The sequence below is a fragment of the Bos indicus genome, chromosome 19 (assembly GCF_029378745.1).
Source record: "Bos indicus isolate NIAB-ARS_2022 breed Sahiwal x Tharparkar chromosome 19, NIAB-ARS_B.indTharparkar_mat_pri_1.0, whole genome shotgun sequence".
Taxonomy (NCBI): Eukaryota; Metazoa; Chordata; class Mammalia; order Artiodactyla; family Bovidae; genus Bos; species Bos indicus.
In genome coordinates, this window is record NC_091778.1 from 53,529,985 (window position 1) to 54,098,917 (window position 568,933).

At 49.0% G+C, this 568,933-nt stretch overlaps 12 protein-coding genes, 2 long non-coding RNA genes, 1 other non-coding gene and 1 pseudogene across 37 annotated transcripts; 7 read left to right on the forward strand and 9 right to left on the reverse strand.

Annotated features, from left to right (window-relative positions):
• Nucleotides 1-6,146: 6,146 nt before the first annotated feature.
• Nucleotides 6,147-135,295, reverse strand: LOC109573340 (E3 ubiquitin-protein ligase RNF213-like). The gene is given in 67 exon segments (XM_070773928.1): nucleotides 6,147-7,175; nucleotides 8,790-8,968; nucleotides 9,062-9,151; nucleotides 9,572-9,766; nucleotides 10,649-10,726; nucleotides 11,771-11,972; nucleotides 12,396-12,576; nucleotides 13,105-13,188; nucleotides 13,535-13,667; nucleotides 15,121-15,372; nucleotides 15,987-16,078; nucleotides 17,989-18,157; nucleotides 19,622-19,781; nucleotides 22,604-22,698; nucleotides 24,509-24,543; nucleotides 25,368-25,449; nucleotides 25,777-26,016; nucleotides 26,958-27,068; nucleotides 27,876-27,998; nucleotides 28,790-28,980; nucleotides 29,226-29,439; nucleotides 30,225-30,336; nucleotides 37,859-37,958; nucleotides 38,058-38,212; nucleotides 38,915-39,097; nucleotides 39,211-39,311; nucleotides 42,668-42,788; nucleotides 43,369-43,550; nucleotides 43,873-44,079; nucleotides 45,229-45,383; nucleotides 51,488-51,633; nucleotides 52,362-52,553; nucleotides 56,237-56,375; nucleotides 56,652-56,787; nucleotides 57,326-57,468; nucleotides 57,974-58,093; nucleotides 59,434-59,552; nucleotides 60,517-60,563; nucleotides 60,565-60,613; nucleotides 60,766-60,902; nucleotides 62,645-66,247; nucleotides 66,924-67,079; nucleotides 67,297-67,490; nucleotides 68,159-69,314; nucleotides 70,143-70,310; nucleotides 70,417-70,557; nucleotides 75,044-75,261; nucleotides 76,781-76,943; nucleotides 77,796-78,385; nucleotides 81,162-81,299; nucleotides 81,680-81,853; nucleotides 82,754-82,934; nucleotides 84,076-84,198; nucleotides 84,914-85,003; nucleotides 89,197-89,373; nucleotides 90,788-90,941; nucleotides 92,408-92,463; nucleotides 92,968-93,190; nucleotides 94,816-95,013; nucleotides 95,911-96,167; nucleotides 97,295-97,575; nucleotides 104,188-104,390; nucleotides 104,725-104,883; nucleotides 105,426-105,595; nucleotides 106,207-106,329; nucleotides 127,752-127,912; nucleotides 135,137-135,295. Coding segments are annotated over 67 exon segments (14,997 nt in total). The 5' UTR covers nucleotides 135,273-135,295; the 3' UTR covers nucleotides 6,147-7,021.
• Nucleotides 135,296-151,892: 16,597 nt separating this feature from the next.
• Nucleotides 151,893-169,635, reverse strand: SLC26A11 (solute carrier family 26 member 11). The gene is made up of 17 exons (XM_019982177.2): nucleotides 169,489-169,635; nucleotides 168,149-168,372; nucleotides 167,422-167,614; nucleotides 166,971-167,056; nucleotides 164,930-165,009; nucleotides 163,758-163,900; nucleotides 161,183-161,358; nucleotides 160,667-160,739; nucleotides 158,397-158,447; nucleotides 157,282-157,342; nucleotides 155,927-155,982; nucleotides 155,590-155,730; nucleotides 154,908-155,035; nucleotides 154,485-154,584; nucleotides 153,902-154,035; nucleotides 153,495-153,567; nucleotides 151,893-152,737 (listed from the first exon to the last, which is right to left on the reverse strand). Exons 2-17 carry the CDS (start codon nucleotides 168,368-168,370, stop codon nucleotides 152,646-152,648), a joined length of 1,809 nt encoding a protein of 602 aa, XP_019837736.2. The 5' UTR covers nucleotides 168,371-168,372; nucleotides 169,489-169,635; the 3' UTR covers nucleotides 151,893-152,645.
• A 43-nt stretch (nucleotides 169,636-169,678) lies between these two features.
• SGSH (N-sulfoglucosamine sulfohydrolase) lies at nucleotides 169,679-176,835 on the forward strand. 7 transcript variants are annotated; one of them, XM_019982217.2, is made up of 8 exons: nucleotides 169,679-169,807; nucleotides 170,921-171,081; nucleotides 172,596-172,701; nucleotides 172,910-173,060; nucleotides 173,405-173,561; nucleotides 173,924-174,005; nucleotides 174,495-174,698; nucleotides 175,489-176,835. In XM_019982217.2, the coding sequence occupies exons 1-8, from the start codon at nucleotides 169,711-169,713 to the stop codon at nucleotides 176,046-176,048; spliced, it is 1,518 nt and encodes a 505-aa protein (XP_019837776.2). In that variant the 5' UTR covers nucleotides 169,679-169,710; the 3' UTR covers nucleotides 176,049-176,835. The 7 variants fall into 7 exon arrangements, with proteins under 7 accessions (XP_019837776.2, XP_070630045.1, XP_070630044.1 ...); XM_070773944.1 differs by having other exon boundaries at nucleotides 175,767-176,019; XM_070773943.1 differs by having other exon boundaries at nucleotides 175,308-175,708.
• Nucleotides 176,836-176,878: 43 nt separating this feature from the next.
• On the reverse strand, nucleotides 176,879-214,314 carry CARD14 (caspase recruitment domain family member 14). 3 transcript variants are annotated; one of them, XM_070773932.1, is made up of 22 exons: nucleotides 214,190-214,314; nucleotides 200,166-213,822; nucleotides 197,887-198,114; nucleotides 196,576-196,713; nucleotides 195,326-195,651; nucleotides 192,610-192,777; nucleotides 191,529-191,648; nucleotides 190,786-190,911; nucleotides 190,134-190,289; nucleotides 189,020-189,127; nucleotides 187,984-188,126; nucleotides 187,802-187,896; nucleotides 186,177-186,237; nucleotides 185,807-185,999; nucleotides 184,110-184,236; nucleotides 183,700-183,937; nucleotides 182,590-182,653; nucleotides 181,755-181,869; nucleotides 180,556-180,729; nucleotides 178,490-178,611; nucleotides 177,689-177,804; nucleotides 176,879-177,074 (listed from the first exon to the last, which is right to left on the reverse strand). In XM_070773932.1, the coding sequence occupies exons 3-22, from the start codon at nucleotides 198,095-198,097 to the stop codon at nucleotides 176,879-176,881; spliced, it is 2,997 nt and encodes a 998-aa protein (XP_070630033.1). In that variant the 5' UTR covers nucleotides 198,098-198,114; nucleotides 200,166-213,822; nucleotides 214,190-214,314. The 3 variants fall into 3 exon arrangements, with proteins under 3 accessions (XP_070630033.1, XP_070630032.1, XP_070630034.1); XM_070773931.1 differs by having other exon boundaries at nucleotides 200,166-200,276; nucleotides 206,073-214,314; XM_070773933.1 differs by having other exon boundaries at nucleotides 181,755-181,866; nucleotides 200,166-214,314.
• On the forward strand, nucleotides 198,469-198,541 carry TRNAG-CCC (transfer RNA glycine (anticodon CCC)). Its single transcript has one exon. It is a non-coding gene; the product is annotated as a tRNA-Gly (tRNA).
• Nucleotides 214,315-214,383: 69 nt separating the features above from the next.
• On the forward strand, nucleotides 214,384-226,165 carry EIF4A3 (eukaryotic translation initiation factor 4A3). Its single transcript, XM_019982193.2, has 12 exons — nucleotides 214,384-214,625; nucleotides 216,601-216,673; nucleotides 217,294-217,360; nucleotides 218,151-218,213; nucleotides 219,035-219,167; nucleotides 219,371-219,451; nucleotides 220,664-220,805; nucleotides 221,671-221,809; nucleotides 222,431-222,546; nucleotides 225,409-225,516; nucleotides 225,617-225,744; nucleotides 225,925-226,165. Exons 1-12 carry the CDS (start codon nucleotides 214,457-214,459, stop codon nucleotides 225,939-225,941), a joined length of 1,236 nt encoding a protein of 411 aa, XP_019837752.1. The 5' UTR covers nucleotides 214,384-214,456; the 3' UTR covers nucleotides 225,942-226,165.
• Nucleotides 226,166-228,887: 2,722 nt separating this feature from the next.
• GAA (alpha glucosidase) lies at nucleotides 228,888-245,134 on the reverse strand. 5 transcript variants are annotated; one of them, XM_019981784.2, is made up of 20 exons: nucleotides 245,019-245,133; nucleotides 241,735-242,256; nucleotides 240,383-240,528; nucleotides 239,274-239,439; nucleotides 239,095-239,191; nucleotides 238,496-238,615; nucleotides 238,304-238,422; nucleotides 238,088-238,219; nucleotides 236,721-236,831; nucleotides 236,136-236,249; nucleotides 235,954-236,038; nucleotides 235,390-235,507; nucleotides 234,880-235,013; nucleotides 233,590-233,741; nucleotides 233,288-233,436; nucleotides 231,954-232,095; nucleotides 231,414-231,557; nucleotides 230,822-230,986; nucleotides 230,390-230,542; nucleotides 228,888-229,989 (listed from the first exon to the last, which is right to left on the reverse strand). In XM_019981784.2, exons 2-20 carry the CDS (start codon nucleotides 242,239-242,241, stop codon nucleotides 229,930-229,932), a joined length of 2,814 nt encoding a protein of 937 aa, XP_019837343.2. In that variant the 5' UTR covers nucleotides 242,242-242,256; nucleotides 245,019-245,133; the 3' UTR covers nucleotides 228,888-229,929. The 5 variants fall into 5 exon arrangements, 3 of the variants coding, with proteins under 3 accessions (XP_019837343.2, XP_070630035.1, XP_070630036.1); XM_070773934.1 differs by having other exon boundaries at nucleotides 230,347-230,542; XM_070773935.1 differs by lacking the exon at nucleotides 245,019-245,133 and adding an exon at nucleotides 244,783-245,012 and having other exon boundaries at nucleotides 230,347-230,542.
• On the forward strand, nucleotides 237,079-237,442 carry LOC109574063 (ATP synthase membrane subunit K, mitochondrial pseudogene; annotated as a pseudogene).
• A 1,154-nt stretch (nucleotides 245,135-246,288) lies between the features above and the next one.
• On the reverse strand, nucleotides 246,289-290,330 carry CCDC40 (coiled-coil domain 40 molecular ruler complex subunit). Of its 3 annotated transcripts, XM_070773929.1 has the most exons (21): nucleotides 290,039-290,330; nucleotides 289,606-289,726; nucleotides 288,066-288,129; nucleotides 287,214-287,630; nucleotides 284,153-284,285; nucleotides 282,833-282,996; nucleotides 281,979-282,062; nucleotides 281,682-281,901; nucleotides 275,183-275,340; nucleotides 274,862-274,984; nucleotides 271,692-271,813; nucleotides 260,038-260,281; nucleotides 259,775-259,957; nucleotides 255,485-255,730; nucleotides 254,311-254,524; nucleotides 253,722-253,891; nucleotides 253,540-253,631; nucleotides 251,999-252,119; nucleotides 249,739-249,927; nucleotides 248,050-248,208; nucleotides 246,289-247,095 (listed from the first exon to the last, which is right to left on the reverse strand). In XM_070773929.1, the coding sequence occupies exons 2-21, from the start codon at nucleotides 289,632-289,634 to the stop codon at nucleotides 246,850-246,852; spliced, it is 3,378 nt and encodes a 1,125-aa protein (XP_070630030.1). In that variant the 5' UTR covers nucleotides 289,635-289,726; nucleotides 290,039-290,330; the 3' UTR covers nucleotides 246,289-246,849. The 3 variants fall into 3 exon arrangements, with proteins under 3 accessions (XP_070630030.1, XP_019837904.2, XP_070630031.1); XM_019982345.2 differs by having other exon boundaries at nucleotides 289,606-290,330; XM_070773930.1 differs by lacking the exons at nucleotides 289,606-289,726; nucleotides 290,039-290,330 and adding an exon at nucleotides 289,244-289,468.
• Nucleotides 290,331-290,471: 141 nt separating this feature from the next.
• TBC1D16 (TBC1 domain family member 16) lies at nucleotides 290,472-379,367 on the forward strand. 5 transcript variants are annotated; one of them, XM_070773936.1, is made up of 12 exons: nucleotides 290,472-290,556; nucleotides 310,009-310,254; nucleotides 313,042-313,639; nucleotides 363,374-363,535; nucleotides 364,593-364,740; nucleotides 365,629-365,796; nucleotides 366,332-366,480; nucleotides 367,103-367,237; nucleotides 368,001-368,187; nucleotides 370,209-370,388; nucleotides 372,939-373,085; nucleotides 373,920-379,367. In XM_070773936.1, exons 2-12 carry the CDS (start codon nucleotides 310,071-310,073, stop codon nucleotides 374,166-374,168), a joined length of 2,307 nt encoding a protein of 768 aa, XP_070630037.1. In that variant the 5' UTR covers nucleotides 290,472-290,556; nucleotides 310,009-310,070; the 3' UTR covers nucleotides 374,169-379,367. The 5 variants fall into 5 exon arrangements, with proteins under 5 accessions (XP_070630037.1, XP_070630039.1, XP_070630041.1 ...); XM_070773938.1 differs by having other exon boundaries at nucleotides 365,632-365,796; XM_070773940.1 differs by having other exon boundaries at nucleotides 372,943-373,085; nucleotides 373,920-374,113.
• A 2,129-nt stretch (nucleotides 379,368-381,496) lies between these two features.
• LOC109574176 (uncharacterized) lies at nucleotides 381,497-399,199 on the reverse strand. 2 transcript variants are annotated; one of them, XR_002183046.2, is made up of 5 exons: nucleotides 398,893-399,199; nucleotides 386,697-386,735; nucleotides 384,286-384,392; nucleotides 383,927-384,066; nucleotides 381,497-381,766 (listed from the first exon to the last, which is right to left on the reverse strand). It is a non-coding gene; the product is annotated as an uncharacterized lncRNA (long non-coding RNA). The 2 variants fall into 2 exon arrangements; XR_002183047.2 differs by lacking the exon at nucleotides 383,927-384,066 and having other exon boundaries at nucleotides 398,893-399,197.
• Nucleotides 399,200-447,414: 48,215 nt separating this feature from the next.
• On the forward strand, nucleotides 447,415-453,673 carry CBX4 (chromobox 4). Of its 2 annotated transcripts, XM_070773946.1 has the most exons (5): nucleotides 447,416-447,681; nucleotides 447,830-447,873; nucleotides 449,021-449,086; nucleotides 451,174-451,240; nucleotides 451,487-453,673. In XM_070773946.1, the coding sequence occupies exons 1-5, from the start codon at nucleotides 447,613-447,615 to the stop codon at nucleotides 452,891-452,893; spliced, it is 1,653 nt and encodes a 550-aa protein (XP_070630047.1). In that variant the 5' UTR covers nucleotides 447,416-447,612; the 3' UTR covers nucleotides 452,894-453,673. The 2 variants fall into 2 exon arrangements, with proteins under 2 accessions (XP_070630048.1, XP_070630047.1); XM_070773947.1 differs by lacking the exon at nucleotides 449,021-449,086 and having other exon boundaries at nucleotides 447,415-447,681.
• A 15,929-nt stretch (nucleotides 453,674-469,602) lies between these two features.
• On the reverse strand, nucleotides 469,603-471,659 carry LOC139177617 (uncharacterized). Its single transcript, XR_011562136.1, has 2 exons — nucleotides 470,204-471,659; nucleotides 469,603-469,954 (listed from the first exon to the last, which is right to left on the reverse strand). It is a non-coding gene; the product is annotated as an uncharacterized lncRNA (long non-coding RNA).
• Nucleotides 471,660-488,443: 16,784 nt separating this feature from the next.
• On the forward strand, nucleotides 488,444-493,336 carry CBX8 (chromobox 8). Its single transcript, XM_019982429.2, has 5 exons — nucleotides 488,444-488,603; nucleotides 488,975-489,018; nucleotides 489,204-489,269; nucleotides 489,398-489,464; nucleotides 489,916-493,336. Exons 1-5 carry the CDS (start codon nucleotides 488,535-488,537, stop codon nucleotides 490,801-490,803), a joined length of 1,134 nt encoding a protein of 377 aa, XP_019837988.2. The 5' UTR covers nucleotides 488,444-488,534; the 3' UTR covers nucleotides 490,804-493,336.
• A 3,509-nt stretch (nucleotides 493,337-496,845) lies between these two features.
• CBX2 (chromobox 2) lies at nucleotides 496,846-506,285 on the reverse strand. 3 transcript variants are annotated; one of them, XM_019982457.2, is made up of 5 exons: nucleotides 506,134-506,285; nucleotides 506,019-506,062; nucleotides 504,892-504,957; nucleotides 502,401-502,506; nucleotides 496,846-501,233 (listed from the first exon to the last, which is right to left on the reverse strand). In XM_019982457.2, the coding sequence occupies exons 1-5, from the start codon at nucleotides 506,203-506,205 to the stop codon at nucleotides 499,929-499,931; spliced, it is 1,593 nt and encodes a 530-aa protein (XP_019838016.2). In that variant the 5' UTR covers nucleotides 506,206-506,285; the 3' UTR covers nucleotides 496,846-499,928. The 3 variants fall into 3 exon arrangements, with proteins under 3 accessions (XP_019838016.2, XP_070630049.1, XP_070630051.1); XM_070773948.1 differs by lacking the exons at nucleotides 506,019-506,062; nucleotides 506,134-506,285 and adding an exon at nucleotides 505,580-505,689; XM_070773950.1 differs by lacking the exons at nucleotides 506,019-506,062; nucleotides 506,134-506,285 and adding an exon at nucleotides 505,580-505,689 and having other exon boundaries at nucleotides 502,401-502,603.
• A 35,989-nt stretch (nucleotides 506,286-542,274) lies between these two features.
• ENPP7 (ectonucleotide pyrophosphatase/phosphodiesterase 7) lies at nucleotides 542,275-548,100 on the reverse strand. Its single transcript, XM_019980502.2, has 4 exons — nucleotides 547,742-548,100; nucleotides 545,033-545,178; nucleotides 543,281-543,907; nucleotides 542,275-542,635 (listed from the first exon to the last, which is right to left on the reverse strand). The coding sequence occupies exons 1-4, from the start codon at nucleotides 547,992-547,994 to the stop codon at nucleotides 542,351-542,353; spliced, it is 1,311 nt and encodes a 436-aa protein (XP_019836061.2). The 5' UTR covers nucleotides 547,995-548,100; the 3' UTR covers nucleotides 542,275-542,350.
• Between the last annotated feature and the right edge of the window lie 20,833 nt (nucleotides 548,101-568,933).

A 568,933-nucleotide genomic window follows, 5' to 3' on the forward strand; every position in this document is an offset into this window, starting at 1 on the left:
CATTTATTTACCAATCATCATGCGTTGAGAAATCAGGACAGCCTGGACTCAAACACAGTTCTCTCTGAGCCCGCCATACCAACTGCCTCCTCGGCTGTGACTTTTAGAGTTTTTTTCTATTGTTTCCAGAGTTTCCATAGAAACAAACACAAGCACAGGCTCTGAACAACCTGAGGCTTCCTAACCACTGTATTTTATTTTTATGTATTTATTCTTTTACCTTTGCCAGGGCACAGCATGCGGGACCTTAGTCCCTGATCAGGAATTGAACCCATGCCCCCTCCAGTGGAAGCACAGCATCTTAACCACTGGACCACTAGGGAAGTCCCTTCCTAACCATTTTAGATTTGAACATTCTAAACTCACATCATCTGACACAGCAGCCAAGAGACAGGTCGCTCTGAGCTCTCCACATGTAGCTGGTCTGAGTTGAGATGTGAGTATACTGTTCATGCTGGATTTCAGAGTTTAGTATGAGAAAAGTAATGCAAAATACTTCACTGATAAGTTTTACATGGATTTCGTGTTGAAAATATTTATTTTAGATATTATGTTAAATAAAAAGATATGCTAATTTCACCTGTTTGTTTTTACATTCTTTTTTTGTTTGTTTGTTTTTACATTCTTTAAGACTATTACTTGAGACGTTAAAATGTCACATTGGGACTGCATCGTCTGTTGGACAGTGCTGCTCTACATCACCATCATCTGTGTAGTCAGGGCTCCACCAGCTGCTGTAACAGCAGACAGTCAGAGCTTACTTCTGGCCCATGTAACAGTGCTGGCCAGGGCTCAGCTCAGGAGGACCCCTCCTTCACTCCACTGACTGAAACTCTGCCATTTACAATATGTGGCTTCACAGGCCTTTCTTTGCAGCTGTGGAGCCCCTCCAAAGGCCCTGATGGGATCTGAAAGTTACACTGAAAACCACAGATCTGCAGGAGAAAAGCATGTGTATACATTTTACTGAATTTCTACATGTACAAGGGACCTTTCATTGGAGAATAGAAACCTGAAGAAGTGACCGGAGCAGGAAGCTTTATATATTTAAGAAAAAGAAACAATGAATTTTTTAAGGCAGAGATTGTTTGGGCTGTGGGAAGTAAATGATGAAACCAGATCAAGGTTTGCTTATACAGCCTTCTCGGCCCTAAAAGCCCTGCCTCTGGTGATAAGAATTTCCCTCTCCCTCCTGGTACAAGGAAGGGACATTTCACCTGGGAGAATGGGAACGAAAAATGGGAGGAGCGGGGCATCTCTGATGGCTCAGCAGGTCAAGAATCCACTTGTCAATACAGGATCCACAGGAGGCGCAGTTTCAATTCCTGGGTCAGGAAGATCCACTGGAGGAGGAAATGGCAACCTACTCCAGTATTCTTGCCTGGAAAATCCCATGGACAGAGGACCCTGGTGAGCTCTAGTCAAAAAAAGGGTCGCAAAGAATCGGACACGACTGAGTGACTAAGCACACACTTTGGAGAAGCAGGAATGACCTTGCTTCTTCCGCTGTTGTCTCCAGTTTCTCCAGCTCAAGATCAACAGGGCAAAGTGCCATTCTGGGGGGTAGTGTGTCCTGAATGCCGTCACCAAGCATCTTCCGTTTACATGATACCTTGACCTCAGTTTCAGTGACTCTTTTTGAGGACAGGACACAGTCCTTAGTGGGTCCAGACTCAAATTTGACTCAGTGGATCTTGGTGAGCAGAAGGACAAACAAGGGCAACTTGTAGAGCACTGACCCCTGCTTGTCCATTGAGTGAATGGTGATTCCATTCTCTTTGTGCCAGATGTTGTGCGAGATGATGGGGTTGCAACTTCCTGATGGTAGAACTGCAGTTGTGTTAAGTACTGGCCTGAAAATAATATGGGAGCCTGCTTAAACTGGTAGTAAGAGGAGACCTGATGGGTGAGTATGAGAGCGTTTCAGGCAAAGAAACAGCACATGTAAAGGACTGAGGCAGGAAAGAGGTCGGTTTATTTGATGTACTGAAAGGCGGCCAGCTAGGCTGAGGTGTAGCAATTTAACCAGTGGTCCATGTTCTACCAGGGGAATTCGGAGAAGCATCTAGTAAGTAGTCTGAATATAGACCTTAAGAGGAAAATATGGGAGACCAGAACTGGAGTCTGAGTTTTGGGAAAGGCTTCATATGGCATTGACCACTGGTGGGTCTGGAGATGTAAGTTTTCAGCTGGGAGAGGGGATGAGGACTGTTTCCTGAGCACTCACAGCAGACCAGGCACTGTGTTGTGATTTACCCACACCCTCTTATTTCTCACCACAGCACTGTATTTTACAGATGGGGAAATTGAGGGGTAAAGAGGTCAGTGGCTTTCCCAAAGTCAGAGAGACGGGAGGCCAGACTTTACTCTGGGGTCTACCTGGGCTATACTCTTGTCATGTTACAGAGCAGACAGGATGCAGAGGGCTTTCGATCCAGTAATCCGGAGCCATTCACTGGCCTGTGGAGACGGAGACAGTTTTTGGGTGCTGAGGAGAGAGCAGTGGTCTGGATGGAGGTTCTGATGTGCTTCAGGGTACAGGCGTGGTGATGAGGAGGGAATGCTGGGGAAAGTGGGACACCCCACGTGGGTCTCAGTATAAAAGAAGGGGAGCAGGGTTAAAGGCAGGCCTTTAGAGGATATGCAGTCACAGGGGTGGTGTCCATGTGCTCCCACTGGGTGCTTTCCTCTCCAGTTTCTCTCTGCTGTTGCCCCAGATGGCTTCCTGAAATAATCCAAGCTCCTCAGAAGGAAGAACAGCCCTGCTGTCCTCAGAATACACTTCAGTCTGATGAGGTGTGAATCTTGTCAGCATTTACTTTCTTGGGTGAAGACATATTCCTGGTGTTTTTCCAGTTGGAAATGGGATTCATAATGTTTGAGCATGGGATTAATTAGTGATCAGAGAGCTTAGAAAAGACAGAAAGCTATATAGATGCTAATAATGGCATGGATGGATTGTTATTCAACTCAAGGCCTCAGGGGCTCTTCTCTTATCTCCACCTCTAGTGTGTCTTCAGGCCCAGCTGATACACCAACCTTATACTTGGCACCAATGCATTAAGTCAGATGTAGCAGTGCCCTTGGTCTTCCCTGGTTGCTCAGCAGTAAAGAATCTGCCTGCCAATGCTGAAGACACAGTTTCAGTCCCTGGATTGGGAAGATCCCTTGGAGAAGGAAATGGCAACCCACTCCAGTATTCTTGCCTGGGAAATCCCATGGACAGAGGAGCCTGGTGGGCTACAGTCCATGGGGCCACAAAGAATCAGACACAACTTAGTCATTAAAGAACCGTAACAGAAGCAAGCAGTGCTCTTGTGCAGAGCTGGACATGGGTAGCTTTACCTACTTAACCCTACCCTTTCTTCACAGTGATTGCTTCTGTGTTGCCATTGCCTGAAGCTAGGAGTAACTGATTGGGACAGAAATGGTATGGACCTAACAGAAGAAGAAGATATTAAGAAGAGGTGGCAAGAATACACAGAAGAACTGTACAAAAAAGATCTTCACGACCAAGATAATCACGATGGTGTGATCACTGACCTAGAGCCAGACATCCTGGAGTGTGAAGTCAAGTGGGCCTTAGAAAGCATCACTACAAACAAAGCTAGTGGAGGTGATGGAATTCCAGTTGAGCTATTTCAAATCCTGAAAGATGATGCTGTGAAAGTGCTGCACTCAATATGCCAGCAAATTTGGAAAACTCAGCAGTGGCCACAGAACTGGAAAAGGTCAGTTTTCATTCCAATCCCAAAGAAAGGCAATGCCAAAGAATGTTCAAACTACCACATGATTGCACTTATCTCACACGCTAGTAAAGTAATGCTCAAAATTCTCCAAGCCAGGCTTCAGCAATATGTGAACCGTGAACTTCCAGATATTCAAGCTGGTTTTAGAAAAGGCAGAGGAACCAGAGATCAAATTGCCAACATCCACTGGATCATGGAAAAAGCAAGAGAAAGAGAGTTCCAGCTTCAGCAATTTGGGGACAGATTAAAAGTCCTAGAACTCTGAAAAAAAAAAAAAAAAAAGAAATACATCTACTTCTGCTTTATTGACTATGCCAAAGCCTTTGACTGTGTGGATCAAAATAAACTGTGGAAAATTCTGAAAGAGATGGGAATACCAGACCACCTGACCTGCCTCTTGAGAAACCTATATGCAGGTCAGGAAGCAACAGTTAGAACTGGACATGGAAAACAGACTGGTTCCAAATAGGAAAGGGAGTACGTCAAGGCGATACATTGTCACCCTGCTTATTTAACTTATATGCAGAGTACATCATGAGAAACGCAGGGCTGGAAGAAGCACAAGCTGGAATCAAGATTGCCGGGAGAAATATCAATAACCTCAGATATGCAGATGACACCACCCTTATGGCAGAAAGTGAAGAGGAACTGAAAAGCCTCTTGATGAAAGTGAAAGAGGAGAGTGAAAAAGTTGGCTTAAAGCTCAACATTCAGATAACTAAGATCATGGCATCTGGTCCCATCACTTCATGGCAAATACATGGGGAGACAGTGGAAACAGTGACATACTTTATTTTTCTGGGCTCCAAAATCACTGCAGATGGTGACTGCAGCCATGATTTTAAAAGACGCTTACTCCTTGGAAGGAAAGTTATGACCAACCTAGATAGCATATTAAAAAGCAGAGACATTACTTTGCCAACAAAGGTCCATCTAGTCAAGGCTATGGTTTTTCCAGTGGTCACGTATGGATGCGAGAGTTGGACTGTGAAGAAAGCTGAGTGTGGAAGAATTGATGCTTTTGAACTGTGGTGTTGGAGAAGACTCTTGAGAGTCCCTTGGACTGCAAGGAGATCCAACCAGTCCATTCTAAAAGAGATCAGTCCTGGGTGTTCTTTGGAAGGACTGATGCTAAAGCCGAAACTCCAGTACTTTGGCCACCTCATGTGAAGAGTTGACTCATTGGAAAAGACTCTGATGCTGGGAGGGATTGGGGGCAGGAGGAGAAGGGGACGACAGAGAATGAGATGGCTAGATGGCATCACTGACTCGATGGATGTGAGTTTGAGTGAACTCCGGGAGTTGGTGATGGACAGGGAGGCCTGGCATGCTGCGATTCATGGGGTCACAAAGAGTCGGACATGACTGAGCGACTGAGCTGAACTGAACTGAGGAGTAACTGATTAGCGCATGACTATCTCCATTAACACATGATGAAATCCTATAGCCAATGATGAAAGATAAATAATATACACACAAAGTAAGGTCTTAGAAAGAAGGGAGACAGTGATCAGTTGTGAAGATTTTCAGGTTAAGTCACCATCACTGTAGTGACTGTTTCTTCTTGGGCTGAAAGCAGAAGGAACTGTGCAGCACGAAAAGTCCAGATGAATGAACATGAATGGAAACAAGAATGAGTAGGCTGGAAGGGAAGGTCAAGCAGAGTCAGTGGGAACTACAGAGTAAGGGAAGGTGGGTGGACTTGATAGATCTAGGGCAGCAGGGGGCACATCTCCTTGTGAATCAGCACCTCCTCTTACTATGGTTCCAGACCATGGGTTCTCTCCTGGAGGAACTCCTTTTTAGAAGAGAAATACAGTTTTCCCCTAAATCAGTGTTTTTCCACTCCTGGAAGAGTGCCTTTGCATAGAATTATTATATAAACATAGGTTACTATATGCAAGTGGATGTGGTATCAGATCCTAGGTCCCCGTGCTTCCCTTCCTCAACCACAGTGAAGAGAAACCAAAATAATGAAATTGGAGCACAGATTGTTCTGCAGCTCCCTCCAGTGGCGCTGAAGGGCCTACATTGTCCTTGGCAAGCATTTTCTATTTTTGTAGCTCTCACCATTCTGTGGGCCCAATTTCAAGTTGATCGAGTCATCATCTTATTCAGAATGTGTATGAAAGACATTTGCCTCTGACTTGTAAACAACTGTTGTCTCAGGGCTAACAGGTGCCGAGCTACCCAGGAACAGGTATTAGTCCAGAGAGGTCAGAGGCACCAAGTGGATTTTGAAAATACGACACAACACTTACAGTGAGAATAGCAGCACAAGCTTGGGGTGTGTTGACTATTCTCTTTTTCCTTTATCAGAAACTTGCCTGGTTGTATATTCTGAGTCTGTTTCTGTGCCTTGACTGAGACCCAAAGAAAGGACCAGGTAGTCATACACTTGGGAAAATCAAGACCATGCTAAGAGCTTTATTGTTTATTTATCAGAATCCTATAGAAGCAAAAACTTTCCCCAGAAATGCCAGAACGATGCATTTGATCTAAATTCACACTGATCAACTTTCACTTAGAATTTACTAGAATACTAGAACTGGCAGGAAATCTGGCCTTCAATCCAGCCCTTTCATTTTGTAGATGAGGAAACTAAGACACCAACAGTGTCCTTGACTCTTGGCCCAGCGCTCCTCACAATGAAAGCTTGGGGCTCTGACCCTTGAAATTTGGCAGTGAATCATTTCTGGGCATGGGTGAGAGCTGGCTAGTTCGGCCTCAAGGCACTCGCAGAATGGCCTGACTTGTATTTGTATCTTCCTGGAGACCTAGAAATATTTGTACAATTCTCTGAATTTAAAGGAATGGAAGAAGGAAGAAAACCAGATTCTCTTTTGTGACTGCAGAATAAACTAGAAAAGAAGGCCCTTTTCCGTCCCTCTCAGCATGCAGTAGTCTGAGGAAGCAGGGCCTGGTGTGCTGGGTACGCGCGTGGTAAGAGACTAGGACACCTGGGGCACAGGTTTGTATGTGTGAAGCTGAGAAGCTATTTTTGGTCTCTCCTGGTCTGTCCTAGAGGATGGTGCTTTATTCTAGTTCCATGTAATCTTCAGTTCTCACCTCCCAATTCCGAATATGAGGAGCTAAGTTTCTGAATATACACATGTTCCTGAAACAGCTTGGTTCTCAAGATGCTGTCAGCCAGCACAGCACATCTTGGTCTCAAATTTAGTGCTGTGCCCACAGCTTTCCTTCTAAGCACCCACCCATGAGGAGGGAAGAGCCTTCTCTGCCCAAGTCTCCTGTAGAGACAGGAAATCATTCTATCTCATTTGTCGATTCCGTTTCAGTTCAGCAGCCATTTTCCACACAGCGACACAATTGGAAAGCAGTATCTCTTCTGGGAACTGAGATTCCATTTCAGGAGGAATTTCACTGTCTGTAGTCTCCATGTAACTCACGAGTGTATCTCTCAGGCTGAAAAACCAAGGAACAATAGACAGCATTAAATAGTCACGTGACATAAGGAGACCATCAATGGTCAGTTTTTTGGTCATCACAGGACTAAAGTGCTTATTAAGGCCAGTAGTATTGAGAGTTAGCTTAAAGACAACTAACTGCTGAGTTACTGACCTGGCACTAGAATCTTGGGGTCAAGGTTCTAGTACATCCCTGCTGCCCCCTCCCTGGAGTGCACATACTCTACAGGAAGGAGCTCCCCTTGATAAGGGCCCAGCCAGATGGTTCTAAGCACTCTAGTAATACGTCTGCTATATAAAAAACAAAGCCTCACCATTCAAATAAAGCTGTATTCCAGTTCATGATTTGTATTAACAAAGATCATAAATTCTCTAAGAAGTGATCATCTTTCCCTACACTAAAAAGTCCAGTAAAGATTTCTTGAATGAGATCAAAGAATACAAATGTTAATAGGCATATGCCACAGAACATAATGGAGGAAAACAGCAATTATGAAGCCCTATGTCGGTGAGGAAAACTGGAATTTGATTATCTATTTAGAAAAACAGTAAAGTGCAATTTCTACTTCAGACCACACACTTTTGTGAATTGGTTAACAAAACAAATGTAATATATAAAACTATAAAAGAACAAGGAAAAAACATGGGAGAATATTTTATAACCTTGGTAGAAGACCCTTCAGTTCAGTTCAGTCACTCAGTCGAGTCTGACTCTTTGCGACCCCATGAATCGCAGCACACCAGGCCTCCCTGTCTATCACCAACTCCTGGAGTCCACCCAAACCCAGGTCCATCAAGTCGGTGATGCCATCCAACCACTTCATCCTCGGTCGTCCCCTTCTCCTCCTGCCCTCAATCTTTCCCAGCATCAGGGTCTTTTCAAATGAGTCAGCTCTTAGCATCAGGTGGCCAAAGTATTGGAGTTTCAGCTTCAACATCAGTCCTACCAAAGAACACCCAGGACTGATCTCCTTTAGGACGGACTGGTTGGATCTCCTTGCAATCCAAGGAACTCTCAAGAGTCTTCTCCAACACCACAGTTCAAAAGCGATAAGACCCTTAGAGGTATATTTTCCTAGAGTCTCTGTAGGAAAATTCTCTCAGATTTGGCTTCATAAAATTAAAGACTGAGCTACAGCACTTGTAACATAACAGGTAAAATATTAAGAAAAAGACAAATAACCCAAAAGAAAAAACAGCCAAAGTATATCAAGAGGCAATTCGGAGGAAGATATACAAATGGCTGATAAATATGTTTAGCTTCACCAGTAAATAAGAAAGTACTAGGAAAAATGAAATACCAATTTTGGCTCATTAGATGGGTAGAAGTATAAAAGATGGATAATATCCAGTGTGGGCATTCTTATACATTATACATTAATGTAGTTCTTTCTATCAAATTTAAAATGCACATCTCTCTGACATAGTACTTCTACTTGTCGTATTGAGAATATATGACTCTTGCAATTGGTAATGGTAAATCATCAGGAAACCAAGTTCTGCATGAAGATTTTCATGTTTGTGGAAGATGTTGGAAGACGTGGAAGAATGTTGTGTGCACCTTCCTAAGCAAAGTGTGTGTGCTTGTGCTTGTGTGCCTACAAGTCCGTACCTCCACTCAGGGTTGAAATTCTCTGTGGCCTTGGGGTTTTTTAGCTTCAGGATCATCATGTCGTGAAGATCCAGGAGGAAAGCCTCCAGGCCAATATGATTCAGGAAGGTGTTGAGCAGCTTAGCATTTTCAGGGTTGAGATCAGCTTTGTACCTTGAATCAATTTCCCCAAATGGCTCCTGTAATGAAAGAAGAATAAGTGACACATGGAAGCCTGGGAAGGGAACACGCAGCTCCCTGGGTCCAGGAGGACAGGAAGAGGCCAGACTCACTTTTTCCTGTCGAAGCATCAGTTCGGACTTGTGGGCAGAGAGGATACGCCAGAGCGCAATGATGTGTTTTAACTGGCATCTATTGAAGGCCTGCAAGAGAGCAGAACTCCTGATTGGAGGCCCTGTTTTCATTCGGCCCTGCACCAGTTCCACGTCCCTCACTGTGGAGGCCACCTCTGTTTCGTGTTCCCTGCTTCATCTCCAAGATGTCTCTGAAAGCCCTCTCCCACTCGTAGCATCTCAGGGTCCGCCAGTGGCACGCAGTCTGCACGCACACCTCGGCAGACTTGTGGTTCTGAGATCCGTACACTCCAAGTACGTCTCTGTGTCTCCTGTCAACGTGTTCTGTTTACACTGTAGACTGGCTGGGTGAGGGGGTATTCTCGCCTCACCTCCTTTTCAGGGGCTGCATATATTGGTACCCCTGGGGGGTGTATCCCAGTAGGAAGTGGGGAAACGATAGAGGGACAATGATGATTTCCTTTGGAAGAGTCCAGACACGAGACCCACCTTTGAAACCAGTGAGGTCGGATCGCCCATCTTCAGCATGTCTTGGATATACACATTTAAGTGCATGTCTGGATCCCCACCAGCTGCGCTCAGAAATCCCAACGTGACTTCTGTGGCAGACAGAGCTTCACAGGCGTCACTGTAGGACTGCAGTTGTCCTCTGATGGCAGTGATGGCCGCGTTGGGGAGGGGACTCTAGGAAGTCAAAAGCAGGATGGGTCCACAGTTGGGGCATGCTGTGCACCGCTACCCTGCAAGAGTCTTATCTTCTTCACTGCCAAGGCCACAGAATGGGACAGGCTCTCTGAAAACAGCAGTAGTCTGCACTTGGTGCTTCTTAAGTGAAGCAATATTCAGGTATATTACAGAAAGAGAGATGAACTCGTTGAATGTTCAAATCAACTTTGTGAGGATATGAATATGGACACACATACACATCACACAGATATACAGCCCCCACAAACACACACAACATGCATAAATCAGAAAAGCAGGAATAAGTAAGTCTCTGGACCTTTTGCCTCAGCATACACAGTCACGACATCATCTCTAAAATCTACAAGAACAAGACTTCAATCTGTTTATACTCAATGAGAAAAACTTCGGCTGGGACTTCCCTGGTGGTCCAGTGGTTAAGATTCCGCCTTGCAATTCAGGGATGCGGGTTCTATCCCTGGTCCGGGAGCTAAGATGCCACATGCCACGGAGCAACCAAGCCCACGTGCTGCAGCAACTGCCCCCATGCATTCAGGATCTCGTGTGCCACAACTAGTGAGTCTGTGCCTTGCAATGAAAGTTCTCTTATGATGCAAAAAGGTCCCTCATGGGGCAACTAACCCAACACAGCCAAAATAAATAACTACTTTTTAAAAGGATTTATGACAAAAATAGAACTTCTACTGATTTGCTATCCTATTTGCCCTCTGGAAAAAAAAAATCGCTGAACTTGGAACAGAGGGAGGCCCTGAAACTCTTTGGTGCTCACAGCAAATGCCTCGAGTAAAGGCAGAAGAGTCCTAATGTGGATGGAAACATTCTGGTAAGACGGAGGCACAGGCAAATAAGGTTGATCATCACCTGTGGCATTTTGTTCTTGATGTCCATGAAGAGATGCTCATAGTTCCAGTCCCGTCTGTATACCAGAGTGGGTAATCCCTAAAGGGGAAAGAAAAAGACTGGAAATGGAATCCACTGTGGAGGTTTCCATCAGATGACAATATATGCCTGAGCCGAGACTCAGTGGTAGTCCCAGGAATTTCAGTGCATCACCCGGCAAAGCTGGCAGCTCCTTGTTGCCTCATGATGTGTGTGTTTAACCTGGAAGCTATGGAAACAGGGACACAGTGAGGAGCCCAGCCTGCCCGCCATGGCCAAGCAGACACTGTCACATAGTATTCTGTGGCCCTCGAGCCACCAGTGCAGGCAGGTCGTGAGGACATGGTGCTGACACACTGAGCACAGACCGTGAGCGAGGGGCACTCAGCTGACAGAGCAGAATGAATTAGGCTTGAGCTCGAACAGTTCGCCGCCTAACTGCAGGCAGGGAAGAAGCATAAACAGAACGAAGTACCACACCTTTGACTGGACCTGGAAGCAACAAGCACAGTGCAGGCTGCATTCGGGGAAGGGAGAGTGATCCAGCCTGTGCGGTCATGGGATTCAATGCGGGGAAGTGGATGGAGAGATGCATTTCTGGATGTTAGAAATGTGGCCTAAAGAGCCTGAAGACAGGGACTGGTTGGGAGCTACTGCAGCAGTGGAGCTTAAGGACAGATGCTTTGAACTAGAGCAGCAGGCTGGTTGGTGAAATGAAGGCGCCTGATGGTAGAGATGACAGACTGTGTTTGCAGACTAAAGGAAAAGGGGAAAAACAATGAGGTTCAGTGTGGGTGGCTTGTGGTGCCATTAACTACGGCAGAGAAATCTGGACTAAGTTCACTGAGACCTGCAGTCACCCTTGGGGTACTGAGGTGTGGATTGGATGTAGAGACAACTCTGCAGAGCTGTTGGCCCTGAATGCAGGTGTGGTCACAGACAGATACTGGGAGTGTGGACGAAGGGTCCAGAGGATCCCTCCTCATTCTGAAATCGCTGTGATCAAAGCCACACTTGAGGCAACTTTTGCAAAACAGACACACAGACCACAGACATGTGGACCATGGACACATGGGCCACATCAATACAGCAGGTCAGCCTTGCCTTGAGGGTCAGCCTAGGCTTGCCCTGAAGGAAGCGGCTGATGATCTGGCGCTGGATCTTCTCCAGGTCAAACTCCTGCAGGGTCTCCCCGCCCTGCTCCACTTGGTACTGGCAGTTGGAGAGAATCAGTGGAATCAGGTCCCGCTCCACTTCGTAGCTAATGACGTGCAGGTCGGCAATCTCAGAGGCATCGACGGAGTAGCTGGGGACAGAGAGACAGAGCTCAGGGTCCCAGTGAGGTGCACGTGGCCTGTCCATGCAGAGCCAGCTCCTGTCTGACGTTGCCACAGGCTGTGCAGGTGCTGCTGCTGCTGCTGCTAAGTTGCTTCAGTCGTGTCTGACTCTGTGCGACCCCATAGACGGCAGCCCACCAGGCTCCCCCGTCCCTGGGATTCTCCAGGCAAGAACACTGGAGTGGGTTGCCATTTCCTTCTCCAATGTGCAGGTGAAGGGACACGCAAATCGGTGACACTTGTGAGTGTAGCTGAAGGGGTTTCTGTTTAAGAAGGACCCGAAGCCTGGCTTGCTGTCTCTAGGTCTGGTGACCCTATTTTCCTGTTTGTTCCCCCCAGAAACGACTTCCTGTGCTGAAAGAGCGTCCCCTGCTGTCGGCTTGCGTGCTTACCTGTTGTCTTCTTTGGAGAACTTCTCTACCGCATAGACAATTTCATTGTGCAAGTTAATCAAGTAGCTGACTAAGGCGGTGGAGCAGAGGCCCCGGCCCTTGCGGCGAGGCAGGATGACTTCCAAGTCAGTGTCCAGATCCAGGTCGGAGCTGCAGTAGTCTTTAGGCAGCTTGATCTCACCTTTAAACGACAGAGGGGCAGTCACCTCCCTGCTGTTTCTTTCATAGCCTCAGGACTGGGAGCCTACCACGGTGGGAAGGCGAGCAACGCAGAAGCCCCCTCAACAGAACAGAGCTGGGAACCAAGGGTGCTTCTGTCTTCCACGTCTCTTTTATGTGCTGACAAGTTTGAAATATTCTCAGCTCCTTTTTGATTTTATATACTTTACTTTGATTTTATAAAATTTATTTTGAATTTATAGGACTTTAGAGGACTGAGGGGTTGTTCTTTCTGATATGTTATTCACTCATCAGACACCCCCACAAGAGTTCAGCATTAGAGGCACACAGCATGGTGCTGTGCACACACAGAAAAGGCAGAGTTCAGCTCAGCTCAGTTCAGCCTCTCAGTCGTGTCTGACTCTTTGCGACCCCATGGACGCCAGGCTTCCCTGTCCATCACCAACTCCTGAAGCTTGCTAGACTGGAGAGAATAGGCCTTCAGAGAGGTGCTCCTGTAATGTTTAGTATTAAAGGGGATTTGACTTACCATTGGTCTCCAGCGATCGCCTCAGCTTGTTCCATGTTGACAGAAAGATAGTGATTCTACTGAGGGCTAACTTCTTCAGCCCATCTAGCAAACAAAACACTTTTTAAGAACTCCAAGATAACACCTACTCCTATCTAGGTCAAACCAACAGAATTACTTGATCTTTGACCCCCACCTTCATATCATCACCAACACACTCTAAATGCTGTTTAAACTAAAGCTGAGTTTAAGGAACCAGAAAGAGAGAGGGAGATTCTGGACTGCTACAGCAAAAGCCTCTAATGTGTCCCAGGCATTCACAGCACCCACTGCTTCATGCTACAAGCTTAGGATACAGAACACACATTAGCCCTGAACTGGAGCCCCTGAGTTGGACCAATTCTTTGTACCACAGGGGTAGTCCTGATGCCCTGTGAGAGCAGAGCCTTACCTGAATGGTGACTGCTAATGAAACTTCGGATGGATTTGTACTCAACTTCTGAAACATTCTGGAATCGTTTCACTAGATTCCTTTGCAGCTCCAAAACCTCAGGCAAGAATTTTACCAGTCTCAGTTCTGCTTCCTAGAGAAGGGAAGAACACCGGGAACACTTTTTAACATATCTACATAATGATACTGGGAAACAGACTTTGTGGCTGGCTCAGGCCATGTATTTGTAGTTTAATACAGTCAATGTGGAGAAGGCAATGGCACCCCACTCCAGTACTCTTGCCTGGAAAATCCTATGGACGGAGGAGCCTGGTAGGCTGTAGTCCATGGGGTCACTAAGAATTGGGAACGACTGAGCGACTTCACTTTCACTTTTCACTTTCATGCATTGGAGAAGGAAATGGCAACCCACTCCAGTATTCTTGCCTGGAGAATCCCAAGGACAGAGGAGCCTAGTGGGCTGCCATCTATGGGGTCGCAGATTCGGACACGACTGAAGCGACTTAGCAGCAGCAGCAGCAGCATGGTCAATGTGCCATTTTAGATGATAACACATCATAATACTTGCAAATGGGTTAATAGGCCAAATCATTCTCTCAGCAAGTACCTAGCGACTGCTTACAATGTGTTGGCCAGTGTTCTATCCTCTAAGGGTCAAGAAGCAAACTTGTGCGGCTGACACATCAAATGTGTTGGCCAGACGCTGATGAAAGAAAACAGCCTCTTGGGCCCATGAGATGGGCTGGGTGTGGAGAGGCACTCCTGAGAACAAGAAGATGAAGCATATAGGCAATGATGCTTAGTGATGATCCAGTGTCATTCTGAAGACCTAAGACCTATGCTTCTTCAGTTTAATGGACCTGAGCACACCAGTGACAGATCAGAGTGTTATCATGATGGCCTTCCCACTGGGAATCCATTTTCTTTAACTGACCCACCAAAATTTCTGCATCATCTTACTTCTTGCTAGACTGCAAATACTGGTGCATGGAGGGAAATGATTAGAAAATCTGTTGTAGAAAATAAGAGTTCAAATGGATTAAAGTTAGGACAGTGTATAATTCTGGCTCTAAAAGGTATGATGCACATGTTAGTGTGTTACTACTCTGTTTCCTCCAATCCTATCACCACCCTCCCTCTGAATGGTTCAGGAACAGGGAAAATTTTTTGTTTGATTTTGGCTATGCATTCTCAACTAAAGTTTTTTCATTCAACAGACACTCATTTGGAGACTAACTGCTCCAGGCACTGGGGAATGAAGATGAACAGACAAAGGAAAGATTTTATTCTGTTTTTTCTTAGTGATTGGGAGAAACCCTCCTGGCCCTCAAGAACTTTACAGATTCCTGCTAATTCCAATTCGTGTATATATTTCACCTGTGACTTTATGTTTCAAATGACTCATATAGATGGATATGTTTGGAGATTTCTGCTCTATCCCTGAGTCTTCTGCCAGAGACACTTTATTCAAAACTCAAAGTAGTTTAATGGCTGTCTCATTTTCAGGGCTGATCAGACTAAATGAGAGCAGGGCCTTCACATCTCCAGGGGACATGTAAGTGGCAGTCACAGCGAAGCAGCCTCACCTTCTGCAGGAACTTCCAGAGGATGGGCACTGATTCTTTGCCGTTCTTTTGCTCCACGATGTGCTGGAGGTACTCAATGGTGATCCTTTTCCTGCAGCTCCACATCTTAGAGCAGTGAACCATGCTATTCTTGGGCAGGTGGGGCAGGAAGGTCGCTGGGTCACCATACACGATTTTGGCCACAGGGTTGGAGCTGATGCGCTCATCTTGGCTGATCTGAGCGTTCACTGCCAGGAGGGTTTTATCTAGATACTAGGTGAGGAAAGCGACATGGGATCTGGAAGTGAGATGCTACTTCAGATGGACTGGATACCTAGTGTGACCTTACCAGTGGGCTGATTTGGGAGGCTGCCCTCCTTGTTTTAGCCCATAATCAAATAGTCACATTTCCTATCTTTATCATAATTTATATGTTCCTTATTTGCAGGTTTTTGTCTCTCCAAACAGAATGAGTCTCAGACACCTATATTTTATTACTATTATTTTGAATACTTGCTGATTTATATTTCCCGATGGGCTTAGTTACTCTCAGTAACATTCTTATCTGACAGGGTTTATTTCTCTGCCTCTTGCTCACACGTTCTGCTATAAAAAGTAGTGGAGAGAAAAGGACTGCCGGCATTCTGGATTCCCAGTAATTCCCCAATTTGACATACCGGCCCACCTCGGGAGGGGACAGGATGGGGGAGAGGGCAACAGGAGGGTGGGGTGACCAAATAGAGAACACCTAAATCTGTGACTTAGCCTAGGGTTTCTGTCTCTAAGGGACACTTGCAGAACAGACAACAGACCGAGGGCTCAGCAGAGGCCACAGAAACACCTTCCTGCACTTTCCCAAAGTAGCCCCATAGCTACTCGTCACTTACCTCTAGTTCATGCAGAATAATAGTCTCAACTAGCTTTTCCCACCTGTTCCTCTCTTCTCTGGTTGACAATTCTGCATCAAAATCTGAAGAGCCTACAAAGAAAAATGTGTGTGTTACCCTAGAAACAAAAACCACAGCAGTCTGCCTAAATGCTAAAGAAATGTTCAATTGAAATAATGCTCCTTTTGGGAGCAGGGGCACATATTTTTTCCAAAAGTAACCTGAACATTTAAAAATGTTTCCTGATGCTAACACCAAACTTATGATCTTTGAGAAGATACTTCAAACTCTAAAATCTCTAAGCACATAATTATCATCTTAAAGCTATTCTGAACAAAATTACTGAAAGGACCAATACTGGAAATCAGAAGCCCAGGGTCAAAATAACGGTAACCAGGGTCTCAACTGCTGCCACCTGGGCTTGGAGACGGAGGCAGGACCCTGTGGGTGTCCATGTGATGCAGAGTGCTGTAGAAACTGTCAGTGTGCTTCTAGAATTTGGTCACTTTGTCACTATGAATTTGGCTGAACTTACCTGGTGTGAAATCACACCAGAATGAAAGACTTAAAATCTGATTTTGCTAAATGGGTAAATCTGTGCTGATGTTGGTTTATGGCAAAAAAAAAAAAAAAAGCCCCTGAAGTGGATTTTCTTGCCATATGGCAGAAGTTTCAATCGTTGTTGTTATTTTAAATAATATTTTCATTAGAGTGGTAATTTTAAAAGAGTTTTGCAAATAAACAAAAAGAAAACAAAACTGATCTTAATTCCAGCACTCAGATAACCCTCTTATTAATTTGTCTTACAGACCTTTTCTTTCTGGGTGGATTTTAAATTTTAAACTAGAAAAATTAGCTCAGTGATCATAATAGTTGTTAGCCTGTTTTCTAATGGAACAAATTGTGGACATGACACGTATTAAATCAAGCTGAAATGGGTCAGGACCCTATGGTAAATGGACCACTCTTGTCCTCTGCCTGCCTTGTCTGTGGAGAAACTTTAGCCAGAGAATAAGTTTAATCAGAGAAATGATAAAATACAGAAACAGAGGAAAACAGTCATCGGAGGCCAAATAATAATAATGTAGTCATTAAGCATAATCAAGGACCTTTAGTTCCTTCTTAAGGGTTATAGATAATATTCTGAGACATATTCTATGAGCTCTCTTATAGATACTGAAACCCCAGTTGGAGAAATTAACCACATGATGACCATACTGAGCCATGACATAAGCTGCCACAATTCTGAGAGTTGGCTTCAAAGAAATGGAAACAAATCTACCCTGCAACTGAAGATTAACTGTACAAGACAATCATGATGATGATAGTCAGACCATCGACGACCAATTTCAAGAGTACTGTCACAGCTGACTGTCCTGCTTCTGTATGTAGTCCCCTCCTTTCACTTATAAAAGCTTTTGCCTACTAGTTGTCAGAGAAGGGAGTCGGCCTTTGGTAAGACATCTACCAGCCATCCTCTTCCTTACCCCTGCCTGCTGCCCACTGCTGGCATGCTAAATAAAGAAAACTTTTCTTTTCACCAAGTTGGCCTCTTTACGGCTTTTGGGTGGTGAGCTGCCAGACCCCACTTTTGGCAACAAGCCCACTACAGCATTTTTTAAGGAAAAGCAAATGCTGTCCTCCCCCCACCCCCACCAAAAAAATGGGAGAGATGTACAATTGAAAGAAGCCAAGTTCCAAGCGCTTATCAAACATTAGTCTCTTTGATGTTTCTTTAACACACATCACCTCTTTTGGATGCCCTGTGTTCCCCATGCAGTGGCTGAACTACATCCAAGGCTGACTTTTGAAGCTAAAGCCTCCCAAATACACTCACACCAGCAGGGGGGTCAATGGAAAGGCCAGGCAGGTCCTCCCCTCCCCGACTCTCTGGAAAGTGCACGTCTTCCTGCTTCCCCCTCATCTCCTTCTGGGGTCGAGGAGTGCCCTGCTTCCTCTCCTGGCTGTGCCCCACACCCTGGCCCCATGCCCAGCTCCTCACTGTGGCTCTGCTCTTGGAGAAGGCGGCACAGGACGAGGTGCACCACACTGGCGGTCTCGTCCGCGCTCCTCCCCAGTGTGTTCGTTAGCTGCTCCAGGTCTCTCTGGATGTGCTGCTGTAGAAACCTTTTTGGATCCGACACTGGAGGTTTGATGATGTTCATCAAGTCCTGTGGGGGCAAGGGGACAAAATGTCAAGCAAGGTCTTGTTTGTGGAGGGGATGGCAAGTTTAGGAGAGGTCAGGAGGGGTGAAGAGCCAGTTTCGAGCCAGAGGACAGTCTCTAGGAGGGATGTCAGCGAGATTCAAACAGCACAGGCGACAGAAAGCTGAGGAGCAGAAATGACTACAGTCTGAAAATGACTGCCTTCTATATTGTCAATGTGAAATACAGAATTTTAAAAGCCTAAACTTTTTGCTCTCATAGTTAATTAACTGAGAGAAAACTCAGCATGCTCTTTCTTTCTTCCCCAGAGTCACAGAAAAGACACAGGTAAAATCATTGTTATTTTAGCCTCTCTAATCCCAGGTGTGGACCAGAGACACAGAGTTCATTAAAAGCTGTCTTTACATAATCTGACAAGTATTTCCCCTTACCACCATAGGCCACAGTGGGAAAATTAGGATATGTGAATTTTACATTGTGTTGTGCATTAGGTAACGCCCCTTATTTGAAATCCACAGAAAGTGGCTAGAACTTTCTATTTCATATTTTTCAACTATTTAAATGATTTACTAAACATTTTAAATGATTAAAAGTTAAAAGTCAAAGTACAAATTACAAGAGTGACAATTAAAAATTCAGATTAAAATGGTTTAAATAATGATAAATTTTTATTTAAATTTTGATCGCAATTGAACATTTTAAAGTGTTTTTATATAAAACTTTTAATTCTAAATTCAATATCCATCCAAAATCTAAGTAAAGAATTGGTATCATATATGGTTAATTGAGTTCATCTTTATATCACCCTGTTAGTTATCTTTTACAATGGTATCCTTCTTTTTTAAACTTCAAATGAGTTACATTTAGAATAAGCTTTACTCCTTCCATGGAAAAAAAAGGATTGGTATCAGGTTTCAACATATTCCATCTGGCCCTACATACACAGATAAATGTAGGTTAATGAGATTTGTTTTATATTGTAAAACACTCCTTATGTGTTACTATTGCCAGTACCATGCTAATTCATGAGAACCTCTTGAACCACAGATTGGAACTTCAAAGAGGTATAAGAAAATAGTTCCTTGTTTCTACTGGAAAAGGATACTTAGTTATCAGAGAAGCAATACATTCACACTCTCTGAAAGGAAAGAGTGGACAGATTCATTGATCTGTCTTTCCCCTTATCCAAGTACTTCTGCGCTCAGATGTTCCACACTTCCTAAGTAGTTTCTGCTTCTGATGTCAGTAAGGGCACAACAGAAACCTCTCAGCATGCAGACATAGGAAGTAGTCTTGTGTTTCAAGGGGCAAAATCAGAGAACTCGAGTGGAACAGGGTTAGTCACAATAAAACCAGCAGTACCCTTCAGAGCCTTCCCAGGAACTGGGTAGGGCTTTTTAGACAAAAGGATTCACTATAAAAAAACTACCATAGAAACTAGTACATGATTGGGCAGTACAATGCTCTACCTGGGGACTCTGGGTGGCTCCCAGAAGCATAGCCAGATGAGTGAGTAGCCGGATGAGAAGGAAGACCACTGGGGACATCTGTCGGTCAGATACCACGGGCGCACCTCTGGGTGGTGGGTTTCCCAGCACGTGGCCAGTTTGAGTTCTGTCTGTGGTGTCACTGGAAAGGACGAGAGAAGACAGGGTGAAGGCTGAAGAAGATAATTTCTTCTGGCTCTGGGGGCGCATTTCAGAGTCTCAGGACTGAGAGACCAGGTTCACGGTCTTGAAGAAAATGATGCTGAAAGTTACTGATTGTAATAAGCCTAGACCACTTTCCCGAGTCTTTTTCTTTATAGACAGCCCCTTCTGGCTGACCAAAAGCCCACAACAGTATAAAGTGGCTGTTTGTGAGACTAGTGGGGGGGAAGAGGGGCAATATAATAGTAGAGGGTTTGAGGTACAAACTATTATGTATAAAATAAGCTACAAGGATATATTGTACAACACAGGCAATATAGCCAATATTTTATAACTATAAATGGAATATAGCCTTTAAAATCGTGAATTACAATACTGCACACTTGTAACTTATATAGTATTGTACATCAACTTAGTATAAAAATAAAATAAGCCTTTCTGATAAGCAGCCCTGAGATGACCTCTAAAAATGGTTCAGCATTCACTTGACCCAGAAAACCCCACACAATCACGCAAATAAAGATTCACTTTAAGAACATACCGCCCCGGCCATTGAGGGGATGCATATCCGAAAAGCCACCAAGTATCTGGAGGATGTCACTTTACAGGAGCAGTGTGTGCCACTCCACTGTTACAGTGGTGGAGCTGGTCGGTGTGCAAAGGACAAGCACTGGGGCTGAAGGCAGGGTCGGCGGCCGAAAAACAGTGCTGAATTTTTACTGCACACGCTCAAAAATGCAGAAGGTGATGCCGAACTGAAGGACTTAGATGTAGGTTATCTTGCCTATTGAGCACAGCCAGGTGAACAAAACCCCACAATGAGGGACAGGACTTACAGAACTCAGGGTTGGATTAACCCCTCCATGAGCTCTCCCTGCCACACTGAGATGATCCTTTCTGAAAAAGAACAGACTGTTCCTAAACCAGAAGAGGAGGTTGCACAGAAGAAAAAGATATCCCAGAAGAAACTGAAGGAACAAAAACTTAAGGTACCGGAATAAATGCTGCAAAAAATAAATGCAAATAAATAATAATAATGAAATAAAATCATTATTAAAACAAAACTGGCTGTTTGTGCTACTCCTGGGGCCATATGTCAGGATTATGGTCTGGACCTGCTTCTTGCCCTGAATCAGTGGGGGAGCGGCAGGCAGGCAAAGGACAGAGTCTGGAGTAGCTGACATTAACATGGAAGTACATACACACTGGTCTCCTTTTCCCACATTAAAAACTAGGATCCAATCTCTGCAAAGGATTTGGCATCACACCCAGATGGGAGGTGCAGTGTGATGGCTGTGTTCAGCTGAAATGATACTGGAGATTCTAGGACATTCTAATAGTTTATGGAGATAACAGGTTAGAATATTTTAAACTGTAACAGCACCAAAATAGCTAGACTATAAGATCAATGTAGAGAGGTCACACCTCCTATTAAGGGAGCATTTACAACCATACTTGTCTAATGAGCAAGTGTGGGATTATGAGATCCAGTTTTTAGCTGGATTCTGAAGTATTTGATAAGATTGACTAGGTCCCTCTATTTTTCTCAAAAAAAAAAAAAAAAGAGTAAGCTAAGAGTTTGTAAATGACAGACTTAAACTTCCCCTGAATCTGGTCACCCTGTTTATGTCAAGCAATTTCTACAGGGGTTGTAACCAAGGTTCAACTGGAAGATATTTGAATTAAAAAGTATTAATATTAGCCAGTCAGAATGGCTGCGATCCAAAAGTCTACAAGCAATAAATGCTGGAGAGGGTGTGGAGAAAAGGGACTTTTCTTACACTGTTGGTGGGAATGCAAACTAGTACAGCCACTATGGAGAACAGTGTGGAGATTCCTTAAAAAACTGGAAATAAAACTACCTTATGATCCAGCAATCCCACTGCTGGGCATACACACTGAGGAAACCAGAAGGGAAAGAGACATGTGTACCCCAATGTTCATCGCAGCACTGTTTATAATAGCCAGGACATGGAAGCAACCTAGATGTCCATCAGCAGATGAATGGATAAGAAAGGGGTGGTACATATACACAATGGAGTATTACTCAGCCATTAAAAAGAATACATTTGAATCAGTTCTAATGAGGTGGATGAAACTGGAGCCTATTATACAGAGTGAAGTAAGCCAGAAAGAAAAACACCAATAAAGTATACTAACGCATATATATGGAATTTAGAAAGATGGTAACAGTAACCCTGTGTACGAGACAGCAAAAGAGACACTGATGTACAGAACAGTCTTATGGACTCTGTGGGAGAGGGAGAGGGTGGGATGATTTGGGAGAATGGCATTGAAGCATGTATAATATCATGTATGAAACGAGTCGCCAGTCCAGGTTCGATGCACGATACTGGATGCTTGGGGCTGGTGCACTGGGACGACCCAGAGGGATGGTATGGGGAGGGAGGAGGGAGGAGGGTTCAGGATGGGGAACACATGTATACCTGTGGCAGATTCATTTCGATATTTGGCAAAACTAACACAATGCTGTAAAGTTTAAAAATAAAATAAAATTTTAAAAAAATAAAATAAAATGTATTACCCATAAAAAAAGTATTAATATTAATAAGTATTAAGGTATGGTCTATTTTTGCATTAAAAGCCCAGTTAGCCAGTGACAGATCAAATGCCTCACTACTGAATGACCACAGAGACCTTGGCGTTGATATCCAACATGACCCAGATCCAAATGTGCTATTGTAATTGACAATATATTTAGTATTGATTTATCAGCTGGAATATAAACAGCCACAAAGCACATGGTTCGATTATTTAGAAATGAAATAGAAAATTGCATACTCGATAACACGAAATCCCTCCTCCGGTTTGTGATTAATCCCTCCAATTGGAGCACGACAGTCAATACAAAAACTCTGTTCCATCGGCTTGCCACACTAGGAGAAACACAAATGTGACCCCAGATCAGTTTGGACAAATCCCAGAGTGAGCCCATACTTAGCACAGAAGGTAGTGGATGCCAATAGGATTGCTTCCTTCAGTGTATGTGTATGTCAGGTGGGGTTGCAGGAGCCCTGGGAGACAGGGCAGGCACTCCGTGCCAACTGTGGTGTGTGTGTGTGTGTGTGTGTGTGTGTGTTAGTCGCTCAGTCGTGTCCATCTCTTTGCGACCCCATGGACTATACCCACCAGGCTCCTCTGTCCAGGGGACTCTCCAGGCAAGAACACTAGAGTGGGTTGCCATTTCCTTCTTCAGCCAACTATGTGGTATGTGGGAAAATTTAGACTTTTTTAAGAGTAGAGGCTATTAAGTTTTATTCCCAGACACTTTATAGACAAATATAGAAAACTCAATCTTTTATTTTCACATTCATCACTGTTTTCCATTCATTCTCCTATGAGTTTAGTGCTTCATTATCTAACACCAGGAATACTACAGTAGCTTCCAAACTGATTTCCTTAAATGGCATTCCTTAATGCCATTTAGACTTTTTTATTTTTAAACAATGTCACCATATGATTTACTACTTCCAAAGGTTCATTTTTCAAAATCAGATTCTGTGCTACTATAAATACACTAATAGTTTGTAACAAATCAAACCAGTCTCAGATTTCTGGACCACAGAATTTCAGAACTGGGAGCAGTCTTAGGAAGAATCTATTTTAATCCCATTACATGGATAATGAAGTGAGAAGCTCAGAAATATAAGGTGCGAAGCATGTATCCAGTTTATCCTCCATGCTGCTTATTTACTGTATTAAATAACATTTGTCTGTTTCAATTCAATAGCCTGTTCTGAGCATGTATAGATGACACTATGAATGGCCCTGGCTAGATGCTTTGGGACTCAGACATGAACAATACACGCATCTTCCCCTCACAGGCTTACAAGCCACGCATCTCCTTTTCCTACCCCTCGCTGTCTAGACTGTCTCCTTGCTGGGCTAGTAATCTAGCCTGCAGTCTAGTCAACACCTTGTCATCACAAAGACCTGTGTCGCTGACTCTGTACTGTAGTGGCCAGGAAGGACTGCCAGCATGGTTCCAGCCCTGCAGTTTGGTCTTTCAGGGGACCTTGAGCAACATCTGGAGGCAGTTTTATTTGTCACACTGTGTGAGACAAGATACTACTGCCGTCCGGTGAGTTGAGGCCAGGAATGCTTGTAAACCTGCAAGAATGCCCAGGCCAGCCCCACAATAAGGCCTTATGTCCACAGGGCTGAGGTCAAGAAACCCAGGCTGGAAAACCTTCATACCGTTTGGAGGTTTAGTCAGAATACCTAGTGAAAGTGAAAGTCACTCAGTCGTGTCTGACTCTTTGCAACCCCATGGACTGCATTCCATGGAATTCTCCAGGCCAGAATACTGGAGTGGGTAGCCCTTCCCTTCTCCAGAGGATCTTCCCAACCCAGGGATCAAACCCAGGTCTCCTGCACTGCAGGCAGGTTCTTTACCAGCTGAGCTGCAAGGGAAGCCCAAAAATACTGGAGAGGGTAGCCTATTCCTTCTCCAGCGGAGCTTCTCGACCCTGGAATTGAAGCGGGGTCTCCTGCATTGCAGGTGGATTCTTTACCAACTGAGCTATGAGGGAAGCCCCATAGAACAGCTGTCAAAATGAGTCTGTGTTCTCTCCAAAGGTCCAGTCTCCAAATATCCTCCTCCCTCATGGGCCCCCTCCTTAGACCTGGAGGAGGAACACACATTTTGAAGCCCCCACAAACCCTATCCCAAATACCAAGACTCACCTCTCCTACAGAGCACACGTGACCATTTGGACATGCTGTTGAAAGAACAGGACACAATGTTGGCTGGTGAGGCTTTGCCTAATGACCCACCATTAAAAGGCAAACCTAACTCCCTGCTTTCTGGTCTAACCAAATAATGACGTGGACTTGATGACCCAAGCATGTTACCAGAAATCTTAAACTCTGCTAGTTTACTAATAGATACTTGATACATACCAGGAGCTCAACTTATAGCATTGAAAAATAGTGTCTGCGTTTAATTTCACAAAGCAAAGAGAAACTAGATTATAGGCTCATAGAAGGGGTTCTTTTTGGAGGCAAAATGGATAGTATTTTATACCCTCCATTTATTCTCTTTGATTTTTTTTCTTTTTGCTGTGAGCAGGTTTTATAACAACTTTTAAAACTACTTTTAAAAGATTATCTACTCAGGACAATGGCAAAATTTGCATCAGGTCATGGGTTATATTATTTCCCCCCTCAGTTCTATATTTCTAAAAGAACTATCTTTGGGTCAAAACCTTGGTTGTTTTGTGAGCTGGCCCTAGACTGAGTTCCTGATGTGGTTCCCAGTGCCCCCTTCTCCCCCAAAGGGCGTATTCCAGAAAACAGAAGTGCATCCGAAAGGACCCTTTCCCTGTGACTAAGAAAAAGAATGATCTGGTTCATCCACAGTCAGCAGGTACCAATTCCCGCAAACTGTTCATGTTCTGCAAAGGCACCCATGGCAGGAGGAGGCAGGCACCCTGGACCCTTCAGGCACAAACCCATGTACCCCCATTCTATACCGATGTTTTCTGTAGTTTTAGGTTGCTATTCAAAGCTCAGGAGTGGGATTCTGCCACAGGCCAGCACTTACTGTACCACGTGACTCCTTCCAGACCCTTCCAATTCCTAGCTTGAGCCAGCAAGTCTTCAGGCATCGTTGGAAGAAAGGCATTCTGAAAAGTCAAAAAAGCAGAGCTGGCTTTAGCTTAGTGAACACATCGACTGGCTGTCGCTGCTCAGCAAGAGGCCTTGAGTAAGAATGTGACCTTGATTTTCTTTCTTCTCGACCCCAAAAGCTCTCTATGAAGAACACAGAACAGCTCTCTATGAAATGACAAAGGGCAAGGCAAGGCTTTCGCCATCATGTGGACTAAAGCATCAAGTGAGAAAGAGGAAGACGGCGAACCTACAAGATAAACAGGTTCAACAGTTTCTGAGGTACCGGCTGGGTCTCTAAAGTTTTCCCTGTGAATGCAGAAGAAATCATATCCCAGTCTTACCACCATGAGGTGTGGGAAGAAGGCCGAATTCTTCAGGGGTCCTAAGACTTGGCTTTGTCCACAGAGAAGGACAGTTGCAGCATGAACAGCCATTTCTATTACTGTCCCTTCCAGGTTGCTGACCCCAGGACCTGTCCTCAGCAGGGGTAGTTCGTTATTCACAAGGGATATTGCAAAAGCGCTGATATCAGGAGACAAGGTGTTGCTTTTCTCAATGAATTTCTTCATAGCCTCACATTGCTGACAGGAAAAAAAATACATCAAATAAAAATATTATATGAATAGCAGGAGAAAAACCAAAGGTTTTCTCTTATGTTAGTCATGCTTTTTGATACCAAAAACTTATCAAATATCTGCTTAAGAGGAATCCTCTGGTGTCCAGTGCTAGGACTACCATTTTCACCGCCGAGGAGCTGAGGTTCAATCCCTAGTTGGGGAACTGAGACCTCTCAAGACACAGGGCGCAGCCATAAATAAATAAACAAATGAAGTTGCATTAAAAAATTTTAAATCAAGGTTAGAATGGCTAAATGATTACTGCCTGAGGGGGAATTATCCAGAGAAATCTCCTCCATGAACACAGAAACCACATGTGCAAGCACTAGTTTTGATAATTCTGTTTTGGAAAACATTATTGTATGTTCTTTTTAAAGACAACTTTATTTTTATTTATTTATTTTAAATTTATTTGGCTTCAATGGGTTTTAGTCATGGCATGTGGGATCTAGTTCCCTGACCAGGGATTGAACCCAGGCCCCTGTATTGGGAGTGCAGAGTCTTAGCCACTGGACCACCAGGGAAGTCCATAAATTATTTTTTTAACTGTAATATTAATTGTTACTCTAAAAGCTTTGGGTGAAACGGAAAATAGTTCCTCTTCATCAGAAGGCTGAAAACCTCCATCCAAGACTTCTAAAAATTATGGGCATAATTGGTGTACATGACTTTCTTTTAAAATAAACAAATATTTATTTATTTATTTGGTTGCATCCAGTCTTAATTGTGATATGTGGGATCTATTTCCCTGACCAGAGATCAAACCTGGACCCCCTGCATCGGGAGCGCAGAATCTTAGCCATTGGACCACCAGGGCAGTCCCAGTGTTTGTGAATTTTACCTCTTTTCAAAAAGTCTCTTCAAATCATGAGACTATGAACACAGCCCTGGAGGCTGATACTCACCTGTGGCTTAGGATGGAGGTCTGCATTCTGGGATCTGTACAAAGTGGTGACCTCTCTAAAAAGTGCTAACAGTAGGTAGACAGCCTTCTGAGTTGTGGAGCTCCTACAGGCCTGAAAAAGCAAGGACATCAAGTGAGACTTTACAAAGTTATACAGATATAGCTCAGGGCCAGAATCTCATGTGATCTGTATGTGAATAAAGAATGAGATCAGTACTAAAGCCTTGGAGACGGTGAGGGAGCCTTTTCCAATACCGTAGGCACCTGGAACCCTGTACCTCAGGACCATCTTCTGGGAAACAACCGTTCATAAATATTCTCACATTAAACACAATGCATATTTATCAAATAGCTTACAACAGAAGTAACAGAGATCATCATCTGTTCTCTTTCTGACTACTTCACTGGTCCTAGGAACTTTTCCTGAGCGGTTCTTTTCCTGGCAAAGTGCCAGGATATTTATTTCTTCTTTTCCTGGCAAAGTGCCAGGGTAAACAAGGACTCAGAAAGGAAATAAGACCAGAATAATTTAAAGATTAGGTTCTAAAAACCCCCTGTCTATTAAAATAAATACCTGCTTATGTCTCTATGGAAATTATGTAGCTACACAGATAGAGGTTTTGCTTCCCGTGCCATCACATCTAAGAGCAGAGGAATCCTGAAGCAGCTTTTCAGCAGGGTCTCAAAGAAAGTCATGGACATAAATGAATCAGATAGGAGCTGCCGGTGGCCTCTTGCAAACCCACCAACCCAAATCAACCTCTGCTGTTTCCTTTTTTGCCAGGCAAGCTCACGAGGCCATGGACATAGGACTTCCAGTGTAGCATGTCACCCTCTGGGCCTCTCTAGACACTAACAAGACAAGACTTGGGCTGTGAGGGCCCACTGTGTACACAGAGCAGCTGCCAGCTTGGCCTACCTCCAGAGCAGTCTCAATGGCCAGGGGCTTGGATTCCAGAATGGCTTTGCCCACTGCATCTCGGACAGCCTTGTAGTCCTTCCCATGCACCAGATACGGATCCATCTGGCCTGGATGATCCCTCTGCAACCCCAAGAACACAGGGGTTAACCACAGTGGGTACAGTAGGGGAAATATTGAGCAAAGAACCTTCTTGATAGGTAAAGGAACCAGGCAATCACTGAAGGTTTAGGGCAGTTGAACCAGGTTTCTGGGTAGCATGGCAGCTCATTGCTGTTTGGGAGGCACCTTCTCCTCACTGGATGAAGAGTGGGCGGAAATCTAGGGGAGGTGATACTGTAGCTGCTTTCCCTCTGCACTCAGAGCAGAGCACCAAAGGACTTAAGCTTCAGTTGGGAGGGGAAAAAAAAAAGCCAGGATTTTTAATGCCATTTTTGTAACCCCAGCACAGTAAAATTCATTTCTGAACACTAGGAGAGGACTACTGAGCAGTCCTGAAGCCAAAATGACTGCAACTCTGTCATCTAAGTCCTTTCTTGTGTTGCCTGCCAGGGATAAAAATGATTTATTTTTCAGGATGAATGACTTTTAATCTGCTAAAGGCCTAAGCCACAGAAGCATTCTTTTGCTTTTCTTGTTTTGAACTCAATCAGAAGTGATGCTTACATATGCTCTTCAGGAAGATGACAAACCAGAAACACACACACACACACACCTATCTCCTAGGCAGATAATCACAAGCTGGGTCAATTGAAACCCAGAGACAGAGGACCAGACCAGACCAGATGCAAGCATTTTCTGGGATGGATGTGGGAGAAGGTCAGGGAGGAATGGAGAAGCAGCAGCCCTCTTCCAGGGCTGGATGGGACAGGGGAGCTGAGACAGCACTGGGGCTGCCGGACTGCCCTTCTCACCTGCTGTGCGATGACTTCCTTAGGAAACACCCAGTGGGCCGGATGGCCCTCTTTGGAGAGGCTCTGCACAAACTCCATCCCCTGCTGGCTGGTGAGCTTCCTGACCAGGTACACTCGGTACCAGTCATTCTGGACCCGGGCACAGAAGCGCTCCACATGCTGCAGGTAGCGATGCTTCTCCTCTGCCACCTCTGCAGAGCCAGTGAGAAAGGCCAAGTGATTGGTGAGGGTACTTGTCAGTTAACTGTCTGGAACAGAGGCTAGTAAAAGCTCTGTGTCTACCCTTTGGGAATTCACACTGAGAGAACTAACCTAGAAGAAAGGGGCCATGGGACAGACCAGTATTATTCTGAGAACCAGCTTCCCACACTTGCTGAATTTCTAAATCATGGGGTCTCCAAGCCTGTGGTCAAGAAAGGTTGGGAAGAAGACCTGCCTGAGCCATCCTGAAGCTCGGCGAGGATCTCAGATGCCTTGTCAAGACAGAGGCGGATGCGGGCCATCTTCTGCATGTGCTCCACTGAGGCCTCACCAGCAGGCCATTGGCTGCATCCCACTGGCTGGTATGTCGTAAGGAACTGGCCTTCCTCTCGCAGGTATTTCAATTCATCCCTTATGAAGAAAGCATTATTCTTCTCATATATTGAATCCTAAGGAACATAGGACCAGAAAGAAAGGATATTATTCTTTTTTATTTACAATTCTCCCATCTCTGAAATTTCACCAGTGAGGTCTTGGATAAATAAGGATAAAGAACAGTGTTGTGGGTTTGAGTGTACATTTTTTGAATAATGGAATCTAATATCCCTTTTAATTTTAGGGTCCAGAAGGAGGGAAAAAGAAAAGCTATGATGAATTTTTTAATCTATTCTAATTTTTTCATATGTTTTTAACATTCTTGGAAGTAACTAACATACGAAGAGAATAAAAAATAAAAGTATTCATAGTCTCTCCACCTGGAGACAGGCATCATCAATTTTAGTGGCATAATCTTCTACGCTTTTCTTCCCCCTGTGTGGTGGTGGTGGTGGTTTAGTCGCTAAGTCGTACCCTACTCTTGCGATCCCATGGACTGTAACCTGTCAGGCTCCTCTGTCCATGGGATTCTCCAGGCAAGAATACTGGAGTGGGTTGCCATTTCCTTCTCCAGGGGATCTTCCTGACCCAGGAATCGAACCCAGGTCTCCTGTATTGCAGGCAGATGATTTGTCAACTGAGCTATGAGGGAAGCCCCATGCACCTAAATGCCAATATATTCATCTGCTGAGGGAAGAAGCAATGCATTTGAAACTTTCTTTTCCCCTAATGGAGCAGAGCATCCGTTAATATTACCACCTAATTATATCCTGTACTTTTTCAGAAAAACACTATTTCATCACATAAACCATGTGGTTCCATGAGTTTGCAAATGAAATGCAGGGATATGATAGCTTACCTCCAGGCAGTTGGTAAAGAACATGTACAGTTCAGTTTTATCTTCAGCCAGGAACAGTTTATTTTCTAACTGGGACAAATAAGCCTGAATATACTCCTTCACATCATGAAAGCTATGGCAGGATAAATAGTATACTTGGTTAGCTCAGATCTGGAAACCCATTTTGTAAAAAAAAAAAAAAAAAAAGTTATGTATATCTACCTGTCTGCCTATCAGCCATCCCTCCTTCTTGTATAATTATATATATATATATATATACACATATATACACACACACATACATAGAGGTGTATATATAGTTTGCAGCAAAATTTCCAGAAAAATAATCTAGCATCAACTTGGAATATGAAATTTCCTATTTTATAATAGACCAGCTGTTCTAAAATGTTTTGGCTTCAAGACTCCTTTACAGTCTTAAAAATTATTGAAAAGCCCAGAGAGCTTTTGTTTCTGAAGGTTATATCTATTGATATTTACAGTACTAGAAATTAAAATGAAGAATTTGAAAATATTTACCAATTCATTTAAAACAACCATACTAAACTCATTATACGTTAACACAAATAAGATTAAAAAACCTTTTCCAGAACGAAAGTTGATTAGTAAGAAGAGGGCCACTGTTTTTCACTCCTAAAAATCTCTTTAATGCCTGGCTTAACAGAAGTTCACTGGATTCTCAAATCTGTGTCTGATACTAATAGGTTGCACTATATTGAATTATATGAGGAAAGTATGGTCTCACACATTATGTAGTTAGAAAAGGGAGAAATATTTTAGTAGTCTTTTCAAGTAACTGTGGATATTCTCCTTTGACACTATATGAAAACTTAACAAATGGTAATTTCTATAGGTTAGTTGCACTTGAAATCAAATGATCCAACTTGCACTTAAATGGATTTCTTTTTGACCAGTGCATGATTCTGTGACATCAAGCATCAATCACTTAAAAAACACTGGTTCACTGAGCTATGCAGATCTTGAAAACGTTGACACATTTTTATTCTTTGATATATATATTTAAAACCTCATATGCATATAAAACCTCATATTCACCACCCATGTCATCAAAAAGTCTGTAAGTATTAGAAAACTGACAAGCTCCCAGTGGAGGATAAATGTTTTCCAAAATTTTATTATATATTTTTTAATGTATTTATTTTTGGCTGCATCAACAGGCTGCAGCAACTTAGTTCCCTGACCACGGAATAACCCTGGGCCCTCCGCAGTGAAAGCTGAAAGTTCTAACCACTGGATCCCCAGGGAATTTGCTCCAAAATTTTAATATTTGCTTAAAAGCTTGAATTTTATCATTAGTAACAAAACCATCAATTTTCTTTCTTGATGTGATAGGCTCATCTCAAGTTTGTTTTCAAGAAAATTACCTGTCAATGACCACGTTTGAGTAAGTGTTGTTTGTCAATCATTCTTCAAGCACAAGTGGTATTCCACAAAAAAGCAGCCAGATCAGCATGTAATTAAAAAACGGTTGGAGTGGTTTTCCTTGAGGTAATCTTGTACCTTGGTGTGTAGCTGGAGGCCTTGTGTGTACCTCGCATTGTAACATAACATTAAAAAGTCATATCCTCAAGAGTAGAGATTTAGTAAAATTAATAATTTTTATAGCTTCATTAGGGACATTAAGTGAATCTGGCACCTTTAAAAACTACATGTGCACAGTGGTGACAGACTGGCCACTAGCAGGGTTTTCCTTGCGCTAAGATGCCAGAAGCTTTACTCTTCATTCCTTTAGTAGCATCAGTGCGAATATCGACACATTAAAAAAGCTAGATACCATCTTAGTGTTATGTGCAGTCTCATCAACATTGTCTCATGTGTGGGTCTTCCCAGAGAGCAGGTGCTTATGTTTTCATAAAGTATTTCTAAGTCCAGTCTGACTCATTTTTAAAAAAATATTTATTTATTTTGCTGGGCTGGTTCTTAGTTAAGTCCAACTCTGGTCAGATGCTGAGAATGTGCATGCAATATAGGAAACCTAGGTTTGTCCTTAGGTCGGGAAGATCCCCTGGAGAAGGGAAAGGCTACCCACTCCAGTATTCTTGCCTGGAGAATTCCATGGACAGAGGATCCGGGCGGGCTACAGTACATGAGGTCTTAGTTGTGGCACGCTGGATCTAGTACCCTGTCTAGGGATTGAACCCAGACACCCTGCATTGGGAGCACGGAATCTTAACCACTGGACCACCAGGGAAGGCCCCAGCCCAACTCATTCTTAATATACAAAAAGACTCAAACCACAAAAGACTGAGAGAGCAAGTATTTCTCAACCCAGAGAGAATGACAATGCAGATTTTTAAATTGTGTTTTATGTTTCAAGCTTTTTATTCCAAGATCAGTTCTATAAACTTTACTCTCTCTGTATTTCAGAACAAAGTATTTACCTTTGAGTGTAGTTTGTACTCATGTTACTGTGTCTACACTATATGTCAAGGGGTAGGCATATTGATTGTACTATTCCCTTTTTTTAAGCAAAGAGATTCACATGTACAGATTTCACTCATTCACCAAAATTAATAAAAATCACAGAATAGCAAGAGGCTCTTTTCACTTTTCAAGTCAACTCTTTCTATATATGCCTTAAAGTCATTTTCAGGCTTCCGGCACAAGATGGTGGAGTAGAAGGATATGTGCTCATCTCCTCCTTTGAGAGCACCAAAGTCACAACTAGCTGTTGAACAACCATAAATATGAGGATGCTGGAACCTAAAAAAAAAAAAGATACCCCACATCCAAAGACGAAGAAGCCTCAGCAAGATGGTAGGAGGGCCACAATCACGATAAAATCAAACCCCAAACCCACCAAGTGGGTGACCCACAACTGAAGAATATTAATACCAAAGAAGCTCTCCCACTGTTGTGAAGGTTCAGAACCCCATGTCAGGGCTCCCAGCTCAGGGACTGGACAAAGGGACTGGGAATCCCCTGGGAATCTGACCTTGAAGGACAGCAGGATTTGATTGTAAGACTTCCACAGGACTGGAGGAAACAGAGACTCCAGTCCTGGAGGGCAAAAACAAAACCTGTGTGCACCAAGACTCAGAGGAAAGGAGCAGTGACTCCACAGAAAACTGAACAAAAACTACCTGCTTGTCTTGGAGGGTCTTCTGTGGAGATATGGCTCAGCAAGGGTTTACCACAGGCACGGGGAACTGGCAGCAACTGTCAGTTTTGTTTTTTTTTTTCCTTTTTTTTTGCAATGCATAGGATCCGTTTTTATATGTACAGTCATATGTGTGTTGATGTAGACAATACAATCGTGTATTTACACATAAAGCAGAATACAACCCAGCTGAAGACACTACTTTTCCACAAATGAGCAACACTGCTAAGAGTGAGCCCAACATAAACACATCACTGCTGCTACTGCTAAGTCGCTTCAGTTGTGTCCGACTCTGTGCGACCCCATAGACGTCAGCCCACCAGGCTCCCTCATCCCTGGGATTCTCCAGGCAAGAACACTGGAGTGGGTTGCCATTTCCTTCTCCAATGCATGAAAGTGAAAAGTGAAAGTGAAGTCGCTCAGTCTTGTCCGACTCTTAGCGACCCCATGGACTGCAGCCTACCAGGCTCCTCCATCCATGGGATTTTCTGGGCAACAGTACTGGAGTGGGGTGCCATTGCCTTCTCCAGGAAGGTCCCTTTTGGTGTTAACCTTCTTGGAGTGAAGTGAAGTGAAAGTGAAAGTCACTCAGTTATGTCCGACTCTTTGTGACCCTAAGGACTATACAGTCCATGAAATTCTCCAGGCCAGAATACTGGAGTGGGTAGCCTTTCCCTTCTCCAGGGCATCTTCCCAACCCAGGAATTGAACCCAAGTCTTCTGCATTGCAGGCAGATTCTTTACCACCTGAGCCACAAGGGAAGCCCAAGTATACTATCCCTTCTCCAGTGGATGTTCCTGACCCAGGAATCGAAACAGGGTCTCCTGCATTGCAGGCAGATTCTTTACCAAGTTATCAGGGAAGCCCAGCCCTCTTGGAGGTTCCCAATAACCCTACCATAAGAGCTCATAAATCTGAGGTCTGGGTCACCTCAGGCCAAAAAACTACCAGGGAAGGAGTGCAACCCCACTCATCAGCAGATAATTGGATTCAAGCTTTACTGAACAAGGCCCTGCCCACTAGAGCAAAACCCAAATTTCCCCACCAGCAGTCCCTCCCATCAGGAAGCTTTCACAAGCCTCTTAGCATCCTCCATCAGAGGGCAGACAGAAGAAACAAGAAGAACCATAACCCCACAAAGACAAAAACAAACCATATTACAGAAAGTTAATCAGCATGAAAAAAGCAGAAAGTTATGTCCCAGAGGAAGGAACAAGATAAAACCCCAGAAAAACAACTAGATGAAGTGGAGATAGGCAACCTTCCAGAAAAAAGTTTAGAATAATGATAGTGAAGATGATTCAGGATCTTGGGAAAAGAATGGAGGCAAAAATTGAGAAGATGCAAGAAATGTTTACTAAAGACCTACAGGAACTAAAGAACAAACAGAGATGAATAGTACACTAGAAGGAACCCATAGCAGAATAACTGAGACAGAAGAACAAATAAATGACCTGGAGGACAAAATGGTGGAAATCACTATTGTGGAACAGAATATAGAAAAAAGAATGAGAAGAAATGAAGACAGCCTAAGAGACATCTGGGACAACATTAAGCACACCAATCTTCACAATATAGGGTCCCAGAAGGAGGAGAGATAGGAAGGATCTGAAAAAATAGTAGAAGAGATAATAACTGAAAACATGGGAAAGAAAATAATCAACCAAGTGCAGGAAGCACAGAGAGTTCCAGGAGAAATCCAAGGAGGAACACACCGAGACACATAGTAATCAAACTGACAAAAATCAAAGACAGAGATAGAATATTAAAAGCAACAAGGGGAAAATGACAAATCACAAACAAGGGAATTCCCATCAGCCTATCTGCTAATTTCTCAACAGAAACTCTACAAGCCAGAAGGGAATGGCATGACACATTTAAAGTGATCAAAGGGAAGAATCTACAACCAAGAATACTCTACTCAGCAAGACTCTCCTTCAGATGTGATGGGGAAATCAAAAGCTTTCCAGACAAGCAAAGGTTGAGAGAATTCAGCACCAGCTTTACAACAAATGCTAAAGGCACTTCTCTAGGTAGAAAACGAGAAGGAAAGCCCTACCTATAGAAAATAAACCCAAAACAATTAAGAAAATGGTAATAGGATCATGGATTAAATGCACCATTCAAAAGAAATAGACTGAGCAGATGAAAACATGTGCATGTATGCACTTCTGCTTACTATATCACTGTGCATGACCCCGCAAATTATATGCAATTATTTTATATTGTTAGGTTAATCATGTTTTCCTTATGGCTTGCAATTGTAATTATCTTTTATTTTTTGTCAGGCTATTGGTCGTGAAAACCGAAAAACATCTTTTACTATTGTGATTATGTAACTATTACACACTTAATACCATTGTATAATGATTGGTCAACAGAAAATTAATAGAACCTTATATCGCCAAAACTAGGATCTAATAAAAAAGGCTGTAATCAATTATTAAAATCCATATGCATATCAGAATTATCTTGGAATTTTTTGAAAAATACAAATGCCCAGGTGTTTCTTGGTTTTTTTTGGTCAGAGCTCCAGATATGTTTTTAATGAGCTGCCATGTTTAAAAACAACTGAACTGGGAGGAGGGTTCAGGATGGGGAACACATGTATACCTGTGGCGGATTCATTTTGATATTTGGCAAAACTAATACAATTATGTAAAGTTTAAAAATAAAATAAAATTAATTCAAAATGGAAAAAAAAAACAACAACTGAACTATATGAGAATCTTCTACTTTTATCTAGTTTGTTTCACTTTTTCTATTTCATATTAAGTGTTCCCATTTCATTTAGTTTATGTTTTCCAATTTCTCCATGTCTTTTTTTTTTTTTTTGATGTTCTTTCACAAGCCTTTATCAAGCATAGGAGAAAAGCTTTTGTATACATATATATAACATATATAAATATGTAACATATATATATTTTAGAAAACTTGTGAATTTTTGCCTAACTAAAAAATCTATGGCATTTTGATTCCACTTGTTTGACTTAGTATGAATAGAATGCTAGATATCTAATTTTAAAAAATAGCTATGCAATAAGCAACAAAAGTTGACTGTATAGCACAGGGAATTATAGTCAATATCTTCTTTTAATAACCTATAATGGAAAATAAATTCAAAAACAATATATATGTATATGTATAACTGAATCACACACATAAAAAAGAAGTTTACTTTTTGAAATTTAGTACTGTTTATCTTTTTGCAGATATAAAGTTTTAAATATATTTGTGTAGGATATAATTAATATAAATTAATTAAATATAAATCTATTATATTTAAATTATTAATGACATCACTCAAGATGCTTCTATTCTTATCTTTTCTGCATTTGATAAAATATTCTTGGAGAAATGTTAATATGTCTCACTATGATTTTATATTTTTTCTTTTCCCTTACATTTCTTCTGTTTTTTACTTTATGTACCTTTGTTTCTTTGTTGCTAAGGTGTCTAATGGCTTATAATATCCATTTTCCTTATGAGTTGTATCTTTTATCATGAAAAATATTCATTGTTGTTTCAATTAAAATAAATTAATCAATTTTAAAAATAAAAAAACTAAAAAACAAGAACAAACCAAAAAAGTCATTTTCAGGTATGGTAAGATACTTGTTCTGTAAGAAAATGTATTTTAAAAAATTTTAGTTGAAAATCTTCCAGGAATCCTGTCTGAAAAGACTATTTCACAAATAATAGGGAGGGAAAGCAGCAAAATAAAATGTCTGTAGACAAGGCTACAGCAGATCCATGATTTAAATGTAAATCTAATCTCTATCTCGAGTCAGGAACACATGTATACCTATGGTGGATCCATTTCGATATTTGGCAAAACTAATAAAATATTGTAAAGTTTAAAAATAAAATAAAATTAAAAAAAAAAAAAGAAATAGCTGTCTCTGTTGGAACTTTTTAATGGCATCTTGATTTTGCCATCACCTCAAGGTATACCCTCACAAGTCAGGACACAGGATGAGATACCAAGTATCTTCCAAAAGATGTCTTCTGAATACAGACCAGCTTTCTAAGAATTTTCTAAAATAGCACATGGGCTTCTCTTTACATTCATAGAATCAGAGAAACTTAAGAATAGAAGCAAAACTTAAAACAACATCAAGGGCAAGGCAGGTAAATGGAGATTCTAAGTCACCGTCCAAAAAAACCCACAAAACTTTGTAGCTGTGGAACTAAGATGAGAACTGCAGATTCCTGACTCCCCACTTCCTGTACCCACACATCTCACAGTGCTCTGTCCCCTTCCCCCAAATCTGTCTTCTTCCTAGTCATGTGCTTGTGGCCATAATGAACTCATGGCCAGCATGTGAATATGCCAAGGATACAGTCCATACAGATAAAGGAACCAGGGCATCTCTTGCTAAAGAAGCCTTCCCAGATAGTGAGCTAGCTACCAGTTCTGCAAAGAATGCTTTGTGGCAAAGAAAAAGCCATGAGGAGAAAAAAAACAAAGAAGTCAAGGTGTTTCCGAGGCAACTTCATGTTCGTGGTGCTCACCTGTATTTTAAAAGCAGTTTCAGTACCACTGAGCGGATCACGGGGGTCTTATCCACAACATCATCAAAAGGAGAAAGAGATTTTGTGTGTTCACAGCATCCTAAAACCAGAAAGAGGAAGGTAGATCATTGTTCACATCAGACATAAAAAAAGAGATGAAGCACTGAATTTTTAACTCTATGGAAACACAGCCACTCACGTTGGGGAGCCTTCTCTACAAAGAGTAAGGATAGCAGGTCTTTGACCACTTCCTTCTGAGGTGGAGAATTGTCTTTGAAGCACATGGTAGAAACCAGGTCCACGAAGAAACTATTGCACATCTGCCGGAAGCGGGCATGTTTCTCAATGACCTCCCTTGGGAATGGTTAAAAACCATGGTCAAAAGTCTTGTACAATGTATTCCAGAGTCCCTCCCTACAGAGTGCTTTGGGATTTGGATAGAAATTTTTTAATTAAAAGATACAAGTATCTCCTTACATAGATTAGAACAAAATTGCAATAGACAGTACATAACTCAGCTTTTTTGAGAAACACTTTGATCATTTGGACCGTCTAGCAATAGCCTTCATATCCTAAAAGTTTCTCAAAGATCCCATCCACTGTGCTTGTCTTGTGCTCCATTTTTAGGAGGCATCAGAAGGGAGGGAAATCAATGACCTGGGTTAATTTTAACTACTTCCCTGAAAGGCTCTTAGCCATACAAATGTTAGTTTTATCCTTAGGTCATAGAACATGGATTGCATTTATACATTAAGAGGATAAACCAGTTGCATCTAAACTCTTTGGGTACTTGTGATAGCTTTAATTAGTTTACAACTTTCTGGTTTATTTCCTCTAATTTTTCTATCTCCCTAATCTGTACACATGCATATATTGGGGAGAGAATATTTTGAGATGCTAGGTGTTTTATAAAGGTACATAAATAATTAGTCGTCTTTCTTAGGACACTTCTCGGCTTTCAGGTTTTCTAAGATTAATAGTTATATTTCTGAATACTGTATTTCCCAAAAAAGAAGAAAAAAAGAGGAAGCATTCTCAAGAGAAAGGGTGTTTTACCTGTGCTCCTGGGAAACAGTTGGAGAGAAGGTGTTTGGTAAGTTGGTTAAACAATGGGGGCATCTCATCTGCCCTCGGGTGAGGTGAACTTCAATGCAGCGCAGGCAGAATATATGGTCACAGGGCAGGCAAACAGGATCCTGTGCATCTCCTAGACAGATGGGGCATGGCTGAACCACAAACCTAGAAGCCAAGAAGGTGATCAGTTCTAAAGCAGAGAACCCGGCCGTAAGAAGCCAAAGTACCAAAGATTCTGAATTCTCTCTCCCTTGCAGATCCCAAATCCAAGAGCTCACCTACTGAGGCTCTTTGTCACTTGATCCTTACATTCACGAAGAGTAGTCATCACTGCGATGAAAGGCCTGTGGGTCTTGGTGTCAGAGTCCTCAGGTAGGCACTGAAGGAGAAGGGCAGTCGAGGGTGTGGGTGGAGCTAATTAGCAGTGAGGAAGGGCAGGGAGCAGAAAGGCAACAAAGACAAGAAAACAGAGGAATGGTATGGGGAGGGAGGAGGGAGGAGGGTTCAGGATGGGGAACACTTGTATACCTGTGGCGGATTCATGCTGATATATGGCAAAACCAATACAATATTGTAAAGTTAAAAAATAAAATTAAAAAAAAGATATACACAGATAATGAACAGAAAAAAAAAAAAAGAATACTGGAGTGGGTTGACATTTCCTTCTACATTTAAATGTTTGGTAAAGTCTGAAACCCATGAGGATTCTAGTTACATATTTTTGCCTCTGTGGCTTCTGTGACTGAGGGTAACAGGTGATTTGTTTGGGAAAAATCAAGGAAATTATGACCAAACCTTGATTATAATTTTTCCTTACACAGTAAGTAATTTGGTTCTTAACCACATTAAAGAAACGAAAAATCAGGCAACAAAGAATACAAGAAAAGATTCTCAGCAAGCAGTGTCTGCAGACTGGACAGCAGGATGGTCAGTTATGTGTTCCTTTACCCATTGTGGGTTTATCAGAGCAGAAATGTAACCTTGTCTAATCCACCCACTATTGTACCGTGCATAGACCAGAGAGTTGGGAGGGTCTCTTTTTCTTCAACTTTCAAAAAAGAATATCTCTGAAAATCAGTAGAACTAATGAGAATTGAAATCTGCAATTAACTCAAAATAGGTCCCATGGTATTATTGTTTTTTTAAACATTTGAGCATAGAAACTTTTTTGTGTATTAGCTCCCTCCATTTATTTATATTATTAAATGTGAATGTCTACCAGTATTCTTAACCTGTTCTACATCTCAGATCTCTGTATTGGTCTATAGAAGCCTGCAGTGACTTCTCAGAATAATGTTTTCAAATACATAAAATAAATTACAGAGGATAACAAAAGAAAAAAAAAGAAAACAGCCCGCTGGAGGAGCTGCCCAGTTAGGGCTCTGGTATCTGCAGTTCAAGGCTTTTTTATTTGTTTAGCAGTTTCTTTAACTTTGAATGCCCTTTGTAACTATCCTGCTTTGGGTTGAAGGCCGATATTCTCAGTTTCTGGTTTTTCTCCTCTTCCTCCTTTCTTTTAAGGTCTTAATGCCCCTTTCCATTATATTTCAAACTGTAATGATAATAAAATAACTATCTGTGTATCCACCAAGCTTTAAGTGATCTTAGCACTTTTTGAATATTTGCTTTATCAGTTTCTAAACAAATGAAACATTACAGGTACAGTTTCAACTCCCAAGTGTACCCCTTTCTAATTATATATCTGCTGTTTCTCCCCAAACCCCCACCCTCAGCCCTGAAGAACACATTTCTAAATTCCCACTTTCACTAGATTTGCATGCATGCATAAAAACCTTGTTGTTGTTTTGAATATTGTAAACTTTGTATCAGGGACATCACATTGTACCTAAACGTCTGCAAACTACATTTTTCATTGACAGAAATAGATTCAGATCATTCATGTTAACTCCTGCATGGTACTTGTTGACACATATACTGGTCATCTCTTTACCTGTTGATGAACATTTAGAATGTTCCCAAATTTCTTGCAATTTCCAACAATTCTGTATCCAACATTCTTTAATGTGTCAGTACAAATGGGAAAATTCTCTAGGGTATGTATTTAGAAGTAGAAACACTGTTTTTTAGCAAAGGCTTATCTTTAATGATATAAGACAGTGAGTTTAATGGATGTCCTTAGGGAATTTTCTGATTAGGCATGTTTACTGTAGATGTTTTTATGTTATGTTTGTCCTTGGGCATTATCTGCTGAAGGAGAGTGCCTTGCTATTTCTAATCTGGCAAGAATATCTTTTTACTGTTATAAATGTCCTCAAATGCTTTTTCAGAACCCTTTGAAATAATCATTTGGAGTTTATCTTTAAATGAGTTATGTATTAGTTTATTTGGGTTTTTCCATAACATTTTATGAAACATAAATATTTTATTTCCAGAACATTTTACAGAAAAATCTGAACAAACTTTTTGGACAATCCAATAATGAATGATGTTTATAGACTATGATTTTGAGTGTCCTTGAATTCTGAGGATTAGTTTTACTTGGAAATGATATGAGTTTCTAACACTCTGAAAAATATGATCTGTTAATCAAAAGATTCAAAAAAGTCCAAAGAACTTTAGACATTTTCCAAAGAAGATTACAAATAGGGAATAAGAACATGAAAAAAATGCTCAACATCACTAGTCATTAGGGAAATACAAATCAAAACCACAATGAGATATCCCTTCACCCATTAAGGGGGCTGTTATTTTTTTTAAAAAATGGAAAATAGCAAGTGTTGGCATGGATGTGTAAATATTAGAGCCCTGGGGCATTGCTGGTAGGGATCTGAAATGGTGTGACAACTGTGGAAAATGGGATATTGATTCCTCAAAATGTCAAACATAGAATTGCCCTATGATGCAGCAATTCCATTCTTAAATGCAAACCCAAAAGAATTAAAGTAGTGACTCAAACAGGTACTTCTACACCCAGGATCACAGCAACACTGTTTACAATCATCAAAAGGTGGAAATAACCCAAGTGCCCATCAATAGATGGCTGGATAAACAGAATGTGCTCTATCCATACAGTGGAATCTTAAAAAGGAAGGAAATTGACACCTGCTACAATGTGGATAAACCTTGAGAACATGAAATATGCCAGTCACAAAAAGACATTTCTAAGGCTGCACAGCAGAGCTACTGGTATTGCTTGTGTGAAGTTCCTGATAGGCAGAGGCTATCTTCCCCGAGAGGCCACTGATGCTGAAAGGACGGTCGCTTTTTCTGAAGGGTACTATCCTGTGTGTCACCAACTTTATAAACGGTGTTGAGGGGCAGGGACATGGGTCTTCCTGTGCCCTTGATCCCACCAACAGTACTGTTTGGAAGTCCACAAGTCTAATGGCATTCTCCTGGATCCCCATCTTCCTGACCTTAGCAAGTCCCCTTGGGCCAGGCTGCTGGTCTGGTCTGGGGCCACTCGAGGCCTGGTTGGAGCCCACCCTTCAGTCCTCCCAAAGCTTTCCCAAGTGTACTTGCTGCATGAATAGTTCATTATCCTTCTAGGAATCCTAAATAACATATCCTGACAACACTCAGGAGAGGGTAAAAATTAAACACCGAAATTTTAATGGCTTATATGATGAAATCATTTTCCTTAGCACTTCTAGATAAAACTGTCAGAGCAGAAAGGGAATGTACCACCCAACTGATAAAAGTTGGGTCATGCTTCGACTGTTCATCTTACAAAGAGGCAGATCCATGCCTGACAAGCCAAGCCTCCAAACTCACCTTGTTCAGCAAGGAGACATAGTCAGTCACCAGCTCGAGCAGCTCAGGAATCTGACTCTCTGTCTCCAGCAGCACGTGCTCCACAAAGAGTGAGATGGAGAAAATGCGATTCCAGTGGGTTCTGTCAAGAGAGGGGTTCCCTCACTCAGCTCTGACAAAAAAACCTGAGACAGAGGGCAGAGGTGCAGGGAGGTAGTTCCAAGGCACAGGGGTTGAAACATAAGAGAAGGAGCAGGTGTGAAGGTAGATGAATTGGGTAGAAGCCCTTTGTGATGTTCTCCCTGACCTCTACCCACTTCTGTCTTTCTCCTCCCCACAGACTCCCAGCTCAGACAATTCAAGTTCCATGCCTCTGCCCACGTCTGGTGACTCCCACCTCGCCCTTAAAGGCCAGCCCAGGACTTGTCCTCTGGGAAGTCTACCCCGAGTGCATGCCCTTTCTCTGTCACCCTGCTGGGGTCCTCTGCAGCTGCTCTTTCTCCCGCAGGATCGTAATAATCCGCTCACCTCTGTGTCACCCCCATCACTCTGTGCACTCCCTGAATGCTCAGTTCTCTCCTCTGTTTTTCTAGGATCATTGCAATGCCTGGCATTTAAGTAGGCTTCCACAGATGTTATAGAATGAATGAGGAAAGGCCCACTTCCTGCAATAGGAACATCTGCTCTCTCTCTCTGATGTGCCTGGGCCTCTTGGGTCTTACCTGATATCTCTGATGAGGGTTCTGGTCATCATCCCACAGTCCTGCATGTACCCTTCTGAGCAGAGGAGCTCCAGTGGCATGGAAAGATTCTTCACAGTCTGTAACCAAGCTTGGGGACTGGGCTTCAGGAGGTTTTCTGTCAGCATTTCAGCACAGGCCACTGCTGCCAACACATCCAGACTCTAGGGAGCAAAGAACAGGCCCATGACTGAGCAGTCTGTTCCCCGACCCCCACTGGGCTGCTCTAAACCTTAAGTCGGAGGTCCTGGCTGTCACCCAAGTTGTTCCTGTGTTCCAGGATTGTAGCTTCCCCTTTCATGGTCTTGGGATTTAGGAGGCATGAGTTAGATGCATTCTAACTGAAGAACCACACTGACGTGTGTGCCAGTAAAGATGTCTCCCATTTCCCTTCCCAGGGTGGTGGTGGGAGCACCCCCTTTCTCCACTAGCTTGAGGAGGCCAAGCTGGGCTACAGGCATGAAATGTCCTCAAGAGGGGCCATACCATCTCACGTAAAGCCCAGCTATGGTTCTGTGTGCCTTTTGTAAGGCTTAGTAAAATTGGGGAGTGGATAGTCAAGATCCTGGAGAAGTTTTGTAGCCGGCTTCTGAAATGGTGGTAGGCGAGGTGCACTGACAGTAAGGAGACCTCTTCCTCTGGCCTTCCTGCATTCAGCTGATTGACGCAGGACCACAGAGCCATCTGCAGAACCTGGGATGAAAAACAAGCTTTTACTCTATTATTTGTAAGCTATTTTTTAAGAAAGATACATTTTCCTTGTGGAAAATTGGAACTATTCAAAAATGACAAAAAAGAAAATTAAAAACCATGCACACTATTAATATCCCTTGTCTACATTTTGGCGTTGTCCTTCCTAGACATTTTTAGATCCATACCTCCTCTTCCTGTGGTCCCCAAATAGATCCCCAAATGTATTCCTGGTTTTTTTCCACTTTAACTTCTAAGCATTTCTCTACCATGGGCACACATGAAGAAAATCATATTTAATGGCTACACATTAACCAATCAATTGACTGTACTTTAATTTGTCCAACTCTAATTTTAGATAATTAAATTGCTTCTAAATTTCCATTTTTAGAAATAAAAATGAAAGGAACATTTCTGTGAATAAAATAATTGTCCACATCTCTGTTATTCAGATTTTGTAAAGTTCTCCATTCACCCCAACACACAGTTTTCCAGAAGCACCATGCTGTTCACTGGCAATGGAGGAACTTCTGGCTGTTTTAAATACCAGTTTTGCCACATGGACAAGCAAAGATGGTATCTAAAAGTTGTTCATGCTTGTTGATTTACTAGTGAGGCTGAGAATTTTCCCAGTGTTTCCTGAACATCTGTATAATTATTTGTTATTAGTTAATTTATAACTTTCACTCATTTTTTTTTAAATAAGGGGATTTTCTTATTGATTTCTAAGAATACTTTATTAACCCTTAATCTTCTTGGTTGTATGTTCTCAAATCTGTCAGTTTCCTTTTTTATGTATACTGAAGTTTGAAATCTTCAATATTCCATTGAAATTTCAGTTATTATTATCTTGCTGTGGTCAGTTAAATATTTACCTAATTTTCTTTAAGAAAAACTAAACATTTAAAAAGAAGATGTCCCAGGAAATTGGAGATCTTGTTCCTGTTACTAAAAGCTCCTTGTTTTAGGGGTGCTGAGAGGTGGGCTAACCAAGGGTTCTGAAGATGTGAGTGGCATTTTCTCACTCTACTGTCCTCTTGGACTACATTCTGTTACACAAACATTACAGCTCCAGCAGTTGAGGAAGAGTTCTCATGTTGGCATCTTGTCCATGATATACCAGCCTCGCCCAGACACCGAGTCAGTACTTACATTTAACTGTTCCCAAGTGGACACTCTCATGGTCAAGAGAAGGAAGTCTTTCAGGTAGCACTGAAGAAGTTCTTGCTGCTGGTCTACAGTGAACTGAGCAAGAAAACTGCCCAATGAGGTCTTCTGAAAGAGCTCCAGTAACTTCTCTGCCAGTCCTGTGGGGTAGGGCAGTGGGAGGTGGGGTGGGAAGAGAGACAGAGAATGCTTTGCGATAAGAATGTCGACCATGACTTCCCTTACCCATTGAATGCAGGGACACGGACATGGTTCTACTAAGGCCACCCTCTTATCATCATTTTTAATCAAAAATTTTTGTTATTATTTATCATTATGTTTTATTTTTTCAATTAATTATTTTATTTGAAGGATAATTACTTTACAATATTGTGATGGTTTTTTGGCATACAGCAACATGAATCAGCCACAGGTACACATGTGTCCCCCTCATCCTGAACCCCCTTCCCACCTCCCTCCCCACCGTATCCCTCTGGATTGTCCCAGAGCACTGGCTTTCAGTGCCCCACTTCATGCATCGAATTGGCACTGGTCTCTATTTTACATATGGCAATACACATGTTTCAGTGCCATTCTCTCAAATCACCCCATCCTCACCTTCTCCCACTGAGTCCAAAACTCTGTTCTTTATGTTTCCTTTGCTGCCCTGCATGTATGATCATCTGTACCATCTTTCTAAATTCCATATATATGTGTTAATATACAGTATTTGTCTTTCTCTTTCTGACTTACTTCATTCTGTATAGTAGGCTCCGGGTTCATCCACCTCATTAGAACTGACTCAAATGTGTTCACTTTTATAGCTGAGTAATATTCTGTTATGTATATGTGCCACAACTTCCTTATCCATTCATCTGCCAATGGAGATCAAGGTTGCTTCCATGTCCTAGCTATTGTAAATAGTGCTGCAACAAACATTGGGGTATATGTGTCTCTTTCAATTCTGGTTTCCTCAGGGTGTCTTCCCAGCAGTGAGATTGCTGGGTCATATAGCAATAGAATTGCCAGTTTTTAAAGGAATCTCCACTCTGTTCCCCATAATGGCTGTACCAGTTTGCATTCCTACCAACAGTATAAGAGGGTTCCCTTTTCTTCACACCCTCTCCAGCATTTAATGTTTGTTGACTTTTTGATGATGGTCATTCTGTCCAGTGTGAGATGATACCTCATTGTGGTTTTGATTCACATTTTTCTAATAATGAATGAAGTGGAGCATCTTTTCATGTGTTTATTGTCCATCTGTACATCTTCTTCAGAGAAATATCTTTAGGTCTTTCGCCCACTTTGTGATGGGGTTTTTCATTTTTCTGGTATTGAGCAGCATGAGCTGCTTGTATATTTTGGAGATTAATTCTTTGCCAGTTGTTTCATTTGCTATTATTTTCTCCCATTATGAGAGCTGTCTTTTCACCTTGCTTATAATTTCCTTCGTTGAGCAAATGTTTTTAAGTTTAATTATGTCTAATTTGTTTATTTTTGTTTTTATTTCCATTACTCTGGGAGAGGGGTCATAGAGGATCTTGCTGTGATTTATGTCAGAGAATGTTCTGCATATGTTTTCCTCTAAGAGTTTTATAGTTTCTGGTCTTTTTTTTTTTTAGTTTCTGGTCTTACATTTAGGTCTTTAATCCACTTTGAGCTTATTTCTGTGTATGGTGTTAGAAAGTGTTCTAACTTCCTAGAAAAAGTGTTCATTCTTTTACACATAGTTGACCAGCTTTCCCAGCACCACTTGTTGAAGAGACTGTATTTTCTCCATTGTATATTTTTGCTTCCTTTGTCAAAGGTGAGGTGTCCACAGGTGTGTGGCTTTATCTCTGGACTTTCTATTTTGTTCCATTGATCTGTATTTCTGTCTTTGTGCCAGTACCATATTGTTTTGATGACTGTAGCTTTGTAGTATAGTCTGAAGTCAGGGAGGCTGATTCCTCCAGTTTCATTCTTCTTTCTCAAGATTGCTTTGGCTATTTGGGGTCTTTTGTGTTTCCATAGAAATTGTGAAATTATTTGTTCTAGTAGTTTGATAGGGATTGTGTTGAATATACAGAATACTCATTTTCACTATTTTGATTATTCCAATCCAAGAACATGGTGTATTTCTCCATCTATTTGTTTCATCTTTGATTTCTTTCATCAGTGTTTTATAGTTTTCTGTATTTTGCCTTAGGTAAATTTATTCCTAAGTATTTTATTCATTTTGTTGCAATGGCAAATGGGATTGTTTCCTTAATTTCTCTTTCTGATTTTCATTGTTAGTGTATAAGAATGCAAGGGATTTCTGTGTATTAATTTTATATCCTGCAACTTTACTATATTCATTGATTAGCTCTAGTACATTTCTGGTGGCATCTTTATGGTTCTCTATGTAGAAGATCATGTCATGCAAACAGTGAGAGTTTTACTTCTTTTCCAATCTGGATTCCTTTTATTTCTTTTTCTTCTCTGATTGCTGTGGCTGGACTTGCAAAACTATATTGAATAGTAGTGGTGAGAGTGAGCACTCTTGTCTTATTTCTCATTTTAGAGGAAATGCTTTCAATTTTTGCCATTGAGGATAATGTTTGCTGTGTGTTTGTCATATATGGCTTTTATTATGTTGCAGTATGTTCCCTCTATGCTTACTTTCTACAGAGCTTTTATCATAAATGGGTGTTGAATTTTGTCGAAGGCTTTCCCTGCATCTATTGAAATAATCATATGGTTTTTATCTTTCAGTTTGTTAATACAGTGTATCACATTGATTGATTTGCAAATATTGAAAAACCCTTGCATCCCTGGAATAAAGCCCAGTTGATCATGATGTATGATCTTTTTAATATGCTGTTGGATTCTTTTTGAAAGAATTTTGTTGAGGATTTTTGCATCATTGTTCATCAGTGATAATGGCCTGTAGCTTTCTTTTTTTGTGGCGTCTTTGTCTGGTTTTTGTTTCAGGATGATGGTGGCCTCATAGAATAAATTTGGGAGTTTCCCCTCCTCTGCAATTGTCTGGAAGAGTTTGAGTAGGATAGGTATTAGGTCTTCTCTAAATTTTTGGTAGAATTCACCTGTGAAGCCATTTGGTCCTGGGCTTTTGTTTATTGGAAGATTTTCAATTACAGTTTCAATTTCTGTGCTTGTGATTGGTCTGTTCAAATTTTCTATTTCTTCCTGGCTCAGTTTTGGAAGGTTATACTTTTCTAAGAATTTGTCCATTTCTTCCAGGTTGTCCATTTTATTGGCATATAGTTGCTCATAGTAGTCTCTTATGATCATTTGTATTTCTTTTTTGTCTGTTGTAACTTCTCCATTTTCATTTCTAATTTTACTGACTTTTCTTGATGAGTCTGGCTAACAGTTTATCTATTTTGTTTATCTTCTCACAGAACCAGCTTTTAGTTTTATTGATCTTTCCTATGATCTCCTTATTTTTCAGTTATTTCTGCTCTTATTTTAATGATTCTTTTCCTTCTACTAACTTTGGGGGGTTTTGGTTCTTCTTTTCCTAGTTGCTTTAGGTGTAAAGTTAGATTGTTCATTTGATGTTTCTCTTGTTTCTTGAGGTAGGCTTGTATTGCTATGAACTTCCCTCTTACCACTGCTTTCACTGAATCCCAAAGTTTTGGGCTGTCATGTTTCCATTACCATTTTTTTTTTACATATTCTGATTTCCTTTTTGATTGCTTCAGTGACCTGTTGGTTATTTAGAAGCGTGTTGTTTAGCCTCCATATGTTTGTGTTTTTTATAGTTTTTTCCCCCTGTAGTTGATATCTAATCTTACAGCACTGTGATCAGAAAAGATGCTTGAAAGTATTTCAGTTTTTAAAAATTAACCAAGGCTAGATTTGTGGCCCAGGATGTGATCTATCCTGGAGAATGTCACATATTCACTTGAGAAAAATGTGAAATCCATTGCTTTTGGGCGAAATGCCCTGCAGATATCAATTAGATCTAGTTGATTCAATGCATCATTTAAAGTTTGTGTTTCCCTGTTAATTTTCTGTCTGGATGATCTGTCCATTGGTGTGAATGGGGTATTAAAGTCCCCAACTTTTATTTTGTTACTGTCAATTTCCCCCTTAATAGCTGTTAGCATTTGCCTTATGTATTGAGGTGCTCCTATGTTGAGTACATATATATTTATAATTGTTATATCTTCTTGGATTGGTCCCTTGATCATTATGTAGTGCCCTTCTTTGTCTCTTATGACAGTCTTTATTTTAAAGTCTATTTTATCTGATATGAGTATTGCTACTCCCACTTTCTTTGGGTCTCCATTTATAAGAAATAACTTTTTTCCAGCCCCTCATTTTCAGTCTGTATGAAACTGTCCCTAGGTTTTGAAACTGTCCCTAGGTTTCAAACCTGTCCCTAGGTTTGAGGTGGGTCTCTTGTAGGCAGCATATATATTGGTGTTGTTTTGCATCCATTCGGTCAGTCTTCATCTTTTGGTTGGAGCATTTAACTCTTAACATTTAAGGTAATTATTAATAAATATGATCCAATTACCAAATACTTTATTGTTTTGGGTTCATTTTTATAAATCTTTTATGTTTCCTGTATAGAAAAGATTCTTTAACATTTGTTGAAGAGCTGGTTTGGTGGTGCTGAATTCTCTGAGCTTTTGCTTGTCTGTAAAGCTTTTGATTTCTTCTACAAATCTGAATGAGATCCTTGTCGGGTAGAGTAATCTTGGTTGTAGGTTTTTCCCTTTCATCACTGTAAATATATCCTGCCATTCCCTTCTGGCCTGCAGAGTTTCTATTGAAAGTTCAGCTGTTATCCTTATGGGGATCTCCTTGTATGTTATTTGTTGCTCTTCTCTTGCTGCTTTCAATATTTGCTTTTTGTGTTTAATTTTTGTTAGTTTGATTAATATGTGTCTTGGCATGTTTCACCTTGGGTTTATCGTGTATAGGACTCTCTGGGCTTCTTGGACTTGGGTGGCTATTTCCTTCCCTATTTTAGGGAAACTTCTGATTATTATCTTCTCAAATTTTATTTTCTCATGCCCTTTCCTTTTGTCTTCTTCTTCTGGAACACTTATGATTTGAGTGTTGGGGCATTTAACATTGTCCCAGAGGTCTCTGAGGCTGTCCTCATTTCTTTTTATTCTTTTTTTTTTTTTCACTCTGCTTCATTTATTTCCACCATTCTATCTTCCAGCTCACTTATACTTTCTTCTGTAATCAACACTTTTATCATCATTTCAGGACACTTAAGAATTTTCCCAGTGGAATAACAGAAGCAAAGTAAGAAGGAATGTTCCGTTTCAGTCATAAAAGCCTTGTTGTTTCTATTCAGTCAGTAATTTGTGTCCCACTCTTTGTGACCCCATGGACAGCAGCATGCCAGGCCTCCCTGTCCCTCACCATCTTCCAGAGTTCGCCCAAGTTCATGTTCATTGAATTGGTGATGCCATCCAACATCTCATCCTCTGTCACCCTTTTCTCCTCCTCCTCCATAAAAGCCTAGCCAGCTCCAAAGAGAACACAATCTGGGACAGGCTGATTTTATTTCTACCAAGTCATAATGTACCTCAGGAACCTGGGACCCAAATGAAACAGGAAAGAGTGGGCTGCCTTCCAGCACCTGCAGTCAAATGCTGCTCAAAACAAAAAGATCTGACTTCTAGTGGAAGGGGTGCTAGCCCTTAAGTCATGTGCTATCATAGAAAAGTAGGGTCCGTTAGGATATGGTGTGAAAGAGAAATACTCTCTCCTTGAGAGAGACTGCTTTGAGTTTGTTCAGAAACAGTGGTAGTACACGTACCTAGAAAAATAAGTTCATCTTCAAGTATTTGACATGTATTTTTAAAAGAAATCTTTCCTTTTTTAAAATAATTGAAATGTAATTGATGTACCATATTATGTTAGTTTCAGTAATTTGACATTACTACCTTATGAAACGATCCCCACAATTTGCAAAAAGCAGTGCTACACATAAACTTTGAAAAGATTAGTTCATGTCTGAAAGATGACTTTCCCCAAAGTTCTGTGTGATCACTGGTTTTGCTAGAATGCCTGTGGCCAGACGACTTGGCGTACGACAGCAAAGCAAGGGAGGACACTGATGGCTCAGTTTGGGCAAAGGTACTACTCTAATCCAGTCACTGGCAATTGCTGAGAAGGGCTCAGCTGGAGACATCTTGAGTCCCGGTGCCTTAGTTGTCCAGGGGACTCAGAATGGGGGTGATGATCTATGACAGAGTAGCAGGGTCTCCTCCTGCCAGAACAAACCCCCTCCTACCATCGCTGGGCTCACCCTCATTTCCTGTGATGTACTGAGTGTGGACCCACAGATCCTCCAGATAGTCATTGATTCTCCAGCTAAATGGGACGCTATTGGACGTCTTCTCTGAGATGTTCATGTTGTTCTGCACCATGGTGTAGGACATCTTCCCTTTAGACCTGTAATCAGCCAAATAAGGACCAAGAATTAAGTGGTTAGTAAGAAGGCACTCAAGACACAAGATGAGATCTATTTCTGATGCCAATTCCTCTCCAAGTACTGGGGTCTTAGTGGGCTGCAAAGACAGCCCCCTGGTCTACTGAACAGCTCGTTTTTATGCTATAAAATAACTCAAGGATGATCTTATATAATCATTTGGTTTTACAGACAAAACCAAAACAAACAAGGGCTGGAAAATTGCTTGAATTTTTGTGCAGAACCAGTCTGGTGGTGTCTGAACCCACCCTTGCCCTATACCTGTGCAGAGAGTCAGAGCCCCCTGAAAGCCAAACAACAAAGTTTTGGTTGGACAACTGAGCTTGAGATAACACAAGATCAGGCCTAGGGACAGGGTTTGTGGTTCCTGCCTTTGGCAGGAGGAGTGGGAAAATCAACATAAACACTCCCCTACATGCAGCTTCTCTAGTGTAGATGAATTGGAAGTTGGCCATTTTAACTGCAAAGGGTATTCTGAGCACAAGGAAATGAGGAAAGTCAAGAATGAAACAAGAATTTTTCAGAACTCACATCAAATCTTTGTTACTGTATTGTCATGCCCTTCAGGCTACAAAAAGAGCCAACTTCAATGTGATTTTAAATCCATACTTATATTTCATTAAACATCTTGGAGAGCCTATTAAGTTATAGGGCTTTTTCTCCTCCCGTTAAAAGAAAGTCTTCTATTCACCTTGTATCCATCGTCACAAGAGGAATGTTCAGAAGTTTAATGTCACTGAAAATAAACATCCAAAGGTCTCTCGCCCAGGACGGAGAGTGTGGGCTGACCAGCAGCTCAAGGTTGCCATCCCTGTCCACGTAGGAGATCACGCTCGCCAGGAGGGGAGTCACAGCACCCTGGACCCGCTTCCAGAGGGTCTGCCTGTGTGTGGGAGAGAGAGAGCCGGGACCACTCAGGTTAGAGGGACCACAGACCACTCTGGGATGCCCGCATCCTTTTCACATTTTGTGCCTTCGTGGCAGTAACAAAACATCTGCTCTACTATGCTCACACTACAGCTGTGTTTTCATATTTTTTACATAATTTTTGGAGAAGGGAATGGCAACCCACTCCAGTACTCTTGCCTAGAGAATCCCATGGACAGAGGAGCCTGGTGGGCTACAGTTCATGGGGTCATAAAGAGTTGGACATGACTGAAGTGACTTAGTACGCACATAATTTTTAAGCACTAGGAGAGAGAATCACAAATCAAAATAAGCTTAGAGGCAGAACTGGAAAGGAGGTCCTTAATACTATCTCTAATAAATTGGAACTAGTTCATTGAAAAGGCCAAGTAGTATTTATTTTGTTATTAACTTGTTTTCCAGAACAAGTCACCTAGGTTCCCAAAATAAAGAAAATGACCAAATTCATTTGAAAAAAAAAAAAGTTATTTTAAGAAAAAATATCTGTTGTGTATAGTATATAATAAAGAGAACAAAGTGATTTCATTCCAGGTCACATTAAACAAGAAAATATGTCTTTATTTAGAACTTAGTTTTCAGTGTTGATGGTTATGTACACTAGATCTGAATATACGTATATATGTAAACTGATTATTTACATATATGTAAACTTCAATGCTTATATTAACTACATTAAAGTTTGTTGCTACAATTATATTTATCATAAAAATAAACTTGATAAGTCATTTACAAATTCTCATGGTAGGCCTAAGAAATCTACTACTAGGTAATTAATATTGGGGAGAGAAAGACAGGCTCTGTTTAGAAAAGAAAATAGAAAAAAAAAAGAAAAGAAAATAGAGAAATATTTTTTTAAAATGCTGAACCAGAAATATGCAGAAAACTGAGAGTGAAAGGCAAGAGCTGGCTGCAAGGAGAACTGGGGGAAGCTGTACTTGGCCACATGTGTAGAACCTGCATGCTGGAAAATCCCAAGTACAGTCATCTTTCCTTACCCATAGAGGGTTGGTTCCAGGACCCTCGAAGACACAAAATCTGAGGATGCTCAAGTCCCCTTATATAATATGATGTAGCCTTTGTATATCCACATTGTTCCATACACTTTAAATCATCCAAAGATGAAAATTCTTAAAGAGTTGGGAGTACCAGATCACCTTAGCTGTCTCCTGAGAAACTTGTATGTGGGCCAAGAAGCAACACTTAGAACTGGACATGGAAAAACTGACTGGTTTAAAATTGGGATTGGAGTAGGTCAAGGCTGTATATTGTCACCTTGCTTATTTAACTTATATGCAGAGTACATCATCTGAAATGCTGGACTGGAGAATCACAAGCTGGAATCAAGATTGCCAGGAGAAATATCAACCACCTCAGATATATAGATATGCAGATGATCTCATATCTAATGGCAGAAAGTGAAGAGGAACTAAAGAGCCTCTTGATGAGGTTGAAAGAGGAGAGTGAAAAAGCTGGCTTGAAACTCAACATTCAAAAAGCTATGATCACAACATCTGGTCCCATCATTGCATGACAAATAGAAGAGGAAAAAGTTGAAGCAGTGACAGATTTTATTCTCTTGGGCTCCAAAATCCCTGTGGATGGTGATTACAGTCATGAACTTAAAAGATGCTTGCTCCTTAAAAGGAAAGCTGTTACAAACCTAGACAGTGTATTAAAAAGCAGAGACATCACTTTGCCAACAAAGGTCTGAAAAAACTATGATTTTGCCAGTAGTCATGTATTAACATGAGAACTGAACCATAAAGAAGGCTGAGCACCGCAGAATTGATGCTTTTGCAGTGTGGTGCTGGAGAAGACTCTTGAGAGTCCCTTGGACTGCAAGGAGATCAAACCAGTCAATCCTAATGGAAATCAACCCTGAATATTCATTGGAAGGGCTGATGCTGAAGTTGAAGCTCCAATACATTGGCCACCTGATGCGAAGAGCTGACTCATTGGAAAAGACCCTGATGCTAGGAAAGATTGAGGGCAGGAGGAGAAGAGGGTGACAGAGAAGGAGATGATAAGATAGCATCAGCGACTCAGTGGACATGAATTTGAGGAAACTCTAGGAGATGGAGAACAGAGGAGCCTGGCATGCTGCAGATCATGGGGTTGCAAAGAGTCAGACACGACTGAGGGACTGAAAAACAAGATTACTTATAACACCTAATAAAAAGTCTGTATAAACCATTGTAAATAAAATGCAAATGCTGTGCAGATAGTTGTTGACATGTGGTGAATTCAAGCTTCAATTTTTGGAACTTTCTTGTTTTTTTTCTCCCCAAAATATTTTCTACCCGCAGTTGGTTGACTCTGCAGATTTGGAACCTGCAGATACAGAGGACTGACTATATAAAGACTATCTCAATTTGGAATAATTTCAAGAAGGCAAATAATTGAAGTCCAAAACACATGGTCAGCAAGCAGTTAGCCTCCAAAGGCTTGTGAGAGTGGACCAGGAGGTTCCAGAGCTCCACCTGGACTCAGATGCTGGTCAGCCCCTGCAGCAGCCCCTGTGTGGGAGGGAGAGAGTATGGACACAGCAAACCGCAGGGCAGTGACAAGTGGAGGACTCTTGCTGCTTTAAACACCCTATGAACACCAGTAAGTATAGGAAATACAGTAAATGAAGGGGTGTTGTCAAGGGTACACTGAAAATAAAGATTTTAAGAAGCACTATGTAAAGTCTAAACAAGGAACCAAGGGAAATGAAAATAATTCCAGGTCCATGTCTGATTCTTCAGAATGTACAACTGAGAAAGAAAAGAAAAATAGTTATAGGAAAACATAGAAGCTGAAAAACCCTACAGTCGCAAAACCAGAATCAATAAGCTTACATTGTCTATTTAATCCAAGATGTTCCCACACATCACTCCAGCCAACAGCAGGAAGGCAACACGTCCCTGCCGAGATCAAGCCTCTGGGTGAGTTTAATTTTCTCTCAGAGACAAAGAAACTGAGGACCAGAGTGGTGAAGTCCCAGGTCTAAGACAACCTTGCAGGTGGGAGTGGGTGGCATCTTCCATTTGGGAAGCAGAGCCATCCCCCCAACCCTGGGCCACATTGGTTTTCCTAGGCTTGTCTTGAGAACAGCATCAAGGTTTGTAGATAAAGGACCATGAACTGTCTATGAATACTCTGGGTTTTATTTTGGTCATTATCAAATAACTTCATATAGGAGGCCTAGGAAAGTAACTGTCTTCCCTCCCCTACATATTACCTTCTTACTTAATCACCTAAAATGGCACCATGTCTTTGATAATGGACATGCTGGTACAGGTCTTCATTCAACAAGAACAGATGTTCTGGGTTTTCTTTGCTTTGTTTTTTGTTATGAAAAAAACAAAACAAAGCTACCCTAGTAGCTTAACTATTAAAGAATCTGCCTGCAATGCAGGAGACCCCAGTTCAATTCCTGGGTCAGAAAGATCCTATGGAGAAGGGAACAGCTATTCACTCCAGTATTCTGGCCTAGAGAATCCCATGGACTGTATAGTCCATGGGGTCACAAAGAGCCGGACACAACTAAGTGACTTTCACATTCATGAAAAATTTAAACACACACCAGAGTAGAGAAGAGTCTAGCAGACACCATATAACTGCCACCCAGACCCTGGCTTCTTTTCCTGGCGGTACCTGAATGTGCCGGCCTCCTGCAGAGCATCCTGATTGAAGGCCTCCCTCACCACCCAGTCCTTCACATTGTAGACAGAATTCTCTTCTTGCTTCTTTAAAAGGTCATAGAGTCGCATTTTGGCAGCCCGTAAGAAAGTGGCTGAGGAAAAGCAGAGCAGACGTGCATTCAGCACATCCCTGGGCACAGGGTGGTGGGTTTGGCATCCCAGACCCATCCGAGCAGGAAGGGAAGCCCGTCTCCTTTGGCCAGGTCGAGTCTACAGAAATCCCAGAGGCGCGCATAGATTGCCAGAGAGTCAGCTGCTTCTGGGAGCCATGGAGAGCTTCCAAATCATCCAGGGGGATGATTCATGGACCGACGGAGGAGCCCAGGCTGGGGTGTGGACAAGAGGGGCTCCCACACCTCTGTACTCACCGTCTTTGTCTAGGAGGCTGAGGAGGATGGACACCCTCCGAACGCTGCGCTGACGGTACTCGTTCTGGTCTCTGAGCATGCCCACGGCACCCTGAATACAGCTTCTCAGCAGCCTGGTGGTGTCCAGGATCTGCGTCTGTTGACAGACAAGCAAGCCTTCCATTTCTGCCATTTACATGTCAAGAAAATCCAGGTGATGCCAGAGATGAGGTCCAGGCATCGCATGCAGGGGCACAGTTTTCCTCCTGCCCAAGCTCCCACCACATGCCCTTGTCAAGTTCCCCTGAGAAACACTGTGAGGGAATTCCCTGGTGGTCCAGTGATTAGGACTTTGCACTCTCACTGCCATGGGCCTGAGTTCAATCCCTGGTCAGATTGAACTATTAATCAGATCCTGCAAGCCATGTAGTACAGCCAAACAAACAAACAAAAACCCACTACAAGACAATCCTATGTGCCTGGGGACCTTGTCAGAAAAACTGACCACGGGACATCAGGAAAAGCCAAGGTCAGATCTGGTGCTGGTGATCCATCTGCACTCACAGAGGCAGGGAGAGGAGTGCTGGGCTGAGCCCAGGCCATCTGAGTCCACTCCTCGGACCCCTGGGTGTAAGTCTAAGGAAGCGGAGCCCACAGCCCGAGGGCTTAGAGGGATAGAAAGAGTGAGAACTTACATCATTTTCTGGTCCGGAGGTTGGGCTGGTGTTCTTCTCAGGACTTTCTGTCTCCATTTCCACGTCTGCCACTTGCTGTGATGTGACCGCCTCAGTTTCCATCGCCTCCTCACCATCTTCTTGGATTTGGCATCCCTCCTTGACTGGAAAGAAGCAAAACAGTGGAGCTACTGTTCAGAGGCAGAAGTGGCGGTGGGGAGCGCTGGCAACATCGTGTGCGTTGTGTGCTGGGGATCTATCCGGGTTTCCCTGGCACCAGCCTCAGGAAGGGGCTCCAAGGGAGAGACCGTCAGTCACACGGATCAGCCTCCACTCGCCCACTGGACGTGGTTCACCAGTGGCAACCCGAGCTTCCACCCTGGGCTCAGAAGGCTGATCCGGAAGCCAGGGTAAACAGATTCTGACATGTTCCACAGGCACCTGCAAAGACCTTGTGGAAATACTGTCTTCTCCTGGCCTTGGAAGCAGCAGATGGTGCCCTGGATTCATCAATACTCAGTTCAGCAAATGTGTCCCGAGCTCTTGCCAAGGGGCAGGTGTTGGACTGGGGGACAGTAGCCTGAGGACCTGTCCTCGCAGCAGAGTGCACACCTCCTGGCTTCCGCTCCCACCATCCTATCTCCCCAAGGACCTTTTCTCCAGACTCACCCTTAGGGGGATCTTCTGGTTTAAACAGCTGGCTGATGGCCACATCCTGCAGTTTAGGTATGTCCAAAACCAGGACTGTGGATCCCCGGAGGTCGTCGATGTGCACAGAATGCCACAGCCCTGGGAAAACAAGCCCCAGAATCTTCCCTGTGTCCTCTGGTTTCTTCCCGACAGTTTTAAGCAGGATACACCACTGTCCTGACATTTTAACACACTGTTGAATGAATGATTTGTATCCTAAAGTCTAATCTCTTGAATATACACAGGAAGCATATAGATGTCATGCTATAGATGTTAGAAACTTTAGCATAAAAATCAGTTATAAGAACTGAAATGACTAACTTATTAAAAAAAAGTATTTGAAGAAGGCTTGCCATTCTTTTATAAATGTATTATTAAATGCCATATCACAATTAGTAGAGGGGTGTGAGACACTGGCAATGTTTGCCTCCCATTAACTATGACATTATTAAAGTAAATTTTATTTCCTATTTCTAGAATATCAAATTTTCTTATACAGGAGATTCCATGGAGATACTGTGGGATTAAGCTCAGACCTTCACGATAAAGTGAATATTGCAATAAATTGAGTCACACAAGTTTTTTGATTTCCCAGTGCTTATAAAAGTTATGTATAAAATACTATACTGCATTTTATTAAATAGCATTATGTCTCAAAAAAACAATGTATATGCCTTAATGTAAAAAATACTGTATTGTACCACAAAAAAAACATAAAACAACCAAAACATACTATGCTGCTAAAAAAATATTAACCTTCATCTAAGCCTTCAGCTAGTCATAGTAATAACATCACTGATCACAGGTCATTACAATGATGATTATATTCACATATAATAATGAAAAGATTTGAAATATTTAGAGAATACCAAAATGTGACACAGAGACAAGAGCTGAGCTTTCAGAAAAATGGCACTGATAGAATTAACACAAACATTCAATTTGTAAAAAAAAAAAAAAAAAGAAAGAAAGAAAGAAAAAAGCAGTATCTGTGAAGTGCAATAAAGCACAGTTAAACAAAATGTGCCTGTGTGATAAATATTGGGTAGCTCATTCCTCAGGAAGGAAAGAGAGAGAGAAAGAGAGATTTAAGATAGCATTTTCTGGCTCCAGAAGCAGGCATAAAGTATCGACACATTTATAACAATGTTAGTTGGAAATATCGCTCTGCATTATCCATATAGTAAAAACAGAGGAACCAGAGATTAATCAAGTGTTTAATCAACAAGTAATGAAAGAAAGTGCTGCACATTGGAGCAGCCAGTCCAAAGATGATCAATTATGTATTAATCAGCAGTAAGAAATCTAATTGTACCTGAAAAAAATATTGTTGAAATTGACATTAATGTTCTAATGTCATACATTGTACATCATAGGACCAAATGAGAAATAACTTAAACATTACTATACAAACATATTCACTAATATTTTGGTCCTACCTCCATGGAATCCCACATAGGATGTTCCACTTCCCATCCGGGACAGTTTTGTAATGAAACAGACTAAGATATAGTCCTTATTTCCTTGTATCTTATTGATTTCATTTATAGTCAAATGTCTATTTTAAAAACAAAGAAGCAAAGACAAAACAAATCAAAACAAAAATGAAGAAAATAAAATAATATATATACATTGTAAAATGGCTGAATGGTGACTTTGGAGTACTCATGTCCATCTCATGATTTTTAGCTTTAAATAGATTTCACACCCTCACCCTTGTTATCTTCTCTTACAGGAGAACAGGGTCAAGACTTCTCTAAATAGGCTCATTTCTTTCCTCTATTCTTGTGTTGCTTTCTTTGAAATGGCATTTTTAAAAATGTATCAGGAACCCTGTCTTGTAATCCTTGATGGGTTTGCTCTGATGCTACTTAGGGTAAGGGTAGTAGACTTTTCCATTTCAAGAAACAGAGATCTGTGAACAGACAACCAATGGACAAAGACAACTATGATGTGAAATATGGCTTCCAATGCTTTAGAAGGTCCAGCAATTTCTTTTACTTTAACATCAAGTAATAAGGTTTGCCTGGAAAATCCCATGGACGGAGGAGCCTGGTGGGCTGCTGTCTATGGGGTCGCATAGCGCAGGACATGACTGAAGAGACTTAGCAGCAGCAGCAAGTAATAAGAGAATGTAGTTAATTCTAAAAGCATCAAATTTCTCCTGAAAGCATTTAAGTACCATTATGGCCTTTAAACTTGCAATAAATTTGTAGCATGCAATTTAAAACAAATACTGACAAATCATGTCTGTTAACGTATGTTCCAAGGATACTCTTTTAAATCCTGCTAATATTCTGTTACTTAATGCTTCTTGCAATTGGCTATTTTTGTGTTGTTATGAGCCTTTTCTCACTTTCTTTCTCTAGTCCACATGTAGGGAATTAAAAAAGAAAAATTTTTAATTTTATTTCTATGCTTATTCTGATACTATACAGTTTTCAGGGAAGAAATTCTTTAGGAGCACCTGAATAAATTTGGGGTTTCCTATTCAGTTTCTGAGAAAAATAACAAAAACATACTTTGCTGAGGCGATGAGCTGAGCACTGTGAATTTTGTCTTCAAAGTCTTGTTTGAATAATGAGGATATTATAACGGGCTACATGAACTAAGCAGTTTCTGAAAGAAAAAGGAAATTATCCAATTGAGTTTTCCATCCTAAAAATTGATGATAATATTCTCTAAAGCAATGGGTAATATAAGGGGTATATAGAAAACGTGTTTGATTCTGAGAAGGGAAAGGAGCAGGAGAGGAAGGCAGGGACTCTCACCGAACTTCCTTGAGGAATGAGTACTTGGTGTCAAACTGCTGCAGTGACAGGATGGTGAGTTTCACAGCCCAGTCCTTTACTTCTGATTCTAAAAGTTCACAGTCATGACTGGTTAGCAGCCTGGAGAACGTAGTGATCTGCAAAGGCAGGAAATGCAAATCATTCACTGTGTAGCATGTCTGTTAGGTTAGATCCCAGAAACATGAGGATGTTCAGCAAGTATCTTCTATGGGCTCCTCATTGTGCAGCTGATACACAGATAGAAAAAATTTTAAACCCAGAGGAATCTTCCAAAACAAGGTAGTGCTGAGGTAAACAGGATCTAAGGTATTGCAGAGAAGACTCATCCTGTTCCTAAAACTGAAAGTGATTTGAACAGTCATGTCTGACTCTTTGTGATCCCATGGACTGTAGCCCACCAGGCTCCTCTGTCCCTGGAATTCTCCAGGCAAGAATACTGGAGTGGGTTGCCATTTCCTTCTCCAGGGGATCTTTCCAACCCAGGGATCGAACCCTAGTCTCCTGAACTGCAGGCAGATTCTTTACCAAATGAGCTACTAAGATGGCTTTGAATCTTCTTCCTAGACTTCACTGTCTTTTCCTACTTTGGACCTCATTGAGAGTCCTGATGATACCTTAGAGCTCAGAAGAAATGCCATTTCTCCTTTGCAATCTTCCGATGGAGCTGGCCATTAAGGTTCTTTCCTTCCCACAGCTGTTAGCAGTTCTCCCCTGCCACTGGATCACACCACACAGTGCAACCAAGACACTCCTAAAGGACATGCTGATATCCCGGGTCCTGAATTATCATCTCCAGGCTGGCCTAACCACTGTGCTTCTTATTCCTATATCCAACTGATGGTAGACTACCTAGATGTTACAGGAATATCAAAGCCTAAAGCAAATGAAATTAACCGTTTCCTCAGCCAAACTTGTTGCTCATAACTAGATTCTGATTCACCAAACTTCTGGTCAACCAAGGAAGAATCCAGGGGTTCATCCCCAGCTCCTATCTCCTAGATATTTCTCTGCCAATCTGCATACTCACTATGTTTCAATTCTACCCATCTATCCTCTACTTTGACTGAACTGGTACTGTAGCCTCCCTACTGTTCTATCTTTTCTGTGAATCTTGTATCAGACTTTTCCCCCTCCCTCTCTCAGGCAGTGGGACACATTTCCACACACATTTCTACATCTCCTCCTCTATAAAAGAAAGATAGAACTCCTGGGTGCCACTAATTAAGACCCTCCATGAAGTCATTCCCACCATATCTCATCCTCATCTACCAGCACTTGCACCTGAAATGAAAGCTTCATCAGTGATTAATTCCTGGTTTCCTGCACAGATGTGGTTTTTAAAACCTTGATATTCTTGTTCAAGTAGGGCCTTCTGCCTATAATACCTTCCCAACCATATTTTACAATCAGCTTGGTGGTCACCTCTTAAGATGGGTTCATGTGACCCCATATCCTGATCTGTGTTACTCCTCTTTGCCTCTGTGGATAACACTATCATATGATATCAACTGTACCCATTCGTTAATGTCTTTCAACCTTACACTGTATGATGATCAAGGACAAGCCCTGTACCAATTCATCTCTATATCCCGAGTCCTTGGCACTTCTCAGATGTGAGATTTCATCTGCTACGGTAAACCCTGTGCACAGCACTGCACAAAAATGGGTACTCTAAGTTAGTTAAACTGAATATGTATAAATATGTAAGTCTCCCTGCACTTACCATGAGAGGAACAAAAAGTCTAAACACCTTCATTTATGGTTCCTATACACTGACTTGCAAAAGATCTTGAATTCTTGATGCTAGGGAGTCAAGGACCCTGAGGTAAAAGAGGAAAAGGGTAAAATATATAATCACCTCTGTGAAGATGGCATGGCGTTCTGAATCTGTTGTGCAAAGATGAGCTTGGAGGAAGTCTCCAAAGGAGTTATGTTGCTGCCTGTAACAGTATTCTTGCAATAGGGACTCTGCGAAGAGGCCTAGTGCAGAAGTTTTTAGCCGAACCACAGCATCAGGGGTGGCACAGTCCAGCAGCACTGACTTGGCCTGCTCAGAGACTTTCTGGTAAAGCTCATCAGTCAAGGCCTCACGCCCTAGTTGCTCTAGGACCTGGAGCACCACAGAGGCACACGCGTCTGAGTGGTACCCAATGAAGACGTCAGAAGGGCTGTATTTGGGTCTGGCTAGAAACTGCTCAGCTTTCACATCTATAAACTTCTCCACCCAGACCTTGAGCTCTTCCACGATATTCTTCTGCCATTTCTCCAAAACAGTGTTGATGTCCAGATAGTGCTTCTCCAGCCGGTTAATGAGGGGGATGGGAAAATGTTTGTAGACGACATCTTTCTCCTCAATGACTATCAAGCGGAAGTCTGGGTGAACCCGACATTTGACCCGATGGGTCCCCAGACCAAGGTCCACGTACTTCTGACCGCCGAGGTAGACGTAGTATTGATTGAGTGCGTCGTAGAGGCTCTCATAGAGGTTCTGCAGGTTGAGCAGCACCACCATCTTGCCGGTTTCCATGCAGATCTTTACTCGGTTGATATTTTGGCAGATCTGGGTATACTCTTGATCCTTGGGAAAACTGGATCCAAAAATAATCTCTGGTTGGTCTGTAATGAAGAATGCCTGCTGTAGGATCTGCAGGGCCACGTAATTTCTGGTCAGCACAAGCAGGTAACGGGACTCAGAATCATCCAGCTCTCTGCCATGCATCTTCTGAAGATGGCCGTATATATTCTGGTGGATCAGCTGCATGGTGCTGACTTCTTCTGTGTACTTTGCCTCAGGTAAATTGGCTGAAAAAATATCCAGGGCATGGATGTCATCTTTGCCACTGAAGTTCCGAAGGATAGCATGTGCAATGTCCTGAGGGGAGGGCTTCTTATTAGAAGCTTTTGCTGCAGCAAAGACCATTTTGATGAGGCTGTAGTAGTCACGAAGCCCAAAGAATTCCTTGTCCTGACTCTTACACACTGTTTTGTAGGCTTTGGCAAAGGATGTGAAGTATCCTTGGATTCTTTCTTGGATGAGGGGCTCTGAAGCACAAATTCCCTTGGCACTCTCAATGAGCTCTCCTTTGTTGGGGCTGCCACATGACACAAATATACCCCGGTTCATCTTGGCAGGATCCAGGGCCCAGTTGGAAATGCCTATGAAGCCAACTTTTTTGTGGGGGGCAGGATCGTCTTCAATGCATCCATCTTCCAGCAATGGGTGCAGAGCCTTCAGGGGCATTTTGGGTGAGTCTTCTGCTAGTCCAACCTCATCTAACACCACCACGGACACATACTGCTCAAGGTCCTTCCCCTGCTGGAAACGGGCACACTGCTTGAAGGTGCCTATGATGCCCTGTGGGGTGGAATGTGGACTACACTGGAATGACACCAAATGGACCTGCTTCAGGTTCCGGAAGAGGTCCGAGTGTGCAGCCTGGCCTTGCATGGCATCTGCCACGATGGTCTTGGCAAGAGATTTGGAGCTGCCGGGCTTGCCCACCAGGAAGAGAGGAATCTTGAGCTCGATGCAGATAACCATCATGAAGACATTCTCCTTCAAAGCAAAGTTCTTAGCAATCGTTTTCCTCAGAGATATGCCATTCAGAAAAAGATCCTGGGTTCGTGTTATCTCATCTAAGATAACCCTGCTGTCATTATACGGTGCTGGAAAGAACTTGCAAATAGCTTTCCGATAAGATTCCTTCTTCTCTAAAGAGGCGTGGTAACATACCCCGATGGCCAGAACCAGGGACCAGAGGACAGGATCTCTCTCAAAGTCATTTTGGATGACCCCAGTCTCAGAGAGAAAGGAAGCCAACTTAGACAAGAGCATCTCACTGTGGTCGTAAAACCATTTGAAAACTTTCACACAGCGTTCTACATCCCTGAGGCTGACAAAGCTGCATTCATTTTGTCTTTCCCTCATGAAACCCTGAGAGGCAGAAAGCACTTCCGTGATTACATGAGTCTCGCTCTGCACCACCTTGATGGACTTCACCAGTCTCTGGACAATCTGATGGATGTAGAGCTTTTCTGCAGAGTCATTCAATTGTCCAAAGTCCCACACCAAGGGGATCAGGCTCGGTGGCAGAGCGTGGACACGGTACACCAGCTGCCTCAGGGGGATGGAGCCAAGCCTCTCGGCCGTCTCTTCTGCACTAACCCTGTACCCCAAGCCGGCTGACTCCAGACGGCAGATCATCTCCTGGGTGTGCTTCCGGTAAGGGTTGCAGGCTGCAATGATATGCAAGCCAGAATTCTTAGCCAGGGGCTGGCCACCCACTGTGTGGTCGCACAGGACCTCTTTGATGCAGCTTATGGCCTCTGTGGTGTTGGCTTCATCGAAGAACAAGATGGTGTCCAACTGATATTGGGCCTTATTGAAGCGGGCCAGCTCTTCAGCCTCCCTGACCTTGGAGTAGATCATGTTGGCAGTTGTTCCTCCGTGGACCTTGACCAACTTCATGGTTTCAGCATCAGCAGCCCCACGCCGCAGGTCACTAAGGAATTTAATGAGTCTGGTTTTCCCACAGCCGGTTTCTCCCATGATGATGACAGGGATGCCGCACCGGAAACGCATCTCAATGGCAAGGATCTTAAGCATATTGTCTGTTGTAAGCTCGTATGTTTCATCAGGGTCAATGGCCCACTGGATACCCAATGCCAGGCACAGTTTTTCAATTTTCTCATGTCTGGGCAGCTGGTCAAAGTCAACGTTGAAGGGCACCCTCTGAAGCAACAGTCCCTGGTATAGTTGCACTGTCATAACATCCTTCTTGATTACTTTCCCACTCAAGTGGTCTATGGCGTCAACACCACCATTCTGGTTGGACTGGAAATGGAAACCTATGAACGTCATGGATGTGTGGTCACTGTTGAAAAAAATATATGGGTGGGGCTCTGACTCCCACCTCTTCCGGAGAGAGAAAGGGGTGAGGTCCTCTTCTTCAACATCGGCCGTGGTGACCATGTACTTCCCTGGACTTTGGTCAGATGTGTGAAGTGTAGGTGTGGCGAAATCTCGGGCCATGAAGATCATGAAGGTGACCACAAAGTTCTTGAAGCCCACCAATGTGTCTTCAACAAGGCTGGGATGACAGAAGACAGAGGCCTCACAATCTTGGAGCTGGTAGTTCAGGAACTGAGCAAAGTTCCGAAGCTCTGACCAGGATGGGTTTATCACCCCGGAGTAAATCAGGAGGTGTTGGATGCATTCGCCAGGGCTGCCCTCAACAGAGCCTTTTTGGTATTGGAATGTGTCTAGGTTTTCTTTCTGATGGAACCGTCTTAGATATTGGTAAGGTCTCTGGAATATTTCACTATGGAATGCTCTCTGATCCATTCCTGGCTCTTTGTAGCTCTGCTGAGGATCCAGCTCCATGTTGATCACTTCTTTGGGAGGTCTGCAGGTCACTTTGGGGAAGACGTCTAGAAAATTGAACTGAGGGACTAGTGTACTCTGGAAAGGAGACACAAATGAAATGAGTTACGGCCGAATTTCCTAAAAAATGCAGTAGTGTTTTAATCCTCAACAAGGTCTAGACTGCATGGGCCTTTATGAAAAATCACTTTTCATGAAGGGATTTTTGTAGATTCCTCTTTGCATGGGGTGATACCTTTCACATATTCAGGCATCATGTGAGCTGCTCTGTCAATCACAAGCCCTTTCCCATTCAAACTCTTAGAACTAAATATCTCCATCAAGTATATACATGTGTGTGTTTGTATATGTGGGTGAGCATGAACCTCTCTTTTGTTAAGAAATTGATATGATGCAAATCTCCATCTCAAGTTATCAGTCATTAAGAAAGATGGTGCTTCTCTTAGCAAATGAATTCTGAACAAATGAATTCTGCATTCTGAGCACCACTGGCATTTAACCCAGATACACAGCATTAATCCCAAAGAGAACAAAACAAATATAAGGTAGAACTAATTAATAAATTTTATTAATATAACAAAAATTATATTTCTAATTAAAATAATTTTATTCCACTCATTACTTTAAAATAAGTTTAAAGATTTTTCTTTCCTAACACTGCACTCAGCTTCTTTGCTAAGGCAAAAGTGGGGAATCACAAACATGTATCAAAGCCCCTGCCTCCAGAGTATCATAAGAGTACCCTGATACACACCAGCTTCGAAGGCCTCCATGGCAGTGCCAAATTCCCTTCCAGGATTTCAACGATATATAAGTGGCGTGGATTCCGAAGCCACATCTTCCCATTTACATCCATTAAGTACTGGAGAATGAAGAGTTTGAAAAGAAACCCCCAAATTCCAGTCCGCACCTGAGGATAGAATCATGTGGGTCTGTAAATACTTACATGGAAGACACCAGTCTTCCCAACCCTAAAAACCCTCTTGTAGAGTTCTTTGATATGATGGTGCTAACTATCAATACATGTAGAAAGAAGAAAGTCTTTACAATGGGGATAGGGCAGGGCAAGATGTGGGAGCTGTGTCTATTCCCACCTGGTCCATCAGCTAGAACCTGAGGGCACTTACTGAAGAGGTCACGTCAAAGTGGAATATCACGGGTCTCCTCTGATACTGGGCATCTAGGAAAGGCAGAAGGGACTCCAGGACTTCATTCTCATCCACCTGAGGGTCAATCAATCGAATAACTTTTAGAAGCACTATTTCTCCATTAAACTGCATTTTCAGCTGGCCGTGCAACCTCTTCACAAAGAGAGACCTTCCTGTTGACGTGAACATATGAAAATTAGATGCCAAGGCTGTAGATCAAGAGTGAGAATGTCCAGAAAATCACTTCTCTTTGTACAAAATTCAAAACTGATGCAACCTAACATCAGCTTAAAGAATACATACTTGAGCCCTCAAATTTCCTTGCTGTCCCCTCACTCAACAGCCCTGCTGCTTCCTGGGACTAAGGATGGAAGTCTGAGAAGGAGGTCAGGACAGCAGAGCTTGCTTCATGGGGGAGGGGAGCGAGAGTCGCTGGACAGAAGGGAGTACCATTAAAGGGATGCAGTCAACAGAATGGAAATCATGATGGCGACTGAAGGTGGAGGCATCTCTTTCTTCTTAAGACAGAGGAAATATACTTTGTCCTGCTCAGGACCCACATCAACCCCACAGTAGTCAACTGACTTAAAAAAGAGAGAAAGAGGAAAAACAGCAGAGAAGCCAGTTTAAAGGAGGAAGATGGCTCAGCCAAGCTGCGACCAGGTGAGATAAGTATCCCGCTCCAGTGCGGGGCCTGATTTATAACTTCAGGTGAGTCAATCCTCCAGGGACTTAGTTCCCCACCTGCAGAAGGGCTTATCTGAGCTCACCTCACTCCCCACTGACCAAGGAAGGGCCATCAGATGGTCCCTGGGACGGGGGACTCAGCAGCCATTATTACCTACACCCGCTCTCTCCGAGGCTACGATCCCAACACACATGTGGTCCTGGAACACGGAGGCGGCTGACGGGGTCTCTTCCGGGACTCGGAAGTGGTGAGCCAGGTAGGCCTGGATGTCCTTGAGGGGCGCCTGGGGGGTGACGAGGACCTTGTGCTGGCTGAAGGCTGAGGGGAGATAGCAGTGCTCCCGCTCACAGTCACAGACCATCACGAGCCGGTAGTGCTCCCGGTGGGGCTGTGTGCACAGCCTCCGGAAGAGCGCCTCTGCCCGGCAGGCCACCTCATAGCTCAGCTGGTCCGCATACAGCAGGCTATAGACCCCCAGTCCCTGGGAGCCTGGGGTCAGGCAGCGACGCAGGAGCAGTGCCACCTCCTCGAACGTGGTTTCTGGGGTGCAGAGCAGCACTTCATCGTAGGTGGGCAGGGGCTGGTGTGGGGTCTGCATGTAGATGGCCAGGGTGGCTGGCAGCACCTCAGAGTGGCCACAGACGATGAGGTTGGGCTGGCCCTCCTGTAGGCCGTGGGAGAGCTCCCGCTGCACAGGGGGTCCAGCCATCCTCGCCAGGTGAGCCAGACAGTGGCCAAGGGCCTCCAGGTCCAGGCAGTGAGGCAGGAAGACACGCATGCATGTCATCGAGCATTTCATGATCACCCTCAGCTTGTCCACCAGTCTGGACTCAGAGAAGGGCAACAGTGGCAAGTCTTCCACCACTGTTCTCTCCTGGTGGGTGTTGGCCCTTCCACTGGGCCCCCTGCAGGCCTCCGAGACATCCCTTGGGGTGCAGTTGCCTTTGATGAAGGAGAGCATGGTGAGGGCAGCGTCGCTGGGCGTCTCCCTCCCGAGCTCCAAGCCCAGGTAAACCAGCTGCTCAGCAGTGTAGTAGTTGAGGTAAAAGTGCTCAGCTCGCTTCTCTGCCACGAATCTCTCCCAGCGGCCCAGGAAGTCCTCCAGCTGCCGGCAGAGGGCTTCCAGCAGCTGGACAACTGGCCCGCCCTCCACCAGTGGGCCCATGAGTCCCAGACAGAAGTCCAGCCGGATGGAGGCACCCTTTAGGGGGGTACAGTACACCTCGGCTGACCAGGCCCTGAACAGCATGTTTCCAGCAGAGTAAAGGTTTATGAAAGACTGGACAAGCCTCTGCACGTTACAGAACACCTGTTGCAAATGGAAGCAGAAGGCAGGTATCAGAGCTGACTGCAGCAAGAGAACACATAGTCTAGAATAACACAAACAGATTTATAATTTGAAGGGCTGGGGTTCATGTCCTCCATGGTTCACTGTGGGATCTCGAGCATGAGATTGATCACGGAAGGTCTTCCTTCCTCATCTCCATAGTCTCTCTTTTAGGAAGGAATACATTTTACAGATAAAGGATATTGTTTATGAAGTATAAGTGATAACTTATATTTCATAATTTCCTTATGCTGGGAAAGATTGAAGGTAAAAGAGAAGGTGGCCTCAGAGAATAAGATGGTTAAATAGCATCACCGACTCAATGGACATGAATTTGAGTAAACTCTGGGAGATAGTAAAGGACAGGGTAGCCTGATGTGCTACAGTTCATGGGGTCCCAAACAGTTGGACATGAATTAGCGACTGAACAACAACAATCATAAAGTATAACTGAACTTTACAGAAAGAAATCTCATAATCAAAAGGAGAGACTGTTACATAAACTGATATGCCTTTATCATTGTGGTTACTGTGGATTTTGATGAACAATGTCCACCTACATCTTTAAGTATTTTGGGATGCTTGCTGATATAAAGAGTAAGTGGACATTTCTTTGGGTCATGAATTCAGAGCACAGGCACTCTGCAAGACCCACTGACTCCACTCTCCATAGTTTTAAGAGCAGAATGATTCCTTTGAATTAAAAACAAACTCCAACTCTTCTGACTTCCCAGGCACCTCAGCAGTGAGAGTGCTCAGCCCAAACAGATGGATTAGGACACTTGCTCCAATGTAGATACAAATCCTTACCTCGGAAAATACCTCTACGACTTCAGCATTGCTGTGTTCTTTCTTGCCAGACATCAGCATCAATTTGTTCAAAAGCTCTTTCAGCTCTTCTAAAGAGTAGTCTCGCTTCTCCTTGTGGCCTTCCTGACCCTCAGGAAGGATTAAATGCAGAACTGTGTCTGGGGAAATCTGTGGAACAGGGCACAGTCAGAGGTCGATTTGGGGAGGCAGAAACCCCCCGACGACAGCAGCCCGTAAGAGCCTCCTGCAGCTGTGCCTGCGATGTGAGGCTCACCTTTTGGCCATCCGTGGGAGCCTTGATCACATAGATGCCTCTGCTGTTGATTGCTGTGGCCAGGGACAGGGATGAGAGCTCCACAGACCCATGACTCTCCTTCACTGTCTTCAGCCACTCGAGGTTCCGGGCAGAGTCACGCTGTCAGGACAGAAGGAGAGAAAATGGGCCGAAGCTTAGGCATGATCTTCTTCCTGCCACTCTCTCCACCTCTGCCTTCCAGGGACAGATGCCTCCTCCCCTTCTTTGGCCCAGTGTGCCATCACCCACAGAGGAGGCGTCCCTCATCTGCTGCCCACCACTGCCACGGGCTTTGGCTCTCCCTCCTGGGTCACGTGCTGTTGCTGCAATGGCTGTTCCTCTGTGTTCCCACCCAGTGCCCTGGATACGTGGATGGGGAGCGACAGGCATGAACTCAGCTCTCTGTGAGAAGGTGGCCTTCAGCCGGGCCCCTAACTGGGGATAATGCTGGCTGAAACAAGCACGTGAGCTCTGTGAGCTCCTGCCATTCCTCTTCTGCTCCTTCACCCCTGGTGGGGCCTCAGCCACCCTGTTAGGCAAGTTATGAACTATAGGCTTGCTTGAACCCTGGTGCAGCTGATTTATGTACACAGAAATGCTTACTTTTCTGATTAAAAATGAATCTGTACGAATTGTGGAAAGTATGGAAAAATACCAAAATGTATATATAGCATATTAACCAACAATTACCTCCATTCAGAGAAAACCACTGGTGACATTTTAGCACATTTCCTGTCCATCTTTTTCCCCCATATGTTTCCATAGTAGAGATCACCCTTATTCTTGTTGTTTAGTGGCTAAGTTGTGTCCAATTCTTTTGTGACCCCACGGACTGTAGTCATCCAGGCTCCTCTTGCCCATGGAATTTCCCAGGCAAGAATACTAGAGTGGGTTGCCCTTTTCTTCTCCAGGGGATCTTCCTGACCTAGGAATCGAACCTGAGTCTCTTGCATTAGGATTTTTTTTTTTTAACCTCTGAGACACCAAAGCAGCCCAGAGATCACTCTTAATTACATGCAATTTTGTATCCATTTTTCTAATATAATAGGACAAAGAAAGCATTTCCATATAGGATGAAAAACTATTTTAAAACATCCTTTTAAATCCCTGCATTAAAAATCTGCCATGTAGATAGCAGAGTAGAAGGACATATACTTATCTCCTGCATGAGCACCAACATTGCAACTAGCTGGTGAACACCATCAACAGGAGGATGCTGGAACCCACCAAAAAAAGGTACCCCACATCCAGTGACAAAGAAGAAGCTTCAGCAAGACAGTAGGAGGAGCACAATCATAATAAAATAAAATCCCAAAACCACTGGGTGGGTGACCCACAGACTGGAGAACAATAAAACCACTGAAGTTCTTGCACTATTGTGAACATTCTGAACCCCATGTCAGGCTTCCCAGCCTGGAGATCCAACAAAGGGACTGGGAATTCCCAGGGAATCTGGCTTTGAGGGCCAGCAGGATTTGATTATAAGCCTTCCAGAACACTGTGGGAAACAGAGACTCCAATCTTGGTGGACACAAACAAAATTTTGCATGGACCAATACCCAGAGGAAAGGAGCAGTGACCCCACAGGAGACTGAATCAAAACTATCTGCTAGTGTTGGAGGGCCTCCTGTAGAGGCATGAGATGGCAGGGACTCGCCATACAAATGGGAGTACTGGATGGTCACCCTTGTCATAAAGCCTCTTAAGAGTTCGCCATTAAAATTAACCCTACCATAGACCCTGGGCTTCCCTAGTAGCTCAGCTGGTAAAGAATCTGCCTGCAGTGTGAGAGACCTGGGTTCGATCCCTGGATCAGGAAGATCCACTGGAGAAGGAAATGGCAATCCACTCCAGTATTCTTGCCTGGAGAATCCCATGGATAGAGAAGCCTGGTGGGCTACAGTCCCTGGAGTCACAAAGAGTTGGTGACTAACTTTCACTTTCATAGACCCCAGGGCTGGATTGCCTCAGGCCAAATAACTACCAGGGAGGGAGTGCAACACCACCCATCAGCAGATAATTGGATTAAAGCTTTACTGAGCAAATCCCTGCCAACCAGAGCAAAACCAAGTTTTTCCCATTGCCAGTCCCTCTCATCAAAAAGCTTACACAAGCCTCTTAGCCTCATCCATCAGAGGGCAGAGAAAAGAAGCAAGAACCACAGTCTCATAGCAGCTAAAACAAAAACCACATTACAGAAAGTTAATCATGATGAAAAAGCAGAAAGTTGTGTCCCAGGTGAGGAGACAAGATAAAATCCCAGAAAAACAACTAAATGAAGTAGAGACAGGCAACCTTCCAGAAAAAGAATTCAGAATAATGATAGTGAAGATGATTCAGGATCTCAGGAAAAGAATGGAGGCAAATATCAAGAAGATGCAAGAAATGTTTACCAAAGACCTACAAGAGCTAAAGAACAAGCAAACAGAGAGGAATAATACACTAGAAGGAATCCATAGCAGAATAACTGAGGCAGGAGCACAAATAAATGACCTGGAGGACAGAATGGTGGAAATCACTATTGCAGAACAGAATATAGAAAAAAGAATGAAAAGAAATGAAGACAGCCTAAGAGACATCTGGGACAACATTAAATGCACCAACATTCTCATTATAGGGGTCCCAGAAGGAGAAGAGAGAGAGAAAGGACATGAGAAAATATTTGAAGAGAATAGCTGAAAATTTCCCAAACATGGGAAAGGAAACAGTCAACCAAGTCCAGGAAGCACAGAGTCCCAGGAAGGATGAACCCAAGACAGAACACACTGAGACACATAGTAATCAAACTGACAAAAATCAAAGACAGACATAAAATATTAAAAGCAACAAGGGAAAAACGGCAAATAACATAGAAGGGAACTCCCATCAGGCTATCAGCTGATTTCTCAACAGAAACTCTAGAAGCCAGAAGGGAATGGCATGATATTTTTTAAGTGATGAAAGGGAAAAAACTCCAACCAAGAATACTCCACCCAGCAAGACTGGCCTTTAGATCTGATGCAGAAATCAAAAGCTTTCCAGGCAAGCCAAAGTTTTGAGAATTCAGCACCACCAAACCAGCTTTACTACAAATGCTAAAGGAACTTCTTTTGGCAGGAAACACAAGAGAAGGAAAAGACCTACAGAAAATAAACCCAAAGCAATTCAAAAAATGGTCATAGGATCATACATATTGATAATTACCTTAAATGTAAATGGATTAAATGCACCAACCAAAAGATATAGACTGGCTGTGTGGCTGAAAACATGTGCAGGTATGCACCTCCACTTACCACATCATTATGCATGACCCCCCCAAACTGTATGTAATTATGTTATATTGTTAAGTTAATCAAGTTCCCATTATGGCTTACAGTTGTAATTATCTTTTATTTTTTGTCTGGTTATTGACTGTGAAAACTGATAAATATCTTTTACTACTGTGATCATGTAACTATTGCTTACTTAATACCATTGTATCATGATTGGTCAACAGAAAATTAATAAAACTCTTTATCACCAAAACTAGGATCTATTAGAAAAACCTGTAATCATATTTTAAAATCCAGATGCCTATCCGAATTATCTTAAAAATTATTTGAAAAATACAAATGCTCAGGTATTGCTTTTTTCTCCAAAGCTTCAGATATGTTTCTAATGAGAAGTCATGTTTAAAAACAACTGGACTATATGATGGTCTTTTACTTTTATCTAGTTTCACTTTTTCTATTTCATATTTGGTGCTTCCATTTAATTTAGTTTACGTTTTCCAGTTTCTCCATCTCTTCTTTTTTTTATTTATGTTCTTTCTCAAGCCTTTATCAAATGCAGTAGAAAAGCTTTTGTATACATGTGCTGTGCTGTAGTCACTCAATCATGTCTAACTGTTTGTGACCCCATGGGCTGTAGCCCACCAGGCTCCTCTACTCCAGGCAAGAATACAGGAGTGGGTTGTTATGCCCTTGTCCAGGGGATCTTCCCGACCCAGGGTCAAACCCAGGTCTCTTGCATTGCAGGTGAATTTTTATAGTCTGAGTCACCATGGAAGTCCAAGAATACTGGAGTGGGTAGCATATCCCTTCTCCAGGGGATCTTCCCAACCCAGAAATCAAACCGGGGTCTCCTGCATTGCTGGCGATTCTCTACCAGCTAAGCTACTAGGGAAGTCCTTTGTGTGTGTGTATATATATAAATATATATATATATATATATATATATTTTTTAGAAAACATGAATTTTTGCTTACCTAAAAAAATTATGACATTTTGATTCCACTTGTTTGGCTTAGTGTGAATAGAATATTAGATTTCCAATTAAAAAATAGATATGCAACAAGCAACAAAAATTTACTGTATAGCATAGGGAACCACAGTCAGTATCTTATAATAACCTATGATGGAAGATAATTTCAAAAATAGCATATGTGTATTTGTATAACTGAATCACCTTGCTCTGCACCTGAAACACTGTAAGTCAACTATACTTAAATTATATATATATATATTTAAAATGACACACAAAAAACCCCCTGCCATGTGAGTGTGCAATATTTGCAATTGTGCCCCTAGTGTTTCTAAGTGATGCTTCACTAAACTTAACCTGCTCTGGAGCCAGAAATAAGACTCACCAGTTTCGTGGGCAGGTTGTGGTCATTATCCAGAGCCTTCCACAGCTCTTTCAGGTGTTGCACGAACTCATCAAAACCCGCACTGGTGTCCAGCTCATACAGCAGGGGCGCGTAACCCTGCACAGCATCGTGGAAGCAAGCTACCCGGTCCACGTCAATATCATTCTCCCCCGCAGAGATGGAGGCCAGGTCTACGAACACCTTCAGCTCGGTGATGCCTGGGGCAGAATGGGTAGATGAATGTAGGGCTCCCTGTGATGATAGGAGCCTCAAATTTGGAACAGTGCTCCTTACTGATGCTGCTGCTACTGCTAAGTCGCTTCAGTCATGTCTGACTTTGTGCGACCCCCATAGATGACAGCCCACCAGGCTTCTCTGTCCCTGGGATTCTCCAAGCAAGAATACTGGAGTTGATTGCCATTTCCTTCTCCATTACTGATGCTATAAATGGATATTTAGTGGATTTTAGGGTTTTATCCATTTTTTTGCTTTCAATAAGAACCTGGGGCCTTTTTCTTTTGCCATTTATGTTGATATTCTGACCAATACCTGACCTTACCGAATAGCATCAATGTCTGGGCATTTCATGGGTATTTTGTGAGTTTTATTTCATGTAATTCACATTATATTGTCATTTAATTATGGGGGAAAAAAAGCTTAGATGGTACTAGAGTTTCTCAGATGGCACTAATGGTAAAAAAAAAAAAAAAAAAGTAAAAATCTGCCTGCCACTTCAGGAGATGCAAGAGAAAGAGTTCCATCCCTGGGTTGGGAAGATACCCTGGAGAAGGAAATGGGAACCCACTCCAATATTATAGCCTGGAAAACTCTATGGGTTGAAAAGTCTGGCAGGCTACAGTCACAAAGAGTCAGACATGATTGAGCAACTGAGCACACACACAATGCTGAGCTGGTAAGAAAACATGTTGACAGTTATCTATAAAAAACCGCTGCTTGCTAATCAAAGCTGGGGCATTGCAGTAGCCTGAGGAGCCCACAGCTGAAAGCAGTGAGGCTGGGATGAGATGAGAACGCAGCCCATCCCCTGTCCCTTTATACCAGGGCCACCCACCTTCCTTCTTTCCTGCCTCTTCCCTTCCTCCATGAATTAATTCTGCCCAAATCACCCAAACCACAGAGCTGAAAATACTGCCAAACCCATGCACAATGACAAGTAGATGTGATTAAGTCTAGACAAGTTGCCTTAGCTTCTAGTAAAACTCAACACGAAGAAAAAGCTAAAGGGACACAATTTTTAAGAAAATGTGCTGCTGTTCACAGCAAGAATCCAGAGTGAGAGAGAAAAAAGTAGCCAAGGAAATAGCTTTTACACCAGCAAAGGAGTGATACTGTCTTGATATAAATTCTATCCACAACAACTATGCACATCTCACACATTTACCTAAAGAATACAGATGAAAACTTGCTAAGAGACTAAATCTTAATATTTCAATCACTAAAAGGAAAGGAAAATTATGGGATGTGATGGGGGCTAATTATCATTACAATGGTAATCATATTACAGTATATAAATGGATCAAATCAATGTGCCATACACCCTAATTAGATACAATACTGTATGGTAAATATATTTCAATTTAAAAAATGCAGAATGTGTCTCACAGTCCTTTACTCAGAACATGATCAAGGGAGTGACTGCCAGTAAGTTTAGGAAGACCACCCGTGAACCATCTAACTACTCTCCAGCCTTCTGGCCACCACAGTGATGGATTGTACCTCTGAGAGCTTCCCGGACCCAACCGATGAACTCCTTCCTCTGGGACAGCTCCTTCAGACACTGACATCGGGTCTCACTGATATCCTGCAGTAGCTTTTTGGCATGGATAATGTGCTGGTTGATCCGGTTGAGTTTTTCATGGCAAATTTTGTCCAAGTCAGTCTAAGACAGTTATCAAAGAGAGTTGTCAAAGACAGTCTGAAAGACACGGCAGTATGTGGGCTAGAACTGGCTCCTGGACCCCCAAGAACAGCAGTCCTGACCATCCCAATAGTCCTTTCCACAATCATCCAGGACTGACATATACATGAACCTCTTATCCCAGATTGGATACTGTAGCCACCCTTGCTGTCCCCACTTCATCCATACTAACCACAATTCCTCTACATCTGGGATTCTGCTAAGAAAACCTGTGCAAGAACCCAGCCAGGTGCATCTTGTAAGTTTTCCTGTTTTCTAGATAAAGAAATGACAGTGATCTACTCAAGAACATGCTGCTGGGATTCAAGCTTATGTAATTCCAAACTTTGGGCTAAATTTTAGTCATCATCACACCTGTTCATGCAATAATATAGATCACCATATACCTTAAAAATGCCCACCCTAAAAGTCATAAGGCAAAAGACTCACTTCTTAACTGTAATACAAATAATTTAGCACATACCACACCGAGTTAAGTACTAGCTATGGAAAGTCGACAAAACAAATGGCTTTTTTTGCTTATAGAACCTAAAGAACTCAGGACACTCTTTCCAAATACCTGATGACCAAAGAGGATCATTGCCTTTTCCTAAATTCATGATCCTCCTGCTGATCTAAGGAAACCCTCATTAGCCAAAGAACAGTCACACTATTGGTAAACAAAGGTAAAAACAAATATCTTGACATATTTGGGCATCAAATAATACAAATAACCCTGAGTAATCTGTGAACTCATCTTACTCAGTTTTTAAAAGCAAGAAGCCCAGGATCCCTGCCACCCTTATGCCCAGGAGTCCCCAGTAAATAACTTACAAAGCTTAGTAAAGTGTGGAGAACACCGAAGTCACCAGTCAGGCCCAAATTCTCTTTGACCTCCAGGATGACCTTGGCTGAGTCGACAGCCTGATGCAGGTGATGGTATTCCTTGATCTGCTGGACTCGCTCCTTGAACCAATCCTTCTGGTCTCTGGGATCCAGAGCCGACATGATCTGGAGGTCTTCAGTTAGGTCGCTGTATTTATTTACAAAGTCCTTGAAGATGTCATTGATCTCCCCAAAGGTGACCTCCCCTGACTTCAGATCCTGATATAGTTTTGTAAACCTTTTGAAACAAGGACAATATAAATATTCATACACCTCTTCAGGCTGAAATATCTTCCTTTCCAAGTTCTCTTCTGGCTCACTCAGCTCCTGTGCAGCCTTTGCCCAGAAGATTGGGAAGATGTGACTGTCCTTTAGCAAATATGCGTTTCTGGCCATTTCTTGGACTTCGGGGCTCAGGTTATAACATGTTGCCCACGTTGAGTCGAGGGAGGTGGCTGATAAGCTCACTGTCACAACTTGGTTTAACTTTTTCCCACTGAGGTCTTCCGAATATCTTTCAGCAATCTCTCCAAAATCCACTTTTGAAACCATAAGAGAATGTCAAGTCAAACTCTGTTCACAATATCATTTTATTTTACTTTCCCAGTTTTCACTCCCCTTTCTGCTCTTAAGGAAATGCAAGTGGATACACTTGCTGGCATTTTTTCTCAGTGAGCATCCCTAAATCTCCACCCTCCATGAAAAATCAATTTTCATGACAAAGAAGGCTTTGCACCTTCTGGGTGAAGATGGCCATTTGAAATCTGCACATTTCCACTCCCTCCCCAAATCCTGCTGCAATAATAGAACTGAGATTGCTTTTCAAAAGCCATAAAGCAACAAGGCTGTATAGTAAAGGAGACCACAGCAACAAAACTTTGGAACTTGAAAAGCAGATGTGCTGAGGGTAAACAATGTTCCAAGCCTGAGAACTTGGGGTCTTAGCCCATAGTGGGGAATCCTGAGATTCTGCCAGGTGTCTGTCATCACAGAATTTCCCACATGCACAGACCCTGGCTGCACAGATGCTGGAATTTGGGAGGTGGTGATGAAATAAGGAGGACTGGGCTGAAAGTCTGCATAACAAGTCATCAAACAGGCTCATTTTCATCCCCACCCATTCCATACAGCAGGCTGGTGGCACCTCCTCCACCCTGACATGCAACAGGTGGTTTAAGGATAACACAGAGGGCTCTCTGGATTGGGGGGTCTCAGGTACACGGCAGAATAAAGGCATTTCCAGACATCTACTCTTCATCAGGAAGCTAACAGTTGGTATGTGCCACTAAATTTGAGAAGCTAGAAAGGAGAAGAGAGGACACAGGGAGTAGAAGGAAGGACTGGGGCTAGATACACATCTTGGATGCTGAGAACCCTCCAGCCCTCATTGCTATCTTGACTCCTAGAGACGTGGCAGGCAGCCCTATATCTTCCAGGCAAGAGACTGGCGATCTGAGCAGCCCAAGAGAGAGGAGCTAAAGATACAGGCTATTTCAAAGCCTAGCCACTCCATCCTCAGAATCCCCCACCAGGGCGTTAGTCCTCTCTCTTAATATAAACAGATAAAAAAGAATTCTAGACAGAGGGGCAAAGTCTTAAACATGAAAAATAGACATTAAAACATACCAAGAAATAAAAGCAATTTGGAGGAAAGAGGAAACTAAGAAAAAGAAAATCTCTAAATCAAAAATCTTGGAAAGATATGATACTATAACCATTAACCAGAACAGGATAGTATGGAAAAAGGATCACTCAAAGCAAAAAGAGTTCTGTAAATTAAATACAAGTAAGAAGAGAAAGTTAAAAATTTAATGGAAAGCATATAAGGAAAATTAAGGAAATTGCTCAGAAAACAGAACAAAAGGCACAGACATGAAAAATAGGACAGAAAATGTATGGAAGTTAGATGACTATTCCAGGAGGTCCAATATCCAACTGTGCATTCCAGCAAGAGAAAAAGTAATCACTTAACTAACACAAGAAGTTTCCCCAGAACTCAAGGACTTGGATTTCTAGATTACAAAGACCCACTTAAGTATGCCCAGTACAGCAGATGGGTAAGAGACCCATTCCAAGGAACATCATTATGATATTTCAGAATAAGGGGGACAAAAAAAAAAAAAAATCTCGAGAGCTTCCAGGGAGAAAATATGTAATCCACAAAGGGTTAGAATCCCAACTGACTCTGAACAGTGACCCTGCAGAGACAATGGAGCCACGAACTCCAAATCCTGAAGGAAAGATCTGCACCAAACAACAGATCTCCTGTGAAGGCAGATGTTTTCAGACAGGCAAGAACTCCTGGGCTCCTTTCTCAGGAGAAACAGAGTGTGTATTTCACTAAAACACAGGAGTGAGAGCAGGGAGCCATGAGACCCAGGATACAGATCCAGCTGAGAAGAGAGGCAAGATACCCCTGCTGCTGCTGCTGCTGCTGCTGCTGCTGCTAAGTCACTTCAGTCATGTCCGACTCTGTGCGACCCCACAGACAGCACAGCCCAACAGGCTCCCCTGTCCCTGGGATTCTCCAGGCAAGAATACTGGAGTGGGTTGCCATTTCCTTCCCCAATGCATGAAAGTGAAAAGTGAAAGTGAAGTCACTCAGTCATGTCCTACTCTAAGCGACCCCATGGACTGCAGCCTACCAGGCTGCTTCGTCCATGGGATTCTCCAGGCAAGAGTACTGGAGTGAGATGCCATTGCCTTCTCTGAAGATACCCCTAGGAGTGCTTATCTCCAGTTTGGCAAGATTCTATCTGAAAAATCAAATGGATCTCCTTTTGAGGAAATTAAAACAGTTGGTAAAGAATCTGGCATTGAATTAAAAAAAATAAATACATTGAAAACAAAGCATAGGACAAGATAATAATTTTAAATCTAGAGAAAACAGTTTGCACAAGAAATAGGAGAGAATCATGGCCTATTTCATGGCTCAGGTGTGAAAAGTGCATTTACACAGATGTGACATTTAAACCCTGAGGACTGATCTAATTCAAATTATGATAAAATTGGAGGAAAAGGAGATAGGAAAGCCTATGTGTAAAAGACAGAAATTTGAAAAATAAGGAGATTTAAATCCTAATTTTCCATAAATGATAATGTTTAAACCTGAAAATCAAGAAGCATGCTATTTTGAGCTATGTCGGTAGTTACCAAAAAGTTTTTAACTTTATTAAAAATTAATACGTTAGAAAAAGCCTCCCTTCCAAGATAAATGGCTGCTACTGTGGTATGTTTTTTTAAATCATATTCTCCTTTGACCTTTCTCCCCTGGGGACCTTTCGATTTTGTTTATTTTAATGCTTAAAATGTCACCTTTTATCAGATCTTTTACCCTCCCACACAACTTCAGAAGAGAGTCAACATATGTCTTCTCTTTCTCTAGAGTGTCCAGTTCTTTCTTTCTCAGATTCAGAATGTCTTCTTTCTCTTGGGCTGAAAGACTTTTATTCTCTGGGGGAAAAAAAGGAAAGGAACCCAGTAGAACAAACAAATTTCCATTTTTTAGCAAGCCATTTCTCAAACTGCCCATGAATATGCCCCACATGCTGGGCTGTGTGATGCCGGGGGCTGCATGCATGGCCACTCCAAGATGTCCCCGTGTCAGCAGCATGGAATAAAAACAACCAGTCCTCTTATGTGGTCAGTATTTTATCACTTTCCCAATATTTTCCTGAAGATTAGAAGTCATCCCCTGTCAACTTTCTGGTGAGAAGAGCCACTCATCATAAAGACCACAAAGATTACGTCTGTAAGACACACAGGCAAACACAGAAGCTTCTTAGCTCCTAAACCCTTAGGAGCCTGAAGTCACATCTCAACTTGATACTTACTTAAATGCCAGAGGTCGAAGAACTGATTCATGTGTTTTACAATCAGCTCCAATTGTCCAACTAAAATCGTTCCATTGATGAGGTCACTTGTAACTTTTGTGAACACAGAGTCCGCAGTGGCCATCAACTTCTTGCCTTCCTTGGTAATATTTGCTAATATTTTCTCATTGGTTCCTGACCAAGTTAAGAACAGAGTTAAAATGGTAGGCACCCCACTTCCTTCTCACATTATTGGATTTCCAATAAATTCTTCATTGCTTTGCCCCAAATTCCATAGAATAAAGCAAAGTCATTCCATATTTCCATCTGGCATCCATCAGCCACTGAGATGCATATGAAAGTAATGATTTCAGTAAGCCCAGACTCTTGCATCTTCCTATACATAGAAAAGTGATAAATTTCTTAACTTGAAATATCTGGTTTTCCTTAATTAACAATAATCTTTTGACGTTCAGACTACCTGTCCCTTATTGCAAACTTCTATATAGCATGACTCCTACCCCTTCCTCCTTGGAGCAGTTTTCCCAGGGTTGCTTGAGAAGCTGTCCCCTGTGCTTGAAGTCCTAAAAATTCCCATGGGAAAACAAAAACACACACAACTCTCAACTTTTAGGTTGTGACTGTTTTCTTTAGCTGACATTAACAATGTATCAATATTGGCTCATCAGTTAAAACAATCATGCCACACTGAAGCAAAATATTAATAATACAGGAAATTTTGTGTGTGGAGCAAGTAAATATGGGAACACTGTACTTTCTGCTCAATTTTTCTGTCAACTTAAAGCTGTTCTAAAATATAAGATCTATTAATTTAAAAGACACAAATGTAATCTTTTCAGGACCACTTCAAAGGTACAATGTCAGCACAAAGATGGTGTTCTGCAGGTTTTGCTTGAATGGTGGCTTTCAGTGTTAGTTCTTAATTATAATCCAAATGCTCTGAGCCTTCCTGGGTCCTTCCATCCAACATCAACCCAATCTAACTGACTAACAGGTCAAATACTTTGCCCCCAATCTTGAGTCAAGAGGTGCCACTGGACAGAACAGATGTTCCCAGCACCCTCATGAACATACCACACAACTTGAAGAGATGCTTGATGTCTGGCCATATGAGCAGATGATTCAAAACCTCACCCATGTTGTCTACAAATTCCCCTCCACTTCTTGGCCAGGACTTACTGATCACAGCAGAAACAATGGTGTCACATTTTCGTGAGTTATTATAAGAGATTTTCTCAAGGATACTGGTTTGAGACTATAAGAAAATAAATAAAGAAAGAGACATTTAGAAGATTTTTTGGTTAGTTTATTTTTGAATAACAGAAGTAAATTACTCACCCAACAGCATTTCAGAAATCTCTTATAATTAGTCATGCTGTGCTATGCTTAGTTGCTCAGTGTGTCCGACTCTTTGCCACTCCATGGACTGTAGCCCACCAGGCTCCAATGTCCATGGGGATTCTCCAAGCAAAACTACTGGAGTGCATTGCCATGGCCTCCTCCAGGGGATCTTCCCAACTCAGGAATCAAACCCAGGTCTCCTGCATTGCAGGAAGATTCTTTACAGTCTGAGTTGCCAGGGAAGCCCATGAATATTGGAATGGGTAGCCTATCCCTTCTTCAGGGGATCTTCCTGACCCAGGAATCAAATTGGGGTCTCTTGCATTGCAGGCGATTCTTTACCAGGAAGGCCCATATACAATGTCTCAAAAAAAAAAAAAAAAGGAGCACCCAAAAGAACAAATAAAATGCTTAAATTTCTTAAAGAATGCTTTTCTCTGGCTCAATGCTATTTTTCTTGGGACTTTTACATTATGAAAAACATCAAACACAATACAAGTAAACTATTAATATGGGTATCTTTTGTATTTTTAACTGAAATTCTTTTAAAGCTGCCTACAAACATCATACATATTTTAATTCTTTTTCTAAGTTAATTGATAAAATCTTTTCAACTGTATGCATTTTTCTTCCATAATGCTTTGTTAACTCAACCCAGGGATGGAACCCAGGTGTCTGGCATTGCAGGCAGATTCTGTACTATCTGAGCCACCAGGGAAGCCCTTATTGCATGCTAAGCTAGTGTTATCAGCAAGAATAAAACCAAGGATGGGTGGGTGGCATTAATAACAACAGGGAATTCAGGAGCAGCCTGAAAGATTGCTGGAGGTCACACGTGAGCTGCTCTGGTGCCAAACAACAGCAGGAAGCTGAGTGGCATTTCACAGAGTGGGTAGAGAGTACTGGATTTCAGGGTGGGGAGGGAGATGTCCAGAGCCCATACTTCGCATGGGTACCAGGGTCTCAGAACCAGCGGTGCTTAATAACTTTTGGCTGGTGATGTCATAAAGCAAGTGTGAACACAAATGCAGTTCTTAGTGGGAAAGGTTGTTCACCTGGCAGACCAAGCCCACAGCTTCAATGGCACACATCTCAAAGCATTTTGCCACACTGTCTTCTGCACCTGTGGCATCCCAGTTAGAATTGCAGAAGGCACAAATCTGGAAAAAAGGCATCTCCTGCAAGACGGGAAGACAAGGGTGTGAGAGGTTAGGGATGCTGAACTCTCAGACTCTGTGCAATGAAAACACCCTAGTAATTTTCACTTTCCTAATATGGTATTATCAGCTGCCCATTACCTTGGCCTGCTTCTCATCCCGCAAGAAGCATGTCTTCTGCTTCTAACCATTAGACCAAGAAGGCTAAAATTCAAATAAGACCAAAATGGCTAAAATACCCACTTTGCAGGAAAAGTATCTGGCACAGCAGCTTGCCAAAAACAGTACAATTTTTTAAAGGATTTTTTCCTTGCTTCTCTTTCCCTATAAAGACCCATTTAACAATTACACATAAAACTCTCATATCTTCTTTTTTAAAACCTGAATTTTCTAGGGTCACAGGCTTTAATTAAAAATGAGGAGCACTTGTATGTTTTTCCCACTTGTCACTGGGCTTAATAAGGTTCTTGTCACCAACAGGCCACTTAGAGTGACAGCACATAGTTAGTGCCTATTAGAACTCTACCCATGCCCAGGATTCCCCTGGTGCCCAGATCCCATGCCTTTATTCTTCTCTGGTATGTCATCTGTGGTCAAACAATTAAGGCTGAATCAGAAACAGAGTCACCTGAACCCCATGTCCTGTCCACTCAAATGCAGTCATCACGTGTGTTTATTGTTCCTCACGATTTGGTTTTACCAACTTCCGAAAAGAATACCCCTTAATTTTTGGTACCTGTTTGAACCTCCCTTCCAAGTCCCTCAGCAAGGATTCCTTCCAGCCATGCTCCACAGGGAAGTGTATTTCCACCAGTCGCCTCCAGACCTGCAAAACCCACAAGTAAGGGACAGCCAGTAAGACATCTAGTTGCCACAGTGGAATGCTATCAAAGAGCACAGAACTTCAAGGACATCTGGGTTCTGACTTATTTTGTCAATGATCTGCTGTGTCACTGGTGAGTCAGGGCAACCCACATTAGCCTTTAAAACCAAAAGTCCTGACTGGGCCAGGTCACTACTACTGGCCTACCACTAATTTTTATCTAGAAAGGATTTCTCTCCTTTCAGTTAAATTGTTTCGATTTCAAAAGAATTCAAGCAATTGAATTGTTTCAATTTCAAAAGATTACAAACTTAAGTGAAAGTTGCAATAACAGCACAAGGACACCCATACACCTTTAGCTAGACTCCCCAGTGTTTAAAGTGGCTGCTTTATCTCTCTTTTGTGCTCCCTATAGTCTGTCTAGAAACAGGCATTTTCTCTGCTGATCCATTGGAAAGAAGTTGCAGATATCATGCCTCTTGGCCCCTAAATCCTATGCAGGCATTCTCAACACCCCGGCCCTTCTGTTACACACATAAGTACAAGGGTCACTCTGAGGCCCATTCACTCAGGGGTGACAACTTTCTCTAGGATCGAACCCAGGTCTCTGGCATTGCAGGCAAGCTCTTTACCATCTGAGCTACCAGGGAAGCCCTAGGTAGTCAACTGTTTATATGTACCCCATCTTCCTCTCTAGGAAGTCTCCCTGTCCACATCCCCACTGTTCACTAACACTGCGTTTAGCTATTGTGTCTCCTTTCTAGAGGAGTTCTCCAGCCATTTTTTCTTCCTTTGTTTAATGATGTTGACAATGCCTTTTCTTTTCCATTATGGTTGATATGGGATGTTTTAAATAGTTCCCTGTGTTATACAATAGAACCTGCTGTTCCTCTATTTTATATGTAGTAGTGTGTATCTGGGAGAAGGCAACGGCAACCCACTCCAGTACTCTTGCCTGGAAAATCCCATGGGCAGAGGAGCCTGGTACGCTGCAGTCCATGGGGTCGCAAAGAGTTGGACACGACTGAGCGACTTCACTTTCACTTTTCACTTTCATGCATTGGAGAAGGAAATGGCAACCCACTCCAGTATTCTTACCTGGAGAATCCCAGGGACGGCGGAGCCTGGTGGGCTGCCGTCTGTGGGGTCGCACAGAGTCGGACACAACTGAAGCAACTTAGCAGCAGCAGCAGCAGCAGCAGCAGTGTGTATCTGTTAATCCGCAACTCCTAATTTATCCTTCCACCACCCTCTTTCCCTTTTGGTAACCACAAATCTGTCTGTCTCTGCTTCGTAAATAAATTCACTTGTGTCATATTTTAGATTCCACATACAAGTGATATTATATGGTGTTTGTCTTACTTTGCTTAATATGATAAACTCTAAGTCCATCCATGTTGCTGCAAATGGCATTATTTCATTCTTTTTTTGGCTAAGTAGTAGCCAATTGAAAGTGTTAGTTGCTCAGTCATGTCAGACTCTTTGAGACCCCATGACTGTAGCCTGCCAGGCTCCTCCGTCCATGGGATTGTCCAGACGAGAATACTGGAGTGTGTTGCCATTTCCTTCCCCAGAGGATCTTCCTGACCTAAGGATTGAACCCAGGTCTCCCACAGTGAAGGCAGACTCTTTACCATCTGAGCTACCAGGGAAGCCCTTGGTAGTCAATTGCTTATATGTACCCCATCTTCTTTATCCATTCATCTGTTGATGGACATTTAGGTTGCTTCCATGTTTGGACTATTGTAAATAGTGCTGCTATAAACATAGGGGTGCATGTATCTTTCTGAATTTTTACTTTTCTCCAGATATATGCCTAGGTGTGAGATTGCTGGATCATATGGCAGATGTTGACAACTTTGAAAAGTTCAGGTTGGCTGTCCTTTGGACTACCTCTCAATATGATCTGTCTCAACTCTTCCAGGATTAGATTCAGGAGCAAGAACATTAAGAAGTTGAGCTGCACTGAAAATGTCCTTTTCATAAGTCATGCAGGGTAGAATAGCAGCACCTTCCCCTGCTCACCTGCTCTCTCAGGGGTGCTGTTCTCCTTGGAGACTCCCCCAAGGAGGCCAGGAGACTCCTTGCCATGTCTGTCCCTTGAGAAAGTGCTCACTCCTTGGTATTAAAGTGTAATCTGTGGTAGGTCCTCTGGGATGCCTATACCCTGACACTTTTAATCTACTCATTTCAGCATTCCTGGATGACTCTTACCTGAGTCAATCATTACTGCTGTGTCATGAATTGATGGGTTTTTCATGTGGTTACGTTTGTTTTTAAACATAAATCAATAAATTTTAATAAAACAGAGTACAAAAAGTTATTGCTGTTGTTACAAATTCCGCATTGTAATGAACCTTTGAGAAATTACCACTTATTGAGTTTTAATGTAACATCAAAGAAGTAAATTCATTAAAGCCTATTTAAATGTATTTTCCTTTTGCAACTATGCATCTGTGTGACACTAGATTTTCCTCATGTACTTTAAGCAAAACAACAAATTGCAAGAGATTGAGCATAGAGCCGATGTGAGAATCCAGTTGTCTTCCACTGGGTTCAATGTTAAAGAGACTTGCAAAAAATGTAAAATAATGCCATAATTCTCACTAAATTTTTTTTGGCTGTGGAAATGATCTTTTGTAAGATTATGGTGTTTGATGGTTTTCTGTTCCAATTGTTTCTTCTACATTTATTGGTCAGCATTCTTCTATAAAAAAAATTTCTCTTTTCTCCTTTTTTTTTCTGAAAGTATGTTTAAAATTTTAATGAATTATAATCCTCTCCTGGTCATTATTCATTTTGACATTTAAATTGCCTCAGATTTGACTAGTGGGAGCCCCTGCAGGTTAGTTTCTGGTTTCTATTTTATAAAATTTAGTAATTTTAGATGTACAGAAATATTACAAAGTATGGAGAGTTCCAGATACTCTCAGCCCAATTTCCCTGAGTACCAACACCTTGCGAAGCCATAGTATAGTTGGCAAAACTAAGAAATTAGCATTTATAGATTACTATGAAGAAAACCATTGACTTTATTTGGATTTCCCCACTGTTTCCCACAATCACACTTTTGCCATCCAGGATCTAACCTAGGATATCACATTGGATCTAGTCCTGTCTCCTTGTGACATGTTACCACTCAACTTGAAGCAATTGTTCTAAAGTTTTCTTTATTTTTGGCTGTGCTGAGTCCTTGTTGCTGCGCACGAGCTCTCTCTGCAGAAAGTGGGGGCTACTCATTAGTTGTAGTGTACAGGTTTCTCATTGCGATGGCTTCTTTTATTGCGGAGCATGGGCTCTAGGCATGTAGGCTTCAGTAGATGTGCCACATGGGCCTAGTTGCTCCTTGGCATGTGGGATCTTCCGAAACCAGGAATCAAACCTGTGTCCCCTGCATTGGCAGGCAGATTCTTAAGCACTGGACTATAGGAGGGCCCTAAAGTACTTTTCCTTTAAGGCAATACAAGGTATTCGAGGCTGGCCTTGCGCTTCTTCAGTTCCACCTCTAGAATCTGCTGTTGTTTCCAGAGGAGATTTATTTTTTGGGAGGGGGATGGCATTTAGAAGCCATGGCTGAGTGTGCTCACAGACCTAGGTGTTACGATCTCTAGGCCTTTTCAGAGGTTCAAACTAGGAACTGTTGTTGCTTTTTAAATCATACTCACAGTATACGATGATCCTATTAAAGTACTGCTGGAAGGCAACGGCCTACTGAAGGCTGGCACAATGAAGTCAGGGGGCCACTTGCTTGGTTTGCTTGCGGCATTTTCTAGAACTTTGTTCTAGAGCCAACAGTCTTTAGGCCCTTTCTCCTCCTTCCCAGGACAGGATTCTGTGCACATCTCGGTTTCTGGAAGCTCTCACTGCCTCCCAACCTTTTGGATCTGATTTCTAATTTCCTCACCTTCAGCTGCCGCTCAGCCCAGTTTCCCTTTCATGGAGGTCTTGCTCTCATCTTATTTTCTACTATCAACATCATAACCTGACCCATAACCGTAGCACAGCATCAGACGTGAATGCCCTTCCCCACTGGCCACCATGTCCCAACAAGCTCTGTTGCCCCATCCCGCCACCTCACCACTGATGTGGGGACCACAGTCCACCCACCAGGGAGCCCATGCTCTCAGTCCTGTTAGGGGAGCAGCTGTCCATTCTGCAGAGGAGACCCCTGTGTCCCCTCCACTGGACTGGCTTACCTCAATCTCCTCGCTGTAAGCGAAGGTGACAGGTGAAAAATAAAAATACCCAGCCTGGAACATACTCTTCTTAAAATTTTTCCGAAGCCAAGATCTTGTCGCAGCGAGGGTCCCCTGGAAGACCGTTTTTACTGAATACTTCTTTCCAGTTTCATTTCCAGGCCCTCCTGCTGAATCCTGTCACCACAAGAGAGAGATGGAGTTGAACTGACCCCACACGGCAGACCCAAAGGATCATCCAGATACTTCTCCACCCGCCTCTGTGGCTGATGCCACCTGAGCACCTGGCAGAACCTGCACATTCACAGCACTTTCATTTCCCTGGCGTTCGGGTTCACTCTGGGTGGACAGCATGGGGGTTGAGGTAGGAGAAGCAGTGGCATGGATGCCCCCTCAAGTGACCCCAGGTAACTATTATAGAGGCGATGCTGCCTCGCCAACCAGTAGACCTCTTGGACTCTGAATGGAGAAAGGCTGACAGACACGGAGAAGGGGCACCACGGGCTCAGAGCTTCCAGAAGCTCAGAGAGCCAAGCTCGTGTAAACCCTGTCCCCAAGTGACATGCTAGGGCCAGGAGGAAACCCATGTCCCCACCCCTGGGACTCTTTCCTGAAAAGCCTCGTTTCCCTGGGGTCAACTGATAAATATCAAATTTCTTGAACACAGTTTATCTAGAAATTGGCACCTGCCTATGATGGTTTAAATAATACCTGCTTCAGGAGAAAGCAATCATCTTACCAATAAGACCTATTTTTAAATGTTCCCTTGGTATTTTAAAGAAGAAAAACTAAAAGGAACAAAGTTAAAACATACACTTAATTATTTTGCATCATGAATGTCAGAGTTTTGACTTGTCAAATGGTTAACAAATAAATGGTTGATCTAAATAGGAAATTGTCTATCGCCTTCATGTGGAAGCTCAAACTCCACTGGGTGAAGACCACACAATGGGAATAAATGAGCTGTGGACACTCGCAACATCACAGCTGGATCTCAGAGGTGTCGTGCTGAGTGACGAAACCCAGACACAAAAAAGGAAAGAGTTCCAAGACAGGTAAAACTAACTTGTGATGGTAGTAATCAGGATAGTGCTTACCACTGGGAGGTGTGGAGGGAGGGGGCACAGAACTCTGGATTGTTCTGGAAGGTGGTGTTTCTATGGAAAGGCTCTGGGTATGCACTGAGGTGTGTGGACCTTGCTACTGTATTTGAGTTTCAGTGAACAGGAAAAAGGCTCAGGTGGGAAAGATTAGGCATGAACATGCATTTGGGTGGGGAGATTCTTGCTTGAAGTCCTGGCCACTTGCAGGGTTCTTGAATTTACCCAGTCACAGCTAATACTCTACATTTTAATTCCTACACTGCCTTCTTCCTCTCTTCTTCCCTTCAGCATAAGCCCTGGTTTACCAAAATAGCCTCATGAACAGGACAAAGCCCAGCATCAGGTATATACTGACATATCTGTTGGCAGAACCAGATGCTCTGTCATTCCAATAATCCTAGAATCAGCCTATCTCCTTTTTGAATAGAGGATGCCTCAGGTTCCATTGTTCTCCTCAGTACGACATTATGTGTACGTGTTCCACTTACCACCAGAGGTTTAAGTATAATAATTCTGCGAACAATCTCAGCAGATAAGGCAGGCATCTCATAAAACGTGTGGGCTTTTGATATTCTGCAGGTAGTTTCATGAAGTTTCAGGCACACAATCAAGTAGGGCTGTATCAAGGGCTCCTCAAGAATCCTAACCCACAAAGAGTTGAGAGAAATGAATGAAATAATTTACGAGGAATTAGCAAACAGTACCCATTATTCATGATGAGTTCCTTCCCTTTAAAATGCCGACAAGGAAGGCATGTACTCGATCCCATTTGGATAACATCCAGAACATTTCCATTTATGCTGAACTTGTGGCTAAGATAAAAAGGAAAAAAAAGTCCTTTTGGCTTGCCTCTATGGTCTGAACTATTTTAACAAAAGCAAATTAAACTATTTCCAAGTGTATTCCTTTATTTGAAAAAAATTTTAAGGATGTAAATTACCAAAGATTCAAATATACTCTAAGTTTTTAAAAAATCAGGGAGATACAGGAGGGAGAAAGAGAAAGAAATGCTAGAAGTATATGTCCTGTGCATGAAATCTCTTCCAGTTCTGTGTGGACCTGCTTATTGGCTGATACATGACTAGAGCTGAGAGTTAGGGGGCTGATCAGAAGAGGGTTTAGAAAGCAGCAAGAGAAAGGAATTACTAGGGCAATTCTGCAATACACAGAATTAAATGGGGTCCATGAAGTCCCAGGCTTGGTGTTAATAAAGATCTGACACTCCCACCTCCACCCTGAACACCCTAAGAATTCAGGTGAGGCGATCCTGGCAGTGCTCTGAGAATCTAAAAAATTACCTTCTCTCTCACATGTACATTTCTGTTGTTTTGCATTTTTTACACTGAGTCTTCAGAGTGTCAGAGCTCACACAAATTTGCAGAAGCAAATGATTTCAGATAATTATGGAAAGCTACTTTTGATTTTTGTTAAGGATTTTTGCATCTATGTTCATCAGTGATATTGGCCTGTAATTTTCTTTTTTTGTGGCATCTTTGTCAGGTTTTGGTATTAGGGTGATGGTTTTGTAATCAACTTCCCTGACTTGCAAAAAATTTGAAGTCTAAATGCTGATGAGATGGTGATCACTGAAAAATAAATGACAAAATGCACAGGAAAAAATGGAAATAAATCAAAACCATATCAGCTTATTTCTATGCTCTTCTCTTTTTAAAAAAGTAGGGTGATTACATCAATACCTTGAAAAAAGAAGTGGAATATATGTTAATTTATGGCCTTACATTAATGACAGCAAATATGGCATAAGGAGAAGGCAATGGCACCCCACTCCAGTGCTCTTGCCTGGAAAATCCCATTGGACAGAGGAGCCTGGCGGGCTGCAGTCCATGGGGTCGCTAAGAGTCGGACACAACTGAGTGACTTCCCTTTCACTTTTCACTTTCATGCATTGGAGAAGGAAATGGCAACCCACTCCAGTGTTCTTGCCTGGAGAATCGCAGGGACGGGGGAGCCTGGTGGGCTGCCATCTATGGGGTCGCACAGAGTCAGACATGACTGAAGCAACTTAGCAGCAGCAGCAGCAGCAGCATATAGCCAATCATAAGGGATAACCCTATGCAAGAGAGACTGCATTTTACTTTTCTACTTACTTTTCCTGATAAATATCCAGAAGGTGCAACAGCATTTTAAAAGTATTCTTAATATTCTAGAGTTGGGAATAAGAGAAAAAAAGGGGAAGATTTAATCATGATGCCAACATCTTTGCTAAAACAGAACCAAAAATCCAATATAATTAGGTACAATAATAATTTTCTTTCTATAAACAAATTTTAAGGGGCTCAAATACTAGTCTTTTACAAATAAAACTCAGGATTTAAAATTATACCATTTTTTCCACCCCCAAAATGGGAAAAGACAGATAGCAATTAGGAAGTGGACCAGCATGCAGGATAACTTCTAACCCTGACTTACACAGTCTCACATACCCAAGACTATTGTTTTCTTGAATTCCATTTAGTGAAACAGAATAAACTCAAGTAAATCAAACTTTTACCCTAAGAAATATTGACCACACCGCCACCAGGTCTCTTATTTCTAAGTCTTTTACCACGTCAGGTTTTCAGAAAAGGAAAATCACAAACTCTGACTAATTAGTTCTTGACTTGCTTTTGTTAAGCAAAGACTCAAGAGCCGATTCCAGGGAACAAACCTGGAGGTTTCTGTTGGAGACTTTCTCAAGTCCTTTGAGCCGGTACCAAGTCCCTAGAAGACAATCCAGGACATGCGGGGGAGACTGACTCAGGTAATCGATGAAGTGTTCCATGTAAGGAGCCAGGTTACTCAGAGGAAGCAAACTGAACCAGGATCGGAACAGAAACTCATCCACATTCAGCAAATGTCTGTTCTTTCTCATTAACTCGAGTAATTCTTTCCTATATAAGGGAAAATTGGAACAGAAAAAAAAAGATCAGCAGCGAGGTCCATAAAACAGATGAAGGTAATTAAAATGTATCTTACAAGAGATCTAGAAAGTTCCTATTTCAAAAATAGTTGAAATGCCAAGAACTCAAATGAGAAGTAAACAATAATATATTAAGAATTCAGCAACATAAATGAACTCTGAGGACATGATGCTCGGTGAAATTGGCCACTCACAAATGGACAAATACACTGACTATATATATACATACATCATATATATATATATATATATATATATATATATATATGCATACACACAAGTACACACCAGTTCTTCTTTATCCATTCATTTGTTGACAGACACTTAGGTTGTTTCCACATCCTGGCTGGTGTGAATGATGTTGCAATGAACATAGGGGTGCAGATATCTCTTTGAGATATTTATTTAATTTCCTTGGGAAATACACCCACAAGTAGGATTGCTGGATCATATGGCAGTTCTTTGTTTAAATTTTGATACTGTTTTCCATTGTGGGTGCAATGATTTATGAACTAAACTTGTCAATGAGTGAATAAGCAAGTGCCTGGATCAAATAGCTTATGTGGACCCAGTCCAGAGAAGGCCTTTAAATTATTCTGTTCTGTAATACCGTCCTGGAGACCCAAAAAGATGATGATGGGAAAGTATAGCAGAGTGCCACAGAAGTGACAGACACTACAAGAAACACATGGAAAAAGCATCACTATATACTAAAGGTCACTATTGCCTGAAAAACACAATCTTTAAGACCAATTCTAATGTTTGTCATTTTCTCTCTCATCATCTAAATATCTTCTACATAGTCAGTCTTCTAGATAAATGTCCCTGGAAAGGCATTTAAATACATACATATATATATATTTATATTTATATAAATCTTATTTTGGCTTTAAAATGCTCTAATAATACTGAGGAATCAATAACTTAATTTGGCTCACTCACTATTTCAATCCCTAAAAGTGTATAGGCTAGATCCTATTGGATAGGAGAGGGGGATAGATGAGACTTGGAATAGTTTCTCTGACAAAAGACAAAGTAAATGGGGGATGTTTTCTTTGTTTGGAAATAAGTGCTAGTATTAAATTTTTGAACTGAATTTGTATTTTCTATTAAATTTTTGTACTTAAATTTGATTTACCATTTTTTTAATGGATTGTGCTTTCTATGTCTTCTCTAAGAAATCTTTGCTTGTCTCAAAATAGTACTTCACTGCCTAAAGATGTATACCTACAATGTGCAAAACGTACAGTGCTTTATGCTAATTATATCTCAATAAAACTGAAAACAAAATGTCATATCATTTGTGGCTGACTTTTAAGCATATAAGCACCCAAATAATCACATTTGGATAAAACCCTGCAAATACATAGGCCAAAGTGTTAACAGCAATGATTATCTCTGTGGTTGCAGGCCATTTTTGTAGTTTCCAATTTCTTGCATGTTTCAAACTCTTTAAAGAAGTAATTTTAAAGGGAGCAATATATTACTTCCATCACTAGAAGGAAGGGTAAGTGGACATTGGAAGTCCACTGGAGATCTTGGAAGCACAGTTATGATTCTAAAATTTATATACACAAGTGCAGGTCCAAAACTTACTGATCTGGTCTTGTTTCCCGAAACTCTGAGAAGGAGATGCCTTCAAGGGCTGCCCAGGTGTCCTCAGGCTGCGTGACTGAGCCCTGGGCTGGCGGGGACAGGTCCATGCAGTGGTGCAGCACAGGCAGGGCACACACCCAAAAGTCAACCTTTTTGTCCATGCACATTTGGCACAGGTTTACCAAGGACACTCGCCAGCTAGAAAGGGAACAGAAATCCCACATGAGTCCATTCTCTGTGACAGTGGGAGAGACAAAGATTCAGAGAGGCTTGTGATCTACAAAAGGTGCCCAGTGTCAGAGCTGCAGCTTGAACACAGGTCGTCTGGCAACAGTAAATCTACATGTGAAGCAACTTTTTACATGTAAGTGGGGAGCCTGTAAATAATACATGCCATGTTCCTTACAATCACAAAACGTGCATTTTCTCAAGACCTGGAAACACATGTACATTTGCCAGCATTTCTTTTCTCTTTCAAAATGAACAGGATTTAACTGGGTGTTTAAAATTTGTAAAACCAGGAGGCAAGTGTCCATTAAGACTGGCTGCTCAGAGAAGTATATATTATTCTTGAGTTCAATTCAAACAGCTGTAGAAAAAAGACCTGGGATTCAACAGAGGGTTCTGGGGAGGCACCTCCACCCAGTGAAACTTAAATGCATTCAGGATATGATGCAGCCTCCACACTACCAGTGCTCCCAGCCCAGTGCAACGGGCATGGTGGTGACTCCTGGACTGGGAACAGTGGTGGCAGAGGCCACGGGGAGGTCATTCATGATGGTTCCACACTAGCTTCATTGTCTTACCATGACACCCACCTCCCCTCAAATACAGGCCCGCCGAGCTGAGACATGATACACTGTAAAGCTGCTCAAAAGCAAATATTCAATAGAATGTGTAATAAAATGAAACATAGTACATAGACCAGAAAAAGGCTAGTGGTATAAACACTAAAATGACAACAGTGAGTGGTAAAATTACGAGTGGTTTTTATTTCTTGTACGTTTTCATCCATTCTATGACAAATACTTATTTTTATAATCAGATAAAAACCATTAGAGAGCTAGGAAATCTTTACATAGACACACACAATACCTCTGAGATGTTTCAAGGATGTCTTTCAGGTCCTTGGGAAAGGTGCCTAGTGAATTGGTGTCCAAGCGGAGGAGGTGACAGAGTGAGGCCAGGTCATTTTCCAATAAGAGAAAGTCGAATTTTTCCACTAAGAAAAGGACAATCATGCCCATTCCCAATTTACTCTTCACTGGGTAGTCTTCAGGCAGAGGGTCCCCACTGGTTTCCAGAAATGGTGTCATTTTCTTTGTCACACACTCCCACAGGTGCTTCCTCACCTGGTCCCAGGAGAAAAGGAAAACACATAACCATGGCGTTGAACCCACCAGAGGTGTTAGGACCTGCCTGTCAGCCGAGCAGGGGCCTGATGAATGAGGAGCAGGAAAATCTCTGGGGAGGAGTCGCCCTCCACCTGCCTCCTGACTAAACCCTGAGCATCCCCTTGCCCTGGGACTTTGGGAGGTGCCACAAGTGGTATGTCCAGAGGCCTCAGCATGCTGGAGAGGACTCAGGTGGGGGTTCTGAGCCTTATAAGGGTTCACATGGCTCTAAGTCTGTCTCAAAAATGCCTAAGCTATACCACTGAGCAGGTGGAGATACAGTGAAGGAAGGTTCCAACCTTCTTTCCACTCTTCCCCAGGAGAGATAAGAAGGTGGGAGCAGTGGCAGAGCTGGGTCTAGGTGAACAGGTAAAAACTTCCTAGGAAGAAGAAAAAACTGGAGCGAACAGAGAATTCCCTAGACGGGGCACAAGGAGAAAGGGGGCTGAAATAGCCTGACCCTATCCACCAGTGTATTAAAAAGCAGACATCACTTTGCAGATAAAGGTCCATCTAGTCAAAGCTATGGTTTTTTCAGTAGTCATGTGTGAATTTGAGAGTTGGACCATAAAGGAAGATGAGTGCAGAAGAAGTAATGTTTTCGAACTGTGGTGCAGGAAAAGACTTTTGAGAGTTCCTTGAACAGCAAGGAGATCAAACCAGTCAACCCCAAAGGAAATCAATATTTCTGAATATTCATTGGGAGGACTGATGCTGAAGCTAAAGCTTCAATACTTTGGCCATCTGATGCAAAGAGCTGACTTATTGGAAAAGACCCTGGTGCTGGGAAAGATTGAGGGCAGGAGGAGAAGGGGGGCACAGAGGATGAGATAGTTGGATGGCATCATCGATTCAATGGACATGACTTTGAGCAAACTCTGGGACATAGTGAAGGACAGGGATGCCTGGTGTGCTGCAGTCCATGGGGTCGCAAAGAGTCAGACATGACTGAGCGACTGAACAACAACAACAATCCACCTGGTTCACTGAGTCTAGGGGTCATCTGGACACTAGGAGGTGGAGTGGTGCTGAGTACCCAGGTGGTAGAAAAGAGAGCTATCACTGACACCCCTGAGACATGGTACCTCCTCTTTGTAGCGCAGAGCACTCCATGGCTGTTCTTCTCCTTCATAAGTCATGGGTACATGAATGACAGAATAAAACTGCTGGAACTGGGTGAAAAAGTTCTTTAAATTGATGGCATTCCAGGTCTCAAGGATGCTGAAGATGCTGTCCAACATGACTGCAGCTGCGATCTGCTTCCCTTTCATCAAGTCTTTCCTTGTACCATCTGTTATATAATTCATCAATTTCTTAAGTGTCCCAGGGGGCTTCATACAAATTATATCATCGTACTGATGCCAGTCTAAGAGTAAAGAGAATATCATACTTAAGGGCATCGAAACATGCTAGACCTTAACACTCTACCCTGGAAGGCTGACCAGAAAAAATAAGATGAAGGTGCCAAAAATGGAAGAAAGGAAAATTACAGAATGTGGTAAACAGAAGGCAGCCAGCACTCACTCACCCTGGTACCCAGCCACAAATGAGCAATGTGGGGCCTGACCCTGGAGGTAGCACAGATGTTTAGGACGAGTAACCTAGACACTCCACAGTGAATTGAGTGAGGCCCAAGCTCACACCATTCATCTGCCCTGAGAATACTGAAATCATGTCCTTGTTGAACTAGACAGCTCAACCATTTGGTACATTAGTTCCTTAGAAAATGACCACATGGAAGTAAAAAATTACGTACTGAAACTTCATCACTCACTAGGAATTGTGCACCATTTTGGTATGTTACTTGGTGCAAGAGCTCCTTTCCTCTGTCCTGGGAACCATGGTGCCCACTCCACGAAGGATGGTACAGGTCACACAGCAGACAAAACAGCATTCAACATGGGGCAAGGGTTGAACTCATAGCTGCTCTTATAACCAGCTGAAACGATATGCGTACAGACCTAGAAAACCCAGGAAAATCAACTGCCAAATAATTAGAAGGCAAAGAGACCAGTGAGACACCAGAGGCAACACAGGTGCATAAACATAGCCATGAAAATCAGAAAGTTGAGCCTCTAGATAGGCCTCCTGATGCTTGTTGCCCAGGCTGTCTTTGCTGGAAGTCCCTGCTCACCCATCCCTGTCCCATCCAGCCCTGTCTGGCGATAACTAGGAATCACTGTTTGGATCTGACCTCAGGCGTCAGCTCCTGTGGAAGCATTCCCTGCTCCCTGTGCCCCTCACAAGTGGGGGACACAATGGCTCTCTCTGTTTTATAAAAACTTTCTTCCAGAGAAAAGGTGAGTGAGAGATGATGGTCTAGGCCAGTGCCATGGAGATTGTGAGAGTGCCAGATTGTGAGAGTGCCAGTCAGTGTCCTGGGCTCAGGACACCCTCAACGCCAGGACAGTGGGGCAGGGAGGGACATTATGGTCTTGGTCTCAAGACTCTACTAGAAGAATAAAATATTTAAGCTCCAACCTCCTAGAGAAAAGAGAAAGAAAATTAAAAAGTTAGAAAAAGTACAAAAAATAACAAGGAAACAAACTAGACAGAAAAGACATGATAATTAGTCAAAAGTAAGTCTCCCATTGACAGTCACAATCCATGCCAATGGGCTAAATTCCTTAAAATATGATCATATTGAGAATTTCCCTGGTTGTACAATGGTTAGGACTCCCCACTTCCACTGCAGGGACAAGGTTTTGATCCAAGGTCTGGGAACTAAGATCCCATAAGCCACACAGCAGTGGAGGGGGGTGGGGGTAGGGGGTGGGGGTGGTGGGGGTGGGGGAATGATCAGACTGAATGGGGAAGAAAAGAAAACAAACCAACAAAAGTCCAGCAAAACAGGGATGTGGCTGGAACAGCTGAATCTGAGAGAAAACAGCGGAGTTGGGAACAAAAGCAAAGATGTTGAGGGTGGGGTGAGGAATGCAGACACAGCAGAGTCAGTTTCAGGCAAAACACAGCACAAGGCAAAAGACACTGGAACAGAGTGCCAGTGACGGCTGTTTCTGCCACCAGCACACACTTCTGCCCTCTGGTCTCCCTGCATCACGAGGCAGAGCCCAGAATCTCCATTCTGCCTGCCTTGCAACAGTGGCTTCTACCAATGAGAGTGCTCACAGGAGGCTTAGAAGGAGGAAGACGGGAGGGAAGACATCTCTCTGTTTATTGGGATTAATGAAAACTACATGTATTTAACATAGATAAACCACCATCGCACCAAATGGAGTAAATTACAAAACTTTTCTCAATCAACATAATTCTACTGCCTTCCAGACACTCCGTACAAAGCACCTACATGGATGATGTCAGGGGCTGGGGCACTTCCCCACCTGGGCTCAAGAAGTGACCTCCAGACCCTCAGAACCCACCAGAGTCCGTCCCTGGCCTTCCTAGCCCTTCTATCAGTTACTATGACTCACCTCCTAGCTGCTTCAAACTCCTGACTTAACCTAACCGATCTAGTTATCATCTCCCAGAGAGCTCTAAGGTCAGCCTACCAACAGGACATCTAAATAGAAGAGCCTATACCAAGAAGTAACCAAGGTGCCTGAGGGCCTTTGCAGCAAGGAAGGAAAAGCTCTAGCACTCATATTCTTTTAAGCTTGCAAAGTATAATCATTGAAAAACACTATTTAAAACAATATCATGCTTAAGAAAGTATCTGAAAATAAAATTGCTTGGAAATTCTGAGTTACTCTCCAACTTAAAAATCTGTTTAATGAAACAGCTTATATAACTCAATATTTTTAAAAAGCCAATCAAAAAATGGGAGAAGACTAAAAAGACACTTATCCAAAGAAGACATACAGATGGCTAACATGCACATGAAAAGAAGCTCATCATCACTAATTATTAGAGAAATGCAAATCAAAACTACAATACTACAATAAGGCATCACCACACACTGATCAGAACGGACATCATCCAAAAGACTACAAATACCAAATTCTGGAGAGGGTGTGGAGCAAAGGGAACCCTCCTATGCTATTGAAGGGAATGTAAATTGGTACAGCCACCTTGGAAAACAGTATGGAGTTTCCTCAATAAAAGTAAAAATAGAGCTACAATATGATTCAGCAACCACAACAATCCCACTCCTGGGTGTATATCCAAAAAAGATGAAAACTCTATTTCGAAAAAAAACACACCTCTCCATGTTCATTGTAGCATTATTTACAATAGCCAAGACATGAAAGGAAACTAAGTGCCCATCGGCAGATGGATAAAGAAGACATGGCATACATACACGAGGGACTGTTACTCAGCAATCAACAAAGAAAAAATATTGCCATGTGCAGCAACTGGACAAGCAACTCCTGCAGCTCAATTCCAGAAAATTAAACAACCCAATCAAAAAATGGGCCAAAGAACTAAATAGACATCTCTCCAAATAGGACATACAGATGGCTAACAAACACATGAAAAGATGCTCAACATCACTCATTATCAGAGAAATGCAAATCAAAACCACTATGAGGTACCATTTCACACCAGTCAGAATGGCTGCGATCCAAAAGTCTACAAGCAATAAATGCTGGAGAGGGTGTGGAGAAAAGGGAACCCTCTTACACTGTTGGTGGAAATGCAAACTAGTACAGCCACTATGGAGAACAGTGTGGAGATTCCTTTAAAAGCTGGAAATAGAACTGCCTTATGACCCAGCAATCCCACTGCTGGGCATACACACCGAGGAAACCAGAATTGAAAGAGACACGTGTACCCCAATGTTCATCGCAGCACTGTTTATAATAGCCAGGACATGGAAGCAACCTAGATGCCCATCAGCAGATGAATGGATAAGAAAGGGGTGGTACATATACACGATGGAGTATTACTCAGCCATTAAAAAGAATACATTTGAATCAGTTCTAATGAGGTGGATGAAACTGGAGCCTATTATACAGAGTGAAGTAAGCCAGAAAGAAAAACACCAATACAGTATACTAATGCATATATATGGAATTTAGAAAGATGGTAACAATAACCCTGTATGCGAGACAACAAAAGAGACACAGATGTATAGAACAGTCTTTTGGACTCTGTGGGAGAGGGAGAGGGTGGGATGATTTGGGAGAATGGCATTGAAACACATATAATATCATATAAGAAACTAATTGCCAGTCCAGGTTTGATGCAGGATACAGGATGCTTGGGGCTGGTGCGCTGGGATGACCTAGAGGGATGGTATGGGGAGGGAGGTAGGAGGGGGGATTCAGGATGGGGAACACGGGTACACCCATGGCGGATTCATGTTGATGTATGGCAAAACCAATACAATATTGTAAAGTAAAAAAAAAAAAAAAGAAAGAAAACATCCAGATGTGGTTAGCCATTGTCCAGGAAATAAAATAAATTCCTAAAAAGGATAAAGGACACACTAGACTTACTCTTTCACTTCACATTAGGGAGAGACATTTATGGGGCACTTACTGTATGCTTGACATTTTATTAGGAAATTTGCATGTATTGTATCATGAAATGACTTTTCATTGCCTTTTGAATAAAATCATAACTTCTTCTTAAAAAAAAAGAAAAAGAAAATAAACATAGAAATAAAATAAATATATTTTGCTTAAAATAAAATAAATTAAATTAAATTAATTAATAAAATAAATAAATAAAAATAAAACATAGAAAATAAAGATTTACTGTATAGCACAGGGAACTATATTCAATATCTTGTAATAAGCTGTAATGGGAAAGAATCTTTTATATATATATATATCATATATATGAATCTGATATATATCATATATATATGTGTATAAAACTGAACCAGTTTGCTGTTGCCCAAAAGTAACACAAAAATTAAAATACACTTCAATAAAAGAGAGAAAAAATGAAAAAGGGAAGGAATAAAGAGGGAGAGAAAATCTTTTTAATGGACTTTAAAATGACTGCTTCTGTTTAAAGAAAAAAAAAAGAAATCTATCTGATTTGACAGCTTAAGTAGCAGGATCCAACCAGGTAAATCTGAAGTGACTATGGCAGTGCTTCTTAAGTAAGAGCAAATGGGACCTGCCATCCCAAGTCACTACCATGTCTTCTGCAAAGACTAGATCAACACCAGCTCTTGTCTAATGAGGGGTCATCTCAAGTACGGAAAGAGCCAGTTTGGATCATCCAGGAAGTGGAAGGACGGACTCTGGGATCGGCTCACAAAGAAGAGAGTCTTGTAAAGGCAGTCGAGTCAACACTTGGGTACATTTAAGAAGAGGGCATGACTCTTAGTTTCTTCTCTGTCTCTGGGCCAGTTCAAAATAATCCAGCTCCTGTCCCATTGACCTTTACTGCTGTCAGCCCAACAGAGATCCCAGCCACAGGCAGCATCAATGGAAAATACCCTTCCAGATGACTCCAAACCCAGCCATCAAGTCACTCCCAGCTTTCAGTCCTGCCTAGCTGAGGCCCCAGACATCAGAGAGCAGAATCCAGCCAGCCCTGCTGTGCTCCATCCAAACCACTAACCCACAGAAGTAATGAATATAATAAAACTGCTTTATGCACCCCCAAAAAACAAATAAAATAAAGCACCTGGTCTTGGTGACAGACTGACACATCTCTCTCAAAAGCTGACAGATCAATCTTTTTAAACAAAGATTTTAATTTTAATCTGGGCTTCCCAGATAGCTCAGTTGGTAAAGAATCTGCCTGCAATGCAGGAGACCCTGGTTCGATTCCTGGGTAGGGAAGATCCCCTTGAGAAGAGATAAGTTACCCACTCCAATACTCTTGGGCTTCCCTTGTGGCTTAGCTGGTAAAGAATCTGCCTGCAATGCAAGAGACCTGGGTTCAATCCCTGGGTTGGAAAGACCCCGTGGACAAGGGAAAGGCTACTCATTCCAGTATTCTCGCCTGGAAAATTCCAGGGACTATACAGTCCATGGGGTCGCAAAGAGTCAGACACGACAGTGATTTTCATTCATTATCATTAATTTTAATGTAATAAATATAGGTACAGTTTTTGAGTCTACAAAATTGATTATCCATACTTTCTGAGGATACATGTGATGTTTATGACAGACCAGGAATTCAGCTACAAAGAAGATCTGAGAAGTTCCTAAAAGTAGAACCCATATAGATTCTCTATATACAACACATGCCATGTATGGACACACAAAACACACACACAAGTACCACACACACAGTGCATACAAGGAGGGGAAAAGATCACAGAGAAAAGAATTAGATACAGACAAGAATAGAAAGAGAAAAGGAGAATAAGGGTATAAAAAGTAAATAGAAGAGTGACAGGGAGAAGGCAATGGCACCCCACTCCAGTACTCTTGCCTGGGAAATCCCATGGATGGAGGAGCCTGGCAGGCTACAGTCCATGGGGTCGTGAAGAGTCGGACACGACTGAGCAACTTGACTTTCACTTTTCCCTTTCATGCATTGGAGAAGGAAATGGCAACCCACTTCAGTATTCTTGCCTGGAGAATCCCAGGGATGGGAGCCTGGTGGGCTGCCATCTGTGGGGTGGCATAGAGTCAGACACGACTGACGTGACTTAGCAGTAGCAGCAGAAGAGCGACAATGATGACAGACAGCAGCGAGTAGTGGATCTGGCCCACCACTTGATAGCTTCTGATGGATGTCTTATTCACAGTTGTCGTTTGAAAACCTGGAAAGGTCTTCTGTCCTGCCTGGCAGCCCTGCTTCCCATGCCCTTGCCCCTGCTCAGTGCTGCCTCTCCATGCCCCAGTCCCCTCACTTCTTAGCGGATCCACCCTCTCTCCTTTCCCTTAGAAAACATCCACTACCTTGTTTACTCTTGTGAGTGGTTAAGCTAAACTGATCAGAAAAATGCTTTCAAGCTCAGGTTTAGGAAACATAGAGCCAGGAGGTAGGGCAGGGCTAATGCCAAGCAAAGAGGACCCACAGAGATCAAGGAAAGCCTTTGTTCCCCAGGAAGGAAGGTCCAGCCTCAGAGGCTGATTGATCAAGAGTCCAGACTTCGGCTTACCTCCAGAGTCCAGAAGGGAAGACTTTACTCGCAGACAGCGGTTCACGTACTCGCCTTTCTTCTGCTGACTTGTGTAGATGAACTCATACTCCTCAGAGTTCTTGCCTTTGCAGATGATGTACTTGTAAGGAATGGGTTTATCCACGTGCTGCTTGGAAATGGTGGTGCTGCCTTCAATGAGGGACCCATTCTCATGTAAATCTCTGTGAATAAACAGGACAGCAGTAAGTTATCTGAAAATCCTCTCCCAGAAATTTTCATTCTTCTCAAACACAACATGGGGTGCAGACCCAAAGCTGTAAATATATGCTGACTGAGAGCATGCTTCTAGAACAAGGCTTGGTTTCCACACAGAGACATAAAGAAGACCAAGATGAAGTATGACAAAGAATTGCATTATAAGGAAGAGGTTTTTTTTAATATTCATCTCCCAGAGCTTCTAACAATTAACCAGCTTGATCAAAATTATGATTTCAATATATTTCAAAGACTGAACGTTCTATCCATTTCCTTATGGGCCAACTGGGATATACTCACTTGCTGTAGTGCATCTCGCAAACATTATGACTCCATGCAGGTTCCCCAAATTCTTTTCCACCCCTGACAAATACTTTGTGTTGATGGGGGTTGAATTCAAAATGTTTAGAAATAATTGCATGGAAGTACACCATGATTCCTTCCATGGAGCTCAGCAGGCTGGGGAAGGTCACAGAAGAAAACACTGATTAGATCTGGTCTCTCTACTCCCTGCCCACACACACATGCAGGCACACATGTGCACACACGATCTTGTTTCTGGGCATGCACTAACACACACCCTAGCAAAGTGCAAGAGAGCCCACACTTCAGATAGACTGCCCACCATGTGGGTCCCCTTGGCTCTCCCTCTATGGTGGAGGAGGACAGTGGGCACAGGGTGGGGTGATCTCTGCCCAGCTCCAAAGAGGGGGGGTGGGAGGGGGTGACTGAGTACTCTGGGGCATGACTGTCTCTCTCCTGACTTCTGTAAGGCCCAGGCTGCCTCCGGGAGACCTCAGGGACTGTGTAATAGCAGAATTTCAACTGAGTAAGGAATTGGGACAGATGCCCCTCCCCTGCCTACCTCCTGAGCATTACCCTTTGCCCTGAGAATCAACAAAAAGGCAGCCTGGGAATCTCCTCTGGGGTGGCATGGCCCTTTCCAGCCCCAGTGCTGGGTGGGGGCCAGGCCTGCGCTTTCCTGAGCCAGTTGCACCCACCTCTCCTTAGCTCGCTGTGTGCTCTGGTTCCTTTGCTCCTTCTCATTTTTCACAGGGGCTGCATTATTTCCGTTATTCCCCTCTGGCCTCTTCAGGTCCTTTGGCTTGGCTTTCTCATTCTCACCTGTTTTCCCTCCAGGAAGAGCTGTCTGGTCCTTGGTTGCAATTTCCTGAAACAGGCACCCAAACCCCAACCTTTAGACCAGGCTCCATGCTTGCTCCCAACATAGGACGCTTGTCACAATTGCCGGACTGGTCACATCCTTTCCCTGCTCAGAACCTTTAAACGGCTTCTGGTCCACCCACCACAGGGGAGCCTTGGACTCCTTGGAGCCAACCTTGTCAACTCCAGCCCCAACCCAGGCCTCTCTTCCCTTCACCTGCTCTTGGGAGAAGCAGCTTTCCTGCTGCCCCCTAAACAAGCCCACCACACTCTCCCTTGGGGCCTTTGCATGTCCCCAGATAGGCATGTGGCTTGCCTGTCACTCTTTGAGTTCTCCTTGGAGAGTCCCTGACTGGCACTTACCTCAGTCCCTTGCCCTACTTCTCTCCAGGGCACTTCACACAGTCTGGCTTTGCATGTCTTTCTCCCCACTAGAATGTGAGCTCCCAAAGGCAGAAACTGGTCTCATTCATGGCTATATCCCCAGCACCTAACACATATTCACCAAATGATTAAGCTGTGGAAGGAATGGGACTAAAAGGAGCAGCCCATGGGATGGACAGCAAGGATGGGGAGGGCGTCCTGGAGAGGCGACCAGGCAGGCATGAGACGCTTTACCTGGCGGTGGTTTCGGGAAGCAGGGACGCTTGTGGGTGGCTCTTTCATTTCCTCAGTCTTATCTTTAACATCTTTCCCAACTCCTTTCACTGAAACAGCTGACTCAGCTGCAGCATCACTTGCCTGGAAGAAATAAAGCCCCAAAACATCAGGGCCAAAATGACAAAATGCACAGGGAAACTTGAACTCAATGGCATAAGGGTCAGCCTCTGCCACCAGCCCAGGAACAGGCGTCAGCAGCTCAGGGTAGAGGGATAGCCCCTCCCACAGCCCCCCTCCCAAGAAGCGAGTCCCAGTGGACTCCCTTCCCAGACAGTGAAGTGTTGTCAGAACTGCACTGCACAGCAAGGTGTTGAGACATGGCAGGCCAACCCTGGGCATCAAATTCACCCCAGAGGCAGGAGCCCTTTTCTGGGCTTGGAGATGTCCACCTTTGGCTCAGGCAGCAGGAGCTCCTGGGCAGTATCCTTCTCCCTAGGAGAGCCTTCACTGGCAGAAGTGGGGAGATCTTCACCCTTGAAGGGGCTCAGGGAGTGGTGGTCATTCCCTTCTGGGAGGGCTCCTGCCAGAGTCTGGTCCTGAGGTGCCGGGCTGCTCAGAGACTCAGCACCCATGGCTGCTTCTGCCTCTTCTGCAGCCTCGCCTTGCAGAGGGTGCCCCATAGCCTCCAGGGGTATTTTGCCCACACTTGGAGGCTTGCCTGACTGGTGAGTGGGTCTACACTGCTGAGCTGGGCTTTGGCATGGAGCTGTGTCCTGAAGCCCAGGGTTTGCAAGAGAACTCAGACTACAGGGCTCCAATGAGGATGGGGACAAGGAATCCAGCTCTGCAGATGTGGAAGCATTCTTCCAATTCCTTTTCTTCCTTTTACTCCTTCTACGCCGCTAAACAGAAAAAGAGACACTCATTTTGTTTCTCAGGTTTTCTGTACTCTCACCAAAGTTTTCCTTCAGTTTCCTTTCAATTTCTGAAATACATCAAGCGTAGCTCAACCAAACCACTAAGAGTGTTAACACCCTTGGTAGAGAGGCCAGAGGTCCCCAAACAGCAGGAGGAAATAAACTGCAAGTGGCAAACATTTATTTTTTTCCTTCTCTACACAAAATTAAAGCAAGTTTCTTTTAATTCTGGGTTGTCATGGCAACACCTGGATCAGTCTGAACTTTATCTCAAACTTTGAGCTAACCTAATGCATTTTTCTTATGAAAGTAATTCCTTCAACTATGTTAGTGAACTACGTATTTGCTTGGAAATCTGCCTTTCTTCCAGATTCATGTCAACTGTGTTATGGCCTGGGATGATTCACCTAGTGCCAATGCTATCTAAAAATCTGTGTTGCGGGTGAGGGGCCTGGTGCAATTATCTCAGTTTTGAGGCATTTCTTTAATTAGCAGCTTTGCTAACAGGTATAAAAATCCTTGCTAAAAACTAGCAAGGAGGTCACTCTTTCTGCCCCCTTCTGATGTCTATGTCAGAAGCTTTCTCTATCTCTTTTTATACTTTAATAAAACTTTACTACACAAAAGCGCTGAGTGATCAAGCCTCGTCTCTGGCCACAGATCAAATTCCTCTCCTCTGGAGGCCACAAATCACAGTGTTATTCACGGTTTGCAGCAGCAATCTTTCACCACCTTACATATATCTGCCATTCCTCTCTCTTGGAAAGAAAGAAACTGAGCACAAAGTGAATGGGGGTGGTGAACAGAGTTGAGGGACAAGTGGGGAGCAGTGATGGTCACACACTTTGCTTTGCCCAATCCAAGCTGAAACCCTCATGTGGAATACCTTCCAATGGGAGGGCCCTATAAAGATGGCTTTCAAATGTTAGAAAGTATGCACAGGCCCAACATGTTACACTCTTACATGGTGTGTATTACAGACAAAATAGAGATGCAAAAATGAGCAGAAGGCTAAGTTGTTCCTTCCTGCACTTTCACTGGCATGTTATACCTCTGCCTGCAGATCCTCACTCAAAGGCAAGAATCCTCAGCTTCAGAATCAGAGACAAGCTTGTAGAAGCAGTTGTGGCAGGCCCCTGAGAGGACCCCAAGGGGCTGGATGCCCTGCATGCATGGGGATCCTGCTTTGCTGCAAATATTGATTAGTTCATTAAGTGCCAGTAACCTGTGACCCTCCCTGCCACTGAAGCCCAGTGTAGGCCCAGAGCTTAGTGTCTTGCCCCTTGCCTGGACTCAGTCCTCGGGAGAGGGAGATTGAAGACCTTGGGGTTTATTTGCACGTGGGGTGGGGCAGCCTGGTTCTGGGTCAGCTTCCAGATTTTCTCCAAAAAACCTGACCAAACTTCCAGCCCATCTGCTTGAAACAAGCAGCACAGCCCATAGACTGCCCTGAATGGCAATTTCCCAGTCTGACATCGACACCAGCTAACACTGTGGTAGAAAGAAGCTTAAGCAAGATCATTCAAGGTGGTCACATCCCCAACTTCCAGGGCATATAGATCGCTGAAGATCTTGCCAACATACTGATGGTGACTCAGCACATCTGGGGGAATTTCAGGTTCTGCATTTCTGTGGTGCTGCTGCCAGTCCAGGCTTGCTCTGAGAGCTAACGCCAAGCAGCTCCCCAACCCTGGCACCCGACTCATCTGACAGGTCTGGGGGCCTAGGCACCAGCATCTCCATTAGCTTTCCTGGTGGTCCTGACATGCAGCCTCACTAGGAACCACAGGTCAGACGAGCAAGAAGCTGTGTGCAGACCCCAAGGCCCCAAGCCCTTTGCAGAATCTCCTCCTTTTTGAGTGTGAGGCTGGCTTAAATTAAGTCACTTAGTTCTATGCTGATTTAACAAAAGGAACCTGGAACTCTGTCCTAAGCACAAGGAATAAGAAAGTAAGACATGTTCCTCCCCCACAAACCTGATGTTTAATTGGATAAAAAGACTAAAAACAAATGGTTTTAGCATACTGGAAGGACTGGGAGGCTTCCCAAAGAAGAGGTTCAGGTTGAGTCCAAAAGTCATTGAGAGCCAATAAGGCAGTTTCATGCAGTCAGCAAAGATTTCCGGGACCTGTGCATCTGAACATGGCCACAGCCATGGGCTGCCTTCTAGGTTGACCTGCCCACCCAGAATCAAAGCTTATGCTTGGCCAGAAGACCCTGCGTGGCTGGCCCTCACTGTCTGTCAACCTCATCCCACCCTAGTCCTGCCCTGGCCTCCAGCATCAATCCTGTTTTTACCTTCTGTACTTTAGGATGTTTTGGCATTTGGGGGGACCTTGCTCATCCTGGAGAGACTGCCCCTCCCAGGGTTACTAATACCCAGAGAGAGGTGGTGACTCCCCACAAGCACATCTTTCATCTGCCAATCAACCAACACGGAGCTCCTCCCTCCACCCACCGCCCACCTCCTTTATCAAACTCTCCTTCCAAGCCAACATTTCCAGCTCCAAATCACCACAGGGCAATCTAGACTACCCTACACCCCAAAGTCCACCAAGAGCATTCACACTAGCCAATTCTGAACCTCCTCAAACCTGCCTGCCCTGCCCCACAAGGCAGGCTCAGGGCCACTTTCTCCCCTTGCTCCTTCTATCTCCCCTGCTGCCCTTCAGACATGGCCCCTCCTCCTGGGAGCTGTAACCCTGGCCTCTCCAGTCATCACTAGTCACACAATCAGGGCGCCTCCGGCTTCAGGTTCCCTCTCTCCCCAGACACCTCTGTCACTTTGTCCTCTACCCCACACCCCTTGGCAGACCACCTGGGCACCCCCGGTAGGAAAGTAAACCTTCGCAGCCCTGTACTTGCTTTATTTCCTTCTGTAGCAACCATCAACTAAACATGCCTTTTATTTTCTCTTCCCTCCAGGAAGGAAGTCTCTGTTTTCTTCACTGCTACATCCACAGTGTCTAGAACAATCCCTGAGCACTGGTAGGTACCTAAATGCTTCTATCTCATTATATAAATTCCTCAGAAAGTTGTCTCTCCCTGCAGCACCACCATGTTCCCTCTGCCACTGGGACTCCCATCCTCCTCAGTTGGGTCTCTCTATGATCAGATCCAAGAACAAAGGGTTCTGACTTCTGATTCACAATTTCTGTTTTGCCTCTTTGCCTCACTTTCTTCTCTTCTCTCTATTCGACTATGCTTTTTATAAACTGCTTCAAAATACTTAGAATAAGGTCTAGATTTTGTACAGGCAATTAGTTATCTCAACGTACATCTGGTAACTTAGTCCTCTTAACACACGTCTATGGGGCTGCTTGATGGCCCGCCCTCCTCACAGATTTACAGGCAGGTCTGGGATGTTGGCAGATCTCAAACTACTGGCACGCTTGCCATAACAAAGCTTGAGGCTAAAGTTTAAAGTTTCCCTTGACAAAAGTCAAGTTTATATAGGCATGTTACATAGTTATGTATTCCTAATTATTGTGGTCTGTCATTTTGACCTCATTAGTAAGGAATATGTACACTAAAACTAAACATTACTGATTGGGAATGCACACAGACATGCAACCCGACCTCTGGGTATGGGCAGTGGATGGAGGCTGTTGGGAGGAGACCCCAAAAGTTCTGCTGATGTCCATGTTGACGATGGATGGTAGGGTATGAGTATTCACTTAGTTAACCCTGCATCTGTTATAAATACCCTTTAAGGTGGGTGTGATATTTAATTAGGGCTTCCCTAGTGGCTCAGTAGTAAAGAATCTGCCTGTCAATGCAGGAGAAATAGGAGACACAGGTTTGATCCTTGGGTCAGAAAGATCCCCTGGAGAAGGAAATAGCAACCCACTCTCGTATTCTTGCCTGGGAAATCCCATGAACAGAGGAGCCTATTGGGTTAAAGTCCATGAGGTTCCAAAAGAATTGGACACAACTTAGTGACTAAACAACAACAATTAAAACTTTTAATTAAAACTTTTAAATGAGTTTGGGGGGAGGAGCCAAGATGGCGGAGGAGTAGGACGGGGAGAACACTTTATCCCCCACAAATTCATCAAAAGAGCATTTAAAAGCCGAGTAAATTCCACAGAACAACTTCTGAATGCCGGCAGAGGACATCAGGCACCCAGAAAAGCAACCCAAGTCTTCAAAAGGAGGTAGGAAAAAATATAAAAGACAAAAAAAAGAGACAAAAGAGGGAGGGACAGAGTTCCGTCCCGGGAAGGGAGTCTTAAAAAGAGAGAAGTTTCCAAACATCAGGAAACCTTCTCACTGCCAAATCTGTGCCGAGCTTTGGAAGCACAGAGGGCAACATAACAGGGAGAAAAAATAAATAAACAATTAAAACTCGCAGATTGCGAGCCCTAAGGTAACTCCCCCAGCGGAGAAGCAGTGTAGACGCCTACACACGCCATTAGCAAGCGGGGGCTGGGCAGGGAGGCGCGGTGCGGGCTGCATCGCTTAGAGTTAAGGACCTGGCCTGAATACCCTGAGCGCTGTCTGAGCGAAATAATCTGGGCTAGCAAACCAGACTGTGGGATATCTATCACGCGAAAAGCCAGCCCTAACCTAAGACACCGCCAGGCCCGCGCACGGAACAAAGGACTGAACAGAGATAGCCGGCTGCAGACCTTCCCCATCCAGTGACACACAGCCAGAGCCAGAGGGGGCAATCGCAGCCCCAGAGAGACATTATCTATAAAACTGTAAGCAGGCTTCTTTGCTAACTAAAACTTCTTGGGGGTCTGGACGGTCAACATCTCCCTGAGAAGGTGCGCCAGTTGTACCCCTAGATAACCAAGCCGCGGGGAGGCGATAAGTCGCAGCAATCGCGCTGGCTAAACACCTCATCACCTGAGCTGCTCGGACCTGGGAAGGGCACAAAACACAGGCCCAACCGAGTCTGTGCCTCTGAGGACTACCCAAGTGCCTGAACCTGAGCGGCTTGGACCTGGGAGGTGCAGGCAGCCCAGGGCCGGCCACGGATGGTTCCCGGCGGAGCAACCTAGAGCCTGAGCATTGTGGGCAGGGAGGCTACACGCGCCCTGAGCGGGGGCAGACCCAGTGTGGCTGAGGCACTGCGAGCACACGTCAGTGTTACTTGTTTGCAGCATCCCTCCCTCCCTCCCCACAGCGCAACTGAACAAGTGAGCCTAAAAAGAAAAAAAGAAAAAAAAAGTGTCCTCCACCGTCCCCTTTGTGTCAGGGCGGAAACCAGACACTGAAGAGTCCAGCAAACAGAAGAAGCTATAACAGAGGGAACCGCCTTGGAAGCTACAGGCAATAGATTAAAACCCTGTGGTTACTACCGACTACATAGGAAGGGGCCTATAGATCTTGAGAAATAAAAGTCGGACCAAGGAACTAGCCAAAAATGAGCTGAACTCACAATACTCACAACAAAACCAGAGAAAGTCCTTGATATATTTTTACTATTTTTACGATCATTCTTTCTTCCTTTTTTTTTTAAATTTTTTAAAAAAATTTTAAGTCCTTTAATTTTCACTTTTATAACCTATTACTTTGCAAAAAAAAAAAAAGACCCTATTTTTTTTCTTCAGCAAACTTCATATATATATTGTTTATAATTTTTTGACCTTGTTTTTTTTCTTCTTCTTCTTTTCTTTAACATTGTATTTTTGAAATTCCAAACTCTACTCTAGATTTTTAATTTTAGCTTTTTGGTATTTGTTATCAATTTTGTACCTATAGTTTTTTTATAATTTCTGTGACTTTTTTTCCCTCTGTTTCTTTCTCTTCTTCTTTTATATAACATTGTATATCTGAAATTCCAAACTCTACTCTAGATTTTTAATTTATGCTTTTTGGTATTTGATATCAATTTTGTACCTGTATTTTCTTTATAATTTTTGTGACATTGTTTGTTTTTGTTTGTTTGTTTGTTTTTATCTCCTTATTTTTCTTCTTCTTTTTTTTAACATTGTATTTTTGAAATTCCAAACTCTACTCTAGATTTTTAACTTTTGCTTTTTGGTATTAGTTATCAATTTTGTACCTATATTTTCTTTATAATTTTCACGACCTTGTTTGTTTTTGTTTGTTCGTTTTTTTCCCTCTTTCTTTCCCTTCTTCTTTTGTTTAACATCATATTTTTAAAATTCCAAACTCTACTCTAGATTTTTAATTTTTGCTTTTATGTATTTGTTACCAATTTTGTACCTTTAAGAACCCAATCTTCAGTACCCATTTATCACTAGGGAGCGAGATTACTGGCTTAACTGCTCTCTCTCCCTTTGGACTCTCCTTTTTCTCCACCAGGTCGCCTGTGTCTCCTCCCTAACCCCTCTCTACTCTACCCAACTCTGTGAATTTCTGTGTGTTCCAGACAGTGGAGAACACTTAGGGAACTGATTACTGGCTGGACCTGTCTCCCTCCTTTTCATTACCCCCTTTTATCCTCTGGCCACCTCTGTCTCCTTCCTCCATCTTCTCTTCTCTGTATAACTCCGTGAACATCTCTGAGCAGTCCAGTTGTGGAGTGCGCATAAGGAAGTGATTATTGGCTAGCCCACTCTCTCCACTATTGATTCCACCTCATCTCATTCGGGTCACCTCTAACTCCCTCCTCCCTCTTCTCTTCTCCATGTAATGCTGTGGACCTCTCTGGGTGACCCTCACGGTAGAGAAACTTTTCATCTTTAATGTAGATGTTTTATCAATGGTGCTGTATAGAAGGAGAAGTTTTGAAACTACTGTAAAAATAAGACCAATAACTGGAAGCAGGAGGCTTAAATCCAAACCCTGACTCCAGGGAACTCCTGACTCCAAGGAACATTAATTGACAGGAGCTCATTAAATGCCTCCATACCGACACTGAAACCAAGCACCACACAAGGGCCAACAAGTTTCAGGGCAAGACATACCAAGCAAATTCTCCAGCAACAAAGGAACACAGCCCTGAGCTTCAAGATACAGGCTGTCCAAAGTCACCCCAAAACCATAGACATCTCATAACTCATTACTGGACACTTCATTGCACTCCAGAGAGAAGAAATACAGCTCCACCCACGAGAACACCAACACAAGCTTCCCTAACCAGGAAACTTTGACAAGCCACCTGTACAAACCCACACACAGCGAGGAAACGCCACAATAAAGAGAACTCCACAAACTGCCAGAATACAGAAAGGACACCCCAAAATCAGCAATTTAAACAAGATGAAGAGACAGAGGAATACCCAGCAGAAAAAGGAACAGGATAAATGCCCACCAAACCAAACAAAAGAGGAAGAGATAGGGAATCTACCTGATAAAGAATTCCAAATAATGATAGTGAAATTGATCCAAAATCTTGAAATCAAAATGGAATCACAGATAAATAGCCTGGAGACAAGGATTGAGAAGATGCAAGAAGGGTTTAACAAGGACCTAGAAGAAATAAAAAAGAGTCAATATATAATGAATAATGCAATAAATGAAATTAAAAACACTCTGGAGGCAACAAATAGTAAAATAACAGAGGCAGAAGATAGGATTAGTGAATTAGAAGATAGAATGGCAGAAATAAATGAATCAGAGAGGACAAAAGAAAAATGAATTAAAAGAAATGAGGACAATCTCAGAGACCTCCAGGACAATATTAAATGCTACAACATTCAAATCATAGGGGTCCCAGAAGAAGAAGACAAAAAGAAAGACCATGAGAAAATACTTGAGGAGACGATAGTTGAAAACTTCCCTAAAATGGGGAAGGAAATAATCACCCAAGTCCAAAAAATCCAGAGAGTCCCAAACAGGATAAACCCAAGGTGAAACATCCCAAGACACATATTAATCAAATTAACAAAGGTCAAACACAAAGAACAAATATTAAAAGCAGCAAGGGAAAAACAACAAATAACACACAAGGGAATTCCCATAAGGATAACAGCTGATCTTTCAATAGAAAATCTTCAAGCCAGGAGGGAATGGCAGGACATACTTAAAATGATGAAAGAAAATAACCTACAGCCTGGATTATTGTACCCAGCAAGGATCTCATTCAAGTATGAAGGAGAAATCAAAAGCTTTTCAGACAAGCAAAAGCTAAGAGAATTCTGCACCACCAAACCAGCTCTCCAACAAATACTAAAGGATACTCTCTAGACAGGAAACACAAAAATGGTGTAAAAACTCGAACCCAAAACAATAAAGTAAATGGCAACGGGATCATACTTATCAGTAATTACCTTAAACGTAAATCGGTTGAATGCCCCAACCGAAAGACAAAGACTGGCTGAATGGATACAAAAACAAGACCCATACATATGTTGTCTACAAGAGACCCACCTCAAAACAGGGGACACGTACAGAATGAAAGTGAAGGGCTGGAAAAAGATTTTCCATGCAAATAGGGACCAAAAGAAAGCAGGAGTAGCAATACTCGTATCAGATAAAACAGACTTTAAAACAAAGGCTGTGAAAAGAGACAAAGATGGTCACTACATAATGATCAAAGGATCAATCCAAGAAGAAGATATAACAATTATAAATATATATGCACTCAACACGGAAGCACCACAGTATGTAAGACAAATGCTAACAAGTATGAAAGGAGAAATTAACAATAACACAATAATAGTGGGAGACTTTAATACCCCACTCACACCTATGGATAGATCAACTAAACAGAAAATACAAGGAAACACAAACTTTAAACGATACAATAGACCAGTTAGACCTAATTGATATCTATAGGACATTTCATCCCAAAACAATGAATTTCACCTTTTTCTCAGGCGCACATGGAACCTTCTCCAGGATAGATCACATCCTGGGCCATAAATCTAGCCTTGGTAAATTCAAAAAAATATAAATCATTCCAAGCATCTTTTCTGACCACAATACAGTAAGATTAGATCTCAATTACAGGAGAAAAACTATTAAAAATTCCAACATATGGAGCCTGAACAACACGCTGCTGAATAACCAACAAATCACAGAAAAAATCAAAAAAGAAATCAAAATTTGCATAGAAATGAATGAAAATGAAAACACAACAACCCAAAACCTATGGGACACTGTAAAAGCAGTCCTAAGGGGAAAGTTCATAGCAATACAGGCATACCTCAAGAAACAAGAAAAAAGTCAAATAAATAACCTAACTCTACACCTAAAGCAACTAGAAAAGGAAGAAATGAAGAACCCCAGGGTTAGTAGAAGGAAAGAAATCTTAAAAATTAGGGCAGAAATAAATGCAAAAGAAACAAAAGAGACCATAGCAAAAATCAACAAAGCCAAAAGCTGGTTCTTTGAAAGGATAAATAAAATTGACAAACCATTAGCCAGGCTCATCAAGAAACAAAGGGAGAAAAATCAAATCAATAAAATTAGAAATGAAACTGGAGAGATCACAACAGACAACACAGAAATACAAAGGATCATAAGAGACTACTATCAACAATTATATGCCAATAAAATGGACAACGTGGAAGAAATGGACAAATTCTTAGAAAAGTACAACTTTCCAAAACTGGACTAGGAAGAAATAGAAAATCTTAACAGACCCATCACATGCACGGAAATTGAAACTGTAATCAAAAATCTTCCAGCAAACAAAAGCCCAGGTCCAGACGGCTTCACAGCTGAATTCTACCAAAAATTTAGAGAAGAGCTAACACCTATCCTGCTCAAACTCTTCCAGAAAATTGCAGAGGAAGGTAAACTTCCAAACTCATTCTATGAGGCCACCATCACCCTAATACCAAAACCTGACAAAGATCCCACAAAAAAAGAAAACTACAGGCCAATATCACTGATGAACATAGATGCAAAAATCCTTAACAAAATTCTAGCAATCAGAATCCAACAACACATTAAAAAGATCATACACCATGACCAAGTGGGCTTTATCCCAGGGATGCAAGGATTCTTCAATATCCGCAAATCAATCAATGTAATACACCACATTACCAAATTGAAAAATAAAAACCATATGATTATCTCAATAGATGCAGAGAAAGCCTTTGACAAAATTCAACATCCATTTATGATAAAAACTCTCCAGAAAGCAGGAATAGAAGGAACATACCTCAACATAATAAAAGCTATATATGACAAACCCACAGCAAACATTATCCTCAATGGTGAAAAATTGAAAGCATTCCCTCTAAAGTCAGGAACAAGACAAGGGTGCCCACTTTCACCATTACTATTCAACATAGTTTTGGAAGTTTTGGCCACAGCAATCAGAGCAGAAAAAGAAATAAAAGGAATCCAAATTGGAAAAGAAGTAAAACTCTCACTATTTGCAGATGACATGATCCTCTACATAGAAAACCCTAAAGACTCCACCAGAAAATTACTAGAACTAATCAGTGATTATAGTAAAGTTGCAGGATATAAAATCAACACACAGAAATCCTTTGCATTCCTATACACTAATAATGAGAAAACAGAAAGAGAAATTAAGGAGACAATTCCATTCACCATTGCAATGGAAAGAATAAAATACTTAGGAATATATCTACCTAGAGAAACTAAAGACCTATACATAGAAAACTATAAAACACTGGTGAAAGAAATCAAAGAGGACACTAATAGATGGAGAAATATACCATGTTCATGGATTGGAAGAATCAATATAGTGAAAATGAGTATACTACCCAAAGCAATTAATAGATTCAATGCAATCCCTATCAAGCTACCAACGGTATTCTTCACAGAGCTAGAACAAATAATTTCACAATTTGTATGGAAATACAAAAAACCTCGAATAGCCAAAGCTATCTTGAGAAAGAAGAATGGAACTGGAGGAATCAACCTGCCTGACTTCAGGCTCTACTACAAAGCCACAGTTATCAAGACAGTATGGTACTGGCACAAATACAGAAATATAGATCAATGGAACAAAATAGAAAGCCCAGAGATAAATCCACGCACATATGGACACCTTATCTTTGACAAAGGAGGCAAGAATATACAATGGATTAAAGACAATCTCTTTAACAAGTGGTGCTGGGAAATCTGGTCAACCACTTGTAAAAGAATGAAACTAGAACACCTTCTAACACCATACACAAAAATAAACTCAAAATGGATTAAAGATCTCAACGTAAGACCAGAAACTATAAAACTCCTAGAGGAGAACATAGGCAAAACACTCTCTGACATACATCACAGCAGGATCCTCTATGACCCACCTCCCAGAATATTGGGAATAAAAGCAAAAATAAACAAATGGGACCTAATTAAACTTAAAACCTTCTGCACATCAAAGGAAACTATTAGCAAGGTGAAAAGGCAGCCTCAGAATGGGAGAAAATAATAGCAAATGAAGCAACTGACAAACAACTAATCTCAAAAATATACAAGCAACTCCTACATCTCAACTCCAGAAAAATAAATGACCCAATCAAAAAATGAGCCAAAGAACTAAATAGACATCTCTCCAAATAGGACATACAGATGGCTAACAAACACATGAAAAGATGCTCAACATCACTCATTATCAGAGAAATGCAAATCAAAACCACTATGAGGTACCATTTCACACCAGTCAGAATGGCTGCGATCCAAAAGTCTACAAGCAATAAATGCTGGAGAGGGTGTGGAGAAAAGGGAACCCTCTTACACTGTTGGTGGAAATGCAAACTAGTACAGCCACTATGGAGAACAGTGTGGAGATTCCTTAAAAAACTGGACATAGAACTGCCTTATGATCCAGCAATCCCACTGCTGGGCATACACACTGAAGAAACCAGAAGGGAAAGAGACACGTGTACCCCAGTGTTCATCACAGCACTGTTTATAATAGCCAGGACATGGAAGCAACCTAGATGTCCATCAGCAGATGAATGGATAAGAAAGGGGTGGTACATATACACAATGGAGTATTACTCAGCCATTAAAAAGAATACATTTGAATCAGTTCTAATGAGGTGGATGAAACTGGAGCCTATTATACAGAGTGAAGTAAGCCAGAAAGAAAAACACCAATACAGTATACTAACGCATATATATGGAATTTAGAAAGATGCTAACAATAACCCTGTGTACGAGACAGCAAAAGAGACACTGATGTATAGAACAGTCTTATGGACTCTGTTACAGAGGGAGAGGGTGGGAAGATTTGGGAGAATGGCATTGAAACATGTATAATATCATGTATGAAATGAGTTGCCAGTCCAGGTTCGATGCACGATACTGGATGCTTGGGGCTAGTGCACTGGGACAACCCAGAGGGATGGTATGGGGAGGGAGGAGGGAGGAGGGTTCAGGATAGGGAACACATGTATACCTGTGGCGGATTCATTTTGATATTTGGCAAAACTAATACAATTTGTAAAGTTTAAAAATAAAATAAAATTTAAAAAAAATTAAAAAAAAAATAGAGCTTGAGCTAGATAATAAAATTGTTTTCAGCTATAATTCACACATTTAAAAAAAATTAAATGAGTTTGACTTTGAAGGGGTGTTAGGGAGCTTTATGGGGACTGGAATGTCCTGTCTCTGGATCTGGTAGCAGCGATAAGGCTATATATGCAGCAGAATATTTGGGGGATTCTGCACTGACGATCTATGCATTTTACTCAATACCAATTATTGTTGTTTAGTCACTAAGTTGTGTCGGACCCTTTTGTGACAACCTGGGCTCTAATCTGCCAGGCTTCTCTGAACATAGGATTTCCCAAGCATGAATACTGGAGTGGGTTGTCATTTCCTCTCCAGGAGATTTTCCCAACCCAGGGATCGAACCCTACTCTCTTTCATTGACAGGGAGATTCTATATCACTGCGCCACCTGGGAAGCCTGGTACCATTGTACCTTGGTTCAAAAGCTATGCTGTGCCAGCTCTAAATGGATACATAAAGGCTACTCTATTCTTTCTCTAAAAGAATTGACTAGGAAAAGAAAATAATAGTTTGCTACTTCTTAGGGTGAGATGCTGGTCAGAATACACCTCTGATTTTATAATGAGTGTCAGTTTTTCCATCAAAAAAAAAAAAAAAGGCTTCCACACAGGGAGAGCAGAGAGTTAACCTCGAGCAGGCCAGGGGACATTGGGGGGGGGGAGGGGGCGTGGCTGCTGCAGACCCTGAGGAGGCAACTATGGCAGGAATTGGGGGTGACAGGTGGGAACACTGACTATTAGGAAGTCAGTGAAGTTCCTTAACAAAGGTTGAAGTGTTGGAGGCTAAGTGGGCCTGCATCTGTGTCCAAACTCCCAGAGGTCTCCTCTGCCTCATTCTGAGCTGATAGGGCTAGGGATAGAGTAGGATCATTAAATATTTAGTTTAGAATTCACCCTAGGGGATTAAGGACAAAAAAGAAACTTTGAGGGAGTTTGGGAAATAGTTGTAGGCTAATGACCACTCAGGGAACGAATCCACCAACTTAGCAACAATCTACACTATTTTGAAGGAAGACCAAGCATCCAAGTACCAGGCACACTCAAGCCACAAGTCCTGATAATTACAACACAAGACAATGGATAAGAGGTCTGAAATTTGTTACATGAAGTCAGCAAGTTAACAGTCCTTAACCTTTCTGCATGTAGCCAAGACAGGAATATAGGTGAAAGGGGAAAGAGACTAGGTGAAAGAGGACCTTATACTGAAAATTACTGAGCCCAGGTTTCTTCTTTACATGGCCAGATCAGATCAGATCAGGTCAGTCGCTCAGTCGTGTCCGACTCTTTGTGACCCCATGAATCGCAGCACGCCAGGCCTCCCTGTCCAACACCAACTCCTGGAGTTCACTGAGACTCACGTCCATTGAGTCAGTGATGCCATCCAGCCATCTCATCCTCTGTCATCCCCTTCTCCTCCTGCCCCCAATCCTTCCCAGCATCAGAGTCTTTTCCAATGAGTCAACTCTTCGCATGAGGTGACCAAAGTACTGGACATCAGAGGGCATCAGAGGGCAAACACACTGAAACCATACTCACAGAAAACTAGTCAATCTAATCACACTAGGACCACAGCCTTGTCTAACTCAATGAAACTAAGCCATGCCCATGGGGCAACCCAAGATGGGCAGGTCATGGTGGAGAGATCTGACAGAATGTGGTCCACTGGAGAAGGGAATGGCAAACCACTTCAGTATTCTTGCCTTGAGAACCCCATGAACAGTATGAAAAGGCAAAATGATAGGATACTGAAAGAGAAACTCCCCAGGTCAGTGGATGCCCAATATGCTACTGGAGATCAATGGAGAAATAACTCCAAAAAGAATGAAGGGATGGAGCCAAAGCAAAAACAATACCCAGCTGTGGATGTGACTGGTGATAGAAGCAAGGTTTGATGCTGTAAAGAGCAATATTGCATAGGAACCTGGAATGTTAGGTCCCTGAATCAAGGCAAATTGGAAATGGTCAAACAAGAGATGGCAAGAGTGAATGTCGACATTCTAGGAATCAGCGAACTGAAATAGACTGGAATGGGTGAATTTAACTCAGATGACCATTGTATCTAATACTGAGGGCAGGAATCCCTCAGAAGAAATGGAGTAGCCATCATGGTCAACAAAAGAGTCCGAAATGCAGCACTTGGATGCAATCTCAAAAACGACAGAATGATCTCTGTTCGTTTCCAAGGCAAACCATTCAATATCACAGTAATCCAAGTCTATGCCCCAACTGGTAACACTGAAGAAGCTGAAGTTGAACGGTTCTAGGAAGACCTACAAGACCTTTTAGAACTAACACCCAAAAAAGATGTCCTTTTCATTATAGGGGACTGGAATGCAAAAGTAGGAAGTCAAGAAACACCTGGAGTAACAGGCAAATTTGACCTTGGAATACGGAATGAAGCAGGACAAAGACTAATAGGGTTTTGCCAAGAAAATGCACTGGTCATAACAAACACCCTCTTCCAACAACACAAGAGAAGACTCTATACATGGACATCACCAGATGGTCAACATCGATATCAGATTGATTATATTCTTTGCAGCCAAAGATGGAGAAGCTCTATACAGTCATCAAAAACAAGACCAGGAGCTGACTGTGGCTCAGACCATGAACTCCTTATTGCCAAATTCAGACTTAAATTGAAGAAAGTAGAGAAAACCACTAGACCATTCAGGTATGACCTAAATCAAGTCCCTTATGATTATACGTGGCCAGACAGGCCAGTAAATTGGGAGACAAGTTGTTGGAACAAGGAATAGTGATTTTAATTGGAAAGCTAGCAGGCCCAGAAGATGAGAGACTGGTGTCTCAAAAGATGGTTATCTTACCTGAGTCCAAATTTGGGCTCCTTTTATACACAAGAGAGGGATGGGGAGGAGCCACTGTGGCACTGACCAATGACTGAGTAGGACCACTACCATTCACTGTTGATGGTTGCTAGCTTCAGGGGAGAGGCCCATTGTGGTGCCAACTAATGGCTGAGCAGCTGCTATAGCTCCTGCTGCCTCACCGCTATTACATCCTGAGTAGAAAGTTGCTTCCCTGGTGGCTCAGTGGTAAAGAATCTGCCTGCCAATGCAGGAGACTCAAGTTTGATCCCTGGCTTAGGAAGATTCCCTGGAGAAGGAAATGGCAATCCACTCCAATATTTTTCCCTGGGAAATTCCATGAACAAGATAAGTCGGACATGACTTGGCGACCAAAAAACAACATAACAGAAACATGCAACTCTAGAAAGTGGCCAGGTCTGAAGAAGTACCAGGCCACTCTCCAATATTGTCCTCCAGCTCTCAGTAGAGACTTTGGTGGCCATGCAAAGGCAGTTGATGTGCCTGTTACTAGGATCATTGTCTAAGGTGGTGGACACTATGGACTCAGCCCACTGCTGGCTTCACTGGTCAGTTGTTGACCAACGAGGTGGCCTGGGAACTGGTGTCCCTAGAGCAAAGCTCTTGCTTGCCCACTTACACAGTGGGTGGGTGGCAGACTAGGCGTGGTATGCCAGGAAGGGAGAAAGGAAGGGCCCATCATGCTTGAGGTTTGCAATAGGGAGTCCTATTACAAAACTTGAGATGAATTACCAAATTTTAGTATATATTACCACCCTTTTGCCAACACATGCATTCAAAGCCCATCCTAGTCAGGGCCAGGTATCCAGGTGGGCTCCATCCTCTCCCAGCAGGAAGCTGAAGACAAGACTGAGGTGACACTGGAAGGAAACCACAAGGTCAGTAGGCACCTTCAACCCAACTCTCTGGCTCTATCCTGTGCTTCTCTTCATCGTGGAAGAGAGTGGGGGACCTATTTCAGAGGGGGAATGAATCCATTTGAAATCCATTCAGAATCCATTTAAAAGCAAGAACCAGCAAAGCCACCTAGTCAGTCAGCATCAAAGGGCCACCAGAGAAAGGACAGGCAGGGACAGGAGCCATAACCCCAACACCCCTGCATCTAGCCCATGAATGCCAGGTGAAGGACCAACTCAGTGACTGGGAATGAGGCAGGACAAGTGGCCTGGGTCCTGGTTCTGGCCATTTCCGTCAGTCCCTGATGTCATCCACCACTGTTAGAACGTGACATCATCAACCACAGGCCCTTCCAACAACATGCACACCATTCTCTATTAGGATTATGTAGGAACTTGAAAGAGTCATTTCCTAGGCAGGTTGATAAGGAGTCTAGGGGTCCCCAAGGAGAGAGGGGTCTGGAATTCTCAAGGAGGAAGAAAGGACAAACTTTTTTTCCTTCTCTACATTCCTTAGGATTATATAACAATAATGTATCCTGCCTGAGGACAGTCTCTGGATTAAACCTTCTGGCTAATTCTGTTATCTTAAAATGTAAATTTTATATTCTGTTATATTAACTTATATATTCTGTTATATTAAAATGTAAATTTTAATGGGAGTAGGTCTGGTGAGGTCTTTACAACCTCCAGACATTCTTTGGATTCATTGGAGAGTATATAACTTCATTACTAACACTAGCAAGTGGGTACTTTTTCTGCCCCCTTCTGATGCCTATGTCAGAAGCTTTCTCTATCTCCTTTATACTTTAATAAAACTTTATTACACAAAAGCTCTGAGTGATCAAGCCTCATCTCTGGCCCCGGATTGAATTCTTCTCCTCCGGGAGCCAAGAATCCCAGTGTCTTCGCGTGATTCAACAACAACCTTTCAGACTGACAACAGTCAAAAGTCCTCATAAACTAATCACCAGAAAAAAACCCCAGCATTCCTTTGTTCACTGCAGCTGGCTTCCTTTCCTGTGTAGATGGGTAAGTGTGCATCCAGGGTTTTGTTTTTACATCCCCTTCTGTGACAATGTTGTTCAGTCGCCAATTCGTGTCTGACTCTTCGAGATCCCAAGGACCACAGCACACCAGGCCTCCCTGTTTCTCATCATTTCCCGGAATTTGCCCAAGTTCATGTTCATTGAATCGGTGATGCCATCCAACCATCTCATCCTCTGTGGCCCTCTTCTCCTTCTGCCTTCAATCTTTCCCCACATCAGGGTCTTTTCCAATGAGTCAGTTGTTTTCAGTACTACACAGTTTTCTTATATTGAGGTGAAAATCATAACATAACCTAAAATTAAGTACCTTAAGGCACACAACCCAGTGGTATTTAGAGCTGTATAACCATCACTTCTATCTAATTCATTCATTTTGTCCCTCCAGAAGGAATCCTGTACCCAGGAGGTCCAGGTACTTGCATGGTTTTCTCTAGATTCCTCGCCTATCCTGGGAGCTGTTTCAAAATCTTATTCCCCAGAAGAGGGCATGGCTGATTATAGCATCTCAAATTTCTCCTACCAGGTTAAGCCCCTTTTTCTTGATACTGAAATCATTTGGTTACTGCTGAGGAATGGAATATTTTCTGCCATATCAGTAAATAAGGATGTCACAGTTATCAGCCACTGAAGCCCTCCAATGTGAGCTGGTGAGCCCTGAGGAAACTCAGGATAAAAACAATACCTGCCATCTAGCAACCATCCAACTGCAGCCATCAGACTGCAACCACACACTGTGGTGAGTCTGAAAAAACTCAGGATGTGAAAACACAGGATACTGGCCCCAGATAGCTGAGGTATGTATCAAGGAATGATTTTAGCAAATCTAGACTCTTGCATCTTCCCACACATAGAAAAGCACTAAATTCCTTAACTTGACATAATAATCTTTTGATGTTCCCAACTACCTGCCCTTTGTTGCAAAATTCCTTTATATCCTAGCTCCCCTTTTACTTCCTCAGAGAAGTTTCTCAGAGCTATTAGAAAAGGTGTCTCCAGGACTGCAGTCCTCATTTCCCCCCAAATAAAATTGAACTCATAACTCTCACACTGTGCAAATTTTTTCAACACTGCAAACCTTGGACTATTTTCCAGAGTTCCAGTGAACTTTATTCTTACAGTTCTGCTCATTTTGAGGGACGTTTCTCTGAGGCGACAGGCCTTTGGAATTCCCCTCTCTGCCATTTTTGTTGATATCACTCTACTATACATTGTTCTTTTATGTTTATCTGTCTAACTTGATTATAAAAATTCCCACACATCTTGAGTCTTTGACAGAAATAACAGTTGGAGGCCACTGAACTTTCTGCTGTAAGGAGGAGACAAATGACACTCCCCAGGGTAGAATATTCAGGTGGACTCCAACTTTTGGCCATAAAATACTAAGCCTGTGATAAAATTTTGAGGTTATTTTCTTACAATGGCAGCAGAGCAGCAGCAGAGCAGGACAAAGGGCACCTGCCTCACTGTGGGTCCCTCCATATTACTCTCACCAGCAGTGAGAAACCTGCCCATTGCTGCAAATGCTGACTGTTAATCAACTCTTCAGTTTGATAGGTTAAATATAAAATTTTGCAGCTCTTAATTTTGACTGATTTCAGAGGAGGAACAGTTATGTGTTTAATGGCCATTTCTATCTTCTTTCTTGTGGACTATATTGGTTGCTGCCCTGTCTTTCTATTGGATCGGCTACTGTTTTCTACTTGATTTCTAAGAGCTTTTGCTATATTGAGGTAGCTCACTCTTTGCTAAAAAGTATTCTTATGTAAATACAAATCTTTTTATGTATTTGTAAATACATACAAATATGTAAATACATATTTTTTTCTAAACTGCTTGCCCTTTGTTTGTGCTCATCATATGAGGTTTTTAATTCTTATAAGACTTTTTCTGGAGTCGAATAAATCAATCTTTTGTTTGTATTTTTTCCCTTTGCTTTAATTACTAGAAAATCATTTCCATCTATGGATCAGATAAATATTTATGTATATATTCTTTACCTGTTTTATACACATTAGGACCCATTTCTGGGTTACCTATTCTGGTACATTGACTCCTCCCAGGACTCACTGTTTTAATGACTGGCTTTGAAACGTTGCTGTTCATCTAATATAGCAAGTTCCACCCAAAGCTTTTTTAAAAAAAACAACTTTCTTGGTGGTTCTTGCCCATTTTTTCTTCCAAAAGAACCTTGAACTTACTCAGTCAAGGTTTTTATAATGCCCCAATTCCATAGGGCTCAATTCTGTTTGCAATCACAGTGTCATACACTTACTTCCTAATGGTAGGTAAGTGATAAGAGTTTACCAAAAATTTCAGTGACCCACGTAGCCCAGGCTTGGAGCTGGCCACCCTTCTATGGACAGGATTATTGTCCAAGGGGAAGAATACACTCACATACACACATTACATGGGCTTCTCTGGTGGTTCAGGTGGTAAAGAATCCGCCTGCAATGCAGGCGACCTTGGTTTGATCCCTGGGTTGGGAAGACTTCTTGGAGGAGGGCATGGCAACTCACTCCAGTATCCTTGCCTGGAGAATCTCCATGGACTGAGGATCCTGGTGGGCTGCAGTCCATGGGGTTGCCAAGAGTTGGACGCGACTGAGCAACTAAGCACAGCAGACACATCACAACTACCACACACACACATGCATATACCACACACACATACTCTCATACAAGTGCACACACACTACATAACACACACTCACACACATACAACAGGCTGCAATACTGCCAGCTATAGCAACTCCCATACCACCCAACCACAAGGAACAGCTGAGAATTAGAAAAGGAAACCATCCCCAACCAGGCAGAGAGACAACAGCCCTCTCAGTCCTCCAAGAAACCAGGGAACAGATCCAGCTGCCTAGGTGTGGACAGGCTGGACTTTGGCGTGGAGAGATCTCACTCATCCAGAAGGATGAATCTGTCCTGAATCTGTCCAGGTAACTCTCTGCAACCCGCACCTGGGCTCCCACCTGGTCACTCACTCAGAGGACATTCCCTCAGGGTCTGACACTTATAGGGAGATAAGATAGCTCAGCTTCCCATTTGAAGAAGAGCGTCTCGGCAGCTGGCAGCATTTCCTGAGCACCTCTTTTTCCGCAGAGTCTGGAGGCACCTTAGGGACTTCCTGGTCCATCCAAAACACCCAGAGCAAAGACAGACACACACATAGCAGAAGCTCAGACACCCAGACCCAGCACAGCCACAGCGGGTGGAACATGCTCAGTATGGTGGGAGAAAAAAGGGGGATGGGAAACCAGAAACCCTGCATGAATCAGGCATAGAAGGGACAGTTCTGTCACAGCCCACCATGCAGGGGTCGACAGGCTGGGCAGTGGTGAAGTGAAGCTGTGCTGGAGAGGATGCTAAGGGGACATGTGGGACCTTGTTCAGCCACTGATGAAACCACAGAAAGAAACAGCATATTTGCAGAGCACAGGGATGGGCAGGACCACGCCTCCCAGACCCCTTCCCCAGGGGCCAGGCACTCACTTGCTTGGTTTGCCAAGAGGCATCCAAAGAGGGCTCATCTGGGTCATCTTGTGAATCACCTGAGCCCAGAGACAAGGAGGAGTTGCTTTCCTCCCTCAGCTCTGATCCACACTCCTTTGCTCCCTCCAGGGCTGATGCCTCCTTGAGGTTGCTCTGAGAATCTACAAAGGCAGATACACATGGGTCACATCTCAAAAAACAAGTGAACATCATGGAGAACTTAGACTCCTTCCATGAGAACTGTTCATGATTAGACCTCTGCCCACTTGAAGTGCTGCCCTGGCTGTGGTGAACCGGGCCTGGGACAGTTTCTGCTTCTGGTGGTTGAGTGACCACACAGCATGAACGTGAAGGTGTTAGTTGCTCAGTTGCTTTACGATACCATGGGCTATAGCTAGCCAGCCTTCTCTGTCCATGGAATTCTCCAGGCAAGTATTCTTGGGACTTCTCTGGTGGCTCAGAAGGTAAAGAATCTGCCTGCAATGCTGGAGACTCCAGTATGATTCCTGGGTGGGGAGATCTTCTGGAGAAGGGAATGGCTACCTACTCCTTCAAAACTAATGGTAGAGAGGGAACACCCCAGCTCAACAAGACAGTGCAGTTCAGCGCCTCCTGGTGTCCCTCTGCATCAGCACAGCCCCAGACTCTGCCATTTCAGAGGTACTTCAAACTCTACAGAACTTTAGTACGGAACTGCCACCAGTTGCATTATTCCAATATTGTTCCAAACATTACTGTTTTTTAATCTGTGTTTTTCCAGATATAAGGAACTATTTCCTCTTAAGTATAGTTATGACACAGCCAGAAAGTTAACATTAATAGATAGATATGGGAACTGGGATCAAAATCCTGAGTCTAATTACAAATTAGATAACAACAGGGCTAAGGAGTTTCATCAGGTTCAAATAATTATAGATAAAAAAGGAAAGAGAACTATTCATTTAATAAAGATTCTAAGTAAAACTCCCTGCTCAAGGCTGATCAGTTCCATTCCACTATCATCCTTCATCGTCCCTGTTCAGCAGAAGTAGCTAAGAAATGTCATTGCCCTTTCCCACAAGACTGTAGGATAGATATTGACAGTGGGGAATTGTAACAGGGAATAACAAATCAGACTCCATCGTAGATCTGTTTCTTTTAATTTTTAACCTTTGTATTCCATTGCTTTTGCCACAAGTTAATTACTAAAAGGATATTGCCAATCACAAACTCAAATATACATAATGGCCCATCTTAGGGAACTCCCATGCCTGAAGGTTAAAATAAAATACCTATGCTCAGCTCATAAGGAACATCCAGACCCAGGCTACTTGTGAATAGCTTCAGGAAAGAAGTAATGAACTCATCCCCTCCTGAGTCTGGACAAAACCAGGAGATATTTGCAAAAAACAACTTATGACCTATATTGCCTGTTTTACAAAATTGTTGCTTTTTTGCATTAACAAATGTGTGGGTGAGCCTCTGATAAAATGATGATATATATGAATAGTTCCACATGCGATCAGTGATTGTAATAGTAACTCTAGACATGGTAAGAAGCAACAGGAAGGAATATTTGCCTGGACCATAAAAGACAAGTAAGGTGATCTGGAGGCTTTTGGCTATTGTTAATAAGGCCAAGTCCAGTGAAAGCACATTGAGTGGCCAATCAATGAAATCTTTTTGAGATCTGGGAATAAGTATTCCTAGCACTGTGGGATGAAATTGTCATGAAATGCCCCCAAAACCATGGTCAAATTTATGACCACGTAGGGGCCTTCCCAACTAAAAACTCACACTTGTCGTCTTCCTCTACAAGGATTAAATCATGAGCCACTGCAGCTGCTGACCTTCAACACGTCCTGAAAGGAGTTCAGGGTGGAGAATGAGACACTCTGTGCTCTGGGAAAAACTGGCAGAATAGGCCTTCAGATAGATATTTTCAGATTTATGAGTCCCAATTCTTGCATCTTATCATATGTAGAAAATCATTCAAATCACTAACAGTGACTTCTGCTTTGGCCACTGAGTAAGCAAATGCATTTGGAAGTAAAAATGGAGTAGCTGTGTCAGACTCAGATACCACCAGCCATTCTCAAAGCAGTATCTGCTGGAATTATAAGAGAGCAGGACCTCATGGGTACCTCTGCTAAGTTTTGTGATTAATCTCCTTACCTGAAACTTTATTCTTTTTCTTGTTCAAAACTTGTTCTTCTCAAGATTGAAGAGTATCAAAAGAAAAGGGGGAAATTGTAACCAAGCAGGATCCTATAGATCTTTCCTGGGACAGGCCTTCCCTCATGTCCTCTGCTTTAGCTCCTCTCTGAAATACCTAAAGAACAGTATTTGATGCATATTTCCTGAGTTGTCTTACGGATGTGAAAACCCTCCAATACATGGAAGATGTTAACTACTTGATGACCTTGAACACATAGATCCAGGCTTCTTGGAGCCTAAGTACTGATAATATTAACCCCTGTGGTACCACTCTGTTCCCTCACCATTAGCCAGTCAGAATTGTACACGAGCTGATCACATACCCTGTGACCCACTTCCCTTACCTGTATGGCAGAGGGCAACAAAATATTGTAAACCAATTCTCCTCCAATAAAAAAAATCTTCACCCAAAGGTCTCTGGCAGCTTGGGGCCTTTTAGGGCGTGAAACACTCATTTACTGGCATAGCCCTGCAATAATCCTTTCTCTACTACAAACTCTGATGTTTCAGTTTGTTTGACCCCACTATGCCCTAACACCAGCCCTGCTCAAGTTTCAGAGGAACAGACCCCACCTGTGGCACCAGAGGGAGCCAAGTTCAAGATGTCCAGAGTTCAAGAGCTGGGTGGGCTGACAGACCTACAAGTGATAGAATGGTAGAGATAACCACTTCAACAGCTCCACCCAAGCCTCACAACATTTCATCTTTCCAATTTCCATATCTGTAAATGAGACTTAACTAGAGTATAAGTTAGGCAGAGAAGTAAGTAGAACTATACAAAAAAAGGTTTTAATGAACTGGATAACCACGATGGTGTGGTCACTCACCTAAACCAGATATCCTGGAATATGAAGTGGGCCTTAGGAAGCATTACTACAAACAAGCTAGCACAGGTGATGGAATTCCAGCTGAATTACTTAAAATCCTAAAAGATGGTGCTGTTAAATTTCTCTACTCAATGTCAGCAAATTTGGAAAACTCAGCAGTGGTCACAAGACTGGAAAAAGTCAGTCTTTATTCCAATCCCAAAGAAGGGCAATGCTAAAGAATGTTCAAACTACCACACAATTGTGCTCATTTCACATGCTAGAAAGGTAATGCTCAAAATCCTTCAAGCTAGGTTACAGCAGTATGTGAACCAAGAACTTCCAAATGTATAAGCTGGGTTTGGAAAAGGCAGAAGAACTAGAAATCAAATTGCCAATATTCATTGGATTATATAAATGCAAGACAATTCCAGATATCCTGCAATATGAAGTTAAGCGGGCCTTAGGAAGCATTACTACAAACAAGCCAGCACAGGTGATGGTTTCACAGGTGTAGTTTCATTGACTACACTAAAAGCCTTTGACTGTGGATCACAACACACTGGAAAGTTCCTAAAGAGATGGGAATACCAGACTACCATAACTTCCCCGAGAAACCTGTATGCGGATCAAGAAGCAACATTTATAACCACACATGCTAGTACTGACTGGTTTAAAATTGGGAAAGGAATATGACAAAGCTGGATATTATCACTCTGCCTATTAAACGTATATGCAGAGTACATTATGCAAAATGCCGGACTGGAAGAATCACAAGTTGGAATCAAGATTGCTGGGAGAAATAGAAACAACTTCAGATATGCAGATGATGCCACGCTAATGGCAGATGCTGAAGCTGAAGTTCCAACACTTTGGCCATGTGGTGCAAAGAGCCGACTCATTGGAAAAGACCCTGATTCTGGGAAAGATTGACGGCAAGAGGAGATGGGGGCGACAGTGGATGAGATGGTTAGATAGTATCACCGGCTCAATAGACATGAATTTGAGCAAAAGCCAGGAGATGGTAGAGGACAGAGGAGCCTGGCATGCTGCAGTCCATGGGGTCGCAAAGAGTAGGACATGACTTAACGACTGAACAACAACAGGTAGGCAGGAAGCAGGTGGGGATCAGAAGCAGGAAATTCTCAGTCTCATAATTCAACACATGGGTCCTCAACCCTACTGTGTGCCCATACTGAGTGACCAGGGCCCAGCTCCTAACCCACCCCACCCCCAGGGACATATGATGGACCTCCCCCAGTGACCCAGACCTAAAGACAATGGCCCTGTCCAACGCTCACTGTGCTTACAGGGCATAAGCGGGCAGCCCAGAAGCCAGCCAGCTCCCAATAGCTCTCAAAGCCTTTGGCCCTGAAACTGGCAGAGATGCCAAGCATCTTGGAGATTTGGTCTGTCCATCTTGGTAGTGACCCAGCCCTGCTTATGGTTGGGGATCTGGGGGTGACCTCTGACTAGGCCAAGGTAGACAGCTACCTTACCTGCTCTCCCCACCCATCTGGACAGGCAGGACCCTAGAAGGTGACCAGGTGTTCTCAGACAAGGCTTTTTTTCCCCCTTTTTATGTTGGAAAACATACCAATTGCTTTCAACAGCCCTCTGAAAGCCCCCTGCACAAAATTAAAGGGGGTGAAGGAGTAGTGAGCTTTTCTATTCTCCCTCCCAACTTGAGATAAAGCAGTGAACAAGACAGCACAGGTCTCTGAAGACCCACCATGGTGTCATCCAAGTGCTACTGAGACAGCCTGGGGAAGTGCAGTTCAGAGTGAAGGGGTGGGGCAGGCACAGTTTGCAACTTGGTGGTCAGAGTGGGTCTCCGGAAGAGCAGACAGCTGAGCAAAGACTGGAAGGCAGGGATAGGGGAAACTGTGCGGCCCTCTAAGAAAAGGTGTATTCCAGGCAGAGGGACCAGGCAGTGCAAAGGTCCTGCAGTCAGAGCATGTCTAGTATGTACTAGAAGGATCAGGGAGACAGCCCAATGTCCCAGGCATCAAGAGAATCAAGGACCCACCAGAGTCAGCAGGTGAGGCCTACCTGACATGGTTCCTCCTTCATGCACCCGTGAGCCACCCCTCATCAGGAAGGGGCCTGTGCAAGCTGTGGGGACCCCTCCCCCACCAAGGGGGCCTGGGATGCCACTTCTATGCAGCATCCTCTGAAATCCTCTAAGACCTCTCTGCTTAGACCAACACTTTCCATTCCCAATATAATAGAGGAAAAAAAAATCTGACTCCATTTGGACCTGTTTCTTTTACTTGAATATTTGCTTTCCATTTCTTTTATCACTACAATCACTAAAAAGATGCTATTTATAGCTATACATAATGACCTGCCTTCGGAAATTCTGCCCCTCTGCCTGAAAGTTTAACTAAAGTGCCTTTGTTCAGCTCACAGGGAAACACCCAGATCCTGTCCACTTGTGAATGGCTACAGGAAAGAGTAAGTTAACTCGCTCCCTCCCCAAGACTGGCCAAAGCAGGGGATATTTTGCAAGATATGGCCTTTTTACTTTATTTCCTCACCTCCTCCCCCTCAGTTCAGCATCCCCTTTTATAGTTTCTATAAAAGAAACTAGCATCCAGATGCTGATAAGATGGTGCTCCAGGACTCTAGTCTTCCATCTTCTTGGTGACCCAGCTTTTCGAATAAAGTCACTATTCCTTGATTCCACACCTTGTCTCCCGATTTATTGTCCTATGAGTGGAGAGCAGACTAATCTTGGACTCAGTAACACCAAGAGTAATGGGAAACCTCTAATTCTCTCCAAGAAACAAAATTGAAATTCTGTTAGGTAGGTAGAATAGGGAAAAGGAGTCCAAAATGGCGGTGGCTAAAAGACAAGGAAGGTCAAAGGAAGGTCCGAGGACCAGAGTGAAAACTTCAGGCAGAACAAACAGCACTCCTGGCTAAGCCCAATTTGCATAGGGCAGGCCCAGGTGGAAGAAAAAACATATAAAAGGAGGGGCCAAAGCGCTTTCTCTCGGACTCTCTCTCTCTCGCGTGCATGCGCGCGCTCTCTCTCTCTCTTTCTCTCTCTCTCTCTCTTTCTCCCTCCCCACGCACTCCTCCACTCCCTTCTCTTCGAGTCTTGGATTCTCCTGCTATCTTCTAAATAAAATGGAGCTGTAACACTGATTTGCCTAAGAGCTGTAACACGGTTTGTCCAAGACCCGAGATCTGTGATGCGCCGAGGGCTTTAATGTCCGTTGCTCCAAATCTTTGTTGTGACGAGGAACATACACTCGTGTGTGTTCCAGGCAGAGGGACCAGGCAGTGCAAAGGTCCTGCGGTCAGAGCATATCTAGTATGTACTAGAAGGATCAGGGAGACAGCCCAATGTCCCAGGCATCAAGAGAATCAAGGACCCACTAGAGTCAGCAGGTGAGGCCTACCTGACATGGTTCCTCCTTCATGCACCCATGAGCCACCCCCCATCGGGAAGGGGCCTGTGCAAGCTGTGGGGACCCCTCCCCCACCAAGGGGGCCTGGGATGCCACTTCTATGCAGCATCCTCTGAAATCCTCTAAGACCTCTCTGCTTAGACCAACACTTTCCATTCCCAATATAATAGAGGAAAAAAAAATCTGACTCCATTTGGACCTGTTTCTTTTACTTGAATATTTGCTTTCCATTTCTTTTATCACTACAATCACTAAAAAGATGCTGTTTATAGCTATAAATGTACATAATGACCTGCCTTCGGAAATCCTGCCCCTCTGCCTGAAAGTTTAACTAAAGTGCCTTTGTTCAGCTCACAGGGAAACACCCAGATCCTGTCCACTTGTGAATGGCTACAGGAAAGAGTAAGTTAACTCACTCCCTCCCCAAGACTGGCCAAAGCAGGGGATATTTTGCAAGATATGGCCTTTTTACTTTATTTCCTCACCTCCTCCCCCTCAGTTCAGCATCCCCTTTTATAGTTTCTATAAAAGAAACTAGCATCCAGATGCTGATAAGATGGTGCTCCAGGACTCTAGTCCTCCATCTTCTTGGTGACCCAGCTTTTCGAATAAAGTCACTATTCCTTGATTCCACACCTTGTCTCCCGATTTATTGTCCTATGAGTGGAGAGCAGACTAATCTTGGACTCAGTAACACCAAGAGTAATGGGAAACCTCGAATTCTCTCCAAGAAACAAAATTGAAATTCTTTTTTAAAAAGTGACAGATGCTTCCAGCAAAGGACCAGATAGAAGTGTATTTCTATCAAAAATGTTTCCTGCAGAAACAGTTCTTTAGTCATGGAAGACCTGCTAGCCTGGGCTGCCTGTTAGCCAAGTTCTCCATTTCTAGGGATGGAAGAGGGACTGAGCTAACTGCCCTCCCCACCACCTGCATCAGGCTCCCAGCCCCATCAGAGCCTTACCTGGCACTCGTTTGGGGGCTGTAGGAAGCAGCCTCTGTCCACACTCACTGCATAACTTCGGGGCTTCCTCTTTGGCGATATACCTGCAAGAAGGACACTCCATACCTCCAGGGAGAGGAATTCCTGGGTCTGGCATGTCTCTGCTGATCTAGAAGTAAGAATCCCAAGGCTGCCAGCTTTATAACCCGCCACCTGTCACGTGACCACAGCCTTGCTTCAGTTTCATTTTCTGGGAAAGTAAAATTGCGGCGGCCCAGTTCTCCCGGCTCAATTGAAACCCAGTCTGATCACCACCCACAAGGTGCTCCAGCCTGCCTCATCCCAACCTCGCCTTCCAACACCCTCCTGATCTGAGCCCCATGTGGCCCCAGCACCTACTTTCTTTTCTGCTGAACCCATCGTGCTTGCCTCCCCTGGCCTCCTGAGTTCTCTCCATCATTAAGTAAATCTAAAAATTGTCCTGCCCAGCTGAGACTGGGAGCCAGTTCAGCTGAGTCAAGTGAGTGGAGACTGAAGATAGTAGGGGAGCAGGCAGAGACACAGCTTAAGCAAAATCTTGAGATTAAACATGAGGTGGGGGTACTGAGGCAGGAGATAGATAGGCTCCAGTTTAGACACTTACAACTGACCTCCTGTTTATATTCATGGGGCAAGAAAAAGTGGACTTCAGGCTGAGAGGATAATAGGCAGGAAGGCTAGGGGTCTCCAAACAGAGGAAATAGGCTGCAACCCCACAGAGACTGAGATAGAACTGTGTTTGGGTATCTCCTGAGGAGGTATGGGTCAGTAGGGGACTGCTGCAGGGGCAGGGGCTCTGGGTGCAGTACACCTGTGTATGGCATAAGCCCTCTGGGAGGAGGTCGCCATTAACCCCGTGATGGAGGCACCAGAACTTACACAGGACTGGGGAAACAATCTCTTGGAGGGCTCAAACAGAACCTTGTGTGCACCAGGACCCAGGAGAAAGGAGCAATGATCCTGCAAGAGACTGACCCAGACTTGCTCGTCCAGGAGTCTCTGGTGGAGGCGTGGGTCAGCCATGGCCTGCTGCAGGGTTGGGGGCCCTGAGTGTAGCAGTGCGTGCATGAGACCTTTTGAAGGAGGTCACCCTTATCTTCATTACCTCTACCATAGTTTGGCCTCAGGTCAAATAATAGGGAGGGAACACAGCCCCGCCCTTCAACAGAAAATTGGATTAAAGATTTACTGAGCATGGCCCTGCCTATCAGAACAAGACTCAGTTTCCCCCTCAGTCAGTCAGTCTCTCCCACCAGGAAGCTTCCATAAGCCTCTTATCCTTCTCCATCAAAGGGCAGACACAATGAAAACTGCAGTCCCAGAAAACTAACCAATCTGATCACATGGATCACAGCCTTGTCTAACTCAATGAAACTGTGAGCCATGCCATGTCAGACCAGAGATCAGTCACTCAGTCGTGTCCGACTCTTTGTGACTCCATGAATCACAGCACGCCAGGCCTCCCTGTCCATCACCAACTTCCGGAGTTCACTCAGACTCACGTCCATCGAGTCAGTGATGCCATCTAGCCATCTCATCCTCTGTTGTCCCCTTCTCCTCCTGCCCCCAATCCCTCCCAGCATCAGAGTCTTTTCCAATGAGTCAACTCTTCGCATCAGGTGGCCAAAGTACTGGAGTTTCAGCTTTAGCATCATTCCTTCCAAAGAAATCCCAGGGCTAATCTCCTTCAGAATGGAGTGGTTGGATCTCCTTGCAGTCCAAGGGATTCTCAAGAGTCTTCTCCAACACCACAGTTCAAAAGCATCAATTCTTCAGCTTTAGCATCATTCCTTCCAAAGAAATTCCAGGGCTAATCTCCTTCAGAATGGACTGGTTGGATCTCCTTGCAGTCCAAGGGATTCTCAAGAGTCTTCTCCAACACCACAGTTCAAAAGCATCAATTCTTCGGCGCTCAGCCTTCTTCACAGTCCAACTCTCACATCCATACATGACCACAGGAAAAACCATAGCCTTGACTAGACGAAACTTTGTTGGCAAAGTAATGTCTCTGCTTTTGAATATGCTGTCTAGGTTGGTCATAACTTTCCTTCCAAGGAGTAAGCGTCTTTTAATTTCATGGCTGCAGTCACCATCTGTAGTGATTTTGGAGTCCAAAAAAATAAAGTCTGACACTGTTTCCACTGTTTCCCCATCTATTTCCCATGAAGTGGTGGGACTGGATGCCATGATCTTCGTTTTCTGAATGTTGAGTTTTAAGCCAACTTTTTCACTCTCCACTTTCACTTTCATCAAGAGGCTTTTGAGTTCCTCTTCACTTTCTGCCATAAGGGTGGTGTCATCTGCATATCTGAGGTTATTGAGATTTCTCCCGGCAATCTTGAAAGATTATCTGGTATTCCCATCACTTTCACGTGATTATCTGGGCCATGCCATGTAGGGCCACCCAAGACAGACGGGTCATGGTGGAGAGTTCTGACTAAACATGATCCACTGGAGAAGGGAATGGCAAACCACTTCAGTATTCTTGCCTTGAGAACCCCATGAACAGTATGAAAAGGCAAAAAGATAGGACACTGAAAGATGAACTCCCCAGGTTGGTAGGTGCCCAATATGCTACTGGAGATCAGTGGAGAAATAACTCCAGAAAGAATGAAGAGACAGAGCCAAAGCAAAAACAACACCCAGTTGTGCATGTGACTGGTGATGGAAGTAAAGTCCGATGCTGTAAAGAGCAATAATGCACAGGAACCTGGAATGTTAGGTCCATGAATCAAGGCAAATTGGAAGTGGTCAAACAAGAGATGGTAAGAGTGAACGTTGACATTTTAGGAATCAGTGAACTAAAGTGGACTGGAATGGGTGAATTTAACTCAGATGACCATTATATCTACTACTGTGGTCAAGAATCCCTTAGAAGAAATGGAGCACCCATCATAGTCAACAAAAGAGTCTGAAATGCAGTACTTGGATGCAATCTCAAAAACAACAAAATAATCTCTGTTCATTTCCAAGGCAAACCATTCAATATCACAGTAATCCAAGTCTATGCCCCAACCAGTAAGGCTGAACAAGTTGAAGTTGAACGGTTCTAGGAAGACCTACAAGACCTTTTAGAACTAACACCCAAAAAAGATGTCCTTTTAATTACAGGAGTGAAAAGAAAGTAAAGTCGCTCAGTCGTGTCTGACTCTTTGAGACCCCATGGACTGTAGTCTACCAGGCTTCTCCATCCATGGGATTTTCCAGGCAAGAATACTGGAGTGGGTTGCCATTTCCTTCTCCAAGAGATCTTCCCAACCTAGGGATTGAACCTGGATCTCCTGCATTGTAGGCAGATGCTTTACCGTCTAAGCCACCAGAGACTGGAATGCAAAAGCAGGAAGTCAAGAGATACCTGGAGTAACAGGCAAATTTGGCCTTGGAGTACAGAATGAAGCAGTGCAGAGGCTAACAGAGTTTTGCCAAGAGAACGCACTGGTCATAGCAAACACCCTCTTCTGACAACACAAGAGAAGAAATGGTTAATACTGAAATAAGATTGATTATATTCTTTGCAGCCAAAGATGGAGAAGCTCTATACAGTCAGCAAAAACAAGACTGGGAGTTGATTGTGACTCAGATCATGAACTCCTTAATGCCAAATTCAGGTTTAAATTGAAGAAAGTAGGGAAAACCACTAGACCATTCAGGTATGACCTAAATCAAATCCCTTATGATTATACACTGAAAGTGACAAATAGATTCAAGGGATTAGATCTGATAGAGTGCCTGAAAAACTATGGATAGAAGTTTGTGACATTGTACAGGAGACAGGGAGCAAGACCATCCCCAAGAAAAAGAAATGCAAAAAGGCAAAATGGTTGTCTGAGGAGGCCTTACAAATAGCTGTGAAAAGAAAAGTGAAAGGCAAAGGAGAAAAGGAAAGATGTACCCATTTGAATGCAGAGTTTCAAAAAATAGCAAGGAGAGATAAGAAAGCCTTCCTCAGTGATCAATGCAAAAAAAAAAAAAATAGAGGAAAACAACACAATGGGAAAGACTAGAGATCTCTTCAAGAAAAGTAGAGATACCAAGGGAAATTTTCATGCCAAGACGGGCACAATAAAGGACAGAAATGGTATGGACCTAACAAAAGCAGAAGATATTAAGAAGAGGTGGCAAGAATACACAGAAGAACTATACAAAAAAGATCTTCATGACCCAGATAATCATGATGGTGTGATCACTCACCTAGAGCCAGACATCCTGATATGCAAAGTCAAGTGGGCCTTAGGAGGCATCACTATGAATAAAGCTAGTGGAAGGGATGGAATTCCAGTTGAGCTATTTCAAATCCTAAAAGATGATGCTGTGAAAGTGCTGCACTCAATATGCCCACAGATTTGGAAAACTCAGCAGTGGCCACAGGACTGGAAAAGGTCAGTCTTCATTCCAATCCCAAACAAAGGCAATGCCAAAGAATGCTCAAACTACTGCACAATTGCACTCACCTCACACACTAGCAAAGGAATGCTCAAAATTCTCCAAGCCAGGCTTCAGCAATATGTGAACCGTGAACTTCCAGATGTTCAAGCTGGATTTAGAAAAGGAAGAGGAACCAGAGATCAAATTGCCAACATCCATTGGATCGTCAAAAAAGCAAGAGAGTTCCAGAAAAACATCTACTTCTGCTTTATTGAGTATGCCAAAGCCTTCAACTGTGTGGATCACAACAAACTGTGGAAAATTCTTCAAGAGATGGGAATACCGGACCACCTTACCTGCCTCCTGAGAAATCTATATGCAGGTCAAGAAGCAACAGTTAGAACTGGACATGGAACAACAGACTGGTTCCAAATCGGGAAAGGAGTACATCAAGACTGTGTATTGTCACCCTGCTTATTTAACTTATATGCAGACTACATCATGCGAAATGCTGGGCTGGATGAAGCACAAGCTGGAATCAAGACTGCTGGAAGAAATATCAATAATCTCAGATATGCAGATGACACCACCCTTATGGCAGAAAGGGAAGAGGAACAAAAGAGCCTCTTCTGGCCCAGGATGACTCACCTTGTGCCAATGTTATCTCAAAATGCATGTTGTGAGTGAGGGGCTGGGTGCCACTCTGAGTTTTGAGCTCTAATTAGCAGCCTGCTGATAGGTATATAACATTTTGCTAAAGACTAGCAGGGGAGCACTCTTTCTGCCCCCTTCTGATGTCTATGTCAGAAGCTTTATCTATTTCTTTTATACTTTAATGAAACTTTATTACACAAAAGCTCTGAGTGATCAAGTCTCATCACTGGCCCTGGATTGAATTCCTCTCCTCTGGAGGACAAGAATCCTGACATCTTTTACGGCTCAGCAACAACCTTTCAAGGCTGTACACTTACAATTAGCCTCCTGTTTGCACTTCTTGAGACAGGAGACAGGTGGGCTCTAGGTTAGATGTTTACAATCAGCCTCCTATTTGCTCTCCTAAATAGAAGGAACTACAGAGACAGGGTCAGCTTTCCAAGTGGCTCTAGTGGTAAAGAACCCACCAGCCAATGCAGGAGACATAAAAGACGTGGGTTCAATCCCTTGGTTGGGAAGATCCCCTGGAGTAGGAAATGGCACCCCACTCCAATATTCTTGTCTGCAGAATCCCATGAACAGAGGAGCCTGGCAGCCTACAGTCCACGGGGTCACAAACAGTCAGACACGACCAAAGCAACTTAGCACACAAAGTGTCAGACACGACTGAAGTGACTTAGCATGCACACATGAACAGAGACAAGATAAATACTCAAGTTTTGTCTCTTGTGGATGCCTTAAGATAATAGCTATGGCAGGAACAAAGGAGGGCAAAGCCCTGTTTGAGTACAAGATCAAGGGATCTCCACTTCCCTCTTCCTTGGGGTAAAGGAGACACTACACATGCACAGCAAGGCTACCTGGGGACAACACCAGGGGACAACAAATCAGGGGACAACACCAGGCCATAATGAATCTTGCTTCTCCCAGGCACCTTTGTGTCAAGTTCCATTTTGGCTGAGAGGTGCATGCTCACCTAAGGGGAGGTTCTTTAGACAAATGATCCAGGGGAGCTAAAACAAGATGATTGGACAAGGGGGAGACCCAGAAAACTGCCCTCTCATAAAGGATTTAAACTTTGCAAATGTGCGACTGTCTCAGTTCGCCTGTGTGTCTTTCCATGGGTACTTTGCTTTTCCAAAAAACTCTTTACTTTTCTCTTTGCCTTCTGTCTCCTCACCTGAATTCTTTCTTAACAAGGCAGGCAAGAACTGGGGATCCAGGCCCTAGCCTCTGGCCTCTGTGGTCTAGCGGTTAGGATTCAACGTTCTCACCCACCACCACAAGCCAGGTTTGTTTCCTGGTCGGGGAACCAAGATTCTGCCTCTAGCTACTGCTTGCTGCTGCTTACTGCAAGCTGCCTCTCATCACTGTGTGTGTTCGAAATCAGTACCTGCTTCAAGCCCCCAGTAAGGGACTCAGACTGTCTCTGCCTCACTGCAGAAATGCTGGCAGCAAATGATTGAGTCAGAGCCTGCCGAAGGAACCAGCCTGCACAGGGCAGCCCACGACTATAGAGCTGGCAGTCAGGACTCCTATAACAGGGCCAGTGGTCAAGATTCCTAGTAACAGGAATTGCCATCTACTAAGCCTGCACTCTTCTCATGGACCACCTGGCCCTCTGAACACCCTCCGTGGGAGTGGCAGCAAACCAAGGTCAGGGTCATGTCAAGGTCAGGACTCAGGCCAAGAATCTCCAGCCTCCAGGGACCACTTAGTTCATCCATGGCGAGAGTGCAGACAGGTGTCTTGGCTCTTGGTGCACAAAGATCCACCGGCCACCCTTTTCTTCTGGCTTCGGACCCAAGTATTCTGATGGAGCAGTGGCCAAGTCAGCTTCTTCCTCAGTTGGGAAGGCAAGCAGAGGGCCCCCATCAGACAGCAACTCCCTACTCCAGCCCTGCTGCTGGCCCCTGCAACCCCTACATCTCGTTCTCATTCTAATTTTACCTGTGGCATAGATGACAGTCTGCCACCAACAGCCTGGTCTCCTATGATGGTGGGCTGTGGTGGGGGGAGGGCAGGACCGAAAGCACCTGGTGCGTGTGGTTATCCTCAGGACAATGGTCCCCATCTTCCCTCTCCTCCTCCAAATGCCCCCTGAAGCAATCACCTCTGTAGTCTGGGCGCTCTCTCACTAAAAGACTCTCAATGACTCCCGAGGGCCCAGTCCTCTCTCCTAAGGTGCATTCCCTCTGTCCCAAGCTCTGCTTCCCCACAGACCAGAAAACTCACGGCAGGGATCAGAATTCCTCACTCAAGTGTCCTGTTGTTTCTCCCCAGCACCAGGGGCTTATGGGTTGTGGCAGGTACCAACACTTCTCTATTCACTCAGTTTCCTGATTTTTCTTCCCCTTTTTTCCAGCCACATCCCCCCAACCACCACCAAATAAAACCAGGTGGAGGCCCCCATCTTACACTCCCCTATTCTCAGCCCTCCCTGGCTTGGGTGGTGTCCAGGACTTTACAGACCCAGCAGCCAGCCCTGAGGAGTGCCAATGACACAAGGCTGATCCTCAGCCAAGCTTCAAGTCATTCAGCTATGAAAAAGTGGAGGTCACCAATCGTATCTGACCAGGGTCTTGTGTGGATTAAGGGAGCACAGTGGCCCACGCCCAGCCCTCTGTTGGTCACTAATAACCTAGAGGCCACCGCCACAGCCTGTCTACGCACCTGTTCCCTTCTGTGTCTCAGTTTTCTCATCTGTCAGGCTCTGGTCCAGCCTCCTAGGGCTGTTGAACAACTATTATGGTGAAAACTAGTGTTCCAGCCCCAAGCAAAGGGCTTGATGTACATCATCTTATTTATTCTTCACTGTTCTCTCCCCTCTCAATGAGCACCTACCAGAAAGCATTTGTGAGGGGCCTAGCACAGGCCCATGTGATGCTACAAATGCCAGTCAGGATGAGTGTCATTTTTACATCAAAAGGGCCCAGGGCTCCCACCTGTCTTTCCAACAAATTCCTCCTTTCCCATACCCTCTGGTCACACCGTATTTCTGAGATAGGATATAGATGGGCTCCCGGTTAGAAATTTATACTGGCCTCCTGTTTACATTTCATAGGGCATGAAGAAGTGGCCTTCAGGCTGGATACTTACAACTGTTAACATATCCTGAGACAAGAGATAGTGGGCTGAAGCTATGGCATTTACAGTCAGACTTCTGTTTGCCCTCCAAAACGGAAGAAATAACAGAAACAGGGTAAATAGGCAGTTTTTGTCTCTTGTAAATACCTTAAAGTAATAGTTATGGCAATAGTCAAGGAAACTGTCACGGCAAAGACAAAGAGGGGCAAAATTCTATTTGAGTAAAGGATAAGGGATCTCCGCTCCTCTCTCTTTTGGGACAAGGGAGACACTACACATGCACAGAAAGGCTCCTTGGGGGTCAAAAGTCAGGGGATAATGTCAGTCTATACTGAGTCTTGCTCCTTCCAGAAGCCTTCACTTCAAGATTCATTTCGGCTGAGGGGTACGTGCACACAGAAGGGAGGGTCACTGGATAGGTCAGGTGTGGCAAAAGAAACCAGTTAATTGGCTAAAGGTAAACAAAGACCTGGAAGAACTGACCTATGTAAATGACATTGTTTTTGTTCAGTTGAGAAATTGTATCCAACTGGTTGCAACCCCATGGACTACAGCATACCAGGCTTCTCTGCCCTTCACTATCTCCTGGAGTTTTTTCAAACTCATGTCCATTGAGTCGGTAATCCTATCCAAACACCTCATTCTCTGTCGCCCCCTTCTCCTTCTTCCCTCAATTTTTCTCAGCATCAGGATCTTTCCTAATGAGTCGACTATTTACATCGGGTAGCCAAAGTAGAGCTTAGGAACTTCAGTGTCAGTATTAGTTCTTACAATGATTATTCAGGGTTGATTTCCTTTAAGATTGACTGATTTGATCTCCTTGCAGTCCAAAGGACCCTCAAGAGTCTTCTCCAGCACCAGTTTGAAAGCATTAATTCTTCAGCTCTCAGCCTTTCTTATGGTCTAACTCTCACATCTATATATGACTACTGGAAAAACCATAGCTTTGACTATACAGACACTTTTTCAGCAAAGTGATGTCTCTGCTTTTTAATACTCTGTCTAGGTCTATCATAGCTTTTCTTCCAAGGAGCAAGCGTTTTTTAATTTCATGGCTGCAGTCACCATCCACAGTGATTTTGGAGCCCAAGAAAATGAAGTCTGTCACTGTTTCCACTTTTTCCTCATCTATCTGCCATGAAGTGATGGGTCCAGATGCCATGATCTTACTTTTTGAATGTTGTTATAAGTCAGCTTTTTCACTCACCTCTTTCATCTTTATCAAAGGGCTCTGCTTTCTGCCATTAGGGTGGTATCATCTGCATATCTGAGGTTATTGATATTCTCCTAGCAATCTTTATTCCAGCCTGTGCTTCATCCAGTCTGGCATTTCACATGATGTATTCTGCATATAAGTTAAATAAGCAGGGTGACAGTGTATAGCCTTGACGTATTCCCAATTTTGATCCAGTCTGTTATTCCATGTCTGGTTCTAAATGTTGCTTCTTGACCTGCATACAGGTTTCTCAGGAGGCAGGTGAGGTGATCTGGTATTCCCTTTTTGGAATTTCCTTGGTTTTTCTATGATCCAATGGATGTTGGCAATTTGATCTCTGATTTCTCTGCCTTTTCTAAATACAGACTGTATATCTGGAAGTTCTTGGTTCATACACTATTGAAGCCTAGTTTGAAGGATCTGGAGCATTACCTTGCTAGCATGTGAAATGAGTGCAATTGTACAGTAGTTTGAACCTTCTTTGGCATTGCCTTTCTTTGGGATTGGAATGAAAACTGACCTTTTCCAGTCCTGTGACCACTGTTGAGTTTTCCAAATTTGCTGACATACTGCATGCAGCACTTTAACAGCACTAACTTTTAGGATTTTAAATAGCTCAGCTGAAATTCCATCACCTCCACTAGATTTGTTTGTAGTAATGCTTCTTAAGGCCCCCTTGACTTCACACTCCAGGATGTCTGGCTCTAGGTGAGTGATCATACCATCATGGTTATCCAGGTCATTAAGAACTTTTTGTATAGTTCTTCCCAAAATCCATATCAATGCAATAAATGTATGCATTGAAACATGAAATTTTTTTGTTTTACCTCATTGGGTTTTTGTGGCACTAGGGCACTTCGTTGCTGCTAACAGGCTTCCTTATAGTTGTGGTGCTTGGCTCAGTAGTTGTGGTGCGAGCTTAGTCACCCCATGGCACGTGGGGCTTTTTTTCCCTGACCAGGGATCCAGCCTGCATTCCCAGAATTGGAAGGCAGACTCTTAACCTCTGGACCACCATGGAAGTCTCCCACACAACTTTTAAAAATAAAAAATAGTATAACAATAAATAGTATGTAAGTGCAATGTATGATCAAACATAATTAGAAAATAAGATAGAAAACAACAAAATACAAGGACAGTGGTAGGTGCAGTTTACTTTGTGGGGCTGAGGCAGGCACAGACAGAGATTAGCTGGGTGGAGGCGGATGGTGGGGTGGTAGGATGAAGGAAGAAGGGGACGAGGAAGCCAGAGTACTTGATGAACAGTTTCAGATGGCATCACCTCCCACTTTGTCCCTAAAAGATGGTGCTCTGGACATTGCTGGCTTCAGTCTGGACATCTCCTTTTGGTCCAGTGTTCACAAAGGGACTTGCTCCTCCACATAGATTTCCTTGTGGAAAGTCTGCTAGTCATTATTGCCCAGGTTAGCTGCATGACAGGGGAGCCCCTGGACTTAGCCCCACAGCTCACCTGGCAAAACCCAGTATAGGGTATCTTCCTGATCCCTTAGATATTAGATCATTTGAAATTTCCTCTATCTTGTAACCACCAGCATTTGTAGAATGGATATGGTTGGCCCCAAACATACTTTGGGGCTGGTCTTACTCCTTGCCTGCTTATCTGATAATCCTGGGGTCGTCCGTAGGCCTGTAGGCAAGATGCTCTCCAGAGCACAGTTTGGGAGGGTAAGTGTGGTAAGAGGGTGGAACAAGGGACCTTGTGGGGGAAGGTAGGCCAGGGAAGTGGTTCTGCCCTGCTGGGCCGCACAGTTCCATGGCCCTGCTCCAGATGAGAACGTCCAGACGTCTCAAAGCAGGGCCTGTGTGACTGAGCAGGCTGAACATAATGCCCACAGTAAATCCAGAGCCGTGCAGAACAACAGGGGCTTGTAGTTCTTGGCTTCATTTTGCATCTATTTCCCAGCCTGTCTTCAGACCTTCCTTTCAGCTGTTTTTCCCCATGGAAAGACAGGAGTGAGATCTGCAGTTAAGTTTCTCACGAAACAGGCTTTGGAATTCTGCTCAGTTAGGGCAAAGTTTGACTGATGGAAGTCAGTTTTCTGGGCCTGGGTATTATTGCCTGAGGATCATGCTCTTTGGACCCTTTGGAGTAAAAGATGTCCCAGGGTCAGGTGTTTCCCAAGTGAGGCCCAAAAATTTGGTCCTGGGCCCAGCACCAAATTAGTTCATCCACCTTGGGCTGGCAGGCCTGCCCAGACAGAAGAACAGCCCATAAGGAACTGTGGTTCCTTTCTTATGTAGGGAGGCAGGAGGGGCAGAAGTAAGACGAACATAACGAAATAACTTCATGGCTCCCATGAGGGCACCTCCCTGTACCTGTGTCTCTGTCTTCTCTTATTAAGATGCCACTCAAGTCCAGTATGACATCATCTGAACTTAGTTAATTACATCAGCAAAGATCCTATTTCCAAATAAGGTCACAGTCACAGGTGCCTCTGATCAAGAATGTAACTTTTTGTAGGGGACACAATTCAGTCCCCTACAGGCACCAGCTCCACGAGCTTTGCCAGAAGTCTCTAGAAGATTTAGCCATCAGCACTGCACAAAGATTCAAAGATTTAGATGCACTTGGGTCCTTTCAGAGGATTAAAATTATTTTAAAAGGGGAGGAGGGAGAAACAGGCTCTTTACCAACGTCAGCAGCAGAATTTTCAAAGGTAGATAAATCGATGCAAAACATATTTTATAAAAATAATCATACTTTAGGCAGCCAAGGGTTTGCTATTCACCCCTGGGTTAGCCCAGGTTAGCTCTGCTCCAGGTTGACTTGATCTGTTTTTTTTTTCCCTCTCTGGGAGGCCTATAGGATTCTAGTTTCCTGACCAGGGATTGAACCCAGGCCATGGCAGTGAAAGCATCAAGTCCTAAGCACTGGACTGCCAGGGAATTCCTAGGTAGACTTTATCTCAAAAAAGACAGAGGTCCCTGCCCCACTCCAGCACTAACAGGGAAGCCCACTGCTCCCCACCCCTATTAGCTCACAGAGCACCCTCAGCCTCCCCTGCCCACTGGGTGTGGGGCCTTCAGGGATGTGGCTGCAGAGCCCTCAGCTGCCACCTTTTGGGGCTGGTGGCACCAAGAGCATTGCTCCTGGACACCATGAGGCTGTACAGTGGGCATGACAGACCAGTCACAAGAGATCCCCAGCATCGTTTCATTTTTGAGTAAATGTATTACTGGGGCGTGGGCAAGATGTGATTGCTGGCATTGCAGCCTGAGTCCTAAATCATTCCCCTTCTTCCTCCTGTCCAACTTCCCTCCATCACGAGAGTTCTGCATCAAGCAGCTTCCTCCCGAGGTCAGTTCCCCCAAAACTGAATTTTTTTTTATTCCAAAACTGAATTTTTAATAAAGCCAGACCCCTTGAGGTAAGCTCCCTGACCTGCACTAGACATTCAGTTAATGTGGGAGAGGGTGAAAACAGTGGAGGGTCAAGCAAATAGAATTTGAGGAGGTTTGATTCATGACAGCAGCGACTACTTCTTAATTGCCTATTACATATATACCCCAAGGCTCCACTCTCCTCTTCAATTTAACCTGTGCAACAAGCCTTTGGAAGATGTGGAAACGAAGGGTCAGACAGAGTAGACAATTTACCCACTGTCATGTGTTAAGAAATCAGGACAGCCTGGGCTCAAAGTCAGTTCTCTTTGTGCCTGCTCACACCATGCTGCCTCCTCAGTCGTGACTTTCAGAGTTTCTTGCCATTATCTGCAGACTTCCAGTAGAGACAGACACAGGCACAGGCTTCGGAGAATGTGAGGCTTCCTAACCATTTTAGATTTGAACATTCTAAGCTCACATCATCAGATACAGCAGTCAGGTAGCATTGAGCACTCCACATGTGGCTGGTTTGAGCTGAGATGTGCTGTGACGGTACAGGTCACACCTGGTTTCAAAGATTTAGTATGAGAAAAATAATATAAAATATTTCATTGGTAAATTTTACATAGATTTCATGTGGTACTAAGGCACTAGTGAGAAAGAACCAGTCTGCCAATGCAGGAGACGTAAGAGACGCAGGTTCGATCCCTGGATCAGGAAGACCCCCTGGAGGAGGAAATGGTACTCCATTCCAGTATTCTTGCTGGGAGAATCCCATGGACAGAGGAGCCTGGTGGGCTACAAGTCTATGGGATCACAAGGAGACACTACTGAGTGTCTGAACATGTTGGAAATATTTATCTTAGATAAATGAGGTATGTTAATTTCACTTATTTTTACATGTTTTAGTACAGCTACTTGAAGTGTTAAAATGGCCCAGGTGGCTCACATGGGGGCTTCACTACTGTACTGCTCTATGGCATCATCTGTTGGACAGCGCTGTCCTACATTACCATCATCTGTATAGTCAGGGCCCCACCAGCTACTGTAACAAGCGGGCATTCAGACCCTACTTCTGACCCACATGATTCTGGCCGGGGCTCGGCTCAGCTCAGCCAGGCGCCCTTCTTCACTCAATTGACCGAAACTCTGCCACTCACAATATGTGGCTTCCACAGGGCCCCTAGATCATCTCCGTGCCAGCCAGCCAGAAACAGGGAAAGTGCTTGCAGGAGGGAGAATGGCAGGCCAGGTTGAAATGGCACACACACACTCCCCATGAACTGTGTTGATCTGCTAGGGCTGCTGTGCCAAAGTGCCACAAACGGGACAGCTTTTTTTTTTTTTCCAATATATTATCTTGGCCATGCTGCCCAGCATGTGGCATCTTAGTTCCCCAACCAGGGATAGAACCCGCACCCCTTGCTTTGGAAGCATGAAGTCTTAACCAGCAGACCGGACCACCAGGAAGTCCTGGAGCAGCTTAAACAACAGAACTTGACTGTCTCACAGTCTATGGGTCAGAAGTCTGAGATCAAGGTGTCGACAGGAAGAATCTGTTCTAGGCCTGCCGCCTGGATACTGGTGGTTTGGTGATGGCTGGCATTCTTGGCTTGTAGAAGCATCACCCCAATCTCTGCCTTCATGTTCACATCGTGGTCTCCCTGTGTATGCATGTCTGTACCAAACCTCCCCACCCATTTTCTTTAGCCGTGCTGCACGGTTTGCAGGATCTCAGTTCCCTGACCAGGAATTGAACCTGAGCCACAGTGGTTAAAGTGTGGAATCCTATCCACTAGGCCACCCTCCCCTTTTTTTAAGGACACAGCCATATTGGATTAGGGCCCACCCTACTGCAAGTATGAACTCATTTTAACTAAATGCATTTGCAATGACCCTATTTCCAAGTAAGGGCTTCCCAGGTGGCACTAGTGGTAAAGAACATGCCCATCAATGCAAGAGATGCAAGAGATGTAGTTCCCATTCTTGGGTCAGGAAAATCCCCTGGAGGAGTAAAGGACACCCCATTTCAGTACTTTTGCCTGAAAAATTCCATGTACAAGAGAAGCCTGGCGGGCTACAGTTGATGGGATTGCAAAGAGTCAGACACGACTGAACACACAGTACATCTCGTTTCCAAATAAGGTCCCATCCTGGGTACTGGGGGTTAGGACGCGATATGAATTTTGTGAGGCAGGCGACACAGTTCAACCCACAACAGACACTACTGACTTGATCTTAGTCACGTGGCCACACTCACTACAGGTGAGGCAGGAAACTGCAGTGGTGTTGGTGATGTCACACACCAGTCAACGGTGAAAGTCAAAGTGAAGTCGCTCCATCGTATCGGACTCTTTGAGACCCCATGGACTGTAGCCCACCGGGCTCCTCTGGCCATGGGCTTTCCAGGCAAGAATACTGGAGTGGGTTGCCATTTCATTCTCCAGGGGATCCTCCCGACCCAGGGATCGAACCCGGGTCTCCTGCATTGCAGGCAGACTCTTTACCATTTGAGCCACTAGGGAATCCTGTCAACAGTAAGGAAGGGCTTAATCAACTGTGTCATCAGAACAGTCACATGGCTCAGAGAACTTATCTAGCTGATGAGCTGGGATGATGAAACCCAGCCCTGCATCTTCTGACATCAAATCCTCTCCATACCTCTCTTCTAAAATTCATTTTTATTATAATTTTCAATGTGCTTAGTTGTTCAGTTGCATCTGACTCTGCGACCCCATGGACTATAGCCCGCCAGGATCCTCTGTCTGTGGGGATTCTCCTGGCAAGAATACTGGAGTGGGTTGCCATTTCCTACTCCAGGGGATCGTCCCAACCCAGGGATTGAACCCGGGTCTCCTATACTGCAGGCAGATTCTTTACTGTCTGAGCCACCAGGGAAGCCCTATAATTTTCCATATGTCAATGCAATGTTCTCTGAAACATTAAACCATACAAATATTGTTTCTTATCTACCCAAGGAGGAAACACTGCCATGAGCTTGATCTTTATCCTTCCAGGACTTTACAAAGTCTCATACATGTATCATAGAATTGTTTAGACTGTACTCACACAAATGGTTATCTCAAGATGGGTATCACTCTGCAACTTGCTTTTTCCACTCAAAAATCTGTTAGTATCCACACTACCTCGTTCCTTTAACTGCCATGTGACCTTCCACAGTTTTCATGTTCCGTGGTCAAGATACTTAGGTTGCTTTCATTTTCCAAAATTGCTAATGAGGTTGTGATAAAAATCCTTGGCCTGCTTCCTGGGAGATGGGCTCATGTTTCGCTAGAGTGGCTTCTGAGAATTGGAGCTGCTGAGTCACAGACGGTGAGAGTTTCTAATGAAATTGTTCCCACCCAAGTGTATCAATTTGCCCAGCCCTTTGAATTGGATGATCTCTGGGTTCCAGAATGCGTGGGCTCAGTATGTGGGAACAGGCCCAAAAGGGACCACACCTCCATCCCAGCTCTGGGCAAATGTGGTCCAGTGGGCAGCTTCAAGACACGCTTGCCTTACCCTAGATGGGAGAGGTTGGGGGAGAACAGATACATGTATATGCATGGCTGAGTCCTTTCGCTGTTTACCCGAAACTATCACATTGTTTGTTAATCGACTATACCCCAATACAAAATAAAAATTTTGTTGGTTTTTTTTAAGACAGCTGGCCTTGTAGAAAAAGATAAACTGCCTAAGCTAAGGAAAGGTGATGTGTGGCTGGGGGTCAACCATTTAGCTGGGGTCAGGGGCCTAGAAGGAGAAACACCAGAAGATGGAGGACAAGGAATCTGAAAAGACTTGTGTACTATGAGCAGGCCTGGACCCTCACTCTGCTCAGACACTGGCCACAATGGCCTGGGCAGAACACTGGTGGCTCTAGGGCGCCCATCCAGGGCCATCGCACTGTGAGTTCTTTCTCAAACGAAATCCAGGGGCATAACCTCCTTCAGCTGCGATTTACTGCTAAAAATGATGGAAGTCAAATTCCAAACAGGCAAGTCCGTGTCTAGAGGGTTTGCTAAGTAAATTACGACGCATCTATGGAATAAGATACCATGGAGCCATTGATCATCATGTCTTCTCTATTTATTATCACAACGAGTAATTCACAGCAATGACCGCATGAAACTGTGGGTCACAGAGCACCACGGATGAAATGATCCCATTTACATGACTGTAAACACACACCCACATGCTAAGTACACACATGTACATGTACGGTGGAGGTCAGAGGTCAGGAGCTATCGCCAAAGTGGATGGGGGAGGGGAAGATTTCCAGTAGTTTTTACAATAAGCATGTATGGATTTTACAAAAACACCAAAGCTATCAGTTTTTTAAATTTAAAAAACACAACAAAGTTACTTTTCATAGACACTTTTAAGTCTTTTGGCAAACCTTGGTTTTCCTCTCAACAACAGCACTGCCGCCGCCATCAAGAAGGGAACCAACCTGAGAGATGCCCACCCTTCCTGTTTCCCCCAAAATCCAGGAAAGCGCTGGGGTGAGAAGAGGGCTCCTCTCCTAGATCATGCTGAAATCCCCGCCCTTTCCTTTCTCACCTGGTCTGCCATTCTAGAAGGCTCTCTCCTAACCACTCTTTTAAAAAGAGTTCTTAATACAGGGAAGAGCAGGGAGGTACCTTTTCGGTCACCTCAGAGGAAGGGGTGAGTCCCACCTGTGGACTCCACACCATTGCCCTCCCCCTCCTCCAGGTCACCTGCTCAGGTTTCTCAGATCCATGTGGAAGGCGGCATCCGGCATCACAGTGACAAGAACCTTCCGGGAGACCCTCTGATGTCGGGCGCCCCTTGGCAGCCCACTCAGGCCTTCAGCAGGGCAATCTTGTGTTCCGGAACAGAGTCTTCGCTGCCATTGTAGGGCTGGGTCCCTGGTTCTTGCTTCAGGTATTTCTCTGCAGACAACACAAGGTTTTCAAACACTAAAAAAGCAGAGTGAGGATGGGTCAGTTCAGGGAATGGGATTAAAGGCTGGCATTTTGGGGGACCTTGAATGCAGAGAGTTAAGGTCCCTGGGCTGGTGCCCCCAGCCCTGGGTTGGTTTCACCTAAGTCTCCATCATCATCCTCACCACTCTCGGTGCCATGATAACCCTCCTTATTGCCGAGCGGGTTCCTTGGCATGGCTGGGCCCAACCTGCTTATCCAGCTCCTGCAGATCAGCTTCTAGCTGCTTCTAGCAGCAACATGGATGAATCTCACATATACCAGGTTGAGCTAAGGAAGCCAGACACAGAATCCCACTACACGAAGTTCTAGGACAGGCTATGCTGACTGATGATAGAAGAAATCAGAGCAGCACTTACTCCCAGTGGAAGTCAGGAGAATAAGGGAAATTTCTGGAATAATGGAGATGATCTCCACCCTAACTGGACAACCACTGCATTCATCTATCAGGACTCAAACTCATACTTAGCATCTGTGCATTTCACTGTTTGTGAACTATGCCTCACATACAATCCTAAAAGATAAAACCCCAGAGCAGAAAGGGCCCCTGACAACCTGCCCACTGTCTCACTCTCATCAGAGTGCGCCCCACTCTCAGACTCAAGCCCTGACCCTCCTGTCTCCCAGGGTTGCAGTCCTGCTGTCCTGGCCCCCAAGGCGTGGGCAGCTGGGCTGCTGCGGCTCTGTGCTGACTGGCCGCACTCACCTGCTTCTTCCAGGGTGCAGAAGTACAGGACTCCCTTCAGGTCAGCAGACAGCAGGACACGGAGGACAGGGACCTGCGGGGCAGATGAGCACTGACTCCAGGCAGGAGCGCTGCCGCCCCAGCACGCCACGCCGCGGGCTGCCTCACAGCTCCGCGAGAGGAACCTGTCTTAAGGGAATACTCTCTGGGGGACAACGAGACGAGTGCTCTGCAAGCACAGGTTATAACGGAAGCGAGCAGAGCTCTGCAGCCTGAGGCCACAAGACAGGAGCCCGGCTACCTTCCTCACTGTGTGTCGCTGGGCAAGTCACTCAGCTTCTTTGGGCCTCAGTAGCCTCATCTTGACACGGGGAAGGTGACAACACAGCCCTCACTAGGCTACTTCCAGAGCAGGTGCCAATACCCACCTGCAGGCCAATGAGGGCAAGGGTGGCACCCCGCTTGTGGAAGTCCTCCAGGAGCTCCCCAAGCCCCAGCACCACCGTGTAGTCGATGCTGCAGATGTGGGTGCAGTCCAGGGCCACGGAGCGCGGCGGGGATGCTGGGGGGAGAAGAGAGGTCACACCGGGTGCAGGCCACTACAGGAGGCCCTGGCCAGGGGCCTGAGGCCATGCGAGGCCATCAGGAGCACGTCCCCAGTGTGAATGGGAAAGGACAAGGACCCGAGCCATTAGCTGTTTGGGGACAGCAGCAACTGTTTCCTTCACACGGCAGACAAACAAGCCCCTTTCTCCCCTAAATATCAACTCCCAGAAGCAGTGTGCCCTTAGGGACACATGGTGGGGACCTGCCACCCTTAGTGCATCCAGACGGCGGGGGTGGGGGTTTCACTGGACACAACTCTGAAATGCCCGAGACCCCCTGGACCCAAGGGCAGGCGAGCTCCTTCCTGACAGTCGAGGGCAGGATCTGGGGTTCAGCAGGAGCCAGGCTGGGTGCAGAGAAGGTGGTGGGGAGCTGGGGATGACCACAGCCCACGTGGCCACGTACTTTCCAGAGCCCGGCTCAGCAATGCCTCTCGGAGGGTCTCGATTGCAGGGAAGTGCAGGCCACTCGCCGGCTGCAGGACTAGCATTGGACCCTCTGACACCTGGAGACAGCAGGGGAAAGGCAGTGAGCCCCGGAGGCCAATTCAACAGGGCAGCTCTGCCAGGCTTAGGGGGGATGCAGAGTGCAGAGCTGGCGGGAGCCCCCACCCATGGCCCCATGCACCACAGGAGAACAGCGTGCGGTTAATGCAGGAGGGTCACACCATCCACCAGGTGAAAGGTTACTCAGCAGTGCCTCGGGCCACAATCACACAGAGAGCCAAAGTGTAAGACAGTGGGATCAAGGGGTCCACCCCATGGCATACTTCACCCCACTGGGCCCCCTGAGGCCGGTGGGCCCCCCTCAGGGAGGCAGATGGGCTACCTGTATTTTGGGTCTGGCCACGGAGTGCAGGAGAATCAGCACAGAAACCAGGGTGCCTGCCAGGATGCCATACTGGACTTCCCAGAAGCAGAGCAGGAACGTCACGCAGAGGGGCAACAGGTCCAGCCCTGGGAAAGGGGGTCCAGCTGAGAGGGGGATCCTCCTCGGCGAGCTCAGCTCCTAGCTACCTGAGCCCTCCTATGAGGACGCCTCAGGTATGGCTTTCATCTAACAAGTAAAGGTGTCTTGGACCCCAAGCAGCCCCCAAGGGTCCACCTCTCCCTGCAAGGACTTGGGGACTGATGCTGCTGACAGGCCATGTCAGCTCAAGGGTGTCAGAGGCAGGAAGTCCCTCCCTGTCTGGCTGACCTGGCCCCCGGCCCCTGGAACAAGGCCACAGTGGGCACTTCTCAGGGGACCAAGGATAAAGGGATGCAGAAGTCACGTAAATCCCTCAACTCCTTTGAGAAACAAAACAGAGTAAAAACTTGTTATAGTAAATTAACTGCAGGTTCAGGGGACCTGGAGCTCCATTGACGGTGGAGAAGGGAGGCTGTGACGTGGGCCCTGCTGGTCACCCCGAAGCCCCCGCCTTGCCCCAACTGGGCTGGTGCGGGCAGCGGCTGACAGCAGGGGCAGGATCATTGATAAACCTCAGGGCCGACAGACAGGAGACACATACTCTTCACTCGCCAGAGTGTCTTCACGATCTTGGTGTCGAACAGGGGGACCACAGCCATGATAATGACAGCAGCCAGGGCAGACTTGGGGATATAGTAGAAGAGCGAGGTCAGGTAGTCCAGCGACAGCAGCACCAGGGCTCCTGCGGGCGTGTGGGGGCGCCGTGACCTTGTGGCCCTGCCGCCCCGACTCCCACCCAGCAAGGAGCCCGTCTAGGGGCACAGAGCTGGGCGCCAGAGCCAACAGCACCCACGCCCCGGGTTCCTTCCTCTCCTTTCCTCCCATCTCACTGCCGTGGACACAGGAGAACACAGTGTGTGTGCTCGAGGGGTGCTCACCCGTCATCAGGCCCCCCGCTGGGGTGCACACTCCCGACTGGGCATTCACAGCCGTCCTGGAAGGTGAGAGAAACCCATCAGTGGCTGTCAGTTGGACCAGGAGAGCAGCTGAGGTCCACACAGCTATGGCTGGTCTCCAGGAATGGGGGCTCCCGTGGCGGGAGGGGTGGGGGTGGGGGAAACGGGAGCCCTCAGCAACACTGCCACCTAGTGGAGAGACTTAAGACACTGGTGCACTGGGTCCTCTCACCAAGGGAGACTCCTGGGCCTTCTCAACCCCAAACAACAGATGGGCATGTCTGAGAGAGGACTGGTTGTAAATCCAAATGTCCGACGCTGTAATTGTGCTCGATATCAGGGGACACAAAATATGACCTTAACTAAACAGGTTCGCAACCCAGTTATGCCAACAAGCACATGTAAAAAGTTAACTTGAAAACTGGTTACAGGTTTTACTTCATGAATGCTAGTATAGCACCTACCAAGTGACCAGAGATTTTCTTTAAACTCCCTAAATAATTTTCTGAGACAGACAGGGCTGTCATGACTCTACAGACAGAGAGAATGAGATGTGGGAGGCCGGGCCACGTGCCCTATGCCCCCTCAACATGGTGGTCTGGGGTATCAGGAAGGTTTAGTGCTCAGATACGGTTGGGTTGGGTTCTAGGACTTGGCCTGAGGGCTGGGCACTGATGCCTCCTCTTCTCTTTCCAGCCATGGGCCTCCCTCCCACCCTGCCCTCCTGCTTTTCGGTGGTCCATATGGTGACCCCACCTGACAGTCTGCCCCTTCTTCAGGCAGAGCTGCAGTCTTTCCCGCCCCCACTATCTTTCAGGAATTAACTCAAGCAACAAGATGCCAGGAGCATTTCCATGCATGGGCATGAGCATGCTCAGTCACTTCAGTTGTGCCGACCCTTTGCGACCCTATGGACTGTAGCCCACCGGCTTCTCTGTCCATGGGATTCTCCAGACAAGAAATACTGCAGTGGGCTGCCACACCCTCCTTCAGGAGATCTTCCAGACCCAGGATGGAAGCCATGTCTCTTACATCTCCTGCACTGGCAGGCAGGTTCTCTACTCCTAGCTATCACCTGGGCAGCCCACAACACTGTGTACTGTTGTAAAAGAAAAGCAGCCGAAGAGGTGGGAAGCAGATGGAGCCCCCCGTCCCGCGTCTGTGTGAACAGTCAGAGCTGACCGATGGGGAGAAGACGGATAGGGAGAACCATGAAAACGGCCTCAGGACATGGGAAGGACCCCACAGGGGAGCCGGTTCTTCAAGTCGGAAGAAGACCTTTTGTCCCAGGCTGGGACCTCCCTGGAGACACAGAGAGGGAGCATGTGGTCACTCACCGTCCAAAGCTGCCTGTGACCGGGTAGGAGGAGAAGAGGGAGCCCAGAATGTTGGTGAAGCCTAGGGAGAAAACAGAAGGAAAAGGTTCATGCAGGGGAAGGACCACGAAACACAGAGGAAAAGGAGATGTAAAGGAAGGACACAGAAACCAAACAGAAACGGAAGACAGGAGGTGAGAGGCTCTACCCAGGGGGGCACCCTGTATCGGGTTATCCCTCCCTCTAGCAAGGACAAAACAAACCACAATCTCTGCCAGTGTGCTGAGGTTGACTCCAGCTATGAAGCAATTCTGACCCTGGCCTTGCCTGTGTGAGTTAGATATGCCTTTTCCTGTGTATAACAGAACAAGGAACCCCACTGCCCAGAAGTGGGGCGGTGGCTGAATAAGGCAAGTGTGCACAGGCCCAAAGTGCCCAGTCCTGCTGGGTCCCTCATGGTCTGAGTTCCTTCAAAGCCACACTCTTTTCATGAGATGACCAGCCAGAATGAAGCCTTGGATTAACCTGTACTGGACACACCCGTGCCTGGAGCCTGGCTGGGAACTCAGAATGGAGTTAATCAGCCCACATTCATCACCACTGGATTGTCAGCAGCCCCCTCAGTCAGTGGCCTTCACAAAGATGACCAGTCTCCTTGGTTCCGCAAAACCCACAGCAAGTCCATAGGTTCAAGGCCTGCTCTCAAGATAGCGCAGATGACACTCAAGATACAGCCCTCCACAGTCAGGAAGGCTGGGGCCAACTTGAGTCCTAACTCATCCACAGGGTGGAGCAAAGGCAGCCAAGATCCTGTAGGATCAGCAGGCTTACCTGAGATCTTACCTGGCCACATTACTCAGCCATCTGATCCTCGCCCTGGAAAGCCCCTACCCCCAGCCCAAGAGGAACATTCCAGGTGTTTCTCGACCCAGAACAGGCCACAGCCCTCAGGGTCAGGTACACAGCAGGTGCTCAACGAGTCTCAGTCAGACTGGACACCAGATGTCGGAACCCTACTCCTAGCGATTAAACTGAACCACCTGAGATGGGTGCAAGGTCCCCCGGGCCAGCTGTGCACCCGGCGTGTCAGCCCCACCACCACCCACACCCCGAGAGCGCCCGCTGCTGAGTCTTACCGAGGGCCAGCAGCTCCTGGTTGGAGTTAATTCGGTAATTATTTTGAGACGCTAAAGAGAATGGACAAAACATTGTTACTAGATATATATCACCGGGAAAATGTTTGTGAAACGGTAAAACAGGATACCAGTTTCTCCTTACAGCACTATGTTTCATAAATATAAACACAGATAAAATATATCCATATATGCAAAGGTATATGTGTCTCTGTGCTTACAAAGAAAACAACAAAGAGTAGAAAGACATAGAGTGAAATGTTACCAGCAGTTAATTGGGGTAGTGAGGGAGATTATAAGTGATTCATCTTTTCTTTATCCATTTCTGAACTGCCAATATTTTGTGCAACAAATATTGCTTTTATAAGGGAAGGATGTTTTAACTAAAAGCTCTCTGGTTACAGGTTACGATGACTAGAGAGTCTCAGATGAGGCCTAGAGAGATGAACAGAAGATTTAGGGGGAAACCATGGAGGAGCATCAATCTTAAGACAGCAGTTGGCAAACCTTCTGTAAAGTGCCAGACCGTCAATACTTTAGTTCTGTTTTAATATTTACTTATTTGGCAACATCAGGTCTTAGTTGTGGCACATGGGATCTTCTGTTGCAGCGCACAGAATCTCTAGTTGCAGAGTGTGGGTTTAGTTGCCCTGTGGCATGTGGGATCTTAGTTCCCCACCCAGGGATCGAACTCATGTGCCCTATATTGCAAGGCAGACTTTTAACCACTGGACCACCAGGGAAGTCCTCAATACTTTATGTTTTTTTTTCTTTTTTTTTAATCAAAAGAATTTTTTAATGCTTTAGGTTTTGAGGGTCACACCCTCTGTCACGCTGCTCAGCTCCCCACTGTAACACAAAGTACCCACACACCATGAACAACTGAGCGAGACCACCTTAAAGTAAAACCTTATTTGTGAACTCAAATAGGAATTTCATACACTTTTCATGTGTCCCCAAATCCTAATCTTCTTTAGATTTTTTTTCAAACATTTAAAATGCAAAAGCGATTCTTAGGTGATGGGCAGCCAGCCGTGGTTTACTAAGCCTTGATTTAAAAGTGCAACAAGCTTTGCAAATGAGCACAGAAGTCAGCGGACTTGAAAAGAAAACAGGGAGTTTTCTAAGTAATAAACAAGATGAGTAACAGTTGCCACATGCAGATTCCAAGATATGCCCCTCCAAATTAAAAAAAAAAAAAAGGATCAGAAAAATAAAAACGAAACAAGAAAGATGTGAGCTGAACAGCTTGCAAACTGAAATGTAGTGTGGTCTTGAGCGATTGTTGGTGTTTGCAAAGGAAAACCCCTTAGAATGAACACTACTTTAGAGTCTCCTTGGAATGGTCTAAGGATCCAGATGCTGGAACTTCAGGGAAAGAAACAGAATCCTGGCACAACCTGGGCTGAGCAGTAAACACAGTTTAGGTAGTCATAATAACAAACATGTCATATATTTGAATTTTAACCTTTAAAGTCAAATTAGATCCAAAGACTTAACCCTGTTACAGAACGGAAAGAGCACGTCATCCTCATGGACAACACAGAGCACAGTCCAAGAACCTAAGACAGACGCAGGGACACGTGAAGGGTTTGGCAGCCCCAGCTCAGGCAGAGGGAATCAGTATTGAGCGGCAAACACGTAAGTAGATTAACATTTCCCAGCCTCTGAGGGGGTGAGGAGGGGACAGACCAGCTGTGTTCAGACACCTGGAAAGGGTACCTTGTTAAATTTTTAGGAATTTTGCTAATAGGTTATCAAATACAGCCATTATTACCAATTAAATGAAAACTTTAAATTAAATCAATTACATTAAAAACAAAGATAATACTTAAAATGTGTCCGTTCTTAATGTACTTTACTAACTTTCATTATGACCAATGAAATTACTTAGCTGTATGCATACAATGGATAGTGGCTATTTCATATCTCATCACAAGACCTGAATGTTCAGACTCCACATTCAGCTTGAAATTAGCTGGCAGCGGAAGGGTGTATACCACACACAGAAAGTTCAACTGACAAAGCCTCAATGCAGGACCTTTTATGTCCAGAGAGTGGACTGTCAAATATTTCCAGCTACTGGAAGAGATTTTTCATTGACAATCCATTTCCACTAATTTTTTTCAAAAAACATAAACATGTGCTACTTGGATAAAAATTCAAAGTTTTAAAAATCAGAGCAGATAAAAGCAAGCAGGAGAGCAGGCAAGCAAGGCAGGCTGAGCTCCGGGTTGAGGTGCCAGGGAGGGCGTGGGTGGTGAGCATCTTACCAAAGGATTTGGCCACTGCGATGCTCTCCAGGAGACCCATCAGGGGTACCACGACCAGCCCGGCCCCCATTCCCTGAGAGAGGAGAGAGGGGTGGTGAGTGACCCTCTGAGGAAGGACAGAACAGGTCTGACCAGGCAGTGACCTGATAAGGCAAGCACTGGCTTGTCCATGTCTGACGGAAGCAAACATAACTCTAGCAGCAGGGCTGTGAGCTCACACTGCAAGGAGCAAGACACGGAGCAGAACACAACAAATTCCTGCTCTGCCAGCATCCATGATGGCAGAAACACCCCTGGGCTCAAGGCAGAAAAAATACCCGCCGTGTCCCTTGAGGCTGTGCCTAATCAGGAAGTCATTCACACCTGTCTCTGTACCAAAGACGCACCTTTCTGAGGATGCAGCAGTCTGAGCTGAGGTCAGAGCTGCCCATCACTAAGCTGATGCATCAGGAGATAGAACCAGGGCCAGGGGCACTGCAGCCTTGGCCAAACTGGCTGGGTTCCGTCCCTACCCACCTGTACCATCTCGGTGAAGGAGATTGTCCCATTGGCAGTGGTCACTGAGAAAGGGGGGATGTGGGCATCGGGGAGTCCCTCAGGTGTCTTCCCAGTTAGAACAAAAGGCTGGTATCCGGTCACCTGGAAGGAGTATGCGACCAAGGCAGCAAAGGAGACCACCAGGGCGTTGCGAGCTAGGATAGACGGTAAGAATGAAGGACATTAGCAGGATAAGGAGGGTCATCTCCAGAGAAAATTATTCCTACATATGTATGTACATACAAAGTTTGTTCTCTGACAATAATGGAGTTATATTAGAAATCAGTAGCAAAATACTAATTAGAAAATCACCAAATATTTGGAAACTAACTCCTAAAAGGCTCCTGGTTCAAAGGAGAAATGAAATAATCCACTCCTAAATAATCCACAATTCAAAGGAGATGTCAAAATGGAAATTAGAAAGCATTTAGAACTAAATGAAAGTGAAACTATAACCTATCAAAATTGTGGGCTGCAGTGCTGAACAGGGGAAATTTATTATCCTGAACACTGCATCAGAGAAGGCAGGACTCAAAGACCTCAGCTTCTGCCTTAAGATTTTGAAAAGGAAAGGTATACTTAAGATCAGCCAATGCAAGGAAATAATATCAGAGTAGAATCAATGAACTACACGAAAGCAATGGAGAGATCAATGTTGAGAGAATAGAGAGAATCAAAACTTCTGTGACATAAATAAAACCAATGAACTTCTAGATTAGTTGATAAGGAAAAAGGGCAAGTGACCTGGGAGCAAGTCCTCACTCTGCCTCATCCTTCCTACGTGACCTTGAGAAGTCTTATCTGGTTTGTCTGTTTCATCTTTCAGAGCCTTACTTCCCTCACTGGCAAAACAGGGAAAATAATATCCTATCCTCAAGGCTGTGATGAGAATCCAAAGAAGTGATGTTTGCGAAGTGCTTTCTGAGAGTCTGCATTCCCAACAAGTTTCCAAGCTGCTCTGAGCCCACACTTTCAGTGTCAAACTTCTAGACAATAGAACCTATTTTCATTATCTTACAGATGACTAAAGTGCATAAAATTTTGAAAACAACTCATGCAAGTGCCAAGTGGCTAAGCTAGGACTTGAAGCCAGGAGTTTTTATTTTTTCTTAAACAACTTTTTTTTTTTTTTAAGTTACCTATAGATGGCTGGAGGAATACAGAAAAAGGTATCTTAGAAGCTCAGAGAGTTTTTTTTTATTTTTTGGCCACACCTTGCAGCATGCAAAATCATAGTTGCCGAATCAGGAACTGAACCTGTGCGCCCTGCAGTTTCCACTGAATCACCAGGTAAGTCCCCAGGAATTTTCAATATAAACCCAGTGCTCTTCCACCCTCCCCACCATCTGGAGTGCTCAACATTTAACCATGGTCTTCAGGCTGCAGAACAGGGTCTGGTGAGTGACTCCAGGGACCAAGAACCAGCTGGAGAATCTGGAAGTGACTCAAGGGCTAAGAATCTAGCCACCCCTTCTTCTCACATGTCTGGATTTCATGGCTGCCAAGGAGTAGGTCCAAGTGGGGTGATTTCTGTTCCCTTCAGCTCTGGGAAGGCCCACTAGATATCAGCACTTCTTGCTTTGCTATACTTGCCATTCTATCTCAGTGTCACCTACTGGTACCTCAGTGGAGAGATTTCTAATAACATCCCACTCCCATCCCTCACCCCCTCTACCCACAGATGGCCCTTCAACCAGCCAACGGTCTCATTAACTCTCATCTGGCAGCCTTTCATTTCAGCCTTTCTTTATAGATCCTCTGGTTGATTCCAGGCCCAAAGCAAAAGCTTTACCCTCTGAAGTGAAAAGAGAAAATCACGCAGTCGTGTCTAACTCTTTGTGACCCCATGGACTATACAGTCCATGGAATTCTCCAGGCCAGAATACTGGAGTGGGTAGCCTTTCCCTTCTCCAGGGGATCTTACCCAGGTCTCCCACATCGCAGGCAGATTCTTTCCAGCTGAGCCACAAGAGAAGCCCAAGAATACTGCAGTGGATAGCCTATCCCTTTTCCAGCAGATCTTCCTGACCCAGGAATCAAACCAGGGTCTCCTGCGCTGCAGGTGGATTCTTCAGCAACTGAGCTATTAGGAAAGCCCTTACCCTCTGCAGCTGCAGAGGGACCAGTTTGTCTCAGTGGAACTAGTTTTCTCCCCCAGAGACCTGCCAGGGTTTCTCAGCCTTCGCACTGCTGTTTTGGGTCAGATCATTCTTTGCCACGGGCGACTGTACACTGCAGGATGTTTAGCGATGTCCCTGGTCTCCACCCATCACATGCCAGAAACAGCTCTGCCCTACAGGGCTAACCAAATATGTCTCTGGACATTGGCAAAAGTCCCACAGGTCGAGGGCAGGGGCATGATGTACAAAATCATTCCTGGCTGAGAACTGCTGCTGCTAAACCAGTTTCCAGGCTGGCTGCATATCAGAACCACCTAGTGAGTGACGTGAGAATCTCAAGGGGTGGGATTCCAGTTCCTGGGGTGACTACAACGTGAGCCCAGGTTATTCAAGACAGCTGTGGAAGTGCTCCCTCGGCTGGAAGGCTCCCTCACCTGTGGTGGCAGTCCAAACCAGCCCATGGCTGAGCCGCACTCCGGTGGGCATCTCAGGATGGACAGGAGGCACGTGGTCCCGCATCAGCTTCAGCACCAGCAGCAGCACCATGCAGACCAGCCCCAGCACTGCATCGCCCACCCTGCAGATGGACACCGGTCACCAGCCAACCCCACGGACAGCACCGGCCTTCGGCTGCTGGAAAGTTTTCTCTCTCTAATGCTCTTTTTCCTAAGAAATCTGTGTCCCTATTCCACTTCAAATCTTTATTCAAAACTTTTTAGGTATGCAGGACCTAGGGGTTGAGGGCCAGATCACAGTGGTAGTTGCACTACCTCTCACAGTTTCAGTTTGTAGCTCTCTGGACTACAAATGCCTCGTTGGTTCCAGAAGACTCACTTCTGACCAGTCCATCTCCATCTCCACTGCCCGCTGTGACCCCCACCAGGTATATCCTATGGGCCGGGAACCTCAGCAGCAGACGGGAAGACGACGAGGGTCACAGGGTTTCTCCCCTACTCCCTCCAAGTAGCTCCCCCTACAGCTCCCTCCAGGTCATTTCTTCCTCTTGCCTCTCCAGTCAGGGAAGGGTCCTGACCTGTGGCCAGGAGCATCTCCTATTTGTTCCTTTAACCCACTGGCCCTCTGGGAGATGCAGCTCCACCTGAGGGAGGTGCTTGCTGAGGGAACCACCTCTACCTGCCATCCATCCCTTGGGTACCTGCATATCTGCTGGCCTCGGCCTCTCCCTGCCCTACGTCCTCCTCTTCGCTGAACTATGAATTCTTTGAGTGACAGACTGCCTGCCCTTCCCTTTCGTGGTCTCTTCTTACTTTGACCATCTGAGAAAGCCCCGCATGGGGTCACGCTGACCAGCGCACTGGACTGACTGGAGCAGAGCGTCTCAAGCTTCAATCAATATGCTGGCCAATCACCTGGGGCTCTTGTCAACCTGACCAATTCAGCAGGTCTGGGCAGGCCAGAGTGTGTATATCTTACCAGCTGCCAGGTCATGCCAACGGTACTGCTCATGGGGCCCCTGTTTAAGCAGCAGGGCCCCAGAGAACTGGAATAAATGCCACCTGGGAGGGGAAATGGGGAGGGGACTGGGAGGGGGTCTACAAGGAAGAGCTTACTAATACAGGCGGTAAAAACTCAGCCGACCGAGTACCTGGTCTCTCCGATGTTGTGGAAAGTGTAATACACTTGCAGGAAAAACTGCCTGGGGATGTGCTGCAGTCCCAGCAGGTTCTGTTCAAACAGAGATTGTGGTTAGACAACCTTCTGCGACGTAAACCCTGAGGCCTCTCCCTTGCAGCATCGTAATACCGCTCTAAAGCTGGAGTCCCCTACCCATAACCGCCCTTCCTGAGGGAAAACACTTGCTGGCTCTACCGGGCTTATCTAAGTCCATTTCCAAAGCCCCCCACGGGCAGATGAAAGTCATCCCTCCCCAAGGGAGAGGGGACGCAGAGGGCATGTTACAATGTTCACGTTGTTTCAGGCCTTTGCAAATTATTTTCGTGTCCGAGGAAAATCAGCATGGGCGACCTCAAGCCAAGGAAACTGGTTCAAAAAGTGCCCTGGTTAAGGGTCCAGGGTCGGGAGTCCTGGGGCCCAGACCCGCCCGCGCAGACCCAGCTGCCTGAGGCCGGCGGTCTCGTCCATCACCTAGCGGCCCGCCCTCCGCAGCATTGGCCCCGCCGCCATTGGCCCGAGACCGCGTCCGTCACTTGGAAGCCCGCCCTCCGGGAACCGCCCCCTACCGGAAGTAAAAATCTGCGCAGGCAGGCTGAGCTGCGCGGGTGGGGCCGCGGGGCCCCTATCAAATCAGCAGTCCTAGTCATGGAGAAGGGGCGCCGCTCTGTGTTTTAGTTCTTTATCTGGCTGGGATCAGAAGGGGCAGTCGAGACCAGACTCCCAGGGTGGTCAGGCTCCAAGGACCCCAAAACCCGCTGTGCACACAGCCATTGAAGAGGAAGGACACTGAGGAGGGTGGACACAGAGAGGGGTCTCTGTCCTGGGCAGGGGACTCCTGTTTGGGCAGGTCAAGAGGAACCCCACCCAATCCAGCCTAAAGGCTCTCAGAGGGCTGTCATGATGTAGTGAAGGTTTTGAAGACAGGGCCTAGGGTTGTCGAATAGGAATGCGTAAAGCAGATACCCTCTCACTGTGTTATGAAAAAAAGAGCATTCTTGACACTAAAAATGAAGGATAATGTTTCCAGAATAAAGGACACAGCGTCCCACGAAACAGCATTTGCCAAGCTTACCCTGACATATGTGTGTACATAATCTATTCTTTGAATTTACCCACATTGTTCTAGGCTGTTTCCTCCCCTGTAAATGGAGATAATGATAAGCTTACCTCCCAGAGGACTTGTGAGAACTAAATGCAGGGTGCATTCAGTCCCACACCCAAAAGGGTCAGCTACCCTAGTCTCTCTCACATGTACCCCTCTGGGGCTTTGTGTTTTCACTTTCTTGCTTGGCCTCCATCCTTGAAGACTGTCACCAGCCAGACTGAAGCGGAGCCCGACTGTGGGAATCACACCATGGAGAGCCTGGTGTGTGCATGTGTCTGTTGCCCTGAATCTCTACGATTCAGCTCAGTTTCATTCTGCTCAGCACAGCTCGGGACAACCACGGTGGAAGCAAAACAGTCCCTGCCCTCCAGGCACTCAGAACCCAGTGGAAGGAGAACAAATGATATCCTCAGATGACCAATGATTACTGATTCCAATACTTGCCACAGACGTTTAAATGGAAACATAAAGAAGCATGATACTTGACAAACACTGAATGAGAAGTTGGGGGTGGGGAGACATAAAAATGAAATCACCTAGCTAAATTAGCTTGGGGGAGCAATCTGCTTGTCAAAATTTTGGCAGTATGCTTGTGATCTGTGAAGACCTGATGGCTTAGTGTATATTTGAGGCTGCAGAACTCTGTGAGGTGAACCAAGCACTTAGGCACGAAAACTCTGACAAGTGTGGGGGCTGTCATTACTGGTTCCCCAGTACTGGTTTACCTGTGGTAGAACTTGGCCATCACTCAAGATCTCCCCCAAAGGATGGTTTTATTAATGGAGACTCAGGTCAGCACCACAGGCTCTGGACCCTCAAAGAGCAGGTTTGACAGGCCCACACATATCAGGACACGGCCTCAGTCCTGTTAGCCGGTAGGTGCCCCAGGGCCAACTAGTGTGCCTACCTTGATCTGCCCGAAGCCGATGATGATGGCAGCAGCCGAGGTGAAACCTTTAATGACGGGACAGGAGATGAAGTCCAGCAGGAGCCCTGGACAGCCAAGAGGGAACACCACACTGGTTCCAGCCCTACTGGCTCAACATGGGCTGGGAGAGGTGAGGGTTGGACTGGAGCTAAAGACTAGTGGAGGGCATGCCCTGTTCGGGCTGGTTTGGAGAACAGGAGAGACTATGGACTGAGCCCCTGGGCACTTCTCCAAGTGTCCTGGCTGAGCATAATAGGGAAGGGCTGAGAGTCATCCTTCCTTAGACACACACACACACACACACACACACACATGCACACACACTGGGATAGCCCTTGAAATGCAAATAAGGAACTGCTAAAGGCATCGAATCCCCAGGAGGAGAACTGTAGCCCCCCACCCTCATGGCAGCAAAGCCTGAAAGTCTTACCTAAGCGCAGGAACCCCATGCCTAACTGGATGCAGCCGGTCAGAAAGGCCAGCAGCACAGCATACGCAGGCTCGTGGAAGGTGTAGAAGGAGACCAGGAGGGACATGATGGCCGTGGGGCCCAGAGTCACATCTCGGGAGGTACCCAGAAAGAAATATACGAAGCACCCCATGAAGGCAGAGTAGAGGCCGTACTGTTGGGCAGAGAGAGCAATGAATACCCAGGAGGCTCATGGCACACCCCCAGGGGTCCTTGGCATAGCTGACTGAGCAGAGGAATCTATGTTGTTTGTTGTGTATTCTGGGCACAGCAGTGTATACAGCAGGGCAAACTGCTTACCCTCTGTTATCCAAGGTTGTGGACCTACAGTGATTAGGGGCCTCTTTTCTACCCACACCCACCTGGGGCCTAGTGTTCTTATGTCTGAGTCTGTGAGCCTGAGAAAGGGTTCTTAAAGCCAGGATGAGTCATCTCGCTGGCCCCATCAGGCCATCCAGAACTAGCTTGGTGCCTGTGGCAAGAGGGGTTACAGGGGCACGTGTCTGCCCAAGGGCCATCACATGCTCTAGGTTATAAAATAAGGCTTTGTCGGACTGGAGCCCAGGGTGCTCCCTTGTCTGGAGGGGATACTATGCCTTCTACTTTGCTCCTGGACGAGCACTAAGGTCTGGAGTGGGGTCAGGCTGAGGGGAAAGGAGGTGGGGGGTAGCAGGGGCAGCCATCTCACCTGGGGAGGCAGTCCAGCCACCTCGGCGTAGGCCAGCGCCTGGGGAATGACTGTGAGCCCGACTGAGATCCCAGCAATGAAGTCCATCTTCAGGGCGTACCAGGTGTAGTCAGGCAGCCAGCCCAGGAAAGGCAGCCACTTCTGCATGGTCTCAGTGGACCAGCAGCAGGACATAGGGGCAAAGCCCTTGGGTGGCTTCATAGGAGACATAGGAGGCGACATGTCTGGAGCGGGGGTAGGACACAGACCAGCAATCAGTGTCTGGGCTTCAGAAAAACCCAGCAATAAGGGAGGAGGGGGTTGCCCAGAGACATCAAGAGATGCGCCACTGGTCTACTCCCACGTAGGGGGGTGGAGCCAGACGGGTTAAATCTCCCCCACACCTTGCTGATCTGAGACAGGAAACCAACATCTTAGGTAGAGGAGCCCCCAGTCGAAGGCGCAGTGCCCACTCCTCACCGACTGCTCTCCCTGAACCCCACCTGCCCAGACCCTAGGTGCCTTCTCTTCCGCCATCAACTCTGGCCCAAGGGGGAAAAAAAAAAAGGTTTCTCAATGAGAAGCCTAAATACTAATGAGACTCAAGGTTTCGCTTCCCAGGAAAATTTATTTCCTTTTTTATTTCCCCCTCTCCCTGGAAACTTAACGGGGAGCAGTGCAGAGAAAAGCAGGTCCACGGTGACAGCCACAGCTGTCCGGCGAGTGGGAGGGGTGACTAGACGTGCGAGCGTCCTGAGATTTTCCAAGTGCGCACCATGGAAGGCTCCACCCACTACGGCAGACTGCGGCGCTGTGGTGGGGGGGCTCCCATCCCAAGGCTGCGCCTCACCCCAACCCCCACCTGTGGCGTTTCATCTTTAGAGGCGCCCTAGGTATTCTAGTAGGTTCTGAACGCACGTCAGTGGCTCCCCCACTAATTCGGGTCGCGCGTTCTCTGGCGCCCCTGGCGCGCAAAGTCCGTCCTGGCGCCCCTGGCGCAAAGCCCGTCTCAGCCCACCCCCTACTCCCGATCCCCACGAGGATGTTACGGACAGAACCTGCCCCCCACCCCCAAAGCCTCTTGCCCCGGACGCTGGGGTCTAAGGCGTGGGGATTCCACGCCGGCTGACCGTCTGTGGTCTGCTAGCCCCAGCAAGACGGAGGGTGTAGGGGACCTGGTGGGGATGAAGTGGGTGGGGATGAAGTGGGTGGGAGAGGGGTCCCCGCGGGAGGCGCCCCCACTCTCGGACCCCACGTTGCCCCCCGATTCGGCCGCCCACCACCGATCCCGACCGGTACCCGGGCGGCTCGCTCAACCCGGTCCCGGTCCCAGGACCCGCCGCCGTCCGCCGCTCACTCACCGGACGCCACAGCTCCGGGTCTCCGGTTGTCTCCGCAGCTCCGGGTTTCCCGTCGTCTCCGCAGCGGGTCTGCAGAAACCGGAGAGGGAGGGGGAGCGGGAGCGGGGGCGGGTCCTGGGCGGGCCTGGTGTACACGTGACCGAGGGTGGGGCGGGGCGGCTCTGGTGCTCACATGACCGCGGGGCGGGGAGCCGGGGCGGGGGCCGGGCTGGAGCCGCCACCATGCGAAGCTCTGGGCAGGGCTGCTGGGTGCTGCTGATCTCCGTGGGTCTCTGTTGTGTGCACCGGGCGCGCCCCCGGAACGTGCTGCTGATCCTCGGTAAGTGTTGACCCGCTGGCACCCCTGGTACTGCCCTCCACCGCCGCCGGTGGGCTCTCCTAGAAGCGGCCAGTGCTAACTCTCGGTGCCCTGCAGCCCCCATTTCCATTCTTTCCCCGTCTCCTTTATTTGCTGGCCCCAGACTCTTTGTGGTCAGCTCCTTGGAGAGGCAGGCAGAGGCGGCCCTGCCCACTGGAGGGTCTGGAGGTATCAGCACCAGCATTCACACTCCTCTCCTGACCCGGGTTCTGACCCTGTACCCCGGAGCAGCCCGGGCTAGCCCTGCGGTCTCCGCCTCCGCAGGGGAGGCTGGGCGATTTTCCAGAGATTACGGAGTGGATGCCAGAAGAGGGGCTGGTGCCCAAGGCCCCAAAGACCAGCCAGGGTGCCCTAGGGCTCTCATCTTCTCTCCAGCAGTGATAACCCCCTGTTTGCCCTTCCTCTTTTAGACCCCAGAGCGCTGTAGCTCAGCTCTCCTCCTCCTGGCTGAGGAGAGCAGCCCCCTACCCACCTTCTCCACTAGCCCCCACCACCCTGAAACCCGAAGTTCCTCTAGCGCCCTGCTGTTCACGAGACTTCCTGTTTGGGTAACCAGGGCCCAGCTCTCACAAGACAACCCGATTCTTTCCGCTTTTGAGGTCTGGCTGTCTGCCAGGGTCTCGCTTTCTGATTAACATTGTGGTCTTGGGCAGGCCCTTCAGATAATTGTAACACAAACAGCCCTGCACTGAGGGACTCCCTTCAGCTCCCCCACTCCTAGGGGCATGGGCAGAGAACTTGCGCATTGATCCATATCCTCATGCATGTCTTCAGAACCCAGGACTGCATGGGCATCCCTACCTGGATCTCAGGGTTACCTGAGTTTTCTCTCTGCCTCCTAACATGTTCACCCACTTTTCATACATGTCTGGTGGCATTCTTACTCAAGTAACAGGCCTGCTGAATATCATGGCCACCTGGGAATCACACCTGCTAGGTATCACACCTGCCCGGGTATCATAACCGCCTAGCCATCACTGGCCCAGGCCACTGCAACAGGACCCAGGTCTTTCTCCCCTATGCTGCTCCTTCTGAGCCCAGCCCACTACGTCCTTTGTTTTCCATCTTCCTCAGCGGACGACGGAGGCTTTGAGAGTGGCGCCTACAACAACAGCGCCATCTCTACCCCTCACCTGGACGCCTTGGCCCGCCGGAGTCTTGTCTTCCGCAATGCCTTCACCTCTGTCAGCAGCTGCTCACCCAGCCGCGCCAGCCTCCTCACTGGCCTGCCCCAGGTGAGGGCGGCAGGGAGGCAGGAGGAGGGAGTGCCCCAATGCCTCTGCTGCTGAGAACACTTCCCTTGTCTCCCTGGGCATTGTCCACCTTCCCTCCCTCACCCCCAGCCAAATAGTCCAAGTGCAGCCCTGCTCCACCACTCTGTGACTGTGAGCAATCACCTACCTCTGTGAGCCTCAGTGTCTTCGCCTGTAAGATGGGGTCATGATAATAGCTCACTCCTGGGATTACTGTAGGATTGGCCAAGTTAACACCCTATGTGTAAAGCTCATAGTAAGATGCCTGGCAGGTATTTGCTCAACCCAGTGTTCATTGTTGTCATGATGTTGTCCCAGGAGCTTGTGTGACAGTAAAAGCTGCCATTTAAGGCACTTACTCTATTTTTATTGAGCCGACACATATATTTACACACACACACATATATATATAATGTAAAAGTTTACTATTTTAACTGTTTTAAGGATACAGCTCAGTGGCATTAAGTACATTTACATTGTTGTGTAACCATCACCACCATCCAGGACGTTTTTATCACCCCAGACTGAAACTCTGTCCCCATTAAACAGTAATTCCTTCCCACTGCACCACCAGCCACAACCACTAGTCAACTTTCTGTCTCTGTGAATTTGGTTACTCTTGGTACCTCACGTAAGTGGAATCACACAGTATTTGCCTTTTTGTGACTGGCTGGTTTCACTCAGCATAATGTCCCAGAGCTTCACCTGAGTAGTGGCACGTGTCAGTAACTCACTACTTTTCAAGGCTGAGTAATGTTCCATTGTGTGATAGAGCATATTTTGTCTATCGATTCATCTGTTAATGGACACTTGGGTTGATTCCACCTTTTGCTGTTGGAATAATGCTGCTGTGAACCAGGTGTCCATGGGCACTTACTCTTAATGTGTTACCTCACAACATTATTTTATGGGAGCACAGCTGTGGTCTGTGCGTTTCTTTCTGAGAGCCTGAGCCAGTGAGGAGAAGGCCTACATAAAGAGGAGACAGTGACCGGAACACAGAAGCTTCCTGAAAGGTTAATCAGGCAGCTGTAGGCCATGCTCACCTCTGGACAGTAGGCTGCAGGAATAAGGACAGGGATTTACCTACTTGTGTCTCTATAGTGTGAGTTTGTAACATGTATGACAATTTCTTTCATGCTATAAAACGGCTTGCTGGGATGGCTTTCACTCAATAGTATGTGGTCTTGATAGAAAAATCGGAAAGTATAGATATGCAAAAAGAAGAAAATAAAGGCTACTCCTAATTTTGTTATACATCCTCCCAGTCTGTTGTATTTCCTGGGAAATACAAGTCCCAAAGTCCCATGGGAAGGACCTGTGGGCCTGTTCGGCGGGGAGTGAAAGACGGAGAAAACCTCTCCGAGGACGCTAAATCAGGGGCCTGTGAAGGGCCAGGTTGGTGAGCCTGGGAGAGCGGGAGTGTTGCAGGCGGGACGGAGGGCAGGGGTGGTAGGACCAGGCGGCATCCTGCATCACAGCATCTCTGCTTGCAGCATCAGAATGGAATGTACGGCCTGCACCAGGATGTCCACCACTTCAACTCCTTCGACCGGGTGCAGAGCCTGCCACTGCTGCTGGGCCGAGCTGGCATTCACACAGGTGAGGGGCTTCGTGTGGCCCCAGGGGCAAGAGAGCAACTTCCCATCCTGCCCCAGAGATCCTGACTGGGCTTTGGGCACATGAGAACAAGGGTTCTGCTGCCCTCCTGGAGTCCATAGCAAGACACAGGGTCTGGGGAGCAGAGCAGGGGGCAGAAGGGAATGGGAGACCAAAGGGGCTCTGAACAGGCCTATCTCTCTGGCTCCAGGCATCATTGGGAAGAAGCACGTGGGGCCGGAGATGGTGTATCCATTTGACTTTGCATACACGGAGGAGAATGGCTCTGTCCTCCAGGTCGGGCGGAACATCACTAGAATTAAACTGCTGGTCCGGAAATTCCTGCAGACGCGGGGTGACAGGTGTGCAGAGACTCCCGCCCCCTTACCGCCCTCACCTAGCCAGACCTCTGGGCAGTTAATACTAGATGCAGCTCCCAGAATCTTTGGTTGGGATTCTTGGAGTCCTCAGACAGATGGGGTGTGGGAGGGGGAGAAGATTCCAGATACTCAAGTTGATCTGGTCAGAGGAAGAGGAGACATGGGGAACCTGAGGTGGCACAGATCACAGGTTATCAGTTGTAGGGGAGTAGGCAAAGCTGAGGGGTGTTCCTTCCTGAAGGATGAGGCTCCCCAGGGTAGAAGTAGGGTGATGGTCAGCCATCTGACCTTGACCTCAACGCTCAAGCCCATCCCTCCACCTGCAGGCCTTTTTTCCTCTATGTTGCCTTCCATGACCCCCACCGCTGCGGGCACTCCCAGCCACAGTATGGGGCGTTCTGTGAGAAGTTTGGCAATGGGGAGAGTGGCATGGGGCGGATTCCAGACTGGACCCCCCAGACCTACAACCCGAAGGATGTGCAGGTAGGAGGGTCCCTCTCCACGTTTTCAAGAACTACTTTTCTTCTTCCGCTTTGTAAATCGGGGGACCTGTGCCCCTCTGGTGGGTTTGCAGCCCTGGCCCCACGTGTGTAAGAAGAGATTCTCTGACTCATTGGAGCCAGGTCCCCATCCATGGGATGGCAGAGAAAAGGGAAAAGACATGGATGATGTTCCCAGAAGCATGGTTCTTCTGGATTAATCCATTCAGGAAGGAAAGTGATTTCAGGCCCTGGGAGCAGGGCTGGCACCTGTATCTCCCACCCCAATTTAAGGACTGACCACTCTGTCTCCTCCCCAACCTGTCTGTTCTAACCTTGACTTCCCACCCACCTGCCCCATCCCAGGTGCCTTACTTCGTCCCTGACACCCCAGCCGCCCGAGCTGACCTGGCCGCTCAGTACACCACCATTGGCCGGATGGACCAAGGTGGGTTCAGGGAGCCCAGGCGATGGGATAGGGCACATCTCAGGCTCCCGTCTTAGGCCAGAAGCCAGAAGTCACAATGTTGCGGGGTTGTGTTTCCTTAGGGGCCTCTGAGGGAGAGTTCTTCTTGCCTCTTCCAGCTTCCTATGGCCCCAAGTGTTCCTTGGCTTGTGGCTGCTTCACTCTGATCTCTGCCTCTGTTATCATATGTCTTCCTCCCGTGTCTTTTCTTTAGCCTTTGTCCCTCCTCTTTATATAAAGACACTCATCACTTGATTTAAGGACTGCTTAGGTACTTTAGGATTATGTCATCTCGAGATCCTTGACTTAGGATCTGCTGGGCAGGAGGCCTGGCTGGTGGGAAGGAAGGCAGGGGTGACTGAAGGAATCGATGGTGCAGGGTCTGATGAAGAAATGCAGGAGTGCACACACATTCCCATGACTGCGCGTCTGTCTGTGTCTGAGCTCTGCTCTCCCCTCCACACCCTGCAGGGATTGGACTCGTGCTCCAGGAGCTGCGTGGAGCAGGTGTCCTGAATGATACCCTGGTCATCTTCACGTCCGACAATGGGATCCCCTTCCCCAGTGGCAGGACCAACCTGTACTGGCCAGGCACTGCAGAGCCCATGCTGGTATCGTCTCCAGAACATCCAAAACGCTGGGGCCAGGTCAGTGAGGCCTACGTGAGCCTCTTAGGTAAGACTCTGCATCCCATACAGCAGGGATCGGGTGGTGGGGGGGGTGGGGGAGGAAGTGAATGTTCAGTGGGACCACAATGTCCAGATGTTGCTCCTTACCCACTACCTTATGTGGTTGCTACTCCAGTGAGAAAGGGGTGGTCACCCCCATTCTGCGGTTGCAAAAATGAGGCTCAGAGATGTAAACGAAGAAGCCCAAGGTCACACAGCTTGTAATCACCAAACTTGGATTCTAATTTGGGTCTCACTGCCTTCACGCCTGTCATTTTTCCACTGGACCATTAGGGAGCATCAGTCACCTGGAGCACTTGCTAGGATCCAAATATCCCACTGCATAGAGTCTGATTCAGTAGGTCTGGGATGATGTCCAAGAATTTGCATTTCTGATAAGTTTCCAGGTGATTCTGATGCGCCTTGAACCCACTTTGAGGGGTCAGGGCAGTAACATGCTTGGGCCCCCATGGCTCAGGACTCACATCTCCCTTTGGCTCCAAGGTCAGGGAGTGTTAGGGCTGCAACACAGAGCAGGAATAGGTCCCTAGGGGCCTTCCTCATGGATTTTAGAATTCTGGGTGTCACCAAATTGGGGCCTCCTGTTATATTGAAGGCATCATAGCCTGGAGGGTGATGCAGCAGCGATGGGTTGACCATAGCAGCTTCCCCCTGTTGGTGATTTGATGTGCGAGGCGGCCCACCAGCTTCCAGAGTGGTTTGGATTCACCCTTTCCAGGGGTCTGGACCTAGTGCCCTGGAGGGCCCACCCTGCTGAGATGCCATCTCCTTTCCAGATCTCACGCCCACCATCTTGGATTGGTTCTCCATCCCCTACCCTAGCTATGCCATCTTTGGCACAAAGACCGTCCAGCTTACTGGGCGGTCCCTCCTCCCAGTGCTGGAGGCAGAACCCCTCTGGACCACAGTCTTCGGCAGCCAGAGCTACCATGAGGTCACCATGTCCTACCCCATGCGCTCCGTGCACCACCAGAACTTCCACCTGGTGCACAACCTCCACTTCAAGATGCCCTTCCCCATCGACCAGGACTTCTACATCTCGCCCACCTTTCAGGACCTGCTGAATCGCACCACAGCTGGCCAGCCCACGGGCTGGTATAAGGACCTGCATCAGTACTACTACCGGGAGCGCTGGGAGCTCTATGACAGGAACCAGGACCCCCACGAGACCCACAACCTGGCTGCCGACCCCCGCTACACCCAGGTTCTGGAACTGCTTCAGACCCAGCTGGTCAAGTGGCAGTGGGAGACCCATGACCCTTGGGTGTGTGCTCCAGATGGGGTGCTGGAGGAGAAACTGGCTCCCCAGTGCCGGCCGCTCCACAACGAACTGTGAGGCCCTTCCTGCCCCTACAGTAGGGGGCCTGCTGTCCTGAGTCTGAGCCGCGTCCCGGCACATGAATTCCTGGGGGGTACCCAAGATGCTGCAGTATCCCCAACCTGTGACACGTGAGGATGGTCTGGGGACCTGCAGGGAAAAAAGGGGTTGGGACATGGGGCTTAAGACCCTCTTGGTTCTTTGGAAACCACAGACATTCTTGTGCCCCTCACCTGAGAGGAGATGGGTTTCCATATGCCACGAGGGTGGTGGGTGGGTGCAGACCACACTCAGTGTGGGGACAGCATCTGTCAATCCTGGTCTGGACAGGGAGCCTCTAAAGGACCTTTGGGCTTTCTTCTTCCTTCACTTTGCCCATAGTCAGGCTCCCAACCCCTGGGCTGGGTTTCTGTGAGATTGCTGATTCTTGGCAGGCTCCTTGAGTGATGGGTTTCATCCTGGGGTCTGTATGAGCAGAGCTTACCCTTCTTTTTGAGAGGGTCCCAGGATGAAGATGCCACTGCTGAGGCATGAAACTGCCCTATTCACTGGGTAAATCCTGGATGAACATGAGTCTGTAGCACAGACAGCACTCGTGGAGTGCTTCAGACCTTCCCTGCCTCCGCCCACCTGGGAGCAGAAGCTCTGCCTGGGAAAGCCCAGAAAAGGGGTGTTCTCTCAAGTGGATGGGCTCCTGTCGCCCTCCCCACCCTTATCATCTCCATCCTGCGGAACGTGGGAGGGAAGCCACTGGCCTGAGCATTTTGTAAAAGCTTTTTATTTTAGTAAAATATATCAAAGCTCATTTTCTGAATTTGTTCATGACACAGGGGCCATCAGCAAGGCCTCTACTCTGTCCACACGACCTTCCTTTGCTCATCCGTGATGGCCAGGCGGACGCAGCCGAGCAGGGCATCCAGGTCACTCCAGCTTTCGGGGGCCAGGCTGCTATATAGACAGGGCACTTTATCCAGCTCAGCCTCTTCCTGCCTGGCGGCCTCCAGGAGCTGGTCCTCTGTGGTACCTAGCCGCTGCAGAGCCTTCCTGCCAGGGCCGGAGATGGGAGGGTGGCTTAGGGAGAGTTTTGCACCTGTCTCCCGACACAGAGCCCCAGAAATCAGCTGCCAGCTTGGAATTCTAGGGGCCTGGGTGGACCGATGATGCAACAGCTGTCTAGATGCCCTAGACATGGGTGGCCTGATTTGAGGTAACCCAGCCCCTCATGAAGAAAATACAATTGGGGCCCTAGATGATGTTGTACTAATGGAAGGTGGTCTAGTTTACAAGTTCAGTTCTCAAATTATAAAGGAAGCAGCAGGACATCTGGGTTTGTCCCAGTTATGAACCAAGTAGTGTTTTTCAGTCTCTGTCCTCACCTAACATGGTTGGACTGTTAACTGTACCCCAGGAAATGTATGGACTTAGCCGAGGTCAGGTTCTAGGGTCTCACCTTACTGTCCTCTGGGTTACTCCTGGGGGCTGGCTGCAGGACCTTTGTCCTGGATGTTGCGGGAGAACTGATCTGTGACACTCAGGGGGTGGCACAGGGTGAGATCCTGGAAACCCCGACACAGGCTCCGGACATGTTCACCGTGGGCCTCACGGGGAGTTCCAGAGCCTGTTCAAACCCCACCACCGGCCCCCAGGGGTGCACCTACTTGAATTTCTTTGCCACCTTCTCATTGATGGAGACATGGATAATGATGGGGAAAATCTCCATCCTGTGCAGGACACAGACACTGTCCAGCTGGATGTCCAGGAGGGCGTGGGTGTTCTGAGGGACGTGGGGAGAGAAGTGAGCCTTAGCCTCAGAGGACACGAGGGGAGCCCACACTCAGGGGAAACATGGAGAGAAGCATACAGGCAGGACTGAAGTTTGCAAAGGAGATGGGGAAAGAATTTGGGCATGCCCCTTTGTATATGAGCATGTTTCCTGTACAGTTTTAAAAGTTTCCATCTATTTGACTTTTCACTTCTGAATTAAAAATCAGAGGCCACTGGGATTGAGGGAGGCTTTGTGTGGAGCTCAAACCCTAGGAGTTGGTGGCTCCATCAGCCTCTTTGGGGGTTAGAAGGAGATGGGGCCACTGGGCCTCTGGATCATAGCTGTTCCTAACTGCTTTGTATCAACAGAAAATTTTATCATTCTCTGTGAGCTTTTCATATATTTGTCTGAACCTTAAAACATGGAGTGTTATCTCCATTTTATTCATTCATTTAACAAATGTTTATTAAACATCTGTGTCAAGGAAACAGATTCAGGGAAGTTAAGTCTTGCTCAAGGTCACATGGACCTCACATGGCAGAAACAGGGTTTGATCTTTCTGTGATGGAGCCAGAGATGAGCTAACCACCAATCCTGGGTGCTCCAGGGGTCTCTGGAGGTTGGCCCTTCCTGCCTTCTCCCCCCGCCCTCCTCTGGAGATGGAGTTCCTCCCAACCCCCACCCAACCCCTTACCTTTCCCATGAGGGACTCAACTGCTCTGCGGGTGACACAGTAGAGGCCACCGGATGCCTCTCTTTCCTGGATGATGTCCCCTCTCTGGCTGGAGGTGTCATACTCCTCCTGGCTCAAGTACTCTGAAGATGACAGTTGATGGGGATGTCACACACTCAGCTGCTCCCTCAAGAGCCCGTGCTGAACACCCCCCCACCCCCGCAGACCCCTGTGAGCTCTAGGGAAAGCTCTTGCTAGGGTTTCCTCTTTATAAACCTGACCCTGCTCTGTCTGCTTGGAGGAGTCTGTGCCCTGCACATTCACCCTAAACTCAGACACAGCGGGTGCCCAGTCAATGCCAGGATGTGAGTGGATGGATGGAAGGTTGGGTGGAAGGAAGGATGGAGGGAAAGAAGGAAGGATAGACAGATGTAGATAAACCCCTCTCCCATCACTTCCCAAGCCCCAAACTTACATATGCAACTTCTTACACCCCAAAATCCCTTCAAGCCCTTAAATCAGTGGTTCTCAACCAGGGGCAGTTTCGCCCCCAAGGGACACTTGGCAATGTCTGGAGACATTTCTGACTGTCACAGCTTTGGGGGAGGGGCTCTGCTCCTGGCATGGAGTGGGTTGAGGCCCAGGTATCTTACCCATCTGTGATGCACAGGACAGCCCACAATAGAGAAGGACCCTGAATGTCATGCCCAGGCTGAGAACTCCTGCCCTGTATAAACATGTTAGAACACACCCCTACATTTCCCTTCTTCCTGAATAGCACCCACTCTCCCAAGTGAGAATCGTATGTGCCATCCTGCTAGCTTCCACCCTCCAGAGCACCACCAGACCCTGCAGACAGCTCTCGGGACTACCCTCTCTTCCCTGCTGTGGCTTTGCTGTACCACCTCTGGCCCCGAGTGTTCCAGTGGTCTTTAGCTTCTCCAGTCTGTCTTCTATTCTGCTTTCAAAACAGGCATTCAAAGATCAGGCCTGATCCCATCCCCTAGCCCACGGCACTTCCAGGCACCCACCGCCTCCTCCCCGTCCTACCTCAGCACTTCGCACATTCTGCAAGGCAGCCTGGACTGCCTTGTTGTGCTCACAAACGCCTGCCTGTCATCCCCACCCTCACCCCTACCCCTCTCCAAAGAATTCCCCTCTGGGCCACTTGTGGAGCTTAGACAAGTCAGCCTGCCACGTGTTTAGGTGTCTGTCTCCAGAGGCGCAGACTAGACACCCAGGGCCTGCAACCCTCTGCACAGAGCCTGACACACAGCTGGTGCTCACTGGAGGAACTGTGTGGCCCACACTTGCTCCCCTCTGTCCCCTCTGTGAACTCCAGGAGAAAAGAACAGGGCCCTGTTCACCCTCACATTGTAACCCGACTCTCTGGACGGAAGAAAGTACCAAGGAGCTAACTCCTGCCCTCCAGCCAGCTGAGCCACCTTTCCTGCAGAGCAGGGCCACTGGGACCCAGGATTCCCACTGGCCAGTTCATCTCAATGGCTCTATATTGAGTGGCTTTGGGTAGGTGGATGGAGCCCTTTGGTTGTATGACTCCATGAAGTACAAACCTAGCTGCCAGCAGAGCTGTGCTTTGCCCCACCCCTCCCCCATCCCAAATCCATGGCCATCTGAAACCTCAGATTTTCACCTTATTTGGAAATAAGATCTTTGCAGATGCTGTTAGTTAAGAGGAGGTTGTACTGGAGTAGGGTGGTCTGAAATTCAATGACTGGCTCCTCATAAGAAAGTAATGTGAAGGCAGAGGGACACACAGATGAGGAGGCAGAGATCAGTGTTAGAGTCACAAGCCACCATCAGCCACCAGAGCAGGCAGAGGCAGGAAGGATGCCCTCCACCGCAGCCTTTGGAGAAAGGGCAGCCTGTGGAGACATTTTAACTTCAGACTTCCAGCCTTCAGAACACTAAGAGAATACATCTCTGCTGTTTTAAGCCCCCTGGTTTGTGGTCCTTTGTTTTGGCCACTCCTCTGTCATCCACCCCCTTGAAAGCAGATACAGCATTCTGCAAAGGCCTCGCCTCGCCACCTGACAGTCAGGTGGGACTCCCAGGTGAGAGCGTACCTGCTGGGCATTTCTTAAACCCTTGGAAGAGGCACAGCTTCTCAATCAGGATCTTCCCGACCACCCTGGGCACGAAGAGCACAGGCCGGGGCCGGCTGGGCCTGTGGGGGTGCACCAGGGTGTAGGGCACCAGGGTGAAGCAGCTCTCGGTCCAAAAGCACACGGTGGAGGGGTCTGTGGGAGGAAGGAGCCGCAAGTGGGCTGGGTGCCGGGCTGCAGCAGCCCCCGCCCCCAGGACGGCCTGTGTCTGCTTTGCTCGCTGCTGCAGCCCAGCCCCTGAAGTAACGCGGGTACACCGGGCTCCTGCACGATGCACCATGGCCTCCACACCTGCCCTGGCTGGTTTCTTTGTACTTGCTGATTAGATGTCCTGCTTCTCTAGGATCACCTTTATAGGCTGCAGCTTAAACTCTTTTCCCTGTCTGGCTCACAGGGAGGATAGAAAACCTGAGTTTATCCTTCCAAACAGTCTGGAAGCTTCCTGTGTCTTCTTCCTTAGCCTCATCCTCAGGGACACATGATCCCAGTGCTTCCCTCCTTCCCTCTCTCCTCTCCTGGTCATTTCAGTAATATTAGATGCAGGTTGGATTGGGAGGATCCCCTGGAAGAGGGCATGGCAACCCACTCCACTTTTCTTGCCTGTGGACTGAGGAGCCTGGGGGCCATAGAGTCGCAAAGAGTCAGACATGACTGAAGTGACTAAGGACACGGGCACTCAAAGCACTTTTCAAGAAAATAAACTCAAAATGGTTTACCTTTCTCTAAATTCACTTCTGCTTATCTCATCACACAGTTTTACCTGCGCAGGGGTCTGTGCTGTGCTGGCCCCTGTCACAACCACTGTCCCCCACCCCAACTGCTATATTCCCTGGGACTTTTAAAAACAGCAGCTGTCTGAGGGCCCACTGGTTTGTGGAGTGTTGGGCATTTGGAGAGTATTTAGACTTTACTATTCTAAAAGGACTGCTGTCCAGATGACTGTACCAGGGGCTTTGGACCATCTTTTGGGGTAGGTTACAGAAGTAGGAGCATCAGTTAAAGGTCACTAAGAGTGTATAACAACTGCTTTCCAGAAGGGCACATAGACATCCATTATGATTCTTAAAACAGATTCTGGCCTAGATGAGTGGTGGTATCCTGACCAAGCTGCCCAACCACTGTGGCCCCTGAAGACCCTCCACCAGCTCCACCCACCTCACCTTCTACCCGGCTCGGGTCCAACTGGCTCCCTTCAAAGCTTGACCACAGAGGGCTGGCCTTGGTTCTGTCCATACTGACAATGCGGACCAACTTCTGGGCTCCCCCAGACGACTGCTGGATGAGGGAGAAGGAACGTCAAACAGTGCTGGAGGCCTGCTCCCCCCCAAATTCAGGGTGATCTCTGGCCCCAGGCTGCGCCCACTGAACAATCAGGAGGCCCAGGCCCCATGGCAGAGGATGGGAGATGAGGGGTGGCCAAAGAGAGTCCTCAGGCTGAGCCCTCCCTACGGAAGGCAGGGAGTGGGAGGCAGGAAGGAAGAGTAGGGTTCCCCCAGGCTAGCCCTGCCATGATCCTGGGGGCTGCCCTAGTGCCTTGCTCAGGGGCAGCTGAGTGTTCTGTGTCGGGGCAACCTAATGGTGCCCAGCCTCAGTGGGGAATAAGAGTGGGGTGCACATAGTGGGCAAATGGGGTGACCTGGGAGCAAGAGGCAGGGAGCATACACAATATATCTGCACATAATAGATCTTGCAGGCTGGGCAGTATGCAGACCCAAGTGAAGGTTTGAACGGCGGGGAAGAGACACACCAGGTCAGCCCACCTCAGGTCAGCAGCCTACACTCTCCACGTGGGACCCTCAGTCAGTGCCCACAGTTTTCCAGCCCACCCCAGGTAGGGCTATGATTTTGCAGATGGAAGGAGGGGTTGACTGGGCCCCTCCCTCAGGATGATGTGAGTTGGGAGAGAAGGAAGGCCAGTCGGGGGAGAGGCAGAGCTCACCCAAGGGGGATCCCCTGTCTAGGACCTGGACTGACCGGGTGAGCTCCCCACCTCACCTTGCGGGTCACGGTGCTCTGATGAGCCATGTCCTGGAGGAGGGCGATGAGCAGCTGCTGAGCCCTGTGTGGAGGAGAACAACCCCAGCCCAGCTGCAGGGAGGGCTGGATGGGAGAAGTGGGCCCCTGCACAGTGCTCTGGGACATCCCCACTTCCCCCACCACGGTCATTCACCCCAGCAGCCCAGTAGTCCCCTGGTGTTCTTAAACACCTGCAGAGCCCCAGCCCGCCCCTGGAGATGCTAACTGAATTGTTCTGAGGGAGGGTCCAGGCAACACAGTCTGAGTGGGGTGGAGGCCATCACTCCAGGACCTCACTAGTCCCAGTGTGGCCTGAGGATTTCAGCCTGGCACCACCCAGAGAGGGCCTGGAAATGCAGAGTCTCAGGCCTCTCCCTGCATCTGCTGAGTCTGATCTCCAGGTGGCAGAATTTGCAGTGAGGCTTGAGAGGAGCTGGACGAGACACCATGCTTGGTGCCTTATGGTTGATCTACTACAGAGCGTGATTCTGAGCAGGGGAACTGTTGCTCCCAGGAAGGGTGACTGGCTGTCCCAGTTGGCCCGGGACTGAGGGGGTTCCCCAGGACACGGGGCTTTCTGATAGTCCTGGACACACCTGCACGATGGGTCACCTTCCCCCAGGGGACACTGGCAATGTCTGGAGAGATTTTAGGTTGTCAGCACTAGCAGGGGTGGGGCACCAGGGGCACTACTGGCATCCAGGGGTGGAGGCTGAGATGCTGCTCAGCATTCCAAAGTGCCCAGGACGGTCCCCCACAACAAACGATGAGCCAGCCCCAAACATCCATAGTGCTGAGGATGAGAAACTGGTCCCACATATCCTAGAATGCTCTAGGACTCAGGTCCATCCCTTTTCACAAAGGAAGCCCATCTAAGCAGTGAACCTGGCGGGTCGCACATTGGAGATTCCACTTCTTGGAGGTGCCCCACTCCATATCCCTGGGCAGTGAAGGGAGCCTCGGGAAGGCTGTTTCTCCAGGGCAGGAGGGGACCTCCTGGCTAAGCAAGGCCAGGCAGTGTCCCCTCCTCTCCCCCGGGCAGGTTCCTGGGCTCTCTCTCGGGTGTGGGAGGCCAGGACGACTGCTCACCGTGTGTAGTTGGGGATGGTGCCATGCTTGGTGCCCTTGGTGCTGTAGGGGCCAACACGGTGGGCGTGCCAGCAGCTGCTGCCCTGGAACAGGGTGTCTGTGACATGCAGGATGTCGTTGCAGCGCACCTGAAGCTCTCCCTCCGCCCGCCCCTCCAGGGCCAGATTGACCCGGATATAGAAGGAGTCCCCTGACGTGGCCACTTTGGCCTCCAGGTCCTGGACCAGCTTCTTATAACCTGATCAAAGAGGACATGGGAACAGGTAAGCCCAAGGCCGTGACGCCCCGTGAGGACAGTTCTGCTTTGGGGGCCACTGTGGACTTGGGGCGCAGCCTGGCTCTGCAGTGAGCTGGGAGCGTTGGCATCGGTGGCCTCTGGGGGAGGGTGGAGAGGATAGGGGAGTGTGTACCCTCCATGTTGACCTTCACTGACAGACAGCAGAAGCCATTCACCCTCTGGAGAAGTCCGACGGCCCGCTCCAGGGTCATGCCCTCCAGGACAGCCTTGGACGAGGGCTCAGTTGCCTCGTAATCCACCTGATGGAAGATCATGAGGGTTACTTCTGTTGACCAGGTTTCTGCAGCTGCGGTCTGAGTGCAGGCATGTGCCCTGCAGGAGACTCACTGCTTCCCAGACACCCATCTGCCCCTATCAGAGCCCTGTGTCAGGACACCCTGATGCAGGGTCTCCAGGCTACACACATTCCCACCCCGGATCAGGTACTTAGATCGCCACTGGGCGCCTAGTTTCCGCTCTCCAATATGCTCCATTCTAGAGCATTCTGGAGCAGAGTCCTCAGCTTGGGACTGAGGACATCTGGGGCCGTTCTGGGCCCTGCAGGATGTTTCACACCTCTCTGATATCCACCCACCAGATGCCAGGGCACCCCTCATGTCACCCTTCCCCAGCTGTGAAATCCACAGGGCTCTTATCCACTCTTATCCATTTGTTCCCAGTGTTGTTTTGGTTTAGGAGAGTAGATATGTTTACAATGAGAAAAACAGAGATGTTTTTAATGCTATTAGAACAGAATTGGCCCCATTCAAGTATCAGGACTGTCTCATAAAGGGGATCTGTTGCTTTAACCACAATGTGAGCTGACAATTGAGAATCTCACCAGGACTGTTAGAAGTGTGACGAAGGGCTTTTGTGTTGGGTGGGCTGATGCTTACGTCAGGAGCTCTGTGTGTGATCATTCGAGACAGAGGAGAACTCAGCTCAGCCCATGGATAGTGGGGAGAAGCCGTGGGGTCCATGGAATCCTGATTGACAGTGCAGCCCCTCCCTCCCCCTCTCAGCCCTGCACCCCCTCTACACCCCCCTACCCTGGAAGGAATTGGTGATGCCTGTTTTTCAAATTTCCTGCTAATCTTAAAAGGCCTGATGCTTAATAATTCTGCTTTTGTTGTTGCTGCTGTTCAGTCGCCAAGTCGTGTCTGACTCTTTGTGACCCCATGGACTACAGCATGCTGGGCTTTGCTATCCCTCACCATCTCCTGGAGCTTGCCCAAGTTCATGTCCATTGAATCAGTGATGTTTTTAGGTAACATCAAAGTGACCTCCCTGTCCATGTGCTCACTTAATAATAATTAGGTTGTACATTTTTGTTTTCTGCAGTTTAATGGATATTTTATAGTAAAAAAATTTTTTGTGTGTCCCCAAGGGTTAAAATTGTGAATTTTAGTATGTGTATTTTAACACATACACATGAAGTGACAGTAAGATTATTACAATTAAAAAAAAAAAAAAAAAAGCCCACATCAGAATCTTTCGTAATCTCTATCAGAAGATTCCTGGGCCAAGATTGCTTCATCCCCAAAGCCCGCTCAGCTGGTGCATAGTCCAGCCTTCAACAGCTTGTAGGTCACCCTCGAGTTCAAGGATGTCAGGGTGGAGAAGGGCACAGGGTTTTGATGAGAGTCACCAGGACAGTCTCTCTAGTCATTGTGTTACTCTGTTTTATGTCAGCCCAAGAAAAGAGCGTGGACCAATCCAGTAATCCATTTTTGTCAAGTTGAATCCATGGCTGCCTGGGTTACCTGCCCCTCACTCTGACCCTACCCTCAAGAGGATGCTCGGGGCTCGAGGGGCCGGTGCCACACTCACCATGACAATCTGGGTGCCGGAGCGCAAAGCCATCTCATCTGCCGCAGAGCCCGGGGTGACCCGATGAATGAAGATGCCCGTGAGGTTCCCGCCAATAACACTTATCTGCTCCAGCAGCGCATCCCCCTGGAAGGCCAGCACGGTGACCTGGCTCAGGATCTTGCGGGCCGGCCTCCGCCTCACTGGGAAGCAGCTGCAGGAAGGGAGGGGCCGGAGCTCAGGTGTCCTTGAGCAGGAGCTTGGGTCTCCCCCTGGGTCCCCTCTAGTCCCAGCATTCTGGAATTCTCCTTCCCAAGCCTCAAACAGGCTGACAGTGAGAACACAGTCCTCACTCTGCTCTGCCACCTGCTAGCCCCAGCCCTCTGCTCACCTGGCGGAGAGATAGAGGTCCCCAGAAGACGGCTGCAGGCTGTTCTCAGATTCAGGGAGGTCTAGGAGGAAGCCAGGGGCTCAGGTATGGAGCTGGGCCAGCCCTCAAGGTCACCCCACTTCAGAAGGAGTTTTGGCTCACCCGTGCAACCTCAGTGTCACCTCTGCCCCTGCCGCAGGCACCCCCCCTACTTGTTCTGTGTTTTGCTGAGGCAGAACCTTCTCTTGCCCCTCCCTTCCTTGATGCCCAGAACCTTGATTCACCTCTGCTAAAATAGAGGAGGCTGGTGGGGAGATGCATTTATCAGGGTTTAATCTACATTGTGTCCTTTTGCAGTATTTGAGTTGCTAGCATTTTACAAAATAGGGAATCTGGAATCTGGATTTCTGTCTTCACTTGAGAAATCAAATCTGGCATAACTCTGGGCCTGTATTTCTGTGTGGCAGCCACCACTGGCACTGGTCATTGGCTGCCTCCTGACTCCCAGGGCACCCTACTCCCAAGCTGGCCACAGTAGGACTCTGAGTTGGCAATCTGCAGGGCTAAATGTCCTCAGAGTCTCCCCAAGCCCATCTGAGGCAGATGGGCTGCCCCTAGCCCAGGTGTCAGCCTCCCTGCACGTAAGGCTGCCCTTCTTGCCTCCTGAGCTGCTCAGAGAACCAGCGGCCTCTCAGACAGCTAGTGGTCGCCAGTTGCAGGCAGCCTGTGCCCAGCTCACAGATAAACATACACTCGTGCTCACAGTCAAAGCCAAGTGAAATTATACACTCCCAATGTATTTGATAAACCAGGACTTGGTGCACAGTCATGACAAAAGGAAAAAAAAAGAGCATTGACTCATCCTGTTTGTGATCTCACATCCAGGTTGGTTATATCTGGGGTGGAGCCTCTGTTATAAATAAAAATGGCAATGAATTTGTAAGAGGCAAGGTTTCTGGTCACGTGACCCACAGAAAGCCTGAGGCCATCAGTCCTGAAGGGACTGCCAGGTGACAGCGTGGGGATACATGCACTCCCTGGAGGCCGTGAGGTGAAATTCAGACAAGATGCTAAGCTCCCGCTCTGTGCAAGGCCCAAGGCGGGGGGCAAGGCCCGTGAGGGGCCTGTGCCTTGAGAAGGAGACAGGACCAGTTAAGTGACAAATATGAGGAATAAGCCACAGGAGAAATGGGAATGTCTCAGGTGCCAGCATGCGGCAGAAATGTTCCCAGCAGGCACCTCAGCGAGGAGCAGTGAGGATGGAAGCCGGTTGCCCTCTGGTATCACTGGGAGGCCCAAGTGTCCGTGGGTCAGAGCAGGGAAGGACAGAGAGAGGACGTGTGTGTCTGGAGCTATCTGAACTTTATGCTGAGCTGGATGTGGAGGTGAATGCAACTCCTTTAGCCTCCAGGTGAAAACAAAAGGAAAGTCAGTAAACACAGCACATCTGGACACTGGTTTGAACTGCCAGGCTGTCTGGATTTTCCCAGAAGCTCAGGTTAGGGCAGGAGTCAGGTTCACTCCTCTCTGCCCCTCCCCTGGGGTGTATCACCTGCCTCCCTGAAAATCCCTGTCTTCTCCTTCCTGGCTCTGCCAGCCCAGCTAGGGGTGGTGGGGTGGCTGCAGAGGTTTGGGGGTACACTCACCTGCCCGGTCTACAATCTCAAAATCCAAGTCTGCATTGCTCTTCTTAGCACCCAGGGAGCCTCCCTGGTCCACCTCCAGGATTTCTGGGCAGCCGCTGCAAAGCATAAGAAGATGGAAGTCAATGTCCCAGGGAGCCACGGGCAGCTGGAGCCACCTGATCCTGTCCACAGCCCCACTCTACCTGGAAGAGCATAGGTCTTCCCAGAAGTCCTCTGTGGCCCGCTTGCACAGGGATTGCTGGCTGGGAGGCGCAGGGCTGCTGGAGCGGAAGCTGTCCACCAGCTCTCGGCTGGATGTGGCACTCAGGTCAGACCAGAGCTGAGACTGGAGGAGGACACAGCAGAAGTCACCACGGGGCTCTCATGGGGATCCCCTGGGACACTATCCCTGTTGCCTCTACTGTGTAGAGTGTAATGATAATAAGCCACAGCCTCCCACTGACAGGGTAGAGGAGGCAAGAGGAGGGGAAGGAGGAGCAAAGAGCCAAGCCACATTACTTGAGCACCTACTCTGTGTTGGGTACTCTATTAGCTACTTCTAGATTTTACGTTGCTTCGTTCTTTATTTGTTAAGTTTTTTGGCCACCCTTTCACATATGGGATCTGAGTCCACACCCCCCTGCAGTGGAAGTGCAGAATCTTAACCACTGGACCACCAAAGAAGTCACCTGTATCACTTAGCTCTTAATGATAAATCTCTCTGGTGGGTAGCACTGTCCCACTTTGGGGTGTCCCAGGTGGTGCTAGTGGTAAGTAATGTGCCTGCCAATGCAGGAGACATAAGAGATACAGGTTTGATCCCTGGGCCGGGAAGATCCCCTAGAGAAGGAAATGGCAATCTATTCCAGTAACCTTGCCTGGTGAATCCCATAGACAGAGGGGTCTGGTGGGCTACAGTCCACGGGGGCCACACAGAGTCAGATGTGACTGAGCATCTGAGCACACGCACTGTCCCACTTTACATATAAAGCAACCGAGGCCAGAGAGGCTAAGTTGTTGGCTAGTGAGGGTCACGTGCTGACGGGGTGGAAACATGCAAGATGCAGAGCGTGGAACTGGAGGATGCAGGTGAAATATGTAGATCCAGCTGCAGCTCCCCTGTTCACTTGATAAGCCTTTCTTTAACATCTTTAAGCATCTCCTACATGTCAGACCCTCTTCTGTCCTGATAGACGAGGTCTGGTCCAGCCCCAGCAGTGGTGGAGGCACCGGCCATACCTCAGAGGAGCTGCCGTTGCTGTCATCCCGCGGGCAGAGGGCAAACATACGCACCAGCCGCTGCTTCCCCTTCGGACAGGGCTCCCTGGCCCCCACCTCCTGCTTGGGCTGCCAAAGACCCAGACAGGCTGGTTAATTCGGGGAATATCCTAGGTTGCTCTTGGAGTTTCTACCGAGTCGCAACCCCTGTATCTCCAGCTTCCTGAGTGGTTTCCTTTCTTGGGCTTCAAGGCAAAACATTTATGTCCCCTTCTCCCAGCCTGGGACAACTGGTGCTGTGGGAGCTGGCCACCAATGGGACATGCAACAACCAGCTTGGTGACCGCATTTTATCCCCTTTGGATAATACATGTTATTCTCTCCTGGTTATACAAATAATAGATACTATATGTATATCTATACATAGTCCACAAAGAACATTGGTGGGGAGGAATAGGCCAATTAGAGAAGAAAGTAAAATTGACCCATCCTCCCACACTCAGAAATAGAGCAGCCAGCAGTTTGCTATCTATTCGTCAGTCTCTTTTCCATGCATATGTATATATTTTTTAACATGTTTGATGTGGCAAGTGGGGGAGGGAAGAACGGCTGGGACCCCTTCTTAGGGAAGGGAGGGTCTGGCTGTGCTTCCCAGGTGTCCCTGGGCACCTCTAGAGTCTTGCCCACCCACCAGGGTGTCTGGAACTGGAGCTGCTGGCAAGACCATAATTAGAGGTTTTACAGTAATTTTAGTTCTTTGAGAATGCAGCTTCCTTCGTTTCTATCACTCAGCTCTCAGGTAGTTTACTTTCAAGCATCCCAGGAAGACATCACCCACTAGACCAAGTGACTACCTGCACAGCTTCCTAAGCTTGCTTTCTTCATTGAGTGCCGCACATTCCAGGTTCCAGAACCTTCCACCAAGCTAACCCTTCTATGACTTGCATAGTATTAGCATAAAAAGAGATGCAGAAGCAGACTCAGCTCACCCCACTGGATACCATCAACCTTTGATCACACTACACCTCACAGGAGCCAGCACTGTGGACAGAGCTGAATCCGGTGGTGCCAGCAGGCCCGTGCGGCTGGCTCGGGTCTGCCCTGACACCTGCATCCTACCCCCAGCAGCGCTCACCCCCGGTGATGAGTCGGCCTGCACCCGCAGCCGCTGGACCTGCTGGCGCAGCTCGCAGACCTGGTCCATCAGCTCAAACACCTTCCTGCGGAGGGCGTCCTTCTCGGTCAGGTTCTGAGAAATCTCCATCTGGGCTCCATCCCTCGCCGAGTAGGCCTGGGAGCCGAGATGGAAGACAGAAAGGATCAATGTCCAGAGGATAAAGAGGGTGTGTCGCAGGAGTCCAGCCAGAGAAAGCCCCTGTTTCTGGCCTGTGTTTACCCTGGACTCTCTGGTGTGCAACACACACAGCTTGTTCTGTGGCTTACCACCATTTATGATTCATGTAAAAGCGAGCAGTTTCAGTAACAGTCAATAAGGGGGTACACACAAACACCTCCTGCTAGAAATGAAAGGAGGGAAGATGATGTACAGCAGGCATGGCAACAGGTAACAGTGGCGGGGAGCTGAGAAACATCCTGGGGACCAAGGAGAGAGACCTCAAGTCTGGAACCTGCTGCCATTGAGGTCAGGTGACCTGGCTAGCCAGCAATAAGCCACACCCAGAGTGGCCTTCCCAACCCTCCTGAGACCCCTCGGGGACTGCACCTTCGGTCCTCGGAGCCCCTCAGCCCGGCACCCAGGCCAGCCCCTCACTCCTCCCGCTGGGTACCTGGTCTCGTTCCTTCTGCAGCTCGACCACTTGGCTCTGCAGGGCATTCATCTTCTCCTTGTAGATTTCACAGTCCACCTTGGTTTTCTGGAACTGGAGCAGGGTCTGCTCCTTCTCTTCCCAGTACTGGACGGAGGGGGACAAACATGGCCCACGGAGGTCAGTGACTCCGCGGGTAGGGCTGAGGATGGGGGTGGGGGAGCCTCGGGGAGAAGTGAGGGAGGTGGTTCTCAAGAGGAAATAAGGTGAATTGACGCTCATTTCTTAAGTGCTAGATTTCAGGTGCATCTAGAGTTACTGTGTTGATTATATTTTAATTTGATCATCAAAATATGCATGGGTCATGCATGTCAAATTGTGTTTTGTTTATTCCATGTCCCAAAAGGCATACCTATTTTCCCTCTGCCCACCTCATTCTCTTCCACTGTCTCCTTTCTCTCATCCTCCCCTTGCTTTTTACAGCAACTAAATAAATCCCTGGCTCTCACCCTGGGGCCCCCACGCACTGGAAATCACTCTGTTTTAATCGCTTGTTTGCCTGACCTATTTTCTCATCACCCCACAAAGTGGACGTGGCCTTTAGCATTGGATTCTGAATTGGTGTCCAGTCTAGTTTGACAAAGGAATAAGCAAACAGGCCAATGCATTTCTTGGGCAAAGTTGGTTTTAAGCTCAGTATAGATTAAAGAATCTGCTTCCTCATCCAAGCAGCCCGGCCCCTAAACACGGCCCAGCAGTGTCACCTGCTTTCGCTGTCTCTCAGCGGCCACCGCCCGCTCCCTCAGAGAGTGGATGCGGTCCACCAGCTCCTGCCTGCTCTCCAAGGCCTCGTCCAGATTCTGTTCCAGAATGTCCTTCTCCGCCTGGCACAAAGAGATGTCAGCCCAGGGACCCTGACCTCCCCAAAGGCCCCAGGGAAACATCCCCATCATCTCGTCCCCAGGACAGGAGGCAGGAAGCTTCGAGTCCGGGTGTGGGGACGGATTTAGCTTTATTACTGCACGTCAGGCAGGAAAAAAGGCAAGGTCAGCAATCAAAATGGGGAACATGCATTTCGGGTCCACGTGAGCGTGGCTAGAAGACAAAGTACAGGAAGCTGAAAGCCTCTGAGGGTAGTATAGCGCCTCCTTCTTTTTGGCAGTTTCAGCCTGCTCCCAATAGATCCAAAGGCAGAGGCTTCCAGGAGGGCGAATATCAAGGGCTGAGGCATTCCCTCTTCACGCTCACTTTTCTGAACGATGGCACAGTTCAGGCCGGGTGACCCACACCCCATGAACGTCTGTCGAAGGGCTAGTTCAAAAAATAGGTATTTATTGATACCTATTGCAGAGGAGAGGCAGATGATTTGCATAATTTCAGGGTGCTGGCGACACGAACTTCTCTGCATCTTACAGTTCCTCACTCCCCCGTGCCTGCCTGAGCAGGATGGTGGAATATTTTGCAGGCAGAAAGTTCCCCCCTTCCATAACCTTAAAGCTAATCTCATCAATTATAATCAGCCTCTATTTACTCCAAAACAACATAGCAGCAGCAAACGAGCTAAGACTTTTGAATACATGCACAATAGCTTTCAATTTTGCCAGCATACGGGGTCTGGAAAGAACAGGAAGGAGGGGTGTGAGAAGGGGTGGTGAGGACGAGTCACTAGGTTTCATCTCACCCAGACCTTAGCTACACCTCAGTGGAACCACCTGTCAGAAATCCCACAGTCTGGAAGCCACAGGCCAAGGCCAGTGACACTACCTGCTGGCCACCAGGGAAGGAAGCTGAGCCTTGGGGGGAGACCAGGGCAGGAAGTTGAACCTTGGGGGCACCAGGACCCACCAGGCTGAAGGTCAGGGAGCGGAGCCTCTCATTCTCCTCCTTCAGGCGGCTCAGCTCCTCGTCTCCAGGCTCCAGGTCGCTGGCCATCTTCAGGGACCGCTCTCGAAATTCCCGCTCACAGGAAGAAGACATCTTCTCTCGCTGCAGCTCTTGCTTCATCAGATACAGCTGCCAGAGAGGAGAAGGAGGAGGAGAAGGTCACTGCTGTTTCTCCACTAGACCAGGAGCCGGGTGTGGTCCTCAGCCTTTCTCCTTTGTGATGATGCTTTTCATACTCAAAAAGGTCCCTCTCCCAAGATTTCAAAATCCATAAAGGGTTTTACCTAACGAATAGTCCCTGTAGGATGATAAAAGCATTTTAGCTTTATCTTACTGGGAGGTGTAGGGGTTAAATCACTGAGCTGAGGTCCCCAGGAACAGAGAAAGGAGCCCTTGCCATCAGCTCTTGGATCTGACAGCCAGTGCAGCCAGGGATGAATGGCCACTAAGCCTCCTCCAGCATGGCCCTGCTTCTCCGCCTTTCCACATTCCACTAAACATGTCAGGTGAAGTGGGAGGCAGCAAGAAGAAACCCCGGGGGATCTACCGGAATTAGAGGTTTGGGTGTGAACTCATGATTTCTAAACTCTGCACATGTGTGTGTCCATGCATACCTGCATGCATATGTGCCTACGCATGTCTGTAGGTGTGTGTACTTGTGTATCTATGTGCATGTTTCCTAGTCCTCTCTGCTAAAACGGCTGAGGAGCAAAGACACCCCAGTAGCAATGAGCACACCTAGAGCCCAGTGGTCACTGAAAGGAACTGGGGCCCCTTGAAGAAAGGGTTGACTTTGGAGCTGAGGTGGAGTGGGTATGAGATGATCCTGGAATATCTTGTGATGATGCAAAGAAAGTCAGTGCTAAGAAAACTCAACGGCATGTCATGTCCCAGGACACAACATATTGAAGGGGTTCCCACTGCCAAATCTAGGACACTTTGAGCACCAAACCAAAGACAATAACATGTTACAGATTATTGGAGATAGGAATCCACGCATCTGTGCCAATAACAGATGCACAAGTGGGGAAAGGAAAGGCTACCTCTCACAGTCAGGATGCTGAGGGCCAACTGGTCACCAGGGGGAGCACTGGAGATGGGGCTCATCATTTTGCAGCCACCAGAGTAAAGATGTGCTCAGGCAAGAATCACTGGTCAGGCCAAGTCCAGGGGGAGGTGTCAACATGAAGCTAGGGTGCTTGCTGGCCTTAAAACACCTCTCCCATACCCCCCAGCTGCAGGGAGTAATAGTAAGAGTACTTTGTCAACTTTGGTGCAATACCTGATCCTGGACTAGAGGGAAAATGCCATAAAGAATGTACTTTAGGTCAACTATAAAACTGGAACACATATAGTAGATTTAAGGGTTATATGACTGTAATTTTATGAAGTTGGCAACTGCACCACAATTATATAAGAGAATATCCTATTTTTAGGAAATATACATCAAAATGTTTGGGGGTAAAGGACCATGATGCGTTCAACTCAAGTAGTTCAGGAAAAAGTGTGTGTACGCATGGGGAGAAAAAGAGAGAGAGCACAGTGATAAAGAAAAGGTATGTGCAGCAGATGAATGGATAAGAAAGCTGTGGTACAGATACACAATGGAGTATTACTCAGCCATTAAAAAGAATACATTTGAATCAGTTCTAATGAGGTGGATGAAACTGGAGCCTATTATACAGAGTGAAGTAAGCCAGAAGGAAAAACACCAATACAGTATACTAACGCATATATATGGAATTTAGAAAGATGGTAACGATAACCCTGTATACGATACAGCAAAAGAGACACTGATGTATAGAACAGGCTTACGGACTCTGTGGGAGAGGGAGAGGGTGGGAAGATTTGGGAGAATGGCATTGAAACATGTGAAATGTCAGGTATGAAACGAGATGCCAGTCCAGGTTCAGTGCACGATGCTGGATGCTTGGGGCTGGTGCACTGGGACGACCCAGAGGGATGGTATGGGGAGGGAGGAGGGAGGAGGGTTCAGGATGGGGAACACATGTATACTTAATTAAATTTTTAATTAAAAAAAAAAAAAGAAAAGGTATGTGGATGTATTTGTATGTTTATCTGTATGTTTTTGGGTAAATTCAAAATTCTTTCCAAATAAAATTTAGAAAACTAAAATCAAACAATGCCATAGTTAAAAGCAAATGCCAAAATGACAAGGAATGACTATCTTCCATAAAGAACTCTTGTAGATCAATAAGAAGATACAATAATTATCCCCAACAGAAATATGAGTAAAAGACTGTTGGGGTCTGAGGGGGCTTCACTAGTAACATTCCTGTTCTCCCATCTGTATCCAGGACCAGCTGAGAAAGATAAAGGAGACAATAGAAGTCCCTTTGGTTACTGATGCAGTTGGAGGGGAGCAGGGCTGGGTGGTTCCACTATTCCGTAACAGCCACCACTCCCAGAATAGCCAGACAGTCCCCCAGAGGTAGGACGGGGAGGAGGGCTCCCCATCGTGGGCACTTCACAGACCAGGTGATTGCAAGGCAGGGTGGACTTGAGACCACATAGCGTATTCGAGGGGACCCTGGTGGAGAAGTTTCCTGCAGGGGTGTTGCAGGGAGTGGGAGTAGGGGTTCCAGGAGATAGGCCAGCAAGTGCGAAGGCCCAGAGTGGGGAGCAGCAGGTCAGGATGGGCACCCCGAGCTGTTACCTCTTCCTGCAGGCTGCGGCAGCGTGTGGTGGCCAGCTCCTTCTCCTGCAGCGCGTTGCTGTAGTGCAGCGAGAGACTCAGCATCTCGTCCTTCAGCTTCAGCACCTCGTGGAAGTGGGCACTGACCTCGCGCTTCATGCGGCTGTGGTCGGCCTCCAGTTGACGCAGGCCTTCAGCGTGGGCCTCGGCCTGGTCCAGGCGCTCCTGCAGCTGCTGGCACTGCCGCAGCAGTGCCTCCTTCTGCCCCTTTTCCTGGCTCAGCTCCTCCTGCAGGCTCCCAATGGCTCCAGCCAGGCACTCGGTCAGCTTGGACGTCTCCATGAGCCCTGAGGGACAGGGCAGGTAGGCCAAGGGCTCCTCGTCCTGCAGGGTCTTGCTTCCTGCACCCACACTCTCAAGCAGGGCCCCCACCCTAATCTGTGGGTCACCGTAAATGCTTCCAGGCTCAATAGGACTCAATATTTTGGTTAAATAAATAGCATGACAGGTGATTTCTGTCCCCTTTCTTGGCTTCCCTGTGGGACCTGGCTGTTTAAACCTAACTCCCCATCCCCTGCCACCATCAGCTGAACCTTGCTCGATGTTCATTCTCATGTCATCCTAAGGAAAACATAACAAAGAACATGAATCTGTATAACAGAACCCTGAATCCCATAAATAGGGGCTGTGATGACAAATAGGCTGAAACACTTTCTTACCAACAGTTTTGAGTGATGTCGCCCTGCCCCTTCAAATACCTAAATCTCTCAACAGCTCCTCTAGAGAAGCCTAAAATGACTCAGTTAATAAACAAGACTTCGTCTCCCACCTGGCCGGTATAAGTCTTTACTTAGCAGCTCCTCTCCTTTTTCCCACCACTGGCCCCTCCCAAGAGCCAGAGCTGGGCGGGACTGGGCAGGACCGAGTGGGGACCGGTTCCCTTCTGCCTCAAGCACCTCAAGGTAAAGGTTTTCTAGGAAAGGACACACTACCTCTTTGCCTGCGCCTCGCAGATGCAGGTTTCATGCCCTGTGAGGGGTCTGCTCTTGGTGTTGGATAGTTAGAAACAAAGCTTTTCATTTATAACCCAAGGTCATGGACTCTGCCTACCCACCCTGACTAGGGTTAGTGTTTGTGTGGAGGGTCTCCTCACCCCCCACAGTCTGGGGGGTGTGGTTGGAGCACAGGGACAGGAATGTCTGCCCAGTTTGGAACAGCCTACAGTCAAGGAGGGACACCTCCTCACCCCTGGTTATATCACCAGATCTCACCACTGAAGTTTGTGAAGTCCACGCTGGGCTGCAGGCCGGTGACCAGGGTGTAGACATCAGGGTTGTGGAACTTCAGGCTCTCCAGGAAGGCAATGGCCCCATTCTTGCCTCGAGTCTTTAGCAAATCCAGCAAGTACCCTTGGGAGAGAGAACAGTCATAGCTAGCCAGGTACTGGCTGGGCTTCCATGAAGGAAGCAGAGTACAGCAGGGTGGTGGTCATCCTTGCACATCTAGGAATCAGGAGGTCAAAGCAGTTTTCCAGGGTCAATTTACTACTTCCATGATGGTGGTCAGACTCGAAAGGGGTCAGGCTGATATTTGTTGAGGAACTGCTACAACCCAAGTGCTAAGAGTTGAGAATAAAAGACTCAAAGGGATAATCGTTGCTCTCCAGACCTCTCCCAGGTGTGTTGTGGACACATGCGTACACACATGTACAAAGCAGGTGGGAGGAAAGAAGCAAGTAGCAGTGCCCAGGGTCCAGTCCCAGAGAGGCTCGGGCCTTCCGAGCCCACCTAGATCCCATCACTCTCAGCTTGAATTAATTTCTCCCCTATGTAATGGTCATTAGGCAACAGGCACAAATACTAGCATATTGATAGCTACCACTTACTGCCTGTTTTTGAAGGCCCAGGCTTTGAGATGAGTATCTGATAAAGAGTAACTCATTCCATTCTCCTAACAACTTCATATGATGAAGCTTTCCTGTTTTTGAACAAATAAACACAGCTAGTCAGACAATCAGAATCAGCTCCAAAGACATCTGGAGTGGGTTGAGTTGTGGCCCCCAAAGTTATGTCCACTTGGAAACTGCCAATGGGACCTTGTTCAGAAAAGGCTTTGCAGATGTAATTAAGGTAAGGATCTCAAGAGGAGGTCCTCCTGAGTTATGCAGGTAGGCCATAAATCCAATCACAAACATTCTTAGACAAAAAAGGAAAAGACAGAAAGAAGGACATGTGATGATAGAGGCAGAGACTGCAGTGATGTAGCCACAAACCAAGGATGCTGGGGCCACCAGAAGCAGAAAAAGGCAACGGTTTTCTCCCCTAGAGCCTTCAGAGGGAGTTCAGCCCTTCTGACACCTTGATTTCAGGCTTTTGGCCTCCACGGTGTGAAAGAAGATGCTTCTGCAGTTTTAAGCCACCCAGTCTGTAGTCATCTGTGGTGGCATTTCTGGGGCACTAACCCAGTCCCATGACCTGACCTCAGGTCACCTCAAGGTCCTTCACCCCCTGCCCTCACACAGGCCTTTCCAGCACCACCTGCGCCAAGCTGGCTCTGCAGTGGGCTGGGACACAGGTCCTCACCGACTCTCATGGCCGTGTTGTTGAACCTGGGGCTGTGCAGCACCTCCTCCTCATCCAGCTGGTCCAGCACCTTGGCCTGGCGCAGGTAGGGGGTGAGACGGCTGGGGAAGATGCTGCGTACAATCCTGCAGCGGTGGTCCTCCATCATCTCCCACAACACCTCCTCATCCAGGGAGGTCAGCGAGGAGTCCGTGCGGCACAGCTCTGCCATGGCCCGGCCTCAGGACCCTGGATGGGAAGGGTGGCCACGGAGGGCTGGGGTCAGAGAGACACAGCTTCCTGTCCAGGAGGTCTTTCCATCCAAACCCTCTTCCCCAAGTCAGCAGTAGGGAGGAAATGACCAATTCAGAGAGGTCATGACACTCGCTCTGGCCCAGGTGTCCTGTGACCAGCAGGAGGATGCTGTCCATCCTTCTTGTTGATATCAAGTCAATCCCTCAACCCAGGAGCAGAGCAAGCAGAACGGGGTTTCTTTTGAATTCAGGAGACTGGATTTGCCTTTAAATCTCAGGAAGCTGCTCCTGGCCTGGGGAATGGGTGTACTGAATGAGGGTGACATTACAAACCATATGGATGGGGCTTTCCCTGGCGGTTCAGTGGTTAAGACTCTGTGCTCCCAATGCAGGGGGCCCAGGTTCAATCCCTGGTCAGGGAACTAGATCCCACATGCTACAACTAAAGATCCTGCATACTACAGCTAAGGCCTGGTACAGCCAAATAAACAAAAAATAAAATAAAAATCTGTCTCATTGAAAAAACAAAACAAACCAGATGGATCTAGAACGTGCATTCTTAATAGGTGTGACAGAGCCCCCAAGGGGTCAGAAATCGATTCTTGAGCAAAAATTCTTACTCTTCTGTGTACTAGAGTGGGTTGCCGTTTCCTCCTACAGGGGATCTCTCTGACCCAGGGATCGAACCCAGGTCTCTAACGTCTCTTGCTTTGGCAGGCAAGTTCTTTACCGCTAGCGCCACCTAAGAAGCCCATATAAAGCACAGATGTGCATAAACAGACAGTATATCTGTGAGGTTAATATCTCATGAAAGGGTGATTGGGGAAAGGGGAGACACAATCACATCCAAGCACAAGACCTTATGTTAAGAGGACCTCAGAGGACCCCCTGCCCAGACTGCCAGCCACAGAACCCACTCCAGATGCTCCCTGGCTTTGTAATGAGTCACCTCCACAGGTGTGCCCTCACCTGAGCCCCTCTCCTCCCTCCAACCCTGGCACAAAGTCACTAGCCCACTGATACATCTAAATAAGATGCTTTTAACCTGCAGCCTGTTTTAAGCATCCTAAAAACGTCCTGCAAATGATTTAAAATATCCATATACCAGTCACACAGATTCAACCCATCTTAACACTTTGTACCTGGTCTCCTTTTTAAGGACACACAGTTAGAGACAGCCCAGTTCTGTTGTCTCCAGGTCCTGTCCCTTGCTCTCTTCCCACAGGTAACTTCTGGACCATGTGATGCATATGAGTGTGTCCAAAATAACACAGGGCATCTTGTCATATGCCCCCGGGAACCCCATAAACAGTGTGGTGCTGGGCATGGCTCTACACTCAGCCTGTTTATTTTTTTGTTGTTTCTTTTTGCCATACCATGTGGCTTGTGGGATCTTAGTTCCCCCACCAGGGATCAGATCCGGGTCCATGGCAGTGACAGCCCAAGTCTTAACCACTGGATAGCCAAGGAAGTTCCTCAGCCTGTTTTTTGAGGTTTAGCAAATGGATACATGCAGCTTGATCTATTTTTAAACTGTGTACTGAATTCAATTATACTAAGAAACCACAGTCGGTGCTCCTGTGGATGGGCCTTAGGTTGTTTCACCTTTTTCTCCAACACACGCAGTGCCACAGTGACTGTCCGTGTACATCACCTTGAGCACAGGCGGGAGAGTTTCTCTCAGACCTGAGAATTCCTATGATTTGGTTCTTTTCATTTGGAATGGCAAGGTGGAGCAGCTGGAGTCAAATACCTGTATTTTAAAAAAAGCTTTTGGCTGTACCACACGGCATGTGGGATCTTAGTTTCCCGACCAGGGATTGAACCTGTCCCCCTGCTTGGAAACTCAGAGTCTTAACCACTGGACCACCAGGGCAATCCCTCAAATACCTCTTTAAGAGGTCTATATATGACAAATGCTTGAAAACTACAGCAAATCAACCCTTGTAAACTAAGAAAACAAGGAGATGGTCACTGGAGGGTCCTGTCCCCATGGACAGCCCCCTACAATCCACGCGAGGGGCCCCATCTTTAGCGAGGACTCACCAAAAACTGCTCACATTCGTTTTCGCAGGCACTCCTCGCCGTGGGATGGGATCCCGGGTCCCCTCTGAGGCCAGGTGTGGTGCCGGCAGGACAGGGCTGGGCGAGAATAGCCTGAAAACCCGTGCGAAGATGATCTCATATCTATCTCAAGCCACATGACTTGCACAGAAACTGAGTTTCGGCACCAAAGACTAATGCAAACTGTTCCAGGAAACAATTCGACACATCTTTGATCCCTATCGTCTGCTCAGGAACTATAAAAGCTTCCTTGGGGCTTGGAAGCAGGCTTGTAGAAGGAAAGTGAGCTTTGACCCCTAGGAGACCAAGGAGAATGCGCAGGTGCAATAGTCACACAGTATCTTTGTCACCATGGGGCCAGACTCCACTGATACCCTTCCCCTAAGTCTTGTACTCAGAAGGACGGATTTGCCAACAGTTGTGGGTGGGAAAGGGGCATGGGGATCTCACTGGTTGAGGAAGAAGAGGGAGCAAGCCAAGAATAGGAGTCCTGCCCTTAGGTGGTTCATTCCTGGTTTCTTCAGGGAACAGTTGATGGATGCTTAGGAATCAGGGTTTTATAGGTTGAACTTTGTCCATGAATTAGGGTTTTATATGTTGAAGTCCTCACTCCTAGTACCTATGAATGTGGTTTTATTTGGAAATCATGGCAGATGTGATCAAGATAAAGTTGTTAGGGTGGGGCCTTGAATCCCTTATGACTTGCTGCTGCTGCTGCTGCTAAGTCGCTTCAGTCGTGTCCGACTCTGTGCGACCCCATAGACGGCAGCCCACCAGGCTCCCCCATCCCTGGGATTCTCCAGCCAAGAACACTGGAGTGGGTTGCCATTTCCTTATCCGATGCATGAAAGTGAAAAGTGAAAGTGAAGTCGCTCAGTCGTGTCCGACTCTTAGCAACCCCATGGACTGCAGCCTACCAGGCTCCTCCATCCATGGGATTTTCCAGGCAAGAGTACTGGAGTGGGGTGCCATTGCCTTTGCCCTTATGACTTAGTGACCTTATAAGAAGAGAAGCAATCCAGAGACAGACTTACAGGGAGAAGTCATGTGACAACCAAGGCAGAGATCAGAGTGATGCTCATAGAAGCCAAGGGTCACCAAAGATTGCAAGCAATACCTGAGGCTCAGAGAAAGGCATTGAGCAGATTCTCCCTGAGACCTTCAGATGGAGTCTGGACCTGCTGGCACCTGGATTTTGAATTTCTGGTTTTCAGAACTCAGGGCAAATACATTTCTGTCATTTTAAGCCATGCGGTGTGGTAATTTATTATGGCAGCCTTGGAAAACTAATACATATGTGCAAAGGGAATTTGGAAACTGGCTCAAGTCCTGGAGTGCCTGGCCACGTCCAAGCAGTCAACTACACACTTGAATGGAAGGCTCACGAGCTCCTGGGATCTCTACCCAGTAGAAGTCTGCATCTCTTTGGTTTGGCCTTTCAAATCGGGATGACCTACCTTGCATCAGGACCAGCTGTGCAATCCACAGAGCCCAGTACAAAATGAAAACATGGGCCCCTAGTTTTAAAAGTTTCCAGAAGTTCTAGACAGTGACAGCAGAGTGTTAGACCAAGCACAGGGTCCTAGGGACAGGTTACATCCATGAAACTGGCCCTGATTTGCATGATCAAGGGGTCTCCAGGCCCTCATTATGTAATTTATGCCTAAATTCCTATCTCACCCAAGCGATTCTTTTGTGATGATCAACGCCCTTCTGTGAGGTTCTCTTTTAGATGTCACTCGGGTAATAAGCATTCACTTCTTGGCACCTAGAGGTGGGTGGGCTTGTCAAGAGATGGAGGGCCAAATGAGACGCATCTTCTCTATGGCTGCCAGACTGGTGACCTGGGGCCAGGGCAGGCTTTAACTGGTCAACCGGGACCCACCCAAGGACCCAGGACAGAGGATCAATTCCAGGAGCAGTCCTTCCCAGCCCCATCCAGCCCTGCCTCAAAAGGCCATAGTCTTTGTTTTCTCAGGCCCTGCCTATCCTTCTGAAAACCAGGTGTGGCAGCAATAATCTATCAGGTGCCCAGCCCCAGTGCTTGGCCAAAAGAGGCTGAATCTGCAGGCACGTGACAGCCCTTCGCCCCCAGCCAAGCACCCATCCCCTGCTCCGGAGGCCCCGATCCAGCTGAGTGCTTCTGCCCTCAGCCGATTTGTGTTCCCTGCCGGCCTCCTCTGTTCCACCCATGTGTGTGCATGCTTAGTTGCTTTAGTCATGTCCAACTCATTGTGACCCCATGGACTGTAGCCCAACAGGCTGCTCTGTCCATGGGATTTCCCAGGCAAGAATACTGGAGCGGGTTGCCACGCCCCCCTCCGGGGAATCTTCCTGACCCAGAGATCAAAGCTGTGTCTTTGCATCTCCTGCATTGGCAGCATTGGCAGATTCTTTACCACCAGCGCCACCTAGGAAGCCCCCCTACTCCACCCCTACACTGGTTCAGTCCAGCATCCCATTCCCCTCAGTCAACCCCACTACCACCAGGACTGTGTTACACGGGTGCCAGGGTGCCTAGGCAAGGGGTTCCCCTGGTGCTTTTTCAGAGGACAACCTTGTGAGTGCTGCAGCTCTCACCGTGTCCAGTGCAAAGGCTCTGGGTCAGATTCCACACATAGAACCAGTCCAAATGGGAAAGGTGCTGAAGGAAGAAACTCACAATCTCTCTTCGAGAACCTTGCAAAGTGAGTCAAAAAATGTAAACAAACAAACAAGAACAACAAAAAACCTGCAGCCACAAAACACAAACAACGGAAAGGTAAACAAGTTTCTCCCCAAAGTTTTGAGAAATGTCAGAATATCAGATGAGCCCCAAAACGGATGAAGTGTTGCCAAGAGGCTCAGAACTGCCAGTGACAGAACCGCATCTCCACGGAAGCAGGTAGATTTTAAATAAAGTCTCTACCTTGTCATGGTTTTCGTAATCTCTTAACTTTAGCAGGAATTTTTAAAGAAGTAATTGTTCTTGGAAATGTTTATATTGCATTTAGCAATTCAACCATAATCTTAAATGTAAGTAAAGCTAAAATTTTGCTTTTAAAACAGGTGGGGACTTCCCTGGTGGTTCAGTGGTTAGGATTTTGCCTTCTCATGCAACAGGTTCAGGTTCAATTCCTGGTCAGGAAGCTAAGATCCCACATGCCTCATGGCCAAAAAACCAAAACATAAAACAGAAGCAATATTGTAGCAAATTCGATAAACACTTTAAAAATGGTCCACATTAAAAAAATGTGTAACATTGTCAGTAATGTTTATGGTCTCATGTTTATGGAATGATGTCCGTGCGTCTGTCTCTCTAGCAGTCCCTCAGTCTATATTTTAGTTCATCCATCCATCTAATCTGTCCATCTTTCTCTCATTTGGTGTGTGTGTGTGTGTGTGTGCGCGCGCGCGAGCACATACGCGCACTCAAATGTGTAGGAGAGAAAGAAAGAGAGAGAAAGATGGAGAGAGAGAAATACAAAGAGACAGAGAGACAGAAACAGAGAAACACAGAAAAAGACAGAGAAAGAAAGCAGGTAGATTTTGGAATGCTGTTCACTGATGCTATTTGTGGTGGTAGAATTTTAGGAAATCAATTTTCTTTAATTGATTAAACTTTTTAGAATGAGTGAGCCTAGGTTCAATAAAAACCATAAACTCATTGTTTCAGAAAATAATCAATTCGGTTGATCAAATAGAGAAGGAAATTATCACAGATAAGGTGCCCATCAGCCCCAGAGCACCCGGGACACTTCTTGCCTAAACGTAATTATTCATGGCAGCCCCTGCCTTTCTCTCTCAAAATGACACAGTTCAGGTGACCAACGATCAGAGACCAGCAGAGGCATCCCCTCTTTTGCTTTCCCTCAGTTCTAGGAGGAAGAGCCAACCCTTGTGTGCCGGGCACAGAGAGAATGGGAGCAGACCAGGATGACAGGCGCTGGCTGAAGTAACTTCTGGAAAAGGCAGAGACATGGGGAAAGAAGACTTGGTTGGCCCAGTTTTGCATCAATGAGGAAAGAAACTGCTTCTTAACCCCAAAACAGGATTTCTTAACATGCACTTCATAAAGAAGAGTGGAGCACATTTATAAAATCCTGTGTTTCCCCACAAATTTCTTATAAAATATCCGTCTTAATACAAATCGAGCCTGAGCCTAAAGGTTCAAAAACATGAGAAATAAATACACCAGCCCTGAACAATGACCCTAAATGCCCTCCTTTGATCGGAGTCAATGGCCTGGATTAGTTAGCTCCAAGGAGACAGTGACCAAAATACTTGGGCTCATGGAATATTGACTTCTATTTTTAGCCAATTACACCCTGGCGTGCTGTCTGATATTATATGATATAGTCGCCAAGGGTTGGGGCCGGGGGCAGGGGGTTGCCTCTCCAGATTGCAACTCAAACTCTGGGAGCTCCAGATACCCAGGTCTCCATGGATGCCCTGTTGACAGGGTCTCGCTGGGAAGCCTTCCCAAGGCTGGGTCATAGTGGGTGACACGCTCCTGTCCTGGGAGCGCCTTCTGGCTCAACTGCCACTCCTGTCCCCTCATGCCCATAGCATTGTAGGACTCCCAAGGACTGCCTGTCTGTTCACAGAATCCCACTTCCACCAAAGGGAACTCGGAAAATCAGGGCCAGCTCAAGCGACAAGCTGCCTTACCAGGACAGCTGAAGACAGACCTCTCTGGGACTCTCAAACCTCAAGCAACTGCCCCTGACTCCTGGGACCTGTCAGCCACCCCAGGGTGTGCGTATAAGTAGGTATAATCGAGTAGAAGCCACGCTAGTCCTTGCTTCATGCAGTGAAGCAGCTTAAGACAGGTCCCCAAATGGGAATTTAAAAGGTGGGAGTTTCCTGGCAACTTAGCCTCAACGTAAGTAGGGGTTAGCTCTAACAGTAAAGAAAATTTAGCCCGGAGATCCTTAAGGATAGTCTAAACTCTATAAAATCCTCTTCTAACCCTACAGTAACTCTAGAGGGAGTCTTAAATCATAAGAGCCCTAAGCCTCTAAGATGTGGGTCCTCCTATTTCCCCATGTCAATATTCTTCTCATAGCCCAGGGCACAGATTTTTGCCTGCCTGTGAAGTAGGGGAGAAGGAGCAGTGAACACACATATGTACCCACATATACACACGTACACAGAGGCACATGCAAGACTCCAGAATAGGGGGAGTAGGTTACAGGAAGCTTAAGGGAATTGATGACCCACAAACATGGTGAGTGAGGCAGAAGGTCACCAAACACAAATGGGGTGCTCCCTTGCACCCCTCAGCTAACATCCCGCACCAAAGTGTCATCGTAAATGTCTGGCTTTGCCCTTACCACCAACAGGAAGCAGTTGGTTTTATTTTATTGTTGTTGTTGTATAATCGCTGAGTCATGTCCAACTCTTTTATGACCCCATAAAAGAGTCGGGTTGCTTGCCGGGTTCCTCTGTCCATGGGATTTCCCAGGTAAGACTGCTGGAGTGGATTGCCATTTCCTTCTCCAGTGGATTTTCCTGACCCAAAGATTGAACCTGCATCTCCTGCATTGGCAGGAGGATTCTTTACCACTGAGCCACGATGGAAGACCTGGTCTTTACACCTGAACTTAGAAACCTTCCTTTTCTTTCATCCTGGGTAATGATGCTGAGATAAGAGTACTAAACAGAACACTTCTCTCATCCAGCATGGCTTGTACTGTCTTCCTTAGCAGCCAGAAGATGTTTGAGTAATTTAACCAAACAAAATGCAACAAGCTGATTTCCCCTCTTGTCCTCAAACCTGGCACACCTCCATGCCTTATAAGGAGGAAGCCAGCCCTTTCCATTCCCCCCTCTTCCCATTCCCCCCTGCCCCACAAACAGCTCTTGGACCCCATGCCTGTCCTGTCCACCCTCCCTGGGTATGCTGACCTGCTCTCCTAGAGGTAGACTCTGTACACTTGCCTTCGTCGTTCCTGAGAAGCGATAGCTGACCGGCTACAGTCTCACCTGAGCAGCAGCAGAAGAGCAGGTTTGACAGGTGCATCTGTCTGGGCCCTGCCTACAGAAGCAGCACCTCACTCAAGCCTCCACACATCACTGAAACTCCAATACGTTCCCACAGCAGGGAGGATGGGTATAAAGGGTGTGTTTGCCTTTGCCAGAACCACAGGAACCTTCCGAGAACTGCCTGTGTATCTGGTCAACCCACAGAAGGTGGTGGTTGAGAAAATGATGGAAAATCTTGGGGCAGATGGAATCTTATATATGAATAGTCAGCCCATAATTCTCCAGAAAGATCCTAGGAAGTTTAGGGTAAACTCACATTAGCAATTCTGGGAAGTATCTAAATAGTCCCAATAGATCCATCTAAAATCAACATGGGTACTTACTACTTAGATTTAAATGAAAGTCTTGGTTCTTCTATGTTAAGACGTATCCAGAATCTGATCACTCTTGCCATTTGTACTACTGTGATCTGATCGGCGCCTACCAGGACAGCTGCAATGACCTCCTAGCTGCTTTCTCCATGCCCCTCATAGTGAGTTCTCAACACAGCCAGCAGAGCCTCCTGTGTTGCTAGAGGATGAGTCAGGTTGTATCATTTCCTTTGCTCAAATTTCCAATCCTCAAGTCCTCACCCCACCCCACATGCTAGGCCCTGATTTCCTGGTGTTTGCTAATCTCATTAGCATTCACCTGCTCCTCGTATGGGGCCTCCTTGCTAGTCTCGGATGGCTCCAGGCACATGTCAGCCCCAGGGCCTTTGCACCTGCTATTCCTTTGGCCTGCAGTGCTCTTTCTTTCACCTCTTTCAGGACTTCACTCAAGGGCCACCTTCCCAGAGAGGGCTTTGCAGCCACTGTTTAAAATCATAGACTTCCCACACTACTTCCCCTCCCCATTTCCCTGTTTCATTTTTCTCTATTGGCCTCACTGCTCCCTGACATATTATGTATTCTAATTATTTATCTGCTTTTTGCCTGACTCTCTATGACAAGCCTGACCCAGAGGACAATACTTCTTTCCTTTCTTGTTTTCTGCTGTGTCCTCACTCTGAGTGATGCTCCATGAATACAGGTTGGGTGAATAAATAAACATTGGGTGCCTGGTTCGCACTGATGCAGATGATAGACAAGAAAGAAGGGACAACCATAGTTCCAGGACCTATATGAGTAAGAAGGATCTTTAGGATCATCCTTCTGACCAGGCAGGTTCCCAAGGTCACACAGCTAATTGATGGAGAGACAGCAACCAGAACCCAAGACTCCTCCTCCTGGTGAGTATGAGAGCTGGGACTCCAGCCGCTCAGGGCAGAGCAGGTAAGAACACAGATCTGACCTCAGACAAGGACACAAGTTCTTGGATCAGAGTCCCAACCCTGCTGCACAGCAGCTAACCTCTGGGCCAGGCTATTTAAACCCATAAGTCTCAACTTTTTTATTTTTCCAGTGGAGAAAAATAGCAGTGGCTTCTGCTCATGGTGGGAAAGCACTTCTCTCCATGCCTGGTGCACAGAAAATTCTAGATAGTTATTCAAAAATGTCAAAATGTTGTCCTTCCAAGTAAAAGAGGCAGTCGGCCGATGGAATTAAGGTGGCTAAAGCCTCACTAAACCTCTGTTAAAAACAGAAATTCCTCGAGTTACAAGAACAGAGTTGAGGAAGCCCCAGGCCCCCAAAGACTGTGAGCTTTCTGAAGGCAAAAACCATTTCTGAGTCACTACAGGGGCATCAGGAGGATCCAACTGATAGTTATTCTGTATGACATGAGACCCTAGCTGGGTACACACTTCTAGGGTCAACCAGGTGGTACTTTGGTAACCTGGTTCAGTGGGAAGAGCATCTCCAGAGGAATTCCAAAGGGCTGGGAGGCACCAGGAAAGCCCCACCTGGTGAGCAGGGCCCAGGGCTGCAATCAAGAAAGGAGCACAGGGTGAGAAACAGATGGACATTGTGAATGTCCTGCTAGCTCTGTGGAGGGCCTCTGGGCGTCACCTTATCCACAGAATGTAGGGAGTTGTGGGGGGTGTTCTGGGTTTGCCTTGGAATGGAGATGCTGGAACCAGGTGCTACAGGACAGGCCCCGTAAGAATAAAGTGCAAGTTCACAGCACAGAGTACCCAAGGACAGGGGTTCAGGTTTAAGATGGGGACCTCCAGCCCAGTACCCTGCATGGGTAGCAGCCAAATGGATGACAAGGGCATCATAAGTGGGGGGAAGAGATGCCTCTTTGCTCTTCAAGCTAATGCTCAGGAGGATCCCAGGGCTTCTGTGGTTTTGGCTGTATCAGGTCTTACTTGTGGCTCAAGAGATCTTTATGGCTGTGTGTGGGATCCAATTCCCTGACCAGGGATCAAACCCAGGCCCCTGCGTTGGGAGTGTGGAGGCTTAGCCACTGGACCACCAGGGAAGTCCTGACCCCAGGATTTCTACTGAGGCATTCTAAACAGGTTTTCAACAGGTGAGCTGGCCACCTGAGCAGGCATCTAGGGCTGGGCTGGGTGTGGCTCAAAGGCCTCTGCGTGGGAGCATGGACCCCCTCACTCCAACCCTGGCCTGCATCAGTGCAAAGCGTGGGCCAGGGGAAATCAGGAAGCAGCAATTTCCACAGGAAGGGTGACACTGCTCATTCCCTGCTTCTGTCTCACATTTGAACATGCAACTGCCTACCTAACAACTCCCTGGATACCTAGGCATCTCAGATTTAACTCAAGGAAATCAAATCATTCTTTTTTTTTTTTTTTTTTATCTTACAGTGGGGTTGTGCTGAATTGCCCAGGCTGGAGTGCAGTGGTTATTCACAAGCGCAGTCTCACTATTGATCAGCAGGGGAGTTTTGACCTGCTCTGTTTCTGACCTGGGCCAACTCACCCCTCCTTAGGCAACCAGGTGGTCCTCTGCTCTCAAGAGGTCATGATATTGATGCCAAATTTAGGCATAATATAGGCATATATTATGCCTATATAGGCATAATGTGTTACAGCTCAGAACTCCTGGGCTCAAGCACAGATATATTTTTTAAAAATGTTTGTTAATTGAGGTGAAATTCACATAACATAAAATTAACCATTTTAAAGTGAACAGCTCAGTGGCATTTAGTGCATTCACAATGCTCTGCAACCATCTCCTCTATTGAGTTCTAAAACATTCTTTCACTCAAAAAAAAAAAAAAAAAAAACAACCTTGTGTCCATTAAGCAGCTCCTCCCTCATTACCTGGCAACCACCAAATTGCTTTTTGTCTCTATTCAGTTCAGTTCAGTCACTTAGTTGTGTCCAACTATTTGCAACCCCATGGACTGCAGCACACCAGGCCTCCCTGGCCATCACCAGCTCCTGGAGTTTATTCAAACTCATGTCCACTGAGTCGGTGATGCCATCCAACCATCTCATCCTCTGTTGTCCCCTTCTCCTCCCGTCTTCAATCTTTCCCAGCATCAGGGTCTTTTCAAATGAGTCAGTTCTTCACATCAGGTGGCCCAAGTATTGCAGTTTCAGCTTCAGCATCAGTCCTTCCAATGAATATTCAGGACTGATTTCCTTTAGGATGGATTGGTTGGATCTCCTTGCTGTCCAAGGGACTCAAGAGTCTTCTCCAACATGAGTTCAAAAGCCTTAATTCTTCAGCAATTCTTTGGCACTCAGCTTTCTTTATAGTCCAACTCTCACATCCATACATGACTACTGGAAAAACCATAGCTTTGACTAAACAGACCTTTGTTGGCAAAGTAATGTCTCTGCTTTTTGATATGCTGCCTAGATTTGTCATACCTTTTCTTCCAAGGAGCAAGTGTTTTTTAATCTCATGGCTGCAGACATCGTTTGCAGTGATTTCGGAACCCAACAAAATAAAGTCTGTCACTGTTTCCACTTTTCTCCCTTCTATTTGCCATGAAGTGATGGGGCCAGATGTCATGATCTTATTTTTATTTTTTAATGTTGAGTTTTAAGTCAGCTTTTTCACTCTCCTCTCTCACCCCCATCAAGAAGCTCTTTAGATCTTCTTCAATTTCTGTCATTAGAGCGGTATCATCTGCATATCTGAGGTGGTTGATATTTCTCCTGGCAATCTCGATTCCAGCTTGTGATTCATCCAGCCCAGCCTTTTGCATGATGTACTTTGCATACAAGCTAAATAAGCAGGGTGACAATATATAGCCTTGATGTATTTCTTTCCCAATTTTGAACGAGTCCATTGTTTCATGTCCAGTTCTAACTGTTGCTTCTTGACCTGCATACAGGTTTCTCAGGAGGCAGGTAAGGTGTTTTGGTATTTCCATCGCTTTTTAAGAATTTTCCAGTTTGTTGTGATCCACACAAAGGCCTTCGAATAGTCAATGAAGCAGATGTTTTTCTGGAATTCTCTTGCTTTTGCTATGATTCGATGGATATTGGCAATTTGATCTCTGGTTCCTCTTTTTCTAAACCCAGCTTGTACATCATAGTCTGTAAGACCTTTTATGATCTGGCTCAGCTCACTCCTTCTCCCACTCTCCCTCTGGTTCACATTCTGGATTCTGTAACCAGGCTGGCTTTCTGTCCCTTGATTGTGCCAATCCCCTGTTCACCTGGCAGTCTCCACCCTACCTGTCCCTTGTTCCTGGAACCTGGGGTGTTACTGTGGCCACCTCTTCTCACAATTCACGTGGTACCTTCTTCCAGTCACCTGGTAAATCCATCACCCACTAACTCTGCTACTTTGCCTCATTTTATTTGAATCACAGTAATTAAAAAACCTGCAATTGTCTTATTGCCCTTCTCTGGAACACACGCTCTGTGAGAGCAGCACTATCTGTCCTGTTCACTGCTCAATCCAGCCACTGAAACAGTGCCTGCATCAGGAAGGTGAGGCCAAAATGTCAGATGCCAGTCGTGTGGAGTCCCAGGTCTGCCTGGGTGGGGACCGGGTGGTGTTTAGTAGGATGCCCTGCCTGGCTGGGTGGGTTAGAGATGCTTGTGCCTACAAAGGAACAGTGTTTGCCATTTCATACCAGGTGATAGATGTAGTTTCTGGTAGGAAATTGCTCTTTGGGGACAGTCCCTAGGATCTGGGACATCAACTCCTGTGGTGATGACTCATGGAAACCTAGCCCAGCCCAGAAGCACTGCACCCAAACCTCCACCTATCCCAGACAAGATAAGCTGCCTTGATCATCTACATCCTGAGTCCAATAAGGGTTCAGGGAAGAGGAAGGCAGGCTCCTCAGGTGCAGCTGTTCCTGTCTTGCCCACCACTCTGGCGTGAGCCGCGTGTTTCTGTGTTCCTCCTGCCCTCTTGGTCTGGACATCCAGGCACACCACACTGGAGCCCTGGGGACAAAATAGACACAGGCCAGCCCTCCTTGAGATTAGTCTAATCAGGTGAGATAAATCCCTCTCCCAAATTTGGAGACAGTGGGAAATGAGACAGTGGGCTGAACCCTAACCTAACAGGCAGGTCCACCTGAGTGACCACTAGCCCTGGGACAAAGGGCATGGTAAGCCATATAAATACAGTTTTTCAGGGACTCAGAGTGGGGCAGCTTTTACCCCTTGCTGTGTTGGAGGTTACTTTAACTTAGCAGGCTGGGCCTTAGTTTTCCCAGCAGTAGAACGGTTAAAACAATATATATGACTGCACTCCTTAGTTGAAATGTGATGGAGGTTTCTGATAAGAATTGAAACATTAATCTGGACATGTAAGCAGTGAAATTATGTATTGACAGCTGAGCTGGGCTGTCAATTCCTGCTTTGAAAGTACAGTCTACTCTTAACAGCAGAACTTTAAACTGTGTGGGTAACATCTACAGTGTTTTGGATCATATAAGACAATATTGATGTAGATACCGAGAGACCGATAAGTCACCTTGTAAACCATGTAAACTTGGGCTATCAATAATTACAATACAGTGCTAGTAAATGTATTTTCTCTTCCTTATGATTTTCTTAAAAAAATATTTAGGCTGCACCAAGTCTTAGCTGCAGCACGTGGGATCTTTAGTTGCATCATGTGGGATCTATTTCCCTGATCAGGGATCTACCTTGGGCCCCTGCATTGGGAGCACAGAGTCTTAGCCACTGGACCACCAGGGAAGTCCCCTGTTGCTGCTAAGTCAATTCAGTTGTGTTTGACTCTTAGCGACCCCATGGACTACAGCCTACCAGGCTCCTCCATCCATGGGATTTTCCAGGCAAGAGTTCTGGAGTGGGGTGCCATTGCCTTCTCCAGGGAAGTCCCCTATGATTTTCTTAATAATATTTTCTTTTGTCTAGCTTACTTTATTGTTAAGAATACAGTGTATAATTCATAGAAATACAATATGTGTTAAAGACTATATTATGGGTAAGGCTTCTGGTCAACAGTAGTTGAGTTTGCAGTAAGTCAAAGGTTATATTCAGATTTTCAAGTATGCAGGGAGTTGGCGCCCCAACCCCCATGTTGCTCAAGGGTCAGCTTGGGTGGAAGCTTCGGTCCAGCATAACATGCCTACACAGAGCAAATATTTTAACAAGCGTGAAGAGCCAGGCTTGTTCCAACACACTATTGCTTAGGTTATTCTCACCTTCTGGTAACAAAGCAAAGTGTGTTGCAGGGAATTCCCTGGTGGTCCAGTGGCTAGGACTTTGCGCTTATACTGCAGGGAGTGGGTGGTTCCGGCATCCTCATCAGGCACATTTAAAAGATCAATTATACGGACATATTCATACCTCAGGATAAGAGTGTCAGAAGTAAGACCCCCTTTACTTGTTTGCTGTGTGCTGTGCTTAGTTGCTCAGTCATGTCCGACTCTTTGCAAACCCATGGACTGTAGCCCGCCAAGTTCCTCTGTCCACGGAGATTCTCCAGGCAAGAATACTGGAGTGGGTTGCCATGCCTTCCTCCAGGGGATCTTCCCAACCCAGGGATCATTTGCTGTCAACATACTGCAAACCTCTGCTTTCTAATCTGCCTGGTTTAGTGGATAAAATGATTACCTAGTTTTCACTAAATTAACCTTCACAAGAGGCCAGCAGTTCAAGCAGTTCTGGAAAGAGGCTGTGGATTAAAGATATACCTAGTGACTGGAGGGGCTTCCTGGCTGGCTCAGCGAAAAAGAATTCGCCTGCCAACCAAGTTCCATCCCTGAGTTGGGAGAAGATCCTCTGGAGAAGGAAATGGCAGCCCACTCCGGTATTCTTGCCTGGGAAATCTAATGGACAGAGCAATCTGGCTGGCTACAGTTCATGGGGTCGCAGAGTCGGACACGTTAGTGACTAAACCACCACAGTGATGTAAGGCAAGCAAACAATGGTAAAGGACAGAGCTGGCACCTGAGCAGGTTTGTTTCACGAAGTTAAAGACGCTATTCTCTCACGACACAGAGGAACCCGCGGCAGGTAGCGACGGTGGTTCAGAAGCCGATTCTGAGGAGCCGGATTCTTAGAGGCACTTAGAGAAGTTTAGGGTAAGATGCCATAACTGGTAATATTCTACAGGGCAACCGAAAGCCATCACCTCCAGGGCCATCTTTTCTGCAGGGCGGGATTTATTAGCGCCGCCACCAGACAAGCGAAATACAGGGACTCAAAGAACAAGGAGACGCAGTCCAAGGTCACGCGACCAGTCCTGGAGGCCCTGGAGCTGGAGACCATCTCAGAAGCCTTACTCTCCCACACTCGACCCCGGGTAGGAGCTTTTCCATTAGCAGGTTAAAAACCGGCCTGGGGGTGGGATTGGGGGGTGGTTAAAATGAGAGCTGAGAAGCAGGCAGTTAGATTCCAGATTTTTCAAAAGCAGACGATGTACAGTGGGGATTTCCATCAGAAGGCAGTGTTAACGAGTAATAACGCGTGTGCCGGTGCCGGGTTGGGGACGTGCGCCCAAGTTCCCACTCGAAGCAGGGCCACCAGGGAGATTTCGCATGCAGCACTGGCGTGGCCTACAATCCCGTCTGCAGGGGCTACAGGTTTAACGGTCCCGCACAGAGAACCCGTGAAACGCGGGGCGGGAGGGAAACCAATTCAGCCCGAGAGCCCACCCAACAGGGCCACACGAGGTAGGCTCCTCGGCGCCCCGCTGCCTCCGCACCGATTAATCTTAGGAGTGAGTAGAGTTCGGCCCTGCGAGATCCCAAACGAGGCCCTCCCGAGCGAGAGCCGCAGTACCCCCAGTCTCTCCGCGGCCAGCCTCCGTTCCCCTTTCACGTGACCAGGAACGCCCCGCCCCTTCCGAGGAGTGGCCCCGACGCACATTCGTACGCACACGCGATGGCGTCACTTCCTGGCGGCGGCGGCGCGGGGCCTTGCTTCCGCTTTCCGCTACGGCGCGCGCTCGGCTCTCAGCCCGTTCGGTATCATGGCGGCTACGGCCACGATGGCGACCTCGGGTTCGGCGCGGAAGCGGCTACTCAAAGAGGAAGACATGACCAAAGTGGAATTCGAGACTAGCGAGGAGGTGGACGTGACCCCCACATTCGACACCATGGGCCTGCGGGAGGACTTGCTGCGCGGCATCTATGCCTACGGTAGGTAGGTGGGCTCGGGCCGCAGACTGGATGCGCCCACGGAGAGAGCAGGGGCCCGACCGGGGCTGGGGTCCGAGACTGGGAGTCCTGCGGCCCTGGGGGCTGGCGGTCGGAGGTGAGGCCTAGCCCGGGGGCCCTACCCGCGTTTGTGTCGGCTGGTTCAAGGGTTCTCTCGGCAGGGCGTCGTGCTGGGTCCCGCGAGGGCTGCAGGGTTCTCTGTGCACTCCCAAGTCATTCATTCAGTGGATGACTGTCTTGTAACAGATGCTAGAACGTGCGCGGCTGTAGGCACTGAGGGCTTAGCAGTGAACCAGACAGGCCTAGGGAGCTTAAGTTGCATTTGGGAAAAAGTGGTAATGGCTACGAAGAAAATAAAGCGGGTTAACTGAATCAAGCATGACTGGGTGAGGAAAGAGTTAATAGGGTAGTTAGGTTTGGGACCTCCCAGGCTGGCATTTGACCTGAGACCTGGAACAAAGCCCGTTATGAGTAGATTATGGTAGAACCGAGCAGAGAGAGAAGCTGGTCCCAGAGCCCTGCAGCCTGAAGCCTTGTGTATTCCAGAAAGAAAAAGAATTCCCCTTGTCCTGGGAACCTAGGGGCAAGATTGGGGCGCGGGGAGGGGTACAGCCAACAAACGTGGTGCCAGATGATGAAGAATTTGAATTTTATTTCTGAGTCCAGTGGGAGGCCTCTGGAGGGTTCTAAACAGGGAAGTGGTGGGATCAGATTTACAGTTACAGAGGTGGTCCTGGGTATCTGAAAACGGGGGGAGGCGAGGCAGGAGAGGAATCAGGGAATGTTAAGAGGCTTTTGTTCCAGTCCAGAGAAACGATGATGGAATTGTGTTGGAAATGGGAGTGCTGACGGGGTTTGACTGTGGGTTGAATGTGAGGCTCAGAGGAAAGTCCTGGGTGTGTGAATAACTGGGTAGGTGATGATGCCCTCTCTTCTGGTGGGGGGCACTGGAGGGAACTCTTACTGGATGAGTGGAGCTTGAGGGACCTGTGAACTATCCAGTGGGACATGTAAAGGAGGCAGCTGGGGAGCCTGAGAAGAGGTAGGGTTGGGGATGCAGATGGGAGTGATCAACACTTGTGCTTAATGCCTGGGACTGGGACAGACATTTTTCTATCCAACAGTCTCTGACACTGTGACAGTTCAGCACAGAGAAAGTGCTGAGGGAATGGGAGTTGGAGAGCCATAGCAGCCAGGCCTGGTAGTGTGGCTGACAGCCCTATCTGCCTCTGGGCATCCAGGACATCGCTGCCCTAAAAACACTGTTTTTAGTTTCCCAGTCCATGTGCTGGGTCATCTTGAGGGGTTTAATTCATCTGTTATATTTGCTTTTGTGTTAGATAGGAAAATGTATTATATTTTAGAAAACTACCAGAAATTGAAGTATGCTATGTTTATTTTCTTGCATTATAGAGGGATGGTGGTGTAGTTCATGTAGCTGCATCAAGCAGGAATGTGATCCAAGCAGTAGATGAAATGGAGTTCTAGGTGATATAAACAACTTGCAGACTTACTACTGGTTGGGAGTGGTGACTACAGTACTGATTGGTTTATCCTCCTTTTTTACCTTAAAAAGTAACGTCACAGAACCCCCAGCAGTGCAGGTTATTGTAATGTAGCCAAACAACACACAAGTAATTGGAGTAAAGTGTGAGCCTCCCTCACCCCCATTCTCCAGGAGTAACCACATTCTTTTTTTAACCTCAGGTCTCTCTGTTTTGCAACAATGTTCCTTAGAGATTGTTTCTGTATAAATAAGATTATGTGTTGGTATGAAAATCCCCTTCAGCCTAGTACTTCATTCAGTAGTTTATTCTGAGCTTAGTATGTTGGACATTGGGTTACGAGTAGGTGGGGAATTTTAAAAAGATACCATCTTCCCCACAAGGAGCTCCAGTTATGGTTTTAAGTATGCTGTCCTAGTGGCTAGAGCTCATTTTTTTGTTTTAATTTACAGGTTTTGAAAAACCATCAGCAATCCAGCAGCGAGCTATTAAGCAGATAATTAAAGGAAGAGATGTCATTGCGCAGTAAGTCTGCTCATGCAATAGGAGTCAGGCTCTAGTCAGCCCAGGAATCTGTAGTTTAGTGCTTCTCCATTCAAACGCCTTTACCAGCTCTTGACTGGACTTCAGCTGTGGGCTGTTTTTATTTTTGTGTCCTCCACTCTAGAAAGCATTCTTTTTTTTTCTTTAAGCCAGATTTACTTACTTATTGTTTGGCATATACATTAATACTCTTTTAATAGCTTTGTTTCTGATTTGCCTTATTTTTAAAGACTCATTTACCAAAAAAAAAAAAAAAAGTCTGAAATTGTAGAAAAGAGTTATATAAAAGGTAATCCTTTGCTGCTGCCTGGAACACCCATTCTACAGATTCTGCAGTTCTGTAACCCCCCGATGCAAAGGCCACTTTTACTGTCCTTAACACCTGTGATTTAAAGGTTGTGCCTAAGTCCTGCCCCCTTGTGGTTAAGATGTTGGTTAGGGCATTGGGGTCAGTGAAGGGGGGACTCTCCTTGGAAGAAGCTGCCTAAGTGCTTCTGCAGCCCACCGCCTCAGAGCACTGCTGCAGCAGGGGTTACATGAATGGGAGCAGAGGCATGTAGCCCAGCATTCTACATCCCATTTATCTGTGTTTTCTTTACTAGATCTCAGTCTGGTACAGGCAAAACAGCCACCTTCAGTATTTCTGTCCTCCAGTGTCTGGATATTCAGGTAATCTTAAACTTTAATCCTTGGAAATACTTCCTTTACCTTCTGTAACTACAATCTTCAAGAAGTACAGTTCTTAAATATATCTAGTTGTACTGAATAAACATATTTTAAGAGAATCTTAATTGTACACTAGTATCTGAGCTAATATCCTGTCAGAAATTCCTTTTTATTTAAACCGTTTTTTAAAATTTTATTGAAATGCAGTTGATTTGCAGTGCTACATTAGTTTCAGATGGACAGCAAAGTGGTTCAGATGTGTGTGTGGATATATATACACATATGTATATACTTTTAAAGATTCTTTTCCATTATAAGTTATCTATTTTATATATATAGTAGTGTGTATATTTTAATTCCAAACTCCTAATTTATCCCGCTCCCCAACTTTTCCCATATAATAACCATAGATTGTTTTCTGTGTCGTAAATTGGGAGGCTTTTGTTAACTAGTGGAAATCCTTGTCTGCAAACAAGAATCCTGACTAGTATACCTCATTATTGCTGCTTGTCTGGTTTAAGTAATATTCAGACTTGCTTACCTGAAATCAGATGTGTGGTTAACATGAGGTGATATTCAGAATAGATCTGAGTCTGAATATGTGCGGTCTACCTGGAGAAGGGAATGGCACCCCACTCCAGTATTTTTGCCTGGAGAATTCCATGTACAGAGGAACCTGGTGGGCTGCAGTCCATGGGGATGCAAAGAGTCGGACACAACTGAGCAACTAACACACACACCCCCCTCGAAAATACTGAGGTTCTCTATTTTCTGACAAAAATTATTTTCCTAGGTTCGTGAAACCCAAGCTTTGATCTTGGCTCCAACAAGAGAGTTAGCTGTACAGATCCAGAAGGTGAGATGGTGAAAGATGGCAGGGTCGCATTTGCAAGTACACTTGATCCTTGAACCACATGAGTTTGAACTGCATGAATCCCATTTATATGCAGGTTTTTAAAAATGAATATATACTACAGAACTGCCTGATCTGAACTTAGGTGGCTCCAAGGATAGGGAGGGCTGACTGAAGTCTGTGTAGATTTCTGACTAAGCTTGGGTTTTGGGGTGTCTGGAGTCCGTATATAGGTGTCATCCCTCTCTGCCATTCACACTGGTCAAGCCAACTGATTGACTTAATTGAATCTGTTTTGTCTCTTCTATTGGGTTTTTTCCCCCCTGATTCCTCATGTTTTGCCATAAATCACTGGTTTGTATGAAGTCATCTTTAGTTCTACTTGTATGATTCCCCTTAGTTTTTTGTAATCTTACAATTATAATTTTTTTCAAAAAAAAGTCCATCTTAATAAAAATAATTGTAACTATTTGGTCTTTATAGTGTAAACATTGTGGAAATGGAAATGTGTTTGTTAAGATGTTAATGTTGTCTCTGGGTGGTAGGATTGTGAATTTTGCATGCTTTCTTATTTTTCTATAGTTTCTAATACATACTGCTTTTATAATAAGAAAAACAGTAAAACTAACTTCATTCTGGTGCAGAAAAAAATGGAAGGAAGAGACTTAGGCTGTCTGTAGTTTTATGATAAAAGTAATAGCATAAATAATACCTGATGGTCGTTGTAAATTAGAAGCAGTCTTCATTTGGGGAGAGTGCAGGTGTTTCTGACTTTAGAGTGGTCTTGGCGCAGACCTTGGACATGAACCTGTGTTTTCATTCAGGGCCTGCTTGCTTTGGGTGACTACATGAACGTCCAGTGCCATGCCTGCATCGGGGGCACCAATGTGGGGGAGGACATCAGGAAATTGGACTACGGACAGCACGTTGTCGCCGGCACACCTGGGCGTGTCTTTGGTGATTAATTGCTTTTGTCTATAAAAAGAGCTTCAGTGATAGAGGACTATTTTCATTTTGATATGCTACCTGATAACTTTTTGCATTTGAGTAACTTTTAAGAAGTGGAGGGAAGGTCCCTGAAATGCGATGAATACTGGTTGAAATGGCTGGCTCTTTACTTATAACCTGACCTCTACTTATTTGGAAATCTAATTTTATAGATATGATTCGTCGCAGGAGTTTGAGGACACGTGCTATCAAGATGTTGGTTTTGGATGAGGCTGATGAAATGTTGAATAAAGGTATGAATAACAAGAGTTTTCTAGAATTGGGATGTGTTTCATGTATTTCTACTAAAATACATGAGGACAAATATGTGAGGACCCCTAAGTGACAGCAGTTGTGCTCTTAACACAGCGACTGGGAAATGTGTAATGACAGCTGTCACCGTGGCTCAGTAGCAGCTGTGACCAGTGCCTCAGAGTCTTCACGCCTCTGTTCCCTGCACACCCCTCTCTGCGGTCTTACTTCCACATCAGGGGGCTGGGTGGGTCATCTCTAGATATTCTGGTCGCCCAGTGTAAAGGGAATAGTTTCCTTCTCAGGAGTCACCAGTAACTCGTGGGGTTCTTCCCAGGTGTTTTTCTGGTCCCTGGTCCTTGAGCACTTCTCTTAGAACCTAGAGGCTAATGGTGTCCCTTGGAGCTGCCCTCCACCCCACGTCTGTCTGGGGCCCCTTACCTGGAGGTCCTGCTCATCAGCTGAGTTAAAGGTACAGTTACTACAAAGTGAGGTCTCTAGACCAGCAACATCTCTGTCAGCTGGGAATGCACTGGAAATACAGCGTCTGGACCCCTGGTCTCAGCAGTCAGGGCCTCGCAGCTGCCTGCCCCCTTCTTATGTGCTGTCTCCAAACCCCGTCCTGCAGAGGTGGTGGTGTGGTGACCCGAGGGTGAGGTCCTGCTTGCCAGCAGATTTTATTCATCCTGTACCCTGTGAAATAATGTAAACTAGTTGCATTCTTTAATAGGGAGGTTTTTTAAGTCAAGATATCACTGACATCTAACATTTTCAGGTGTGCAACATGACTCAGTATCTGTGGGAGATTGGTTTTGAATGGGAGGTTTTTAATTGAAGATTTTTTGGTGAAAATCCAGATCTCTGGATTTACTTAAAATATGGCAGGTTTGGCCACCATGGGTGTACATCCTCAGGGCACCAACAGCTGGAACTGAGGTATGACCACCTGGCAGAGGCCCAGGGTTATGGGCTCAGGTTTCTGTTGCTTTTAACTGTTGGCATCCAGGACTCTTGGGTGGGATCATGGTCGCCAGAGCACACCAGGGAGAGAAGAGGGGATGTGAGAATTTGGTCCAGCTCTGTAAGAAGATTCCTTGTGAAATCTCATACCTTAAAACCACAATGCTACACCTAATTAAATGAACAATTGATGTGCGACTTATGTCAGAGTGTACAGCCTTAAAAGTTCCTGTGTGTCTCATGCCTCATCCCAGGTTTCAAAGAACAGATCTACGATGTGTACAGGTACTTGCCCCCAGCCACACAGGTGGTGCTCATCAGTGCCACACTGCCCCACGAGATCCTCGAGATGACCAACAAGTTCATGACCGACCCCATCCGCATCTTGGTAAAACGGTGAGGACGCCCTGTTTCTCAAGAGAGACTACAACATAGCATAGTTGTATCAGGTTTTCAGTTCAGTTCTGTTGTTCAGTCGTGTCCAACTCTTTGCGACCCCATGGACTATAGCATGCCAGGCTTCCGTGTCCATCACCAACTCCTGGAGCTTGCTCAGACTCATGTCCATCGAGTCGGTGATGCCATCCAACCATCTCATCTTCTTTTGTCGCCTTCTGCCCTCAGTCTTTCCTAGCATCAGGGTCTTTTCCAGTGAGTCAGTTCTTTGCCTCAGGTGGCCAGAGTTTTGGAATATTACCATCAGTCTTTCCAATGAATATTCAGAACTGATTTTCTTTAGGATTAACTGGTTTGATCTCCTTGCAGTCCAGGGGACTCTAGAGTCTTCTCCAACACCACAGTTCAAAAGGATCAATTCTTTGGCTCTCAGCTTTCTTTATGGTCCAACTCTCACATCCATACAGAACATGAAAATTCTTTTAACTTTTTTCTTTTGAAAAGCAAGCTTTTATATATTCTCCTTTGATTCAGTAATTTCAGGTGTAAAAATTTGCTGATAGTATTTATTTATCAGTGAGATTATTTGTTGCTGGGAATAAAATGTGTATTCTATTAAACAGCCAAACATTTTGTTTAGAACCATATACAGGGTGTGGTTAAAGGTTCAGCCTAACCCTGAGCTTGGGCTCATGCAGTGGAAGTGGTGACTCCTGGGAGGATGTGGCAGGTGGGCGGGGTGGGGATCTAATGACCAGACTCCTGTGCTGCCAGGGTTCAGGCTGGCACCTGGAATGGCACCTGGGCTGTGTGCGCCTCGTTTGTGTTGGAGGGATGAGTTGATAAAATTGTCTTTGTCCTCCAGTGATGAACTGACTCTCGAAGGCATCAAGCAGTTTTTTGTGGCTGTGGAACGGGAAGAGTGGAAGTTTGACACTCTGTGTGACCTCTATGACACGCTGACCATCACACAGGCTGTCATCTTCTGTAACACCAAGAGGAAGGTGCGTGGTTGTCCTGGCTCTTTAATGTCCTTGTGGCAAAACAAAAAACGAAAATCATAGAACTTAGACTTTTTCTGTTGAAGGCCAGAAGTACATGTTTTAGGCTCTGGGTACACGGTCTCTGCAGCATACACTTGGCTTTGCCCTTTAAATCAAGTTGCTATATGTGATGGGTGGACAAGCAAGTATGTCCAGAGAACACGTGTACAGGGTGTTGGTCTGGTCCCATGATTGTAGGCTCGGGACCACTAGTGTGGATGGCACCGGAGCCTGCATTCTCTGAGCTCCCAAGTGATGCTGATGTGCAGGTAGAGCTGAGAACCCTGGCAACTTTCCTTGGAAAAGGAGGATTTGGACTACATTCCAAATAAGATTGGAATTTAAATTTCTAATGAACATTGACACACATATGTATGAATTTTTTTAAAGAGAATTTTTGCCCCAATATTTGCTGGGCAAATTTAAGTTTTCTACACATCCAGTGAAGATCGGTGTGAGTTTTAAGAACACTTGTTTTGTGAGTATTTGTATTGGTCCTGCAGGTAATTGACATGAAATCCTGAATCCAGTCTCTGGTTTGGTTTGTGAGCTTACGGCAGCACCTGTCTATTCCATCTGTAGGTTGACTGGCTGACGGAGAAGATGAGGGAAGCTAACTTTACCGTGTCGTCCATGCACGGGGACATGCCCCAGAAGGAGCGAGAGTCCATCATGAAGGAGTTCCGGTCAGGTGCCAGGTAGGTTGGATGCGCCCTCTGCTCCTGTGCTGAGGCCACTGGCTAGCATTTACGGGGTGTTACCTGAGCTCAGGGAGGTCGCTGACATGCTTGGTGAGCAGGGCAGCCACTGTGATGTGACAGACTAGGCTGAGGTGAGAACTAACCTTAACTAGAGGATCAGTTGTCTTATTTAGAAGCATATTTTTCTTGTTTCCAAAAAAAAGGGATTTTCTGTTTATCCTTTTTTATTGGTTTTAGCTTAATCTCACTGCAGCTGGCGAACCCACTTTGTATGATTTCTTTCCCTGAGTATGTATTCAGAGGTGCCTTGTGGCCCAGCATGGGGTTGGTTTAAGACCATTCTTTGTGCTCGGACAGGATGGGTTCTGCGTTGTGCTGGCGTCCTGTGTCCTGGCTGTGCCTGTTGGCTTTCAGTGGGTTAATTGTGTTTCTCAGACCTGCATCCTTACCCCTCTCCCCTTGACTCTGTTCCTTCTGTGTTGAGAGTGCTGGTCTTTCTCTTGGGGGTTCTGCTTGTGTGTCCAAGTTCAGAATTACTAGACGTCTGGAGGATTTAGCCGTTACCTTGGAAGTACCTGCCCCGCTTTACTCGGGCCTCTGTCCTGAACCCTGCTCGTCTCCGCCAGCCTCCTTCATGTACCTTTCTTCCTGCACATCTGGTTTCCAGACTTAAGCTTTGGATGGTTTCATGCAACCAGCATAGAGTTGGGTTTTGTTTTTCCTCTCCTTTAAAAAAAAAAGTTAGTTGGTTTATTTGGCTGCACCAGGTCTTAGTTGCAGCTCATGGAATCTTTAGTTGCGGCTTGTGTGGTCTTGTTCCCCGACCAGGGATTGAACCCAGGCCCCCTGAATTGGGAGCTAAGAGTCTTAGCCCGTGGACCACCAGGGAGGTCCCTGTTTTTCCTTTTCTTTTAATCTGATGATGATTGCTATCTTTTAATTGGAATATTTAGCCCAGTTTTGTTTAATGTAAATACTGCAGTTATTGTTTGTTGTTCAGTCACTCAGTTGTGTCTATCTTTAAGTGTATTTTACGTGTTATTTCTTTAGTTTGGATTTTATTCTTGTTATTCCTTTCTTCACTTTTTATTTTGGAAAATGTTTATATTTTATTTCTTTGTGTTATTTAGCTGCTGATGATGCTGAAGAGTTATCAGCAACTGTGGTTGATGGTACTTTTATCATCTCCCCTGAGGGTATAGAGAACTTGAAACCCTTGACTTCAGTGACCCTCCAGACTTCTGTTGCTGTTTTCATGTGTTTTAATTTACATGTATTTCAACCCCCACAAGACGTTTTTGCTTCATATGATGAAATGGGTATAATTCATATCATAAATGCTTTGTGCCACACTCGTTATTCTTCTCTCTTTCCTTTATCTCTGAGCAGTTTCTGTCAGGGCTGCATTTCCTTCTGCCTGAAGAATGTCTCTGTATTTTGTGTCATCTGGTCTCTGAAAATGTCTGCTGCTGCTGCTAAGTTGCTTCAGTTGTGTCCGACTCTGTGTGACCCCATAGACGGCAGCCCACCAGGCTCCCCCATCCCCGGGATTCTCCAGGCAAAAATACTGGAGTGGGTTGCCATTTCCTTCTCCAATGCATGAAAGTGAAAAGTGAAAGTGAAGTTGCTCAGTCCTGTCTGACTCTCAGCGACCCCATGGACTGCAGCTCACCAGGCTCCTCCGTCCATGGGATTTTCCAGGCAAGAGTACTGGAGTGGGGTGCCATTGCCTTCTCCACTGAAAATGTCTACTTCATCTTAAAACATCTCCTGATGTTGAAGGAGGCAGTCCAGCAGGGTTGGTCCCAGGAGTCCCGTGGACATCAGGCTCTGGGCGCTCGCATCCCTTACATGAAGCACCTGGTGCAGTTGGCCTCCCGTGTTTGGTGTTGTCTTGGTTGCCGTTGTTCCTGTCAAGACTCCACTCCTATGAAAACGGTGTCTTTTCTGCAGGCTGCTCCTTAAGTCTGTTTCATTTGTGTTTTGTTTCAGTGGTTTTCACCCTCACGGGTCCATGTGTGATTCGGTTGTGCTCCTCCCGTTTGGAGTTTATATGGCTCTTGGCCTCACCCCTCAGGTGGTGCTGTGGGTCCATTCTTTGCTCTCTCTCCGGGGCTCCAGTTCTGTGTGATTATCTGGTAGCAGCAACACCTCTCCTGTTTTTTTGAACTTTTTTTCCTGTTCTGTTGTCCCTTGAAACTTTGAAAGTTTCTATACCAGTGATGTCCAGTAGGAATGTAAATCAAGTAAACGTGTTATTTAATTCTGTATATTATTTCAACATACAGTCAGCATTAAAAATATTAATGAGGTTTTTTTGCCCTCCCCCCCTTTTTTTTGTACTAAGTATCCAAATATAGTGTGAATCTTACAACTTCAGGCAATCTCATTTCAGACCAGCCACTCGGGTGCTTTGTGAGCTGGTGGCCTCAGCATTGGATAGCGTGGGTCTGTGGTGTGTCAGATTCTGTCCTTTGAGAAGGACAGAGTGGTGTGAGTTGCACTTCTAATTAGAAGACACTGTGTGTGTTGTGCACCAAAATCAGTGAGGCTGGTGTACTTGATGTTTTGCTAGACAGAAGTAAAATGTCCTTTCCAAGTAGTGGTGGCTCTAAACAAATTAAATGTAGTAGAGTAAAAGATAGTCTATATATATGTGTGTGTATATATTTTTTATTTTAATGAGATAAACACATGATTTAAGTAAGTAAACCAAACACGCCTTCTGAATGGGGCTTTCTGGTGCTGTCCCGCACGCTTCAGCCTGCGGAGGGAACAGTATGAGGAGCCCTAGTGTGCTCATAGCTGGTCTGACCCTTTTCTGCTAGGCGATTGTCTCAAATGCCTTTCTTTCTGCAGCCGAGTGCTCATCTCTACCGACGTCTGGGCCCGGGGGCTGGATGTGCCCCAGGTGTCCCTCATCATTAACTATGACCTGCCCAACAACAGAGAGCTGTACATACACAGGTACGCCATGCAAGCTTCTCCTTGGTTTCATTCTTGTTGGTGGATGTACTGAAACCTTCTTTGCTATGTTTACTAAAGTGATTTTGCTTTATTCTTAAAGAATTGGGCGATCAGGTCGATATGGCCGAAAGGGTGTGGCTATTAATTTTGTAAAGAATGATGATATCCGCATCCTCAGAGACATCGAGCAGTACTACTCCACTCAGATTGATGAGATGCCCATGAACGGTGAGACCCTAAGTCTGTCTGTGATTGTTGTAGGAAGAACTTCTGGTTCCTAGTTTGGGGCACTTGAGGTTTTCCCATTTTGCTTTGTTTTTGTGAAGTCTTTTGTGAGCTTTTAGTTAACTTTATAAATTTTCATTTTGTTTGTATTATTTCTTATTGTTTATCTTTCTTCACTTTCAGTTGCTGATCTGATCTGAAAAATCTGCTCACTGGAGCCTCTTCATCTATTTTGTATCCATTTGGAAATATTTAGAGGCGGTTTCTATTTAATGGGGTTTGTGCGAACTCTATTCTCGAAGCACCTCCTTCCCCCCCACCTCACCCCAGAATGAACTCTGGAGATGGGGCCACCTTTTCTTACCCATGTGTAAATAATGCATTGCTTTCTTTTTCATTAAACATTTAAAACTTTTCCCATAAATTCTAATTTGTATTTCTTAAGGTGGACCCAGCTCTTACTGTCTGTATGATCTCCTTTTACTCTGAATTTTGACCTTTAAGATGGTGAAATAGAAATGGTAAGCTGCCTGGCCTCTCCATACTTCCCCAGATTGGTACTCGATCCCATTTCTTAAGGATGGCAGGTGTGGGAGTCAGACCATCAGCACTTTTCTTTGGGTTGGCCTGGGTCTGTGTGCCTGGGTGTAGAGAGCAAGATAGGATCCCTGGGCGTATAACTGTAAGGAACCGTTCACAGCCAGGCTTCTCTGGGTTAATGAGCCCACCTGTCATGGCTGAGGAGGGGCCAACAGGAAACCAGCCACAAGGGAAGACACCTGAGAAACTCAGCCTAAATCAGATGTTGTCAAATAAAGAAACAAATGCAGACGTCAATAGAAGTGTACCCTTGGGGATGATTTAGAAGCAGTATGTGATTTCCAAAGGTTTCATAACCATTAGCCCTGAGTGTTGGTGAAGATGTTGGTGCGTGATGTTCATGTGAGTAGGTACAGACTTTCTGGAAGGCAGCCAGGCTCTTGGGCAGTAGGAACCGTTGGAATACTCCCCTTTGAGGGAGTCACTGCCATCGGCAGTGGTCTGGAGTGCAGGCTGCACAGGTGTGCTCACCAGTGTCCCCCGGCACCAGGGAAAGGCCTGAAAGGGCTGTGCTGCGCCAGGGGTTGGGGAGGGAAGCGACGTCCTATCTGCACTGATGGACATGGGCGGGGGTTCTTGGTCGAGTGTCTGGGACTGCTAGTGTCACAAGGCCAAGTGGGTTCAGTTGCTCCCCATGGTGGCTAAGTGTTGGAGTTGGTGTGGAAATAACCCAAATGCCCACTGAACTGAAAGATGCAAGTACATATGATGGATATTGTTTGGCAATAGGAGGGAATGAAGAGCTGGCACATGTTGCGATTTGAACCTTGAAATAGGCTGAGTAGAACAAGCCAGTCACAAAGAGCCACACAAGTGCTTCTGTTTCTATTAAATGTCCTCAATTGGTAAATCCATAGAGACAGCGGAAACCAGTTTTCTGGGGGCTGAGAGGGAGTGACTGCTAAAGGGTACAGGGCTTCTTTGGGGGTGATGGAAATGTTCTGGAACTAGAAGTATGGTTGCACGATTCTATGAATATACTAGAAGGTACAGAATTGTACATTTTAAAGTGGTAAATTGTGTGGTATGTGAACTGTATCAAAAATCAGGTGGGGAATCTAACACTTCCTCTAAATTATACTTAAAAAGGGCATGAGCAAGAGGGAAAATACTTGTAAAGCATGTACTCGACAAAAGACAAACTGGAAAATACGAAGAATTTTGTGTGTAGGTAGAATGATCGTCCCCCCAGATGTGTGCTCAGTTGCTTAGTCGTGTCCAACTTTTTGTGACCCCATGGACTGTAGCCTACCAGGCTCCTCTGTCCATGGAATTTTCCAGGCAAAAATGCTGGAGTTGATTGCCATTTCCTTCTCCAGGGGCTCTTCCTGACCCAAGGATTGAACCCGTGACTCTTGAGTCTCCTGCATTGGCAGGCAGGTTCTTTATCACTAGCGCCACCTGAAATTGGGTTCTAACATGACAAACTCAGAACTGAGGGCTAAGTATGAGGGCTACTAATTGTCTATCAACTTCCATTTTTTTCTTAGGATCTCAGACAATAGTGAAAATAAACAAGGAATTACTGTCTGCCAGTGCTGTGGGCAAGAATATGTCCTAGATAAGGAGTCTCTCTTAAATCCACCTGAGGGCTTCCCTGATGGCTCAGTGGTAAAGAATCTGCATACTAATGCAGAAAACCGGGGTTTGATCCCTGATCCGGGAGGATCCCACATGGCTCAGAGCAAACTAAGCCTGTGCTCTAGAGCCCAGGAGCTGCAACTACTACAGCCCATGCTCTCACTCTGAGAAGTCAGAGAAACCCATCCACCCCACCTCCAAATGCCCACATCTTAATCCCTGGAACCTGTGACTATCCCACATTAAATGGCCAGAGGGGCTTTGCAGGTGAGAATAAGTTAAAGGTTTTGAGATGAAGGGCTACCATGGGTCAGAGAGTGGTGTAATGGAAGAGGCGGAAGAGAGTCTCAGTGGTGAGGATTCAGCTCACCGTCGCTGGATTTGGTGCCCCGAGCTATGATCTGGAGTAGCCCCTAGAAGCTCAGGAGGATGTGTAGGTGACAGCGCACCTCAGACCTGTATGCTCAGGAGACTGGATTCCGGAGAGGAAGCAGTGGCCCTGCTAACACCTGATGTTAGCCCGGTGAGACCAAGTCAGACTTCTGACCTACAGGACTGTGATAGAATAAATCTGTAGTTTTAAGCCACGGAAGATTGTGGTAATTTGTCAGTAGCAATGGAAAAACTATTTTATAACTCAGGGGGAACAAATCCAAGTAAAAAAATAGGCAAAATACCTGAACAGACACTTCACCAAAGAAAATTTATGAGTTACATAAGTCCAAGAAAAGGTGCTCACCATCTTCAGTCATTAGGAACACAAATCGGACCCATGAGATCCACTGTCGCTGGAATGACTGAAATTGAAGAGACCAGACCAAGCCACAGCAAAGCTGGTAGGAGCACAGAGCGGGTCACCCGCTTTGGAAAACAGTTCAGTCATACACACACGCCCTCCATATGATCTGACCCTATCATGCTTGGTGTGTGCTCAAGAGAAATGAAAACATGTCCATTCACACTGGTCCACGACTGCTGACCACATCTTTATTCCTAACAGTAAAAGGCTGAAAACACTCTTAACGCTATTAAGATCTGATAAACCATGTGGCACCTCCATACCACAGAGAACTATGTGGCAATGAAAAAGACACATACAACACGGATGAATCTCAGAGCAGTTAGATTAATATTAGCCCCCCCCCAAATAAAAAAGCTGTATGATTCCATTTATAGAAAATTCCAAAAAATGTAAACTGATTTATAGTGACCAAAAGCAGACCAGTGGTTGTCTGGGAACGGGTGTGGGTGTAGCAGCTTTAGTCCACAGAGCCCTTGGGCAGGGTTGGGGTGGGCGCGCATCTCCCACCAGGTGATCGACACCAGGCCTGGCTGGCTGTTCTCCAGTCACCTGAGAGCGGATACTGGGGTGTGAGGCGATGGGCTGTGAGGGTGCTGCTCTGAGTACACAGTGAAGCGCGCACACTGCCCAGAAATGTCCAGGGCCCATCAAGGATGGAGTCCTCCTGCATCAAGACCTTCAGGCGCATCCTTTTATTGAAAATAACTGCACTTCAGATTGAGGGTTCCCTGAGTCCTATGAACTCTGCTGAGTTGGGGGCAGCGGCCCAGAAAGCAGTCTGCAGCAGCCCCCAGTTATGTGCTGTCATCGGGTCCCAGCAGCAGGGCCTCCCGAGGTGGGGGGCCTTGCAATGCAGGTACCACCCTGTCCAGGCACCACCTCTGCGTCATAGGCGGGCAGTGGTGGCTGGCTGTGCACACATTGCAGTGACAGGCTACAGAGGAGCAAAGCTTCCAGTAAACATTTCCAGTACAGGGCACCGCTCAGGGCATTGATCTGACTGGCATCTGGGCAGATGACTCAGCCGAGCTGCTGGCCCAGAGCCCAGGAGACAGACTTGCAAGCGGATCTGGGTGTTCGAGGACGTCAGTGCCATGTGACTCAGGGTAAGCACTTCTGACCCAAGGCCCCTACACCGCCGACAGGGTGCAAGTGCTGGGCCACTGGGAGGTCTGTGAAGGAGCAGCACACCGCTGGGCCCCGGGTTAAGACCAGCTGATGACAAACTGCTCTCCCATGGTCAGCGAGACAGGGATGGCCAGAGTCTGGGGACAAGAAATAGGAAAACTGGGTTGGCAACTGAAGTGAGGCAGACGGGAGCCTGCAGTGTGGCTGGGCAGTGGACGTGGGGCCTGGCCCAGCCCTGGGAGTCTCGCTGTGTTCCCTCCCAGCACTCTTGGCAGTGGCCGCCTCAATCTGCTTTGGAAACGAGCTGCCCTTTAACCAGGGGCTGACAACGTGGACACGGGCAGAGGAAAGATGTGAAGTGTAAGGGACTAAACTTCCCACTCCCTGAAGTTCAGCTTCCTTTCTGCCCCTTGTAACACTCAAGTGTCCTCTCCATGCCGGACAGGGAGTCCCATGATGCCAGCTCAGCTGGTATTTCCCACGCCCTCACCCACCCTCAGGGATAGGCCCTCTGGGCCCAATTGTGGGCTCTCTTGCCTCTGTGTCAGGGCTGAAGGTGAAGTTGGAGACAGGAACGCTGTTGCAGAGGACCTGCTGGGGGGCTGTGGCCACCCCCAGGACGGTCACATTCCTCAGCTGCAGGCTGGCCCCCTCACTGCTCACGTGCACCAGCTTGTTTACAAAGGTGTTCTGGCCGGAGCAGAGAGATAGGACAGGAGGTGTGAGCAGATGGTCTGGGGCAGCAAGCCCCACTCGGCCAGGGTCTCTGGGCAGCACACCCCCTGCAACCCCTGGGATGCTGGCACAGTGCAGGGAACTCTGGTCGAGGGACTTGGCCCATGGGCTCTTCTCCCCTTCAGTCTGGTTGACCCGGAGAGGTGGCTATCCCAGGACCCCAGGCCCAGCTACCCTCACTGAGTCAGGATAGTCACCCCAAGTTGGCCTCCAGCCTGGGCGGATGTGACTCACGTTCTTGGCCAGAAAGATGAGCTGTGTGTAGTCCCCACCATCCAGCACTCCCAGGCTCTCCCCGTCGTCCCAGAACAGCTCCCCTTGGGCCTCCCCACTGGCTGTCAGGGCCACAGCCAGGGCCATGGGCTGCTTGCGGGACTCTGTGGTCGTGAGGGCAGGGCCCTGGGAGAGGGTGGCCCACATCACTGTCCCAAGCCAGGTGGAGGCCTCCAAACCCAGGTATGAGCAATGCAAGGCTAGGACAGTGCCGTAGTGGAAGAAAGCAAGATCTGCAGGACAGTCTATGGCCAAGTAGCCTGGAGGCCCATGGAGACCACTGACCCGGGGGACACCTCAGAGGACACAAGGCCCATGGAGGTTTGCAGACCGACTGTTTTCTGAGAAGGGCCAATGAATCTCTAGGAGGCCCTCCCCTCTGCCTGGCCTGGGAGCAAGTCAGTGCAGGGATGTGTCCTTCCCCAGCCCAGGTCATCCTCACCCCCAGAAGAAGCATCTCTCCCTGGGGGCGGACCTCCAGCTGGACAGAGGCATGTGGGGGCCCAGCAGCCCCAGGGCTGGATGAATGGGCTCAGGGGCCCGGTCCAGATACCTGCATAGGGATGATGTGCCCGGCCCGGAGGTGGACGTTGATGGTGTCCAGCGGGGCGGACAGCGTCACCCACTGCCCCTTGCTGTGGATGACAGACGTGAGGGGTGCAGGAGGTGGGAGGCTGCCAAAGGCCTCCATTGGTACCTGGAGGGGGATGTCATGTCACAAAGGGTCCTGAGCAGTGCCAAGACCCTGTGCTGTTGCTGGGAGGCAAGATCGGAGACAGTCCACAGTGGGGACAGAGCAAGAGAGGCTGGAGCCAGGGCTCCGGTGGGGCTGCTCAGAGGATGGGAGAAGGGGCAGGAGTGTGGAAGCAGGAGAACTGGAGTCCTGGCTCAGCTTGGTGGCAAGTCACCTATCCAGCCTCAGTTTCCCCATCTAAAAAATGGGTCCTGCAAGGATTGTACAAGATGATGCTAGTGGAGCAGCTCCAGGTGAGGGCGCTCATGTAGCAAGGACCCCTCCATACCAACAGTGCCAGAGGGAGGACCCCTCCACCATCTCCCCCATCCTCCCAGGCTTCAGGGCCCCAGGACTCACCGTCTGCAGGTCGTACCACGTGCCCTGGGGGAAGTAGCCAGTGACTTCAACCTTCTCAGCCTCGAGCACCGGGGTGATGAGCAGAGCCTCCCCCCACAGGAGCTGGCGGTCCACAGTCCAGGTGCTGGGGTCCTCGGGGAACCTTCAAACAGGAAAAACTGGCAGGGCGGTCTGGCAGCCTCTGAGGTCAGTGGGCTCAGGAGGCCCATGGGGAGGTTTGGAAGGGAGCTGAAGGGCCTGGGTTACACGTGGCAGGGCTGGTTCTGGCTAACTGAAGTCAAGGCAGGAGCCAAGAATAACCTCCCCTTGCCTGGTTATCCGGGCATGACCTGTCTACATTTCCGACTTGCAAACTGTGCCTTTGCCCCTGTGTTTTATTTGTTCTTGATGTTCGTCTTACACTTGGTCTGAATTTCTGTACGTTAGGGAGAGTGTCATTTTATTGACAAGTGAAAGTCACTCAGTCATGTCCAACTCTTTGCGACCCCATGGACTATACAGTCCATGAAATTCTCCACGCTGGAATACTGGAGTGGGTAGCCTTTCCCTTCTCCAGGGGATCTTCCCAACCCAGGGATCGAACCCTGGTCTGCTGCATTGCAGGCAGATTCAACTGAGCCACAAGGGTTTTCTGCTGTTCATTTGCCTTGACAATCTATGTTTAGAGCAGTTTGGTGTTTATTTTTCTGTTTATGTTCAAAGAAATGTTATTATTTTTTTTTTTTCTCTAAGTTAAACCTCCTTCCTTTGCTTTTTGCTTTTGATGCTTAGAAAGTCCTCTCCTGCCAGAGCAGAGGGAAACATGGACTTCTGTTTTCCTGGGGCTTTTTCTACAGTTTAATTTTTGACACTTAATTCACCTGGAATTTAAGTTTGTATGAGATGAGAGGAAAATAGATTTTTGCAAATAGCTGACTAATTACCACACTACTGAAAAATCCTTTAACCCTCTGATTCGAGGAGCCATTTTACAGGATAGTAACTTCTCAGGTATATCGAGTCCTATCTGGGGGATAGCTATTGGATTTCTTTGGTGGTCTTATTATCTTAAGCCCCAAGCAGATTCAATCATAGTAGACTTACAACTTGTTTTGCCATCTGGGAGGCCTGGTCTGTACTCAGTGTTCACCATGGGATGTTCTGTTATCGAGGGCTCCCAGCCCTGAAATGGAATCCAGTGGGTGGGGACTGGGGGGTGCAGGGGGTACCTCAGTGGGGAGGGCCCAGATTTTGCCACACCTCCTTCCTTTTGGTGCCTGGAACACCCAACGCAGAAGGGTGGCTGCCCTGGGGTCAGTGGGCCTGAGGCCATTGCTCCCAACCCAGGTACTCACTCCAGGAAAAGGGGCCGGGCCACTGTCTCGCCTCTGACGTGGGCCCCGTGGAACAGTGTGTAGAGATAGGGCAGTAGCACGTAGCGCAGGGTGAAGGCCTTCCTCATGGCTTGCTGCGCCGTCTCGCTGAACCTGTACGGTTCCTGCGGCTGCGGTGGAGGGAGTGGCGGAAGCACCTGGGATCTGGGGTGGCAGTGCCCAGTCCCTTCACCCCAGGAGACCTGGCAGTTCGGGGCCAGCCAGGGCTGGCACAGAAAGCAGCGTTCCCCAGGGCACAGCCTCCCCTGCCGTCCCCGCCCTACCTGGCTGTTCAGGGCATTGTGGTTCCGCATGAAGGGGTAGAAGGCCCCCAGCTGGGTCCAACGCACACACAGCTCCTCTGAGGTGTTGCCCAGGAAGCCACAGATGTCAGCCCCTACCAGGGGCACCCCCAGCAGATTGAAAAGCAGGATTTCTGGAGGGCAGAGTCAGACAGGTCTGCAGATGCCACAGCCTGACCAGTCCAGGAGCCTGACAGACATGTCTGTTGAACTGGCGAGGGAGGAGGATCTCTCCCAAAGACCCTCCCACCCAGCCCCCACCCGATGGCTAGTGCATCCTGCACTTATGATTTCAGCAGAACAACCAGCTGTATCTGCTCCTTAACACCTAGAGTGTGCAGGGCAAACTGGATTGGCCAGGGATGAATTGAATCCCCTCCCCTCCCCACAAAGGTTAAGTTCTAGTCCTAACCCCCAGTTGCTGGAAATGTGACCACATTTGGAAATAGGGTCACTGCAGACATAATCAGGTAGAGGACATCAGGGTGGGCACTGATCCACCATGACTAGTTTCCCTATCAGAAGAAGGAATCAGATACAGGAAACCCAGAGGGTCCCAAACAAGATGAACTCAAACAGACCTACACCAAGACACAATTTCAATGGCAAAAGTTAAAGAGGATTCAGGCCTGACCCCCACGTTGGCCCCAGGGTAAAATTCAGAGCCAGTCAGCACCCGTGGGCAGAGCCAGCAGCGGCTTTGTGAAGGAAGAATGGACTCAGCTTGGCAGGACGTCATATACAGGACGTCACATACGCATCACACGCGGAAGCAAGCCTGTGACTAGGAAAGCACTTCCAGGCTGGAGGGTTTGGCAGAGGCTCTCTTCAGCTGTGACTTCAGGGGGTCACCTCTACCCTCTCCCCAGGGCTCCTGAGCCATCCCTGGGCCTAATACGTCTGCAGCATCAGAGCTCTTGGAACAAGAATCAAAATTCTCTTTGCAAGGTGGAGCCAGGCACTGAGACAACAGGGGTGGGGGTGCCCTTTGGACTGAGCTCAGATGCAGTTTTCACACAACTCAGAATGTGGTCATCAGAAGGGATGTTCTAACAAAGCATGAATCCAAGATGGGATGCTGTAAAGAGGGGCACCACAGGTGAGCCCACTCGCACAGGTAGCTGACTTGCACAGGTGAGCCCTCTCACAGGACTTGGCGGCAGGCCCCACCCCATCGCAGCAGCATCTCTCTGAGGACCTGGCTCTGGACAAACTCCCCTGGAGGGGGCCCACCCTCTCCTCCTTGCCCCACCTCCTGACAGGTGTGCGCACCTGGCACGGAGTAGGAAAGCTGCTCCCAGTTGCTCCACACATCCCCTGTCCAGTGGCCGGAGTATCGGCCGTGGCCAGCAAAGGTTGAGCGAGAGATCACGAAGGGACGCATCCCTCGAGCCTTCACCAGGGCCCTGGGTGGAGAGAGCTGTGCTGAGCGGGGTCACTGGGAACCCCATCACTGCCGGCAAGAGTGCAGGGCAGTGCAGCAGGGAGGGCAGGCTGGGATCAAGGAGCCGGATAGCTGAGGCCTCCGCCCGTGTCTGCCAGGCAGTCAACCCTGCCACCCAACTACCCTCAAAATGCATGTGTCCCAGGCTGGACAAACATCCCTTGAAGCTCAAGAAAGCCAGAGGTCCTGACCAGCCCTGGCTCCCTGTCTTGTCACCATGCCCTTCCTCTGAGGCACCAGGCATGGAGCTGGAGGGCAAGAGGGGTTAGAATGAGGTTGGCAGGGGCCCTGGGGGAACCTGGGCTTCCTTCTCTCCTTCCCCAACCCTGGCCCCTCACCTGTGGGAGGCTAAGGCTTCAGTCAGGCCATACAGGTTGTGCAGGTCATAATGCGTGGACAGGAACTGGTGGCTGGAGGCACAGATGGTGGCTGCCCGGAGGGTCCCGCCAACCACCCCTGGAGAAGAGGGGGCTGTTTCCTTGGAGCCTCTGCCCAGCAGGCTGGTGCCCCCCACATCCTGGAGCCCCTTGGAACCTGGGTACAGTCTCCACTTCTCCAAGGACAGGACAAGGTGGTGCCACAGCCTGACCTCTGCAGACCTAGAGTTCACCTCTGCCTGTTCCTGAACCAGCTGCGCCTGGAGCACCCCCTCTGAAGGGTCTCGCCTCAGCAGCACATGCCCGGTCAGCATCACATGGCTGGGGTCTCCCCACACGAACCTCACTCCTGAGGCTTCCCTCCCATGTCCCAGGCTCCTGCTATCCATCAGCTTCTCAGAAACCAGGGCTTCAAGCCTCCCAAACCAGAGAAGGGAAATCCCTTGATTTGAGCTATTAAATCCCCAGCTGACTAGTGCTGGGAATAGGCGGGTGGAGGCAGGCAGGGATCGGGGGACAGCTCACCTGGCAGGTAGGGCGGGTTCTCCAGGCTGTTGTCCGGGCAGCCATCCACTGAGCCCCTCACGAAATTGGATGGCTCGTTCATATCCTGCGAGAAAGGACCAGGGGGTGGACATCCTACGTGGTGCAGGGTGTGGGGCTGGTCCCCAAGGCCACAGGACACCCAGGGGCAGGGCCACACTCACGATCCACATGCCATCGAAGGGCACTTGGGCGTGGAACTCGGTCACCATGTCCTGCCACCAGTCAAGAGTTTCGGGGTTGGTGAAGTCGGGGAAGGCGGTGAGTCCAGGCCACACCTGGACAAGAGGTCAGAGGGCAGACGAGGCCCCTGGAGCCTGCACAGAGGCCCTGGGCAAACCAGCTGCGGGCAGGGCTGCAGCCTCACTCATCTCCCCTGGGTGTGAGTGAACTGCAAGGGGGAGGAGCATGGGGAAAGGCCCCGGAAGCCACACTCCTGGGGGCCTTCCTCCTGGTCCTGGGCTTGCCCTCGGGAAGAAGCAGGGACTCTTCTGGATGCACCCCTGCACCCCCACCACTCCGCCCCAGGAAGCCCCTGGGGACCCAGAGCACGTAGAGGACTCTGAGGTCTCTCTGAGGAGCTTTGGAGTTTGTGTCTGAACTGCCTGCAAACAAGGGCCCCTGACACAAGGATTCCAGGTGCCCTGCCTTGTCAGAAGCCACTATAACCCCCAGCTGTGAACCCCGCCTTCACTACCACTGGCTGGAGACCACTCTTTCTCCCCCTTGCCCCCCAGGCCCCACTGTACCTGCCCCATCAGTGGCTGCCCAGTCTCATTGGTGATGAAGACCCCCCGCCTCAGACCCTCGTCGTAGGGTCGGTAGGTCCCAGCAGGGCCTGAGCTGCTGATGGCAGGATCCTGGAGAGAGAAACCAGTCAGGATGAGAGGGAAACACCTGAAACCTTGGCCCCATCGCTGGGAAAATGCTGTCCCTAAATGTTAGCAAGGCAGAAATGGATGCGGCTTCACGCGAGTCAACACGCTGTGCGTGGAGGTGCACGTGACCCGCCCCGGATGGCCAAACAGGGAGCGCCTGGATGCAAGTTACTTTTGCTTGAAGGGCCCAGAATTTCACAAATGCTCTACAGTGACCATTTATTTCATTTAGAAACAAAAATAAATGGTCTGGGAGTTTGAACTCCTTGAAAGATTGAAATCATGGCAGGTCCAGAAGCTGATGCCCAGTTCCATTTCACTGGTATCAAAAAATATTTCAACTCTTACACTCTCACAGGGAGAATGAATTGTGTGCTGGCCACGTACGGAAGTATTGCTTTGATAGTCTTATACTTCAAGTTAAGGTCTAAAAAAACTCCAGCAGTGATAGCAACATAAACAGATTCTGAACTGTACATTATCTGTTAAGTTCCCATGCCTGAAGAGGCTAATGTCAACTCATCATGTGATACTCAATTTGTACAATAAATTATGAACCTGGAAAAAAAAAAAAATAAATGGTCTGCACCTGCCCTCCTTACTCTGAGTGAGTGGCCCTGGACACTGTTCCCTTCAGAGGGGCCTTGAGGATGGAAATGACCATCAGTCCAATTCCAAATGGATTTCCTCTTCTGAAGGGCATCCACAATGGCGACCACTTGGTTGTCTCCCCATCCCCACCTCCTCCTCTGGGCACCACCCCCTCACAAGCTATACCAGCCCGAACCGCACCCCTCTGGCTGCGGGGACTGGCCTAGGGAAGTGCATCTTCGTGCTGAACCACTCAGAGCCTGCCCTGCTCCCCACAAGGCAGAGCTGACCACTGGAAAGAAAAGCAAGGGTCTCATGGAGCGTTGCAGCTGCTCCGGCATACAGCTCCACCTGGCCTGCCCACAGCTGAGCGGTGTCAGCCGAGGAATGCCCTCACCACTTGCTTTCAGAGGTTCAAGCAACTTACAGCTGCAAGGATCCTAAGCAAAGACATTTCCAGGGACATCACTGGGTGGCAAAGGCCAAGCCTATAAATCTGACATTCCCTCAATACCAAAGACCCTCAGAAACGTCCTCCGTGCCCACGGCAGGTCAACGATACCACTGAGTTGGCGCCACCGGACACTCAGACCCTTGGCTTCCAAAAGAGCCCGCTCCGCGTGGCACAGGACACAAGGGGCACTCACCACGATCATGATGTACCGCCGACCGCCCTGGTGGAGCTCCTGCACCATGGCCGGGAAGTCCCCGAAGTGGTCCTTGTTGAAAGTGAAGTCCCGTCTGGCATCCATGTAGTCGAGGTCATTCCACTGGACGTCCTGCGGCCACGGCACAGGGCGGTCGGGGCCCAGGCTCTCCACCCCCGCCCCCCAACGGGCCCCAGGCCCCTCCCCAGCACTCACCAGGGGGAAGTAGGCCCTGGTCATATTCTCCACGACCTGGCGGGTGATGGCAGAGGTGGAGTAGCCCCAGCGGCACAGGTGGAAGCCCAGGCCCCAATACGGCGGCATGAACGGGTAGCCTGGGCGCCAAGGTGACCGTGAGTGGGCAGGAGGGGCTGGGGAGGGAGCAGTCGGGGCTGGGGCGAGGCCTACCCACGACGTCCAGGTACTGCTGCACCACGCTCTTGGGCTCCGGGCCCAGGAAGATGTACACGTCCAGGATCCCGCCTGTCGACCTCCAGCTGAGGGCTGGGCTGGGCTGCAGGACCACATCTGGAGGAAGCAGCCTTGGGGCTCAGGGACAAATACTCACCCCCCTTCCCCAGGGCCTTCAGCGCTGCACCAATGGGCCAAACACCTGCTGGAGAGGTCCTCCCGCAGGGAGCTGGGGGACCCAGGACAGTCACTCTGAGCCCAGCTCACTGAGAGACTTGGAGCAGGACAGGAAGGTGCTGAGCAGCCTGAGGCCCCCCTTTTCGGCCTTAGTCCCCCTCCTCACATCAGAGGTCTCACCTTAGGGGCACCGAAGGATAGAGCTGGCAGAGGCCATGGCCCACTGCTCATTTCTCGGAGAATGTACAAGGCCCAATCCTCTGCCCCCTCCTCTGAGACTGCAGCCTGTCAGGCAGGTACAGAGAGCCCCAGCGCCCTCAAGGTAGGAGGGGGTGTAGCTGCACCAGGGAAACCCTGGCTGGGGGCTTAGAAGCAGAACTGGCCAGAAGATGTGGAGGGCCCCAGTGCCCCGTGCTTACCCATGGCATTGCTGTTCAGCAGGAAGACCCCGTGAGCCAACCCGCCATCCTCCAGGACCAGGTAGAAAGGGTGAGATCCATACAGGTTCACGTTGGGCTGGGACATGGCAGACACCCCACTTTACGTCCTGGCCCATGAGGCCCCTCTGATCCCAGACCCCCTTCTGCCACCCTTTTACCTCAGGGGCGATGTCCCGGTTCCAGAGGGTGATCTTGGTCCAGTTGGTGCTGAGCATCAGGGACCCAAGGTGTTCGGCAAGGCCTGTGATGTGCTGGGATGGCAGGGAGGTGGACAGCTGCAGAAACTGGTCCGCAAAGAACAGGGGGGCCACCGTGGTGTTCAGCCTGCCAGAAGAGTCCAGGTGGCCTCACATGAGAAGCTGACAGCTCCGTAAGCCCTGACCACAAGCGGCTGCTGCCCAAAACCCTTCCAGTCCTGGGAGTTGTGGCTCTGAGTACCACCTCCCCAGGAGGGCCAAACTGCTCCCAGACTTCATGGAGCTGCCCAGCCAGAGGCAGTTAGGGCACTCCGAGGCTCCACAGGGTCAAGAGAAAGGATGAGACAAGTTAATAACCGCAGTGTCTGGTAAAATGATATGTGCTGTGTGCTGTCCTCAGTCACTCAGTTGTGTCTGACTCTGTGACCCCGTGGACTGTAGCCCGCCAGGCTCCTCTGTCCATGGGGATTTTCCAGGCAAGGATACTGGAGTGGGTTGCCATGTCCTCCTCCAGGGGATCTTCCCGACCCAGGGATCAAACCCAGGTTTCCCACATTGCAGGCAGATTCTTTACTGGCTGAGCTACTAGGGAAGCCCATATTGATATGTACTATGTGCTAAACAAATAAATAATAAAGCAGAGTAGGGGGTATTGCCTGGAGTGGGGCTGCTCCTTTAGACTGGACAGGGTTTCTCAGCCGAGGCACTGCTGACGTTTGGGCCAATCCCTGTGTGTTCTGGGCCGTCCTGGTGCTGCGGGGAACTGGATGGAATCCCTGCTTCCCCGCCTTGGTGGTGACAATGTCTCCAGCTGTTGCCAAGTGTCCCCCGGGGAAAATCACTCCCAATGGGCCTCCCTGGGGTGGACAGTGTGAGTGGGGGGCCTTTGAGAAGGGGCCTTTGAAGGCTTGGGTGCAGGGAACAGTGAGCACCAGGGCCCCCGGGGGCCACGAACAGCAAGGAGGCCAGAGCAGGAGGATGGACCACAACAGGGTCAGGGACAATGCTCTCCAGCTCCCTGACCCTCCCACCCAGATTGGGGTCGGGGGGCACAGAGGCTAGGCACTCACAGCACCCGTCCGTCCAGCTTCCGCCGCACGACCACCCCAAAGGGCTCCTCCGAGAACTCCACGCTGTAGAGTGTGAACGGCGCCTGGCTATAGACACGCGGGGTCTCCAAGGGCACTTCATAGCGTCTGTTGGCAGGATCTTTGATCTAGAGGACAAGAATAGTGTCATGAGGCCCTTGGTGGCTGGCCGCCCCTAACAGCTGTCTACTCCATCCTTCACCCTCCAGAGGAGGAAGGACTCAGTTCAAGTCCCAGGGCGGCCGCACAGAGCCTGGAGGTGTGGACAGACTAGTCCACATCCCTGAACCTCAGTTTCCTATACAGCCAGGAGAGCACCTCCTGTGGGCTGCCAGTAAAATACAGAACACCAGGAAATCTGGGTTTCTGACACACAATTGTTTTTAGTATTAATATGTCCCAGATATTCTATGGGACTTACTTAGGCTATAAAAAAAAAAAAAAGACTAATTCCTTAGTTATCTGAAATTCAAAATTGTATTTTTATTTCCCGAATCTGGCAATGGTTTTTGGCCTGGCATTCCTAGTCACAGGGTGAATGAGAAAACCTAATTAGATCACCCAACCATTGTCTGGGTACACAGTCATCGCTCAGTAATTCACGGCTGTTGTTAATTACTTTGTTAAAATAACTGGGTATTACTGAACTGCGTGCTGCAGGCTCTCTCACCTTTGTGTCTGGACATTCATTCAGTTGACAAGTTTTTACCAAGCGCCTGCTATGTGCCAGACACTGTCCCAGCGGCTGGGAATAAATCGAACAAGAGGCCCTGCCCTCAGTGCCTGGGATCCCACCCCCCACTGCCTGGAATGTCCCCCTTCCTGCCTCCTGCTTTAGGTCCCAGCTGGGATGTCACTTCCTGGGGGGGAACCTAACCTCTCACCACCTCACTTTAAGCCCTCCCCTCTAGAACACTCCTAGAGCCTGCCAGTCACTGTCTTAGTGACCCACTATCCCCTGAATGTAGATGCCAGGTCTGCTCACACCCAGACTCTGGGTGAGGGTACAGTACACATCTATGCATAAATAAACACCCCATAGAGTCCGTCTTCAGGCTTCCCTGGTGGCTCAGATGGTAAAGAATCCACCTGCAATGCAGGAAACCTGGCTTCAGTCCCTGGGTTGGAAGATCCCCTGGAGGAGTGCATGGCAACCCACTCAAGTATTCTTGCCTGGAGAATCCCCATGGACAGACGAGCCTGGCGGGCTACAGTCCATAGGGTCTCAAAGAGTTGGATATGACTGAGCCACTAAGCACAGCAGAATCCATCTTCATCCACTGTCCACACACTCTCTCTGCCCCTGCCCAGCCCCTGGCCCCCATCCTGCCCACCGTGAAGTGGAGTCGGCTCTCGGTCTCCATCAACATGTCCAGCCTCAAGGTCATGATGTCCTTGGGGAAGAAGGTCGGGACGGCACGGGTCAGGGTGGCTGTGTACCCTGTCTCAGTGGTGGTCAGGTTCTCCAGCCTGTAACTGGGGTAGCTGGGAGGGAAGAAGCACCAGGGCTGCCCCATCTGGGCATCCGGAGGCCGCTCTGCAGGCATGTAGCAGCAGCCACGGGCCTCACACTGCTGCGGGGTGATGCCCTTGTCTGGGGCGCAGTCGAAGCGGCTGTTGGGGGGCAGGTCGCACTGTGTAGGTGCTGCCCTGGGGCTGCCACGGCATTCTGGGCTGCTGGCTCCTGGCTGGCAAGCTTGGTGAATCTCGTCTTGGGAGAAGCCTCGTAGTTCTCGGGGGACCACCTCCAAGTCATGAAGCAGGATGTGTCCCAGGAGCGCCAAGGAGAGGAGGGTGCAGACCCCCAGCAGGGGGCGGGAGCATGGTGGCCACCTCATCATGGGTGGACAGTGGATCTAGGAAGCAGGCAGACAGAACAACCAGGCTCAACAGGACAACAGGAGGGAATGCCCAGGACCTCAGGGGACTCTCAAAGCAGCTTCCAGACTTGAACTTGGGGCTGGCCCAACAGCGCCCAGGGCAGAAGTGAGTGAGGGCAGACCTGGGGCAGGGAGGAAAAAGGGAAAGGAGAGAAAAGTCCCAAACAGGGAGTTGCAGAATTCTGCGCATTGTGAAGTCTTCTAATATGTCACAAATTAATGCATCTAGAATGTCTGTCCAAATGACTTAATGATTAACAAAGACGAAATAACAAAATGACTTAACAAAGACCCACGTGACAGATCAAGCAGAACAAGTTCCCACAGTAGATGGAGTAAGTCCCACTCTTGTATGAGGATTGTGGCTGAGGTGATTAGGTCTTGGCCAATGGGGCGGAAGTGCGCCCTCTCTCTGTCCCTCTCTGCTGACCTGGATGTGGATACAGTCTCTGAGGGGTCTTGGGCACCACAACCCAGGGCAACACTCAGGGACGGCCAAGCACAGGAGAGAGACCTGGCCCCCAGGACTTGGCAAGGGGAGCCCCTCCTGGCCCCTGCTGTCAGGTGTGCGAGAAACCTGCCCATGTGGGGTCTGGTTGTGGGTCTCTGCCATAGCCACTGCACTGGAGCCTCGCTCTGGTGACTCTGGTGCTAAGACTGTTATCACCTGCATCTTGCTTATCTTTATGTAAGGAACATTGTTTGTCCAGCTCCCCTGAGGATCAGTAGCCATGGATATGGGACTAAATATGCAAGGATTTTACTCAGAGAATCCTTTTTATCTGCTTGAGACAAAATGGGGAGGTTGGCAGAGAGGCTGAGACCACCCACATGTACCCACCCTTTTGACCCCACAGGAGAGTGGTGGCTCCCAGAGCCCCAGACTGTTATGCAGGTTAAAGAAGGTTGGGCAAGGCCATGGTGCTGGGAGTCCTCAAGCCAAAGCTGGTCCTTAGAGGGGTCCAGGTCTCCCAGAAGAAGCCTGCCCTAGTGTTAAGGGCCAGGAGGTGGCCCCTTGCAGAAGATAGCAGTGATGATTTCAGGGCACAGGAGCTGAACCTCTGTCAGCAAAGCTCCTTGTGGCAGGAGGTCTGTAAGCTGCTTTCTCACGGCCTCTGGAAACATGCAGATACTGGTGGGGGTGGGAAGAAGTCACCCACCGTAGAAGTGCACCCACGTCATTGAGAGTCTGAGCCTGTCCCAAACACAGACCAGTCAGTCACCTGGAACATTCTGGCCACCATACTTCACCAGTATGTTAGGTGTAAGAGCAAACACTTCCAACACCAAAAGTGTGGGGCTTTTTCACACTCAAGTCAATTCAATTCTGACAAGAACTACTGGATTAGCAAAGACCCTACAGGTTGAGGGTTCAGTCCCATGAACTTCCCCCACCTCAGACGCTAACTGCAAGTTCCAGACTGTCACTTGTGACCACGTGGCTATCAATTTCCAGGGTTCACACAACACCCCTCACCTCAGGTTCAATACCTGGCTAGAACAACTCAGAACAACTCACAGAACTCAGGAAAGTACTTGTTTATTATAAAAGATACAACCTAGGAATACCCAGAGGGCGGTATGGAGAAGGGGTGCTCAGCTTCTATGCCCTCTCTGGGCTGGCCACCCTCTGAGCAACAAAATGTGTTCACCAGCTTGGAAGTTGTCTAAACCCCAACTAGTTTAGGGTTTTATTATGTAGGTACGAAACGATGAGATCACTGACCACTGGTAATTAACTTAATCACCAGCCTCCTGAGGCCAGGTGAAAGTTCCCACCCTGGAATCCTGCCTTGGTCCTTCTGGGGACTAGCTCCCATTCTGAAGCTGTTTACAAGCCCCCAGTCATCTCATTAGCATGAAACAGACATTCTTATCACCACCAAGATTCTAGGGTTTTTAGGAGTTGTGTGTCAGGAACTGGAGACAAAGACGGGATAAATATAAATTTTTTATACCACACAGTGTACCAGCTCCACTTGACTCTGCCAGACACATCTGTGATGGTGATTATTCAGAAACTTGGGGAATTCAGAGTGGAAGGTCTTGGCCCTTCCCACCCAGACTTCAGAAGTTGAAGAGGTGGCCAGTGGCACAGTCAGGGCAGCACCCCATCCCTTCCCTGTTTCCATTTTACAGACAGGGAAGACAGCCTAGAAGAGGGAAGAGATCCTACAATGGGGAAGGGCCACACTCATGGTGCTCGACAATTTAGAGAGAAAAATGGGGAAGGACTGACGGTCAGTAGGTTAAGTGGCGCCCCGGAGGGACTGTCGCCTCGTTTTCTGGGCTATGACTTTGAACCATTGCTCCCCAGGCCACAGTGGTGGTATGGACAAGCTTGGTTCAGAGCCCAGCTCCACCACCGGCAGAGGCAGCTGAAGGATTTTAAACCTCCCGTGCCTCAGCTTCCTCCCTGTGAACGTGGGCAAGGACAGCCTTCCTCGCCCAGCTCGGGGGCAGTGAGTGGGTACCGTGGAGCTTCCGGGGTCCCCATGTTACCGAGATCACTGTCGTCACTGCTGACCGCTGGCGCGCGGCCCTGGCACGATGACCTCAACTTCTCCAAAAGGAAAGCACTGACAACCAACCCTTCTATCGATCGACCCCTCCCTTCTCGGGCTTGAAGACTTGCTGGATCCGCCAAGCCACCAGTCTGTGGGGTTGCCGCGGACCGCCCCGGACCGCCACTCGCTGAGACCACCCGCAGCCCCAATCCAGCTGTCGGGCCGGCTCACCTCCGCGCACGCGCGCCAGCCGCAGCGGCCACCTCGGGATCCAGCGCCCGCGGCGCAGTGGCGGCGAGTCACGTGACAGTTCCTTGCGCAGGCGCCCTTGATGAGTGCTCATCCCCGGTCGTGCGCCCTCTGGTCGTGGGGCGTGCAGGGGCATCCTCGCCCTGTTGGCCTCGGCGCCCCTGGAAAGTGGGAGGGGCCCAGTGGCCATGCACACTGCAGGAGAGACGGCTCTGGGGAGAGGTCTGGCCTCACCTTTTGCGATCCGGGGAGGGTGCGACGCCCCCGAGTGAGCGAGCTCTCCGCGTTCTAGAGCCCACCAGGCCACTCCAGAGGCCTGACTGTGCGAGTTTATCACCCAGAGGCCGAAAATGTGGAAGCAACTTAAACTTCTTCTGAAAGGAAAATGTCATAACCCATAAAACCGACTGTCATGAAAATGTTCAATGACACGGTACTTTTCGTACAGTGAGAAAAGGCTGTTAGGAGGAGCAAGCTTGTACTGCAAGAAGCTAACACAACATTGTAAAGCAACCATGAGCTAAGTTGCTTCAGTGGTGTCTGATTCCTTGCAACCCCATGGCCCGAGACCACTGGGCTCTTTTGTCCCTGGGATTCTCCAGGCAAGAATACTGGAGTGGGTTTCCACGCCCTGTTCTAGGGCATCTTCCTGACCCAGATATCAAACCTGCATCTCTTCCATCTGCATTGGCAGGCAAGTTCTTTACCGCTAGTACCACCTGAAGTGAAAGTGAAAGTCGCTCAGTCATGTCCCACTCTTTGCAACCCCATGGACTATACAGTTCATGGAATTCTCCAGGCTAGAATACTGGAATGGGTAGCCTTTTCCTTCTCCAGAGGATCTTCCCAACCGAGGGATCCAACCCAGTTCTCCTGCATTGCAGGCGATTCTTTACCAGCTGAGCCACAAGGAAAGCCAAAAAATACTGGAGTGGGTAACCTATCCCTTCTCCAGGGGATCTTCCTGACCCAAGAATCCAATCCAGTGCAGGTCTCCTGCATTGCAGGCAGATTCTTTACCAACTGAGCTGTCAGGGAAACCAGCACTGCCTGGGAAGCCCAAAGCAACTATACTCCAATGGAAATTAATAATAAAAGAGGAGCAAAATTTTCAAGTGAAAAGTTGGATCCTGTGACCCTGTCAGGTGGAACCAGGCACAGAAAGCCCCACACAGCAGTGTCAGAGTGTGATTGAGGGCTTCCCTGCTTCTTTGTGGGGTTTGTGTAGAATAAATACACTTTTTCTCGCACATTCAGAAAAAAAATTTTATTTTCCTCCTGAAACATTTAAAATTATCTTATAGAAAATTTTCCCTTTAAACTGCAGGGAAGGCATAGGTACCAGGTGCTTGGGAGTCAGAGTGTAGGGGGAGGCACCCTGGGTGGACGAGGACTCTGGAGAAGTGGGTAGACAAAGGGAGGTCTGTGGTCACACACCTGTGTGATCTCACCTCAGGCTTTAGGCCTCTAGACGCAGCCAGGGATTCACATCCCCCTGGACTTGCTCCCATAAGTTGGGAATCTGGATTTAACCCATGTTGGAGGTGGGGGCAGGAGCAGAGGCCTGTATTTCCAGTTTTACTAGGAGAAGTTAGCCCAACGTGGGCATGCAGGTTTGTGTTCACTGACACTGCCTTTGCAAGTGGAAGACTCACCAAAATGGAACCCCAGATGCAGGGATTTCCTACAAAAAATTCCTACAATGCCACCCTGTCTCTCTTAAATGGTGTCATTCTCTGAGGGTAGGAAGATTCCAGTTCTGATGACACACAAGACTGGTCTCCTCCTTGTGGGGGTTGGGGATTGGGGCTCTCTAGGACCCAGATGACTCCAGCCTTTTGTCGATGGACTGGCTGACCTTGAGCAGGGCCTCTTGGAACTGAGGGTACTCTTCCTTCACGTGGTGGAGGATGGTGCCGATGCTGACCAGCCTGTCGTGCAGACGCTTGAGCTCCATCAGCAGTGACTGCTTATTGCGGAGCATGAAGACGTACCGCCCGTCCTTCACGGCCTGCAGGTACTTGAGGCGCGTCTGCAGGGCCACGAGCTCAGAAAGATTCTTGGGAGGGACAAGAGACCCCATGTCAGGCTATGCATGTTCAAAAGAAGACACCTGCTGGCCTGGCACGAACTCTGACTCAAGGATGCGCCAGTGGAGAGCTTGGCAGATCCAGGGGAAGGGGCTGATGGACCCGCCCTCACCCACAGTCCAACCTGCCAGGTGCCCACCACACCCATCTCAGTTGATCGGGCCCAAACACTGCAGCCCTGAGTGACCCTTGCCTTCTGCTCACACCATATTGAATCCAGCAGAAAATCCCAGTGGGGCAGCTTTGAAATGACACACAGAGTCTGATGGCTTCTCACTAGCCTGAGGCTACCCTGGTCCATGCATCCTTCTTAAGAACTATGATGGCCTAAGACAGGTCCTGTGTCCACTCTTGGCCCTCACATTCCACACTCATCATGAGAACCAAATGATTGCAGTGATCCCAAGCCACTCCTCACCACCCCATCCCTGAGGGAGCAGCCCATGGTCACGGTGCTGCCCCCTCCAAGCCTTGCAAGCCTGGGGCCTTGGGCAGCCTCCACTCCTGCTGTACCTGGGGGTGCTCAATCCCTTGCCTCCCCTTCAAACTTTGACTCAAATGTCACTTTCCCTGTGTGGCCATCTCAGACCACCCTCCTTCCTAGTGCTGCCCCCATCCACCCGACACCCCTTCTGTGCTTCCTGTTTCTCCAGAGTTATCTGTCACCATCAGAGATGAGGTATCATTGTGCTTATTAGTTTGATTATCTGTCCTCCAACCCTCAGAAGGTGACCTCAGGGAGGGCAGGGGTTTTCACCTTTTCTGTTCACTCTACCCCTGGCACCCAGGACAGTGCTGGCCCGTGGAGCCTTCATGAGCAATGTGAGGTGGACGACAGCAGTAGATTGCTGTGATCAGCCTGGGCTTAGCTGGGCCAGAGCAGGCCTTGTTGCTGGGTTCCTGTGGCCCTGGGGCTTGCCTACCTGTCGCTTGAGGGTCGCCAGCCGGTCCAGCTCAACTTCAAGCTCGTCGGCCTCAACCTGCATCCTTGACAACTGCTCCTGTTTCTCCAGGAGGGAGTCACTCATGGATTTTTGAGATTCTTCCAGTTCCAGGATGGTTTGGGTGCACTCCTCGGTGGCCTGGGGCGGCGGCGGGGGGAGGGGGGCAGTGGTGAGACAGGAGCATCCTGGGACCCTGCCCCCAGTTATTCAGCGGACAGAGAAGAGTCAGGCAGGGAGGACCCCCAGGACCCTCTATGCACACAATCTGGGAGGATTCCAAAGCTGGGGTGTAGGAGAGTGCCTCAGGTGGGGAGGCCAGCGAGGGAGCCATGGCCGGACCCTCTGTGGCAGTAGGGGGAGGATTCTGTTGCCAACCTGGGCAGAGGAGGCCCCTGGGGAGCAAGGAGGGGTGGAGAGGGGTGGATAAAAGAAAGTCCAGGAGTGGCCAACATGGCAGAGAAATGCACAAACCAGGACCAGAAAAGGCCCCTCTGCACCTCCAGGAACGTTCAAATAAGCAGTTGGATCAAATCCATCATTTTCAGCTACTCTTTCCTCATGCGGGACTCCCCCGACCAGGGCTATTCCAACATTCTCCACCTGGTCCTCTGGGTGACACCACGAGGTGAGGACCCATTTCACAGGTCAGTAAGCCAAGGTACAGAGAGGTTGGACAATATGCATGAGCCACAAGTAGAAGAGCAGGGCTAGGACCCACGGTGGGGCTCCAAGGCCAGGTTCTGTCTTGGACAACCCTTGCCTCTCTTGGAGGGGTCACTGCCCCGTCTCCACTGACAGATGAGGAACTGTGGGGATGGAAGATTTCTCGCCCACTGAGACCACATAGCCGGCCAGTGGGGGCCGAGGGAAATCTGAGCTCAGATCCCTGCCTGGTGACGGTGAAAGGAGGCGGCACAGGGGCCGTAGCTGGTCCCCTCCCTGGGCAGGCACACACCGAATGGTTGGTCAATGTGGCCAGGTGGATGGGGACACGGGCTCGAGTGGGTGCCCTCCACGTTCCCATCAGCCCATCCCCAGCACCCACTGGGCATCAGTGACACAGGGGCTCACACTCTTCACCAACACTCCGTGTTTCCCTGACGCCGTTTCTGTTAGAAGAGGGGGCAAAAACGGGGCCGCTTCCAGTCCTGAGCTGCACCTGCCTCATGGCTCTTCTGTTAAACCCAAGACAAACTCCCAAGCAAAGGCCTGATCAGAGCAGGGCGTTAGGGACACCCAGGAAGCACCTGTGGATCTGGCCGCCACTCTGTCTTGACCCAGAACCAGCATGTGGGGTGTGGGCTCAGACTTTTGTCCCCCAGTCCAGAAGAAAGTGGCCTATCTGACTCAGGAGCTGAGCTCCTTCCATCCCCCAACCCCCACTGTCTCTTCTCTTTCTCATAAAACAACCCCGACACAGCAGTTGGGATGGCAGCTCCAGGAATGAGGGCTGGGAGAAGAGGCAGTAAGGCGGATGAGGTGGGGAGGGACCCCCCAAGAAGCAGGCTGGAAGGACCGAGTGAAAGCCCAAGTTGGAGAAAGTGCCTCAGAAACTCGGCCCTGGCTGGTCACGCACGGACGCCTGCCAGTGGGGCTGATGACCCAGCTGACCACCCGTGGACAGGTGGCCCGAGGCGGGGCCCCTTCCCCATGGCCCGTCTCCCCTACCTTGTGAATGTCCCTGATCTTCCGTCGGAGCTCGGTCTGCTTGTGGTGGAAGTCTGTCCGGGTGAACAGCTTCTTGTCCATCTTGCTCTGCCCCTCAGCCCGGGTGGAGATGGTATCTCTTCGGGTGACGGCCAGCTCCATGTCCCGGATCATCTTCTCCTGCTGCTTCAGGAGCTGCCCGTGCTTGACCTGGGTGCACAGGGCAGGGGACTGGGCAGGAGAGGGGCCTGCGCCACCTCCCTCCGCACCCAACTGAACCAGCGGGGAACTCGTGAGGGTGATGCCCCAGGGAAAAAAGGAACGTGGGGGCTTTGTCAACTGGTCAGAATGATTTCAGTCCATGTCAAGAATACCAGGTCAGCAGGGCGACACTGAGAAACTGACAGAGACAGGGGTAGATGGGGACACGTGAGGACCACATGCAGCCTGGGGTTGGGTCCTGGAGTAGAAAAAGGACATTAGCCAAAACAACAGTGATCTCTGCTTAGAGTTCGTAGTTTGGTTAACTGTATCACACTGAGGTTAATTGCCTTGTTAGGAAAAAGGCATCGTGGTTTTGTGAGATGGTGGCCTGAAGGGTCTCTGGGGCCTGGGGCTGGGGGCTGGGCTGTGGTGGGAGTGGGACTGTGAGGGGTGTCTGGGAGCTTTCTGCAGAGGAGGGCATGGTCCTTGTCTCCACGGGGTGGTGGCCACATTATGCACACTGGACATTTAAAGTAAGTTCACGTTACTGCATGTAAGTTTGTTTACTGTTTAGTCGCTAAGTCGTGGCCAGCTCTTTTGCAACCCTATGAACTGCAGCTCGTCAGGCTCCTCTGTCCATAGGATTCTCGGCACAAGAATACTGGAGTGGGTTGCCATTCCCTTCTCCAGGGGATCTTCCTGACCCTGTGATTGAACCCATGTCTCCTGCATTGCAGGTAGATTCTTTACTGCTGAACCACCAGGGAAGCCCTGTAAATAAATTATTCCTCAATAAAGTTGATTTAAAATAACAAGAGGGGGACTCCCCTGGCAGTCCAGTGGCTAAGACTCTGTGCTCCCAAGGCAGAGGGCCTGGGTTCAGTCCCTGGTCGGGGAACTAGATCCCATATGTTGCAACTAAAGATCCCATGTGTTGCAAAGATGACCCAGTGCAGTCAAATAAATATTAAAAAAAATCAAGATGGTGTGGATTTGGGCTCTTAGATCAGTAGACACAGAAGACAGCCCAGAAAGAGACCCCCAAAAATATGGATGCTGATTTCCATAAGGATGTCATTGTAACATTGTTAGTAGTGACAGACAGCAACAAACTGGAGACAGTCAGCATCTTCACATCCACCTGGGAAGGCTTCGTTAAATTATGTTGTATCCATAGGATATTCTGCAACTATTAAAGAAAGTTCATGTCTGGATCACTAAAAAAAGAATAAGTTGCTGAGTTATATGTACTATTTTGGTGAAGGAAAACAAAACCGAAACACAACTAGGAGGGAGGGGGCTGGCAGCCCATTTGTGTGTGTGTGTGTGTGTGTGTGTGTATGTGTGCACCTATGTACGTATGTGCGTCTGTGTGTGTGTGTGTGTAAGCTTTGTGGTACAGTGTTTGACCTGCCGCAGCAACATACATGGCTTCTGTGGTTTGAAAAGTCAGTTAAATGAGTGTTTATTAAACTTATCATAGTGGACGCATTTGATCAGAATTCCTCTGGACTCAGCCAGCAGGGTTATTATGGACCATGTAATTGTAAAAGTGATGTCATATTTCTTTTTATGACCTGCTGTGATTTGTATCCTTAAGTTCCTGAACCTTTGGCTCAGTGACAGCTTGTGATTTAATTACCAGCCTTTTTTTTTTAAGGTAATGAAATCCAGCTAAAGATGACAGTAGAGAGAAAAACATGACTTGACGGGGAAATGTGGGTGTGTTCCTTGCACTCTGTTACGGAGTGAATCTTTTTGGTCCAATGGTGGGACACATCTCACAAGCGGGTCACGAGATTGGGTGGGGACTGGTCACAGTCAGCATTTAGAAATACTGGATGGAGCACGCTGCTTGGAGCGAGGGTAACAGTGCTTCGTGAATACTGTGCAGGTCGTCGTGTCCTGTGACCATTCTGGTGCAGTAAGAACAAGAACTGGACAGGCACTGGTGGAGAAAGTCAGCAGGGGGAACAGCGAGTTTCCTTGGTGTGCTTGGAGTGTAGGCTGCCATGCCAGAGTGGTTTCTTCCCAGGACCCCAAGCTCCAGGCCCCCCACCTCCCTCCTTCCACCCACCTTCATCCTGTGTATCTCTGCCTTCATGGCCCGGATCTCCATCTGGCCTGTCTCAGAATCCACGGAGGCCCGCATCTCTTTTGCAAGTTGGATTTTTTTCTCCCAAAGCATGATCTGGTGTCTTTAAGGGGAGGGGAGGCAGTGTAAGAGCTGCAGAACAAAGGGGTTTTCTTTCTGACACTTCGGTGAGCATGGTGCACTGTGCTTGGGGCGTGCTGTGCTTGGAATGGGCTCAGATATCAAAGAGCAGTGTGATGGGCTGGGAGACCCTTGCCTTCCTGATGACAGGGTGCCCTTGCTGAGCAGGTGGCATGCTTAATTTGCAGGCACCCAGGCAAGGGTTTAAATAGAAACTAATGTCCCCCATTTTGGGACCAGAAGGTAAACTCAACCCTAAGGCCCTTCACTCTCACCTAGAAAGGGGGGACGAGGGAGAAAGCAGATACGTAGCTTTAGGAGAAGCTGAGTAAGTCAAGTATAAGTGACAAAAGTTGACATAAGGAGAAGTCAAAAGCCTAAATAGACCAAGAGCCTGAAAACTATTAAAATGTTAGCAAAGACATATGCCCTCCACCCCTGTTGTCTGAATGTTTGTGTCCCCACCCTGCAAATCAACATGTTGGAATCCTCATGCCCGGTCTTTGGTGGTGGTGGTGGGGTGATGAGGTCATGAGAGTGGAGCCCCCATGAATGGGATTAGTGCGCTCATTAAAGAGACCCCAGAGAGCTTCCCTTCTCTTGCCACCCTGTGAGGACACAGTGAGAAGTCTGCAACCCAGAAAAGAGCCCTCACCCGACCTCACAAGTACCCCGATCTCAGACTTCCAGCCTCAACAACTATGAGCAACAAATTCCTGTTGTTTATAAAGCCCCAGCCTGTGGTGTTGAGTTGTAGCAGCCTGCAGGCACTAAGATCCCTTGAAAAAGTTCCAGGTAGTGTTATGTGTCGACTCTGTCAAAACGCAGGGAACGAATGGTCCCTTTGCCGCTCAGCGCCTTGGAGAGCACATGAGCCAATTAGGGCACACACAGGGCGGCTCAGGGGTCCTCGCAGCTCGGAACGCAGACCCGTGCACCCCGAGGGGGAAGACATCCACAGAGAAATATAATAAAGGCTGCTTCAAAGGCAGACAGAGAAAATCGCACTATGGTTTAAAAAAAAAAAAAAAAAAAATGAAAGAAACCTACAGAGAAAACCGTAAAGGAAGAGGGCTGGATTAAGTGTGATTCTCCTTTCTACTCTGCACTCATTGCTATGGTTTACAATGCTTACCGCTGGGTCTGGATTACTCTTATAATCAGGCACCAGAAAGATCATACAGTTTTTAAAAGGTCTGTGCGGAAGGAAGCCACTCCACTTCCAATGATCACCATCATGGCTTTGCAGAAGGGTTGCCCGGAGGCACAGAACTCCGCTGTTCCCAGGGATCCGGCTGAGGTTCAGGGCCGCGCCTCCCCCGCCCCCTCCCCGCGCACCAACTGGTTTCTGTGAACCGTGAACCGTGGGCAGCGACCCTCCGGACCGGCGCCTGGGCACTCACTCCGCCTCCACCAGGCTGTTGAGCACGGCTGCCTTCTCCTCGCTCAGCTGGTTCAGCTTCTCCTGCATCTCGATGGTCTCCCGCTCTGAGGCCTGCGTGGAGAGGAGAGAGGGGCGGTGGGCGGGGCCGAGGACTGCGCGCACCTGCTTGCCCCGCCCATCCACTCTGAGCCCGGAGCGCACCTTGAGCGAGCGCACGAACTCGCCCTCCGTGGCCAGGTTGTCCTGCTGTAGCTCCTCGGAGCTGCACCGGTTCTGGTTCATCAGCAAGTTGAGCTTCTTCAGATCGTTGTCCAGGTCCTTCATGTGGCGCTCGATCTGTTTCTGCTCCTTCTTCTCCTGGTTGATCTTGTCTGTGCGGAGGGTGACCGGGGGTGGGGAGTGGCCCCCGGGGGTTGAGATCGGGGGTCTGTGCACACTGCGCCCTCCTTCCCCGCTGACCTTCGGGCATCCCTACCCAGACAGCGGAGGCAGAAGGGGACGTGGTTGCCGCTCAGACACCGAGTCCCCAGGAAAGGTCAGCAAGCTCCGGGGCAGAGGGTGGAAAGCAACGACCCCGACCTCGCACAAGCAGGTTTGGGAGCCCAGAGGGCCGGACAAGAAGGCGGCAGGACCTCTGGGAAGAAACAGGCACCATGTGTCCAGGCAGAGTGGGCCCCAGACACCCGGCAGCACTTCCTGTGGGGCTGCCCGGCCCAGCTGACCCGGTGGGACCAGATGGCACCAGAAAGCCTCAGCAGGTGCTGTGGAGGGGCTGGGCAGGGGAGCTCACTTTCTATCCGTATTTTCTTCTGCTCCAGGATGTGGATCTCCTTCTTGGACATGTCCAGGGAGACCAGGTGCTCCTCGCGCTCCTGTGTGACCTTCACCATCTCCTGCTGCAGCCGCAGCCAGGTCACCTGGGCCTGCGTCACGTTGGTGTTGTTTTCCTCGATCAGCTTGGTCAACCTCTTGATCTCCAGCTCCAGGGGCCCCACTTCTTCCCCCTGAAAGCGATGTTCGCCAGAAAGCAGACTGAGTCCCTAAAGTCAGGGTGGGCTGCAGAGGGCGGGACACCTGAGATCATGCATCTGTATGCTGAGTAGGGGATCTTTACTCAGAGGGCCTAGGAACCCTGTCATTGTGTCCCCTCTTCTGCGGTCCAAGGCCATATGGCCTGACCTGCTGTGGGAGATTCTGTTCTGGTAATCTGCTGGTCTGCCACCAGCTTCCCTTCCTCCACTGGCCTGGCCCCACCACGCCCCAGTCTTGTGGGGCCTCTGTTACCCAAAAGGGCTTTGCAAATTGTCTTTTCACAACAGACTGTCATAGGTTAGGGTCTTTACTCCCTTGGAATCCATTCAAGTTACAGCTCTGAGACCATGCTCTGGTTGGGGTCTACCTAAGAGCATCCCCACCAACTGCCCCTGCTGCTCTGGGATTTGAGGCTGTTGTGGGGTCCTCAGGTCAGGGACACTGGATAACCTATTGAACTTCAAGCCTCAAACCCATCAGACCACTAAGAGCAGCGGTGAGTAAGATCCTGCCCGCTGCCTGCCTTCACATAGTCCACGGGACACACAAAATAGCAAAAGAAGACAATTTCATGCCAGGTGGAAGTTATATGGAATCCAGACTTCAGGGCCCATAAGTAAGGTTTCATCACACATGGACACACTTGTCTGTTTACCTACTGCAGTGGCTCCTCATAACCGCTAGGGTGAGGGGTTGCAACAGAGACCATATGGTCTATAACACCTGAAATATTGACTATGTGCCCCCACAGAGAAGGTCTGCAGACAGCCCCTGAGTCAGCATTCTACACAGACATGTGCATTTCACCCGTAAGAGGGGTAGGGTGGGAACGCCTGTGTCCTACATGAGTCTGTCCCTGAACATAAGCAGTTTCGGAAATGGCCAGGCACAGATATCAACCCAAGTGGCCTCTCCTGATCCTGGGGTCCTACCCCAAGTTCAGAAACCATCTGCTCCAGCTGCTTGTTGAAAAAGTTGATGAGGCCTTGCTTTCTTTCAATCAGTATCGTGCGCCTGGAAATTTCATTTTCACTGTTGTTGATGAGGTCGTTGACTTTTTTCACTTCCTTATCCAGCTCAGCCAGTATCTTCTGATGCATGTCCAGCCTGCAGTTGGTGTTCGTGATGTCCAGGGTGGTCTGAGCAATGTCACCGTCAATTTTGGAAAGATGTGTCACCTGAATTAGCAGAAGGAAACAAGTCTGAACTTTTTTCCTCTTTCTGAGAGGCTCCACATGAGTTGGTTGGCTTCTTGTTTTCCTTGATCTGGGTATTCATCTGGAGAAATTCTAAAACAGAGGAGGATGTTGGTTTTTTTCTCCACCTTATGACCTGTCAAAGGACTTACTTGTTTGAACCCTAATGATTCCTCACAAAAAAAGAAAGCTGATATTATTATCTCTTCTTATCAAACAGTAAAATACATGAAATGGGGAAATGTAAAAATACAGATGATCACCCGTAAATCTGCCACACAGTTAGCCAGCATTACTATTTAGAATCTATTCTGCCTTCTTGACTTTGTATATAAACCCTCTTCCTCCCTGCCCAAACAAAAACAGGGTCACACTGTACATATAGCTTTGTAAGCCACGTTTCAATTTGACACGTCATGTCATGTCATTTTTAATGGTTGTATAATAGTCATATTTGTAACAGACATTGGGAAGCAAGTCACAGCTGTCCCTGGGAATGTCATCTGCTCCACAGCAAGCACAGGGCCCCTGCTCTCAACAGCTCATGTGCTTTTGGTGAAGAAAACCAACACGCCTGCCCTCTTTGAGCTTGTCATCTGTTATCAACATTCCTACTCGAAATAATGCTGTGACAAATGCCAACTTCTAACTTCTATTTCATGGGACAAATGTCCTTTACATTTCACTAAAAAATTGGACACGGTCATGGAGAGAAAAGATTGTACTGTGGGGTGTCATTTACCACCTGGCCAGAGGCTTGTGGTCCTGGAACTTTTGCCAACCATGGTTCTGGGGTTGGGAGCTTCAGCCCAGGGCAGAGCTGCCCAGGGCTCCTTGGACCTGCCCTCTGTCCTGAAGGCTGAGCCAGCCCACCCTGCCTCCTCTGCAGGTTTCAGAAGACAGATTTTCTCCATTCTTTCCTACAGTGGAGAGTTGATTGTAAGGACACTTGTGAGAATTAGGGAGGGAGGCAGCTCAGGCTCACTTTGGTATCAGGGCCCTTTTCCCTGGACTGTGGCTATGCCTTGACCTTGCCAGCCAGCCTCTCACTGTTGGCTGCCCAATGGCTCCTGCCCCTGCAAATCCTCAGCTCTCTATCAGCCTGTGGCTCCCACCAACTCCTGCCCATGCTCCAGTCATTTCTTCTCTTCCCCCACGTGACCCCAGCTGGCTTTGTCAAACACCCACTCTCTGACCAACTATCATGCGTGGCTTTCCAGGACATCCCTAGGTTTAAAGTCAGACCTTGCCAGCATCTCAAGGCACCCAGCTTCCTATGTAACACCTTGGCCCCTTTGGCTCCTCTGAGCTCTGGTTATCCACCCATCCCTTTCTTTGCCAAGATTATCCAAAGTTGCCAGGTCTTCACAAGGACTCTGCCCATACTGGAAGGGCTTCAGTTCCTAAGTCTCCTTTCAGCCACCAAACAGGCCAACCAGAGCACCCTGACCTCCCCTCAGCCTCCTCAGGCTGTTTGTCCCACATGTTGAGACCACCCTGGCCTCCTCCTGGGACATCGGTACCGCTCCTTTATTAACTGTGTAGACCTCATGGTTCACCCATGCCTGCAATCCCTCTGAACACAGCTCTGGATGATTCTGTCCCTCTACAACTTCTGCTCCCTGTCCCAGATATCCCCTGTCTGCCACCAGGCCACAGGGGTACTGAGCAGTGGGAGAAGTGCCTCCTTTCAAGAGCTGGATTTGCTGTTGGCTATTGTTGCAACAAATGCTGGCCCAGGACTCTTTATCGCCCTCATGTGGACACGAATAGTAGTACACCTACTGCCCACAAAGCGCTCCAACAAATGCTGGGTTCACGACTCTTTACTGCCATCCTGTGGACATGGGTGGTAGTACATCTGCCACCCACCAACTGGTCCAACAAATGTTGGCCCAGGACTTTACTGCCCTCGTGTGGACACAAGTGGTAGTACATCTGCCACCCACCGAGAGGCCCAACAAATGCTAGCCCAGAACTTTATTTCCCTCTTGTGAACATGGGTGGTAGTGCACCTTCTGCCCACAAATTTTTGCAATAAATGCTGGTCCAGAACTCTTTATTGTCCCCTTGTGGACATGGGTGGCAGTACACCTGCTGTCCATGAATTTTTGCAATAAATGTTGGTCCAAGTCTCTTTACCGCCCTCCTGTGGACATGAGTGGTAATACTCCTACCCCACGAATTTTTGCAATAAACGCAAGCCCAGGACTCTTTACTGCCCTCATGTGAACATGGGTGGTAGTACACCTGTATCTCACCAAGTGCACCAACACATGCTGGCCTGGGACTCTTTACTGCCCTCCTGTGGACATGGATGGTAGTATACCTACTGCCCACCAAGTGCTCCAACAAATGCTGGCCCAGGACCCTTTACTGCCCTCCCACGGACATGGGTGGCAGTACACCTGCTGTCCATGAATTTTTGCAATAAATGCTGGTCCAAATCTCTTTAGCGCCCTCCTGTGGACATAGGTGGTAGTACACCTATCACCCACCAAGTGTTCCAACAAATGCTGACCCAGGACTTTACTGCCCTCCCGTGGACATGGGTGGTAGCACATGTGTTGTCCACATGGGTGACTGGGAAAGGGGGACACCCGGGAGCATGGGGATCAGCCTCTGTGATATTGCATCAGGGCTGGGCAAGTTTATTTCACACTCACCACACTGCATAACTTTTCCAGTGCACACTTGGGCCCCACTGTTTTGCTCCCAGCAGGTAGTCTTGCCCCCACTTCCTGGAATAAGAACTGGTAGGACTCCACTAGCATCAACCAGGACATCTCAAGGAGACCCAGGCATGCACAGTCTTGGCTCCAGCCCCCTCTCCTCAGTTCCTTGGCACAAGCAAGCCAGGAGCCAGCTGGTCTCCTCCCAGGTATCTGGGAGGCATGAGGTGCCTCAGAGTTCTAGCAAGCCAGGTAGACAGCACCCTAAGGCAGGGGGTCACACAGGAAGAACCAAAGAAGAAAAAACCTAAGTAGCAAATTGCTTTTTTCAGGACATAGGGACCCCTGCTCAGAGAAAGGCAAGACCCCTGGGGGAGCAAAAGAGAGCTCTTTCCAGGGATAGGGGTTGGGTCCTCAGTCCAGGAGGGCCAGTCACACTCACTCAGGACCTTTAGGCACATCGTGGGAAAGCAGAGGGTCGGGCTACTCCATGATTCATTTTCAATGCTCCTACCAATTTGACCAGGGTCTCTGCTGCAGCAATTTATCCTCAGACATGTGGACAAAGATGTGTGAACAAGTATGTTCAGTGCTGAGTTATTTCTAAAGTTTAAAACAACTTTAAGTGTCCGAAAAGAGAATTATTAAAGAAAACATGTATATTTGAAGGATAAAATGTGATGCATAAACCGACATGCACTTTTTCTAATAATATTTATGGGAAATGTTATGTTAAATATGACCAATAATGTAAAACACTGCACACACAGTGAAAAATTAATGGGCTCCTACACTTGTTTGTGCACTTTTTGCTCTGTGTTGCATTTCAGTAAAATTAATGAAAATGGATTAGAGTGGTTTAAAGACTGATTATAGTAAGAGTCCTATGTCCTCTCTGGTTGTGTGTGCATATGCATCTTCACATGTCTGTTCATGTATTTGAACATGTTAAACAAATGTGTATATGTGTGTGTGAATCTGTGTGCTTGTTTTTGCTCATGTGTGCATGTGGGAATGTGTATGTGAATGTGTGTTTCTGTGTGTCTTTGTGTGTATGAGTATGACCATGTGTGTTTAGAAAAATTTCCAGAAGGAAATACACCTGAGTTTCAGAAGAGATTGTCTGTGGAAGGTGGGATTGCAGCTGTCTTATTTTCTTCTTATGCCTTTTTGTATTTCCAGGTTTTCCACAATAAAAATGCATTACTTTTACAACTAGACAAAAATGAAAGGTGAATGGACATGCTCCGTGCCCTTCCACCACATGTGGTCTGTTCCCACTAGAGCTGCCCCAATGCTTAAGCACCATGAAAGCATCCACCCTTTGTGGCCCAGGTGTGTGCAGCTGGCGTACCAGGTTGGTCTTTTCCTTCTGGAGCTTCAGGATGAGCTGGTGGAAGTATTTGGTCATCTTGTTGGAGGTCATGTGCTCCTTCAGCTTCTCCATGATGGAGGCATCCATCTTCCTCCTCAGCTCCTGCTCATGCTGGATGGCCTGGTGGACAGTCTGCAATTCTCCCACAGTTGCTGTGTATTCCTAGAAAGAAAGAGTTAGAGGGTGGATACTATGAAGTAGAGTGGGGAGGCTTGCCCTGCTGGTGGGGGACATGACCATACCACATGGGCCTTGCCCAGTGCATCCTCTGTGTCCAGCAGGGTGAGCCTGTAGGTGTTAAACTCATTCTGCAGGGCCTCCTCCTTAGTCAGGCACTGTGAGGTCAGTTTCTGCATCAGGTTGGCTTCTGTCTCTGCCCGGTTCAGGATGCTGGCCAGCTTCTCATTCTTTTCTTCCTCCTTCATGATGGATTTCTTATAGGCTTCAAGCTCAACATCCATGGACTTGACTTGATGCTGGCATTCACTGCCAAAATTGAAAGATCAAAGCCAGGATATCAGAACACCAATGTGTATGGTGGTACCCTACTGGGAGGAAGCTCATAGAGTGAAGAGAAAGAAATTAGGAAACCAACTCTATTAGTATTAGTTGAATATTAAAAAAATTTTTTGCATGACTTTCAAATATTTATTTTTATAGCTACAGTACACACCATGTAGGATCTTAATTCCCCAACAAGAAATCAAACCCAGCCTCCTGCAGTGGAAGCATGGACTCCTAACCACTGAACCACCAGGGAAGTCCCAACAGTGATTGAATCTTGACTACTATTTTCTAATGTGTTGGAACTACTACCCTTCTCAAGCCCAAGTCTAAAACTCTTCTATGGAGAAGGAAATGGCAACCCACTCCAGTATTCATGCCTGGAAAATCCCATGGACCGAGGAGCCTGGTGGGCTACAGTCCATGGGATCACAAAGAGTCGGACATGACTGAGCGACTTCATTTCATTCATTCAAGCTGACCTTTGTTCCCCTTTGAAATCCCTTCAAGCTTTTGGATGTTCTTGGTGGTAACAGCATTAGATTTTGGGATATCTTTCTCGGATTCAACCTTGCATTTAATGGTTTTTAGACATTAACAAAACGGATTCTTTAAAAGGAAAGAAATTAAGTCTACCTAATTCTGCTAGGCACTCGCGCTCCCTGTGTCAACCGTACTTTTATAACTATGGTAATGAAGTCAATAGATAGCAAACTAATTATTCCTTCCCCCTTGTAAAATTGAGAAAACTTGCTAACAAGGAACTGAAACTGTTATCTTGGACAGTCCCCAGTCTAGTTTTTGCCATGACTATAATGATTATAGTCATGTGTTTAATTTCAATTTCCTTGTGTTTAATTTCAAAAGAATTCTCAGATCCCACAGTATAGAGGTTGTAAATTTATGTTACTTTTATGCTTGAGAAAAGGATATTGGGGTGTTTAGCCCATTCTATGTCACATGTAATCATGTGTGGTAAAGGCATCTGAGTTCCTTTTGAGTTATATATAGGAACTGCAAGTATTTGAGTTGAATCCTCTTATACATGCTGACAGACTAAGAGCCTATGTTTTGCAAAATCTGTCACCCAAATTAATAAAATGAAAATATTAACACTGACTTTGATAACAGTCTCCCAAGCATTCAAACTGTACTTTAAATATTCAAACACACTGATTATAGCAAGCAAGTCTTTGACTTTATTTTTAGCAAGTTTGGCTTACTCTTCTTTCATGAGATTTTTTTTCTTCCATAGTAATTAATACTACATAAAAAATTGAAACTGGAACTATATTATACTTTTTAACTAATCTCTTGTGGCTGTACTCATATGTAATTTACTTAGGTTAATATGAGAACCGGGGAGTAAGTTATAACTAATGTGCAAGACCGCTTTGTATATTTGGTGATTTTGTAATGTTAGTGAATTGGTTAATTCTTATTTCACTGATACTATTAATCGTGTATATGCAATTAAAAATTACGCTACATTTCTCTTTAGAATTTAAAAAAAAAATAAAACTCTTCTAATATTGTGATGATAGGAGGAGGAAGGACAGGAAACTGTTGGCTTGTGCTTGGTGGTGAGGAGTGGTCACTGCCATCCCATCTCCTTTAGTCGTGATCATAATCTTGGAAAGAAAATGCTGCTATCTCAGTTTAGCACTCTTGAACATGACGCTCAGGGCATTTGAGTAAATGATGTGGCTGGGAAGAACACAGGTGGCTGTCTCTTCAAATTCCCTCAGCATACTGGCCATGGACATGCCCATAAGTAATGTCAAGTTAAAAACTGCAGATCCTGGATAATGGAATTTGAATTTCTGTGTGTCAGACATTTCTTCCCTTAATTCTTTTCAATGACCAGATAGAACTCTAAATACCTCACTGGGATACAATTAGGCTCTATCCAGTTTTGTGTTTTTTTTTTTTTCCTCATTTCATCAGTGTAGCAGTAAACATCATTAGTCAGTCAGTTCAGTCGCTCAGTTGTGTCCGACTCTTTGTGACCCCATGGACTGCAGCACAACAGACCTCCCTGTCCATCACCAACTACAGGAGCCTGCTCAAACTCATGGCCATCGCATTGGTGATGCCATCGAACCATCTCATTCTCTGTTGTCCCCTTCTCCTCCCGCCTTCAGTCTTTCCCAGCATCAGGGTCTTTTCAAATGAGTCAGTTCTTTGCATCAGGTGGCCAAAGTATTGGAGTTTCAGCTTCAACATTAGTCCTTTCAATGAATATTCAGGACTGATTTCCTTTAGGATGGACTGGTTGGATCTCCTTGCAGTCCAAGGAACTCTCAAGAGTTTTCTCCAACACCACAGTTCAAAAGCATCAATTCTTGAGCACTCAGCCTTCTCTATAGTCCAACTCTCACATCCATACATGACTACTGGAAAAACCATAGCCTTGACTAGACAGGCCTTTGTTGGCAAGGTAATATCTCTGCTTTTTAACATGCTGTCTAGGTTGGTCATAACTTTTCTTCCAAGGAGTAAGCGTCTTTTAATTTCATGGCTGCAGTCACCATCTGCAGTGATTTTGGAGCCCAAAAAAATAAAGTCTGTCATTATTACACATTAAAAAAAAAAAAAAAACCTGCACTCTGAAAACTAAAAGATGCTGATGAAAGAAACTGAAGATGACACAAATAGATAGAAAGATATACTGTGTTCTTGGGTTGAAAGAATCAATATTGTTAGGATGGCCATACTACTCAAGGCAATCTACAGATTCAATGTAATCCCTAACAAATCACCAGTGGCATTTTTCACAGAACTGGAACAATAACTTTTAAAATTTATATGAAAACACAAAATATTCTGAATAGCCAAAGCAATCTTGAGAAAGAAGAACAAGCTGGAGAAATCACACTCCCTGACTTCAGACTATACTATGAAGCTACAGTGATCAAAACAGTATGGTACTGGCCCAAACACACACACAAAACAGACACATAGATCAATGGAACAGAACAGAGTCCGGAAATAAACCCACACACATGGTCAATTAATCTAAACAAAGGAGACAAGAATATACAATGGAGAACAGACAGTCTCTTCAATAACAAGTGCTGGGAAAACCAGACAGCTACTTGTAAAAGAATGAAATTAGAACATTTTCTAACACCATATACAAAAATAAACTCAAAATGAGTTAAAGACTTAAATATAAGGCCAGATACTGTAAAACTCTGAGAGGAAAATATAAGCTGAGCACTCTTTAACATAAACTGCAGTAATATTTTTTGATCCATCTCCTAGAATAATGGAAACAAAAGCAAAAATAAACAAATGGGGACTTCCCTGGTGGTCCAGTGGTTGAGAATCCGCCTTGCAGTGCAGGGGACACCAGTTTGATCTCTGGTCAGGAAAGATCCCACGTGCCATGGGACTACTAAGTCTGTGCACCACAACTACTGAGCCTGTGCTCGGAGCCCACCAGCTGCAACAGAAGCCTGCATGCCTAGAGCCTGTGCTCCACAGTAAGAGAAGCCATTGCAATGAGAAGCCCGCACACTGCGATTAGAGAGCAGTCCCGACTCTCCACAACCAGAAAGCACACGCACATCAATAAAGACCCAGCACAGTTAAAACATAAAATCAAATAAAAAATAAACAAATGGGACTGAATTAAAATAAAGTTTAAAAATAAACAAATGGGACTGAAAAGTCCACATTTTTCACAGTGAAGGAAACCATAAACAAAAAAAAGACGACATACAGACTGGGAGGAAATATTTGCAAATGATATGACCGACAAGGGATTAACTTCCAATATATACAAACAGTTCAAATAGCTCAATATCAAAAAAACAAACAACCCAATCAAAAAATAGGCAGAAAATCTAAACATACATTTCTCCAAAGAAGGTATACAGATAGCCAAAGATGCTCAATATGGCTAATAATTAGAGAAATGCAAATCAAAACTACAGTGGATATCACCACACACCCGTCAGAATGGTCATAATCAAAGTGAAAGTGAAAGTCGCTCAGTCGTGTCTGACTCTTTGCCACCCCATGGACTATACAGTCCATGGAATTCTCCAGACCAGAATACTGGAGTGGGTAGCCTTTCCCTTCTCCAGGGGATTTTCCCAACCCAGGGATCAAACCCAGATCCCCTGCATTGCAGGTGGATTCTTTACCAGCTGAGCCACAAGGGAAGCCCAAGTCTACTGGAGTGGGTCGCCTATTCCTTATCCCTTCTCCAGAGGATCTTCCCAACCCAGGAATCGAACCAGGGTCTCCTGCATTGCAGGTGGATTCTTTACCAACCGAGCTATGAGGGAAGCCCACCAGTCAGAATAGTCATAATCAAAAACTACGAATAATTGGGACTTCCCTGGTGGTCCAGTGGTTAAGAATCTGACTTGCAATGCAGAAGATGTGGGTTCAGTCCCTGGCTGGGGAACTAAAACCCCACATGCCACAGAGAAACTAAGCCCTCGTGCCAAAACTCCCGGGCCCATGTGCTCCTGGAACCTGTATGCCACAACTAGAGAGCCCGTGTGCTACAAGGAAAGCCCCTACATGATGCAACCAAGACCCAACTTGCCCAAATAAATGAATACTTTAAAAAAAGTACAAACAATAAATGCTGGAGAGGGTGTGAAGAAAAAGGAACCCTCCTACACTGTTGGTAGGAATATAAATTGGTGCAGCCACTACAGAGAACAGTATGAATGTTCCTTAAAAAACTAAAAATAAAGTTACCATGTTATCCAGCAATCCCACTCCTGGGCATATATCTGGAAAAGATGAAAAGTCTAATTCAAAAAGATACATACACCCCAGTGTTTATAGCAGCACTATCTACAATAGCCAAAACATGAAAGCAATCTACATGTCCATTGACAGATGAATGGATAAAGAAGATATGGTGTATATATAAGTGATTCAGTTCAGTTCAGTTCCGTCGCTCGGTCGTGTCCGACTCTTTGCGACCCCATGAATTGCAGCACGCCAGGCCTCCCTGTCCGTCACCAACTCCCGGAGTTCACTCAGACTCACGTCCATCGATACAAAAAAGGATGAAATAGTGCCATTTGCAAGAACATGGATGGACCTAGAGATTATCATATTAAGTGAAGTAAGTCAGAGATCGACAAATGCATGGTATCACTTAAATGAGTAATCTAAAAAAAATGATACATATGAACTTATTTACAAAGTAGAAATAGACTCATAGACAAAAAACAGACTCAAGGTTACCAAGGGGGAAAGGGGTTGGAGGGATGCACTGGGAATTTGAGATTAACAGATACACTCTACTATATATGAAATAGATAAACTAGCTCAGAGAACTTGGAGAAGGAAATGGCAACCCGCTCCAGTGTTCTTGCCTGGAGAATCTCAGGGACGGGGGAGCCTAGTGGGCTGCTGTCTATGGGGTCGCACAGAGTCAGACACGACTGAAGCGACTTAGCAGCAGCAGCAGCAGCAGCAGCTCAGAGAACTATATTCAATATCTTACAATAAAATGTAAGATGTATGGAAAAGTGTATGTACTTTTCCATACGTATATGTGGGCTTCCCAAGTGGCTCAGTAGTAAAGAATCCACTTGCCAAGCAGGAGACATGGGTTCAATCCCTGGGTTGGGAAGATCCCCTGGAGAAGGAAATGGCAACCCACTCTAGTATTCTTGCCTGGGAAATCCCATGGACAGAGAAGCCTAGCAGATTACAATCTATAGCATCACGCAAAAAAGTCAGATACGACTTAGTGACTAAACGACAGCAACACAACAACACTATATATATATATATATGTATGTATTATAGATCTGAGTCACTTTGCTGCTTGGTGTATACCTGAAACACTGTAATCAACTATACTTCAATTTTTTAAAATGAGCAAAATAGACTTCATCAAAGAAGATATGACAAATACTCACATGAAAAAATGCTCACTATCATTAGTCATTAGGGAAATCAAATTAAAATCTCAACAGAACACCGCGACATGTCTGCTAACAACTAACATGAAAACGATGGCACTGCTAAGCATTGGTGAGGATGGGACTGACTGGGAATCTCAGTGCTGTGGAGGTGTTTCCCAGAGCGACCTGTTCCACTTTGCATTCCCACACCAACATCTGCACACAACAGCACTGCAGCTCTGGTCCTGCCACCCTCCAGACTGGAAACAACCAGATGTTGATGTATCCACGTGAGGGAGTATTACTTGGAAACGAGAAGGAACAGACTGCTGACCCTGAAACGCCAGGAAGACTTTCAAAGCACTGTGCAAAGTGAAAAGAAGCCAGACAAGAAAAGCTGTGTATCGTGTGATCCCACTTATATGAGATTCTGGAAATGACAAAACTACAGAAACAGCAGATGAGTGTTTGCTAGGGGCTGGAGGCGGGAAGAGGCAATAAATTCGGGGTTGCAGGAAATATGTGATATCTTGAGCGTGTAATGGTTACTTGCCTCTGTCCATTTGCTAATCTGAATCGTGCTCTGACAAAGGATAACTTCTTACATAATAATAATGGTAATTGACATAATAAATAATTTACCTAACAATAATACTTTACATAATAAATTTTTACATAAGTTATCTTCAATAAACCAAAGTTTTAAAAGTTACTTATTTTCTTATACTTCTTTAGGAAGTAGAAGCCTTATAAGTATCTAGGATTTGACAATAATGATAAGACACCCACATTTTTTGTTTATTGTTTTTTTTGGCTGCACCATGCAGCACACAGAGCCTCCCCGACCAGGGGTTCAGCAGCGCCCCGTGCAGCGGAAGCATGGAGTCTTAACCACTGGACCCCCAGGGAAGTCCAAGATGTCCAGTTTTTACGACAGAAATTAGAACACTCAGTAAGACATGCACTGGCAAAAAGACACCAGAATGCTAGCTAATAAACTGTCATTGTCACAAAAGGAGAAAGATGGTGGTATTTTAAATCTTTATTTCTGTTTTTCTAATTTCCTGGGATGTGGTCACTTATCCTGAATAAAAATTATTTTTAAAAAAGACACACTTGGGAACTCCTAGTGGCCCAGTGGTTAGGATTCAGTGCTTTCATGCCATGGCCCAGGTTCAATCCCCCAGGGGGAACTAACATCCCACAAGCCACATGGCATGGCCAAAAAGTAAAATAAATAAAAAATTTAAAAGACACACTTTAAAATTGTCCTTCATAGAGAACAGACTAGTAGTTGCCGAGCAGGGGAGGTCAGAGGAGAGATGAAGTGGGAGGTTGGGGTCAGCAGATATAAGCTTTTATAGAGAGAATGGATAAACAACAAATCCTAATATATAGCACAGGAAAACTATATTCAATATCCTATAATAAACCATAATGGAAAATAATATTTAAAAAAGAATATATATATATGTATAACAGAATCACTTTGCTGTACAGCAGAAATTACTACATTGTATGTAAATCAACTATACTTCAATAAAAATAGATTAAAATGTCCTTGATTAACAGATACCAATAGAAAAAAAAAAAACATAAAGAACTGGTGGAGTCTAGAGTATGTCTGAAGCTTGACCCAATCCATCTGAGGATTAAGAGGGAACCTGCTGCAGGAGCTCAAGGCGATGAAGTGACCAGTTAACACCTGACAGAGGTGCTGAGCCCTGCCTGCCCCTGGGTTTCCTATCGGAAAGTATGGCAGAAGCAGAAACCCGGGCACAAGGGGACCTGTTTGTGTCCCTGACCTTGAGAGGGTGTAAATTCTAGGCAGGGTATCCTTCCTAACCCCAGCTGAACACAGTATAGCCTGAATTTTCTGGCTTGTTCTGAGACGTTTCACATGGGAATGACCGGTTTGCTTCTTAACTTTTATTTTGTGTTGGAGTACAGCCGATTAACAATGCTGTGATAGTTTCAGGTGGGCAGGGAAGGGACTCAGCCGTACGCATACGTACAAGTATCCGTCTCCCCCCGAACGCCCCTCCCATCCAGGCTGCCACATAACATTGAGCAGAGTTCCCTACGCTATGTAGTAGGACCTTGGTGGCTGTCCATTTTAAATGCAGCATTTAATGTGGATCCCAATCTCCCTAACTAGGCTCGTGGGCTTTGCAGGTGTGACTCTCAGTGTTTGCCACAGCCTCGTCATGATTCTGTGGTTGGGACCCCTCCTGATGGGACTTTGCCACTAATGGTAAAGAGTTGGTGGGAATCTTGTCTTTCACGTCTTGCTGTAGCAGAGACCCATGTGATCTCAGGTCACCCGCTGGGTCCCAATCGACACGATATGCCCAGGAGTCCCAGGGAGCGAGGGCCACTTGGCCTCCCCAAGTGGGAAGGGGGGATGCGACACGGTGTGTCATCAGGGCAACCCCCAAGGGCCCTGCCCATGCCCTGTGTCTGCCCCATGTTAACCAGCTGCTCTCTGTGCCTGTGGCGGCCCCGGGTGTCCAGAGCTGCAGGCCTCCCTGGGCTTGGGGGATGTCGGCGGTGGTGGGGCACCACCTGCCAGACCCCGGGCCTGACGGAGGCCAGCCGGCGCTGAGGAGGCAGTCCCTGCCTCCAAGTCCCACACCACCTTCCACCTCCCTCTCTTCTCCCACAGCTAAGGCACTTCCTCAGCACCCAGACAGCTCCCAGGAGGGTCGGGGGCAGGGGGATGTCTAGCTTCATGTCCAACAACTGGACCATCAGCCAGGAAATCACCGTTTTTGTTCATTTTCTAAAATGGTCTACACGCTACGAGCTTATATTTGGTACTTTAGTTCAGCCGCTGACCTGGCCTGGAAGTCCCAAGCGATGCAATGTTCTGTTTTTGCAACATCTTGACTTTGGTTAAACAGTCTCAGATTCCCTCCTTCACATCTATCTGGATGCAGCGCTGCAATCACAGTTCACAATTCTCACAGCATCCTGTGCGGTCAACAGGTTTGAAAGGAGGCCTCCCTCCTCCATGGCTGATGTATCTGGGGTCGCAGGAAGGCCAGCTGAGCCAGAACTAGTGCCCTATGACTTGTTGCTAGGGGAGGTGTGCGTTGCTAAAATGAACATTCAATGGGTGCCTGTTATAAACACATGATGTCATTTTTCTCATCAGTGAGATCAGCACAGTCCAACATGTGCTCAGTTGTCAGGGAGGGGACTTTGGAACACTGCTGGGGGAAGTGTTATCATCTCAGCCCTCCTGGGAAATCCCTGTCCAGCCTGCTGAGTGCGTGCCCTGGAATCCAGAACTTCCCGGCTTGATAGGGAACATAATTATACAGAATGATATAGACTATGATAGCCCTGGATGTGACTCTGTACAGCAACACTGTGACGGGAAAGGCATGTGGATAACCTTGAGTCCATCAGAGGGTATGTGGCAGGAAAAGAAGGGACAAACAACCAGTATGTTTTGGACGATCTCCAGGACACCCAGTGGAATGAAAAGAGCAAGGCACAGAACACGGCACAAAAGGGAAAGTGAAGAAGGTGAATTTGTGTAGTTTCTTTTGCTATTGTGGATGACCTAGGGATGGAGACCCAGGAAACCAGGAGGAGTGTGTGTGGGGGAAGGGGCAGCAGGTCATGGAGGACACGGGCATATTCACCTCACTGAATATGAGTCTACAGATAGTTTAGACCAAGTCACTGTGTTATCTATTCAAAATACTGAATTTCAAAACAAGAAAAAAGAAAAGGAGTGACCGTCAAGCCATGCCTCAGAGGACAGGTAGGAACAGCCGGTGGGAGTGGAGGGGACAAGGTCAGGAGGAGGGTTGTTGGGGGATATCCAGGTTAGTCCTGGAGACACAGAGTGCTGGCCTAAATGCAGGGTGTCCCCCTGAACTCTGGAGGTCCCTGTGTGGGGGAGTCCACAGGCCATGAGACTCTCAGCCTTGACCTTACTCAAGGTCAGTGTTAGGCAAGAGGCAAAAACTGCTCACTAGCTAAGGCCTCTGCTCACCAAACATGGGGCAGCTCTCAGTCGACAGACACAGCGGAAGCAGGTAGACCAGCAGCCCCAGGGGGCCGGGCAGGGGACAGCCCAAGCCCACAGCCCTGGGACGGTCCAGTCCCTCCCTGCATGTTCAAAGGGAAGGCAGATTTTTAGCCAGACTTTGCCTGGATAATTCTGATTCTCCCTTTGGCTTTCTTTCTTTCTTTATTTATTTCAGATTTTAAACATGTATTCATTTCATTTTGGCTGTGCTGGAACTTTGTTGCTAAGTGGGTTTTCTCTAGTTGCAGAGTGGGGACTACTCTTTGCTGCAGCACACGGGCTTCTCATTGGGGTGGCTTCTCTTGTTGCGGAGCACGGGCTCTAGGTCACACGGGCATCAGTAGGTGTGGCTCGTGGGCTCTAGAGCACCCGCTAAATAGTTGTGGCACATGGGCTTAGCTGCCTTGAGGCACGTGGGATCTTCCCAGAGCAGAGATCGAACCCATGTCCCCCGCACTGGGAGGCGGATTCTTAACCACTGGACCACCAGGGAAGGCCTCCCTTTGTCTTTCTATCATCGACTCAGGGAAGTGAAGGAAATAAGTATTTTTAGTCTGGCATTACCCACATAAATGTGGCTTGCTTTAAAAACAGTCATAGGTATATGCCTCCATTTTTGTTTTTCTTAATCACAAGACTGAGAAGGAACGTCTCTCCTAGCTGTTGGGCTACCAGAGGCCATGCCATGGGACTGGCAAAGCAACCTAATCCCTCCTCCCCGTGGTCAGCAGGCCTCTCCTGGGCACAGCTCACTGCCAGGCTGCACGCTGAGGGCTGAGTTGAGCTATGACGCGTTCCCTCTAGGACCTGCTTCCACATCTGGACCCCAAGCATCCTGCTGGTTTGGGGAACTAAGGCAATGGTGGAACCCCCAGGCTCCACCACCCCACCCAGGGTGCATGTCTAGCCCTCGCTAGAAGTGAGAGGGGAATGCCAGGCGGGGCCTCTTCCTTCCCTTTTCGTGGAGATTAAAGCGGGATTTCGATTGGAACTCAGCCCTCGGCAGAACAATAGGTGAAGTTTCTGCACACAGGTGGTGAAACTGCAAATCAAAGGGACACCTTTATCTCTCCAAGATAAATACCCCTTTTTCTTTCCCTCTCTTTCTCACTGTTTCTCCTTAATCCTCCCAGGAAATCTGAGCATGAAAGCTTTGCAGCTCCCGGTGCCACGGAAAGTTTGAAAGGATTTAAGAAACACTGAAATCTGGGTGAACAATAAGGGGGGGTTTCAAGAACGGAAATTGGGGCCGCAGGGCTGCAGGTGCGCCCCTTTGTCCCAGGAGAGCTGGGGACGGGCGCTCCGTGCTCGCCTGGGAGGAGGCGGGCATGGAGTCCACTTTGCACCTGCCTCCGAGTTCCCACATGTCACAAGTTCTCCCACCGCTCCATCCAGGGCCCTGCCTGTGGCCCTGAGACGCCTGGCCCACCTCTGTGGCAACCAGCAGGGCCGCCCGCACCTGAGCGCCTCCTGGATGGTCCTGTGAGCCTCGTCGCGATGTTTCATGCCCACCAGGCTGGTGGCCCACTGCTGCAGGATGTGCTTCTTCTCCATGCTGATGGCCTCTATTTCCGTGCAGGCCTGCAGTGGACAGTCGAGGTTACGTGGACGTTGGTCTCACGTCATTAAGCTCAGAGCCCCCAAAAGGACATCGGAGAGCCCCGAGCTTCCCAAATCGCCTTCCTTCCCCGTGACCCTAGCTTTTGTTTATATAGTTGCTGAGGCTACTCTCAGCAACAGAAGGACACACGTGAAATTAAACACGGCTCAAAAAGCCCATCCAGCACTTGCCTGAGCCTTGAGCCCCAGCCGTGACACGGGAACAATAACAGTAGCCACATGCTGGGCCATCAGATCAGGTGGGATGGTGCCTGGAGGCCCAGCACACTCAGCTCGACCCCAAGTGCTGGGTCTCGTGAATGTCCTTGAGTGTCGTTCCAGGGGAATCACTGCACTCCTAGCAGTCTGGCCTCGTGCTGATTCTTGGAAGGGGCACGGAGTGAAGGCTCGGGTGGGACCCTCTTTGGGCCACGAGCATCTTAGTGGAGATGCTGAGTCCAGTCAGCCTCTGCTCTTGCGGGATGTGCATGGCAGACACTGGAGGTCAGAGCGGCCTCGAACACTCACAGGGATGATAAGAGGGCAGAGCTGGATGTGAAAGGAGGCATTACACTGGGGAATCGCACTCCTGTCGTCAGGGCTTTAATAAATCATCTATTCATTACCGTTATAGAGCATAAAGTGGTGTGAGTTAATTATACCATGACTGCTGAGACATTTCTGGATCTGGGTAAGTTATTAACTGAGAAGGCCGCTCTGTGCCATGGACCAGCTTGTGCACCCACGGTACCCGGCTGAGGCAGAAGGTGCCAAAACTGCTGGGCTCCTCCCCAGGCTGGGCTGAGTGGGGACGGTCAGCCAGGGGCAGGTGCCCTCCCACGGAGCTCCCCAATCTGCCAGACAAGGGCTTGTTGACCAAGGTGCAGGCTGAGAGGTAAAGATTGAGCTGAATTCAGTTTTTAGTCGGACACGACTGAAGTGACTTAGCAGCAGCAGCAGTTTTAAACACAGTCCGCATTAAAAAAAAGTGTTCATTCTATGCAAATTAGAATATGTAAATAAGCAAAAAGAAAATAAAAATCAGCCCATTATTTAAAGTTTACTATTCCTATCACCCTGATGTGTGTGTGTTGTGTTTGCCTGTGTGTGTGCAATCACATTCTATTATTGTTTTATAACTTAGTATTTAAAATAGCATATTGTGAATGGGTTTCCATGTTAGCAAATATTTTATTGGTAGTCCTCTACTGTATGGATATATCATAATTTGTTTAGCCAAAGTCCTCTTCTTGGGACTTTCTTTGCTATCACACACAGCACTGTGTCTCCAGGGACTCTCTATTCATTTTGTTCACTGAGTATTTAATGTACAAAAAGTTAATTTGCATGCCCATTTTCCCTGGAATGAAGGCTGAACAGTGATATTTTGGGAGAGTGTGCTAGGGGGTGGGGTGGGTGCCCGTGACACATGGTGCAATATTGTCCTTGAATAAAGATCCTGATGAAGGCACGCTGCACCCCCGCTATCAGTGTAGAAGCCCTGCTTCCCTTGCCTTGCTCACCTTCACCAACTTGGTTAGGAGAACCCCTGTCCTGCCCTTGTCTGTCATCAGTGTCTGTGGTGCACCTGCCATGGCCCCCACCTCCCCCCCCGCCCCCTGGTTCTGGGTGCAGAAAGGCAGGAGGAACGAACGTGGGATGGCCCTGTCCTGGCAGGACACAGCCAGCAGGGAGCGGTGGGAGACACAGAAAGACGCAATGGAAGGAAAACGACAGTGTCGTGTGTGTGTGTGTGTGTGTGTGTGTGTGTGTGTGTGTGTGTGATCAGCACAGAGCAGAAACGGGCGTGGCAGATTCTGGATTGATTTTCAAAATCTCTTTACACCACCAAACTTAGTGGTATGATGCTTAGAAAGCCCTCTCCAACCCAGGACTCTACAGATATTTCTTTTTCTTTCTTCTGGTATAGCTTCCCTCATTTCAATAGTTGAATTTGTTTTAGTGTGTGGTATGAGGAAAAGATGTGATTTTTTTCCCCAAATTGATTAACCAAATGTCCCAACACCACTGGGCGCATAACTCACTTGCTCACCATTAATTTACAATCCATGAAATTTCTATTCAAACGTTTCCTTGATTCTGGGCTCTCTCACAGGCTCCCACAGCCTACCTGTCTGTCCCTGACTGCAGTAAGTCATTATTTTAGCCACTTGGGCTTCATAGTATTTAATGTTAGGGGGGTACCCACCATCCTGGTTTGTCCTGGACTCCCCTGGTGTTAGCCCAGAAAGTTTCATGTCTCAGGAAACCTGTCATTTCCGGGCAAACAGCCTTCATGAACTTTCCTCCCTGGACAATTCTCTGCTAGTCCTCTGAATTTATATTTTAGGTAAACTTAAGAATTGCTTTGTTAACTAAAGAGCTTCCCTCTGCCGAGATTCTGATGGGCATTCATTCTAGATTAAGTATACTCATGGGTTGGTGAGAACTGGGCACTTTCCCATGTGGACCCACATATGTTTGTTTGTTCGAGCCCACCCATTTGTCTTTCCTTCAGCGAAAGTGTGTTGTTTCTTTCATGCCATCACTGCATGTATGAAATAGATGATGATTCACAGATTAAAAAGTGACAGCAATTTTGGTTTCCAGTGCCAGTCACTGAACTTGGCGTCGCATTGAGCCTGGGCTCTCTCTTACTTGCTATGGAATGGAGATGTGGGCACTGCCCAGGTGTGCCAGCAGTCCAGGCTGAGAATGGTTAGGGAAACTTCAGCTCTCCTTGAAAGAGGTCTGCTGTTGCTAAGAAGCTTGCTAAGGATGTCCCAGCAAGCAGGACAGAATGTCCCAGCTTCTGGGACATCTTCTAGTCTGTCACTGCTACGGTGAGAGTAAGAATACCGGCCATCAGTCAGCTGGTATCATCACCGTGGGTCAGTCAGGTGCTCTGAGATGCTTATGAGGACAGACAGATGTGCAGAGGGTGAGCCAGCTAACTGAGGGCTCAGTCAGTCTCTCAGTAGGCATGCAGGCACTTCCCGGGCACTGCCAGATGGCATGGGTGATGCTTACCTCACTCACTGCTTTCCTGAGCATCTGAGTGTCTTTAGCCTGTGCGTGGTACTGGGCCTCGAACAGGGCGGTTTGTTCTTCCAGCTGGTTGGCTCGGGTGGTCAGCTGGTCCACGTGCAGGTCCTAGAAGGGCAGGGATAAGATGCATGGTGAGACAATAAGAGATAAGACGCATGGTTGGTCCCCACCAACCCAGACCCATGTCAGCGATCCCAGGCTGGACACGGCTCCCCCAGGGCTGCGGTATTCAAACATGGGCAAGGCTGATTGGGAAATCCAAGGGGTAGCTATCGTCACGTGGGCATCGTCTTTGCAGAATACCTGCTGCTTCTTCTCCAGCTCGGCCCGCATGCGCTGGGCTTCTGACTTCTTCACGACTTGTTTCATCACTTGGATGTCGTCACGCACGTCCTGGTCTATGTTCTGCATGTAGAAGAGATGCAGAGCCAGGGTCTCCATCTCAGTTTGCAGAGCTGCCACTGGGAAGAGAAGGGGAGGGTGTCCCAGCATTGCATACAGACCAACATGGACGCAGCACCCCTCCCCCCACTGTGGGATGGGCCTGAGAAACAGCCTTAAAACTACAAAGACCTGGACCATGCCGTCAAAGACCTTACAGTCTATTAATAGGTGGAGAGACAGAATATATGACCAACCTAGACAGCATATTAAATGGCAGAGACATTACTTTGCCAACAAAGGTCCGTCTAGTCAAGGCTGTTTTTTCCAGTGGTCATGTATGGATGTGAGAGTTGGACTATAAAGAAAGCTGAGCACCGAAGAATTGATGCTTTTGACCTGTGGTGTTGGAAAAGACTCTTGAGAGTTCCTTGGACTGCAAGGAGATCCAACCAGTCCATTCTAAAGGAAGTCAGTCCTGAATACTCATTAAAGGACTGATGCTGAAGCTGAAACTCCAATACTTTGGCCACCTGATGCAAAGAACTGACTCTTTGGAAAAGACCCTGATGCTGGGAAAGATTGAAGGCAAAAGGAGAAGGGGATGACACAGAGGATGAGATGGCTGGATGCCATCACCGACTCAATGGACATGAGTTTGAGTAAACTCCAGGAGTTGGTGATGGACAGGGAGGCCTGGCGTGCTGCAGTCCATGAGGTCGCAAAGAGTCGGACATAACTGAGTGACTGAACTGAACTGATGCCTATTAATTGCAACACGCCCTCCAACTCCCAGCACATGTTAGAGATTCTTCATGTCCAAGGATGTTCTGAAACAGTGTCAAGGTGATGAGGCCTTGTGTAAATTTTACAGATTTCTTACCACATGGAGTTGGCAACGTCAGGTTCGGTCCTAAATCCCCTGGGAGAAAAACCAGCCTGAAGGGGGTGCTGAGCACCACTGAAGTATGGGTTCCTTGTAACAAAACTCTCATGAGATGGATTTATAAGCTAAAACATCAGCTTATTTAGGGAGATAAACTTCCACCAGTAAGTAACTGTTCACTGGTGTAGAACGTTCCTTATTCAGTGTGTAGATCCAAACAGAAAATCGATTTATAGATCAAAAGGCTGCTGGGTGAATATCATATTAGAGTCAGGTGTTTCTGAAGGATGGACTTAAACTTGACAAACACATTTTTTTAACATCCAAGATGATTTAAAAACTCTAACACTAGAGAATTCTTTCGGTCCCCTGTGGATAAGAATTATAGGGGAGAGGAACGGAGCGGGTACAGGGAAAAGACGGGGGAGTTCTGTATAAAGAGTGGTTGCTGGGTGGACTGTAGGAGTGTATCTGCGGAGAGGGTCTTTAAAGAGGTCATTAAGGTAAAATGAGGTCACTAGGGTGGGCCCAACGACTGGTGTCTTTAGGAGAAGAGGCGGTTAGGACACAGACACATAGTGGATGAGCCCCTGTGTGGACACAGGGGAATGATGACTGTCCACAAGCCCAGGAGATTGGCCTCAGGTAGAACCACCCTGCCAACACCTTGATCTTGTACATCTGGCCTCCAGAATTACAAGAAAGCAAACTTCTACTGTTCAAGTCGCCCAGCCTATGGCCCTTCGCTATGGTAGACGGTGCTGAATAACTCCCCCCACCTGAATCAGGGAGCCTGCCCACCCTTCCTCCAGGGCACTCACTTCTTCCCCCTCTTTCCTTCTTTCCTGGCTGAGTGACTGAGAGCCAATATTTCAAATTTTTTTTATTAAAAAAAATTTTTGTTCATTTATTTTATCTTTGTCTGCACTGGGTCTCCGTTGCTTCAAGCAGGCTTTTTCTAGTTGCGGTGAGGGGGGCTGCATTCTAGCTGCAGTGCTCGGGCTTCTCATTGCAGTGGCTTCTCTGTAGCGGAGCATAGGCTCTAGGGCCTGGGGGTCAGTCGTCGTGGCTCAGGGACTAAGTTGCCCCACGGCATGTGGGATCTCCAGACCAGGGATAGAACCCATGTCCCCTGCATTGACAGGCAGATTCTTTACCGCTAGACCATCAGGGAAGTCCTCAAATATTCTTTTTAATTTGTATTCTTTCAACATTAGTGAAATCAAGTCTGTTTTCACAGTATGAAGACCGGCTGCCCTTTTCCCTTTTGACTTGCCTACTCATACCATCACCCCTCTTCTATAGCAGGATAGTAGTCTCACCTATTAGGCCTTGAAGGGCCCTTCCTGTAATAAGACAGGGTGGGCAGAGTCTTGAAAAGCCCCCGTGAACTCTGCCCCTGGTGTCACTCCTGAGATCAGGTTGTGTTTTGGGGCAAAAAGGGTAATTATCAGACGGGCCTGACCTCAGCAGGTGAGCCCTCTAGAAGCAGAGTTTTCTTGACCTGGTGTCAGAAAAGGATATGCAGGGTCAACAGGCTTTGCTTAGCATGAAATAGGAGTCTAAGTGTTCCTTTTTGGATGGTCAAATGAGTGAAAATATTTAGTGATTTTAAAGTGCAATCTGTACATTTCAATTTGCAATAAACAGATTCCAGATAAACTTCCTGGAACCCCTACTCTGCACCATTGATCTATTTGCCCGTGTTTTCCCCGTGAGCCATTTCGTTTCTATTGCTGTAGACTGATACAGTGCTTTGATACCTGTTGGGACGATATTCCCTCATTACCCTTCTCTTTCAAAATTTTTTGGATATTCTTACGCATTTAGTATTCCAAGGGATCTTGAAAATCAATTTGTTGAGAATGGAGAGTTTTTAAGGTATTGCTCTGGAATAATTTCTAGCAAGCATTGATAAGGGGAAAAAGCAAGTAACAGAGTGGTGGGCATAGTATACAGCTACTTGCGTAAAAAAATAGAAAAAAATACCACACCTTTATAACTTTGCTTTTATATACAAAAATATCTTTAAAAGAATACACAAGAATCAATCATACCATTGTGACTCTGCAGAGGGGGCTGAACTGGGCCAGAGGGAGACTCCAGAGAGCTTCAAGTTTGTATTATTACTCCTCAAAAATAATAATTAACCATCTTAAATAAATTCAAGCTCACCCAAACATCCCATTGTGGATTTTAACTGGACTTGCAGTGAACTGCTTATTAATTTAGAGAAATAACATTTATATATTCTGCATCTGCCCATCCCATTACATGACTGTTGCATTTATTTAAATGTTTTATATCCTTTAGTAAAGTTTTATTGTTTTTCTTCCGACAGGTTTGCTTGCTTCCTTTTATTTATTTATTTGGCTACGCTGGGTCTTCCTTGCTGTGTGCGGGCCTATTCTAGTTGCGGTGTATGGGTTTCTCATTGCGATGGCTTCTCTTATTGCAGAGCACGGGCTTTAGGGCGTGTGGGCTCAGTCACTGTGGCACAGGCTTAGTTGCCCCAATGCATGTGGGATCTTCCAGGGCCAGGGATCTAACCCATGTCTCCTGCCTGGGCAGATGGATTCTTAACCACTGGACCACCAGGGAAGTCTGGTTCACTTGCTTCTTATTAGACTTATTCCTAAGTATTTTATGGCTGTTATAGATATCATGGATGAGATTTTTACAATTACATTAATAATTCATAATTGGATATGACTGGTAGAAAAGAAAATTATAACTCTGGTATTCAGTTACTTTATAGATTTCTTATTACTTTTATTTGCTTCTTTTTCAACAGTAATCTTGAATCTTCTAGGTAAACAATCATACCATTGGTGGAGAATGAGTCTCATGACATCATATCCAGAATCTATACTTTGTTTATATTTCCTGTTTTCTTTCATAGCTGGAACGTCCAAAACAGTGTATCCTCATCTCATTCCTCACGTTAGCTATGATCACTCCAGGGCTTTCCACTGAGTAAAACTGTCTTATCAGTTGCTGATAAACACTTACAAAGAAATTTCCTTCTACCCTAGTTTAGGATGAATAATGAGTTTTATTCAAACATCCACTGGGCATCCACCCAGAAAATCTTTTTGTTCTCTCTCCTTTAAGAAAAAAGTGCAATGAATCAGTAGATTTCTTAATTTCAAATTATTCCAGAATTAAGCCCTCCTTCACTAGGAGCTATTTTTTTCTTTTCATATATTGCTAAACTTAATCTTTTGTTGCTGAGCACAAGTTTAACATTTGCTAATATTTTATTTAGGATTTTCATATCGTGTAAGTAGGATCACTATGTTTTGTACACTGGAAGCTTTTTCCAGTAAGGATTATACTGAGAATTATAAAACAAGCCTGGGAAGCATTTCCCCAAATTTCCACCCTCTGGAGGGTTGAATAACATAGGGAATGTCTGGTTTTGTCCTGTCTGTAATCCTATGGCATTTCCCTCCCTTTACCTTTGGAATTTAAAAATTTCACCAACTATGTCTGGGCATGTTTATTTTTTCTTCCACCCACCTGGCCCTACATGAGTCTTTACACCTGAAAATTCATCTTTCTTGAACTCATGCAAACATTTTCCTCTGATGTCATTGGTTAATGCCCCTAATCTCCTGGAATTTCTATGTTATGGATGCTGACTTTACCAGACCTACATCCATGTCTTTTATCTCTTTCTCAGAATGTCCATCACTTTGGGGTTTTGCTCTGAATTCTGGATAGAATTCCTCACACTGGACTTTCAGTATACAAACTCAGTTGCTCAATTTTCAGCAGTGCTGATTTATCTATTTTGTACTTTTTTGGGGAGGGGGGAATGATGATTCTATTTTTTAATTCTGAGTATCCTTTTCTCTAACAGTTGGTTTTCATTTGCCTGGTGAGATAGCCTCTAAAGTCTCACGTCAAACACGAGTTGGCACATGCTCAGTTTCAGAACCCGATGCTCGTCTGTGGAGAGGTCTGCTCTCCTGTCTGGGGATTGCTGCTGTGGACTCACACTTGGGTGTGAAGGTTACTGACTGGTGGGTTTCACCTCCCTCCCAGGTAAGGTGGGCAACCGTAGACACTGTCCAGAAGCAAAGGCCCATGTTTCACCTACAGGACAGGGCAGTGGCAGCACCTGGTGGGCAGGGCTGGGACCATTACCCAAATTGTTTAGCTCAAAGAAGGGAGAAATGGTGCTGTGAGGTGGGTCCTTGCTTGGTGGAACAAGCTCTGCTCCTGCTCCCTGGTGACCTCCAGAAAGGACACAGTGTCCATAAAGACAACTGGATCTTTCCAGAAGCCCATCTGCGCCTTTAGCCTCTGATGGGGGGTGCTGGTGGGCATGATTGCTCCTGTGTGGAGGGAGCAGGGGACCTGTGTCCTCTTTCAAAATGGTCTAACTTCTGTTATAACTGGAGGATGTGGCTCCACTGTTCTAGTGTGAGTGCCCTGCTCTTCTCTTTTTGGTAAAGTGAAGTCTCTCAGTTGTGTCCAACTCTTTGCGACCCCATGGACTGTAGCCTATCAGGCTCCTCTGTCCATGGGATTTTCCAGGCAAGAGTGCTGGAGTGGATTGCCATTTCCTTCTCCAGGGGATCTTCCCAACCCAGGAATCGAACCTGGGTCTCCCGCATCGCAGGCAGACGCTTTACCGTCTGAGCCACTAGCGAAGCCTTCTCTTTTTGGTAGATTCTGTTAACTTGGTGATAATCAGGGAGGAGTGCTCTCTAAGTGAGCACTTCCCCAACTCTGTCTGGAATCCTCTCCTACATTTCTCAGGGTCCAAAATGCTTCTTTCCATTGACAGTTGAGATACAGGTGTGATTCTGTTTTCTTTCAAATTCTTTTAGGTTACTTCCCCCATTATAATAGTCACACAGAGGTGACAAAGAAAGTCGGAAACATGAAAAACACAAAAACTGAAATAATCGGCTGTGACCATGCTGTTCACTGTGGCCCACTGCCTCTCTCTGTGCAGGGCTTTGCTCTGGTAGGAACAGTGACTAGTCCTAGCCCCGTGGTCTCTTCTGCTCCAGAGTCACCTGCTCCCCTTAACCTGCCGCACAGCCTGGGGCTGCAGGGCTCTGGATCATGGGTCCCTGCACTTTGGGTTGGCCTCACCTATACCTCCCCACCTGTTTAAACCCTGCCCATCCCCACTCTTCCCTGCCTTCTGGAGACCCTATCTTCCACCCCAGCAGCCCAGCAGCCTCTCCCACTTTTGCCTCCATAAACCCAACCTGCCGGCTTTTAGTGTTTGCTGCTTTGCCTAATTAGGTGCATTTTAAGACAGGTCTTTCCTTCCCAAAAAGGATGGGAATGCCTCCAGGACATGAACACATCTTGCCTTTCATGATATCCTACAGTGGCTCAGGGTCATGACAGCACAGGGGGACACCCCTTGGGGTCATGATGGCACTTGGGCCACCCCACCAGGTTGCAAAGGTATTCAGGGATTCGATGGCAGGTGAGGATCCCCTTAGGGTCTCTGTGGCATGTGGGGACACCCCCATGGACACTTGCAAGGACGCAGAGCTGCCTTACGCTTTTTGCGCTCCTCGTTGGCCGTCTCACAGGTCTTGGCGTACAGCAAGCGTACCCTCTGCAGCTCCTCCTCCTTCTGCTGCCTCGTGCACGCAGCGATGGAGTGGCGGTCGTGACTCTTCTCAAGCTGCATCTGCAGGCGGGCCAGGTGCTGCTGGACCCCGTAAAGGTTCACCCCCAGCTCCTGCCGCTGGACTCGGCTTTGCTTGGTGGCCACGCTCTGCACCAGAGAGAGAAACTGGGTCATGGAGATGCAGGAGGGAGCACAGCTGAGTGGGAGGTGGGACAGGTACGCACCAGTTCTTGAAGTTCCAGCCTCAGTTTCTCTATCTGCCGGTTAAGATAGCTCTTCAGGGCAGCCTGGAATCTTATCATCAGGGGCTAGAACAATGGAAAAGTATAGCCAGTTACTGTCCTGTCCCCTCCAGGGCTTAGCCACAGCTCTTGGTGAGGTGGAGACAGAAATGACTTTCATACTGGATGCTCCCCACTTCTGCCCAGGATTCTTACTTCAGAAGTCACTTGTGGTCTCACTGTAGGCACTGAAGGACCTGAGTGCATATTTTGACAAAATGACAGGATAAGCTGGGGTGGTGGTACTGGTTTAATCCCCAGAGCTGAAGGGCAGTGATGAGCAGAGCCTTGGATGCCAGCACCAAATGAACCTTGAGCCCCATTTCCCACTGCAACTTTAGCGCCAGTCAAGACCCGTCCTCCCGCCTTGCCAGAGCTGTGGGACATGCCAGGCGATGGCTCTCAGTGGAGGTCACCTTGCCCCCGCCCAAAGTCTGGAGACATTTCTGGCTATCACAACCAAGACAGTGCTGCTGGCATCTGGTGGGCGGAGGCCCCGGGGATGCTCCTCAGCACCCTACAGTGCTCAGGAAGCCCCCATCACGAAGAGAGATCGGCTTCCAGTGACTGAGAAATGCTGAGTCTGAATGAATGAACCTGAAGGGAGAATACACTTGACAAAGTGGCAGCCCAAACCCTGCAGATAAACTATTCGGGGAGCAGATGAAACAGAGCACAGCATTTGCTGGGTAAAAGGCGGGCCGTGGAGGCTCCAGGCAGAACAGGGCAAGTGCAGCAGTGTCTCTAAGTCCATCTTCGTCTGTGTGGGGCAAAAGCAAAACCCGCGAATGTCTTACGTGGTCTGGGTCCAAGACCACCAGCTGGGATCTGTCTTCTTCCGCCTCATCGCTGCCCTCAGATTCCACTGTCTCCACCAGGCCCCCTTCTTCCACCATGCTTAGCTGCTGGATCCTGTCCAGGAAGGAGGACGCGGCTCCCTCCCTGGGGTGGGTGTCGGGTTCTAGGGGGACAAGTGAGGGGGGAACAGCAAATGTTATTGAGGAGTTAATAGAGTGCTTATCTGGGGGAAGTTCATCAGAAAGCTAAATGCCCAGGCTTGTGCAACATGAGGGAAAAGAGAAAGACAAAGCCCCCATTGGGTTAGGGTTCACAATGCTATTAATAGGGTCTTCTGCTCATGAATTTTCTACTAGCTAATTCAACATATTTTGTAGGAATGATTGAACTTTAAAGGTAGACAAGAAGCAAACACATTTTGTGGATACCTTTTAATACATAAATAATGAACAGAAAGGGGGCTTCTTAATGATGGAATAGATTTTTTTTTTTTTTAAGGAAAACAACTGATACGATTGAAAAGCAATCAGTGAGGATCCAGTTTCAGCTTTTCTTCCTTCCTGGGCTGGAGAGACTCTGTTTGGTTTCTAACTCATTTAGATGAGTGCTGTCTGCAGGTCTCTTGTAGGTGAGGCGAGGTTTTGTTGGCTGGGTCATCCGCACACCACCATCAAATGGAATACTTGTTGTTGCTGTTGTTTCGTCACTAAGCACTATCTCCCAGAGTCTGCTCAAACTCATGTCCATTGAGTCAGTGATGCCATCCGACCATCTCATCCTCTGTCATCCCCTTCTCCTCTGGCCCTCAATCTTTCCCAGCATCAGAGTCTTTTCCAATGAGTCAGTTCTTCCCATCAGGTTATATACAATATAAAACAACCCAATCTGCTTTCTCATGTACTCAACACTGGGATACCAGAACCAAGTGGAGAGATAGGGGTGTGCCTGAAAGCACCTTGGAAAACTCAACCACAGGGACATGTTTAGGGCCGAGCTCCCCTCTGAGACCAGAAGGCAGAGAGGGATGTGTAGCCAGGGCCGTGTCACCGGATTTTGGTCCAGGCTTGGTTCTGCCACTTACATGGGTAAGTTACTTAATGACTCTCGTGGTCTGTAAAATGGAGAACAGTTCCTACCTCACCAGGTAAGTGAAAGGATTAAATTAGATAAAACAGAACAAATGTTCTACGTGTCTTATCCATTTCTGTTAATGACATTTTTATCTTTAGACTCAGCCCAACAGGAAACGAGGTAACAGGGGGCGAAGGAGTGGGAGCCCTTGCACAGAAGGGGATGGGAAGTGGCTTGTCCCGTAGTACCTGACTCCGGGGCAAAGGGCTCCTCTGTGCCCGGAGGCAGCTCGTCAAGACCCAGGGATGTGTCGCTGCTCCCTGGGCTCTGTCTGAGGTGATGCCCAGCCTCCAGAGGAAAGACCTTCTGCTGGAGTGTTCCCTGGGATTGTATAGAGCAAAAACAACCAAATCTGAATTTCTGAGGGTTTAGTCAGGACTGAGGCGTTATTCAAATTTGATTATTACAGTGTTCAAAATTTAACACAGTTGGTAAAGCAATAGAAAATTGCTTGCATATCACTTGGCTTTTGCAATCGTCAAAACAAAAAACACCTACCTCCACCCCAATGAGGGATTTAGGAGTGGTTTCTGCCGGTCTGGATCTGTAGCAAAGTGTAAACACTGAGGCATGGGCATGTGCTGGATGTGAGTTTCTTTATTCCCATATACTGCTCTCCCTGAGGCTGGTAAACAGCATTTCTGAAAGCCTGAGCCCCGGCCAGGGTCTCCCAAGAGAGCTGTTTCTTCTCTTCTTTCAAACAGTTTCACTTTGGGAACATTTCCAGAAGAAAATGTTTTCCCAAACACCTGGCTCCGTTTTAACTCTAAAGGGGACTCTTGCAATGATTATCGTTGACAATAACTACCGCTGCTGCTGAACTGGTGAACATGAGTAAGGGCAGACAATGACCCTGCACGGGACCCTGCAAGGTGGATGCCAGTCGTTTCTGTCTCCTGCAGGGGAAGCAGTTCATGGAAGCTGAAGCCCTTGCTTAAGTTCGCCTAGCCAGCCAACGGCTGTCTCAACGCCCAGCTCCTGCTCTTTCCAGCTGTTCTTCCTCAGGTGATGCTGCTTCTAGAAATGACTTCTGAGGCATCCAGAACCACAATGACATTCATGGGAGCCCAGAGTCCAAAGCCTACTTACTTCTGGGGGGTCCAGAAAGGGCTTTTCTTAATGACCACACTGGTGACCCAGCAGCTCCCACTCCACAGTTAAGTTACTTGAGCTGGGAGGAGGGAAATAGGGTTCGCTCTTAGGGTTCACTCTTAGAGTTTGTCTCTGCCATTCTGGTTGATCAAATTTGGAGACTGTTTCCCAGTGAGTTTTCTTTTTCTTGTAAAGTAAGAGGTTTTATTAAGATACCAAGCCATACTGTTTTTTTTCTCTCATACCAATCTTCTTTTTAAAAAGAATTATTTATTTACCTATTTATTTGGTTGCTCTGGGTCTTAGCTGAAGCATGAGGGTTCTTTAGTTGCAGCGTGTGGAATCAACCAGGGATTGAACCCGGGACCCTTGCCTTGGGAAGGCAGAGTCTTAGCCACCGGACTACCAGAGAAGTCCCCCAGGTGAGTTTTCTAGATATTAGACTTGAGGATGTAAACTGGGTTTACAGCTCAGCAAGCGACCTATACTTTGGTACTCCTGGCTGTGTGTGTTTGTTTTTTCAGGCGTGCCATGTGGCTTGTAGGATCTTAGTTCTCTAATCAGGGATTGAACCCAGGCCCTTGGCACTGAAAGTGCAGAGTTCTAACCATTGGACCATCTGGAATTCCTGGTCCTGGCTATCTTATAAAGGAGGGCACTGTTCAGTTGTTAGAATCTTACAAGTGGTTTTGATATCCACTTGTCGTTTGTAGTCATAACGCTTAATTGTGGTTCATCAAATATTGAATCATGTGATTCTCCAAAGTTATTATCTATTTTAGCTTTCACAGGGTGGGGAGGAACTTCACAGTTCAGAGCAAGCATGACAGCCATCATAGCTGCATGCCTCTGGGTAAGGAAGTTCTTTGGCTCCTCAGTTTCCTAATCTGAGCAATGGGGATAATAATAGTTCCCACCTTATGGGGTTGTTGTCACTGAGACAACACATGTAAAGGGCATGCAAGTGTCCAGCCCAGAGTACATGATGAATAAATATACTGTCTTCTCTTCCTGCCCTACCCCTCGCTTTCCTTCTAGAACAATCAAACCTAAAGCCAACAGTGGAGTTGACCCAGTATGGGGTGATGAGTCTAGACAAAATGAGGAAGGTGGGTTCCAGAGACTGTCCCCAAGGTGAGACACAGGTATCAGGCCTGGGCCTGGCGAGGAAGGTCTTGGCATGGAGAGTTACAGTCCAAACATTTGGGGGCTTGCCCATCAGTAATGGACAAGCTGAACTGAGGCACGGCCTGATAGAACACCAGGAAAACATGGCATCCTTCCGTGACATTCTAAACCTGGAGACCTGAAAATACCAGGCAGAACCAAACTGAGGGACCTGCTACAAAATAGCTGGCCTGTGACCTTTAAAAGTGTCAAGGTCATCAAGGTCAAGGACAGATTGAGAAGACTAAAGAGACGATACAGCTGAAGGCAGCAAGCGATTCTGAAGTGGAGCTCTACTATAAAAGACATTACTAGGACACTTGGTGAAGGAAGCCCGAGGTGTATTTGGTAATGTAACACATTGATTTTGATAATTATCACATGTTCGTTTGCGGAAAACATATATGAAAACATTGGGAGGCAACTTACTGTCAAATGCTTTTAAAAAACATTCTTAAAAGTTCTTTAAGGTACTCCAGTTTTCTGTGTGTACTTGATTAAAAAGTAAAAAGTAAAAATAAGCCTATAACAATTATTATCCACAGCTGCACTGTCCAGTCTGGTAACCACTTATAACTGTTGGATATATACATTTAAACTAATTAGAATCCTCAAAAGGTTAAAAATTCAGTTTCTCTATCTCCCTGGCCACATTTTAAGTGCTCTATAGTCACATGTGACTAGTGGTTACCATACTGGACAGCGCAGATAAAGAGCCTTTTCATTATCATGTAGAGTTTTACCGGACGGTGTTGCTCTAGAGACTGGACACCTGGATGCCCTTACGTGGAATGTTTCCAACCTGGGTTTGGGAACACAAAGGAGGGTTCAGAAACTCTTGGACTATGACAGTGGCTCCTGAGACTTAAGTTTGCTAAGACATTTCTAACAGGCATTGCCATGTGAATTATTTATAGTGTACCCTGAGTTCCTCACATAGATTTACAAACCTCATGAGCAGTAAAACACTACAGACCTCAGGCTACTCACCTGGTTCATTTGCTCAGACAGGCCTAATACTTGCTGGGAGCTCTTTGTGGTGATGAACCCCATTCCTGTGGATTTGGATGGGTGGGGGGCCTCTCTGTCCTCAAGACCCATTTCCCTCCTTGTTCCTTCATACGGGGGTGTGCGGTCAACTTCATCTTCGGGCCCCTCCCCAAGACTGATGTCTGAGGAAGCCAGATCTAGAGAACTGACTTCCCCTTCAGGGGACGTGGCTTCCAAATCAGATTCTAATTCCTCTTCTAATTCAAATTCCTCTTCCATTTCCATTTCCCCTTGGCTTCCTCCATAGTCCCCCTGGGCTGTGACTTCCCCATCATTTTCAATTTCCCTTTCGGAATGCTCTGTAGCACCCTCAGCTTCTTCACTTCTCTGGTCATTGCTCTTCTCCATTGACGATACCTGTAGTTATGAAGCAGGAAAAAAAAAAATCAGGAGACAAAGTGTAAAGGATCTTATGAGATTTTATCCTTAATAAGGTAATTATACTGATGGGAAAACTGCATCTATACACTCTGAGCATCGCTAGGAGATTATGTTTCATAGTTTAGCTGATCTACTCTGTTTTTTCTTTTTTTGGTAATTATTTTGCATTCTTTGTTACAGAAAATGAGCTCTGAAAAACTCAGGGCGATCTAGGTGTGGGATATCCAAGGCATTCTTGACAAGCCATCAACGCTTCAGAAGGAGGTGGAAGGAAATTAGGTTTCTCTGCAACTGAACTGAGTCTGTTCCAGAGCAAGGTCATAGGATCATCGTGCAATTTTCTTAAACAAATCTGAACGCTAATTCCTAGTAAATACAGCCTAGACTAATTCATCCCATAAGGAATTTTACCTTGCCGCCTTCAACATGCTGGTCCTCTTCTCCTTCAGAAGGCGATTTGCCGCCCAAGTGAGACCTGGTGGCGGAGAAACAGTTGAACAGTTTCAAGTAACATCTTTCTTTTTCTTGGCATTTATCCCCTCCTTACTGTCTGTATATCTAGTTATTATATTTACTTGTTAATTGTCTGCCTTCTCTCTAGGCTGATGGCCATGACTTTGTCACTAACACCAACACTAGACCATGCCTGTCACATGGCACAAGAGTCACTCCAAGAATGAATGAAAAATGCAATGATTGAAACATTTAAGGAACAGTACAAGTAGATTATGCTAGAAAGTCACTTTAAATACACTTGTGTTTGTGACAAAATGGGGAAAATAGAAAACAAAATAAGAGAAAATTGCGCAAAAAGGACAAATACTCTAGAAACTTTCAGTTTCCCCGTGATTTGGATAGTACAAGAATGTCACATTCTTAAAATTGCTTTTTTTCTAGTTAAAAGTTAAACTAATACAGCAATATGTGACACAGACAATGAAAATCCCCTGTGACTTCTCTCCTGTTCCAGATAACAAGACGTAATAGTAAGAGATTTAAGGATATTTTTTATGTATTATTTTGTACTTTTTAGATATTTATTTGGCTGTGCCAGGTCTTAGTTGTGGCACGTGGGATCTTTTTAGTTGTGGCATTCCAACGCTTACTTGTGGCATGGTCTAGTTCCCTGACCAGGGATCGAACCCAGGCTCCCTGCTTTGAGAACATAGAGCCTTAACCACTGGACCACAAGGGAAGTCCCAAGGATATCTTCTTTCAAATATTTTTCTGTGCATTTAAAGCCACCCATCCACCAAATTAGAGATCACACTATATACACTGTTTTGCATTTAGTCTTTTCATTTATTGTAATCTGGACTTTTCCATGTCAGTAGACGCAGACCTACCTTAAAAAAAAGAAAGAAACAATACAGCAGTGTCCAATGTGAAAGGTAAATTTTTAAAAATAGTCTCTATCCTTTTAAACAAAGTGTAAGAGAGCAGAGGCCTGGTGGTCCTGGGTTTACCTGACTACAGCCTATCTGTGTGCTCAAGGCATTCACGGTGGGGCTGCCTGGCCATACTGAACCCAGTCCATCACCTGCCACCTCCAACCCCGGTGAGGTTGGGCTGGTCTCCCTCTCACTGACCTCGCTGGGCAGCATCCAGCACAGAGACCCCTGCTCTCAGGGCTCTGCAGCAGGGATTACCAAGCATCGTGGTTGCCATGGTTACTGTGGACTGAGCAAGTCCCGGGTTTCAGAGAAAGGAGCGCCCAGAAAAGGGGGAAAAGGGAGGGTACGGGAGAGGACAAAGGGACGCGAGGTGAGAAGGCAGAAGGGCGTGCAGGAATGTGGGGGTGACCGGGGAGGTCAGGAAAGGCTCAGAGAGTGGGGAGGCAGGGGTACAGGAGAGGGGAAAAGGTCATGGAAGGGAAGGGGTGCCTAGGGGGCTATGGGAAGGGGGAGGTGTGGGGGCAGCTCCGAGGCCCCGGATCCCTAGGCCCGTTTACCCGCCAGCGCCGCCGTCCGGCTCCGCCATCTCCAGTTGCTATGCGACGCCGTCAACATCCGGCGGGCAAGGACCACGCGCGGGGCTTGCGGGGCAGGAGGCCTTTGTGCCATTTGTGTACACTAGAAACACAGAATATTTAACTCTGTAAATGTATTAAAGGATAAATACGCATCTTCTCCATCTCTAAGTCCGAGCTCTACCCCGCCTGACTCCGTTTCTGTAAAGCGACAACCGTGTCAACGTGTGTCCTGCCGGCCACTCTGGAGCCCCAGGGGCTCGCGCAGGGCACCCGGGAAGCCGGGGACATGGGACGGCCAAGTGTCCTGAGGATGGCAGGAAGAGGCGGGGGCGCGACGGGGTCCGGAGCCGGCCGCACCTTCGGGGACCGAGCCCCCGCCTAGGTCCATCTCCAGACCTGGGGGGCTCAGTACCCCCTTCCCGGGGTTCTTGCGAAGAATTCATGGCAGGAGAGGGATGCCCCGTGGCCTCCTGGAGGGTGTTGTTCTCTTCCTATCTCAAAATAGGAAAAACAAAAGCAGAGGGTGGGACAGAGAGGGCGAGCGCGCAGATGGGACGTCCCAAGGGTCCTGCCTTCACTCCGGGGGCGTGGGGCTTCCCTCTGGGGCAAAGTCCCGGGGCCGGAGGCCCGGGCAGGCGGCGAGGCCCGGAATAGGAAGGGGTCGTCCGGGCCGGGGCCTGGGATGGGAGAACGGAAGGTGACTGGGGCAGTTCCGCAACACGGTTGGGGCAGGGTTGGGACTGGGGCTGGCGGGGGTGGGGTGGGCGGCGGGTCTGATTGGGCCGGGGGCCGGGTTGGGCTGGGGGGCGGGCCGGGGGCCGGGCCTCGCCGCGCGTCCCCGCCCCACCAAACCTCACTGGCGGCGGCTGCAGTGGCGGCGGAGGCGGCTCCGGGAGCCGGCGCAAATCCGGCCCCGGGTGCGGGACCCGGGTGGGTATCGGGGACCTGCCGGGGGCCGCGGGGGCGGGGTCTGAGGGGCCGGCGGGGGATCGGGCAGCGCCCCTCGGCGGGACGGGCTGGGGGCGCGCGGGGCGCGTGGGCCTGCAGCCGCGGGGCCCGGGAGGGGCCGGGGTCTGGCCGCAGCGCAGAGAGGTGCAGGGCCAGAGCAGGAGTGGGGCGGCAGGATCACGCGGGGAGCTCCCTGAGGGCCCCATCCGCGGCGGGTTCTGGCGCCCTGGGCAGGGAGTGGGCCTAATTCGAGGAGACTCGGTCTCAGGCTGTCTGAATCTTTGGTCCGGAGAACTTGCGGTCTTTGTCTGGCTGGATCGTCAGAGCACGCGAATGAGAACTTGTAGGGGCCCGCCGTTTGCCGACACAGCCCCCCAAAGTGTGTGTTTCACCCGCACGGGGCGCGCGCTTAACATTCCTGGCCTTGGGGTGGGTGGTCTGGCTGTTTAAGAGCCTCAGGTCATGAAACTCACACCCTTTAGGCCCGAGCTCTTCCTCTTGATCTTTTCTTAAATAATAGTAAAAGAAAGGAAGAAAAAATAAAAAGAAAGAAAAGAAAAAAGGAAAAGAAAAAAACCCCCGGCAATTTAAGATTTCTAAATATAACCTAAGGCACGCTGCCAGAAGCCATGAATCTTGAAATCCTGTTATTCCCACACTCGGAAGTTGGTGTCATATGTTGGCCACAACCTAGTTCAGATTCTATTCAGAAACAGAAAACGACACAATACGTTCACTTTTCTTACCATGAAGTTTGTTTTACTGCCTCCTCAAGTTCATAGGAGAAGCCAGGCCAGCCCCTGTGTCTGGTCCCATTGATCCTTCTTTACCACCTGCAGGCACCAATTCATATGTCTGTAAATAGGCAACTGGTTCTCAAAAACCAGCCATATGATGGAGCATATTATCAAAGGGCAGGGGCAAAGGCCCAGATTGGAGAATTCCATTCTAAATCTGTCACAGATTGATTAGAAAACTTAAAAAAAAAAAATCTGTGTGTTTGTTTTAGAAATTCCCCCACTAGAAACATCAATATTTAGTTGACTAGCAAACATTAAACACTTTTAAGAACCAGGAAAACTTTTGCAAAGAAAAGATTATTAAAGTGAGAAAGCCTCTTAGTATTAACTGTGAAACTCATTCACCGCCATGTGCTGTTGGTATCGGAAGGCTTGTTCTCTGCTGAGTGCACTTGGCTTGTAGAGCATTTGTGGAGAGCAGAGTCTCAGAATATGACTAAGGAAAATTCTTGTCAGTGGAATTTTTTAATCCTCCAGCCATGATGATTGTTATGTAAATAGATTCTGATTATTTTGCATGAATTAAACCCATAAAATCAGGAACTGAAGTGATCCCCATTTTACAGGTAGAAACACCGACATTTAAATTCCCAAGTTCATGCATCCCGGAGTGACAGAAATACAGGCCTTGGGCCCAGGATGCTCCAACTCCACTGTACCACACTGTACCACAAAACCACTCTACCACACTGCCTCCCCTCTTGCCCCTACCACTCACATGCGCACATTCTCCCTGCCCTAGGGACTTAGAATAACATGGTTCACTCTGCCAAGTGATTCATAAACATTCGAGAGAGTGGGGACTAACCCATGTCACCACTAGCTGCTAGTATCAATTCAGTTGAGTCTATAAAAAGCCCCCCAGGCCTCAGTGTAAAGGCATCTGAGATGATAGCCTCTGGGTTTGTAGAACCCTACCTACAACTGCTGGTCTCCCTGGCTCAGGTTTTGGGTAGCTCAGTGCATGGGTTTAAAACATGGCCTCCAAATATAGACTGCTGGATTTGAATACCAACCCAGTACATAGGACTGACTTAATGCTACTGTGCCTTGGTTTCTCCATCTGTAAAATGGGAGTAATACAACCTGTCACAAAGTTCTGTTGCAACAGTTATCTAAAGTACCTAGTACCTGGCTCATTCAAAGTTCTTGTTAATTATAAGTGTTTAATTATTATTAATGACCACTGTTTGGATTTTTCACATTTAACTAGATTGGTAAAAATATTTGGTTTTGTTTTTTGGTTCCTTGTATATGTGGTTCATCAGGTGGAAAGCTGATCATAAGCAGAAGTGGAATTCTCCATTTAGATATATTTAGAGTCTTTCTTTTTTTTTTTAGTTTTAAAATGTGAGCATTTATTATTACAAAATCAACTGGTTTGATTTAAAAAACTACTATATTTTAAAATAATACAAATACAAGTTAAAATAATTGTAAACTGTGATTCTTTTGAGTGCAAACAATAGTTACCCAAAGAAGAAATAAAACTTCCTGTGTGCTCAGTTGTTAAGTTGTGTCCAACTCTTTGCGACCCCATGGACTGTATCCCGCCAGGCTCCTCTGTCCATGAGATTTTCCAGGCAAGAATACTGGAATGTGTTGCCATTTCCTTCCCCAGAGATATATTTACACTCTTTATATTGTGGGGTGCTGGGTCCCCCTGGGACCAGGCACCAGGGTGACCAGGTTGCCTGGCCACGCAAATCTGGAGTAGAGATTTTAACTTGTCCCTCCACGTCCGGCCGAGGGTCCCCAGTTTTCTCCACAGGCCTGAATCCTCTCCTATAAAATTAGTGAATTAGCTTCCTACAGTGGTGCAGTTGGGGAGGATGACTTTAAACATGAAGGATCTGTAGCAGCGGAGGTTGGTTTTATTGGTGTACATAGTTATTGTACATTGTTCTATTGTATTTGTATTAGACTGATGAATGTTGATGAGGCCATTGCACAAAGAAAGCACGTACTTCTCCCAGCCCACCCCCACCTCCTCGCAAATGACATAGGGAATCTTTTCCCACTCACTTCCGTGTTGGTGGTTTTGATGCTAGCAACCACCCACGTGTCCTCTGGGCACTTGGTCTTGCATCTCTAATAAATCTGCTTTGATGATATGTGATCTGAAGCATGTCCTTTACTCCATCTTCTGAACCGATATAGCCATCCTCAGAGAGGAGAAATCAGGCACTTAAGACTTGTTAAAAAAAAAAAAAAGATCAAGTTCTCCGTCTGCGTGTAGTAACCTCAGTTGTACGGCTAGCACAAGGAAAGAACTGAAAGAACCCAAATGCATTATCCAATCTGAATGGCATGCCCTTCTCTGCCTGAGCCTCCAACGGAGAGTCTTTCCAGGTGTTTAGAGCTGATTGGAGAAGGAAATGGCAACCCACTCCAGTGTTCTTGCCTGGAGAATCCCAGGGACGGGGGAGCCTGGGGGGCTGCCATCTATGGGGTCTCACAGAGTCGGACACGACTGAGGCGACTTAGCAGCAGCAGCAGCAGCAGCAGAGCTGATATACAAGATGAGGGGTCTGTATGGACTCACCTGACTGCATACGGAGATGTGGTAGCCATGCTCGTTCTGGATTAGCTCCTATAGAGACCACCATCACCGGGGTGCACCCTGAGCCTGTGTCTGAACCTGCTTGCACACTTTGGTGTTTGCTCTGGTTTTCCACTGAGTGACCCTGAATTCAAGTGGTTGATAAATTGCTTGTTACACTCTCTGGCATTGGAATCAGGACAAAGGACATATCTATCAGATGGCATTTGATACCTTTACGATTTTTCAATTTCTTCTTTTTTTTAATATTCATTTGGCTGTGCTGGGTCATAGTTGCAGCATGTGGGATCTAGTTCCCTGATCCGGGATCGAACCCAGGCCCCCTGCATTAGGAACACAGAATCTTAGCCACTGGACCACCAGGGAAGTCCTGGTTTTTCAGTTTCTAGAGCTAAAATGCTTTCCCTGAGCAAGATCAAGTGTGTTGCATTCCGGGAGTGTTGTCAGTATGTTCTCCCCTAGTTTGATTTCTGTTTTGTGGTGCATTACCTACTCCTTTGCCACAGACACTGAGAACCTCTCTGTGTTCAAGTTTATAGGCGCAATGTACAGGTCAGATGCCCCTCATCCACTTTGTGGTTGGTCAGTGGTTTCCTGGTTGGCTTTACCCTTTTCCTTGCTTTTTGGGTTTAGTCCTTCCTCAGTGTGGATCCTGACTCATCTTTAAGCCTGTTTCTCCTTGAAGGCCCCCCTTCCTTGGCGCGTTGGGGGAGGTGGTTTGAGGGTATTTTCTGTCCAGGGGCATGGGCAGCAGATGGTCTTTCTCTGGACAGGCAGAGGCTTTGGGGTTTTCCAAGGAGTGGGCGATAATCAAAGTGACAACTGGACAGTTGGGAGAGGAAAAACAGCTAAGCAGGCCACCAGATCTTCCCTCACCCTCGTTTCTTTAACTGTCTTCTCCAGTCACGGCCTCTTGAGGGTCCTTTTTCCTTATGGCAGTTGGCCCAGGGCCCCAGCTCTGGGATTTCTGCCCTAAACTTCGTTCCTTCGATTTAACTGCAAGTTGACTGTGTTGTCCTCACTTCAACACAGAGGGCCCCATGCACAGCAGCCCTATCTTTGGGCCACGATCTTTTCCATGTTAATCCTGAATGCAAAATGCAAGTGCAGCAAATATATTTCTCTTCTGCAATGATCCCATAATTTGAACTTAAATGCAAATAAGAAGAGGGGTGATATCAGCTCCCAGGTGTCTTATCTGGGCAACGAGACTGAAGGAGACCCAACTTCCCCAAACTGTGCACCCCAAAGAAAAGGTTCCTGATCTGCAATATTTATATCACCTATTGAACTGCAAAACTGGATGTTCCCAAAAAGACTGCGGTGCATGTGCCTGGTTCTGGGAGAGAAAATCGGGGCCTCTTGTGAGGTGTATTAGCAGCAGATGTTTTATGAGAGGAAAACATTCCTTGTTTGCATGTGCCTGGCTCGTGTTTAAGATGGCATTACCTTGTCCCTGCTCTGTGTTGATTGGTCTTTGAGGGCAAAGCAGATGAACCAGTTTCTTCTGGTCATCTGGCAGGTGACCAGAGCTCAGAGCAGTTTGCTCCTGAGCAGTGTGACAGTGGCAAGTTCGGGGGAAGAATCACCTGTGGGCTTTGCCACACAACACATCCCCCTAAGGGTTCATCAGCCCCACTCCCTACCTGCTTCCCCCTCGCTGCAATGGACAGCTGTCACAGTGGACGTGGGCTGTGGCAGGTGTGCGGGAACTGCCAGATCATGAGCTGCCAGGACCACACTTGTCCTGTTGACCCAGGGTGGCCTTGCGGCAGGGACATGGCACAGAACAGTGAACGGGAGAAGTCTGGGCAGAGCCTCCCTCCTGCCGGATCCAGGCTGCCCTGTTTCTTTCGTCTTCTTAGAAAGGTTCAAGAGGTGTCTGCACCTTTGCTCTATTTGTTTTCCATTTGGGAATTGATGCAGCTTCTTACAATAGCACAGGGGCTTCCCTGGTGGCTCAGTGGTAAAAAATTTGCCTGCAATGCAGGAGAGGTATGGGGTTGGGAAGATCCCCCTGGAGAAGGCAACCCACTCCAATATTCTTGCCTGGGAAATCCCATGAACAGAGGAGCCTGGCGGGCTACAGTCCATGGGGTCGCAAAAGGGTTGGACACGATTTGGTGACTAAACCACCACCAGTGCCTTACACCAGCACAGGAACCAAGGCTCTGGCACTTGTCTGTGCACAGCTTTCCTCTGTCCTGTCCAGCTGTCGCAGAGGCTGGGTCTCCCCTCTGCAACGTCTAGGCCCAGGTTCTCATCATATTGCTTAAAGGCTAGTTGCTCTGAATGGAAGTTTGATGGACAGTGGAGATGGAAAGTCCCCTGGAGAGTTAGAAGTCAGCTCTTTACAGTGTCCTTGGTGTGATGTGGTTGGCAGAAGAGCAGTCCCCAGATGTCCAGATGTTACTTCCTAGTTCTGGGACCTTGTGACTGTATTGGGTCATGTGGCAAAGGGGATTCAAGTTGCAGATGGAATTAAAGTTGCCTGTTGGCTGACTGTGATGTGGAGAGATTGTCCTGGATTATCCAGTGAGGCCGTGTCATCACAGGGTTCTTGAAAGTGAAAGACCGGGCCAGAGTCAGTGTCAGAGTGATGCCCTATGAGAAAAACAGCACCTGCACTGCCGGCTTTGAAAGAGAAGGAAGGGGCCATGAGCCAAGGGATGTACGTGGATTCTAGCTGGAAAAGACAGGAGAATGGATTGTCCCTTGGAACCTCAGGAAGGAACCCAGCCCTGCTGACACCTGAGGTTAGCCCAGTGAGACCTGGGTTGACCTCTGGCCTCTGGAACTGCAAGATAATACACTGTATTGTTGTAAGTCTCTATTTTTGTGGTGACTTGTTACAGTAGCCAATACACTGGGGATAGAAGTGCTTTGTGAAGGAAGCAGGAAGGGAGACTTGAGTCTTTTCTAAAGGATGTCATTTCTGCATCTGTGTTTTGCTCATTTCTGTCTTTTTTGGTGACTTTACCTCCCTATCTAGGAGGACTTTCGCTGGGTCTAAATCACTAAATCTTGGGGAATGAATTTGGGGTAATAGTTTCTTTTTTAAAAAAGAATTCTTCAGGCTTCTTTTGGCTGTGCTGGGTCCTTGTTGCTGTGCTTGGGCTTTCTCTAGTTGTGGCAAGTGGGGGCTACTCTTTGTTGCAACGCACGGGTATCTCATTGCAGCGACTTCTCTAATTGTAGAGCACGGGCTCTAGGCACACAGGCTTCAGTAGTTGTGGTTCACGGGCTTAGTTGTTCCGGGTCATGTGGGATTTTCCCAGACCAGGGATCAAACCCATGTCCCCTACACTGGCAGGCAGATTCTTAACCACTGGGCCACCAGGGAAGGTAATAGATTCTTAACTTTCCCCCTGTAAATATTAGCTAGAGGAGAGCCCCACCCCACCACTGCCATGTGGAGTTAAAAAAGCCTCGCTTCCTCTGGGCCGAGTGTCAGTGGCCACGTGGCTCCTGGGGAGGGAGGAGGGAACATGTGTGGTTAACAGCAGGCCTGCTGCTGCCCACTGGCTCCAACCCAGCATGTCAGGGCCAGTTCTGAACAGGGCTGGGAGAGAAGAAATCTGCTATCCTTCCCAGGCCCCACCCTGCTTCTCTTGGGGCTGCTGCGGTTTCTGACATCTCTCTTCTATTGGCACCCTCTCCCCACTCTCCAACCACCTCAAAACCTCTCTCCTCCTGGAAGCAAACTTGAGCTACCTTCATCACCAGTGTGACTTACTCCTGCAAGTCACGGAGGACCAAGAATAGTTCTCAAAGATGTTCTAATTCTTAAGGAGTTGCAGGTTAATAGGAAGAATGACTCCCTAGTCTAGGAGTTTCTGCAGTCTTTTGTTTCATGAGCGTGTGTGTGTATGTGTGTGTGTGTGTTTTCTGAGGAGAGGCCAAGTTGATCTTTTCTTTCAAATTATACAATAGCCTATTTTGTAAAAAATGTGGTCCTACCCAGTGGTTTCTGATGGCTCAGAGCAGCACAGAATTCAACGTGTATTCATACATTGATCAGAGATGGTTAAAAGCCAGCACTGGCATTTTTATTTTATATCTTTTAAAATCATTGCCTTTTTTTGCATACTCAAGCTAATGCACATTCCAGATCTTGGCCTGACTCCATTTCTGTATTCCTTGTGCCAACTGCCAGGTTGGCATCGCTCTCCTTTCCATCAACAAAAACATGGCATTTGGAACTCTACTGAAGATAGCCCTTCATAAAAGGAACTTCTCAGAGATGTTGTGGGCTCAGGAGCTTATAATCTAAGATCAACAATACTGCTAAGAACGTAACCATTTTAAAAGTAAAAATATTAAATGAATGCATTCAAGGAGAATGAGATTTTGTTTTTTGTTTTTTGTTTTTTAAATCGTTGTCACGGTTCTACCTGGAGCTGTTTCTCTATCCACCCTTCATCTCTCAGGATTTGGGAGAGGATTTATAATATTGGTACAAAGTGCTTTGAGCATCTCAAGCTGCTTTTTTATTTCAATTGACACTGAATCCTTAGTAGAGATGCAAAAAGTCAGATAGCTGTTTCTGACTATAGACATCACTGGTTTTGTGTGTCTCAAGATCTCTGCTGGTAGCAGTTTTAGATTGTACGAGAGGGTCCCCTTGTACAGGTCCTCTCCGTACACCCTCTCCAGGTCCCCACCTCTATCCAGGTAAGGAGGAGAGTCAGACTGGCCCATAGAAAGACCCCAGATCTGTGAAGGGGACCTGGGTGTTCTGCTTGCTCCAGGTTCTGTACCTGGCAACCTTTCCAGAGCACAGTTTTCTGGTCTCCCAGTGGGGTGGGAATCTTTGTTCCCTGCAGGACTCCAGGTCCCAAAGACCCCGGGTATAAACTGCTCTGCACATCTGCTCAAGAACTGTTCAAGGTCATGCATCTTGTGGATTCGGGGACATTAGAAGATCTGTCATCGGGTTGCTTGGTCTTTGCCAGGCCCTGGCATTGCTGCTGGCAGCCTGCCCTCAGTGCAGGGACCTGAGCTTCCTTTGTTACTGGCCTCAAGCTCCCTGTCCTTTTCCTTTTCTCCATCCATACCATTCCACTTCATCCTGGCCTCTTTGGCTGCAAGCTTCCTGGTCCCAGACGTTTTTTTAAAAGATTAATATTGTTATTTTTTTAGGGCGGAACGGAGAATCTGTACACCCTCTCCAGGTTCCACTATTATTACTATTTTTTCCCTGTGATAAAGTACACACAGCAGATTTTGAATACTGAACACTTTGAAGCACATAATTCTACAGCATTAAATGTATTCTCATCCTTGTGCGGCCATCACCCCCATCCATCTCCAGGACTCTTCCCTCCCCTCCACCCGGGCCACTCCTCTGGCCGGGAGCTTTTCTGCATACCTGTTCCTACTCCTCCCAATGGCTCCTTCCAAACAGCCTCTGTCATCCCAGCCCACGGTGCAGGGGTCAGGCCCTTGATTAGCTCTGCCTCCCTTCCTACCAGTCTCTCCTCCATTTTATGGGTCCTTAGGCATCGGGTCCCATCACTTCATGGGAAATAGATGGGGAAACAGTGGAAACAGTGTCAGACTTAATTTTTGGGGGCTCCAGAATCACTACAGATGGTGATTGGAGCCATGAAATTAAAAGACGCTTACTTCTTGGAAGGAAAGTTATGACCAACCTAGATAGCATACTCAAAAGCAGAGACATTACTTTGCCAACAAAGGTCCATCTAGTCAAGGCTATGGTTTTTCCAGTAGTCATGTATGGATGTGAGAGTTGGACTGTGAAGAAAGCTGAGCACCGAAGAATTGATGCTTTTGAACTGTGGTATTGGAGAAGACTCTTGAGAGTCCCTTGGACTGCAAGGAGATTCAACCAATCCATTCTAAAGGAGATCAGCCCTGGGTGTTCTTTGGAAGGACTGATGCTAAAGCTGAAACTCCAGTACTTTGGCCACCTCATGTGAAGAGTTGACTCATTGGAAAAGACTCTGATGCTAGGAGGGATTGGGAGCAGGAGGAGAAGGGGACGACAGAGGATGAGATGGCTGGATGGCATCACCAACTCGATGGACATGAGTTTGGGTGAACTCCGGGAGTTGGTGATGGACAGGGAGGCCTGGCGTGCTGCAATTCATGGGGTCGCAAAGAGTCAGACATGACTGAGCGACTGAACTGAACTGAACTGGACGCATCAGCCCCCCTCTGGCCTGGCAATGACCCTTTTCCTTGGCCTGAGCCCCAGCCCTGACGTCTTTGAAGGATTGCCTCCACCATCTCCTTCAGAGCCGTGACCCTTGTGTAGTGCACCCCAGAAAAGTTCCAGCTGCCCCTCCTGTTGGCTGTGATATGGACCCTGCTCTGGAGCAGTCATGTGCTCCCCACGGACCCCAGGAGTGTACCTTGGAGGAGACAGGGGGCCCCTCCCAGGCTGCCCCCCTGTCTCGGCTTGGCTCCAACTCCTGCCCCGCCCCCAGCCTGTTGAACCCTCTGGGGGCTCCTAGTTAGGACATAGCCTCAGGGTCAGGAGAGGGTGGCAAGTGTTCAGAGGGTGCCCATGGGAGCTGTAGGTGCGGCTTGAAGGTGGGATTGGCCCCAAGGCCAAGACTTTTCCTCTCTAAGGCCAATCACTGAAGCCTGAGAGCCTGCAAGCAGAGGGGCTGGGAGAGGAATGTGATGTGGGCTCCGCCGGGAGACAGCTGGTCAGGGGAGTGGGGGGGCAGGCCCTCCTCATCCCCACCCTGCTCCACCAAACCCTCTTCCCAGCGCTCCCCCAGCCTCTGGCCTTCTAACTCCTCACCAAGCCTGTCAGAAGCCCAGGCATGTGCTCTGCTCCAGACACAGCTTCCCCTTCAATGGTCGACACAGAGGAAATGATTCCGGCAGTGGACATTGAAGGGCCAGGACAGCCCGATGTTAGAAATCTAGGCGGGGGACTTAACAGTAGTACAAAGGGGCCCGCTGCTTCCCAGGGGTCTGGTCGGGTGGATCTGCTGCTGCTGGTGCTGCTAAGTCGCTTCAGTTGTGTCCGACTCTGTGCGACCCCAGAGACAGCAGCCCACCAGGCTCCCCCCGTCCCTGGGATTCTCCAGGCAAGAACACTGGAGTGGGTTGCCATCTCCTTCTCCAATGCATGAAAGTGAAAAGTGAAAGTGAAGTTGCTCAGTCGTGCCCGACTCTTAGCGACCCCATGGACTGCAGCCTACCAGGCTCCTCCATTCATGGGATTTTCCAGGCAAGAGTACTGGAGTGGGGTGCCATTGCCTTCTCCCCGGGTGGATCTAGGGACCCTAAAGGAGCTGGACACTGCTCTGCACATGTGTGGCTTATCTGTGAAGCAGGAGCCACATGGCTCTGATCATAAACCTTTCCACCACCCCGGGGTCATAGGGACACCCCTGAGGGACAGGTGGGGACACGAGGAGCTGCTCCCAGCCAGCCCACTGTTCGTCAGGTCTCGTTGCCAGACCAGTGGGCACTGAAGCCCAGGGGCCTCCTTGCAGGAGGTCTCTGAAGGCCATTCTCCAGGCTGGCTCCTTCTGTTTCGCATCCCTAGACACAGAGCTGCACATTCCTCTACTCTGGGTAACACGTGGGCCCAAGCCACGTTTATTAACCCAGTGACAGGTGCTGGGCTGCGGGCAGGGGACAGGCCTTCTGCAGTCTTGAATCCACCCAACACTTAACATCCAACTGGTGACACACCAGAGGAGGCGGTGGGGGAAGGCCCTGGGCAGCCACTGACATGTCATTGATTGTGCTGATAACAGCACAGCCTGAGCAGCAGAGGGGCTGGTTTGCCTCCTGTCAGAGCCCGATTCTCTGCCTTCCTTGGGGGTTCAGGGGAGTAGTAGGTGAATGGTTCCCAGTTTCACATGGTGATGGTGGCACCTGGGTGCCCCCTCCTGCAGATCTGCTGGGTCAGAGTGTAGGGATTTGTCCTCCGAGTTTCTTAAAGCCCCCTGCTTTGGAGAAGCAGTTCATCAGGTAACCTTAGAGCCTCTGGACATCGGTGCTGTTCTGGACAAGCCCTCCTCTCTTAGCAGCTCTGCTCGATTTGGGGCAGCTGCACCCCAAGGGCGCTATCCTGAGCTTTGCGCGGGGAGGGCCTCCATTCTCATCCGGGAGGTGGAGGCCTTTCAGCAACTGTGCTCTCTGGGATTCTTTTCCTTCCCTCTCTTCCGACAGGGTAGGGGTAAACTCAGATTTATGTTCACCAGCTGGAGGACTCGGATAGAACTGCCAAGTTAGGAATCTGCCAACACGGATGGTGGGAGCAGAATAGAAATTCACACCAAGCAAGGAACCCAACCTCTGCGGACTCGTGTGTTGCCTGGCTTCCCTATGGAGGTTGGCCACCAGACACAAGCTGTGACTGTGGAGCTGGGGGGCACTATGTGACAGGCGATTGTCACTCTTGGCCTGGGTGCAGGTGAGGGGCCCCTGGCAGGCCCCGCTGGGTGAGGCATTCTGGATACATGGGCCTTGCCTTCTAAATAGCAACAAGCCATCTCTTTCAACAGAAGCAAAATAAGGCAGTAAGGGGGATTCCAGGGGAAAGGACTGCAGGGGGTGGGGATGTGGGCAGGCAGGGCATGTTTGGAGAGCTTGCTCTGGGTTCCTTGCTTTGGCCCAGATGAAGAAGCTGTGGCTGGCGGATCCTGAGAAGGACTGCACTGGCTGGGTGCAGTCACCATGTCAGCTGCCTATGAGCAGAGCCTGGTTTACGGTACACCCGGGGGAGCTGCCAGTCCCCACAGAGGAGAGGGGCTTCCATGATCGATGGTGTGAAGGGAAGGCCATCGAGTTTCTGAAATTTACTGTAACGGTGGTGCTGCAGTGGAGTGGGGGTGGTTGCTGGGGAAAGAGGTTAACATGACCCTCCCCTTCCCCCATATCCCCCTCCCCCACCTTTTTAAAATTTCTCATAAGTTTGTATATGACAAGTATCCAAGTTTTATTAAGCTTTAATTGATCTCCCTATTTTTAAATCAAATAATAGTATACAATAAAAATGGGAAATAGTGATAAAAACAACACAAACACTCATTCAATGAGCTGGTGAATGTGTGATTTTTTTCAGGTAAATGTATACTTTGAATTAGACTTTTTGAAATATCAGAAGTAGTTCATTGAAAATGGAACCATAAGAAAATTAGATGAAAATATAAGCCAACAATTAATGGATTTTTGGCTTGGGAAGAATGATATAAAGTGTAAAACTGATAAAAAAAAATCACTAAGGGAAAGTTACCATCGGTTTGCCTAGATGTTTAAAACGTCTGTATTTCAAAATAGGTAACACGATTTAAAGGCAAACAACAGATTAGGGAAAATATACATACAGCAAAAGATTAAGATTAAGATCTTTGCTATATAAATATTTCTTTCCTATCAATAAGGATTCCGACACCCCAGCAGAAATACTGGCAAAGTACACCAATAGACAATTCACAGGTAGAACACAAATGTTTAATACAAATAAGGCAACCCACTCAAGCAAATGGATTATCAGAAAACCATTTTGCAATGACCAAATTAGCAAAAAGTCAAATCCCTCAAAACTCGGATACCTTTTTAGAAATCCACTGGACATTATATCAGTTTGGCCTCCCAAGGAAATAGCAATCCCAGAAATTAACCTAGGAAAACAGAATACAGATGAAGATTTCTGCATAAAAATGTGAAGTTTATTATTTAGGTAGCCACTATTTGGAAGACAAATATCTGGTGACGGTGGCTGGTTCAAGGATGGTGCATTCTTGTAATATATTTACAGCGGTTAAGATGGAGGGTTGACATTTTGGATTTTTTAATTAGTTAATAATATGGTGTATTAGTTTTCTGTGACTGCCATAAAAAGTACCACAAACTGGGTGTCTTAAGCAACAGAAATCAGTTTTCTTACAGTTTCAGAGTCAGGAGACCTGAGATTTTGAAGGGTTGGTTCCTTCTGAGGCCTCCCTCCTTGGCTTGTAGAGAGTTGTCTTCATGTTCACGCTACATTCTCCTTGTATACCTGTGTCTGTCTCCAAATGTCCTCTTTTTAAATGGCACCATGGACTTCCCTGGTGAACCAATGGCAAAGACTTCAAGATCCCAATGCAGGGGACCTGGGTTTGATCCCTGATCAAGGAACTAGATCCCACAGGCTGCAACTAAAGACCTTGCGTGCGGCAACTGAGACCTGGTGCAGCCCAATAAACAAATATTCTTCAAAATAATAATAAAGGACACCAGCCACTGGATCAGGGCCCACCCTAATGACCTAATTCTGACGTGATTATCTCTATATAGAAGCTACTTTCAAATAATGTTGAATTATAAAGTGTAGGGGCTTCCCTTGTGGCTAGGATGGTAAAGACTCTGCCTGCAATGCAGGAGACCTGGGTTCGATCCCAGGGTCTGGAGAAGGGAATGGCAATGCACGCCAGTATTCTTGCCTGTAGAATTCCACAGACAGAGGAGCCTGGCAGGCTACAGTCCCTGGGGTTGCAAAGAGTCAGACACGACTGAGCAACTAGCACACACACACACATGAAATGTGGGGGTGAGAACTTTAATATGAATTTTAAGGGGACACATTTTTGCTTCTAACACATGGAAAAATATGTTATAACAGAAAGCAAGATATGATATAATTCCAGTAGGTGGTTTTGTTTTGTTAAGATAGACACAGAAGATAGTAGAAAATACACAGATATTTTTGGGTTGTTGTGAGTTCAGGGACATGTGTTCTTTATATTGACACTTCTCTGAACACTTTTCATAATTAAAAAAAGAAAAAGCTTTAAAAAAAATAGGTCAAGGAGTCTCCACTTTTAGTTTGAAAGAGAGCAGAGATTGGGAACCAGTTTTAATTGAGACGAAATAGGTTCATGAAGGAACAAATACATTGAAAAAAATAAATGAACATTTTCTGAAGAGAGTAAATATTTGTGGCTAATGTTTAACAGACTTGTGGGATCTCCGAGAAGCAGATTATCTCCCACCCTTGAACAGCCTTGCGGGTGGAGCTGGGGAATTGTCCTTGCTTACCCAGGCTGGGTGGGGGCACCTAGAAGCTGGAACTCCAAGCACAGAGGACAAAGTTCTCCCGTCCAGGTGTGTCGCTCACTGAGTGACTTGGGGTGTACAGTACGTGTTTTCTCGTTTGCAAAACTGTGCTGCTAGGACTCGTTTCCCAGGGCTGCAGTGGGATTTCACAGCCGATGTGGGGAAAATGCTATATTGTGAACACTTGTATTTTGGAATCCCCTTCAGAGCTTTCAGCACATTCTTTTGATTATCCTCAACGGTGGCAAACTGTCTTCACTTAAAGATGGTGTGGTTTTTGGAATCAGCTGAGCGTTGTTTGCAGCTCATTCTGGCAGTTAGGGCAATTACACTAAGTATTAGTAATACCATTTGAGGCTCAGAAGGAGGTAGGGCCCCAGCCCTGCCCCAGTCTTGCCCACCCGGAGGCTGTGGGCCCCAGGAGGCCACTAAGCACCTGGACCACGGCTGGTCTGAACCTAGGTGTGCTTATGTTCAAAATATAAACCAGACTCTGGAGATGTAAAGAATGTAAAATAGCTCATCAGTAATTTTTCCATATTGATTACACGCTGAAGTGATACTATTGGGGATATAATGGCTTAACTAAAAACATATTGTTAAAATGAATTTCCCTCATTTCTTTCTTTTTACTTTTTAAAAGTGCAGCTACTAGGAAATTTAAAATTGCATATGAGGCCTCACATTGTATGTCTCCTGGGCAGTGCTGATCTGGAGAGGGGAATTCATTTTCTTGAATGGCTCATTAACTGATCTTGTAATTCTGGAGTGATTCTTGAATTCTAAAAATATTCTAGACGAATGGAATGAAGTCATCATTAGAATTGGAATATAGCTTTATCAGGTGATTAATTGGAAAGAAAACACATATTCTGATGTGTAGGTTCCAGTGTGATTTAAGTTTCAAATCTTGGTCAGATGTTGTGTGTTCAGGCAGGAGAACCCAGTGGTTAAGACAAGGGAGACGCCCCCTCAACCTGGGGAGGACAGAAGGCTTCCCCAAAAGTTGGCCTGGAGGGGGTTTGGGTAGCAAGGAACAGCCCTACCCTGAGTCTCCAGAAAGTGGTCTGAGCCAGGGGTTGGCCACGTGTAGCCCGTGAACCAAATCCAGCCTTCTGCCTGTTTTGTACGGTGCACGGGCTAAGGCTGGTTCTGACATTTGTTTTTCATAATTTTATTTATTGAGTTTATTTTTGGCTATGCTGGGTCTTGGTTGCTGCGAGGGCGTTTCTCTAGTTGCAGTGAGCAGGGGCTATTCTCTCGTGGTGCATGGGCTTCTCCTCAGTGTAGTGGCTTCTTTTGCTGTGGAGCATGGGCTCTAGGGCGCTCGGGCTTCAGTAGTTACAGCATGTGGGCGCAGTAGTTGTGGTTCCCAGGCTTCAGAACAAGGCTCAGTAGTTGCGGCACACGGGCTTAGTTGCTCGGTGGCATTTTCCCAGATCAGGGATGGAACCCATGTCTCCTGCATTGGCAGGCAGATTCTTTACCACTGAGCCACCAGGGAAGCTTGGTTATGACATATTAAATGATTGGAAAAAATCGAAGGATTTTCCTGTGTGACATCAGAATTATATGGAACTGGCGTGAGTGAAATGAAGTGAAAGTGTTAGTGTCTCAGTCATGTCTGACTCTTTATGACCCCATGGACTGTAGCCTGCCAGGCTTTTCTGTCCATGGAATTCTTCAGGCAAGAATACTCGAGTGGGTAGCCATTCCCTTCTCCAGGAAATCTTCCAAACCCAGGAATTGAACCTGGGTCTCCTGCATTGCAGGCAGATTCCTTACCATCTGAGCCACCAGGGAAGCAAACAGTCTGGTGGGAGCACAGTCACAGCTGCCTGAGAACTGCCTACTTTCACCCAACAGGGAAGAGTTGAGTAGTCTCCATGGTGACCATTGGGCCCACAGAGCCAAAAATATTTCCTTTCTGGCCCTTTACAGAGCCAGCTTACCATTTCTGGGGCTGAGGGGTCAACTTGATTCTGTAACCCACATTGAAAGTGGGGTCTCAGGCTTGGGGGATGCCTGAGAAAGGGTGGATTCGGGACCCTGGACATGGCCGAGATGGAGGGGCTTCTGGGATGAGAAGGCAAGGACCCCAGCTGGTCCTGGGTCCCCAGGGCTGGTCCCTTAGGAACTTCAGCAATGACAGAGAAGAGAGTGGTGGATTTCTCTAGGTAAAGGTGCAGGGATGGAAGAGTGGCTCTGGGGGGTGGGGGTGCCATGGAACTGTGTTTGGGAGAGTTAGTAGCCCCAGACATAACTGGAAATATACAGGTAGAGGGGAGATCAGAGCAAGGGGTTCAGAGGAGCAACCAGAGAGCCATAAGGGGCTGAGGATCCAGCCTTCAGCCGCCTGGTCCCAAGACATTGAAGGAAATTAGCGCCAAGACCACCTCTCCCCTGCTGAGCCAGATGGCCCCCTCGTCCCTGCCGTCTGCCCCAAGAAACTGTCCAAGCACTGGACACAAAGAGAACTCCATTTAGGGACCATCCTAAATCAGCCCTGGATTTAGGGGTAAGTGTACAAAATGCAGAAAGTGCGAAGAACGATATAATTTACCCTGAGAACCTCCTGCAGTTGATAATTTAAAAAAACTTTATTGTGGTAAAATATACATGACACAGGGAATTCCCTGGTTGTGAGGACTCTGGGGTCTTAACCATTTTCAAGTGACAGTTCAGCAGCACGGGGGACATTTGGGTCTATGTTGTGCAGCCATCACCAGCATCCATTTCCATAACTTCTTCATCTTCCCAAACAGTAACTCTCCCCATTAAACTCTAACTCCCCAGCCCTCACCCAGCCCTGGGCACCCACCCTTCTGTGCTCTGTCTCTGTGTGTTTGACTGTCCCAGGCACCTCATGTAAATACAGTATCTGTCCTTCTGTGACTGGCTGGTTTCACTGAGTATGTCCTCAAGTTCCATCCATGTTGTAGCAAGTGTCAGAATTTCTCTCCTTCTGAAGGTTCAGTAATACCCCATCATGTGGGCAGACTCTGTTTTGTTTATCTATTCCCAGTCAATGACTTTATCATATTGGCTTCAAGTCTTTTTTTTGTTTCTTTCTCTGAGAGTTGGAATTGCAGCCCATCTGCGACACTCCCATTCCAGCCACCTCACCCTTTGAGGCTGGCCTGCACCCTGCCCAGTGTGGCCTGGGTCTCAGACCAGGAACTAGCTTTCCAAACATCTGTTCATTTACACAGATGACATCTTGCCCATGGTAGGCACTCCCAGCTTGGTAGGCAGCCTTCATGAGCTCCATGGACAGGAACATTTGGTTGGTTCACATAGCTGCTGCCTGGGCTTCTGTTTCATTTTTGCTGGAATTAACATTGCTTTTGCCAGTGTGTCAGGTGTTAGGTTTTCATTTCATGTTCTCAGTCCCTCCGTTTCCTCTTCTGTGAATCGCCTGCTTTTTCAGTTGGGATATTGCTCCTTTTTGCAGGGAGTCTTTAGGAGTTCTGTATATGTTCTCAAGCTGATTCTTTGATTCCTAGTTTATTTTTTTTAAAGAATGAGTTGGGTGTTAACTCGAGTCCTTTGTCTATCACTTGTGTCCCCTTCCCAGCAGAGGCGGCCAGCATGTGTTAGGACAAGAGGTTGGGCTTTGGGATGATGATACATGGGTCAGGTGAGGATGGAGAAGACCTGGAGGGGTAGGAAGGAAGAGGGATAACCAGGACACCCCCTGGGAAGCAGAGGGCTGAGAACCTTAGGAAGGAATGGACACAGTGGTGAACCCTGAGCAGAGAAAGCCTGGAGGTTTCCCTGGTGGCTCAGATGGTAAAGAATCTACCTGCAATGCAGGAGACCTGGGTTTGACCCCTGGGTTGGGAAGATCTCCTGGAGGAGGGCCTGGCAACCCACGCCAGTATTCTTGCTTGAACTGTGGTGTTGGAGAAGACTCTTGAGGGTCCCTTGGACAGCAAGGAGATCAAACCAGTCGATCCTAAAGGAAATAAGTCCTGAGTATTCATTGGAAGGGCTAATACTGAAGCTGGAACTCCAATACTTTGGCCACCTGATGTGAAGAACTGACTCATTAGAAAAGACCCTGTTGCTGGGGAAAATTGAAGGCAGGAGAAGGGGATGACAGAGGATGAGATGGTTGAATGGCATCACCGACTCAACAAACATGAGTTTGAGCAAGCTCCGGGAGTTGGTGATGGACAGGGAAGCCTGGCGTGCTGCAGTCCATGGGGTTGCAAAGAGTCAGACATGACTGAGCGACTGAACTGCTGTAGGAACAAGTTCCTCTGCTGCTGCTGCTGAGTAGCTTCAGTCGTGTCCGACTCTGCATGACCCCATAGACGGCAGCCCACCAGGCTCCCCCGTCCCTTCGATTCTCCAGGCAAGAACACTGGAGTGGGTTGCCATTTCCTTCTCCAGTGTATGAAAGTGAAAAGTGAAAGTAAAGTTGCTCAGTCGTGTCCGACTCAGCGACCCCATGGACCGCAGCCCACCAGCCTCCTCCGTCCATGGGATTTTCCAGGCAAGAGTACTGGAGTGGGTTGCCATTGCCTTCTCCAACAGGTTCCTCTAGACCAGTCCTTTTGTAGGAGGTGGACACTTTGGGCTTGTGGGATCTTAGTTCCCAACCAGAGATTGAACTTGGGCCCACAGCAGTGAAAGTGCCCAGTTCTAACCACTTCACTGCCAGGGAATTCCCTAGACTGGTTCTTCATGGGGTGATTTTGCCTTCGAAGGATATTTGCAATGCTGGAGACATTTTTGGTTGTCATAGTGGAAACGGGTGCTAGTGGAATCTGGTGAGTCGAGGCCACGGATGCTGTAAAACACCCTACAAGGCACAGGACAGCCACCACCACTAAGAATGGCCCAGCCCCGAGTGTCCGTCACACCACAGTTGAGAACCCATTTCCTCTGTATGGCCTTGTGCTAGCAGGACCCCTTCCGTGGTTGCATAGCTTCCGTTTACGCTTACTGGTGTGGGACACGATGCTGCCCCAGGAATGCCCCGTCCATGTTGATGACCTTGGGCCATGCCTGTCCTCTCTCTTCCTCCCCCAGGCAGGTCTGGAAGAGCCCCATCTGGGCCCAAGTGTGCGGAGGATGGAAACACTGCCTCGGCAATGTCTCTGGGCCGCCTCCTTCGCCGGGCCTCCTCCAAAGCCTCGGACCTCCTGACCCTTACCCCAGGTGGTGGCGGCGGCAGCGGGCCCCCCTCCGTCCTGGATGGGGAGATCATCTACTCCAAGAACAATGTCTGTGTGCATCCCCCAGAGGGGCTGCAGGGGCTGGGGGAACACCACCCAGGTGAGTCCGGTGCAGGGAACGTGGGGTCACGGGCTGGGAGAAGAAGGTTTGGGGTCCAGGCCCGGGGAGAGCTGGCTGATCTCTCTGAAGTTAGCAAGCTCCTGCATCACTTCCCTGTTTGCCCTAATTTCCCCATCTGGGAAGCACACCAGTGACATTTGACTCACGGAGGGGAGGCAGGACGGTCGAAGGGGAATTAGCTGTGTTTGCAATGGAAGAGGGCATTCATGTATACAGGGCTGCTGTGAGAGGGCTGCTGGGAGGCGGGAGCCCCCCGACTGCAGGGAGGGAAGTGGGGCATTGTCTTCTTCAGGAAGCTGCCTGGTGGGGGGGATTTCCCCCAGGCCCCCTTGAGTGTGGGTGGGAACACAGCCCTCAGGTCAGGCTTGGTGGTTTCATCCCTTCCTGCAGCCCAGAGTGTGGGATGAGGACCGAGCAGGTTGTGAAGCAGGCCTGGGATGCTGGGGACATGGAAATCATTGATCCTGTGCACCCTTTGTGCTTAAATCCACTGTTTCGAAATGGGGGAAGGAAGCTCTTAGCCTCTGCACAGATGGAGATGGAGAGTTCTTTCCTGGCCCTCCACACCAGAGCCTGGAGTTACCAGTCCCTCTGGGCTGTTGGAGGGACACTCCAGTTCTGTGGCTGTCCCGAGTCCCAGGAGTGGGCAACTCTTCCTGTGGTGACAGTGACTTTGCAATCTTTTGCCAAGCCTCAGAGAAGGAGACTGCATTTTTTTCCAGGGCTCCAGTTGTATTCTGAGCCCCCAGATAGCAAGCTCTCTTGTGCACTAAGGGAGTGGGCACAGATTCTCTTAGGAGTGTCACTGATTGTGACTGTTCTTGGGCAGGGAACCTGGGGGTGTTAGACCTGGTTAGCGCACCACCCACACCTGAGTTCCTCAGCCCTGCTGCCTCCAGGAAGCATCCAAAAGATGGATTAGTGATACTAGAAGCCTGTGTGGTCCTTTGTTATTTGTGCAAATGTACAAGATAAATGTATTGCTTTATTTAATTTGTACAACAATCTCATGAGAATGCCAGAGCCTGGGCAGGCCTCTCTCTTAGAGAAGGAGGCTGGTGTTCAGAGGAGCTCCCCAATACCAGCCAGAGTAGAGGCAGAGCGAGGGCAGGCCCTGGGCTCTTCCTGAGGCCTCTCTAGGCTGCTGAAGGGTGCTTCTGGGTCCCCAGTTCCCGTGCACCTGCAGCCTGGCTGCAGCCCACCCGCGTCCAGACAGAAAGTCTCACATCAGACGTCAGTACATTTAAAAATGACAAGTTACAATCAGATCTGGGCACTTCACTGCATACAAATTAGGTGTCAACAAAGTACTGAATAAATAAATTTATTTTTAAAAAGACAAAAAGTTTAACTTATGCTAATGAACTCTTCGGAAAGTATTCTGTCGTTCTGCCTTGATAAGCATGTCTTTACAGTGGACAGTTAGGTACAGATTTAGAGTCATCGGACCCTCCAGGTTCCAAAGCAGGAGAGCTGACTTCCAGCCCCAGCTCTTTCCTGGATTATAAGGACCCCGAGCCTTCTCCAGGGGACATCATAGGTCAGGCGGAAAGTCCCGAGCAGGTCCTAGAAGCAGATTCTGAACTGGGAGGGTGAGGGATTCCAAGGTCCTGGTCCCTGAACTGTGCTCTAGAAGGCTGAGTGGCATGTTGCCTTGCCCCTGGGGATGCCTGACCATGGGCCCAAATTCCGAGGACTCGGGGGCCGGGAGCAGAGGTCCTAGGCCTGGGTCTGAGAGTGTTGCATGTTCTGGGCATAAAGCAAAAAGAAAAGCCACAGCCTTTGAAGGGCTTCTGGTATCATCCTTGCCTGATGGGAGGCAAGGGAGAGGGGGCCAGAGGTCTCTGGGTCCCTTCCCAACCCAAAGCCATGTGGAGACACTTGACCTCTCCTGAACATTATTCTTCTGGACAACTGGTTGGCAACCCCTGAATTCCCCGCTGTTGTGGAAGTGGGAGCTGGGCTAAGGATTCTGGGTTGGGTCAGAGCCCTGCGGCATGACAGGGGCCCCAGCTCCTGCCCCAGGGGCTTCTCAGAGACCCAAAGGCCTGGGAACCTTGGTGCCATAGGCCTAAGAGTCAGGACATCCCAAAATGGCAGGTGTCTCAGGAGGAAAGACCAACTTCCTCCCAGACTGAGCATTCAGGGGCCCTAAGAGCCCACCCATGTGCTGCTGGCCTCAGAGAACTGCTCTTCTCTTCTTTGTCAGCAATCCAGGACATGACATTGAAGATGGCCCTCCTTCCAAAAAGCAGTGTTAAAGAAGAGATGCTGAGAAGCCTCAGCCGACAGGGAAAGGCCCAAATGCTACTCATCTTGGATTTATCTTTTGTGTGACATAGCAATAAAGTCTGCAGCCCGGGTCCCTCCTAAGATTGCAATGAAGCTGGTGGTATTTCTCGGTCCCTGGGCGCCTCCCCAGCCACCTGGGCTCATCTGGACCGGGAGGCTGATGGAGGCAAGGGAGCCCTGGGGCCCCCAGAGCCATGGACAGGGTGGGGCTCTGAACAAGAGGAGGAGGGAAGGCACAGGACAGACTGCTGCTTGAGGGCTTGCCCCCCCGGATCTGCTTAGTGTGTGTGCTTAGAAAACGCCCACAGCTCTCATTCATCCTGAGTTCAGCTGTATCCCTCAGGTGTGTTTTCTTAGGGCTGGGCTGCACAACCCCACAGTTTTACTCGCCCAGGTGTGGTTTCGGGAAGAAACCAGCTAGAGGCACTTGGTACATGGCCCTCCCTAACCGTCTGTGCTCCTGACCCCTCATAGGCTACCTGTGCTTGTACATGGAGAAGGATGAACTGCTGGGGGCCACTCTCATCCTCGCGTGGGTCCCCAACTCCCGGATCCAGAAGCAGGACGAGGAGGCGCTGCGCTATATCACCCCCGAGAGTTCCCCCGTGCGCAAGGCACCCCGCCCTCGGGGCCGGCGTGCCCAGAGCTCAGGGGCCCCCCACCAGCCATCCCCCACGGAGCCCAGGTCCACCCTGATCCCCAGAGACGAGGACATCCTGGTGGTGGCCCAGAGCATTCGAGACACCGAGTGTGTCAGCCCTTCGCCCGAGGACGGGGAGAAGCTGGCCCCGGGCTTGGGGACAGACGGCCCCCTCCCGGCCTTGCCGCCGGCCCACAGCGACTCAGGAATCTTGTCAGCAGTCAGTTCGCAAGACGGGACGGAAGAAGGCCGGGAGCCCCAGCCCGAGGTGGGCGAAGAGGAGGGTTCCTTGGAGCTGTCGGCTGAGGGTGTGAGCAGGGCCAGTTCCTTCGACTCGGACTCAGAGGCCTTCTCTTCGCCCTTCTGCCTCTCACCTATCAGCACCGCCCTCGCGGAGAGCAGCAGCTCCGTGTTCCTGGAGAGCGAGAGCGGGTGAGTTCCCCACTGCCCCCTGCGTCTCTGGGGCTGAGAGCAAGGGCCTGTGTCCCCGCTCTGCTCACTGAGTGTGGAGGACACCTGCATGCCATCCCATGGGTGCCAGAGTGCCTTCACTTCATGCCACCCCAGGGGGTTGTGAAGGACACACAGCCTGGGCTGGGGGGCTGGGACTTCCCTCTTCCTTCTCTCCCCTTCCCTAGGACTAAACCTTCCCAGCCAAGTCTGACCAGCCCCGTACCCCAGTCCAGACCCCCCAGGACCAGGCCTCAGCGTCCTGGCGTCTTCTATGCTCATCACTGGAGGGACTGAGATGGTCCGTCAGGCAAACCCAGGCAGGCCAGGGTGGCGGCAGAAGGCTTGTGGGGGAGGCCTGGTCCCCAGCCAGGCTCTGTGCTCTGCCTGGGGCCAAGCCAGGCTCGGAGCCTGGCCCGCCAGAGGGGCCCTTAGCCTTTCTACTTCTCACACCCTCAAGCTATAAGAGGCTGGAACGCAGCCCCAGGGGGAAGTTGGCAGCGTTTACTGTACAGCTGAGAGCCCAGGGGAACCAGATGCCTGGGCACATTAGCGGGCTCACTTTACTTGCCACACACACGGGGGCTGGGAGGAGCAGCAGTGAGATGTTGCCTGAAGGGGGAGGGTTATCATAATGTCATATGGTGTCGTTGTTAGGGGGCCTCGGGGCCTCCCAGAGGTGGGCGCGCACAAGGCTCACGAACCACAGGCTTGGGCTAACTCAGAGCAGCCGGGGCAGGCGTGGGATGGGCAAGCATGAGACTTCTGCAGCCCCTTCTCATGCTTGGCTGTGGTCCTTGTTCTCATTAATTTCCAGGCTAATGATGGTGATGACAGTAAGTACTGACGTTAGTCAGCATGTAATTCTTGAGCTCATGATGTGAGCTGGGCATGTGATCAGTGTGGATGTCTGGGTTTTGCCTGGGTGCAGGGCTTGTGGGCCATGGATTAATTCTTTTTAGGCTCACAAGAACCCCAAACCCTGTGACGTAGGTGCTCACATCACCTTCTGTGTGTCGAAGGGAGAAGTAAGGCTCAGAGAGGTTAAGGAACTTGCTGGAGGTCACCCAGCCAGTTCAGGAGCTGAGCCAGATTTGAACCCTGCTGGGTTTACAACGGACCTAGAGCAATAAGGTCACAGGAACTGATGTGAGAAAAGGAACACGATGGAGGAATGTGGAGCGCTTTGCTGGTTTCAGAGGGAAGGAATTTGAGACGAATTCTTTCCTGTTTTCTTCCCCAGTAAGATGTGGTCCATTAAAGCCCAAGGGTGAACTGATAACATTCTTCTCGCATACTGAAGTGTGCCATGTAAGGGAGCGGTCAGTCAGCTGCAGCCAAGGACTCCAGTGCCCCATGAGATTCCCTGAGCCGTGTGCCCGTTTCCCACTAGGGAACCAGGCTCAGAAGGAAATTTGAAGCCCTGCCTGAGTCCCGCTGCCAGTGGGGCTCTGTCAGAGCTCCCCCTGGTGGTGCCACGCTGCCAGTTACTCCTCATCAGCCCTTCTCAGCCACTTTCTGTCTCTATGGATTGCCTGTTCTGAACATTTCACGTCAATGGGATCATGCAACTTGTGTCCTTTCGTGTCTGCCTCCTTTCACTGAGCATAATGTTCTCAAGGTGCATCCAAGCGTGTCAGGACTCCATTCATTTTTATGACTGGCTAATACTCCCAGCAATTTTCACCTCCTGTTGGATTTGGGAACATTATCCTGTACCGCGTGCAGACTCCTAACCTGAAGCTGGGTGCCATTTGTCAGGTGTGGGAGTTTGGCTGTCCCGTCATGAGTCCTTTCTGTGGTCATGCTTTGGAAACCCAAGTTACATCTTCCAGACCCCTGTTCCACCCAATTTAGCTTAAGGTTCATGTTTCTGCTTAGAGCTGCAGGGCATGCTGGGAAGGAAGACTGTAGTGTCGTGAGGGAGATCCCTCCCTCACTGTGGAGCCTCAACAATTCCATATTGCTTGCTTTTCTGGCTCAGTCTGTCCAGTTCCGCCAAGGCTTTGGGCTGGGGCAGGATGGCCATGAACGAGGTCCCCCTCCCTGCCTCCTGGGAGCGTGTGCTTCAGTCAGGGGCTGATGTGAAAACAGACTGTTTTTGAGATGCAATGTGAGAGGTATTACATGGAGGCACCCTAGTTCCTGACCCAGCCACGCTTGACAGGTTGCTGAAAGTTTAAAAAAAATAAAAAAGCAACTGTGGATTTCAAGAGGGACTGGGTGGCCCTGGACTCTGCATTTTCTGCCTGGCTGCTCCTGCTTCTTTGCTCCTGGAGTTGAGTTGTGATTTTCTCTCTCCACCACATTCGAGACCTGAAAGCAAAGCTGGAGTGTCTCCGCTCCCTCCTGCCCCCCACCGCCCTACAGCTCCCACCCAGTGATGGGCCTGAAATCTGGACTAAATGGTCAGTAGCACAGGGTGCTATAGAGCAAGGCTTCCCAGCCCAGCGAAAAATGAGAATGCCCCATTCAAAGCCCAGCAGCTTTGAAGGTCCCTGATTCCCAGGCCCACCCAGACTGATTGAACCAGAATGACTGGGGTGGTGCCTGGGCATGGGCAGGGTTTGGAGACCCTCTCCAAGGGTCTCCAAAGTGCTACCGCGCTTGAGAACCACTGTTGTGATAAGGGGAGCTTCCCTCATAGCTCAAGTGGTAATGAATCTGCCTGCAATGCAGGAGACCACGGTTCAATTCCTGGGTCAGGAAGGTCCACTGGAGAAGGGATAGGCTACCCACTCCAGTATCCTTGGGCTTCCCTTGTGGCTTTCCCTTGGTAAAGAATGTGCCTGCATTGCAGGAGACCTGGGTTAGATCCCTGGGCTGGGAAAGCCCCTGGAGAAGGGAAAGGCTACCCACTCCAGTATTCTGGCCTGGAGAATTCCATGGACAAAGGAACCTGGCAGGCTACAGTTCAAGGAACACAGAGAGGCATGGGCCTTGTAGAGAGGACATCCGGAGTGAGGTCCTGGAGCACCAGCTTCTGCTGGACCAGACTCCCTACAGGGAGCTTGTCTTTGAGGACTTGAACGTGTTGGTAGTGGCTCCAGGGGCAGAGGCTCTTCATTTAACTGGGAATTGGCTCCCCTCGGGGGAGCAGACAGGCTGGCTCACGGGATCCCTCTAGTGGCAGAACTTAAGAACTACATGTGGAGACTGAGCGTGTGGCTGGGCAAGGGTGGGAGGAGCAGCCCCCCATCTGAGAGTCCCTTAAACATTTTGTGATGTGGCAAATAGTTTACGGAAGGGTCGAGTGGTTAGAATGACAGTGTCCACTTGTGTGCTACCTGTGGGGTTTAGCCAGGCACAGCCTCATCCGTAGATGAGGCCACCTGCCATAGCCACCCCAGCATAGTGATGGCTGGAAATTCTTGACCACGTGAGTGTCCAAAGACTGTTGGGAAGTGGGTGGACAAGGAAGGCTATGTGACTGACTTGCCATCATGGACCCTCCTCCCACTGAGGACTGACTTCTACAAGCAGGGTTTAGGGTCTCTGGCTGTCTCAGTCCCATGCCTTCCATACTGTCAGAAGTCAAGGCTTTGGGTCGGGATGAAGGTGAGAATAACCACCAGACAAGATCAGTGGCCAGCCCGTCATTCGTTTATGTCCTGAGAGGTACCTGGTCCAGTCTCTAGGGCTAGTTGGATGAGGATGTTGTATAACAGGACCCCCATGTGGACCCCTACATGGCATCTCAACTGCCCCCCACCTGGGGAAGTATGTGGTGACATTTATGAACTGATAACACAGCTCCCACTCCTTAAATCAAAAGGTGTCTTCTGGAACTCATCCCAAGAACCAATCTAAATTACAGAAATAAAGTATATTTGCATGAAGATATCCATCTTGCTCTTCTTTATAATGGAGGGGAAAAGGGACGAATCTACAGAAAGAGATGCATCCATTACTGTTCATCATCCAGGTTAAGGGGTTTTATTGGGGGCCTGTGAGCCCCCTGAGGTCTTTCACCACTTCCTGTATGTGTGCTCATGGGTGTTCATTTACCTGAGGAGGAGGCACTTCTGGCCCCAAAGGTGCAGAACCTTAGTACTGCCAGACAGAAGATTGTGCAGTATTAGTAAAGGTTATACATCAGTGTGGAAATTAATGGTGTTTCAGTAACAAAGCAGGTAGCAAATAATGTACACATTTTGACTGAAATCCATGGGAAGGCCTGATGAATGAATGAGGCCATCCAAGCAGCGCTGCCTACTAGAACTTTCCTGATCTGTGCCATCGCGATAACGCCACTGCCTTGCTTACCTGGGGAATACGTGAAAGGTGGCTAGTGTGACTGACAAGCTGAATTTTTAATTTACCTGATATTGATTGAGATAAATTTAAGTGACACATGTGAACACCGTGAGTCATTTTTTTCTTTCTCAAGTTTCAAAAATGTTAGTGTGTGACTATATTAATCATATGATGAAAACAAGTTTTAAAACTAGATAGCCAGGGACTTCCCTGGTGGTCCAGCGGTTAAGAATCCACCTTCCAACGTAGGGGATGTGGGTTGGATCCCTGGTTGGGTGCTGCAGCTAAGAGTTTGCATGCCGCAATTAAAATATCCCACGTGCCCCAACTAAAGAACCTACACACCGAAGATCAAAGATCCCGTGTGCTGCAACGAAGACCTGATGCAGTCAGATAAATAAATATATTAAAAAATAGATCACAGAGCTCATAGCCGCTGCATAGCTCAGACTAGCTCACCCCCGTCTGCTGTCTTGCTTGCTTGTTAATAAGAAGGCCCCCTAGGACCCCGTGAGGTCCTCCCCATGAAGCTGATGCTCGCCCCCACCCCCAGGGTAAATGTGTGCCGAGTGAAGGGTGGTGTTCAGGTTACAGAATGAGCTGGGTGGCCTTGCCACTTCAAGGCTCTCACCTTGGCATCATTGGGGCGGTGGTCCAGCCAGTGCAGACACGGGTCCGGGAGAGTCAGGTGCAGCCATGCGGGGATGACAGCTGCCTATCCCCGGGGTCCTACTTGGATGCTCACCTTCCTGCCGACGTCTCCTCTCCCCTTTTCCCATGCTTGCTGTGGTTCAGCCAGCTGTCCCCCACAGCCTCACCCTTCCACAGCCTCCCTCCAGCTGGAATGTGCTCCCCTCCCCTGGTGAAACGCCAGCCAGACTGTGGTCTCCTCCATGACCCCAGCTTGTTCCCCAGAGCTCCTGCCACTTTCCCCAGGCATCTTGTTTATGTGGCATTTAACATATGCTGCCTCCTGCTGTTGCTTTTCCTTGAGCTTTACCGTTTTCTGGACCAGCGCCGTCCTATAGGACTTTCCATGGTGATGAACGCTGTCCAGTGCGGTAACCACTGGCCACATGTGGCTGTGGACTCCTGGAAATGTGGCTCTGGAAACCGAGCAACTGGATTTTTAGTGTTTTCATCTTTAATGAATTTAAAGTCCAGTAGCCACAGGTGGTGAGGGCTTCCATGTTGGACAGTGCAGGCCCAGAAGAAACTGTGCTTCTGGAGGGTGGGAGTCACCCTCCTTGCAAAGAGGAGCCCCTCAGAGTGCTCTGTCGAGAGAGAGAAAGGGGAAAAGGCCAGAAAAGTGAACAGGTGTCCCCGCCCCCCACCCAGGGGCTGGTTTCCTAGGGGGTGGATGGTAGGAGGGGTCACAAGCAGAAGCCAGTGAGGAGGGAGGGTAACGATGGAGCCAGCCCCGAGGGCAGTGACTGCGACAGCATGACGGCGCCCACCCCGCAGAGGGAGCCAGGCTGAAATAAATGACATCTTAAGTGCTTTTTGCCTTTAGGAGGAAAAGGCTCTGTGACACCAGGGTATCAGCCGTAAAGGCTGAATTATTCATACCGTCTCGATGTCGCTGGTGTAACTGGCCCTGCTTCTCCTACCCTGCTCTGGGGAGAATCCAGCCTCAGAAGGACCTGAAGCCTCTGAGCTGGGTGGGCCAGGGCCAGGTTCTGTCACTGATTGTGGGGCTTCCAGGAGGGACCCAGAGAGGGTCATGCTGGACACCCAAAGCCTGGTGAGGGGGCAAGCTGTGCAATGCCATGTGATTCTTAGTTGCTTTGGGCGGTTTTCATAAATAGCCTTGTCGTTCCTTTTCTGTCCAACCATCTCGGGGCAGGCGGGCAAGCCTGCAAGAGTAGAAACTGCAGGGTATGAGGGGTGATATAAACAAGGAAGACACTTTTTACCCCTTCCCACCCAGAACAGCTAAAGCAAATAAGAACCCTCTCCCAGAGGTGGGAGATGAAGGACGAAGAGGAGGAGGGGCCAGAAGGATGGGACCCTAAAGAGATGAAGAGGGGGAGCAACAGAGAAGGGCCAGTGGCTGGGCCAGTGGATGTCCTCAGAGGCCATTCCAGCAGCAGTGGGACTGGGGATGGGGTGAGGGAAGGTTCCGGGGCTGTGCCATCCAGGAGAGGAGGGTAATGGCTGGAGAGCATGAATGTGGGTCCTGGAGAGATTTAAGAGGTAGAATGGCCAAGAGTTGGTGAGAAGAGGGATGGCCAGGTGCTGGGGGGCACACCCCCCAAATTTCCGGAAAATATCTCTGGGCTAGCTCAGTACTGGGCCAGCCCAGGTGCCCCAGATGCCCCGACGATGCTCCTGGAACACCCACCCTCACCCCCTGGGGGCCCCCAGCAGCAGCCTGGCAGCCGAGAAGCTGGCAGCTTCCAAAGATCTGTTGTTTGGGTTTGTTTGTGCTTCTGTAACCGGGAGCTGAGATTTATTTCTTTAAAACATCCCATCTCCCGACACCCTGCAATCTGTTCTGTGCGTCGTTAAGACTAATCTTGTCTTATGTTTCTGTAGCACTCGGCAGGCTCTGTGCGGCATCTCTCCCTCCACACCGCCCCCCTGCACCCACATCCCTGCTCCATGTGCGGCCCCCCAGCCAAGGTGGCAGTCACTCACCACTGCCCTGCTCCATGCCTGGGGCTGGCCGATAGCAGGGGTCCAAAGGAAGCCTATTCAAGAAGGGCAGCTGGTGGGACTGAGCCCTTGGACCAGCCTGGGAGCCTCACTGCCAGGCAGGGAAGCCAGGCGCTGCCTAGGGCGGAGGATGGCCCTTCAGCATCTACCCTGCAGCTCTGGAAGCGCACTGGCGGCCAGCTGCCACTGGCTCCAGGAGCTCGGAGGGGCTGCCAGGGAATTCAGGCTGGGTCTCGACGGTGCCCAGTCATTTGATGTGAGACTCAGGGTGGCTGTTTGGCTCAGACATGCTGCCTGGGGAGGGAAGGGGCAGGCCATCTGGGCTGGGCCAGGTCTGCCGTCAAATGTAAACCAAGCCCTGTGTGATCCCCGGGGCAGGAGCTTGTCAAGGTGTTTTAATCTCTCTGTCTCAGTTTCCTCATCTGTGCGGTGGGGCCACTGTGAACACAAAGGTGATGAGTAAAAGGAGCTCCAAAGGCTCAGCACAGAGTAGGCAAATGGCAGTCATTTACCAGGACGCTAAAAATAAAAGTGGCATTTTTATGGCACCTATCAGAGTGCCAGCCCGAACCTAAGAGGTTTGTGTTAGTTTCTTGGGGCTGCTGTAAGGAAGGACTGTAAACCCGTTGACTTAGAAAATCAGAAAGAGATTCTCACGGTTTTGGAGGCTGGAAGTCCGAAATCAAGGTGTTTGAAGGTCCAAAGAGGTCCTTCCTGCCCCTGCCAGCTCCTGGGGCTCCAGCTGTCCCTCGTGGCCACACCCCTCCAATCTCTGCCTCCATTGTCACGTGGTTTCTCTTCTTGGGAGGACACCAGTCCTTGGATTTAGGGCCCACTCTCAATCCAGGATGAGCTCATCTTGTGATCTTTAACTAATTACATCTGTAATTTGTTTCCAAATAGGGTCACATTGAGAGATGAATCTGGGGAGACCCTATTCAATCCATCTTGGGCTTTGTGGGCACTGACTGTTTAACCCTTGAAACAATGCCCAAGGTTAGGGTGTTCTTCTCCCATTGTAGAGAAGGTTGAGGTACAGGGTCACAGAGTGAGGCTCCTAGCTGAGGTACCAGCTATGATGTTAAAAACAGAAAAGCAAAACAAAATCCAGCCCTGTTTCCATCATCACTTGGCACATGAGTCACCCCTCCGGCCTAGTCCTATTGGCCCCTTGGGTCTGTTTGGAACCCCACCCCCGTCAGAGGCTTGTGGGGCTGGAGCAAAGATGCTGTGGAAATCTACTTGTGACATAAGTAATATATGTCCATTTTAGAAATTTGGGAGGAAAGGCATAAAGAAAATATTTATGGCCATCAGTCCTTCCAGCATTACTATTATCATTTTGGTTTACTTCTCTCTGGCCTTTTGAAGATGGGGATTGTAATTGTCCATCTGAAAAGTTGACAGATCTTCTCTATAAAGGGCCATGTAGTGAGTATTTTTGGTTTTTTGAATGGCACAGCCTCTGTGTAGCTTCTTAACTCTGTCCATAGAAAACAGCCACTAGCAATATGAAAGTGATTGGGTATGGCTTGGTTCCAGTAAAACTTGATTTATGGATTCCTTGTATTTCATATAATTTTCATGTGTCATGAAATAGTTCCCTCCTTTTGTCCTTTTCAACACTGAAAAATGTTCAAACCCATTCTTCTCACAAAAACCTGCACATGGATGTTTGTAGCAGTTTCCTTCATAAATGCCAAAACTTGGAAGCAGCCAAGATGTTCATTCTTCCATAGGTTAAGGGACAGATAGACTGGTCTATCTAGATAATGGAATTCTATTCAGCACTAAAAAGAAATGAGCTATCAAGACAGAAAAAGACATGGAGGAAACTTAAATGCATGTTGCTAAGTGAGAGAAGCCAATCTGAAAAGGCTACAGACTGTGTGATTCCAACTATATGACTTTCTGGAAGAGTCAAAGCTATGGATACACTAAAAAAAGATCAGTGGTTGCCAGGCATTAGGGTTGGATAGAGCACAGAGGATTTTTAGGTAAGTGAAACTTTTCTGGATGATGCTGTGATGCTGATACATGTCCTTATACATTTGTTAAAATCTAAAGAATGTACAGGGCTTCTCTTGTGGCTCAGCAGTAAAGAATCCACCTGCAATGCAGGAGACACAGGTTCGATCCCTGGGTTGGGAACATCCCCTGGAGAAGGAAACGGCAACCCACTCCGGAATTCTTGCCTGAGAATTCCCATGGGCAAAGAAGCCTGGCCAGCTACAATTCATGGGGTCACAAAAGAGTTGGACACAACTTAGTGACTAAACAACAATAACAATATAGAATGTACAGCATCAAGAATGAACCACAATGTAAACTATGGGCTTTAGTTAATAATAATGTATTGATATTGTTCATCGATCATAATAAATGTATCACACTAATGCAAGATGTTAGGGGAACATCTGTGTGAGCAGAAAGGTATCTAGGAACTCTTTGTTCCTTCTGCTCAGTTATTTTGTAAATCTAAAACTGCTCTTCAGTTCAGTTCAGTCGCTCAGTCATGTCCGACTCTTTGGTACCCCATGAATCGCAGCACACCAGGCCTCCCTGTCCATCACCAACTCCCGGAGTTCACTCAGACCCACGTCCATCAAGTCGGTGATGCCACCCAGCCATCTTATCCTCTGTCGTCCCCTTTTCCTCCTGCCCCCAATCCCTCCCACCATCAGAGTCTTTTCCAGTGAGTCAACTCTTCGCATGAGGTGGCCAAAGTACTGGAGTTTCAGCTTTAGCATCATTCCTTCCAAAGAAATCCCAGGGCTGATCTCCTTCAGAATGGACTGGTTGGATCTCCTTGCAGTCCAAGGGACTCTCAAGAGTCTTCTCCAACACCACAGTTCAAAAGCATCATTCTTCGGTGCTCAGCTTTCTTCACAGTCCGACTCTCACATCCATACATGACCACTGGAAAAACCATAGCCTTGACTAGACGGATCTTTGTTGGCAAAGTAATGTCTCTGCTTTTCAATATGCTATCTAGGTTGGTCATAACTTTCCTTCCAAGGAGAAAGCGTCTTTTAATTTCATGGCTGCAGTCACCATCTGCAGTGATTTTGGAGCCCCCCAAAATAAAGTCTGACACTGTTTCCACTGTTTCCCCATCTATTTGCCATGAAGTGATGGGACCAGATGCCATGATCTTCGTTTTCTGAATGTTGAGCTTTAAGCCAACTTTTTCACTCTCCTCTTTCAATTTTATCAAGAGGCTTTTTAGTTCCTCTTCACTTTCTGCCATAAGGGTGGTGTCATCTGCATATGTGAGGTTATTGATATTTCTCCTGGCAGTCTTGATTCCAGCTTGTGCTTCTTCCAGCCCAGCGTTTCTCATGATGTACTCTGCATATAAGTTAAATAAGCAGGGTGACAGTATACAGCCTTGACGTACTCCTTAAAAATAGGCTATTAAAAAACTCTTAGCTCATGGATTGTACAGATAGCAGGCCATTACGTGCTGACTCCTGGTCTAAGCCAGCACTGCTCAGTAGAAATGTAGTGAGCCACATATGTGATTTAAAATTTTCTAGTAGTCTTGCTTTTAAAAAATTCCATCTTGAAATAACTATAGAGTCACAGGAAGTTGCAAACTATGTACAGGGAAGTCCCATGCATCCTTCACTCACCCTCCTCTGATTGCACTATCCTGTGTTAAACCATGATACACATTCCAGACCGGGAAATGAAGTTGGGTACAACGCACAGATCTTGCTGGTCTTTCAAACTCCATTTGTGTGTACCTGCATATAGAATCCTGTGCAATTGTGCCCCACGTGTAGCTTTGTGTAACCACCAGCACAATCAAGGTACAGAACAGTTCCATCACTGCCTGGCTGCCATACGCTCCCCCTCATAGTTGCAGCCACCACTATATTCTCTGTCTCTAGAAGACTTCCATATAAGTGATACCACATGCTCTGTCACCTTGAGATGGGCCTTTTTCACTCAGCATAACTCCCTTGAGCCCCATCCAAGACACTGTGTGTATTTGTAGTGCTTTCCTTTTTATTGCTAAGTAGTATTCCAAGGTGTTCATGAACCAGTTTGTTTAAGTATCCACCCTTTGAAGGAAGGACATTAATGGGTTGTTTCCAGTTTGGGGCATTTATGAACAAAACTGTTGTGAACCTTTCTATATGGGTTTTTGTCTGAATGTAGTTTTCATTTTTCTGGGAGAAATTCCCAAGAGTGTAATTGCGAGGTCATATGTATGATGGTTGCATGTTTTGTCTTAAAGAAATTGCCCAAATTTTTTTCCAGAGTAGCTGTGCCATCTTATATTTTCACCAGCAATATAGGTGAGTGGTATAGTTTCTTTGAATCCTTGCCAGCATTTGGTGTGTTCAATCCAAGGAGATCCAACCAGTCCATGCTAAAGGAAATCAGTCCTGAATATTCATTGGAAGGACGGATGCTGAAGCTGAAACTCCAATACTTTGGCCACCTGATGTGAAGAACTGACTCATTTGAAAAGACCCTGATGCTGGGAAAAATTGAAGGCGGGAGGGAGGAGAAGGGGATGACACGACAGAGGGTGAGATGGTTAGATGGAATCACCGACTCAATGGACATGAGTTTGAGTAAACTCTGGGAGTTGGTGATGGACAGGGAGGCCTGGCACACTGCAGTCCGTGGGGTAGCGAAGAGTCGGGCACGACTGAGTGACTGCACTGACTGACTGACTGACTGTTTTGTATTTTGGCCATTTTGGTATGTGTGTGGTGTCCCACTGTGGTTTAATTTGCATTTCCCTAATGATTAGTTGAGCATTTTTACATGTGTTTCTCTGCCATCTTCTTTTGCATTTCCCTAATGATTAGTTGAGCATTTTTACATGTGTTTCTCTGCCATCTTCTTATTGTCTTTGGTGAAATGTCTCTTCATGTCTTTTGCCTATATTCTGATCTTCCTGGTGGGGTTTCCTGGTGGTCTGTCCTGGTGGCTCAGATGGTAAAGAATCTGCCTGCAGTGCAGGAGACCTGGGTTCAATTCCTGGGTTGGGAAGGTCCCCTGGAGGAGGGCATGGTTATCCACTTCAGTATTCTTGCCTGGAGAATCCCCATGGACAGAGGAGCCTGACAGGCTACAGTCCATGGGGTTGCAAAAAGTAGGATATGACTGAGTAACTAAGCACACAGGACACACAATCTTTCTTTTTAACTGTTATATGTTTGAGAGTTCTTATTTTCTACATACTAGTCTTTTGTCAGATATGTGATGCACAAGTGTATCTCTGAAGTTATCGTTTCATCCTAGCAGAATCTTTCACAGGGTAAAATATTTTAATTCTGATGACACCCAATTTATCAATTTTTCCTCTTGTGACTCTTGCTTTTGTTGTCAAGTCTAAGAACTCTTGGCCTAGTCCTGAATCCTAAAGATGATCTCCTATCATTTTCTAAAACTTTGGTCATTTTCATTCTACATTCAAGTCCATGACTCATGTGGAGTTAATTTCAGTATAAGGAATGAAATTTAGGGCAAGGTTTATCTTTCAGCCTGGGAATGTTTTGTTGCCCCAGAATCATTGAAACGGGGTACCTTCCTCCATGGAATTGCTTTTGCACTTTTGCCAAAAATCAGTCGAGCATAAATGTGTGTATCTAATAGCTGAATTTTAATGAGTAAAAAAAAAAATATGTAAAATCAATTTGAATAATTACCCAGTATACCCCAAATATTACCATTTCAATGTGTGATCAGTATTGAAAGTTGATGGAAGATGTTCAGTATTCTATCTTTGTACCTAGTCTTAGGGAATCTCGTGTGAACTTTAACCCTAGAGCACATCTCAGTTTTGTTTTGCTTTTTTAAAATGTACTTTTAGCTGCGTTGCTACATGGGCTGTTCTCTAGATGCGGAGAGCAGGGGCTACTCTCTAGCTGCAGTGTGCGGGCTTCTCTTGTGGAGCATGGGATCTAGGTGCACGGACTTAAGTCATTGCAGCACATGGGCTCAGTAATTGTGGCTCCCAGGCTCTAGAGAACAGGCTCAGTAGCTGTGGCACATGGGCTCAGTTGCTCCTCAGCATGTGTGATCTTCCTGGATCAGGGATCGAACCTGTGTCTCCTGCATTGGTAGGCAGATTCTTTACCTCTAAGCCACCACATCTCAGTTTTAATTTGCCACATTTCAAGTGCTTGATGCCACGTGTGGCACAGGACCATGGAGTTGGCCAGCTCTAACCTCTACTGGTTGGTGTCCTGATATGGTTTTATTGGTTTTTGTCTTTTTTTTTTTTTTCCTAGTGTTCTCTGGCTAGCCCTCTTCCTTTGTCCTTGATGGCTGGGCAGCTTCTAGGGGGAGGTCTGATGAATGACCTGTTGCCCCTGCTTGGGGAAGGTTCTGTAGCTCTAGCCCCTCCCTGACTTGGAGCAGAGATTCTGGAAGTCACCAGTGTTACCCAAGGAAGCAAGATTCCAAAAAGACAGGTACCTTGTGGAGCCCTTGCGTGGGTCGACCTTGAAATCATGATATTGTTGACTGTCCTCTCAAGGACTGTCAGCTCTCTAGAAAGCCGGCCTCTTTCTATTAAATCTGTCAGGACAGGGAGGAAATAAGTGCATCAACCCTCCCGAAGTGAAAAGAAAGAAGTTCAGCCTCCAGGGGAGGCCACACTCCCGAGGGAATTGACAGTCCCAGTGCAGGATGACTGTTGAAGGACAAGGAAATGAAACAGTTGTCAGCCTTTCCCCCTCAGCTCACAAACCACCACAGCCCCTCTGGGGGTCCTTGATGCAACCCTCACTGATTTGTTGCAGGGGGTAGTGGGGATGCTCTCCAGGGGGCTGTGTTGCTCTGACTGCACAGAGCCCCGCATGGGAGCAGGAAGCCAGAGGCCCTGGGGGCCCCGGCTCTTGCATCAGCAGCCCTGGCAGGGCCTCTGCAGGGCCCACGTGAGCTTCTGAGAGCTTTGAGCATAAGGTCACAGAATAATGACATGGCAGTGTCTCCCGGGTGAGCCATCCTCTGTCTTTGGGGAACCCCCCCTCAACTTGGCTGTTGCAACGTAACCCAATACCTGATGAAATCCTCCCCCAAAGCAAGAGGGAGGTGACCAATGACCTTTGTCATTTGATGGGAACGTTCCTGTATCCTCTGCTGTTTGCCTTAACGTTCATTCCCAGCAAAGTAAACAAAGCATTTTTACTTGGATTTTCCGTTCAATTCAACCAATGTTCCCTAAATGCCTGTGGTGTGGTGGAGAGAAAGGGCTCCTGGTGGCCCCTCCACCATATCCAGAATGTGCTTCCTTGCTTCGGGAAATCTGTTTTGGGAACCTGAGAGTATGGTTTCCCTGACGATCTAACAGCCGAAGCCCAGCCACACTGGTCATCGCAGAAACGCCTGCCCTTTGAAAGTCATGGGCCAGTGGAAGCAGGCCTGAACTCTGGTGCCAGCAGGTGGCCTCAAGTACATTCCCGACCTTCCTTAGCGGCAGGCAGTGACACAGATGATCCCTAAGTGTGGCCACCCTGGAGCCGAGCCCCTGGCCCCCTCCCAGCTCTGCCCAGCTCTGTGCCCTCACACGTCTCCATCCTCATTGCCCCACCTTTTACCCCACACAGTGACCATCCTTGCCCACTAGACCATCACAGGTGAGTGGCTCCTAAGTGCCCTGGAGGTCCCCAGGAGGAGGTGTGGAGATGAACCTTCAGGTTTAGATAGCCACATGCCTCTTCTGTTACATTTTATTTGATGGTTTCCAAGATGGGGCGCAAATCCTCTAGAGTTGGGAAGGTGCTTTCCTGAGAGGCTTTGGGGCCAGCAAAGGGTGCTTGCCAGGGTTGGGGTAACATGGGGCTAGGAAGCCAGAGGTGGAAATTTTCTGGAAGGAGGGAGGGTGGCTGTCTCATGGGTCACAGAAAGGGAGACCTGCACACGTCTGGAAAGGAGAGGGAGGGAAGGAGACCTGGGACCCAGCAAAAGGGCATAGATGTGGCCTCTTCCTGGAGCCCCAGGGCTGGCAGTTAGGGCCGGACCCTGTAGATGGTAAGACATCAGGATCTGTCTTGCTTCTGTAAATATTTAAACACTGGGAGGATTATTTTTGGTAGCTACGGTCTCTCTCCGAGCCTGGCGGGCTGCCGGGAAGGGTGTCGAGTGACAGCGGGCTCTCTGCATGCTCCCCGCGCTCCGCGTGCTCATGGGCACAACGGCCACGACTTAAATGGGGTCACAGTTCTCCTTTCTGGGAGAGCCTGACCAGGCACAGGCTCACAGGCTTCCACATTCGGGGTAAGACCGACGTGACCAACACGGATGTCAAGCTCCAAAGTTTCCCTGATGATAGTTGAAAGTGACAGTGCCTTGAGCTTCCAAACCGCGAGCATGAAGTAGCAGGGCCCGCTGCCCGGCCGGACACCCCCTGGGGAGGTGGCCACGCTCCACCAGACCCACCGGGGGTGAAAGGACTCATTGTGTGCCCCCGCAGAGCACGAGGGGCTGTAGAGAGCCGTCTTTGTCGGGTCCACGGGACTGACGTGCAGAGGAGGCTGCTCCCGCGGCGGGCGTGGACGTGGGGTGCCGAGGTTCACCGGGGCCCAGCTCTCTGGGAGCGGCGGCCAGTTTCCCCCGGCCCCAGCATCAAATCTGTCTGGGCATCATGGCCCTGCTTCTTCCCTGTGGAACACGAGGCTGGCATACACCCTCCCTTGAAACTCCATTTTCCTGGAGGTGGCACTTCAGCTGAGGAGGGCTCTGTGTGTGCCCAGCAGATGGCAGGCTTCCCCCAGATCAGCCAGGGGTGTGCCCTGCCCGCTGAGCCCGCCCCGCCTCCCGCCCAGAGAGGAAGTTCCATCTGCCCTTTGTTGCTCACCTGTCCCCGCTCCCTTCTCACCGCCTGTTCCCGAGGGGCTGCCTGGATGTGTGCTGCTGAGGACGGGGACACAAGCTCCGGCCCAAGCCAGACTCCCTCGGCTGTGGGGCTGCCAGACACGCCTTTCCTGGGTCCCGTCTCTATTTTCAGCTGGCCTCCATCTCCCCGCCGACTTTCCGTCTCCTCTCTTGGGGGTCTGATAGGTGGAGAGTTGCCAGCATGGTGCCCCACACCACCCCCAGCCTTGTGCTATCCACCGCCTCCCCAGAGACCAGATGGCTAGACAGACTTGGCCTCTGGCCCCAAATCAGAGACACATGGCGGACATTAGACCTGGGATGCCAGGCAGCAGTCATCCCGGGATGCAGACTGCTTACTGTCCTTCTCACTGCCTCTGTGGACATGCTGACCCCTACCACAGCCCAGCTGAGTCTCAAGGGTGGTCTTGTTTGGGATTTACTTTGTTGGACACTCTCTCTTTAAAAAAAAAAAAAAGTTAATGGTTTTTATATAAATAATATGTAGTTAATACAGATGTGTTAGATATAAAGGAGTGGTACCCCAAGGAATTGAAAGCAGGGACTCAAAGAGTTATTTACACACATCTTCCATGACTTTTGAGAACCTACTTTTTCAGATTAGCTATAAGGCTATGTTGATTGTTCCTTACCCCAACATTCGTCTGGAACTCCAGTCACACTGCTATGGCCCGGGACTGCTGGGTGCGGGCACCTCTGCACCAGCTCTGGTGCAGCAACCATGCACCTCTGTCTGGTTGGGAAGGAAAGGCCAGCAAAGCTACCCGTGGCACCAAGGCCAGGGGGCTAACTGTGGCCTGGGCTCCCACCGCCTGGTCTCCTTCTGGTGAACAGGGCCTGAGGCTGATCACCACACACACCTCCCTGTAACAGGGACCTACGCCTGCTCTCAACATGGCTTGTTCAACCCAGATCTAAGGTGATTGAAAATCAAATCCAGTTTTAGGCCCTGAAAGCAGGTTCTTCAGAGACTCCGGTGGGCGGGGAAAATTGGAGGAAGCTCTGGGAGGCTTGTCAAGGTCAGATCAGGAGATACTGCTGCCCCAGCCTTTTCCAGAACTTAGAAAACTAGACTCTCCCTGTTGTCTTCTGGGAACTGGGAAAATGAACACACCCTTCTGAGTGCCTGGCACCGAAGGGAGGGTACCTAAACAGGACCCAGAGTCCCTGGCACACACCCCCCACCCCCAGAGGATGGGAATTGACACTGGGAATCCAGGAGGGGGCATCAGGGAGGGACTAACAGGGCATGCCAGCCATGAGGGTCCCCCTGCCTGCCCCCAGGAATCTCTACCAGTAACCTGTGGTGAGATTGGCCAGGGCCAGTGTTTATACCCCTCCTCTTGGGCTTCCCTGGTAGCTCAGACAGTAAAGAATCTGCCTGCAATTCAGGAGACTTGCATTCAATCCCTGGATTGGGAAGATCCCCTGGAGAAGGGAATGGCTATCCACTCCAGTATTCTTGCCTGGAAAATTCCATGAACAGAGGAACCTGGAGGGCTACCATCCATGTGTTTGAAAAGAATCGGACATGACTGAGCGACTAATATTACTTTCTTATAACAAAAGCACTGGTTTTTCTATTAATGAAGCTTCTGGAGTCCTCCCAGCCTGCAGCAAAGCAAAAGGCAGCTCAGGTCACAGGCAAAATGAGCAAGGGTCACTGGGGAGGCGGGCCTGGCTTGTGGGAACTGGGCTAGTAAAGCCGGCCTGCTTTCCTCTCCCTGCCTCCCTTTAGCCTCCTGGGCCCTGAGGGCCAGCTACTATAGAAGCCCATAGTCCACTCCTTCTTGCCCTGGGGCCAAGTAGCAGGAGGTGGCGTACCTGTTGGGACAGGTCCCCAGCCCAATGCCGACTGGACTGCCCAGAATGCATGCCTGCCTTCTCAGAGGAACCATACACAAAGTCCAGACCTCCAGAAACAGCTAATACATGGAGTGACCTTCGAGTTTGGCAAGTGCTCAGCCAAAGCGCAGCATGAACTTGGCCCAAATGGCCAACGTCCCTAATGGCACAGGTCAGGACCTCCAGGCTGCCCTGGGGCCCATGCCTGGGGTCATCGCTCACAGGATGGCCTAGGCAGAGTCTGAGCCCTGATGACTCAGCACCCTTCACCTCTGCCGGGACAGGGCCACATGCAGACGGTACCTGTGCAGACTTGCCAGTCTGCCCAGGATGAGAACAGCCCCGCCTACCTGGGGATAAGCCTTTAAAACAATCCTGAACTCTGCACAGGCCCTTAGCCCTGGCGAGGAGAGGAGAGAGGTGAAGATAGCTGGACTCATTCAGACTTACTCTGCAACAGGCAAAAAAACATGTCTTTTCATCCTTGAGAACACCCAGCACCACATTTATTTTGGAAGCACCTCTGTCATTCAAACAAAGCTCAAAGCCAAAGGGTCACCTGCACAAGGCCACACCAATGGAGATGATGGGGACCTGGTTAAAAGGCTTTGGGTGTTTAACCGCATCCAGAGCAGTAGCCCCCAGCTCTGAGGACTCTACTTCGATTGTTTATAGGGCAAAATTCACTCCTTGCTCACAGCACGTCTTCATCAGGGGAAAGCAGTGCTGCTTGTGAGGGGTCTTAATGGTCCCCCACATTTGGGCTGCCCTTGGGGCCACCTTGAGTCCCACCTGTGAGCGAGATTGCAGTTCACCACTCCCTGGCTGCTCACACTGCTTTCACCCAGAGCTGGCGTTCGTGTAATGGGCGGAAAACATCTCCACTCATCCCTATGCCTTTTCCCTCATTTTTAAAGAAATGTCCTTTGGGGAAACCTTTTTCTCTCTTATTGACTGAAAGACTTTTCCTTGGTGGAACTGAGGGTACCAGGTCCCCAGAAAGGGCCCAGCCTGGGGGCAGGTGTGGGCTAGGATGTGGTGACACCACCAAGCCTGGCAGGAGGGGAGGCATGGCTATGACTGGGCTTTTCCACGGGACTGGCCAGGGCACACTTCATGGTGCTTGGCTGAACTGAGCTTTGATACCGAGAGGTTTTAACTGACAAAGCAAGCAGGGACCACTAAGTTTTGCTTCATGGCTGATTAATGATTAAAGGACCAACAGTCCATGCATAAAACCTTCCAGAAAAGCTCTCTTCATCCCTAAAGTCAGTGGTTTGGGGCTTGTCCTCTTTGCAGTGGAATGGGTGTGTTGAGTTGCTGGCATGCGCTGACAGAACTCTTGGTTCGGAACACAGGGGAACAGCCCCAGCTGGTGGAGCCGGGAGCAGGCGAGCTGTGCATGTCTGACTTCCCACCACCGTCTAATGATTGAGCAGACCTGGGGAGCCCCATCGGGTGGTGCCCGCTGCACCCCTTGGTAGCTGACGGTGTATGGTTTGGATTTAACACACAGCTCTCTGTAGTTGACAAAGAAAAACTATTTCCAGTTTGCACAAACTGGCCACAGCCGTTGCTGAAGCTGGGAGAGGGGCCGGCTGACTGGTGTGACTTCTCGGGTGGTAGTGTTTTGTTTTGTGACTTTGGAAAGAACATGAAAGACTAGGCGGACATCCACTTGCCAAGGAGCCCAGGGCTGGTGGCCAGGCCAGCACCTCCCTGGTAGGTGTCAGGGAAAACGTTCAAAGTAAATAAACACTGTGATTTCTGGGCCTGCATAATACCTTTCCCCTCTCTTTCCTAATCCCAACACCTGGGGCTGGAGCCCCACAGGAGAAGCTCTTGTCCTTTCATAACTGAAGGTTGAGCTCGGCCTGGATGGTAACAGGGATCCTGACTTAAAACACACATTCACACACACATAGTCACATGTATACAGACATACCACGTATATACAAACACACATACATACACCACACACCCCACACACATACGCACATGGTTTCAGGGAGAAGAACTGGAGCGTATTTTGCTGGAGTCAGAAGGAAATATTCAATGACCTCTCATTCTCCTCTGTATGTTTAGTTTTCCCTTTTTTTTTGAAAAAAATCACTTTCAGAATTGCCGGGCTGGTTTTTCCAAACTTGAGATAGAGTCAGCCCTTTATATCCACCAGTTCAGCATCTGCTGATCAACCAACCTCAGACTGAAAAAGCTTGAGAAAAAAATTTCCAGAAAGTCCCCAAAAGCAGAACTTGAATTTGCCACATGTGAGCAATTAGTTGGGCTTCCCAGGTGGCCCAGTGGTAAAGAATTAGTCTACCGATGCAGGAGACACGGATTGGATTCCTGGATCAGAAAAATCCCCTGGAGGAGAAAATGGCAACCCAATTCTTGCCTGAAAAACCCCATGGTCAGAGGAACCTGGAAGGCCACTGTCCATGGGGTTGCAAAGAGTCAGACACGACTGATTGAGCGCACACAGCAATTATTTACGTGGCATTGACATTGTAGCCTTGCCATTAAATTAGATATTATAAGTCATTTAGATATTATAAGTCATGATTTAAAGTTTATGGGAGGATACATACACCCCAGTGTTCATGGCAGCACTATTTACAATAGCCAAGAATGGAAGCAACCCAAGTGTCCATAAAGAAGATGTGGTATATATACAGAGGAGTATTACTCAGCCATAAAAAGAATAAAATAATGCCATTTGCAGCAACATGGATGGACCCAGAGATTATCATACTAAGTGAAGTCAGTCAGATAAAGAAAGGCAAATATCATGTGATATCACATATATGTGGAATCTTAAAAATGATACAAATGAATTTATTTACAAAACTGAAATAGACTCACAGATGTAGAAAACAAACTTACAGTTACCAAAGGTGAAAAGAAAGGAGGGATAAATTAAAAGTTTGAGATTAACAGATATACACTACTGTATATAAAATAAGCAACAAGGACATACTGTATAGCTCAGGGACCTGTGCTATATTCAGCCTCTTGCAATAACCTACAATGGGAAAAGGATCTAGATATATGTATGCATGCATGCATGTATATATATTTAAGTATATAGGGCCTCCCAGGTGGCCCTAGTGGTAAAGAACCCACCTGCTAATTCTGGAGGTATAAGAGACACAGGTTCGATCCCTGAGTTGGGAAGATCCCCTGGAGAAGGGAATGGCAACCCACTCCAGTATTCTTGCCTGGAGAATCCTATGGACAGAGGAGCCTGGTGGGCTGGGATCCATAAGGTCACAAAGAGTTGGACACAACTGAAGCAACTTAGCACAGATACACACGTATGAATATAACTGAACCATTTTCCTATACATATGAAAATAACACAACATTGTTAATCACCTATACTTCAATATAAAGAAATAAATAACGTATCTGGGAGGAAGTGCATAGGTTATATGCAAATACTTGCCATTTTATACACGGGACTTGAGCATCCTCGGATTTTGGTATCCTCGGCGGCCCTGGAGCCCACTCCCACAGGTACTGAGGAAGGACTGGATGCCTCCTAGATCTCATACAGACATAACATTCAAGACCCTTGGAGAGCTCCAGACAAGTGGGCCTCCAAACACGTGTGTTTGTTCCATACTGAAAGCTCCCCAAAGGAAAATCCCTCACCCACCTGTAAGCCAGCCCAAGTTGAAAGAGTCCCCAAACCCCTCTGAACCCAAATCTCCTATTCCTACTTTACATCCTTTCTCCTGAGAAGTGGCTTGCAGCAGTGCCCAAAGCTCTCCCTGTGGAGTGAGGCCACAACCACAAAACTGGGGGAAAGAACTTCTCAGGGACACTCCCAGCCCTAGCCTCCACCCTCTGAGAGAGTGATGGCCCCTGGTCACCGGGCACATGCCTGCACCTGTTTGTTCTGTTTTTAAAATAACCATGCTTAAAGAAATGCTTGTTCGTCACCACACCCAGACCAAGATGTTCTGGACAATTCCCTCCTGGTTGGGTGGAGCCTGCAATCCTGCTCCTGGCTGGAGACCTCAAATCCAGCTCCTCCCAGTGGTCATGACAAAGGCAGCCCAGGCTCTGCCTGGACATCCCCCGACCCAATCCTGCCCAGCCTGCCCAGGAAGGGCATCGGACACTGGGCTGGCTATAGGCTTCTCACTGAACCAAACCTTCTCACTGATCTAACAAGGGTGATGTGTCCCACTGAGGATGCAGGACACAGGGCTCAGTCACAGCCTCTTGCAGGGTCAGGTTTGCTGAGCCATTCCTTGTGAATGGGAAACTCACCTGGGATGCTGAGTTTAAACCCACTGACTTGCTGGAGGGGACCCGCCCTTTTGTAAGATGCAAGGAATGGGGGATGGGGGACATCCTCATCCTTCAAAACAGGAGTTGCCACCCGGAGCCCTGCTTTCTCAGGTGGCAGGGACAGCCTTTGTCCTCTGACACAGACCTCAGAGTGAGGATGTCCTGCTGGCAGAGGCTCTGGAAAATGTCCTGGGGGCTGTGAAGCCACGGAGTGGTGTTGAGAACTTGGAGCCGAGGGGCCTGCTCTTTAGCTCTGATTCGAAACTCTGTGTATTTGTGACGATCAAAAACATCTGCTTGGGCTGGACGTCCATCTGGGAGGACGATCAGAGATCTCACATTCAAGACACGAACGTACCCTTGCAATGTGGAGCGCATGCACAACGTGTCCTCGAAGTACAAGTTCTGAGACCCATGTACAAAGCTAGTGATGACTTTGGACCTGAAGTGGGTGGGGGCAAACCCAACGGCATCATTGCTGCCTCCCCGCACCCCACCCCCTGCATTGGGACTGTGCAGTAATTGGCACTGCGGTGATTTATGCAAGTGCTAATCAAAAGCTTTTATTTTCTGATTATCTCTCCGTTTGATGGATGGCAGATGCCAATGCAGTCAAAATATAAACACGTTCCAGTCTGAACGTTTCAAAGAAGAAACTAGCCATTCCAGAGAGCAGAGGAGGGTACCCCTTCTGCTGCCTGGCAAAGAGTTTCATTGGGGAAAATTATTTTTCATCACCTTTTTGCTTTCTATTTAAATTAAGCTTCACCAAGCAAGTTTGGCAGCAGCGGAGGGCTCCTAATTTGGTCCCCCTTGACCTCTGCTGCCTTGATTGGCAGTTTGTTGCTGGGCGGGAAGTTGTGCCCGCGAGGTAGGAACAGCAGAACAAATGCCCTAGGACAGCTCTGTGTCCCCCGAGGACCCCAGCAGAGCGGGGAGAGCGCGCAATTAGAGAGGTCTTCACACAGAAAGTTAATTAGCTACTAAATAGCATTTAGCACAGTTTACGATGGGAAATGCATGTCTGAGAAGCAAATGGAGACCAGTGAATAATGGTGGCCACAAGACGGGGGGTCCTGGCCGCTGACGCTTTACTCCTCGGGCCTGACTCAACGCCAGGGTCTCAGGGCACGGGGCCTCTGTTTCCTCGAGGGTGGAGGGAGGGAAGGAACCTGAGATGTCCTGGTCCACGTGCCCAGGAGCTGTGCCCCCAAGAATGAGGGCCAAGCACCCCAGGACCAGGCAGGGCAGGAGGCATACCAAGAATCCGCCTGGCCTTGGAGTGGCTATCCTGCCTCCCATGTACTATCCAGCTTCTCAGTTGTGGAAATGAGTTCAATATGCCTTCAGTTACTGGGAACCGTGTGTGTGCTGGGTTAAACGGTGTCCCCCAAATTCATGTTTCCCCAGAAGCTCAGAGTAGACCCTTATTGGGAAGGGTCTTTGCAGGTAAAATTAAGGCAAGAATCAGGATGAGATCATACTGGATTAGGGTGAGCCCTACATCCCAATATGTGTCCTTATAAAAGATAGAAAAGAACACCCAGACAGGGGGCAGAGGCCGTGTGACGTGGAGCCAGAGACGACAGTGATGCAGCTGTAAATCAAAGAATGGGAAGGGTTTTTGGAGCCACCAGAAGCTGAGAGAGGTGAGCAGGATTCCATCCTGAAGCCTTCAGAGGGACCACGGCCCTGTGGACACCTTGATTTTGGAATTCTGGCCTCCAGGACTGTGAGAAAAGAGATTCTGATGTTTTAAGGCTTCCAGTTCACGGTGGTTTGTTACAGCAGCCCTGGGAAACCAATAGTGTGGGATCACATGACAGCCCCTATTTTAGTCCCTGGGAGGCCCAGCGTGGGTGCTGATGTCTGAAGCCAGAGAAATCCAGGGACCCCCGGAGACTGGCAGGGAGCGGGGGTGGGTCAGGGCCTTCGTGTTCTGTTACCGTTCCCGTGCTGACTCTGCTGTGCTTATTTGACCCACTTGATTCATCTGCCTGTTGAAACCATGGGTTGATTGCTTGGGGCAATTTTTATTTTTGCCTTTTGTTTGTTTAGTTGGGTTTTTTTTTTTACCTTTGATGTTTCTTAATGATTTGGAGGGTGTTTTCTTTTTTAATTATAAAAGTAATACCTGCTTACTAAAGAAATTTTGGAAAATAGGAAAAAGATAAAACAAGGGGGTGAAATCCTACCTACAGCCAACACAGCCATTGTCAGCATTTTAGTGTACTTCCTCTAGCCTTGCGATTATTTTTTTGTTGGTTTCTGATGCTTAAGTTAATTTACAGAGTTGCAGACACACTGTAAAATTTGGTTTCTTGGTTTTTAAAATAATAATTTAACAATTTTTTATATATATTTTAACTTTTAATTTTATATCAGCGTATAGCCAATTAATGGGCTTCTCCGGTGGCTCAGCAGTAAATAATCCGCCTGCAATGCAGGAGACCTGGGTTTGATCCTTGGGTCAGGAAGATCCCCTGGAGGAGGGCATGGCAACCCACTCCAGTATTCTTGCCTGGAGAATCCCACAGACAAAAGAGCCTTTCGTGCTACAGTCCACAGGGCTGCAAAGAGTCAGACAGGACTGAAGTGACTGAACGTGCACGCACACATAGCTGATGCCATAGTTCCAGGTGGACAGCAAAGGGACTCGGCCAAACATATACATGTATCCATCCTCCCCCAGACCCTCCTCCCATCCAGGCTGCCACAGAACGCTGAGCAGAGTCCCTTCTGCTATACAGTAGGACCTTGCTGGTCATCCATTTAAAATATAGCAGTGTGTACATGTCGATCCCAAACTCCCTAACTATTCCTTCCCCTCATAAATTCTGTTATATTTGATACATGCAAAAAACATGTATAACATGTAAATGATGCAGCATAATAATAAAATGCACCCACATTACCCGTCACGCAGCTATATGACTAAATTGATTCAGCTACTGGGCTTCCTCCCTGCCCTGGAATCCAGGCTCCAGAAGGGAATCACTTTCTGGAATGCTGTGGGCATCATTTTCCCCCTCTTTTAAGGCAGGCGGTCCACATTTGTATTCCTTTCCCAACAATACGTGTTGGGTTCAGTCTGATTTTGAGAAGTATTAAAATGTCAGCATCCTTTGCCACCTTCTGTGACCCAGGTCAGTGTCTAAGGTCACATGGTTCATTTCTTATAACTGGTGAGGTCCCTAACCCTAACCCTAACCCCCAAGCTGCAACTACTCCGCAGCTTGTCTACCCACGTTCCTGGCCATCACCACTTGGTGTGTTTTCAGGGATTTTCTCTATGACAATCCTGGTGCCCGTCTTTGGTTCATGGAGCAAAACCCCTCTGAGATGTGTATGCTCAACTCCACAAGATGCGAGTGTTGTTTCCCACCAACGATGGGCCAGCTTAGGTTACACTCACCCCTGCCAGGGTTGTGTGAGTTCTGTCTTGCTATTTTCAATTCATGCTTTGAATGAATGTCTTCTTTTTCAAAAAATTGTATTTATGTATGGCTGTGCTGGGTCCCTGTTGCGTGGGCTTTCTCTAATTGTGGTGAACTCCACTCTCTAGTTGTGGTGGTTTCTCTTGCTGCAGAGCATGGGCTTCAGGGCCCGTGGGCTCAGTAGCTGTGGCACACAGACTTAGTTGCCCTGTGGCAGGTGGCATCTTAGTTCCTGAACCAGAGATCCAACCGGTGTCCCCAGCATTGGCAGGCAGATTCTTAACCACTGGACCAAAGGTAGTTCCTTCCCATGTCTTCTTAATAGCAATCATTTTTAATGCCTACTAAATATCCTATTGGGTAGATATACAACTTTTCACTGGTCCATCTACCTTTCATGGACATTGAGTTGTTTCCAATTTTCTGTTTGTCCTGTGAGAAACCTCACTGGGCTTCTACTGTGCTGGTGTGCAAATAGGATTATTCCTCCAATGGGCTCCCAGAAACAGAATCAAAGAGGGGAATCTTTTCAATTCTTGAGACACATCGCCAGTTGTTGCTTTAAAGATTTGAGCCTTGGTTGTGGAGAAATTGACAGATGTGCACAAAGGTATAAATATTTGTGTACATACACACAGAGGTCCTGCATATACGTGTGTACAAAGATCTGATGTGCAATTTTGTGCATGCACAAAGGTTTAATGCACACACTTGCAGTGAAGTTTGGTGTGATATTATTTTACAAAATAATAAAAACAGGAACCATCCCAAGTTTTCATCTATAGGAAATGTTTAAATAAATACACAGAACCTGAAGCAACACTTACAAAAAAGTGTGATTGACCCAAGGTACTGCCAGGACAAAGGCCATGAGTAGGGTGACAGAAAGATCCAGCTGTAGCAATATTGACAGCATGCTCCTATTTCTGCTTTACCACATGTGCATGTATGTGCATATGTGTGTGTGCATGCACAGGACACCCCCACTGTTACCCAGAGTTACTATGGAGGAGCAGGATTGAGTCTGGGCTGAAGCTGGTGAAGGAACAAGAGACTTTGCAGTTTTGCTTTACACGCCTCTGAGTGTCTGAATTTGTATCAAGGGCATTCCTCTTCCCATGAAAGAAGGGCTCATGGAGAGGATAGAGATTTGACTGCTCACCCCACCTGGGGCAGGAGGAGGAGCTGACTTCATGGTACATCTCCCAACATTGGCTTCCACCCCTTTGGAAATAAATTATTGCTGATCCATGTGCTAAAAACCATGCTCATTTGCATTTTTTATGATTGAGGATTTTGCATATATTTCTGTAAATTCATGTTGTTTCTTCTTTTGCGAAATATGTGTAATTGGCCCATTTATCTCCTGGGGTCTTTGACTTAATGGAAAATAACATCAAGGAGAGAAGGCCCTCATGTGAGGGTCCCCAAAGCCTCCTGCCAGTACCACCATGTGGGGATTACATGGAGACCAAGGGGCAGGAGATATACCACCTCTCTTGGATTTGCCCCTCATGATGTCCAGTGTCCATTGTACCCTGTAAACCAGCTCCAAGGAGGGATAGTTGCTCGGCAGTCAAGGCTGACAGCAAGCTTTGGGCTTGGGCTGAGCCAGACCGCTGGAAGATGGCTGTTTCACCCCAAGAAGCAGAGTTTCCGAAGCCCGTCCTCCCCTGTTGGTAAATACCCGTTTTGCTCTAAGAAAATTCTGTCAGCCAGCATCCCAACCCTGGTTTGCCTTAAATGCCCCGAGCCAAGCAAGCAATGGCTTGGTGCCAAAGGATGCTCTGGGTCAACCTGGAACCAGGCCCAGGGGACAGAGGAACAGAAGGGAGGAAAAGGATCCAAAGCGGTGCTGTTTTGATATCACTCATGGGACGTGGTGCTCTGAACAGAATTCAGGTTTGTGGGGTCTGCCGTGTGGATGGAATTTCAGTGAATGTAAATGAGTAGCCAGCACCCCACCCAAGAGTGAAAGGGATTTTTAATTAACTGTCATTATGATTTGTGGTCTTGGGTCAGGAGTGGTAGAGAGTGGCAACCAACATTTCCTCCGAGGCCCCTCAGCACCCAGGGCCCAGTCATCGGTCCCTACCCTTGATACCAGCACCTGGTGTGGAGTCCCGAGTCACCCACGACTCCCCTTCCAGCCTGCAGAGACTGAGGGTGCCGAGCCAGACACAGGAGGGCACAGCAGGGCTACCCCTGGGCCGTCATCAGTCTGAGCGTCCCAGACGGCATGTTGGGCAGAGTCTGTCAGGACGGGCTGTCTCTGCCTCTGGGGCTCCTGGATGGTTCACGGGACTGGCTGAAAAATGAGAAGGAGCCACATGGAAGGTGCAAAGCCCAGAGCTCAGAATCCAGAAGGTTCTGGCTCCCAGCTCCTCACTCCCTCCCACCAGCTGTGCTTCTCAGCTGGTCCCTCAGTGTCTTCATTAGGAAAATGAACCCACTGGCTTCCTGATCTTTGAGGTGCTTCTATGACCTCAAGCTCTTTCTCTGAAGAAACCTTACTTACCCTGACTCATGCCGCAGCACTCCAACACCCCATGCCCTTCCCCCAGAGGCTTCTTTCTGGAAGGACACTCCAGCCCAGCAGGTACAGTCCACTGATTCATGTGATGGCCAAGCAGTCCTTGCCTGAAGCTGAGAGAGAAGGCGAGCTTGGGCTGAAAGCCTGAAAAAGAGTTCATGAAATTTAATCAGATGCCTAAGGGGAACACCTAAATTTAGTCAAATTATTATTAGTATTCATTCCATTTTTAAATTGCCTAGAGGAACGTCACCGAAAAAGTTGGGAACCACCAGCCTGAGTGGTGACGGTTTTGTTCTGCAGACCTGGGGGACCTGCCAAGGGACTGCAGGGGTCCTGACCTACCACACAGGGCTGCCCCCAGCACCCACACTGTGAGCCACTTTTGTGGGTGCAGGGATACATGACCCAGAGGGTCCAGGTGGAGTGGGTGCCAAGGTGGGGTCAGGCAAAGCTGATATATTTAGCCATGATAGACACATACAGACTCACAGGGACCTAGGCTTCACCAGCCCTAGGCTCTGGTCAGCAGAGCCCCCCTGCCCACCCATAGCAAGGTCCCTGGTCAGCGAACCCCTAGCCCCCAAGAGTCCACTTCTTGTTACTGAGTCTCTGGCCTCCACCTCTACTGGTTCTGCAGGCTGGGCTGGGTTTTTGGAGGAAGACCATAGAGTCCCTTCCCTGTGTGACTCGGGCCCAATAGATGGTAGGTGACTTTTAAAGGGTGATGGCCAGTTTCAGGAGTTTTTGCAGGAAAACCATACAATATTAATGTGATGCCTTTTTAAAATTAAAAAAAAATAGTTGAAGTATAATCAATTTATTATATTGTTAGTTTCACGTATACAGTGTAGTAGTTCAGTATTTTACAGATTATACTCCTTTATAGGTTATTACCTATAATAGGGCTTCCTTGGTGGCTCAGAGGTTAAAGCGCCTGCCTGCAATGCAGGAGACCCGGGTTTGATTCCTGGATTGGGAAGATCCCCTGGAGAAGGAAATGGCAATCCATTCCAGTATTCTTGCCTGGAGAATCCCATGGACAGAGAAGCCTTGTGGGCTACATACAGTCCGTGGGGTCGCAAAGAGTCGGACACAACAGAGCAACTTCATTTACTTTATAGGTTATTATAAGACAGTGGGTATAATTCCCTGTGCTGTACAGTATATCCTTGTTGCTTATGTATTTTGTATATAATAGCTTGCATCTGTTAATTCCATGCCCCTATGTGTCCCTTCCCCCTTCCCTTTCCTCTTTGGTAAACACAAGTTTGTTTTCTATACCCGTGAGTCTATCTCTGTTTTGCATATGCACTCCTTTGTATTATTTTTTAGATTCTACATATAAGTAATAACTTGCAGTACTTGTGTTTCTCTGGTTTATTTCATATAACATAATACTCTCTGAATCCATCCACGCTGCTGCAAATGCAGGATTTCATTTTTTATAGCCAAGTAATATTCCACTGTGTGTGTGTATGTGTGTGTATCTCACATTTTTTAATCCAGTTGTCTGTTGATGGGCAGTTGGACTGCTTCATGTCTTGGCTATTGTAAATAGTGTTGCTATGAATGTTGAGATGAATGTATATTTTTGAATTAATGTTCTTGTTTTTGTTTCCGGGTATATACCCAAGAGGAGAAGAATTGCTGGATCATATGACACATTTATTTTTAGTTTTTTTTTAATTTATTTTTTGACTTTTTTTTTAATTGAAGGATAATTGCTTTACAGCATTTTGTTGTTTTCTGTCAAATATCAGTGGAAGCTCTGTACTGTTTTCCATAATGACTGCACCAATTTACAAGGTGGCTTTTTTTTTCAAGGTGCCTTTTTATGACACTAAATTACCTGACCTGCGAGGTTCTTTCTACTCCCAGCCAGCACTTAGATTACAACTGAATGTTGGTCCCATAGAAACGACACAGGAACATGTCTCACACCCAGGTGTTTGTGACAACCTATGTTTCCTCTCCTGTCCTACCCGTTCCCCCCATCTTCCTCTAACATCACTTAGTTGGTTTGGGCTGGTGTCGTGGTTTCATTTTGAAAGGGTCATGTGACTGGCCGTGAGGACTGGGCTGAGCCTGACAGTGAGGATGCCCCGGCCTGTGAACATGTGTTCTCTGCCTGTCTCTGTGGCTCAGGGTGTTGTCTGGATGGCCGCTGTGGGCCTTGCCTTGATCAGGGCCTAGGTCTCACCGGAACTTATGTCGCTCATAGTTTTCTGGGTCTTACAAAACTTCCCAAGTGCAACCATCAATGGGCTGAGTGTATGTGGCTAATAAGAGCACTTGGTTTAGAAATATCGTCTTTTCTTACCCATGTGAAGTTCCTATAAAATCTAGGGGGGATGTGTGTCTATGTTTTGTCCTTTTTGTGTTTAGAAAGCTGTCTCTGCTATTGTCTTCTCAGTGAAGTCTGTCTCTAGGATGAAGTCAGTTGGGAATGAAACAGAACAATTGGTTCTCAGAAGCCTGGTTCGGGAGCAGCTAGGAATGGTCTCTAGGCTGCTTGGGCTATTAATTATTTTGCTTTATTTATTAGAGGTACCCAGCATCCCTTAGCCTCCAAGCATATTTGCAAAATGCCTTAAGGGAAAAAGAAAAACAAATGATTCCTGCCATCAGAGTCTCCAGCCCATAACGAATGATGCTGTATAATAACGTTCAGTGGGAAAAGCCCCAGAATCCCGTGTACATCCTGAGTCTACCTGTGTAACCATCATAGATGCATGTGATACATGGACGCTCAGAAACTCAGGAAAGCAGTCGGCTTGGCTGAGTGAAATTTTTCTTAGTTTTACTTAGAAATCTGATGATGTCGTGCTATTTGACTCAGAAAAAAAAAAAAATTAGAAGAAAAACAGCACCCAGAGGACTAGTGGGTTCTCCCCTCCTACCTGCCAGCACCGCTCCCCCTGGCTGGCCAAAGGAGAAGAGAGGCCTAGCCTGGTTATCTTTTCCTAAATTGTGTTGGTAATAAACCTGAATAACGTGCCTGCTCTCCTCCTCCCCGTGATTTACACCTTTCATAATTAGCCCTGCGCAGCATCAGAGCCGCCCAGCAGAGTTAATGGCCTGAGCTCAGCCACTGTCCTCCTGGCTCCCAGCAGAGCTAAGCTCTCTGCACCAAGAACTGTGATTGAAGTCGGGCCGGCCCGTCCTTTCTGCAGCTCTTGAGCCCCTTGAAAGGGACGGGAAAGCTATGTCGGTCTCAAGTGTGGCTGATGACACCCCAAGCTCAGCCAGGGCAGGTTCTGGGGGCTGAAATAGCAAGATCCAGGGCTTCTATTCTGATAACTTCCCATTTCCACTTATGTCAGAGATGACCCCTTGAGCCCAACAGAGCTAAGTTCCTGTGGTGATCGTCAGCACCAAGGTCTCCTAAAAGATTGGGAAGGGAAGTTGCCATAATCGCTAACGTTTAGCTCTGGCCGACCGTTCCGGAAGTGACATTGATTGACTGTCTCTGGGTGCACAGCAGGTGGCAGGGGGGATCTGCCAGCAAAGCCCAGAGCAGGGCCCCACAGTGTCCGGGGTCAGTAGAGACCAGGCGGAGTCCACCCCAGAGGGTAAATTCAGCCGCCACTATGTGTGCGCGTGTGTTTGTACGCACGTGTGTGTGATGTTAATTACAGCAGACGTGCTTACAGTTTTGCTTGCAACAGTCAGCTTAGAAATGGCCAGAATTTGAGAGCCTAATAGGGTCTCAGAGATCAGAATCCAGCCACTGTCACCTCCATTTTACAGAGCGAGGAATTAAGGTGCAGAAAGTAAGACTTCCTTTGTCATCCACCTGCAGCCTCCCCCTGCCAGGCCCTTATGGGGTGAAGATTACAAAGACGGTTAAGACAGCATCCCTGCTAGAGGGCATGACACATCAGGAGTGGCTCAGAGGCTGGGAAAGGGCTCAGGGCCAGGGGGATGAGGGGTCAGGGAAGGTGGGCTCCCTGTCCGTGGTGGAGGGCAGCTGCCCCACACCCACCGTTGCTGCCCCATCCCTCCTCCTGGTTAACAGAGTCCTAGTGAGGCTCCCAGAGTCAGGGTACAGGGAACACAGATAAGACAGTCTCTCCCTGAAGTCGTCACTCACGGAGGGCTCTGCCAGACCCCAAAGAATGAGGAGCAGAGAGGTGTAGGGGACATAAGGGTACAGGGGAGGAGGGTGTGTGTGTGTGTGTGTGTGTGTGTGTGCGCGCGCTCTCTCTCTCTCAGTCATGTCCGACTCTCTGCGACCCCATGGAGTGTAGCCCACCAGGCTCCTCTGTCCATGAGATTTTCCAGGCAAGAAGACTGGAGTGGGTTTCCATTTCCTACTCCGGGGATCTTCCTGACCCAGGGATTGAACCCGCATCTCCTGCTTGGCAGGCAGATTCTTTACCACGAGCACCACCTGGGAAGCCCGCAGGGGAGGGAACATGAGTGAAAAAGCGAGGACTCGGGTATGGGGCTGGAGTTGGGAACAGCAAGAACTCTGGAGCCTGAATTTGCAAGGAGGTGGCTGGGCTGGCTGCACTGTTGGAAGGCAAAGGACATCCCACCCGGTACTGACCTCCCAACAGCCACAGGCTGCTGGCAGAACAGCAGGCTGCACCTAACAAGCAGACAGAACAGCAAAGTCCACTCAGTGTATCTTGGGCCCTCAGCCCTGTCCCAATGCTTTCCTCTCCCATCTCCGCATTTTATGGCTGAGAAGGCCAGGGCCCAGTAGAGGAGATAACTGGCCCAAGACCACATAGGCTGGCTGAGGAGCCGAGCCAGGACTGGTCCCAGGCCTTCCAGGATCCACGCTGAGTGAAGGGAGGATTTCCCATCCAGTTTGTCTTTGGCAGAAAGGATGTAGCCATACCCCAAACATGCCTGACGTGGCCGTTCATGTTGCAGTACTTAAACACACATGTGTGTGCGTGCTGCCATGACATGTCCTCCAGTATCCTCCTTCTCTTTAGAACTCTCCTTCCTGTAGTTTTAGTTGGCTGCTTGTCAGTCAAGCAACATTTGGAAGCCCTATGTGAGTAAATGCCATGTGATTAGTACATGATAGAGGATAAAGAGATGCTTTCTGGGGACTTCCCTGGTGGTCCAGTGGCTAAGCCCCTGTGCTTCCAATGTAGGGGGCCCAGGTTTGATCCCTGGTCGGGGAATTAGATCTCACATGTCACAACGAAGACCCGCACAGTCAAATAAGTAAATAAAAATAAATATTTTTTTAAAAGAGAGAGATGCTTTCTACTGCTGCACAAGAGATAGTATAGTGGTCAGGGCCCAGCGTGGCCTTGCACAATGACTGGGCCTCTCTGGGTGTCAGCTGTCACATCTGAAAAGTGGGCATGCTAGCAGCGATGTAGTGGGGGTGCTGTATGTATCTTTAGGACCTAAACTGCTCTGTACGTGTTGGTTCTTACTTTATCCTGTCCTCTAGGCTTTGTCTGGGCAAGGTACAGTTAGTAAGGTCAAGGTCACAGGTTGATCTATATGTAGACTAGTTAGCTTTTTGGAAACAAAGCAGAACTCAGAAACGCCCAGTGTAGTGAAGCTGGCATCATGGACCACCCTGCATGATGTCCCCCATGCCCTGGCTGGCTGCCTGGCCTAGGAATGTGTGGAGACTGTGGGGGCGCAGGACATCAGTCCTCGTGACCAAGCGAGGACTGTTGCCCTGAGACCCAGAGGCTTAGCCAGGTCGCTGCAGAGCCCCATCCAATCCAAAGTAGCTTTGAAACAGTCCCTCGCTCGCCATAGTCCAGAGTGGTACTCATCTCCCCATGTGTGGGCAGAGGCAGGCTTCGTCAGAAACTGCATCTGTGCTGAGGGCTCTAGGGACAAAATTTCTCAGCTGTCAGTGGCAGGTTTGGGTGGTTGAGGGCCTGAAGCTGGTGACACACAGACGGAGTTGGTGGCAGACTAGAGTAAAAGTGATCTTTGTCTTCCCCAGTCACAGTGGACCTGTTGTGGCCACGGCTCTGAATGCCCTCTCCTACCTTACTCATCCTTTAAAATCAGGAGCCTGGGGCTCCCAGAACATCCTGGTTGCCCAGGTTTCCTTCTTTTAAGCAATCTCTTTGTCTGACAATCGAGTCTTCACAAGGGCCCTGGCAGCCCTTTAAGTAGGCGCCACAGGATGCGAGAGTTCTGAGGAAACTTCGCTGCTAGTGGGGCCAAGTGTGTGACTGTGCAGTGCGAGTGCCACAGCTATGTCAGCTGGCCGACTCTCCCACCGGGTGGATTACACAGGATCGCCTTGTTTGTTCTTCCTCGAACCCCTCAGGCAGATTTGTGGACTTCGACTTTACCGAGTAGGAAGACAAAAAACCAAAGCAAAAACTTGCTTCCCCGAAACCCGAAGCCCTGTCGATGGGGAGGGAACACTGCCCAGACGAAGGGGCCTTTCTGGGCCTTTTTGTTTTTTAAAAAACAATATTGGTTTCTTTTTAAAATATTTATCTATTTTTGGCTACTCTGCTCAGCTTGCGGGATCTCAGTACCCTGATCAGGGATTGAACCAGGTCCGCGGCAGTGAAAACCTGGAATCCTAACCACTAGGGCATCGGGGAACTCCTGTTGGGTCTTTGTGAGCTTTGCCTTCTCTCAGGGTCCCTGAGGACAGAGCACATCATGTCGTGAAGCAGCGGAACAGCCCAGCTTCTGCCAGGGGTCACTTTAAAGAAGAGACAGTAGATAGGGGGAGGGAGGTTGCCCCAGGTACAGTACAGAGGTCCCCCCCACAACCAGGTCAGAGATGGAAATAGGACAGGAGTTCCACAGGGAGACGTCACGCATAGTCACTTTGGAAGCAAAGCGACCAGCCTTCTACCCACTCTATTGATGTTCTTAAACTTATTCCACAAACTCTTCATTATCCTCAATAACGCACCTCCATGGCAGGGTTTCCTTCCTTCCCACCTGTTGGTCTGCATGGCCTTTGCATGGGTCAGGGGCTGGCCAGTCCTACAGCTGATCCAGCATGGGCATCCACGCCAGGAAGATGAAGGAAAGATAAAAAAATATTATTTGGAGTGGGGGGAACTAAGAATTCTAAATCAGAAAACCATTGGGTTTTTTTTTTTTTTAATATTATTACTGGGATAAAACACAATTTACTATTGCAATCATTTTTGGAGTTTAAAAATTTTTTTTAATTGGAGGAAAACTGCTTTACAGTGTTGTACTGGTTTCTACCACATAACAATGTGAATCAGTCATAGTTTAAATATATATATATATATATATCTGCCCTCTTGAGCCTCCCTCCCCTGCCCCATCACACTCCTCTAGGTCATCAGAGAGGGTCAGGCTGGGCTCCGCATACTATAGAGCAACTTCCCCCCATCTCAACCATTTTTAAATGTACAGTTTGTAATATGAAGTACATTCACACTTTTGGGCCATCACCCATCTTTAGAACTCTTTCATCTTGTAAAACTGAAGCTCTATTCATTAAACTCTTAACTCCACGTTCTCTCTCTCCTCCAGCCTCCAATAACCTTAATCTGCTCTCTGTCGCAATGAATTCGGCTCTTCCAGGCACCTCATTTAAGTGAAATCCTATAGAATGTGTCCTTTTGTGGCTGGCTTACCTCGCTGAGCATAAAGTCTTCATGGTTCATTCATACTGTAGCCTGTGTCAGGATTTTGTTCCTTTTTAAGATGGACTAATATTTCATTGTATGTGGTGACCACATTTTGTGTATCCATTCATCTGTTGATGGATACTTTTTTTCATATATTTTAGAGACATGGGTATTATGAATAAGGCTGCTGTGAACATTGGTTTGCAAATATCTGTTTGAGTCTCTGCTTTCAATTCTTTGGGATGAGATGACCTGATTAAAATATCAACGAAAAAAGAAAAGTGTTGATTGTTCAGTCATGTCTGACTCTTTGCAACCCCCATGGACTATAGCCCACCAAGCTCCTCTGTCCATGGATTTCCAAAATACCAATGCCAGGGCCCTTCTTAGAATAATTCCAGCCAGCCCTTCTGGCTTCCTTATTATTCCTTCTGCTTGTGCCCAGGCTCTTCCTTCTACCCAGAGATACTCAGGACCAACCCCTGTGCCACTGCACTGGGACTGAGCCTTTCCAGGGGCCACAGCCCCTGCTCTGGGTGATGCCTTCCTCTGACACCTCCAGTTCTTTGGGGCTCTCTGACAGCAGCAGCTGGTCCATGTGGTGTTATCATCCACGTGCTCATGGTCCTCAGCTTAGCTTTCCTACGAGATTCCCATCCTCTGGTGGGCAGGGGATCGGCTTCTTCTTGTCCTCCTTGAATGAAGTCAAGTGTTGTAGAGAAGAGCGACTGATTGACTGTAATGAAAGGGAAAGAAAGTGAAGTCACTCAGTCGTGTCCGACTCTTTGTGACCCATGGACTGTAGCCTACCAGACTCCTCCATCCATGGGATTTTCCAGGCAAGAGTACGGGAGAACAGTTGGAGAAGGCGATGGCACCCCACTCCAGTACTCTTGCCTGGAAAATACCATGGATGGAGGAGCCTGGTAGGCTGCTGTCCATGGGGTCACAAAGAGTTGGATACAACTGAGCGACTTTACTTTCACTTTTCACTTTCATACATTGGAGAAGGAAATGGCAACTCACTCCAGTGTTCTTGCTTGGAGAACCCCGGGAACAGGGGAGCCTGGTGAGCTGTTGTCTATGGGGTCACAGAGGCTGACATGACTGAAGCGACTTAGCAGCAGCAGCAGCAGCAGTACGGGAGTGGGTTGCCGTTTCCCTCTCCAGGGGATCTTCCCAACCCAGGGATTGAACCCTGGTCTCCCACATTGTAGGCAGACACTTTACCATCTGATGATGCTTTACTATTAATGACTTCCTAGGGGAGTCATTAATGAGTCCAGGTGAATAAATGATTACACTGTTCTTTTGTAATTGTGCCTGAGCCATTGTAAAATGATGTCTGCAAGTTACTTTTTAAATACATGAACACGTGAAGCAAGGTAAGAATCCCCAAGCTGCCAACAAAGACGGCTTCTTGGAGGGCACACTGGACAGGATAGCGAGGTGTTGGGAGGGGCTTTTCCACTGCTGATTTTGCACACTTTAGTATTTTTGAATTTTTTACCACAAAAATGAATTTATTACTTACAATATTAAATAATAAAAAAGCAAGGAGTATATTTTTAATGTAAAATTATTTATAATATGAGATCATTTCCATTCCTTCACTAGGAGGAAAGTTAAACTCAACAATGTAAGAGCAAAATGAATCTCTCTTCCCAGGGTAACGCCATTTTCCCCATAGTGATGGGCGCCTTTTCCAGCGTGCGTCGCTTACTTGACCTATTAATGCTCTCTGCACTCTCTGCTTTACTGGCTTTTCTCCCCGCCTCAGGCCTCACCCAGGCTCCCCAAGACCACCCTCAAGAATGTCAGCCCCTGAGCCTCCCACCTCTGTGCCCACGTCCCCATGACACAGTCACTTCCTGACGTGTCTGCCCCTCGTTCTCCACCAGAATGAAGGTCTAAATGTCTGGCAACATTCAGCCATCCCCAGAACTGGGAGGCACTGAGAACTTTGTGTTGAGTAAACAAATATTGGCTGAGGTCACGCTTTGTGCCTTTGCCAGGAGATGTTCAGGCTGAATCAGACAGGGGAGATGGGGGACACAGGGACTTCTTTTTATTGAGATATCATTAATGTAAAATAAAACTCACCCTTTATTTCTTTTTAAAAGATATTTTATTGTAGTTCATTTTGCATGAATTGAAACACAGAGATCTTTTTTACTTTTCGGCCATGCCACTCGGCATAAGGGATTTTAGTTTCCTGATCAGGGATCGAGCCCGCACCCCCTACAGTGGAAGCACAGTCTTTACCAGTGGGCCACCAGGACAAAGTTCCAAAATTCACCCTTTAAAACTATACAAAGCAAGGGCATTTAGTTCATTCACAAAGTTGTACAACCATCCCCACAATCAAGTTCCAGAATATTTTCATCATTCCAAAACAGTAACTCCAAACCCATCACAGTTAAAACTCACTCCTCCCTTCCCTTGGCTTGTACCAGCCACTAACCTGCCTTCTTTCTATGGGTTTTTCTGCTCTGGATATTTCATATGAAAAGTGAAAGTGAAAGTCACGTCTGACTCTTTGCAACCCCATGGACTATACAGTTCATGGAATTCTCCAGGCCAGAATACTGGAGTGGGTAGCCTTTCCCTTCTCCAGGGGATTTTCCCAACCCAAGAATCGAACCCAGGTCAGGGAAGCCTAGGTATGTGGCCTTGTGTAACTTGTTTCTCTCACTTAGTATGTTTTCAAGATTCCTCTATGTTGTAGCACATATCAGTATTTCAGTAATTTTATATTCACTAATTTTACTAATTTACTAATTACTAAAATTTCACTAATTTTATATTTCATTGTATGGATATACTGTATTATGTTTATCCATTTTTCAGTTGATGGACATTTGTGTCATATCCCCTTTGGGGCTATTATGAATAATGCTGCTATGCACATTAATTCATATACAAGTTTTTGTGTGGATATATATTTTTAATTTTTTAGGAGTGGAACTGCTGGGTCATATATGGTAAATCTGTATTTAACTTTTGAGAAACTTCCAAAGTATTTTCCACAGTAGTTGCACTAATTTTTATTCCCATCAGCAATGTATAAGGGTTCTAATTTCTCCACATCCTCACTGATACTTATATTTTCCGTCTTTGGTTTTTATTATAACCATCCTAATATGTGAAATGGTACAATATTTCACTGTAGTTTTGACTTGCATTTCCCTCATGGCTAATGCTGTTAGGCATCTTTTTATGTGCTTATTGGTCATTTGAATATTTTCATTGGAGAGACATCTATTCAGGTAGATCCATTGTTTAGTTGGATCAATTGTCTTTTTAGTGTTGTATTCTAAATTTTTCTTTTTTAAAATATAGCCCTTTATTACATATGTGATTTCAAATGTTTTCTCCCATTCTATGGGTTGTCTTTTTATTTTCTTGAGAGTTTTCTTTGAAGCTCAAAAGATTTTAATTTTGACAAGGTCCAATTTATCTCTTTTTTCCTTGGATTGCTTGTGCTTTTGATGTCATTGAATAAACCACGGCCTAATCCAAGGTCGTGAGGATTTATGCCTATGCTTTTTCTAAGAGTTTTATACTTTTAGCTCTTCCATTTAGATCTTTGATCCATTCTGAGTTAATTTTTTGTAATGGGATGAGATAAGGGTCCAAATTCCATCTTTTACACATAGATATCTAGTTGTCCCAGCACCAGTTGTTGAAGACTATTCGTTCTCCCACTGAGTTGTTTTGGCAACCTTGTTGAACACCAATTGATCATCAATGTATGGGTTTATTTCTGGACCATCAGTTCTATTCCATCGATCAATATGTCTTGTCATTATGGCAGTACCTCTTTATAGTGAGTTTTGAAACTAGGAAGTGTGAGTCCTCCAACTTTATTCGTCTTTTACAATATTGTTTTGGCTGTTCTGGGTCCCCTTGCATTTCCATATTATGTTTAGACCAGCTTGTCAATAACTCCAAAAAAGGCAAGTAGGATTTTGTTGGGGATTGTGTTGAGTGTATGAATTAATTTGGGGAGTACTGCCATCTTAACAATATGAAGTCTTCCTATTCGTAAGCACGGGATGACTTTCCATTTCTTTCGGTTCAGTTCAGTCGCTCAGTCATGTCTGACTCTTTGAGACCTCATGAACCACAGCATGTCAGGACTCCCTGTCCATCACCAACTCCTGGAGCTTACTCAAACTCATGTCCATCGAGTTAGTGATGCCATCCAACCATCTTATCCTCTGTCGTCTCCTTCTCCTTCTGCCTTCAATCTTTCTCACCATCAGGGTCTTTTCCAATGAGTCAGTTCTTTGCATGAGGTGGCCAAAGTATTGGAGCTTCAGCTTCAGCATCAGTCCTTCCAGTGGATATTTAGGACTGATTTCCTTTAGGATGGACTGGTTGGATCTCCTTGCACACCAAGGGACTCTCAAGAGTCTTCTCCAACACCATAGTTCAAAAGCATCAATTCTTCAGCACTCAGCTTTCTTTATAGTCCAACTCTTACATCCACACATGACTACTGGAAAAACCATAGCTTTGACTAGATGAACCTTTGTTGGCAAAGTAATGCGTTTGCTTTTTAATATCCTGTCTAGGTTGATCACAGCTTTTCTTCCAGGGAGCAAGTGTCTTTTAATTTCATGGCTGCAGTCACCATCCGCAGTGATTTTGGAGCCCAAGAAAATAAAGTCTGTCACTGTTTCCATTGTTTCCCCATCTATTTGCCATGAAGTGATGGGACCAGATGCCATGATCTTGGTTTTTTGAATGTTGAGTTTTAAGCCAACTTTTTCACTCTCCTCTTTCACTTTCATCAAGAGGCTCTTTAGTTCTTCTTTACTTTCTGCCATAAGGGTGGTGTCCATTTGTTTAGGTCTGTGCCTCAACAATACTTTGGTAGTTGCTATGCAAGTCTTTTACTTCGTGTGTGTGTGTGTGTGTGTGTGTTGTAAATGGAATTGCTTTCTTAATTTGGTTTTTGGATTGTTCATTGCTAGTGTATAGAAATGCATTAATTTTTGTATACTGATCCTGTATCCTTCAACTTTGCTGAATTCATGTATCAGTTTTAACAGGTTTTTTGTGTGTGTGTAGATATGAATTCCTAAGGATATTCTATATGAAAAATCCATCATCTGCAAATAGAGATGATTTTACTTCTTTCCTTCAGTCTGGATACCTTTTTGCTTCTTTGCTTTTCCTTGTCTAATTGCCCTGAATATAACCTTCAGTAGAATAGAAGGGGTGAGAGCAGACATCCTTGTCTTGTTTCTGATCTAAAGGGGAAAGGTTTCAGTCTTTCACCATAGAGTATGATGTTAGCTGTGGGTTTTTATAGATGCCCTTACTAAGATTGAGGAAGTTCCTTTCTATTTTTAGTTTGGTAAGTGTTTTCATCATGAAAAGGAGTTGGATTTTTGTCAAATGTTTTTTTCTGCTGCTATTGAGATGGTTGTGTGGTTTTTGTAATCTTTATTAATCTGGTTATTACATGACTTGATCCTCATATGTTAAACCACCTTTGCATTCCTGGCATAAATCGCACTTGGTCATGGTGTATAATCCTTTTTAGATGTTGTTGACTTTGGTTTGCTAGTATTTTGTTGAGAATTTTGTGTCTCTATCATGAGGGATATTCATTAGGGCCTAGAATGCTATGTTCTTGTGATGTCTGTCTGGTTTGGGCATTAGGAACTGACTTAATGCAAAGTCCAAAGCAAAACACACCAAAGAGAATGATAAATTTCTAAGGATTTTGCAAGAAATAAGAGAAAATCAGCATGTTTGGGGTACCTGTGATACATCAGATACTCTCCTTAGCAGCTTCCCTAAAGTCAAGGGAAAACAGAGAAACTGGGTCTTGGAGAGTGAAAAGAACAGGAATAGAGGCTAGAGAGCAGGTAACCCAGGGGGAGGAACCCGAGGCAACTGCATGGAGGGAGGGCCTTATAAGGTAGAAAGGATATGAGTTGTCCAGTTTGCCTGAGATATAGTGGGAGCATATAAAGGGGTATAACTTAATTGAATAATATTCTCCTAAATCCATATCCACCTGGAACCTCAAAACTCAGCTTTATTTATAAAGAACATATTTACAAATGTAATTAGTTATGAGGAGATCATTCTGGATTAGAGTGAGCCCTAATCCAAAGACTGGTGCCCTTACAAGAAAATAGAACAGAGACACAGAGAGCCACACCCAGAGGGAAGAAGGCCATGTAAAGACAGAGGTAGAGACTGGAGTGATGTGTCCATGCCAATGAAAGCCACAGACTCCACCAAAAGCTGGAAGAAGCAGGGAAGGATCATCCCCAAGACCTTCACAGGGAGCTTGGCCCTGCTGACACCTTGACTTCAGACTTCTGTTCTCCAGAACTGCAAGAGAGAAATTTCTGTTGCTTGAAGCCATTCATTGTGATGCAGTGATATAAGGAGGTGTGGGCAAAAATGACCTGATATTACCGTGCACCAGGCTGAGGACTGGGGCTTCACTGGTGGACAAAACCTGATTGCTGACGGTTTGAGATCCAGGAGCATGGGGCAACGGGGAGCAGTAGGTATGTGTTCAGGGGCATTCTTTAAGAGATAGTTTTTAAAATAGAGGTTTTTTTTTTTTTCCTCTGTATCTTCCTTTATTTTCTTTTTAAGTCATTGCCTTTGTCTCTGGAAGTCACACATCAATAGGTGTCAGGAATTTGAGCTTTGGATGAGCCATGCCTGGTCCATCCCTGCTCTGCCATTTACCACCTGTGAAATTTGAGGATGATGTTCCTGGTCTCAGTCTTCTTAGCTATAAAATGGAGTTAATAATATCTCCTTCATAGTGTTAGTGTGAGAAAATCTTTAAAGCAATCAGCAGAGCTCCTGGCACATAAGAAACCTCAAATAAATGGTAACCAAGATAATGATTGGTTATTGATACCTGACTTTTTCCTTTTTTTCTTTTCAAAATTATCCTTATTGGTTTTACAATATAAAGGTTAATATGGACTTGTTTAAAAAAAGATGGAAGATCAACTTATTATTTCTGAGTATCGAAATGATACATTATTCTTTTTAGAAAATATGTAAGATAAAGAAGAAGATGAAAACAAACTATAATGCCACCTAGAGATGATTTTTATTGTCATTTTGGTGTGGTTTTCTATTTATCTATTTAATGTAGATATAAAATATTTATAAATATACATTATATACAAAACTATGTTGTATCATATTTCATATAATTTTCACCCTACTTTCTTGATTCAACATAATAGCATTTTCTTTCATCATTAAATACTTTAATAAAATGTTTCATACTAGCTTAATGGCATTGTATCATATGCATGTGCCACAATATATTAAAATATCCCTGGGACTTCCCTGATGGTCCAGTGGCTAAGACTCCACACTCCCAATGCAGGGGGCCAGTTAGGGAACTAGATCCCAGATGCCACACCTGAGAGTTCACATGCTGCAGATAAAAAAACCCATAAATAAATAAAATATTTTTAAAAGCTTAAAAAAATAAAATATTCATTTTTGTTAGAAATCTGGTAATCATATTGAGTATTGGTGTTTTTTACAACTTTATTGAAGTATAACTGAGTTACAATACCTGCATATATTTAAAGTGCACAGTTTGCTGAGTTTTGACATATGTGTACACATTGTGGTTTCCATTTCCATTTCTCTTGTAATCAGTAATGTCCTATGCTTATTTGCCACTTTATTTGGCGAAGTGTCTTTTCAAATCTTTTGGCAATTTTAAACTTGTGTTGTTTGTTTTCTTTTTACTGGGCTTTGAAGGATCTTTATATATTCTGAATATAAATCCTTCATCAGTTATATACTTTACAAATATCTTTTCCCAGTCTCTGGCTTGACTCTTTTATTTTTTTAACAATGCCTTTCAAAGAGCAGTTTTTCATTCTAATGAAGTCCGATTTTCACTTTTTTCTTTTATAGATCATGCTTTTGGTATCACATCTAAGAAATTTATCTAACAGCACTATTGAATTTTAAGAGTTCCTCATACATATTCTGAATACAAGTCTTTTATTGGATATGTGTGTCATGAATATTTTCTCCCAGGCTGTGGGATGCATTTTTGTTTTCTTTAATGATGTAATTTGAAGAAAAGAGTTTTCAGTTATCTAATCTATTATTTATTTTATGTTTTGTGCTTTTTGTTTTTTAAGAAAACTTAGCCTATTCTAAGATCACAAAAAGTATTCTTTTATGGATTCTTCTAGAAGTTTTACAGTCTTGAGTATTATATCTAGGTCTGTGATCTATTTTGAGTTCATTTTTGTTTATAACATGAAGAAAGTGTTGATGTTAATTTTTTCATATATTCAGATATCCAGTTGATTTAACAACATTAGTTGAAAAACCGTTCTTTTCTCCACTGAATTGTTTTTGCATTTTTGTCTAATTTTTTTTTGTCAATTATATTGGCCTATTTCTGGGCTGTCTATTTTTTTCCATTAATTAAAAAATTTGCTCTTTAACCAATACCAAACTACACTGATTACTGTAGTTTTTAATAAGTCCTCCAACTTTCTCCTCTTTTTAGAGTTGTTTTGCTTATTCTAGGACTTCTGTATTTCCATATGAATTTTAGAGTCAGCTTGCCAATTTCTACCCAGAAAATTCTTCTGGAATTTTGATTGGAATTGTGTTGAATCTGTAGATCTATTTGGCAAGATTACCATCTTAACAATGTGACCATTTCAATCTATGGACATGGTATATCTCTTCATTTATTTAGTTTTCCTTTACTTTCTCTCAGCAAGGTTTTGTGTTTTTCAGTGTAAAGGTCTTGAATGTCATTTGTTGCACTTATTCTAAATATTTTATATGGGCTTTTTGCTACTGTAAGTGGAATTTTTTATTTATTACATTTTCCAGTTATGTGTTACTAGTCTTTAATAATGCAATTAATTTTTGTATAATAACCTTTTATTTTTTTAACTCTGTTAAATTCACTGATTAGTTCTGAGTTGTTTTGTAAATTCCATGGGAATTTTTTCATGTAAACAATTATATCATCTGCAAATGGGGAGTTTTACTTCTTCTTTTCCAATATTTATGAGATTCAGTTTCTTTTTTGTCTCTTACAGAGCATAGAACCTTCCAATCATAGGGGGAAAAAATTCAGTCTCCTACTATTGAGTGTGATGTGAACTGTAGAATGTCTGCAGGTGCCCTCTATCAGTTTGAGATGTCCTTCAATTCCTAGTTTGCTGACAGCTTTTCTTCTGAATGAGCATTGGACTTTCCTCAGAGGCTTTTTTGTGTCTATTCACATTAAGTGTTTTTTGTAGGTAACTATGGCTGTTTTCTTAGGTTCAATACCTGGAAATGAAAGTAAAGGATGAAAATAAATAAACATTTTTAAGGCTTTTGCATTAGATTTCCAAATTGCCATTGAGAGAAATTTGGCTGGCATACAGTGCCCCCAGCCATGCAAGAGTACTTTCCCAAATCCTTACCTACACTATATTTTATAACCTTTTAATTATTGCCAACTTCATAGACCTCCCCCTAAATTGTATCTTGCTTCCATTTGCCTTTATTTCATTACTCTGAATATGAAAATGTTATTGGTTATTTGTGTTTATTCTCTAGTGATTGTTTTTTCATGTCCTTTTGCCGTTTTTTTTTTCCTGTTGGGCACTCATTTTTAAAATTTTTACATACCTTTTTTCATACTAAGGATATTAACCCTTATCATATATATGTCTCAGTTTGTTCTTTGGCTTTTCATTTTTTTAAACAGATTTTATTTTTTAGAGCAGTTTTAGATTCATAACAAAATTACGAGGAAAGTACAAAGATTTCCCATATGCCCCCTGCCCCAACAACGTGCAAAGCCTCCCCATGACCAACATCCCCACGAGTGGTATGTTTGTTACATTTATAACAGTGACATCATTACCCCCCCCCCCCAGTTTACATTAGGATTCATTTGGTGGTGTGCACTCCATGGGTTTTAACAAATGTATAATGACATGTATCCACCACTATAATCTCACACAGAGTAGTTTCACTGCCCTAAAATTTTTCTGTGCTCCACCTGTTCACTCCTTCACAGTCCCAATCTCTGACAGCCATTGATTCTTTTACTACTATCTACATAGTTTTGCTTTTTCCAGAATGTCATAGAGTTGGAATCGTGTAGTATGTACCCTTTTCAGATTGACTTCTTTCACTTTCCTCCATACCTTTTTCATGGCTTGATAGCTCATTTCTTTTTCTTGCTGAATAATATTCCATCATCTGGATGTACTGGTTTGTTTATCCATTTATCTGCCAAAGGATATCTTGGTTGCTTCCAAGTTCTGGCAATTATGAGGGGCCACCAAAGGGCGGCATTAATTTCAGCCTCCCTCCCCCAGTCCTCCCCACCTCTACTCCACATGCACACAGCACGATTTCCAAAATCTCATGCGCTTCCCAAGGCGCTGTGTCCTGTGCACCCCATGGGACAGGCTAAGGTTTACGGAAACCAGATCCAGGATGGACACTCACTCTGGCAGAGTCCAGGGTGAAGGCTTCTGCTCCCCCACTGTGGTGGAAGGACTGGGGCCCTGAGGGGAAGAACCCTGGAAAGAGGGCCCCTCACACACCTTCCGGCAGCAACTTGCCTCTAGGCAAAAGTCTGCTTAAACCCTTTTACAACTCCTGCGGGGGAAATTATTTGCATTAATTAATTGACTAATTAATTCCAGGCACTATACTTGGAACCTACAGCTGGGGTTCCATTGACATACTGTTCAACTGACTCAAAGGCTTAGGAGGAACAAAAGCAAGAGCCAACTTAGAAGTTTGGATATTTAAAAATGTCAGAGTCTGGCCGCAATGTCTCTTTGACCTTGAGAACCACAATTCAATAATTTTGGAGGAAGGGAATTCCCAGGCAATGGTTAGGACTATGCTTCCACATCAGGGGGCCTGGGTTGGATCCCTGGTTGGGGAACTAAGGTCCCACATGCCTTGAGGTACAGCCAAAAAAAAAACCCCAAAATAATAATTTTGGAGGTTTCTTTCCTCCTGCTTGAGCTTTTTCTGAAAACAGACACTTCCGGTATGTATCAGTCATCTATGGCCCTATAATGGAGGACTCCAAAACTTAGCAATTTAAAACCACTGCATTTAATTTGTTCACAGTTCTTCTGGCTGGACTGGGCCAAGTCTCACCATTCTACTGGGTGCTCTGGGGCTTTCTCAGCAGCTGTCACCAACTAGGGGCTCAGCCAGGTACTGGGTCTGTCATGGCCTCTGTCCATGAGGTTTGGAGACTGTGGTGCTGTGAGCTGGGTTTCTCTCTCCTTGTGGTCACTCATTTGTACCTGCGCTTCCTCTCATGGTGGTAGGAGTGTGCCAAGACGGAGCATGCAGAAGCCTCTTGAGGCCAGGCTCTGGAGCTCATAGGATGTCACTCACGCCATATCCTATGGATTAAAGCCACTCAAAAGACCAGCTCAGTCTCAGAGGTGGAGGAATGGACACCACCCTAGGAATCTGAGGCCATATTTAAACTCCCAACTCTGTGCCTGACATTGCTGTGATTATCAGGTAGACAACACATCTGCTATGTTTTGCAATAACAGAGTTGACTTTTCTTTTTCATTTCTGTTTTTGCATGTTGGTGATCCTCAGAAAGAAAATTCTGTATTTCTTAGAGTTTAGCATCTTCTAGTTGTACCTATAAAACAGTTTTAACTTCTAGCATATTGAGAGTTATTGCCCTAAATAAACCTTCCTTATAATTTTAATGTACCACACATAATAATTTTATGAACAAGCCAGGTTATATGCAGCACATATGAATATTCCTAAAACCAAAGGGCTTTGCATGTATAAAAAGACAAAAAAATAAAAATTATACATATTTCAAATTTCCCAAGATTTTATTTCCATTTTTTTTCTATGACTTTAAAATTCCCAGACATTTAAAATTTCATCCAAGGCATGGGTATTAAATCTTTGTGTCCTGTGCCAGGCCTGTACTGGGAGCTGGAGGTGCAGAAGAGCAAATGAGATACAGCCCTTAACCCCATGGCAATGGATCTTGAGGCAGAAACAGATGTGGCCCTTGGTGACCTAGATGACTGTACGGACATCTGTTACGACAGTCCCAAAATAACGAGAACCAAGGCTTCCATCAACTTTGCTCCAGTTTGAATGGTGGAACCCCAGCTGTAGGTCCCAACACAAGGTCTTGAATTAATCAATCAATCAATTAATTAATGCAAATAATTTCCCCTGCAGGAGTTGTAAAAGGGTTCAGGCAGACTTCTGCCTGGGGGCAAGTTGCTACAGGAAGGTGTTGTGGGGCGGGGGCCCTCTCTCTGGGGCTCCTTCCCCTCAGGGCCTCAATCCTTCCACCACAGCAGGGGAGCAGTAGCTTCAGCCGTGACTCTGCCAGAGCCGGTGTCCATCCTGGATCTGGTTTCTGCAAACCATGGCCTGCCCCGTGGGGTGAGCAGCACGCAGCATGTTGGGAAGAGCATGTAGATTTTAGAGGATCGTGCTGTGTGTGTGTGTGTGGAGTGGCGGTGGGGAGGGCTGGGGGAGGGGGGGCTGGAAATAATGCCACCCTTTAGTGGCCCCTCTCTGGCTGGGCTTGGAGGTGAGCCCGGATGGGCCGGCCCAGTCGGGAAGCATGCCAAGCACATGCTCTCTGGCCACTGCGGCCTCATTGTTCAATAAGCAGATTATGAAATGCTGCAAGAAGCGGCTTGGTGGGGGGCTGTCTTCAGCCCTGCGGCCTGCCTTGTTTTGCAAACAATCATTGCATAGTGCAGCCCGGTCAGGGTCCCCTCAGGAGGACAGGGAATCCCTCAGCCTTTTTGGGTCTGAGTTTGTCGTGTGGCCGCGTGCTTCAGCTTGTCTGCCTTCCTCCCAATCCGGCTGTCTGTCTTCACCTGAGTCTGTTTCCTGGGAGACCCCAGGTGCCCCTCAGAAATGGGGGGACTTGGCTCCACCCACCTCCTTAGGCAAGTAGGGAAGAACAGCACACCAGGCCCGGTGCTGTTCTAGAAGCAGCAAAGGTTCTAAGGCCAGTCTTCCTCTTTGAGGAAGTTCCGAATTAGACAGATGGTGCGTCAACAATCTCGGGTAGCTTCCTTGGGAGACCTGGTGCCCATCTGAGGAAGAGGTGCCTTCAGATTAATTGCCTCCGACACTTTTATGTTCTTGGTTTAAACAGGAAAAGCGGGATAAAGCGACTGCAGTCTTAGCTCTGCAGGATGTTGGGGTTGAACTGATGTTTGCCTTTACTCTGACTATATTTTAGCAGTCATCTGCTAGAGTTTACTATGAAATCTCAAGAGACATCACTTTACCTGCAGTGTAGCTGATTCCATGAAATAAAATATTTTGCAACCAAGGGTCCAAATAAAACAATGAAGTTTTTAAAGAGGCAGAATAAAAGAATGATGCGGTATTGCTGAACTTTGAACTGAGAGGCCATCGAATACCCTGGTAAAGATGTATGCCACAAAGCTTGGGTTCAAATCCCAGCTCTACCACCTGCTAACTGTGTGACCTTGGACAAGTTACTTAACCTTTCTGAGCCTTAGTTCCTGTTCTGTACAGTGGGGATAATAACCACGCATTTCCTAGGATTATTGTGACGATTATATGTGATAAAAAGCACAGGGCTAGTGGTTAACACAGAGCCAGGCTCAACTAAGTGTTTACTGGTAGTATTAATAGGATTGCAGCCGAAATGTTTCCTTATGGAACCAATATTTTTTCAGGAAAATACTGAACCAGTGTGAACCCAAATGGAAGCCCCATGCTGTCTAAAATGGTCATGAAACAAGCTTCTTTTAGCAAGCCTTGAAAACCAGGGTGCCCAGCACCAAGCGCTGTTCATTCTACTAGAAGGCCTGTTATTATCCTCACTTTGCAAAGGAGGAAACAAAGGTTCAGAGAGGCTTGCTAACTTCCCCCAGGGTCACACAGCGAGGGCTCAAACCCAGTCAGTAGGACCTCAGCTGTCATTATGACAGCCTAGTGCCTTTACAGAGGTAGGACAGAATTTGGTCACAAAAGTGTTTCCCCATCCACATTAAAGTACCTGTGATGGGATTCATTCATTCATTCATGGATGTTCATGGAGAACCTCTCTGCACGATGTGCTCCGGTATGTCTCTGAGCAGACACACATGTTTAAACGGTTTCCCCAAGCCCTCCCTGCCTGCCCTTCCCCCCATGACTGCACGACAGACAGGTGTAGTCCTCACATTACTTGCTCCACCAGCTCCCCCTCCAGCATGGATGCCCACCTGCAGTTCCCGGACGGCAGCGGCCTCCTACAGCCCCAGCGCTGGGATGAGCCGCAGAGGGCTGGCGCCCTGGAGCAGATCTGTGGTGTGTTCCGAGTGGATTTGGGCCAGATGCGCTCCCTCCGCCTCTTCTTCAGGTGAGGCCCTCTTGGCCATGTCCAGGAAGCTGCCTGTGCACCTGCCGTGTCCCCGGGGGGCCATGCTTGGGTCTAGGAGCCTGACATTCCCAACTGTCTGCTTCCCAACATCACTAGTGCCCTGTAGGCAGTGCCCCACAATGGCTGCCCCGCAGGAGCCTGGTCTGGGTAGCTCCCAAACTGTTTCCTCTGCCTTCAGCGTGATAGTAGCAGCTGTTGCTTGCGCTCTGGTTTGGGGGAAGATGACAAACTAGGGCTACAGAGAGAGCAGTGCTTGCAGGGAGCTCCCGGTCACCCAATCAGAGGCCCAACCACTCAGTGCATACTCAGGATAGGCTATGGCTTTCTAGAGGGAGGCACTATTTTCTTCATGATGGGGGACCATCCCTTTCAGTTCCCCACCTAATGGCTACCTCATGTCTCTCTTCCTGAAAGCTGCAAGACAGCACCAGCCAAAGACCAGTGCTTCAAAGAAGCAATTGTGCCTCTGGGGGCATTCCCAGACCCAAAGCCCCATCCTGCCTTTCAGGGAAGGCCAGTCAAGGTCGGGCGATGGTCCTGAGGCACATATTGTGAATTTCCCTGGAGGATTTTCCCAGAGTGACTTCTGTGCTAGATGGAAAGCCCACTGGAGGGGAGTTCCTTAGTGCCCACCCATCTGGGTTCCAAATCTGATTTCATGTCAGGGCATCCACCCCTAGGAGATGGATGATATGATATCATGATATCTCCATGGTATCCAGGACAGAAGGGAGGATGTGACCTGGCCGGCAGGGGTGGGGACTGAAGGCTGCTGTGGCAGATCTCCCGGGGCGAGGACAGTCCCACCTGGGGCCTCCCCAAGAGGGAGCTGCTTTGCCTCCTTCAGCAAAGAGGGTGATGGCTTCTGTGAGGGCATAATTCTCTCTGCTTCCCGCCAGCAGCCAAACTCCTGGGGGACTTTCTGTTTCCTGCCTCTGAGGTCGAGTGATAGTGGCCTCTGATTATACTTGGAAATAAAAACCCGTGTTTACATATTCATGGGTCTGTTTTCTTCCCCCCTCCAATGGCCGCTCAGCGATGAGGCCTGCACCAGTGGCCAGCTGGTCGTCGCCAGTCGGGAAAGCCAGTACAAAGTGTTCCACTTCCACCATGGTGGCCTGGACAAGCTGCCTGACGTGCTTCAGCAGTGGAAATACTGCGCTGAGACGCACCTCAAAGACCAGGTAGCTAGGGAGGGGGGAATGGGTGCTGCCCCACCCCTCCTCTCCCCTTCCAACCCAGACCAGAACACCCACTCTCTCCCTTGGGAGTCCCAGGCCTCAAGGGTGTGACCCGTGGTCGCTGGGGGCAAACAGAGCAGCAACTTCGGGTTTAAAACATGTGCCCAGGCTTCTAGTAAAGGCAGTACTCCACATTTGAAAAATCATGTTTTGACAAGGCTTCCTGCCATATTTTCCTCAATCTACATACAAATGTAATAAGAGCTCTTTAATTATCTGTTTAAGATAGTGTATGTGCTTATTAGAAACGGGCTGACTTTAAAATTCCTTTCCTTCCCACAGAGCCTCCTGCTGGCTTCCCTTATTACAGTAGCATGGCTTTTTTTTTCCCCCTACATTGAACAACCTTTGATTTTTGAATTAAATGTCAGCTGCAGTTTTGCCCTGGATCCGTGACTGCCCGTGGAGACAACCTGACAGGCGGGCTCCCCGCTCGCAGAACAGCCATCCCTTTGTATGTGGCCAATCACATGTAATTTATTGCAGGCCCTCCCGGCAGAGGGAAGTTGGCCGTCCCAGGCATTAATTCCGTCTTTGCGGCGGGGCCGGAGGGAGAGTGGAGGGGAGAGGCGGTCGGTGGGAGTGGGCCGGGAGCCGGGAGCGCGAGGGGGGACCATGGTAAGCGGACGGTATTTTCATTTTAATTACGTCTAATTACACTTGCCATTTAGGGGTTTGTATGCGGGGGAGAGGCGTCCCCCTCCTTTCAGAAGAGGGGAGGGGGGGGAGGCGTTTACATCCCGCGAAGAGCGCGGGCTGGCTTCGAAAGCCGAGCGTCTGAGCCACTGTTCCATACCCCCGCCCCCCCGCCCCGACGGTCCTCGCGTCCAGCAGGTCGCCGACGAAAAGACGTGTATGCAGTTCTCCATCCGGCGTCCCAAGCTGCCGTCTTCCGAGACACACCCCGAGGAGAGCATGTACCGACGGCTGGACGTGGCGGCCTGGCTCCGCCACCTGAATGCGCTGGGGCAAGTGGAAGAGGAGTACAAGCTCCGCAAGGTGAGGCCCGGCGCGCCCGCGGGCCCGGCGGCTTCGAGGCCAGGGGTCGGGGCCGCGCCCACGGGCCGCAGCCTCCGGCCGGGTTTCGGGGGCGGGGGAGGGGGCGGTCGGTCGGTCCGCTGACGCCAGCGGCTGTGTGAACGCGCCCGATAGAGCGATCAAAGCCGCTGCGATGAAAAAGCAACCTCCGGAGCGGGTTCGGGGTACCCCGCGACAGCGTGTATAGAAGAGCTCGCAGCCCGCGCCCGCGATTCCAAAACCGGGATTAAGGCCCTGACGTGAGAACGACAGGTTAATCTGAGCGCCGCACCAGGGGGGGGCATTGACATTGAAATGAGCCTGGTTTGTGTCCTGTATGGGAATGGGGGGCCGGCATTTTCCCCTTCTAAACATGTGCAAATTGCAGCGATCTGAATCAAGGCATCAGTTGTCAAGAAGGCGCAGCAAAGCCACCAAAACACAGATCTCCGGGGATTTGGGGGTGCTTTGAGCGGTCCTGCTTTGGCCCCTCCCCAACTTTTGCCGCTTCCTCCAGGCCATTTTCTTCGGCGGCATTGATGTGTCAATCCGAGGGGAGGTCTGGCCCTTCCTGCTGCGTTATTACAGCCACGAGTCGACGTCGGAGGAAAGGGAGGCGCTGCGGGTGCAGAAGAGAAAGGAATACGCCGAGATCCAGCAGAAAAGGTGACCGCGGCGCCCGACCGGGGCCCCCCTCGAACCGCGAAGGGGAAACCCCCGCCTCCCCCACTCCGGAGCCGCGGAGGGAGATGCCATTTGGAAAGGCAATTTGAGGTGCAATTCAGCATTGATAATATGTTCCGTGACCCATAGTTTCCTTGGAAAATGGGTCTCCCAGGACCGTGAGCGATGGGTCTGGATAAGTGCAGTCATTACCCCCGCACCCGGCCCCGGGACTGGCTCTCTTTAGCTCGCATGTCAAGGTTTTAGAATTCTTTTTCAACATACTTAACGAGGCGCTGACATCCCACCACTGAACGCCGGGGTGGCAGCGGGGCGGGGGTCGAGGGGAGGGCAGCTGGGAACTGGGATTGCTGAGCTCTGTTGGGCCTCCCTGACCCTGTAGTTTCGGTGAGCTCTCCCCCAGAAGCTGGGACCGGTGAGACCGAGTTAATTTGGGAAAGCCTTGTGCCCAGCGCCCCTACCTTGCCCAGAGTAAGTGGCAGCTGGAGAGTTGGCCAGCGACCCCAGTTCCCATCTTTGAGCGGGGCGGGAAGGGGCGCCCCTGGTGGCCTGGAGCGGGTGGGACGCTTGCTGACCTCCCAGCGGGCTCTCTGCTCCGTGCCAGGCTCTCCATGACCCCTGAAGAGCACAGAGCTTTCTGGCGGAACGTGCAGTTCACCGTGGACAAGGATGTGGTTCGGACAGATAGGAGCAACCAGTTCTTCCGAGGCGAAGGCAATCCCAATGTGGAGAGCATGAGGTACCGCCTCCCCGGCCAGCAGGGCTCCTTTCCAACTGGGTTTCACTCCCATCTGCCGCCCCGAAGCCTCACCTCACCCCTCAGGTCTCAGCTGACCCTCTGGGAAGTGGACCAGCCGCAGAAGCTTCTGCAGGGGTCAAGGATCTTTCTTCTAGGCTCAGTGCCCCAGAATCAGAGAGTCCTTAGCTATTTCAAGCAATGTCAATGGGCCCCTTATTGTCCTAGTGACCCAGGGAAGGCCTGAAGCCCCTCCCAACGGTACCAGCAAAGGCCCCACCCCCTGGGCATCCACCAAGCCAGTTGCTTGGCCCACACCAGCTGTGAACCCGCCTCCCCCGAGTGTCTCCCTCTCCCATTGGGTGGTCCTCTGGGAGATCAAGCCACACAGGGGCTGAGGCTGGCATCTTTGACATTCTGTTGCCTCCTGGCAAATAATTGCACAAAATTAGCAGCCCATAAAAAAAAGTCCCTGCCAGCCCACCCTTTGTCACAGGCAGTCGACCATTAAGAAAATCAGACCCACATTCCTCCTTGCTCTGCTCTAGAGAATTGGGGCTGGTGAGTGCCTAAGTGCAGGCCCTTACCTTCCCCAAGCTCTGGAGATGATCCCAGGAGCTACTCTCTTTCCTCTAAGATCAAGGTGAAGCACGGGGGCCTGGAGAACCCAGAGGCTCCAGCCCGGGGTTCTACTGGCCTGGACAACACACCGCTATGTTATAGCCACTCTCCACTGACCTCCCTGCTCTCTGCACTGCATCTCCAGGAGGATCCTGCTGAACTATGCAGTGTACAACCCAGCCATTGGCTACTCCCAGGGCATGTCGGACCTGGTGGCGCCCATCCTGGCTGAGGTCCTAGACGAGTCAGACACCTTCTGGTGCTTTGTGGGTCTGATGCAGAACACAATCTTTGTCAGCTCTCCTCGGGACGAGGACATGGAGAAACAACTGGTGAGGCTCTCAGATGTGTGTGGCTTGGCTGTTGTGGGCCGCCAAGCAGTGGGAAAGCCAAGGTGGGCCTTGCTGATGGACTATGGGGGGCTTAGCCCTGGGCTCGTGGACTAGGGCCAGCTCCCCCACGAGGGATACATGCTGTTCCCAGGTCCCAGGACACATGCTGCCATCCCCACCTCACACTCCTGTAGTCCAGAGGCTCCTCATGTGGCCTCCCTCCTCCCTGCATGTGGCATCCTAACCCAGGTTCCCTGGGGGGAAGGGGTCACCATCACACCTGGCCCTGTGCTTTATAAAACGTGTTCTTAGGTCTATCTGAGTCCCCCACAGGGGACATAGCCAGGGTTTCTAGGGATGGGAATCAGAGGGGCTCTTGAAGCCGCCCTGAGGCCCACTGTATAGTCATCACAACCCCACCTTGAGGGCAGCAGGCCTGTTGTGCCCAGGCAGCTCTCCTCCCACCATGACCCCTGCTAACCTACACAGACCAGACAGCACTGAAAATTGGGAGTGAGGAGGCAAAACTGGGTAAGGTGGGGCCGGGAGTGCCCACTCTTTGTGCACTCCAATCACCTGTTAGGACGTGGTCTCAGGTCCCTAGTCTGAGAAGTTCTCAGCCTGGAAGCTGATGGTGCATGGGCGGGATGCTGAGTGTGCTAGGGAGTGATACAGAAAGAGCTCTGGTGATAGAGAGGGAACCAAGACAGCAGTCCCAATGTCTCCTTGGGCCAGGCTGACTCCACGGTACACGGGGTCTGGCCATGAACATTGCCAGGCCTGCCAAGACTTGTCTGAGCAGGGATTTTTGGGCAGTGACACTGGGTGGCCCAGTCAGGTTGGTGGCTCACATGCAGTGAGGCTCAAGCTGAATGGAGGACCTCGAATGCCAGACCAAGGAGCACTCCTGTCGACTAGCCATTAGGAAGCTGATGAAGACTGTGGATAGGAGAGCAGAATGCAGCAGGGGGATTGGAGGAGAGGGAGCCAGGAGCAGGGAGGTGGGAAGGGAAGGGGCACCAGAGCAGGGACGGGGGGCACCCATGAGGGAGGGAGGAAGGGGGTCAGTTGCCTGCCTGGATTTGTTGACCCTGCTGTGGGCCACTAGGTGAAGAAACTGGCCAGTCTGGAAGGATCCTCAGAATCCGTTTCCGTGCCACCCCAGTGGCTGTCTCAAGTAGGAACAATGGGCTGTTTGTGTGGGAAGGGGCCTGTGAGTCACCAAGACCCCCCCCCTTAGGATCCCCCGGCTGCGATCTCAGCCGAGCCTGCCCACTCCCCGCTCTCTGTGTCGGCCCTGTGATGTCAGGTTTCCACAGTACCTGGGGAGGCAATTACGGGCTCTGACGTGATTCGCTGCTGACGGCTCCACAGCACATGGCCCCGTGACTCGTTAGCTGCTGGAGATCGATTTTACAACGGTGCTGGTGAAGTCAGCAGCCCAAGCCAGACGCTGCCAGAAATAGCCTTAATCTGGTCCCACGTCACTGGGTGGTGACCTGAAGCGCAGAAATCAAACCTCTCGGGGTTCAGAAATGTCTCCTCTCTGCTCTGCATCAGCTATGAGAGATGATGAATCTAGGTGATAGGAGTGGAAGGTGGTTGAGTGGGTGCGGGGGAGGGGGCATTGTCAAAAGGATGCTTTGCTCGACATCTCAGGAAGGAGGGGGCATCAGAAACAGCCCATGTGGTGCCTGAGAGCCAGGGGTCTCCCTAGCCTCAGACCTGCCACCCGCCTCCTGGGCCACAGCAGGTTGCTCTTGCTGTCCCTTGCAACAGCCTCCAGAACAGTCCAAAATCTGGGCTAAACTGACCAAGACAGATGTGAGTCAGACTTCCAGTGACAGAACAGAGTAAGTGGGTGCAGACCCATGAAGCAAATAGAGACCTCACGTGTGGCACACCTGCTCTGAGGGTGGGGAGCCTGACGAGGAAGGGCCTCGGTGGGAGTGGGCTTCTAGGGCCAGGCAGGCAGGCCTGCTCGGGTCTGGGGGGCTCATTCATCTTGGCCTCGCCCCCAGCTGTACCTGCGGGAGCTGCTGCGGCTGACCCACGCACGCTTCTACCAGCACCTGGTCTCGCTGGGCGAGGACGGCTTGCAAATGCTCTTCTGCCACCGCTGGCTCCTGCTGTGCTTCAAGCGGGAGTTTCCCGAGGCCGAGGCGCTGCGGATCTGGGAAGCCTGCTGGGCCCACTACCAGGTGAGCCAGGCGGGCACGCCTGGCATACGAGCAGGGCAGGATGCCCGCATAACCGGGCACCTCCTCTGGGGTCCCCTTGCTCCACCATGCTTGGCCCCCCACAGACCACATTCAGCCCCTCACACGGCAACTGCCTTCTAGTCCCACGTGGCCAGCCTCCGACCCTCAACTCGCCTCCCAAGTAACTGAAATCGATGCAAATTGCCCACTGACTGCACTCATTACCACGTTCTGGGGTTGAGCACGCTCCTGTCACAACCAATCAGCATGAAAGACATTGCGGGACAAGCAGGACGCTGGTGCCCACATGCCGGACCCAGCGCCCACCCGCCTGCCCTCCTCGGGATGGCTCAGGGAAAGGGCCCTGAGATCCTGCTTCCCTGCCAGCCCCTCTGAGAGCCCGGGCACCGCCCACTGTCGCCTCGCAGGGACGTGATTTCCCCTTGCCATCCTTCATTATCAGCATCTCCTCAACAAATTCCCCTGAGAGCCTCTCGCTGGCCCTGTCACACGGCTTTAACGCCCAAATTAGCAACAAGCAGGCCATGTTAAAGGATAGGCAAGTCTCTCTGAATCCATCAGCCTTAAAAAAAAAAAAAATAGTATTGACGCATCCAAGAGGTGGCCGGGACCATTTCTGCAAGAGCAGCCTCCATCCTTCCTACGGCAGCTGGTGCAGCTTGGATTAGACAAACCTTGCTGATAGATGTGCACGCCCACCAGCCCTCAGAAATGTGCATCAGCGTCTGCCCTCCTTACTAGTGTTGAAGAAGGATTATGTCTGATAGAAGTGAGTCTGAAGAAGCCTGCTGCTGGTGCCACGGGCTGTTTTGTATTCATCCATCCTCGCCCACCTCCTCCTGCTCCCTCCCGGCCCAGGTCTGGGCTGCATTTCCTGTATGGATTAGCCTGCTCCGTGTGTACTGCAGGGTGGAATCTAGGAAGCACTGGCAAGGATGGTCCAAAACACTGGATCACATTTAAAAGAAAAAAAAAATTGTGTCCGCTTTGCACAAAGCCTCATTGCATCTTTTCTAGCAGCAAATTTGCCACCTTCGAGACAGCACATTTAGGCTAATGTTACATGTGAACCCAGAGCATCACCCAACAGATGGGGCCATTTCTCAGGCTAAATTTAGCCTCATTTGGCCCCACCCCTTGATCAAATTAGTGGCAGGAGGTTGAGGCGGGGGATAGTAGGATGGTGGTAGTGGGGGTAGGCTAATTCATTAGAGTGAGCTCTGGCAGGAGGTGGGGGGAGGTCACTACCAGCTGGTTTAACTTTAAAGTGTCCCCAGAGTGTGAAGGGCTCTGTTTTATTCATTTATTATACTTCCAGTTTGCCCTCGGGGGATGGGCTGCCCTGGGCCTGGTTCAGTGAACTGGGGTTAGTCCGGTACTGCTGTCCAGGCCCCTTTAGAATGTGCCCCACCTTTTCTTCCCCATAATCCTGTCCCAGAGGAGCTGGACATGAATCTTCCTGAAACTCCTCCGCTGTGCCCCCCCACCCCACCCCACCAGCCCCAGCCGCAATTCAAATAGCTGCAGAAGGATCATTCTGAGCCGCAGCAAGACTATTCCGGATTAATTCAGAGGAAGGGGCTGGGCAGTCTGGGAATGGCCTTTCCAGAGTGGGTGGTATGTGGGGTGTTTGCTGCCCGTAACCTCTGCCCGCACATCCAAGGCTCTGCCTGGCTCTGTTTGGGAAGGAACAGGGTTCTGTCTGGCTGGGTGGCCGATGTCAGGAGACTAAACACAGGCTTCCTGGTGGTCCTTGTCCTTCCTCTGCCCCCAGGAGCTAGTGTGACTCAAAGGCAGTGTGCCCTCAGAGCATCCGGCCGGAGAGGACACAGGATGTACCCCGTGAGGACTAAGCGCCAGCATCCTGCTGCAGGCCCGCCCTTGCTGGGTAGCAAAATGTGAGGCAGCCTCCAGGGAAGGCAGCGGAGTCCTTGATGAGGCCTGAAATCTGGTTAAAGAGGGTGGGCTCATTGTAGGGAACTATGGGGAGCTGCTGTGCTTGGCTCTGAGGCTCTCCTCCCCACTTTTCTTACCAACAAACCTAAGACATCTCTGGGGCACAAGTTGGGACATTTGGCCTCAAGGCAGGAGCACAATGACCAGTGGGTGGCTGCCGGAAAGTTCATCTTCCTTGATAGCATGTTCCACCACCCACTGGAGCGGGGTTCTGACTCACTGTCTCTCAAGACCCCAGAATGGGTAGTAGCCAGGCTTCAGAGGAGCATGTTCTTTGCCCACGTGCTGGAGAGGCTCCTAGAGGGCTCCCCAAAGGGGACCAGCTGCCTGTCAGTGACCAACCCCAGCATCGCCCTTTTGCGCGTCACAGCAGTCTTTGGGTGTAGGTGCTGACAGTGGTCCATTTGCAGGTGGGGAAACTGAGGAGGCTGCTGGGCTTGCCCAGGGCCACACAAACCCAGACGGCCTCACCTGGGACCCCTTGACCCCATAGCTCTGCTTGTAGCCTCTACTGGCAGTCAGGACCCGGGGCTAGGTCAGGGGCCTTATCTGAACCCACTCTCTACCCCCCAGACAGATTACTTCCACCTTTTCATCTGCGTGGCCATCGTGGCCATCTACGGGGATGATGTCATTGAGCAGCAGCTGGCCACCGACCAGATGCTTCTGCACTTTGGAAACCTGGCCATGCACATGAATGGGGAGCTTGTTCTCAGGAAGGTGAGTGTGGCTCCCCCACATGCAGCCCTGCCCTCCCTTACACAGAGCCCCACCTCTACTTCCAGAGCTCCACCCCTACAGGGGCCCCTATAAGCTCCACCCCCCACATTTATCAATTCCTGCCCACATGCAGAGCCCCGCCCCCACCCTCCATCCTGGGAGCTCCCCACCAAGGTCAGAATGTCTGGCAGCTGCTCAGGGCGCCCATCAGGCTGACAAAAGAGGCCCCTCTCCTCATGGAAGGAACAGATTACCCATTTTGACAGACAGGTCCTCCACTGTGAGGTACCTCACTCATAGCCCAGAGCTGGGAAAACTAAGCAGGAGGCTTAGGGAGGGGAGGTGGCCAAACTTTCATCCAAGGTTAGTGGGATAAATGGGGCTTTTGCCACCTCCCTACTTCCCAGGCTTCTGCTGGAGACACCACTTCTTAAAGCTTTCTGGTGTTTTCCAGGGGCAGCGAGGAGGGCCTGGGGTCAGGGGTGGAGTGGGCAGGAAGAGGGCTTGAAGAAGTCCTTCAGGGCAGAGAGGTGGAGCCATGGGGCCAGGCTGAGCCAGGGAGGGCCAGGGTGGGCCCTATTCCACTTTTGGCTGCCCTGTTCACCTTCCATATGACTGTTGGGGGAGCCGTCCTTGGGTCAAGCCGGATGGGAGCGCGGCTTGTGAAACTTTATAGCCCCTGCCTTCAGCTGGATCAGGATGTCAAAAGGGATGAGGCAGGCGGAGCCCTGGCCCTGACCTGGCACAAGGAGCAACCTCGGGTGCTGGCTATTGTTGCTCTTGGATCACTAGCTGCCCACTGTCCCTCATTACCCCTGTCCTCTCTGTTTGCAGGCGAGGAGTTTGCTGTACCAGTTTCGCCTCTTGCCACGGATCCCCTGTAGCCTGCACGACTTGTGCAAGCTGTGTGGGACTGGCATGTGGGACAGCGGTTACATGCCTGCCGTGGAGTGCACGGGCCAGCACCCAGGGTCGGAAAGCTGCCCGTACGGGGGCACCGTGGAGATGCCTTCCCCCAAGCCCCCCAGAGAAGGCAGGAAGGGCCCAAAGACGCCCCGAGAAGGCTTCAGTTTCCGCAGATAGGTTGGGCTCCCTGCGCTGGACAAGGGGTGAGGGGACCTCTGCCAGGTCCCAAGCATGGGGGAGGGGGTGGGGATGGGTGTGGAGGGGACAGGATGGTAGAAATGGAAGGAAAATGCCCTTGAGCAACATGAAGGGAAACTTATATTAAGGACAAAATTGGAGTCCGGAAGTGCCAGAAGTAAAACCCACCAGCTGCCCAGAGAAAAGTTGGCTCCCCAAACAGCGGGACCAGGATGTATGACCACCCTACCTGGAGACGCAGGCTTGCTGGGTTCTCATGTTGCCCACCTTTGATGGATCTCAACACAACCCAGGAGTTCTTCCAGTTTCATCAGCCACCAAAGGGTATTATTGCCAGGCACTGGGAAAGGCAGAAACAGAGACAGAAGGAGAGAGACAACACTGGGAAGCCCAGAACAAGGGGGTCCCATCCAGGCCCAGAGACATCTTTGTAAGCTGGGCACACCCCCTCATCAGACTTCATTCTTTGAATAAATCAAACAGATTCCACAGCTTCTCCAGCCACAGCTGCAAAGCTGATGTGAAGACATCTGCCAAAAAAAAAAAGGCCCCACTGATTTCAGGGTAGAGAGGTGTAAGAGCAGGAGGCTGGGGGCTTTCATACTGTCTGTTTCAACACCCGACCATCTTGGTATGTGAAGGAATCTGCTGCCCATGAGCCTGAGCACGGGCTGTTGAAGTGTCGGATTCTTCTCCCTTAGTTGAAGAATCGTCTACATTTGGCAATGTTGAAGGCCATTTTCACCAAATACTGTGACCAACTTGGGGTTGGATGGGTCGAGGTGTGTATGTGTGTGTGTGCACACAAAATTCTCTGAAGGGAATCTGTAATGTTTGAGGGAAGGGGCACATGTGAACTGACCAACAAGACAAAGGCAGCTGAAAGTGCCAGAAACACTCCCACTTCCCTGCGGGGTCTGCGTTCTGCCGTAACCGCCAGTCTTCTGTAAGTCAGCGTCTCTGGTGGTCAGATGCGGGAGCAACCACAGTACAATAGCCGTCACTCAGGGCAACCCTGCTTTCTGTGTGGGAACCAGGTCTTCCCAGCACACTCTCCCTGCTCCCAGAGCCTCCCCAGTTGCTCCTTCTGGGGTTTAGAGGAGGACAGACAAGGACACAGAAAGCTGCCCTCTTGAACTGACAGGAACAAGGAGCCTGGAATCGTTCCTAGAATCCTCCTGAACATCCTTCTGGGGAGAAAAATCCTTGAAGTGCTAGAGTCATCACAGAGACACAGCCCAACCAAGGCTTCTTCCTGCCCCTAGCTTTTCTCACTTAGAGTGGACGCTGCTGGATGGCGCCACTTTAAAAAGTTGTTTATCAACAGGAAAGAGGAAGTTATCAGCCTCTTCCCGTCTCAGCTTCTCTATGAGTCCATGTCCTCCAGTGGGCAGAAGACTGACACTGGGACTTCCAGGTTCCTGACACCTCGGTCCAAGAGCCTTTTGGGGAGACTGTCCTGGAGCCCCATCAGTGCCCAGATCTTGGAGTACCAACCATTATAGTCCAGCAGCAGGGTCCAGGCTGCATAGACTTCTCATCTGCTCAGCTTCTGGGAAAAGAGGATTGCCTTTCCATCCAGAGGATGGCTCCTGATCCGTTATGGAGGTGACTTGAGTTACCAGGCAGTATGTTGACCCTCCTCTAGAGACCACATCTCCATGAACAGGCGTATCAATTACCCATTGCCACAGTAATGCTGCATAACAAATAGCCCCCAAACATGGCGGCCTCAAATAGCATGCACTTAGCTAGCCCGCAAGTCTGTGGGGCAGCAGCTCTGGCTGGGTGGTTCTGGTCTGGGTTGGACTATTAAGTTCCAACAGGGTGCTCACACATGTAGAGGTGTGTAGAGGTCAGATGTGGCTCTGCTCCATGCCTCTTGCATCCTTCCCACAAGCCAGTCCCGGCCAAGGCAAAGGTGCAGAATCAGAAGTGTGTAGGCACCTTCCCAAGCCTTGACAGATGCTACCCCTGCTTACCATCCCATTGGCCAAAGCCAGTCACCTGGCCAGACTCAGCATCTAAGGGTGGGGAAATGGACCCTCCTCTGCAGTAAGAGAAGTCAATGCCTAGGGGCTGGGGACTCAGGGAGGGGTGAGGAACCAGGCGGCTGGTAGGGAGCTGGAATTGGGAGTCTACCATTACCGCCACAGAATCCTGGTCTAGATAACACTGTTTTGGAACTCGCCTTTTACCAGGGGCATGACTTTCTACTGAAGGGAATGGAGATGCCTAAGCAGGGAAAGAGTGCTCCCCTCCCTTCCTCTGTAGCCAGAGTGCATCTGCACATTTTCTGATACCTTGTGCCTTTGGGCTGCTGTGTGGGGTGGAGGGAAAGGGATCCTGTGTTCCCTCACTTTGAGGGTCCTGGGTGGAAAGCACTCATTCTGAACCTCCCGGCTCCCACAGCCCCTCACCCTCACAGCTCCCCAAAACCTTGTACCAAGTGCCACCCCCGCCTTTACTGCTCCCACCTCACACTCTGTGTGCTGGGCCGGGCCCCAGTGTGGTCTGGGCTTCGTGGAGCAGCCAGGACCTCAAAAAGCCGAAGACCTGGGTGTATGGGCTCTGTGAGGTCCCATTGCTCCGGAGGGATGGAGAAAGCCCGCCCTTATATGGCTCCCTTAATCTGGATGCAATTAGAGGAAACCAGCCAAAAACCCTGCGGCAGCTGTTGCCCCAGGATTATTCCCAGCCAGCAAAAGGCATTAGGGTGATAATTCAGTCATTAGACTTCTAGCCTTTCCACCACCAGAACGTGCAAATACGGGATAATCAGCCCGGCACGGCCATCTTCCGCGATGCTGCTTATTTAACCCATTTTTTTAAAATGACACTTAATATTATTGGCTGGTGTGCGTGTGCACGCATACTTACAAGTTTCCCCACTGCTAATGTCTGTGCTGACGTTACCTGATGTCGTCGGGGCCTCTGGGAAGAGAGGGCAACTTTGATGTACACGTGCTGGCGAGGAAAGGGCAGAGGGGCACAGACTCACCAGCCCAGTGTGGGGTTCACCCTCCCAAGGAAGGGGAGACAATGGCAGGATGAAGCTGAGCCCAGGGAAGGTGGGAGATGCACAAGCTGGGGAAACAGTGGGATTGGGGTCTGATTAAGTGCAGAGGGGAACAGTGTGCTATTCCAGAAGGTTCTGACTTAAGTCCCAGCAGGGAAAGACTTGGAACTCACAAATCAAGGGAATCGGTGTTCTTGAGCCAATTAGAGAGGGAGGGATGGGCAGGCTGGGGAGGACCCGCCTCCAGCCCAGTCCACCTCTGCTGAGGAGGAGGGTCTGCAGTCTAGAAGGGCAGTTCCATTGGCAGCCTTGGGCTGGACGCTATTAGCAAGCAGCACTGTGTTGTCTTGATCGGACAGGACAGTGTCAGGCACGATGGAGGTTTATGAATCCAGGACCTTTGAGTTTTCTGTCAAAGCCTGCTGGGGGCAAACAGCTAGGATGAAGATGCTGGTCCTGAAATGAGGGCAGAAGTGGCTGGCAGAGGTCCCCCAGCTCTGACCTTTGATTAGGAAACGGGGCAAAATCTGTGAATGGTAGTCGGGGTGGGGGGGCCTCTGTGGCTCTCCCTGGTGTTTTGTGAGGTCCCTCTGAGCTCTCTCATCTGAGTCTTGTTTGGTAGAAATAGCTGGGAAGCAGCAGCTGCAAAGTGGGGTGGGAACCTGCTCAGGGCTGTGCCGTGGCCCTGCGGAAGCCTCCATCTCCTGTTTAGCCTCTCCTCCCCTGTGGAGGGAGACCGAGTGGTAGCAGGAGGACCTGGGTTCACCCTGCCGAGGGAAGGAAGCCTCTTCCAGTTTGTCTGCCCAGCAGAGGCCCCTAGAGGCTGCCCTGCCTCAGAGGAAGGAGGCGGAGTGTCCCCGGGAAATCCCACACACACGTGCAGGGGTGTGGCCGGCCTGGGAGCTGTGCCATGAACCCACAGCAAGGGGAGGGAGCCTGTGGGTCTGGCCTGAGCCTGGGCGCTTCCCCTGGAGATCCTGGGGAACCAGATGGCCCAGGATCTGATTAGCCTTGGATTTCTAAGCTGGGCTGCAAGGCCTTCCCTTTGAGTGAAAGCATTCTGTCCCCGGCCATCCCTGGCTCAGAAGAGGGACCTGCCACCACAGTTGTGAAGCCTAAGGACAGGGCTCTGCTACAGATGGTGAGCAGTGCTGTGTAGAAGGAAGACACTTACCTAGGGGTCAGGAACCTGGTTCCCGTCCTGCCTCTGACCCTTTCCAGGTGCGTGACCTCCCCACTCTGAGCCTCGGTTCCCTCATCTGTAGAATGGGAACACTGCCTCTGGCTTAGCCCACCTCACAGGACTAGTGTGGGGACTCTCCAGGTGAAGGTGTCATGAAGATGGTTTCCCAGTCCTGGGGACCTCACCTGCCACTCAGGGAAGAGACCACTGACCTTGGCCTTGCAGCCTTGGCTGAGAGGTGGCGTGCTCCCAATCTGAGAGCTCACCCTGCTTCAGGAGTCAGCAAACCCCCTCCCTTCCACACGTCCGCCTGACTGTGCGTCCCCAGCTAGGGGGACTCCTCTGTGCCTCTTCTGTGTAATTCACCCCATGCCACCTCACTCCTGCCACAGGGAAGACTCACCATGAGCCATGACCTTGGTGACCCCGAGAGACGTGTTTGTGTGCAGCATGCCTGGCTCTGAATCAGGACGTGGTCCAGGCCTCAGGGTCCTCCCCTGGGGCTGTGAAACCCACTCGAGCCTGGGAGCAGGGAGGGGGCTGTGGCCCCCTGAGTCAGGCTGTAGAGACTGGAGAGGGATGTCCCTGGGCCTCTGGGGGGCAGGGCGGGTGTGCAGACAGGCTGCAGGCATCTGGCCGTTAAACACGTTGCGCTCAATTTCTAGGTAGGAAAGTACGTTTCCAGTTGAGAGATCAAGTCACTTGGTCATCTTCTCTGTAGCACCTTGGGTTAGTCAGAGGGCAGGGTTTCCGTTGTCTTAGGGAAAGTTTAAAGAAATTTCCACCATTACCAGGAGATCACTGATGTCTGTGGCAAGCAATTCGTTCTCTGTATTTTATTTTGTTTTTTAAATATGATCGCCTGTTGCCCCAGGCTCAGGACTGGCCACTTTGACCACTGGGGCCCCAGCCCCCACAGTGCTTCCGGCTCTCGTGGATCCCACTGCAAAGTAAATAAAATCATACTGACAACAAACATATGCTCTGTGGCTCCTCTAAGAGGTCTGACAAGGTTTGTTAGGTCCAAATGTGGCTGGGTGAAGAGGGCCCCCATGGAAGAATAAGGAGGGCCAGAGGGCTGGCCAGTGGCAGGCCCTGCTCTGGGGAACCTGGCCGGCGGCCCAGGGGTCCATCAAGCATCTGAAGGGGACAGGCACTTGGCCTGCTAGAGCGGAGGAGCTATTTGCCTCCCTGATGGAGAGTTAGTGGGCAAGTGCCCATGAACCCCAGTAACTGGGGGCCCTGAGACCGGCCGCAGGACCTGGAAACACACAGCGTTTTATTGAGATTTAGCTGCTAGGCCTCCAGTTTCAGGAAAAGCCAGAGTCTTGCATTTGTAAACTTTTTGCGGAGGCAAAGAAGATGAATTTGACCTTGTTAAGGGTGGGATTCAGGCATGGGGCTTCTCTGATCTCCATGCCCTGGAGCCCTACTGCAGGGAACATGCCCCAAGGATTACAAGGAGGTAAGCGAGGGGGCAGGGGCCCATCTGGTTCTGGAGCATGCTGGTGGGTTGCAGGCTCTGGGCCCCAACATAGTGCCTAAGGGCTTGCAAATGTTTTCTTTGGTTTTCTATGTGCCTTTCTGTCTTGCCTGAGAGGGGAGGAGGGCTTATGTGCTACCATCTGAACGTTGGCACCAAGGGTCTCGTGTCTTCAGGGTCTGTCTCACCCTCCACCCACCTGGCCTTGGCTGAGACCACAGAGAGCTTCATCACCTCTTCTCTGCAGACATACCCCTGCCTGAGGCTGGCTGACCACACAGCCAGGAGGGGCAGCAGGCCCAAGTGATGCTTCAGCTGCCGTGCATGGCTGGTGGCTCCACTTAGAGAAACCTTTACCTGTCCTTTGGGGGATGGGAGGTGCCACTTCTCCTGCATGTCCCATTCTAACCTGGGAGCTGAAGTCACAGCTGATGGCCGAGTGCAGACAAAGAGGGCGCTTGGAGTTCAGGGGCACTGACAGTCCAACCATCACCACCCTCCAGGGCATGGCTGTAGGTCAGTTTGTCCTCAGAAAGGGATGGTCCCAAACCCACAGAGCAGCCATGCAAGAGGCCCATTATGTTCCCCACGCCCACCGCCCGCCTTGGGCCATGGCCTTTCAAATCTGTCTGGCCACTGATACCCTGGGTCTGCTCCAAGCAGGAGCTCCATCAGGTGTTGGTTCTGCTCTAAGTCTCCCTGAAATAACAGCCATATAGTCATGGCCACAGAGATGTGCCACCCAAGAGCCAGACTCTTCAGGGCAGCCTCTAGAATGGCCCAGCCTCTGCTGTCCTGTGGTCCTGAGGATTTCGAATGTGCCTGGGAGCAACCTGTCTGTTGCAGCACGGATGGGCAGTCTGCATGACTGGCAGTCTTTACATTGCTGCTAGCGGCAGAAATTCTCTTGAGGTCCATTCGCTTCAGAGACACCATCCTGTGCACCCTCCAATCCCATCAACCCTCCATGCATCCGTTCAGCAAGTGTTCAGCGAACCCTACCAGGGAGACTGGTACCATTGTCCCAGGACCCGCTCCACGGACCCGAGGCCGAACACACTGGGTCACAGGTTTCTGGGGCAGCGGTATGTACACTTCAAACCCTCCAGGAGCATAACTGCCTTGCCAGCCCTAGGAGAAGCCACTCAATGTTCACACCTTTGGGGCCCCCAGGGTAAACCCTGAACTCCCCAGGTCAGAGTGGCCTTTGGCTTCAGAGACTCAGAAATGTCACTGACATGATTTTCTTTCAGTCAAGTTGAATTCCATTATGAGCCCAATCAACCCAGTTCAGTCTCAGTTATTTTTGATGTCTCTCCTTACCCCCAGCACCCACCTGAGGACGTGTCATGGCAAGGGTGGGAACAATCCCACACAAAACGTGTCTGATCTTGGCCTAACGTTGCCACTAAGACACCCTCTGTCCAAACCCAGAGAGTCCATGAGGTCTGGCTCTTTCCTTTAGTTGGGGCCCTAATGCTCAGGCACACTGCATCTCTATCCCCATCCTGTCCCTGTGCTGAGAAGCCACCACCGCCATACACACACATACACACATGCACACACAGCCAGGAGGTCTCAGCCCAGCCCCCTGCTCCCCGGTTCAGTTAAATCACTGGCTATTAACACCAAAACATTTTGTATTGGGGTAGAGCCAACTAACAATGTTGTGATGGTTTCAGGTGAACAGTGAAGGGACTCAGCTCTACACATACATGTGTCCATTCTCTCCCAAACTCCCCTCCCATCCAGGCCGGCACATAACATTGAGCAGAGTTCCTAGTGAAGGAGCACTGGCTTTTAGAATAGAACCCACAGGAGGCTGGCTGCAGGCTCCTTCCCACCACTCAGCAGAAACCTGGAGCACCAGGGCTTGACAAGCCTGGGAGACCCTTGGAAGAAAAATTACAGTGAGATCAGGGTCCCAGTCATCTCTGCAAGTTATCAGGGAGCACGAGTGATCTCACCATTGAAGTAAATGTGTCCTCATTACCACCCTCCACCTCCTCACAGCCATCGGGGAGGGTCCCACCCAGCCACTGTCATGCCCTCGGCAGACTGGAGGACACCTGCCAGTGGCCGCATGGACCACATTCAGATGCTGGCCATAGGACACCCCTAAGGTCATCCCTCATCCTCAGTCTATCCCTCCCTCACAGGTGAGGCTCTCCCCTCTCTGCATCTCAGGAGAGCAGCCAGATCTCTGGGCTCCTGGGGCATGTCCATGTGATTTAGACAAAGTGGTTTGAAAATATGCCATTATTCTCTGAATATGATAATATATCTGCCGTGATAGGTCAAATGCCACAAGCTCTTTCATCAGCAATTTGACACTGAACAAAAGAAAGCACTTTATATTTTGACTTATTAGAGAGAATGGCTTAATGGTTTTCTAAATGGACCTTTGGGTGCTGAAATTAAGATGGTGCAACAATGGGATAGTGCCATAGGCTGGGTATAGCAGCCCCTCAGGAGGAAGAAGCAGGTTCAAACTCCTCTCAACCAACAGGAGACATGTGCAGTTCAACAAAGTGGGAAACCTTCACCAGGGACCAGACATAAAGTTCACTGAGTTCATTGATTCCTGGCCATGAGTAAGCACAATAGAAAAAGACACTGAGGGTCCTAGTGGCCACAAGTTTATGGTGAGTGAGCACAACAGTCTGGGAACTTTAAAGCCTAAGAGTAGACTACAGCAATGGACAAGGACCAGGAAGCCTTCTGGAATAAGATAGAGCTTCAGATCAGTTCACTGGAGAACTATGGCCAATGCCTGGCTGGACACCAGCTACAGGGGGATGGGTAGAAGATTCTGAGAGGCACACAACAAAAGACTAAACAGACCTCAAAGGGTAGAGGACGGGACCCTGTCTAAAATAAAGACTGAAGGATAGTAAATGTTATCAAGAGTTTATGACTTAGTGACAAGAATGCCAACTAGCTACTCTCCACTTTTCTGGTGAGAAGAGCTGGGCAGAGCCACCTGTGGTCACAGGAGGCAGTGCCGAAGGGCTGGGCATCGGGAAAGTGAAAGTGAAAGTTGCTCAGTTGTGTCCGACTCTTTGTGACCCCGTGGACTAAACCGTCCATGGAATTCTCCAGACCAGAATACTGGAGTGGGTAGCCTTTCCCTTCTCCACGGGATCTTCCCAACCGAGGGATCAAACCCAGGTCTCTCGCATTGCAGGCAGATTCTTTAGCGGCTGAGCCACAAGGGAAGCCAGGAGCTCACTCTTAAGTCACCAACCTCTTGATGTCCCATCCCCTCTGCCCTCCAGGACTCTTGGTGTGGACTCGCCCTTCATGGGAGAAGCCCCTCACTTGCAGGGTTCCTCACTCTGTCCAAGGTGCATAAGTATAGGGACTGTGAATGAATGGAGCATTCTGGCTTTTCAAATAAGCTCAGCCGGGAGCCTGCTTTCTGTGGGGTCTTAGTGTCCTTCTGTAAAGGAAATCCAAGTGTACTTAAGGCAACCAGCTGGGACAAATAACCAACGAAGCGTGTGCACGGTGGGGGGAGGGGGTGAGAAGTGGACGGCATTACTCTGTGATGACAGTCCTCCCAGGGCCTGGTCAGGTATCCAGGCCCTGCCCTCTGTTATGCCCACCTCCTGTCCCTTTTGGAAAACTTTAGAAATTTTAGAAGAACATCCCTGGGACCCTCAGACCTCTGGGCAGATGTCCTCTGGGGGAATCCCACCCATCTACCCAAATGGCAGGGTCCGTTCTATTTCCAGGAACATTCTGCCTTTCTCCAAAGCCCGAGCATCCTTTGGGCTTTCTGATAAATCCCCCGGTTCTGTCAAATGATTAATTTAGATGGGAGTTCCCCGCCCCCATTCTTGGTCTTACTGCTCCATGGGGCCACATGACTGCCTGAGCTGTGCTGATAAATAGCAGTGAACTTTCAGGGCTCAGAGTCAGCAGCCTAAGGCAGTGGCAAGGAGGGGGTGGGAGGTGTCCGGTGCTCAGGGACGTGGGGGTGAGGGCATTTCCAGGGGAGGTGAACCACTGGCTTTGAAGTGGGGTGAGATAAAGAGCTCAGCTCTTACCCATGTTTCCTGGAATGCACACTTCAGAGCTGTTGGTGATGGGGAGTGGGGGAGTGGTTCAGGAGGGTGAGATCCAGGAACTTGACTCAGGCTAGTTCATGTAGGAAGAGGCACTGCCCTCACAGGTGTTTCTTCAAGAGCTGGCAGGTGGGACAGCACAGCAAGGCTGGGATTTGGTCCCCTACCCCCTGATTTCTGGCCTGCAGCTTCTCCCAACCCCTCCGCAGCCCTCTGCATCTGCACCCTCCCCCATGCAGTGGTTGAAGGATGCTGGAGGTAAGGGGTCTTACCAAAAAGACCACTGCCCCTCAACCCACTGGACCAGAGTGCAGTCACTAGGCCAGCCCCAAAGAGCTTACCAGGTCCCCAAAATAGGGCGAGGCCCCCAGGGTCTGAAATGGTTCTCCAAACCAGCCTGGTCTTCTGGATCCTTGCACAGACCTCGACTTCCATCACAAGCCTGAAACTGACCCAGAACACCATGGTCTGCTTGTAGAATGAGGTGCTGAGCCCACAGAATGTGGCTTCTATTAGAGGGGACACCCCACCAGAAAATGTCCCACCAGTTGATGGGTACAACTCCTTTGGCTCCTGCCCCGGCTAAGGTTGGGCACCTAAGAGACTGCCACAGCCTGGACGGAACTGAGCTCCCTAGTGGGTTTTCCTTTCCAGAAAGCAAGTTCCAAAGTTTGGGTGGAGGCCTGCTGGGCATACCCTGCCCCCTAGGCCCGAGGGCACCAGGTAGGTTGCACGAGGCTGGAGGTGGGCTGCATGGGCTCCCCACTCCTGTTCTCAGCTGTCCTGCTGGATCTCAGACACAGACCTGGCTGAGGGATTCAGCAACACAGTGGTGTCTATGCAAACCGAAGGCTCCTCACCAGGAACTGGTCTTCCAGGAGGGAGGGAAGCTGTCGGATGCTCCCATCCCTGCCCTGCCCATAAGAGGCCTGGGGAGCGAGGGTCCCTGAGCCTGGGGCCCCACTGGGGTCTGGTCAGAAGGTGGCAAGTGTGGGCACAGTGGGGCCCCCCGAATCCTCAAAAATAATCCTCAGCGCTAATTCCCATTTCCCCAGGAAGAGGGCCAACATCGCTCAGATCCATCCCATTTTCTGCAAAAAGGCTTTTGATTTCACACCCAGTGGACCTTTTCTCTGAGTGGGAGTCCTGCCCTACGCCTGGCACACACCTCAGGGGCCACCGTGTGGATGGGTTCCTGCCCGTGCTGGGGATGGGAGAGGCACCAAGGGAGAGGGGCATACAGGACCGGACAATAGCTGGAGGTTCAAGAGGGAGGGGACTTAGGGAGTGGAGGGGGCACTAGGGCAGGGGGCTGGGGTAGAATGAGGGAGAGAGAAGAGCAGGAGGGAAGGGAGAAGAGGGGCAGCCCCCTCCAGCCCTCCCGGGCCCACTGATCTAATCACATCAGGTGTGCTCCAGATAAATATTAATAACCCGGTGACAGAGGGAATTTGGGGAAATCTAATTAAAAGGGCACCATGCGAGCTGGCAGCTTTACTAAGGAATCACTCCCGCTGAAACATGCGCCAGAAGAGGACACACAGTGAGCTCCCAAGGGCCCGAAGACGGAGATGAAATCCCCCCCTCCACAGCTGCCCACCCAGGGCAGCGCGTGCAGGACCTGACCTTTGGCAGGGCAGGCGCCTGGCTCCAGCGTCCTCCGAGTGCCCCCACCCACGTGGCCCCGGCCCGTCACTCCCAGGCACCAGCCCCGAGCGCCATCTTGAGGCTAGGGCACCTGGCCGGCCCCTCATTCCAGCGCCTTCACCCTCAGCTCCTCAGCTCCCCCGTCTTTGCGTCCAGCTGATGGTCTCAACAAAATCTGAACAAGTACCCCATGTCCCCTACCCTCCTCCAAAAGCCAAGAAAAGGCAACCTCGGGCCTCAGAAGGGCTCCCTGGGTACCTGGGTTTCCCTGGTGGGGGCACCCGGACCTCTCAGTAATGCAGACCTGATCTCCCCAGCAAGGTCCTAACCCACCACTGAGAGCTGCCTATTCTTACCTCAGACAAAGCCCTCACCCCAGGGCCAGAGGGGCTCCGTGCCACGACCCCAGAGCCCGGCCTGCTTGGCAATATCTATCTGCCTGGTGGGTCCCTTGTCATGGGATTCACAAGCTCCCAGGGCCCATTTTCTCTGGAAATCAAAATTCATCAGGGCCCCCTGTGTGAGTTAATGGCTCGCTTCGGCCTTCATCAGCTTGGGAGTTGAGATCCCTCCTGGGCTCTGCCATCCGGCAGCCCAGCCCCCACCCTCCCCTGGCTCCTGGCCCTGTCCCTGACAGACAGATGGATGGCCTGTCCCGGCAGGTTGCACAGCTCTTGGACCTGAACAGCAGCATCGCTGGCTCTTTATTCTGTATTTAGGGTAAACAGATCTCTCTTTCCAGGCCCCTCTTTCCCTCTAAGACTGTCTGCAGGAGAAGCCCCTGGGAGGGGTGGGTCACCGCTGACTGTCTGCCTGGCTGGGAGCAGGCCACATTGGGGAGGCCCAGGAAGAGAAGGGGTTAGTTCATCCAGTACCACTCCAGACAGAGGCTCCATCCTCCCAGCCATGTCTTGTCATCTGGAATATCCCCCATGATGGAAAACTCACTACCTGTCAGAAGAAGCTGCTCTTTGGCCAGGAGCCATGGGACCTCTATGCGGACTAGGCAGGCCTGAGCAGGAGGCCAATGAATACCAGGGAGGCAGGTGTTTGGGACACAGACCCTGCAGGGCCCTTTCCATCCACTATAGCACTCAATACTCACCGCAGCCAGATGGGGGCAGTGCTGGGTTTACCCTATTGCCTAGAGGAGAAAACAGAGAGGTTAAGTAATTGGTCCAAGGTCACCCAGCCAGTAGATGGCAGAGCCAGGACTGGTGCCCAGGCTTTTCTGATTCTCTTTTCCCTGTGCTTGGACAGTCTCTGGCCAAGGGCTTGGGGCCATCCTTCTCCAAGGGAGGGGACATCTGAGCACTCAAGTGGGCACCTTGAGTCTCAGTTTACCTGACTCTGAACTGAGTTGCTCCTGTTGTCGCTGGTTTTTCCCTCACGCCCACCCAGGGAATGATGGATAGGACGTGTGAGCTGGCATTGCTGCATGACCCTGAGCACGATGCCTCCCCCTTCTGGGCCTCTGTCTGGGGGCAGGATGTTGGTGTGTGATACCCGGCCAGAGGAGGCAAGTCGTCAACCCCTCTAGGGGCTTACCGGCCTCACCTTGCCTCACCCCTTTCACTGGGACCCCAGCGCCCAGCAGGGAGGAGCCAAGGTCACCCAGATCCAGGCTGCCAGGAGATGCACCCAGGAGCCAGCTCCTGGAGCTCCACCCCTTGCAGGCTGGTGAGAAACGCAGATTGTCCTGCCTGCCCAGCTGGGAGCCCACAGAGTAGAATGGCCTGAGTCAGATGTACCCTTGGGCTTGGTTCTAAGGTAGAGGAGGAGGTGGGGGCCGAATGGGGCAGCTCTGGGATGGAAGGAGCAGCTGCTAGTGTCTGAGTGTCCCTTGAGGCAAGGAAGGCGGTCCCTTAAAAAAAGGGGAAGCGAGGCCAAGTGGGAGCTTCTCTTCAGGGGGCAGAAATGGGGAAGGGCGGGCCTACAGGGAGTTGATTCTGAAATAACAGAGGCCCTGCCTCTCCCCCACTGGAGGGTGCAGCCCAGGCCTTCGCTCAAGCAGTGCAGTGGGGAGTGGAGGAGAGTGAGCTTCAGGCTCTGTCCTAGTCTCCCCAGGTTAACAACTCAGCTGCAAAATGGGGCTCTTTATCTGCCTTCCAATGCAGAGGATGTGGGTTCGACCCCTGGTTGAGGAACTAGATCCCACATGCCATGGAGCAAGTAAGTCCATACCCTGCAACTTGTTAGCTCATGAGCCACAACTAGAGGAGCCCGTGCACCAAAACGAAGACCCAGCACAGCCCCCCATAAACGGAGCTCTTAGTGCCCCCCTCCCGGGGAGAATAGCAGCGACCATGCGTTGAGCATCTGTTGTATACCAGAACCCTGGTCCAGGTAGAGGATGGGTTTTCAGGGAGAAAAAGGCTGAGGGAGGGGAACTGCTTGCCTGAACCCACAGGGAAGAGCCACGGGCAGATTCGGAACCAGGGGGTGGGCCCTTCACAGCACCCTGCACCCCTTTCCTCCTCCTGCCTGCTTGTTCCCCACTCATAGGGCTGCTTCAGGGGGCCACTGGCCCCCGCCCTCGTAGGACACTGTCAGGTCCGCCGTGTCCATAGTGTGGGGCCAGGAAGAAAGAGACCTAGGTCAGCCTGAAAGGTGATCGTCACAAAAATCACATAGAGAATGTTCAGGGAGCGTGACAAGCTCCACTGATGGCACAAGGGCCCAGAGTGATGAGTCTGAAACTGGGGGCCGGGGGGCTGTGATGGAGGGTGCAGCTTCTGCACTTTGGAAGATGCCTGCATCCTGCATCCCTCCCATAAAGTGGCTCGACTACCCGACGTCACCTCTTCCAGCCATCCGGGAACCGAGGCACGCACACCTGCCTTTAAGGGATCCTGCATCCTGGGTACCAGGAGGTGGTCATGTCATTCTGCAGGGTCCTCACCCTGACCAGATATGAAAATCACGTGGGGACTTAAAACCAAGGGGTCTGGACCCTCTCAGCTGTGCAGGGAGATGGGGGAAGCCCTATCTGTTTGTCTGAGGGGCTTCCCTAGTGGCTCAGGGGGGTAAAGTCTGCCTGCAGTGTGGGAGAACCGCACTTCCCCTCCACACCCTGAGTCCCCTCCCTCTTGAAGATCCCCTGGAGAAGGAAATGGCAACCCACTCTAGTATTTTTGCCTGGAGAATTCCATGGTAGGAGGAGTGTGGTGGGCTACCGTCCATGGGGTCACAAAGAGTCAGACACGACTGAGTGACTAACACTATCTGTTTGAAGGTCCCTTGGCACCTCAGAGTGGATGCCCCACCCCTGCCCTCTAAGGGGGCTGCTCCCCACTAAAGCCTGGTGCTCCCTCACTGCCCCTCCCTCCTCCTCCCACCCACGCTGACCTTTGAGGCTACATGGAAGTACCCACCCTTCTCCCTAGGGAGGTACTGGGAGAGGGTATCTGGCACCCAGGACTCCCTGGGGCTCTTTTCTTCTCACCCCACCCCTGCTTTTCTATCCTGGAAACCACAGAAGTAGAACCTCTCTACATCTGCAAGCTTAGATCGTAAATCCACAGACTTGCTGACTTTCCAAAATGCTAAGCTGGTGTGACCACATGATGCTTCACCCTTATTAGACAAGAACCAGCCCCTAGTGAGTCCTTGGCGGCCCCCAGGCCAGGCCTGCCAAATCTGTCCTGCCTACCTTCCCTCCCGCTTCTCTGGGGCCACTGATGCAGGGCTCTTGGATCAGAGCATGCCTGGGAAGCCAAAGCTGGACCAGGCGATGCAAGGGGGCATTGAACTGCTCTCACCTCCTCCCAGCCTGGGCATCAAGGCTCAGCCCAACTGTCCCACATGCCCCCAACAGCAGGGGCCACTTCTCTCAATCTCTGTGACTCCACAGCACCCCAGATCTTCAGGCCCTGGTCCCCATGAAAAGGAGAGCAAAGAGAGACTGGGTTTCCAGGGGTACCAGCTTTGGCTCTAAGGCCAGCTTCTGGGGGGGCTCCCAGACCCAACCCATTTCTAGGCAACATGAGTCTCCCCTAATTTGGACTTTGAGTAAAAGAGTGGGTGGGATCCACATTCTTGCATCCAGCTGTAGGAATGTGGGCACATCACATGAGCTCTCTGAACTTGAGTGCCAGCAACCAGGACATTGGTTCTACTTCCCAGAGCTGGCTCCTTCACCTCCACCCTCCAGGCCTTGGACTTCCTACTGGGACCTCGCCCTCAGCAGTGGGTCACTGGCATGGCCCCGAGGCCCCCACATTCAGCATGGAGCCTGGCCAACAGCAGCCTCGTGGTCTTTGAAGATAATAAATTAATAAACAAGTGCCCCTCCCTGACGCTCAGCAAATATTGCCAGAATGAAGGCACGTCTCTACCAATATGGACACATGTCAGAGTACACAGACCATAAAAGAGGCCGTGACAAGTGCTGATGGAGAGATAAGATTAGATCCCAGACGTAGAGGCCGGCCCAGCAGGTCGCTGAGGGGTGCACAGGGTGGAGTCTGAGAACATTCTCGCTGCTCTCTGGAATCCTCTGTGCACTGAGAGAACTTTGGTTCCAATCCAGTATCTCTCGCTGTGTGACTTTAGGCAAATTGCTCAGCTTCTCTGAGCTTCATTCTGCTCACCTATAGAATGTGAACAGTAACAATACCCAACTCCCACACTTGTTTCAAACTAAATGAAAAGCATGAGGTCATACAGATCATGTCACATGTGCCTGGCCTGTTAGAGGCCCTCAGACTGTGGCCATGTCATTAGGGTCTGCCTCACCTCACGTGGAGAGCACAGCTACAGGAGAGACTGAGTGGTTTGTTCCCGTGTCCTCAGTTCTGCTGCCCTGTGCAAGCCCCTGCTACCCATGACACCATTTCTGGGCTTCCCCCACCAAGGTCTCAAAGGTCTCAATGCCTGCCCCACGGCAAAGTCCAGGGCACTGCCTTGTGGGCCCAGCTGTCTGTCTACTGTTTGTCCAGCCCTCACGGCATCCTGCAGACAGACAGGTCCTGGACCACTTCACAGATGAGTAGGCAGAGGCCCAGAGAGTTGTGCAACATGCTAAAGGCACTTGGACTGACTGGGGCCAGCCCAGAGGGAATGGGGTGGGGGTGGGGAGTGTGAACACAGAGGGGCAAAGGGGATGGCTGTCTCCAAGATGGGAAGGCCACCTGAACCTAACCACAGTTTGGGGTTTCTGCAGACTGGTGCTCAGCCCCATTGGTTGGGGCGGACCGCTGGGATGTTCGGGTCTCCTACTCCAAGGCAGCACTGGTGCCTGGGCCCCTGTGCGCCCTGCTCTGGGTGAGGGAGTGAGGGTCCCAGGAAGCAGAGACCATCTACAGCACAGATCAGCCTCTGCTGGCTGCAACCCAGGGCCGGGCAACTAGCACAGGCTTCCCACAGTCTCACAGGATTTGTATCTTTCACAGGCTTTGATTTCACCTGAGGGACAGGGCTGTCAAAGCATTTGGACGGTGGTGGTTTGGCCTTACCAGGCTAGGGGAGGCGGTGGCAGGGGAATGGGGGTTCCTGGAGCTCCACAGAAGGATGAGGTTGTCAGAGAGGAGCACCTCCTCAGGAAGGTCTTATATCCCTGGGGGAGGGCCAGAGAAGCTGGGCCCAGGCCTCCAACCTGGCGGATGGACTCAGTGACACGGGGGGTGACAGGGTTGCTGGTCAGGAGCTACCATGCTGGGGGAGGGGTGCTGGGGTCCTAAATTTAGGAGGCTAGTATTGACTTAATAAAATACCCAGGAATTTTAGCAGCAAAACGGGTTTCTTTGGGAACAGCAAAGAATTGCAATTTGGGACATGTTATCCATGGCAAACCACAGGCAAGTCAGGAGAACAAAGCAGGGGCACTTTCTTTTATAGAGGGGAAGGGGGATTGGGAGGGGCTGTTATAACCAAAAGAGCTCATTGGAGGAAACTAGGAGTTGGAAGTGTTGTGGCTTTTCATTGGCTGAGTTGTGGCAATCTCTCAATGGCTGGGTTGTTGCCAGGCCAAGAGAAATTCTTCCTTTTCTTGCTGGATAGAAAAGTAGTAGCCTTCTTGATAGAAATGTGAGGTATTCTCTTCCTGTTGGGTCTGCAACTGATGCTGAATGGTAGACTATGAGAGCTCCCCCTCTGGCCTCCCAATTCCATTTTATTTTATTTTTTTCAAAAATTTTTTTGGCTGCACCTTGTGGCTTTCAGGATCTTAGTTCCCTGACCAAGGATTGAACCTGTGCCCTTGACAGTGAAAGGCTGAATACTAACCCCTGGCCTGCCAGGGAATTCCCCCAATTTCCTTTTAAATGAAGCTTCTGTTTATTACATTTCACACCATAGAGCTGAGGTATGATGTCACAACGCTTGATTGGAAGTGCTTTCTCTGCCGCTCTTCAACCTCTCTACGCACGGTGGAGGGCTCCCACACTGTGGCAGTCATCCGGGGACCCAGCTGCTTCCCACTTCCAGAGGGAGATTTGTGCATGCCAGGGGAGAGTCAAGAGCCTGGCACGATGTGATGGCAAGAGCACAAGATTCAGAATAAGGAAGGCCCTGAAGTTCCAGGCCACAGTTAGTCTATACAGTGACAGGCTTCGGCTGAAGTGAATGCTTTGGCAGCCCCCAGATGAAACAGGGATCGTCCAGGCACCTTCTGTTATTCCTCCTAGTGGCCATACAGGGTAGGGCTATTATTATCCGCATTTCTTCAATTAGGAAACTGAGGCACAAAGAGGTTCATCGACCTGCCTGAGGTCACACAGCTGCTAGTGACCAGCGCTGGATCACTGCAATTCCTCGTGCCCTCACCTTCTGCCCTCAAGGTTGCTAATGCCAATGGGAGGATGACAACTCAAGGACAGGTGTCCCAGGGAAAGACTGGCCAAAATCAGCTCCCAGAATGGGGGAGGGGTGGCTCTCACCAGGAAGTAATGAACAGGAAGGCAGCACGGCCCCCCTCTAACCTGGCCTGAACCCCACGGATACCCTTAGACAAAGTCCCGAGGGAGAGACTGCACGAATTGGGTATGACCTAGGACACTTGAGGAGGAGTTGGTCCTCCCCACAATCTGAAGGAACAGGCTTTCGGGATAAACGAGAGGCAGTGGAGTGGGGTTCAGATCCCAATCTGTGTGCCTCGGCTGCCTGCCCATCCAAGTAGGAGAGAGCTGCCACCTTCCACACAACATGGGTGTGAGGGATGAGATGTGCCAAGTCCTGTCCGACTCTGTGTGACCCCATGGACTGTGGCCTGCCAGGCTCCTCTGTCCTTGGGATTCTTCAGTCAAGAATACTGGAATGGGTTGCCATTTCCTCCTCCAGGAGATCTTCCCGACCCAGGGATCGAACCCGTAATTCTTAGGTTTCCTGCATTGGCAGGTGGGTTCTTCACAACCAGTGCCACCTGAGAAGCCCTGAGAAATGAGATAATTGAGGTAAATACAACAGGTGCCTGGCACCAGGCAGGCCCTCAATGGTCCAAAGCTGCTTTAGAGAATTTCGACAAAGCCCAAGCTTTCTGATGTCCTGGTCCCTCAGGGGACGGGGGTGGGGTGGGGTGCGGGAGACGGAAGGGGGTGATTGAACTAGGCCCCCCTTCCTGTTGTCAAGGGGCTGGTCAGCCTGAGGCCTGTCTGAGGCCTGGGGGCTTCCTGGAGGGGCTACTCCCTGTTCCCAGCTATCTCTCAGCCTTGAACTTTCTATTCTGTTTTGCAACCCACTCAGAAAGCGGCATTTCTAAACTCCCTTCTTATCACCGGGAAACTTCTGACACAACAATAGCTGATTGTACTGCTCTCCTGGGTGCGGCGAAATTCCTGGACCCCACCATCCTCACCGCGCCCCCAACCCCCTACACACGCTCACCTTTTTTTTTTGGTAGCTTGGGAACTATAATGATGCCATTGTGATTGGTGTGTTCAGGTGACAGTGTGACCCTTGAGTTTAGAGGCATGAAAGAGTGGTGGGGGCTGGGAAGAAAGGAGCAGAGGAAGAGAGAGGGGACCTGGAGGCAACCAGTGAGACAATCAAGGGAAATCTTCTTAGAGCCACGAAAGGACATTATCTTGCATCAGTCACCTGGAGATAGCAGCGACTGGACTGGCTAGATTCGAAAATAGGTACTTACTTGTCAAAATACCAATTTTTTTCAGTTATTATAATTTTCTCCTTCTCCTTGAGCCCAGCCAGTAGGACTCAGCTGCATAGAGTTGATACAGATTCATCTGAACGGAAACTAATAACAGACTATCAGATAACAACTCTTGGTTGGCCACATGCTGCCATGGGGAGTGAGTCAGTCCCAGCCCCTGGCCAGCGGAGCTCTGTGGCCCTGGGAACGCCAGACCTTGAGCTTTCCAGAGCTCAAGGTCTGTAAATAGAGCAGGTGGGGAACCCTTGGTTCAGGGGTAGGTGCTGGCCACTGGCAGGAGCCCCAGGACTGGGCCTCACACTCCTGCCTCCAGTTCACTAGCCTGCACCCCCAGGAGATGGCCCCTACCCAGAGCTCGGGTGCCACCTGCTACCACTGTCCCCTTGGCCCAGGGGACTTCCTGCCTCACCCAGGCTCCCAAGAAAACCCCGGGAGGCATTTCTTAGAATGTTCGGCAGTTGCTGCCCATTCAGAAGGACTTGGCAGGGGCCCAGTAGCCGGAACAGAGAAGCAGATTGAATTTTGAGACCTGGAAGCCAGGTGCACTGGTGGTGAGACGGACAGGGCCAGTATGGTGCCCACATGGACACTAAGACCTGCCACTTTGTGGGAAGCTCCGGAACCCTAACTTCCTGTGATGCTGCCCCCCAGGGCCTCTACCTGCAACGTGGCACCTCCAGGACTAACCCTTCCTTGGCTGGTTGGTCCAGGGAAACAGGGAAACAGGTAAACAGTGAGTTGGCATTCAACACCGTGAGTAGGCTCACAGAAGGGAGTCATTCTCTTTGTTAAAGAAACAAATACGCTTAAAGACATTGGTATTTGCTCTCTTCTGAGTGTTCACTAGCTTTGTCCCACTCAGCCTTCCCCACAGGATCTGACTGGGAAAAGGGGCACTTGCCCACCGCAAGGCCCTGTTCAGTTGCCTGGCCAGTTTCATGGCAGGGGCTGAATAAGCATCTGCTGACTCCAGGAACACACCACCAGGGCTCAGGCATCCCAGGCTTTATTTCTGCCCTGAGACCCCTTCTCATCCTGGGTGAGGCTCCCCAAGGCCTGTAGGACAAAACTTGGACATCAGAAGAGAGACCTAGCTCACTGTCACCTTCTCAAGTGGCTGGACTGCCCTGCCCAGCAGAGGGCCTTCAAAGGTTTGGGCTCCAGATGGGCGCTGCGTTGGAGAGCAGAGAAGAAAGATTTGCCAGGCTGGGAGGGGCTCACAATTGGGAGGAGCCCACATTAGGGACATTCAGAGACCACTGCAGTGTGGGCTGGGAGCAACCTTCACAGGTGTGCCTGTCTCTCCTGGAGAGAGGAGACATGGCTTGTTCTTCCCTGGGCAGGGTGGGCAATTTAACCCTAGAAAGGACTTTCAGATGTCCTGTGAAGGGAGTCATGAACTCTCTGTCATTGTGCCATGCAAGCTAGCCTGGAGAGGGTGCTGGGTAGCAGGCTTGTGGGTCAACCAGATGACCTCTGAAGTCCTGAGAAAAGGCCAAAGGTTCTGAGACCTGGGGCTGAGGGACAAGAGAATGGGCTCAAGTCAAGGAAGGACCAGGGGTTAAGGGAGCCTCCAGGAGCTCAAGGGATGTTGGAAATGTTTGTGCATGGGTCCTATCTGACAGGGAGCCAGGCACAGACACACTCTGTGTGGTATAAACAGAGCCAGGAGCCACAGGGCAGAGCCACAGGGTAGGATCACATGAGAGAGGGACAGAGGCCATGGCAGTTGGGAGGAGCCGTCTGAGGTGAGGTCAGCCAGGAGGGCTCTCTGGGAGAGGTGACTCTCCTGCTGGGCAGGAAAGACATCTCTGAGTCTCTCCTGCTGTCATACTTCCCCCAGGAGAGCAGAGGCAGGCCACGCAGCCTCTTGCTGAATAAGTGGCAGAAAAACCTAAGCCTTTAAAGAAAACCAAATTATTGAAGCTTACATGACCCAAAACCAAGCATGTTAAAGTGTACAGTTAAGTGGCATTTAGCACATCCATTATGTTGGGCAACCCATCCCTTCTATCTAGTTCCTCAACATTTTCATCACCCCAGGAAACCCATGCCCATTGACCAGTTCCTCCTCATGCCTCTTCTAACAGCACCTGGCAGCCATCAATCTGCCTTCCACACCCATAGATTTGCCATTCTGGATATTTCATATCCTAAGCCATTTTTAAAAGAGAAAACAAAAAACAGATAGTTGGGATCTGGTCCTTCTGCATGTTTCCAGCTGTGCGGTCTTAAGCATAAAATTTTGTCTTCCTCTGCCTCAGTTTCCTCATCTGAAAAATGGGCATAAGAGTGTCTCATAAAAAGGTTGTCGTGGGCAAAAAGGGGTCATCTGGGCAGTGTGTTGAGTGCAGGTCTGCCCCTGGAAGCCTGGGTGCATTTTAGCTGCTGTTGCCACGGGCGTCAGATGTTAGGATGGTGTGGGACAGGACAGTGGGAGAGTGGAAGGGCAAAGCCAGGAACAGGAGATGTGTTTTCCACTGGGCAAGGCTCGTGTGTGTCCCCTGGGCAGGTCCCAGACCTGTTTCCAGTCTGCATCTACTTCTGTGATATTGGGCCTTAGTTTTCCCATCTGGAATGGCAGGGTCTCACAGTGGGTGGAGCCTGGCATGATGCTGAGGGTTGGGAGATACTCAGGAAGGAGTATTCTGTCCCCAGGCAGGGCTGCAGTGGGGATCATGATGGTCTCGAGAGGAAAGGCCTGGACTGGGTGACAGCAGGCAGGTGCCCAAGGCAACAGTGATGGGGGTTGAGAGCAGGCAGCCAGGGCCCTGGCTCCTCTGGCGTGTCCTCTGGAGCCGAGCTTTTGAACAAGTGGCTGGATGCTTCCTGCCCTGGCTCCCCTTACAGGCGATCCATCAGCTCAGCTGTTACTGTCTGGGCCAGCGAGTGGCCGTAAATGCGCCCGCCACCTCCCATCAGCCCCCACCCCCACCCCCGCCCCCGCAAGTGGGCCAGGTTTTATGTTGTAAGAACACTGTGGGGCGTCTCAAACACACCGCTAATGACAGGCATCATGAAGCAATAAAAGTGATGGGGCTGGGAGGGGGCTGGCGGGAAGGGCGGGGGCCGCCAGTCCCCAGCTCCCCTGGCGGTGGTGGCAGGAGCTCTAGGAGAATTGATTAGTCTTGGACGTGCTGACCTTTTTGTTCTTGAAAAATTGCTTTTGAGCAGCTGAGGCAATAAAAGTAAATTGATTCAGAGAGTACGAGGATGAAATTTGCGTTAGGCAGGGAGGGGCAGATAAACGCCTCTTGACGTCAGCACTCCTCCCCGGCCCCCCCACCCCCCGCCCCAGCCCCAACCCCTGGGCAATACAAGGGCAGGACCTGAAGAGCCTGGCAAGGTGGTGCTGGGGGCAGCAGGGCCTGGCACACACTCCGCAGAGCTTCACCAAATGTCTGGACAGAGAAATGAAACTGATAATGAAGAAGGGAGAGCTGGAGACGAAAAGAAGTCAGACTGTGGGGAAGGGAAGGTGGCAAAAAAGAGAAAAACACCAAGGGGAAACAGCTAGGGGAATTCAAGCTAGACAAGAAGGCAATGAGGACCCAGAAGGGAGCCAAGGAAAGGAGAGAGGCGATAAGACTAGCCCAGGCTCTCCTGAACACTGCCTGTGCCTGACCATCTCATCGAATCCCCACAAAGCCTTATATTTGTCCCCATTTTATAGAATGAGGAAACTGAGGCCCAGGGAGGTCATGTCACCTGTTCAAGGTCATTTAGCAGGACAATGGTAAAGCCCACTAAACCCCTCTGAGGCCAGGCAGGGGGATCCCAAGGGTGGACCTGTTACTAAGTCATTGTCAACACCAAGGAGGCCCCCATTGCAGGGTGGTGGGCTGGGTGTCAGTCGTCCTGTGCGCCCCTCACCGCCTGGAGCCCATTTCTTCACTGGGGGCCTTGGGGAAATGGCATGAGTCCATGTTCGGGAAATCCAGAGCTGGTTGTCCAAGATGCTCTGGGGAACTGACCCTAGTTGCTGGCCCAGGAGACATATTTGATCTCTGCAGTAGCCCAAACCACCACCCACCAGGGTGTCTCCACTTTCATGAGCCACAATCCTGGATTTGGGTTTGGGGGTTTGAGATGTGGGATCCTGTGACTTTGGGGTTGGAGTGTGCAGCTTCAAATGGTGACTAAACACCAAATCAGGCCCGTGCAGTAAAGGTTGATGTCTCTCTAAAATGCAGGCACCCCACGGGGTGAAAAAAACCTAAACACATCCAGACTCTGTGAGTGATCTTGTCCTCAGGCTGCCCTCTGCCCCCAGCCGGCCCCAGAGGGACCAGCCCCCAGCTAAACGTCATCTCAGACGTTCTGGATTCCACACCCTGACATGACTTTCCCACCCGCGGGCACAGCACCCTGCTAGTCTCTTCTCTGCCTCTGTCTCACCACGCGCTCACATCTGCGACCTTCGCCCTCCTCTCTCTCCCAGCCTCGGGAGAGGGCCAGGAGGCCTTGCTGCCTCGATATCCCCGGAGGGAAGGGGCTTGCCAGAGTCTCCGCGAGGTCTGGCTTTCCAGCCTCCCTGGATGCCAGCACGGGACCGTCTAAGTGCCCCAGCCCCCACGCACAGCTCCAGCGAGAGGCAGCCGGGGTCTAGAGTTGGCCGTGCGGGTTCGCGCTGCCGGTCCCAGAAGGGAGGGACTGCGCGGAACCGCGGGGCGCCCCTCCCCCTCCCCCTCCGGGCTCCCGGGTGGTGGGGGGGGAGGGGGGGGCGGCGGGCCTGGGGCGCGCGGGTTGCCGGGCGACCGCCGTTGCCAGTGGAGACGCGCACGCACACTTCCCCCTGGGCCACAGAACTAACGCAGGCTGCTGCGGGGTGGTGGGTGCCTGCGCTGCGGGGCGCACAGAGGAGCCTGCAAGGAGTAATCGCGTGGGGGATCCTCCAACCCTTATGGTTCGGGGATGGAGGGCGACCTCTGGCCCCCATTACCTAGTCGGAGGCGGGAGGACCGCAGGACACCCACCCAGCATCTCCTGGCCTGGGTGCCAAGCCTCCCCATGCCCACCGGCCCTGAGCGAGTGCAGGAGAAAAGGCGGGAGTGACTCCACTCATGCTTCCCAACCCGACTGCCATCCGCCTGGCAGTTTGCCTGCAAAGGTCCCAGGAGGATGGAAAGGGAGATTTGTCACGGGAGATGGGTTATTTCCCTACAGGGAAACTCTGAGTGATAGGGAAACTTACCTGAGGTTTTAACTGCTAGCGATCCGACCAGCTGTGCTAGGATTCGAACCCAGACTCCTCATGCTGCCAACTTTGTTCCGAAACTTGTGGGTAACCGTGAGCGGCGCTCTCACCCTCTCTGGTTGCCCTCTTCCTGCTGTAAAAAGAGGTGGTTCCTGGATACGCGAGTGCAGCCTGGGGTGCAGGCTGGGGCCTGGCGCTGGGCCTGGAAGCCACTGCGGGCCCGCCTCCCTCCCGAGCGGTCCTAACACTGCCAGCGCATGAATAAGGCCTGGCAAAGCGCCGGGGAGGGTGTGCAGAGGTCAGCCGAGAGGGCTGTGCAGGCAGCCTGCTTGGGACTTCATGCCAGGTGCAGCCAGGCGGTTCTGCCTGGGCACAGCCTGTTTCACTTCCTCTGGAGCAGGGGGCAGCCGGGAGCGAGTGGTGGGGGCTGGAAACGGGGGACCCAGCCAGCCACGTGCTGGAGCTGAGAGCCGGGAACTTACTGAGGTCAGGTTTTCACCCCTAGTCCCCTCCCCCTGAAGACTAGTCTAGGGGAGCTGGCAGAAGTTGTCATGGGAGGTCCCCTCCCATGTCTGGACTGGTGGTCCAGCCTGTGGCATCCAGGCTCCACAGCAAGATCCTTACATGGCTAAGTTCTAAAAGACTCCAGGAATCTGTGCCCACAAATATGGCTAAAGACCTACCAAGTGTCTAGTCTATGATTATTCATTCATCAAGATTCACTCAGCATTATTCAGTCAGCTCAGTACTACTGTGATCCAGTGCAAATTCCTCTGAAAGTGTTCTGGACTTCAGAGTAGCCGTGTTCAATATTCAATGGGCCATCTGAAGCAGATCAGTGACTATAACATTGAAAGGGCCCCTTTCTGGGGAAAGGGCATCACTGCCACTTGGATAATGTACCCACCACCACCCAAATTTTGTCTTTCTCCCCAGAACCTGAGGCTGGTAGAAAAGGAAAGCCTGCTCTGCAGGGCTGTCCCCGTGGTGGCCCGTGAGCCGTCCACTCAGCACGTGTCCTGGCTGTGATGGAGAGTGGCCAGGAACGCTAACTGCACAGGCCAACTTGCTCTACAAGGACGGGAAAGGCACTTGATGTGTGTGCAGCAAGGCAGGCGGCAGCATGAACAGTTAGGGGAAGTGTGCCTTCTCAGAGGAGCCACCACACACCTGTGGATGATGACTGGGGGGTGGGAGTGTGTCTATGTGTTCACCATCTGCAGGCACATAGTATGCAGTGTGCACACACAAGGCAACACCTGGGTGAATGCCTTTCCTGGTGAGTTGGTGACACAGTACGTTGGAGGGAGATGACTTTCCAGGGACTCCGAGCAGTGTCCGTGCAGAGAAGCAGGTAGTCTGTGCCTTGTGGCCAGAATTGTTGTCTTCGTTGTTGTTGTTCAGTCGCTAAGTCGTGTCTGACTCTTTGCGACCCTGTGGACTGCAGTATGCCAGACCAGAACTGACCCCCCTCCCCAATCTGCAGGAGGGAAGTTGTCATGGAACCCCAACGATCCCAACTTCAAGTTCCCCAGAAGCCAACACTTTGGGGAGATCTGCTGAGGCTTTAGTGGTCTGCCCACCTGAGAATATCTGGGTAACTGCCTTTTAGAATCAGTGGACAAGACACGTGAAAACTCCACTCCTGTTACTTTGCAGCCTCCTTCAGGCTTTTGTCTTGGTTTGGCTTGTGACTGTCCAGCAAATTCCAGCATGTTGGATTGCTCACTTTTCCCACCAGATCTGGGTATCTCCTAACAGTCATCTCCATCATCAGTGAATGGAGATTTCATGCCCGAAAAGCCATCCATCCTGGTAGCGTTTGTTGGGTTTTGAAGGGGAGCCCACACCTGTTCCTGAGCATGGGCAGCTCATGATGCCACGCAAGCAAAGCCAGACTTACTGGAGAGGTGACAGCCTTGGGCTGTGTGTGGTCAGCCACCATCCATTGTGTCCCGCCATGGGCGGGTCCCGGCAGCACTGGGGGTAGCTGCGTGAGCCTGGAGGGGGTCCCTGTTCTCTGGAAAGAGCCGAGTGACCGTGTGCTCCTCTCACAAGGTAACGTGCTGTGTACAAAGACGGGAGAGCAGCTCATTCCAGCTCAGCCTTTATAATCCCACCTTTAGATCCTCCAGTGGGGGCAATGGGTGGTCTTTTTCAGTGCAGAGGAATGTTTGAGACAACTGAACTTCCCCACAAGGAGATGTGGTGTATCCCAGATCAGAAAGCACAACACCTATTTAATTCAGGGCTTCCAAAAAATAGACCTTCATGTAATTCTGTTTGCATGGAATGTCCAAAATAAGCACCTCCATAGAGACAGAGGATTAGTGGTTGTTGACTGGAGGGAGGGAGCAGAATGGGGAGTGACAGCCAATGGGCACAGAGTTCTTTGGGGTCTAGGAAAATATTCTGAAATTAGATGATGGTGGTGATTACACAGCTCTACATGACTGAAACCATTGAATCTTACTCCTTTCAATGAGAGAATTTATGATATGTTGATTATGTCTCAGTAAACCTGTTAAATATTTTAAATAAGTCTCATGGGCAAATGTTCCTGATGGTAGTAACCAGTACGTACATAATTTCTTCTTTATTTTAAAAATATATGCACAGGTATATGTAGTGGGAAGACGGACAGGAAATACACTAAAAACACCAGCAGTGACTTTGGCTGGGTAAAGGGATCAGAGAAGGTTTTATTTTTCCTGCACAAACAGCCAGGGGGCAGAATCCATCTAGACTTGGGGGTGACGCTAAAGCCCCAGAGCCAAGACCCTGGACCAGCCCATCCCTGCCCACGGCGGACCCCGTGACTCACCAGCAGAGGCATCATGCGTTAGGCAGCCAGGGGTCAGCTCCTCCCTGGGGAGGGAATGCTGCAGGGCTGGCCGGTGAGATGGGCGGGGCGGGCGTGGTGGGCAGGTTGACTTGTGAGCCCCACTCTGGCTGTGAGCTTCAACTGGTTCCCCTCCAGGCAAACAGGCAGGAGAGGTCAGGCAGGAGACCAGCAATAATTACCCGCCGGGCAGGCAGGCTTGGCACCGCTCCTTCATTCCCGGGCAGAGAGGTCACCCCTGGCGCCCGGGCCTGCCCTGATGCCACGGCCCAGCAGCAGAGCTGACAGATGCGCTCATGACCCTCCAGGACGGTTCAGGCGGTTCCCCAGGACGGAGTCCAGCAGGGGGCCCATATCAGGGCCCTGGGCCTGACTCTCATTCTAGACTCCCAGCAAAATCCTTAGCCCCTCGAGTCTCCATCTGGAGCAACTGTAGCCCTGTGTTTTGCAAAGGAACTGGCTCCATAAATAGTGGTAGATGAATGGATGGATGAAGTGGGACAGCAGCCTGCCTGTCACCTCCGGGTGGCCGGAGGAGCACACTGCCTTGTAGGGGAAAGTGCCCAGGGAGCAGGGTCAGCACCACGGGCACCGCTTGAGTCACTTGGTTATTCCTGGCCGCGGAGGAGGCGGGAGTGGGGCTGAGCAAGGAGGCCACCTGGCTGCCTGGGGGCTTGGCGAAGCTGCTGTCAGGGAGTTCAGCCCTGCGGTAAGTCGAGCAGGGGTGTCTGTGGCTGGGGTAGGAGGTTTTCAGAAGGCTGCTGGACTGGGCTGGAGGTCATGTCCAAATTAGGGCCTGAGTACATGGATGCACAAGCTGGCAGTTTGGTGTGCTCAGCACCGTGCAGCTGGTCAGTGAATGCTTCCTCAGGCCCTGACCTGCTCAGGGGACTGGGATGTGACCATGAATAAGGAGCCACAATTAGCCCTCCCTTTCACTATCCTGATGCTGGTCTGGCTGGTGCTCAGGGATGAAGGGCTGCCTCGCAGTGCTTGTTGCCTCCAGAGCCCAGGGGATCACACGTTCGGCCAGCTGTGGGTGCTGGCCCAAGGGAGGCCAAGCCGATGGAAAGCTCATGGCATGGATGTACCATAGGCTCCCCTCAGCACAGAGAGGCCACGGGAGTTAGTGCCAGATGCCAGAAACCCAGGATCAAGGCCCAGCTCTGCCTCTTTCTGTGTCGCCTCAGGCAAGTTACCTCACCTCTCTGAGCCCTGGTCTCCTTCACTGTAAGATGAAGTTAAAAATAGTGGGTTCCAGAATCCATGCAAGGGCTTGGTGCAATAAACACTATATGCAAAGTGCTTGGCATGTAGTCTGTACTTAAAAAGTGGCAGCTGTTGCCACAATTTTTCTATTATTAATAGAAATAATATTAATATCATTACTATTACTGTCCAGTCTTAATATCTTTAATCCCAAGACGAGATCAGTCCCCAGGGCTTTCCCTCCATTGTTCAGCCTGCTCCCCTTTCTACACACCTAACTCTGGTGACTTAGGGTATGTTAAGCTACCTGGAGGGTGAGGCCCATCTCACAGAGGGGATGCTGTGAGATGGGCCTAAGCTATTCATATTCTCATGAATATGAAAGGTTTTGCCTTTTATATGAATATTAAGCTATTCATATTCTCATGAATATGAAAGGTTTTGCCCCAAAAGCTCTTCTGACTTGGCAAAAGTTCCAAGTGCCCATCCTCAAATTTGTCCACTCGCTTTGTGACCATGGGTGTCCCTTCCCTCACTTTGGTGGCCTCTTGCGTGACCCCCACTAGTGCCTGGTGCCTGGTTCCCTCCCCAGTCAGCAGGGACCCAGAGCAGAATTGGTGTGAAGGGGGGTACTCCAGGCTCTGTCTGGGGGCCTCTTACACACTGGCAAGGCCCAGCCAGGAAGGAGGAGGCAGCAGGATGGGGTTTAAGGAAAGGCCAGGGAAAGAGGAATCTCAGCTCTTGAAGTCAGCCTGTCTATTTTTACATCCCATCCCTAAAGGGGCCAGGACGGCAGGCCCATGGCCGTCACTCAGCATGAATTTAATCCCCAGGGAATCTGGTGTCTTTGGGAAATTGGACCCAGGCTGGGGATGCTCAGAGGCCCTCAGTCCCCCTGGGGGGGCCTAAAACAAGGGAGATCCTGGCCTCTGGAATCAGACTGCCTGGCCTAAGCTGAGAGTGGGGCAGGGGCTCCACCTCTCCAGACCCCAGCATCCCCTCTGTGAGATGGGCCTCACCCTCCAGACCTGTTGAGAGCTGAGGGGGTGGAGCTGCAGGAGGGCTTCTGGGTGGGGTCTGCTGGGAAGCAGGCTGAATAGGCCAACGGCTGCAGGCCTTCTGGAAAGGACTTGCCCTGGGGGAAGGCCCTGCTCCCCTGGGGAGGGCCCTCTGAGGGCGTGGGTCAGGGGCCAGCAGGACAGTTTGCTCAAACAGCAAAGGCCTCACAGCCTGACTGGTGGAAGTCAGGGAACTTCAGGGAGTTGGAGGGAGACTACCCGGATCTGCCTTCAGGAATAAGGGGCTGATTTCCAGCAGACAGCCTGGAGCTCTTGGGCCACCGTGGAAGGTTCTGTCACTCAGTGGAAGAACGGTCCTCAGCCAAGGGCATATCCTTCCCAGGGCAGCGGGCATCCAATGACCAGAGAGGCCCTGCGAGCCCCGCCTAGCTGGGGCAGCCCTGAGCCCAGGTGTGGACTCTTCCTCGGGGCTCCCCGAAGCTCCGCCCCTTCCTGCTACCACTCCCTCCTCAGGTGAGACCCCCAGCTGCTACGCCTCCTCCTGACCACAAACAAGCCACTCAGCTCCACACAGCGGGCTGGGCAGGTGTGAGGTCCTGAGAAGACCCCACGTGGATGCCTGCCTCCAGTTCCCCAACCACAAATCCACCTCCAGGACTTCTGGAATGGGTTGAACTGTGTCCCCGCAAAATTCCTGTCTATTCAGAACCTCAGAAGAAGAAAACACAGGGTTCATGCTGGTGTCATTAAGTTAAGGATCTTGTGATGAGAGCCTCCTGGATTTGGGGTGAGCCCTAAACCAGTGACTTCCATGAAGAGCAGACACAGAGAGAGACATGCAGAGGGGGCTGAGGGAGACGGAGGCAGAGACTGGGGTGATGCAACGAAGGAATACCAAGGGTGGCCTGCACCCCCTGGGAGACAGGGTGCCCCCTCAGGGCCTCCACGGGGAACTGGCACTGCCGACTGTGAGCGAATACATTTTTGCTGTTGTAAGCCGCTCAGTATGTAGTGATCTGTTACAACTACCGTGGGAAACGAATTCAGTTTAAAGACAAAATGGTCTAAAGGCACAGGGATCGCGGTCCGTCCCTTGCAAGCTGCCTTACTCCCCAGGTGCTCTGGGGCTGTGTGGTACTTTTATTCTGAAGTCACTTTGGCGTCTCAGCTGAAGAGAAATGAGATGAGATTTCAGTTAAAGGAACAGGCTTGTAGCTGTTAGGGAATATTTGTTGGAGGGGAGCTGGTGTGGAAGAAGGGACACAATTGCAGGGTGACCCAGCCCCCCGTTTTAGCACTGAAAGTCCCACACCCCAAGAAACCTCAGTGCTGGGTGAGATGCACCCAGCCAGCCTTGTGGCCTGGAGGCCTTTGCAGTCCAGTTGGGTGAGATAAGGAGGCCAGAAAAGGAGGGAGCTGGTCTGGGGATGTTTGGGGAGAATCGGTGGGTCTGAGAGGCGTAAGGACAGGAGACACTAAGGCTGAGAGGGGCCAGTTCTCAAGAAGACATGTTTCGCTTGGGATGTGTAGGTTGATGTCTGAGTGGGTTGTATGGCCTGGGAGCTGCTGTGCAGCCCTCCCAGACCAGCTAGGAGGCTAGTGTTAGAAGCAGAAGTGAGAGACCAGGACGCCAGGGGACCTCACTCCAACCATGTGGAGAAACAAATGCCCCAGAGCCCTGAGGGCAGGGGGTGATGCCAGCAGGGTGGTGAGAACCCTGAGACCACAGGACCCAAATGCTGGACACAGTGGGCAAGGCCAGCAGGTGCAGAGAGGAAACCGCAGCTCGTTCACCCTGTTAAGAGGCACAGCAGGTGACAGAGAGACCCAAAAGCAGCAGAGCAATATGAAGAGGGGAAAGAGTCAGGTCACACAGAGAAACCTGATAAACACGACTTCAGCCCGGTGGTCAAGGTCGACACCGGCAATGATGGTCAGATGCCCTTGACATGACAAGTTGAGCGAGGCCCTTTATCTCTGCAGTCTTCCTCCCCTAAACACACCACCCAGTCCAGTCCAGAGAACGACATCAGACTTGTCCCAGTGGCTGCGCTCTGCAAGGTATCTGAGCAGTGTTCCCGCAAAGCACCAAGGTCATCCAAACAAGGAGAGTCTGAGAAACTCGCAGCTGAGTGGTGCCTGAGGAGACATGACCAATAATGTAACGTGCTTCCTGGATGGCGTCCTGGAACAGGAAAAGGACATTAAGGAAAAACTACAGAAATCTAAAGGAAGCACAGGCTTTAGCTGGTAATAATACGTCAATATTAGTTTGTTAATTGTGACAAATGTGCCATCCTTATGTATTAATTGTCCAAGAGAGCTTCCCTGGTGACTCAGACGGTAAAGTGTCTGTCTGCAATGCAAGAGACCTGGGTTCGATCCCTGGGTTGGGAAGGTCCACTGGAGAAGGAAATGGCAGCCCTCTCCAGGATTCTTGCCTGGAAAATCCCATGGACAGCAGAGCCTGGTAGGCTACCGTCCGTGGGGTCGCAAAGAGTTGGACACGACTGAGCGACTTCATTTTCACTATGTATTAATACTAGCAGAAACCTGGGGTGGGGGTGTATGGGAACTCTGCACTGGCTTGGAAGCTTTTCTATAAGTTTCCATTCTAACATTAAACGTCTATTTCGAGGACTTCCCTGGTGGTCCATACTCCCCAATGCAGGAGGCTCAGGTTCAATCCCTGGTCAAAGAACCAAATCCCACTTCTCCAACTAAGAGCCTGAAGATCGTAACGAAGACGGAAGAATCCGAGTGTCGCAACTAAGACCTGGCACAGCCAAGTAAACATATAAACAAAATAAATATTCTTTAAAATGTTTAGTTTTTTAAAAAAAGAAAGAAGCAACATTCAAAGAGTACAGATAATCAGATTACAAAGGAAGAAATATAAATGGATGAATAAATATGAGAAAATCCTTGATCTTTCTGATCACTAAATAAAAGTAAACAATGAGATATTTTTGCCTTATCCTATGGGCAAAGATGAAGACTCTGATGGTACCAAATGTTGGTGGAGGAGTATTGAAACAGGCACGTGTTGTTGAGAGCAAAGAAATTGGTAATTTGTCCCAACCACATAAACACAAGGGGAAAAAAGGTAATTTGCTGATGTCTATTAGAATATTCACATCTCTGTATACTGTGAACCAGCAGTTCCAATTCTAGAAACCTAGCCTCCAGACACTGTGGTGAAAAAACATTTGCTTAAGGGCACAAAGATATTTGAAGCGGTATTGTTGGTAAGAGTGAAACTGAGGGAAAACGTCTATGAATAGAATATTGATTAAATATATTTTGATACATTTAATGGAATTTTAAGGATCCACTTTAAAGGACTACATACATTTTTATAGAATATATGAAGTTTATAGAGAAAGTTTTCCAAGATAGATGATTAAATCATAATGCAAAGGACTTCCCTGGTGGTCCAATAACTAAGACTCAATGCTCCCAATGCAGGGGCTCCAGGTTCAGTCCCTGGTCAAAGAACTAGATCCCACATGCCACAACTAAGAGCTCACACGGGGGGACTAAGACCTGATACAGCCAAAGAAATAAATACTTTAAAACATGATAAGTGAAGTGTAAGTTGCTCAGTCATGTCCAACTCTTTGGGACCCCATGGACTATACAGCCCATGGAATTCTCCAGGCCAGAATACTGGAGTGGGTAGCCATTCCCTTCTCCAGGGGTTTTTCCCAACCCAGGGATTGAACCCAGATTTCCCCCATTGCAAGCAGATTCTTTACCAGCAGAGCCACAAGGGAAGCCCAAGAACACTGGAGTGGGTAGCCTATTCCTTCTCCAGGGGATCTTCCCGACCCAAGGAATCAAACCAGGGTCTCCTGCATTACAAGCAGTTTCTTTACCAACTGAGCTATCAGGGAAGCCCTTAAAACATGATAAGGCATGTTGTAAAACATTTACATGACTACACATGCACACACACACAGGTGTACATAGACGCAAACAGGGCTGGTTTCATGGAGAACTACTTCTGAAGCCACACAGGGCCGCGTGCTCAGAGGGACCTCTGCTTGGATTAAGGGTCTTAATAATTTTATTTTTGGACACGTGTTTTGTAAGTGAAGTCTGTGGGATGTTAGAGTGTATGCATGAGCAGATATTTGGAGATATGCCCCCTTGCATATAGCGTTGGCAATGCCCCATGAGCACGGAGTTCTGTGGACCTGAAGGAGTTCAGTGAGATTGAGTGTGAGAATGAGGCTCGTGCATTATGCCTACAACCAATAAGAGGGAACATTGATGACTTCCAAAGGCCACACCTTCTGTTCAAGCCAGAACTTACTTTGAATGCAGAAAGAATGCAACATGGTTTTAAGAAATTGAATGACCAGGAAAACCTATCGTCTACTTTCTGACCTGTGTTCCTTCCTTGTATCAGTCAACTACTCATGCTGAAACAATGACATGAAAAGCAAAGGGAAAGTAGGACACCCTGTCACTCCTTTTCCTCCCAGCCCTTCTCTACTTATTGCCCTCCCAGAGCCCCTTTTCCTCACCCATCACAGGGAACAGGACTGGCCAGTTGTAAAGCAGTCAGGTCGAGGGTGAGCAGGGCCCTTGATAAATCCAACTGTTCTGTTGGAGTTTCCATCAATCTCGGTCAGATGCAATAGTACTGGGTCCAGGGCTGGGTTCTGTGTCCCAGCCACCCTGGGTAGGGCATCACTTTCTTGCAGAAAGTGGTGAGGGGAGGAGCAGCTTGGGCAGGCTGTGATGGGGCTGGCACCCATGCAAGGTCTCAGAGGACATCCCTTGCACAGACCCTCCTTAGGAAGTGACTTGGATAGGCTTAGCCCAAAAAAGGAGTGCCAAGAAGTAATGGGGCTTCTTCCAGCAGTTACACAGGGAATCGCCCATGACCCAGTAAGTCCACTCGCAGGTGTGTACCCAAAATAACTGAGTACAGGGACTCGAGCAAATACTCCTACACACATGCTCATAGCAGCTTCACCCACCATCGTCAAAAGGTAGAAGCAACTCAGGCGTCCATCAGCAGATGAATAGAGACACAAAATGTGGTCCACCCATCCAATGGAAGAGTATCCAGGCTTAAAAAGGAAGTTCTGAGCACGATCCAACCCAGATGGAACACTGAAAACACGACTGAACGATGGAAGCCAGACGCAGAAACCACATAGAGTTTTAAAATTCTATTTCTATGAAACGTCCAGAATAGGCAGAGTCCCTGGAGGGAGAAAGTAGAGCAGTGGTTTCCAGGAGATGGGAGAACAGAAAAACAGGGAGTAATGACTTAATGAGGTCAGAGTTTCTTCCTGGGATGAAGAAAAGTTCTGGAACTAAATAAAGGGGATGGTTGCCCAACATTGTAAATGTACTAAATACTATTGAATTGTAGACTTTAAAATGATTCATTGAGACTTCCCTGGTGGTCCAGTGGTTAAGATTCTGTGCTCCCAGTGCAGGGGACATGGGTTCAATCCCTGGTCATGGAAGTAGGATCCCATATACTGCACAGTGCAGCTAAAAAAAAAAGAAAGAAAAAAATTAATAAAAAATGAAATTAAATCTCAGGCATCAACTTATAAAAAATAAGTAAATAAAGCAATTCATTTTATGCTATGTGAATTTCACCTCAATTTAGAAAAAGCAGAAATAGTAGTGCCGATTAGCAGTAGGGCTGGTGGTGGTGCTAGTAGTATTGTAATACTAGTAGTACTAGTACTAGTAGCAGTAGTAGTAGTACTAGTAGAACTGGTAGTGCTAGTAGTATTAGTAGTACTAGTTAGTAGTAGGAATAGCTGGGCCTGGACTCCTCGATTCTACCCCAGGTGAGGCATGAAGGGAGGTCATCCCCAAGATGCCAGCTGAGCAGTGGCACCCATCAGCAACCCTCCAGGCTAGAGCAGGAGCAAGAATTCCAGAGGGTTTTCTCCCTAACAGAGGCATTCCAGTGGCTTTGTCTGTTATTGATGAGTTGGAAGAACTCCAGCATGAGATAGAGGCAGGCAATTCCAGCAAGAAGGAAGACAGTTAGAGGCCCGAGGAAAACACCAAAGTCGTAATCATTATACGCCACTCAGCTGTGCACTGAATTTTTATATACAGTCATAATAATATAACGTTATTGATCTTCTACTTTTAGTACCAACCTATAAAGAAAGCATCGACCATGAGTGGTTACAGAGTAGACGACCGATATCAGCAGCCTTGGCAGTGCCCAAGAAGCAGAGCTGTGGGGTGGGGTGTGTGGGAAGGGGAGCCCCAAAGGGCAGGGCAGGAATTCTAATATCCTTCACCTTCCCAGAGGGAAGCTGAAACATGCTGGGACAGTCTTTTGTGGCTCTAGAAATGGAGTGGGACAAAGTGACATGGATAAAGAACAGGGGAGCTAAAAGCAGTGGTAGAACTGAAGGGCCAGCAGCAAGAGGAGACAGAGGACTTCACTCATGCCTGACACGGATGGAGCGCATATCTGCATCTTTGAAAGTCTGCAACTTGGAGGTTTGTTTGTAGGGGACTTCCCATAAAACCAATTGTACACAAGCTTTTTCATAAAACTGAAGCAAGAGAACATTTGCCAATTCATTCTATGAGGCTTATACTACACTGATACAAAAATCAGTCAAAGATGTTCCAGGAAAAAAAAAACACAGACTTGGGAATTCCCTGGCAGCCCAGTGGTGAAAACTTGGCACTTTCACTGCCATGGTCTTGGGTTCAATCCCTGGCCAAAGAACTAAGATCCCATAAGCTTTCCAGCACAGCCAAAAAAACAAACAAAATACAAAAAACAAAACAAAACAAAAAACACAGATCAATATCTTTCACAAACAAGGCACAAAATCATTAAGCAAAATTTTAGAATTTTAATGATTTATTAAATTTATTAAAAATTTAATTATATATTAAAAGAAAAATGCAACATTACAAGGGGGAAACCCAGGAACAAAGACTGGTCCAATATTCGAAAATCAATCAATGCAGTCCACCATTTTAACAAACTAAAAAGACTTCTAGTCAACATCACATTGGAGGTTCTAACCAGTAAAGTAAGCCAAAGGAAAAAAAAAGCATTCAGAATGGGGAGGAAAAAACCTAAAGTGTCATTATTTGCGGACGATGCTAACCATCTATGTAAAAAATCTAATGGAATCTACAAAAATGTCTGCCAGAACTTATAAGGGGGTCTAGTAAGGTTACTAGAGAAATATCAATACATTAAAAAAAATAAACCGTATTCTATATAATAGTAATGACCAGAAATTTTAAAAGTTTAAACATCATAAATAGCATCAAAAAATACAAAACACTTAGGGATAAATCTGACAAAAAGATGTCTAAGAATTGTACACTAAAACCCACAAATCATTGCTGAGAGCAATTTAAATGATTCTAAGTCAATGAAGAGAGACACTTTGTTCATAGCTTAGAAGACTCAATATCATTAAAACTATCTCTTTCCCCCAAATTATATATAGATCCAAGGCAATCCCAATCAAAATCCCAGCAGGCTCTTTTTGGTAGAAATTGAGAAACTGATTCTAAAATTCACATGAAAATATAAAAGAACCTAGAACAGCTGAAACAAATTTGAAGAAAAAAAAAAAAAGCATAAAGTTGGAGAGCTAACGTTACCCAATATCAAGACTTCCATAAGCTACGGTAATTGAGGCTGCATGGTATTAGTGTGAAGGGGAACAAATAGATTGATGGAATGGGAATATATTTGTACATCCCTGTACAACTGATTTTTTACAAAGGTGCAAAAGCAATTCAGTGAGGAGAGTAGTCTTTTCAACAAAGGAAACATTTGGACATCCATATGCAAAAAGAACACTCCAATTCATACCACCCACCACTACAGAAAGCAACTCAAAATGGATCATTGACCTAAATGGAAACCAAAAACTACAAACTTCCAGAAAAAAAAAAAAGAGAGCGAGAGAGAAAATTTTGTGACCTTGAGTTAGGCCAAGATATCTTAAATACAGAAATACATAAAAAGAAAAAATCAATCGGAGTCATCAAAGTTAATAACTTTTATCAGGAGTTGCCTAGGGCTTAGGGTGGGGTGATCGCTAATGGGGATGAGGTGATGAAAATGTTCTACAAATTTGCACATACCTGTGAATTTCTAAATATCTTTGAGTTGTACACTGTAGTGGTATTGTATGATGTGTGTGTGTGTGTGCTCAGTCACTCAGTCATGTCCTGCTCTTTGTGACCCCATGGACTGTAGCCCACCAGGCTCCTCTGTCCATGGAATTTTCCAGGCAAGGATACTGGAGTGGATTGCTGTTTCCTTCTCCAGGGGATCTTCCAGACCCAGGGATTGAACCTGTGTTCTCTTGCTTCTCCCGCATTAGCATGCAGATTCTTTACCACTGTGCCACCTGGGAAGCAGTATGGAATGTGAAGTATATCTCAATAAAGTTATTATAATTTTTAAAAGAAAAAAATTAATACTTTTGCTCTTTGAAAGACTGTTAAGGGAATGGAAAGATGCAAACAAGGAAAAATATTTGTAAATCACATATCTAATGAAGGTTGCATATGAAGAATATAAAAGAAACCTTCAGTGTTACGGAACCTAGGAAAACAAACAACCCCCTTCCCCTGACCACCCAAAAAATCCTCATATATGACTTGAACAGACACTTCATCAAAAAAGATGTGTATGAAAAATAAGTACATGAAAAGATAATGAGCATCATCAGTTATTTGAGAAATGCAAATTAAACCCAGAGTCAGATACCACCACACACCTATCAAAATGACTAAAATTAAAAATCTGATGACATTGATGATGATGTGGAGAATCTAGACTTCCCAACACTGATGGTGAAAATACAAAATGGCACAATTGCTTTGGGAAAGTTTGACAGTCCTTAGAAAGTTAAAGTATATCACATGACCTATGCATCCCATTCCTGGGTAATAAAAGCATGAATACAAATGTTCTTAGCAGCTTCATGTGTAATAATCAAAAACTGAAGACAACCCAACAACAGGCAAATGGATAAAGAAGCTGTTATTTCCATGCACTGGGACACGCAATAAAAAGAAATGAGCTATTCATATACCCAATGGCGTGAACCAATCTCAAAACTAGGCTGAGTGAAGGAAGGAGAACAAAAAAGTATGTACAGTATGATTCCATTTATATAAAACTCTCCAAAATGCAAACAAATCTTTGGTGACAGAGCAGCAGATCAGGGTTTGCCTAGGGAAGGTCTGGGTGTGAGAAGGCAGGGAGTAGGGAGGAAGCATAGACTGGGGGAGTGTTCATGGATGTGTTCACTATCTTGAATACCTATGTCAAAGTTTATCAAATTCTGCCTTTTAAATATTCGCCTGAGTTTTTACATGCCAATTATACATCACTAAAGCCATTTTTTAAACAGTAATGTATCTTCATTTTAGCAAGTGAAACAATGCAAAGATAAATAAAGAAAACATAATCACTGTCTCCTCCTTCCCTCCATTCTCTCTTCTCTAAGGTTTCCAGTGGACTTCCCAGATAGATCGGCCTTCCCTCATAGCTCAATTGGTAAAAAATCTGCCTGCAATGCAGGAGGCCCCGGTTCGATTTCTGGGTTGGGAAGATCCACTGGAGAAGGGACAGGCTACCCACTCCAGTATTCTTGGGCTTCCTTTGCGGCTCAGCTGGTAAAGAATCCACCTGCAATGCGGAAGACCTGGGTTCGATCCCTGAGTTGGAAAGATCCCCTGAAGAAGGGAAAGGCTACCCACTGCAGTATTCTGGCCTGGAGAATTCTGTGGGCTATGGCCCATGAGGTCACAAAGAATTGGACACGACTGAGCGACTTTCACCTGTCACGTGCCACTTCCCTGATAGCTCAGTTGGTAAAGAATCCGCCTGCAATGCAGGAGACCCTGGTTCGATTCCTTGGGCCGGGAAGGTCCACTGGACAAGGGATAGGCTACCCACTCCAGTATTCTTGGGCTTTCCTTGAGGCTCAGCTGGTAAATAATTCACCTGCAATGAGGGAAGCCTGGGTTTGATCTCTGGGTTGGGAAGATCCCCTGGAGAAGAGAAAGGCTACCCACTCCAGTATTCTGGCCTGGAGAATTCCATGGAATTTATAGCCCATGTGGTGGGAAGAGTCGGACTGAGCGACTTTCACTTTTTCAGGGCTGCTCTGTAAGCCATGGTGTGAATTTACTGCAGTTTATATAATCATCCCTCTAAAAGCTGCCCATTTCAGTTGTTTCCAGTTTGTTTGCTTTGCTTTGGTTTTGCCCACCACCACCAAAGCTGAAAGCGTTCTTTTATGTCGATTTTCATAGACTATTATTTTTATTTCTGTAGAAGAGGCTCCCACAGTGGGATACTGGGTCAGAAGGTATGTGAATTATTTTCTTCTCAGTATATATTGGCAGATTATTTCTGCCAGGCATGTGTGAGATGTCAGCATTCTGCATGGTTTTGCCTCAGTGGATCTTAGCGTTTGTATAAAGAGGGAGCAATATATCATGTTGAATTTTCCTATCAGTGAGGTGAAATATTATTTAATTTTGCCCACTAGACATAGTGTGATCATTGTATCCATATTCTTTAATCTGGTTTTCTTTTGTCGGGGTTTACATGTACTTGAAACTCAATTGACCATTTAAATCTTATTTTCTATGAATTACATTTTTCTATCGTCTTTTTTTCTGTTGGGTTTAGCTGTTTTTTATCAAATCATATTAGCTTGTTGCATATTGAGGAAATTGAACATATGATACACATCTATATACACATACATTATATACATGTAAGCACAAAACGCACATGTCATGCATGTGCACAACCATTGTATATGCACACTTGTATCACACAGTACATGTAGGCATGCCTACATATATACACATGCATTATACACAAATAATATATATACATAAGTGCATGCACACAGATTTACACATGCACATATTATACATATGCATGCACCAGCATCCTATTTACATATACACATACACATGCTCATACAAGACATATATACAAATACATGCCTGCAGGAGTTCCCTGGTGGCCTAGAGGTTAAGATTCCAGGCTATCATTACCCCAATTAGGGTTGAGTCCCTTGTTGGGTAACTGAGATCTTGCAAGCTATACGACTTGGCCAAAAAAAAAAAATGTCTGCATACACATATATACACACGCATGCGTAATAAACATACACACGCATACACATGCATCACATGCACACCATGGGGAGAAGGGTGGGTCCCGGGCCCATTCCAGCAGGAGGATCCTGAGCCTGGACAGGGTGAGGGGTGAAGCCACAGACAAGCAGGGGGCAGGCAGATGGGCTGTGGGTGGACTAAGCAGCCACCCTAGCCCTTGGAAAGGGTTTTGAGAACCACTTGGCTCTCTGTGACAGCCTCTGCCACCTCCTGGCACCCATATGGTGAGGCTCTGGGGTTCCTGCAGTCCACACCCCAGCACCTCCAGCCAGTCACACCTCAATTCCACCCTCCTCACCTCCTACCAAGAAGATTGCTAGAGCACTGGGTGAGCAAGTGGGGCTAGGTCCTCTGAGGAGCTTTGATGTGGACTTCTTCCCTGCCTGATGTCTCTTTGAGGTGTTTTGGGTGAGCAATTTTTGACATGTTAAATGAGAAATTGCTTTTTTTCCCCTCCCACTCATAAGACTGCACTCTTAAGACTTTAATTGCAGAGGCTCTGGGCTGACAAGTGCTTGTCTCAGCCTGGCAGGTGCAGGCGATGTAAACTTGCAGCGTCTGGCAGAGCTGAGCCAGGGAGCCTTGGTGAGGATGCCAGCTTCTCCCGCCACCACGTGGCAGCTCCAGGGGCAATGTGGGGCAAGGAGGGTCCCTCAGGTGTGGGCACTGTTATGTGCCAAATTCACACCATCATCTAATTCCTTCTTGGGTTCTCAGACCTCCCAGCCCATCTAGAAAAAAATTTTAAGGAGAAAAGTAAAGGCATCTAAGCAGGAGGGAGGTGTCCATGCTTCACTGAAAGTGTTAAAAAAATTTTTTTTCTGTTAATTTTTAAAATATCTATTTATTTATTTGGCTGTGCTGAGTCTTAGTTGTGGCAGACAGGATTGCTGAGGTGTGCAGGATCTAGTTCCCTGACCAGGGATGGAACCCAGGCCCTCTGCCCTGGGAGCACAGCATTTTAGCCACTGGATCACCTGGGAAGTCCCTAACATGTTGACACTTAAAGATAAATTATGAGTGCATGTTGTAATACCCAGAGCAACCACTAGGAAAACCATACACATAGACTCACCCAAAGTGAAGTCGCTCAGTCTTGTCCGACTCCATAGACTGTAGCCCACAAGGCTTCTCTATCCATGGAGTTTTCCAGGCAAGAATACTGGAGTGGGTTGACATTTTCTTCTCCAGGGGATCTTCCCCACCCAGGGATCAAACCTGGGTCTCCTGCATTGCAGGCAGATGCTTTACCCTCTGAGCCACCAGGGAAGCCCAGACTCACCCAAAATCACTACAAATAAATCAAGATGGACTCCTAATGTTCAAGTAATCCACAGAAAGGCAAGAGAAGAGGAGCAGAGAAAGCAAACAGAAAATCAACAATAAAACAGCAGACTTAAGTTCTAACATGTTAATAATTTGCCTTAATGTAAATTATTTAAATACACCAATTAAAAGGAAGAGATTGGCAGAGTCTGTTTTTTTAAGTGATCCAACAATATGCTGTTTACAGGAAACTCACTTCTAATTCAACTATGACATTTCCCTGAAAAGAATCCACAAATGGCGAATGAACATAGGAAAATACCTTCAACACTGAAAGCCACGAGGCAAATGCAAATACAGATCACAATGAAATGTTGCTACACATCTATCAGCACGGCTCAAATAAAAAAATAGTGACCACACCACACGCTGGCAATGATGCAGACACACTAGGTCACTCATGCATTGCAAATAGGAGTGCAAAATGAGACAGCCCCTCTGGAAAACAGATTGGCAGTTTCTCACAAAGCTAAACATGCATTTGCCATATGACTCAGCAATTGCACTCTTTAGCACTTACCCTAGAGAAATGGAGGCTTATGTTCACACACACACACAAAAACCTGTCCGTGAATGTACATGGCAGACTACTCCTAATAGCCCAAAATTGGACCTTCCACAGGCAAATGGTTGAACAGTATATCCACACCATGGAATACTACTCAGCAATAAAAAGCACTGTTGATTTACTCTTGGATTAATCTCCAGGGAATTATTTTCAGTGAAAAAAAGCCAATTTCAAAAGGTTATGTAGTATATGATTCCATCTATATAACATACTTGAAATGACAAAATTATAGAAAATGGAGTGCAGATGAGTAGATCCTGGGGGGTGGGGGGTGGGCGGTGCATTGGAGAGTGGAGGAGAGAGGTAGTAGTGGTTATAAAAGGCGATACCAGAGATCCTTGAGGTCATGGAACCGTTCAGTATCTTGGCTGTGGTGGTGGATATATGAACCCACACAGGCGATAGAGTTATTGAAACTAAACACACACACAGATGAGTACAAGCAAAACCAAGGAAACAGTAAGATGGGGCATTTATATCAACAGTGATATCTTGGTTGTGACATTGTGCCATGGTTTCATGAGATGTTACCACTGGGTGACCCTGGGTAGTTGTGCTACATGGGATCTCTCTAGGTTGCTTCCTCCAACAGCATGAGAATCTACAATGATCTCAACATAAAAAGGTCAACTTAAAAAAATAAATGAACAAAAATAAACAAAAACCAAACCAAATTCCCTCCGGACTGCCCTGACCTTCAGTCCTGTCTTGTGACTCCCCCACTCCCCCCACCCTCATCGCTGCTCCTCCAGCCTCCAATGACCACAGTACGTCACTAAATTCAAGGTTATGACTTATCCTCGATTCTCCCAAACAAAACGCTTGTCGTGGGGTTGGCTCGATTTGCAGGTGTTTTCTTTGGAAAAGTGATCCAGGGAGCAGGAGTGAAGAGGAGAGAGCATGAAGCAGGGAAGGCCATGACCCAGGGAGATGCTGTTTTATGGAGTTGCCATTGCAACGGCGCCTGACCCTGGGGGTGCAACGGAGCACAAAGGGGAGAAGCATTTGTTTGCCGTAGACGCCTTGTCTGTCAAGGATGACTCTGAGAAATGTACTCGCGGGGTGCACATGTGTGGGTGCCGAAAGGATTCCTTTGGATTCCCCCACCTTGGACAGATGAGAAGCAGTAGGATTGAAAGCCCACCTCTGGCCTCTGACCCATCCGCCTCTCACGGGACCCCTTGGAGCCTCAGCACATGGCATATCTGGCAAGCTCCTCCCACAAGCCTTCTACCTATGGTCAAGCTCAAAGCCAGCGATCTCTCTCCCCATAGTCCATGGCTCCAGGGTCTGGGGGTGGGCTTTTATCCCACTGCTGGTAAACTCCAGGGATGGAAAGATATGGGGCCCAGCTGAAATCTCTGTGTGTCCGCCTCCCACCTCCCACCCTGGCCAGCACATGCCTAGCTGCTCTGGCCACCCAGCTCAGATAAAAGTTCAGAGAGAGATCAAAAGTCACCATGCACCTAGCTGGCAGAATGGAGGTGCACACAGACTGCCTTTTAGGAAAAACTAGAAGGCCCGCAGGGGCCTGGCAGAAGGAAGTCACTGAATCGATGCCTGTTGGAGGGCTGTGTTCCCAAAGCACACGTGTCAAGGACGAGGGTGGACCGTACTCTGGCCGTAGCACCGAGACCAGAGCTTCCCCCAGGTCATGGGTCATAGCCCCATCGGGGAGGCAGTTGGGGGAGGTGTCCGGCACCACCGAGCAGGATGTGGGGTTTCTATTACTGATCTGTCTCTACACTCTATGTCTTTCAGACTTGGTGTCCTTCACAGCATAGCAGCCAGGACCAGGAGTCCTTGGTGAAGGCTACCCTAATCCAGGATGCATGTGTCCCGAGAGAAAGGAGGGGCCTCCACTTCACCCCGGGCCCTAAATCACTCCAGGGTTTCCCAGGCATCTTTCTGCAAATCCAAGAAGAAAGGGTGTGTGGAGATTGCAGGCCACTAGGTAACTGTGGAGTCCTGGCCTGAGGTCACCTGGGGTCATCTAGACTGCCCCCACCCCTTTCTTCATAGCAGGATGGGGAATTTGTTCCTCTGAATCACAGTTCACTGCCCTGGCTGTCATGAGAACCACCTGGGCAATTCCGTACAAAAAAAAAAAAATCCACCCAGATTTTGAAGCAGTTGGTCTGGTCAGGACCCCAGGGTGGTATTATTTTAAAGCTCCTTCATGATTCTCCTGTGCAGCCTAGGTGCACAGTCCACTCCAATCTCCGGGGCCATCACAGTGAGGGCTACTGGTACCACATTACTGATGTCTCAAGGCCTCCATGTGCTTATCTATAAAATGGAAACATGATGCCTACCTCACAGGTATGTCATGAGGAGTAAATGGGAAAACCCTGGCAGGTGTCAGGGGCCCCATAATGAGTGTCCCTCTCTTGAAAGCCCTCTTCCTGTGTTGTCCAAGTCCCAGCCTCCACTATGCTGTTAGTGGAACTGGAACTGTCGGCCCTGAGTTCAAATCCCGTGATGCTGCTTCCCAGCTGTGTGACCCTGGGCAAAGACCATGGAAGGCCCCAAATCTAGAGAGCTCCTAAAATTTGAACCTCACATCACATCGCAGACCTATTCAGTAAGGACTCTCTGGGACCAGGATGCTGGCATTTTTATTTTAACCAGAACACTAGGCACCGGAGACAGCCAACCAGACGCCCATGCTTAGGGTCCACAACCTTAGAGCTCCAAGCATTTGTTTTCCCCTCTGGGAAATGGGGTAATAACAATGATCTCATTTTTCACAGCACTAAATGAGACCACAGGAGTGAAGGGGCCTCGAGAGTGAAAACACAGAAACAGGTGGGGACGAGCGGGGTTCTGCTTCTTCCCCTTCCCAGCTTCATGATCCCTCTGAGGCTACACCTGCCTCTTCCAGGTGGCTTCAGGCACAGTTAGTGTCAGTGGCTGCTTAGGCCCCACCGTCCAACTAGATGGTCTTCCCTGTGGTAACTCTCCTGGCCTCTGGCCTGCCTTCGGCTCCTGCAGGTGGTCTGGCTGGTGAGTTCGATGGAAAGAGAGAAACATATGACTCAGCCTCCCACTTCCCTCCTTGGGTCCTACCAGCTGCACCGGCCACACAGGAGCCTCTGCTTCCCAGGCCAAGAAAACAGGCAGGGCCCCCAGGGCAGGACCAGCTGCTGGATTTGAGGGACCCAGAGCAAATGAAACTTTGGGGCTCTTGTTCAAAAATTATGGACAATTCTAAGACAGAAGTTGTTGTTGTTTAGTCACAGTTGTAAGTCGTGTCTGACTCTTTTGCGACCCCATGGAAGGTAGCCTGCAAGACTCTGTCCATGGGATTTCCCAGGCAAGAATACTGGAGAAGACAGTGAGGGCAGAGCACTAAACCAAGGGTGGCGAGGTTGGGAGTGCTTGTCCCACTGGGCAGGTCGCCTATGGTGAAGCCACCCTGCCCCAGGGGAGTGGCAGGGGTCCAGCTCAGCTGTCAACACAGTGGGAAGCGAGCGACGAGCAGACCAAGCCACCTTCTTCACCCAGCGTGCCTCTCTCAGCCTTTCAGAGCCTTACCTCTCACTCCCCGTTCGTGATATTTAAGTGGAGTTAAAAGGAGCTCCCAGGACACTGACAGTCTGCAGGGAGACTTGACAAGGGAAAAAACCACACTCAGAACCTGTCTTATAGATATACATGGTCCAGAAGGCAAGGCCTTTGCTTAATCCCACTCAAATCCCTCTTGCTGCAATGTCAACCTTCTCCTCTGGCCCAAGAGGTGGGCGGGGCTCTCTCGGAGGGCCAGTAACACCGCTTAGTCGGGAGCCTGGATCTGAGGTCTCAGAGCCTCCCGGCACAGAACTGCCTCACCTTCTGCCCACTGTACATGCCCAGAGCAAGGGTGCTGTCACCCCGATTCCTCCCTACCTTCTCATCAGCAAACCCTGCAGAAGAACCCACTCCCTGGACTTCTGTCCACCCCTTGCCCTGGTTCCAGTCACAAGATTCCCAGGTTAAGCTGTTGCAATATTAGCCTAACCACCTCCCTTGCATATCCCTCTAGAATATTTTCCAATAGAGCTCAGGCCCCAAGCAGTTTGGCACACCCTGTAGGGGACAGACCCCAATTTCAGGGCCCTGGATTAAAAGCCCCTGGCTGCTGCAGCTCCTCAGAGATCTGTGGCCCCAGACCAAAGGGACCAGTCCCCAACACCCCCACCCCATGCTGACCCTCAGTCAGAGCTGGGCTATTTGGCTACTTGGTTTCCAACCCACTGATGGTCCCTCTTGCCCTGTACCTCCAGACTGAGGCTGGCAGGCGGCCAGGGTCATACTTGTTACTGAGGGGCAGGGGTTGGTGGAATTAGACCCCCTTCATCTCCCTCTCTTTAGTGGTTGCTGAGAAAAGAGGAAGAGAGCCGCCAGGTCAGAGTTTCCTTGGGAGGTACCCACCCTGACAGTCTGCTCCCCCAGAGACCTCCAATCCTCAAAATCAGGTGGGCATCTCCCTAAAGGAGGGAAGGAGGAGGAGGATGGGCTAGTGGGTGGAGGTATAAGGTAAGCTACCAGGCAAGGTCTCAGGGACAAACGCTTAAAGAAGAGGCTCTTCTTCCCCACACTGTACCTGCCTCTCTGCGAGTAACCCACAGATACACCCATGTTTAAGAATCTTGGTGAGGACCAGAGAGAAAAGGGTACCAGGAGTCTGCCTGATGGGGAAAGCAATGTGAGGGGCTGCAGGGGGCGGGGGAGAGTTGGGAGACAGAAAGACCAATTCCAGAGCCTTCCAAAGGTTTGCCCATCCCCCAAGCCAGCAGTTAATCCTCCACCTCTGCTACTTAACCTCTCCCACTAGGGGCCGGGCACTTTAACTCTATTTAAATAAGCCCTTGAGGGCCCAGAAGAAATTGTTGCCAGCAATTCAAAAGCCCTGAACCCTGAGGGCAATCAGTGGCTTACTGTCCAACTGCCCTGGGTTCCAGGCTGTCACCAGAAGCCTTCCCACGGCTCAGAGGCCCAAGCCTACTATCCAGGGGAGGAGGATCCCCCAGGAGGGTGATGTCAGTACCCCAAAGCTTGGTATAGGCCTTGCAGGCCCCACTCCACTTGGCTTCAGTTCAGTTCAGCTCAGTCGCTCAGTCGTGTCTGACTCTTTGCGACCCCATGAATTGCAGCACTCCAGGCCTCCCGTCCATCACCAACTCCCGGAGTTCACTCAAACTCACGTCCATCGAGGCGGTGATGCCATCCAGCCATCTCATCCTCTGTCATCCCCTTCTCCTCCTACCCCCAATCCCTCCAAGCATCAGAGTCTTTTCCAATGAGTCAACTCTTCGCATGAGGTGGCCAAAGTACTGGAGTTTCAGCTTCAACATCATTCCTTCCAAAGAAATCCCAGGGCTGATCTCCTTCAGAATGGACTGGTTGGATCTCCTTGCAGTCCAAGGGACTCTCAAGAGTCTTCTCCAACACCACAGTTCAAAAGCATCATTCTTCGGTGCTCAGCTTTCTTCACAGTTCAACTCTCACATCCGTACATGACCACTGGAAAAACCATAGCCTTGACTAGACGGACCTTTGTTGGCAAAGTAATGTCTCTGCTTTTGAATATGCCATCTAGGTTGGTCATAACTTTCCTTCCAAGGAGTAAGCATCTTTTAATTTCATGGCTGCAGTCACCATCTGCAGTGATTTTGGAGCCCAGAAAAATAAAGTCAGTCACTGTTTCCACTGTTTCCCCATCTATTTGCCATGAAGTGATGGGACTGGATGCCATGATCTTAGTTTTCTGAATGTTGAGCTTTAAGCCAACTTTTTCACTCTCCTCTTTCACTTTCATCAAGAGGCTCTTTAGTTCTTCGCTTTCCGCCATAAGGGTAGTGTCATCTGCATATCTGAGGTTATTGATATTTCTCCCGGCAATCTTGATTCCAGCTTGTGCTTCCTCCAGCCCAGCGTTTCTCATAATGTACTCTGCATATAAGTTAAATAAGCAGGGTGATAAGAGGGCATCAGAGGGAAGTCAGAGGAAGGTAGGAAGGTACAAGGCCAAAGCAAAGAGTCACCTGGAATTAGGTGTGAGCAGAATCAGTCCCTCTAGGTCTGAACAGACTCAGTCTTCCAGGTGTGGGGCGACTTTCACTCTAAAATGCTTGAACCCCAGTGTCTGAAGCCACCCAGCACTTAGAAGTTAGGCTACCAGACAAGACATAGAACACAGCTAAATTTGAATATCAGATACACAATAAATCATTTTTTAATATAACTATGCCCTGGACTTGCATGGGACAATCATTGTTTATCCAAAGTTGAAATGTAATTCAGTGTTCTGTGCTCCCCCACGAGGGTAATATCGGTACCCCAAAGCCTGGTATAGGCCTCGCAGGCCCTACTCTCTGTCCACCTGGCTTATTTTCCTCTAATATTTTCATTCGCAAAATCCTCTGTATTTTCATTTGCAAAATCCTCTGTGTTTTCATTTGCGAAATCTGTCAATCGTAACTGAAGGCTATCCTGTAACAGGGGTTTGCTTTCAGTTTATTAAATCCCCTGATGGGAGGAGGCAAGATAAGAAAGTTAAGTGAAAAGCTGGATACAGATCTATAAACACACTATCATCATTACTTGTCTTTAAGTTTTAATGTATATTCGCCTAGAGAGGAAACCGCATAGAGACACTGTCCAAGCCCAAGACAGAAACAGGGGAGATGGACAGACATGGAAGAAAGGCTGGGAAGAAAGGTCCAATAAGTTAACGGTGGCTATGTTAAGCAAGTGACTGCAGGTTCCTTGCTTTCACTTTTTAAATTTTTCCAACATTTTTCAGTAAACATGTGTTACTTGATAAAAAAGACATTTTAAGTTCATCACTTAGGTGGAGAATCTTTTAAAATTGCTAGTGCATTGTTGGCTTCCCCAGTGGCTCAGTGGTAAGGAATCCGCCTGCAACGCAAGAGACTCAGGAGACATGGGTTCTATCCCCAGGTCAGGAAGATCCCATGGAAAAGGAAATGGCAACCCACTCCAGTATTCTTGCCTGGAGAATCCCAAGGACAGAGAAGCCTGGCACGCTACAGTCCATAGGGTCACAAAGAGTTGGACAAAACTGAGTACATTGTTAATGGCCAAGTGAATAAAAGACAGAAAAATATTCACACACCATCCTTTCCCCATCTGCCCCCTCCCCACCCCCGCCCCCACCGCCACTCGCGACACACACACACATCTTAAACAGCCTTATAAAATGCACGGTGTTTCCCCAGCCAAAGGCACCAACATTCTTTATCGTGCTCTTGAAGGGTTTTTGTGGTGGGCACCAATAGCACGCCAGGACTGGGCCCTGGGCCCTGGTGCTGATGACCTCAGGGTCCACAGAGCAGGGGCTGACGGGGCAGGGGGTGGCTCGCCCTGTGCTCATAGCCCCAGTCCCTCCTCCCCACTCCTGCCTATGCTTTTTGAGCCTTGCACTTTCCTTTGTTTTTATAGTTTTCAGTTTCCTTGATCACTGTCAACTGTCATTACTCACTGCCGTCTGCATGCCTGCCCCCAACAGCCATTCTCACTTCTGTGTTTTCCTTCCAACCCTCTGTGAACGCCGTGGTTGAGACTGTGTGAACAATTCGGGCAGGCAGGCTCAGAGTGGAAGCATAATTGCTCTTATAAAAAAAAAAAAAGTGGGGAGACTTGAGGGCACGACTTCATGAATCCTTCTCGGTTTCCATAGTCACACAGCAGAGGTAACAGTCCACAACTCTGAGCTGTCAATGGTGTTAGGTTATTGCGTTTTTCCAGAAGCATTTGCCTGATAAGTGTACATATTGAAAAGATTTTTTCTAGGTCCCATCTCAGAGTCTACACTCTTTATATGTATCACCAAATCCCACTAGAAAGCACATGGACATACCGCATGGAGCTAGGGGTTCCAAACCTGAATGAAGGTCACAGGACACGGAATTTGAGGTGACCATGGTGAGAAAGTGTGTCCGTCGGGCTTCAGATGAAGACAACAAAAGCCACTCTGGCGACGTCTGGCAGAAGATGAAACTAGGTGCTTATAAAAATCCTTGGAAGGACTGGAGAAGCAGACTATACTTTGCTTCCAAAATGGGCCCTAAGACACCACCAAACTGGCCCAGAAAGCTAACCCTCCCTCCTCATCAATAAGGTGGGGGACCAAGACGACAGCTCTGGGACCACTGGCTTCAGAATGCCTGGAGCAATCAGAACACCCACTGGACCCGCACTGACCAAAAACTAGTCCTCAACCTGCCTCTCAACATCCCCAGGGCTGGGGCCCAGCCCACAGAATGCTGCCTCACATGCCCACCACCAAACATGCCAGGAAAAAAGCAGAAGCATGGCCTTTCCGTTGCTTCCTGCTTCCAAATTCCCAAGAAGGCATCTAACTGGCCAAAGTGAGTGGCAAAGAAGTCTTGGGATAGCTGGGTTTTGCCTTCCTCTCTGAGACAGAGGAAGGTAGCAGAATGGCTGCTGAGTGCCAGCCTGTACATCCTGCACAGAAGGTTCAGAGAAGGATGTGTGGGAGAGAACCGGACTGAGAGATAGAATCGACCACCTGCCAGTCTAGGAAATGTCCTTCAGGAGGTGGGGGTGGTGGCCCTGAGCTACTGCTCAAAACACCCAGGCCTGGGGCTGCTTCTATAATCCATTTGCTATGTGATCTTGCCTGGTTCCCATCCATTACTGAACCAGGATCCAGAAGGTTGCAAGTCAGCTCAGGGTAAAGACAGGCCATCTGGAGATCCCACCCCAGAGGTTAAATTTTCAGGAATTTGCTGGCTGGTAAACTTCATGTTGGGAGCTTGAAACTGGCCATGTGGGAATATTTACACCACAGAAATTGGCAAATTATATAAATTGGGGGTTTTGTCCTCATCACCCAGAACTGGTTATTAAACACTTACTGGCATGTCATTGATTCAGGCAATAAGGATGAGTGAAATGTCTAGGAGGCTATGAGCTTGGTAGGTCTGCACCCTGACTGCAGGTGAGGATCACCTGAGGAGTCTTTGTCAAATCTCAGACCCCAGGCCCCACCCTAGACAACTTGAACCAGAAGCTGGAGGAAGCAGAGGAACAAGGCAGTTGGCCGGAGAGTCATGGGATGACAGGAGGAGACTCCCAGTGTGGATTAGCTTGTGAACAGAAATCCTCCTACTGGGACTTTCCTGGTGGTCCACTGGCTAAGTCCCTGTACTCCCAAAGCAGGGGACACGGGTTTGATCCCTGGTCAGGGAAATAGATCCCACACGCTGTAACTAAGAGTTTGCATGGGGCAACTAAAGATCCTGCATGCTGCAACTAAGACCTGGCACAGCCAAATGAATAAATAAGTATTTTCTTTAAAAAAATCCTTCTGCTGGGAGGAGCTGCTGATGCAGACAAGAGAGCAGGCAAAGGGCAAAGTCCTCAAAGGATTGAGAAGGAAAGAGAGAGCAGAGCCAGGCAGGCTAGAGGGTGTGCCGAGCGGGAATGGGATGGGCAGGTGTGCAGGCAGTGCAGCGTTCCTGCCCCCGACGCCTATTTCTCAAGGAGGGGGCATTTTCATCTAGGAAGCGCTGGAGGGAGGGTGTTGCTTTCAGGGTGATGTTGACTGCCCCCTCCTCCGAGTTCACTTGCCCACAAGGACCCGCGAGGCTCCAGAGTCCCTCAAAGGTAACAGAATGTGTAATAATCAGCAGAGGCAAGAAGGTTCACCTCCCAGTTCAATCCAAATGCTGGGACCTGAAGGGGAGGTCTTAAATTGTTTTATTGTTTGTTTGGGGGGTAAAAAAAAAAAGCAACAACGGTGATTGGTGGTTGTAAACTAAATTCAAAAGTGCAAGAGAGGGGATTCCCTGTCACTCCAGAGGTTTGCACTCTGCACTTTCGCTGCCAACGGCCCAGGCTTGATCCCTGTTTGGGAAACTAGGATCCGCTTGCAAAAATAGAAAAAGAAGAAGCCACTTTTAAAAAGTGCAAAAGAGAAAAATAAAAATCACTAGATGGCACCGCCCAGAGGTGATGACAAAGGGTGAACATCCCTCCAGGTATGTACCTCTTTGTGTGAACACACGCGTAGACAATGCTACTCTCACTCCCCTCAGAGCTCAGCCTGATTGCTCTGCTGGCAGCCTGAGTCCCAAACAGGCAAGGAGAGGAGAGGAGAGAGGGAGCAGGGCCCCTTCCAGCCCATCGCAGTGACACCCAGGCTCCTGGCCCCTTGCACTCCAGCCTGACCAGACCATTGTTTCGACCTACCTCGTCCACTTGGTCTGGAGGTCGCTGGTCTTTATAGGGGATAGTGACTATGTATAGATTCCAGCTCAGCCCACCTCCCCTACTGAGCAGGAGGTCTTCCCCTAATCTCCTGGTGACCCTGACTGCAGCCCCATCTCCCCTAAACCACCCCACAGACAATCTTATCTCCAGTTTTTCTCCCCACCCTATCCCATCACCCTCCCCTCCCCAACACCCTCCCCTCCAGGAGCTCCAGAACATCAGGCCTCACCCTCTCCCCTTTTAAATAAATATTTTAAAAAATACTTATTTATTCATTTGGTTGTGCCAGGTCTTAGTTGCAGCATGCAGGATCTTTAGTTGCCCCCTGCAAACTCTTAGTTATAGCATGTGGGATCTAGTTCCCTGACCAGGGATCAAACACTGGTCCCCTGCTTTGGAGTACAGGGTCTTAGCTGGTGGACCACCAGGAGAGGTGGTCCTCATGCCCTCTCCCCTCTCCCCACCAGTCTCTGCACTGGCCACCCTTGTCCTCTCCCAGGTGGACCCCCACCCGTGCTCCCAGCACCACTTCCCCCTGATCCTTAATGCCTCCTCTACCCCCACCCCCACACTCTCTCCTGCCATAAAACACACACACCTTTGGCTCCTACTGGCCGCTCCAGTCTCAGCCCTTCTTTCACGTTCTCTTAACGGACACTACCCTGACTTGGTCAGTGGTTGAGCATGCAGCCTGCGTACATGTGTGTGTGCTCGCACATGCAGTCTCTCCCATCCTGCTCGACCTACGTCCATCTCAATGGAGACTGCCCATCCTCCAGCATCCCCCAAAAGAGAAGCCTCTCTTTCCATGCTTTTTAAAAAAAAAAACATTTTATTTATTGATTTAGTAGTGTTGGGGTCTTAGTCGCGGTACTTGGGATCTTCCGCTGCGGTGCATGGACTCTCTCCAGAGCACCTGGGCTCAGTACTGCAGCTGGTGGGCTTAGTTGCTCCCTGACAAGTGGGATCTTAGTTGCCCTGAGACATATCTGATCTTAGTTGCCCGACCAGAGATCGAACTAGCTAGCGTCCCCTACATGGCAAGGTGGATTCTTAACCACGAAGGAAGTCCCATCTTCTTTCCTTACTTTTTGAAGAGTGACCCAGTCTAGAGCTTCAACCTGTTCAGGAATTCTGACAACAGCACAGTCCCTAAGGACTGATCATCCTCCCATTTCTGACTCTCCCAGATTCCTGGGAAGTGGGCCCCCTGGCATCCATTTCACAGAGAAGGAGCCTGGGGTCAGGGACCCCCACCTGTGGTCAGGGCAGAGACAAGACTCTGGCTCACGTAGTTCCTAACCATCCTACCACACAGCCTTCCTCACTGGCTACTGCTGACTGCCTGGTCACTTCACCTCCCACCTGCACATGACCACGTGCTCTCTCGGTGACCTCTCTGCTCTGCCGGTATTGCCCCATTCTGCTGATATTGTCCCCGAGGTCTGTTACCTCTACCCACACTGTCACCCAGTTCAGCAGGGATGCCTTTAGCCTGTGCTGTTGCAATAATCTGCTCTTGTCTGCCTTTTCTTGTCCACCCCACCCTCTGTTCCCAATTAATCTCCTGAAACACTGTCAAGGCATTGATTGCGTCACTTGTCAAGTGTGGGGTTGCAGCTTGGCTGTGGTCAGCGTCTGGTGAGCTCAAAAAAATCCTTTGGAATTCTGAAGCCATTATCCCCGAAACTGTGTGTGAAGCTTGAGGCTTCTGCAGACAGAGCTGAATGTGAGGGACAGCCTGCTGAGGACGAGCCTCAGCAAACCTAGAGTAGGGTCGGACGGAGGGATCCTCCTATTGTTCTGGGGTGCAGCCCAGCAAACAGGCTGGGGTGAGTGTCCTAGGACTGCTGTAACAAAGGGCCACTCACTGGAGGGCCTGAACAACAGGAACTGCTCCTCTCACAGCTCTGGCGGCCAGAAGTCTGAAATCAAGGTGTCAGCAGGGCAGGGCTCTCTCTAAAGTTTCCTGCCCCTTTCAATTTCTGGTGGCCTCCAGCAAGCCTTGGCATCCTTGACTTCTAAATGTATCACCCCAAAGTCTATCTCCATCTTCATGTGACTTTCTCCCCAGTATCTCTGTGTCTGTGTCCAAATCTCCCTCTTCTTATAAGGAATCCAGTCATAGGGGGTTAGGACCCACTCGAACAATCTTGTTTCAAGTATATCGCATTTGCAAAGATCCTCTTTCCCAGCAAGTTCCCATTCTGAGGTTCTGGATAGAAATGAAATGGGTGGGGTGGACTATTAAACTCAGTACTGTGACTGCCCCAGCGATAAACCAGGAGGATCCAAATGAGGCACACAGGCACAACCAGCAAAGTGCCAGGAAAGGAAGAGGCTGGAAAAGAATCAGAGGAGAGTGGAGCTCCTGAGTGGAAGGCAGAGAGAGGAGGAGAGAGGATAGAAAACTGTGGAAAGAGGCCAGAGGAACGAGGACAGAGAGAAGCTGCCAGGGACAGACATCCTGGGGGCAGAGTTTGTGCCTGGAGGCTGGAGGTCAGCACCCACCAGGACTGCCTATCGATGTCACCATCCCTGAGAGGAGGAGATGTCTCTATCTCCAACAGATTAGGCATTTTTATCCCAGGCATCTGGATGCAGTGAATGGAGGCCCTGCCCAGAGTCCCAGAGATTCACAGCTCGCTGAGCAGCTGACGGCCACCAGCCCCACAGGAGACACATGCGCAGAACCATCCTCAAGGACGAAGCCCCATAATTACCTTCAGCTGCCAGCAAACAGCATCCACATGAATGATAAGCAGACGCTCACGGCCCCTCCTGGGTCTACTCCAGGCAGCATCCCACAGACACCTCGGAGGTGCACCCTGTCCTGCTGATATCAGTGGCTTCCTACCTATAACAGAAGCCCAGACCAAGCACCCAGGAAGAAGACACCCTTCTCCAAAGAAACTCCAGCTCCAGCTGCCCCCTGCCAGCCAGCCAGTCTCCTAGGCTGTTGGAAAACTGCTGTGTCCCAGGAAGGCAACTTTGAAGTGAGCCGAGTGTACAGGGGACACATTATTGATGTGAATGTCCCATCCCACAGGTGTCTGTGAAGGCCACTACCCACCCTGGCTCTGATCTCACTTTTTAAATCAACCTGGGTGGGCCTCCAGGGGAAGGTGGGCTGGAGGCAGCATTCTTGGTGGGCACTTGCTTTGGCCCAGAGGAAGCGCCCTCGCCAAGCCTGATACCAAGCCTGACCACACTGAGCACATAAATGACGACATGACCCCAGACACTGGGTCCAGCCACTGGCCTGCCTCAGGCCTGCAGGGCTGTGAGGGACATAAACCAGGGACAAATCATAAAGCTCTCACAGGTCAGATGCCAGAGGGGTTTGCTCAACTGGGATTTGGGAGTTATCACATCCAACCCCAAGCCTGCTGTGTAATATGGGGCCACAAAGCCTCATGTGGCCTTCGAGAACATGAAATTCACCCAATGCAAAGGAGAGGCACCCAAAGTGCAAAATCCTAGCCCAATGTCCCAGACTAACAACAACAGACATAAGGTCAAATACTTCATTAATAACTTTTCATTGGCCACAGGTTGAAGTATTTTGGATATGCTGGGCTAATACACTAAATAAATTTTACCTGTCTCCTTTTTCTTCTTTCACGTGGCTACCAGAAAACATAAAATTACAGACATATCTCCCATGATATTTCTTTTGAACCGAACTGCCCTAGACCCTCACGATAAACAGAAAAGTCCAGTGGCCCACCTGACCCTCACAGAGCAGCCTGCCTGGCCACCTGCTGAGTGACACTGAGCGTGGGCTCCTCCAATCCTGCGAAAAACGAGGAGTTTTGTAAGATCCTCAGTACCCAGTACCGCGACAAACCCTGTAAAGGCATTTGGGCCTGAAATTCAGTCCTAGAGGTCAATGGCACTGTTTGCTTCACATGGTATGCATTCCTTCAAAATGAATCGCCACATGCTTGCCTGAGTGCCTGCTAGGGACACGGGAGATGCTGAGGAATTGCAGACTTGTCCCACCAGCTCCAAATTTATAGTCAAGCGGGGAGATAAGACCTGCTTGTGCACAGACACGAAAGCGTTACGTCACCGTCCCACACCACGTGTTGAAGTGTCAACACAGAGCTACAGATGTGAGGGCCGTCAGAGGGAGCACAGGGTCTGCATGTCCCCCTCATGGGGGGAGGGGCAGTCTGCAGAGTAGACAGTACTGTGCCGGACTGCCTGGCATGCGATAGGCAGCCATCAGAAGCACAGACCTTGGGTAAGTGTTTGCAACCACAAGTCTGGCACGTAGCAGCTGCATGAAGCTATTTAGTCAGTATCTGAGCCTCAGTTTTCTCATCTGTGAAATGGGGATAAGGTTACCCGTTAGGGCTCTCAGGAGGAACCAGCATGCAAGCGAAGGGTCTCATGCCAATCCTGGGATGAAGGGAGTACAGGAGTGCTTGGTAAATCTTTGTCCTCTCTCTGCTTGCCCCAGAAGAGAAGGAGCAAGGCCTGAACAGGCCAGGGCCTGAAAGGAAGTGAGGGAAGACTGCCCATCTGTGACAGGGATCCCCAAAGAGAGCAGGGTGACAGATGGGGGAGAGGAGAAAGGGTTAGACTGCATGTGTGTGCCAGGGAAAACCTCTGGTGCTCCAGTGAGAGGAATGGGGTGATTCAGATGAGAATAAGTAATGAAAGAGAATCTGAGGGACTTACCTGGTGGTCTAGTGGCTAAGACTCCATGCTCCCAATGGAGGGGCCTGGGTTTAATCCCTGGTCAAGAAACTAGATCCTACGTGCCGTGACTGAGACCCAGTGCAGCCAGATAAATACATTTTTTTAAAAAAAGGAAGAAAGAAATGGGAATTTGAGAATTTGGGGCACATTGGGAGGGAAGACAAGAAGCAGGGAGGCCAGAGCCACAGTGCTTGCCATAAATCCAGACATTTGGAGATGAGGGTGGGACCCAGGGCTGGAGCCGTGGGAAGGGAAAGACTGGTAACAACCCCAAGAGGTATATCTTTCCAGACCTTTCCCTTGGCACATGTGTTTAGGGGGAAACTGTGGTGTCATAACAGCATCATGCTGTCTACTTAGTGACACTCATCATATCTTGCCCTTGTAGGGACATTTGGTGGAAGCAAAGGACAGCTCTTGGGATCAGAGTCCTTCTTCTGTGAGTCTGGCCCTGAAAAGGGGGACCTCTCATGTATAAAATGGATTATAACAGGGCCCTCTCATGTATAAACTGGATTATAATGGAGCTGACAGGCTGGGCATGTCAACTGTGTGAGAAGACATACCCCAGCACTCAGCCCACAGCAGGAGCACAGACTAGCAGTCCTTCTCTTTCTACCAACAAGAAAAGGACATGGGACTCTCATGCCAGGATCCCCCTTGGCCAGCAGAGTAATGGAGAAATGAGGCTTTGTGGCAGACACACCAGACTCAAATCCTGGCTCCACCCCAAACTGAAGGGCTTGAAGGAGCAGTTTATTCTCTCACAGCTCTAGATCCCAGAAGTCAAAAATCAAGAGGTGGGCAGGGCCGTGCCCCCGCCTCCTAAGGTCTAGGGGAGGACCACCCCTTACCTCCTCCAGCTTCCGGAGGCCCCAGGCGTACCTTGGCTTGTGGCTCCATGATCACGTGGCATCCTCCCCAGATGTAAGGAGAACATCTTTGTGTATCTTCTCCTCTTCAGTCTCTTTTAAGGGCACTCGTCCTTGTATTTTATGCTAATCCAGAATGATCTCACCTGGACATATCTGGTGCCAGTGAGGGGCTACTACTCAACCCATATGCAAAGCACACTACCTCTCTTGCATATCATTACCTTCTCTTTGCCTCAGTTTCCCCACAGAGCCGAGGATAATACGACCACTTTATGTGGATAAGGTAAGAGTGTGTTCACCAATGTATGGCAAAAAACCACTACAATATTGTAAAGTAATTAGCCTCCAATTAAAATAAATAAATTAAAAAAAAAAGAATGTGTTCACCAGGACCCTGGCCCAGAGCTTGGTGGGTCCAAGTCACCAAAGCCACCTCTGTCTAGTCCTCAGCCCTTACTACCTCTCCCGGCTCCACCTTCTCAAATGATAAACTCCCTGATAATGGGAACCTGTGTCCGTTTAATTCACTCCAGTCCTCACCACAAACCCCAGGCCCTCCTGAGGCTGGTCACCAGGTGTACTAGGTGTGAAGACCCAGGGCCTGGTCATGACTAGGGAATGAAAACGGCCTGTGGAGCACAACTTCCGGCTGGAAGTGTGGAGATGGTTGGGCGGGGCCACCGTAGGCAGGGGCCCAGCCCTGCTGCCACTGCATAACCAGTTAGAACCTTCCTTGTCTGTAAGTGAGGGACAGGGCGTCACCTCTCAAAATGAGCTGCCTGACAGTCCTGACATGCTGCCATCGTAGGCACGTAACCCAGTGGGTCCCTGGTCCCACACACAAGCCAAGAAGTGGCTCCCCTGGAGCTGGGTGGCACCCCAGTCCCCTTTTCATGGCCTCCTAGCCCCCTCCTTTGCTCTTCCAGCCAGGGCGGGGTATGCATTAGTCCAGCCCCTCCCAGGTGAGCCACCCACGCCACCCCCAAGTGTCCAAGGCAGGCGCTGGGCTTGGTGTTCAAAGACCCTCTTCACACGCAGTGACCCAAAGACCCAAAATTGACAACACAGATGCCAGAACCCTGACGCCAATTCTCAGAGAACGCCGGTCCCCTTCACACCTCTACCAAGACCCATCTCAGCTCTGCCCCTGCCCCCTGGGCCAAGACAGCTCATTTCCCTGCACAGAGGACTTCCTAGGGCCACATAGACCTAGTAAAGCATTCAATTCAAACTGAAAATAAAGGCCTGCTCCCTGTAATCCACGGTCATCCATTGAAGCCAGCAGGAACGGAGGAGCCCTATGTCTTGAGGACCCAGGAGTTCCAGGGGCTCCATGGGCCCTGAATGTGAGGCTTCTGGAGCTCATAACACCTGCTTCCACACCTCACTTGTAGTGAAGTGTGTAGCTTCAAGCTCACCTACCCACCAGTCAGCGTAACCAGCTTCCATGACCCCAGGCATCCTTGTCGTGAGCTAGGGTTCTGACCTGGGCTTGGTTGCCTGGGTGCCTCTCTGTCTTGACAGCAATCATGAAAACAATAAAAATAACAACCATAGCTAACATGTGTTGTGCCTTCCGCCTGGCAGGCGCTGTGCAACGCTTTGCCTATTGATCCAGGTAACCTCCAAGACTACCAACTGTTTTATCATTAGCCTCCTTTTCAGGATGAGGAAACAGGCGCAGGATGATGAATCAGTTGCTCAAGGTCACAGGGGGGAGGGAGTAAATGCCCCACCTCCACGCAGACCTATGCAGCCTGGTTCCTGGAGTCTGTGCCTTTAGCCCTACCCTCTATTTTTAGTGTTTAAGTCTTCAAATCCATGCTGCTAACAGGGGGAGAGATGGTACTTCTGTGATGCTGCTTAAAAGATGACCTGGTAGAGAACAGGTCATCCAGGAAAGCTAAGCACGCGACCCCTTCTCAAGGCTTGGGAACTTGCTCCGTATCTAGGCCTGACCTGGTTCCCCTCACTTCCCTGCTTAAAACCTCCAAAGGAATTCTACCCGATTAGAATCAAGTCCAAACTTGTCATCACAGCCACTAGGGCAAGGCCTGACCTTGTTCCTCTCACTTCCCTGCTTAAAACCGCCAAAGGACTTCTACCCAATTAGAATCAAGTCCAAGCTCCTCATCACAGCTGCTAGGGCAAACAGCCTTCATCCTTCTCTCATGTGCTCTCGAAGCCCAGTCCCCCAGCTCACACTGTCCCCGTGTCCTGCCTTCCTTCTGGTCCTCAGACACTCCCGGTCTGTGCTTGTCTCAGGGCCTTTGTACATGCTGCCCCATCTCTCTGGAGCAACATGCACCCCCCCCTCCATCTTTACATAGTTGTCTCCTCATCATACAAGTCTTAATTCACCTGTGACTTGCTCAGTGAGGCCTTCTCTGACTACCCACCCCCTGCAATCTGAAGCATACTTTATACAAACACACTTATAGAACAAAACAAAATAAAAGGATAATTCTTTCCCACCAGCAAGAGGAGGGCCAGGGTTGGAGTTGGACCAGCCCCTCCTTGGGTTTAGCAGATACGGAGGCCAGAATATATGGACACAATAATTCTAGGACACAAGGTCCCCTAACAGGCTTGGAGGACAGAGAGAGCAGCATGGGGGCAATCCTGAGGATAATGGGGCCTTTGTATGGGGGCCTGGGCCCATCTACCTTTAGGACAATGACTTAGGGGGGTCTAGGATTCTGTGCCACCTACAAGAGGGAGCATCTTGTTTGGGGAGGAGAAGCCACAAGGATGCTGTACTAAAAGGACTTGGTTCACCATCCACAGGCCTTCCTTCGTTAAGATCCTATCAATATGGGACTTGCCAGTGGTCCAGTGATTAAGAATCTGCTTTGCAATGCAGGGGACACTGGTTCGATCCCGAAACTAAGATCCCACATGCTGTGGAGCAACTAAGCCCGTGCACTCCACAATTACTGAGCCTATGAGCTCTGGAGCCCAAGTGCCACAACTAGAGAGCTGGTGCACCACAACAAAAGATCCCTCATGACATCATCCCCAAATTAAGACCTAACGCAGCTAAATAAATAAACAACACATTACAAAAGTGCATTCTAAGAAAAAAAAAAAAAAAGATCCCATGAATATGCCAGGTGTCCCTGTGTCCCTCACCCACTCTGGGTCCTGCCATGGTGTCCTAGGATCCCAGTTCTTACTGTCACCTGTCCCAGGCCTGGGGTTCTCCTCCAGTGTCCTGGCCTTCTTTAGGGCTACAAACAGTTGAATCAGTGTCCTCAACCCCATTTCACTAAACATACTTCACTTACTTACATTAATCTAAATGCCTCCTCTGGGCTGGCCACAGTGTGAGTTGCTCATAAATGTTTAGGACTGTCACCTAAGGGGGTGGGGGTCAGGGTGGAATACGTGTGATTTTACTCATATAAAGAATGTGTATCATAGAATTTACAAATATTCTTTACAGTAAACTCTATAACCAATTGATTCACAGAATGCTTTCCTTGATTTTTTTCCCCAAACTCTTGGATCAGTGGCCAACATATGCTTGCCACTGATGAATGAGTGTAGTTCTGACAAGAATGTTAGTTGATATTGAAGCCAACCAGTAAAGTGAAAGGGAAACAACAAAGAAGTCAAACCTCACTGGTTCATAATGATGTGAGTGGCTTCTTCACTGAATCAGATAAGAGTTTTTTAATATCAAAATAATATTCCTTCAATTTTTTGTGGCATTCACAATGTAATGGCTACAGACAGGACATGCTTTTATTTATTTTTTTTTAAGGACATGCTTTTAAATTTAACCTGTATCATTAACATTTTTTTCCATCACTTTCTTAAGTCTAGACAACCAGTGAAACAGTAACACAAGATGTGATTTGCAGTGTTTGCCAATTTCTGTGATGTAAATACTCCCACCACAGCTGATTTCAAGCTGCTGGCAGAAAGTCACTGAACAGGGAACTGGGACAAGAGGCCCAAGAGCCACCGTTATCCAACATTTCCACCATCAGATACAATAGAAGTGAATCACCCCCAAAAACATGGTAAGCATCAAATGGAGTGAAATCATTAGGAAGAAATGAGTTTTAAGCATGTATTACCTTTGTAGTATAATCTATGTCATTATAAACTTAGTTAATTTTTTTAAAATTTGGCTGTGCCAGGTTTTAGTTGCAGCATGTGGGCTCTTAGTTGCCAGGTCTTAATTGAGGCATGTGGGATCTTTTTTCATTTGCAGCATGCAGATCTTTAGTTTTGGCATGTGGGATCTAGTTTCCTGACCAGGGATTGAACCCAGTCCACCTGCACTGGAAGCACTGAGTCTTAGCCACTGGACCTCCAGGGAAGCCCCTGTTGATAATTTTTAAATGAGGGGCCCTGAATTTTTGTTTTGAAAACTGGACAAGCAACCCACTGGACATGCCTGGTGAAGGACAGCAGGTCTAGTGCATTGACTTGCTTTGTGCCATTCCAGGTCACCCATGTGGGAGAAGAGAAACCCAGGTTTCCTGACTAATGTGTCCCCAGGAGAAGGACATGCTGGTGGGCCTTCTGTCCCAGGAGACTCCTGTCCAGCTGGGATCCTGTCTGCAGTGCTCCAGGCCATGCAAGGAGGGCCAGAGGCTGGCTGTTTTGACAGAAAAAATTCTGTCCACTGGATAAGACTGTTCAATACTCTATTGACAGATTCACCTTGGCAACCTAAAGCCTGCTCTTCCAGAAGCACCTCTCCCTCACTGCCTGTCTTTGGTCTTAAAGGCACACCTCCCTCTCCTCCCAGCTGGTGCGGGACCCAGGGGGAAGGGGTCAGGCCGAGCACTGGGTTATGACATGAGCAGATGTTGGGGGAACTCCTTGTGTCCAGCCAGAAGCCCCAGTTCCACTCTGCATGGGGACCTCCTCCTTTACGTCTTCTATTCCATCCCAGGAGATTGACAAAGAAGCCTTGGCTCCCTGGGGTTGGGGTGATTGAGGCAAACACTCTACCTTAACCCTTCTATTCTCTAGAAGGTGGGCTTAGGAACCCTGGAGTGGCAGGAACAGGCACTCCTCTGTGGGGTTGGAGGGTCTGAGTTTAGGGGGAAACTGCTGGTGTGCAGCATGAAAAACCAGGCCTCTAATGAGCGCTGTGAAAACAGCATAATCAATGCGTCTGAGAAACAGCAAGTGCCAGCTCTGCAGACTTTGCAGACACTGGCCTGGCCCTTCTGAAAGCCAGAGCTGCCCCAGCGCTGGGACCTGTCCTCCAGGATACACACAGGTCCCACGGAGGAGCACAGGGCTTGTTTGTCATTCCTGAACGATGTGCAAATGCCAGTCAGAAAGGAGTCAGGCTGAGAAGCAAGTGGGAAGTGACCAGGGGACAAATTACCCTTGGTTCAATAGCTTCAACACCCACAGCATTGCATCTGGGTCCATCTGTCTGTCTGTCAGTCAGGGCCTACTGGAGAAAGAAGGCAGAAGGCAAGCTGTAAACTTGCCTGTAAACAGGAAAGTATCACTGCCAGTGGTGGGTAACTGAGAGGGAGATGAAGCAGTTGTATCAGCAGAATGTGTGGGAGAAAGCAATCCCCAGCTACTCCATGCACAGAATAGCTGTAGTTGGTTTTCAAAATTCTGAGAAAGACCTCTCTCCCACCGAGGTTTCTGCGGCAGCATTTCTCTGGTCTTGTGCAGTATTTCTTGGCTCCCATGGCATTTGTTTTGATCTCCAGGCCAAAAAAGAAACTTATAATCCCTAATAAGTTTAAAAAGAAAAGGACCCTTTCTCTATATGGATATTCTTTCATGAGACTCTGCCATTTCTTTGGAATCAAAGAAAACATCAGTGTCAAGCAAGGAGGTGGGGGTGGGAGGCACAGGTCCATTTCTGAACCTTTCTATCTGAATCCGTCAAAGAATACAAAATCACCCCATTATAATCATTACTGTCAAATCACAGGCAATCAACTTGCTGACACAGGCCAGATGGACATCCGGGAGGAATCCATAGAGCCAGAGCTGGTTCTGAGCCCTGCAGAACTGAACCCTTTAAATCAAAGAAGGAAAAAAAGGCAGCCCTTGTGTTTTTATTTCCTGGTGTTCCCTGTTACTTTGACATGTTTGTTTGTTTGATTTTTTTCAGGAGAGTCAGACAGAAACCTGAACTCCAAACCGAGGAGAAGTGGCCCAAGAAGATAGAACTGCATAGAGATAGAAGGCCACACGTGAAGATCAATGTTCTGAACTCCCCAGTGCCATCAACCCAAAGCCAACAACTGAGGCAACTGAACCCATCCACAGAGACAGCTGGTAGCTCCCATTCACCAAATCTCCCCAGAGATGCCATTCTTGGAAGTTCTCCCAGAAGCAGGACCACATTCTAAGAGCCCTGGGCGCTTTTGCCTTTTTGGACTCCTTTCTCCATTAAAAAAAAAGAAAGTATTAAAAATTATAGTTTATACTGCATTGGTATAAAGATGAACATATTAATATTCTACATTAAAACATTTTCTTGAACTTAAGCTTTTTTCTTTCTGATTTTAAAAGAAATTATATATACATAGCAGAGAAGGCAATGGCACCCCACTCCAGTACTCTTGCTTGGAAAATCCCACGAATGGAGGAGCCTGATGAGCTACAGTCCATGGGGTCGCATCGAGTCAGACACGACTGAGCTACTTCACTTTCACTTTTCACTTTCATGCACTGGAGAAAGAAATGGCAACCCACTCCAGTGTTCTTGCCTGGAGAATCCCAGGGATGGGGGAGCCTGGTGGGCTGCCGTCTATGGGGTCGCACAGAGTTGGACACGACTGAAGAGACTTAGCAGCAGCAGCAGCAGCTATACATAGAGTAGAATATAATTCAGCCTTAAAAAGGAAGGAAATTCTGACACATACTAACAACATGGATGAATATCAAAGACATTATGTTAAATGAGGTAAGCCAGACACAAAAGGACAAACACTGGATGATTCCATTTACATAAAGAACAAAGCAGTCAAATTCACAAAGACAGAAAGTAGAACAGTGGTTGTCAGGGACTGGGGGGAACAGAAGGAGGAGCTGTCGGTTAATGGTTAGAGTTCCAGTTTGTGAAGACGAACAATTCTGGAGATGGATGGGGGTGATGGCTGCACAACAATGTGAATATACTTAATGCCACAAAACACTTAAAATGGTTAAAATGTTAAATTTTATGTTTTTACACATGTACATAAATATATGTGGTATATTTTACCACAATTTTAGGGCTTCCCTAGTGGCTAAGATGGCAAAGAATCTGTCTCCAGTGCAGGAGACCTGGATTCGATCTCTGGGTTGGGAAGATCCCCTGCAGAAGGGAATGGCTACTCCTTCCAGTATTCTGGCCTGGAGAGTCCCATGGACAGAGGAACCTGGCAGACTATAGTCCATGGGGTCGCAAAGTGTCAGACATGAATGACTGACTAACACTAACTACAATTTTAAAACAACAAAAAGAAATTAGAATACTTTTGTGGACCCCTAAGAGTATTGTGGGCCCTGGCACTGAGCCTTCCCAGCCTTATAGAGAAGTGACCCTACCCAGAAGCACACAGCTGGCTGGCTTGTGTGGGCCCACTCACGCCCTTCATTAACCCCATATTCATATAGCCACCCTCCCCATGTTCCTTCTTCCATCAGTCTGCTATGCTATGCTAAATCACTTCAGTCGTGTCCGACTCTGTGCGACCCCATAGACGGCAGCCCACCAGGCTCCCCCGTCCTTGGGATTCTCCAGGCAAGAACACTAGAGTGGGTTGCCATTTCCTTCTCCAATGCATGAAAGTGAAAAGTGAAAGTGAAGTTGCTCAGTCGTGTCCGACTCTTAGCGACCCCATGGATTGCAGCCTAACAGGCTCCTCCGTCCATGGGATTTTCCAAGCAAGAGTACTGGAGTGGGGTGCCATTACCTTCTCCATCCATCAGTCTAAGCCCAGAAAAAATGAAATACAGAACTTTATTTGGGACTTCAGTGCATAGAAATAATCTTGACACATTTCAATTCAGCTCCTGCCTTTCTCAAGGCTATTGTCTCCATCGGAGGAGAGGACTTGAGGTCCCTTCCCCCTTCCCAGAACATCTCTTGAGGTTTTATTCTCTCTCCCAGTCAGCAACCAAGGGGAGTATCCCTTACAAGGAAGGGTCAGGGCACTTTTAAGAGGTGGCATTTGTCAGCCAAGACAACATTTTTTTAATTTTTTACTGAACCTCAGTTTAAGGAAGAGAGTTCCTGGTGGGGTTTCTACTCTATCCCCTCACCGCCCCCACCCCAGGTCCTACATGAAGCCAGCTGGCTCTCTAGGGAAATCTGCACTGTAATATCAGTTTACTTCTTATTGGCCCTTTGATAGCAGATCAGGGGCTTTGTGATGCTCTTGACCTGAGATTCCTTTAAAAACCTCAAATCAGAAAAAAAAAAAAAAAAAAGTATATCTTCTCCTCCTGTCGACTTCTCTCTGTGAGTGAAAGGGCACTGAGCAAGGGGTCGGTTTGGGAAACAATGGCCTTGACCACTGAGCAGTGTTTAGTCCTGAGTGTGCAGGGGGTGTCCCTAAAGCTTAAAGTCATTCTGGTGCCGGTTGTTTCTGGTTGGGCAGGCAGCAGCCTCGCAGCCCAGACGGAGTGAGGGGAAGGGGTGGGGCTGTGCCAGAAGCAGGGGGCGCGGGGCTCCTCTGCTCACCCCCTACATCAGTGAGACCCGCACTTCGCCCCACGTGTACATCTCCATCCCATTCCGGGGAAGGTGGGGCTATGGGGGCCGCGGGAACTGGGCGGAGGGCTGCCAGCTCCGGCAGGCCCCAGCTGCCAGCCAGCCCAAGGGGAGCCCGCCCCCTAGGGGAGGGCGTAGCAAGTGCAGGCTCCTCGGTGCCCCTGCCCCGGCCCCGCCCAAGCACCTGGAGCAGGCAGGTGAGGCCGCTGCCGGGGTCCCCCGGGACCGAAGGGGACTCTTTGGGGGTCCTCGGGGACAATCACAGGAAGCGATCCTCCGGAAGAAGCTGGACAGGAGGACTTCTTGAACAAACCTGGGGGTTCTTTCTGGAGGTGGGGTCGCAGAGATACCTACCGTTTTCTACCAGGATTCAGGAGGGCGGGGCGAGGAGGAAATGGACTAGGTGACCACGTCCGACGACCTTGTAGTCGGGAGTGGGGGTGGGGTGGGAACGTGGACGCGGAGAGACCAAGTTTCAGGGCAGCCAGATTCAGCTCCGGAAGTGGCCAAAGCCGGCCCCGATACCGACAATACAGGATTTGGAGGGGGGGTGGGGGTGCCCGAGGCGTTACCACCCGCCCCCAGTCCTTGGCCCCCGCAGCACAGGCAGAACCGTGCTCTGGCTGGGCCCTCCCGGCCGCCATCCCACGGTCACCGGATCCCTGAGCACCCCCTCCGTTCTCCCTTTGATCCTGCAGGGACACCCCCGCCCCAGGTGTCCAGCGGAGCTTGCGGCGCTCCGGCCCCTGGGGATCGATCGGCTGGCTGGCGACGCGCCGCCGCGGCTCCGGAGCCACCGCCCCCTCCCCCACCCTGGCTACGCAGGACGCGGCCTCGGAGCAGCGTCCTGGCGGTTGCGGGCCGCGGCCGGACCCGGCTCCAGGCCAGCCGCGAAGGCGGAGACCGACCGGCTCCTTCCGATCGCTCCGGCCTCGCCACTCCTGGGTTGGCTGGGACGATGAGGGGGAGGAGAGCGAGCCCAGCTTCCCCGGCCGCGGCGCTCGCCACCCCACCCCCGCTCCTCCTCCGTCGCCAACTACCCACTCCTGCGCGCGCTTAACCCTCAGCGCGCCGCGAGGCCGGGACGGGGGCGCGCACTGGGCTGGGGGGAGGGTGGGGTAGCAGTTACGCTTCGGCTGACTACAACTTCGGGGTGCGCCTGGAGATTTTAATTTCATTCCGGGGTTTGCTGCAGCAGCTCTTGGTTGGAAAAAGGAAAGAAAGAAATCTGCCTTGTGTGTGGGCCCCGCAGGGTTTGGGGGGCGCAACGGAAGCACCCGAGAGCAAAACGCAGGGGCGAGTGTAAGTGGGGAGAACCTCGTAGGCACTGGAGACCTGCGGGGAGTCCTTGGGCAAACGAACCCCAAATGAAGAACACACAGCGCGCAGAGGCCGTTGTGTGTGCGCGGCGGCGGCGGCAGGCGGTGGAAGAGACACCAAAGATCATATTTGAAATGTGGATCCTGAGGGCGCCTATCTCCAGGCGGGCGGGAGCCCTGCGACCGAGCTTGGGACCGGGGCTGAGTGGGCTTCTCCTAGCGAAGAACCTGGGAAGCTGCCCTGATGTTGGGAGGGGGTGGACCAGCCGACGTCGTAGAAAACGACGCGTCCCGCTTCGGCCCCGGCGACCCCCGCGTACCGCAATGCGGAGGCGCGGCCCTGCGGCGGTCAATGTGGCCCCAAGGCTTGCCCCAAGGGGCCACGACCTTGCAGCGCGCCAGATCCGTTCCCCGACCGTTCACCCTGCCTGGCCTTCCCACCTGGAACCCCAGCTCCAGCTCCAAGCGGCTCTCTGCAGACGGACGCGGGGGCGTCAGGGGCTTCACCACCGAAATGAAAGCCGATCCTTGGCGGGCCGTGCGACAATGAGCAGAAACATGGGTGTGGGGCCTCAGAGGGCGGAGGGGCGCCCTTAGGGACAAAATCATCATCTCTCGGAGAAGGTGCACGGGGCAGCCTTCCGGATCCCACACAGCCTCCCTGGTCTCCTCACCGCCATCAATAACAACACCCCCCCCACACACACACATACACCGTCCCACCAGGCCAGCTCCCCCAAAGCCAGCGCTAAAATGCAAAATTACATATGCCAGAGCTGAAGTCAAAGACAGGTTCCCCTACTAAGAACAGAAGAGAGAAATGAACTCTATGGTCAATGCCTGGGCAGATTTTGTAGACATTGCTAGTAAATTCTCCCTCAGCTACTCAAAATCCACGTCGGGGAGCCTAAAAAGTCACACTAAGTAGAGGGCTTTCTTAGTGGGGGACTAGCTGGGGAAGTCTCAGGCGGCCCCTTCCGGGCAGAGCCCAGACCGGGGCTTCGTGGGCGGGTGGTGGCATCTCCTGGCACAGAGCATCCATTCAGAGAGAGTTTCTTTAAGAAGTCGTTTGTTTCCCTGAGTTGACATGGGTCAGGCCCCTTGGGGATCCGAATTGTCAGTGACCACCCTCGGGTCCAATGCCGTTAAATTTTTCCAGGCTGCTCCAGGGTCTGCTCTTCCGGCCCTCTGCCCTCGGGCGGGAGCCTGAGCTCCTCAAGAAAGCACCGCTCCTCTCTTGGGGCCCTTGAGGGCCCCTAGGGGCCCCAGCCCGAGGTGGCACCCAGAGGACTTCTGCCCTTCAGGGGAACCAAGGTGTGCGATCTGCCTCCGGCTGGAAGAGGGCAGCATCAAAAGCGCAGGCCGACGACCCTTCTCCGGGATTCCCCGTGGGCTCGGGATATCCCGGGTTGGAGGCAGGGGCCCCAGCTGAAGGCTCTGGGAATCCCGTATTTAGAGCTCCACTTGTCTGCGACTCCCTCGGAGGGGCCAAGACCGGGTGGGATTGTAGGGGAGGCCCCACGGGAGATTTTCCAGGAGAGGCTTGCAGGGCACAGCGGGGGAGCTTCGAGGGCTCACCGTTCCCCACCCTTCAGTTTCTGTCCCTTCCTTCTCCCTGTAGCCTATTCACAGCCCGGAGGACCTGAGCTTCACCCCACACCCGCCTGTAGATGAGCGGTGGTCTAGGGCCGGTCTACGAGACAAGGCTCCGGCTCTCGGGGAGTCGGCCTCTCTCCACGTTGGCCCACCCACCGCCAGGACGAAAGAAACAACCACGCGAGTTCCCCGGTTCGGCTTGTGTATTTCGGTCACTTTCCAAGCCGGGAGCGGGGGCGGCCGGGGACTCCCGGGGCTTCCGAGGAGCTTCTGGGCGTCCCCTCCCGAAGTGTTGGGGAGACTGCGGCTGCTCGCATGGTCACACCGGCAGCTCCAGAAAAGACCCGCCGTGTTGGCCGGTGGGAGCCACCCATCCTCCCTAGCTCGGCAGCAGAGCCAGCTCGGCTCCTGCGCAAATTCGCCGTCGGGGCACCGGGTGCCATCCCGTGGCCCCCGAGATCCCGAGCGGGGGCCCCGGAGGGGCGCGGGCAGAGCGAGCTGAGCCGTTGCCCGCGGAGTCCGACGCCCCTGGCGGCGCGGAGGCTGTAGCGGCCGCTCGCCCTCCCTCGGCGCCCCCCTGCCCGGGACGCCTCGGAAACACCCATTGGAAAAAATTTTCGGGGGGTTTTCTAGGGAGGGGGCGGGCGGAGTGTCGGGAAGCTCAGACCCTCCCTGGACGAAGGGACTGTCCTGGACGAGGTCGCTCCAGATCTCCCGACAGACTGACATTGCCGACGGCGTGGCCGTTTGGTAGGCTCAGTTCGGAAGAGTGACTGTCGCGATGACAGCGCTTCCTCCTCCAACTTCAGGGACCCTTCCCCTTCTACGGTCAAGTTGTCCCACACGAGAGCTCCTCGTCCTGGACACGAGGGTCAGGAAAAAGCTCAAAACACAACAGGAGGAGGAAAACCTTTTCCTGCGTCCCCCTCCCAGCTTCTATAAACCCAGAGAGCCCCCTTTCCCCAGGACTACCGGAAGGCTTCGCCCCCACCCAGGCAGGCGCGCCCGCCAACACCTTCTCGGGGAAATCTTGTGTTTGTGCCTCAAGCTTGTAAGAGGGCAGTCGCTGCAGACCGAGCCCCTCTCTGGGGCAGCCAGAAAGGGATCCCCGCGACCCCCCCCCCAACCCCTCCAGGCTTGGGCAGCGGCCGCCAAGACAGCAGAAGCCGCCCAGCCACGGGAGCTGCGAGGTGGTGGTGAAATGGTGGAGTCCATGTGTGCGTCCTGAAACACCAGACCATTTCCAGGCTTCTCCTGGATTCCTGGGAGAAAAGGAGCCCAAAGCAGGCTTTGGGGGGTTCGCTTCCGCACCTCGCCCCTCCCCCCGTCCGCTCGAGCCCCGGCGCAGTCCCCACCCAGCATTCCGGGACTTGTGTCAGGGCGGGAGCGGAGACCCGGATGGCTTTTTGCCCGCCCCCCTCGCTCGTTCCACTCTCGCTCGGCTTTTGCTCCTTTCCTTTCTTCCACGGACGCTCAGCCAAGAGATTGCGCAAGCTTCCTGCTGCCGGTCCTTCAAGGGCCCGGAGCCTGGGGCCCGGACACACCCCCGTGTGCGCGCACCCCTGCCCCTGTCACTCGGGTCGCTCTGCCCCCTCCTAAGGTGCCCCCCATTCTCACTCCGACCCCACAGAGCTTGCGGCCCCGCGGGCGGCGCCCTCGGGAGGCCGCGTGGGGCGCAGCAGCTCCCCCAGCCGGACGCCGAAGCTGCACGCCGGAACGCGCCGTCTCGCCGCCGGAGGTGCTAAACTTCACACTCGGTGGCTACTCCGGCAGGATCGGAAGGGCCTCGGCTCGGCCGTGGCTGCCGGCCGGGGACCAGGGAGCGCGAATTCGTAACCAGCGCTTGGCTCCTCGGCCATTCCATTCGCCTCCCTTTCGTGCGGCCCCGCTGTGCCCTGTTCAGTTTCAACCCTTTCTTGGCCTTCCCTGCCTTCTCTTTTCGAAGCCCTTCCCGGGACCCCACCAAGTCCTCTCGGGCCCCCAAATAGACCTGGACATCCTCTTCGTCCCCTCTTTGTCCTCCCTGCCTCACGCCGTGTTGGCCGCGGGGTGGGGGTGGAGGGTTGCTGCTGGAAAGTGGACCTCCCACCCTCGCCCCGCCAAAGACAGGACTGAGGGTAAATTAGGAGCCCAGCAGGATTCGGGGAGGGATCGAGAACACTTTGGTAGGGTTCCTGAGCTCTAGGGCTCCAGGCTGGCTGCTCCTCTATCCCCTTTCTCCTCTCGGCGCTCTTCTCCCTGGCGATCCTTTGCACCCAGTCCTCTCTCTCCTCCCTATTCTTTCTCTTCCATTCCTCGCCTTCCTAAATGCCCTCAGCCTCGTGGGGCGGGGCCAGGCGGGGCGGCGGGACCCGGGGGCGGGGGTGGGGGGGTCCTCGAGCTGCCCCGACTCCGATTCCGCCCCCTGCCGGCGACCCCCTGGGAGTCTGCACATGACGCAATTCGGTGCAAATGGAAACTGCAGTGGATGCTCCCGTGGCCCCCGGCAGGGGTCCCCGGGCAGTGCACGCTGAGAATGAGAGGCGAAGGGGGCAGGCCAAAACGCTAGGCCGCAGGCGAGGGGTCGCAGCCAGACCCTCGCGGCCCCGCCATGCTCTTCACCCCCGCCTCGGCCCCCCGCCGACACACCTCTCTCCGGCCCGGTCCCGTTCCCTCCCTCCAGCGTCCTTCTCCCAGGCTCTACGATCCCTCCCCCTGCACCTCCCCGACGCCCTCCTCCTCCTGGCCCCCTCCCGCGCCCTTCCTCCCCCCCGCCCCGCCCCGCCCGCCGCCCAGGCCCGGGGCCTCCGGTAGGCCGGGCTGCGCCAATCCCGGCCGCGGCCCGCCCCCTGACGCCGTACAGGGCCCGGCGAGGCCCCGCCCGCTGACGTCCGGATTTGCATGAGTTCTTGTGCAGCCGCGGCCCGGGCTCAGTTGTCTCAGCGAGCGCGAGCCGGGAGCTGGGGCGGGCGCGGGCAGCGGCGGGCGGCCGGGCTGTGCAGGACGAGTGGCGGCGGCGGCGGCGGCGGCGGCGCGGGCGGCAGGGGCTCCTCGGCCGGGGCGGCAGCGGGGCGCCGGCGGGAGCCAGCAGCGTCTGCAGCCGCGCCGGCCGCCCGCGCCCCGGCGCGCTCCGGTTCGGCCATGGAGCTGCCAGCTGTTGGCGAGCACGTCTTCGCGGTGGAGAGCATCGAGAAGAAGCGGATCCGCAAGGTAGGGCGGCGCGGGGGCGGCGGCGAGGCGGCGGGGGAGCGGCAGCCGGAGCAGCCCGCGGGGAGGCGGGGAGGGGGGTGGGGAGGCTGCGGGCCGGGGCCGGGGATCCCGCGGAAGCTGATGGAGTGCTGTCTCTTCCCCCCCTCAGGGCAGAGTGGAGTATCTGGTGAAATGGAGAGGCTGGTCCCCCAAGTAAGTAGCGGCCGAGGGGCGGGGGAGCCTGGTGCCGAGGCGCGGGGCTCCCGGGCTCCGGACCAGCCGGGCTGGTGGGGTGGTGGGGGGGAGCGGACGGGAGGCGGGGTGGAGGTGGGGTGGAGGGAGGAGGGGGTGGGGAAGTCGGTGGCAGGCACTGGGGAAGCCGAGCCGCCGAGCCCGAGCCCGGCGCCCTGTGTTGTACTCCGCTCTCCGGGAAATGCCATCACTAATTTATGCACTAAAAGGAGCCGGAGGAGCTGGAGAGACGCGGGGCCGAGCCGGGGAGGCCGGCGGAGGGAGGGAGGGCGCAGGCACTGACTGATGTGCAGCAGAAAATGGCTCCTTTCCCCTTTCCCTCCACCGAACGGCTCCATATTGCAAAACCAAAAAAAAAAAAAAATTAAAAAGCGACGAAAATGCAATTGTGTGCCTCTTCCCTCCTAGTGGTGCAGGGAGAGGAAGAAAAAAGGCAGAAAATGTTGGGAACTGTCACTGCGGCGCTTTTGGTGGGGAATTTTTTTTTTTTTTTAATTTGAAATGCGAAGGCACCGGATGGAGACAGACGCGCAGGCACACGCACACACACTCTCTCTCTCACACACACACACAGAGGCATATTTTTGTGTTGCTGAGTATTTGGGGGTTGCTTGCCCGTGACAGCGGGCTCCAGGGCCGTGAGGGGGTGTGGGGGGGCCGCGTGGCTGACGGTGATCGGATTAGGGGTCAAATAGAGAATGGCTGAAGCCCTCGCGGAGACTCGGGGCTGGGGAGAGGAGGAGGGGACTGCGACTTTGCATTTTGGCTGCTTTGCACGCAGGATTCCTGGTGAGCAAAGTGGCTTTGGAACATGTCGCAGTAACATGCTTAAAATTCTTGACAACTGCAAAATAAACTGCTAGTTTCATTTTCCTTACCCCTCCCCTTTCTTCCTGCCCTTGTGTGTTTATTTTGACTTGGGGAGGGTGTATCAGGGACCGTGTCAGGCCTGCAGAAATTTACTCTCCACCCCCCACGTCCACAGCTAAATAGCTTTCAGTTCATGAAGACAGAGTAGGGCCTTATGTCATTCCCCACCTGGAGGCCACAAAGCTGGCTCGGTTTTTTTTTTTTTTACGCCGTGTCCCCCTCCCTTTTCCCTTGCAAGATATAACACGTGGGAACCCGAGGAGAACATCCTGGATCCCCGGCTGCTGATCGCCTTCCAGAACAGGTGAGCGTCCCCCAAGCACCCGCCGCCGGCAGCCGTGACCGTATATGGGAATGGGAGAGTGGGCCAGCGCTGCAACAGGACAGGGGGAAAGGGCCGGGAGGGGGATTGGCAGGAGTCCCCTCCCCCGGGTCTGAACAGGCACGACTGGGGCCTCGGCTCCTCTAACCAACGTCCTTGGCGGTTGCTGCAGCTTGGGGTGGGGGCGGGGCAGGCCCGGAGAAGGAGAGGCTTGTGTTTGGGGGAACTGCGGGAAGGGCGCTTGCGGGTGGCCCTACAGCTGCGCGGAGAAGTTGGGGCTGCGCCTCGGTTCCCTGCCGGCCCCCTCCCGTGGCTACCTTGGAGCCCCACCCCCGGAGCCTAGGTGTTGCTTTCCTGCTGCCACTGGCCGCTTGGCACGGGCAGCTCTCGGGGCAGCTCCAAGGGAGCTGGCATTGTGAAACCTCCGGACGTCACAGAACTGAACTTAACCTGTTGGGGACTGGAGAAAAGTTTACAAGACCTTAAGCCGGCACCCTCACTCCCCAGGGAGCTTGGGGTCGACCGGGGCCAGATTGTGTCTGGCACTGCGTGCCCTTCACATCTCCCACTAGGCTACTTGGTGGGTCTGGCCCCCATTCTCAGGGCAGGGGGAGCTTGGCCCACCGGTTGTGGGGTGGGCACTGCCTGGTGGTGGAGGGGTGGCTTCTGACGAGGGGTTCGTCGCGCGCACAGATGCTTGTCACGCTGCAGCTGCTGCAGCTGGATTCACCACCGGTGGCCGTGGTTCTCTGTTTCGGGAGGACAGAAGGGGGAAGGGCGATCGAGGAGGGGCGGAGCAGCAGGAGCCCGCGGAGCTGGGCCACACCGCGGCCTTCCATCCCCTCTCCCCCTTTTATTTTGCATTATTTCCTGTGGCGCGTTTGCCTCTAAAACTGTAAACTCTAGCCCCTTGGAAGGAGAGACCATCAGGGAAGTTGCTCTCCTGACGCAGGAGGGCGCCGAGAAGGGATCCTGCCCGGGTTCCACCTGGGAGTTCACCAGCCTGTAACCATGTCAGCGGCTGATGCCATGTTGCATAATGGGTCCCCGAAGATTTAAAACGCAGGCTGTTGCAATGCCATGCAACTTTGGAATCAGGCCCCAGCCGGGGCCCCAGGCATGACAGAATTCCTCTGGGTTAGCCCAAGGGTAGAGGGGTTGCCTAGGGTCTGGAATGGGCTGCAACTTTGGCCTACGCTGGAGAGGCACTCGCTTCTGCCATGGAGGGTTGGGCAGTGCTAGGACCACCCTCCCAACCTCGGATCATCCTCCACCAGGCTGCCAGCGAAAGCCAGACAGCTGTATTGACCAGCGCCACCGCCCACGGGCTTTATTAATAATTTGGAAATCAAGGGAAGCTGGGAACCCGGGCTTGTCGAGTAGGCGGTGCTTCTGTGCGTCTCCCCGCCCGGCAGCTCCGCCCCAGCCGTACCAGAGCTGGTTCACCTGGTGGCTGCGAACCTGGCCAGGCCCTGGCCTCGGTGTCCGGCCCCCGCCCCCAGCCCCTAATTGGCTCATTTGCCGCTGTGTAAACAAGGGCGCAGCCCCTCCCCCTGTTTAGTGCCTGGCCTTTAAGAAAACGAGTCCTCCCTTCTGCCGGCGGCACTCGTTATCTGAATCTTAATGAGGTCATTAGCATCCCGTGCCTCTGACGGGGAGGCACTCGGTTGACGCTCACCTCATTTGGACTTGGTTTTCATCCCCTGGACCCCCGAGCGCACTGCGTTTTGTGCAGGGCCATGGGCCCAAGGCTGTGGGCACCAGTGCCAAGCTGCCCAGTGTCAAGCTGCGGGCAAAGATTCAGGGCTGTGGGGGCCCCATTTCAGGTATGGACATCTGAGGTGGGAGAGCCCTTTGGAGAGGGCCCCTTGGGCAGATAAGGGTGGTGCTGCGGTAAAGTGGCACTCTGGAACCGGACTGAGGCGTCCAACTGACAGTAGAGGCAACCTTCTGTCCTGAGCCCTTGTTCCCTCTGGTTCTTGCTGGCTTCATGGCTCACCACAGTGGGGGCAGAGCCGGAGGGGAAGTGACTGAGGCTAACAGCCCTGCCCTCTGTTCCCTCTCCGCAGGGAACGGCAGGAGCAGCTGATGGGATACCGGAAGAGAGGGCCGAAGCCCAAACCGCTGGTGGTGCAGGTGAATACACTCCCGGGCCCCAGGGCCAACCACGACTTATTCCCTTGAGGTTGCCACCTGAGGTGCCTCCAGGCTTGGAAGTCGGGGGGAGTTTCTCTGAAGCGCCCAATTCCATTTCATCTTGACTTCCCACACCCTTCCCCGACCTGGTAGGGGCTGGGACACTCCTGATGCTGGAGGCTTGCTCTGGGGCTGGTCTTATCCCTCCTCTTACCTCTCCCTCCATTCCCACCCCGTCCCCCCCAGGTACCTACCTTTGCCCGTCGTTCCAATGTGCTGACTGGACTCCAGGACTCCTCCGCTGACAACCGCGCCAAGTTGGAGCTGGGCGGTCAGGGCAAGGGCCAGGGGCACCAATACGAGCTCAACAGCAAGAAGCACCACCAGTACCAGCCGCACAGCAAGGAGCGAGCGGGCAAGCCCCCACCGCCAGGCAAGAGCGGTAAATACTACTACCAGCTCAACAGCAAAAAGCACCACCCCTACCAGCCAGACCCCAAAATGTATGACCTGCAGTACCAGGGCGGCCACAAGGAGGCGCCCAGTCCCACCTGCCCGGACCTAGGCTCCAAGAGCCACCCGCCCGATAAGTGGCCCCACGGCGGGGGAGCCAAGGGCTACCTGGGAGCCGTGAAGCCCCTGGCCGGTACGGCCGGGGCTCCAGGCAAGGGCTCCGAGAAGGGTCCCCCCAACGGGATGACGCCGGCCCCCAAGGAGGCAGTGACGGGCAATGGGATTGGGGGCAAGATGAAGATCGTCAAAAACAAGAACAAGAACGGCCGCATCGTGATCGTGATGAGCAAGTACATGGAGAACGGCATGCAGGCGGTGAAGATCAAGTCCGGGGAGGCAGCGGAGGGCGAGGCGCGTTCCCCCAGCCACAAGAAACGGGCTGCTGAGGAGCGTCACCCCCCGGCAGACAGGACTTTCAAAAAGGCCGCGGGGGCGGAGGAGAAGAAGGCGGAAACGCCCTCCAAGAGGAGGGAGGAGGAGGCGCCGGGGACCGGGGACCCGCAGTCCCAAGATGCCGGCTCTCGCAAGCTCTCCCCGACCAAGGAGGCCTTCAGCGAGCAGCCTCTGCAACTCACTACCAAGCCGGACCTGCTGGCCTGGGACCCGGCCCGCAGCACACACCCGCCCTCCCACCATCACCACCACCACCACCACCACCACCATCACCACGCCGTCGACCTAAATCTCTCCCATGCGCGCAAGCGCTGCCTCTCCGAGACCCACAGCGAGCGAGAACCCTGCAAGAAGCGTCTGACGGCGCGCAGCATCAGCACCCCCACCTGCCTGGGGGGCAGCCCCGCCGCGGAGCGCCCTGCGGACGTGCCCCCTGCCGCCGCCCTCCCGCAACCGGAGGTCATCCTGCTGGACTCAGACCTAGACGAACCCATAGACTTGCGCTGCGTCAAGACGCGCAGCGAGGCCGGGGAGCCGCCCAGCGCCCTGCCGGTGAAGCCTGAGGCGCCCGCGACCGCGGCGGTGGCTGCTGCGCCGGCAACAGCGGCCGAGAAGCCCCCGACCGAGGCCCAGGACGAACCCGAGGAGCCACTGAGCGAGTTCAAGCCCTTCTTTGGGAATATAATTATCACCGACGTCACCGCGAACTGCCTCACCGTCACGTTCAAGGAGTACGTGACGGTGTAGCCGAAGGGCGTCGGAAGAGGAAGCGCTTCACCCTCTGGGGCTTAACACCTGGGGCCTGGGGACGGACTTCTCCTCTCTGCAACTGCGGGAGCTCCCCGCCCGGCCCCAGCGCGAAAACGGCCGAAGCCGCGGCAACCGCGTCCCTCTGCCGGGTCTTGGCTGGAGCGCCCGGCCCACACTGGCACCTTCCACGCCGTGCCTGCGGGTCTCGCCCTCATCTGCCGCACCCCCTCCTCTCGTGGACCTCCGGGACTGACAGGGCAGCCACTCGCGGCGGTCTAAGAGTTATAGTATTATATTTTAACCGTGCTAACTTGTCAAGTGCAGACTTTACTCCCGTTTGTACGTGGTGTTATATTGAAATGTATTGTTTGAGCTCAAAAGGCCCACCACCCCCTTCGGGCTGATATATATATATTTATTTGTAGGTATTTATATATTGAAATATAAAAACCTAGATTTATGGAGTTTCTTCTAGATCATGTTATATTCTATATCAGACGAACTATTTTCTGTTGGCCTTTCTACCCGTTCATTCAGTATTTCGGTTGATTTCATTTCCTCCCCTTCCAGGAACTGCAATACCAGTAACCTTGGTATATATTTTTTGATACTGTACACATGGATGTGTTGTTTCTATGTGCAAAACAAAAAAAAAAAAGTTTGTTAAAAGGCTAAACGAGCTCTCTAGAAACTGCTGCTACTAGAAATGTCTAAACTATAAGCTTCCAATTATTACCTGCTTGAATGTAAATATTAAATGGAGATGTTGAAGGTGCACTTTCGCTGTTTGAGATTAGCTAAGAGGGAACGTCAGAGACAGGGGGGAGGGGGGTGTGGGCGGCGGCTGGACCCCCTCTCCGCACCCTACTTCCGCCTTAGGTCGGGCGGGGGGCGGGGGTTGGGGTGGGAGGACCTATCGCATCCTGCGATAAACTTTTGCAAAAGCAAAGTGAACTGGTTTCACGAGCAGAGGCGCCCGCACCCGGGGAGTGACCCCGCTCCCCGGAAGTCGAGAGGCTCTCCAAAGGAGAGGGGAATTCCTGCGGGGGGGCTGTGCTGGCGTCGCCCCCGCTCTCAAGAGTTTTCGGGCCTTGGCTGCCCACCGCGAGGGCAAACTCGGGATCTGCATAGTGGGGGGAGGGTTGCACGGGTGCTTGAGCTGCACGGAGACGTGGGTGGGGCTAACCCCCAACCCCCGCGCCAAGCCCACCCGGCACCTGCTGATTTTTGCCCCTCACCCCCCAGGACGCAACACACCCTGGCGCTGGCCCTGGTGCGGCAGGGGTGTTCCTTTCTAATAATCCCTGCCCGGTAGGGCAGGTTCCGCAAGGAGGGGACCTTCCCACCCTCTCCAGCGTCCCTCGCTGCCATCGCTGGCCCCGCCCCACCGAGGAAGCTGCCGAGGCTCTTTCTCTGCCAGGCTCTCTCCCCGGAAACCACCAGGCCAGAAGCCGCGACTGGAGGCGCCGCGAACGCGGCCAGGGCAGGGGGCGGGGGGCTTCCCGCGAGGTGGATGGGTTGTGGGAGGGGGAAAAGGCCTGCGAGAGCAAGGCCTTGCCGTTCCCCGCTTCCTGAGTGAGCAGGGAAATGTGGGACCCCATCTCACCCATCCTGCTTTGCTTTGGGTGGCTAGGCAGTGGCCCCTGGTTTCCCCACGCAGGAAGGGGTTAAGGGTCCCCAGGGAACGAGGGGAATGGGCCAAACTCGAACTCCGAGGTGCAGCTCCCCCAGGCCAGGAAGCCGAGACCCGGGACTGCTGCGGCCGGCCTTGGCCAGCTTTCTGCAGACGCAGCGATCTTCCTCCTGGCTGGGGTGGCCCGAGCAGGGCCAGGGGCCACGGGACTGAGGGCCTGGTAGGCGCGAGGCTGTTGCTGGCCCCCAAGTCCCTTGCCTGCCAGCCTGGGACTGAAGAGCCTAGCCTCTGCTGGCCGCCAGGGCGGAAGAGGTCAACGCGGTTCATAATGGGGGGGTGGGGGGGGTGGGTGGAGAGGTGGCGAGAGAGCACAGTGTTGGGAAGGCCAGGAGAAGAGATAGAAGGCCAGGAGGGCGGGAGGCCTGAATGCGGACAGTGTGGCCAGTGTTGGCTGCAGGCCACCAAGCGGCTGGAGGTGGGGGAGGGGAGCCTAGCGGGGGGGAGGGGAGGGAAGGAAGGGAAGCTCTGAAAAAAACAAACCGTTGGGAGTTTCTAGCCCTGGCTTTTGTGAATTGTCCCTCCCACTGTCCCCATCACCCCAGTCCCCTTTAGAGTGAGTTAAACGCTCCCCCTCCCCCTTCGACGTAATGAATGCCCTTTGCCACCCTGGGAGTGGAGGGAGGGGTAATCTTGACTGCTCCTGGCAAACTGCCTGCTCAGCACTAGAATTGGGCCTGTCCTTCACTGACTGGTACACAAAGGCACATGCCAGGCGTGGATTTTGTCTCCCTGTTTTTCTTGTAGAAGAGAACAAAAATTCGGAGTAAGAAGGGGAACCCCTTGTTCAGGTCTGCACAGGTGGTGACTTGGGAGTGAGCCTTAGCCCTTAGGGGTGCCCCTCCTGCCCAGTGGGTGGCCTTTGCGAAGCTGAGCCTGGGCAACAGGGGAGGGGAGGTAGAGGATGGCACTGTTGGTGAGTAGAGAAGGAAACTGCTCCACTACCATTTGCAGAAAGGTGTGGCCTGCAGGTGGCTTGAGGCCTTGAAAACTGGGCCCGGTGGTGGACCTCCTGGGGGAGATCTTCGAGCAGGATGGTCCTTGGAACAGCTTGGAACCTAAGTTCAGAAGACCAGCAATAGGACAGAGGCAAATGGATAGGTCAGGAGGGGCAGCAAGATGCCCAACTGGCAGAGACTCAAGAGTGTCCCCAGGAGGGACAGGACTCTTGTTGGCTGGGGCCACTTAAGCATCTTGTTCCAATCAGACCCCACAGAGGTCAAGTGTCCCTGTGGGATGAGAGTCTGAGGTTCTGATGGCTAAACAGCTTGTCCAGCTCACCTGGCCACTGCCCAGTTCTGTACTGACTCTAGAATCAATCAGGTGGTCTGCTGTCACCCTGCAGAGAGGTACAACTCGCCCCTCCCTGACTTCTCAGACATAGACCTGTCCAAGGCTCAGGAACACTCAAATAGGGCCAGGGGCCCTGGCATCGGGGCAGGGGAGGAGAGCCCAGTAGCCCAGATGTAGGCTTTGTGACAGATCTTTGTCACAGATGTAGGCTGCTTCTTCCTAACGGAGGGCAGAGATGTTTGTCAATGCCCAACTTTCACAAGCAAGGGGTCCTAAGCCCTCAGTTTTCCTAAACCCTCACTTTGAGTCCAAGTTCAGATGATTCTGGGATCTTAACCTTGCACACTAGGAAACCCAGAGTTCTATCTTTTCTCCAAACAAACCTTTGGGGCTGAGCCTTGAGCATAGAGCTGAAGCTGACTCCTTGCAAAGAGAGAAGCACTTGTGTATCCACAAGTCAGATTCAGATGCCTTCTAACGACTTCTGGCTGAGAGCCTCAGCTTGACCAAAGAATAGATACCCAGTGATGTTTACCTCTGAACTGACTGCTATGTCTCCCTCCCCTCGCCCCCACGCCCTCTATAACCCAGTGTACACCACCAGCCCTTTGCATTGTGCCCTCACCACCAGCTTGGTAGATAACCCATTGACCTGGAAACTCAGCCTCAGCCTCTCCAGCTTTATCCTGGTTCACCAAGGCTGGCATTGGGACAGGAGAGAGATAAGAGCTGTGCCTGCATTTGTACAGAACCAAATCCTGATGCTTTTTTAATCAAGTTGCTTCTATGGTTCCATGTTATGTTTGCAGCTCATCTGAGAAGGCGAAGACTCTAAAGAGGAAATAGTACTAAGGGCGGATATTCTCGGATGCAAGTGTCCATTTCCTGTGGCCATAGTTCAGATGCACCCCCGCCCCCTGCACCCTCCTTTTCCTCTCTTCCCCTTGCAGTTGCTGTTAACAGCTAACATGGAATGAGTGCCCACCACCTGTGGGGGGTACTTCAGGAGGTCATCTCATTTAATTCACACAGTCTCCCATAAGCTAGGTCCCATCACTGTCCCTGTCTCACGGATGGTAAAATGAAGGCTTAGAGGCTCAAGTAACCAGTCCAAGGTCAAACATCCAATAAACAGGGGAACAGGAGCTCTGGGCTAGCCTTGTCTGTGTCTGCAGGGGCTATGCTCCCAGCTTCCAGGGTTCTGTGGGTTCTTCAGAGGTGAGTTCAGGTCTCATCCTCTCCCTGAGGTTGTTCTAGGTTATTCCAGCCTTTACCAGGGCCCACTGTGCCTGAACTCCTGCAGTAATTACTGCACCCCCACCAACTCATCAATCAACTGCTACAACATCCATGTGTGCACGTGCCTCCATTCTCCAACTGGACAAAGCCCTGCCCATCTGGAAGGCAGCGGACATGTCTTGGGTATTTCATGCAGTCCCACAGTGTGCTCAATTCCCAGATAAATACCTCGGAACCAGATGCCTTGTGTGTGTGTGTTTTGTCCTGTGTGTATGTGTTTGTGTGTGTGAGAGAGAGAGATGGGACTTTCAGATAGTGATGCTGATCACTGGACTGCAAGCTAGTAGCAGCAGACACAAGGAAGGCCCCCGTGTCACCCCCAGGGGCTCAACCCCCATGACCACAGAGCTGCACAGCAGAGACTGGGGACTCAGGCTGCTCCCTTCTGCCCAGCCACCGGCGGGCAGCAGACACTTGGGCACTGAGCTGCTCCAGGGTTCCACTGCCCCCTCACTTCTCACCTGATCCATCTGTGTGAGTTTCAGGAGACTCCAGGTAATTATGTGGTAATTGAATTTAGGGAAACAGACCATAAGGATAATTCTGGAGTCAGTTCCAGAAGACTCCTGGTTTAATTTCCATATTTAGCTAGTGGTACACTTTATACGGTTCCTGATAGCCCAGCAACCACCTTAAGTATTTAGTTTTAACATGAGGTTCAGAATAGTACAGACATGGGCATGTTACTCCAAAACATGCAGAGTTAGCAACAAGCAGAAGACACAGTATGCACCCCTTTTTAATTTTCATATATGGTCTTCATATAAGCTGGGTGGATAAAACCTGACACAGTAAAAAACTCACCAAATGCTGCCTGTAATTATTATTTCACTTAATCAATGATCTGCAAGTTGTAGGGGCAAATAGCTGCCATTGCCAATGGATGTCCAAGGCTTGTGTGCATGCCTGCATGAGTGTGCATGTAGGTGTGCATTTATGACCAGGGAGAGAAGTAGCGATGCAGCCTGTACCAGCAGGAACGCCTCTCCTTTGCTGCCTGAACGAAGGATCCTTTCAAGCGCACCCTGAAGTTTAATATTGCCAACGCTGGCCCTGACTCCTTTCAACCTGCGCCAGGTGTAATGTAAACCTCCCTGCATTTCCTCCCTTTCCTGTTTCATCTGAGAAATTCTTCACTAATTCCATGGTATCTGGTTTCTCATTGTTTTCTCTGCTTTAGACAGCCCCTTGGGGTGGGTTTAGGAAGGTGTGCTTAATGCTCTCAGCCTTCCAAAGTGACACCAGCACTTCCCTCACGACCACTACCATCCTCCAAAATCTCTTCCAAGGGATGTCTCTGGTTGTCAGGGCAAAATAAGCCATAATGCCTTGGGGAGATGAGCAAGCACCTGTCACAAAATCAGAGGATGGTCATGGGCGGTCTATACCACAGCATCCAATGGAGAAAACAGGATAGTCATGGTCAGCTCCTTTGTAATATAGTGTTAAGTTTATATTAATGTTACAGTGGTTATAAGGTTATATTAATGGTGTGTCTTCCATTCTTTGTTGAAGTAGTGCTGTTTGGGGTTGAAGACAAGGAGGAATACAGCTGGATGGAGGAGGCCTGGGTTATTCCAGATGCAAGCAGGGGACCATACATTTTCCTGTGATTCTCTAAAGGAGGTGGGATTACAAAATCATGTGAATGTTGGGGGGTGGAGAGAGAAGAGCCTGGCAAGCAGAATCTCTCCTATGAACAACGGAAGTGAGCATCCTTATAGCCATTTCCTGCTTTGTTTTTTGTACTCCCTGCTCTCCCATCATTGCTAAGTAGGGGGAGAGGAAGCCCTGGGCAGGGTGAGGGAGACTCAGGTCTGGCCAGAGTCTTCTCAGCCTTCAATGCGTCTTCCTACCGTCTCCTCTGCTGGCGTGGGAAATTATTTATGTTTGCAAATTGCTTTTGACTCACATGAGTTATTCTTCTTGCCTGCCAACAGGTCTGGGGATGGGAGAGAGTTACTGAGCCGGCAGCTGAGAAATCCAGGGGCGATGGCAGAAGGAGCACTGAGGCGGAAGTCACGAGCCTCGGGATTTGGTCCCAGCTCCGTCACTGCCATGCCATTACTTCCCCTTGCCTGGCCTCAGGCTGCTCATCTGCAAAACGAGAGGGCTGGGTGGCCTCTGAGTGCTGAGGGCCTTGGTGGCTCTGACATCCCCTGGGCCTACAACCCCCGAAGAGGCACAGACAGGGTTGGTGCCAGCGGGTGTACTGCTCCCTGATGTGGGCTAGGCAGTGCTGCTGCTGCTGCTGCTGAGTGCTGGAGGGTGGAGAGGATGCTGCCCAGCCCTGCCCGGCAGGAAGAACTAGACAGGGCAGCGGGGCAGCCACTAATGTTTCCTCCTTTAGCCTTTTGCTTCATACTGGTCCTTAGTGAGATCTATTTCCATAGACTAGGATGAAAACAAATGTCGGCAGAGGAACCACCAGAGCAGAAAGTCCCTGGGGCTGGTCCAGAAGAGAGATACACACAACCAGAATGAGCATCCTAGACATAATCAGGGCCAGAGCAGGATCAGCTGCATGACAGGTGGATAGGGGTCACCTGGCCTTCGGGGAGGAAGGGGTTGGCCCACTGATGATGGAATCATTAGCTTCTAGAAGCCCAGAGCAGAGAAGGGTCCCGGAGTTCCTAATCCAAGTCCTTCACTCTACAGATGGAGAAGCTGAGCCTCCCAAAGCTGAAATCAAGGTGAATTATCGATGATTCTCTACCCACAAGTGGATGCTTATGTTCCAACAAGGAGCAATGCTCCCCCAATTCATCCACCATAAAGTTGGATTTAATAATAGTAATAATTCGAAATTCAATGCCATGGCCATGACGGATTGGCCGCATGCTGCTCTTGAGAGCCATGGTCTGGCCTCTATTCTCTGACTGTGGTTTGGGGCCTAACCCAGAGAGAAAAGAAGCCCAGGGTCTGGGCTTCTTCCAATCCAGTGACCACCAAGTGGGGATGAAGGCTGTTGTGGGCTCAGCTCTCTGAGGTGGCAAGAGACCTGCTAACCTCAGAGCTTTGAGTTGGTTCTGCCTTGGTATTTGTTCAGTCCTGGCCAAACCACAGTGAGCCTCAGCCCTGGGTCTAGAGGGGAATTTGGGGTCTGTGTACTCCCTCATGAGAGATGACCTATGGATGGGCAGAAGGCAGTCAGACAGCAAGAAGAGAAACTTTTCTGCAAATCCCTTTTCTTCTAGAGCCTGCCTTTTCTCCTAGGCCCAGAGATGAATTCCCAGGGCCATGATATTCCACCTGAGTAGACTATAATGCCTCGAAGGTCTAGCTTCTCATCAGTTCCATAAGATGAGAAAGAATGCAAGGATGCACCCAGTCTTCAGCTGTGAGTCAGCCTGGTGGCAGGTCTAAGTGGTCTTGCACACCTTTCAGTACTTCGGAGAGAAGAGTGTGACACAGGACCAAAATCAAGGTGGGCAGAGGCAGCAGCAGGGAGAAAAGGAAACCAGAGAGGACCAGAGATAAAGAGAGAGACAGACCCAGAGGTAAGGAGACCAAAAGGACCAGGACCAAAAAAACAGAGAATGAACATAAAAGAAATAGAAAGAGAGCAAGACAGAAGCAGATGAGGAGAGAAATCCATACAGATAAGGATACACAAAAGGCTGGAAGAAATCAACTGATTGAAAAACACTGTGTTGGAAGGGATCAAAATCAGTGTCACCAACATGGGGACAAACTGACTTGCGTCTCCTGATACGATGTACTAAGAAGGACACAGCAACACTCCAGGGCATTTCTCCCACAAACGTAGCACCTGAATCTAACCATGTAGAAATGTCAACACCAAGGTTGAAGAACCCAGAGAAAAGCAGAGGCTCTGTCCCAGCTTGTTGTTGTTGTCCAGTCGCTAAGTCGTGTCTGACTCTTTGCAACATACCAGGCTCCCATGTCCTTTACTAGCCTGTCCCAGGTTAAAAGAGACTAAAAAGACAGGACCCCATGGACTATACAGTCCATGGAATTCTCCAGGCCAGGATATAGGAGTGGGTAGCCTTTTCCTTCTTCAGGGGATCTTCCCAACCCAGGGATGGAATCCAGTTCTCCCGCATTGCAGGTGGATTCTTTACCAGCTGAGCCACAAGGGAAGCCCAAGACACAGGACACTCAATGCAATTCACGATCCAGGTTTGGCTGATGGAAAAGGAAAAAAACTTGGCTCTAAAGAGCATGACTGAGAATATTCACAAAATTTGTCTATGGACTCTAGGCTAGAAATAATATTGGATCCATGGTAAAAGTCCTGATTTTGATAACTGTACAGTGGTTATGTAAGAAAGTGTCCTTGTTCTTAGGAAAAACACATTAAAGTATTTAGGCATAAAAGGGTAAAAGGTCTCCAACTTACTTTCAAATAGTTCAGACAAATATGGGGATAAGGTGGGGAGGAAGGGAGAGAGAACAATAAAGCAAATGGGAAAAATGTGAATAACTGGTGAGTCTGGATAAAGAATATATGAGAGGCTTCCGTGGTGGTCCAGCAATTAGGAATCTGCCTTGCAGTGCAAGGGATAAGGGTTCAATCCCTGGTCAGGGAACTAAGATCCCCGGGGGCAACTTCACTGCAACAAAGTCCAACACAGCCAAATAAATATTTTTTTAAAAAAAGAATATATGAGAGTTCCTTTACTATTCTTGCAACTTGGAGCCTCCTCTTCAGGGTTGGGGACAAGTGTTGGCTGACACCAGAGGCTCATACTGAATCTGGGAAGAACCAGATGTGCCTCCCATGCGAGCAAGGCTGAGGCCCAGCTCTCCAGCAGCTGAGAACATCTGGGCAACTTGACCGTCCCTTTCCGCCTGCTTGAAGGCCTGTTTCCCAACCCTTCACCCCCTGACCTCAACACAAATGAATGGGGGTCCAGGACAGTAGGCCCATAGCCACCAAGTCCCACACCAGGAAGTCGAGGTGCCTCCAGCTCAGCCTGGCTACTCACACCTCACAGTAGGGCCCACCGTCACTCTGTGGCCATGGGAGGAGGCAGGATCTGGCAGAAAGGGGAAGGATTAGGCCACTGGGCAAACTGGGCTCCAAGTGCCAGCCATTCTGCACTCACTGGTTCTGGGTCCTGGGGCTGGCGGCTCTGTCCCCTAGAGCTCCCCAAGCCTGGCTTATTCTTACCGTTTTGGTCTCCTAAATACCACTTCTTGAGAGAAGGCTTCCCTAACCAATTACTCCATTTATTATCCTGTTTTTCTTCTTTAGGGGCTTCCCTGGCGGCTCTCAGGGTAAAGAATCTGCCTGCAATGAAGGAGACTCAGGTTCAGTCTCTGAGTTGGGAAGATCCCCTGGAGAAGGGCATGGCAACCCACTCCAGTATTCTTGTCCGGAGAATTCCATGGACAGAGGAACGTGGTGGGCTACAGTCCATGGGGTTGGGGTACAAAGAGTCATGACTGAGTGACTAACACTTTCTTCTTTAGAGCAGGCATCCTTAGCTGAAATTTGGATTTGTCTGTTCCCCTCTCCGCCCCCAGTAGAGTGTAAGCACCTGGAGAGGAAATCAGTGTCTCTCTTACTCATTGTTCTAGTCTCAGCTTCCAGAACTTGGAATAACTCAGATACCAGAGCTATTTGTAGAAGGGAGGAAGAAGGGATGGAAGTGGGGGAGGAAATCTCTGAACCTCTCTGAGCCTCAGTTTCTTCACCAGTGAAACTGGAGGAAATTGGTGCAGGGACTGCTGAAAAGTTTGCTTGGATATAGGATTAAGAATGTCCCAGGGTAGTGTTAGACCCAAAGAGGCAGTAAGAGGCTTCGATTGTTAATATGACTGCCTCAGGCCTAATCACAGCAACTCCAACCCTCTTCCACCCCTGCCCATATCACTGTTCAGACATTTGGTAATTAATTTGGCAACCTGGACATTTCTCTTTTTTTGGCCATACTGAGCAGCTGGTGGGACATTAGTTCCCGACCAGGGACTGAACCCGGGCCCTCTACAGTGAAGCGTGTAATTCTAACCAACCACTGGACCACCAAGGAATTCCCATACCTGGTCATTTTAATTTCATCTGGGGGAGGGTAGATTGGAAGGGGTTGGAAGGATTGGAGTTATTTTGTCATAGTTTGTGTTTTAGGTTTTGTGTGTGTGTGATTTGATTTGATTTGATTCAGTACTATGAACTGAGCACAGAGCTACAGCCGAAATCTCCCCGCCTCTGCCCTCCAGACCTGACAAGCCAGGAGTCCTGTGAATGCTGGCAGGGTGACAGGCGAAGTGTGGGTCCAGCTCCAGTTTCTGCATGGGCCCCAGAAACACTCAGCCACGCTTCTCATGAAGAGATTCTCAAAGAAAAGCATCCCTGGGCCCCCAGATTGCCCTACTCATTCTGACCTGGGGATTCCCATCTTGGTACAGTTGTAGAACATGCTCGAAAAGAATCTTGCCTTCAGTTCTCTGACTTGCCTCTTGGTAATGGAAGAGAGACAAAGCCAACTGAAAACAGGCAATAAATGTTGCCTGGCTAGCCAAGTTGAGTGGAAAAGTGAGTGAGTGAAGGAAGGAAGGGAAACCTCTGGGAGTTTTAAGTTAGTTTAGCTCATATTTTGGTTTCTTTCCTGGCACATATGAGACTCTGGAAACACTGGGAAGATTCCAATCTAGGCCCAACCATTGTCCCCACCCAAAGCTGGCATTATTTGGGACCAATAAGCTTGTTGAGGTGTGACTAGCATCCCAAATGAAGCTGGTTCCTCTCCCAACCTAATTAGGGCCCACATAGAGAACCCTACTGAAATGCAAACCCCAAGGAGACAGGAAGTAGCTCAGAAGGGGTAAGAGAAAGATTTCAGAACCACAGCCACTGAAATTTGTTTACCATTGTCTAGCTTCCCTTGTGATATCACTGAAAGATGCAGATACACACTGTGCATTGCAGGGAACATACCACACAGGCCAGTTTAACTGATCAAATCTTGGCAAGTTAGCAAGTAGGGATCATGTGCCCACTCAATAGCTTCAGTCATGTCCGACTCTTTGTGATCCCATGGACTGTAGCCTGCCAGACTCCTCTGTCCATGGGGTTTTTCAAGCAAGAACACTAAAGTGGGTTGCCATGCCCTCCTCCAGGGGATCTTCCCGACCAAAGGATCGAACCTGCATCTCCTGTATCTCCTGCCTTGCAGGCAGATTCTTTACTGCTATGCCACTGGCAAAGCCCGGGTAGGGACCATATTGACATTTAAAACATTAGCTGCAATCTCCTAGTCTGGTTCAGCCACCTCTCCAGCTGCCTGGAGAAATGAAATGTGCCTCCAACTCCAGACCAGCTGAGTCTCTCATAGACAAGCCATCTCTTTGTGTTGTCCATGCCTTGTATGAAGGGTGTGGGAATTGCCATGTTGAATGGACTGCTGACAAAGGAAGAGACCAACTTGTGACCTGTTCAATCAAATTTTCATCGTCAAGATAAGAGTGGGCAGGGACTTCCCTGGTGGTCCTGTGGTTGAGAATCTGCCTCTCAATGCAGGGGACCTATGCTTGATCCCTGGTTAGGAAACTAAGATCCCACATGCTGTGGGGCAACTAAGCCTGAGCACAGCAATTAGAGAAGCTCACGCACCTCAACAAAGACCCAGCACAGCCAAAAAAAAAAAAAAAAAAGAGAGAAAGAGAGAGATAAGAGTGGGCAAACGGTCAGGTCTATAAATAATGCTTTCAAGAGGGGCTCTTCCTGAACCATCTCACAGATTTGGCAGGTGTGAGCTGCCCATTTCTTTCTGTCCCAAATGCAGAGCTGGCCAGTTCTCTCCCTGAGAGAGAGAGAGCTTTGGAAGCTCACCATGCAAGAGCCCCTCTCGTCTTTCTCTACCCAGCACTGAGCCAGGAACATGGAATCTTCTTTAGCCACGAGATGGTTCTTCTCTCTCCACCTGCCCTGCAACCATGCCACTGCCTGGAAGTTAACTCAGGTGGTGAAGAAGCCTCCTCCAGATTTCCAGTTTCTGATTAGGGTGAGGAATCTCCACCAGTGACCAGAAATGTGCCCAGAAACCCAGGTCATGGCTGTGTTCTGTGTCATGCCTTGCAGGGATCCCTGTGTCTCTGCCACTCTTGACTGGTCTCTCTTACCTGCTGAGCCTTAACCTCTCTCACTAGGAGGGACTGTGTCTTTGTCACCATCATTTCCCAGCACAGCGTCTGGAGGGACTGGATAAATATTTACTGAATGAGTGAGCTGTGTTTACAAGGTTACAAGTCACTGATGCTGCTTCTCTCCCCGTGTCCCCCAACCTAAACTCAGAAGAGTAAAAATTCAGGCAGAGGCTTTCTCGGGGGCTGTCCCCTGGTCCCCCCATCCCCAAGTCAGCAGGATTTCCCACCTGCTCATGGGATGGGAGCAGAGGAGGTATCTCTTTTTCTCTCTGTATATCTAAACAATAGCCAATAGTTATTAGATTCAATCTTTGTTCTTTACTCTTCTTTTATGAAAGACATTGCTTTTGTCATAGCTTGTGAGGTACTTTGTTTTCTCTCTCTCTCTGATAATTTTCATCATCAGCTTGAGTTTAGGATAAATGCCAAAAGTGACACCAGCTCCTGAATAAACACCACTGCCTTGTGCCCCCATGACCTAATAACGACAATAACTCACAACTATAGATTGCTCACTGAGCCAGGCTCCACGGGAGAGCCCTTACATGCTTTTTCTCTTTTAATCCTCACAATAACCTGATGCAATACAAACTATTATTACCCCCAGGAGGAAATGGATGCTTCGAAAGGTCAAGTACCTGGCCGGGGGTCACAGAGCCAGTGTGCAGTGGAGCCAGGGCTTGAATCCAGGTAGCCTGGGCTTCTAACCCTGATATCACACTGCTGCCCTCAGGAGTCTTTGCACACAAAGAGTGTCTGGCCAGGATGTCCCTCTTCAGGAATGGCAGCATAGTGACAACTATCTACACATCAGAGGCACCAGCTGTGAACTGAGATGAACCCTACAAAGTGAACCGCTCCTCGGACCATAGAGTCATCACAAGGCAGGAGCTGGAAGAAGCCTCTAATAGACCTTAGGAGCCACTCCCTCACTTTATAGACAGATACAATGATGCTTGGGGGCCCACACTTCAGCTGGTGGAGCATCCAAGATCATCCAAGAGTGCTTCTGCCTATGGCCCCCGATTTGTGGTCCACTCTCAATGCAAACTGGACAAGAGGCAGTTTGAGATCAGATTTGGCCTGCTCAGTTCTTGGTTCAGACCTAAACACCCTGGCTTGTTTCACAGCTGACTCAGCCCTCTGGAGGCCCCCCAAGTTGAACATGATTTTAGAGTAGCCTCCAAAATATGAGGCTGCTGGTTACCACATCTGCTCTACAGACCTGGCAATAAACTCTGCTCCTTGTGCCTGAGTTTCTTTGTAGCCTCCTCTCTTCCGCAAAGAGCTGACAAAGGATTTTTATTCACAAACCTCACGTCATGGTCATTCTATTTCCATGGCTACTCCATTAGTTTAAAAAAAAAAAAAAATATATATATATATATTTGGCTATGCTGGGTCCTAGTTGTGGAGCGCAGAGTCTTTGATCTTCCATGCAGCATGCAGGATCTTTAGTGGCAGCTTGTGAACTCTTAGTTGTGGCACCATTAATGCTAAATTTTGGTCACATCCTCATGGGATGAATGGACAACCCTCAAAGTACTGAACCGGAAGTCCAGGTTGTTCAGGCAACTTCCATCCTAGCCTTGGCTGCAGCCCACATCCCCAAATGAAAGTGTTATATGTTCTCAATAGCACCAAACACTTTCTTCCCCAGTGCTTATCAAGGTTGTAAATTACATTAGGTGTGTGGCTTTTCTATTACTGTCTCCTCTCACCCCAGGCTTCAAACTCCATGAGGTCAGAAGCCAGGTCTGTTTTATAGTAAAAATAACTCTGAGCACTGGGCTTGATCGGCATGGAGAAGGTGCCTAGGAAATCTTTTCTGAGTGAACAGGTAAGAGGGTGGGTAGATGGATGTGGATAGATGTTGAGAGAGTGGATTTAAAAAAAAATGTCTAGATGCCAGATTACCAGAATGGCACCTGAAGCTGAGGGAGGTCCCACTGTGCACAATGATGAGGCTAAGGAGGGCCAGAGTAGGTGTAATAATTCTTCCCCTACCTTCCTTCCCCACCTGCAGTCTCTCCAGCTACCACCCTGGAGACCTCCCGCAGAAGGATGTCCCCTGTAACTGGCAGCCCCTGGGTTAATGGCAACCTCAGGAGGTTGGTGAATGGGACTATATTCTCTCTTGTTTATTTGGATTTTGCCCCTTTCTTCCTCAGCTTGCTGCTCCAGGAAAGGTATTGGGAATATTCTAACAGATGTGAGGGAAGCAGATGAGCAGGCTGGAGCAGGTAACCTTTATGTACTTCCGGAAGTGGAGCTGACAACAAGCACTTTATCTGGACATTCCCCTACCAAGGAGAGGAGGTGGATGGGAGAGAGGGAGGAAGTCCATTCTTGGAGATACCGGTTTCTAACTGCTGCTGCCTCCACTCTAGTGACACATGGGACTTCATAGGCTCGTGGGCACCTCCTTCATGCCCTTGGTGCAGGGCCTAGGGTAGTGCTGGGAACAGAGGTGCATTTGAGGAAGCATCTCTATAATCATAATGGCAAAGAGAACCATAACGGCATCAACACTAAGATGCAAATTAAAGACTAACCTTTCCTCTGCTTTTATAATCAGGGCACTATTAAGTACCAGGCACTTCCCATGGTATTTCATAGGGTCCTGCCATGGTCCCATCCTATAGACAGGGAACTAGGAGGCCTGGGGAAATTCAGCTCCAACAGAAGTGTGCCCAGTTGGGGGCCATGGTTCTGTTTCATCTGTTCCCTGGAATCTTATAGGTGGAAACCCTAGAGGTCATTCAGGTCACCCTCAAACCTAAGCAAGAATTGCTCCATGACTTCCCATGATAGCACTGCGGGCCTACCAGTCCCAAGCATCCTGCTCTGCCAAACTCTAGAGGTTGCTAATTGTTGCCTGCTCCTCTGTTAGCAACCCGCAGAGTTTAAATCCACCTTCTCTGAAGCTTCCTCCTGTTTCTTCTGGGCTGTGCCCCCAGGGGCAGGCAGGGATCCAAGTGCTGGGAGCTCTGGGGGACCTAGCCTTGGCAGGAGGGTTCCCCCCGCCAATGAGGCTGACCCCCAACCTCACTCTGCCGCGGTCTGTTGAACGTGACCTGTACCTTTGCCCTTGGCTCCTACACACACGCACGCGCGCGCGCACACACACACACACACACACACACACACCCCACGCTTTCAGAAAGGAGACAGCCTCTGTCTAGCCTGGAGTGAAAGAGTAACTAGTACATTTTCCTGGTTCTTCCCATACCCCACCCCACCCCCACCCTACTCCCACCTTCTTTTTTTAAACCTTTTGGATGGATCTAGAAAGAATAAGCCAGCTACGACGCCGGTTGTGGAGAGGCGGGAGATGCTCTCAGGGCAGATAGCTCTGCTGAGCCCCTTCCCCAGGTTAACTGAGATGGGGGAGGGGAAGCATCTTGGAGCAGGGAGGGGTGGGCTTATCCCGGAGGACACCCAAGCACGACCCCAACACTGCAGTTGGGTTTTGATTGCCCTCTCCTTCCCCCTAAAAAAGCGCGATGGGGATGGGAAGGGGCGGGGCTCGGGGAAGGAACGCACCGGCCGCACCTCGACCCTGCTGACTCGGCATAGCTGGCTCCGCCTGCCCCAGCCCGGCATTAGGAGTAGCCGGGGCCGCTCGACAAAGCTGGGGAGTGGCGCCCCTCCACCTGGCATGCCTGTCTGCCCTTCCGCGGCCCCGGCCCGGCGGACGACGCTGGCGGCCGGCCATCTTCCCTCCTCGCCCCCGCGGCCGACGCCTCGCAGCTCCGCACCCGGGAGAGACCGCAGGCCAGCCGCCACCCACCATCCCGGCCCCCGGCTGGGGGTCAGCTGGCGCGCTCCAGCGCCGTCGCCACGTGGCGGGTGGGACCGGGGCAGCTGGAGCCCTGCCCTCTAGGGGGTTCCCATCGACATGACCCGGGGGCTGGACGTGGGGGCGCAGTTGCTTTCTTGGGGGCATCCTGGCGAATTGTCGGTGAAGCCTTTGAAACATTTGCGCAGGGCAGGCTTCGGTGCCACATGTCCACCCTCCCACTTCGGTGGGACTGCTCTGGCTTTTCCCGCCCACGGTTCCCTCGAGGTCTGCTGTCCTTCTGCGTCCTCGGTCGCATGGGGCAACACTGTGATCCCACCCAACAGCCACTTTCTAAAGGATTGACATTCAATTCTAGGGCTCAATTCGGTGTCCCGACCTGATTGTAAGCGCCCCCAGGGCAGCCGAGTCCGGAACAGTGTGCCCGGGGCAGGTCTGGAGGCGGCTCTTCGCCTGGATTGTCCGGGCCAGCGACTGACCCAGCAAGTGAACAGCGATGAGGCCCAGGAGTGGAGTTTCCAACCACGTGGAGTTTTCACGATGGGGGAAGACAGGGAGGGGAGCAACCTGGAAGCCCCCAGAGTGTGACCGAGTGTGTCTCTTTGACGGTAGCCTTCTGGGCAAATCCATTCGTCGCTGGAGCAGCGGAGGCTGCGAACGAGCCGGGTTCACCCCACCCTGGGAGCGGGCCGCCTGCCGCCCGGGGAGGCTTGGGAAATGGGCGAAGTGGTCAGACTGGTTTCCGGAGCCGGGCTCGGAATCCACGCGGGCTGGCAGGCATTGGTGGGGGAGGATTGAGCCCCGCCAGCGGCGTTGGCAAGGCCACCCTGGGATGCTTTGTTTTCCATCCTCGAAGGAGACCCTGCAGGATGGGGGTGGGAGGGACAGCAGACGTCCGGTTGGGAAACCCAGTTTCAGGTATGAACCAGTAGTCTGGCAGCTCCCCACCCCTCTGGTGCCCAGCCCCCTTCTGCCCGGTCCCGACTTTAGCCAAGAGTATTTGGGAGACTGAGTTCCCGGTCCACAGCGAACCCGGGCTTTGATCTTGGTATTTGAAAGAAACAAGGGGAGGGGTGGGGTGTGTGAAGAAGAGTCCAGCTCGGCCACTAACCTGAAAGACCATTCACAGGACACTCCCCTCTCCCAGCCTGTTTCCTCATCCATCACCATCTTTTCCAGTCAGACACTCCTGGGGGTCTGCATGCACCGGGAGATGGGGACTCAGAACCCCTAGGGAGTCGCGTGGAAAGGAAAGGAGGGTGCAGAAGCCGATGGCCACCCGCTCCCTCCCAACCTAGGACGTGCAGTCGGGAGGAATCAACCAGCGGTTGGAGACCTTGGGTGCCCCCACCTCATGCCCAGGGGCTGGGGACTTGGGAACGAGAAAATGGAGTCTTCAGGGAGAAAATTCCCTACCTAGGAACAGTGTGGCACTTGATGGAGTAGGCTGCCAGGAGCCAGATTCTCCCTCGGTCTCAGGGGTGAGGAAGGGGTGCCTCACCTTCCCCCCGCCCCACACACACATCATAAACCCCCCAGGTCGGGAAGTCCTGTGCAGGGGCGGTGAAGGAAGGGGGTGAGCAGCAAGCTGGGGGTTTGGGGCGACAGCACTGCCATCCCAGAAAAATGGAGCGCTGAATCTCGCGTTTGCAGCAGCTGCTGGGCAGCTCGGGGGGTCTAGAGAGCCGCCCACGCTGCGGTCTTCTTTGAGGTTCCTAGGGGGAAAACGGGGGCGTGAGGTGGGCACTACACGAGGTCAGTGGGGACTCGAGGATTAGTGACACCCCCCCAACCAACCCAAGTAGAAAAGAGAAGGAACTCGAGGCTAGAAGAACACCCAGCTCTTGTCACCCGCCCAGCCTGCGGGGGACCCCACCCCCCTTCCCGCAACCAGGGTGGGCTGCGGCGAAGGCGCGGGTCCAGCCCGGCAACCGAGGTGGAAGAGGTCCTTGCTGACCCTCTAGGGCTAGGCGAGTGGCCGTCGCACGAGAAGCCCCCCCTTGGGAGGGGCTGTGCGGGCTCCCAGGGAGGGGCGGGGCGAGGGCTCGGGCCCCGGAGCCCCCAGGCCGCCCAGCCCGGGTGGGCTGCAGGGGCCCCCGCGGGCCCGGGGCGGGCTTTGTCTGCCGCGGCTCCTCTTTGGGAAGGCGCCAGCCCGGGTACAAGATGGCGGGGAAAGGGTGGGATCGCAGGCGCTCGCCACGCGGAGCGGCCCCGCTCTGCCTGCAATGCAGCAGGGGGAGGGGCGGGAGGCGGCGGCGACACTGCGAGCCCCCCGCCCCCGCCCCGGCCACCGAATGCGCCCCCCCGCCGATGACCCCGCGCCCCTCTGGCCCCGCCGCCTCTGTCTGGCGGCTGCAGCCTCCGCCTCACTCCGCAGAGCCCCGGCCGCGGCAGCTGCAGAAAATGGCTGCCAAAGCGGCGCCAGTCGCCACGCTACCACGGGCGGGGGGCGGGCTCCGCGGCCGGCCCGCAGCCCCGCTCCCTTCCGCGTCCCGGCACTCTCCGCCCGGGCGCCCGGACCCTCGTGGGCACCGGGGAATCTGGGGCCGCAGCGGGGGGCGAGAGGGGAGGGGGAGGGGCGGTTACCTGCCAGAGGAGGGGGCGGGGAGTGGAGGGTGACAAGGGGCCAGTACCAGGAGGGCGCTCTCTGTCCGTCCCCCCCCCCCACCCCATTCCGCATGCCCCCTGCCCTCGCGAGGTCGCGGCGCCCGGGTGGGGCAATGCTAATGGACTGTTGACCTCGGTGACCGCTTGCAGCCCACTGTCCGCACCGCCACCCCTTCCCCCGTGTTGAGGCTGGGCTGGCCAACCCTGACTCCCCCTCAACTCCCCGCCACCCTCGGCGAAAAATAAAAAATAAATTAAAAAAGCTGTGTGCGTGCTGACTACAAAACGACCCAAGCCCGGAACTCTGCGGAGAAGATCCGGGTGGATCCTTCGGCGCCATGAGCCGAAGCGGCGGCGGCAGCTCAGCAGGTGCCGCGAGCCCACCCTCTTCTCTGCAGGGAGCAGCCCCCCGACCCCCGCCTCCGCCCAGCCAAGGGCCGCCGCCCGCGCCGAGGAGGCGCCCGCGGCCACCCTGCCTGGCACCCGGGCCCAAGCACGCTTCTCTGGGCGCCAAGGGGAGCCCGGGGTTCTAGAGAGAGGTGTCCAAAGAGATCTGGAGAATCGGCCGGGGGTGCAAGCTTAGGGCAGGGCCTAGGGGCGCACCAGGAAGGGAAGGAAATTGCCCCCCGGAGCCCCAGGGCTGGTATTGCTGGGGAAAAAACGAAAAGTGAGAACAGAGGACCCGTGGGTGGGGTTGGGTTCTGGAGCCCGAACCACTTGGCGCAGTCGAGCGGGTCTGTAGCCCCCTCTTACTCCAATCGGGAAGAAATCCGGGCCGTAGTGAGTCCAGCTGGCCAGGAAGAGGTGTTCCTGTAAATTGGGACTTTATTTTCCCCTATCTGCAAGTTTCTCTCACCCCTCCCACCAACCGGGTACTCAGCTCCAGCGATTTCACCACTACTGGCTGGAAATTTCAAATTCAATAAATAAAGAGGGCAGGGACCAACAGCCAACAGGTCAAGGAACGGGGTTTCCAGATTAGAGAATGGCTTCTGCTCTTGGAGTTTAAGAAAAGAGAAGAAGCAGCACACGTAAGGAGACACCTCCCCGTGACGGGAGAACATCTGGGGCCCTCCTCCCTCCCCTCGCTGGGCGAAGGTATCCATCCACCTACCTAAGCACGCAGAAACTTGGGGTTGGAGATTTAATATGAATGACCTGGCTAAATGGGCGTGGGCAGGTGCGGGGCAGGGATGGGCTACGTGGAAGTATCAGGAGGCTGCACCCGGGCATCCACGAATTTTTCCAGGGCTCAGAAAGGTCTCCATGGCAGAGGTCCAGAGTTGGGCGCAGACCCAGACAAATCCTCTGCCCCGAGGGCATCCCCAGTCACTGCGCGGGAGGGAAACTGTGCTTTCTGCTAGTCAAGACACCGCGGCAGCAAATCTCAGCCAAGGTCGGGGAGGGATATGTGCTGGCACCAAGGGCTGCTGCGGCCGCAGCGCTTCCTTCCGCAGAAACAGCGAGGAGGAGGAGGCGGCCAAAACTAACTCCATCCAGCAGGCAGCGCCCTCCTCAGTTTCGCACCCGCGTTCCCTGGCAGAGCCCGCTTCTGCCACCTTCCCCGGAGAGGGTCCAGGTTGGGGAATTCGAGTTTTGGAAGAGAAAGAGGGCGAAGGCGAGGAAGGATGCCTGAGACCGAGCAGAGGTCACGCAGGTCATCGTTCTCCGTTCCCATCCCCCACCCGAGCCAGGTCTTCTGTGCGACCCCCACCTGCGCAGGGCTCCAGGCACAGGCTTCCCAGTAGAGGGCATCGCTCAACGCCTGGGCTAGGCGGCGGCCCTAGAGGCAAGCTCTATCACGGGCAAAGTCCCAGGGCGCTAAGGTGCTCATTGTCTTAGCTGTCCCTTTTGGTTCTCCTGGGGACAAGCGCGAGTCCCCGAGAGGGTAGCTCCGGTCGCCGCGGCGTCGCTAGGAGAACATGCGCTTCGGAACTGGTTACCACTCAGGAGGGGTCAGCTGGACACCTGTGCGTGCGTGCGCGTGCGCGCGCCTCTGAGAGCGAGGGAGGGGCCGAGGGGAGCCCTGGGAACCGCTGTGCGTTTACTGCCCGAGTTTGAGGCAAACCCGAGCCTCAGGTCCATGGGAATAGGGACATCTTCTTCCTCCTCGGGCTCCCGTCCAGCGGGTGGGCTCAGCGCTGAGCACCTGACCTGCATCCCGCAACCTCCAATGCACTGCGTTCTGCCTGGAAACCCGAGGGTGGCTCTATCAGTACATTTTTCTCCCCCACGCAGCGTTCCCTCCACCACTGGCAGTTTTTTAAAACAACCTTTCAATGAGACATCGATTTATCATTATTATGATTGCATTCAGAAATCCAGCCCGAAGGGACACCCTGGGAGATAGTAATTTGGTGGTACCTAGGGCGGTTTGTGGTTTAGCACATCCCTAGTTCCGTAACCACATTTATTCGGCAGCTAATTGCTCTAATTACCTTTGGGGCGTGAGAGGTGAGCGTGAGTATGCTGCGGGCAGAGGGGAGACTTGGACTGTTCCCAGAGCCCCGTGCGTGCACACCGTGGACCTGATGCTGCTGCAGCAACCGCAGTAGCAACGCGCGCTCACACACACACACACCCTCCAGCTCCCCTCCCGCATCCGGGCCTTCCTGCTCCTCCGTCACCGCTCGCAAGGGTTTGGGGAGGGGGTGCGTGGGGTGGAGGTGGAAGCGTGAGCAGAGGGGGCGAGAACAGGCTGAGCGGGAGGAAGAGAATGATAACGAGGCCGAGGGGGAGGGGGAACAACCGCGAGGAGAAAACTTGGGGAGAGGGTCAGGCAAAAATGGGGGTAAGCAAGGAGAGGGGTGCGGAGACGAGAGGCGGGGAAGCCGCGGGAGAAAGAAAGGGAGGTGGTGGGGAGCGGGCGGGGGCGGCTGGCTCGTTTCCACTCGTGAGAGCCGGTTGCCGAGAGACGCGCGGGCCAATGAGCTAGCACCAGCTCAGCCCGGCACCCGCCGCGTGCCCTTATATGGTGCGGCCGCTCGGCGGGCGCTCGCGCACATCGCCATATAAGGGCAGGAACCTAAATACAGGCTATACCTTGTTCTCCGCTCGCCCGGCCGCGGCCTCGGCGATCGATGAGCGCGCCGCCGAGCGGGCTGCGGCGCGCGGGTCCCGGGAGCCGGCGGGGAGGGGGCTGCGGCGGCTGCGCAGCTGGGCCAGATGTGGCTGGCGCAATGGCAGCGCGAGCCAGCTGTGGCGCTCGGAAGGTGTAACCCGCAGCCTCCAGTCTCCCTCTTTCCTTTCTCTCCCACTCCAATCTCCCACTATTTCCGAGGTGCAGATGCAAATGAGCTAGAATTGACATCTAACTGCTTTTGTTTTAAAATAATAATGTGAGCGAGTCTGTGTTAAGTCTGAGCAAAGGCCCAGGATCACGAGAAACCTAGCCCCACGCTAGGGAGCTGGTAGGGTGGGGAGGAAAGAGCCCTGGACTGTGATTTGAAGGTTCGAGGTCCCCTCAGCTTTCTCCCTAGACCTGGCCCGTGGTGCCGTCAGCTGACATCCAGCGCCTTTTCCTCCGACCTCCTCGGTGCCAGGCCTGGCGGAGGTCCCAGGCCGGGGCTCGAGAAGCGGGGGCTGCGTGTGGCCCGAGCATAGAGGACCCACGGGTTCTGTGCCTGGGAGGCCCAGGCAGCCTGGAGCCAGCGGAGCGGCGGGAGGCAGCGGTGAGAGGCGTCGCTGTCACACCTCTCAGCGTCTTCTTTGTACCTGCCCAGCTCCTGGACTGCGGGCTACATGCTACCCAAGGTGACAGGCCTGGCAGGTCCGCGGCCCAGCAACGCGATTGGGCCCAAGGAGGCGAATTCAGACAGCTGCGAGGGAGAGGGCCCGCAGGAGGTCTCTTTGAGAGAGGAGGTTGGCCAGAGGGTAACCTCAGAACAACCGATCAGCCTCAGACATCTCCCGGCTCCTGTGTAACCCTTTGACCCCAAAGTCCTGTCTCCAGCTTGTTACACTGCTTGGTTTCTCCCTGCCCACTTCTGACCCATTTCCTAGCCCACCCAGTGAAGAGCTTTGGCCTCCTCCAGGCCAGGGTCTGGACCAGGAATGGCCCCTGGCCAGGATGCCAGCCAGTCTGGAAGGAGCCTCAGTGGTGTTATGACATAGTTCTCCTGCCAGCAGAGTGGGTGGGACATAGCTTTGCCAGTGAATGTTGTTGGAGACCCCACATAGCTTACCCATGGCTCCCCACTGTGTACCAGGCTGAGGCCTTTACTGCCGGCGGACATGAGAGACTCCCAAAGAGTCTTGCCAGAAGGCTGATGGTCCTGAAGAAACCTATGCATCTGGGCCAGTGGCCCCCAGAATCTGAGAGACGCATTCCCCATCACCCAGTGCACCGGTGTCTCAGGTGCCCCTCTCCATGCAGTTTACACTGGGGTTGTGTCCACTTTGTCTTGGCTTCCCCAGTGCCCGGAGTTGCCACAGAGAGAGCCTCTTCCCTCTAAGGAGGCCATTTCCAGTAGCATGATGCCACCTATAGAATGTACCTGGAATTAGTCCCAGCTGTGGCTATGCCTCCAGCAGCCTGGTGCTGTACTGGAACTGGAGAGAAGATAATGCTCCCTCCTTGTCCCCGATTGAGGTTCGGACTGGAGAGGTAGTCTCGTCACCCAGCGCTTCCTCCAGGACTCTTCCTCTTGCCTTCTTGAACCCCCCAGCTGTTTAGTAGTTCTGTGCCTGGCATCATTTGAGAAACTGAGACCAGAACCTGGAATGGCTGGAGCAGGAATTCCCAGCTCTCCCCAGGAGTCCCTGTGATTTCCCAACAGTCACAAGCTCCAGGGTTGTGTGCAGGCTGAGGCATCAGTGGTCAGCCGTCAACGGTGAACAAGTATTTTCTAAAGGTTTTGGAAGCCCAATAAACCTGATCACATGACCCCAAATGTACAGAAGGGGAAACTAGACAGGCTACTCTAAGGCTGCCTGATCCAAATGACCCTTTTACAGGACAAACTGAAGTCAAGAAGGGAAAAGAAAAATGACTTATCCAAGGCATCTCAGCCAGTCAGGGGTGGAGCAAGTACAGGTCTGAATCCAATTTTTTTTTTTTAATTCCCCATCCACTGCTGTTTGGATTATCCAGGCACGTCTCGGCACAAGCTTCCATGTTTGCATGGCTTGGTGGTCCTGGAACCCTGGAGCTGGTGCATGAAGTCCCATGATGGCTGCCCAACTGGCTTTACCTGGGCCTTGGAACTGAATGCCTTTGGTGGCAGCCAGTAGCTCTTCCTGGGTGGCTGGGGAGGAGGAGGGGGGCCAGAGGCAGGAAACCTCTCTTGGACCCTGACCTCAGGCTGTTTCGCTGCTCGTCTGGGCAGAGTCTGGGAAGTCCAAGGGTCAGTGACCCCAACTGCACCCCAGATGACTCTGTTATGCCAAACACCATGACTTGGAGCAGCAGTGGGGCGTGTCTAGCTTCCTGCTGTGCTTGGTTCCAGTACCATGACACCTCCTCTTAGGCACCGCAACTCCTGGGTGACAGACCTAAGTCAGCCCTGTCCTCAGCTTAACTTGGTCACCAGTAAGTTACTTAGCCCCACTGAACTTGTTTCCCCATATTTAAATGTGATTACTGAAGTCTCCCTCTAAGGACTGTGATGAAGAATAGAAGAGTTTGGAAGCTTCTAGCTAGAGCTTGGCATGGAGCAAGCAGCCATTGCTCAGCAGATGGAAGCTACATCTATCCACTCCCACCACTCCTGCACACCCTCTTGTGCCAGGTTAGGCACAAGGCTCTGCTAGACAAATGACCATAAAGCTTCATGTACATTTGGGCCCATGTAGAAACATGGGAAACTCCATGTAGAAACTCCCAAGCGCTCTCCAGCGGGCTCCCTTGGGCAGCTAATTTGTGGGTGTCAGCTCCAACTTCCACCCTATCCTTGGATAAATTTCTCCAGTCAGTACTCTCCAGTTCTAGCCTGGCTCCATCCTCTGCTGCAACCCAGAATCCAGCAATCTAGCCTTGGCTGGCTTCCCTGAACATCCCTAGGAGCTCTCCGGTGTAGACTGCACCAGGATCTTTCTCTCTGGGGAACAGAAGTGCCTGAACCCACAGAGGCTGGAAGAAGCACTACCTTACTGTAGGAAATTGAGTCTGGGACCTCTTTACTCATCTTAGAAAAACAGCACGTGTGTGTGTGTGTGTGTGTGTGTGTGTGTGTGGTCTTGCCTTCCTGGGATCCAAATTACTCTCCATGTGGGTCCACTAGAGGTACCTATCAGAGCAACAAAATGGGAAAGACCCTGCCAATTTGGCAGTTGGGAATACTGATTTTTCAGAGAGGAGGAAGTCTGCTCATCTTGTGGGGCAAAGGCTGAAGGCACTTTCCTGGATTCCCCTGAGCTGGAAACTTGGGCTGGACAGCGGTTGAAAGCATCAGCTGGAGGGAGCAGCAGGATTAGCCTACAGGCTCAGAGTACCCTGGGGTGGGGTGGGGGAGGCTCTGTCTGAGGCTCCAAGTCATCTCCCCCAAGCCACCTCTCCTCCACTTCTGTGCCCATCTTTCCTTCTCTTCCCTCACACTTGCCTGTGGCACACCCTCGCTCTCAGGATGGGATCCCCACGGTGGATATCGGTTCACTAGTCAGCCCAGACAGGCCACTGCCCCCACTCGCTTCTGACTGGTCCAAGAGCCTTTAAAGCCCAGCTGGCTTACTGCGATCCCCGCACCCACTGCCCTCACCCTCTCCATTTCCACTGGACCAATCCGCGCGGATCCGACTAGCGCAAAGTGGGGCGCGAACTTTTCCCCTAATCACACTGGGGAATTTGCATTTAGAAGTTTCCGCCTCCTGGGAGGAAAGCTCACCACCCCGCTGCCCCGCACTGGGGCTAGCGACAGTGACTCGGAGCCCGAAGCCTGGCGCCCGGCGCCCCCAGGTCGCGGGCGCCGTTCCAGCGGGGTGGCCAGCGCCTCTTTCCGCGTGGGCCGCTCTTTGTTCTCGGTCGGTTGAGCCCGGCTTGGCTCCGGCTCTAGGGTCAACGAAGCTATTACTCCGGACTTTGCAGGCTGGATGGCGCCTCCCTCAGGAGGAGAGGCTGCTCCCGGACTGGGGAAGTTCGATCTCTCCCCTAAGCTTGCGGTGGGGGGTGGCGGTGCGGTAGTGGGGGGGACTGTTTAGGGACCCACTGCCCGGGGCTGCTAGAATACTCGCAGCGGCTGGAGAACGAGGTCGGCTAGGGACCTCCTTCAGACTTAGATTTAGGAAGCTGTTAAACCGGCAACGCCCTGAAAGTCGGACTCCTTTCTCTACTCTTCACTGGGTGTCCACCCTACTCTCGCAAAAGGAGAAATTGAGGCTGAAACCTGGATCTGGGATTGGGAGACTAGGAGCCCCAATTCTCCCCGCGTTTGTTTCCCAGCTAGGAAAAGACTTGAGGGAGGCTAGAACTTTGCTCCCGTATTCCAGGGGTGCCCTTTCCTCAGGGTACCCATCCTCCTAGGGAAGAAGCTGTGCTATCACACCCACCGCCAGGAAAAAAAAAAAAAAAGATAATACCTCCAGGGTGAGCTGTGCCACCCAGGGAGGTGTAAAAAAGTCTGGATGGAGACTGCGTCCAAAAGGCAGTCATAATAAAAGCAGAGGAAAGAGAAGGATGGAGGGACGGCTGGTTTACTGTCCCAACCCAGTAGTCGCGACTCTCAGCGACACCCTCTCCCGTGCCGGGAGGTCTGTTGGCGCCCTCCTTCCTTTCCGCGGAAACAGCCAGTCCCTCGACTGTGGGCTAATCCTCCGCCCATTTCCCCTCTCGCTTCCCCACTTCACTCTGCAGGTCGCTTCACTCTCAGCAATTCCTAATCCTGCTTTCCCTCTTCAACTCTGATTTTAAAAGAAATATAAGAATTATTTCAAAAGAAGTGACCGCAATGGGGGCTTTTTCTGCCACCTCCTTAAAAAACGTAAAACTTCCGTCTTCTTGGAAGAGATAGGGAATTCCTGTCCACAGGGCGATGCAGGGAGGCTGGGGGTGGATCTCCCACCCTTATGCACTGTGCTCTCTCTGCGTGGTTTGCTGGGGAAGACAAGACTGACCTTGGAGGTAACAAGTCCTTCTGAAAAAATCCTCTGGAGCCCAGAATAACCCTGAAAGTGGCCCCACGATTACAATTCTGGTCCAAATCCATTTACCATATTTATTTGTGGATTTCTCCCTCCCACTCCTCTTCATATTAAAAAAGATCAAAAAGACGTTTTAATGTATAAAAGATGTTTCCTCCACATAATACCCTCATCACCACCCACATACCTTTTTTTTTTTTTTTTTTTGCTTTGAATCCAAGGACTTTTGCTGCGCCAATCGTCGCGGCGACCGTCCCAGAGCAAGGAAGTGATTCCTCTTGATCTGTCCAAAGGGTGGGGAACTGAGCCCTAGAGGGGCCAGGCCAGAGGCCCAGAGCGCTGATCTGCGGATACCTCCTTAATCCTTGTCGAGCCGCTCGTCTATCTTCTCTCTGCCCAGCGCTATTTTCAATGTCGACCTGATTATATCCCCCAGCAATCCCCCATGCTGTCCCTGTTTCATGGGCCACTGAACCTCCCACCAAAAAAAGAGTGTTTTCCAGGATTCCCACGGTGGCTCAGTCCTTCACCCGTTTGGCCAGAAAGTAGCTACACTTCAACTAGATAAGTAACAAACTCAGCTGTGAACCTGACATTTCCACTACTTTAAATTTCACCGCTCCCTGGTCCTGGTCAAGAACCCCATACTCAGCAAAATCAGTTTTTCTTGCCGTAAGCCTCTGTTTTCAGGATCTTAAGGACTAACTGAAGAAATCAAATTAATTTTGCCTCTGATTACTGTGTTATTCTAGATAAGCCATTATTATGCAAATGACAGAGTGCGGCTTTCAAGTTGAATAAGAACCGTGCCGGGTAGCGGCGCAGGACTGCCCCAGATGTTTGCATAATTACTTCTGCCCTAACTTCGAGAGTGCAAAATGTCAAGGGAGGAAGTGGTGCGGGTAAATACGGTACCACATTCCCTGAATTTGATTTCCTAGAGAAGGGCGGGGAAGCCGATCTGAGGCTTTCGTCTGGAGCGAGAGAAGGCGTCCCGACTCTCTGCCGAGGGTGTCCCAGCCCAAGTGGCCGTCGACGCCCTCCCCCTCGCGGGTGAGCCATCCCGCAGCCAAGAGTGGCCGGAGAGACCCGGGTCTCGCCGGGGCAGTGAGGCGCTTGCGCGGGGACTGAGCCGCTGCTAGCCGCGCGCTTTCCGGCAGCCCGGGAACCGGCAACTGGGCTTCTGGGCGTGCGCGGAGCCTGCGCGCTCTGGACATTCAGCCTCGACGCCCGTCCGGCCTGGTCTGACCCCCGACAGCGCCCCCTCCTGGGGCTAAGGCTGGGGGTGCACCTCGGGATACCCGGCGCGGGGCTACAAGGAAAGGCACTGATTAGAGCCGAAAGGACGCCGAGGTTCCATCCACGTCCGTCAGAGACAAGAAGGCCGGAACCTCCTAAGAACCGTCGCCTTTTCTCCGTCGAATCTCAAACGTCTGCCCCTAGGGTTTCCCGTACGCCCCCGCCAGGGCGAACGCGTCGGCGGAGCTCGGCCTCCGGGGGGGGAATTCCGCTGGAGCACCCAGACTCATCCCCCTACCCCGCAACATGTGCCTTCTTGAAGGACCTGGCAGGCTCTTGGTGTTTCTGATCTCTGAAACGGGAGACTGGACGTTGGCTCTTCTCAGCGTGAACAGCCTCATGAGGAAGTGGTACTGGCCGGGGGATCTCGAGTTTGGAACTAACTCGAGGTCCCGAGTGAGTGAGTGAGTGAAGTCGCTCAGTCGTGTCCGACTCTGCGACCCCATGAACTGTAGCCTACTAGGGTCCTCTGGCCATGGGATTTTCCAGGCAAGAATACTGGAGTGGGTTGCCATTTCCTTCTCCAGGGTATCTTCCCAACCCAGGGATCGAACTCCGGGTCTCCCTTATTGCGGGCAGACACTTTATCATCTGAGCCACCAGGGAAGCCCCATCAAAAAGTCACTTCAATTCCTTCCGCTTGGGGGCGGGGTAGGAAGTGAGAATGAACATGAAGAGCCCGACGGAGTCCGAGGCATCCCTGCAGATTCCCTGGGGGCGGGAGAGAGCCTGTGGGGTTGGAGAGGGCAGTGCGGCGACCAGTTGGTCTGCATTGCTGGCGACCGAAGTGCCTACCCTGGCAGAGGTCGGGTTCTAGGGAGCCCAGACCTCGCTGAGCGCAGGCTCTGGGGCTACCAGTCTTCACCCGGTGTCTTCCCTTGGGAAGTGTATGTTCCCTGCCTTCCTGATGGATGGGGTCACCAGCGGGTAGGCAGCACACACACACACACACGGACCCTGCCTAGTCACTGCAAGGCCAAGGCTTTCCCCGTGCAGACAGAATGCGGAGTCAAACTCTTCTCCTGGAGCATCCTGATCACAGACTGAAGTCAGTGTGTGGGTCAGTGAGCCCTGAGGCCAAGGATGACGCCTTAGGGGAGTTTTCGAGTCCCGGGAAATCTCGGGGCTAGGAGGCTTCGGATAACACCTTCCTCTAGGCTTTGACCCTTAGTTTTTGACCCTTAGGTTATCCATTTGTCTCTCGCGGCTCTGCCACTCCCCCACGCCCTCTTCGCCTCTCTCAGTTCCGCCCCGGCTTAGGCCGTCGAGTCTGAGCCCCTTCTTCAGGGCCGACGGGAACCGAACTCCCAGACTCATCCATTCTCAGTCCCCTTCCATCCTGCGGGACAGGCACGGATATGCAGTAGCTCAGGTCTCCCACTCACCTCGGACCTATCTCCCCTTGTACCCCTCCAGCCCCAGAGTGCCTCCGGGCTCCTGGAGCGGGATTTTGCAAGCAACACGAGGCTGCCTTCCTGGAGAAGATTTGGGGGATTCACCCCGCGGCGCGCGTGAGCGCATGCGCGCCAGCTTCAGCGCTGTGCGCGTGCTTCCACTGCACCGCACCCGCAAGGAGCTGGGCCTCCGCGCTGCCGGAGTCGCGGTTTTGGTAGCAAGCCTACCTGATGCGACGCCTCCCGAGGCAAGTATCCTAAGGGGCAAATTTAGACTGCGTCTAAGGAGTCTAAGGAGCAATTTCCCTGGGAGGGTCAGTGAGCACCCAGCTCCCTCTTTGTGGGTACCCCTCATGGGAGGCAGGGACAGCTCTGGCTGATACTGGATTCCTTGAGGGAAAGTCACCCAATCCAGACCCACCAAGTCTCATTAGCCTGACCTGGCCCCAGAACACTAAGAAGGACAAGTGTTACAGTAATAATGAACATTTATTGAGCATTTACTTATGCCTGATGGTGTGACAGTGCTTAAAAAAATATTAATATTTCTTTTTAAAATAACAATTATGGGGACAGAAGCACAGAGTGGTTAAGTAACTGGCACAAGGGCACACAGCTAATAAATGAATTTGAACCACTGGCCCTGGAGCCCACAATTTTAGCCACTGTGCTCTGTGATGAAGGAAAAACAAAGACTTCCACTATCATCCAGCCTCCAAGTGGGTTGATTTGGCTCCTAGAACTCATCCCTCACTCTGTTGTTTCAGTCTCTCTTTCTCTCTCTTTTTTTTTATTCTGATGGCCCAGGTCAATGTTTCTGCTTAGCATGGTCAGGTTGCTCACTCTGACAATGAGACCACTGTCTTCTATGGCCAGTTCCATTGGCCCTTTCTTACCTTGAATAATTTCCATAAGCCGGGAAGAAGTGAAACATCTAGAGGGTTCCAAACTCCTGTCCTACAGTATCAGAGAGCACTGGGCTTGGGACTCCTCACACAGAACCCCTGCTGTGTGGCCCTGGGCAAGTTATTTGGCTACACCGAGCCTCAAGTTTCCTCATCTGTAAGATGGGGATTATGGAATTACTTTTATCTGGTTGTTGTGAATGTTAAGTAGGATAATGCAGCTGCTCAATAGATGCTGCTTGCCCCGTGGAGCTGCCATTCATCCTGTGATTTCAGGGGGCTAAGTCAAAGGTTATGTTGCTTCTAGAGTATGTGCAGGCTTGTGAGAAATGTGCAGCATGGTCATCCCTTTAGTATCCTTTGCAAATTATTCTAGTGTTCCTCTGACACCCATTGAAAGTCTACTCGGAAGGAGAAAATGGGACAGGAGAGGTGGGAACTTCTTGATTCTGGGAAGGACTAGAGGCTGGAAACTTCTAGGTTCCAGGCCAGAAACCTTGGCAGCCTCCCTCCTGTCACCATCCAGCCTGTCCGGGTCGGGTCTTTGGGACTTCTTTGCAAGGTGTTGGATCACCTCTGCCTTTTCTCCTGTAGCGGGCGAACAGCCTCCCAGAGGCATCCGGCCCTGTCCAAGCGTGGGGGCGGCAGAGTCGGAGGACGTCTGACGGGCTCCGGGGCTGCTGGTGGTAAGCCACGGGCCGCGATCGCCGCACACGCGGCCACGCTCGGAATCACCCGTGCTCGCTTCACAGCCTGCCCTGTCGTCGCGCCGGAGGCGGATGATTTCTAAATCCGCCCGCGTCCGCGGCCAAGACCAGGCAGGTCCGACACCCGCCAAGCCGCGGAGCTGAAACGCTCCCAGTGAACTAGCCGAGGCCCGGCCGCATCCTCCAGCTAGAGGACGGGCTGGGGCTTGTTGGTTTGGCCGGCGACCCAGGAGCCGAGCCCGTCACCCCGGTCGCCCTTCCCCTTTCCACTCCTCGGACCGCGCCAGCCTCGAGGACCCCTCCCCGGGGCTGAGTCCGCGGGCAGCGGACACTGGGCAGCCTAAAAGGGCCCTGGACCGAGGGCGGCCCTCAGGTGAAGGAGGCGGGCGCGTGGAGGCACAGGATCCCCACACCTTCCGGAGACTGGGCCAAAGGCTGGGGCTGGCTTCCAGAACCCGGAGCAGGTTCTGGGGGCACTTTGTCGGGAAGGGAAATGGCAGGCATGTGCCCAGTTCACCGAAATGAGTGCAGAATCGGGCAGTAGACCTAGGGGGTCGGGAAGCAGGTGGCCCGATGTGGGCGGGCGTCTGTATTTCCACAAACAAAGGAACAGGGCAGCTCACCCCGGAACTTGGGGGTGGTGGGAAGACGGCTAAAAGAATCGCCGACAATTTCCTTCATAAAAATGCGATCTGAGAGCATTTGATTTCCACTTTCACTCCCCCTCGCCCTCCGCCCCGACACACGCACTGTCTCCAAAGACACTCAAATTGCAGCCATATGGGGCTAAAGTAATAGGAAGCAGTTACCTTATTTACTGAAGTGGCGGCGCACTCAAACTTGACAGCCACAGCCGAGGACCGCCGGGCAATGAAATTAAGAGCAGAAGGTTCTTGTTCTTTGAAACTTTGTTTTGTTTACACCCAGGGGTGCACGCGGGAAAAACAGTTATCTGACTTTGAAAGATAAAAGAGGTTGTGTGTAGGAAAGAAGGGAGGTGGCGAGAATTGAGTGATGAGGAAGGCAGGTCCAACAAGAAAGGTGGGGAGCTAGGTTCCTTCTTCCCTGGGTTTCTAAGTGTCACCGGCTGATCACTTTGAAAGAAGGGGTAGGGACTCAGCGGGAAGGATGCCTCTACCCACCCCCTACACTAGCGCCCTCCATAGCAGGTACAGGCAACCTCCCTCACCAACCAAGGAGGCCCCAGCTCTGGGTCGCACCAAGACTACAAGCCCATTTCTCAGACTTCTTCTCACTTGGTCTCCAAACTCTCGGGGCGTCGAGGTCACTCAGTGACCGGTGTTCACACTCTCTCCAATCCTGGTGTCTTGCAAACAGATGGCAGCGGTGCTCGAGTCAGGAGTGAGACACACCCCCATCACCAAACCCGGGGTTTCTCCGCCCACACCGCGGGACTGAGTTTCTCTGCAGCGGACAAGAACGGGGCTTGGTCTGATTGTTCTCAGGTTATTCTATGCCTCTCCTTTCCTTCAGGATCGAGTTCCACCTTTGCTATGGGCACTGTAGGAATCCCCGACGTTTGCAAACTCAGGCACTTCCAAAGCGCTAATTTTGTTCAGAACAAGTGTTTTCACAACCAGGCATAAAGACAGGCAGAAAAATGCGGGAAAGCAAAAAAAAAAAAAAAAATTACTAAATACCCCCTGGAGGAGGGGCCGTGCACAACAGCGCCAGGGTTTTTCATTTCCCACTTGAAGCTTCGGAGGCACTTAAGCAAAGAAGAAAGAAAAGAGAGTGAGAGAGGTACGAGGGAAGAAAGAAAGGAAAGAAGGAAGGAAGGGAGGGATGGAGGGGAAAAGGAGGAAAGAAGAGAAAGACAGGGAGGGAGGAGCTGAGCTAACTTTTTCAGCGTGAAACTGAAACCATCGACCTCTGCACGCCTCGTGCAAACTCCGGGTCTGTAAAGGCACCCAACGCAAACAGCTTGCGGGAACAGCGCCCCAGAAACCCTATCAGAAGGGAAACCACCACTCTTTGCGGGCGCGGGCCGACTCGCGAGGGATGGGAAAGGACGTGGGTGGGGAGGGGCGGTGGCGAAGCCCCTCCGTTCCTCCAGCCATTTCGGGACAGGCTCCCTCCTTCCGGCTCTAAGGTGGCCCTAAGGCTGCCCGGGGAATTCAAGAGACCGGTGCGTGGCTGGCACAGCCGGGCAGCCGTCGCCCGCAGCGGGCAGCGAATTCCAAGAGGCTGCGGGCGGGGCGTGCAGAGCGACCCGGGCCCAGGGCGGAGGGTGGGCTTTCTCTGGGCGGGGAAACCAGACACTTACAGGCGGCTGAGGCCGACTTTATTTTTACTGCCCAAACTGTTGGAAAGTATTTAAGCTTAAACAGAAACAGCTGTATCGCTGGCACCGGCCAACGAAACTATTTGTTACCGGGAATGACTTTTTATGATTAAGGACCCGGCCGTCGGCGGCCTCTCGCGGGCAACTCGCGCGGGTCGCCAGGGCTATCTAGGCGTCGCCAACTCGCTGTTCGTTAAGACCGAACGGCCAGAGAGATGAGGCTGTTCACCCAGAGCTCACCTTGTAAAGTTTGAGCAAGGCCAAAATCTGGACCCCCGCCCCGTTTCCAAGGGTGGGGGCGGGGAGTGCGGGAGTGGGAGGGTAGGAGTGGGGGCGGGAATCTCTCCTGTCCAGCGCGCCCAGGACCGCGCCGCACCCGTCGCGCACCTAACTTTGGACAGGAGGCCGGTTTTCCGCTCTGGGCTTCCTGCCCTTGAGTCAGACTCCTTGGCTCGCCTTTCCTCCTCTCTCTTGTTCTCCTCTTTTTCCTCTCTCTCTCTGTCTTCCACCACATCCCTCGCCAAGGGAAGCTGTGCTTCCAGTCAAGTTTATCACCATGTTTTAACTAAATCGTGGGTTCCGAGGAGTGGGTGCTGTTACTTGCAGCTTGGGCGATAAGAGAAAAGGGTTGGGGATTGCTGGGCCCAGACAGGGCTTCTGTCTCTGTCGCTGCCGTCCCAGCCCACGGGTCACCGCGAGCTGAGCAGGAACGTGCAGTTTGCGTGTGTGCAAACGCGAGGCACGAGAGACCCGGTCCTCGCCCCCTTTCCTGGACCCCGCCACCTTCGCCCCTCTTCGTCAACCTTCAGTGGACACTGTGAGGCTCCCTGGGTTTTCTCGCAGTGTCTGCCACGCGCATTGGGATGAGCTGCCAACAGGAAGAGTGGGGCACAGGCCCAGCGGGTTGCCCGGGTACGGGTAAAGCAGGGAGCTTCCCCAGTCGCGCTCCCCAACCCCAGCCAAGCTCCAGACTCTGCCTTGGTGGACGTCCATGCCCTCCCCAACACACCCCGGCCTGGGGCAAGGAGCGGCTGGACTCGGGCTAGCGACACTTGGGGCCAGGGCCTGGAGTGGAACAGCAACGCGGGCTGGCGGCAGGGGCAGGTGGCTGCGGGTGTCCGGGACAGGTCGGGGAGGGGGCAGGAAGAAGGCGCGCGAACTCCCCCACGGGATCCTGGGGTGCGGAAAGACTCGGGCGGCAACGGCGGGCCGCCACTGGCTCTGCATTCGGCCTCCAAGCTGGGGGCGAGCGCTCGAGCCCAGCCCGCCTCGCAGGGCCCGGAGGGTGGCCGAGGGCAGGGTTGCGCGACCGGAGAAGGAGACACAGGCACATTGATTTGTTAGCGGGATGGGGCTGGCGGCAGCGGGGGGAGGCCGTTGCCATGGAGACCGAGGGTCGGGTGTGCAACCCGGGGGGAGGGGGCCGGGTGGGAACGCTGGCGAGGGGCGCGTCGCCGGCACTAGGGGGTTCGGGCGCGGCCCGCGGCGCCCCAGCACCTGTGCATTGTGCATTGTGCGGCGCGGGCGGCGGCGGGGGGAGGGAACGACGCGAGTCCTGGCGGTGGGGGTGGGGCGGGCTGGGGGTCGCCAAGGGGGCGGGGCCTAGCTGACACCGCCACCAGGGTTCCAGCGAGAGCTGTGGGGGACGCTGAGCACCGGGGGGACATCTTAGCGGCGGGGGAGGGGGCCCCGGTGGGGACCGAGGGTGGACGGCCCCCCTGCCAGCCCGACAGACTGACAGCGGCCGAGCCCGCCTCCACGCTACGCCACTTCCGGCGGCGGCCCCACCCCCCCCTCGCGCTCAGTCTCCGGAGTCGTCTCGGACTCCGCCCCCTGGCGATTGGAACGCGGGTCACGTAGCAACGCGGGGGAGAAAGCGAGAGGGGCGTGGCCCGGAGTTCGCCCAATCAGAGCGCGGGAGAGCTGGCTCTGGCCGCTCGGCTTTAGCAACGTCGTTAGCAACACGTGGGGCGGGAGGAAGCGCGGGGCAAGAGGGGAGGAGGGAGCTGGGCGAGGGAGGGGGCGGGGAGGGAGCGAGCGCGCGGGAGGGGGAGGAGAACTGACGTCAGCGGGAGAGTATTATGGTCTGTCGTGCGCTGGCTGCTGCTTTTCTGCTCCTGGAAGCGGCCAAGGGGGGAAGCGCCGAGTCAACATGGAGCTTTCAGCGGTGGGGGAGCGGGTGTTCGCGGCCGAAGCCCTCCTGAAGCGGCGCATCCGGAAAGTAGGTGCCCCCGGGCCTTGGGCCGAGCCCTCCCCTCCCGGCCCGGGTTCCCTCCCCCTGCTGCAACCCAGCTTCCCTTCCCCCAGGTCCCAGCAGCGGCCGCGGCCGTGGCGGCGGCTCTGAGCCCAAGCGCTTTCCTTAGACTTGCAGCGATGCACAGATTGCATGGGTGGGGGGCGGGGTGGGGGGAATGAATGCCGGTGCATGCACTATGTGCAGCGTTTCGTGCAGGGGGTTATGCAGCGGACGCGTGCCTTTTCGCGGTGGGATTTAGCGCATTCATTCGGTGCATGCATTTTTTGCATGTATTTCTCGTGTCCCCGTCATGCATTTTTCCCCTTGCACACACAATTTCCTTTTTGCATCTTCAGGGACGCATGGAATACCTCGTGAAATGGAAGGGCTGGTCGCAGAAGTAAGTAGGTTCTGTGCAATTCTCAACCCCAGACTGTTATTCCGGAGCTTTCTTTCTTCCTCTTTTTCCCTTTACATTGAAATACAATACAATGCAACAAGAAAAGTTACAGACATACACATGCACACCCGCGGTTCTTTCTCTGCTCCCTGGACTGACGCCCACTTCTTCCTGATTTCCTTTAGGTACAGCACATGGGAACCCGAAGAAAACATCCTGGATGCTCGCCTGCTCGCAGCCTTTGAGGAAAGGTACAGGCCCTTCCAGGCTTCAGCTTCTCACTTAGAAACACGAAGGGTGGCTCCTGTCCAGCCTCAACTGGAGGCGCACTTGGTTTCTTCACTCACGCACCCCTTTCCCCCCTTCTTTCTTTCTGCAGGGAGCGAGAGATGGAGCTGTATGGCCCCAAAAAACGAGGACCCAAACCCAAAACCTTTCTGCTCAAGGTAGGGTGACAGTGTCCAATGGTGGGCAGTAGTGTTCTTGTGTCAGTTTGTGGGAAGCAGGCCATGAGGGGTTATGAACCATTGGGGTGTGCTGTTTGTAATCTAGGAGGGAGTCCCTAGACAGGCTGTCACCGAGTCACTTCACCGCTAAGGGTATCTGAGGGGAGGGGCTTAGCCAAACTAGAATTCCTTTATCAGACCCCCTCAACCATCTAAAATAGACATAATCAACTACAAGAAAGGTACTTGGTACAAATGACTGCTTCCAGACAAATCTTCTACCCCTTTGCTTCCAGACAAACTGATACCCCTATGCTTCACCCCTACCTATATGGGAATTCCAAGGCATCAGAGGGTGAAGCTGGGAGGCTGGGGCTGGAAGAGCGATGGGGGAGGTGGGGGCGGGGCAAGGGCCCTGCTGGGTTCTTGACACTATCCTCTCTTCCTGAAGGCCCAGGCCAAGGCAAAGGCCAAAACATACGAGTTCCGAAGTGACTCAGCCCGAGGCATTCGGATCCCCTACCCAGGCCGCTCACCCCAAGAACTGGCCTCTACTTCCCGGTCCCGTGAGGGCCTTCGGAACATGGGTCTTTCCCCACCGGGAAGCAGCAGCAGCACCAGCAGCACCTGCCGAGTGGAGCCCTCTCGGGACCGCGAGCGCGACCGGGAGCGAGAGAGGGAGAGGGAACGAGAGCGGGAGCGTGAACGGGGCACCAGCCGTGCAGATGACAAACCCAGCTCGCCAGGTGACAGCTCCAAGAAGCGAGGTCCCAAGCCCCGGAAAGAGCTCCTAGACCCCTCACAAAGGCCCTTGGGAGAACCCAGTGATGGCCTCGGAGATTACCTCAAGGGCAGGAAGCTGGACGACACTGCTTCCGGGGCAGGAAAGTTCCCAGCTGGCCACAGCGTGATCCAGCTGGCTCGAAGGCAGGACTCGGACCTGGCCCAGTGTGGTGTGGCCAGCCCTAGCCCCGCTGAGGCCACAGGCAAGCTGGCTGTGGACACCTTTCCGGCCAGGGTCATAAAGCACAGGGCTGCCTTCCTGGAGGCCAAAGGCCAGGGCACCCTGGACCCTGGTGGCCCCCGGGTCAGGCACGGCTCAGGCACCCCTGGCTCTGTGGGGGGCTTGTATCGGGACATGGGGGCGCAAGGGGGAAGGCCCTCCCTCATCGCCAGAATCCCAGTGGCCAGAATCCTGGGGGACCCAGAGGAAGAATCCTGGAGCCCCTCTCTGACCAACCTGGAGAAGGTGGTGGTCACCGACGTGACCTCAAACTTTTTGACCGTCACCATTAAGGAAAGTAACACGGACCAAGGGTTTTTTAAAGAGAAAAGATGAATATCTGGGTGGGTGGTCCCAAGACCAGGGAGCAGGAGAGAGAGTGAGAGTGCAAACTTGGCATAATGCTTTTTATTTCTGGGTGGGGAGGCGGCCTTCTGGCTGGCCCTGTCCCTTCCCTACCTTCACACAACCCCTTTCCTTTCGTCCCTCCCCCCTCAGTTTTGGTTGGAAAGATTATCTCTAGAGTTATATTTTCTATTAGATGTAAATATGTTATTTAAGAAAAAATATCTAAATATATATATTTCAACTCTTGAAGTTGTTTTATTTAAACAAGGAGAGAGAGAGACTCAGTGTGGTTTAGTTGGGGAAGGCAGGCTGAGTTGGGGCAGGAGGGGTCTGACAGCCACCCAGGGCAGTAGGGAGGATGAAGACCTGGGCACTTGGCCTCTGATGGTGTCTGGAGGGACTCAGCCAGCCCACCTCACCCCTCCTCCTTTTTCCCACAGCCCCAGGGCAGACCCCTGGAACCAAGGCAGGACCCGGATTTTTTCCTCTCTTCCCATTGGTTGGCCAGGCCAACAAAAGATTGGTTCCCCAATCAGAAAGGGAGGAGGTGGGGTCAGTCTTTTTCCTTTTTTTTTTTTTTTTGGTGGTTGTTGTTTTAAGATTAAGAAATCTGTTGGGGGAAAAGCAAAGTATTAACTGGAGTAATTTTTTTGTGTGTGAAGTTGAAGGTAAAAAGTTGCGGGTGGGTGGGGAGCAGCAGAGTCCCCCCAGGACCACACCAGGAAAAAGCACTTTACGGGAGATGTGTGTGTTGTACACGCAGATCGGATCGTAGGTATGTCATGTGGACAAAACCTCCCAGTTCCCTCGATTCCTTTCCTTACTTCACAGAAAGAAAAGAAATCCAGCGAATCTGTTTACATTCCCGAAATGCCAGGATAAATTGGGAGGATTGCATGTCGGTGCCCAGAGTTCGAGACAGTTGCTGTTTTACGAGAGAAATGTTCGGGGGTGGACTTTTCTTTTTCGCGTCTTCTAGCTTCGCCAGGAGAGACGGTGACCCCCATCTCCCAGGAAGATTGGACTAGTCCCCCTCCCTCGGGGAGGGCGGGCCGCCCCCTCCCAGGAGAACGCCCGGCCGGACAGGCCCACCCAGAGGGACCCACGGGGGTGGGGGGCGGCTGGGAGCGGAGGCTTAGCACCCAGGCCCTGGTCGCAGCTCGGCTGGGAGTGCGGTGAAGGTCTGGGCTCCAGCTCGGAGCTGGGCAGGACTGGCACCCCGGCAGCTTCGGCGGGGCCAGGGAAGGAGGGGCGAGGGGAGGTTTCCATCCAAGAGAGCGCATCAGAACTTTTCCTTTTTCCTTTTTTTTTCCCCCCCTTTCTTAAAAGCAAAAGCTATAATTTATAGGCCTTTTCGATTCGCGGAGTGTTCTCTATTTGAACTCGACATTCAAACTCCGCCAGAGGGGGAGGGAGGAGAGGGGAGCTGGAGAAGAGACGGCCGGCGCGGCTGGGGAGGCCTGCGCGCGGCGGCGGGTCCCTGGACGCCCCCGCCCCGGCCGACTCGTGACCACGCTGTGTTCCAAGGACGCAGGACGCGCGCCCCTCTTTTGACTCAAAAGCACAAATCTGCCCCCCTCACATCCCGGTCCCTTCGAGGACTGGTCCTGCGGCCTCCTCGCCCTCCCCCACCCTTAAAGGGCCAGAGGGAATCTAACTTCCCATTGCTAGTGGAGGGAGGGGCGAGGGGGCCCGGCGCTTTGGGAGGAAGCACAGACTCCCGGCGGTACAGGCGGGGAGCCGGGACTGAGGGGGAAACTTCTCAATCCTGGGGGGATTTGGCGGGGACCCCCGCCTGGTTTCTCTTCTGCACTCCCCGTATTCCTACTCCCTCTTCGCAGCCTCTCCTCCAGACTTTCTTGCCTTTGAAGTGAGGGGGTAAAAAAGAGGAAGACGGAGTACTACAGGATTTTTCTTTTTTAATTATCAAATTGCGCCTATAAAAAGCCCGTGGAATGGGGATTTTTATCTGCTCACATTTGTAAAACTGGTATTTTAGACTTTGTATAAAGAAGCGCCGTTGATCAAGTGTATCTATTTAAATATCGACGCTATTTTCAGATGAAACTTCATTGAAGGGACATGTCTGTTACCGAGTGGACGGTCATTCCAGGACCAATGTCTTTACCTGGCTGCCGCCTTCCCTCCCTCCTTTCCTGCCTTCACCCTCATCTCCCTCCCTCGGGGCTGACTTTGCCTCTTCCCTCCGACCTTCCCCTGCCCTGGTTTGCCCCACCGCCTATCTGTCCTGTCTTCTGTCCGTGGCCGTCTGCGTGTCTCCTTTGCTCGCTCTTGCGACGCTGACCTGGGGGTGGGTGGGCAGGGCAGGGGCCGCGGGGCTGGGCGTCTGCAACCGCGCGAGATGTGCGGGTGTTGGGTTTATTTAATTCTAAGATTTGTACAAATCTCGAATCGATCTCCGCCTCAGCTCGAGTGAAGCTTGGCACGTATCTTCTGCGGTTGTGAATGTCTGTATCCAATACCGCTTTTTACGTGTTTAAATATATACTTTGTAAATAGAGACGTGTTTCGGATTTTATTCCTTTTTTCCGGCCCTCGAGAAGAGGGAACAGGCGCCCCGGGAGGAGAGGACCCTTCCCTCCTCGCTCATGACCCATCCCACCCGCCTCTCTCGCCCCTATCGGCCCTGGACGATTCTGTTTCCAGTAGGCCATTCCCCAGCTGGGGGGATGCCAATCAGGCGGGGCAGAAGGGTAGGGTTGGGAGGGAGCGGTAAGTGACTTTTCTTAGCCTCCTAAAGGGGAAGGTCCTGGCTTTCCTCACCTACGGACTGCACTTCTCTGCGGTCTGGGCAGAACTCGGGGATCCCGGGGAGATGGGCGCGACCTCTGGGTTCCCATTTCTCCTGGCGGGACTCCCTCGGCGCACCCCACCCCCAGGCCTGATGTCCGGGTCCCTGACGCCCCGCGCCTCGGTGCCACGCTGCTCCGGCTTCCCCACCTGCTCACCAGTGCTGTCCTGGGACCCGCCCCCCAGGCCCACCTAGCCTCGCCAGCGCTCCCCGAATTGCAGCTCCTCGCGCCTATTGATTGAGGAATTGAGTTCGCGGGTATTGCTAGGCAACTGGCTGCTCCGAGCCGGCGCAGAGCGCGCTGATGTGATTAGTGAACCCAGAGCTGCCGAGGCGCAGCCCCGCGCCCCCCGCCCCCCGCCAACATCCCCCTAGCCTCTCAGTCCCTGGTCTGGGGGAGCAACACCTCCAACTCTGGGAGAGAAATGGTTCGGGGTAGCGCAGAACACAGGGTGCGGTGGGGGGTCCTCAGATTTTCCTGGCCGAAGACTTTGCAGCAATGGGGTGAGGTCGTGAAGCCTGCACAGGAGAGCCGCCTTCGGGACCCCAAAAGGGCCACCGCACTGAGCGCAGTTTCACCCCGCCCCGCCCCAGAGACCTAGCAGACGTCGCCACCAGGAAAAGCAAGCGCGAATCTAGGCGCACTTGGCAGAACTGGAAGGGCTGTGGGCACGGGTAGGCTGGCGCATCTCCTATTCTTGCCCATTGAGTCGGTGACCCCGCGTCTGGCGGAGCTCTTCCGCCTTCTTCCTCTAGTCTGTGGCCTGTATGTGGACCTGGGACGGAGGGAGAGGCCAGGCACCTGGCTTTGGGGCCGTGGGCCAGCCTTCCGACGTGAGGGGCTGGGCTGGTGGGCAGAGTCAGAGGGTGGGGAGTGGAGTGCAGTGGCTTGGGGAGGATTGCAGCGGGGGGCCAGCCCCCAGGCCGTGGCCCCGTCTCTCCACAGAGACTCTCTCCCGCATTGGGTAGCCTAGTGGGCTCGTGCTTTGGAAGACAGGGAGATGGGAGGGCCCCGACTCTGCCCCCTTTCCCCGGCTGTCTGGCCACCACCAGCCTTGGCCTTAATCTGGTGCTTTTCCGGCGGGTTTCCATAACGTGGGCAGATGCTCTGGGAAAGACACCAGGTGTGGAGGCCTGGGCCTGTGGTGCTGCCTGGGGCTGAGGCATGCCTCTGCCTCCAAAGGGCAGGGCCATCTACTGCTGCCGCAGCCAGCAGGGAGCTTGGCCCAGCACACATACTGGTTGAACTGGAATCTTTATGGGTCTTTAGAGAGAGAGCATTGGGTTGGTGGGTTTTTTTTGGGGGGTCCCCCCTTTGATGCTTAACAGTACAGATACTAGTCGAGGCCCTGGGCTGTGTGCGGGAAACTCAATAGTGAACAGGCCTGCCCCAGGATTGGGGGTGGGGGGCTCATATTCTTTTCCCATCTTCTCACCCAGAGTCCCCCAGGGCCAGAGGGGGCCTGGAATCCAACAGGGGTTCGAGTTGGGGGCGTCTTAGTGCTTGATCAGGCCCAACCTCCAGCCTTTGGACCCTGGACAGGAGGAAAGGGGCTTGGGGCTGGGGCTTACTTCCTAAAAATTTGGAGACTGTTGGGTGTGTGTGTGTTTCAGAGCAATTGTGTTGCGGGTCGTGCAATTTGGTTCCCTTTGGCAGCTCGGAACCGGGGGTGGGGAATGTCCCTCGCGCGTCCAAAGCGCCAGCGGCCCGATCTTCGCGGGTTGCGCGCGCCCTCTAGAGGCGATGGCCTCAACCCCACTCACTGGCGCTCACCCACTCCCGGCGGCGATGCCTTTCTGAGTCTCGAGGGGAGCAGGAAACGTCTCTCCATCCCAAAAGTACTCTAGAGTGGGCCACCGTGGGCGCCCCCTCCGCGACCTCCCTTCGGCCAGGCCCTCTAGCCACAAAGGTAGGGAAGAAGGTGTCCAGCGGCCGGATCCGCCAGGCACCCTCGTGCTGGATCCAACGGCGCGGGGCTGAGCCCTAGGGAGGCCGCGGGCCGGGCCCTCGGGCCGGGTCGGGCCCCTTGGCAGCCCAACCCATTCTTCTGGGAAGGCGGTGGATTAGGCGATCAGATCAGCAGCGCAGAAACTAACAAAGGCCAGTGTGGGTCAGGGCCCCCCGTACACGTCTGGCTGTCGCTCTGTACAAATGGGCTCGCCACCGGGAGCCGCGCGGGTTGTTACTCCTCTAGCCTGCTCTTTCGTGGCCATCCCCAATCCCTTCTGCTGCCCTCAAAAGCCAGAGGACAGGACGACTAGGGTCATCCCTGTTCACCTTCTCCAAAAGAAAGCAACGCCGGCCTCCGAAGGCACAACAAAAGAAAACATGCCAGTAGCCTTCCCCGCAAGAATGATTTCAAATTCGCAGGCCTTTTCTGGAGCCGGCCAGAGCTGGGGGAAGAAGCATTTTTGTAGTGCGAATCTCTTCCTGAACTAAAACATTCAGGCCTTCACCCCAGCTAGCCTTTCAACCAGTGGTGGCCAACATCCAGGGCCAACTTCTCTTTACTTCAAAGGGAGCTTCCTTCTCCCTGGAGGCTGAAATGTATGAATAAATTCATAATGAGGGTAATGCAAACCTTAAAGGACCAGGGAAGGTTATATAATAAGCAAACTGTCTCTTTTATTATGAGCCATGGGTTAGGAGTCACAGTAGCACCACTGATTCAAAGATTCTTGTGCTTCATGGCTACTCCCCTGAATTTTATAGCTGTGTCCTTTTAAAGTGTTACCACATGTGGTGGATTCAAGGGGTTGAGTAGCTTTCCAACACAGGATCATTTGGATACTGGGGGTGGGGTGTGCATATGCACATGTGGAAATTTTGGTTTGTTTTAAAGTATTAGTTTCTGGGAGATGTCTCAAAGTGAGCTTGACTTGTGACATACCGCAGCATCCCTGGCCTCTATCCACTAGATGCCAGTAGCAATAACACTCACTCCTGCCCCCTGTTGTGACAACCACACTCGACATTGCCAAATGTCCCCTTCAGTGTCCAACTGCCTTATCTGGGAAATGCTGGTGTAGGGACTCATAATCAAACCCACCCCTTTGCTTAGAAAAACATTTTTTTGACCCCATTAAAGTGGCTGAAACTTCTGCAAAGCCTTTCATTTTTTCACCCCATGATTCAAGTTGAGATAAGTATTTTGCCTCAAGAAAGGTAAAGTGAAGAGACTGCTGTTTCTGGGTATCACTCATGACACACACCAAGCTGGAAAGTTAAGAATTTATTGATATACCAAGAGTTAACAAAAAGTTAAGACAAAAACCCTCTGATACCATCTGCTAATGACTCTCCCCTACAAAATAAATTAACATCCGTCTAAAAAGATCAGCAACCTATTGCTAGTGTTAGTTTTCAAAAACAAAACAAAACAAAACAAAACTAGAAAATCCACAGAACCTTTAGATGTATGTGAGCAAAGATCTGGTCCTCTAGGTACGATCTTCCTCTCCTCCCACCCTTTCCCCCCTAAACCGCTGTGAGTTTCCTGGGGGAAGTTTTTCCTTTTAACTAGTTGGTCCGACTGAATATGGGGGCTGGGCTGCTGTACTGTTTCAACAAAGATCTTAAGTTTCCCAAGGCAATAACATATCCACTTTTGTTCTCTTTAAAAAAAAGCAAACAAACACCCATAGTTTAAAGTAATTAGAAGTGGCATACATGAATGATGGGGCTTTGTTTTTTTTTAAATTAAAAAACACAAATCAAGCTAGTGATTGGCAATGGTCCAAAACTCTGGTCCTCCCCCAAAGTTCTCTCCTAATAAAACCTCTAGGCCTAGAGCCCTCTTAGTCAGGTCAGAATGTTTGAGTGTAACCCCAAACAAGGGACACTCTTTTTGGTATGAAAAATATATATATAAAAATATGCCAAATCCCCTATAGAAGACAAGACTGGCCACTCTTCCTATCCAATACGGAAGCAAACTGACAAAACAGGATTAAAACAACACTCAATATACATTGTGATGCAGTTCAGCATAGGAAACCCTGCAGGATAAAGAAATCAGTTAAATGTGTGACCAATGCTTAGCCACACACACACACACACACACAGCAGTAGCAAATGGAAAAGTACTGCTTTTATTTATCGGTAAACATGACAACCAACTCTAAGCATCTAACTCTTCAGCGAAGGCTGTCACGCCTGCACGTGTGTATACACACACTCACACTTAGAGACATGAACCGCTTGGGCTCACAAGCACCAAGAAAAAACATGCAACACAGCAAGAAGGCAAAGTGGCTGGGAGTAAGATGTTTGCAGATTCAAACTTTGGGATTGAAGTAGCTGGTAAACAGAAAGGCACCCAGTTGGGGTTTGAAGACCTGGCGGCTGGAACTGTATGGTTAGTCCAGAACAGGGGTACCCTGAAGGTGTGAAGGGGAGAGCCGCTGCTGGCCTGGCTCTGCAGCCTCTAAGGCAGCACAACTTGAAGGTTATGAGCTCCTCTGATGGGGAGGCAGCCCGAGAGTCCCTTTAGTCACACCCAGGGGCATCCGGGGACAGGAATGAGGCTGGTGCCAGGGGACCAGTGTGCTGGCACCCCTTTCTTCCAGACAGGGCAGTGCACTGGCATCTCTCCATCTCCTGCTGGGGTAGTGGAGGGAGCATTCTTCCCCTTTATGGCCCACTTTCCAGTTTTAGCCTGGCTGTCTGGGACCCCCAGCCCTTGGGTCTGCCCAAGTGGGCACCATTCCAATTGCAGATAGCATGGCTATCACACACGAGTCGGAAACTGCATCTGGACACCCCTCAACCAGGTCTTGGATGTGGATCTGTCCCCAAAGGCACACTGTTGAAATTGATTTGGCTACACAAAAGCCGTATCTTCCTATTTGGCATGGAGGGTGAGGGACTGGGGGGGCTGGAGTTCTGGGAGGCCTACCCTCAGACACTAGAGCCCACTGTGTCCCCTGCCCTCAGGGTTATGGGAACAACAGAAGACTCTACACCTGCTGGCTGATGTTAACCGGTAATTGAAGCAGAAATAAAGTTCCCTGCATTCCCACTTCTCTTTTTGGCATCAAAGACCAGTGACTCCACTCACTGATGCACCTCTCTGCCCCAAGTCAGTAACAGCAATTCTGTTGTTGGCTGGAATTGCCAAGACTGCTTCTGGACTCAGCCATCTCGGGGGAGGCAGTTGGTCTGGCAGCTCCAGCCTTTCTGGAGACCCTCTGCCAGGTGGACCACTCAGATTTGTCCCACTTCCCAAATGGTACGGAGAAACAGCTGCTCAGCTGGGAAAGAGAATATGGAACCCCCAGAGGTGCAGGGGTGGGGGGGATTGTCAGGGGAGGTAGGTGGGAAGTGCAGGAAGCCAGCCAAGGGGAAGGGAAGCAGACTACCAGCAACTGCCCACATGGCCCAGTTTGCGGGGCCACGATTAGGACTAAGGCAGTCCTTGCACCGGGTGGCAGAAAGGAGGGCAGTGGAAGTATGCCCTTCTCCTTCTGTCCCCCGAGCTTGGGAGGTTTGGGCGAACAGCTCTGGGACCAGCCCCCTCCCTGCCCGTGTTGGACTCTGGGTCAACATGTGGGGGCTGCAGCTGTTAATCTGAATCAGGGTGAGACGGCACCCACACCTACCTCTCTAGGGTTCCTGATTCCAACTGCCATGCCTGATGGCTAACGTTAAGGCCACAAGCCCTCAGCCGTCTGAGGTGAGAGCAGACAGGGAGGTGAACAGTGTCCTCACCCTTGCCGGCTCAGGCGGTGCTCTGAGTCGGGGGTTCTGACCAGCATGCCCCCTCCCCCGCTCCTCCCACAACCTGAGCAGAGTACTCCCAGGAGTGGCACCCCCCAGGCCTTACCTCCCCCGAGCCTTAAGCAACCCTCTCTTCCAGCCACTGGCAAGAACCACCAAGCTGGACCTGGAGAAGACCCCTCCTCTTAACACCAGTGCCCGGGGGAGACGGGGAGGCAAGCTGACCACTGCTGTCATCACAAACCACGAAGGCAGTTCAAATAGTGAACGTGGTCGGGCTTAAGAAACACAGGACGCTCTTGGGAACATTTCACCGAGCCCCAGGCGGCCACCCAGACTTCCTGAGGCAAATGGGGAGCAATGCAAAGGCCCAGAGGTAGGAACAAGGGTGAAGGCTAGGCGGCAAGGCATCACGGTGCCTCCCCTGTTCAAGTCACAGGGAAGGCTGGGCCCAGGGGAACTCCCACCCAAGTCTGCCCCTGAAGGCCACTGGCCCCTGGAGAGGACTTGGGATGCAAGCCACGTGTCAAAGCATAGCCAGAGGCCAGAGAAGGGCAGGGGAGCCAGGGCAGCCAGGCTGCGTCAGTAATGTCTCAGGTTGAAGAAGCCCACACTGGTGGGAGACTCCTTCACCGTAACGGTGATGAGGTTGGCGGTGACATCGGTGACGAAGACGTGCTCGATGAGGCTGCGGGTGGGTTTCCAGTCCTGGCTGGTCTGGACGGACACGGAGAGGTTCTGCCCGGCGCTGGGCAGGGAGGCCGAGTCAGGGTCTGAGTCGGAGCTGCTGTTCTCCTCACCGGTACTCATCTCAGAGAGTGCAGCTGTCTTCCGCGCTTCTCCTGACGTCGGGTGGCCCTCCTGCCCGGGGGCCGTGCTGCCCTTCCCACAGTCCCTCTTGCCTGCAGGGGTGGGCATGGCGGCCGCTCTGGAGACCAGCTTTTCACCCTTGCTGACATCGGTGGGCAGGCCGGTCCCACTTCCTGCAGTGGGGCCGCCCCCAGCACCCTTCCCAGTGGCTGGGTTGGTGGCAGGAACGCCCTTGGTGGCTGGGGCGTGGCGGACGACCATGCCCCCTGCTGGCGTGCCATTCTTGACACTCTGTAAGTCCAAGACCTGGAGGCTTAGTTCCTGGGGGGGTGCAGGCTGGGGGCCCAGGCACCCAGCAAGGACCTTGTTGCCACTGTGGACGTGCGGGGGCCCTCCTGTGCTCCCTATTTTCTGCTCTACAGCTCCACTCGGGGTCTTTGGGACTTTGTTTCCTGGGGGGCTTATCCCCAGCTCCCCCTTCTGCGTCCTCATCTTGAGGTCCAGCCCGAGGCTGCACTTGCCGGTCGCTGGGGCCCTGAGGGCCAGTCTGCCGGCAGCCTGGGCCTGGCTCTGGCTCATCCGGTTCATGTAGTGCACGATGGAGCTCTGCCAGCTGATGCCCCCACGGCTGGGGCTGCCGGCCATGCCCTTCATCAGGCTGGCCAAGTTCTCCGGGGTGGCCATGGCACTGGGGCCACCACAAGCCTCCTTGGCATGGGCCTTCAGGGCCGCCAGGCCGGCCACAGGGGCGCTGAGTGGAGGGGGCAGCTTGCCTGAGGGTGCCCCCAGGTCCTTCCGGGCCGTCTTTAGTACCTTGGCCAGGCTCACGGGCCTCCGGGCTGCCTTCTGCTCCGGGGGCAGGGGCTTGCGGCCCCGCTTCTTCCGGATGGGGTCCTTCAGTTCAGGCTTGGCTACCAGGATCTGGGCCTTCTTTTGAGGCACCGGGTGAGTCTCGCGGCCCCGTGGGCCCCTCTTGGCATCTAGGTCACTGTCCTCCTCTTCCTCTGAGGAGGAAGAGGAGGACGTGGAGGAAGAGGAAGAGCTGCTGGATTTAGATTTGGAAGGGGCGTCAGATTCCTGCAACAACAAAGGATGAGGTGTCACTTCTAAAGCCTGGTCTCCAGGGGCATTCACTGGACACCTTGGAGCCAGCCCCTCCTGCAGCTTCCAGACCAGAGAGGCGGCCAGGAGGGAGCGATCTCACAGTCTGGTTCTGATGTCCTAAGCAGCGCAGTTAGAAGTGAAAGAGAACAAAGAAAAACAGGTGGCTCACAAAGAGAAGCCTGAGTGATGGACAGAAACATTCGCAGGCTGACACTGGGCCCTGCGCCTTCCAGGGGCCTGTGAGAAGCTCCCGGCCCTTGGCAGACACCTGGCACAGGGAAATTCAGAACAGCACAATTCACGTGTCTCAGAGGGGCAGGGTGGAGTGAAGCAGTGTGTGCAAGGGCTCTGCGACCAGGATATCTTGCTTCAATCTCTCCATTTCCAAAGATGATCCCTTCAGATCCTTCCAGCACACAGGAAAACCAACCACTGCCCTCCACATCCTCGGGGTGTCATCCCAGACACTAATTTGGAACACTTTCCTGGTTCTCAGGTCCCTGTGTAAAGGGGTACTTTAGGGAGACTGAGCCAACACCTGCTCTTGGCCACAAAGCTCTTCTGCCCCAAACTGGGGATGTTGGAATCAAGCCCAAGGAGTCTGGAGTCTCCTTGCCTGGCCAGCTCCCCACCTTGCTGCCGCTTCTCAAGCCAACGTGTGCGTTCAGGCCTGGAGGGCAGCGTCTTCAAGAGAGAAATCAAAGACACGTCTGATCTTGCAGCTGTGCCATGGAGCCCAGGCATGTGTGCACCTACCTGGCACGCCTATGAGCACCTACTGTATACATGTGTCCTGTTTTTTGTTCCTTGTAAGCCACTGGAGGTGAGAAAGTAGCACAGAGTGGACCTCACCAGAGTAAGAAACCAGCTGGGGTGGGGGTGGTGCTCGGCCACCCCAGAGGGACAGGGCAGGAGGCAGAGAATTGAGGTTCACTGTTGCCCCCTGCTGGCAGAGCCTCAGAGTGGCAGTCCAGGGGGAAGCAGAGCCAAAGTCTTCTGAGCAAGGGAAAGACTTGCCTGGAGATGCCAGCTGGCCTCCTTCCCCCAAGCCTGCAACCCTCCTGCCACCACTTTTCACTGGGCCGGCAGAGAGCCAGCACTTGGGGGTAAGCCGCCAAATCCAGGGCAGTAGCCACCCACCTTGAGCTTGGAGTGTCGGCTGCAGGAGGACATCACGGTGTGCTTCCTCGGCCTGCCCCTGGGCCGCTTGCCTCTCTTCCGGTTCTGCACCTCCTTCTCGTGTTCCCTGAAGACAATCAGCAATCAGAGTCACAGACTTTTCCTTCGGCTATCCTGGAACCCTATGGCTTCAAATCCCCCCAGGTAGCTTATCACCAGTTTCCCTGCAAAAACATACCCTGTTAATGAACAGATCCAAGGCAGAAGTGCAGATCCCTTTCATTTACGTTTCAGTAAAGACAAGTCAAGAAATTCAAGCAAAGCTGGGAAAGGAATTATTCCCAGTTTTCTCTGATTCCTCTTAAAACAACTTTGTGCAAATCTGCAGGGAGATAGTACAGCAGAAATTCTATACTACCACTAGAAGGAGGCTTCATGGTCACATGGTCCAACTTTCTCAGTCCAAACAAGAGAGTCCAGGGCCAGGGAGTGAGGACCACTGCCCTCCACTCTCCACCTCTCTACATCCTGCATAAAATCTCAGTCATGGGAGCACTGGGGTAACCAAGGGGTCTTCTTCCCCACGGTCTTACCCAGAGCCAGTGCTCCCAGCATATATTTCTTTCCCTGTTTCCTTTTTCTGGTTCTTTCTGTTCCTAGACTCTGTTCTGATGGAAGTACTGGCGGTATCTGACTGCATGGTGGCTGGGGCTCAAGGCAGGACAGTGTTAACTAGCTCCATGACTCAGGGTCAGAGGGCCAAAAGAGCCGCCCCCACCCACCACCCCGAAAGCATGTATTCCAGGCTACCCCAGGGGGAGAGGCTCTATCTGAAGTATTTTCCTGGTAATTAAAATGGGCAAACATCATCTCATAGGCACCTGTAAGGTGATCTCTTAGAGCAGCCCCAGCCTGTCTCCTAAAAGGACAGGAGCACTCATGGGTCTCTGCTGACACATTAACCTGTACCCATGGGCCCAGAATATGGACTTCCCCTGACAGTCAAAGACCACATCCCCACACCAAGCAAATAACCACCAGTTCTTAGATCGGAGGGGAATCTCTGGGGGTGAAAAGAACAAGGCAGAGCACCCACCTCCCAGTTTTATCACCCCTGTGATGTAAACCAGAGTACCCCATGGTTCTTTTAAACTCTTGCATCTATCTCTGTGACATCTGCTAACCTCAGTTCTTGCCTGTTGTACTGTAAGTAAAAGTGAAGTGAAGGACACACACTCTCTGGACAATCAGGACACTTACAGAAAAAGGTACCAGCTCCCACCCCTTGGGACCTACAGCACTTGAGTTATGAATTAAATAGCAGACAGCAAGCCTGCTGGTAAGTTTTTTCAAAGGTATCGAGGCAAGCATATGCTCATTGTCTTCTCTCTCAACCCATACTGAAATCTCTTACTTTCCCCCTCATTCCATGGCCCGTTTGAGAAGACCTACAACGTCTTGCTAGAGCAAAAAAATGGCGGCCATAGGTTGAACCAACAGAGAACAGCTGGCTGGATCGACCCCATCTGAGAAAGCTTTTGGGCACTTAATTTATCAACCTCTACCAACAGGGCAAGGGGTTTCCCTGGTGGCTCAGTGGTAAAGAATCCGTCTGCTAACGCAGGAGATTCAGGTTCACTTCCTGGGTCAGAAAGATCCCCTGGAGAAGGAAATGGCAACTTGCTCCAGTATTCTTGCCTAGGAAATCCCACTAACAGAGAAGCCTGGTGGACTACAGTCCACGGGGTCGCAGAAGAGTCAGACACGACTTAGTGACTAAACAGCAGCAACCAACAGGGCAGTTCCCACACCTTACCCCCACCAGTCTGCTCTGGGATTCCCTGGAACCTTATGCCATCACAAGTCACTCACCACACTTTCCCCTGTATTTCAAAGAGGCTTCTCTTAACCCAAGTCTCCTGCCTAAAAATAGATATGACATCTTGAATTACAGCAGCAAATTCAGCCCCTGAGACTGCTGAGGGGGCCCCCCATGGTGCTCACTTGGGACCAGCTGTTTTGCAGCACGGGAAAAAAATAAACGTGCTGCTCCTGGCCCAGACACACCACGGGAGGCATAACTTTCTGCTGTGTGTTCCTGTTCCCTCTGTGAGCCTTCTTTTGCTCAATCCACGCATGAGGACTGGGTGGCCAGGTCTGCATTTTTTAGGGCAAACCTGCCACCCTGGTTTTTATTAATGCTGTTTGCAAGCTAGTCAACAGCAAAGGCCAAGAAGAAAAGCCAGAACTTTTCACAAAGGATGTCCAAGAAGGTTCATTTTGGCAAGTCTGTCACAAAGACCAAAAGCAGCACTTACTCAGGGATTCCCAAGATCTGGACACAGTGCTGGCTCTCCGAGGGAAGGGAGGGAGAAGACGACTCACCTGGGACTTCAAACTACAGCCCAAGCCCAGGAACTCTGGAGGGCCAGCACTGCCCTGAATGACTGTGTGACAGGCCAGCGTCCCCCCAACTGGCTTCCCCCTCCCACAGGTTGGTTAACTTTCTCACTTCTTCTGGAAGGCCAAGAGCAGCCTCGGGTCCAGGATATTTTCCTCTGGCTCCCAGCTGTTGTGTCTGGAAAAGCAAAGAACAGGACATCTTAAAGTTCTAGGCAGCGACCAGCCACTTCCGAAACCAGCCCAAGTGGGGGTTGCCCCACTATTCCCTGATGCCTGCTGGCAGCCAGGGAAGTGGGGTACTGGGGACTGTTCCCCACGGTCTCACCCACATCCAGGATGAACTCCCGGGACACTCAGTTCTGAAGCCAACACCTTGTCCTCAAACTCAAAGGGAAACCATTGCCTCCACCCCCAATTAACACCCGGCCTCAGGAGGACTCTACAGCCTCCCACAGGAAGAAAACAAATCGCAATAAAATGGAAAGTTGCAGAAAGGGAAGACCCCAAACTCTGGCCCGGAGCCAGGGAGGGAAGGGAAGGCTCCCTACAGGATGCTGAGAGGGGGACGCTTAGGGGCACAGAAACGCAGCCCAAAGATTAAGAACAATGTTGCTGGCATCCAGGCCAACACCGGCCGGGGCACCCAGTGGGGAAAGCAAAGAAAGAAAAGTGCGGTCCGGGAAGAATGGGGAACCGGGTCTGCGCGAATCGCCTGTAAATAGAGCCCCTTCCGGGATGCCAAGTTCCCTCCCTTCCATTAAGAGGGGAAAGGAAAAAAAAAAAAAAAGGAGCCCTACATCCATGAATAGAAAGCTCAGGTTACAGCCGGGGAAAATACGGACTAGAGGAGGGGGGCTGGAGTCCCGCGGGGACGGTTGAGGCGGGCGGGGGCGTATGCAACAAATGGGCGCGGGAGGAACGAGCGGCGCCGGAGGGGCGCGGGCCGGGCGTGGGGAGAGGCGGCCCGGGAGCCCGGAGCGGAGCTGGGAGGGCCGGAGGGGCTTCCGGGGAGGCCGCCCAGCCCCGCGCCCCGCGGGCTTGTAAACAAAGGGCACCCCGCGCACGCTGGGCGTCCCCTAACCGCCAAACTCGAGGAGCCCGCGGAGCCCCCCGCAAACTTCCCGCCGGGCGCGCGGACGCCCCCCGACGGCGCGGGCGAGGAACCCACACCGCTCTCCCACCACACACCGAGGTGGCGCGGGCGGGAAGACGGGCACCGCATTGTTGGGGACTCACTTGGAGGACCAGCCGCGCCACTTGACCAGGTACTCCAGCTTGCCCTGCAGGGAGAGAAGAGGCGCGTGAGCCGGGGTGGGCGGGCACGGGCGGGCGCAGGCCGGGCCGCACGCACCTTGCGGAGCCGCTTGCTCAAGATGCATTCGGCGGCGAAGACCTGCTCGCCCACGCTGCTCAGCTCCTCCATGCTGCCGCGCGCCCCGCCCCGACCGCGGCGCCTGCCGCTCCCCGCACAGCCAGAGCTGCCGCGCGCCCTGCCGGCCTCACACAAAGCACCGCCCCCGCCCCGCGCAGGCCCGCCCCGCGCACGCGCACCGCCACCGCACCCCTCGCGCCCCAGCCCGCCACCCGCCCCCGCGGGCCGCCCTGTTCCGGAGCGGGCCAATGAGCGCGTGGGGGCGGTGCCAGGAGGCGGGGCGCGCATTGTTCACCGCGGGCTCGGCTTCGCGCCCGGGGCGGGGGTCCCGCGCGCGCTTGGTCTTGCTGGGTTGGGGGCACGGGTGGCGCCGGGGGTCCACTAAGCTGGGGCAGGTCCCTAGCGAGGAAGAAGGAAGCACCTCCCTTCTTCTGACCTGGCGATCACCGGCCAAGTCCCGCTTGGTCTGCGGGGCTCGCCCGGCCTCCGCCGAACTTCGTTTTCCGGGCAAAAAGCCATTGTTCTGGCCCGAATGGGGGGAAGTTGGGATGCGGCGAAGGCGGCTGCTTCCTGCCCCTGCCCCCGAGGGGCGCTGCTTGGAGCGCGGAGGGCCCAGGTGCCCTCAGTATTTTTGAACTTGGTCTCGAGCGGTCGGACTGTTTTGCGCGGGAGCGAAACGGGCTGGAAGAGGGTGGGGAAGGAATGGGAGACAAAATACGAGGGGAAGAGGTGAGCAGCAAAAACGGAGCAGCCCAACTTTTCCCCCCAAAGGCAGAGAGGAAAATGAATCAGCTGAAAACGAACGGCTCTTCCTTCTTACTTTGTTAAAAGTGGCACTCAACCCCCAAGTTTTAGGGCGCACGTAGCGGGAAAGCAACTGCACCTTTTAAATATTTTGTTGCATAATTTTAAGAAAATGAACGTGGCGGGGAAGGGATCGAAATTTGAGGAGATGGCTCTAACCTAGGACTAAGTCATTAATGGGCCCGCTAGGATTTGGCAGTGGATATCCGTTGGACCAGTTGCATGCGGCAGAGAGGAGACTGGACCGCGTTTAGAGTTAGGGGTGCCCTGGAGTCCTGAAGGGCCATCTTCGGCAATGACCCTTTTGTGCTGTTGAGAACAGTGTTCCATGAACAACTTTCCTGTTAAATCATTTAGCTGTTGAATCAGAGCAAGTCAAATGAGTAATAAAGGTAGCGTTATTAAAGTTAATAATGTAATACGTTAGTGCTAACTTTTTTCACATCAGTACAATTTAACACAAAATTCATTTTCTGGTTTTGCTTTTCCCTTGGGCACAGCTGCAAAGTACTCTCTGTGTTGAGCAAATCGAAAAGTCGTTTCTTGTTGCAATAGACTGTCAATGTAATTTTAATCATTAAAACCATATTTATAAAAGATTCTGCAGGAGAAGTGTGCTTTTGTTGCTGTTTTAACGGGAAAGGCCTACTGTAGAAAATTTGGAACTGCAGAAGCCCATCTTTCAGTTTTTGGCATGTTCTTCAGTTTATTTGGTTAAGTAGGTTACAGTCCTTTGATAATCCTGGAGGGAACTTGGGTAACATTTGCAAACTCAGATATTGTTTGCAAAGGAGGTGGGGAAGAGGAAGATTGGAGGGGGATTTGATTGCTTACTTTGGAGGAGCTGCAGCCTGGAACCCCTCTTTTGGGGTAAAACCTGCACTCCTGGGATAAAGAGAGCTGTGTACAATTTCTAGCTCCTTTTGTATCCTCATCTTCTGGAGCCAGGCAGTAAATTGTGGGGCTGATGCCAAAGGTGTATTTATTGTAATCCAACAAATAGCTGGATCAGTTTCAACTCACCATTCTTTGCAGAATTCATCTTGGGTGTGAGGTTTTTGTCCTGGAAGTTTCCATTTCCCTCTTGATGATATATGGTATCCTGGGATACTTGCTTTTTTTTTTTAAAGAAAACTTAAGAGAATTCTTTCTTCCTCTGAGAAATAAATTTGTCTAGAATTCGACCCCAACTTACTGGGGAAAAAGAAAAAATCGATTTCCTGGAAGATTTAATACATATATCGTCTATCCAACTGGGACCACCCAGTTTGGGTCAAATAATGTTTAGGTGATTTACTGGGAGAAACAAATATGACAGATTTAAATAGAATTAAATTCTCAGATAAATAGGGTGAGATATGATCCAAAATTTGTGAAGTGTTCCTTAAAAACAAAACTGGAAGTTGGCAGAATCAAGGAATGATTCCCGCTAATCCAGTTGTGTCAAAACATGGGTTTGGGCTAAAGCTGATTCTGTTTTCACTGTCACATTTAAGAATTATTAAGACAAATTAGAGCTAATTATTTTCTTGTTCATTCAACAAATGGTTCCCCAGCATTTGCTGTCATCTAGACATGACTGGATATAGTATAGCGTCTGTAACAGTGCTGTCTAGTAGAACTTTCAGAGAGCATGGAAATGTTGGAAATGCCTTATGTTCGTGTGCTTCAGTGTGTTAGTCACCAGCCATCTGTGGCTAGTGAACACTTGAAATGTGCTGCTGAGGAATTACATTTTAATTTTTTTTTTTTTTTAGCCGCACCTCATGGCACATGGGATCTTAGTTCCATGAACAGGGCTTGAACCCGAGCCCACTACATTGAAAGTGTGGCGTCTTAACTGCTGGACTGCCAAGGAAGTCCCTTTATTTTATTTTAAATAACTTAAATTTAAATAGCCACGCATAAATTAGTGGTTAGGGCTTCCCTGGTGGCTTAGATGGTAAAGAGTCTGCCTGCAATTTGGGAGACCTGGGTTTGATTCCTGGGTTGGGAAGATCCTCTGGAGGAGGGCATGGCAACCCACTCTAGTAGTATTCTTGCCTGGAGAATCCCCATGGACAGAGGAGCCTGATGGGCTACAGTTCATGGGGTCGCAAAGAGTTGGACACGACTGAATGACTAAGCACAGCACAGCACAGCTAGTGGTTCAGTATTGGGCAGTATACATCCTTAGGAATGCAAGGACTATAAACATATTTTCTAAGAAAGTAATGTACTTACTTAATCCTGGAACATAAATAACTTATCTACATTCCCATTTATGCTTTACTGTCTAAGAATGTTTGAAACACATACAAAAAAGATTTAACAATACAGACATACAGGTAAACATACATACTCCCTTTAATGCCATTTTTTTTAATGCAAGTGACAGTGTCAATGAAAAATATGAACTAATTAATGTCGGAAATACCACTAAGAAAAGTTACATATTTTCATGCTGCCCTTATGGATCTGAAAGCAAAGATACCGAGGCACGAAGTGAATGACGGACGTGACAGTATTATTCTCAAGTTGATGGAAAAGTCAGGAATTGAGATGAAGCAAGTACCCTTGATCTGTCAGCTTTGGCAGTTAAAACTAAATAACACTGGCAACATCTTACAAAGGAATTCCCAGGTGGCTCAGTCGGTAAAGTATCAGACTGCAAAGGAGGAGACCCTGGTTCAATCCCTGGGTCTGTAAGATCCCCTGGAGAAGGAAATGTCAACCCACTCCAGTATTCTTGCCTGGGAAATCTCATGGACAGGGAGCCTGGCGGGCTACAGTTCGTGGGATTCCCAGAGTAGGATGCAACTTGGTGACTAAACCATCAACCATCTATGGTGAAGAATCTGCCTGCCAACAGGAGACACAAGAGACGCAGGTTCAATCCCTGGGTTGGGATTGAAGGAAAGAAGTGGCAACCCACTTATTCTTGCCTGAGAAATCTCACGGACAGAGGACCCTGGCGGGCTACAGTCCATGGGGTTGTAAAAAAGTCAGACACTCTTGTTGGCTGAACAAGATCAATGTCTTACAAAACAGTTTTGGGACAGCTCTTAGTTTTTCTACAAATACTGTCTCGTTATTGTAATCAGAGTTGACTGAAAGGAGTAAGTAACACCATCCACACCAGATACATGCTCAATGGTCTGCATGGGAGAAACTCAGGATATATATAATACATTGCACGATCTTGAATTGTCCCCCAACCAGGTCCCCTCACATTTGCAAGACGGAAGTAACTTACAGGCGAGCTGTGTTATGTGATGCTGATTCTGTATATGCAGTGGATAAATATTATACGTACGTGACACACAGTGTTTATGTATCAGAACTCAAGTTAAAATAAGCACAGTTAGGGCCCTTGCAGAAGTTCTCAAGCTTTCAGTTTGCCTAAGAATCCCCTGGGCAAACCATGCAAATATTGACCTTTGGGCCCCACCCCCAGAGATCCTGACCCTGGAGATCCCAGAGGCCTACTACAGCTCACAGTGCTTAGAACACTTCTTACAAAGGGCAGCCTGTCCCAGCCCACATTTTACAGGAGAAGGAATCCTAAATTGCTTCAGGTCATGCGGCCGTGAAGCCCATTCCTGCCATTTCCTACACACGCCTGTTGGGGGCGGGCAGGCCACATCTGGAAGTGGAGAGGCAGCTGGGCACGTAGTAGGCCCTCCAGGGCTGAAGCTTTTCAAGCACCTGGGACCCGCCCCAGGCCACCTAACCTATTGCATGGCCCCTAAACAGGAGCACAGACTGGACTCACCTGGATCCTGGGGCCTGGGGAGGTTAAGGAACACTGTTGTAGGAGGGAGGAAACAGCAATTAACCAATCCTTCATGATTGTACTTTGGAGACCAGACCGCAACCCTCTGTGAGAGACCTCCCTTGTATGTGGATTTTGTTTTTAAAGACTGTCATTTATTAATTCTGCACTCATATAAGTGCATGATTCTAATTTCTTACAGCTAATGCAGTGAGAACATCTTTATTTTTTGAAACTGAAGTACAGTTGATTTTCAATGTTGTGTTAGCTTCTAGCTAAGCGATTCAGTTATGCATGTGTGTCTCTGTGTATGTATATATTTTCTTTTTCAGATTCTTTTCCATTATAATTTATTACAAGGTATTGAATATAGTGTCCTGTGCTATACAGTAGAACCTTGTTATTTATTTTATTTCTTAAAAAAATTTTGTAGCTGTGGTGGGTCTTTGTTGCTGCACGGGTTTTCTCTAGTTTCGAAGAGCCGGGGCTCCTCTCTGGTTGCAGTGCATGTGCTTCTTGTTGCAGGGACTTCTGTTGTTGAGGAGCACAGGCTTCAGTAGCGGTGGCACACAGGCTTGGTTGCCCTGAGGCATGTGGGATCTTCCCAGATCAGGGATGGAACCAGCGTCTGTTGTATTGCAAGGCAGATTCTTAATTACTGGACCACCAAGGAAGCCCCTATCTATATTATATATAATAGTTTGTATCTGCTAATTTCAAACTCCTAGTTTATCCCTGCCCCCTCTTTCCCCTTTGGTAACCGTAAGTTTGTTTTCTATGTCTGTGAGTCTCTTTCTGTTTTGTAAATAAGTTTGTTTATATCATTTTCTTTTTAGATTTTCCATATAAGTGATATCATATGATATTTGTTTTTCTCTATATGACTTGACTTCGCTTAGTATGATAATCTCTAGGTTCATCCATGTTGCTGCAAATGACATTATTTAATTCATTTTTATGGCTGAGTAGTATTCCATTGTGTATATGTATCACATCTTCTTTATCCATTCATCTGTCGATGGGCATTGAGGTTGCTTCCATGTCCTGGTATTGTAAATGGTGCTGCTGTGAACCCTGGAGTATATGTATCTTTTTGAGTTAGAGTTTTCTCTGGATATGAGATTTTTCTCTAGGAGTGGGATTGCTGGATCATATGGTAACTCTATCTGTAGTTTTTTTTAATGAAACTTCATAGTGTTTTCCATTGTGGCTGCACCAATTTACATTGCCACCAACAGTGTGGGAGGGTCCCCTTTTCTCTATACCCTTTGTAGCATTTATTATTTGTAGACTTTTTGAGGATGGCCATTGTGACTGGTTGAACATCTCTATCTTTGCTTGTGCAAGATGCTAGCACATCTCTGGGATGGCATGCCTAGATGCTGTACTGAAGGACAATGAGTCTACATGTTTTTTGTTGCCTATTGCCAAAGTGTGCCCCAAGGGCCTGCACTGATTTACACTTCCACCCCAGGTAGATAGGGTTGCTTCTGTCCCCACATTCTCAACACCTCCAGGAGGTGTAAGTCCGTCTAGGGCATTTCTGAAAGTGTTTAATGTTTAGCTGGTTTCAGTGGCACTCAAACACAAATTAGTCACGTCTGTTGCGCATCCCACATCTGCTTTTTTTCAAGATCTTTGCCTGGTACAGGATTGTTCGAGTGTAAAAAAGGTTTTATGAGTGCAGTTTCCCAGTGTGAAATCCATTATTTTCACAAATTTAACAATAACTTACACATAAAAGTTTTAAATTTTAGTGTGAAGCCCTTACTTAAAAATCAGTAATTAGTTTGGAGATTCAAAGCGGTAAACGAATATACATCATGAGGTTGCTAATTGTTCTCCCTGGATGCTGGAGGTGATCATGAACATCCTCTATACATCCTTTGGGTACCATTGATAAACCCAGGGGTTTCAGGAGTGATGGATCTGAGAATTGGGTTGCAAATCCCCCTCTGAATCAAATGTATGCTCTATTTCACTCCCTTCGTTAGCTGGATTACTTCTTGTCTAAAAGAACCCAAAGAAAGAAATGTTGCTCAGGTCTCACAAGACAAGAGATTTATGTTTCTGTCTTTAATCCTGTTGTTTTGGTGAGAGACTATGAAGATAAGTTCAAAGGACACACAGTTTTCATTTTATTTTAAAATTTTTAGTATAAAGTGTTTATTTATTTACCTGACTGCACTGAGTCTTAGTTGCAGCATGTGGGACCTAGTTCCCTGACCAGGAATTGAACCCAGGTCCCCTGCATTGGGAGCCTGGAGTCTTAGCCATTGGACCACCATGGAAGTCCCCAGGACGCGACTTTTTTACAAAAGCCATTTCCTGCTTCTTGTTGGCAAAAATCTCAATGATAATCAGAGGAATTGCATTTGGAGACTAGGAATGGTAAACCAGAACGCACGGAGAAAATTCCACATTGCAGGTGAGCACGGGGTGCCCAGAGGATGAGGGAATATCCAGTTTGATGTGTCCAAGGCTGATCTTCTGCTTTTGCTGGGCAGCATCTTGCCAGGTCCCCAGCCTCCAGCTGTGTTCCTCCACCACTGTGGACCGTCATGGCTGTCGACTCAGCAAGGAGAGTGAGACATGCCCTGCTGCCAGAAGGTTCAGAGTGTGTGTGTGTGTGCATGCTCAGTCATGTCTGACTCTTTGCAAGCCTCTGGACTAGACAGCCTGCCAGGATCCTCTGTCCATGGGATTCTCCAGGCAAGAATATTGGAGTGGGTTGCCATTTCAGACAGATACTGAAAAAGCTCCCTTTCCCTTTCCTGTCCTCAGCAGTATGATTCTTCACTCTGGAAGCAACAAATGCTACCGCTTCCTAGGTTTTCTTCCAGGGGTACCTGAACCAGCAAGGATGTGTGGAGCATTTCCTCTTGCCCCAAGGTCCCACTGGTTTCTTTTGATCACACAGATGGTAGTGCACTAAGGCTGTTCTGCATGCTGCTTTTTTTTTTTTTTCCCTCTTAGCTGTATGGCTTGAAGGTTATAGGCCCCATCAAGTGGATAGATCTACCTGGCTCCTTTGAGTCTCTTCATGATATTCCGTAGTTGGATGTATTGTTGATATAACTAGATCCCGATTCACAGATGCTGAGTTGTCCCTGTGTTTAGCTCTTGCAGCAAAGAGTAGCATTTGTTTAAAGAACCGAGTTTTTCTGTTTGCTGGACTGTGAGAGGGATGCAGGCCTGCAGCAGAAGTGTCCATGGCGACTGCAGAAACAAAACATGTTGAAACGCTGTTAATTTAATCGCAGTGCACGGCCATGTCCTTTGACTGGGCACGTTCTCACAGGTTCCGAGAGCATTTCGAATAACTCTCAGTGCTGACGGTGGTGGCCACTGTCTTTTGAGGTATTTTTATAGGCTATTCCTCTTTGGGGAGGAAATCTATTTTACATGTCCAGGCTTTATAAGTGAAAGGGGCTGCTGTCAACATCCCCATTTCATATTTCTTGGAGACCCTGGTTCGATTCCTGGGTTGGGAAGATCTGCTGGAGAAGGGATACCCAGGCTACCCACTGCAGTATTCTTGAGCTTTCCTGGTGGCTCAGCTGGTAAAGAATCTGGCTGCAATGTGGGAGACCTGGGTTCAATCCCTGGGTTAGGAAGATCCCCTGGAGAAGGGAAAGGCTACCCACTCCAGTATTCTGGCCTAGAGAATTCCATGGACTGTATAGTCCATGGGTTACAAAGAGCTGGACACAACTGAGCAACTTTCACTTAATACAAGTGCTTTCTAGAGCCTCATGGCCTAGTGTGAACGTTGCTGGATGGGAGCATGTGTCCCAGAATGAATAACACGACAGTGTACCCACAACTTCAGTAGACAGTACTCACTGCTACTGCTAAGTCGCTTCAGTAGTGTCCGACTCTGTGCGACCCCGTAGACAGCAGCCCACCAGGCTCCGCCTTCCCTGGGATTCTCCAGGCAAGAACACTGGAGTGGGTTGCCGTTTCCTTCTCCAGACAGTACCCACAATACCCACAAATTCAATATCAACAACCTCGGATGCTCAGATGACACTACCTTTATGGCAGAAAGCTAAGAAGAACTAAAGAGCCTCTTGATGAAAGTGAAAGAAGAGAGTGAAAAAGCTGGCTTAAAACTCAACATTCAAAAAACGAAGATCGTGGCATTCAGTCTCATCATTTCATGGCAAATAGATGAGAAAACAATGGAAACAGTGAAAGACTTTATTATCTTGGGCTCCAAAATCACTGCAGATGGTGACTGCAGCCATGAAATTAAAAGACACTTGCTCCTGAGAAGAAAAGCTATGACCAACCTAGATAGGATATTAAAAAGTAGAGATATTACTTTGCCAACAAAGGTCCATCTAGTCAAGGGTATGGTTTTTTCCAGTAGTCATTTATGGATGTAAGAGTTGGACCATAAAGAAAGCTGAGCACTGGAGAATTGATGCTTTTGAACTGTGGTGTTGGAGAAGACTCCTGAGAGTCCCTTGGACTGCATAGAGATCCAACCAGTCCATCCTAAAGGAAATCAGTCCTGAATATTCATTGGGAGGACTGATGCTGAAGCTGAAACTCCAATACTTTGGCCACCTGATATGAAGAACTGACTCCTCGGAAAAGACCCTGACGCTGAGAAAGATTGAAAGCAGGAGAAGAGGACGACAGAGGATGAGATGGTTGGATAGCATCATCAACTCGATGGACATGAGTTTGAGCAAGTTCCAGGAGTTGGTGATGGACAGGGAAGCCTGGCCTGCTGCAGTCCATGGGGCCACAAAGAGTCGGACACGACTGAGTGACCGAATTGAGACTGAGACTCAGTAGACAGAGTGGAACAAAATAATGAGGATGCATGCAGATGGGAATTTGCAAGGTAAATTTTGGGTTCAGAAGTGGTTATGAGACCACACACACAGCAGATATTTTTTGAGTGGCTCTCTTGGTCAGGCACTGTGTTAGGCTACCCTGAAGGAGTGGGGAACAAGGCTGGCAGGGACCCCGGCCGACAGTGACAGCAGAGCAGGGTCCACAGCCTCATTTGGGGTGGGGGTTAGGGTTCTTAGTGATTTTTAACCCCTCAAGTCCTCAATTAAATTAAAAATCAGTTTAAAAGGCCCTGGTAAAAGTTGAATGAGAATGTGAAACCAGCCCTCACGCAGCATGGGTAGGGATGCAAATGGTTTCACTATTTCTGCAAAGTAATTTGCCATTGCATTTCCTTAACACCACTCATGCCCTTTGATTAACATCTGCCTAAACTCAGACAGTAAAGAATCTGCCTGTGATGCAGGAGACCCAGGTTTGATTCCTGGGTCAGGAAGATCCCCCGAGAAGAATGGCAACCCACTCCAGTACTCTTGCCTGGAGAATTCCATGGACAGAGGAGCCTGGAGGGCTACAGTCCATGGGGTTGCAAAGAATCGGACACGACTGAAAGACTAACACACATACACATACCATTGTAGCAAGTGTGACCAAGATGCCAGGTGGACTCACATCTCTGATCTCTAAGAAAAAAAAACCCAGAGATGCACTAAAACATTTATTTATGTACCGATTTGTTCAATGCAGTAGAGCTTATAAATAAATTGGAAATAGTTCAATATCCATCAGTGGGCAGTTGAGTTAAATGGAGTGTCCTGTGAGCCAAGACTGAGTGACTTCACTTTTTCACTTTTCACTTTCATTCATTGGAGAAGGAAATGGCAACCCACTCCAGTGTTCTTGCCTGGAGAATCCCAGGGACGGCAGAGCCCGGTGGGCTGCTGTCTATGGGGTCACACAGAGTTGGACACGACTGAAGCGACTTAGCAGCAGCAGCAGTACTCATGCAAGGAGATTCTCTACGATCTTCAAAATCCAAGTTTTAGAAGATCTTTTTAAAGGATGTGGTAGAAGCCATGTGTAATGTTAGATGAAAAATGCAGATTAGATAAACACATTAAGTGTGGTCTCAGTATTATAAAAATATCTATATGTGTGCATGGAAGAAAGTGAGGAGAAATAAAAATACTTTGTGAGATTAAAATTAGTTTTCCTTTTTTAAAAAATAATGTTTATTTATCTATTTAGACTCTGCTGGGTCTTCATTGCCGTGTGTGGGCTTTCTCTAACTGTGGGTAATGGGGGCTATTCTCGAGTTATGGTGTGGGGCTTCTCTTGTTGTGGAGCACAGACTCTAAGGTGCATGGGCTTCAGTCGTTGCCTCACATGGGCTCAGTAGTTGTGGCAAAAGGCCTTAGTTGCCCTGTGGCATGTGGGATCTTCCCAGATCAGGGATTGAACCAGTGTCCGTTGCATCGCAAGGTGGATTCCTAACCACTGGACCACCAGGGAAGCCCTTTTGTTCCTTCTTATACCTGTCTATATTTTCCAGGATTTCTGTGACGAGTACATAGTATTCTTATTGTCAGCATTTCTGAACTCAGACTCTCAAATCTGGCAGGTGGGTGGTGAGGGTGAGTAGGGGCAGACGTGGGAAGAACAGACCTTTTGAACAAGAGAGGGAGGAATTATGAGAAGGAAGAAAAGTGAAGAGGTGCTGGTTTAAGTTTTCAAAAAATCCTTAAAAAAAATCTCTCACTGAGACAAAGAAAGCTGTTGCATCTTTATTAAAGTTACAGCCCAGTGAGTTTTTCTGTTTATAAATTTGAATGCAGAGAGGTCGCTTTAAAATGCAGCAAGTAGGGCCTTCCCTGGCCGTCTGGTTAAGATGCCATGATCCCAATACAGGCGGCATGGGTGCTATCCCTGGTCAGGGAACTAAGACCTCACATGCAGTGGCCAATAAATAAATAAAATGCCACAAGTAATGTCACAACTGTGATCACTCACCTAGAGCCAGACACCCTGGAACGTGAAGTCAAGTGGGCCTTAGAAAGCATCACTACGAACAAAGCTAGTGGAGGTGATGGAATTCCAGTTGAGCTATTCCAAATCCTGAAAGATGATGCTGTGAAAGTGCTGCACTCAATATGCCAGCAAATTTGGAAAACTCAGCAGTGGCCACAGGACTGGAAAACGTCAGTTTTCATTCCAATCCCAAAGAAAGGCAACGTGAAAGAATGCTCAAACTACCACACAACTGCACTCATCTCACATGCTAGTAAAGTAATGCTCAAAATTCTCCAAGCCAGGCTTCAGCAATACGTGAACTGTGAACTTCCAGATGTTCAAGCTGGTTTTAGAAAAGGCAGAGGAACCAGACATCAAATTGCCAACATCTACTGGATCATGGAAAAAGCAAGAGAGTTCCAGAAAAACACCTATTTCTGCTTTATTGACTATGCCAAAGCCTTTGACTGTGTGGATCACAATAAACTGTGGAGAATTCTGAAAGAGATGGGAATACCAGACCACCTGACCTGCCTCTTGAGAAATTTGTATGCAGGTCAGGAAACAACAGTTAGAACTGGACATGGAACAACAGACTGGTTCCAAATAGGAAAAGGAGTACGTCAAGGCTGTATATTGTCACCCTGCTTATTTAACCTATATGAGAAACGCGGGGCTGGAAGAAGCACAAGCTGGAATCAAGATTGCCAGGAGAAATATCAATAACCTCAGATATGCACATGACACCACCCTTAAGGCAGAAAGTGAAGAGGAACTCAAAAGCCTCTTGATGAAAGTGAAAGTGGACGGTGAAAACGTTGGCTTAAAGCTCAACTTTCAGAAAACTCAGATCAGGCATCTGGTCCCATCACTTCATGGGAAATAGATGAGAAAACAGTGGAAACAGTGTCAGATTTTATTTTTGGGGGGCTCCAAAATCACTGCAGATGGTGATTGCAGCCATGAAATTAAAAGATGCATACTCCTTGGAAGGAAAGTTATAACCAACCTAGATAGCATATTGAAAAGCAGACACATTACTTTGCCAACAAAGGTCTGTCTAGTCAAGGCTATGGTTTTTCTTTTTTTTTTGCATTGATTGATTTTATTTTTAAACTTTACATAATTGTATTAGTTTTGCCAAATATCAAAATGAATCCACCACAGGTATACATGTGTTCCCCATCCTGAACCCTCCTCCCTCCTCCCTCCCCATACCATCCCTCTGGGTCGTCCCAGTGCACTAGCCCCAAGCATCCAGTATCGTGCATCGAACCTGGACTGGCAACTCGTTTCTTACATGATATTTTACATGTTTCAATGTCATTCTCCGAAATCTTCCCACCCTCTCCCTCTCCCACAGAGTCCATAAGACTGTTCTATACATCAGTGTCTCTTGGCTATGGTTTTTCCAGTGGTCATGTATGGATGTGAGAGTTGAACTGTGAAGAAAGCTGAGCGCTGAAGAATTGATGCTTTTGAACTGTGGTGTTGGAGAAGACTCTTGAGAGTCCCTTGGACTGCAAGGAGATCCAACCAGTCTATCCTAAAGGAGATCAGTCCTGGGTGTTTATTGGAAGGACTGATGCTAAAGCTGAAACTCCAATACTTTAGAGTTGACTCACTGGAAAAGACTCTGATGCTGGGAGGGACTGGGGGCATGAGGGGAAGGGGACGACAGAGGATGAGATGGCTGGATGGCATCACCGACTCGATGGACATGAGTCTGAGTGAACTCCGGGAGTTGGTGATGGACAGGGAGGCCTGGCGTGCTGCTATTTATGGGGTTGCAAAGAGTCAGACACGACTGAGCGACTGAACTGAACTGAACTGAATGTCACAACTAGAAGCTTGAAAGAGAGAACAGTTGCAGCTGAGACTCTCATGCATCTTTCTGAGAAGTCAGACCCAGGGGGCATGACGGGGTGAGGCCTTGGAGGACCGCACCCTCACTCTTTTGATGTCTTGAGGGAACATCTTGTTTTCCAGGCAGGATGTATTTGTATGCTTTGCTCTCTGACTCTGGTTATGTGGAGAACTCCCACCTTCCTTTGGAGTGCTGACCCTCGCCCTCCCCGTGTAGCTGTGTGTGTTGGTGGTGGGGCTGGACATTGGTCCTGGGAGCTTATGCAGCTCCTGGCCTGGGGACAGCTATGACTCAAGTAGGGGCTATTACAGCCCTCCCCTGGCCTTCCCCTAAGGGTCCTGCAGAAGGATCTTCTTCCTCTGAGGTGGCTAAATTGGAGGGATATCCATCATGTCCCCTCCCTACCTACCCGCCACCCTCCTGGGGAAATAAGTGCATCTGCTGAGAGATACTGAAGTCAGCACACAGAAGAAGGATGAGAAGGAGAGAGCAAGAAATAGAGAAAAATAGTGGGAAACTTGGGACAGACCTGGAGTATCAGGATCCAACTGGGTCTTCCTTGCTTGGACATCCCCTTGGCGGCCCCCGCTAGTATGAGTTGGGTTTCTGCCCCCTCCCATCAACCCAAGACTCATTTCAACTTCCTGTCAAACATTTGTAAAACTTGATGTTCTAGGCCACAAAGAATATCAGATTCCAAAAGTGGAAACCATATGGGCCCCATTCTCTGATCACGAGGTAATAAAACAGGAGACTAACCCAAAAGGGGGGCTGTCTAGAAAGAGTCTAAACAAACACATCCCAGAAGCAGACATCAGCATGTCAACAGGCACCTCCAAAGATGCTCCATGTCACAGCTCATTAGGGACACACACGTTAAAACTGCACCTCCGCCGAGCAAGTACAATTCAGAGGACTGCCAGTGGCAAGTTCTGGTGAGGATGTGGGGAAACTGGAACCCACACGCACTGCTGGTGGGAAGGCAAAATGGTTCAGCCGCTCTGGGGATCAGTTTGGCAGTTTCTTAAAAGCTACATAGACACTTACCATATGACCCGGAAATCCCCCTACGTATCTATCCAAGAGAATTGAAAACATATGTCCACATGAATCGCGTACCCGAAGGCTTATAGCAGCTTCATCCAAAATAGCCAAATGCCCGTCAGCTGGTCAATGGGTAAACAAGTTTTGGTAGGGCCATTCTAGGGACGGCTGCTCAGCAACTAAAAGGAAAGGATTACTGATGAAAGAAACAACGTGGACACATCTCAGCGTCTTCTGCTCAGTGAAAGAAGCCAGACGCAAAAGACTACTTGTATATATAAATGCTTTCATTTCTATGAAATTCTAGAAAAGGCAAAATTTACAGACACAGGAAGCAGATCAGTGGCTGCCTGAGCCAGGGGTGGAGGTGGGGGTTGTCTGCAGAAGGCACTTTGGGAGTTTTTTTGGCAGGATGCTCCCCAAACTGGACTGGGGATGTGGTCCTAGGGTCTTTCTTTGCTGTTCTAGGGATTTCCTCCTTCTCTCTCATGGGATGGCCATACAACAGAATGCCTGATGGTCATAAAAAGTGCTGTAGAATTTTTTTTCTTGTCCTGGGCAGATAGACATATTAAGTTTTTTTTTTTTTTTTAAAGCCTGTTATAAAGCTATATACACAAAATGATTCCATGTTTGTTAACTATGTCCAGAAAAGGCTGGAAATACATTTGTTTAATTCTTGCTTATTTAAAGAAATCATGTCTGCTCAAGGAATGTGTATGGCTTACATAATGAACAAATAAAAAATATTGTAAGAAAGCTTGGGGACCCTTCACTCTGGTCTTTTCCTCTATCATTTTCTGTATCCTAAAACTTAATTATGGTGGTGGTGGCACAACTATATACATTTCCCCAAACTGATAGAATAACTGTTTAAAATGGGTGTATTTTGGGACTTCCCTGGTGGTCCATCGGTTAAGACACCCTGCTTCCAATGCAGGGGGCAAGGGTTCGATCCTTGGTCAGGGAACTAAGATCCCACATGTCCCGTGGTGTGGCCACAAAGTAAAAAATAAAATTAAATGGGTGTATTTTATTGTATTTAAGCTATATCCCCCAAAGCAGAAACTAGTGAAACTGGAGAAATCTGAAAGGGTTTGTGGACTGTACCAATGTCAATTTCCTGGTTGTGATATTGTGCTATAATTAAGCAAGATGCCAACTTTGAGAAAAGCTGGCAACCACCCAAAGCTGGAAGAGGCAATGAAGAGTCCTCCCCTAGAAACTTCAGAGGGGATGTGCTGCTGTCGACACCTTGATTTCAGACTTCTGGTGTCTGGAACTGTGAGAGCGTGAATTTCTGTGGTTTTAATTCATGTAGTTTGCCATACTTTGTTACAGCAGCCCTAGGAAGCTCATAGAGAGGACTGTGAGCCCCTAATGGTAGTGACACTGGAATCACTGTGGAGGGGTGGTGAGGCAACGAGAGGTGCCAGACTGATTGGTAATCTTCTAGGAAAAAAATGATAAAGTTATGCACTTTGTGTTGCTGTTCAGTTGCTAAGTCGTGTCCAATTCTGCAGCCCCATGGACTGCAGCGCGCCAGGCTTCCATGTCCTTCATTATCTCCTGGAGTTTGCTCAGATTCATGTCCATGAGTCAGTGATGGTATCTAACCATCTCATCCTCTGCTGCCCTCTCCTTTTGCCTTCCATCTTTCCCAGCATCAGAGTCTTTTCCAATGAGTTGGCTCTTCGCATCAGGTGGCCAAAGTATTGGAGCTACACTAAACTAAAAAAGTATCAGATGGATAAAAGGTTAAATCAAAAAAAAGGTAAGGCTATCACAGGTAGAAGAATTCTTGTGATTTCTTCTATCACAGAAGAAAATATAGAAAAGAGAAATTTGTTTACTCATGGGAAGACTTTTCTAAGCATAATACAAAACCCATTTCCATTAAAGGAAAAAAGCTTGACTAGATTTAGACTTCTATGGCCAAGAAAACCCCAAGAACAAAGGAAAAAACAAATGACACTCCAAGGATGCATTCTTGCCAAAAAGATTTAATCTGAATCTAGTGGAGCATCTGGATCCCATTCTCACTTTCAGAAAAGACAGGTAACCTTGGAACAGGTAAAATACCCTCACAAAGAAGCCATCAGACAAAACCAGGATGTGGTACACTCCACAAGACCATTGACTTGGACTTGTTGAAAGGGCATGGCATTAAAATAAAAAAGCTGAATAACTATAAAGATGCATTAAAAACCAAATGCCGTGGTGAAGCTTTGTTGGGTCTTGGTTTGAAAAGGAAACTTTGAGGATAGCTGGGAAAATCTGAACCTTGATTGACTGTTAGGTGACATGGAGACTTTTTTTCATTTTATCGGGTGTGATTACCATATATTGAAAATATTGAAAAATATTGAAAAACCAACACATTTTTCCTGATTATAAAAGTAAAACATATTCCACAGAAAATATATGAACACCGGACTTCCCTAGTGGTTCAGTGGCTAGGGCTCCTTGCTCTCAATGCAGGGAGCCTGGGTTCAATCCTTGGTCAGGGAACTAGATCCCACATGCTGCAACTAAGGCCTGATGCAGCCAAATAAATAAATAAACCCACTGAATAAACGTTAAAGTTTAAAAAAAAATACATGCATAGTTAGATAGGATAAAGATCACCCCGGAAAGGGCAACGTTAATATACTTAAATAGTTGTTTTTCCTTACTTTGTACATAGATGGTATATGGCTCATGATCCTTAGCCTGTCTTCACTTAATGTTATACCGTGAGTGTTTCTCCATAAAAACAAAGTTCTTTGCAAGCATAACTTTACATGATTGCACAGTTATTGCAGGCTAATTGTCATTATTGATCATTTCCGTGCTAGGGACCGTGACAACACTTTACAGATGTGAACTTGTTTAATCCTTGTCTCACACTAGTCCAAGAAGCAGGTATTAATAAAATAATGATTCCCACTTTAGCAACTTTAAATTTCCTGTTCTGGCTTGTAGCCCCTTCCTGCATCTTCTGGGTTGGCCTTGGAGCATTGTCTGCTGCTTCCGCTGACCTCTGCTTTCCCCATCACATCTCCTCCTCTGACTCCCACACTCCTGCCGTCTTCTTTCACTTATAAGAACCTCTATGATCACACGGGCCCATCGGATAATCTGGGACCATCTCCCATCTCAAGGCCCTTAACTTTATCATATCTTCACAATCACTTTTGCTTTGTAAGGCAGTATATTCACAGCCTAGGGCTTTCAGATGTGGACATCTCTGGGGGCCATTATTCTACCCACCTCACTTGCCCATATGACATGATGTAAGTGACTGAGGTCAGGCTCCTCTTGGCTGACACCCTGTGATCTATTGGATCTCTGCATATTGTTGGCTGGTTAGATTATTTCCAGTTATTTTAACATTGAATAAATAATGCTGTGACAAGCATCCCTGTACAAAATTCAAATTTTGTAATTTGAATTATTTCTGTATAGTATGTTTTTTGGAGGGAATCTTAGGATCAAAGGGTACAATCATTTCTGTTGTTCTTGATACTGAGTGCTTTCCGAAAAGGTTGGCCACTGCCCACCACCAATAGCACCGTATCAGGGAATTCTAGCTCACGCTTTTGTCTTAGAGCCGGAACAGCAAAAAGTGAATCCAGCTGGCACAAGTGCCCGGGCAGGGGACTTCTGCTTAGGGTAGGGGCTGAAAATTTCTGCTCTCAAGTTGAACCTGGCCCATAGATCCCCTTTATTTTGCTTGCACACTTTAAAAAATATGTACATAATTCACCAAGATAAAATTCACCATTTTAAAGTGTTCATCTTTTTAGTCTATTCATAAGGCTGTACAGTCAGTTTAGAGCACTCCTACCATTCCCAAAAGAAACTCTGAGTCCATCAGCAATCTGTCTCCCTTCCCCTCTCCCCACCAGGCCCTGGAGACACCAGTCTACCTTCTCTCTATGGAGTTGCCTATTCTAGAATTTCATACAGTTGGAATCATACGTATGTGGCCTTTTGTGTCTAGCTTGATTCATGAGGTCGCAAAGAGTCGGACGCGACTGAGCGACTGATCTGGTCTGATCTTTCACTTGAGCGTTGTGTTTTCAAGGTTCATGTCTAGTGTGTAGTGTGTCACTGTTTCACCTCTGCTTATGGCTGTGAAGGTGGCTTTATTTGAAAAACAGGGTCTTTGAAAAAAGATATGATTAAATCAAAGATCTTGAGATGAGATCACCCTGGATTTCATCTGGGCCCTAAATCCTGTGTCAGGTGTCTTGATGTGAGAGGAAGGAGAGGGAGATTTGAGGCACAGACACAGAGAGAAGGCTGTATGCTGGCAACGTAGAGACTGGGGTGATGAGTCTACAAGCCAAAGATCTCTAGTAAACCCAGAAGCTGGACCAGGCAAGGATGGACTCTCTCTCTCTCTCAGCCTCCAGTAAAAAAAAACCTGGCAGCCTTGGTTTCAAACTGCTGGCATCCAGAGCAATAGGTTTTTGCTGTCTTAAGCCCTCCAGATTGTGCTAATTTGTTAACAGCAATCCTAGGAAACTAACATGGTTTGTGTGAGAGCCTTTTAGTGCTAAACCCAGGAGAATCCGGCACAGAGAAGGGTTGGTCAGTCTGACACTGGAAATGCCCGTCATGTGTCTAATTTTTTGAAAATTAAAAATAATCTTGCCAGTTAAAAAAGAATGTTTATTTAGATATTTTTGGCTGTGCTGGGTCTTTGTTTGCTGTGCGGGATTTTTCTCTGGCTGCAGAGAGTGGGGGCTACTCTCTAGCTGTGGTGTGCGGGCTTCGCATTGTGGTGACTTCTCTTGTTATGGAGCACAGGCTCTAGGGTGTGTGGGCTTCAGTAGTTGTGGCTCCTGGGATCCAGAACACAGGCTCATTAGTTGTGGCGCCCGGGTCTAGTTGCTCCGCAGCATGTGGGAGCCTCCCAGACCAGGGATCGAATTCATGTCTCCTGCCTCTGTCAGGTGGACTCTTTACCAATGAGCCATCAGGGAAGCCCTAACATTTTTTAAAATTTATTTTTTACTATGATGTATTCTTTCTTTGTTTTTATTTATTTATTGGCCACACCACGTAGCATGTGCGATCTTAGTTCCTCAACCCGGGATTGAACCCGTGTCCCCAGCAGTGGAACCTGCGTCCCCTGTATTGGAAAGCAGATTCTTAACCACTGGACCACCAGGGAAGTCCTTCCAGTATGTTTTTTTAAACTGAAGTCAGAACACATGAGACAGCTCTGTCTCAGATGGCATGTTGAGCTTCTCTTACTTAGATCAGGACTGGTCACCCTTCTACATCTCAGCTCCTCCTTCTGTCCGTCTCTCTGCTGTCCAGCTTTTGGTAGCATAAGTTGCCCATGGCTTCCAGGGAGTAGGAATGGGCAGGGGGAGCCTGTGGTCCCCTCAGCAGCCCTGCATGTCTTTGGGAGTATGCAATCCCACCGCATCTCAGCTTCCCTCCTTTGAAAAAAGGAGATGCTTCCGGCCTGGGTTATATAGATGATCTGGCTTCCAGCTGAAAGATGCAGTGGATGACAAAGTGCCAAGTGGTCCTCACCTTCCTGGGGCTTGTTTCTGAGCAGAGAGACACTGGTGGTTTCACTTAGGAATGAAACTGCCAACATCTGGTGGCAGCTGGAGCCCAGAAGCCCTGTACTGGGAAGAGAGCTGAGCTTCCTTTTTCCTATTTCCTCCTGGATCAGATCAGCAGACCCACTGATTATCTAACCAGTGAGACAGCCTGAGAGAAAAGAAGAGCTCTACACTTCCCAACACCCAGACCCGATTTTCCTGATCGTCCACACAGGTGCCCAGGGAGCTTCTCCCAGGCCCCTCTGGGACTGACTTTGCAGCTGTAAAGAACAGCCAGGAAAATCATTTTGATCTTAAGACAGCTGGGGTCTCTCCTGGATTCATCCTGAGCTCTCCTGTCCTTCCAACTGTAGTGGATCACCAGAAACCTCCTCTGACATTCTGGAAGCCTCCCAGGAACCCCCCCAGAGCCGTTTTCCTCCATCTCCAGCAATGCAGAGTTGTGTGGCTGAGGCCTGCCCCTGGACGAGGCCTCTGGAAGAGCACAAAGAATTCCTTTTGATCTCACAATTTCTCAAGTGCAAGTATTTAGAAATGACTCTCGCCCCGAAGCTAGTGGCCAAGTGCCAGGAGGGCAGGCTAGATGGAGGAGTGGGGCAGGCTGGGGAGTGGTGCAGATTCCTCCAAGGCCAGGCACAGAGGAGGGAACCAGTTTGCACATTGGGGGGCGGGGAGGTGCAGGAGGCAGAGGCTGGAGGAGCTCTACTCTCTCAGGAGTCTGGTCTTCCATTTTCCTTTCATACTGTATTGTCCATATACATAAAAGTAATACATACTCACTCTAAAGGAGGTATTTCTATTTTGTGTCTTTAATATATCCTTAAGAGATTTTTTAATGTGTTTATATATATATGTGCAAGTAATACATGCTCATGGTAAAACTATATTTATGGCTTGTCTTTTTGAGTATTTTTAATATATTGTGGTTTTTGTGTATGGAAAGTAGCATATGCTCACTAGTATGAGCTAGACTAGCAAAAATAACTTGTAAAATTGAGATATAACTTACATATCCTAAAGAGTACAGATCTTAAAGAAATTGCTCAGTATATTTTCACATTATGTATGTATCTATGTAATTATCACCGTGGCAAAGGCTCCCTTGGACCCCTCCAAAGAGGTCACCTCTATTCCAACTTATAACACCATGTGAAAGTGAGTGAAGTTGCTCAGTCGTGTCCGACTCTTTGCGACCCCATGGGCTGTAGCCTACCAGGGTCCTCTGTCCATGGGATTTTCCAGGCAATAGTCCTGGAGTGGATTGCCATTTCCTTCTCCAAAAAAATTACTTATTTAGACTGCTCTTCACAGCATGAACTTAGTTCCTTAGGGATCGAACTTGTGCCCCCTGAAGTAGAAGCTCAGAGTCTTAACTACTGGACCACCAGGGGTTCCCTGTCTGGCTTATTTCACTCAGCACTAGCCTGCAAGGTTCAGATAGTGAAAGTTGCCCAGTCGTGTCCGACTCTTTGTGATCCAGGCCAGAATACTGGAGTGAGTAGCTGTTCCCTTCTCCAGGGGATCTTCCCAACCCGGGGATGGAACCCAGGTCTCCCGTATTGCAGGCAGATTCTTTACCAGCTAAGCCACAAGGGAAGCCCTACATTTTTATAGATGAAGCCAAATTGGTCTTCCAGAAACTTTCACCAATGCCTACATGCACCAACATTAGGTGAGAATGCTTTAATTTAACTTTAAAATAGATGCCCCCTCCCACCCCCTGCCACACGCCAGTGGCATCTCACTTTGCTTTGTGTTGCTTTAGTTGTGAAGCTAAGTACCTTCTCTGGGATTCATTGACCATTGACATACTTGAGAAAATTCTTTTCTTCATTTTTGATTGTGTTGGGTCTTCGCTGCTGTGCAGGCTTTTCTCTAGTTGCAGCGGGCGGGGGACTGCTCTCTAGTTGTTGGGTGAAGGCTTCTCATTGTGGTGGCTTCTCTTGTTGCAGAGCACGGGCTCTAGAGTGTGTGGGCTCAGTAGTTGTGGCTCCTGGGCTCTAGAGCACAGGCTTAGTAGTGCGGTGCGCCGGCTCAGTTACCCCATGGCATCTGGGATCTTCCCGTACCAGGGATTGAACCTGTGTCTCCTGCACTGGCAGGTGAATTCTTTACCACTGAACCACTATGGAAGCCCGATATACTTCTTTTTTGAGGATTGTCTAAATATTTTATTAAAATCCTTTCTGTCATTCATCTTTTTAAAATTATATTTGTAAACACTCTTTGTATATTGCAGAAAGACCTTGTATTTGAAAGGCATGGAAAGGAAATAGTTTTATATCTATAGCAAAACAGAGGAGGTTCCACTGATGTTAGTTTTTTCTTTTTGCTGCTTGGACTAGGGATCAAACCTGTGCCCCCTGCTGTGGAAGCACAGAGACCTAACCGCTGGACCACCAGGGAATTCCCTCTGGTGTTAGTTCTGAAACTCAACTGTCCAACCACACTCTTCTTTTGCTTGTATATTATACCTTGATCACACAGTATCAAAATGAGGAGTTTAAGTTTGATTTTGGTAAGTGCTTTGGAATAAGATAAACCCAGAACTGGGAGGCACCATCACTTCTCCATTTTGACAGCATGCTTTCCTTCTGAGCCTACAATGGGCCTCAGAATCCTTCCTAACACAAAGCTCCATGTGGCCTGTGGTGACTCGAGTTGGCATGAGTTGAGACCTCTGTGCTTCCATGATGGAATGACTCCTGGAAGTTACCTGAATGTAGTGATGCCCAGTAGAGGTGGGATGGAGGAGCTATCAGGGTTTGTACTGGTTTCATCAGGCTGAGGGCAGGTCGATAGAGCTCCAGGCTGGGGCTGCAGGGATTCAGCCCAGAAGATCTTGCATGGCCATAGTAGGTTCTCACTGAGCAGCTGATGAAATGTTGGTGATGAGGTCGTGTCTGGATTTTGCAGGTGAGGAGAGAGAGAAGGGGAGATTGGTGGCCCAGGGGGTTTCAAGATAAATGTAAAGGATCCAGTTTTGGAACAAGAGGTGCATTGACTGCGTTTGTCTTTGTTCATGCTTGTTGCCCCCGCAGGTGAGTTCCCAGAACTGGAGGGAAGGAAGCCTGGATGGCAGTGGGGGACAGCTCCTACTTCCCTTCTCCAAAGTCTTTGCTGTCCTTGTTTTAGGCTGGGCTGGCCGGGTCTCAGGTGTCAAAGGTGGACTTTTTAAGCGCCTTGTGTTTCAGGCTGGAGATCTTGGGAAAGAAAATGTATTTGGGCATTTTGCCTACTCCTTTTCCTGCACAGAGAAGCCTCCCCCATCTGCCTCCAGGTGGCTTTGCAATTTAAACTTGAAAATGCTGAAGCCTTTTCCCACAGCCACTTTGGGATGACTTCGTTACTTTCCACATCCTCCCAATTAGTTCTCTGGCTTCGTGTATCCCTCAACATCCCTTCTCATTCCACTGCGAAATGAAATGTTTTTACGCAATCTGAGGGAAATGTTTTAACATCCATATCCCCACAGGTAGCCTGTCTGGGCTTCTTCATGGAGCTGAGTGGATGGTGTTAGGTACCTGGGACGCACCTCCTTACCAACCCACCCCTCTGCGTATGTGTGCACGTGCGCACATGTGTACAGGCTCACACAATTCTCTGTATATCCAATCCTTTTGTATTGTGTATACTACAGACATTGCACTGAAAAACCAAAACATCAAATGGCATATGTTAAACCTACTTGGAGATAGGTGGTAGGCTGGGTGCCAGGGAACACCTGGCAGTCAGGGTTGCTGCTGTCAAGGAACTTTGCTCAGTTTCTGGATCGCAGTCAGTGGGCTTCATTTGGCACCACATAGGATGGGTGCATGTGTGCTTAGGTGGTCAGTCGTGTCTGACTCTTTGCAACCCAGGCTCCTCTGTGCATGGCATTCTTCAGGCAAGACTACTAGAGTGGGTTGCCATTCCCTTCTCCAAGGGATCTTATAGACCCAGGGTTTGAACCAGGGTCTCCTGCTTTGCAGTCTGATACTTTACCATCTGAGTCACCAGGGAAGCCCATACTGGTAGTATGAGACCTTTAACTTTACTACTTGTCCTGTGATGTGTGGCCCATGCTTTGTGCAAGCTGGGTCTTTTCAAAAAATTTAAAAGTTTAGTAAGATGTACATAACATGAAATTTACCCTTTGAACCGTTTCCCTCCTTTTAACCATTTCTAAGTGGACAATTCCGTGGCATTAAGCACATTCACATCATTATGTGACCATCACCATCATCCATCTCTGGAATGTTTTCATCTTCCCAAACTGAAACTGTGCCCATTAAACACTAATTCCCCATCCTTCTCCCCCAGCCCCTGGCACCCACCATCTACTGTGATCTGACTCCCGCAGGTCCCTCAAAGGAGCAAAATCAGAATATTTGTCCTTCTGTGACGGGCTGATTTCACTGAGCATCATGTCCTCAGGGTTCATCCACGTTGTAGTAGGTGTCAGCATTTCCTTCCTTTTTAGGGATAAATAATATTCCATTGTATGGATAGATCACATTGTGTTTATCCGTTCATCCATCGAGGGACACTTGGGTTGCCTCCACCCCTTGACTTTAGAGATAGTGCTGCTGTGATCATGGGGGTACAAATTGCAAACAGGACTTTTTAATATGTGGACTTAATTGTCAACATTTAATAATTGGGAAATTTCACCCCCAGAATATCTGCTGTCCAGTTTCTTGTGAAAAACAAGGCGATCTGGCCGTACTGGCCTGCTGTCCTGAGTGTCAGGCACTGCAGAGGAGGTGGGAACAGCTCTTGATCCTGGGATGATATCATCCAGACACTGAGACCAGAGGTTGACTGCTCTATGTTGTTGGGCTTATGCTGTTGTTTTTCTCATAGTCGAGTTACAAAGAAAGCAAAATATTTCCATTACTTGTGTCTCTATCAAAAGTGGAAAATAAAAAGCAGCTGGAGAGGTCTCCGTGTTCTGGGGAAAGAGGACTATTCTTACTTATTGAACATACAGAGTGGGTAGATCTGTGGGCAAGGAGCCCAGAGGATTCGTTTCGTGTTATGAAATAAGCTAGCTCCTTCACCCACTTCAGGTCCCTGCTGGGCATGCCAGCTGACCTCCAGCTGGGGTTTTAGGAGTGCTGGCTAAAACCAGCTGTTTTTAGGAGTGTATAGCTCTGTCCCTGTTAATGGGTTGGTAATCCCTCTGGACAACCATACCCAGTCACCTCCAAGGCAAAGTTATTAGATGTATAAAGTAAGCACGTCGAAAGACGTGTTCTAAGTCCTAACCCTCAGTACTGCTGAACGTGAGCTTTAATGGAAAAAGAGTGTTTGCAAATATGATTAAGGATCTGGTGAGGAGAGGAGGTCATCCTGGATGAACCGAGTGGGCCCGAAGTCCGATGACAAGTGTCCTTATAAGAGACAAAAGAGGAGAGACGCGAACGGAAGGGAAGGTCACGTGATGATGGAGGCAGAGACTGGAGTGGGTGGCCACAAGCCAAAAAACGCTGGCAGCAGGAGCTGGAAGAGGCAAAGGAGCCATCTGCCCCAGAGACTTCAGAGGCAGCCCTGCCGACACCTGGATGTCAGACGTTTGGCCTCCAGAACTGTGAGAGAATAAATGTGGGTTGTTTGAAGCCATCCAGTTTGCTATGCTTTGTTACAGCCACCAGGGAAAACCCAGGTAGCTGGATTGTCTCTGTGGATGAAAGGGAGCTTACTGGTCAGTAACTTCAAGATATAGTTGAAGGACTACCCTGGTAGTCCAGTGGCTAAGACTCCATAGTCCAATGCAGGGGGCCCAGGTTCGATCCCTAGTCAGGGAACTAGGTCTCATTGCTGCAACTAAGAGTTCAAATGCCGCAACTAAAACTAGTGGGAAGCTGCTATATAACACAGGGAATGCAGCAGGTGCTCTGTGATGACCTAGAGGGGTGGGATGGGAGCGCGGAGAGGCTAAAGAGGGAGAGGAAGTATATATATATGTATACAATTATGACTGATTTGAGTTGTTGTAGGGCAGAAACCAACATAATATTGTAAAGCACTTAACCTCCAATTTAAAAAATTAGATTTTGCACGCCACAACGAAGATTGAAGATCCTGCATGCCACACCTAAGACCCAGAGCAGCCAAATCAATAAAGTAATTAATTAATTTAAAAAGATTCAGTTGAAGATAGAAAATACAGAAATGTTTTTGGCTTCACACTGGCCTTTGTGGTCAGAATAGCAGGAGAGCCAGGGTCTGGTTGGTCTATGTAACTTGCACTCCCTAAAGTGCCAAAACCACAGAGAACCCCATTTTAAAAAGAAGAAATTGGGCATGTAGATGTGATGATTTGCCCAGGGTCTCATACATAACTAGTGGCAAAACTCGAGGCAGAGCAGAACCAAAGAAAAAGTGAAAGGTGGGCGATGACTGATGCTTCTTATCTGGGTGAGTGGTGGCAGGACCCTCACTTTGTGTTTTATCTTAAAAAGCAATTATTAGGCCCAAATATTAAAAGCATCCCTCTGCTGTTGGAACTTGTGGCTCTTTAGAAAGGATGAACATTCTTCCCTGTGCTTGCTTACCGGTGCTTTAAATTTCTTTGCAGAATTTATTTACCCACGTTTCATAGGAGAAAAACAAACCTCTTTTGAAAATGACATAAACAGAAAACGTCAGTAGTCTAATAAAGTCTGAAGAGTAGTCATAGTAAGAAATGAATGACCAGAGCCTTTCCCAGGCAGATCCTCCCATAGGGGAGGATGGAGGGATGAGCGTGCTGGAAAGACATGGCGTCTTTCCTGTTGCCTGGGCTGGATGTTTATAAATTATGTGCTGCTGCCCCTGACCTGTTTCTTTAGCTGAAGTTTTCATGTAAAACATTGGATTTCCAGAGGGGTTTTCTCTGTGGTGTGGTTTGTTCAAAAAGGTTGGCTCTTGTATTTGTTCTCCAGAATGACTTTCTCCCCAGGAACTGCCGGTGAAAAGAACCACTTCCCCAATTAATTCCAGATGTGGAATACATCAACCTGCATCTTTTTCAAAATATTCACAAGCTTTTAAAAAACTGAATTAACTTTCTTTTTGGTTGCGCTGGATCTTCGTTGCTGCACAGCAGCTTTCTCTAGTTGCAGTGAGTGGGGGCTACTCTTCACCGCGGCTTCTCATTGTCATGGCTTCTCTTGTTGAGCACAGGCTCTAGGCACACAGGCTTTGGTAGTTGTAGCACATGGGCTCTAAAGCGTGGAGTTCCCTGCATTGGCAGATGGATTCTTATCCGCTGTACCACCAGGGAAGACCAAGCTGCATTTTTTATTAAGATGGTGGGAGTATTTAAGTTGTACTCTATTTAGAAAAATAAAAGCAATCTTATAATGGCTTGAATCTGATGATTGAAAAACGTCATTTTTCATGTTGAACCACCAGGCATCAATTCACCTGGGGGGATTTGGCTGACACCCTACAGCTGGAACCCAGAACAGCCTCCAGTAGGAATTCCCAGGGGCTCCTTGGAGCATCCTTATCCACCGTCCCTGAGCTTCTTTCACAGAGGAACCAGAGCTCCAGCCAGGTTCTGGTGGGAGTTGGGTAGACTTCTTCAGAGTGGGGACACCCCAAGCTGTTCTTCCTGGCTCCCCCGTGGGTGCCTACAGCAGCACTTATTAGCCAAGCAGGACACTGGGACAGTGGGAAGCCAGCTAAGCAAACTGGATCCTCTGTTTAGACTTCATGGCCTGAAATACGAACAATGTGCAGGCTCCGTGCTTTTTTTTCTTTTTTGGTGGAGCCCCAGAATCATTTTGTTTCCCAAAATACATATAACGTAAAACATATCATTTTAATTATCTTAAGTGTATAAATCAGTGGCATTTAATGCATTCACAGTGTTGTGTAACCATCACCACTGTTTAGTCCCAAAACATTTTCATCACCCCAAGAGGGAACTTGCACTCATGAAACAGTCACCCCGCCCCATTTCTCCTTCCCCTCAGTCCCTGGCGACCACAAACTCCGTTCTGTCTGCAAGGATGTGCCTCTTCCGGACATTTCATATGAATGGAATCAGGTGGCCTGTGGCCTTTTGTGTCTGGCTTCATTTACTTAGCACGTTTCCGAGGTTCACCTGTGTTGTCACGCGTGTCAGTGCCTCACTCCTTCGTGTGGCTCAATACTATTTCACTGTAAGGCTACATCGAATTTCATTTATGTTCTTCTGTTGATAGATATGTGAGCTGTTTCCACCTTTTGAAGACTGTCAAGAATGCTGCTCTGAACATTTGTGTACAAGTGTTTGTTCGAACATTTGTTTTCAATTCTTTGGGTGTATATACCCAGGAGTGGAATCACTTTGGTAATTCTGTATTTAACTTCTTGAAGACCCAGTAAACTTCCACAGTGGCTGCACCGTTTTGCATTCGTACCAGCAATATATAAGGGTTCCAACTTTTCCATATCCTTACTAACATTTCTTATTTTCTTTTTTTTTTTTTAAATTACAGTCATCCTATGGGGAGAAGTGGTGTCTCGGTGTGGTTTTGATTTGAATCCTATGATGACGGTGATGTTGAGTGTCTCTCCTTGTGCTCCTCAGTCATTTGCCAAGGCGCCCTTGCACTTTACCAACACTCTGTGCAACAGCAGACAAATCTGTCCAGAAGGGAGTTGAACTGGGTGAATGGCTTTAAGCTACTTTGTCCACCTAACTCCTGAAAGAACTTGGAAAAGTCGTGCCCCTGTGGTACCTTTTCGTTAGGTCGATATCTGTTCTTCATCATGAGGTTTGTTAAGGTTGCAAAGGGTGTGATTTCTGGGGTATTGTCAATTTTGACTCAAAAATAAAAGGTTCCTCACTCTAGAGAAGCAGAACCTGACATTTTGTCTTGTTTGCAAGATCATTGAGCAAGTCATGTTCCTCTGCCAAAAACAAACCAGCCCAGAAAGCAACTTCACACCTTAAGATAAAAATCATAGTATCCAAATGATCACACCTTGCCTATTTCCTGTGAACCTCGACTCTATTAAATAACAACAAGATTTTTAGCCCTGACCTTTGCTCTTCCTGTCATGTCCTGACATTAGAATTAGCAATATCACATGAGAAAGCAGTTGTTGGTCCACTCAGGACAGACACATGTAAATTTGGTGACCGTGGTTTTCTTGTGATTTTTCCCCCTTTTCAATACTTGATGGCTCTTTGGATTTGGTGAGTCGGTACTTCTGAAGTCTGCCTTTTCTTTACTCTTTGCAAGAAAACTTTCTTTTTCTAAATGCATCTGCTGCTGGATTCCTTGGGCGATTATTTTAAATATATCAAACAAAATGTAATTTAGGTAGCAGTGTGGCATCATGATACCAAAGGTGTGGGCAAATTCTCCTTGGTTCTTTTCTCCTCCACTTTTCACTTCTTCTACCGAATTTTATTTTAATAAAAGCATTTTTTATGTTTGACAGTAACTCAAGGATAGGTCTCTGCAACAAAAACATGTCCATAATTTAAATTTAAAATATTTTCTTTCCTGTGACTCTAAGACTCTCAGTATTAAAAATTACTCTGGGTTGAGTGATGTATACAATTAATCGATTCCTCAAACCAACCAAAATATATTAAAATTGTGGTATATATTTATGATATACATATAGAAATTAGTTGCTGGACTGAATCTCTTAATGAGATGAACGGGGCTGTGTGTTTTCAAATGGTTCATGTGTTGTTGGATGAATATTACTTATTATTTCAGACGTGGTTCAGAATCAATTCCATCCCTGTTTTTCATTTTTATTGGTCTAGACCATGAGAAAACTTGTTCATATAAAATTTATACATGGTAATGTTATAGTTTTGTTTTTGAACTTCTTGGAGATTTAAGCCAAAAGTCACAGTGATTTATCATCAGAAACATAACAAAACAAAAATGACCAGATTAAATTCTCCTCCTGGTGTTAAATACTCTGGGCCTTAGCCACTTGCTGTCTTGGCAGTGGGGTTACACGAGTGGCCTGGGTGTCTCTCCTGCCGGGAGATTCACCACCTTCCTTCTCCTCTTGCCTTGTGGGATGGAAGGAAGGACAACCTCCGGAGGTGTGATGGGGTGAGGAGGCGGCGTCCCGGTACTGGTGGTGGTGGGGGTGCTCCCAGGCTCAGCCTCTGGCAAGCTCTTCCTGGAAACGCGCCCCCGGGCGGCCAGACCCAGACAGCCTCAGACCCGCCCGCTGCGCTTTGGCCATTAAGAGATGCCGGGGTCAGGGCGCTCCGGGCGGGATAAGGAGTAGGGGGGTCCGGGGTCGCCGCGCAGACCGTCCCACCTGGGGTGCGCGCCCCAGGGTGCTGCTCTGCCCCTGAAGTGATCCTTCAAGGTCGAACTGCAGAGAGAGTCAAGGAACCCGCTGCCCACCGATCACAAAGGGGAGGGGCGCACCAGCTTGCTGCGCGTGCGCGGGCAAGGGTGCTACCCGTCCGCGGGCTGTACATGCGGGTGGCGGGGGTAGGGGGCGCCTGTTCGGAGCGCGTATCCTCTGATGTCAGGATCCCGAGCGAGTGTGGGATGTGTGTGTGTGTGCGCGCGCGCGTGTGTATGTTGTACGTGTATTTATGCGTATGTGGCTGGGATGTGGAGTAAGATGGTGTTTTGTATGAGGTGCATGCAGTGTGCTCAACACGTATGGAGTGTTTCTGCGTGTGTGGCGTGTTTTGTGTGTATGTGGGGTGTGTGTAGAGGGTGGGATATGTTACATACGGCGTGCGGGTGAGGTGAGTGTGGAGCGTCGCAGTTGCTTGCAGCGCTCCGGGTTCGCGTCCCATCTGGTTTGGGCTGCGCTCCCAGCTTGGGGCTCAGCGGACCTCTGCCTGCCGCGCAGGACCACCAGCTTGGGCTGGACAGAGTGCGGCAGGTAACCATGGAAACAGATGCTCCCGCGGCGGAGGTGGACGGGTGGCGGGTGGGGGAGGCATCTGATGAGGCGCCCAGGCTGGTACTGGACACGCCGCTTCCTCGGTTGACTGGGGGACCCGGGGTCCTCACTCGGTCGCTCGGCAGGCCTGGGGCGGGGCCCGAAGGATTCCTGCTGTCTCACCTCCCAGCAAGGAAGCCCTTGCTGCTTCCAGGTGTGAAGGCACAGCAAGTCTTTGGCGCCTCGGATCCTGCTCAGGGGAGACGAACCCCCGCGTTCTAAAGGTGGCCGGGAGCCTCACAAGCAGTTATCGGGTTTTATGACCCGCAGGTGCTCCTGTTGGGTCCCAGGACAAATGAAAAACCTGGGAAGGGCTGAAGGGAGGCCTGGTGTTTGGCACAGGCTTCTCTTCAGTGGAGAGGGGAGCAGCTCACAGGTTCTGGAAAGCAGACTTCACTCCCATCCAGTAGATCCTTTGTGGGAAAAGACTGGCCAGGCCTACTAGCCTTGATATACCTGTCCTCCCCTCTCACCTCTGTTCAGAGCCAGCTGGTGGGCGATGCCACCTCAGTTCTTATCCTGTGTAACGGGAGGAGGTTGGTCTAGATCACTTTTCTTTCATTCACTCGTTCATTCATAACCTTTATCTAGTGCAAAGATGCTCAAGTGTAGCGCCAGGGCCAGCAGCATCAGAATCACCTGGAAACTAGTGAGAAATGTACATTCTCAGGCCACCTCCAGACCTACCAATGTGAGAAGCACTGATCCGCGGTGACCCTTGTGCTAAACATGGGGCTACATGATCCCTCCCATCATGGGATTCTAAAACAAACCTAGTGGGGAAAGTTCTAGCTCTTTTTTCTGAACATCCTGTGTTTTGCTTGGGGATCCATCTAAAACTAGATGAAGCATAAATACTTCTTGGCCACATCCCCAAGGCTGGTCTGAGAAGGAGTGGGGCTATTTCAGAGAAGGAGGAGTAGAAGAAGTTGGACAGGAGGTTTGGAATTCCTCTCAACTTCAGAAGCTGCTTGAGAAAGACTTCAAGGGGTGTTGTGGAGCCCAAGAGCGCCGCCTCCTGGTGACAGCATGCAGGACTGATTCTAAAGAATGGGGTTTCTTGACAAAGGGGGCTTTCAGTGTCCCAATCATACACCCAGCCAGGCATGAACTACCCGGTCATTACTCAGGAACGTTTCATCCATTACTGCCAGCAGCTGGACTGGCCAAATTCAACAAAGGCTCTGAGAAAACAGGAAGTTGTGTGTGGCTGATATGTAAGAGAGTCCCCAGTCATGTCCACGTGGCTCGAGAATGCAGTGCATGGCTTTGTTTCAGCTAGGGTTTTCTCCAGACCTTTTTAGTCAGGCTAATAGTAAAATGAACTTTGTACAGAGAACTGCAACATTAGTTTTCCGTGGAGTCCTGAAATCCTCTGATAGGTACTGAGAAGGGTGCAGGGCATGGTGGAAATCCAGTGTACTTTTGTGGAGGGGTTGGGGGGGCAGTCTTTGGACACTGGCCTTGGGGAGGCTGAGTGCTGCCCTCCAGAGGCGTCCTGGGCTGGCCATGCTGTGGGAAGGGAGGGGAGGCAGGAGGGGCGTGGACAACCAGCGTGGCTATCCTGACTCTGGAAAACCTCCTTTATTATTTTTATTTTGTTGTGTCTACCAGTCAACATTTTTCTTTAAATCAACTCACTCTTTTTCACTTAAGTTACTTTTAAAAGGAAAAAACTTAGAAAATAACAGACATAAATGGAAAATCAGTAGCATTCACCCAAGCTGAAGGTGATCATAAAAACAAATATAAGGCAAATAACAGGGTTGTAATACTCTGCCCTGACACGGTTGCCCACCAGAGCTCTGAGCCTGGGTCTTCTCTCTATGCTACAGAGGGAGGTGTTTAAGATTTAGTATCAGCAAGCAGAAACTTTCTGCTAGAGAAACAAGAAGGTTTGGAGATGAAAAGGAAGGCGGTGTGACTTTCTCACTCTGTGATACCCTGTCTCTTTATAACTCCTGAAACGTAACACGTGGGCCTTCTGTGGGCCAGGCCCTGTTTTAAAGACTTTGCAAATACTAATTTCATCATTGAGACCACCTCACTGGACAGGTGCTGCTATTGGTTCTGATTTTACAGATGAGGAAACTGAGGCCCAGAGGTGAGAACCTGTCCAGGGCTGCAGAGTGTTGAGTTAGTGAGTGTCAGAGTTCGGGAGCTGTTTGAACCCATCATCTGCTCAGGGTGGTATCCCCCACCCCCCAGCCCACCCCCAGCTGCACAGATGGGAATCAGCCCACTGCTCGCAGCCTGCCTCAGCTCCCATGTTCCTGATGCAAGAAGCTTATTCAGTGTTAGTCAACCATCGGGACTTTTTTGGGGTGCTCTGGGGATGACAGACATCTGCGGTAGCAGAATACTTAATGTGGGCCAGGCCAGATTATTTTTCTCTCTTTTCTCTCTCTTTTCCTTTTCTTTTTGAAAAAGCCGTTTGAGAGTGATTCTCAGAATATCTGTTGGCTCGTCCCTAGAAAGTAGGCTAGCCTGACCGTGGTTGTTGTGGGCTATTGGTGAAAGGTTGGGTGTCTCTTGGAGATGGGGGTCATGGCGGTTACGCTGGCATCTCTGAGCACTCACTGCTCCATGCACATGGATGCGAAGGGATGCCCCACCCTCCGGTTCCCTCCAGCCTGATTTGGGCCTGTCCAGATTTGGAAGCTGGTGTGGGCAGTCAGGAGGGCCTGGGTATCCCAGTAGGGCTGCACATGGTGGGGGTGGGGCAGTCCTTCCAGGACAACTATGGGATGCAGGGCCAGGGAGCCACAGGGCCTTTCCGATTAGGCAGCACTCCAGCCCCAGGCTGGTGGTTAGGCAGCTGTGGAGGGCAGGTTGGGATGGATCCTGCAGATGGAGATGGGGCTCAAACTACAGGTAGAAGCAAGAGGCCCGGGCAAGGGAGAAGAGGGATTCATAGACAAGGAATAGGCAGATCCTGACAAACGCATCCTTCGAAGAATCTGTCTCTCATTGTCACAGCTGGATTTATATGCAAAAGCTGAATTTGACAACTTTAGCATCTCCCATAGTAGGGTTTTAATTATCCCTGTGGCTACTATCTAAGAACCACCTGCCTCGGTGCTTCGTCCTGGGGTAACCTCAGAGACATGGACACCTCCTTATTATCCCATTTTTCCAGATGAGGAAACTGAGGCTGGGGGAGGTAAACTACTCCCCTTAGGCCATGGGGACAAACTGGAGCAGTACTTGGTCTGACTCCAAAGTCCACGCTCTTGAGAGCTGTTGTGAGTGTACAGTCCTTGAAGTGGCTCAGTACTGATAGTGTCCAAGGCACCAGGTGGTGGACATTGGCCCCCTGCCCCTGGCCTGGCCACCCAGGTCCCCTCTGAAGCTAGTCAATGCTCACCTTTTCTTGAAACTTCTCCAAGGATATGTCTTATGTGTAGACTTACCACACACATACACCCCTCCCCCACAATTGCATTCTGCCATTTGCAGCATTTTCTGTTTAGCTGAGCAATGTGGCATAGAGTTCTGGTTTCCTTCAGTTCTCATCCCCCCTTTGCTTTTTAATGGGGAGCCCACCCTTTACCAGCTTTTGCTGGCAGTCCAACCAGGGCCCGTTCCCAACAAGAATGGGTAGGTTCCCCTGTGTTTGTCAGCCTCCTAAGAAACTAGGAGGTTATTATACCCTGGATCCAAGTGGGAAGGCTGTAAGAAACCAGCAGGCTTTAGAATGAAATGTTGCACCCACACTGGTCACTGTGTTTTGGTAACAGCCAGTGGGGTCCTTTATTCCCATCCGTGCTTTCTGCCTGGCGGTGTACTCCTGGTGGCCTGGGTGCAGGCCCTGGTCAGCTCAGATGGAGATGGCCCCTGGGCCGGAGGTGTGTGGACTCGGGGCTGGGAGCTCCAGGGCAGAGCCTCCTCATCGCCCACTGGAGCTGGAGTTCGGGGTCTGGGTGTTTGAGGCTTCAGTCCTATTGCAACCACCAGCAGGCCCGCTGCACCCTCCCAAGTGGGCACTCGGGTACCCCCCTCCCCATCACCGTGCACTCAGTGACCCCCTTCCCCCATCCATGCCCCCCTCCCTGTCCTGCTGTCATGGAGCTGGTTCTGCTGTGAGAGGAGGGGAGGAGGCAGAAAGGGTATGGGGCTGGTTCTGCTGTGAGAGGAGGGGAGGAGGCAGAAAGGGGGGTTGAAGGAGAGGGAGGGGGAGGGAAGGAACGGGGGCGTCTTGGGAGTCTGGGGGCCGTGGGCCAGTGAACCAGATGATGCCCCCAGAGATCTAAACCTGGGCAGGGGTCAGATTGCCAGCATCATCATGGCCAGGCCTGGGCTGGGGCTGTGGGGACACGGAGGCATGTAGGCCTGGTCCCATGTCTTCTGAGGAGACAGGCCCATCCATATCCAGTAGATCATCACAGCAGGAGCAGGCTCAGACCCTGTTTGCAGCTTCTGGAGGCTTCCTGGAAGAGGTGGGCCTGGAAGGACAGGTGTGTGTTGGGTTGGGAAGAAGGGATGGGGCAGGGGAAGGTGGAGGAGATGGAGCAGGTGGAGGAGATGAAGCAGACAGGCCTGGAGGGAGGGAGTAGAGGGAATTTGGGTGGGGACAGACAGTGCATGGAGGCACCCGTGTCAAGCGGAGACTGAGGAGGGCCCCTGTGGGAATTCCTGACCCTCAGCTGGACCTGGGAGGGCACAGGGCGGGTGCAGGCAGGGGCCCAGGGGTGCAGAATGACTCCAACTCCCTCACAACTCCATCTCCTGGGCCTCTGACCAGGAGGGGGTGTTATGCGACCTCGACCAGGAGAGTTGCAGCCACCAGCAGTCCCGTCACCAAGGGAGGCCAGCCGCTTGGCAGGAGGGCAGACCCTAAGGAAAGTCAGAGGATTAGTGAACGAGAGAAATGGGAGCATGTCCCTCACCCTAACTCTTTAATGGCAGGCGAAGTGTCCCCAGGCCACCCCCACAAGCTCCCTGGTTTCATCACACACTACCCACCCCTCCCCACCTTGTTCACCTGCCCCAGCTGCACTGGCCTCCTGGCTTGTGTTCTGTGTGACCCCTCACAGCCCCTGCCCAGCGAGGCCTGCCCATCCCCAGGCAAGTGCCCCCAAGAGCTGTCACCTTGCCAGCTCCTGGGTGACCTTTGCCCCTGAGATGGGTCAGGGTTGGGGCAAGGATGTGTGTTGGGGAGGCTGAAAGAGGAAGACTCCAGGAAGGAGTCCTCATGTGGCCATGGAGCCTGGAGGTGGCCTGTCCAGTGGGCAAACTGCCAGCTCCTCTGGCCCTCAGCCTCCCCGTGTTAAACAAGGCTGCTCACACCCACCAGCTCTCCTGCATATGCAGCCGAGATGCACAAAGTGCACTGTGCGGTGTCAGGTGCCGTGGGGATATCAGGGCTCCAGATGTTCCCAGGAGCCAGGGACAGGAAGGAGCAGGTGACACCAACTGGCTGGTGGGGCACCCTGGTTATGACTCTGCAGGCCCCCATCCCCTGCAGCTGCCTAGAGGCACACCTGAGGGGGTCGTGGTGGTCTCCTGGAGAATAGGCAGTAGGGTGCTGAGGAGCCCATCGTTGGCCTCTGGTACAATGCCCAGCAGTTTGCACATGAGCTCATACACGTGGACGCTCTCGAAAGGCTCCACCTCCAGGCCCTTCTTAAAGCTGGGGCCCACAGCCCGGAAGATGGTCTTCATGTCCATGACCTCATTGTCGAAGCCATGCTCCCCGTTGTTGAACTGCACGTTCACTCTCTGCCAGGAGGGAGGGTCCAGAGTGAGTTTGTGCTGACCCTCCCAGCCCTCCCTACCCTCTCCAGGAGCACCATCTGCCGGGCCCTGGGTTGCAGAGGACTGCTGCAGGGAGTTCAAATCGGGGGGGTGGGGTGGGGTGGGAAAGATTCTGAGCCTCCCTGTCTCTGAATTCTCAGCCCCAAAGATCAGTGGCCCAAAGAAGGAGCCTCAGTGAAGACCCAGAGACATGAATGGAGACCCACGTAAAGGGGGCGGAGCTTCAGCCAAGGACACACTCTGGGTTCCTTTCCATGGCTGGGCGCCCACACGTCAGTACTCCTTGCCTAGAATCCTGCCCCTGCTCTGCATATTGCTTCCCTCTCAGCCTCCTTGAGCTCTCTCACCTCTTGTGTGTCACTCTTACAGCTAGCCTTCCCACTTTACCCTATACACGCACGTGCACACACAAACACATGTATGCATGCACACCCATGCACACAGGTATGCAGTGCATGTACACACACCAATTCCTGTCGCATAGTGTGGGTGTGTCCCTTTGGAGGCTGACACGCCTCAAGTTGGGGTCTGACTAGAAATAGGGAAGTGCTTTCTATAGAGTCAGAGAGACTCAGCAGGGCAGAGATGTACCTGCACCCTGAAACTCACCCCGTGGATGACATAACCTGGGTCGCTGTACATAAGCAGAGGGGTGATCCGCGAGTGATTGGCGTAGTGGAAGGATTTGGGGAAGAACTCCTTCTTGTAGACGTGGAGTCTGGGGTGGGCGTCCTTGAGGGCCTCGTACACCTTCTCCAGCATTCCTTCCTTGGGGAGCAGCATCCCGTTTGGTCCGTAGTCTAGGAGCTCGAACTCAATGTCCTTGAAGCTGAAGTTGGAGAACTTGTGGAACTCCACCAGGTCGCTGGCCGTCTTGTTGACGGTGGTCATGCCGTGGTCAGACAGGATGAGCAGGTTGAGGCTGCTCTCCAGGCCACTCTTCCTGATGCTGTCCCGGAGGTAGCCCACGGTCCTGTCCACCTGCATCACTATCTCCTTCCTCTCCTGGGACTCGGGGCCATACCTGTGGCCTGTGGAGTCCGGTTCTCCGAAGTAGAGGGTGACCAGGTCCAGGCCCTCGTCCGTGAACCACGTCATCACCGTGTCGATGTTGGCCCTCCACTCCGCCTCGTCCTTGAAGTTGTGAAGGATGCCTTCCTTCCGGCTCAGCGTCACGGCCTCGCCTTGGTAGGTGACATTCCCGCCGGGGTAGAAGAAGGAACCGGTCTTCAGGCCCTGCGGGGGGAAGGTGGCATCAGGGCTGAGGGCCTCCTCCTGCTTGTCCCCTGCTGAAACATCTGCCCTGACTGCCTGCCCCCGGACTGCACGGGGGCATCCCTGTGCATCCCTGCTCCTGCCTGCAGCCACAGGGGTTCGTATTTTCTGAAAGACCTTTCATAGCTCTTATCTTATGTTATTAGGGCTGATACTGATTTTATAGAGGAGAGAGCAGGTGCCCAGTGGACTCAGCACTAATCAGATAGTGGATATAAAAGTGTCCCCAGATATGCTGTGTCCTCATTGTCACTGTGGCCGTAGGTCACATCGCTGCTCTGTGAACGCTCCCTTCCGACCTGCAGCCCAGCCTCTCCTGCCATGCATCCATCGGCCTCTCCATTGCCTGCCCTTCTAGCCTTCAACCCGGCCATCCGTCTGTCTTTCCGTAAACCAATTGCTGTTTTGTTTACAGATCCATCTGTCCTTGCCACCATCTGTCCACTGCCTCAGGTCATCATGTCCACCTTGAGATGTCAGTTCTAGGCTACGCTTTCTGCAAGCAAGCCTGGTGTCTGGTAGCTCCTTCTGAAGTGAGGGGACTCAGATGTGAGTTGGACCCCTGCCTGTGAAGTTTATTCTGGGCTCACCTCAAAATCACCCATTTGAGTTTGTTGTCAGGAAGCCCAGAGCATTGCAAGAGGCTGGGGTTCTGGGCTTTTCACTGGGATGACCCACCTCTCACTCTTATCTTTCACCCTTTAGCATTCGACTGCCAGGCCCTGAGAGGGGAACCAGGATGAAGCCATTTCATTGTTCCCTGCCTGTTAGTGGAGTGACATTATTTTCCATGTGGCCCCCTTTTCACCAGTGCCGAAGCCCAGTTTTTCCTCCAGTCAGGAGGATGCAACAATCCCTCTGGGTCCCAGGGAGGACAGGGCAGCCTGTGCAGCCACTGGCGGGTCCTCATGGGCACCTGGCTCCCATCTCCCATGGGGCCCACTCAGCACCTCTCCCAGGCTGGGAGCATTGAACTCCCGGGTCCTGCCGTGGATGCCCCGTGGTCATGGCATGGACACGGCCTGCTCGGCCAGGTCCCCCTCCCGCCCCCTCCGTCTGTCCAAGTGGGCGTGGGTACAGCATTACCTGCCTCTGGGCAGTGATCCAGATGGGCAAGCTGCCGTTGTCCCACCATTTCTGGATGCCCAGTGTGGTGTGGTAGGGCCACTTCACCTTGCTGCTTGTGTTGTAGAACATGTTGTGAACCACCCCGTGGTTCTCGACGTATTTGCCTGTGGGATGGCAGAGGGGGGTGGTGGGAGGGAGGGCACAGCCAGGGCAGGGGGCGGGGAGGCACACGTGGCCCTGGGAGCCGGGCTGGGCCACCACAGCCACGTACCCCGGCCCAGAGATTCTGCTTCCACTTAGAGTAGCTAATCCTGCCGCTGAACTCTTACAAAGGTGTTAATACCCACGTTCTGGGATATCGTTTGCAGCCTCGTTGGTTTTAGCAAAAGATTGGGAGCAACCTGGCTGGCTATCTGGAGAGAACTAATTAAATCAATTATGGCCCACCCATGAAATAGAATCTCAGGCAGGAAGATAAATAAACCGAGAGAAGGTGTCTTTTTTAACTATTTTTTTCAGGATTTCCCTGGTGGTCCAAGAGTTAAGATTCCGCCTTGCAATTCAGGGGACGTGGGTTTGATCCCTGGTCAGGGAACTAAGATCCCACATGCCACAGAGCAGCTAAGCCCATGCACCGCGGCTACTGAGCCCTCGAGCCACAGCTAGAGAGTCTGTATTCTGCGACGAATGATCCCACGTGACGCAACAAAGACCCAGTGTACAACTAAGACCTGACACAGCCAAATAAATAAAATTTTAATTTTAATTTTAAAATAAATAAAATTAAAAAAACTACAAAACCCCCCAAAAGCACTATGCTCTGTTGGAAACCTTGTGCATTGTTGGTAGGAACGTGAAATGGTGCAGCTGCTATGAAAAGCAGTATGGTGGTTCCTCAAAAATTAAAAAAAATTTTTTTCATGGCAATGCCTCCACATGAGTTCAGAAAGTAGAAAAAGAGGGGTGTTGAAGAGTCCACCTCCTTCCTTCATATTCCCCATTGTCCTGTGGTCAGTAAGGAGGTGACATGCAAAAGAGAGCACCATGGGCCTCTGCTTGCGTGTGGTCATGAAAATGCTGGTGTGAGAATAAGCTGTCTGTACGAGTGACATGCCTTAAAGTCATGCTTCCCTGGCAGCTCAGATGGTAAAAAAGATCTGCCTGCAATTCAGGAAACCCTGGTTCATTCCCTGGGTTGGGAAGATACCCTGGAGAAGGGAATGACAACCCCTTCCAGTATTCTTGCCTAGAGAACTCCATGGACAGACCATGCGGTCTCAAAGAGTCAGGCACGACTGAGCGACTAACACTTTCACTTTCAAAGTCATGCCCACCCAGAGCCTCTGAATGTGACCTTGTTTGGAAATAGTCTTTGCAGATGTCATTAGTTTTGTTAAGATGGCGGCATCCTGGGGACTTCCCTGGTGGCACGGTGGTAAAGAATCTGCCTGCCAATGCAGGGGAAAGGGAAAGTGAAAGTCGCTCAGTCATGTCCGACTCTTTGTGATCCCATGGACTATACAGTCCATGGAATTCTCCAGGCCGTAATACCGGAGTGGGTAGCCTTTCCCTTCTCCAGGGGATCTTCCCAACCCAGGGATCAAACCCAGATCTCCCGCATGGCAGGCGGATTCTTTTCCAGCTGAGCCACAGGGAAGCCCAAGAATACTGGAGTGGGTAGCCTATCTCTTCTCCAGGGGATCTTCCCGACCGAGGAATCGAACCAGGGTCTCCTGCATTGCAGGCGGATTCTTTACTGACTGAGCTACTAGCAAAGCCCTCCAATGCAGGGGACATGGTTCAATCCCTGGTCTGGGAAGATCCCACATGCTGTGGAGTAACTAAGCCTGTGTGCCACCAGCACTCCAGAGCCTGCGAGCCACAGTTACTGAGCCTGCATGCTGCAACTACTGAAGCCTGGGCGCCCGGAGCCTGTGCTCTGCAGCAAGAAAAGCCCCCACAATGAGAAGCTCACAGCACTGAGTGAAGAGTAGCCCCTGCTCACTGCAACTAGAGAAAGCCCACGTGTACCAATGAAGACCCAGTGCAGTCAAAAATAAACAAATAAAATTATGTATAAAAAAAAGATGAGGGCATTCCGCATGAGGTGGGCCCTAAATCCAGTGACCGGTGTCCTTAACAAGAAGAGGAAAGATACACAGAGGGGAGATGGCCATGTGACAGGGGGCAGGGATTGGAGAGCTTTGGCCACAAGTCCAGGATCGCCTGGGTCCCCAGAAACTGGGACAGGTGGGAAGAATCCTCCCTTCCAGCCTCTGGAGGGAGTGTGGCTCTGTGACACCCGGATTTTAGGCTTCCGGCCTAAATAGAGCAATGGTGGGTTCGAGGGTGGCTGGGAGCGAGCAGTGGAAAGAGCAGGAGCCTCAGGCTCAACTCTCCTGCCTTTCTGAATCCTGGCCACACTCACCTCCACCAGAAGCCCTCCTGGGTTGCCACCCTGGGTGTGGTCCCCACTTACGATGGGACCTCCAGGTGTTTTTTATCTGCCTCTATCACTTGCCCCCGACAGGAAGGGTTCCTAACATACCCTTTGGCCGGGTCATGTCTGCCCAGTGAGGGTGTCCCCTCCTTGGCCTCACCTTTGCCCTTGCACTGTGTGCCCACCGGGTCGAGGCTCCATGCCCACACTGCGGTTCACTTTGTGGGTTCCCTGGTTTCTCAGCTGCCCCCCCAGGACCCCAAGCCCCATCTGAGGCCAACACTCACCAGTGACCAGAGTGAAGTGGCAGGGGCTGGTCAAGGTGATGAAGGCAGGGGTCATGTAGCGAGCTTTCACCCCGTCCAGTGCCATGGCATCCAGGTTGGGGGTGTCCACATCCTGGTCATAGTTCCAGCGGAAACCATCGAAGGATACCAGGAGCAGCTTGTTCCGGGAGGCCTGCTGGCGGACAGGAGCCCCTGATGCTGGAGCCAGGAGGGTGGCCAGGGCCACGGCAAGGAAGACAGCTGGGGCTCCCATGATGGGTTCGCCAGAGATGCAAGTGCCGAGGGAAGTTTTCTGCTGATGAGCAGAGCAAAGTCCCAGGGTCACTGAACAGCTCTTATCCTGTGCGTCTTTGAACTGAGACTGTGCGGGAGCCTCAGAGGTGGCCCCTGGCTGCTGTGTCCGCACCCTGGGCCTGGCCCTTGGGCGCATCTGCCTTTATTGACAGCGGATCTCGATGCCCCTCCCGCTTCGTGCACAAGTGTCTTTCCAGGGAGGATGGGGACCATTCTGGAAGGCGTGGTGAACAGAATCGACTCACTCCATCGGAAAAGCCTGTGTCCCCAACCCCAGCTCTCATAGTGACTCTGGGTCCCTGTGCCTGGCTCACTGTGTCCCAGAGCACCCGGATGGGGCCCTTTCCTCCAGACTATAATTTGGGGAGGCCTTTGGACCAGGGCTGTGGGTTCAGGGTTCAGGAGACTGGCCTTGTCTATGGGGACTCCCCAGCCTGGGGGAGCACCTCTTCCCCTTCCTGCCCATGCTAAGGGGGCTCCTGCGGTGGGGCAGGCAGAGCTCCAACCTGGATTAGTGCCTGCTGTGCCCTCCTTCTCAGGCCTCAAGGAGCCCCAGAGGGCACAGGCATGGGCAGCCTCACTGTTGGATTTCATCAGCAAGATGGTGAGAAGTGTGGCCTCCCTTGCTACGCTGTGCTCATGGAGAGGGTGGTGTTGGGCGGGACCTCTGATTTCACCGTGCAGTTTTCTGTCTCACTCACTTTCTCTCCACTGTCTCTTTGTCTCTGTCTCTCTTTCTCACTCCCTATGAAACATGTGCCACCAGCCAGGTCCCAGTCTAAGTCCTGGGGACACGACAGTGAAGGAGATAGACGGTGTTCCTGGCTTCTTTCAGTTTGGTTGGGGACACACAAAATGAATCAACAAGTAAAGCAGTAGAATAGTGGGAGTCAGCAAAAAGCAAGCAAGCAAGCAGGGAAATAAGATAGTGCATCTGTCTGTTTCAGAAAAACATCTATTTCTGCTTATTGACTATGCCAAAGCCTTTGACTGTGTGGATCACAATAAACTGTGGAAAATTCTGAAAGAGATGGGAATACCAGACTACCTGATCTGCCTCTTGAGAAATTTGTATGCAGGTCAGGAAGCAACAGTTAAAAGTGGACATGGAACAACAGACTGGTTCCAAATAGGAAAGGGAGTACGTCAAGGCTGTATATTGTCACCCTGTTTATTTAACTTATATGCAGAGTACATCATGAGAAACACTGGGCTGGAAGAAACACAAGCTGGAATCAAGATTGCCAGGAGAAATATCAATAACCTCAGATATGCAGATGACACCACCCTTATGGCAGAAAGCGAAGAGGAACTCAAAAGCCTCTTGATGAATGTGAAAGTGGAGAGTGAAAAAGTTGGCTTAAAGCTCAACATTCAGAAAACGAAGATCATGGGCATCCGGTCCCATCACTTCATGGGAAATAGATGGGGAAACAGTGGAAACAGTGTCAGACTTTATTTTTCTGGGCTCCAAAATCACTGCAGATGGTGACTGCAGCCATGAAATTAAAAGACGCTCACTCCTTGGAAGGAAAGTTATGACCAACCTAGATAGCATATTCAAAAGCAGAGACATTACTTTGCCAACAAAGGTTCATCTAGTCAAGGCTATGGTTTTTCCTGTGGTCATGTATGGATGTGAGAGTTGGACTGTGAAGAAAGCTGAGCGCCGAAGAATTGATGCTTTTGAACTGTGGTGTTGGAGAAGACTCTTGAGAGTCCCTTGGACTGCAAGGAGATCCAACCCGTCCATTCTGAAGGAGATCAGCCCTGGGATTTCTTTGGAAGGAATGATGCTAAAGCTGAAAGTCCAGTACTTTGGCCACCTCATGAGAAGAGTTGACTCATTGGAAAAGACTCTGATGCTGGGAGGGATTGGGGGCAAGAGGAGAAGGGGACAACAGAGGATGAGATGGCTGGATGGCATCACTGACTCGATGGACATGAGTCTGAGTGAACTCCGGGAGTTGGTGATGGACAGGGAGGCCTGGCATGCTGCGATTCATGGGGTCGCAAAGAGTCGGACACGACTGAGCGACTGATCTGATCTGATCTGATCTGCCTGGTGGGTGGTCAGCCAGGGCCTGGTGAGAGGATGACTGTGAGGGAGTGATCTTGGGGGTCATCAGTCGGGGGAGTGGATCGGGGGCAGGCGGGAGGGCGGCAGGGTGGGTCCTGGGGTCTGTGGCTGCCGTATGGAGTCTGGCATTCTTGTGCAGTGCAGGGGGGAAATGCCATGGGGTGGTTTTAAGCTTGTGAGTGACATAAACTCATCTAGCATTAAAAACAAGAAACTTCACTCAAGTGTTCCATTTGCAGGACTGTCAGCTTGACAAAGGAAAGCGGGTGGGGCGCTCCACAGGGAGGGGACTGCTGGTGTCCAAACCAGGATGGGGGCTGTGGGAGTGACAGGTGTGGGTAGTTTGGAGGTTCTCCTGGAAGGATTTGCATGTTGGGGAGAAGGAAAGGGAGCAATCAAGGGAAATGTCCAGGTTTCCTGCCTGGAAAGCTGGGGTGATGGTGTCTTACAGCTATCCCATAGGGTGGTCAGAGGTCAAAGGGCAGGTCGAGGGCAGAGCATTCTATCTTGGCCACATCTACCTGAGGGGATGTGTTAAATAGTTGGTATGTCCCGAGTTAAATTGTCTTCAGCTGCTGAACTGCTGAGGGCGGTTCCACCCAGGACTCTGCTTGGCTGGCAAGAGGGACTATTGTCAGGCCATCCCAGGGTCTCAGAGCCCCCCACAGCCTCCTCTGCGGTGAGGCAGTGGAGCCCCGGGGTACAGATTCTTGGGCCCTTTCCCCCATCTGAGGGGCCACACCCTGGAGGGATCCACACACAATGCCGCCCCTCGTGAGCCTCTCAGAGGCTGGAGTCCGAGAGATGGAGATGGTCCCCTGCATGGACTTCTACAACCAGGATATGCAGGGATTGCCCTGTGCCGGCTTGGTGCAGGGCTGGGGCACAGAGGGCAGGCTTTCCTTCACTGAGCTTATGGCCCGGAGCTCCACCCGTGGACCTGTGTGAGGAGCTGCCAAAGGTACCACCGAGGAAGTGTGGGTGTCTTAGGAGAGGGCAGTGGGGACCACATTCATTCTAGTGCTGGAGTGGGGACCTGAAAGGCCCTCTGAGGATTCAACATTTCACGCAGTGCTGTGCTGAGTTGCTCAGTTGTGTCCCACTCTTTGGGACCCCATGGACTATAGCCCACCAGGCTTCTCTGTACATGGGGATTCTCCAGGTAAGAATACTGGAGTGGGTTGCCATGCCCTCCTCCAGGGGATCTTCCTGACCCAGGGATTGGACCCAGGTCTCCCGCATTGGAGGAGGATTCCTTACCGTCTGATCCACGAGGGAAGCCCATGACTACTAGAGTGGGTAGCCTATCCCTTCTCCAGGGGATCTTTCCAACCCAGCAATCAAACCAGGGTCTTCTGCATTGCAGGTGGATTCTTTACCAGCTGAGCTACCAGGGAAGCCTGCACAGATCTGTAGGATGGGTTTAGCTGGGAGATTGGAGAAGGAAATGGCAACCCACTCCAGTATTCTTGCCTAGAGAATTCCGTGGACAGAGGAGCCTGGTGGGCTGCTGTCCATGGCCTCCCACAGAGTCGGACACGACTGAAGCTACTTAGCTGCAGCAGCAGCTGGGAGGTATGTGGGCAGGAAAACCTTCCAGGCAATGACGGTGATGAGGTGGAAGAGGGCACCAACCAGGCTTGAGGCTGGAAGACAGGCCTGGGGGACTCTGGATTTTATGTTAGTTATTCTAATGTTTGTTCTCCTAATATCTTCTAATGTGTATTATTCTTCTTTTCGTCTATAATAAAATGTCTACCAAGGAATAAGACTACATTTCCCAGCATGCCCTGCAGTGCAGTTTGGCCACAGTGAGCATGTCCTGGCCAATGGGTTGAAAGAAAAAATGTCATGCGACAGCCCTCAGTCTGTTGGGGCCAGCTTTGCCCCTCTGGATTCTTCCTCCCTCTGGTACCTCAAGCTCAGAGGCTGCCCGGAGAACTGATGATAAGGGGCACTCTGAGAGAGGTTACACAGAAGGAGCCTGGTCCCCCAAGGCATCCTGGGCAGCGTGGCCGGCCCGCCTTGAATGGCTCAGCCCCTGGGGAACCCTCGCCAGGGAGAGTTACACACACTCTCTGCTTCCATTTCCGTTATTTGGGTTTTCTGTCACTCTCAGCAGGACCTAATCCCAGGCGATAATAGGATAATGGCCCTGGGAGGCACTGCTGGGCTTTAAGCAGGTGGAGTGACATGATATGCTGGCTGCTGCGTGAGGAGTGGGAGGTGGGGGGTGAGTAAGGGGCTGATGCAGTGGTCCAGGGCTGAGGCCGGGGCCCGGGGCAGAGGGGCACAGACCTGGGGTGCGAGGGTGGTGGGTGGGTGTGGGCTGTGGGGAGGGAGGGGTCGCTGTTCTCACTCTGCGCTTCCTCCTGCTGGTCCCCATCAGGGATGTGGAAATTCCCTGTCCTGCCCACCCTCTCCTGCCGGCGTGGCTTTCTGGCCTGAAGGTGGCATGAAAGATCTGCTTCCTGCTCTCAGCCAGGCTTGGGGTAGTTCCTCTCCTTTTTTTGACTCTTTACCTCACTCATGTTTTGTCCCAGGGAGCTCCTTAGCTCACCCCCTGTTAGTTTCCTTTTTATTCCTTGGTCTCCTAGAGCTTGTCAGCAGAAAGAGAGTATGTTGACTATAGCTAACAGTTACACGGTGTCTCTGCAGACCAAGCCCTGGGCTTCATCCATGATCTTGTTCAAGCTTTGCAGCAGTTCTTGGAGGCAGGAGTTAGTAATAGCCTCACTTTATGCGTAAGGATACTGAAACAGAGGTTTAAGGTCACTGAGCAAGTGGAGGAGCTGGGACTTGAGCCCAGGTGGTGTTTTGCCTGCAGAATCCCCCTTGGAAAACTACCAGATCCCAGTGACTTACCAGCCGCTTGGGGTCTTCTCGTCAGGCTTTGGGGCCATTGATTTTTTTCTTTAAAGAATAGTGCAGCTGTGAGTATCTTGGTGTCACTGACTTTTTCCTTTTCTTTCCCATTCACATTGTTTCCTTGGGGGAGAGTCTTTAGCGAGGGGTTATCAGACAAAGGATGTAAAGGCTGCTTGGTTCTTATAATCAAATTGCCATCAGGATACTGGTGGATAGATGCTAGTACCGTCTCTGGCCAACTGTTTTCACTGGATTTTATTTTTTGTTCCTTTTGGGTGACTTAGCAGGTGTGCAATGATGTCTTAACGTATTAAGCCAGGAAGGCTGGGAGAGCTTCATGTCACCATTTCTCATCTTGAGCTCTCCATGTACAGATGCTTCATCATCTCTGACCGTTGATCCAGTGGTCAAAGTGATCACTGAGTCTTAGGGCTTTAGTCTCTGTTTAATTTGCAGTGTATATTTTGGGGAAGATATACTTCTGGATTCTATTTTCCACAGCCTTCCATCATTTATATTAATATTTGTCACTTGTAACTTTCCCTACCCTCTTGCATGCTGGTCATTCTTCAGGTAGACTCAGAGCTCCCTGCAGGCAGGGGTTGCCATATTGTTCTTTGCTGGTGTGATGCCAGCCCAGAGTATGTACTCAATGTATATTTGTTGAATACGAATAAATACATTCAAAGGGAAAAATTATGCAAGTATCTACCATACTTTCTGGTTAGGCAAAACCTTTTAAAGAATAAGCTTATTTTATGATAATTTAGACTTATGGAAGAATTGCAAAGATAGTAGAGTTCCCATATACACCATGCCCAGTTTCCCCTATTATTAACATCTTACATTATGTGGTATTTTTCGCAGTTAATGAGCCAATATAGATTAAGTCATTTTTAACTCAAGTTCATATTCTGTTCAGATTTCATCAGCGTCTGACCCAGTGTCCTTTCCCTGCTCCAGCATCCCACTTTGCACTGAGTTATCACACCTCCTTACATTTCTCGTGGGTGTTTCAGTTTCTCATATTTTCCTTGTTTTTTATGACATTGACAGATTTTAAGGAGTGCTGGTCAAGCCTTTTGTAGACTGTCCCTCAGCTGGGGTGATATGATGTTTTCCTCTTGATTAGACTGGGGTTGGGGGTTCTTGGGAAGAAAAGCACAGAGATAAAGCATCTTGTCATTATATCATGTCAAGGGTACATACTGTCCACATGACTCATCGCTGTGGATGTTGACCTTGACCATCTGGCCAACAGAGGGTCGGTCAGGTTTCTCCACCATGAGTTACTGTCTCCTGCCCTCCTGTTTCATATTCAGCTTTCTGGAAGGAAAGTCATTATGTGCCACCCACACTTAAGGAGGGAGGGGTCATGCTTCACCTCCTTGGGAGAATCTGCATACATTTGTCTGTTCTTCCTCTTTGTTTAGTCAATCATTTCTACCTGCCTGGACCCATGGATATTTATTTTATACTTTGAATTATAATTCAACGCTACTGGATTTATTGCATTGCTCAAATTACTCCAGCATTGGCCACAGGGAGCTCTTTCAGTTGCCTCTTGCATCCCTCTGACCTACCCCATCATTTGTTTCCATGAGCACTCCCTTGCTTCTGGAGCACAAGGTGTGCTGGGTCGTCTTGGACATGTCCTACCTCAGTCCTAGAATCTCAAGCCCTGGTTCCTTGAGAGGCTGGACTATGATATTAGATCCGGGTGGTGGGTGTGTACCTTGCTACTGGGGTGTTGATAAAGCATTTAAAAAGTCACTGTCTCAGCTGTTCTTGAAGCCAAGGGCTCCCCAGCTGTGTCCGGTGCATGTGCAGCTTTGAGAGACAGGGCAGATGTCTCCTCTGGGTGCAGCATTTATGGGCAAACCAGGATCCATGGTGGAGAGAGGTCCCGAAGGGCCCTTATTTGAGGACACAGAAGGAAGCATGAGGGGGGTTATTGAATGCTTTTCTTGTTTAGGGCATCATTGGTGCCCCACAGGACCTCACCCAGAGGCCTCGTTGGCCTGGGGACCAGGTCGATTTGACACATTCAGATGGCCATGTGCAACACACAGGTACCCTGGCCAGCTGAGCGGCACATGGGGCTCAGGTTGGGACGAAGCAGCCTGCCCAGCTGTGTTTGGTTTCTGCTGGGGAGAGGGACATACCAGGCATTGTCCCCATAATCTCATTTATGACTGGTATGCGTGAATTACGTTGCAGTTCTTTCTGTCTCCCCCCGTTAGGCTGTGAGCGACTTTTTATCCCCGCCTCCTGGCACACAGCAGGCATTGTGTCATTCCTGATGCCTGTTTGAAAGAGTCCATGGGTGACGTTAGCAGGTCAGGACCGCTGCTGTGGCCTTCTGCCCCCGACCAATCTCCCTGCTTTTCTTTTGTCTCCTGAAAACGGGAATCTCTGTCTTTCTGGCCACTGTGCCCCCCGGGCTGTGCTGCCTGCCAGGGATCCTCAGATGCCCTGGTGGGGAAGTGGGTGTGGAAGCAGGGCCCCTCCAGCCAGGGGCTGTCCTCTTTGTTGGAGAAGCCTTGAGGTCAGGGGTCCACCTGCCAGATTTCTACAGTGATGAGTGCAAAGTTGGGTCTGGCTGGGTCTCTCTCAGCTGCCAGTTCATGCCCTTTCCTGGGGGGTGTGGTGTTGCTGGCATACTGTTTACTTCTGGGGATGCCAAATGAAGAGCAGCATGGTTATACAGTTTAGCTGGAGCAGAGGGTTGCCATTAGGAGGGCCCCGGACAAAGAAGAATTTGACTTGGGGACACAGTGATGACTCTTCCCAAACAGAGCCCAGGATGCAGGGCCTTGGGTCTTGGGAGGGGGTCCACATGAACTCCTGGCTTGGGGGCTGGAATGGGTGCCTCATCCTTGTGTCCCTGGGTGGGGTGGGGCACTGAGCCATTGAGCCTGGGACAAGTGCCTGGGAGGCAGTGGGAAGCCACCAGGAGCCACACACAAAACTGAGCTCCTCTGGTGTGCCCCCAGGAGGGGTCATATCTTTACGACCTTGGTGGTGTTCCTTAAGGGGGACACCCTGGTCCAAGGATGCCATTCCTTCTCAAAGGGCTGCTTCGGTCCAGCAGTGCTGGGGGGAGGACGAGCAGAGAGAACTGGCTTCCTCTTGTCTCTGTCTCCACCACTGGCCCCCTCCAGTGTCATGGGAGGCGGTCACCCCTGCCCGCTGAGGCCGGGACCTGCTTGCTGATGACTGTTCTGATTACTGGGGCCTGACTCGACCTTCCCGGCTGGGATTTTATTAGCGTAACAATGATCCGCTTTATCAATTGCTGTTGCCTTTTATGACTTCTCAGGGCCTTTATCTCAGCGGCTACCTCGCCTCCTGGCTAAATGAGGATTAATATTTTAACAGGATTATGTGCTGTGGGTTAGCAGTACTCTCGGGGGAAGCTGGGCGCTCCCCCTACTACCACCTCTCTCCTCCTCACAGGCCTCCTTCCTGGTGTGCAGGGGAGGTCTCCCCAGAGATGGGGTTTCTTGTTTCAGAGTCTGGGATGGGATGGAGGGGTGGGTGGGAGGGTTGGGGACCTGAACTCTGGGTGGGGGACAGTTTGTCCGAAGATTAGGTTAGTCCTATGGTAGGGACAGTCCTGGATTGCAGGTCCCTGTAGAGACCGTGGTCTGTTTCCTGGGATCAGCGGACGTGACCACCTGGTCAAGGGGAGAAAGGAGGAAAATGGAGGCAGAGCTGTGGAGGAGGCAGACAGAGACAGCGTCAGAGACAGAGGGAGAAAAAGACTGAAGGGAGAGAGGGAAGGAAAGTGAGTCTGAAGCCAGGCCCTCAAACTGTTGAATTGAGGGACACCACCTTCTCTGCCCCTTTCTTACTTTCCTCTCCTCCCCAGTCTTCCAGATGTATGGAGGGTACAGTAAAGATAAAAAAAGAGAGATTAGTTTTACGTTTAGCCTTTTTAGGTTCACAGGAAAATTGAGTGGAAGGTGCAGAGATTTTCCTTATATCCTCTCTTCCCACTCGTGAATGGCCTCCCCCATTATCAAACCCTGCCCCACCCCCCCCCCCCACCCCCCCGCAGGCTGGCACGTTTCTCACAATCAATGAACCTGCATAGACACATTATCATCACCTAAAGTCCATAGTCCATTGCTACTCTTGGTGTTGTACGTTCTATGAATTCGGACAAATTTACAACATGGATCCACCATTACGGTATTGTACAGACAATTCACGGCCCTCAGAATTCTCCGGGAGGGGGAAGCTTTCATTCCAGTTCCTATAGGCTAACTCCTGCCAAGAGAGCTTAGGCACCTCCTGTCCCTTGGGCTGGCTGCATCGAAACAAAACAGAATGAAACAAACCAGGGAACAGCAAGGATTGGTGAGGATGCGGGGAAGCGGGAACGCTGTGCACTGTTCTCGGGAATGTGGAATGGTTTGGCTGCTGTGGAAGACAGTATGGGGGTTCCTTAAAAAGTTAAAGTAGAATTCCCGTATGACCCAGCAATCCCTCTTCTGGGGATGTATCCAAAAAAGAATTGAAATTAGGATCTCCAGGAGATACTGGCACACCCATACTCACAGCAGCTTAATTCAAATAGTCAAAAGGTGGAAACAACCCAAGTGGCCATCAATGGGGGAATGGATAAACAAAACAGGGTCCCCTATTCAGAAATAAACTTAAAATGGATTAAAGACCTAAATGTAAGACCAGATACTATAAAACTCCTAGAGGAAAACATAGGCCTGACATTGTTTAACATAAATCACAGCAGTATTTTTTTGGATACAGTTCCTAAAGTAAAGGAAATAAAAGCAAAAATAAACAAATGGGACCTAACTAAACTTAAAAGGTTTTGCACAGCAAAGGAAACCATTGACAAAATGAAAAGACAGTCTACTGAAGAGGAGAAAATATTTGCAGAAATATATGACCAATAAGAGATTAATATCTAACAAACATAAACAGCTCATATAACTCAACATCAAAAACCCAAACAGCCCAATTAAAAAATGGGCCAAAGAACTGAATAGACATTTTTCCAAAGAGGAAATGCAGATGACCAACAGGCACATGAAAAGATGCTCAGCATCGCTAAACATCAGGGAGTGCAAATCAAAACCACAATGTGATATCACTTTACACCAGTCACAATGGCTGTCATCAGAAAGAACACAAATAGCAAATTCTGATGAGGATACAGAGAAATGGGGCCCTTCATACCCTGTTGGTGGAGATGTCAATTGGTGCAGCCACAGTGGAAAAATTATGGACATTTCTCAAGAACTAAAAATAATACCATAGGACCCAGCAATTCTACTCCTGGGTATATGTTAAAAAGAAACCAAAACACTAATTTGAAAAAGATACATGCACCCCAATGTTCATAGCAGTATTATTTACAACTGCCAAGATATGGAAGCAAGCTAAGTGTCCATAATGAATGGATAAAGAAGACATAATATATATCTATACATATGTGTAGAGATATACAATGGAATAGTACTCAACCATAAAAAAGAATGAAAATTTTCCATTTGCAACAACATAGGCGGCCTTGGAGAGCATTATGCTAAGTGGAATAAGTCAGAAAGCATACTGCATGACACCACTCACATGTGCGTGATGCTAAGTTGCTTCAGTCGTGTCCAGCTCTTTGCGACTCCATGGATTGTAACCCGCCAGGCTCCTCTGTCCATGGGATTCTCTAGGCAAGAATGCTGGAGTGGGTTGCCATTCCCTTCTCCAGGGGATCTTCCCTACCCAAGGATCGAATCTGAGTCTCTTATGGCTCCTGCATTGGCAGGCAGGTTCTTTACCATTTGTGCCCCCTGGGGAGCTCACGCATATGTGGAATTCAAAAATACAACAAGTAAGTGAATATAACACAAAAGAAGCAGACCCATAGGCATAGAGAACAAACTAATGGTTACCAGAGGTGGGGGAGGGGTATACAGAGGTGGAGGGGTGGGAAGTACAAGCTACTGGGGGTAACACAGGCTCAGTGATGGATAACATGGGATATATATAACCAATGTTCTCCAGTAAGTGTACATGGGAAATTATCTTTAAAAATTGTATAAATTAAAAAAACAAAAATAATAAAAACAAAACATGGTCCATCCACATAGTGGACTCTTATTCATCCCAAAAGAGGAAGGAAATTCTGACATCTGCTGCAGCATGGATGAATCTCGAAGGTACTATGTTAAGCGAAATAAGCCAGCCACAATAGGACAGATACTGCATTATTCCACTAATATGAATTCCTAAAGGAGTGAAATTTATAGAGACTGAAAGTAGAAGAGAGGTTACCAAGGGCTGGAGCGGGGGAATGGGGAGTTATCGTTTCACGGTGACAAAGTTTTAGTTTTGCAAAATGAAAACAGTTCTGGAGATGGGTTGCAGCAAACATGAATGTAAATTTTATGTTTTGTGTGTTTTACTCCAAGTGAAAATTAAAAAAAATCAAATTAAAAAGTTGAGTTTTTAAGTTAAAAACTTAAAAAAGATTTAATTAATAAAATAAAAATCAAAGGAATCCTAAGACCCTTCAGGGATGGCAAGAATGTTAGGGGTGATTTAACACTAGGTTTAGAGAATTCTGCTTCCCTGGTGGCTCAGATGGTAAAGAATCTGCCTGCAATGCCAGAGACCCGGTTTCCATCCCTGGGTCAGAAAGATCCCCTGGAGAAGGAAATGACAACCCACTCCAGTATTCTTGCCTGAAGGACAAGAATGGACAGAAGAGCCTGGTGGGCTACAGTCTTTGGGGTCAGAAAAGTTGGACACGACTGAGTGACTAACTCTTTCACTTTCGAGAATTCTAGATTCTGTCTTAGAGGTGGGGTGATATTCTCTAAATTGTAGGAAGCCACAGGGAGGCCTGCTCTGTGCTGGGGACTTCGATACAAAAATAAAAAAGATGACGTCCCTGCCCTTGCTGGAGGGCAGACACATCGATTGAAATCACAATAAAAGCTTTGTCCCCTCAAATTTAAAAATAATTAAAACTATTTTAAAAGTTCAAAACTAACTTAGAAGATAATTTTGGAAAGAATTCAAATGTATTTCAGAAAATTTGGAAAATACAGAGAAGCATAGAGAGGGAGTTAGGAGTAATTTTTTTTTTTTTTTTTAAATATATTTTTGGCTGCAAGGCATATGGGGTCTTAGTTCCCTGACCAGGGATCAAACCTGAGTCCCCTGCATTGGGAGCGTGGAGCCTTAGCCACTGGACCACGAAGGAAGTCCCAGGGTTGCTTCTTAAGCCTCCAGAGTCCAGCACCATCCCCCCTTCCCCCATACACCTCTGCCTGTCTCTGACCCTCACCAGGCTCAAGTCTTCCCCTCCTTGGGCCCCTCCCTTTGTCGACTCTCTCCCCGGGCTCCCGCTGTGGTAGTTCAGCCCATCTCCTTGCTCTCACCTTCTTCCTGCCCTCTGTTAGCTATTCCACACCACGCTCCTCCCTGCTCACGCATCACTCCAATATTTATTCCATGACAGCAGCTGCCCATTAACCAGGAATTAACTTCCAGGTCCTGGCTGATGGAGGTGCTCAGACAGTGAGGGGGGCTCACCTTAGAGAGGGGTCTTGGGCTGGCAGGCCAGGTGCTCAGACTCACCTCTGGGACCCTCCATTAGGGGGGCTGAGGAGGCAAATGGGAGCCCATGGGTGAGAGTGTGTGCCTGAGTCCTCCCTGCGCCCTGGGTGATGTCCTGGTACCCTTCACTTGTTGAGCAAGCTTGCTTTCTGCGGTTCTGTTTGGCATAAAGGAAACTCCCGTGTTCGTGATTCCTCTGAGAACCTCAGCAGGGCCCTGGACACTGGCCAGGCTTGGGAGCTCACCTGCTGGGCTGTTGGGAGTGACTAGCATCTCTTAGAACAGTCTGGGCCCTCCTGATCCCTCCTGCATCTGTGAGGAGAGGGATGGCTGGAGGTCGTTTGTCAGCCAGGCACTTGCCCTGCGTTCCCACTGAGACGAACCAGCAGAGAAGGACTCATTTGCCTCGGGAAGATGCAGGTGGGACCTCGAGCAGGTGGCCCTGGGTCCAGCACTAGGGCCCAGCCCAACTCTCCGGGCTGGTGGTCAGCTGGGCGGGGAGGAGACTCTGCCCTTTAATGCAGGCTGCTGGCCTCCGTGGCCTCTCAATCTTGGGAGCAGAGTTCCTTCTGGACATGTTTTCCAGTAAATCTGCCTGCTGCCGCCTTCATAGAAAACTGCTGATTTGGGGACTTCCCTGTGGTCCAGTGGTTGGGAATTTGCCTGCCAGTGCAGGGGACACGGGTTTGATCCCTGGTCTGGGAGGATCCCACATGCTGCAGGGCAGCTAGGCCTGTGCTCCAAAACGACTGGGCTTGCCAGCTCTCTGGAGCCTGTGAGCTGCAACTAGAGAAAGCCTGTGCGTAGCAATGAACACCCAGTGCAGCTCTCTGCCAAAATAAATAAATAAATAAAATTTAAAAAATGAAAAAATCAGCTGGGGAGAGGGGAGCAACTGAGGTGCTCAGCCTGTGATCTGGGTCATGATGGGATGGGCTGGTCTGGTGGCAGACAGCTAGCTGGGGACCAGCTCTGTCCACCAGGGACCCTGAGGCTGCAGTGTCCCTTCAGCCCCGAGAATCTACCGCAGGGAGGCCCCTCTGGCTTGCAATGCTTCCCCTGGAGCTAGCAGCCCCCCAGGAGGCCCACTGCAAGGAGAACAATGAGACAGAGTGACTCCTGCCTCCTCTGAGGGGCTCCTGCGTCAGTGTCTGTGGAGCGGTGGTCCTTTCCCTGGACAGCAAGGCCTGAGTGGGTCTCTCCCAGCCCCCCTTCTCCTCTGGGTATGAGCACCACCTTCTCAGAACACCCCCAGGAGAGGTATCAGGGTTGTGGGAGATGGGGTGGGCAGGGGATCCGAAGCAGCCTCTGCTAATTGGGGCAGGACGTCAGGTTTGCTGGCATCTCTTCTCACCTGTATCCCCGCCCACCCCCCCCCAACCCCCGCCAGGTGACTCTGAGGTCTCTCAGCTCCTGACTGCCTGGGGGACAGCCAGGACCCTCCTTTCATGACCCCACTGGCCAGGGGCTCACATCCTTTGTTCTGTATTTGGCTGAGTCCCCCCAGTCCCAGGAACCCATTGCCTGGGGCGCCCTCCCCTGAAAGTCACAGCATCATTCAGAGCTTCTTGGTCCCCACAAAGCTCACCTACTGGTGCTTTTAATTCAAGCTTGCGTTGTCATTGTCCCCTCATTGTTTTGGGTATAAATCTTTTCTTCTCTTCTCTTCTTGGAACTGCAGCTGGTCTGGTCCTCTGCCACCAGCCGTGGTCTCCAGGGGCACTCAGGACTCAGGCCTGGAATTTTCCAAAAGGGTTTTATCCTGAGTGCGTTGGCGTAAACAATTTCCCCTTCTTGTTCCAGCGGCTGAGATCTGATGGGCAGGGGAAGAGAAAGGGCACAGCTCTAGGGGGTTAGGCCACGGGACAGTGTCTGAGGTCTCTCTCCCTTCCACTGGCACCCAGAAAGCATCTGGGCACCTTGGTGGGCTGGGGGCTCTAAGAGGCACGAAGGTGGTGGATAGGGGTGGGAGTGGTGGGTCCTGAAGGCCAGAGCTGGCGGTGGACTCTTCTGGACACTGCGGACAGATGACATCTCTGTTTATTGCAGCATCTTCTCCCTCGAGACTTTTGGATGACCCACTATCTCCAGAACCATCTATTATATAACTATTTGGATGTTGTTTATGCTCTGATAATGAAGAAGGAACTTTCCAGGACAGATAAGGGACTACCTTTGACCCTGCTGAGCAGATAGGGGGTGTCTAGCATGTCACTGCCAGGCCTGCTTCTCCTAACTCATCATCGTTATCTGGGGACAGGAACGGTGTCCCTTTTGTGCCAGCAAAATGCCTTGGGCAGGTCCTTGGGAATCCTCACCTGCCCGCCTGTCTCCAGTGTTGTTGATGGTAACAGGCTTCGTGACTCAGGAGGCTGGGTGACCCCTGGAGGTGTGTGGAGTGAGCTGGGGCTTCGGACAGATAAAATCAAGAATTTGCATTTCCGGCTGTGGGGCAGGAGCAGGGCTGAAATGGAAGACAGCGTATGTGGGGGGACCCTGTCTCCCACAGGGCTGCTCAGGCTGGGCCTCCTGGGGTCGGTGGAGGGGCTGGTGAAGGAGCGGCTCTGTCTCAGGGAATTAGTACAGCCTGCCTGGAGGGGCTGGTTCACTGCGGGTTTGCCCCTGCTCCCTGTTAAGGGTGGAGGCCAAGCAGGAAGGGAGGTGAGGCGTGGAGGGACGTGGTTGATGTATCACCTGCCCCCAAACCACCAAGGTGACCTTCTCAGCCCCTGTAGCTCCTCTGACTCCAGCATTCAGATGAGCCTTACAGAGTGCACGAGCTTCCTGTGGCTGCTGTAACAAATGACCGTAAACTCGGTGGCTTAAAATAACATGTATGACTCCCTACAGTTCTGGAGGTCAGCGTCTCACTGGGCTGAAATCAAGGACTTGGCAGGGCTGCCTTCGGTCTGGAAGCTTGAGTGAGGTGGCCGTGGTCCTGGGCCCAGGGTCCCCAGCTATATTGCAACCTTCCAACCTCTGCTTCTGTTGTCACATCTTCTCTGATCTCCCAACCTCTTAGAAACACCTTTGTGATGGTGACTCTGGGCCCACCCAGATAAGCTACCCTCCCAGGCTCCTTAGTCACACATGTAAAGTCCCTTTTTCCACATCAGGTACCATATTCACAGGCTGCAGGAATTGGGATGTGAACATTTTGGGGGTCATTGCTCTGCCGACCACAGAGAGGGAGTATAGGGACTACAGGACCTCTGGGGGATCTCCCCCCCAGCACAATGTTGAACTGGGTCTTGAAGTCCACAAAGGCCGTGGAGGGGATGAAAGGCATCCAGGATCCTTGGTGGGGACCCAGTAGAGACTCCCCCCAGGTGCCCAGCCCTGCAACGAGAGCCCCATGGGCTTTTGGGTGCAGGAACCATAAAAGAGTAATGATAACATCATAGACTCTCTCCCCCAAATGAGTATTTCCAGAGCAAGAGAGAAGGTGAGGCTCAGGGATATAAGTTGAGTCATCTTCTGCAACTTCTAAAATTTCTACAATGTCAGGTGAGGTTTGTAGGAGACAGGGCATGTCTTTCTTTAAATTTTTTTTTTTTTTACAATGAAAGTTTTCAAAATCCTTTAAAGACAGACTAGCGCAATAAATTCTCATGTGTGCATTACCCCAATTTGACAGTTATCAAAATTATCACATTTACTTCATCTACTGCTCTTTTCTTGTCCTTTGCTATTCTCTGGGTAAAGTACTTTCCAGCCTGTTAGCAGATATTCTGTAACTTTGCTCCTGCGAATATCAGGATGCAACTCTCCAAATATGGAAAGCTTGGTGACATAATTACAGCTCCATTAGCACAATGTCATAATTAACAGTAATTCCTTGGTATCAGCGAATGCCCTATTTATAACCACATTTCTCTGATCGTCTCAAAGAGACCTTTTTGCAGTTGGTCTGTTTAAATCAGGTTCCAGACAAGGTCCACAAGTTAATTGTTGTGTCTTTTAAAATTTCTCTTAATCTAGATCAAGATCCTCCTCCCCATTTCCCTCCAGCTATGACTTGCTACAGAAACCAGATATACTGTCCTGCTGATTGTCACCCATATTCTGGATCTGATTGCTTCCTTTCGGTGGTTTAGTTGCTAAGTCGTGTCCAACTTTTGTGACCGCAGGGACTGTAGCCTGCCAGGCTCTTCTGACCGTGAGATTCTCCGGGCAAGAATACTGGACTGGCTTGCCATCTCCTTCTCCAGGGGATCGAACCCTGGCCTCCTGCGTTGCAGGCGGATCTTTACTGACTGAGCTACAAGATTGCTTCCTTTTGGTGTCACTTCATCCTCACCTTTCCTGGAAATGGGAGTTTAGCTCTAAAAACTAGATTCAGGCTCACCTTTCTGCCAGAATCCTTCACGGCTGGAGCTCTGAGTTGGATTCTTAATCACTGGACAACCAGGGAAGTCCCAAGAAATAATTATTTCATGAGAGCTTGCAAATATGGTGCTTTCCTCCTAGAATCACTGTTTTACAAGTGAAGTTGCTCAGTCGTGTCCGACTCTTTGCCATCCCATGGACTGTAGCCTACCAGGCTCCTCCGTCCATGGGATTCTCATGTTTTACAAGGACCAGTGAGAACTCTGTTAAACAAACCTTCCCTTATCAATTGAGTTATCAGGTTACCCTGAAATAGACTTTAAAAAAGGGAAATCACAAATTGTTTTTCTTTTAGTGAACATTTTTTTTGAATAAAGAGTTAGGCCTTACTTACTTTCAACGAGTTTCCCATGAGGTTTGTTTTGGTTTGCTTATTCCCCCCTTTCTGTTTTTCTATTTCATGTATTCTGTTTGTTTCAGCCCGTTGTGTTCACTGTTCTTTCTTGGGCTTGATTTTCCTCTTTGGCCAGAGATTTCTGATTTTTTCCCCCTCAAAAGGCAGGCCACGGGCGCCTATCACATCAGTGATGGGAGGAAGGGCAATTCCCTTGGATGGTGGGTGACGGACAGGCTAGCACTGGGTAGGGGGCTTGGTAACCAGAAGCTCTTTCTTTGGGGGATTTATTTTCCTGCCTTGTTTGAAGTGCCTGGGTTGGGCCCTCTGATAATGAGCCATACCTAAGCAGGATCCGATTAAAGGGCAGTGGATTCTGATAGTCACAGAGCCGTGCTGGGAAAAGCGGAAGAAATCTCAGAACCGAAACAACAAAAAAACGCCTGGCTATGTAGTCTCCAACATGTCCACCAGGTGGTGCTGTTCAGCCACGGCTCTGTCGGCTTTGGTCCCAGCGGCCAGCTGGTGTCTCTCACACTTTGTCCCCGCTCAGTGCCACTGCCCGCCCCCTCCAGCCAGGCTCGGGGAGCCAAGGGAGGACATACACTGTGCCCTGCAGGGTGTGCAGTGCTGGGTTTAGTGGTGCTGTCCCCAACCTCAGCAAGCTCCTGCCAGTGACGGTGACAGCTGCAAAGCCGGCATGGCTTCCTGGCCCCTCTTCTCCCACTCTGCTGACTTGGGCTCTCCCCCACCTGCTCCAACATGGAAAGCAGGCATTTGTGTGGTTATCTGACTGAGGCTGGGGGGAGGACAGATGGGTGTCACTGAAGTAAGCTGACCAGTTGGTGGGTGCACTGGGGGTCTGAGGGCCCAGGCCCAGACTCCTGCACCCGAAGGGAATGGGGAGTGGTCCAGCGTGGTGGGCCGTGGGAAGGGCACCCACCCGCTCCAGGGTGCCTCGTGGTGAGTGGTGTGTCAGCAGGAAGGATCACGCTTGGTAAATGGACGCTCTTCCTAGGGGAATCCCTCAGGAGGGTCATGTTGGGGTGGCAGGTGGGGAAAGGCCCTGGGGGCTGCGTGCTCCTGGGGTTGGAAAGGGACACAGCACAGTTGGGGTTCTTATCCTCCAGGCTCCTGCCATCTCCTTGCTGGGTGCCACCAGGGGGCTATTTTCAGGTTGGGGAGTAGGGTGTATGGGACCAGCCAGAGGGAGTTGACCACCTGCAAGGCTGCTCTCTGTGGCTTGCAGAATGGGCTGGTCTCAGTCTGACCCACCAGGAAGAACCCAGGCACAGGGTGTGCCGACAGACAGCAGGTAGATCCCCACGTCCAGGGGGGGAACCAGCCAGGGAGGAGCCAGCCCCCCTCACCAAGGACGACTCATGTGCCCGCTATGTCATCTGAGGAGGAGCACTCATGTTACACAATGAGGGGGTCCTGGGAGGAGACGGAGTGGAGGGTTCATGGACAAGGGGGTCGTGAGGCGGAGGCGGGGGCTGGGGTCTCGTGTCATCACCTGACCTCTTGGTGCTGTTGCTGCAGTTGACACTCCTGGGCTCGGCTGCCACCTCCCGAGGGCCCGAGAGATGCCCTGTAGCCAAGGTGGGTCCCCACAGGAGGCCCTGGTTTCCTCTGGGCAGACGGCAGGTGGTCGGCAGGTTGGGGTCGCCAAGGTGGGGCTTGCACTTGACCGAGGGCCTTGGAGGCCACATTGGGGCTTCTGGCGTCCTGCTTCTGCAGCAGCCTGGCCTGGCCTGGGCCCCAGATAGCCCTGGCTCTTCTTCTTTCTCAGGCCACGGGGGTCCTGGGGAGAGGAAGGTGCTGCCCAGGGACCTGGAGGAGCGAACTGAGTGGGGGGTGAAGGTCTGGGTGAGGGTGCGGCCAGGCCTTTCCAGCAGGGACCCCTCAGGAACTGGACCCCCGACCCAGGCCTCAGGGGAGGAGGAGGAGATGTGTGATTTCCGCCTCCTCCAGGGGCAGAGCCTTCTGTCTTCCTCTCTCTGCCCCCTCAGTTGTGAGGCAGAGTCTGAGAGGTGCTTCCTGCCCTGGCGGGGCTCTGCCGTCCCCTTCCCCTCAGGGGTGCCATATGGGGCCCGTCCAAGCAGCCAGGCCTGGGCTCTGGCTCCTGCCCGTCCCTTCCTGAGGGCCCCGCTGGAGCCAGGAGGAGGACCAAGTGGGCCGGGCAGATGGTGGGCTGCGAGGAGGGGCTGCCCGGGCAGACGAGCCGACTGTCAGGACAGATGGTGGGCCGGGCAGGGGTCCGGAGCCCGGCCCATCTGTTCCAGGCCCCCGGTGGGGCTTTTCTCATCCACCTGGGGCTGAACTGGGATAAGGCCCAGCGGTGGCTTCTGCCCAGCTCTGCTCACGTCCTCCTGGGTCATCTGTCCCCAGGGCTCAGGGCTGGGTGTCCCTCCTGGTGCTCATCCTCCTGGCAGGTGGCATATGGCCACGCTCACAGAGCTGGAGGAGTTCCCAAGGGCCCTGGGGGTGCCCGGGCAGAGCGTGCGGCACACCCTGGGGACAAAGCCGCCCATGGCAGACCGGCAATACCGAGAGGCTCCCGGAAGCTACAAGGAAAGTCGCGTCTGTGCCCAGTTGTCATCATCAACCAGCCCCGCTCAGCGGAGGAGCGGCTGGTGGGAAGGGGGCACTGCAGGAGCGGGGGCTGCCCTGGTCGGGGGTCAGGACTGCTTCTCAGAGGAAGGGGTGGTGGGACCCATGCAGGCTCCAGGATGAGGGGAAGGCAGGCAGGTGAGCAGGAGAGAGGGCCCCCGGTCGAGGGAGCAGCCAGGCCAGGGGGTGGAGGCTCCGCTCAGGGGTGTGGGTGGGAAGGCCCTGGTGTCCTTGCTAAGCCGTGGAGTCACCTCCCATGACTTCAGTCCTTAGATCCCTGGGTGGGGGGGTCACAGCTGTGTCCTGGGGCCTGAGCACACTGGGAGAATTCATCCCATTATAGTCTTATGTTGATAATGATAATCCAAAAATATCTTCCTCTATCTTTTTTTAAACCAATTACAAAGAAAAACCTCTGCGGCCACTGTGGGCCACCCATAGCTGTGTCCTCGAGCAAGACAGGGCTCTGCTTTTGTGCTTTCATCACTGCAGGGGAGCTGCTCCATTAAAGGCCGAGGGCAGGGACCAGGGAGGGGCATGTGGGCCTCCGGTGAAGGGCAGGGGTGTTGACAGGGTCAAGATTGCCCTCCAGAGGTCACTCTGGGTGCCAGATGGAGAGCGGTCCTGGTGTCTGCTCCAATGACCTCTCCAAGAAGCCAGAGGAGGGCTCAGGCTTTGGGGAGTGCCTCCTGTCCAGCCAGTGGGTGCAATGTCCTTCCGTAGCCAGCTCTGGGGGCCCAAGATGGCCCTTCAAGGCTGGGGCTGTGGCAGCTGCTTGCTGTCTTTTGCTGGCTTCCCATCATCCTCTTTCCTGATGGTGGTATTTGTCACCCAGCTGTGTCTGACTCTTTTCGACCCTATGGACTGTAGCCCGCCAGGCTCCTCTGTCCATGGGATTCTCCAGGCAAAAATACTGGAGTGGGTTGCCATTCCCTTCTCCAGGGGATCTTCCTGACCCAGGGATCAAACCTGGGTCTTCTGCATTGGCAGACAGATTCTTTACTGTCTGAGCCACCAGGGAAGC

Excerpts from the sequence above, each read along its gene's own strand:
- SLC26A11 (XM_019982177.2), bottom strand. The coding sequence starts at position 168,370 with ATGTCGCCTCCTATGTCTCCTATGAAGCCACCCAAGGGCTTTGCCCCT. Across the intron at positions 157,343-158,396 it reads CCAGGAGCTGCTGGCCCTCG|GCTTCACCAACATTCTGGGC; the intron begins GTAAGACTCAGC and ends TTTTCTCCCTAG. Across the intron at positions 154,585-154,907 it reads TGGCCAGACCCAAAATACAG|GTGTCAGAGGGTCCAATGCT; the intron begins GTAGCCCATCTG and ends TGCTGTCTCCAG.
- SGSH (XM_019982217.2), top strand. The coding sequence starts at position 169,711 with ATGCGAAGCTCTGGGCAGGGCTGCTGGGTGCTGCTGATCTCCGTGGGT. Across the intron at positions 171,082-172,595 it reads TCCTCACTGGCCTGCCCCAG|CATCAGAATGGAATGTACGG; the intron begins GTGAGGGCGGCA and ends CTCTGCTTGCAG. Across the intron at positions 172,702-172,909 it reads CCGAGCTGGCATTCACACAG|GCATCATTGGGAAGAAGCAC; the intron begins GTGAGGGGCTTC and ends CTCTGGCTCCAG.
- CARD14 (XM_070773932.1), bottom strand. The coding sequence starts at position 198,097 with ATGGCAGAGCTGTGCCGCACGGACTCCTCGCTGACCTCCCTGGATGAG. Across the intron at positions 181,870-182,589 it reads AGAGCACCGTGACCCGCAAG|CAGTCGTCTGGGGGAGCCCA; the intron begins GTGAGGTGGGGA and ends TCCCTCATCCAG. Across the intron at positions 177,805-178,489 it reads TTGAGTCCCTCATGGGAAAG|AACACCCACGCCCTCCTGGA; the intron begins GTAAGGGGTTGG and ends CACGTCCCTCAG.
- EIF4A3 (XM_019982193.2), top strand. The coding sequence starts at position 214,457 with ATGGCGGCTACGGCCACGATGGCGACCTCGGGTTCGGCGCGGAAGCGG. Across the intron at positions 220,806-221,670 it reads ATCCGCATCTTGGTAAAACG|TGATGAACTGACTCTCGAAG; the intron begins GTGAGGACGCCC and ends TTTGTCCTCCAG. Across the intron at positions 225,517-225,616 it reads AGAGAGCTGTACATACACAG|AATTGGGCGATCAGGTCGAT; the intron begins GTACGCCATGCA and ends TTATTCTTAAAG.
- GAA (XM_070773934.1), bottom strand. The coding sequence starts at position 242,241 with ATGATGAGGTGGCCACCATGCTCCCGCCCCCTGCTGGGGGTCTGCACC. Across the intron at positions 238,616-239,094 it reads GCTGAACAGCAATGCCATGG|ATGTGGTCCTGCAGCCCAGC; the intron begins GTAAGCACGGGG and ends TGCTTCCTCCAG. Across the intron at positions 236,039-236,135 it reads CCTTCGATGGCATGTGGATC|GATATGAACGAGCCATCCAA; the intron begins GTGAGTGTGGCC and ends CCTTTCTCGCAG.
- CCDC40 (XM_070773929.1), bottom strand. The coding sequence starts at position 289,634 with ATGGCGGAGCCGGACGGCGGCGCTGGCGG. Across the intron at positions 281,902-281,978 it reads GGCTGGAACTTCAAGAACTG|AGCGTGGCCACCAAGCAAAG; the intron begins GTGCGTACCTGT and ends TCTCTGGTGCAG. Across the intron at positions 271,814-274,861 it reads TCAGGAAAGCAGTGAGTGAG|GCCTGCACGGAAATAGAGGC; the intron begins GTAAGCATCACC and ends TGTCCACTGCAG.
- TBC1D16 (XM_070773936.1), top strand. The coding sequence starts at position 310,071 with ATGTCTCTGGGCCGCCTCCTTCGCCGGGCCTCCTCCAAAGCCTCGGAC. Across the intron at positions 310,255-313,041 it reads GCTGGGGGAACACCACCCAG|GCTACCTGTGCTTGTACATG; the intron begins GTGAGTCCGGTG and ends GACCCCTCATAG. Across the intron at positions 367,238-368,000 it reads CCCAATGTGGAGAGCATGAG|GAGGATCCTGCTGAACTATG; the intron begins GTACCGCCTCCC and ends CTGCATCTCCAG.
- CBX4 (XM_070773946.1), top strand. The coding sequence starts at position 447,613 with ATGGAGCTGCCAGCTGTTGGCGAGCACGTCTTCGCGGTGGAGAGCATC. Across the intron at positions 447,874-449,020 it reads TGGAGAGGCTGGTCCCCCAA|ATATAACACGTGGGAACCCG; the intron begins GTAAGTAGCGGC and ends TTCCCTTGCAAG. Across the intron at positions 449,087-451,173 it reads CTGATCGCCTTCCAGAACAG|GGAACGGCAGGAGCAGCTGA; the intron begins GTGAGCGTCCCC and ends CCCTCTCCGCAG.
- CBX8 (XM_019982429.2), top strand. The coding sequence starts at position 488,535 with ATGGAGCTTTCAGCGGTGGGGGAGCGGGTGTTCGCGGCCGAAGCCCTC. Across the intron at positions 488,604-488,974 it reads TGAAGCGGCGCATCCGGAAA|GGACGCATGGAATACCTCGT; the intron begins GTAGGTGCCCCC and ends TTGCATCTTCAG. Across the intron at positions 489,465-489,915 it reads CCAAAACCTTTCTGCTCAAG|GCCCAGGCCAAGGCAAAGGC; the intron begins GTAGGGTGACAG and ends CTCTTCCTGAAG.
- CBX2 (XM_019982457.2), bottom strand. The coding sequence starts at position 506,205 with ATGGAGGAGCTGAGCAGCGTGGGCGAGCAGGTCTTCGCCGCCGAATGC. Across the intron at positions 506,063-506,133 it reads TGAGCAAGCGGCTCCGCAAG|GGCAAGCTGGAGTACCTGGT; the intron begins GTGCGTGCGGCC and ends CTCTCCCTGCAG. Across the intron at positions 504,958-506,018 it reads TGGCGCGGCTGGTCCTCCAA|ACACAACAGCTGGGAGCCAG; the intron begins GTGAGTCCCCAA and ends TTGCTTTTCCAG.
- ENPP7 (XM_019980502.2), bottom strand. The coding sequence starts at position 547,994 with ATGGGAGCCCCAGCTGTCTTCCTTGCCGTGGCCCTGGCCACCCTCCTG. Across the intron at positions 545,179-547,741 it reads CCACTTCACTCTGGTCACTG|GCAAATACGTCGAGAACCAC; the intron begins GTGAGTGTTGGC and ends GCCATCCCACAG. Across the intron at positions 543,908-545,032 it reads GGATCACTGCCCAGAGGCAG|GGCCTGAAGACCGGTTCCTT; the intron begins GTAATGCTGTAC and ends TTCCCCCCGCAG.